Source organism: Narcine bancroftii, chromosome 7 (assembly GCF_036971445.1).
Source record: "Narcine bancroftii isolate sNarBan1 chromosome 7, sNarBan1.hap1, whole genome shotgun sequence".
NCBI classification, from domain to species: Eukaryota; Metazoa; Chordata; class Chondrichthyes; order Torpediniformes; family Narcinidae; genus Narcine; species Narcine bancroftii.
The window spans coordinates 10,596,123-11,061,122 of NC_091475.1; the positions used below are offsets into that span (position 1 = coordinate 10,596,123).

Here is a 465,000-nt window from a genome sequence, read left to right on the forward strand (position 1 = left end):
TCATCTATTTTGCACTGGAAATTGTCATTCACTACAATGTTTATGTGCAGTAAGCAACTGTTTTTCAGGAAAATGTCCATTAATTGAGTTTGGGGAGAAACTGCATGGATCTCAGTTGATGATTTTCCATTCAGGTTCATATGTCTGTGATGTCTGCTGACATGAGAAGGCATCCAGATATCGGAGAGTGATGTGACATACCTCTCTCTTTCACTTAAATATATATTTAATTCACACGTGTGTGGATATCTAATTCAAGTCCATGGACATCTAACATGCTAGGAACTGATATCAAGTAGATCTATCCAAGTTCAAGGGAGGGCAATGTCAATTTCATCCCCATTCGCATGTGTCAATAGTGATCATCTATTATCAACCAGTCCCACAATCGACATTCACTACCTAAATTAACGAAAGGAGAAGGAAATGAAAAGAATTGACTCAGTGGAATTTCTTGTTTATTTTTATTGAATGACAACATTGTTTGACTGGTTTAATGTATCCTAGATTTTGTACTTTAAATGGACGGGGGGGGGGGGAGGTAGGGAGGGTGGGATGGGAGGAGGGGGGGGGGAGAAAATGGCACTGTATATATTTGAAAAGGAAAAAGTATGTATCATGGTTAATGTGGTTTATGGTGTGAAAAAAAAAAATTAAAAAAAAAACAACCAGTCCCACAATCAGAGAATAAAGGTCTCAAACATTTAGGTCAGATACTGACAAATGCCTTCAAGCTCCAACTCAGAAGGCTCTGGAATTGGGTTAATTCAAAACTGAGATTTATGGACAGTAAAAATAATATGGAGATTGGGTAGAAAGTGGACAAATTGCAGCATCACCATATTGAACAGCAAGACTGGTAGAGTTTGACTTTCTCCTCTTCCCATGTTTCTTAGTTATAACTTCCACAGCTCCTAGTCTCTTGGAAGGTTCCTCAAATTGCATAGCTGCAAACTAGTCTCGTTAAAACATGAAATTCAGAGTTTAACCACATTAGCACCTGATGGATTTAACTCCTTAAAAGAACATTTGACAAGAATTAAGAATAGCATTTGCCATAAGATCCTTCAACTCTAATTGTCATCAAAGACCATGACTGATTTTCTACTACAGCATTATTTTCCTGCACCATTCCTGTATCCATTGATACCCTTAATATCTAGACATTTTCTATTTCTGTGTAGAATTAAATTTGTCCTGACTCACTTGGAGAATGACACCTCATACCCCCATACTGCTGTTCATTGACATAATCTTGATGTTTAATACAATCATTCCCCAGGTGCCTGTGGAAAAGCTGTTCTCTTTGGGACTCAACACTCCCCTCTGTAACTGGATTCTGGACTTCCTAAGGACAGACTACACTGAGCACTAGTGCCCCTTAGGGCTGTGTGCTCAGCCTGCTCCTGTTCATGCTACTGACCCATGGCTGCACCATCAGATCCAACTCCAAAAATGCCATCAAGTTTACAGATAACCCAACAGTATTTATCCTCATCAGCAATAATGAGAAGAGGTGGAAAATCGCGTGATCAGGTGTGAAAGTAACAACCTGATTCTCAATGTGGACAAGACAAAGGAGATGATCGTGGACTTCAGGGGGACCAGGAACAACCACCCTCCACTACACATCAATAACTGTAGTAGAGAGTGGAGAGCACCAAGATCCTTGGGGTTCAATTAGTGACCTATTGTGGACGCACAACATCTCACTCGTCAGGGAGATGCAACAGTGACTGCACTTCCTGAGAAGACTGAAACGGGCAAAACTACCAACCTTCTACAGGAGCTCACGGCCGGCTGCATCACAGTGTGGTATGGGTGCTGCACAGAAATGGATTGGAGGTCAATCCACAGGACCATGAGTGTGGCAAAGAGAATCACTGGAGTCTCCCTCCCCCATCGACTGATCTACTGGGATCATTGTCTGAAGAGGGCGTGCAAAATCACTGAGGACCCCTTCCACCCTGAACATAACATCTTTCAGCTACTCCCATCAGGAAAGAGATACTTGTTTTGGAGTATCAGTCGGCAGCATCAGGGTGATAAAAAGCTTCTTCCCAAATGCAGTGAGAATGCTGAACGACTAAAGGAACTGTGTGCAGTAACCATCTGAGACTCTGATATTCACTGAAGAGTCCTGTGGAGAGCATTCTCTCTGGTATGGAGGTGCCAATGCTCAGGACGGGGGGGGGACCCAAACTCCAAACTCCAAACTCCAGAGGGTTGTTAACTCGTCCTGCGGCATCTCGGGGATCAGTCTTCGTGCCATCGAGGACGTCATAAGGCAGCACAATCTTCACTCCGTTGAGGACATCGTAGGGCGGCCCAGTTGGCGTCGCGGTTAGCACAGAGCCAGTGATTGGGTCCGGGCCGGGCTTATAGAGTGCTGCGCCGCCTGTAAGGAGTTTGTACGCCCTCCGCGTGGGTTTCCTCCCAAAAGGACCAGGAGCCAACAGTCGAGCCCTCAGTGGCATCTTCTTCCCCGCCGCCACCTGATTCCTGAATGATCAACGAACCACAGACACTGCCTCACTTTTGACTTGACCTGCACTATTTATTTTTTGGTGAGGTGCTCCATGTCAAGTAGGCCCTGTGAGGCAGGCCAAATTTCGTGTCCCATTCAGGTCCCTGTGACGTCCGCCGCTGCGGGGCGATCGGCTCCCCCTAGTGACGGCGACGGGGACCGACGGGGATGGGACCGACAGTTGCATTGTGGGAAACTTTAGGCCACAGGCTGGACAACTGCCATGGCGACCAACATCGAAGAGATCTTCCGCTCCTTCGTGGTGAAGAAAATCAAGGAGATCGAAGACGAGAAGCACCAGAGGTAACGGCACGACAGGTCGTTAGGACCAAATGAGCCGAAGAACTGAAAGCCAGGGTCTCGGTCCCTGGGCTCCGGGCGGAGGCGTGCGGCCTTCGGCGGTCGCCGCTGCGGAGCCTGCCTGAACCCCGAGCGCGGAGACGACGCCCCGGGGCCCGAGCCCCGGCAGGGGAGTGACTCGCCCCGGAGCCCCCGCCCTGGAGACGGCTCACAACGGGGCCGCTGGATGGCGGCAGAAAGATGGCGAATGTTGTCGATGTTTGGCCCGTTCATCCCGCGAGGGGTCCGGTGATGAGGGGCGAGGACGGGGGGGGGGAGAAGCCTGGAGTTGGAGGGGATGGTGGGGGTGGGGGTGAATGAGCCTTGAGATGGAGGGGATGGTGGGGGGGGGGGTGGATGAGCCTTGAGTTCCTTGAGTTGGAGGGGATGGTGGGGGGGGGGGGGTGGATGAGCCTTGAGTTGGAGGGGATGGTGGCGGGGGGGTGGATGAGCCTTGAGTTGGAGGGGATGGTGGGGGGGGGGTGGATGAGCCTTGAGATGGAGGGGATGGTGTGGGGGGGGGGTGGATGAGCCTTGAGTTCCTTGAGTTGGAGGGGATGGTGGGGGTGGGGGTGAATGAGCCTTGAGATGGAGGGGATGGTGGGGGGGGGTGGATGAGCCTTGAGTTCCTTGAGTTGGAGGGGATGGTGGGGGGGGGGTGGATGAGCCTTGAGTTGGAGGGGATGGTGGCGGGGGGGTGGATGAGCCTTGAGTTGGAGGGGATGGTGGGGGGGGGTGGATGAGCCTTGAGATGGAGGGGATGGTGTGGGGGGGGGGGTGGATGAGCCTTGAGTTCCTTGAGTTGAAGGGGATGGTGGGGGGGGGGTGGATGAGCCTTGAGTTGGAGGGGATGGTGGGGGGGGGGTGGATGAGCCTTGAGATGGAGGGGATGGTGGGGGGGGGTGGATGAGCCTTGAGTTGGAGGGGATGGTGGGGGGGGGTGGATGAGCCTTGAGATGGAGGGGATGGTGGGGGGGTGGATGAGCCTTGAGTTGGAGGGGGGGGTGGATGAGCCTTGAGTTGGAGGGGATGGTAGGGGGGGTTGAGCCCAGAGTTGATGGGGGGGGGTTGATCCTGGAGTTGGAGTGGATTTGGGGGTGGGGGGGTAAGAAGCCCAGTGTTGGGATGGTTGGGGAGGAAGAAGCCTGGCGTTAGGATGGTTGTGGGTGGGGAAGTAGATCGGTGTTGGGATGGGAGGGGTAGAAGCCCAGCTTTGGGGTGGGGATGGTAAGCCCAATGTGGGGATGGTAAGCCCAATGTGGGGATGGTAAGCCCAATGTGGGGATGGTAGTGGGGGTTGAAGCCCGGCATTGGGATGGGGGTGTGGGGGAAGCCCAGTGTTGGGATGGTTTGAGGGGGCGGTGGGATGTTTGTTTGGACTCGGGGGAGAAGAGAAGCTTGGTGTTGGATGTGATAGATGGGAGAAGACAAGTTTAGGAAAAAGGTCAGAATTGGAAGAAGTAATGGGAGGAGAACCCTAGTGTTTGAAGGCGTGGGAAGCCAAGGTAGCTGGTGCTGAAGGTTAGGAGGGGCAGCTCGGGAGCTTTGGGTTGAACTTAGATGGAGGAGGTTGGGTGGTGTAATTTGACGTTTCAGCTCGTGGAGGGAGAAGGTCAGTGTTGGGGGGGGGGGGGCAGCAGTGGCAGGAGGTTGATGGTGACTATCTTCATTAATGCTGTAGGGAGATGGGTGTGATTGGGAAACCATGCCACAAGAATGTAGTGTGGACGCAGCAGGAACAATTTATTGGTGTCTCTAATTTGGCAAAGGTAGCTTTTGCAAACTCAGGTTGATGTAGACCAGAAAATCTAGCTGAGTAGAGCCATCCCAGGCATAAATGGACCAGCTAGATGCTGACCAACAGGACCCAGAGGGTTAATCACCAAACTCATTATGGTCGTCAGCAATAGAATTTAGAAGTGAGGAACTGCAGGCCATAGGGCTGATGCAGAGCCCCTAACCTTGTAAGCCTAGTTGCCCAAGAGGTTGCTATATAAATTTGGAATGCATTCAGATCCTGATAGAAAAGTTGAATCTATTGATCACCATAGTTTTAAAAAAAAATAAACATAAAGCATTTTGACAGGACTTTGCCCATGACCATGTTCCCTCAAAATATACTTATTAGCCTACAATCCCTGTACATTTTTGGAGATGAGAGGAAACCCACACAGATGCAAGGAGAATGTACAAACTCCTCACAGCCTGGGTTGCTGGAGCTGTAATAGTATTGCACGAATCACTATATTAGCTGTGCTGCCCCTCATCTGAAATAAAGCTCCTCCAACATTTCAGTAAGTCTTTAGTTTGATAGTAGTTTAGGCGCTTGGGTAGGATTTGAAACTGGAAGGTTCTAACTCGAAGGAATTGGCTGAGTTGCAGCTGACACAGCATGTTTAATGTTGTCTGACATACACTATTTGAAGTTTCATTCCTCTTAATTTTCTAATTTTTCAATGTCTGACTTTTTGGGTATTGTTTATTGCACTGTTATCTATGTGGTTACCAGAACAGAAGTAGGATTATATTCCCTTGTGTGGAGAGATGTTAAGATTCACTAATGTGACAAAAGCTTTGTTTTTATGAAAAAGATATGGTTTAACTGCAACTGGTGAACATTGGAAAATGTTCTGAGATTCATCTAGCACAATTGGTGCTGAAGCAGTATTTGACTGGGCAATATCTGTAGATATCATCCAATTGATTGTTTTAACTATATCAGCAAAGGAATGCCCTATACAGAATTTCACTTTATATACTTTGGTTGGGTTAAAACTAGAAAAATGTAGTTGCATGTTAATATTTTCCCCCTTGATTTACTTCCCATTTGATTAATCGGCTATGTGCTTGCTGCTTCTGGGCTTCTGCCTCATTTGGAATGGTTAATTGGTAGTGCACAGGACTACTCCACTGATCAATTTTCCTCTATTTTTTTTTCTTCAGCAATATGGCAGAGATTTGGAAGTTGGATTCATTTAACATATTGGGGCACCAGTCAATACATGGCTTCAAGTGTTAGACTTATTAAAGGATGAATGCTACAGTTGCTTGTAAGATATTTGTCTGCTGTTGGTAGAGTTTGTGTTGAAATAACGAGCTTCATTGTATATTGAATATTATAATCTTATCATTTCTATTATATGCAACATAATGATGGATATATAAACTTGTTTTGATTTATTTAAATTTCTGCTGGGTATTGATGGAATATTTTGTCCAGATTTCTTGCTGAGTGATAAAGAAAGTGTTCTCAGCTACCCAGAAACCTTTCACTGACTTTAATGGCAATTTGCAATATTTTCTTTGGAGATCATTTTCATTACAATGTTTTCTGCAGTATGTTTGCAACAAGCATGTGCAGAAAATATGGTGGGACTGGTCTATAAGCCACCCAGTAATAACATTACAGAGGCACAGTCAATAAACCAACTATCAGAAGCTCGTAAGAATGGAACAGCAGTTATTGCAGAGGGCTTTAACATGCACTAGACTGGGTGAATCATGTTGGTCAGCAACCTTGAGGAGGACTTCATAGAATGCATCTGTGATAGCTTGAACAGCATGCTAATGAACCTACAAGGGAACATGCTATCTTGGATCTGTTTCTGTGCAATGAAATGGGTACAATAAGCTATCTTGTAGTCAGGGATCCTCTTGGAAAGAATGATCACAGTTTGATCAAGTTCCACATACAAATTAAGGTTCACTGTTCAGTCTAAAGCAAGTGTATTATGCCTAAACTAAAGAAATTAAAAGAGGATGAAGGAGGAATTGGCTTGTGTAGACTAAGAACACAGTCTATATGGTGGGACGATTGAGGAACAGTGAAAGACTTTTAAAGAGGTTTTTATTTTAAAAATATTTTTATTGAGTTTAATGTATAAATCCTACATACATAGTCAACTAATATAAAGGCATATCATATCAAGTGCATATCACAATTAATATGGATACAGTTCACATAAGAAAAAATCCATAATCGTTAATATGAGTTTCTTAAAAATAATTCTTGATAGAAACCCATTGTATCAAGCCTTGATCAACACACATATATATTATCCAATTAATATCGTAATCTCGGACAAAAATAATAAATCAGAATATATCAATTAATCTAAAAAAAAGTAAAAAAAACTATTTCTAATCTACCCCTTTCCTCTAATCAAGATTACAGAAAAGAATAAAATCTGGATTGAATAGTGACTTTCAGAAATCAGACAGAAGTGTTGGAGCGTCCAAATTGCTTAGATCTGCCAGACATGATAGATAATATTCTATGAATGAGCCCCACATCTTTTCAAATTGAAATTTTATATATAATGTTGTATCTAATTTTCTTCAATCTTAAATATGACATTACATCATGTAAGCACTGTGTATGAGTAGGTGAAGATTCATCTTTCCATTGCATTAAAATTGCTCGTCTGGCTAAAAGCTAAAAATTTCTCTTGAGATACAGACACAAGTATATCTGGTTCACGAGAAACACCAAGCAAAGCAATGAATCTTAAAAATCGTTGACAAAGATTGAAAAACATTTTCCCCAAATCTTTCTAAATTGGGACACTCCCAAAACGTGAAACTTCAAAAATTTTACACTTCTCAGAATGGATTGACATCTGTATAAAAACATGAAAATTTAAGTTTAGGCGTGTATTCTGTGTACCACCTTAAACTGTAATAAACCTTGTCTTGTACAAAATGAAGAATCATTAATCAACTTAATTTCCTTTTTACCATATTCTTTTTCAAATTTGACATATAATCTGATATTGAGAAATAGATTTGGAATATGGGCTCAATTTAAAAACATTTTGGTTATAATTGTTTTTTTTTTTTGCTTGCTAGACCCATTATAATCAATCATATTTTTCAACCTCCTGGAGCTGGCGGAATGCATGGTAATGAAAGAAATGGCAGAAGTTATAGTTGACGCTTTGATGATAATTTATCCAAATTCTCTGGGCTCTCGGCAGTCCTGGCAGAATAGAAGATAGCAAATGTCATGCCACTGTTCAAAAAATGATGGATGAAAAAGGCAGGTAACTATATAGGCCAGTTAGTTTAACATCTGAAGTTGGGAAAATGTTTGAAGCCATCATTAAAGAAATAGGAAAACGTGGAACGAATTGGAATCATCTGGCAAATGCAGCAAGGATTCAAACTTGCTGGAATTCTTTGAGGATATATCAAGCCCAGTAGATAGAGGAGAACAGTGGGCGTAATTGGTTTTCCAGAAGGCGTTTGATAAGGTGCTGCATAAAATGCTCATCCATAAAATAAGGATGCATAGAGTTGGGGGTGATATATTAGCATGGATAGAGCATTGGTTAACCAATAGAAAGCAGAGAATTGGGGTGCAGGGGTGTTTTTCTAGTTGACAGTCAGTCCTGAGCAGCGTGTTATGGGTCAGTACTGGGTCTGCAACTGATCAGAGGGATCTGTGTGTGGTGAAGTTTGCTGATGACGCTAAAATGAGTGGAAAAGCAAATTGTTCACAGGCTACAGAGAGTCTGCAGGGAGATTTAGATAGTTTCAGTGAGTGGGCAAGGGTCTGCCAAATGGAGTTTGGTCAGTGTGAAGCTTTTCACTTTGGAAGGAAAAGTGGAAGATCAAATGGCCAGCAATTGCAGCATGCAGAAGGACTTGGGAGTGCAGATACATGACTTGCAAAAATTTAGTTTGCAGGGTAGCAGCCTATCAGGAAGGCAAATGGAATGTTGGCCTTCATTGCTGGAGGGACTGAGTTCAGCTGTTATGCTGCAACTGTACAAGGCATCGGTGAGGCTACATTTGGAGTACTGTGTGAAGTTCTGGCCTCCTTATTTCAGGAAAGATATGCTGGGCCTTGGAGTGGAGGTTCGCTAGATTGATTTCAGAAATGAGGGGGTTGGCCTATGTGGAGAGATTGGGTCATCTGGGACTGTTCTTACTAAAATTTAGAATGAGAGGGAGTCTTATGGAAACATATTATGAAAGGAATAGATAGAGGTAGGAAAATTGTTTCCATTGGTTGATGAGACTAGAATAAAGGAGCATAGCCTCAAAATTAAGGGTAGTAGATTTAGGATGAAGATGAGAAGGAACTGCTTTTCCCAGAGAGTAGTGAATCTAATGAATTCTCTGTTCATGGAAGTAGTGGACGCTACCTCAGTAAATGTATTTAAGATGAGGTTAGATACATTTTTCATAGTAGGGGGATTATGGGGATATTAGCTAGAGATGAGCCTATCATCAGATTAGCCATGATTTTATTGAATGGCAAAGCAGGTTTGATGGGCTGAAAGGCCTACTCCTGGTCCTATTTTTTTTAATGAAAGACAACAATGTTTCTTCAGTGAGTCAAATTGAAGAATTTTCACTGAGGCAAGCAGAGTCTGAAGTACAAGTTATTATTCAGTATACATTTGTATTGAAGGAATTTTTAGATAAGAAAGGAATAACATGCAAAAGTTTTATCATTTTTTTATTAAATGAAAGACAAAAATCAAAAGTATGAAGAAATTAACCTCTACACCTTTTAAAGTTAATTCTCAGTGCAAGGATTACATGTTACGGAAGACCTGACATGCAAGAATCCAACTTTTCCCATAAGGTTTTGAAGATTTTTTTCAAGATGGTAATAATGCTTCATGGTATTCATTAACCATTGGGTGCAGCATATAATTCATTAGTTTAATTATGGTTAGTGTTGGGGTAAACGATGAAAGAAAATGTATGCAAAGCATTATAATATGGATAGCTATAGAAAATGGATAATTCAGACTTGCAGAAAGTTGGCATACAGACTATTATCAGAACCCTTGTGTAACCCAAGGACTTTCTGTACCATTGAGGGTTTAGCAGTAATTGAGGCTTAGAGTGTTTTATTTGTGTGCTTATCATGTAATGTATGACCAAGTTGGCACCTTTCATTTGTTTTAAAGTTGAATCGAGTAGGAAGTGCTGACAACTCGTTGAATATCAGGTGGTTTTAGACCTGTTGATGCTGGAAATTACTGTTTGATTTAGGGGGGATTAATTTAATTCAAATTGTATTCTCGGTTTGCCTCTGATACAGGTTGAATACCCCTTATCCGAAATCTGAAATTTTTTAGTGGTAATATGATGTCACAAGTGGAAAGAAAATTCATTATCTGACCTCACTTTCCCATGTGGGGCTCTGACTCTCTGTCGGTGCCATTTTGGTAACAACTGAGCTCTGTGGTACAAAGAAATAGTGGAAAATGACGAAAAAGCCTGCAGATACCCCCATGAGTAAGAGTGATAAGGAAAAAGAGGAAGCACAGAAAATCAAGCTGTTGGAGAAACTGGACAGGAGTGTAAGTGTGAAAGATCTTACAGAAGAGTGTGGTGTTGGAACGACCACCATCTGTGACCTGAAGAAACAGAAGGTTAAGCTGTTGAAGTTCTCTCCTAAAAGTGATGATCAGAAGTTGATGAAAAATAGCAAAACACTGCATTAAAACTGAAAGTGAAGATCTCGATCGTGTATTGAAGGAATGGATCCGCTAGTGTCGCAGTGAACACGTGTTTGCTGATCATGAAACAAGCAAGGTTCATTCATGATGAACTCAAAATTGAAGGGTACTGTGAATATACAATAGGCTGATTGAATAAATTTAAGAAAAGACAAGGCATTAAATTTTTAAAGATTTGTGACGATGAAGTATCTGCTGATGAGGAAGCGGCGGAGAAATTCATTGACGAGTTTGTCAAGATTCTTTGCTGATGAAAATCTGAGGCCAGAACGAGCCTAATCATGATGATGAAACATCGCCGATTTGGTCTTATTGCCCCAGAAAGATACTAACTACAGGTGATGGGACATCCCCTGCAAGAATTCAGGATGCCAAGGACAGAATAACTGCTGGGATGTGCTAAGGCAGCAGGCATGCTCAAGTGTCAACTTGCTGGGATAGGCAAAAGCTTATGTCCTTGTTTTAAAGGAGTCCATTTCTTACCAGTCCATTGTTATGCAAAAAGGAAGGCACGGGATACTTTTTCTGATGGGTTTCACAAACATTTCGTATCAGCGGGTCATACTCACTGCAGGGAAGCTCTGGACTGGATGATGACTGCAAGATTTTGTTTCTCCTTTTGTTCTGCTCATCCTCCAGCTGAAACTTTCATCAAAAATAATGTTTATGCCATGTAATTTCCCTCAAATGTGACTTAATTAATTCAGCCATGTGACCAAGGCATCCTTAGATCAATGAACAGTGAATATAAAGAACTGCATGCTGGCAGCAGTGCTTGGGTATGGTGAGTATCCAAAAGGAGTTTAGCAGAAAGGATGCCATATATGCCATTACCAATGCTTGGAACACAATGAATAAAGACACAGTTGTACATACCTGACACAACCTCTGGCCCGCAACGGTGATGATGAACAAGGTGGTGATTTTGAAGGATTCCGTATGTCAAGTGAGAATAAAATGTTGTCTCATCGCCTTACATGTGCAAAAAATATACCTTCAGAGTCCGCCAGTAAGCTGGAAGAAGCGAAGACATTTTTAACATGAGGCTCCTGTGGTTCGTTCATTCGCTAGGAGGGTTGGTGAAATAGCCAAAATTGTTCTGCATCAAGGTGAGCAACGATGAAGATGACTTGGTTAACACTGCAGAAAAATTGTGTGATGGACTTGTTGAAGGACTAGAACAGCGTGCATTCATAACTTAACAAGAAATCATATCAGTTTATAAAATCAAAGAGAGAATTCCAAGTCAAAAACCATTGTGAATGACTCTGGAGGAAATATTTGAAAAAGCCATCCAGCAGAATTTTCTGCATTTATCATCCTTTGTAAGCAGAGGTAAGGTTTTTGGGTAAATACTAAACATTTCATGTGAATTTTCCACTTGTGGCATCATGTTGGCGCTCAAAAAGCCGTCGTTTGTTGTTGCTGTTTAACAGCTGATACAGGTCTTCTGCTGATGCTACTGTGTCGCTTAGTTCCAAAATAAAAAATCCAAAATCCGAAACACTTATGGTCCCAGGCATTTCGGATAAAAGGTAACAAGACTGAGCTATTTGAGATGTATTAATAGTCCCCAGTTGTTTAAACTCTTTTTCTTTTCTGCCAATAAATTGGAAACAACTGCTCAAGGTGTTGTGTATAGTTTTACATTGACGAGAGATTAAAAGTGTAAAATAATTTATGAAAACTGTATAGAGTTGTAAAGTTTCTGTCAGTGTGGGAATTATGTAACTGTGATTGAATTATGCTTTATGCATCACAGCCAAGTGAATTAAAGGGTATATCTTACAGGAATTGGGTGACATCACTGTTATGCAGTGTTGTCACCATTCAATGACAATAAAGGATGTGAAATATTACCCTACCACATTTGTTTCATTGCAATTTCATTAAAATGTAATAAGCACTTGAAATTTACTTGCAATGCACATTTGAATTGTTCATTTAATGAACTGTAATAACCCTACGGCTCCTAGAACGCTTCCACCAGCGTTGTCTCCGCTCCATCCTCAACATTCATTGGAGCGCCTTCATCCCTAACGTCGAAGTACTCGAGATGGCAGAGGCCGACAGCATCGAGTCCACGCTGCTGAAGATCCAGCTGCGCTGGGTGGGTCACGTCTCCAGAATGGAGGACCATCCCCTTCCCAAGATCGTGTTCTATGGCGAGCTCTCCACTGGCCACCGTGACAGAGGTGCACCAAAGAAGAGGTACAAGGACTGTGTAAAGAAATCTCTTGGTGCCTGCCCCATTGACCACTGTCAGTGGGCTGATCTCGCCTCAAACCGTGCATCTTGGCGCCTCACAGTTCGGCGGGCAGCAACCTCCTTTGAAGAAGACCGCAGAGCCCACCTCACTGACAAAACCCAACACCCAACCCACCAATTTTCCCCTGCAACCGTGTCTGCCTGTCCCGCCTCGGACTTGTCAGCCACCAACGAGCCTGCAGCTGACGTGGACATTTTACCCCTTCCATAAATCTTCGTCTGCGAAGCCAAGCCAAAGAAGAAACATCAACGGACTTTTGAATTATCTAATGGGAAATTTAATAAAGCATTCTGTTCTTATGATAGCATGTAATAAAGAATTAGTTTTGGTTCACTGTAAACATTTTTTTAAGCAATGGAATTATCATGTATTTTATCCAGAAAAGCTCTTCTGCCACTTTCCATTGAAGGAAAATACATTTTTACTGTTGCATAATTTAGCAACAATAGCTTCCTAAACTCTTCACTAGAACATAATCAAATATTGGCAGTGGCCGAAGAGAGGAGCTATTAGGATGAATGGTTAAAAGTTTGACCAAAGAGGTAGATAAAGGAGAGTTTTAAAGAAAAGGAGGAATGTTAAAATAACTTTCTCAAATGTAATATAGTTTCAAAATTACATGTTCAGTCTTGCCATCTTTGTGTTGATCCAACTATATAATTATTACAGTTGACGGTTTTAACCTGCTATATTAAATCAAGTCGGGAGGAAAAGGAAAGATTTTTATGGTGTGGTAGGAGGTAGCGGGCTGGGTGGGGAGCATTTTTTGGATACTTCCCAAAATCTGTTACTTCAAGCTGATGTTTGTTTGTAGTCATTGCATAAAATCATTGTAATTTTTTATTGCAGAGGGAAATCATTCATCCTCTTGTCAGTTCTGGTTCATGGAAAGAGCGAGGAGGGTTTAATAATCCAATTCCAAATCTATTCTCATAGAATCTGATTTTTCCAAATCTGAATTCCATGTGCATATTGTGTTCATGAATGTTCATTAATTTACAGAAGGATTAATTTTCGAGCAAAAATAAAAGTAGAAGTTGTACTTCGAAAAGTTTGGACGGATTGTACTGATGTGCACGATTCTTTAGAATGGAAAATAGAATCAGAAATTGTGGAAGTGTGCTCGAAGGAATCGATAGTATTAAACCACAGACTTGTGAATTGATTATCTTTAAGCGAAGGAATGCTTGTCCTTTGTATCTCCACTGAAGTTTGCAATTTCTCCATCACTTTTTGTTTTATTGAGAGTAGCACGGAGATTAAAATGGCACATCCCATGCTTACCGATTTTCAGAAGTTCCTGAATTAGAGAGCAAATATTCATTTGATAACTACAATTTAATCCAAAGTCATTTATTTTTAAAATCATTTTCCAAGGATAACAAATAATTTTGAAAATTTCTTGCATGGCAGTAAGCCAGGCCAATTTGCAATAATTGAAAATTTAAAAAGCCAGATGCTGGAAAAGTGAAAATTTTAAAAAAGTTTTTGTTTTCAATTAACAAATCCATTTCTCTCACTGCATAATCCTGTCAGACCTGAGTATTTCCAGCAATTGGGTTTTTTTAAACTAATTTGCAAGAAACTGTAGCCTGGATACAAGAATTTAGAATTTGGTCAGAGTACATGAGGTCTTTGCTGTCTGTGGCCTTGCATTTCCATTTAATTTGCTAACTGTGCTTTGTACAGTTAGCTATACAACAATCATAACTTGTTGAGCAAAATTTTTGCATCAGTAATCCAGGTTTTTTTATACTTGCTTTATTGCAAGGTTATTTCCTTTTTAGAGTTTTTATTGTATGACACAGTATTCATCCATTACATTTAAATTTCCTATTTCAGGGTAAGAAAATGAATCACAAATAATGTTTAGAGGAGCCTCTTACTGTAACTGTCAGAAAGGATTTGAAACTTCCATAACATTTGAAAGTAACTGCATTATATTTGAGTTTTTCCAAATATTCAGTGGTTCAAAGATTGTTCTTAGTGGAATTGCAGGTACACAATCCTTTATCTGGACATCTAAAATCTGGAAAGCTCCAAAAACCGGCAAGTGGGGAGAGAGATGGCAGCGCGAGGCGGGCGAGAGACCGGCAGCGTGAGACGGGATGGGTGGGGGGGGGGGGGCGGTAGACGGCAGCGCGACTGGAATGGGGAGGGGGTGGATACAGCAGCACAATTCAGGTGGGTTTAAATCTCGCTTTCCGAAATCTGGAAAAATCTGAAATTTGGAACACACTATCCCCCAAGGGTTCCGGATAAAGGATTGTGTACCTGTATTTGAAAATTTGAAATGATGTTGAGTGAAGAACTTTTGCCTGCAGTTGAATATTTGTTAGCAATCATATCCAAGGATTATGCTGAATAAGTGGATTGTAGAGAACCAAGCATTTCACACTTTTATATTAACTATGCATTGTGTTGTATTGTACGGATAAATGGTTATTTTGGTACTAATTGTGATATCCGGTTTCAACCATGAAAACATTTGTACGTTTAAGTTGTTCATAACAAGTTTTCTTTACTTTTTCTAGTGGAAAAGTGATTAATGAAGCAAATGGTGAAATTAAAGTGATGGTGGAACCAAAGGAGTCTGAAGATGTGGCTGGTACCACTGTGAACACGCAGGAGGAACAGATTGTAAGCAATTGTGATCAAGCATTATCTGGTGTGGATGAAAAGCAAAGTGATAATCCTGGTGAGTCTCAGTGCGTTTTCTCTCTTATTCCCAATTCCTAAAAAACAGTATATAAACTTAAAACTAGTGGATGCAGCATGCAGTTTCAGAATTCTGTTTTCATTTTATTAGAAGATCTATTTTTCTTTCTCAAGAAGAGGCAACTGCCATCTGGCTCCTCACTTTTCCTGGATTTACCATCATAATTTTTTGTTTGTCTTCATTGAATTGCTGTTTCAGCACGAAGGAGGCCTTGGAGCCTGACCTATTTGCACGTGAGGGCAATCCAACTAATCATAAAATAAAAAAGCTGTCTACCTGCTTTTTACTCCTACCTTGAAGAAAGGGTCTGGCCCAAAATGTTGGTTGTATATCTTTACCTCCTGTAGACATTCAGCCAGCATTTTTGTGTTTGCACAAACTATTTTTCCACCATCTGTGGACTTAGCCAAATTTTAAAAAATGTTGAAATCAAACCTGTATCTACCACTTCTGCTGGTAGATGTCCACCTCCAGTCTCAGCAAACATAAGAAAAGACATAGGAGCAGGAGTCGGCCATCCATCCCATCAAGCTTACTCCGCCATTCATTCTGGTCATGGCTGATCTGATGATCGGCTCACCTCCACCTACCTGCCTTTTCCCCATATCGCTTAATTCCCTAACTACAGTAGGTAGAAATCTATCCAACCGTCTCTTAAATATATTTACTGAGGTTGCCACCACTGCTTAAAAGGGCAGCAAATTCCACAGATTCACCACCCTCTGAGAAAAGCAGTTTCTCCTCATCTCTGTCCTAAATTTACTACCCTGAATCTTGAGGCTATATCCCCTAGTTCTGGTCTCCCTACTAATCTAAACAACTTGCATTCCACTATGTTATCTATGCCTTACTTGATTTTATCTTTCTATAAGAACCTCTCTCATTTTTAAAATTCCAACGGGTACAGTACCAGACAACTAGATCCCTTCTCATAGTCATCTCTTCATTCCTGGTGAACTCCTCTGCACTGCTTACAAAGCCAGTAAATCCTTCCTCAAGTAAGAAGACCAGAACTGCACACAGAACTCCAGATACAATCTCACCAGTACTTTGTAATGTTTCAGCATAACTTCCCTGCTCTTAAAATTAATCCTCCTAGCAATGAAGACCAACATTCCATTTGCCTTATTTGCACCTGCAAACCAATCTTTTGCGATTCATGCACAAGCACTCCCAAGTCCTTCTGCATGGCAGCATGCTGCACTCACTTTCCATTTAAATAATATTCTAATCTTCCACTTTTCCTTCCAAAGTGTATAACCTTGCATTTGCCAACATTGAACTGCATATGCCAGATCCTTGCCCATCACTTAACCTATCTATATCCTCTGCATCCTCGGTACAATTGTCCTCTCAATTTAGTGTTATCAGTAAACTTGGATACTCTACACTCTGTCCCCTCTTCCAGATTGTTTATGTACACCATGAACATTTGCAGACCCAGCACTGACCCCTACAGCACCCCACTCACCACCGATTGCCAACCAGAAAAACACTCCTGTACCCCAACTCTCTGCTTTCTGTTGGTTATCCAATCCTTAATCCATGTTAATACATCAACCCCCAATTCCATGCATCCTTATCTTTACAAGTTTTTTATGCAGCACATTATCGAATGCCTCTATCTGCCACGCTTGTTATATCCTCAAAGAACTCCAGTAAATTTGTCAAACTGGACCTGCCTTTCCTGAATCCATGCCTGGTAGATCCATTTTGCTCCAAATGCCTCACTATTTCTTCTTTAATGATAGCTTCAAACATTTTCCCAACTAGAAATAAGATATAAACCTAAGCAAAGCTGGGAAAAAGACTTAAACATAAAGATAAAGAACGAAAGATGGGAAGAGCTATGTACAGGAACTATGAAGAACACAATAAATACAAGACTGCGTATGATACAATATAATTGGTTACACAGACTATATATATATATCACCCCTCAGAATTTAAAAGAGTGGGACCCAACAATGTCGGATAGATGCTTTCACTGTAAACAAGAAATTGGAACAATACACAATCTGGGCATGCACAAAAATGAATACTTTCCTGGAAGAACTAAGTCAGATATTAAGTAAAATTACAATATACCAAAAAAAACAAAAAAATGCTGGCTTCGGACCTCCACCTCCTAAAGTGACAAGAAGATAAACATGATTAGATTTACTGTTCAAAAGCAGACGACATGACTTTTTTTTGTGTGAAAATGTTGTTTTCTTGTATTTTATATGTTTAATATTTATTTGTTTTAGAAGCGGGTAGGAAGTGGGGGTGGGAGGGTAGGGGGGAGAAAAGAGGGAAAATGTCACCATATTTAATGAAAAACATTTGTACATATTATTGTTGATATGGTTCATAGTGGGATAAATAAAATGTTACAAAAATTTTTTTTCCAAACTACAGATATTAAACTAACTGGCCTATAGATCCCTGGTTTTTGTCTACATCCATTTTTTTGAACGGTGCGATGACATTCACCATCTTCTGGGACCTACCCAGAGTTCAGAGAATTTTGGTAAATTATCACCAAACCCTCTGCGATTTTTTTTTTTCCCCCCAGTATCCTCAAGTTTTCTGACTATGACCTCTTTAGTGATAGCTATTAAATCCAGGTCCCTCCCATCATATCCATGACATCTGTCTTTGGCATGTTTTTTGCGTCCACCACTGTGAACACCGACACAAAATGCAGGTGCTCCTCTACTTATGATGGCTGGATTTACGATTTTTCAAAGATGTGATCATGGTGTTGGTATGACTTTCATTATTGTTTATTGCACAACAGCTGATGGATGCTTTGGCTGGCGCTATATTTTATGATTAATTTTTTTTCAGTGTGAAATAAAAGGTATTCAACATTTTAATTATAAAATAACTTTGTTTTAGATAAATTTGCCCAGCTGTAGGCTATGGTAAGTGGTCTGAGCACATTTAAGGTAGGCTAGGCTATGATATTTGGTAGGTGCATTATTCGACTTAAACCCAGTGTAAGTGGAAAACTCTTATCAGACCATAACACCAACATTAGTAGAGGAGCACCTGTAGTTATTAAAAGCCTCTGCCATTTCCTCATTATCCAATATCAATTCCCCTTCATTTTAACCACCCTGTTGTGCTTTATATAATTATAAAAAACATTTACTGTCCATTTTTATATTTTGTGCTTATCTTTTCTCATTGTCCATCTTCTTGTTGCTTCATGCTTTTGTTTCTTCTTAAAGGTTTCCCAATCTAGTTCTCCACTGCTCTTGGCGACTTTGAACACACGAGCTTCTAGTTTGATGTTTTCCTTGATCTTCTTAGTTATCCACGTCTGACTGCCTCCACCCTTTTCTGTTCTTGCTTTTAACTGGAATATACTTTAGTGGAGCACTGTCCTTCACTGTTTCTCAATTGTCCCTTCATGTAGCCTGTATACCCAGTCTACTACCCTAGGCAACTTGTCCCTCATCCCCTTGTAGTTTCTCTTGTTTAGGCATAAAACATTTGTTTTAGCAACATCCTTGTAAATATACTCTGTACTCTTAATCTTGTGTAGGTGACCAAAACTGCACACAATACTCCAAATTTGTCCTCAATAATGTCTGATACAACTTCAACGTCACATCTCAATTCTACTCAGTACTTCAATTAATCAAAAGCTCTCTTTACAATTCAATCTTGCTTTGACGCCACTTTCAAGGAATTGTGTATCTATTCCTAGATCCCTCTGTTCAACCACACAGTGCCTGACCATTTACTGTGCTATTCCTACCCTGGTTTATCTTTCCAAAGTGCAGCATTTCACATGTTTGCATTAAATTCCATCTGCCATTTTGCATCCAATTTCCACAGCTGGTCCAGATCCTGCAGCAAGCTTTAAAACCTTCCTCACTGTCCACTGTACTCCTAATCTTAGTGTGTGTGTACGTTTCCTGATCTAATTCACCACATTATTATCCTCATTGTTGATGTAGATGACAAACAATAATGGATCCTTGAGACACACTCCTTAACTCTTTCTAGTAAATCTTCCATATCTTCAGTAAGACCTTTACTGATTTTCTTGGACTGTTGTGCCTGTAATCGTATGTTCGTAATATTCCAAATGCTGCCTGTGGACAAATTGCTTTTCTGTTTAAATAGTGCTTAAACCTCCCTCCTTCTGAATACCATATATTAGATTTACTGCTGAGTATCTCGTGTACAGTCTTAAGTTTTAGACTCTTGCACATGTTGAAATATTTTCTTTCTCTTCGTATAAAACCCTTTTTATCAAACTGAGTTCTTTCATGTTTCACTCTGAACTTAATTGTATCTTACTAGCAGCATTGAATTTCAATTAAAACAGGAACAGAAAAATTCTTGTGTTTTTAATCGCACTAGGTGAAAGCAGTGATCAATAGATTGTGGAGGACAATGGCTAATCACTCCAATTCCCTCTTCCCAAACATGGCAAACCATTGCATCAAATCAATCTGCATCTTTCTGTATTTGGGAAATATGCATGTTGTTATTGCAGTGGGTTTACTGTTGTAACAGACTCTCCATTCTGATCAAAATGACATGCAAATAAAGGAAAAATAATACTTCGTAACTCGATCTGAAGAATTTTGTCAGTCAAGGGACCAATAATGGTCTTAATAATTTAATAATAGTAATTTGAATTATTAATAATTTAAAACTTAATAATTTGCCATCATGCCAGTGGCAAGGTCAGTTCATACGTCCAATGCACTTGGTTTCATTATCTTATTTATGTGGAATTCAATGTTTTAAAATCTGCATAGACATGTTTTTGTTCCAATTTTTAAAAAATGAAGTCTGCATTCTGCTATCCGGAATTCAAGCAACTGGCAAAAAAGTCGAGGAAAATAAACTAAAAAGTTAAAACAAATAAGAATAAAATAATCTATTTAAAAAAAAAAGTACGAGTTTAAAATTGTAAAAGTAAATGCTCTCTGAAGTTACACAAAAACCTTTGGTGAAGATGGGAGGAAATATTCAGCCAGGGGAGTGCACTTTGCTTGTAGCAGCCATTAGAATATTTAAACAGCAATAGTATCACCCCAGATGTCTCCTTATCCCTGTTAGTAAGAATCGCCCCTGTAAGAGATTTTATCTGTAAACTTCAGTGGGAGCAGGGGTGGGGGGGGCTAATTATCTACAGTGTTTTGTTATTGTTCATCTTTCGAGCCAGTCCATGGAGGGGGTGGAACCTGTAGGGGCTGTGACAGTAACAGGTTTGCAAAGAATGTGACTGAAAATAAAGTAAAATGTTTAAAAGTTTATATATTCATACAAGTGAAGTTTGTTCAGTGTAAGTACAGTCTAGTATTTTTATCTTTTAAACTTTATTCTAAATGCAGGTGTATTAGCTGGGCATTGTAAAAATAAGTCTCCAGCATCCAGAAAATACACTAATCTGGCATTTATAGGCGTCGGATACTAGGCGTTTTACTGTATTGATTTGTTATGGCTTCAATCTGTTCCTTGGCAGTTGTCTGTTTTTCTTTTTGTTCAGATAATAAAGAGAATATGATTGTGGACTGCTTAACAACAGAACAAATTAATTGCCAAGCTTTGGATAACAAAGAAGATCATTCAATTCCAACAATAAAAGTTAAAAAACATAAACACAAACATCACCACAAACACAAAAATAAGAAGAAAAAGAAGAAAAAAAAGAGGAAAAAAGACAACAAGAAAAGAGACCACTCTAGGTCTCGGTCAAAATCTCAAACAAGTCTAAAGTCGGAATCTGACTTGAAATTACAATCCCATTCCAAATCCCCTTTAGGTAATGAATGTAGTAGCAGAGAAAACAAAAACTGCATTCTTTTGATGGAATCTGGCAACACTGAGCCAAACAAAAATATATCTGCCGAAACAATTGATGCGAATGTGATTGCTCCAGGAGGAGTTGCCACGGATTGCTCAGTGGCTGAAATGAAGCCATTAGCACAGGATCATTGTCATGTAGATCAAGATGCAAAAGAGAATGATGAAATTCAGGGAATTGAATGTTCTACTTCTGGAAACGTTTCTGAATTAATGACTGCAGAATCGGCTTCTGAGCAGGAGCAAGCATCTAAATTGATTCTTGATAGAGGTTCAGACAAGGTACATTCAAAATCTACTCAGACTATTGAAGAAAAAAATAAAAATGAACTATCTGAGGGAAAGAGAACAAAAAGAAGTCGGTCAAGATCTCATTCAAAGTCAGCAAAACATCATAAGTCTCAGTTGCATTCTGACTCTCAACATTCTCCTGTAAAAAAATCATGTGGCAGTTCAAGTAGTAGAAGACATGCATCACAAAGTTCATGTTCCCGAAGAAGATCATCATCAGCTCGACATAGATCAAAGTCAACATCAAGGGAACGCAGGAAACACACAGAATCATCCCCGAAGTCTAAAAGGAAACTGTCTAGATCTCGTTCTATCACAAAGAAAGAACAAAGGTCAAAATCAAAATCTCGTTCCCCTTTACGGATACACCATAAATCAAGATCAAACTCTGTAGCAAGGTCCAAAGGTCAGTCTAAATCAAAATTACGGCGTGGATCCAGGTCTGGTTCACGTTCAAAACGCAGGAGTAGGACTCGTTCAGGATCACCCCGGCGATCAAAATCCAGAGGAAAACGATCACATTCGCCAAGACCCAGGTCAAGATCCATTGATCGACCATGCCGTCGATCGGCTTCTAGAGGATACCTTAGCAGGCTTGTGAGGACACGGAGGTCACCTGATTGGCGAAGGCGATCCAGATCTCCTTTAAGGAGAAAAAGCACCAGCAGAACGCCTGAGCGACTCACAGATCTGGGTAAGAGGCAGCTTTATTTTTGACATTTAGTAGATTACTCCAATGCAATATTACTTTTTAATTCAATGGACTGAAATGGTTTAAATTTAGTTAGTGTTGCTGCCAGACAGCTCCAGGGACCTGACTGCAATCCTGACCGGAGGTGCTGTACTATCTGTGAAGTTTAGAAGAATGGGAGTACTCCAAGAGCTGGTAGTGAGCTGAATTGCTTTATTATGTTGTGAGAAAATATAGCAAGATGATCAGAATCATGATCCAGATTTGTTCTCGATAGATGTTAGGCAAGTCTACAATCAAAATCAATTGCGATTATTGGGGAACAAAGAGAAAACATGATAGACCTGAAGCTAAGAGAACAAAAGCTGAGAATGGCTTTTAAATGTCAAGGGGAGGAGAACCCAAAGTCAGTAAATTTTTTTATTCCTGGTATTGTCTCTTTGGCTCCTCTGTTCCATACTGCACAGCTGCAGAAGCAAATTCCCCCACCTGAGATGTTTAATTTCTGTTCTTTTCCACATCCTTTGTTTTAGAATGCTTGGTTTGCTTGACTGCAGTTAAAGAAATAGTGATGTTGCTCAGGTTAGCTTTAGAAAAAAGGACACATTCCAACCAATCAAATAACTCCGAAGTAAAGGGACAGTTTGGTTAAGCTGTCGTAACACTAATCTTGAGATAAAATGTGCTAATAAAAGTGATGTCAGTGGTATTGGATTCATTACAGTCCTTGGTATTGTTTCCCTTTTTGTTAAGTACAGCGAGCCAGTTTTAAAACTAATGTAACTACAGCATAAATAATTCTACTTTAGAAGTAACACAAAAGGGCTGAAGGAACTCAGCAGGTCACGTAGTGTCTATAATAGGTAAAGATATATAACCACATTTTGGATCTGAGCCCTTCAAGGTATGAGCAAAAAGCAGGCAGACACCTGAATGAAAGATTTGGAGAGGAGGGAAGAAAGGGCAGGGGGAGTAGCACAAGCCAATAGGCAAAAGGCCAGAATTGGATGTGGACAGGAGAGAAAAGTGAGAATTGATTGGAGAAGGGGGATGGTTCTGAGAGTACAGAGCTGGAGGAAAGGAGACCTGGGGATAGGGAAAGGGCAGAGATGAGAGGTGGGGGAGGGGCTATCAGAAACCAGAAGTTGATATTAATAACATTGATTGGAGGATGCTCAGGTGGAATATAAGGCATTGTTCCTCCAATTTGCAAGTGGTCTCAGTCTGACAGTGCATGAAACTATGGACAAATATGTAGGGATGGGAATAGGGTGAGGAATTGAAATTGGTTGCCACTGGGAGGTCCCCACTATTGCAGCAGACAGAGTGAAAGTATGCAATGAAATGATCTCCCAGTCTGCATCTATCTTCTCCAATGTAGAGAAGGTCACAATGGGAGCACCCTATAGATTCTCAAATGAAATGTTGCTTCACTTGGAAGGACTTCTTTGGGCCTGGAATGGTGGTGAGGGAAGAGGTGTGGGGTGCAAATGGAGCACCTCCTGTGGTCACACGGGTAGCTGCCAAATGGTGATTGGTGGGAAGGGAAGAGTGGGCGAGGGAGTCATGGAGGGAGTGATCCCTGCCGAAGGTGGAGAATGGAAGAGAGGGGAAGATGTATCCATTGGTGGGATCTGTTGGATGCAGAGGTTGGTAGGTAAGGTCAGGGTCAAGTGAGAGGGTCAAGAGCAGGTGAGGGCCAGGTTGATGGTAGTAGAGGGAAAGCCATTTTTTTTCTTTTTTGAGGAGGAGGACATCTCAGATGATCTAGCATGGAAGACCTCATCCTGGGATCATGGGGGAAGAATTGTGAGAATGGAATGATTACAGGGGACAGGTTGTGAAGCGGTGTAGTTGTGGGAGTTTCTAGAAAATGTTTGCCAAGAGTTTGCCTCCTAAGATGGAGACAGGGAGATTGAGAAGTGGGAGAGTGTTGCAAGAGGTTGACTGTGAATTTGAGGTTGGAGTGGAAGTTAGCACCAAAATGAATAAAGAAAAACTCTTCATGAGTGTATGAGGCAGCACCAATATAGCTATCAGTGAAGCAGAGGAAGAGTTGAGGTGCCTTGCTTGTGTAGGCTTGAGGCATGGATTGCTTCACATAGCCATCAAATGGTAGGCATAGCTGGGACCCATATGGGTACCCATGGCTACCCCTTTGTCTTAGGTAAATTAGGATGAGTCAAACAAGGTAATTGAGGGCTAGAGCTAGTTCTTCCAGCCAGAGAAGGGTGTGGTGGAGAGCGACTGGTTGGGTCTGCTGTCAAGGAAGCGACAAAGGGCTTTGTGGCCTTTCATATGGTGGATGGAGGTGTTTAGTGATTTGATGTCAGATTTATTGTCAATACAGATATGACATCACATACAACCCTGAGATTCTTTTTCTTGTGGGCAAGGCAGAATTGCCACTTATTGGTGGTGCAAAAAAACCCAACACAATGTACACATGTAAACAACTGTGCAATACAGAGGGGTGGGGGGAAGAACCAATCAATGAAGTCCAAAAGTAAGAGTCCTTAAATGGGTCCCTGATTGAATTTGTGTTAAGGAGTCTGATGGTGGAGTTCTTGAACCTAGTGGCACCTATACCTCTTTCCTGATGGAAGCAACAAGAAAAGAGTGTGCACTGGGTGGTGTGGATCATTGATGATTGCTGCTGCTCTCCAAGGATAGCATTCCCCGTAGACGTTCTCGATGGTGGGAGGGTTTTGCTTGTGATGTATTGGGCTGCGCCCACTACCTTTTGCAGGGCTTTCTGTTCAGGGGTATTGGTGTCCCCTAACCAGACTGTGATGTGGAGGGTTAGCACACTTTTCTCAATGCATCTGTAGAAATTAGCCAGGGTTTCCAACGTCATACCAAACCTCTGCAAACTCCTGAGAAAGTAGAGGCACTGATGTGCATTCTTCATGATGCCATTAGTGTATTGGGTCCAGGAAAGATCCTCTGAGATAGTGAGTCCCAAGAACTTAAATTTGCTCGCCTTCTCCCTTTGATTTTTCTCCCAATAATCACTAGATCATATGCATCTGATACTGAAGTCAACAATTAGCTCCTTGGTTTTGGTGACATTGACTGCCATGGTGTCCATGGAAAAGATGAGGCAGTTGATGTCAGGGAATTGGAAGTTGTTGATGTGATGAAAGGTGTGAAGTATCGTGGATGTTGGTGGGCAGGGTTTGGACTGGGGAAACAAAATGTAATCAAGGATGCGAGTTTGGTGGGGCAGAAGCATTTGGAAACAATGGGTGTATCTGAACAATTTGGTTTGTGATAATAGGTAGCAAAAATGGAGGAGAATGAAATATTGAAAGCAGAGGCTAGTTTGGTAGGTGTGGAAATGGTGGAGGATGATGCCACCACCACCACACATGTCTTCCCCTCTCTGCCTTCTTCAGGGGCTCATCATCCATTCCTCCCTTCCCACCAATTGCCCCCTTGCTACCTACCTCTATGATCACAAGAAATGATACACATGCCATTATATCCTCCCTCACCACCATTTGGAGACCCAAGCAGCTTCTCCAAGTGAAACAACACTTCACTTGTGAATCTGCAGTGGTCATCTACTGCATCTAGTGCTCCCTTTACGGCCTCCTCCACCTTGGAGAGACTGGATGCAGATTGGGGGATCACTTCATTGAGCACTTTTGCTCTGTCCACTGCAATAACGGAGAGATCTCCGAGTGGACACAGATTTTGATTTCCCCACCCCATTCCCATGCCGACATGTCTGTTCATAGTCTCATGCAGAGAACACTTGGAAATCGGAGTAACACTTTTTGTACTGCCTGGACACCTTTCAACCAGATGGCATTAACATTGACTCTTGTGCCCATCCACTTTCACTTTGCCTCTTCTGTCATCCTATTCATGTCCAATTATAACCTGCCTGTTAACCCATGCTCCTCTCCCTTTTTTCTCTCTACCCCCCCAGCCTTTTTCATTCAGGAGCCTGACTGGGTTTTGCTCATACCTTGATGAAGGGCTCAGGCCTGAATCGTTGGTAATATATCTTTACCTCCAATGGGTGATGCATCACCTGCTGATTTCCTCTAGCAGATTTGTTTCACTCCTACCATAATGGAAGACTTTTTAGAGGGAAGCTGAATAAAAAAAGCATACATGTTCTGTTACTCTAGAATCTATTTAAAAATAATTCACTGAGGATTTGTTTTAATAGATAAAGCACAGTTGCTAGAAATAGCAAAAGCCAACGCTGCAGCCATGTGTGCCAAAGCTGGAATGCCTCTGCCCCCAAACCTGAAACCTGCTGTGCCTCTTGTTAAAAAAGTGATCTCCAAAAAAATGGGTTGTTCATCAATACAAGAACTCACCGAGGTAAATAAAATTTTGTTTTCCTTATAATACCTTGACACCAAATAATGTCTCATTCCTAATTTCTGAAGACCATAAGGAGTTTGTAGCACTAGAAAATACAGGATTTTTGTCCAATTACCTATTTTCAGCTCATTACAAAATGCAAGGCAGTATACCAGGCACCATTCTGAGTCTCATCTTATTTTGCATAACCATTTGAGAGTGGGACCTCTACTCTTATTGCCTAGATTTAAGTGTGGTGATAACCAGGCTACAGGATGGTAGCTTGAGTCTGTTCAGTGCAGTACTTGTGGTGAAACAGTGGAACTGGGAGAGGAGAAGGAATTTTATCAAGTAATTCTATGAGGTAATAGGAAACTCGGTGAGGTGATGTTAACCATAACCATATAACCATTTACGGAGCGGAAACAGGCCATGTTGGCCTTTCGAGTCCGCACCGGTTCACTGATTTTATGCGCCCTCTTCAGGCGTTGGTCCCGGTAGATCTTCATTCAATAACGACGGACGAATTCAATCAGTTTGGTGACAATTTGCCAAAATTCTCTGGACAAGTCCCAGTAGATTGGAAGATCCTATTCAAAAAAGGATGTAGGCAAAAAAGGAACTAAAGAACAGTTAGATTGTTGCATAAGTGGGCAACTTCATATTTTGTACTTCACCTTGGAACCTTGCCCAAATCTGTTTAGCAGATCAATGACTTTTCTTCTTTAGTTCCCACCCCTCATAAGGGAGCAGCAGTCTCCAAATGATGTATGAACAACTAGTTTTATTTTCATATCTGAGCACTTATTTTCTTAACATAGATTGCTTGAGAGTACATTCCTTTGGAGTTAAATTGGAAAACAAGTCAGAATAAATGCTTCCTCTGCAAAGTAATTACACATCTCAGAAAAGTTTCATTAACAATAAATATCTATCAACCAGCATTTGACCAATCTATTATTTAGCAAATATACAATAATGAGAAAATTAAATTCCCAAGTATATCAACAGCCAAACAAACTTGGCATTAATAAATGTAATTTCTGAATGAGAGAATTCTGAAATTCTTAAGTATTCATTGATACTTGGCATAGACAATCTTATAGAACCCACATTCAATTTATGCACTTGTCATTTTTGAGGTCAAATGTGACTTTTTTCCTTCTCTCTGCTCGAAGTAATAGTTAAGATCTTACTTGGTTTTGCTTGCAGTTCCATGGTGAACAGGGAGTATTTGATTGCTAAATGGCAGGAAGTTTGGTGCTCTGTAGGTCTTATTACAAGCGCCAAACTTGCCACAATGTTCTTGGTTCTGAACTTGCAGGAATTCTTGTAGCATTTAATTAGGGAATATGTTCACAAATGAAGCCGCAAGAAATCCATTTTAAAAATGGATTTTATAATTGTGAGGAAAAGAGGTAAGAATAAAGTAAGTCGTGTTTGAATTGTTTTTAATAATGTTCAGAAAAATTATATTGGAAATGCATACATATAAGCAGGCCTATAAACAGCCCACCTTGTCCTTGCAGATCATAATACTTTTCTATGCTTATCAAATTTGCCTGTATTTGGTCTAAATCCCTCAACTCCTTTCCAAACGAATTCCTGTCCAGATGTCTTTTAAAATGTAGTAATATCTGACTCCACCACCTCCTCTAGTTGCTCGCTACTTTTATTTACCACAATCTGTGTGGAAAGTACCCTACCCCCTCGGTCCCCCTTTAAAGTTTTTCCTCCTCACCTTAAAACTGTGTCCTCTAGTTTTAGACTTCTCTACCATACGACATAGGATCAGATTTGGACCATTAGATCTGTCGAGTCTGCTCTACCATTCAATTGTTTTGCCTCTCAACCCCATTTTCTTTCTTCTCCCTGTAACCTTTGACACTTATTTATCAAGAGCATACCAACTTCTGTTGTAAATATATCCAATTACCTGGGCTTCAAAGCCCTTCTAAAGGTGTTTTTATTGCCAGGCCTCCGCCTCATGGCTGGCTCCCATCAGCAGAGAAAAATTTGAACTTACTTTTATATGAAGCATCCCTAAAAGGCTGCTCCTGCACCACTTTTATGAAGAGCGGCGCCTCATGGCATCCTCTGGAGCATATGGAGGTGAGGCGAGTGGTGCTGTAGCTCCACCCATCGCCATGAGGTCTAACAAACACGCCGAGAAATGGCTGTCTTTGTTACCCATAATCCCCCATGCAGCTGGAACTGCTCTGGGATATGCAGAGTGGTTCCAGCTGCGAGGGGGATTATGGGTATCGAAGATGACCATTGATCATTTTTCCAACTCTTCTGGCCAGCGCTGCCCCTCCAGTTCTTTGCTCCCCTCTTACATCCATCGAACTCCCTGGCTCTGTTTCTCCGTCTCCACTCATCAGGATCTATCCTCCTTCCTTTTGTGTCATGGAGCTCAGCACCCGGGTCCCTTCGCCCTCTGGCCCTGGGGGCACTGACTCTCCTTGCCCCTGCTGGGCCTCTTATTTCTTGCTGCCCTCCTGCCCCTCGGTCTCGACAGCCTTGGTGAAGGAACAAGAGGCGGAGGGGGAATGAGAAGAAGACACTTCCAGGCAGCAGGAGGGATCCCTAAGCCAGCAATAATTGTGGGAGCCTTGGTGGTAGTTCCTGGGTCGCGGGCTGATGAAGCCATCAGCCTGCCCCCAAGCCAGCCACTTGCAGTGGCAGTACATATGATGCATGGTGGAATGCTCTGCTCCACTGTTGACACTAGGTTTAAGAGGGATGGGAGTCAGTGCCTTGGAGCTGCTCACAGAGCATATATGATGGTAAATTCTATAATAAAGGTGGAATATCTCTGTCTTTATGGTTGCATTTTTTTCACTCTATAAAAGGGCCTAAGGATAATGAATTCCAGATTCATCACCCTCTGGCTAAAGAATTTCCTCCTCATCTCTATTCTGTGGGATATCTTTTTATTCTGAGGCTGTGCCCTCTGTCCTCAACTCTCCCACTGCCAGAAAGTCTACACTATTCCAGGTCTTTTAATATTTGGTAGGTTTCGTCGAAGTCCCACTTCCTTCTAAACTTCAGTGAGCACAGGCCCAGAGATGTCAAATGCTCCTCGTACATTAACTATCTCATTACAGGGAACATTCTTGTAATCCTCTTCTGGACCCTCTCCAAAGCCAGAACATGATTCCTCAGATATGGGGATGAAAACTACTCACAGTACTACTTAAATATGGTTGACCAATACCTTATAAAGCCTCAGCATGCATCCTTGTTTTTATATTCTAGTCTCTTCAAATGAATGTTAATGTTCCATTTGCCTTCTTCACTGCTGACTTGTCCTGCATGATAACTTCTTGGGAATTCTGTAAGAGGACTCCCAAGTCCCTTTGAACCTCTGACTTATCTCCCCATTTAGAAAATACTTTACTCCTTTATTCCTTTTAAGAAAGTACATGACCATACATTTCCCTGTGTTGTATTGCTGCTTCTTTGCTCATTTTCCCTTGTCCTTGTCACTCTGTAGGCTCCCTGCTTTGCCCAACCCTACCTATCCTTCCACCTCATTTGGCCACAAAGACATCAATTCCAACACCCAGATCGTTAACATATGATGTGAAAAGTAACGATCGCTGTGGAACATCAGCAGTCACTGGCAGCCAACCAGAAAAAGTTGGCTGAGGAAAATCTGCGCTCATAATTGTAAACCTCTGTAATGTCACCCCTTAGCCTTCAATGTTCCAGTGAGAATAAGCTCAGCCTATTCAATCTCTTATAACTACAGACTTGGATTACAGGCAATATCCTGTTGAATATTTTCTGCCCTTTCTCTATTTGCTACTTTAACCTTATAAAGTGACCACAGATTTGTACATAATACTCTTGAGTGCAATCTCAGAAGGCAAGCATACAAAATGTCCTTTTTAGTCCCCTATCCACCAGCATTACCGCTTTCCAGGACCAAGCAACTGTACTCCAAGGTTTTGCTGTTTGTAAATGCTTCCAAGGTCCTTGGCATTTTCTTTGAATTTCCTAACTGAATTTGACTTCCCAAAGTGCATCAGCTCACCTGTGTCTGGATTAAATTCCATCTGCCACTGTTTTGCTCAATTTTTTCACCATCTTTTATGAACAAAGTTCATTATTCTCAGTGACACCAGGTTTCATGTCATCTGTAAACATGTCAAATCATACGCCCTGCATTTTCATCCAAGTCACTTGTATATATTACAAACAACAAAATTCCCAGTGCAGAATCTTGCAAACACTGGTTATAATCAATTTCCAGATAGAATCATCCACCAAGTTTGGATCCAGATCACTAACACCCCTTGGATCCCTAGTTGTTTCTTCCAGACCAGCCTACTACTCAGTTCTTTATCAAAACCCTCCTAAAATCCATATAGGCAACATCTACCATGATGCTTTTGTCAATGTTTTTGGTTACCACCTCAAAAAAAAAATCAAACAGATTTGTGGGACTTAACTTTGTTTCGTTGCAATTTTATTCTTTAAAAATATACTTGTTTAATATCTGGAAGTTTTGAATATCATTGAAATTCAGAAACATTGAAAAATAACAGTTTGATGGTAAACGTGGGAGGGCGACTTTGGTACTGCTATAACGTAGTAGTTTGACGAACAGAACTTGTCCTAATCTGCCACTGTGACACAATTACAATGCTTAGGCTTTGTCAGTTGGATGCAGGAAGCCACATATTCTGTGAATACCTAAAAAGTAAATAAGCTGCACATCAAAATCTGGGATGACGTTTCACTTATTTTTAATCTACACTGAATATGGCTGTGCAAATGCAGTAGATAGTATTTGGAAGGAGCAGAAACTGTTTCTCCCAACCTCATTTCCTTCACCAATCCAGGGATAGAAGTCTTTTATGTCCACTGTGGCTAGCAAGGCTGATGCAATTTTTGTCAGGTTCTCATCAAACAAGAAATATAGCAATTGAAGGATTTGTTTGAAGGTAAATTTTAAATGTCTTCACTTGTGTTGAAGATTAGGGGATTTAATTAGAGCATTTATATTGTGTGTTTGTTCAACATGTAAATTATTTGGGCACTTTCTTCTTAGAAATGCAAGAAAATAGTCGAAAGCAACGATGATAATGAATTGTGTAACAAACCTGTCTCTGAAGAGGATGAACCATTCAGTAATCAACCAATTAAAGTTAATGAACTGAAACCCATTTCTTTCAGCTTGAATGTAAGTAATCTCTACCTTAATGGAACCCAGTCACAGGTGGTTTAATTTGTGTATTCTGCATTATTTATCTACTGGTTGTAATAAATTTAGACAGATGGCCAAAATTAACATCAGTTTAGCACATAGCCATGCACAATTAGATCTTGGGTTCAAATCTCAAGAGGGTGTTCCCAGGGAAAATATAACAGCGATTGGTTTCAAGAGATGAGTCGTACCTAATCAAAAAAAAATTGTCTTGGTTCTAATCATTGTGTTGTGATTTCATTGAAATAAGAGTGAAAAGGCAAGTGCCCTTGGCTAAGGTCTATTGCCATCTCTGGTTAAGTGCCCACTGCTGCCTTAATTGACTTGAATGTAATATTGAGTTTCATTCATGGTATTTTAAGGTTGTCAGTGCCCAGGGAATCATTTTTCTCCAAAATTTGATATCTCCAGAAAGTTTAGAACATTTGAGGTAACTAAAAATATGCATAGATGGCCCAGACACAGTGATGTAATCCAAAGTACCCAGTTTTTGAGATCCTGAGAGGAATTTTTCCTAATTATGTAATTATCCAGAATCTTTGCACATGGTACATAGATATTCCAACTTGAGATTTTATCATGATGGTGACCTGCTATGACATTGGAACCAAGGAGATGTTATTTATCCCCTTTTGTCTGTTTGCTACTCAGCAAGTTTATGGCTGAGCTTGAGACTAAAAATATACCTATTTTTACTCTTGTCCCTTCATTCTTATCAAATATCTCTCAATCTTAAATTTAAGATTAACATTGGACTGAGTATTACTTTGCTTTTGTAAAAGTGTTCCACATTTCTTTGTTGATCTCCATGTGAATGAAAGTTTAACCTCTGAAAGGCCAGGACATGTATGTCAAATATTTCCCAATGACAAGAGTTTTTCTTGACCCATTTCTATCAAATCCCTTCCTGATATCCTAAAAATGTTAATTGAATCATCTTTTAACCATATAAATTTGTTGTTTAATTTTAATTTACAACTTTTGTTTCCTTTTGTAATTTTGATAGTTCTTATTACCTGCTTTGTCAACTTTTGCTGTTCAATGTACATCTCCTAATCTGATGGTTCTGTGCTCGGTTTTGCCTTTTTGTTTTAGTTTTTTCCCTCTTAGTTGTCCATTGCTTCTTCTGGAAGTAGTATACCTCTTGGGTATATATTGGCTGTGTATTATGTTTAATTCTTTCTTGAACACCCTCATTATTGTGGTTTTAACCATGAATAGATTTGTCCAGTTTGCCTTAGATCGCCTTTGTCTTTTCACATGAAAGCCAGCTTCAATGGATTCTAAAATCTTTGTCACTGTGTTTCCATTCAGATCACAGACTTGATTTCTATAAGATTGAAATTGGGTAGATGTTCACAATATATTTTACTGTGAACTAATCTTTGCTCATTACTAAGTATGATAATTTGTCCTATCTCCTTGTTAGTTCTAAGAATAATGGGCTCCATTGCCCAGATGGCTAGTTGAAGGTTCTAGAAGGACGCATCACATAGCTTACTATATGCTGTCAACTAGTTCTGAACTTGCCGCTCTTGTATGCTGTGGCATTTAAATAAGGAATGCTCTGGAAGTCGGATGTGCTAGTGTCTGAACCTGTGCTTTTTCTCTGGACTTTTGGACTCAGTCCAGTGTGGATTTTGATCAGACTGAGCTGAGGGACTGTCACATTTAGTGTCTGGCTCCTAACTTTTGCATAGCTGGCACTAATTGAATAGGAAATGGTTATTGAAACTAAATGGATTGTTTATGTTCCATTATTTTAATATTGTTTTTGGTTTAGTAGGGACTTAGTTTTTTAACGAATAGTATTGTAGCTGTTTTCTAAATGTCCCTGATTATCAGACATATTTAGAGATGGAAAAGACATGACAGCATATCCTGTGAAAGATTATCAGCATGGTCCAGTTCCTGAAACCTTGCTGTTGATTATGGACACACTTTGTTGTGGCAACATTGACTTCAGGGGTTTAGAAGTTACTTGGCCAACAAAAATGTGTAAAGCAGGAGTATGTTTATGGTATGATCTGCTTCAAGTGCACTTTGGGTTATTTCAGTAAATGACCCAGTAAACAATACTGTACTTGAAATGTCCTTTCAGATGTGAGCTAGTGTCCTTATTTAAGTCTTTAGGAAATGTATGCTCTTTTTCCTTCCCTTCACCCCCTTGTTAAAACTACCTTGTCTTTGCTACATGCACAATTTCTGCAGTTATGTATTCTACCATTCCACAGCTGCTGGAGAACCTACATACAACTAAACTGTCAGATATTATTAGGATTGAGGCAGTTAGGAGACGGGTAGGATTCCACACATGAAGTTTATTAAACCATGCAGGAAATTTACAAATATTGATGTTGAACCCAACAAGGAAAACAAATTGATTTAAAATTGCTCATGTAATGACATTAGTGTCTGTACTAATATTTCTTCATACTTCCTATTATTTTTTTTGTCATACTTTTCACTTCTGTTATAAAATCTTGTATATATTAATTGGACCACCTGCTTAAGGTTACCACTTTGTGGGAGTTTTTTTTGGCTACCTTTAGTTGATATGGTACTTCTGAACATTTTAATTGGCCTATTGTAATTAAATGCTGAATTGAAAGCCAAAATGTAATAATACATTTAAAATCTGAAATGCTTTGACATTGAGATTCTTCATTAATGGCCACCTTCTGCTCTATCCCCTCACCTTTCAACTCATTTACTTCAGTGCTTCATTCCAGAAAAGTACAAGATTGGGTTTCATTTTGAGTATACCTTTTTAATTTTGCTCAGCAAATGTTTGTGAGTTGGATATGCTTCAACTCTAGTTTTTGGCAGTTAGTTATCAGTCAACAGTTTTCCAAGTGTAAAATGGGGAGAAACACTAAGAAAGTGATGCTTCCCCATCTGTACTTGGCAAAGCTGGTCAGTCCTGTTGAATAAGCCCCAGTTCTCCTGGATTACTCTATAGATAAATATGAATTGTGTACAGGGTATCATTTCACACAAAAATGTCTATTTCTATTTTCTATTGAACTGGTTTCTAGCAGCTGGTGGGTGGATGGGGGGGGGGGGGAAACAATAAGGTATTATTGATAATTATTTCATGGTTTAAAAGGAGTTATTTGCAGGATCTTTTAATGATCTATGTGGACCAGAAAAATCTTCGCTATTTCCAGCCCCTCAGTAAATTTAGCTGATATTGGTTAGAATGGCAATGGTTTATATATAATGGCACAAATTTCTTGGGATAAAGAAAGAGACCTGTTCGTCACACTTTACTGGCTTGATCACAATCCTGTGACTTCTGGAAAGTGTGAATATTTGTTTAAGTTGGGCTATTGATTAATCTCCTTGTACCTGTGCAGACTGGACATTTGGATGAATATTCTGTGACTGAAGATTATGTTAATTCTGGGAGAATTTTGGTGGGAGGAATAAAACTTGTAATTTTGAATCAAAATTGTTTCTTAATGTGTTTTTCTACCATCCATCCCCCAGACTCCTGTATTTAAACCATTGTCCAGCCACCCACAGTAGAAACCTTTTGCAGGTGCTAATGTCTGCAGCAATGAAGATTGTGATCCAAGCTTGGTTCCAGTGAGCACATTGAAATTCACTTTGATATTGAGTTGTGTAGTTTCAGAGAAGGCCACCTGAAGCACCTGATATTCATATTTACTTTTCTGAAGGTATTCCTTCTATTATAATGGAGCAATGGATCGACTACTTCAGGCATGTTTCCCTCAAGGTTGGAAAAAAAACGTCCAAAACTGAACCTTTCTTCAGATGTTTATTTCATTACCTCCCATTTAGAGTGGAATAAATAGAAGTAGCTTATTCCAAATACAACAGTTTAAGCTGCCCAATGTATCCCAGGAAGGATTGGTGCAGATTCCTCCCTGTTTGTAAGATACTGTAAAGCTCACTAATGTTGATGCTCAAAAACGTGGCATTGCACTTCAGCTAACATCAGAAGAATTAATTTCACGTTCCTGATAAAGACGTACTGTTTCAGCTAGAAACATCACATGATATGATCTATAGTTTCCAGGTGTATTTGTGCTTTATTCCTGCTACTGGAGGAAAAAATAATTTTTGCATATTCTTCAATGTGTAATGCATTTTAGCAATTGTTTGATACTGCTAGATTTTCGTTTTGTGTGTCTTTCATTCCAGAATATCATTTGCTGTCATCTCTGTAATAAAATTGTTACACTAATATCTTGTGAATATAGTTTTAATTTTCTCACTCCTCCTATCCCTTCCCTCAAAAGTATTATTCCAGGTTGGTATATGGTCCACAAGTCAGCAGGCCATGCACACAAGTGTTTGAACAAGAAAGGGCCGTTTTTGTGCATGGCCCAATCCCTAACACAGGAAGTTATTCACCGCTTCTACCTCAGAATGTTCTGAGCGGCGTCTAGAGATGCTGGATCCAAATTTGCTGCACCTGAGATCTTTCCATTTGGCATAGAAGTACATCAAAAGACACATGTGCAGTTTACTTTGAGCATAGAGTACATCAAAAGACGCATGTGTAGTTTACTTTGTTTGTTCGAATGATTACTCACTTTCTTTTACATTTTATGCAGACTAAAACATCAAAGTATATTTTGATGACTTTCTCTTTTTGACCTAGCCACTTTTGCAACTTTCACTATTGATCTCCCTTCATATCACACATTCTCTAAACTATCAGGGATTGAAAGTGTATTAAAACAATATTTTCCTCAGCCTATTACAGATAAATAACCAAGTTTTTTTTGACAGAAATTAATATGATATACTCTTCCTTTTTAAAAATATTGATTTTAAACTGCTATGCTTCAATCATTTGTATTTATTTTAAAGTTTTTGAAAAGTGGCTTTCGTATCATGCATTTATTGTGCACCTCCAAGAAGTAAGATTGAATTCCTTTGAAGGATGTTTGATTTTCATTGTAGAAATCTCTACATAAAGATATTATTCATTCTTTACTATTTTAGTCTTTCTTTAAAATCATAGTTTCTCCCTTAGCCCCATTTTATTTCCTTCACTTGTGGAAAAACCCGACTTGTGTTATGGCAGAGAGATGCATTCTTGAACTAGGCGTGTCCTTTGAAATCTCTTCAGGTCATCACCTCAGCTCCCAAATCCAAAGCTTTACATAAAACATGATTTGGAGCAAGAGAATAGACAGTGATCATTAGTGGACTGCAGTTGTGCTGAGGTAATTACCAATTATTATAAAACTTGTGCTATTCTGGGGGAGGCTAAGGAATTATAAAATCTCAAAATGCTTGTGGGATATCCTGCTACCATGTAATGTTCTGAGCCGCTGAACTACCTGGCTATTTCATCTCACAGACTGAAGATATGGTTACATTTTGTTTTGCACTTTCACATCAGTTAAAAAATAGCAGCTACAGTTTCAAACTGATGAAATTTTATTTCAATATTTTACAGCCAAATGCTAGAAAAATCTCATCTAGACATTTAAGTTGTAATTAAATTATTGAAATCAGAGAATGTATTAGACTCTGTTTTCTGCCCAATTAATTATTTTTCAGGCAATTTCCCACCTCAGAAGTTCTTTACATATTGTGTAGATGACAGTAAATTTTTATGGGGTTACTATTTTAAATGTGTAAATCAGTAAGGATCTTCTAATTTAAAATATACCTGAAATTAATTTGTCATCTTAATACATCAACAGATGTACTAGAAGGCACTTAGAATTCATAGATGGGTATCATTCTATTCAGGATGGAGATAAATGCAACAAAATATTATCAAACTATTAATCCACTGAAGGAATTAAAGATAATATTTGGATTACTATCTATTTTGGCATCTAAATTGACCTTTAGATAAGTAGCGTCCCCATTTTCATGGTTTTATCATATATATCAGGTGTATGAGTTGACCCCACCCCTCCAATTTTCTGCAAGGAATATGCTGGAGACTGGTGTCTGAGCTTCCCACCAACCACCCAAACTTTGTAACAACACCCCAATTGCCAAGTAACAAATCTGTAAATTAAAATAAGGAAGTTTAAAAAAAAAACACCTTTGCTTCTGGCCGGGAAGATGCCAAATGGTGCTGGGTCCCAGTCTTCAGCATCGGCTGCAACTGGAATCGGCGACAGTAACTCCATTCTCAACATCTGGTGTGGTGCCGTCTGCATCGAAGAAGTCACCTCGCTGCCCAAGTGTGCTCTTTGCAGGAACCGAGGCTACCCGTCTGCTCCCAGGCAGGAGTGTGGACCTCGGGCTCTATAATTGTAAAATATTTGGTTGGGTGATGGGAGGTGCTTCCAGGGTCGTCTTGTATGTGGAATCTACGTTGAGGTTTTTTTTTAGTTAAATTTAAGGTCTAATTTTTGTATCTAGCATACAAGTCGACCCCTGATTTTTTTTTTTGAGTGCATTTTGAGGGTTTCAAGACGACTTGTATGCCAAAATATGCGGTAATAATGTTGATAGCCACAGGCGTGAAATTTATAAATTGATACTAAATGTACCAATGCACTTAAAATCAAAAAAAAATTGGGAATTGGATTAAAAACATAACTATGTTAATTAGAGGCAGCACGGTTGGTGTAGCAGTTAGTGCAACGCCTTTACAGAGCCAGGGTTCGGGACCAGGGGGTCAAATCCCAGGCTGCCTGTAAGGAGTTTGTATGTTCTCCCTGTGTCTGCGTGGGTTTTCCCAGGGGGCTCCGGTTTCCTCCCACACTGAACATATCGGGGGTATAGGTTAATTGGTTATAAATTGGGCGCCATGGAGTCTTGGGTTGAAATGGCCTGTGGCTATGCTAAATGTTCAAATTCCATATCGGTGGAGAGCAAAACAAAGTTAACATTTCAGGTGGATGAACTGTCTTTGACCAAATGAAGGAACTGTTTTCCTCTCCACAGATGCTGCCTGATTTGCTGAGTAGTTCCAGCGTGTTTTTTTTTTCTTATTTCACTCAAAACATGTCTGAGACTGGAAGATTTGGCTGAATCTTGTGCCATCTCATGTCTGAATACAGAAAGGGATAGCCCATTTGTCCATGAAAAGCACCCAAGGCAAGTTTGATTCCATCCGCGCCAAGTATGTTGGACTGCCTTTTTCAACAAGTTTTCCTTAATAAAGAGATTAAAAAGTTTAAGGCCTAGCACATCGTCTTTAATTTTCTGTCGATCTTTTGGCATCCATAAGGAGAAAAACAAAGTTCAAGTATCAGGTTGATGAATTTTCATCAAAACTGATGGAATACTGCTAAACATAATTATATTATCTGTAGTGGACAAAATAATTTGTAATTCAGCTTGGGTTGAGGTGGTGTTTTGTTTTTAATTTTTAAGCAATATATCAATTGATTACACTGGACAACAAAGATTTTGCTTCCTGAACACTTCTGGGTGTATTTTATGGATTTTGAGCTGGTGATCTTGAAAATCACATTAAAATTTTCCTATCACATACTTTTTTTTAAGATATAACCTATTTTGGTGATTTCCTGTCATATTTTAAGTTCAATATTGTATTGCTCACAAAGCAAGTTGTTTTAGTTAGTCCAAGCATGTCTGGGCATGCACTCAGTGCAGGTGCTTAGGGTAGTCAAAGATATTGAGAATTTTCTTGGCCACGACAGCACCAAACTACATGACAACAGGCTTCAAGCATATAAAACCATGCAATCCAGCCTGTCGTTGAAAATTAATTTCCTGCGTTCGCACTCGGACGTCTTCCCTGCTGATCTTGGTGCATTCAGTGCCGAACATAGTGAAAGGTTTCACCAGGACATTGTGACCATGGAAAAGTGGCATCAGGGCCATTGGAATCCATCAATGCTGGTTGACTTTGTTGGACACTGACACGAGAGGCATCAGATGCTGAAGACAAATGAAAATCAGTGGAAAAACATTTTTTGGTCAGTTGAACTAACACAATGTGTCAGCGTCATTATGCGATTAAACATGCTAAATTCAATAAAAGTTAATGTTTCTCCAACTTCCTACGTGACATTGCAAATCTGAAATTCTCTTTGTGTTCAGCTTGAAGTTGTCTATCACAATTCCTAATTTTCTTTCAGGAAGCAAATCTTTGGGGGAAAAAATGTAGTTCAGTATAATCAGGAGTAAATTTGCATGTTTTCTGTCTGTTAAAAAGCAGCTAGTGGGAAGGGAAAGATCCTACTTAATTAACTGTCTTGAGAAAATAGCAACCCACATGAAAATTGTAAGGAAGTCAATGAATTGTTAAACAATTAGTAGGCAGGTGAAAATAGTTACTCGGTTTCTTTCTGGTTGGGAGAAAAATTGATGGCATGCTTTAATACTACTACCATTTTTCTAGCTTACATCAATGTATTTGATTCAAAAACAATACATCGCTTTTGCCATGATGGCTATTTGGGAGAGATGGAACAGAAGGAAATAATCCTGGCACTGCAGACTGAGATGAGTAAAAACAAAGGAAAGGCCTGTTGAATTCCATTGTAAATGGGCATTAAAGTTTTTTGTGAATAGTTTTGAGATGAAATTTTTGGAAAGGCTGAGGACTGATGGGAGTGGGGAGAAGCTGAAGATGTGGTAGATTTAACACTTAACATCTTCAACTCTCAATAGCCAGCAATCAATACATTGTTTACTTGCATTGGAACAGCAGTAGAATAAGAAGCTTATGGAGTTGATGTTTAAACTGCAATGAAGTAGTCTGCCACACCTTGATTAGTGTACTAAATTAAAACCAAGCAAAGTGGCTCGAAAATGTGCTCTCAGCCCCTACTGGATGCAAATTAAATTCACTGCTTCATCACCAGGTTATCATCCACAATGTAGCTTTAATTTTAATCCTTGATTCTATGGCTGCACTGATTCCACTATCCTTCACAGAAGGATCCAAGATAAAGAATTGTCTAGCCTTCTACAGTGATGTGAGCCTCAGTTTCACTCTCGGAAAATGTTGGGTTCAAGCCTCGTTCCTGGACGAGTGCATGTAATCAAAGCTGATATTGCAGCACTGATGACTGCTGCGTTTTTGGAGGTGATTCTTTTGAATCGGACGTTAAGGTTTAACATCAATGTGTTCCGATGGTGGAAAATGAAGCCGTGGCACTCTGAGGAAAAGCAGGGAATATTCCCTGACTACTGGTCAAAATTCATCCTTCATCCATTGCAATCAAGGAGACCAACCAGTTCATCTTTAATATGCTGTTTGTTCAATGCTATTAATTAGCTGCTTTTGTTGAAGGTAACAGGTACTGGTAATGCACTTCAAAAGTATGAAGAACATGAGATATAAAATGGTCATTAAAGGTACTGTTTAAATGCAAGTTCTCTCTCTGTTAATTTCAATCCACACCAACTTAAAAGTGCTTACTTGTACGTTAATATCATTTAACTTCATCCCTGGCTCAACTAAGCCATGACATTTAAATCTATTCTCAACCTGTTGGCCTTATTTTCAGATTCCTCTGAATTTGCTCTCCATAATTTTCTCTAGATCTGCAACCTTTCTATTTTAATTCAACCTCTGGCATATAACCCGACAAAATATTTGGTACCTTTGGTTCAGGGTTTTTTTTGGACAAAATGGGATGCTCTTGGCTTTTTATATACAAAAAAAGTATTATTCGTGTGCTTCTGATCTCCCAAATTCAACGAAAAAATCACAATGAAATTCAAAGCTTGTAGATTTTGAAGTTTAGCCATGGTTGCCTGTGTTTTGTTTTTTTTCATGGTTTTAGTTTCCCCAATCCCTGAATTGCTGTTCACATCCATTGATCAGTAAATTCTATCAGATAGCCTTGTGCATAGAATAATAACGTATAATTGTCACATTTTGAACCGTGAACGGGTACTATTTAAAATATATTGCTTGCCCAGTTTTATGGACATAAGTATAAAAACAAATTTCTCCATGTCTTTGGGAATCTGTGACAACTGAAAAAGTAAGACGTAAGCATGGGATTTTTTTCCCCTCTTCTCCCTCACTCTTTCATCCCTCTCTTCCAACACGTTCTTGATATTTTTGTTGCATTTTTGTGGTTTTATTTTGAATGTTATTCCATAACATTCTTATGAACTGTTTTGAGACAGATTGATATATAAATTCAAGTTGACCTTAAGGGGGAGCTGGACAAAAATGAACTTTTCTCTTACATATGCTATCCCTTTTCCTCAAAAGATGCACAGACATCATTTATGTTTATGACGTGTTCAATGAAGCTTGCAGTGGCCTTTACTGTTTAACTGTATTCATAGGATTAGAAAGGTCTTTCACACAAATATGATTAACTACCTTTAAAAATGCCAATGCATATTAAAAGATTACGTACATTGACTAGAGTTTCATAGTAGGGTTATAAAAAACTATGAGAGCGTGGTCTTAATATGAGGTTGTTTTAAAAAAGGTTTTGAGGGAAGTTGTTTTTCTTGTACAGATTTCTTGATATCTGGAACTAGCTGCAGTAGGAGAGGCAGTCAATGTCAGTCATTTAAATCTAAAAGGCAGTTACAAAGGGACTCAAATAGGCAAGGCATTGAATGACACACACCTAATCTAGGCAAATGGGATTAGGTGAGATCAGCTGCAAGGTTGACATGGACAAAGTGGGCCAAAGAGTGTTTCTGTGCTGTACAACTTTGAGTTGATGCGGAATTCCATCAAATACAATTGAACCATATAGGATATACACAAAATAGACATCAGTTTCATCTACAGGTACAAACCCAGTATGATTATCATACATCATTACAATTCCTATGCTTTCTCTAAGTGGTGCTGAAGTTGATAAGCAGAAATTTCCTCCTAAATACTGTGAAGACAAGCCATGTTTTTGGCCCTTGCCACCCATTCTATTCTTAACTCCAGACTCATTCATCTTCGTTAGTAACAGTCCATAACTGAATCCAGATTGTAACTTTCTAGCCTATTTGATGCCTGTTTAGACTTCAGAGCACAAATCAAAACTAAGATTTGTCCCAGCTCGAGATCCAGTGCTTGAGTCAGCTACAGTTGTTGCTCTCCTGTTGAAATACACATTACTGTCGTTACCTCTGGCCTTCTGGATTGTCTTGCTTGTTCTATTCACAATGTATCTTGTCCAAAATTCTTTTGTTCATTTTCCATATCCTGTTGGTACAATCCTGTTGACTCACAGTGGGAACAAGTTGAGCCACATTTTGATTTCAGATGTATTTTTAAAAAATCCTCTTCTAAGCCCTCCCTGTCTCTAATCTTCAGGTCTGCAACTCCCCTGAATCTGTTCTTCCAAACATGATAACTTGGCCATCCCTGAATTTGGTCAACTTTTAGCAGCTACCGTATACTTCTCGCTGGGAAGGTCTTGTGTTCTGGAATTTCCTGTCTAAATCTCAGTCATTCTACTTACTTCCCCCTCAAAACATCTGACTTTGACTAAGCTTTTGGCTCTATAGCTCTTCCAGTAGCTTAATCACATTTTCTTTCATGTAAAATACCTTGTGACATTTTACTGCATTAAATGTGCTAGGTACAGGGAAGCTGCTCTTTTACAAAAGGTTGTGCTATGTGTCAGTACGTGCATTGAGAATAAATATGATTTTCAGTCTGTGGCATTGATCAGATCTATTTGAAAGGAAAGGATAAACCCCATAATTGACCCCTCCTTGGTTTAGAATATTTCACCCCAAACTTTGATTTAACATATTTAAGCGGCATTGAGAGAGAAATGGTTTTTTCCTCCCAGCAACATTCCCCAGTGCCAATGCGAATCTCTTACCAGTATAGCTACAGGACAGGGGTGGGGATGAATGAGAATGGAAATGCACATTATGCCAAAAATGAATCACAGAGGGCCCAGTATAAATTGAATATCTGTAAGTAATGATATTAAAGTAAAAGTCCAGACAGAATTGAATAGTGGTGCAAGCTGGAGAACCTCAGCACTTACCTCCCTTTATTTCTTCTGTGAAAATGTCATCAAAATGGTTTCCAATACGTTCATGCTTCCAGGAATAATTGCAAACATCCATTGCTTCATAGACCTGTCCTTGTCTGTTTGATTTTTGAGCTTACGCACAGCAGCTTGTAGTTGGTGGAAAACGGACATTGTGCAGCTCCCTCTTCAGGTTTGAGACACCAATGGGCAAGAAATTTGATTGTCTGGTTTTGTTTATTTCAATACTATATAGCAAAAATGTGCTTTCCCCAAGAGAAAATTGTAATGAACCATTTCCGGATCCTTTTGCATGCTCCCTTAATTTGACAGTGATTGGTGCCTGCAAACTAGATGCAATTTCAGTATCAGATAGACATTAAATGTAAAATTCCCTATGCATTTCTCCCTTTGGACTATTGTAGGAAACTTTAGTGTCTGTTTTCCCACGAATGACCATCATTGTGCACTTGTAGTTCAAGCTATGTTTTCATTGTGAAGCTCCATTGGTGCTCCATATATCCTTTCTGTCATTGAACCCCTCATCCTTTCCCCATGGTACTAACTCCTTGCATCCACTGGCCGTGGTGGCATTCCCACCATTCGACCCAGGCCTCAATCCCTGATCACTGACCCTACCTAAAACTTTCCACCTTCTCTCTCACTCTGCACCCCATCTCACTCCTCTCGCCCTGAATGCCACCCTCACAAAAATCTAGCCCCGATTCTGAGTTCTGTGCAGGATTAAAATTGCGTTCTTTTACTGGCATACCAACATTTCTAGGCTGAAGAGTGTCCATAACCAAGAAAACTGAAGAATTGTTAAAGAACATCATAGAGCCTGACTGAAGAAGTAGCAAAACAGATGAGTGAATTCAACATAAAAGCATGTGCAAAAGCAAATTAAATTCCGGAAGCAAAGAATTAGATTAAGAGAGAGAAAATAGACAAAGGTCTTTCTATTTATTTATCTATCTATTTATTTATTATAAAAATACTATTATCTTTAAAATCTAAAGGATAGAGAGTCCTTATAATAGTGTTCAGTGCCAGCAAGATTGACAGGGAGTAATTAAAACAACGTGTCATTAAAAAGATTTGAAATAACTTGACAACTTCCTGCAAGTGAGTTCAGCCTACAATTACAATGCAAGGAGGGGAATTTGATACCACCCACTCACTCCATTTGAAAGGAAACTGGTGGCAGTGAAGAGAGATTTCAAAGACTCTCTTTGCCAATGCAAAGTCTCTCGATAATTTGGTTTGGGCTGCGTAGGAAAGGGCTCTTATGCATTTGATGACAAAATAAGTATTTACTTTGAATTTGGTCCTTTATAATTCTTGATCTTTGGTTATTGGAAACTAACTTTTGCAACTAAGTTGTCCACAAAGACATTTATGTGTTCCAGTTCTGTGCATGTTAGACACTAGTTCTGAAGTTATATCAATTCCAAAAAGATGGAGTAAAACCATTATTTTCTGCATTCTCTATCATGGGTTATTTTTGTATTGTTTCCCAATTCGTTAAACAAACTAGAATTTACTTATTGGCATTCCTTATTATGATCAGTTATGAATGGAGAACATAGTTTAGATGGCCATGGTCTTTTTCCTGTGGTTCAGGGTGTCTAAAACAGGAGGGCATAGGTTTAAGGTGAGAGGGAGAAGATTTAAAGGATATCAAAGGGCAAATGTTTCACACAGCTGATATCTGGAAAAGGCTTGCCAGAGGAGGTGGTGGGAGGCAGAAACAGTAACAACATTTAAGAGGCATTTGGATAGGTCTTGAGCAAGGCACCGAGTGATTATGGAATTAATACAGACGATAAATTATCTAGATAAGCATGAGAGTTGGCATAAATGCAGTGGACCAAAGGGCTTATTTCTATTATTGTACAATTCTATGAGTGTCACCAATGTTAATCAATTTTAATCAAAAGATGTCTCATTGTGGTCAAAGTTTGATTTTTTTTTAGACATATGTTTTTTTGGTTAAACTAAAGCAAGAAAATTGAATGAAAGCAAAATTCTGAAGAAAATTGTAATAAAAACATAAAATACTGTTGATAGGTAGAGGGAAACTAGACTAACATTTTCCAGCAACAGTTCTGGTGCAACAAAATATTCTCTCTCCCTCTCTCTCCATTTCCTGTTGATTTTAAATTTTACATTTAAGTAAACATCTTTTAATTCTAACAAATTTTCACATGATCAACAACCCCCTGCAGCGTATGCGATTTGGCCGCACAATTTAATACTCTGATAGATGTCCAGTGAGAGAAGGTTGATCTTGGCTCTTCTACCCGGCTAAGATGGAGTTAACCTCAGGATCCACCTCAAATGACCACCTCTATTTAAAAGAAGACTGCGAGATGTGATGTTTAAATGAGCGCTGACTATTCCTTTATTGCCAGAATGCCACAGTGAAACCAGCAGTGAAAACCCAGGTGGCTTTGACTAAGGAGTTCCCAGTCTCCTCTGGTTCACAGCACAGGAAGAAGGAGGTGCTGAATGTTTATGGACAGTGGGTTCCTGTGGAAAAAAGCAGTAACGAAACTACTGATGATGTCTTTTCCGATGTCTGTTCACAGGTGAGAATTATGCCATTGATTATATACAGTTCTTCAATGAGAGATAAGTTCTTCATTTGCTTTCAATACTTGGGCAGTATGCTAGCGTAACACTGTTAGCATGCCAGCAACTCCAACTGGGGTTCGAATCCGGCGCTGTCTGTAAGGAGTTTGTACGTTCTCCTATGGCTGCGTGGGTTTTCCCCGGGATCTCCGATTTCCTCCCACTGTTCAAAATATACTGGGGTTGTAGGTCATTTGGGTGTAACTGGGCTGCACAGGCTCATGGGCCTGCTGTATGCATATCTAAATTTAAATTTAAAATTTGAAACGATATCCAAGTCTTCCAGATAAATAGGTTGGGATAAAATTGATATATTTCAAAGATGATTGGAAGGGTAAAACTTTGAATTTGTAGAATCAGAATTTATTGTTATGAAATTTGGTGTTTTGCAGAAGCTTCATACTTGTACATTTATAGCATCTTACTACACTGTCAGGAAAAATACAATAATGCAGAAAAGTAAGACAGGGTCTTTGGTTCATAAGATTATTGATTATTCATGAATCTGATGGCAGTGGGGAAGAAGCAGTCCTTGTCCTGTTAAGTGCTCGTCTTTAGGCTCCTGCACCTTTTTCCCGATTGTAGCAAATTGAAGAGGGCATGGTCTGGGTGGTGGGGGTCTTTGAGGAGTGAGGCTGCCTTTTTTTAAGACACTGCCTCATGTAGATGTCCTCATGGAGTGAAGTCTGGTGCCTGTGATGCTGCAGGCCAAGTTAACAACCCACTGCAGTTTATTCTTGTCCTGAGAGTTGGTACCTTTAAACCAGGTTGTGGTACAACCAGTCAGAATACTCTCCACGGTACACATGTAGAAATTTACACGAGTCTCTGGTGACATGCCAAATCTCCTCAGATGCCTAAAAAAGTATAGCCATTGGCGAGCCTTCTTTGGGATTGGATCAACATGGAGGCTCCAGGACAGATCCTCAGAGATGTTGGCACCAAGAAATTTGAAGATCTTAGTCTTCTCAACTACTGAGCCCTCGATGAGGACTGGGTTCTCTTCCCCTGACTTCCTCCTGAAGTCCACAATCATCTCCTTGGTTTTGCTGACGTTGAGTGCAAGGCTGTTGTCATTGTACCATTCAACGAGCTGATCTATCTCCCTCCTGTATGCCTCCTCATTGCCGTCTGTGATTCTGCAGACAACTGTGGTGTCATCAGCAAACTTGTAGAGGGTATTGGAATTGTCCCTGGCCACCCAGTCGTGGGTATATAGCGAGTAGAGCAATGGGCTGAGCACACATCCTTGGGTTGCGCCTGTGTTGATAATCAGTGAGGAGGAGGCGCTATTTCCAATTCGTACTGACTATAAACTATTATGTTCTAATTTTACAATCAGGCGATTAATTCATTGCTGGATTAATGATATTGTTATATTTTTCTTCATCATTACTTTAGGCCTAATGCTACTGGTTAAGGAATGAATAGATGGCTGGAATGATTGCTTCTTGCCTTTATTTGGGAGTTCCAGGCACATTAGTGATAGGGATGAACCCCTACTGGAGTCAGAAGCTGAGGGGTAAGCTGATAGGTTTATAAGATAATGAGAGGCATTGATAGCTAGACAAGTCAGAATATTATGAAAGGACATGCATTTAAGGTGGGGGGGAAGGAGGGTGAAGGAATTTAAGGGGGATGTGTTGGACGCATTTGAGGCGGGTGCCTGGAATGTGATACCAGGAATGGTGAAAACCAATACGATAGTAGCATTTAAGAGGCCTCGAGGTAAACACATTCAGGGTATGGGGAGATACGGGTCAAAGGCAAGCAGCATCTTAACTTGGGTATCATGTTCAGTGTAGACACATGGGCCAAGGGCCTATTCCTGTGCTGCACTGTCTGTGTTGGCACTCCCTTCAAGGCTTCTATGTTATTAGCCACTTGCTTTATTTGTTCATTTTCAGCTTATGGGCATCACCTGCAAAGTCTGCATTTACTGCCCATCCTAATATCCTCTCGGAAAGTTCTGATGAACATAGGAACATAGGAATTAGGAACAGGAGTAGGCCAAAAATGGCCCATCGAGCCTGCTCCGCCATTCAGTACGATCATGGCTGATCTAATTTATGACCTAACTTCACCTACCTGCCTTCTCCTCATATCCCCTAATTCCTCTTTGAACTACTGCAGTCCCTCTGGTGAGGGTAATCCCAGGGTGATGTTACACAGGGCGTTCCATTGTTGGGATGGACCAACAATATATTGATCAGTGTGCAACTTCAAGGAAAACCTGCATGAGGTGATGATTTCAGGCATCTGCTGTCTTTCTCCTTCATGGTGGTAGAGGTTGTGGGTTTGGGATAGTTACTAGGCTCCAGTTTTTAGAGAGTAAGCACAAAGCCACTGTCTACCAGTGTGGAAGGAATGAATGCTACAATCAAGTAGGTTTGGACGATGCCGGCCTTTTGGGAGTTGTTGGCACTACTGTCATGCAATTGGTGACTTTGGTGCTGCCTCATGTACCCATGATGAGCTCGTTGACTTCATTCACTTTGCTCCCAACTTCCACCCCAACCTCAAATTCACTTGGTCCATCTCTAGCAACACTCTCCCTATCCTTGATCTCTCTGTCTCCATCTTGGGAGACAAACTGTCAATAGGCATCTTCTACAAACCCACCAACTCCCACAGCTTCCTTGATCACATCTCTTCCCACCCTGTCGCCTTTGAAGATTCCATTTTGTTCACTCAATTCCTCTATCTTCATCATATCTGCACTCAGGTTGAGGACTTCCATGCCAGATCATCAGAGATGTTCTCCTTCTTCAAACACAGTGGCTCTGCAACCATAAACTCAGGGCTCAACCACCCCCTCCATTACCCACACATCTGCCCTGGCCCCCTACACCCCATGCGCAACAAGGACAGGATTCCTCTTATCCTCACCTACCATCCCACCAGCCTCCACATCCAACACATCTATCTTAGCCATTTCAGCCGCCTACTAAGTAATCCCACCATTAGACACATATTCCCCTCTCTGCCTCCTGCAGGGACTGCTCCCTCCGTGATTCCCTTGTCCACTCCTTCCCCACCAATAGTCCCCTTGGGACCAAACCCTATAACCACAGGAGATGCTCCATTTGTTCCCACAATTCTTCCCTCACCACCATTCAGGGCAACAAACAGACCTTCTAAGTGAGGCAACATTTCACTTGTGAATCTGCAGGGATCATCTCCATTGTGGTCTCCTCTGCACTGGAGAGACTGGATGCAGACTGGGAGATTGCTTTGTCAACCACCTTGGCTCTGACTACTGCAATAGCATGGATCTCCCAGTGGTCACCCATTTTAATTCTCCATTCCATTCACCTGCTGACGTGTCTGACCATGGTCTCATGCACTGCCAGACTGGAACCACCTTATCTTCTGAATTTTCACCCTCCAACCAGATGACATTAATATTGACTTCTCTGATTTTCGTTAAACACTCCCCCCTCCCACTTCTTCCCCCATTGCCTTCCCTATTCTGTCTTTACCTTCAGTCTCCTTTCGCACAAACATGATAAATTTTTACCTAGAGCATTATCATATCCAATTAACACCTTTTGGTGGTCTGGATTCCTCCCTGAGCCAGCATTGTTTGAATTCTGAGATTTCCTACTTCTGGCTTATTCTACTTATTCTTTGAAGAAGGGTTCAGGCCCAAACGTCGACCATATATCTTTGTTTCCTATAGATGCTGAAAAAACCGGCTGAGTTCCTCTAGCATTTCGGTGTGTTTTTACTACAACCACAGCGTCTGCAGACTCTCGTGTTTCACTCAGAACTCCATCACATCCTGATTTGTAGTAAAAAGACAATGCTGGAGAAATTCAGCAGATCAAACGTAGTCTGAAACATTGGTTCTGCATCTTTATCTTTGCTATATAAAGGACACTGTTTGACCTGCTGAGTTTCTCCAGCGTTGTTTTTACTTCAAACAGTGTCTGTAGACTTCTGAGTTTTTTCTCCATCCTGATTTCTGCCTTCCAGGAAAGCCCTGGGGTGACAGGAAGCAAGTTACTTACTGCAGGAAATCAGCCTCTGATAGAGTTCCTTGAGGAGGTGACCAGACATATTGATGAGGGTTGTGCAGTGGATGTGGTTTACATGGATTTTAGTAAGGCATTTGACAAGGTTCCACATGGTAAGTTATTCAGAAAGTCAGAAGGCATAGGATCCAGGGAATCTTGGCCATGTGGATTCAGAATTGGCTTGCCTGAAGAAAGCAAAGAGTTGTGGTGGAGGGAGTACATTTGGATTGGAGGGTTGTGTCTAGTGGAGTCCCTCAAGAATTGGTTCTGGTTTTCGTGATTTTATTGGGTTGGCAAATTTGCAGATGACACAAGGGTTGGTGGTGGTGTGGATAGTTTGGAGGATTGTAGAAGATTGCAGAAGGATATTGATAGGATGCAGAGCTGGGCTAAGAAGTGGCAGATGGAGTTCAATCCAGAGAAGTGTGAGGTGGTCACTTTGGAAGGACAAACTCAAAGGTAGTGTGAAAGAGGGGAGGGATCTAGGGGTCCATGTCCACAGATCCCTGAAATTTGCCTCACAGGTAGTTAAGAAAGCTTATGTTGGCTTACATAAGTCAAGGGACTGAGTTTAAGAGCTGCAAGGTCATAATGCAACTCTACAAAACTCTGGTTAGACCACATTTGGAGTGGTGCTTCCAGTCTGGATGCCTCGTTGTAGGAAAGACGTGGAAGCTTTGGAAGGGTTCTACCTGGTTTAGAGAATATGCATTATGAGTAGAGATTAAGGGAGCTAGGGCTTTACTCTTTGGAGAGAAGGAGGATGAGAGGAGACATGATAGAGACAAAATTTGAGGAATAGATAGAGTGGACAGCCTACAACTCCATCCCAATACAAGAGGGCATGGCTTTAAGGTAATGGGTGGGAAGTTCAAGGGAGATATTAGAGGAAGGTTTTTTTTACCCAGAGAGTGGCTGATGTGTGGAATGCACTACCTGGGTCAGTGGTGGAGGTAGGGACATTGAGGAAATTCAAGAGATGACTAGACAAGCATATGGATGAATTTAAAGCGGAGGGTAATGTGGGAGGCATGGTCTAAATTTCGGTACAACATTGTGGGCTGAAGGGCCTGTACTGTTCTATGTTATATGTATACCCCTCCCATCCATGTACCTTTTCAAATTTTTTAATGTGAAAATTGAGCTCGCATTCACCACTTTAGCTGGCAGCTTGATCCACATTCCCACTACTTCCTGTGTGAAGAAATTCCCCCTCCCCTAAACTTTCCCTCTGGTTTGTATTTCACCTATCTTCAGTTTACTCTATCCAGACCCCCCCTCATAATTTTGTATATCATAATTTTGTATATCTCTCTCAAATCTCCCCTCATTCTTCATAAGTCAAGGGACTTTATCTCAATAAAGTCCTAACCCGTTTAACCTTTCTTTGTAACTCGGTTCATGAAAACATCCTGAAAATTTGCCCTGCACTCTTTCTATCTTACTGTTATCCTTCCTGTCGTTAGGCATCCATAACTGCACACAAGACTCCATATTTGGCCTCACCAATGTCATACAACTTTTACCATCACATCCCAACTCCTAGACTCAATGCTTTGATTTATGAAGTCATTATGCCAAAAACTCTCTTTACAACCCTATTTATGATGCCACTTTCAGGGAATTATGAATCTATATTCCCAGATCCCTCTGTTCTACCATACTTCTAAGTGCCCTACCATTTACCATGTATGTCCTTTCTTGGTTTGTTCTTCCAAAATACAGTACCTCCCATTTCTCTGCATTAAATTCTATACATCATTTTTAGCCAATTTTTCCAGCTGGTCCAAATCCCTCTTCAAGCTTTGAAAGTCTACTTCACTGTCCACAACTCCTCCAATCCTTGTGTCATCTGCAAACTTGCTGATCCATGATTATTCAGCTAGTTATCAATCTCTGCCTTAAATACACCAAACGACTTGGCCTCCACAGCCACCCATGGCAGCAAATTTCAGAGGTTTATCACTCTTACTTAAGAAATTCCTCTGCACCTCTGTTTTAAATAGGTGCCCTTCAATCCTGAAATGTGCCCTCTTGTCCTGGACTCCCCTACCATGGGCAACAACTGTCTTGTCTACTCTATCCAGGCCTTTTGACATTCAAAATGTTTCTATGAGGAACCCCCCCCACCCCCCCATCTCTGAACTCCCAAGAAGTACAATCTAAGAGCTGTCAAATGTTCCTCACATGCTAATCTCTTCATTCCAGAAATCATTCTTGTGAATCTTCTCTGAACCCTCTCCAATGCCAGCACCTCCTTTCTTAAATAAATTGTCCTCCAAGTGAGGCATCACCAGTGCCTTTTAAAGCCTCAACATCCTTTTCTGTATCCTTTTCTCTAGATATAATGCTCACATTGCATTTGCCACCTTCACCACTGACTCAAACTGAAGGTTAACCTTTCGGGTATCCTGCACAAGGACTCGCAAGTCTCTTTGCACATCAGAATTTTGAATTTTATCCCCATTCAAATAATAGTCTGTCCCTTTATTACTTTTATGTAAGTGCAGGAGCATATGCTTTCCAACAATGTGTTTCATTTGCTGCTTCTTTGCCCGTTCTCCAATCTATCTCTGCAGCTTTTCCGTTTCCTCATTACTACCTTCCGCTCCACTTATCTCTGTATCATCTGCAAACTTAATACCAGTGTACCACATCTCTGTCGGATCTGTTCAGCTGATGGGACAGGACAAGCCCAGAGAGTCGGGAATGTTATCTGCAAGGTATGATTATGTGAGTAAAACTTTGTCTGCCTGCTGCTAATTAGACTTTGGGACAGTGTTCCCAATTTGTACCCCAGTGCCCAGGAGATATTTGGAAGGTCAGCTGCATGGTCCAGACAGTTTTATTCCTTCCCTGTTTAAACATGCTAGTGCTGTTACAATGGAGTTGCTTGCAAATCACTTCAGACAGGATTGAAAATTCAACCACACAGGATGCATCTAGATTCACAGAGAGGTCAGATTGGCAAGATTAGTAGATTTCCACTCCTGGAGGAAATTCATAATCAGGTTTTTGGTGGAAATCGATAGTTTCTCATAATAATCACTACTACATTAAAACCTCTGGTATCCAGAATTCAAGCAACCGGAAAATAAATTAAAAAAAAAAGAATAAAATAATAGGTTTAAAGAAAAGGTATGTTTAAAATTGTAAAAGTACATTTTCTCTGAAGTAAACCTTCGGTGAAGTTGGGAGCAAATATTCTGCCAGTGGAATGTATTGGACGCGCTTTGGTCGCGGGAGTTTCAATAAAGTTGTGTGAAACAGCAATGATGAAGAACTGGTCACTCACCGTTGGGGTGACACTCTTAGTGTCTCCTCCTTATCCCTGCTGAGAAAGAGTTCCCCCTCAGTCAGAGGCTTTATCTGTAAACGTTGGGGAGGTTAATTGCTTGTCTTTCAGGTGTTCCGTGGAAGGGGAGGTATCTGTAGGTGCAGTGATGGTTAAATGTTTTCAAAGAATGTGACTGAAAATAAAGTAAAATGCTTTAAGGTTTCCATATTCATGCAAGTAAAGCTTGTTCAGTGTGAATATAGTATTTTTGTCTTGTAAATTGTTTACTCTTAATGCAGGTGTATTAGTTAGGCATTGTGAGAGTAAATCTCAAGTAACCAGAATACACCAATCCCTAAAGGTGCTGGATTACCAGACTGGTAACCTAAACCGCTGTACTCAAATCCGCTCACCTAATGTTGGCTATTAAGCTGTCAACAAAGAGACAGATTTTAGGAAACAAAGACCAAAATTGCTGAAAGCTCTAAAACGTCATCTCTCCATATAGCATTTTGTGTTCCAGGCTGTCGATATCTCTGCCACAATGAGTGAGAGGGCAACAGCGCAGAAACGTCTCGTTAAGAACCTGTATGATGTGGAGGCTATGTCAATAATACTCAGGGCACAGGAAAAGGTATGTGGGAAATGGTAATCTCTTGGGCCTGGGTCAATGGTGTGGAGAGAAAATTGATTCGTGATCGTGGCTTCTTTTTGGTGCAATTTCGGGAGGTTGTGTGTTCACCCCAAATCCAGGCTGATATTCTAGTGCAGGGAATAGATTACGGCGTAAATCACCAGAAATGCTCTCCATGCCAATGTAAGAAGAAGAGCGGGGATTCCTTGCTGACCTAATATTGTTATACCCTAAAACCCAGGAGCCACAGATATTCACCAAGACAAATGGTTACTTAAACAAAAGTTGCTTTTAATTATCTTTAAACAGGATCAAACTTTAACTTATTACTATGAACTTAACTTAACCCCCTTCTAATTCTAAGCACACATATATGTAACGTGTGTGCGTAAATTTAGAAAAGTTCTATAATTCACAGTTAAATCTCACTTCTCATTCCTCCAAGTTCACTGGCTGTAGGCAATTCTTATACTGTGCATAGAATTTAACATTTATGAATTCCACTAGGATGTGGTGCTTGAAAGGTAAATAGTCACCGCTCAGGAAGGTTCTTGTTGGTTTTCAGAGAGAAATTTGTTGTTCACTGGACACAAACTGATTCCTTCCGATCAAACACATCAGTGTCTTGCTAAAGAAACTTGCCCTATCAGGGTTTTCCAGATGATAACCTCTTTCTTTCAGGTCACCACAGAGTTCCTTTTTGCTTTTCTTATTTAAAGTGAAACATTACACAGGCAGTCCTCTCCTCTTGCATGAACCACAAGGGCTTTGATCAGGCTGAACCAAGCACTCACAACCCGTCTTCAAAATGGGGTTTTTCCACAAGCTTGTCAGGTTCCAGTCCCAGTCTCTCTCTCTTTCTCTCTCCCCCTACCCTCCAACCCCAGAGAAAAGCCTGTTTTACTCTCTTTGCTTGCAAAACCACATGGCCCTCTTTGAACAGCAGCCTTCACTCAGACAGACTGCAGCTCCGAACTACTCCTCCGAGTTCTTTCATCTGTTGCTTTTCAAAAAAAATTATTAGTGAAGTCCCTTGGGCACTCCCCAAAGCTTTTGCAAAGGCATTCAGAGCCGGCCTGTCTAGCTTGAACAGGGCTCCAGTATTTTAAATGAGATCTGTTTTGAAGTAGTTGTATGTGAGGTACACTAAGAAAAAACTTGCCACACTTTATCTCCCAAAATCATATCTATATACAATATAAAACACAACATATTCTGTCACAATATCAGTAGATCATTCACCCCATTAAGGACATTGCCACAAGTAAGACGAATCCCAGGTTCCTCCTGTTTGATGGTTGCTGGTGTCTCCATTTGTGTCTTATGAAGTAATTTGAAGAATTTCTGAAAGTATTGTCCAATATAAATGTAAACCTTTTGTTTTCTACCTAGCTTTTGTCCCATCATTCTTTGTTGTTTCAACATTAAAGGACTTCTATCGTCCTTGTGCCCCCTCAATTTTAAATCTATTTTCATTGCTTATCTCTTCATTTTTCCCTTTTCTGATTCCAGCTCCTTCTGGAGTTTTTTATGCTTGCTAGTCATGGCCAAAGAGTAATTTCACCCACTCATTTCTTAACGTGTTGTGAAATAGCTTGACAAATTCACAGAGAAAGATACCTCATTAATGTTCAGAGGAACAAAGCGTCTGAAGTGAGAGTTCTTTTTTCGACAGTCAGTTTTGTTTAATTCCAAACTGTTTAAAGATGCCTAGGTCAGAAAGTGAATTAGATATTGAAAGAATTGACCTTTCTTCATTTAAATGCAAATACAATTTTGTTGATGACTGAACAAATTTCTTTCCAAGATATAATTAGATAATGCAATCCATAAATTTAGAAAATTGCTTTCCTGTTGTTGTTTCACATTATTAAGAATTGTAATGCACAACAATCCTACTTTAAGCTGCTTTGGGACTTAGATGCATAGGGCAGATGTGTAACTACTCGGGGACGGAAGAACTATTTTATTGAATTGGAAGATTCCCTAAGCCAGTGGGGCTCAACCTTTTTCTTTCCACTCACATATCATCTTTAAGTAATCCCTATGCTATTGGTGCTCTGCGATTAGTAAGGGATTATTTAAGGTGGGATGGGAGTGGGAAGGGAAGGTTGAGAATCACTGCTCTAGACCCAATTGTTGCTTGAGAAAAATTGTCATTGGCCCATTTCCTTTGGTGAAAACCAACAAGGTCGGGTCTGATACAGCAATGAACTCTCCGAACCCTTCTCCATTGACAACGGCGTGAAGCAAGGCTGCGTCCTCGCACCAACCCTCTTTAGTATCTTCTTCAGCATGATGCTGAAACAAGCCATGAAAGACCTCAACAATGAAGACGGTGTTTTACATCCGGTACCGCACGGATGGCAGTCTTCGATCTGAGGCGCCTGCAAGCTCACACCAAGACACAAGAGCAACTTGTCCGAGAACTACTCTTTGCAGACGATGCCGCTTTAGTTGCCCATTCAGAGCTAGCTCTCCAGCGCATGACGTCCTGTTTTGCGGAAACTGCCAAAATGTTTGGCCTAGAAGTCAGCCTGAAGAAAACTGAGGTCCTCCATCAGCCAGCTCCCCACCATGACCACCAGCCACCCCACATCTCCATCGGGCACACAGAACTCAAAACGGTCAACCAGTTTACCTACCTCGGCTGCACCATTTCATCGGATGCAAGGATCGACAACGAGATAGACAACAGACTCACCAAGGCAAATAGCACCTTTGGAAAACTACACAAAAGAGTCTGGAAAAACAACCAACTGAAAAACCTCACAAAGATTAGCGTATACAGAGCCATTGTCATACCCACACTCCTGTTCGGCTCCGACTCATGGGTCCTCTACCGGCATCACCTACGGCTCCTAGAACGCTTCCACCAGCGTTGTCTCTGCTCCATCCTCAACATTCATTGGAATGACTTCATCACCAACATCGAAGTACTCGAGCTGGCAGAGTCTGCAAGCATCGAATCCACGCTGCTGAAGACCCAACTGCGTTGGGTGGGTCACGTCTTCAGAATGGAGGACCGTCGCCTTCCCAAGATCGTGTTCTATGGCGAGCTCTCCACTGGCCACCGAGACAGAGGTGCACCAAAGAAATCTCTTGGTGCCTGCCACATTGACCACTGCCAGTGGGCTGATCTCGCCTCCAACTGTGCATCTTGGCGCCTCACAGTTCGGCGGGCTGCAACCTCCTTTGAAGAAGACCGCAGAGCCCACCTCACTGACAAAAGACAAAGGAGGAAAAACCCAACACCCAACCCCAACCAACCAATTTTCCCTTGCAACCGCTGCAACCGTGCCTGCCTGTCCCGCATCGGACTTGTCAGTCACCAACGAGCCTGCAGCAGACGTGGACATATCCCTCCATAAATCTTCATCCGCGAAGCCAAGCCAAAGAATGAAACCGTGCATATAACGAGTCAATTAGATACGATTAAAACAGTGGTTTTCAAACTTTTTCTTTCCATGCATATTCCACCTTAAGCAATCCCTTACTAATCACAGAGCACCGATGGAATAGGGAATACTTTAAGTGATATGTGAGTGGAAAGAAAAAGGTTGAGAATTGCTGCCTGGAATCATTGTGTTGCACATGGCCACTACAAGGTAGCTTTCGTCAATCACTACAGATAAGGTTGCATAACAACTTTGTGTTCTCAACGGAAAACCATAGAAGGCACAAATCAACTGCTAAAAAGGATGAAGATATCACCACTTTGCCAACAACATTTATGGACCCTTTTTATGTGGAAAGGGCATTGTAGATGATTTGATCAGCCTTTCTCAGTAAATATATCGTTAACACAGCAAACTGATTGGACAGCAAATCAACATATTTTGGATATTTATGTCTTCAGGTTGCTCTGATTTGAGCTGCACCCAATATTCAATTACTTGAGTGGTGCAATATGATTTTAATTTTTTTTTTCTTCTTCAGATTGATGTGTGGGCTCAGGCAAACTCTCTGCCTGGTCAGTTCACAGGTAGTACTGGAGCTCAAGTTTTGACCTATGAGGAACTAACACATAGTGGTCCTCAAGCCTGGATCCGGAAGGTAATGTACATACTTGTGGACTGAATTCTGTTACCAACTTTAAAGTAAAATGTTTAAGACACTTTAAAAATGTCTTATAGGTCAGTAAGTATAAGGTCTAGAATAATTTCTTCATCAACAATGTCCATTTCGTTTTTCTCTGCAAAAATAGTATTTATTTCTGACTTGATTGCTCTTTTCCAATCATCTGATAATCTCAATCAAAGCAAGTACTTTGAATATTTTATTTAAAATCAAAGCAAGTACTTGAAAAAGAAGAGATCTTCCTGCTTGTTTTGTATTGATCGACTTTGCATCATTTGGTGTGGTGCATCCGACATAGAATATGACCAACAGGCTGAGCTGGTGATGCTCTCTGTGGACATATTTGTGCTTTTCATTAATTTAATTTGCTCCTTCATAAGATTATTCTGGCAAAAGTGGAAGAGGAAATTGGTGATTTATAATAAGCAATTATGAGCAGAAAGCGACTATTTATTCTCATGATCTGCCTCAATCTGAGATCTTGGACCGGATTGAAGCCATTGCATTTGACTCTTGCATATATTCTAGGATATTGTCTAAGACAAATGCTCTGACTTAAAACAGATGGTGCAGAAATGGGTGAAAAAATGGAAGGCAGCATATGTAATAAATGCATTTAAGTCCGGGATGAAATGTCCCATTCAGTACCCAGAACCTCTAGATTTTGGATAAGAATCCTGAGAAGGGGGATATGAAACTCAGTATATATTGCTTGTGTTTTTGTATCACTGAAATTGATATTAATAAGAACTCTATTGATATTCAGTATTTCTGTGCACAACCTTTCACTGTAAAAACTGTTAAAGGATTTTTAATGTTATCCAAGTCCTTTTCATGAAATTGTGACATTTTAAATCTCTCATGAACTTAACCAAGTTTTTAAACATAAAACATAACAGTAGATACAATTATTTTAAATTGGCAATGCAAGATGCTTTTAGTCTAAACAAGAAAGAAATAGTAAAAGGAACATTGCTAATTTATATTCATGTTATTTCTTTTTACAAAATGTTGGTTGGTGTTTCACTTCTGTCATCAATCCATGGAGGAAAAAAAAGACTAATGTCTGTTTCAGTTTATGTTCAGTGGTGTATCCAGTTCACAAACAAGATATTCAGTTATGCAAAGAGAATTTAACTGGAACCCGAAACCAAATTGGTATGAAAGAGCTGTTTCATATATCCATTTATATATGCCATGAGTGCATAAAAAGTTTTTGTCTTTTCCAAGTTATACAATTTGACATAAATTCTCAATTCATTTGATGTTCATTGCAAATGTCAAGTATTTTATTTCCCTCCTATTTTTGTTTCAGTAAATTCTGCTCTGAATTTCATATCACTCTTGGAAATATGTGACACTTGGTCATTTGTGTCTTTGCTGCTCTACTTCTCTTATACGCATCATTTTATCTCTTCCTTTGAAATCTATATTTTACATTCTTACCTCCCTGGCTTCCACTTACAGTAGTGTTAATTAAGGCTTAGGAAAATGGCAAGTATATTTCGAGCTGATTATAAGGTTAGCAAACATTCAATTTCCTTGAAATGTCAGATTCTTCTTTCAGACCCTTTTCCATCCCAGTAGTCAGACTGGAATACTTCTTGCCCAATCCACCTTGATTAACCGAGATAGCAAATCCGAGTCAATAAGGATATCTCCTCTCCTGTCACATTTATACTTAAATCTTTAAAACTTTATAACACTCGTAGATGAAGAAAAGCTTAAAGCAGAAATATATTAGTAATTTTGCCTTGTTCAAAGAGTGCTTTCTTTTTTAAAAGTTTTATGAAAAAGTACGTTAATTGCCTTTAATATCTGCAAAACTCTCCCCCAATGCAATATGATGAGTCTTATTTCTGAATTTCAGAAATTTGTGAGTTTCTGAATACTGTGTGTCATTTTCAAGGGACATTTTTTGTGTTGCTTTCTCCAAGGCCATTGAATCATTAGTTCTTTCATCTTGCTACAAAAACTCTTGCTTTCAAAGCCCAAGTATGATTGAGAAAGAAGTACGAATAAGATTTGGTGTCATTTAGTAATCAGTAATTAATGCATTTCCTGACCTTTATAGTAGAAAACTATGGAAAGAAAATACTTTGTAATGAATTTAGTTGTGTGCCTCTTTTCTGTGTAAATTGTGTGCAGTTGCTAATATAGTGAAATTGGATTTGTGAACTGAATACAATTTGGATATACTGAAACAGGTGTTGATGATAAAAAATTCTATCATTACAAAGCAGGTACAAAAGCAGGACGGAGCCCTGGGCGACATTGGCTGGGGTTTGTATCATTCTCTGCATGGTTGCCTCTTTCTTTTGTGAGGTTCCTGGAAAAACAGGGCAAGAAGGAAACGGAAGTAAGTAAAAACCATCCAGGTTTTTAGGATGAGTCTCCTGGTATTCCAGATCCTTGGCGAATTAGAAGATCTAGTTTAAGCTGTTTAGACAGTTTTTTGCATGTGGTTTGATGTGCCATGAAAGAAACAATTTAAGTTTCAAAATATGTTTCTAGTTAGTTATAATGCATATTTGTTAAGAAACAGCTAAAGTCACAGCTGTACTCAAATAGTTAAAAGGTTAATTAAATCTTTTAATAAACTAATTCATATATTTTAACTATTTTCTTAAACTCATTTATGAATTTGATTGCTTTATATCTACCATTCCACATGTATTTGGAGCTCTAACAAAAGTTCATTTAAGTTTAAAAACAATGACTCCACTAAAGTAATAATGAAGTAACTTGCATTTGCATAGTTTAACATTTTAATTAGATTTTAGAGTTTTACCATTTCTTGTTGGGCTGAAAATGATGTGAAAGCCTAACTGAAAATGTGCTTACTGTGGTGTAACACATTTCTGTCAGTGGTAAGTCTCAAAACCATGGGGGCTTCTTTATGGCTGAAAAGGGAGTAATTAAAAGTTAAAATAGCTTGTGCTGTTGTCACTTTGGCTGTTGTCATTAATTAATTCTGGGTGGATAACTGGAGATTACCCACATCTTCTTGCCCATTGTGCCTTTTTTATCATTCAGAGTGGCATCTTGATAATCAAGTTGATGAGGTATTTATCATCCCATCTTTTTTTATAAGAACCGTGCAGTCATCAAATTTGTATTGCCTTCAATATTACAAGGTTTGGCTCATTTCCACATTTTAATAACCATTAATAATTGAATAGACTACGAAAATCTTACGACCATTAGCATGTGACTACTGGATTGCATTTCCCCGCAGGCATTGATTGTCACTTCGCTCTGCAGAGATGGAAATTGTGTTGGGTTATGGTATCCAGCAGTGGCTGGTGAAGAGCTGGTAGGGACAGAGATAGGACAAAGAGGGGATGATTCATGTCTGAGCTGTGAACTTCCACTTCTCTGCAGGCAGACATTTTGAAGATTAAATCCTTTTCGCTGCCTTCTTGCCATGGACAATCTCAACAGACGTCAAACAATGAATTTTTTTCCCCTTCAATTACAAATGCCTATCTTTCTTCTGTGTAGGCCAGCCACTATTCCATCAGTTGATCTGTGGTCAGACTCTATACAACAACCCCCCCCCCTCCCATATTTAAAATGAACAGTTGGCTAAACACCAATTGCCATTTGTAGAAGATACTTAAAACTTTTACAGGTAGAAAATATTTCACACATGTTCCATAGGATCAGCCTCCAGATACTTCCTTCTAACCCAGCGGTTCTCAACTTTTTTCTTTCCGCTCACATCCCACTTTAAGTAATCCCTATTGCCATAAGTGCTCTATGATTAGTAAGCGATTGCTTAAGGTGGGATGTGAGTGGGAAGGGAAGGTTGCGAATCACTGCTCTAGACCCAATTGTTACTGAAATATTTTGCTTGAGAAAAATGATCATTGGCCCATTTCCTTTAGAGTTATGAAACCCTGCACATAATGAGTCAATGAGGTACGATTAAAACAGTGGTTTTCAAACTTTTTCTTTCCATCCAAGCAATCCCTTACTAGTCACAGAGCCCCTATGGTATATGGATTACTTAAAGTGGTACGTGAGTGGAAAGAAAATGGTTGAGAACTACTGCTCTAATCCTCCTCGGATGGAATGTCAGAAACTTGCATTTAGAATAAGTCATGGAAATTGGAATCGGATTTCTACTCAGTTGATCCCTCCATGTCCCCCCAATATGCACTCGTCCCACTACTGCAGTCTTCATGGCCTACTTTGAATTTTTTAGACTATTGTTACCGATATATTGATGTACTAGTGAAAATATGGATTACAAAATATGGATTGAGGACCAAAGCACGAGAGAAAATTGAAAATGCGGACTCCCTGAGCTTAGATGAATCATTCCAGCATCACTATGTACAACCTTCTGATGCAATGAATTCACACTCTCACCAACTGTTCAACTTTGTGGCTTTTATAATGCACTCCATTTAAGACCACTCTGACAGAAACTTTTTTATCCACCCAGGTTGCTACTTACATTAATTTGTCCCTTTTCAACCACTGCTGATATTTTGCTTCATCTGATCCTGCCAGACAATTTTGGTTCATTGTTGCAACGCTTGGTCTCTTTTTTTTTCTTTCCTGTTATTCCAAGTTAAGTGTTAACTATTAAGTTGTCATTTTGAGACTCACTCATCCACTACTTCTCATCTTGCATGGCCCCTCTGCTCCATTCCATTTATGACTCCATTATTCGTGGTCTTTTTGAAGTATGTTTCTTAAAAGGTCTTGAAATTTTCTTTAAACAATGCCTGGTAATTTGGACTAAAAATGTGTTGCATAGTAATTCAATCCAGAAATTGCAACTAGTATTTTTCAGTCTAGCTGCAAAAAAACTACTTTGACCTGTTGTAAGATTTGTTTTAATTATACCCGTCTACTTACAAACAGGATCAGTTCCTGAAAGCTGCACCTTTAACTGGAGGAATGGGAGCACAATTGATGCAAAAAATGGGATGGAAAGAAGGAGAAGGACTGGGAAAAAATAAAAATGGAACAGTAGAACCTATAATTGTTGATTTCAAGACTGACCGTAAAGGTGAGGATGTTCTTATGGCTGTAGGGAGTAGAATTTACGTCACTCAATGAAGTGGTCAAGTCTCGAAAATGTTTATGCTAGATTGAAGTCAGAAGGCTGTCAACAATTTATTCTCCATTGTGTGCTGCAGGAACACTGAAAATGTAACTGAATGGGTGCAGTGATTGTGGGTGAGATAGTTGATGGGGAGTGGGGTTAAAAACTGTATATTGGGGGGACTTGGAGGGATCAACTGAGAAAGGGTAGTTTTTGTAAATACCTCCCATTTTTTAACAAGAGGGTTTAACAAAAGAAACACAAAAATGGGAGCAGGAGTTGGCCACCAGGCCCCTCAAACCTTCCCCGCCATTCAACATGATCAAGGATACTCTACTATGCTGGTCACAACTCCTCTCTGTGCCAGTTCCCAGACACACAATCTTTCAAATCTTTATCCATTTGCTCCTTAAATATATCTAATGAGCCATGTTCCAGCCCCTTCCTGGGGCAAAATAACCATCTTAAAACACACAGATGCTGGAGCAACTTCCTCAAGGGCTCAGGGACTTCCTTGAGGAAGGGCTCAGGCCCGAAAGGCTGGTTAAATATCTTTACCTCCTATGGGCGCTGCAATACGGGCTGAGTTCCTCTAACATCTCTTTTCACTACAATCATAGTGTTTGCAGACGATTGTGGTTTACCCCAAAATGTGCATTATAGCACTTGACAGTTTAATCTCCAGACATTCCTGCCTAATGGATTGAATGCCAGCCTGCCACTTGCACTTTATGGACAAAACATGGCCATCACGTGCAAAAGAACCTGGTTGATTAGAGATTTATTCACAATATTAAAAAAAAATATAGGGAATGATTCCTGTCATCATTCATACGTTAATTAATAACATTGTTTTGAATGAGTTAACCTAATGTTATACTTCAAATTTTGTTGATGACAGGTATACCGGGTGAGATTTTAAATGAGGGGAGGATGCAAAAGTAAGTCAGAAAAAGTTTACCATAATGTGGATAAATGTGAAGTTAACCACTTCAGTGGGGAAAAATGTGTATTATTTAAATGATGGTTGATTTAGAGAAAGAGAGAGATTCTTGGTTGTCGTTGAACATCAGTCACTGAAAGTAAATGTACAGGTTTATTAAGCTGTTAAGGAGGAAATAGTATGTGGCTTTCATAGCAAGAGGGTTGGAGTGCAGGGGCAAAAAGCTATCAAAGCTTGGTAAGACCACGCTTGGAAAATTGTGTAGTTTTGATCTTCTTGTATAACAAATGATCTACTTGTAGAGGTTTGCCCACTGATTTCTGGGATGTTGGGCCTGCTCTCTGAGGAGAGGTTAAGTTGCCAAGTTTTGTATCAAAGTCAACATCTTATATTCAGCTGACAATCTGTGGAATTTGAGCACTGTCCACTGATGTAGTTATGGTATTCCCCAACCACTACTTGCTATTCATTCCTCCTCTGGTACTCAGCACACCATCTTCTTAATCGTCTATTGAGATCTCAAGTTCAAACGTTTTGGAATCATGAGAAAAAATCTGCACTTCTCCTCGAAATCTGGTATTTCAGTGCAGATTAACCATTAAAAGATGTTTTGGAATCTGGAAGGAAGACAAGAGCCAGATAACTACTTAAAAGAAAAAAAAAAATTGCTTTTGAATGGGGATGGCTGGTTTGCTCTTGCAGTGTCGGCACCTACTCGATAGGCTTTATCATCTGTCATATGCCAAAACCCTTTTGTAATTCTGATTTAATTTGCTTTTGGGTCCACAAATCATTGTGACAAGCATATTGTTTCATGTATTTTCCATCAGGTTATGAGAACTCAGCCTAATACAGTAAAACTCCTGCTATTCGGAATTCAACGACTCGGCAAAAACAAAAGAGGAAAATAGGTTTAAAAAAAAATACAAGAGCTTAAAATTGGCATTCCTCGCCGTTAGTTTGCCAATCCATGCAACCACACAATCTCAAGCAACCAGAAAATGCATTTATCCAGCATCTCCTAATCTCCATTTTTGTCGGATACCAGGGGCTTTTCGGTACTTCAAATACTTGGCCAAGTTATGAATAAAAATCATGGTATCTTTAGATTTGTATCACAATATATTTATTCCTTGCACAAATTTACAGCCAACATTTGTGCCATTTAGGCCTGGTAGCAGAAGGGGAGAAAACTCAGAAGAAATTTGGAAATTTCCCCACACTGAAGGACCTATCAGGTACAGATATATATTCACAATATAATCCATTAAATCTTTGTTTTGCTGCATAATTTAAGCAGTAACTTCTCAAACAGGGTTACTATAAACCAATACAGAATAAAAGATACAATTTTTGTGATAATCAAATTTACAAAATTATATATTGGAAGGTACTAACATATTCCATTAATTTTTTTCTCAACGACTGGGATGGTTATAAAGGTTTTTTTTTAATTTTAAGAAGTTAATTACATGCTACAGTTCCATTATTTAACATTTGTTTAATCTTTAGGAAAGCACCCAGTTTCTGCTCTGATGGAAATATGTAACAAGAGAAAATGGCCACCACCTGATTTCTTGATGGTTCGTGACAGTGGCCCAGATCATTGCAAACATTTTTTGTTTAAGGTGAGTATATTAGATGCCATAATTAAACTCTTAAGGACATTGTTGGCAATATTTACTGAAGTACGTTTATTTCTTGTTTATACAACCAAACTACTGAGAGATACACTTGAAAGGATGGTTTGAGTCTCTGAATGGTGGTGAGGGAGGTGGTGTGGTCACAAGTGTGACACTTCTTGCAGGTCACAGAGGTAGGTACTAAGGGGATGATTAATGGAAAGAGACGAGTGTCATGGAGAAAGTGGCCCCTGGAGAGGGGAAGATGTGTCTGGTGGTGGGATCACATTGTAAGTGACAGAAATGGTGGGGTGGAAGGTGATGACAGGGGGAATCCTCACCTTGTTATGTCAAGGGGGCCAGGCTAGATGTGCGAGAAATGGAGGAGATAAGGGTGAGGGCTGAGTTGAAGGTGATAAAGGAGAAACCATGTTTTTTGAATGACATCTTGGGAAGTGTGTGTTGGTGAGAACTTTGGATCCAGTGATCATGGGTCCATTAGCTTCAACCTAAATATGGAAAGGGATAGGTCAGGTTCGAGGTTGAAGGTCTTTGAGTGGGGAAAGGCCAGATTTGAAGAATGAGAAGGGATTTGCAGAAAATTATATGGGCTGATCTTTTTTCTGGAAAGGGTGGAGATTTGGAGGGTATTTAAAGAAGAGATATTGAGAGTACAGGATCTTTATATACCAGTCAGATCGAAAGGAAAGGCCAAAAGTTCAAGGGAACCGTGGTTTTCTGGAAAAAATTAGGAAGTTGATTTGAGATAAGAGGGGGGCATATGCTAAATTTAAGAAGCAAAAAATGGATAAGATGTATGATTATTACATAGATTGCAGAAAAAACCTTAAGAAGGAAATTAGAAAGGCAAAAAGAAGGTATGAGGTGTCAATAGCTGATGAAGTAAAAGTGAATCCTCAGGGTTTTTCCAGATATGTGAATAGTAAAAGGGTTAAGGATAGAATAGGACCGCTGGAAAATGGGAGCGGTGAACTGTGCGAGGAACTGTATCAGATGGGAGAGATATTAAATGATTTTTTTCTCATCTGTGTTCACGAAAGAAAAGGACATGTGAGATAAATGAGGCAAATGGCTTAGTTATGGAAAAGATAAGGATTAGTAAAGAGAGGGTTTGGAGCTTCTAGGGTCAGTAAAAGTGGATAAGTCTCCTGGTCCTGATAGGATTTTCCCCAGGGCATTAAAGGTCAGGGAGCAAATAGCGGAGGCACTGTCTGTGATCTTTCAACGATCACTGGAGGAGGGGGTGATGCCGCGGGATTGGAGGGTTGCTAATGTAGTTCCATTGTTTAAAAAAGGCTCGAGGTGTCAGCCAAGTAATTATAGGGCTGTAAGTTTGACTTCTGTGTTGGGGAAAGTTATGGAAGGATTTCTTAGAGATGGTGTGTATAAATATCTGGATAGGCAGGGATTGATCAGGAGCACCCAGCATGGGTTTGTGAAGGGGAAGTCATGTTTGACGAACCTTGTTGAGTTTTTCGAAGAAGTGACAAGAAAGGTGGATGAAGGTAGGGTAGTTGATGTTGTCTATCTGGATTTTAGCAAAGCTTTTGATAAGGTTCCATATGAAAGGTTAGTAAGGAAGGTTCAGTCATTAGGGATTAATAGAAAAATAATAAGATGGGTTCAGAAGTGGCTGGAGGAGAGACAGCAAAAGGTCATGGTGGACAACTGTCAGGATGGAAGCTGTGACGAGCGGCGTGCCTCAAGGATCGGTGCTAGGTCCCGTTGTTCATAATTTATATTAATAATTTGGATGATGGGGTGGTTAACTGAGTAAATAAATATGCAGTTGATACAAAAATAGGGGGAGTGGTGGATAGCAAGGAAGGTTTTCAGGGATTTGGTTTGTCTGGAAAATTGGGCTGAAAGATGCCAGATGGAATTTAATGTAGAGAAGTGTGAGGTGCTTCATTTCGGAAAAAATAATCAAAATAGGACATATGTAGTAAAGGGGAGGACATTGGGGAATGCACAGGAACAAAGAGATCTTGGAGTTATGGTGCAACATTCCTTGAAGGTGGATTCCCATGTTGACAGGGTGGTTAAGAAGGAATTTGGTATGTTAGCCTTCATAAATTGTAGCATAGAGTATAGGAGCTGGGAAGTGATGCTGCGACTGTTTAAAGCGTTGGTAAGGCGAGGTTTGGAGTATTCTGTTCAGTTCTGGTCTCCAAATTATAGGAAGGATATAATAGATAAGGTGGAGAAGGTGCAGAGAAGATTTACAAGGATGTTGTCTGGCTGAAAATACCTAGAGTACAGAGAAAGATTGGTCTTTTATTCATTGGATCGTAGACGGTTGAGAGGGGATTTGATAAAAATTATGAAGGGAATAGATAGACTAGATGCAAGTAGACTATTCCCCCTGAGAGCAGGGGAGGTTGAAACAAGAGGACACAAGTTGAGGGTAAGGGGGCAAAATTGTGGGAGTTGGGCTTGTAGAAAATTTTTGTCTTCCAAGATGGAGACAGATCAAGAAAGGGTACAGTATTGCCAGAGATGGACCAAATGAATTTGAGGTCAGGGTGAAGGTTAGCAACAAAGTGGATAGATGACAAGCTGATCATGTGCGTGAGGCAACACCAATGTAGTCGTCATTGTAGCCGAAGAAGAGTTGAGGAGCCTTGTCTGTGCGGGCTTGAATATGGATAGCTCCACATAGCCACCCATGCCTCCTCTTTGACCTGTGGAAAGTGGAATGAGTTAAGAGAAGTTGTTGAGGGTGTTGTGGAAGGGACTGGTGGGTCTGTTGTTGAGAAAGAAACAAAGGGCTTTGAGACCTTTGGTGTGGGGGATGGAAGTGACTAGAGAGTGGACATCCAAAGTGAAAATGAGGCAGTTGAATTCAGGGAATTGGAGGGGATGTGAGGTATCATGGATGTAGGTGGGGAGGGAAAAGGAGTTGAGGTAAGATGATACCAGTTTGGTGACACAGGAGCATGCAGAAAAATAGGTGTACTGGGACAATTGAGTTTGTGCATTTTGGGTAGGAGGTAGAACTGGGCAAACAAACAATGAGTTTGAGGCGATACATGAGACAGTGGCTTGATTTTCAGTGGAGGGCAGGGAATCACAATGGTAGAATTGGGCACAGACCACAGAAAAAGTTTGGCATTATGGTGTGGGCAAAGGGGGATAAAGGTGAGGCCTCTACTAAGGTCAGAGCATTCAGTCTCTGAGGGAATAGTAAAGACCAAGCATGAGTCAGAGAGGTGCAGGTGAAATAGAGGGAATAGGGAAGGGCAAGGAGTGGTATAGGGGGATGAGGCTGGGATCTAGCAGTGTGGGAATTGGCGAGGGAGTTGATGTGGATGCCAGAACTGGGGTGTTCAGGTCCGGGGCTAAGTACCTGGGTTGGTGATGGGAACTTAAAATATAACTGTTTTAAATGAAGATGTAGCGATATGTACAGAATAACTTTTTTTCCCCAAATAGCTATTGGCTATGAAGCTAGATGATTGACAGGATGAAGCAACATCAAACTAGATAAAGCTTTGCATTCACATTGTTTGTTGAAAAGCAGGAACAGCGAAAATCAGAACTAGGCTTGTGAAAAACATGCTTTAACTCCAACAATTTTATGGACAAGAACTATATATTTTAGAGATGTTCTCCGTGTCTATAAAGAGTGGCTGATCATTTATAGAATGCATTGTGCTTTGTTTCATTTCTCATTTAATTTTTAAATGAGTGTAAACAAATGCATTTAACAATTTACTATAGTCATATTTAATTCATGCTTAAATATGAGACCAACTTTCTCATGCAGATGATGTACATTTCTGTGACAGGTGATGATCAACGGCACCGAATACAAGCCGAGCCTTGCCAGTCCCAACAAGAAACACGCCAAGGCCTCAGCAGCCACTATTGCCCTACGAGCTCTGGGACTTGTTCCAAAGGGTGGTGCTGCTTCAGCTACACATTTTAAGAATTCTTCAGCTGGCACTACATAATTATTTTCAACTACCTTAGCTTGTTTATTGATCCTGTAAATAAAAGATAATAATAGTAAATGCTTGTGGATTATTTTGAAAGTGACCTTTTCCAGAAATAAATGACTTTACGAATGAGACCTAGCTCTTGCTCCCTGCCAAACTGGGTCATTCTGGATGCCGCCCATTTCCCACAATCCTTGACGAACTCCATTTTTTCTTGATGAAGAGTTCTCATGTTGTATTCTGAGGCTTTATCTCCATACTGTCAGCATTTAAAGGCTTAAATATTTAAAAATTCTAGAAAGTAACAGCAAAAGAAAAGTGGGAAAATTGTGACCTGCTGTCCTGTGTTCACATGCTCTCCCTGGCTAGAACCAAAGCACATCACCTCTGTTACTGAATTATCATCAGATAACTAGCAAGTCATTGAGATTTGTTGAGTTGCAATAAGTTCCCTTTGAAACTGCCGGTTATTAAGTATACTCATTCAAATGTTTTAGACTGCGGTACAAGTAAATTCCAAATATTCCTCAGTAACAATTACTGTCAGTGCACATTAATGTTTCATGAAGTGTTCTGCAGCTGATCTCTCATGTCAGTGGAAGTACCACACACAAAAAGAATCGTATTAGTCAACTACAGCTTGCTAGGGCACACTGGTTTTGTTCAGCTCCCATCGAGTGAAGGGTTTTTAAGAATAATTTAAAAGCTAGTCACTGAATTGCTAGAAGAGTTGGTACATTATTTGTGAAATCAGTTATCTGGCACATGGATATGAGTGGCAATGAAAAATTAACAGAACAGTTGCACAAGATCTTGATTTATGAAAATCCCACCATTCAGACACCAAATTATCAGAAACTGTTGGCATTTCACCTTTATCCACAAATGGTAACCAGCTGTTCGTTCAGGATGTGGTTAGAGGTTTGAGTGACTTAAACTTTTACAGACTTACTTCTGCAATCAACTCAGCTGCCCTTGCCTTTTTATTATAGCCACAAACCTCTAAAAAGTCTAACAAATTTAGACCTGAATCTAACAGCCTATATAATGTTCGATATATTAATAAAAGCAAAATTGAAAAATAAAATTCAAAGCATTATTTTAATTAGATTAGAAATAAGTAGCACATGAGAAGTTGACAAACTTGTTTTGGTTATATGAAAGATTGGTTTCTTTAATACTTAATAAGGCTCTTTAAATTCTTGCTGCGATAGCAGAGCATAAGAAAGTGAAATAACATTCTCAATTCTGAACCTTGGACTTATCCTCAAATCTTATCAACTTAGAGCTTCTGAACAAAATCTGTTCAACGTCGATTGCTAAAGTAAAAACTAATATTTTTACAACCTTTTCCTTCTTTAAATGGCTTGATAATTAATTATTAAGCAGTCTGCTACAAACTGAAATATGCCTGCATCATATGCTATAATCAATTAACAGGCCAGGTCTAATTAAACCTCATCACTTAAAAGCCAAAATTAATTTACAGATAAAATACATTGAGCAAAAAAAACCAACATTTTAAGAAGAGTAAATTAAAAGCAGCTTCACAGTTGTTCATATCAGCATTTTCAGCCATTGCTGTGTCAGGGCAAATAAAAAGTAAATTCTGTATCCTGCCGATGTACAAAAATTTAATAAGCATGTAATTGATGAACAGAATTGGAGAGAACTAACATGCCAATAAAATGAGGTTGATGACCTAGTTTTGTATCTCATCAGTTTCATTATTTGATGAGGCAGATGTTTAAACTCAATACTGAGGTAGGAAATATTTTTTAGACTAGCATAAAACAGCCATGTGAAGGGCCCCATGCAAACAAATTACTATGCATTTCAGGCAGTTAAACGTGGGCATAGAACAAAATTATATTCAAGTCGTATCCAAATCAGGTAACTTAAATAATTTGAATATTTAACACCAGAGAAAAAAAAATACCTGCTCGCTGTTTATAATCTACAAAATAAAGTAATTGTGAAAATCTGGACATTTGTTCAATACAGATAATAGTTTTACTTTAAAAAGTCAAATAAAACCCATCAACTTCTACAGATCCAGAATTTTATTTGTTATCCTATATCTTGGCAGCATCTCATTTCCAGAAATCAGGAGTAAATTGACTATAGCATAATCTGACTATGAGGTGGGAAAAAATTCCCTTACATCAAATTATAAAATAGACTTTTCAAATAACCTCAAAAGTCTCAGCTCCACATAAAAAAAAACCCAAATGCATTGATCATATTCATTAAAAATAAATCTGATCCTTATGTACAGTATATTAATAAATAGGTTTGGCAATGTAGTTTATATGTTTTGGTCTCATTCAAAGTCTAAAATCCATTTGTAGCTTCTGCGCACCACTCATCAACTGAAAGGTTGAAAACAAAGTAAATTACAGCTTCTACTGAAATTTGTGTTCACAATTTCCATGTATATTTGTAGTCATTCATTTCTAGATGCTTTATGGAGAATTTTCCAATGGTTGGCTGTTGCATTAGTTGATTCAGAGTTTCTCGGTGTAGACCAAAATTAGATTGCTCACTTGAAGAATGGTCCTATTAAAACGAAAAGGAATTTGAATGGTCAACTCTTGTGCATTAATCAAAAGTAAATTGTCTCCATATTAATCTATGTAAAGGTGATGAGATAATTACACCATACACAACTGAATTTCCCACAAGTCATTCATTTAATTGAACATCTAAAATTTTCACAAACATTCCCAAAGCCAAATATCTTGTTAAACAAATGTCATGTACAATTAGCCCATATATTTGAATTAAAATAGATGAGGTAGATGGCCAAGAATACATTCATCAAAACATTTTTGATGTGTTAATTTTAATTGTTCAAGTGTTTAAACATTCAAAGTCAGTTAAAAATTTAAAACTGGGCTTGGCTTAACCATTGTTAAAAGTATCTGATACAAATAATGAGTAAAGATTAATAAAAGATGTATAACTGGTAACCTTCCACCATCACCCTCTTTCTTTTTTAATCTTTTTATTAATTTTCCACAAAAAAATACAGAAAATGTGAAAAATATCAACAATCAAGTACTTTCAAATTAATTCAACACTTCCATACATTGACAGTTACATTGAGTAATTAAAAAGTTAATGCATAAAACAAAAATCTAACTGATGAAAAAAACAAACAACCCAAAAAATAAAAACTGCTCAATCTCTTCTGATAGCAATTTCACAGTAAGTAGAAGAGATTCTTCCTGAGTAAACACAGCACACTTTTAGAAAAAACAAACTGGAAGTGGTTCAAATTTGTTTATTAGTTTGAGTCAAACAAAAATATTGAATAAATGTCACCAGGTTTTTTCAAAGTTAAGGGTAGTATCAAATGTCTGACTTCTAATTTTTTTCTAAATCTAAGCATGACATAATTGAGGAAAGAGGTCAGACTGCAATTTTCCATTTGAGTAATATAGCTCTTCTTGCCTTCAACGTTGAAAAGGCTTTGGGCTGAAGCAGGTGCAAAGTCTGATCCCAATACAGCTGTGATTAAGTTTGGCTGTAAATCTAGGTCCAACACTTTAGCTAAAGTTTCAAAAACACCTTGCCAAAAATTATTTAACTTTGTACGAGACCAAAACAGGAGTCAAAGTGGTCTCTTCAAATATTATTTTGGGTTACATAGGGGTACGTGTCAAGGTTGCCCCCTTATTATTCAACCTAGCTTTGGAACCCTTAATATCCATGGTATCTAGAGAGGGGAAAGAGTACCAAGTTTCATTATATGCAGATGATTTGTTGGTATACATCTGATTCTTTAAAAAAAATGGATTCCTTCTGTTATCTTTGCTTATTGAAATTAAATAAAAATGTAATTAATTACATTTATATGATCAATTACCATTTTAAAATTGTTAAAAATCAATTTATATAACTCAGTATAAAAATTATAAAAAACTTTAAGGATTTATACAAATATAATTATCTCCCTTTGATTGATTATGCTAAACAAACATTAATGAAATGGTCACCATTGATGTTGTCATTAGTAGGTCGAATGCAATTAAAATTATAATTTTAATGAATTTCTTATATACATTTCAAGCTATCCCAACTTTTGTCCCTAAAGTATTGTTTGACAAATTAGAGTCTAAAATATCTTATATGTGGAATAATAAAAGTTCTAGATTGGCTAAACCATTACTACAGAAAACAAAGATGATGGTTTGGCATTACCAAATTTCAGGTTTTATTACTGGGCAATTAATATATGATATATTACATGTTGGACTTTCTATTCTGGGGTGAATGATTTGCCCTTTGTGGGTGGAATTGGAGAAAAATTTGGTTAGAGGATACTCTAACTCCCCTATTTGGTACTTCTCTCCCCTTTGCATTATCTAAAGTAATATAAACAAGATTTTAATCCAATTCTCAGACATACATTAAGAATTTGGTTTCAATTTTGGAAGTTTTTTTTGTTTTAAATAATTTTGTTCTGTCCATTAAAATTTATACCAATTTTTAAAAAGAAAACATTATCTGACCAAGCTTTTACCCTATGGCAAGATAAAGGAATAATCAATTAAATGAAAAGTTAAATTTGCCTAAGATACATCTTTTAAGATATTTTCACATTAGGAGTTTGCTACACTCTTTCCCACCAAATTTTCCGATTGCCTTTTTAACCAATTTGATTGATGCCCTTCTTCAATTAAATCCTTCCCAAAAAGGACTGATCGCTAACATTTATAACAGGTTACTTAATTTACGTCCTATATCCAATGATAAAATTAATGGTGCTTGAGAACTGGAATTTGAGCAGCGACTTTCCGATTATTTTATGGGAAGGAATTTTTTGACTTGTCAATACTTCTTCAATTTGTACCTTTTACTCAGATTCAGTTCAAGGTCGTGCATAGGACAGATTGGCCTGTACTTTTCCTAATACAAGCCCGATTTATGATGGGTGTAAACCCTCTGCTTTCTTGCGTGAAGTCAATTTTCTACTCATTCTGCTATCTCACCTTTGATACAGCATAGGCTACCATGCAGAATCTTATCAAATGTCTCGCTGAAATCCATTTATACAACATCCACAGCTATATATCCTCATCAACAACCTTCTAGATCACATCTTCAAAAAATTACCAGATGCGAGGCATGACTAACCATTTGCAAATATTGTCTGCAGTAAAGCTTCAAAACCTGCCAGGAAGCTTTACTCAAATTTTGAAAGAATAAGCTTTTTTTTTTATAAAAAAGATAAAATTGTCCTTTACCTTGCCTTCTTGACATTCCAATTTGAGAGCTACATTAAACACCGACGTAGGCTCATGAGAGTGAAAGTTGGCTGTGAAGTTTCCTTTTTGTGCCGACTTCAGCATTAACGAAAGACTGTGTAGGGCATGAGGCATGATGGGACCCGTGATCTCAAGGCTGTGAGATTCCTTCATCCCAGAAGAATGTGGCATCTTAATGTTAGTACTTCTTGCCTAAATAAATGCAAAATTATTACTTTTGCACAAAAGTTATCTACAAAGTAAAGCCAGGCGTCAACTACTAATTTCAATACTAATATTTCCAAAAAAGAGAAAAAATACAATATTTTTAATGAAGAGCAAAAATAATTGATCTACAAAAATTTTGAAGATAATTGAAAAAGAACCCAAAGAGAATTTAAAAAAAACTTGTTTTAGTAGTTGAGACCTAATTGGTTCTAGAGAGGGATGCCATCAAATCCAATAACCATTGTGCATGTGTGGGAGGGACAACATCTTTCCACCGCAGCAAAACGGCCTCTAGCAATCATGAAGATGATTGCAATTAAAAATAGCAATTAAAGGGTTCGAAGAGTGATTTATATCAAGATAGTGTAGTAAATACCCCTTTCCAGTAGTTACAGAGGGAAGGACATAGGCAGAACATATGATTATAAAGTACTTTGTACACCTTTCACATTTAGAGGATACACTGGGGTAAAATCTAGCTAAATGAATGTTGGAATAGTGGGCCCTACAGACTACTTTAAACTGTAATAAGGAAAATCCGGCACAGTAAGTTGATGAATCTACATTTTTCAAAATGGCTCCCATGTATCTTCAGGAAACGGTTATTGAAAGTCATGTTCCCAAACTTTCTTAATGTTAGATCAAGAACTATCACTAAATCTTAAAAGGAGTTCATAAAAGGTTGAAAACAGTCCTTTCTGATTAGGTCTAAAAATATATACTTCCCAGATAAGATTAAAATCTATTTGTTTCAGATTGGCAGCTAAGGCAGGAAGGCAGGTTTAAAAATTACAAAGATCTCACTTTGTTTAATAATTTGGTCCAGGCCGGTTTTGTGAATAAACAATGTTTCTTGGGGAAAACCAGACTACACAAGGGGCCTGAAGTGAGATAAAGGCATGAGTAAAGAGAAAATCTAAAATGATCAAACTAACAGTAAGATTTACCACAATATTCCACTGCAGATGCATTTAATTTAAGAAAAAAAAATTACACATCACCTTTAATGTCTGCATCGTGGCTCCTCTGAAGGCAACAGGTGCCAAAAGTGTAGGTGGGAGTCCTGCCTGGGGTCCAGCACCAGCAACTATGCTCTTATTGTTTATAAGGAAGTTCAGCAAAGTGAATGTATGAGGGCCTTTTACTAATACAGCTGATTCAGGCTTGTGGTCTATTCGCACAAGGTTGTGTTCTTTACGACTGGATTTTAGCATTAAGGATAATCTATTTCAAATAATTTTTAATATCATTAAAGAAAACTCGACAAATACTTACAAAGAAAATTATAAAAACAATTGAGTTATAACACGCTTTCATCTAGGACTTGGACTTTATAATTTTTGACTCTTTGGCTTGGCTTCGCGGACAAAGATTTATGGAGGGGTATGTCCAGGTCTGCTGCAGGCTCGTTGGTGACTGACAAGTCCGATGCGGGACAGGCAGACACGGTTGCAGCGGCTGCAGGGGAAAATTGGTGGGTTGGGTGTTGGGTTTTTCCTCCTTTGCCTTTTGTCAGTGAGGTGGGCTCTGCGGACTTCTTCAAAGGAGGTTGCTGCCCGCCAAACTGGGAGGCGCCAAGATGCACGGTTTGAGGCGTTATCAGCCCACTGGCAGTGGTCAATGTGGCAGGCTCCAAGAGATTTCTTTAAGCAGTCCTTGTACCTCTTCTTTGGTGCACCTCTGTCTCGGTGGCCAGTGGAGAGCTCGCCCTAGAACACGATCTTGGGAAGGCGATGGTCCTCCATTCTGGAGACGTGACCCACCCAGCACAAAAACAAAGGCAAGAAATTTTTGACTAACGATGTGCAAAAAGTAGAATTTGTAGGTTGTGGACAAAACAGATAATGCATTAAAAATTTAACAGAACTAAAACCGAAAAATACAAGACAAGATGGCAAGAACAAAGCAGATCACATTTTTCAAAATATTTTTCTAGAAAAGAATTAGTGTAAAGGATTGAAATGTTATACACCTTTTCAAGTAACTGCTACTGGCAAAGGTTTCAGAGTTGACAATACAAAAATTCCCAGAGTACATTGACATAATTCAAGATGACACAAGGCCTATTTCACTATCTTAATTATTCCTGCATTCTACCCTCTACCCTTTCCTCAGACCTTTGATTGTGGTTCTGGCTCATTTTCTCCCACTTCCATCTAACAGATATATCGGTTTTTAAAATATACAAAAATCAACACAGGAAGTTGGCGAAGTTTGATTGGGGACACTACAACTATAAAAGAGCAGGAAGGAGCTAGGCCTTCAAAACTATCAGCCTGTATAAGAGATTCCTAGACAGGCACATGGATGGAAGAAAAATAGAGGGGTACAGGGAAGGGCTTTTTTTTTAAAAAGGAATATACGAGTTGGCACAACATCGAGGGCCAAAGGGCCTGCATAGTGCTGTAGTGTTCAATATTGATTGCTGGGTTAATGGGTAGCATATTTCACACCCACAAAATTCTCAATATAATTTTGCAATCACAGCATATGTATAAACAGCAGAAAAATTAAATAATTTTGTGGGTTACATTTTGCCTGAAAAATCAGTTAAAGTGTCAATGCAAAGGGTTACATAATCATTACAACATTAAAAAGAATTAGCCAAGTATTTTATAGGAAAGTCAAAGAAGAGATAATTAGGGTATTCTTGTTTTGGTATCGGGCTATGTGGATATACACAGAATACAACAGTGGACGATAACTCACAATAATACTTTGTGTAACTCTTGACAAATCAGTTTTACTTCCTTTCAGTGTTAAGATCCTCTTCTCCTCCATGGTATTAATTGTATTAGACACAGGATTGCCAATTTCCAAATACTTATGCCATTGATGCTCCTCCAAAACATATTGGTAACCAAGTGAACATATCAATGCTGCAACTTAACACATACCAATCCCTTCTTAAAATGGACCAGAAATATTAAATCCCTTGAATACATAACCATAAACTGTAACATTACTGTTTATTGTATTCACTGGGGATTCCCTGTAGTCTGTAGGCCACCAGTAGTAAATAACAATGTTTTAATAAAACATCAAAATGCATTGAACTGCATAAGTTCACTGTGAGTTGGAATTGCAAGCAGTTCAGCTAACAAATGTTAACATTTTATATGCTCCAGAATACATCTCACTTATAAACTCTGAAGGTCACTTCATAAAACTCACTGATGTGAAAGAGGCAATGTAATTAAAGTGGCTTGCAGCATTGCACCAACACACTTTTCCCCTATAAATATCATACATACAGAATTGCTACTTTATAAATCAAAGAGCACAGTGTAGATCAACCATTCTCCAAATTTTTTTTTGTCTTTGGACCCCCCTTAGGACTTTGCTCAAAGTTTACACGCCCTGTGAAGTAATCAAGTTTATTTGGTTTCTTCTGTACTTCTTGCCTACTGACTATCTAAAACACAAAGTATATTTTATGATTTCAGCCAGTGCCCCCCCCCCCCCTGAAATGGACTGTAGCCCCCAGGGGGGACCACCCGCCCCTGGTGAAAATGATGCGATTGCTACAAAGCTGTAGTATTTAGCTAACAATTCAGAACAAACTAAAATAGTAGATATTAAACATTGTGGCATCTTCAAATCAGTCAGGTTGAAATTGTGTCACTTCATTCACCGAGAATACAAGATTAAAAGGATACAATTTAATGGACATAGAATTAAGTTTTTTGATATTGTCCTGTACGCCCATGTCTTTCAGCCAAGAAATTCCACCATCGTTGTCGTCCTCTTCACCACTGCCAACATTAAAAAATGTTTTATGCTCATTAAACATTCATAATGGTAGATTAAAGGAATTATATAGCTTCCATAGAATTAATATCCTTTTTAGTTTTCATTTCAGAATGATCAAAATATACAAATAAATGTGTCAAAAAGCAACTTAAAAATCTGCAGCAAAAAGGCAACCTGCTGAAGGAAACTCAGCAGGTCAAACCGCATCAGTGGGACAAAATGAATGGTCGATTTTTCAGATTGGATTCCTTCACTGTCTTGAACTTCTTCATCAGGCATAAGAATATTTTTGTAGCAGCCTACACGTCTCATAGTTGGGTGATTTGTAAAATTAATGCCATGATAGTCAATAGTTAATAGCATTCCCTGGCTGCCTCTTCAAGTAGCCTTAAAAAAAAATCACATGGCTCTCTTTCAATCAAAGCATTAAGTTTTCTTGTATTACAAAATTCACTTTTCCAAGATATCCACAAGATAGACTTACTTCTGAACATCTAAGATTTCTTCATGCTTTTCAGTGTTTGAACGATGTGCTCCCAAATCTGGAGTTACACTTTTTTTTGTCTTATCATTTCTACCATCCTCCATTAAGGGCAAGGAAAAGGTGATCCCTGTGCAAAGATAAAACACAATTAAAAAAAACCCTTAAAGAGGAATCTAATGAAGGCACCCACTTTCTTTTCAACAGATATATTGCAAAGCATGATACAACTACAGTATCAATAAGATACAAATGGATTTATGATCCAGTTGAATGAAGGTTGATATTCAGAAGCTACAATATGAAGTAATATTAGCACTGTTAAAATTCACCCAAAATATCCAGATGAAGATATTTTTGATTTAAAAAATAGAATCACTAGAATTCAACTGATTAGGAATTGACCTCATTTCTACTCCCACCAACTACAATAATCTAGTTACAGATGATTAAGTTTGAAAACGTAGCGTCTTACCTTCATCTTTCATAGCTTCTCGGAGACCCCTTGTTGTAGGGGAAATAATGGCTGCAAGGACATCACTTCCTGCTATTCCAGCTGCCCGGAACAGCACAGTGAATTGATATGTGCACAAGTAGAAATAAGGGCAAAGTTTGGCTCGCAGTAAATTGTACAACGAACTAAAACTGAGTGACCTGGAAAAGTGAACAAAAAGGAATCATGCGAAGTGAGTTAAAAGTATTGTTTCATTTCTAGATTATCTTTTGTCTTTGGAGATATTAACCTTGAGATCAGATTCTCTAAGAGTTGGATTCATGTGGCATTATTCCAAAAGGCAATCAATCATACACAAGCTTTACAGTGGGATACATTTACAATAATGTTATGGCATTAAATGCAACAGACAATTTGGACAAAACTTTCAAGTGGTAAATAAAACAAAAGATTCAGTTTAAAAACAAAACCTACTTGAGAAACTCAGAGGGTTGAGTAGCATCAATGGGAGAATAAGAGTCGTTTATGCTTCAGGTCTGAACCATTCATCAAGAGCGGTCCTGATAAAGGGTTCTGGCCTGAAATGTCAACAATTCTTTTCTCTCACTGATACTTCTTGACCATCAGAGTTTCTCTATAAGATTGCTCCTTTGATTCAGATTCCAGCATCTGCAGTTTCATCTCCTAAAGATCCATGTAATCTGTTTTCTTGGATGAAAGAATAACACTGACCAGGATAGAATTGAGCCATGGGTCTCCACAAGTAAGCAGTTACATTTAAATCTTATTTTTAAAAAATCACGAAAGCAATTCCTCTTCAGTACTGAAGATAATGCTTATTCAGCACAGAAATTTACAATTTATAAGAGGGTCATTTGATCTACTATGTTTCTAATAATGAAAACTGTTAAGCATTATCATTTCAAATTTAAAGCCGATTCTGCAAGTCTGTTAACGTAATTTGGAAATTCATGGCAAAATAGTTATTGTTGGCATTTTACTCCTTTTGTCAATTTTGTTTTTAACGTGAAAATAAAAAGTAACCAACGTACCATTCACTCATTAGCATTTGTTGGAGTTCTTCATCTTGTGCCCATGGATTATTTTTGCCAGCCATTCTTCGTTCAGCACCTATTCGAGGAAAAAGTGATAGCCATGGCAGAGAGGGGTGGAGCCAATATACAAGATTCTGCTGGAAGGCACACCGCAAGTCTGTGCATGAACTTGGGTCCTACACAAGAGAAAAAGGTTTGCGGTCATTGAGAAATTAGAACTTACATTCTAGATGAACACCCTTCATTTGAATATCTTTGAATTTCTCTTTAAATTAAGCAAATACATGAATATGCTGTTCCTATGGAATTCTAACCCATCCATCTTTTTCTCTTTTCTTTAGCTTGGCTTCGCGGACGAAGATTTATGGAGGGGTAAATGTCCACGTCAGCTGCAGGCTCGTTTGTGGCTGAAAAGTCCGATGCGGGACAGGCAGACACGGTTGCAGCGGTTGCAAGGGAAAATTGGTTGGTTGGGGTTGGGTTTTTCCTCCTTTGGCTTTTGTCAGTGAGGTGGGCTCTGCGGTCTTCTTCAAAGGAGGTTGCTGCCCTCCGAACTGTGAGGCGCCAAGATGCACGGTTTGAGGCGATATCAGCCCATTGGTGGTGGTCAATGTGGCAGGCACCAAGACGCCACTTTAGTTGCCCATTCAGAGCCAGCTCTTCAGCGCTTGGCGTCCTGTTTTGCGGAAACTGCCAAAATGTTTGGCCAGGAAGTCAGCCTGAAGAAAACTGAGGTCCTCCATCAGCCAGCTCCCCACCATGACTACCAGCCCCCCCCACATCTCCATCAGGCACACAAAACTCAAAACGGTCAACCAGTTTACCTATCTCAGCTGCACCATTTCATCGGATGCAAGGATCGACAACAGACTCCCCAAGGCAAATAGCGCATCCATCTTTTAATGTTCTTTTTAAAACACACAATTCAGTTCAGGATCTACACCACTGCATTTTATTTCTGATTAATTGCCTACAAGACAATGTTGCCAAACTACCTCAAGTTTTTATGAAAATGAAAAAGAAAATCAACTAGATTTACACAAAATCTGACCGGGATGGTCTACCCACCTTCTACATCAAAGAAAAATAGACCTGACAAGCTTCAAACTTCAAATGTGTTCAATAATTTCATTGCAGCAAAAATGTACAAGGATGAGATGACAAATAATTCATTTAATACCTCAATATACAAAGGGAAATCAACTCTTGAGGAATGGCAGTGTTGCATTAATCCTTTTGCTTCTTCAGATGCTTTCAGTGGACCTGTCCAAGTAAAAGGATGAGGGGATGTAAAAAGACCTCTCGTTTTAACACTCCAGTCAGCAGGGAAATCTTTGGATAAAGTGCATTCAGGTAGAGCTTGAGAGGACTGTAAATTCTGCAAATCAAAACCACAAGAAAAATTATCGAGACTTGTCAATTACAGCCCACATTAAAAAAAGCAAGATCTGCCCAATACAAGTTTTCACCACTCTCACTTTTTTTTTGAGGAAAAAAAAAATCAGTTCTACGCTACTTGAAAGATGATGCACTAAATGATTTCACTATAAGGAGAACCAATTGGATTTTAAGTCATAGGAATAGAAATAGGCTATTCAGCCCATCAAGTCTGACAATTTTATTCCAAAACTATTGTCTCTTCAATTTTCTTTTCTTCAATGATTATTAGCATCAAATTTCACAGACCTGATAGCATTCAAAATAGTCTTTGTTATACAAATACCATTACAACATCAATATTTTAAAAAAGTTCCTGACATTCAACGTCTTAGCTCATAAAAGGAATATTATCTATGTAACGATTATCCACTAAATGCCAGTATGGATTGAAGGCCAGTTATAATATAATGGAGCTTTAATAAAGTAATGTTGCCTGTGTTATGAGATTCTTCCTTTCATATGTCTGTCAGGTTGGAGGCCGGTGACCAGTGGTGTGCCTCAAGGATCTGTATTGGACCCATTGTTGTTCGTTATATACATTAATGATCTAGATGATGGGGTGGTGAATTGGATTAGTAAATATGCAGACGATACTAAGATAGGTGGAATAGTGGATAATGAAGAAGGTTTTCAAGGATTGCAGAGGGATTTGGGCTGCTTAGAAAAGTGGGCTGAAAAATGGCAGATGGAATTTAATGCTGATAAGTGTGAGGTGCTTCATTTTGGTAAGAAGAATTAGAACAGGACATACGTGGTAAATGGGAGAGCATTGATGAATACAGAAGAGCAGAAAGATTTAGGTGTAACGGTACATCGTTCCCTGAAGGTAGAAACTCACGTGAATAGGGTGGTGAAGAAGGCTTTTAGTATGCTGGCCTTTATCAATCATTGCATGGAATATAGGAGTTTGGAGATGATGTTGAGATTGTATAAGACGTTAGTGTGGCCTAATTTGGAGTTCTGTGTGCAGTTCTGGTCGCCTAATTATAGGAAGGATATAAACAGAGTGGAGAGAGTGCAGAGAAGGTTTACCAGAATGTTACCTGGGTTTAAGCATCTAGAGTATAGGGAGAGATTGGGCAGATTAGGTCTTTATTCTTTGGAGCGTAGAAGGTTGAGAGGGGATTTGATAGAAGTATTTAAGATTATGGAAGGGATAGACAGAGTGGATGTGGATAGACTATTTCCGTTAAGAGGAGGAAAGATTAAAACAAGAGAACATGAGTTAAGAATAAAGGGGCAGAGGTTTAGAGGTAACATGAGGGGGAACTTCTTTACTCAGAGAGTGGTAGACGTGTGGAATGAGCTTCCGGGAGAAATAGTGGCGGCGGAGTCAATTGTATTATTTAAGAAAAGGTTGGACAGGTATATGGATGAGAAGAAGATGGAGGGTTATGGGCACTGTGCAGGGAGGTGGGACTAGAGAGGGGTGTTTGGCTCGGTGCGGACTAGAAGGGCCTAATGGCCTGTTATATAGCTGTTTAATTGCTCACTACCTTCATGACCAGATGAAATAGGACTAGAGAGTTTAAAGCGATCAATGAGTTGACCTTGCTTTATTACATCCTTCTGCTCTTTTTATTGAGCCAGGGTTGATCCCTTAGTGTGACAGTAAGGAAGACCTAGAAATATGCCAGGCCATGAAATTACAGTAATGGAAGATTTAAACCATGTTTTTTACTTCTGCAGCTGCAAGGCTGAGAACCTGTTTGTTTTTTTTAAGAATCAAATCAGACATAATCTAATTTACACCATGAGGCCCAGGATGCATATGAACCAGTAGACATTATGCAACTTCCACCATGAGGCCCAGAAGATGCAGTTTTCTTTTGTAGGTCAGCAGACCTTGAAGATAATTAAATCATTTGTTCAAAGAGATAAGATCTGAAAGTAAACAACTTTTGGGTAATATAAGCCATGGTCCCACTGCTGAAGTTTGAGAGTCTCCAAAAGGTGGCAACATCTCTCAGCAAGAAGCTAACGTCCCAGTCGAGGGAGGTAGAGAAGCTGCTACCAGCGCCCAGACAACCTACTACAAGTGTGCAGTTGTCGCCTCGCTTCGGCAGTTGGGACCAGTCCAGGCATCGATAAGTATAATTGGGAAGGGCTTGCATATTGTAGTGTGAATTCAGCTTTAGATTTAGTAATAAAGCCTTGTATAAACTGAAGTGCTCTCGGTGCGTGTCTATTTTCTTTCGGTCGCTCAAACACTGTGACCCATCTAAAACGAACAAAATGAGAGGTACAAGTTTACCCAGGACAGGCATAAATTCCTGTTGTTGCTGGTAATCCAAAGCTCATCATAGATGTAAAACACAAAAGTCTGCAAGCACGGTGGTTGAAGTTAAAAGCACAATGCGGGAGAAACTCATGGGGTCAAACAGTGTACTTTATAATGGCAAAAAGGCAGTATAGTTGGCATACCGGTTATCACATCTTTACAGCACCAGTGATCAGGACCAGGGTCTGAATCCTGCACTGTCCAGAAGGAGTTTGTATATTCTCCCCGTGTCTACGTGGGTTTTCCCCCTAGGGGCTCCAGTTTCCCCCCACTGTTCAAAACATATTGGGGGTATAAGCAAATTGAGTGTAAATTACTTTTATCTGCTGTAAGGCGGACAGATTCACCATCAGCAGAAATAGCCTGGAGAAAAAGAAGCAAGAGAGTCCCCAAGTGTCTGTCAATTTGCCTCCAGCACTGCTGCAGACCCCAGAGCTGCTCAGGAGTCCAGTCCAGGCTATTGGCAACCCAAGCTCCAGATCAGAACCTCCGACACCATCAGGAAACCCCCAGCACCCTGATTCCAATGGCTGGCACCCCTACAGCCAGTCTCCATCTATCCACTGCCCAGCGTGAATCCCTCAACCACAGTTGCAAGCATCCACGTGGATTCCTTGCCTCAAGTCGCCAACAGCACCCGTCTGTGTGTTCTTCAGCTCCAGAACCCCTCAATGGTTCACTGCCGTGGTCACCAGCATGTCCTCTACTTCTCCCTCTCAAAATGGGAGCGTTCTCCCCACTTTCTGGTGCTCTGCACCAGTCCTCCACTCCTCCAGAGTCTGTGAGCTCTCGTGACCGCTGTTAATCAGCCAGCACCATCTTGGGTACAGATCCTGCTGTCGCAGAATCTTCAAATAAAACCACCGTTGACTCTATTAATAGGCCGTCCAAAGCCTGCGTGGAACTGTCAAGCTGACAAAATCATGAAGTGCAACGTGTCATTGAAAATTCATTCTCTACCTTCGCACTTGGACGTCTTCCCAGCTGATCTCAGTGCGGAGGAGCGATGAACATGGTGAAAGCTTTCACCAGGACATTGCAACCATGGAAAAGTGGTATCAAGACAACTGTTGGCTGACTATTGTTGGGCACTGACGCAAGAAGCATCAGTTGCTGAGTACAAATGAAAATCAGTGGAAAAACATTTTTAGGTCACTTGAACTAACACAATGTGTCAGCAATCATTATGCGATTAAACATGTTAAATTCAATAAAAGTTAATCTTCCAACTTCCTACGTGATACAACAAATCTGAAATTATCTTTTGTGTTCAGCTTGAACCCGTCCATCATGATACCCAATATTTTTTTCAGGAAGCAAACCTTTTGGGGAAAAAAAATTGACCAGTGTTATCAATCTTTATTACTTTTATTGGTTCATCCTCTCTGTGGGTGCTTCAGACTTTTAAATCTTTCCATCTGTTTAATATAGTGGTACTGAAAGATGAAATCATATACATTTGTACTTTGTACTCATACAGGGGTTAAACAGCCTGTTAAAGGAGCTGACGGTGTTACTTTTTAAAAATCCTGCAACAACGGAGCTCTGTGCCCAAGATTGCTGCACCTGTGCTGGGCAGAGTACCATAAGTGGCTGCCTACTTCAGAGGAGGAGCAGATTGGCATACCAGAAACGGGGAGAACATCCCCGCTGCAAAGGAGCAGCTTGAGAGATGACCCTACAGGGAAGGTGATCACGGCAACAAACCAGCGAGGTGCTCAACAGCTGAAGGGCCCACTTAAGCTGCGGGTTGCTGGAGACTGGCTCTGGTGAACCAGATATTGTAACCGGGATTCTATCAGGTGCCAAGGGCAAGAAGGGCTCTTGAAGGGCTTCAAGCCCTGAAAGCTTCCTGATTGTATTGGAGGCTTGGATCTGGAACTCGGGTTGCCAATGGTTTGAACTGGAGTCTATGCGGCTGCAGAGGTTGTGGGAATACTGGAGGCAAATCCAGATACCGTTTCTCTGAAGAGACTCCCTTTTGCTTTACTTTCTCCCATTGTTAGGGGCATTGGACATTGCTCATGGTGACTCTCTTTGCCTTACAGCAGATAAAAGCTGATGTCTATCATGTATATTACATTTTTAAAGCATTATTATGTGACAATAAAAGGAACCTTTGAACTTTTCTAGTTTCACCTAATTAAAAAAAAATATTTTGTTTTTTACAAAACCTTACTTTAATTGGCAGAGGAAATGGTGGCTCTTGGGAAATAAACTTTGCTTCCCACATGGAATCTTCACCTCTGATAGAAGAGACCTATTTAGACCAATATAAAAGCAAACAAGTTTAGATAAATAAAATCTTAAGAAACATTAAAATATGCAATTGGGTGGCAAGAGGCCAGAATACAAATAAATTACCCAAAATTAATTCAGATCATTAATGGTCATTAATGGATTTTCCATGACATGGCTCTTGACTTGTTTTGCTTGTGTGGCTATCGCATTTCAGGTTAAAATTGTGATGTAGGATAGATTCAATTTTTCAGAAAGAGAAAATACTGGATTATCTTCAATAATCATAGCTTTATGTATTTGTTAAGTGACACAAATAGGAATAGCAGTGTTAACTTTCAGCTGAAGCATTATATTTTCTTAAGGTTTTTAAAATTATACTGAAATTGTTTTGTGTGTGCATTGGCAAATCAAGTGCTAAATCCTACGCTCCTGAAGCAAAATGCGACATGCTGACACTCCAACACAGTATTTTAAACCAAACAGCAATCTCACCTTTCAGATGAGATGTTAAACATTCTACATTTACAGGTGGATGCAAAGGATCCCATGACAACTTTTTTTTAACTATAAGGGAAGTGAAACATAATGCCCTGACCAATACGTATAGCCAATTTTAGGCCACCAGCAAATTGGAGAAGCACCATATATTCTACCTCAGCAGTCACCAACTAGACAGTATCAAGATTGACTTCTCCAATTTCTGTCTTGGCAATATTATGGTCATTTTAATTGGTATCGTTGCTGGTGTATGATATGCGTGGCTGCAGGAAGAACTTCAGTGTATTTATAACACTGAATGTCTTTGACAATAAACTCTCTTCAGTGTTGCTAGTTGCACATTTTTCAGGTGCTCTGTTAATCTCCTGCAACAGGGCATTATAAACAATCAGCTAGAATTCAAGCGATCAATTGCAAACTATTTTCAAAATACATGAGGACATTGGTATTGCAGATATGGATGTAGAGACCAAAATCCAGATTGTTCATTTATGATCACAAAGTCTGGAACTCCAGGTTATTTTGCAGTCACAAAATGTATTGGTGGCAAAAGTAAAGCTTGCAACAAATATCTTGTCAGACACATTTCTGGTTTAAAAATTCCATGTGCATATCTGGACTATCATCAAACAGCAGGTATTTGCTGGTGGCTGCAGCAATGTATTTATTGCTAAATTGTTTCCTGATGGAAACCATTGCCAGGTCAGGTAGCAAGAGTGCGAAATACAATCTGCCACGGTCATCCAGATGTTTAATGCAATAAATGACTAAATGAAGATTGAAGAAAAATACAATAAACTCTCATGCTGTACGTCCTGCTTTACATTTAAATCAGAGGGGTGGGTACCTGAGGATGCCTTTTGCTGTGTGGCTTCTCCTCGGCAGGTCGCCCAGCCCCAGGGCTCGGGCTCCCCTCTGGTAACCTGAGGGTGTTGGCGATGTTGGCGAACGGGTTCCTCCTGCACCTCTTGCGCTGCTGGCGGGGGCTGCCGTGGTCGGCCTTCTTGGCCGGGGAAGTGAGCGGCGGCTCCGAGGGAAGGTGACCGGTGAAGGTGCGGGCCCGCTTCCTGGACAGCCGCAGCACCTCCGCGGGCTTCTTGAAGCTGGGCGAGTAGCCGGCGACCTGCTCGGTGGCCATTGCGGCAATGCCGGGCGGACTGCGGGGGATCCCTCCCTCCCTGATACCGGGCGATCCCTCCCTCCCTGATACGGGGGGATCCCTCCCTCCCTGATACCGGGGGATCCCTCTCTCTCCCTCCCTGATACCGGGGGATCCCTCTCTCTCCCTCCCTGATACCGGGGGATCCCTCCCTCCCTGATACCGGGCGATCCCTCCCTGATACCGGGCGATCCCTCCCTCCCTGATACCGGGGGATCCCTCTATCTCCCTCCCTGATACCGGGGGATCCCTCTCTCCCTCCCTCCCTGATACTGGGCGATCCCTCCCTCCCTGATACTGGGCGATCCCTCCCTCCCGGATACTGGGCGATCCCTCCCTCCCGGATACCGGGGACCCCCCTCCCTCCCGGACACCGGGGACCCCCCTCCCTCCCGGACACCGGGGACCCCCCTCCCTCCCGGACACCGGGGACCCCCCTCCCTCCCGGATACCGGGGACCCCCCTCCCTCCCGGATACCGGGGACCCCCCTCCCTCCCGGATACCGGGGACCCCCCTCCCTCCCGGATACCGGGGACCCCCCTCCCTCCCGGATACCGGGGACCCCCCCCGGCCGCCTCCCTGATGCCTTCCTGCGCCTGAGCCGCGAGTTGTTTGATGACGCCCTCCTCCCGCCTGACTCGGGAGAGCTGATTTAAAACGATGGGGTTTTTTACGCTCCCCGCCCGTCTCTTTCTCGTTCACCCTCTCTCCGAGTTGAAAAATTTCGCGCGAGTTCCCCTTGGAACGAATTCCCGCCGAGTCAGTGCGCATGTGCAGCGAGGGGCGGGGGGGCGGATGGGCGGTCTGGAGTGGCTGCGCATGCGCGGTCTGGAGTGCCTGCGCATGCGCCCAGGGCTGAGCCGGCGGACAGCTGAAAGTTGAACAAGTTTGTTAATTAATTTATGAGTTGATGAATCAGCTGTAATAAAGCTGACAACTTTATTAAACCAGGTAACCAAGAAACTGAATGGTCATAATTGTTTGAAATTATAACTTTTCATTGTGTATAGTTTTAAATTTTCATATGCATTAAGTTTTATTATATGGATTTATTTCCTTTTTAAAGAAAATGCATATATTATCATTGAATATAGAACAGGACAGGCCCTTTGGCCCTCAATGTTATGCCAACACATATATTCCTTAAAAAAAATACTCAACCCTCCCTACCCCATAACCCTCTACTTTTCTTCCATCCATGTCCCTGACTAAGAATCTCTTCAATACCCCTAATGTTTCAGCCTCCTCCACCATCCCTGGCAAGGCATTTGAGGCAACTCTCTGCATTAAAAAAAACTTAGGCTGATGTCTCCCCTAAACTTCCCTCCCTTCACTTTGTACATATGCCCTCTGGTGTTTGCTATTCCTGCCCTGGGAAACAGGCGTGGGCTTCCACCCTATCTATGCCTCTCATTGCATTAAAAATATATTGTAACAAGTGGTATAATTCTTGTTGTCTCAAGATCTTGACGTCTGAGAGTGAGTGCCTTCAATAAAGGATGTTCTGCTATTCTATATTGGTTTATTTGATTATGAAAATAGTAATGTTAATTAAACTAACATGGACATGGCCTGTAATGAACAATGACCACATAATCAGCATGCTTCCACAAAATGTGTTCTAGATTCCTGTGGCCTTTTGTTGTATACGACATAATGGGACGTGGCTTCCATCAACGTGAGCAGTAAGGGAACCAGAAGTAAGGGCCTAATCACTGTCCCTCTGTAATGATATGGTTGTCTGTACCGGCTGGCCTGCCCTACTGATGACATCCTTTCATAGACTCCTTCCTGGACTCCTCTCATGTGACCCAGGCCATAAAGGTCGAGTACCCTCTTCCTCTCATCATTTCCCTAGCTTTAACCCGGGCCAGCAATCTCTAGTGTAATAAAGCCTATCGTTCCCCTCAGTCTTTGTCTGTGCATTACTGGGGCCACTGGTGGCACCCAACACCCTTAAAACAACAAATAATCCTTACCACTTTCCTTACACTTAACCCCTGACCACTGCCTTCCATCAGTTCAGATTTATGAGCCTTGTGAGCGGTGTGGCATTCCATAAACTGGCCAGAAAGGTTTTATTTCCACCTGTCTACGAATTGTGTTTTAAAAAAAATTAAAGTAAAATCTGAATCGCTTATTAAATAAAAGATATTAATTACAAAATCCCAATATTATGAAATATAATCTGGCCTTCTATATTGACTTTGAAGAGAAATTATTCTAAGAAACCAGAAGAACTTGTAGATATATATTTTTAAGATGCTAAAGGTTTAAATACCTTTACTAATTAAATGGTTAAAGCTCGTAAATTGTTTTTCATTTTGATAACTTTTGAATAGACACCAAGCAAATGTATGGTCCTATCAACATTGGGCATGGGATTTGAACCCCGGTCCTGATCGCTGGCGCCATAATGACGTTGCACTAACCACTACACCAACTGTGTCACCCAGATTGGTGAGTAAATTCCAATGTTTCCTTGCGCTTCAATAAATGTAGCCCCATAACATTAATTTCATTGCCTAAGAAGATTACCTGAAAGGGGATGAAATGTGAAATACAATTTTAAAAATTAATATTTTTAATGCAATACTTCGGAAAATCTGTCAATTATATCTCCAAGTCATTGATGTATGGGCATTCCAGGTGAATTTATTTTTACATGTAGAAATCATGGTTGTTTTCTTTTTGCATTAGAACTATACATTATATGTTTTCTTATAAATCCAATAAATATTAATATGAGGCTTTGATTTTCACCGAGACCTGCCAGAAATTTAATACATTATTTATTCTTTGCCTGGACAGTTTGAGACTCAGTGCTGATTTCAGAGTTTGATCTAAGAATAAAAATCAAATGCAAAGGGTTTCTTTTTGTCTATAAATGGCTGAGTATGTTTCATTCAAATGGTAATATTTAGTAAAAATAGAATAATACAAACCAGTATGGTGTATCTGAGATTAATGGTTCCCGTTTCATGGGATTTCATAAGGACTGAATGCAGATTATAAAAACAGAGCCAGCCCTGCTGGATTCCATTAACTGAAATATTTCCTACACATATCACATCCATAGACCTGGAAAGTGTCACTGTTTTACTCTGTATGCCTTCTGAGAACAAAATTGATTCTACTGAGAATACCTTCTAGCTACTCAGAATACTGTGTTTATTTTAACAGACCTGGAAGCAAAAGAAAAATATTTGTTTTAATTAATTTTTCAATGAATCATTTAAAGTTACAAGGAAAGGGTTTCATGTCATCCTTTATAAAACAGGAAATTTGGAAGAATGTTTTTTGAAATCTTTCACATATCTTCCTGAAAAGAAATGTTAACTTCTGTAGCGGTAGCTGCGAAGAGGAAACGAGAACCGAGTCTACAGGCTGGAGTCAGTTTAGTTTCCGACTGTTTTATTTCAAAAACCCACGCTGTGCCTTATAAGGCGGCCATCAGGTCTTGTCCCCGTATCAGCTGTGATGCAACGATGCAGCCGAGAGCACTCTGCCCTCAAGGGAGCTGAAACCTGGCAGCGCCATCTTGACCCGGTTGCTCGGTTGCCGTGGCCATGGCAAACACGGAGCCGGTTCGCCTGCAACGCGATGTGTGCTGCCACACCTCAAGCCAATAAAAGAGATAGTAATTAGGTGATCAAAAAGGTTAGTGTCTTTCAGAAGGGGTTTAAAAGAAATGTTGATGAGGTAGATTCAGGATTCCTTTGTTGTCCTCTAATAGAGCAGAATATGTCATTGTGGTGAAACCACTATTGTACATATTTGTTACATGTAAATGACATGACCTTTCCGGTTGGACCCTGCTCTCAATGGCCGGCTCGTGACTCCTCCCCCTTTCACATCACAAGCCTGCCCCTAGTTCGAGACTGGGTCAGTGTGATGCTGTCCATCTCTTGCAAACAAAAGCCTTCAGTTTCGGCAACTTTCAGTTTTTGTGTAATTGACTGTGCTTCAGTAATATTATACAAAACTGCCTTTTGCCTGCCATGAGGCAAAGAGTCACCATTAGTGTCACTCGGCGCCCCATACAGTAAGAGAAAAAGAGGAGCAAAAGAGAGTCCCTTCAGAGTTATTGAGTGTCTGTGGATTCCCCTCCAGTCCTCCCACAGCCTCTGCAGCTGCATAGACTCCTATTTGATGCATCAGCAACCCGAGCTCCAGATCCAAACCTCCGTCATGAACTTGATGCCCAAGGTCCTTTGGGAGCCCTTCTTGCCCTCAGCGCCCTCACGAACCTGGTCCCCATGAGCAGACTCCAGTGGCCGGCAGCCCATGCGGGTCCCCTGACCAGAAGTCGTTGCAGTCTGTGTGGGTTCCTCAGCCGCTGAGGCCCTTGCTGGTCAAAAAAAGACCGCAATTTCATTGTTATTCAATAGGTGGATAAAACAATGCCATTTCATTGTTTCACATTTATTTCTGAAGTAAGGGAGAGAGGTTGCAGAATTATTTCCTTGGTTTTAGACACATAATGTGATTCCAAAGTCTGAATCAATTGACTTCAATGGAAGCAGACCACAGAGCATGTAGATTACTGTGTCGTGTGTAATGCAAATGATCAAAAGTCTACCTCAGGTTATTTTAATATTGTTTACCTATTTGGTATGGTGGACATTTGAATACTTCATTTATATTGCATACATGACCAGAGTAAGTTTTGAGAAGGATAATTCCAAGCTGACAGGCTTTATATCAAGGGACATAAATAAGGTAGATGGTCACAATCTGCGCCATAGACTGAGGTGGGGTCTGAAAATAGAGGACAAAGGCTTATGGTCAGGGGGGATCTGAGGGACACATTTTTCACACAGAGGGTGTGGTGGGTGTGTGGATGAGCAATCAGAGGTGGTGGTAGAGGCCAATACAAATATGATATTTAAAAGACAGTTGTATAAGAAGGAGAAAAGGAGCATTTAGAGGGATGGGGCCAAATGCAAGCAAGATGAGCTGTTTCTGTGCTGTATATCTCACTGTTTTTATGGGGCTGTGCCCAGGAAACGTATGTGTCTTTGAAGATAAAAAAAATAATCCAGAACCAGGACAATTTCAAACTGAATATTTGCCATAACCATTAGTGCTGAAGAAGGATGTCTCTAACATAACTAATCTAACATAGATATTTATACACACTAAAGATGTTATATTTCATTTCTATCCTTAATCATTATGTTAAGGTGCCCTGATGCCCATTGATTGCAGAACCCTTCAAGCATTCCCGTCATCACAACTGTCCTTCATATACTACACTGATTTACAAATTTCTTCCTCTCTTCATTGGTATCAACTGGAAATGTTCAACCCTATTCTCAAATCACATTATTCAATTACAAAGCAAAAGCTTTGCATACTGCTTGGCTGAAGTTGAAAGCACAGATGGTTTTGTACCATAATGAATTTTTGATCAAGGGAAAAATGGCTTCTTTTAAAACTGACTTTGCTCTTAATACTGTTCACATAAGTGTGGTGGAAGATTGTCAGCTGAAATTGATAATCAAATGAGTTTGAGGTGTTGGGGGGATAGTGATACCAGGAAAGCATTGATAATGGATACCCATCAGTTTTTATGCAGGAAATATATATTTCTAGTCATGGATAAACTTTATTTTATTTTATTACTGGCTGTATAAAAATACAAATCAAGAAGGAAACAATAAAGACTCTTTATTTTACTTAGGCCATAGCACTCTTGTGATCTTGTCTAGTGTAGAGTAGCTTAGTGTAGATTTACAGAACAGACTTGATGGGCCTAGTGGTCTGGTTCTGTTCCTTTGTCTTGTGATCTATTCAGGCCCACCATTTAGAAAAAACATATGGAAGTTCTGGAAAGGTTTGGAGAAGGTAAACTAGAATGATTCCAGATTTGAAGTTTTATAGTTACTTGGAAAGTCTGGAAATAAATTGGGGTTAATCTCTTCAAAACAGATTAAGCCTTAAGTGAAAAGTTTAAAAAGTGTAGTGTTTAGTTAAGATGCATACCGATTACAGTGAAACCCTGTTATAATGTGATCATTTGGGTCCGAAAAAAGTGCAGTTCCTTACCTATACTTACATACACTTGTTCAACCTGTCTCATCTCCATTTCGGCCCAATCGCTGTCCTACCTGCACAACCTGGCCACACTCTGGCTGCATTACCTGGGCATCAGCTCCCTGCAGGAGCAGAACCTTCAGCAGCTGTACAAACTGAGGGAGCTGGCCACACTGGAAGAGAGCGCATTGCCGCTGGTGTGCAGCCTAGCTGTGTCGTGCCTGGACAACAATCTGCTGTGCTGTGACTGCTGCCTGCGCTGGCTGCTGTTGACCAGCCCAGCTCTTACCTTTGACCAGCAACTGCCGGTGTGCACGCCTCCGGGTGTCAGGTGTTGGCGGCCGAGGGCCAGGTGGTATAATTCAGGTGCAGGGCAGATGATCTTCAGGTGGGGGGTGGGGGGGGAAGAGCCGTGTAAAATTGGGGTTTAATTGTATTTCCTGTGGCTGAAAGATAAATCAACACAAATCACAAAATTCGTTGTTTTGCCGCAGCGTCATCAGGCAAACATTCATATAAACCACCTTACAAAAATAAATAACAATAGTGGACGAAAAGTCAAGGTAAGGCAACGTCTTTGGTTCATTGATCATTCAGGAATCTAATGGCAGCGGGGAAGAAGCTGTCCTTGTGCCGTTGAGTGCTCGTCTTCAGGCTCCTGTACCTTTTCCCCTGATGGTAGCAGAGTGAAGAAGGCCTGGCCTGGATGGTGGCGTCCTTGAGGATGGAGGCTTCTTGATGGAGTGAAGTCTGGAGCCTGCGATGTCGCAGGCAGAGTTAACAACCCTCTGGAGTTTTTTTTAAACCATGAGACACAGATTTAAGTTAATTGGCAAAAGAACTCAGGGAACATGAGTAAAATTCTTTGTCATATCCTAAGTGCTGAAGATCTTAAACAGATTATCTGATGAAACTAAAAGCGCAAATTGCTAGTCAGACAGCAAGTATGGCGAGAGAAAGACAATATTTCAAGTTGATAACCTGTCATCAGAACTTGATAGTTGATGGTTTGGTAGTCACAGATGTAATTATAGTTTCTGAAGGCAATTGAATAGAGAAGGAAGGTTAAAATAAACTGCAGAGATATTGGAAAAGGACAGGGCATGAGACCAACTAGAAAAGCCAGATGAGATGTAACAGATGGGGTTCACCATCTATGGGTTCACCAACACTTGCACCCACACCTCCTCCCTCACTATGGGCTGGGGCCCCAAACAGGCCTTTTAAGTGAAGCAGCACTTCACTTGTACATCCACAGGACTATTTACTGTACCCAGTGCTCCCTTTGTGGCAATCTCTATATCGAAGAGACCAGTCATAGATTGGGAGATCGCTTCGCTGAGCACCTCTTCTCTGTCCGCAACAACAGCGACCTCCCAGTAGCAAACCATTTCAATACTGAGCCACACTCTCAGACTCACAAGCCATGAGCTTATGTACTATCCCATCATGACCACCTTCAGATTCGGGAACAACACCTTATTCTCCGTCTGGGCACTCTCCAGCCAGATGCCATCAACATCGATTTCTCTGCTTTCTGCTAAACTTGCTCGCCTTTACTTTTCCCTCTCCCTTTCCTGTCTTTTCAGTTCTCCCCTCCCTTACCGACCCAGCCATCTCTCCTCCCCCTCATTGCGGCTGTCCCCTCCCTCCTTTCTCCACCTATCATCTCTTGCCTTTGCCACCCCCTCCCCTCCCCTTTTGTTTGGACACCTGCCGGCATTCTCTCATACCATGACGAAGGGCTCAAGCCCGCAACGGCAGTTATGTATTTTTACCTTTGCTACATAAAAGACACTGTTTGCCCTGCTGAGTTTCTCCAGCATTTTGTGTTTTTACCTCACCATCTATAGTTCCTTGCGAAGGATTTTTCAGATTTGGAGGAAGATATTTCAGTTGCCACCCTATTCCTGACAAAGTTATATTGAACTGAAAAAATCTTGTAGAAAGAACATGTGCAGCAGGAATGGGAACTAACTTATGTACAAAAGAAAGCCTGAATTTTTCTTCTTTTACCACTAGGGGTAGCAAGTGAACTGTGATTCTGACACAGGATTAGAGCCGCAGCTCACCTCAGAGTAATTATCAAGCAGCAGAATCTGAGAAAGTCTTTTACTATGCAATTGAATTGATATCTTAATGAACTGTTTTGATTAAATGCACAAAGTTCTGTTCAACAGTTGGTGTTGCTGCAGGTCGCAGTTTTGACCACATCAATGCTCAAAATTACTGGTAAATCCAATGATCTTATATTTAAGTTAGCAACATGGTTAATTTTGATAAGGAAAAGACATGAATGAACAAAAGCAACAATGAGATGATTTTAGCAGTTTACACCTGATGATTCACCATTTTATTTTTTATAGGTATTCAAACATATTAAAGTAAAATATTTAGTGAAACAAAACTGGTTTTCAAGCATTCTAAAGATATTATAGATGGGCAACCAGAACTGCACAAAATGCTTTAAATGTGGTATCAACAACCATGTGTAGTTGGAACATGATATTGATATCCCAACTTCTGTAAAATACGAAAGTCTGCAGACACTGTGACTGAAGTAAAAAGACAATGCTGGAGAAACTCAGCAGGTCAAATAGTGTACTTTATGTAGCAAAGGTAAAAATATATAACTGACATTTCGGGCTTGAGCCCTTCATCAAGGTATGAGCAAAATGTAGGCCCACTTGTCTTCTTTCCTCCAGCTCTCCACCCCCTTCCCTCTCCATTCACAGAGCCATCCCCCCTCCCCTTGCTTGCTGGTGTTTCCTCCCTCCCTTATTCACCTATTACATCCTGTCTGTGGGATGGTGTTTTCCCCCCCCCCCCCCCCCCAACCTTGCCTCTTTCCATCTTCATTTTGTTTGGGCGCCTGCCTATATTTTGCTTATTCCTTGATAAAGGTCTCAAGCCCAAAACATTGGTTATGCACCTTTAACTTTGCTATACAAAGTGTACTGTTGACCTGCCGAGTTCCCTAGCTTTGTGTTTTTACTTATCCCAACGTCTCTATTCAGTGCTCTGATCAATGAAAGCAAACAAATCAAAATGCCTTCATTACCATCTGGTCTCCCTGTGCCATAAATTTCAGAGAATTTTGTTAAGTATAAGTGTATCATCACAAGATACTTGTCTGATTGCGGAAGCTATGTAGGCTCAGGTCTAGTCAGAACTTGGAGGGGAGACTGCAAAGCTCAAAGGCAAGGCCAACATTTATTGTTAATGTTAAGTTGGTGGAAAGTTGCTTCCCTGAGCCATGGCTATGCGCCTGCTGAAGGGACTTCCATAGTTCTGCTGGCTATCAAGTTCCAAGGTTTAGAGGAGTCACATGAGGGAGTAATGGTTGGTCGAGTGGAACCAGCCCACTCCAGAGAAAATAAAAAAATAGTTTGTAAAAACAGAGATCAATAAACATAAAGTACAGGGAGAGAAAGATAAAGTTACAGAAAAGAGACAGAAGATGGCGCCAAAAAGAGTAAAAGTAAGAATAACAGAGAAAAGGGAAGAAGGAAAATCTCTGGAGAAGAAAGAAGAAGGGCTTACCTGCACGTTGGAGCAGAGAGCCATCGTGGAGAGGAGCGGCTGATCTCCGATGTTGGTGAGTCCCCAGAGGAGTGGTGTCCTCCCGACCAGCGGACTTAAAAAATGGTTCTCAGAGCCAAGAAGAGGTGAGCAACTGTCCATGCATGAAAAGTTGTGCACGCGCAGTGCGCAAGTAAAAGAAAAAGTTAATGCCAGCAGGAGGGGGACTTAGCTGAGGAGCGGCCATCTGAGAGACGCCCAGTATCGGGGCATTCAGCTGGGGGAAGCAAACAAGAAAGAAGAAAGGAAGAGTGGTGAGAAAGAGGATGAGCGGCAACGGGGCGACCAGCAGCGGGGCGGCCTGCAGCCAGGTGCCCGGCAGCAGGAGACACAGCAGCTGGAGGCCCAGTAAGGATACAGAAGCAGCTCACCAGAGAAGGATGAAGATACACAGATACAGAGAAGAGAATAAGATGACACAGACATAGTTACAGGCACAGAAGAAGAGGAGAAAGAAGATCAAGAATTTCAAAGGAAAGGTAAAATAGAAGGACAAAGTTTAGATGAAGCCTATTTCGAAGAAAGAATGAGGTCATTAAAAGAATGGCTATCATTAGAACTTTGTTCAATCAAAAGAAAAATGAAAAGAGCTGAAGACAGAATGCAAAGCTTAGAGTTGGTCATGACTGAATAAGGAAAAGAGTAGAAAATGTGGAGGAACGAGAAGCTGCAGTAGAAATTGAGATAAATGATTTAAGAGGGAAGTTGGAAGAGAGTGTAAAAAAAAAGTTAAAGAGACACAGATTTGTTGTCACAAAAAATTGACGTATTGGAAAACTACAGTAGACGAAACAACATAAAACTAGTGGGCCTGAAAGAAGGCAAAGAAGGGTCACATATGAAGGAATTTATAAAAGGATGGATCCCGAAGGTGTTGGGAATGACAGATTCCCATGAAGAAATAGAAATTAAAAGGGCGCTAGTACCAAAACTGCCACCACATCAAAAACCGAGATCCATATTGGTAAAATTTCTAAGATATATGACAAGAGAGAACATACTGGAGCAGGCAAGAAAGAAGGTTCGAGAAGACAATAAGCTGTTGGAATATAAGGGACAAAAATTATTTTTTTACCCAGGCATAAGCTTCGAACTTTTAAAGAAGAGGAAGGAATTCAACACGGCGAAAACAATCTTATGGAAGAAAGGTTATAACTTTATATTAAGACATCCAGCAGAGTACTCAAAGTATTTATTCGTGGGGAATGGAATAGACGGTTTTCGGACCCAAAGAAAGCCCAAGAATTTTCTGAACGTTTGCAGGAAAGGAGAAGAGGAGAGGAGGAGGAGGAGGAGGAGGAGTGACAAGAAGGAAGACCGGCAAGAAAATATACAAAAATATGTAAAAATATAAAGTAAAGATAATGTATATATAAAGATTTAAAAATGGATAAGAGAAGGGGGAAAAAAGGAGAGAGCTTTGTTATATGTATAAGAAAATAGTGTTCTCTGGGGGGGGGCTGGGGGTGGGAGAATAATGGTCACTGCGAAATTGGTTGACGCTTGCGAGTAAGTTCGCAAACTGAATGGAAAGGGGAGTTGTGGTCGCCGTCAGGGACAAGGGGCAATCCAAGGAGGGGAGGTTCATTTGGGGTTAAAGGGTTATTGCTTGTGGGGATTGTTGGGGTATTTCATGTCTTAAGTGTGTTGTCATATATTGAGATTAAAAAGGAAAACTTAAAAAACAATAATGAAAAAAGGGGATGGAGATGGTGAAGAGGCGGAAAAGAAGTGAAAATAAAGATATAAGATAGTCTCGTTGGACTATATGACTATAAACATTAACGGAATATATAACCAAGTTTAAGTGTATCCCATTGGAAAAAAAAAATCAAATATAATTTAAAAGACAAAGTTACATTGTTTGAAAAAACCTGGGAACCATATATGGAACATAACAGAAAGAGCAGGCCTTGGACCACCACCACCTAAAAAGATAAGAAGATAAACACGATCAGATTTAATGTGAATAAGTAGATGATACATCTTTTTTTTTTGTTTTCCTTTTGTATAAAGATATTGTTTTATTGTATTTTATATGTTCAGTATTTACTGTTTTTGGAGGGGGGTGGGAAGGGGGAAGGGAGGGTTGGGGGGGAAAAAGAGAAAATGTCACTGTGAATATTTAAAGAGATGCATCTGTAAATATATTGGTTGATATGGTTCATAGTGCGATAAATAAAGAATCACAAAAAACGTTCCAAGATTTAGATCCAGTGATGATAAGGGAGCAACCATCATTGTGGATGGTGCGAAGGGGAACTGCAGGGAGATGGTGTTCCCAGGGATTGGCTGATCTTGTCATTCTTGGCAGCAGATATCATGGATTTGGTAGATATCATCAGAAAAATCTAGATGAGTAACTGCAGTACATTTTGTAGATGGTAAACATTGAAGCAATGATTGGCTTGTGGAGGAAACAAACATTTAGGGCAATGTATGAAATGCCAGGTAAGCAGGTTGTGGTTATGAGGAAAATATGGGCAATTCAAAACAAAACAAAAAATTGCCGTGACTATTCAACATGTCAGGCAGTATCTATGTAGAGTGCATAGTTTTCTCTCTGCACTGTGGTTTCCAGACTTCCCCTTAATTTTTTCTCATCTTATTCACCTCAATCAATGGATGTGATTAGAAGATCCACCTCTGAGTAAAGACACTTCAAAATATCTTTCACTTTTCTTTGTTTTATTGCATCTGAATTGTTCTGGAAAAACTTGCTGCTCAGTCACATGATCATGTCCTCTTTAGAAAAGTGGCATTTTTTTTTGATTTGCTTATGAATCAGAATTTATTGCCATGAACAAGTCATGAAATTTTGTGTTTTCCAGCAGCGTCACAGGGCAAACATTTATAACCATCTTACAACATTACTATAATTAAAAAAAAAAGCAGTGCATGAAAAGTAAGGCAGTGTCTTTGGTTCATTGATTATTCAGGAATCTGATGGCAGCGGGGAAGAAGCTGTCCTTGTACCACTGAGTGCTCATCTTTAGGCTCCTGTACCTTTTTCCTGATGGTAGCAGAATGAAGAGGGCATGTCCTGGGTGGTGGGGGTCATTGAGGAAAGAGGCTGATTTTTTTTTTTAAGACACCACCTCACAAAGATGTCAATGGAGTGAAGTCTGGTGCCTGTGATGTCGCAGGCCGAGTTAACAACCTTCTGGAGTTTATTCTTGTCCTGAGAGTTGGCACCTCCTTACCAGACAGGGATGCCACCTGCCAGAATGCTCTTCACAGTACAGCTGTAGAAATTTTTGAGAGTTTTCGGTGACACCTCACAAAGTATAGCTGTTGGCGAGCCTTCTTTGTGATTGCATCAACATGGAGGCTCCAGGACAGATCCTTGGAGATGTTGACACTCAAGAATTTGACCCTCTCCACTACTGAGCTCTTGATGAGGACTGGGTCATGTTCCCCTGACTTCCTTCTGAAGTCCACAATCATTTCCTCGTTTTTCCTAACATTGAGCACAAGGTTGTTGTCATTACCCCATTAAATGAGCTGATCTATCTCCCTCCTGTACACTTCCTCATTGCCGTTTGTGATTCTGCCAACAACTGTGGCATCATCAGCAAACGTAGATAGCATTGAAATTGTGCCTGGCCATACAGTCATGGGTGTAAAATGAGTAGAACAGAGGGCTAAGTACGCATCCTTGGGGAGTGCCTGTATTGATGATCAGTGAGAAGTTATTTCTAATTCATACTGACTGTGGCCATCCGATGAGGAAGACAAGGATCCAGTTGCAAAGGGCAGAGGCCTAGAGTTTGTAGCTTCTTGACAGCTCTGAGAGAATAATGGTAATGAATAATGTAGTCTATGAAGAGCAGCCGTATGTATGAATCATTGTTTGAGATAATCCAGAGTTGAGCGGAGAGCCAGCGATATTGCATCTGCTGTGGAGCGATTGTGACAATAGGCAAATTACAGTGGGTTCAGATCTTTACTTAGGTCCGTGTCAATTCTGGCCAAGACCAGCCTCTCAAACCATTTAATCACAGAAGTTAGTGCTACTGGCCGGTTGTTGCTGAGACAGCTCACACTACTCTTCTTGGGTACCGAGATTATTCCATAAGCAGGTAGAAACCTCTGACTGCAGCCATGAGAGGTTGAAAATGTCCGTGAGCACTGACTAGTTGGTTGGTGCAGAGTTTCAGTACCCTGCCAGTACACCATCAGGACCTGATGCCTTGAGGGTTTACCCTCTTGAATGATGTTCTGACATTGCCCTCAGAGACAGATATCACAGGGTCCTCAGCCTTTTCAGGGATTCTAGTAGGCCTGTTTGGTTCTTCTCAAAGTGGGCATAGAAGGTGTTCATCTCATTGGGTAATGAAGCATCACAGCCATCTATAGTGTTCGTCCTCGCTTTGTAAGCTGTAATAACCTGCACTCCCTGCCATAGCTGGCGTGTATCTGTTTCTGTCTCAAGCTTCCTCCGGAATTTCCACTTTGCTTCAGAGATTACCTTCTGCAGGTTGTACCTGGACTTCATGTAAAGATCTGATCCCTGGCCTTGTTCTCACCCTCAGCAGGTTGCAAATTCTCTGATTAATCCAGGGCTTCTGGTTGGGGAACCCCACATGTGACAACTGTTGCATATTCATTCAAGTCTATGGATGAGTTTGTGAATATGTCCCCATCCACCGATTCAAAGCAGACCTGCAGACAATCCACCACCTCCCTCAACCATACTTCTGCCGTCTTCACCACCGGTGCTGTGGTCCTCAGTCTCTGCTTGTACGCCATGGTAAAAGTACAGGCAGGTGATCAGACTTGTTGAAGTGCGATCATGGTATGGCTTGGTACGTGTTCTTCATGATGGTGTAATAGGGGTCGAATGTGTTGGTTCCCCTGGTCTCGCAAGTGACTTGTTAGTCAGAGTTTATAATAATAGTTTACATACCCCTAAAAATACACAGTATTTTCAATACTCAGTCGTATTTTAATATTTTGTTTTTCTTCTAAAATGTGTCATTGTAGTCATGAGTCTGGTGGGTGGAAGAGTTAATGTAGCAGCATTTTTTGTATTGATTTTCCAATAGATGTATATTTTTTGTCACATAGCTGACCTGGATTTTGTTTAATCTTTTAAACTGTTCTTAAATGACAAAAGCTGTGAAGGTAATTATAAACCATTTATACCATCTGACAATATTTGTACTGGAAATATTTCTCCTATAATTATGGTTTCAAATTATAACAAGTTCCTTGATCGTTGTTGCGAGAAATTCCCTGTGGACTGAAACCTGCAGGAAGAACAGAAGTATTTTCCCTACAATGGGGATTGATGTTTATCCCTGTGTAGGTTATAGTATTTGCTGAAACTAAGGGGAATATGTTGGTGCTAATAGACTATGGTTTTAAATATTTAAGAATGGCAAAAGAGACTTACTGCCAGGATTGCTTTTTATTTATTTGTACTCTGTATCTGGATACCATAGGCAATATAATACCCATCCCTAATTGCTATGATCTGAGTAGGAAGTGAAGAATAAATAATTTCAGTGGATGTGGAATCACATATGGGCAGTTTTCCTTCCCTGAATAATGTCAATTAACGAGATGAGTTTATTTTGCAACCATCCAGTAATTTTGGGGCGACATTTACTTTTGTGAGCAATTTTTAAAACTCCAAATTTGCTTGAATACTTTAAATACTCCAGCTTCTGAACTTCCATTTCTTGGTCAATTTTTGACTAGCCCAGTAATAGGAGCACTTTTCTACCAGGCTATTCTGTTAGGGCTTTCCCAAGGGATGCATTTCAACCTATTATTTTGAATGAGTGAGAAGAAAATGGCAATTCGGCCCATTTTTAAACATGCACATTGGACGTGGACAGCAAAGTGGAGAGAAACTTTAACCATGCTAAAGAAAGCTGCTCGCTGACAGCTGAAGCTGGTGTGACCCAGGGCGTAAAGCAATTGGGATGCTGGCATTTGGCTTTTGCTGCCAGAATTCCCAAACTTTCTCTTAATTTTTTTTTAAAAAACATATGTATATATATATAAAAAAAATCAAACAGTATAAATTTGGTCCCCCCTTCACTGCAATGAAAAAAATCAAAAGCATTATGTAAAAATCCTAACCTATTCTCATAAATATAAAAAAACAGCTGAGCAGCTTATCCTGAGGGTTACATATTTTGTAGTTTTTGGTTCCTACCGTAAATCAAAAAACAAGGTAAGACTATGTGACAAACCACTGAATGTATATATTTATCTGTCTGGGCATGCCCATTGGTTAACTGTACCTGTGGCCCCTCCCACAGGTTCCTTAATAAAAGGTGACTGTCTCTCAGCTCCCTCCTCTATTCGGCACAGTCAACCAGCAGGGATGTGCTTTCATTCTATTGCTAATAAAAGCCTATCAGTTCTGCTCATCTTCAGCCTTTTAAGTCATTGATGGTACATCAATTTTATTAATAATAGTCTTGACAATGGAGAAGGCCCTGAAGTCAGAAATTGGAAATCAACCCTCAGTCGGCAGAGACATCGACCAACTTTGAAGGCTGGCTGCGCTGTTTTGAAGCGTTCCTGTAGGCATCTTCAGCCATTGTTCGGTCAGAATTACAGGTACTGTACCCCCAAGTTGAGGCCCTGCTGTACTCAATGATCAGGAACGCTATGTCATAATCGGAGGCAACGGACACTGAGAAGCCTGCATTAGACTACCTCATCTGGAAGAGTAAATACATCTAATCACATTAGAAACATAATCCCTTCTTGCCAGGTTTAAATGGGAAGCTGCTGAGACCCTCAAGGACAAGGGTAAGAAGTGAAAATTGTGAGGGGTTTTTGCCATGTCCGGTACCAGAATGAATGTTCGTGGGAGGCATTAGTGTGTTTGGGAGGGCATGGTGCAACGCTCAAAACTCACTCAGCGGGGGGAGGGGGATTGCTGTTACCATCTTCTGCCCCTCCAACGTAGGTACCAAGAGTGCTGCTTTTATGGGGTCAAGCATCATTAGCCACCAGTGATGCACGCTACTCGGCCTGGGGCGGGTGGAGAGTCATTAATGTGCATCAAGTTAGACATTAGTGATGCTTGATGCACGATAATGACATTGGAGGTGGTGGATTAGATAGCAAGCGATGGCAGCGACAGTATGGGGGGAGAGCACTTCACTGGGGGGGCCTACCTTGGCACAACCCTGTTTTTTTTTAAATGGATAGTGGGCTGCTACAGTAATGGTTTGACAATAATACTAATTCAGAGTCTGTGATTGGGAACATGACTGAACTGATGAAGATGGGATGGGTGAAAATGTAGTTAGCCTGAGAGGTTTCTACTCCTTTCTTTCTCCAGATTTGACATGCAAAGACTCTACAGTGTAACATTTTTGTTTAATTTTTTTTCCCCATCAATATGTTCTCTAGAACCAGTCACTTAGCACTCTGTACATTTAACCAGAATCTCAGCACCTATGCTCCAAAAGAACAGGATTTTATAAATGAGCTATGAATTGAAGTTTTGTGGCAGTGATTAGATATGGTATGAGATGATCTGAATGAAGATTATTATACAGAAGTGTTTTTTTTAAAAAAAAAAAGGCATAATAAGTAGGTCAGAGTAATGCTGCTTTTACACAAGCAGCCCTTCAGGATCAAGAGGCCATATTTTGACTTGACTATTCTTATGAGGCCATTGTTGGAATTGCATGGATGGGGCAGGTGGTGGCTAATGGAGAAAAAAGTTGAATTATTTAATGTGGTGGCACACTCTTTCCACTGCTTATGTCAGCTCTCTGCACCCAATGTATGCCCTTGAAATTCTCAATCCCGTCACAAATACTCCTCCTCCATTTTAAGTTGTCATGGGCCAGAATTTTCCAAAACTCAGGGGGGGAAAGGTTGCATTTCTTCTTAAAAAGATTCAAGGGTATATTCAAAGCCTTTATCAGTTCACTTGGTAATCATTTCACATAACAGAACTCAGAATCAAGTATGCAATACACAAACGGAGAAGCTCAGCAGGTCACGCAGCACCCACAAGTAGTAAAGGGTAACTGACGTTTTAGGCCTGAGCCCTTTGCCAGGAATATCGATTATACCTGACAAAGGACCCAGGCCTGAAACTTTGATTACACCTTGGGTCTGGATGCTGCATGACCTGCTGAGTTTCTCTAGTGCATTTGTTTATAAGCACATGACTCCAGCATCTGCAAACTTCTTTGTTTAACTCTTCTTAGGGAATCTGGTAATAGGAATATGAGAGTCATGACCAGCCTAATGTAATCAACTAGGGCATCAGGGAAGGCCTACAAGAGGATTCTGTAGCAACAAAAAATTCTGATCATGGTGCCCAAGGTAAGAACACTTGAATGGCTGGAGGAGATGTGCTAAACAGGGAAAAATTTGCAACAAAATCTGTTCCAAGAAGTCTTCTTATTCAGAGGATGTGATTGATGGACTGAGCCACCAATTCCTCCGTGTACAATTTTAAAGGAGTTGTCAGCCATTTTAAAATAAATGGGTTAACAACTGTTAAATAAGCACACAAAGGAATTTAACTCAACCTTGTTAAGCAGCTTAAAATTTAAGCCCTTAAGGAAGAGCAAGATGTACATTCCAAAGCTCTGCTAAAACCCCATTTGTTTAATTGTCTTCCTTCCAGTAAAAACAGTCATTGCCACTGGAGTAAAATAAAACTTCAGGAAAACATTACAACATCAGAAGGTCTAAATATTGTGACAATGCTATGATTTTACTGTGATATTTGCCTGGTTCAGTGGATTCTGCTTTCCACTCACTTCCTCTGAACTACTTGTACTCCCATGTACAAAACATTTTAAGGATTCAGGGTAAAGGTGCTTCTGTACTGGAGAAGGTCAGTAAAACTGCTCAACATCACCAAAAATCAATGGTTTTCAAAGATGTCTGAGCAGTCAATTGAGAATTGCATAACGTGGATTAGGTTTGACTCTATATGTGAAAGATCTATCATTTCTAATGACATCATAAGCAGGAACTCCGTAAAGATTGTCACAATTCCTCACACATCATTCCATCTGTTACAAGAACACCATCGCTCATGACTTAGTTTCTGGGAAATGCAACACCTTCCCATGTGTCCCTGGTGGTACACAAAGCCCTCTAATGCATAATGTTCATGTCTCTCTCACCACTATGGGGCGGGGGGGGCAGGGGAAACTTTTACACAATGCCCTCCTCATTAAAACCTGCTTTTGGATACTGTCCAAGAGCAGCATTACTGAGGAAGCTGAAATGTACAATTCAGCATTGCTGTGGTCTTCAGAAACATTGATGGATGCAAACAAACCAGAAGCAGTTTAAGAGATAGCAATACAGAGCATAGGTTAATTGGCATTCATCAAGTAATGCTTGGTTGTCGATTTCTAGGAAACTGGAATCCGTGCTCTGTGACTGGTTTTCTATTATTTAAGACCTGTCTGTCGATCCAGGAGCAGAATTGTAAATGAGATTAGAGTCCATAGTTCAGCAGCCAGAATTGTAGATTTAGGAGTATTTTTGAGCCCTTTGGAGTCTTCTCTCTGCAATGGGAAGACCAATCTTGGCATGGAGTGACAGAGTCCTTCAGAACCAAGAGAGTGACACAGACCCTCAGGACCATTTGACAGTTGTGTTGAATGGTACCACTTTTGATATTCCAACATGCATTTGAGGAAAGGCACAGTTCACAAAGCCTTCTGGAGCAACCAGCCCATCCAAATGCCTCATTCCTTGGGCTGTGACTGAGAACTAAGATATGTGGTGCTCAATCTGTTGCACATTAGAATGGCACTTTGAAAGTTTCACTGCCTTAATCTGTTCAATTTAAGGAAATATTGAAAGCTGCATCAGTGTTTGCAAAAATGATTTTATAACCTTGGGGATGAGAGGATTAAGGGCAACACGTTTGGTGTAGCAGTTAGCACCACATCTTTAAGGTGCCAGCGATGACAACTAGGGTTCGAATCCCATGCTGTCTGTAAGGAGTTTGTACACTCTCCCCGTGACTGAGTGGATTTTCCCTGGGGGCTCCGGTTTCCTCCCACCATTCAAAAGCACACTGGGATGTAAGCCAATCAGGTGGCACAGGCTTGTGGGCTGAAATGGCCTGTAACCATGCTGTATGTTTAAATTTTTAAAAAAATTAAAAATGAGGAACGTTTGATGGCTCTGGGTGTGTACTTGCTGGAGTTTAGAAGGATGAGGGGGATCTTATTGAAACCTATTGAATATTGAAAAGGCTGGATAGAGTGGATGTGGAAAACAGGTTTCCAATCATGGGAGATCTTAGGATCAGCAGGCAGCCTCAGATTAAAGGACGTCCCTGTAGAACAGAGACGAGAAGAAATTTCTTTAGCCGGGGTGGTGAATCTGTGGAATTCATAGGTCATTGATGGCTGCAGAGGGCAATAGGTACATTTAAAGTGGAAGTTGATAGGTTCTTAATTAGTAAGGATATCAAAGGACACAGGCAAAGGGCAGGAGAATGGATTGAGAATAAAAATGTCAGCCATGGTTCAAATAGCAGATTGGACTTGATGGGCTGAATGGTCTGATTTGGCTCTGATGTCTAATGGTCTTATGGAAAAATCTTACAATCTACCCTATCAATGTAAATGATAGTATCCGAGGTATATTGATGGGAACATGGGGAGAATAAAATGGGTTTAGTACAAATGTGTACATTATGTTAGTGCAGACTCAGTGGCCTGAAGGCCATTTCCATGCCAATGACTTTCTCACTCTATGAACTGGTCCTTACCTACTTTTTCAGTAAGGTCTGCAGTACCTTGACCCAGTGGTCATGCTGTTCATAAGAGCCTTGAACATTGACCAGAGGTTATGCCAAAACAAAACCTAATCCTTCCTTTGTTGGGATATGCAGCTATCATAAGCAAGCTCCATCTTCACCTGAAGAAGTGTACCAGTTCAACAATGTGGCAATTGTTGATGAGCAATAAATGCTGGCATTCCCTACAAGACTCACATTTCACAAATAAATGAAGAAGTGAGGTTTTCTAGTGAAACCCTAGCAGTATGATGTTCCCACTCTTACATTTAGTTTAGTTTAGACAAACAGCATGGTAACAGGCCCTTTCATCCTACAAGTCCATGCTGCCCAATTACACCCAATTGATCAACACCCTGGTACATTTTTTTTGAAAGGTGGGAGTAAACTAGAGCCCCTGGGGAAAACCCACACAGACATTGGGAGAACGTACAAACTCATTATAGACAGAGCTGAATTCCAACCCAGGTCACTGGTGCTGCACCGCACTACGGTGCCATGTACATCAATAGAAGGATATTGAGGTTTACTTTAAAGCAGTTACACTTTCTACATCAAGGCCAGTTGACTTTGCCCATTCTTTCAAATGCAAAAGTAAGAAGTATCATTTAGGTTTAAAAATCTTTACATCCAAACTCAAATTATTTAGATCACACTTAATTATATTTCCATATGGATAGTATCAAGTGAATCCAACGAGCTGTTGCTGCCCTTCACTTCAATCTGAGCTACTGTTAATGTTCCTAGCAGCAGCCAGATCTCTTGTGGTTTGTAAAATGTGCAAAGTCAAGTCATTTGAACTCCTTAAAATATCAGTCTATTTGGATGATGGTCTCTAAATCGTCCAAATATAGGCAACCAAATAAGCACACAAAGAATCTGTTCATTAAAGTCTGTTTATGCTTTCCAATGAGTCATCTTCACCTGACCTATCATTCATCTAATATTTCTGCTTTGTAATCAAAGTAATTGCTGAAGGTAATCGGGTCAGGCTAACACCTGTGGAGAAAGGAGCAGGGTTAACATTTCAGTGTGGTGAATAGTGGATATTGAAGTATTACCACAAACCACAATGAGGTACTTTTGATAGATTTTGTTGATGTCAAAAGCATTAGCATTGCTTTTACATACCTCTGATAATCAATCATTTATAAACAGAATAAACCTCTTCTGCACCCTCTCCAGTGCATTCAAGTCTTTCCTAAATGTGGTGAGCAGAACCCTTGCGCTTATCAGGATCAAGTTCTCCTGCCATATTCTGCTCCATTTACCAAATGATCAATATCTGTAGCCCAAGAATAGCCTTCTCACTTCTAATTTAAAAAAAATGTAATTTGAAAGCTTACTAAACACATCTCCTACATTCATATCCACATCACATCATACACAAATAGGACAAATAAGATCTAATCACTGATCCCGGTGATCGTGGCTGGTTGTAGACTTCTGATAAAAATACAACACTCCACCTTATTCCAAGCCCGTCATGCATACCAAGCGAAACAGCAATAATGCTCATGTTAAAGATACTGCCCGACCTTGTGTGGTAAAGGAAACAAGTTCAGTGGGTTCAAATAGCAACAAGACTGGACAGGATCTTTATTTAAAAGAAACAGGAGAAAATTGCAACAAGGATGACACACACTAGTGCTCTCAATCACACAAGCAGTCACATCGGACTTAACATTACCAATGCTCAATTAAAAAAATCTAATACCTGTACTGTCACAAATCATAAAAAGATGAAAATATGTTATTCTTACTTCATTGGAAACAATGAATTACTGGTGCCATCCTACCAGTCAGTACGAGTTGTAGGATAAACCTAGGAAGTAATGTAAACCAGGAGAGGGTGGAATGGGAAGCAAGGGCAGAGACAATGGAGGGCCTGACTGAGACATTTGCATCCTCATTAGCCACAAATAAGATGGTTCTTGGGGGGGAGGATAGGTAACAAGTAAGTGCAAAGAGGATGGTGCCTTGATTGGATGACTTCAGCCATGGGGAGAGATTGGATAGGCTTTGGTTTACTTGAAGTATTTATGATTGTAAAAGGCAATAGATAGGCTATTGAGATTTTGCAGTCTTTATTTTGGAACCAAACTGTTTTCAAGGTTGGTGTTATGTCCATTTAAAGTTATGCAATTTGGACCAACTCCAACCTTGGAAATGAGAAATAGCAATTTCCAAAGATATAATGTTGTAGGAACAGTTTGTTCTTTTCATAAATTCTTCCCGAGAACTTGCAAAACCTTTGCCATTGAGAATAGTTGTCAACAACTGATGTCAATATTTAAAACAGGAAGCAAGGCAGATTGTTGAAAATAGAACATGTGCTATTCAATGCTTGATATTTGGTATCACTCTACTTCTGAAATTTTTAATATTGGTAATTGTACCTATGGCTGTCTTCCAAATCTCTTGCCATTTAACTGGTGATCCCACTGCAGCAGTGCTCCCCAGAGAGCCTAGTGAACCAAGGTTACCTTCAGGCTCTTGCTATTGGAGATCCAGGCAGTGTTGACGTGCTTGGGTGCACCTCATCTGCTGGATGGTGGGGAGAATATTTTGAGAAGATTCAAATTAATACTGATTGAATTATGTGTATTGTCTTGTTTTACGCGGTGGATTTTCTCGAAACTGAATATTATTTTAGTCTCATCAGCAATCAAGATTTTTTACATTGGATATAAAGTAAAATCCCTGTTATCCAGCACCTATGGGGATTGCTAAATGCCAGATAAGTGAATTTTCTGGTTGCTTGAGATTGTGTTGCGTGATTGGCAAACTAACAATGTGCATTGTCCAATTTTAAAAGTTCGGTATTTAGCAGCGGCTACACTGCTAACTGAAAGGTCGCACAACCAGACGGGTGGCGTTCAGTGAACAAAACTGATTTATTGCAGGCTGCCTGGCTGGTCTTATACTCCCAGCCTGGACCTGGCTGAGAATCGCACTGGGCCCCCCCCCCATGTCACCAGGGCGTCACCCAGTGCGGGCTTCCGAGCCCAATGCAGAGGTCGGGAGGAAGACCACTCCCCCCCCCCCCCGGTGCCATTTTGGCCAGCTGCCCTGCCACGTGCATGACAAGCGGGGCTGGTTCACCTGCCTAATGGCGTACCACCACACAGGACCCCCCCCTCCCCCCTCCCCCCCAAGAACCGGCAATGCAAGTCTCACCTCTTCTCCTGATTGGCTGATTTTGATTCAAATTTTGATGCATTGGGCACATACTCAACTGAATAAATGATAGAGCAAGCAGATCACCAAAAAAAACCACTTACCCATAGTCCATTAGGCTCCATCAGTGGCTCAAACATTGATGCCATCAGTCACCTCAGATCCCACAAAAATCAGAATGCAAGCAAATCATGGTCAATTCTGATAAGATACCCCAAAAGAAGGAGATAGGTTAAGTTGGATAGCTTGCTGGACATCTGAAAATCTACCTTGCCCTTCTGCCGAAACATTCGGGATGCGCATTATCTTAAGATCTTTTCCCACAGTCTTACTTGAGACAGCTAGCTCATGTTAATAACACTGGACAATGAATACTTCGGTTCCTGAAAACATTTGGGTGTATTTTATTGATTTTGGACTGCTGATCACAAAAATAACCTTAATTTTCCTATCACATACTGTTTATTTAGATACAAGCTATTTTTGTGACTTCCTGTCATATTTTAAGTTTACATCAAGCATACGAAACCAAGTGCAACATGGTCAATGAAAATTCATTTTCCTGCATTTGTACTTGGGCTTCTTCCTGCTGATCTTGGTGCAGTAAGTGCCTGAAACCCCAGCAACATTCTCTTAAATCTCCTCTGCACTCTCTCTACATGGTTTATAATCCTTCCTGCAATTCAGCAGGCAAAACTGCACACAATATTCCAAATTTGGCCTCACCAATGCCTTATACAATTTCAACATAACATCCCAACTTCTGGGTCCTATACTCTGATTCATGAAAGCCAACATACTAAATGCCTTCTCCACCACCCTATCCACATGTGATTCAACTTTCAGAGAATTATGTACCATGACTCCCAAATCCCTTTGTTCCACTGCACTCCTCAGTTGTCTACCATTTAATGTGCATGTCCCATTTTGATTAGTCCTACCAAAATGTAGCACCACATTTATCAGTATTAAACTCCATCTGCCATCTTTCAGCCCACTCTTCTAACTGTCCTATATCACCCTGTAAGCTTTGATAATCTTCTTCACTGTCCATAACACTCCAGAGCTTTGTATCATCTACAAAGCTACTAATCCAATTTGCCACCCTAACATCTTGATCATTAATAAGTGAACATGGTGAAGATTTCACCAGGGCATTGTGACCATGGAAAAGTGGTATCAGGGCAACTGGAATCCATCAATGCTGGCCGACTATTGTTGGACACTGACATGAGAGGCATCAGATGCCGAGTACAAACAAAAATCAGCAGCAAAAGATTTTTACGTCAGTTGAACTATCGCAACGTGTCAGCGTCATAAAGCAATTAAAAATACTAAATTCGATAAGTTCATTTAACTTCCTACATGATATAGTAAATCTGAAATTATCTTTTTGTCTATCACAATCCCCAATTTTCTTTTCAGGAAGCAAACCTTTTGGGGGAAAAAATTGTTGTCCAATGTCATCTTCATTTGTTACAATGTTCACCAGATACAATTTTCTAAATCAATAATTGGATCTCAATATCACCTTTCTTCTGGAGAAATAGAAATTAAATGAAACTAATCAAACTCTAGTTAGCACAAAACTGTGGAGGTCTGATCCTCATGTTATGAAACCATATCAGTGAGGGTATGCTTAAGGAAAAGGTTGGCCAGGCTCTCTCTCTTTTTTCATTAGAAAGCCTGGGGGGGGGGGGGGGTGGGGTGGGGGGTGTGTGGTGACAGCAGAGATATTTCAAAATTTGCAATGCTTTTACTGAATAAACAGTCTTGTGGGGAAGATCATCACTGGAGTCAATCAAGATAAGAGTTTCCAAGAATTGAAGGAATTCAGATAAATACTCTAAATATAAATTTAGACATGCAACATGCTAACAGGCCCTTTCAGCCCCTGCTGCCCAATTACACCCAATTGACTTATAACCCCCAGTACATTTCAAATCGTTGGGAGGAAAACAGAGCCCCCAGGGAAACTCATCCAGACAAATTCTTTATAGACAATGCAGGATTTGAACCCCAGTCCTGATCACTAACCTCTACGCTAACCGTTCCACCCACCAATTCATTTAGAGATCAGTGAGAATGTAACCATATAACCATTCACAGCACAGAAACATGCCAGTTTGGCCCTACTCACCTGTGCCGAACATCATCTCCCACCTAGTCCCACTGACCCGTATTTGGCCTGTAACCCTCCATACCTCTCCTGTTCATATAACTGTCCAACCTTTCCTTGAATATTATCAATCTTGCTTCTACCACCACCGCCAGAAGTTCATTCCATACCACCACCACTCTTGTGTGAAGAAATTCCCCTTGTGTTTCCCTTAAACTTTTCCCATTTTGCTCACAATCCATGCCCTCTTGTTTGAATCTCCCCCACTCTGTGGAAAAAGCCTATCCACATTGACTATCTGCCCCCCTTATAATTTTGAATACCTCTATCAAATCATCCCTCAACCTTCCATACTCCAGAGAACAAGTTCCAGCTTCCTCAACCTTTCCCTGTAACTCAAACCCTGAAACCCCAGCAACATTCTCTTAAATCTCCTCTGCACTCTCTCTATACTGTTTATATCCTTCCTGTAATTCAGCAGGCAAAACTGCACACAATATTCCAAATTTGGCCTCACCAATGCCTTATACAATTTCAACATAACATCCCAACTTCTGGGTCCTATACTCTGATTTATGAAAGCCAACATACTAAATGCCTTCTCCACCACCCTATCCACATGTGATTCAACTTTCAGAGAATTATGTACCATGACTCCCAAATCCCTTTGTTCCACTGCACTCCTCAGTTGTCTACCATTTAATGTGCATGTCCCATTTTGATTAGTCCTACCAAAATGTAGCACCACATTTATCAGTATTAAACTCCATCTGCCATCTTTCAGCCCACTCTTCTAACTGTCCTATATCACCCTGTAAGCTTTGATAATCTTCTTCACTGTCCACACACTGCAAAGCTTTGTATCATCTGCAAATCTACTAATCCAATTTGCCACCCTAACATCTTGATCATTAATATACATGATCAACAACAGTTGTCCCATTACCAATCCCTGAGGCACTCCACTTGACACTGGCCTCCAATTCAACAAACAATTTTCTATCACTACTCTCTGGCATCTCCCATCCAACCATTTTTGAACCCATCTCACTACTTCATCATTAATACCCAATTCTGCCACCTTCCTTACTAACCTCTTATGGGGAACTTTATCAAAAGCCTTACTAAAGTCCAAATAGACATCATCCACCACCTTCACCTTATCAACCTTTTTAGTAATCTCCTCAAAAAAACAAAACCATGCTGACTACTCCAAATCAATCCCTTCCTTTCCAAATAGTTGTATATGCCATCTCCAAGAACACTCCATTAACTTACCCACCACTGACATCAGACTTACATTTTATAATTACCAGGTCTACTTTTGGATCCTTTTTTTGAAGAGTGGAACAACACGAGCCATCCTACAGTCCTCCAGCAATTCCCCCATGTCCAGTGACATTTTAAATACTTGTCAACTCACCCACTATTTGTTCATTACCCTCCCTCAAGGTCCTAGGGAATATTTTGTCAGGACCTGGATATTTATCCACCTTGATCTTTTTTCAATATAGCCAACATTACCTCCTCATTAATTCTTATATTATCCATGAGCTCCCTACCATATTTTTCCACTTCATCTGGCTCAATATTATTTTCCTTAGTAAATACTAAAAAAAGTTAAAATTTCACCCATCTCCTCTGGCTTCTCACAGAGCTTACCCCCCTCATCTTCAAGGGGTCCAAATTTATCCCTCACTATTCTTTTACTGTTAATGTACCTATAGAAACCCTTTGGGTTTATTTTTACTTTTCCTGCCAAAGCAGCTTCATATTTCCTTTTAGCCATTCTAATTTCCTCAAGATTAAAAAAAACTCCTTGTATTCCTCAAGCAATTCATCCCTTCCTTGCTGTTTATAATGCTGTACATATCCCTCTTCCTCCAAACCATGTTCCCAATATCTTTTGTAAACCAAGGTTCCCTAGAGTTTCTAACTTTTCCTTTTATCCTCATGGGGACATATCAACTCTGCCCTCTCAGAACTTCTCCTTTGAATATCCTCCATTTATCTGCTACATTCTTCCCTGAAAATAACACATCCCAATTTACACCCTCCAAATCTTTTCTCATCCCCTCAAAATTTGCTTTTTTCCCCCCCAATCAAGAATCTCAACCTTTGGCCCACTTCTATTCTTTTCCATTACTAACCAAAAACTAATAGTATTGTGATCACTAGACCTAAAGTGTTCCCCAACACAAACCTCTGTCACCTGACCTACCTCATTCCCTAATAGGAGATCCCATACTGCCCCTTTACATATTGATTCATAAAACTTTCCTGAACACAAACTACCCCATCCAGTCCTCTTACTGTATGGGTACCCCAGTTAATGTTCGGAAAGTTGAAATCTCCCACAACAACCATCTTATGTTTGTTACACATATATGCAATCTCCTTACAAATTTGCTCCTATAATTCCAGTCCATTTGGTTGTCTATAATACATTCCTTTAATGTATTTATGCCTCTGCCATTCCTCAAATCCACCCAAATAGCCTCACTGGACAATCCCACCAAACCATCCTGCCACAGAACTGCTGTAATGTTCTCTCTAATAAGCATTGCAACTTCTCCACCTTTTAATTCCCCATCCTCCACCTTTTAATTCCCCATTCCCCCCCCCCCCCCCCCATTCTATCATGTCTAAAACAATAGAATCCTAGAATATTTAACTGCCAAACAGGCCCTTCCTGCAACCAAGTTACACTGATGGCTACAATATCATATTTCCATGTGGCCATCCATGCCTTAAGCTCATCTTCCTGATTTACTATGCTCTTTGTATTAAAATATGCACATGAGAGATTGTCCTCCACATACTCCTTTTGTTACCAACTACCTTTACCTTCCTCTCTCCTTCCTTTAGATTTTCATTCTGTACCCTCCAGTCTAGGAGTTCTTCCTCCCCACTCTCATTCTGATTCCTACCCCCTGCCAAATGAGTTTAAACCCTCCCCAACAGCTCTAGCAAACCTGCCCACCAGGATATTGGTCCCCCTCCAATTAAAGTGCAGCCCATCTCTTTTGGACAGGGATGACTTGCCCCAGAAGAGATCCCAATAATCCAGAAATCTAAACCCCTGCACCAGGACCTGAGCCACTCATTCATCCTCCACAACTTCCTATTTCTATCCTCACTAGCACATGGCACAGGCAGAAATCCTGAGAATGTCACCCTTGAGGTCCTGCTTTTCAACTTCTTCCCTAACTATGCCATCCATTTCGGGACCTCATCCCCACTTCTAGGTTATTGGTCCCCATGTGGACCATGATTTCTAGCCCCTCCCCCTCCAGAATGCTGTGGACTTGATCAGAGACATCCTGGACTCTGGCCCCTGGGAGTCAACATACCAACCAGGACCCCCAATTTCATCCAACAAACCTCCTATCTGCTCTCCTAACCAGCAAATCCCCAACTACAATAGCCCTTTTTTTCCCCCCTTCCCTTCTGAGCAAAGGGTCCAGCCCTTATGCTAGAGTCCCAACCTCCATGATTTGTCTCCTGTAGATCATCTTCTTTCCAACAGTATACTTGCTGTTGAGGGGAACAGCCACAGGGGTACTCTGCACTGCCTGTCTCCCTCCCTTTCCTCATAGTCACCCATTTCCCTGACTCTTGACTGTTGGGGGTGACTGCCTCCCCATAACTCCTATTTATCATCATCTATGCCTCCCTTATGATCCACAGTTCACCCAGCTGCAACTCCAGTTCCTTAACCTGGTCTTCCATGAGTTACAACTGGATGCACCTTTTGCAGATGTACTCATCAGGAACATCTGTACTGTCCCTGACCTCCCACATCCTGCAATCAGAGCTCTCAACTGCCCTAACTACTTCTATCACCCACTCTTCAATTTAAATTAGAGTAATTTAGATAAACTTAAAAAGGGACTTACCAATCCTTACCTCAGCTCCTGCTCACTGAAGCCTTTTGAGCCAAAGCTTTGACATTCCTCCCCTTAACTAGGCCACACACTCACTGGCCACTCCTTGAGTGAGCCCTCCTTTTTATTGCTCCCTGCTAATTTAATTAATTACCCAATTAATCCCTCCCACAATAATCACTAGACACCTGGCTGAAGGCTCCTCACCAAGTGAACAGTGATAAGCTGTCCTTTCCTTTTTAAATTCTACTGCCTGACCAGAAATAAAGATAGATGAAGTTTTTTTTCCCCCGTCTGGGAGTGGAGAATGTTTCCTACTTGATCGACCACCGAAGTCTTTCTGCTCTGCTTTTCACAACTCCTACAGGGGCATAGTTGAGGTGAATAGTCACAGTCTTTTTCCCAAGATAAGGGTGTCTGAAACATGAAAGTCTGCAGATGCTGTGATTGGAGTAAGACACACACAGGAAAGATGTATCTTTACCTCCTATGGACGCAGCAAGACCGGCTGAGTTCTTCAGTATTTTTGTGAGCTTTTACTAAAAGTAGTGCATATTGGCTGAAGGTGAAAGGGGAAAGATTTAAACTGGATCAGAGGGACATTTCTTTCATACTTAGGATGGTGGGTATATAGAATAAACTGCAGAAGTGATACAATTACAGTCTTTAAAAGACATTTAGACAGGTACACGGATAGGAAAAGTTTAAAAGTGTATTGGCCAATTTCAAGCAAAAGGCACTAGCTCAGGTAGATTACTTGGTCTATACAGATGAGTTGGATCAAAGGGCCTGTTCAGATGCTGTACAAGACTATGAATCTATGTTTCCTCCTTTTAATTGTCCCCACTCACTCATTGTTTGCATCTTATCCACATAGTTACCACAGTGTTACCCTTTGAGTCCACACTGCTGAAGATCCAGCTGCGCTGGGTGGGTCACGTCTCCAGAATGGAGGACCATCGCCTTCCCAAGATCGTGTTATATGGCGAGCTCTCCACTGGCCACCGTGACAGAGGTGCACCAAAGAAAAGGTACAAGGACTGCCTAAAGAAATCTCTTGGTACCTGCCACATTGACCACCGCCAGTGGGCTGATATCGCCTCAAACCGTGCATCTTGGCGCCTCACAGTTTGGCGGGCAGCAACCTCCTTTGAAGAAGACCGCAGAGCCCACCTCACTGACAAAAGGCAAAGGAGGAAAAACCCAACACCCAACCCCAACCAACCAATTTTCCCCTGCAGCCGCTGCAACCGTGTCTGCCTGTCCCGCATCGGACTTGTCAGCCATAAACGAGCCTGCAGCTGACGTGGACGTACCCCTCCATAAATCTTCGTCCGCGAAGCCAAGCCAAAGACCCTTTCAGAGTAACGAGTTCCTTTTCTCTCCTTCCAGGTCTGACGAAGGTTCTTCAACTTGAAATATTAAACTTCTTTTCCCACTGATGCAGTTTGTCCTGCTGAGTATTTGCAGTATTTATTCTGGAAAGAAGCTAACAGTGGAGCTTAATCATCAGATAGACTTGCTGGACTGAATGTCTTGTTTCTATTCTCTATATACCACTTCATTTCGTGTAAAGCATTGAGAAGGTCCAATCTCACAGTGAACAGAGAGAAGAACATTTGGTTTGATTCTTTTATAATTTGCAGGCTTTTCTGACATTAAGATTCTTTCATTATTCATTCTTGAAATATAGAAATGCAAGAGAAAACTATTAATTCCCATCCACTATCATTGCTCATTGTTGTCAATGCATTTCCAGCTTGGCTGTTTGATCTGTTCGGCAGAATCAGTGGAGATATTAAGCCTACACCTTGGTGTTGTCAGTGTGGAAACAGGAAGACCCAACAGAGGAAGAAGGAATAGTGAAAACACAAGGATAAAGTGAATGCTGTATGTATTCCACCAGACGCTTTATTTATTCAGTTTCACTCTCTTCTCATTTGCAGTCCTGCAGGATACATTAATGAACTGGTTTCCTGGTATCTGTCAAGTTTTATCTTCATTGTTAAAAGGAGTGCGGGAGATCCTTTCCATCTGTAGGTTGCGGAACTTTGTTACGAACGTTCCCTTTGGTTTTTCCCTTATCCCCGTAATGAAATACAGCTCGCGTTTCCCTGCTGTGGGAAAAACAAAAAGGAGAAAGTCATAACAATCCTGAAGCACCATTGTCTTTGACTCCAGCAACTTTGCATTTAACATCTCGTATGCTTTATGTTATTCACACAACCCTGTCATCTCTGCCTGTACAGCAGTTTCCTTTTGACTAAGCACTTTTTCTGTTATCCTCTCTTTACCAAAATCTGCTTTATTTCATTCTGAGTGTCACTCAAAGCCAAATACTATTTTTCATTTGTAACGAGCTAATGCCAAAGGCAGCATTCAAAGCCAACTAAATTGAAAATGAAATCTCTTGACAGTTGCCTGAGCTGCTACACTCTGAAATGGTTATATTTGATTATTTTCTTTCCTTTTTGGCAATAGATAGAACTGATTCTGGTCTAAATATTAATTTTAAGACTACGGGATAAGTTTAAATAACCCACAAGGACCACAACACTTAAACAAAGCAATAGAGTTAAAACATTTTTTAATATGTCTAGGTGAACTGTAATTGCATCTCAAGGAGAAATGGAAACAATATTTAAAGGAAGTTGAATATACTAATTTTGAGAGATTAAGGACTGTGGTTTCCTTCGATATGAGAAATGACAAATGAAAGGTTCAGTTTTCCATGTCTGAATTATAGTTTGGAGTTGTAGACGCACAATTATGTTAGATTTTTAGAGAAAGTGATAAGGCTATAAAGTTATTGTTCTTGCTTTCTAGTTTAGGAAAGCATTTATTGTTATGGGAACACACATGTTCATGTGATGTCAGGTACGCGGAGTATTTTGGGGGGGGTCGCACATGCACGGGTGACGTCAGGTACGCGATGTGCATTGTGAGGAGAGTTGATGTTTGGCGTCAACTTGGAATGAATAAAGACGCTTACAGCTTCTCTCGAGTGATGTTATTTTCAAAGGGAAAATACACGACAGAGGGGCGACAAGGATAAACTCCAGACAACAGGATCTACAGGATTTCGTGGTTAAAAAGATGGCAGAGGTGGAAATTGAGTAAGAAACAAGGAACGACGTCGGGCTACCGTGAGACAGAGGCACATGCTCGGCAGCAGAAAGGAAAGAAAAGGAAAGAAAATCGAGAGGAAGACGACAATAAAGTGAGAATAAATTCTGGATTTATTTTGTTACTGAATAATAAGTAGTTAAAATGACAGAAGGACATTTGGAGAATATAAAGAAACGGAAAACTGGTATGATTATGTGGATAGGTTCAATATGTACTGCATTGCCCGGATGTGAGGGATAGAGAAACCTGCAAGAGAAAACAGGTACTGTTTTTAAGGAATGTGGGGAGCAAAATGTACAGTCTGATCAAGACCCTTTTGGTACAGGGAAAACCAAATACCAAGTATTATGAAGTTATGTGACCTGGTTGGAGAGTGGTGATCGCGGAAAGATACAAATTCTACACACAAAAGAAAAAGACAGGAAAAACGGTGAGCCAATATTTTGCCGAATTGAGTAAGTTGTCAGAGACATGTTGGTAATCGGTTTGGCTGACTGCCATGACCAACAACGATTGTTAATCAGGAAAAGTTTGGACATTAATTCCTGCTATGAGATGGCATTAAGTTTTGAAATGGCCAATCGTAACATTGATATTATACAAGGGGAGCACATGGTGAAGAGCATAGAACAATGAGAATGCTTCTCCTGTGGGAGGAATTACCACAGCCCTGTTAACTGTCAGCGCAAAAGGGACAAGTGTTATTTGTCAAGGAGGGACACATCAAGTCAAAGTGTCCAAGAGAGAAAGAAAAAAAGTGGGTCACAGAGGGAAGAAAAACCAGAAATTTAAGTATAAAAAACAATTTTCCAAAATAAAAAAAAATCAGGGGAAATGACAAAAGTTCCAGCAGTGAGCCAGAATACCAAAGCAACCCAGAGGATGATGGAGCATTGCAGATAGAACTCGACACAGGGGTGGCTGTGTCATTAATGTCAAAAGATCTGAAAGACAAACTTGAAATGAAGCAGTCAGACGTAATGTTGAAGATGGTTACTGGAGAGACTAACTTTGCATATGTTCTGTGATAGTACACCATTCCCTTTACTTTGCACAAGTGTCAGTCCAAAGTCTGTGTTTTCAGAAATAAGGAAATATTTGACAGAGTGAAGAATTCATTGTAAGTTATTTTATGTTAAGTTAAAATAAATTGGCAGATTAAAAAGAGTCTGTTGAAGGTGAAGGACTTGAGTTTCATCAGCGACCATCCCTAAAAGCATATGAAAGACAAGCAGACTGACTGTAATGGAGTGGCCATTTTGAGAATGGCTGCCTGAGATCTGTAGGCAGGATACTACGGAGGCAGGAGGTAGAGCAGTGGTTCTCAACCTTTTTCTTTCCACTCACATACCACCTTAAGTATTCCCTATGCCATAGGTGCTCTGATTAGTAAGGGATTGCTTAAGGCGGTATGTGGGTGGAAAGAAAAAGTTTGAAAACCACTGTTTTAATCGTACCTAATTGACTCGTTATGTGCATGGTTTCATAACTCCAAAGGAAATGAGCCAATGACAATTGTTTACAAGCAAAATATTACAGTAACAATCGGGTCTTGAGCAATGATTCTCAACTTTCCCTTCCTCCTCATAAGCAATCCCTTACTAATCACAGAGCACTTATGGCATAGGGATGACTTAAAGTGGGATGTGAGTGGAAAGAAAAAGGTTGAGAACCACGATAGGAATTTGAGAGAGGTTCAGTCAGGGAGATGGGTCATCTCCAGGAGAGGAACAAAACAACAGTATATATATTTGGATTCTGCAGAGTCGGCGCCAGAAGAGATCTAACCACTGGTGGGGGGGGCATTAGGGTAATTGTGTGTGGTGGGGGGGGGTTGGAAACAAACTGCTGTTCAAGAGCTCACCCAGTGGAGGGTGGCAGGGGGAGCGTCCACCGCACCATCACACTTCACCCTCCCTCTGGTATTTCAGACAAACTCGCGTGCTTATAGCACATCGAGACGAAACCATGTGATTCATTTTGGTGACACCCCCTCTGATGGCATCACCCAGTATGGTTTGCAACCCCCTACTGCTGTGGATGGGTGGGAGGGGGATAATAACTCATTTGGTGGGGGGGCATGGCCCACAATTGCCTCTACCCATCACGCCGACCTATACCGTTGAGGGGGGGGGGGGGGGAATAACCTCTCGGAGGAAAATAGCAGCAGCAACCAGATAATGCAGGGTAGAGCAAAGTCTAGATGGACAATTATGATTAAAGACTCTTTCAGAAGGGGCACAGGTAGGAGTTTCTGTGACAAAGACAGTCAGGCTCCAGGATGGTGTGTTCCCTCCCAGATGCACATGTTGAAGCAGGAACAGGACATTCTGAAAGGTGAGCAACCAGATGTTGTGGTCCACATGGGTACCAGTGACAAAGGCAGAAAGAGAGCTGAGGTTCTGCAAGGAGAATTTGGGAAGTTAGACAGGAAATTAGGGTAGTAATCTCAGGAATACTCCCTGTGCCACAAGCTGGCACAACCCTAACCCTAACCCTAATGTTAGTACAGTTAAATAGTGGTTAGTGCAACTCTGCTAGAGTGCCAGCAACAGGGTTTGAATCCAACTCTGTAAGGAGCTTATGCTCTCCTTGTGGCTGCCTGTGTTTCCTCTGGGTGCTCTGGTTCCTCCCACCCTTCAAAAATGTACCGGAGTTATAGATCAATTGGGTTTAATTGGACAGCATGAGCTCATGGGGCGAAAGGGCATGTTACTGTGCTGCATGTCGAAATGTAACATTTAAATTTAAATGCATGGCTAAAGAGATGGTGCAGAGGGAGGGCTTCAGATTTATGGATTATTGAGCTCTCTTCCAGTGAAAGTGGGACAGGTGAAAGAGGATGTTGCGTTTTTGATTGGGGACAATATAACCGGTACAGAGAGGGAATATTCTTGGGTGGATTGTCCATTGAAGCTATACGGGTGGATCTTAGAAATAAGAAGGAAATGTTCACTTTGATAGAACTGTATTTTTGGGACCCCAATGGTGAAAGGGAATTAGATGGGTAAATATGCAGGGTGATTGCAGATAGGTGTAAAAATAATGGGGTTGTAATAGTAGGAGATTTAAACTTTCTTCCTATTGGTGAGACTGCCGTAATGCAAAGGGTTTGGGTGGGGTAGGAGTTGGGTTGGAGGGATTTGTTAAGTGACCTCAGGGAAATTTTTTCAAAGAACACGTAGAGGGCCCTACTAGAGAGGGGGCAACATTGGACATCCTATCAGAAAATAAGGCACAGGTGGTGCCTTCATTGATCAGGGCAATGAGAACAGGAAATGGGAAATCACATTACCATTCTACAAGACATTGGTGAATGCACCTGGCGGATTGGGCACCTGGCGGATTGGACACCTAGCGGATTGGGCACCTGGCGGATTGGGCACCGGGTGGATTGGGCACCGGGCGGATTGGGCACCTGGGCGGATTGGGCACCTGGGCGGATTGGGCACCTGGGCGGATTGGGCACCTGGGCGGATTGGGCACCTGGGCGGATTGGGCACCTGGGCGGATTGGGCACCTGGGCGGATTGGGCACCTGGGCGGATTGGGCACCTGGGCGGATTGGGCACCTGGGCGGATTGGGCACCTGGGCGGATTGGGCACCTGGGCGGATTGGGCACCTGGGCGGATTGGGCACCTGGGCGGATTGGGCACCTGGCATATTGTGCACAGTTATGGTCAGCCCAGCTACAGCAAATAGGTTATTCAGCTGGAAAAGGTGTAGATAGATTCATGTGAATGTTACCGAGACTGGTTGGCTTGAATTATAAAGAGAGGCTGGAAAAAAGGCTGGGGCTTTTTTCACTGGAGTGTCGGAAGCTGAGGGGGCATTGTCTTTTTCTCAAGATGGGCATGTCTGAAACTAGAGGGCATGCATTTAAAGTAAGAGGGAGAAAATGTAAAAGGAACTTGAGGGGCACCTTTTTCACAGAGGGAGGGGTTATGTGGAATGAGCTACCCAATGAAATGGTAGGGGCAGGTATAATTTTGACTTTAAGAGCGATTTAGACATGGCCAGGGCAGGTTTATTCGCAGATGGGTTAAATATAGGCAAATGGAACTAGCTCAGGTAGATAACTGGGTTGACATGGACATGATGGGCTGAAGAGACTGTTTCTGCGCTATTAAACTTTATGACTCGATGGGGGAGTAGCTTTGACTGTCTAATGGAGTTCATCAACTATGTTTTATAGCATAGCTTATTTTGGTCTTTGAATATTTCACTCCCTGCTGTTCACTGTGCACTTTTTAACAGCTACTGAGCACCTGATCTCAGTAAAAGGATCAAAACCCAATAATAAACAGTCTCTTGATGTCTTCCCATTGATAGAGAGAAGTCAGCTGAAATTTTATCGCACATTTTTCATTCTGTCATCTAAGAATTGTTAAACAGATGCTTGGGAGCAGGCTGTCTGCCTCTCTATTTAACAAGTTTTCATTGCGGGAGTAATATTTTTGAAAGTAGAAAAAATATTTTTCATTAAAAGATTTATGCACTTACTTGGACTTCACAAGCCAAAACAAAATATGAAGCAAATTCTGTGATGTATCACTCAAATTATACATTCTAAACGTAACAGTGCAAGTAACTTGAAGTGAGTTTTTGGCAATAAAATGCTAACACTGAAATTAAATTTAATAGACAACTTAAGAAACTCTTGTTATCAACGAAGTAATTAATTAATTAATTAATTCAAAACTTTGACCATACATGCAGCCAATTACAAAATTAAAAATTCAAGTACAAAAGTAAATCCAGTATTTGCTCCATGATGGTTATACCCCAACTCCCCAATCCCCACCCACCCTAGAAAGACCCTAAAGTAGAGAGAAGATAGATTTTGAAAGAAAGTAAGAAAAAGATAAGGAAAAATGAAAGAAAGAAAAAGAAAAACAAGATGGACTGTTGAAAAGACCTGCACACTCCACGGATCATAAATTAATATTCAATTAATTTTCTTTGGAGAAAATCAATGCAGGTTTCGAGGATTAGGATGAACATAATTAAAGATTTACACCAGAGATTTGTAAATATGAATGCCAAACGTAAAAAAAAAATGTTTTGCTTATTTATTAAGTTGTAGGTAATTTTCTCAAGGGGAATACAACGATGTATTTCTGCATACCTAGATGTGAATCAGACTTCCATGCAACAGTTATACATTTTCTAAATATTGCCAATGCAATTTTAATGAATTCTGTTTAATACTTGGACAGTTTCAATTTAGATCTGATCCCTGTGAAAATAATTCTGGGTTTTGTGGAAATTTGATTTCTGTGATCTGCTCTAGGAAATTTCCTAGATCAACCCAAAAAGGTCTTACTTTAGGACATAACCAAGTTGAATGTAAAAAAAAGCTCCCACCTCCTCACCACATCTAAAACATCAGTCTGCTAGGTCTGAATTTAATTTGTTTAATTTCTGTGGTGTGAGATATAATTGATGCAAAAATTATACTGTACTAATCTATATCTGAACATTTATCGTGTTAGTCACACTCTTCTGACATAGTTCAAATCAGGTTTGCCTGTTGATTCTGACATTTAAGTCTGATTCCCATCTCTGTCTGGACTTATGAAGCCCTTGTTTAGGGATTCCCATTTGAAGTAAAAGAAACATTGCTGAATAAATTTCTTTGAACTTCCCTTTCGAAACAGAGTCTCCACATCATTACAGTTTGGTTAAAAACATTTTTGGTCCCAGTTTATCCCTTAGATACACTTTTATTTGAAAAAAAGCAGAAGATTGTGTTGTTAAGAATTCCGTACTTTTGATTGTTCACGTGACATCAATTGGTCCCTGCTCATATCAATCTTCAACTAGATTTCAAAAATTTGATTACCCATTGTACAAGGGTACTAGGGTACTCATTGTATTATGAGTCGGAGGGGTTTGGGGAGATAAGCCCCCATCCCTTGTTCCAGTATCACTATTTATTTTATACCAGATATTTATTAAGTATTTTAACAAAGGGGTTTCTCTCTCACCAGTTAATAATTTTGCATCCAATTTATATATAAAATCCTCTGCAATTACCTCTTCTATTTTATCCCATTCTATTTTCACCCATGCAGGTTTATGATAACTTTGTTACTGTTACTAAGTTCCTACTACCCTTTTCTTTATATAGCGGGACATCACAATTTTGTAAAATAGATTTTAAATCCCTCCTTGCTTAATTTTTAAAAAAGTTTCAATCACTTCACTGAGATCGGGTACATTGTGGAGCTGTTCAACAGTGGACAATAAATGCTAGGGAGTGCCGCGCGTCAAATTCAATGACAAGAGAAAACAGATCACTGATTAACTTCGCTCTAATGAACAGTCAGTTGCTCCCTCCTGGTAATGTGGCAGAAAAAGTATGGAATATTGATGATTCTTGAATGGTAAACAACCATTTTTCTATAAGTTTTACCGAAGTTGCATTGGAAAATTGCAAAAATCAGAGACCACTGTATCAAGTCTGTTTTCAGAAACCAATACATTGAAAAAGGAATCAACCAAACAAGTTGATCCATAGAAAATGATATTATATTGAATTTGCAAGGGACTTATGATCTTCCATTTTAGTTTGGAGTGCAAAAGTTATCTTAATTAGAGAGTATTAGCTATAAATTAAGACTGGACAAACTTGGATTATTTTCTCAGGAGTTTTGAAGACTGATAAAAGAATATGTCGATGGTGGAAATGTCAAGTACTAGAGGCCATGTATGTGTGGAATAGGGGTATCTGTCACGCACAGTTATAATATTGAGCCTGCGGTAGTCGCCGCAGGGTCTTCACCCACCAGTGTTCTTGGGCACCTTGTGTAATGGCGATGCCCAAGGGGTGTTGGTATGCTGAATGATACCCAATTTCTCCATGGCAGTAAATTCTACCTTGGCCTGCTGTAATTTATTTAAGAATGAGAGGGGTGGGGGGGGGGGGGGGTGGGAATTTAAAAGAGATTTGCAAGACATGTTTTTTTTACACAGTGAATGAGAGTGGCCTGGGATGGATTCCCAGGTGAGGCGTTGAACCAGATGTGATAGCAACATTTAAGAGGACCTTGGACGGGGACCTGAGCAGGCATGGGATAGGTAGATAGATGGAGACCATTTGCAGGTAGATAGATTTAGTTTAAATTGATATCATGGTCAACAAAGAGGTTATGGGCCAAAAGGCCTGTTCCTCATATCTTCTATGAAATGCAGTCTATATAATCATAATTACACACCTTTCACACAAGTGTTCTGTATTTACTGTGGTACTTTGCAAACATTTGGCTCATTATACAAAAGAGAAACTAAAGAAGGCAGAGGTAAGTGGACCTCAATTTTCATGAGATACATTAGGTTATTAGTTCCAAATCACCCATTGATAATCAGCACTAATTAGATTTTATTTTTGACAAATATTCTTGTTCAGGCTTGGTAGTTTATCATTTCATACAAATAAAGTATTCAAAATGAAGACTGAGAGAAATAAAGAGCAGCTCAATAATGCAGACTAAAACAAGGCAAGTTTGACTACTGCAGGAATTGAATGTAGATGCGTTTCCAGCAGACAATTACAACTCCTCTTCCAAGATTAATTGACAAGAGTACTAGTCCTCCTATGGCTTTGATTGATGAAACATGGATATATTAAGCTGTAAAGATCTTCCACTGCTACCTTATTGCTAAAATGACTTTAACTCCAATTCTAATGAATTAGCTGGTGGGTTTGAATGAGGTTTTTTTAAAATTCTAATTAAGTAAATGCCCTCTTTAAAATTAATGAATAGCCAGATTGTAAAGACACGAATTTCAATCAAACTTCTGCAAACTAATGCTCCAATTATACAAGGTCTTGGTGCGATCACACTTGGAGTGTTCTCTGCAGTTTTGTGCATTATTTAAGAAAAGATGTAATTCTGGGCTGAAGGTCCTGATGGAGAGGAAGGAGAGGAAGCGCTACACTGGTTCACTGAAGTGATTCTTGATTTCATAAGATAAAATTGGATTAACAAGGCATGTACTTATTACTGCTCAGGAGAGGGGGATCTCGTGTATATATACAATCTTCTGCGAAGGAAGGTGTTTCCCCTGGTGGGGGTGGGGTTGATAACCAAGGATCATATTTCCAGAATATGGTGTAAAGCATTTAAGTCTAAGATGATGAAAAATTTCTGAGATTTCCGTACATGGCTCAGAAAGTAGTCAAGACCTCTGAATGCTTTTGACAACCTGCAAAGCTCCAAGCAGGTTGGTAGCTCTTAACAGTGTGAGGAATTTGTTAATTTTTAAATGACTCTAACGTTCATCAATGATTCAAGATAAAAAATCTTAGGAATTAATAATCAGTAGAAGTTATCTAAAAGCATCCAAAAGACATTAGGAATGAAAAATATTAAACTTAAACTTGTAGCGACTACTCCAGTAGAGCTACCAAATGAACACACCAGACAGTGATAGTCAGTAAAGACACTTTATTTGAATTTTCTTCCACTTTTTAAACCCCTTCCAGTTTGGACCTGGAAGTAACATCGCCCTGTGCCTGGCACTCATCTGCCAGTGTGTGTCTTTGAATAAAGTCAATGGTAGAACCACACCTTCTTGAAGCTGGGTGCCCCAGTCTCCAGAGTGCCATGACCCAGCCCGCAGCCCCATGCATGCCCCCCCCCCACCCCCCCCCCCCCCCCCGGCCAGGTGAGTGATCAGCAACCAGGCCCGTGGTGCTGCACAGCTGCTCGGCGAGCTGCATGGGCAAAAGTTCAGTCCACAGTGTCACTTGGCCCGCTACACCACCCTCCCCCAGAATCATCGCCTAAAAGAGATGAATTGGCTCCGCGCACCTTAGACAGACACCCTTGTCTCCTGGGCTGGGGGCAGTGAATTGGATTGGTAGTAGGGTCCACGTGCTGGTTTGAGTCTGTCCATATTAAACAGTTGAGCATGTTCCCCAATGTCTAAAGTGTACACAACCTCATCCCTTTTGATCACGCGGAAAGAGTAATCGTACGGCTGTTGCAATGATGTTCCTGGGGCCTGTCTACGCACGAACACAAAGTCAGTGTTGAGGAGGGATGGAGGCACATGCTGTTTGGAGGTTCCATGCCAGTTGGTTGGAATTGGTTTTCTTACTGCGATGTGGAGTCGAAGCTGCTAAAGCTCGTCCAGATCCGAAGGGCAGGAGTCAGACGAGAAGTGAATGCCACCTGGAAGCGAGAGAAACTGAACCATAAACCATTTCTGTGGATAATGCTGGGATGTCTTTCTTCGGGGTGATGCGCATTCCCAGCAGGACCCAAGGCAACTTGTCTACCCAATTAGGCCCAGTGAGTCAGGCTTTGAGCACGGTCTTGAATTGCCGGTAGAAATGTTTCACAAGACCGTGGACTGCAGGTGGTACGATGCAGTTACGTGCCACAAAAATGCATAAGGGCAGTCCATAATGTGGAGGTGAATTTCACTCTGCTGTCTGAGGTGACGTGAGGGAACTCTGAATCTTGAGATCCAGTTGGCAACAAACGCTCTGGCGCATGTCTCAGCATCGCTAGATAGCAATGGGATTGCCTCTGACCATCATGTGAATCGGCCTACGACCGGGAGGATGTATCTCATGTTCTGAGACACTGGCAGTGGTCCGACCAGGTCTATATGCACATGCTCAAAATGCTGGCACACTGTTGGGAAAGACTGGAGAGGTGCTTTGGTGTGCTGCAGAATTTTGGAAGTTTGGCAGTGGTTGTATGTCTGGGCCCATTGCACATAGTCTTTCTTAAGTCCATATTTAGTTGCTCTGATGGAGGGATGGGACAGATTGTGAACTTTGTCAAAAAGGCGCCATCTCCAAGACGTGGGAACTACCAGCTTGGGGTAGCACATAGACATGTTACAAAGCACACTTGGACCACCCAGTTGTGGTTCCACATGTTGTATGTCTAAGTTTGTAATGGCAATTCTGTATGCCCGAACATCTGGGTCCATGACCTGTGCCTTCGCCAAGTCAGAGATATTGACACCATCCTGGATATGAAGTACTGCCAGTCTTGACAGTGCATCAGCGACCAGATTGATTTTTCCTGAAACATGACGCACATCTGTAGTAAATTCAGAAATGTATGACAAATGGCATTGCTGCCTGGCCGACCACGGGTCCGATATCTTGCTAAAGACAAAAGTGAGTGGCTTAAGATTCATGAAAGCAGTGAAATGGCGGCCCTCCAAAACATATCGGAAGTGTCTTGTGGTCAGGTACAATGGCAACAGTTGTACTTCATTTCCAATGGCCATAGGTGGCAGCTAAAGAAAGCCAGGGATTGCCAATGGCTATTGACAGACTGTTTGAGAACCAGGCCCACCACTGCATCAGAAGTGTCTGTGGTGAGTGCCAGGGCAGTGGTGGGATTAGGATACCCGATGCTGCATTGGCCAGAGCATCTTTGGTGGCTATGAACGCAAACTCCACCTCTGCGGTCTAAGTAACTGCTTTGCTCTTTGTGGTGAGGAGTTGAAACAGTAGACAAGAATGTCAGCGGCTGCCAGAATGAAACAGTGATAGAAATTCACCATGCCCAAAGCTTTCTGCACTCCTTTAACCGTGGTAGGTTTTGGGAAAGCACATACGGCGTCCACTTTGTTGGATAAGGGAAACACACCTTCTGCCATGATCTTGTGCCCTAGGAGATCGTTGGTCGTTCTGCCAAACAGGCATTTGTTAAGGTTGATGGTAAGTCCGAATTCATCCAGCTGTTGGAATAGGTGGCGTAAATGCAATTGGTGATTTTGATTGGTGATGAAGATGTCATCTAAGTATATGCATGCAAATTCTAAATCCCTTCCCAAAGCGTCCATAAGCCGCTGGAACGTTTGAGCGGTGTTCTTCAAACCAAATGGCATCCTCAGGAATTCAAAAAGCTCAAAAGGAGTAATAATTGCCATTTTTGGAAAGTCATCCGCCTGGACTGGGATTTGATGATATCCCTTGAAAAGGTCTACCTTGGAAAAGACATGGCAATTGTGCAGGTGGGCAGCGAAATCCTGTATATGCGGAATAGGGGTATCTGTCACGCACAGTTATAATATTGAGCCTGCGGTAGTCGCCACAGGGTCTCCACCCACCAGTGTTCTTGGGCACCATGTGTAATGGCGATGCCCAAGGGGTGTTGGAACGCTGAATGATACCCAATTTCTCCATGGCAGTAAATTCTGCCTTGGCCTGCTGTAGTTTATTTGTTGGGAGATGACAAGTCCTGGCATAAATCGGAGGGCCTGAGGTGTTCGAATCACGTCGAGGTCTCTAATTGTTGCGACTACTCCAATAGAGCTACTAAATGAATACACCAGATGCGGTGCTAGTCAGCAAAGTCATTTTATTTGAATTTTCCTCCACTTTTAAACCCCTCCCAGCTTGGAGCCGGAAGTGACATCACCTTGCCACTCACCTGCCAGGCTAGTGTCTTTGAATAAAGTTGACTGGAGCCCCATGCTTTCTTGAAGATGGGTGCCCCAGATTCCAGTGTGCCGCCATCCAGCCCGCAGCACTGTGTACAGCTCCCCAGCCAGGTGAGTGAGCAGTGACCAGGCCTGCGGAGCTGCGCGGCCGTTCGGCGAGCCGCACGGGTGACAATTCAGCCCACTGCGCCACTTGACCCACTACAAACTAAAGCAAATTAAGTTTATTTCCTTTGTCATCCAATTTGAAACCTTAAAATCCTGGCTGAAATCAGATTTCAGATTTATTGTCAGTGTACAAACATAACATCACATACAACCCTGAGATTCTTTTTTCATGTTGGCCAGGCAGAATTACCACTTATTGATAGTGCAAAAGAAACTGTACTCAATGTAGACTTGTAAACAAATAAAGAAATGTAAACAAACTGTGCAATACAGAGAGCAAAAAAAAAATCAATAAAGTGTAAAATTAAGAGTCCTTAAATAAGCCCCTGATTGAGTTTTTTTTGTTGAGGAATCTGATGGTGGAGGGGTAGCAGCTGTTCCTGAACCTAATGTGCGAGATATGTAGCACCTATACCTCTTTCCTGATGGTAGCAGTGAGAACAAATCGTGTGCTGGGTGATGTGAATCTTTGATGATTGCAGCTGCTCTCCAATGGCAGTGTTCCCTGTGCATATTCTTTTTTTAAATTTTTTTTAATTTTTCACACTATGAACCATATTGACCAAAATACACACAAACATTTCCCTCTTGAATATACACAGTGTCATTTTCTCCCCTTTTCCCCCCTCCCTTCCCCCCCCCCCTCCCCACTACCTTTTATAGATTTTTACGCTCAGGGGTATTGGTGTCCCCATACCAGACTGTGATGCAGCTGTTTCCACTTGTGGGAGACAATATAAGATTGTCAATAAAAATCAGATAAGGAATTCAGAAGAAACTTTTTAATGTATAGAATGTTAAGAACATGGAATTTGCTTTATGAATGCATTTGTAACTTTCCACCACTTATCTGTAGAAATTTGCCTGTGTTTCCGATTTCATACCAAACCTCTTCAAACTCCTGAGGAAGTAGAGACTTTCTTCACGATACAATTGATGCATTGGGTCCAGGAAGTGCCCTGTGATTAGTAAGGGATTGCTTAAAGAGGTGGAAAGAGAAGGTTGACACAATTGTTACTGAAATATTTTGCTTGAGAAAAATTGTCATTGGCCCATTTCCTTTGGAGTCAGGAAACCGTGCACATAACAAGTCAATTAGGTACGATTAAAATAGTGGTTTTCAAATATTTTTCTTTCCACCCACATACCACCTTAAGCAATCCCTTACTAATCTGAGAGCTCTTCTGGCATAGGGATTACTTAAGGTGGATTGCGAGTTTAGTGGGGCAATTTGAAAACCACTGGATTAGAGTAATTTAAAAACATGGCCCCAAACGTATGTTTCCACTTGTGGGAGACAATATAAGATTGTCAATAAAAATCAGATAAGGAATTCAGAAGAAAATTTTTAATGTATAGAATGTTAAGAACATGGAATTTGCTTTATGAATGCATTTATTGGTATATGGAGGACTGACAATTTATTCAATGGGAGGAAGCTCACTTTGAGCATAAATACTGATTTGTGGAAATTGGCACAATTTTGTGTTTTTATCTTCTCAGTGAGTAAAGTGCATTTACTATTGAATAATTTTTTTTGTATGGAATTTGATTTGTAACTTCCATCAACCTCCTCTTGCTGTTAGCTATAGGTTTATTCCTCACTTTGCTGGGAAGATGCATCTCAAAGATTCAAAGATTCATTTTATTTTCACATAATAAATCATTAAAAATGTAATATACATGATATGTTTTAACTTTTATCTATCGTAAGACAAAGAGTTATCATGAGTGTCACCCAACTCACCTAACAGTAGGAGAAAGAGAAGCAAAGAAAGAGTCACTGAGTGTCCGTGGATTCAGCCTCTGTAGTGGCACAGACTCCTGTTCGATCCATTGGTAACTGAGCTCCAGGTCCAAACCACTGAAGCCTTCAGTGTCTGAGGCCCCTTTGGGAACCTTGCTTGCCCTCAGCACCCTCTCGAATCCCAGATCTGATACCTGGTTCTGATGAGAGTTGCCAGCAGCCCACAGCCTGCGTGAGTCCTTCGACCACAAGTCACCAATAACCCGCAGCCTGCGTGTGTCCTAACAGCCTGCAGCCAATCTGGGTCTTTCAGGCACATCTCTGCTGCTTCTCAGACTTCTTAAAAATTCAGGGAGGTCTAACCTTTGGTCATCTGAATTGCATTCTGATCCTCATTTCACTTGAAGGGCCAATAACAAGTGAAATAACGTGCAGAGCCTTGAACTAGGAGACAGGAATAAATGGTCAACAATCTTGCAGTTCCCAGTGGATGCCTAATTGTTGAATATCTTAAAGTGAGAGATTTTTGGACACCATCGAGAAATGGGAAAGTGGAGTTTGGGTACAAGTTCAATCATAATCTATAATTTTAATGGACTGACAGGGTGGGAAAACTTTTTATCTTTTTTTGTTCTTGGTTATGTATCAGCACTCCTCATTGTTACATTGCCATGCATTTCCCATCTTACAAACAGTATTGTTTCATGAATAAAATGCTTTGTATCATATGTATCAGAGCAAATCTTTTGTCTCTTGTTCTGGTTTCCATCAATCAACTGATTCTTGCTTTTGCTTAATTCTAATGGACGTTAATCCATTTATTGATCTATGTAATTAATGAACATTTTTACAACAGTTTTCAGCATGAATGCAGTACATATTAATATCATTTTTTGACAGTTATATGCAACTTAAAACAGGAGGTAATTTTATATTTCAGTACAAATTTTCCTCAATATTAACTCCACGTCACACTTTTTAAAATAAAAAGTATTATGTCAAAATATTCTTAATCACAGGAGAATAATATGAAGCCTATTATGGTCTCCAATCATTTGTACCACTGGTAGGGGAAGCATGACAACTTTATAAGATATTTGTAACATTTAAAATTGTTATCCAACACCCACAGATACTGTTTGAGTGAGATGACTGACTGAGAGTTTCTAGTATATTCTGTTTAATATTCAAGACCATGATGCAATGGCTGTTCCTTTTTCAAATGAACACCCAGATTACTCAGTTGCTCAGTTCCCTTGGAAAAACAGGAGATGAACATTTGTTCTTTTCCCTCCTCTCCTGGGCCCAAACTCTCTTACTAAGTAAAGGGTGTATGACAACGAAAACCTGGCAAATTTCCACAGATGTGTGGTGGAAAGTTTGCTGACTGGCTGCATCACAGTCTGGGATAGGGGCAACTATGCTCCTGAGTGTAAAGCCCTGCGAAAGGTCATGGACACAGCACGTAGTCCATGTAACCCCTCCGTCTGGAAGCTGGTGGAAATGTGGATTGCAGAGGGGCACGTAGCCTTTCCGTATGGAGCCTAGTGGGAATGTGGATTGCGGAGGGGCATGTGACCTCTCCATCTGAAACTTGATCGGAAGTCACCTCACCTGCCAATCAAACTCTAGCCCTGCCAACAAGTCAGCTTACACCTGGTCACTGGCCCCCTTTAATTGGCTCATCGATACCTGGGCGGAACCCTCCAGCTATGACACTGTAAAGCCCACCACATGTGAGGCATCTTCCTCTAAGACAAACCCGAGCTCCATTCTAGGTTGGGGTCACGGGCAATGCTGGAGGATCATTGGTAAGATGTGCGCAGACAAAGGATGACAGGAATATGAAGGGGTGCAGGTATTGGATACGATAACTTGCTTGTAAAGCTTTCTACCTGCAAGTGGATTGTTTAATCTGGCGAGTGTGTGTCTTTTAGCCCTGTTGTGACTCCCCTAAATAAAACACCACTGTTCAATCAGTTGTATTCAAACTCATTACCCTTGGGACCCATCAAACCAATTTCACACACACACAACACAGCCCAGGACATCACAGGCAAAACCCTCTCCACCATCGAGAACATCTACAGGGACTGCTGCCATCAGAAAGCAGCAGGAATCATCAAGGATCCACACTACCCAGCACATGCTCTGTTGTCACTGCTACCATCAAGAAAGAGGTATAGGTGCTTTGAGACTCACACTGCCAGATTCAGGAACAGCCGCTACCCCTCCATTAGCAAGATGAGGTGGCATTTGTTTCACCATCATTTTTGAACTCAGCCTGCAAAATCACGGGCACCAGACTTCACTCCATCGAGGACATCTACATGAGAAAGCAGCCTCTACCCTCAAAGTCCCCACCACCCAGGCATGACCTCTTCACTCTGCTTCCATCGAGAAAAAGGTACAGGAGCCTAAAGACAAGCCCTCAGTGGCACAAGGACAACTTCTACCCTGCTGGCATCAGATTCCTAAATGAACAATGAACCAAAGACACTGCCTTAATTTGATTTTCGTGCACTGTTTTACTTTTATTTTTTTTGTAAGATGGTTTAAATGAATGTTTGTTATGTGATGCTGCCACAAAACAACAAATTCTGAATCTGATTAAACTGCTCAGCGACAAACTTAATCAGAGACTCATTTAAGGACTCTTTTTAAAATCTCTCTCTGTATTGTACAGTCAGTTTGTTTACATTTCTTTATTTGTTTACATGTGTACGTTGAGCCAATATTGGTAATTCTGCCTTGCCTGCAGGAAAAAGAACCTCAGGGTTGTATGTGATGTTATGTGTGTAGTCTGACAAAAAATCTGAAATCTGAAAATTTGAAAGAACAATTTATGGGTTCTTTCCCAGGTTGGAAATCTCAAATATTGGAGGGCATTGTTTCAAGGGGAGTGGGGGTAAGTTTAATTGAGACTTATGAGGCACCTTATTGCCAGCAAGGTGGTGGAAGCAAATATCAGAGCAACGCTTCAGAGACGTTCAGACAGATACCTGAACAGGCAAGGAATTGTGAGATGTAGGCCATGTTCATGTTTAATTTGGCAAGATTGTCAGTACAGACAATGTGGGCTGAAAACTCTGCTTCTGTGCTGTACTCTTCTATGTTCTTTATTCCATGTTCTATGCCGTCCTTCCTTACCTGCAATTTAGTGCGTGGAATTCACTGCTCAGGATATGGTTTCCTCCACACTGGGTAGACAAGGTGTAGAAGGAGTGACTCTTTGCACTCTACAAGGCTCAGTCACTTCCCTCTAATTCTCTATTCCACTCGTATTCTGAACCCTCTCCTACTTTATTGCAAAAAAGCTCCATGTAAGCTTCCTGGGGTGACAAGAGGAAAGACCAGAGTGCATCTGTTTCATGTGAATGGAAGAAAGTTTAAGGGAGACATTGGAGGTAGTTTTTTTTATACACAGAAAGTGGTGAAATGTATTACCGGGAGTGGTGGTGGAGGCTGGTATAATAGAGACCTTCAAAAGACTCGTAGATAGGCAGATGGATGAAAGAAAATAGAGGGTTATGGTGTGACGTAGGGAAGGATTATATAGGTTGGCACAACATTATGAGCTGAAGGGCTTGTATTGTACTGACAATTCTCTGCTATTCTCCTTTACACCTCAAAGCCTGAACTGGAGGGGGAACCAATATCCTTACGGGAAGGTTTATACTGAGAATGAGGTACTGTAGTCATTAAGTTTGCAGGAGAAACCAGAGTAATTGCCCCTCTGACTTGAGACCAATAGTGTGCCTCAGGGATTCGAGCTGGGTCTATTGTAGTTTGCAGATGACACTAAGATTGGGGTGTAGTGGATAATGAGGAAGACTTTTAAAACTTGCAGCAGAATCTGGACCAGTTGGAGAAATGGGCTGCAAAATGGCAGATGGAATTTCATGCAAATGTATAAGGTATTCCACTTGGGGAGGACAAACCAGTGAAAGACTAACATGGTAAATGAACAGGCACCACAGAGTGCATTAGAACAGAGGATCTAGGAATACTGCTACGTAATTCCTTGAAAGTGGTAATACAGGTAGATAGGATAGTAAAAAGAGATTTTTTTCACATTGGCCTTCATAAATCAAAGTATTCAGTACAGGATTCCAATACATGTTGAAGTTGTTACAAACATTGGTGAGGCCAAATTTGGAGTATTGTGTACTGATTTGGTCACTTATCTAGATTTAGTAAGATTGAAAGAGCGCAGAGAAATTTAAAAGGCTGTGGCTGGGGCTTCAGGACCTGCATTTTAGGGAAAGGTTGAATAGGTTAAGGCTTAATTTCCTGGAGCATTGGAGAATGAGGGGAGATTTGACAGAGGTATACATGGTTACGAGGGGCATAGCAAGCAGGCTTTTTGCCCTGAGTTTGGGTAAAGCAAGAACAGAAGGATGTGGGTTAAGGGTGAAAGGTGAAATATTTAAGGGGTACATTTGGGGAAACTTTCACTCAGAAGGTGGTGAGAGTGTGCCAATGAAGTTGGTTGCAGGTTCAATTTCAACATTTTAGAGAAGTTTGGATAGGTACATGAATGGAGAGCTATGGTGGGCTTTGGTTGGGTGCAGGTTGACGGGACAGGGCAAAAGAAATAGTTGGGCACAGACTAGGTGGGTAGGAAGGTCTGTTTCTGTGCTGTGATGTTCTATGGTTATAGACTAAGCTTTATTTTCTTGTTTCTTTATCTGTTGTTTTCCCCTGCACAAACACATCTTTCATAATTTTATCTCTCCTGTCTTTCACTGTCTCTTTCATTTTGATCTCTCCTCCCTTTCATAAGAACATATGAAATAGGACCTGGTCTGTTGAGCCTGCTCTTTCATTCAATAAGATCATGGCTGATCCTTCCGTGGACTCAGCACCACCTATATAGTAATTCCCCTACTATGCAAATATCTAACTCTGTCTTAAAAATAATTAATGAAGCAGAGAATTCACAGATGCTCTACTCTCTGAGAAAAGCAATTCGTTTACCTCCATTTAAAATGTACTCCCATGAATTTTGAGGCTATGTTCTCATCTTGCCTGCCAATGGAAACAACTTTCCTGCCTCTATCTTTCCCTTTCATAATTTTATAAATTTCTAAAAAAACCCCTCTCGTTCTTCTGAATTCCTGCGAGTATAGCCGAAGCAAATCAAGTCCTCCACATAAGCTAACCCCCTCATCTTTGGAATCAACTCTGGAGGAGCTCCTCTAAAGCCAGTATATCTTTTCTCAAGTGAGAAGACTTGAGCTGCAAGCAGACCTCCAGGTGTGGTCACACCCGTAATCCATTCAGTTGCAGCAGAACCTCCCCGATCTTAAATCCAATCCCTCCAGGAAAGAAGGCCAGAATTCAATATGCTAACCTGTTGGACCTGCAAATCAACCTCTTACTATTCATGCATCCTTACTCCCAAGTCCTTCTGAACAACCGCATTTTGCAGTACTTCGCTATTTGATTTCAGATTTTATTGCAGTTTAGAATATCTTATTTTGAATCCTGCATTTCACATGTTGTAGTTACCTTTCTCATTCAGAATTTATGCTGCACAGTCTGTGATAACAGACCCATGATTTTAATTCTTTTAATGGAAAATGAGATATGTTAAGTTCAATTATCAATAGGAATGATAAACAATATTGACTCTCAACTGAAGATTAATGCAGGACAAAAAGAAACTGATACATTTCTCTCAACAACCACTCAGGGGCGCCATTGTCACATATAAAGGCCTCAACAATGCCTACACGGATCAATGAATCGATAGACTCCTGTTATGGTTGTGTTATCTTACTGTTGTGAATCATTATATGCTGGATGAGGCATTGGCATTTTATTGAGGAGTTTCACTGGCGCTATTAGTTTCTGCAACACCCAAGATCAACCTAATCTGAAAATTGAGTGAAAATGCAGAATTCATAGTTTCTGCCCAGGATGTCTTTTAATTTGGGGATACAGCATGATTACAGGCTCTTCTGGCCCAAGAGCTCGCACCACCAAAATACACCCTAATTACTAACCACATATGTCTTTGGAATGTGGGAGGAAACCGCATCACCCGGAGAAAGCTCACCCAGGAATGGGAGATCATATAAACTCCTTATCAAGAGTGCCGAATTCAAACCCTAGTTTCTGTAATGGTGATGTGCTAACCGATGTGTGAACTACGCTACCCCATGTATTTTACAAAACATTATTTTAACCTGTTGGTATTTCATAAATATTTTGGGTAGGTCTCAGTGTACCCAAGTACCTTACAAGATTTTGATGTATGCTGAATACTTGATCTGGCCATGAATTCTTGATGAATCCTAACTCCTGAGGCTGAACTTTGGAAGTGTAATTCAACGTGTATATGTTATTAGTTCACATGTTTATCATATAAATCAGAGGGGAACATTCTATTGCATGTCTTTATCATAGTGAATAGTCGCTTTAATGCAGGAAAATGTTTCACACTGCTATCAAACAAACATTGACATGAAGCCACAAGGTGAGACATTTGGGCAGGTGATTAAAGACATGGTTTTGAACAAATGAGAAAAGAGGGGCAGTGAAGTGGAAAAATTTGGGGAGAGATTTTTATAGAGGGTATTGACACATGAAGGAATGTGCACTCTCTATAATTCCTGCACAAAGCTTCTCTTTCTCTTGTGTTGTCGGACTGATGTGTTATGGAGGTGGGGGGGGAATAAATGAATACAAGGATGAGAATTTTAAAACCAGTACCTAAATGCCGCCATAGTGTTCTCAAATAGTTTTCTTTACACTGACTGAGCAATCATTCTGTAAATACACCCTTAATCCAATGCAAGGACAAAACCTGACACTTAAAACAAAATGGATTCAGCCTCCTGTGCTCAGATTGGTTACGCTGTACATCTGCTGAGATCCAAAGCCCTAGAATACCCTATCTAAGAACCTCAATGCCTCTCTTGTCCTTCCTTTAAAACATTCCCTTAAAACCTACTTTTGAGACCAAGTGGAATTACTAAAGGAGAGTAAACAGTCAGTAGCAGAATGTCAAACACCACGTACTCAGCCCGCTGCTGACCCACTATTGCATTGCCAGATCCAGCTCCAACAGTGTCATCGAGTTTGCAGATGACACAACAGTAGTTGGCCTCATCAGCAACAACGAGTCGCACTACAGAGAAGAGGTAGAAAATCTAGTGATATACGGTGCGAGAGAAACAACCTGAGTCTCAATGTGACGAGATGGAGGAGATGTTCGTGAACTTCAGGAGGACTAGGATCGACCATCCTCCACTACACATCAACAATTCTGTAGTGGAAAGAGTGGAGAGCACCAAGTTCCTTGGAGCTCACTTAACTAGTGACTTAACTTGGACACACAAAACCTCCTTACTTCTCAGGAAGCCACAACGATTGTACATCCTGAGAAGACTGAAGCGGGCAAGGCTACTAGCCACCACTACGTCAACCTTCTACAGAAGCTCTAACAAGAGTGTCCTGGCTGGCTGCATCACAGTGTGGTATGGGTGCTGCAGAAAAATTGATCAGAGGTCAATGCATAGGACCATAAGTCAGCAGAGAGGATCACTGGATCTCCCTTTCTCCCCCCCCCCCCCCCACCCTTCGACGTGATCAACCGGATTTGTTGTCAAAATCATTGAGGACCCCTTACACCATTCAGCTGCTCCTGTCAGGAAAGAGATAGCATCATCAAGATGAGGAACAGCTTTTTTCCACGGGTAGTGAAAATGCTGAACAACCAAAGGAAGTGCTCATGCTAACCATCTGAGACTCATATTTCTGAAACAACAGCTATCTATCTATCTATTTATTTATTTGTCTGGTTGTGTGCTTGCGAGTTTTGCATGAAGGACCGGAGAACGGTTTTCGTCGGCTTGTACTTATGCAATCAGATGATAATAAACTTGCCTTGAAGTTTCTGGCCACCTGTTTTAATATGATTAAGTGTCACTGTTACTCTTTGTTTGATAATACTTCTGTGAGATACTTTGCTATGTATTACAAAGCTGAAATTATAATATGTCCTTGCATAACTTGAGAACCTAAATAGTGCAAGTTAATTATTTCAAAGTGAAGACATGGATTCAATGCAAGTCGTTGTTGCATCATGATCAGAACTCTGTGCCACTGCTAAAGTCAGGAGTGACCAAATATGCAATCAGCCCTGTTCGACCCAAGAAACAGTCTGAGACTTGTTCAGCTCATATAGCGCAATAAAAAGAAGTCATAGCTGAAAGTGTAACTTTATCAAAAAAGTGAATTTTTAAAAAATTTACTTCGGTATTCGTGTTATTTTGGGATTGATACAAATTTCACATCATGGCAGAAATGCAGATTTTAACCTTTCCATCTTTTTTTTATTGACAGTCACTTCATGCCTTTGCTATCATTAACTTTATTTATTTACAAATTTATCTATTTTCTTATCTATTTATCTATTTATTTATTTATTTATGCACCAAAAAAAAAATTATGAACAGGTTTGAATTCTGCTTACAAATCTTGGAGGAGAAGATCCACCAGGAATAAGTTTGGTTAATGCCAACAATACCCTTTTGATATGATCCAAAAGAATATAGAGCAGACCCTTTGACTCCTCTGTCTGCGCATATTTTAAACTGAAATTCATTTTTTTTTGCACATTGCCAGACAACCTTTGACCCCTATCTCTTTTCCTGACTTGAACTTGTCTTGTGCTTTGATTTGTTTTTGTTTGCAGCTCTGAAAATATGTGTGATTATGACAAAGTGACCAGTGGTTCAAAAAGAGTTGCCAATATTTATTGATGGAAAGTCTGTCGTAGTGTGTTGATGGTGTGTGGATTGAAAGGGTGACGTTTATCTATCCTGCTCACCTGTCTGAGGTAGAAAATATTGTCATGTGCATGCAAGGGGATTATCTTTGCCTTATGTTTAAATAAAAATATACAAGTTCTGAATAGTCGGGTTACTCCAAGTAGTCAATATATAGATTGCTTTGAGTGGTGGTGTGATGATGGGTAAATGTTAAGTTCTATTCTCTAATATAATGTGTTGGAGCAATAAGAAGATCATTGCCCACATCAAATCAAACTTTTGGAACAGGAAGATTCAACGGTTTGGCATCAGCAAGAACAACGATCACATTGGCAAAAGGACAAATGCATGGAACAGCAAAAATTGCTTGAACAATCTCCACGGCTTCACCGTGATAAAAGCTCGCTTATAGTACTTTGTGCAATCAATTCCTGCATCTCAGCAATAATGGCAGTGACAACATTCCCCTGAGATCTGGTCCCACATCTGCTTGATAAGCTGCGGAGCTGGGATGAGTGTACTAAACTACTTCTCACTGACCTTCAGAACTACTCTCTTCAACCTGACAAACATAAAATCCGTTATCGGCTGTTTTTCCTTTATGTTTTGGTTTTACTTCTTTTCTTTTCCAGTAATTACTTACCAAGACCAAATGCCTTGTGGATCTGAATTACAGAGGGGTAGTTTTAACCTGGATGAAGACAAGGGTTTCACTGGAGCTGAAGTTGTCAAGATAGCATAGGGTGTAACCTGTTGTTTTCCTTGGGCACGACATGCTGCTTGGGAGAGGGATGTTGTCTATTAACTCATGCTAATCGTTCAATCAGAACAATACTTTGGCAAAATGTATTTTCTGAATCTGACCGAATGAAAACGGAAAATATTGCCTTAACTGATAGGATTGGTTCATATTCATAAAAAATCCTCAAATAAGCACTTATTATTATTGCTCTTTCAATTTTACTTGCTTGCCAGGTGATGCACCATCAATTACTCAAAGATTGAGGTTGAGAAACCAATATACTTTTATTCTCTAAAGAACAGAGGCAACGTCCATACTGCTCGACTGCCCTGCACTGAGGAAGGGGTTGTGGAACAGTCACCTTTATACAGGAGCCTGTGGGAGGGGCCACAGGAACAGCCAGCCAATGGGTGGGCCCAACCAGACAAATACATACAACAGTGGTTTACCACACCAGGATTGTTGCAACAGGTCGCACAGTTATCTGGAGCATTGTTGAAGATCTGTTCTGGGCTGCACCTTGAGGCCAGGCATTGGTCATAGTTGTTTTGTAGGTGACTGATGGATTGCTTGCTAATGCCTAAAGTTCTGGAACTTCATCTGTGAGGAATACTTTTGTGTTTAATTATTGAAATGGAACCAATAATGATGTTAAAGATCTTAGAAAGGTTGCAGGAAAGGATAGGGAGAGTCTTCTGTACGGTGGAGAGACTGGAGAATTCAGTGTGGTTCCACAAAGAATTTGATGGAAATGTTTAATGTCTTAATGGAATAAAGAAGGAGAACTACTTCCCATAATTGAAGGGTCAGTGACTAGAGGAAATGGAGCTGAAGTACTGAAAAGGAACCTTGCCAGACATGAAAAACCATTGTTTGAACAGTGAACTATTGAGAACTGCAATACAGTTCAAAATTAACTTTCAAAAGTAAATTGAATAACTATGCAAAAAACCCAGAACGACACGACAGTGGGAAAGCCTATGAGACTGGAAATGATTGTACGCTACCAAAGAACAAGTGTAATCAGTCAAATGGCCTCCTTCTCTGCTGAATCCATGTGCATTTGAGATTCTTGAGGCGCTGAGGTGTTTTTATTCCACTCCACACAAATCCCCCCGACATCTTTGGACCCGAAGTGTAGCTTCACCAGAAGTTGAGGAAAGTTATCCAGTTTCATGCTCCAACTGTGGCAATGCTCTGTTCTGAGGCATTGAGGACCTTGATCTTTGGTTCTGTCAACAGCCTTGTACGTATGTACATAGTCTGAGGTGGGATGGTAGGAAGCAACAAATGAGAACAAGGGATAGAATCCATTTTTTTTTTTTTTTTTTGAGGGCTGGATATTTGAATGGAGAGGGCTGGATATTTGAATGGGGGGGCTGGATATTTGAATGGGGGGGCTGGATATTTGAATGGGGGGGGGCATGCCTCTGCCAGAATCTGTCGAGGTTTGGGGTTCCCGAGGCGATCCGCTTCCATTCTCAGGCTTTGCCACCGACTCGCTTCCCCGTCCCCTGAATGGGCCCGATAGCTTCAGCCGAGCCGCGGCCCGGGAGAGTGGGGGCAGGGGACGCATTCGGAATGCCACTGCGGGGCGTGACCCAGCGGCGGTGGGGCCCCGGACTCTGAATCAGAATCCATCTTCACATCATTTTTTGACAAATACCTTGCACCAGCCATTTTATCATGATTTGGTAAGGTCAAACTTGAGATATCACTTATTCTTTTTAAGGCCTCAGGCATATCATTTACCAAGATGAAGACGCACTTAATTGCCAAAGGTGATTGGCCACTGATCCATACATGAAGACATGATTATGCAGGCTCCACTGTTCGCTCTGCAGTAGAAAACAAAGTGGAAACCAAGATTTCAGAACCATATTTTCTGTAGCTGTTCATTAATGACCCTATTTTGTTGATAGGGCAAATAAATCACCTATATTCAGTTTATGTATCCAACGGAGCAGAGCTAAAAGGAGCTCTTGCTCATTTTATTGCCAGGTGAAAATCCAGCTCTCGTCTTTGCTGACATGACTGAAGTGTAAGGATTAGAGCAGACCCATTTCACACAATGCTTGCGCATACTTTCCATTGACCAATGAAAGTAATAGCAAGCTGCTAAATTGATTATGCCAGTTTATTATGAGATCAATTAGGAGTTATTGTGGGGTGCAATAGGTTCACATTATTACATAAGTGGAAATGCACCATTTTTGCTGACTGCAGCAGTTTGTTGTGAAACGAATCTGGTCAGTGTTCAGCTTTGGAATAACATTTTCTGGAAGCTGTTTCAACTCAAAGTTGTTGACCAACTAACGTGAATCTCGTTCTGACTGTTCAGTGCACAGTTTTGATAAATAACTTTTGCGGATAAGTAACATCTTAATGTCAGTTGAATTATTTGATTATAAAAAGTTATCAAGGAATGTTCTACAGGGAAAATAAACTAATGTTCTTTCCCCTTCTTGACCTCTTGAAAATTACATTTTATAATCTGTGACTGATTGAAAGAATTCTAAAAATCTCACTAGGGATAAGAAGTTAGTCAAAACAAGGTCTCAAAGTATGATGTTTGGCAATTTTTTGACAGCTTCATCAGTGGTGGGCTTAATCTCTCTTGAGTTGCATACAGTTCCAGCCAGGTGGCCACACTCTGGAAACCTGACCTTACTTCATCTGTTTGACACTGTGTCTGGACTCTGTCTTCCTGAAAGCCTTTCTTACGTTCAGGTAATGTACAATTACAGGAATTACATTGCTCCCTCAATTCTGTTAACATGTTTTTCAGATCCTAATTTTAACTAGGTGTATTTTTTTTCCCCCGTGGCTGTTTTTATCACGAGCAAATGAAAATATGCAGCTTAACTACTGTGGGCCGATGGGTAAATATTGATAAATGATGAGGTAATGATTTATTTGCGGTGAATAATTGCCATTGATAGTTCTTTAAGTTAGAGACACCACACGGTATTAGGGCCCTTCCTTGCCCCATCTAAATACACCAATTAACCTGCAAACCTGTATGTTGTTCACATTGTGCTAACCGCTACGCTAACTGTGCATCTCAATGTGCTCATATTGCACACATCAGCTGACTAACATAGCTTGTTGGGGACTCACTTTATTAAATGCATCTCTGTTGAATGATTGGAAGTACTGTGTCACCGAGCAAAAATTGCAGAATCCAGAGCTGTTGAGAAGTTCAGCAACAGCTTTATATTTAAAAAAAAGGCTTTAAAATAATTAAGATAATTGAGTTTGGATGTTTAATATTCATATTGTCTTTGCTGGAAAAATATAATTTCTACAATATTGGAATAATTACTACAATTTCCTCAATTGTTACATAGTTTGCTCAATTTAGTGTCACGTGCAGTGATAAAGTTTGCCTTGCAAGCAATCTGCTTGATATCTCACAAGTAGTACAGCAAGTAAAACACAGTGAAGGAATGAAGTTACAGGGAGAGATCAGTTAGTACAGAGCAAAGGCAACACAACAGGTGGTTTCTTGCCACCTTGATCACCAAAAGTTAGAAAGTGAACAGTTGCCTCAAATGAAGATTTTGCTTCCTGAACATTTTTGCGTGTATTCTGTGGATTTTTGGCTGCTAATCACGAAAATCTTAAAACTTTTCTATCACATACTGTTTTTTTTAGATATAACCTATATTGTGACTTCCTGTTATATTTTAAGATTACTTCAAGCACACAAAACCATGAAATGTAGCATGTCATTGAACATTCCTTTCCTGCATTCGCACTTGGACGTCTTCCCTGCTGATCTTGGTGCAGTCAGTGACGAACAGGGTGAAAGGTATCTCCAGGACATTACGACTGTGGAAAAGCAATATCAGAGCAACTGGAAACCAGCAATGCTGACCGACTTGTTGGACACGGACATGAGAGGCATCAGATGCTGAGTACAAATGAAAATCAGTGGCAAAACATGTTTAGGTCAGTTGAGCTAACACAGTGTGTCGGCATCATTATGCAATTAAGCATGCTAAATTCAATAAAAGTTAATTTAATGTTTCTCCAACTTCCTACATGATACAATACGTCTGAAATTCTCTTTGTGTTCAGCTTGAGGTTGTCTATCATAATCCCCAAATTCTTTTCAGGAAACAAACATTTTGAAAAAAATTGTTGTCCAGGGAAATTTTAGTCCCACACCTGAATTACCATAGAAGGGTTAGGGTGGTAAGTGTTGATAAATAGAATTAGTATAGATAGGTTCTTGATTGTTGGCTTGAACATGCTGTACATGACTATATAAATTATGTAGACCTTAGACCTTTTGGAAATTACATTGCAGAAATAGACTCAGTCAATCAATGTTTGTGATTTGGTTTCCACATAAACCATTTATCCCATGTTCCATTGACATTGCAGAATTGATATTGCTCTCTACTCAGCTCTGGCTCACCTAGACAACAGCAACTCATACATCCGACTACTCTTTGTCAACTACAGCTCAGGCTTCAACAGCATTATTCCCTCAGTGCTGGTCAACAAGGTCCAAACCCTGGGCCTCTGCATCCTCCTCTGCAACCGGTTCCTTGACTTCCTCATTGGAAGACCACAGTCAGTATGAATTGGAAATAACATCTCCTCCTCACTGATGATCAACACAGGTGCACCTCAAGCATATGTACTTAGCCCTCTGTTCTACTCATCTTACACCCAGGATTGTGTGGCGAGCTACAATTCCAATGCTATCTACAAATTTGCCGATGATACAATGGCAGAATCACAAATGGCAATGAGAAAGCATACGAGGGAGCTAGATCAGCTAGTTGAGTGGTGTCACAACATTAAACTTGCACTCAACATTAGCAAAACTAAGGAGATGATTGCAGACTTCAGAAGGAAGTCAGGAGAACATGAACCAGTCCTTATCGAGAGCTCAGCAGTGGAAAAGGTCAAGAACTTCAAATTCCTGGGTGTCAATATCTCCGAGGATCTGTCCTGGAGCCCCCATGTCGAGGTAATCACAAAGAAGGCTCACCAGCAGCTATATTTTGTGTGGAGTTTGAGGAGATTTGGTATGTCACAGAAGACTCTCAAAAACCTTCTACAGATGTACCGTGGAGAACATTCTGGCTGCTTGTATCACTGTCTGATTATGGAGGTGACAACTCTCAGGACAAAAAAACTCACAGAGGGTTGTTAACCTAGCCTGTGACATCATGGGCATCAGTCTTCATTCCATCGAGGACATCTAAAAGGGATGGTGTCTTAAGAAAATAGCCTCTATCTTTAAGGACCCCCACCACCCAGGCCACCCTTTCTTCACCCTGCTACCATCAGGAAAAAGTTACAGGAGCCTGAAGATGAGCACTCAGCGGCACAAGGACAGCTTCTTCCCCTCAGCGATCAGATTCCTGTATGAACAATAAACCACAGACTGTGCCTCACTTTGAATTCTTCTTGCACTCTATGTTTAAAATTTATTTTGTAAAGTAGCTTACATCAACACTTTCTCTCCTGATGCTGCTGCAAAACAACAAATTTTGTGACCTAATCATGAGAATAAATTCTGATTCTGAATTGACTATTTGCAGATATCAGAAGAGGGAATCAATTGGTCTTTTGTCCTTGCGGGATTACATAATGGTCACCCAGTTTTACATGTCTTCATCTCTATTTTGAGGTTAGTGGGAGGAGAAGTAGGCACAGTACCAGTTCAGCTGTTGTTTTGCCATCACCATTTTTGCGACACTGATGAGGACTAATTTCCGACTAAAATATAACGAAAGTGAATGAGAAGAACCCAATCGCAAGTCAAATATTCCTTGTCAAATGATACCTGTGCTGATATGAGATTATGTATGCAGATGTATATGGTTGATTGGGCTATCAGAGGTGGTGCAGTAGTCTGTTTATTCTTTCTGTGTTTGGAAACCAAACCACCGTTTTTGCTAAGTTTACCCACCTGAGGTCCAACTGTTTAAACGAGATCTTATCATGGCTGACCACAAAAACCTCACCTATTTGTCTAAGATGCAGCAGTAAAGCTATCGTTCTTTTCTTCTCAGGATTAAAGGTGGGTGCACTCATATTTTCCCATGACATTTGTAGAAGTATTTGAGCAAACAATTCAAATATGATTAAATTTGGAATCGGTCATCCCTGTTTAACAGCACAATATTATCAACCAGCCATACATAACCATATATAATAATGGTTGCAGGTGTATGCCAAACTAATAGGGTTCAGTGACTGAGGGCAGGATTGAAAGAAAATGCAACTGTATCTTAGGTTTCTGTTCCGTCACAGTGCATTGCCCACACACATAATTGCACGTGTTTGTAGATTGTCTAAAATTTGTCAAGTCAGTGCACCTTCATACCAGGAGTGTCAAATCTATTCGATGTCAAATACAAAGCCTTTCCTTTTATTCATCACAGCTAAGGGTCCTTGACTTTATGAAGAGAGCAGAGGTGAAAAATGAGCTTCAGAAATGAATTTGTTTGCTGCCTTCACTGAATCAGCAAATATGCATTTATTTGGTGAAATTACGTTGATTTTTAAAAAAAAATGTTTCAATAAATATGAAGCCCAAAAGGGGCAGCCCTTCTCTCTGGTTCCGGGTCACACCTTAAGGATATTGTCTTAATCTGTCATGGATTAAGAGTTAAAAAGAATCTAACATCAAATGAAAACTTTTGTCTGTGTGGACCAAGTGATACAGGAAGTTGACTTATTTTCCTTTTGGTATCTCAGGATGGGTTGGAATGAAATGCTAGCTAATCAGTTGCAAAGAATACTGTCTGATAGCTTGGAGGTCAATAAACATCTAGAGTTTGATAGTCCAGTGGAGCCCAAAGATGCTCATACTACATTGTTAATTCAGTTGACAGCATTAGTTCAAATGATATTCTTCTGATGTAAGAAAATGAAGAAAAAAGATGGGCTGTTGGGGCAGGATAAAAGGAGCTGTATTCAATAAAAAGACTTCAGCTTTGAGTGTTTGTAATTACCTCTGAGATAGTAAACAATGAGGTCACCATTCCTCTAAACTCTTGCTATCCATGTATCTTTCAAAAGGTTTTTTTAAACATTTCAATTTGATCTTTCTCTACTACTATTTCTGGGACCTCATTCCACATTTCAACTACCCTCTGTGAGAAATAGGTGCACCTTAGATCCTATTTAAATCTTCTCCCCTAAATCTATGTCCTCTAATGTTAGATTTCCCTACACTCAGAAAAATATCACCCCCCCCCCCCCACCCCCTTTGCTCCAGGGAGAGAATTTACAGCCTGTCCAGCCTCTCCTATAACTGAAGCCCACCAGTCCCCTTGCAAATCTTTTCTGCACCCTTTTCAGCATTTTTACACTTACTGAGTGTACTGAAATATGCTAGTTCTGTGCATGTGATGCTCAGAACGCTTGGTTGGCCTGCTAAAGCATTTATCTTAATTTCAAAATTAGAGGTGTTGTTCAAGTTCATAATGTGTGACTTGTGAAAAAAAATCCTGGATGTTAAAGCAAAGTGTTTGAATATATTCAGCAGTATCTGAATAACATTGAAAAGAATACTCCCAACGCCCTCTTGGTAAACCCTTTGCAGGTGGTATTGGGTAATATGGGAGCAAATATTCCCACTAGCATTACAAAACTCATTTTTCAAATGACACTTCAACTATATACTGCATGTACAAGATTTTAATAAACAAACATTGTTAAGGCATGGAAACAAATCAAAAGCACACTGTCACTCGTTTAACATATGTGTTTGTGAACTTCTGCAAATTTGTTTTCCATTAGCCACAAATGACATATATCTTATCAGTGGTGGCATTTATCAGTCACTAAATGAAAAATTCATCATTCATGAAAACCCTCAGATCCAGATCATTTAATAATTAATAACATTTTTCTTTGTCTCAATGGTTCTGGTTTAAAGACAATTTTACCACAACAAATATAATCACTGGAGAATGCATTGAGGAGTATAAATGTTTAATAACATTCTAGATTTCCCTCATAAAGACCCTGGGATCCTTATAACCTTCCTCACATAAGCCTAGAAATTGTATGACATCAAATGCATGAAAGTTTAATGACTTTGTATCAAATATCTCTGTCCAGTATTATAACAAAGGCGCCATGCTATTTATTTTAAGTGGTTTATTGCCTTTCCTAAAAGCAGAGGTGAAGGATTTGATACAGATGCAGCAAAAATATCTTTATTATTTTTTTCCCAGTAGTAATACCACCTCCTTAAGGTATTCTCAAGAAATATATAAAGGTACTTTACAAGGAAAATACTTCATATTAATAAATCCATGAAAAATTAATACACTGATACTAGTCACAATTTATTGAATAATTTTAGTTCAAAAAAGGACAATTAGATCCTTTTATCTGAAGACCTATTTTTTTGTGGACTAAAAGTTTATTGACTATATTCTGTTACTGAAGGCATAGGTAGTGGTCAAAGGTTTATATGCTTTAGCAATCAATCTAATAAAATGCAACAGAGAAATGGATAAAGAAATTCGTGGTGAAATGGTCCCTCAGTGTAAAAATATGAAATTAAATAGTAATACTTTAGAGTAAACTACAATTTTGGGGATACTGAGATTCAGTTGCAGAGCAGTTTTTTTCATTGTGAAAATATCATGCAGAATGAAAAAATGCAACTGTGTGACAGAGACTAAATGTGTTTTGTCGCTTTGTTCATTGATGTTCAGGGATTTTAGAATTATTTTAAACTGAAATGGAAATTAACCATAATTTCCATAGCAGCATGCCTTAACCTCGGCACAGTGAAGGAGCTGACAAAAGGGATGGTATCGCTGTCCTGAGAAGTTCTAACCCCTCCATGTACAGCTGGAACATAACTTTATTTTGAGAAGAAATATAAACCACTGAAGAGTAATTGTAGAGCACAGGATAGAAAGAGGACATTTGGCCTTTCTTGACTAGTTGCCAATAAATAAATAAGGATTTTGTGACAATCATAGCAGCAGTTCTTCATAACGTTATTTAAGAGGAAAAATAAGTCCATGTTCATTTTCTTGGCTTCAACGTTATTGCCTTTCACAGGGGAAGCCATGTTACCTCATGACCTGCAAAGGGAAGAATGGCCTTCAGCTATGTCATTGTGCCAGTTGTTTCCTGTGCTGCTATTTGCTTAAACATGTTTTCTACTTACAATAGTGATGCAACTGAGAGCAAGTCTTGGGAACAGCATTTCAATGTCTGGAAAGCCACCAACGGGTGTGTTTCTAATATATTGATTGGTGGAGTTTCCACTGTTATAGCATGAATCATCAGCTGATTTGAACAGTTTCTTGACAAATAATTGTCCCAATGAATGGGCTACAAGTTAATATGTTACCCGGTGCTTTATATTGATCAGGTAATTGAAAAATGACATCTGCTAATCTTCACTAATTTGTTCATTCCAATAGCTATTACCTCTCTTTTGAAGTATCGTGAAGCCAAATTTTTCACTCATATGTCTCACTGTAAAATTTCAAATACGATGTAAAGTAAACTTGTCAGCATTGGAAATGATGCACAGTACAACTCCAATTATCCAAAATGGTTGGACTGGGCCAATCTCGGGTAAACAATATTTTCGGATAACTGTTCATTTGGTTGGACTGGGCCTATTTCGGATAAACAATATATTTCGGATAACTGGTCATTTGGTTGGACTGGGCCAATCTCAGATAAACAATATTTTCGGATAACTGTTCATTTGGTTGGACTGGGCCTATTTCGGATAAACAATATATTTCGGATAACTGGTCATTTGGTTGGACTGGGCCAATCTCGGATAAACAATATTTTCGGATAACTGTTCATTTGGTTGGACTGGGCCTATTTCGGATAAACAATATATTTCGGATAACTGGTCCTTTGGTTGGACTGGGCCTATTTCGGAAAAACAGTATTTTCAGATAACTGGTCATTTGGTTGGACTGGGCCTATTTCGGATAAACAATATATTTTGGATAACTGGTCATTTGGTTGGACTGGGCCTATTTCAGAAAAACAGTATTTTCAGATAACTGGTCATTTGGTTGGACTGGGCCTATTTCGGATAAACAATATATTTCAGATAACTGGTCATTTGGTTGGACTGGGCCTATTTCGGAAAAACAGTATTTTCAGATAACTGGTCATTTGGTTGGAATGGGCCTATTTCGGATAAACAATATATTTCGGATAACTGGTCATTTGGTTGGACTGGGCCTATTTCGGAAAAACAGTATTTTCAGATAACTGGTCATTTGGTTGGACTGGGCCTATTTCGGATAAATAATATATTTCGGATAACTGGTCATTTGGTTGGACTGGGCCTATTTCGGGAAAACAGTATTTTCAGATAACTGGTCATTTGGTTGGACTGGGCCTATTTCGGATGAACAATATATTTCGGATAACTGGTCATTTGGTTGGACTGGGCCTATTTCGGATAAACAATATATTTCGGATAACTGGTCATTTGGTTGGACTGGGCCTATTTCGGAAAAACAGTATTTTCAGATAACTGGTCATTTGGTTGGACTGGGCCTATTTCGGATAAACAATATATTTCGGATAACTGGTCATTTGGTTGGACTGGGCCTATTTCGGATAAATAATATATTTCGGATAACTGGTCATTTGGTTGGACTGGGCCTATTTCGGAAAAACAGTATTTTCAGATAACTGGTCATTTGGTTGGACTGGGCCTATTTCGGATAAACAATATATTTCGGATAACTGGTCATTTGGTTGGACTGGGCCTATTTCGGAAAAACAGTATTTTCAGATAACTGGTCATTTGGTTGGACTGGGCCTATTTCGGAAAAACAGTATTTTCAGATAACTGGTCATTTGGTTGGACTGGGCCTATTTCGGATAAACAATATATTTCGGATAACTGGTCATTTGGTTGGACTGTGCCTATTTCGGATAAACAGTATTTTCAGATAACTGGTCATTTGGTTGGACTGGGCCTATTTCGGATAAACAGTATTTTTGGATAACTGGTCATTTTTAAAAAAAACAGTAAATCACTTGTAACAGTGTTTAAACAACAAGAAACAACCAGGGAAGGGTTTTAAAGCATGAAATAATGCTTAATTCTCACCAAAACCATAAAATAAGATAAATCCACCACCAAAAACTCGAAATTGTATTCAGAAGTTTTTCCAAAATTTTTTTCAACCTGTGAGGTCAGTTTGGCTCTGAAAATAATTTGGATAACTGAGGGTTTCTGATTGTTTCAGATATCAGAAAATTTTCAGAGGCGAAACAATGTTATTTTAGCTTTGAAATTTTTCAGATAAATGAGGATTTCTGATTTTTCTGAAATCCTCAATTATCCGAAAAAATGTTCAGAGCCGAACAGATGTCACTTTCAGGTCCAAAAAAATTTGGATAACAGAAGGTTTTAGATAATCCAGTTTTGGATAATTAGACTTGTATCGTACATTATCAAGGAGATATGGGATGGTGTTATCTTAACCTTTGCAGGAAGATCGGCAGAAATCTTTGAGGAATAGGGTGGGGTGTAGGGGAATTGCTAATTAAAGTCATTCAAAGATGGAGTCCTGTGGTTTTGTTAAAATAGTTAATTTGAATTTCAGGTTCCATTAAAAAAAATAACATGCTTGAATTCGTGGACATAAAATGCAGTGAAATATGTGACCCATATCCAATGAAATACAGCTTGTGCAATATGGCATAATTTAAGCCTTTTGACATATTATAATCAGGATTATAGTTCTTAAGATTAGTAAATAATCTGGACCAGCTATGGATTTATACACTAGATCAAAACTGCTTTTGTAATCCTGTTTGGAATTACAATGCAATGCCTCTTTACTGTCGGTGCTGTCCTTTAGGTGAACTGTAGGACAAGGCTTCCATCAAGGAGATTGAAAGTCTAGTGGCATAAGATAATAAACCCTCTCTCATCTTCAATATGTTGAAAGCGATGACCATAGACTTCAAGAGTGGGGATGGCTAACAGCATACCTGTCCACATCAATGGACATTCCTAGGTCTTGAAAATAAACATTTTCGAATGACCTGATCTGGATCAACCACATTGATGCAACAATCAAGAAACCTCACCAATGCCTCTACTCTCTTAGAAGGTGAAGGAAGTTAGGGATGTCCCTCAACAACTTCTACAAAGCAGACTTACTATTATGGGAAATATGCCAGTATGGAAGCTACTCTGTTTGAGATCAGAAAAAGCTGCAGAAGATGGTGAATATAGCAAACATCTCATGAAAGAACCCTTTTCACTGATTCAGATATAATGTGGTAAATAAATAAAAAAACATCTGAAAACTTGGCATAAAGAATCTGTGGATAAACAATCTCTTGGAACAATCTGAAGAACAGTTAACATTCTTCTCTATAACAATAAAAAAATCATTTACCTTTGTAACGTTGGTTACCCTTTACTTCCTATAGTTGTGTGACCTGCTGAGTTTCTCCAGCACTTTTGTGTATTACATTTACCGCACTGATGCTGGTGGGACACTGTCAGCAGAGTGAAATGATTTAAAACCTACTTGAACTTCAGAAGTTTTCAAGTTCAAGTTTATGGTCATCTGACTACATACAAAATAAGACAAAACAGCGTTTCTCCGGACCACGGTACACATACACACACACAATACACAGCACATAATAATTGCATATATAAATAAAGATATAACATCAAATAAATAAATAGATAAATGATTTCTTGAGACTCTGTCAGTGGATTATAGATACATTTTATTTATGTATTTTTCATCCCAAAACCTTCTTTCCTCTGTAAAATTGAATGAAAGATTTCACAGAGCTAGCTGCCAGTTTTGCTGGAAGATTGGCAGATATTCTGGAGAAACATCATTGACTAGTTTGATTCCTGGGATGAGGGGGTTGTCGAGTGAGAAAAGAAGTTGATCAGGTTGGGCTATATTCGCTGCAGGTGATCTGATTGAAATATTTGGGCGGTATGATTGGCATAGCAGTTAGTGCAATGCCTTTACAGCGCCAGTGATCGGGACCGGACCAGGGATTCGAGTCCCACGCTGCCAGAAAGGAGTTTGTATGTTCTCCCCACGTCTGTGTGGGTTTTCTACGGGGTTCTGATTTCCTTTCACCCTTCAAAACGTACCTGGGGTGTAGGTTAATGGGGCAGTACAGACTCATGGGTTGAAATGGCCCGTTACTGTGCAGTATGTCTAAATTTAAAAAAAAAGATTTTGTGGTTGCAGGTACTCCTTATGATAGATGTCTCTTATACTAATGTCACAATTCCAGATTATGGGTTTGCCCTTTCAAAATAGAGCTAAGATGGTTGTAAATCTTTAGCATTCCTTATTCTTTTCTTATTTGGAGATTGAATTGATTAAAATATTTATGTAGAAGAGTAGTGGGAATGGTAGTGGGATCGTGTTAAGAATTATGGGGAACAGACAGGGGAGTGGAGCTGAAGTCAAGATCAATTCTGCAGGTTATTATTGAGCAATAACCTGTGAAACAAACCAAATGGAATATGACCCATGATGAAGTCTCAAGCCTGAGACATCAGTTATGTATTTTAACTTTTGCTACATAAAGGATACTATTTGACCTGCTGAGATTCTCCAGTATTTTGTGTTTTTACTTCAATATCTGCAGATTTTTGTGATTTACTTCAGAATATGACCCAAAGATGGAACAAAAAGCTGACTACAGAATCACATTGAGTAATCACATACAAATACTTTAAAACAGATCTTATTTAAAATACTGGAGCTCTGCTCATGTGAGACATGTCGACCCCAGAGCCTTTGAAAAAGCTTTGGAGAGTGCCCAAGAGACTTCACTAATGGATTGTTATTTACAAAAAAGCAGACAGATGAAAGAACTTGTGGGAGCTGCAGACTGTCAGGAGTGGAACTTGCTGTTATGGGGGGTGGTGGGGGGGGGAGGGGGAGGGTCATGTGGTTTTGCAAGCAGAGAGAGAGTCAAATAGGTTTTCTCTGTGAGAGAGAGAGAGAGAGTATGTGTGTGTGTGTGTGTGTGTGTGTGTGTGTGTGTGTGTGTGTGTGTGAGTGAGAGAGAGAGAGAGAGACACACACACAGAGATCAGTTCTACAGTGTTACAGTCAGCAGCAGCAACTGGGACTGGAACAGGACAAGCTGGCAAGCTTGTGGAAAACCCCATTTGGAAGATGGGTTGTGAGTGCTTAGTTCAGGCTGGCCAAAGCCATTGTGGTTCATGAAAGAGGAGAGGACTGACTGTCTAATGTTTCACTTGAAATAAGAGAAACAAAAAGCAACTCTGTGGTGACCTGAAAGAAAGAGGTTATCATCTGGAGAACCCTGAGGGGGCAAGTTTCTTTGGCAAGACACTGAAGTGCTGATTAAAAGGAATCAGTTGTGGTAGTCCAGCGAAAAACATCAAGAACCTTCCTGAGCATTAACCATTTACCTTTCAAGGACCAAAGCCAGGTGAACTTTATAAATGTTAAATTCTGTGCACAGTGTAAGAATTGCCTGCATCCAGTGAACTTGGAGGAATGAGAAGTGAGATTGGACTGTGAATCAAAGAACTTTTCTGAACTTGCACACACATTACATACATGTGTGCTTAGAATTAGAAGGGGGTTAAGTTAGGTTAGTTACGGTGATGTTAATGTGGGATTCTGTTTTCATGTTTAAAGATAATTAAAAGCAACTTTTGTTTAAGTAACTATTTGTCTTGGTGAATATCTATTGCTGCTGGGTTTTGGGGTCCTCTGGGCTCGTAACATTTTCTTGCTCAAATTTCCTCTAAACCTTTAACCCTCCTTTACTAGCTTTGGACTCTTTTGTTATGGAGAAACATTTCTTTCGTCTATTCATAATTTTGTCCTTCAAATTCTTCTGCTCCAAGGGAAACAAACCCAGCGCAATGCTTCCTCCTCAGTTGCTGAAAATGTTCTAACCCAGGCAACGTCCTGGTGAGCATACTCTGCACCCTCCCCAATGCAGTGAGCAGCACGGCACACAATATTCCATCTGCTGCCAATTAATGCTTCATATAGTTTGTACCATAATCCCATCTCCCCATCACTGTCGTCTCCTCCCTTCCTGTTCTCTACAATTCAAACCAGGATTCAAACACTTCACCATCGACATTTTGATGCAAACCCTGGAATTCCATTCTTAAACTTCTTGACATTTTTTTAAGGCCTCCATTGGTTTTGGTAGTAAAACTTTACAGTAAAGAATCCTAGAATATTTTACTGCATCAAAGGTGGTTTCAGTAATTTGAATAATATTCATTTGGATGGACTGCATTATATAAAACGGCACAGAAGGGAAAATAACTTTCATAGCTTCAAGGGCCAGTTTTTTTTAATAACAGTATCCTTGAAGTAAGACAAATACACCAAGGTTTGAAGAACAGTTTTTATGTCCATAGTTACAATACAAGAAAACCACCAAAATTATGCTTGTATGTGAAGTACATTGGCAGAATGAGCTGTGGAATGAATTATTACATTGAATCAGTAGATAAACTGTCAGGAATATGTATCAGAGGTTGGGATGCTCTATAGTGTCTCTCTGGTATTAAGTGTTCTGGTGAACAGTATATCATTCAGCAGATAGCTAGTAATAAAGTAGAACTTGCTTGAAACATTCATACAATGCCTAACTAATACACCTGCATTAAGAATAAACTGGTTAAAAGACAAAAAAATTGTACTGTACGTAGACTGAACAAACTTCACTTGAATGAATATATAAACCTCAAAGCATTTTACTTTATTTTCAGTCACATTCTTTGAAATCATTTAACCATTGCTACATCTGCAGGTTCCCCCCAGTCCATGGAGCTGCCCGAAAAGAATAACATTATAGATAATTAACCCCCCTCCCCCAAGTTTGCAGATAAAGCCTCTGACGCGCAACTCTTACTCAGCAGGCGTAAGGAGACACTTTAAGAGTGTCACCCTAATGGCGAGTGGCATCAACCACCTCTTCATCCTGGGCGGCACCATTGCTGTTTTAAACATTATACAAACAACTGCTGCGTGCAAAGCATGACTAAGGCACTCCACTGGCTGAATATTTGCTCCCATCCTCACCAAAGATTTATATGATGCTTCAGAGAACATTTGCTGATACAAATTTAAACTTTTGTATCTTTTATCCATTATTTTATTCTTATTTAATTTTTAAATATTTATTTTCCTGATTTCTTTGCCGGTCACGTGAAGCTGCTGGTTGCTTGAATTCTGGATACTGGGGCTTTACTGTATATATTTTCATTAATGATAAATGACCATGTTAAGGTTTTCTTTCTATTCAATTCAAGTCTGCACCCTCTTGGTTCAGGGCACAGTGCCTGAAGACTTTTAAGTTATATTACTGCTGAACCATGCAGCACAAACTTCTTTACTCAGAGGAGCACGTCTGGGTTATTTGTCCATTGCTGGAAAGTTTGTCTGTGCTAGCATAACCTTACAGTTACCAGGGGACGCTTTTCTGTTGATGTGGGTGTGAATGCTCGGTAAGTTTTTTTTGCCCACATACTGTGTTTACTCAGCTGCGTTCTTCTGTTCAGATAGGCCTTGAATTCACCATTTAAACAATTTACAAGAATCATGCAGTTGAGTACAGTTGAGCGGATATAAATGAAAAGTAAATAATACCACAATCAGTGGGGATTGAAACAATTAACACTGCTTTTGTATGCAGAATACCTCCAAATCAAGGTTCTTCAACCTACCATTTAAATTTAAACTCAATGTTGTTCAAGTTGAGTAATACTAATGTTGATTTTATGAACGATGCAGTAAATGGTTTGTGTGTTATGGAAAAGATAATCTGTGTATGTACTTTATTTGCACACCATCTGGGAAGGGCCACATTACATACATTACTCAAAGCATTTTTTTGATTGCTCATTTTAGGAGGGTTTTTTTAATTTGCTTCTTGAACTTTATACCACTAAAGATCAGAATGATACCAAATGGGGTGAAGAGTGTTTTTGCATCCTATTCCTCTCAGACTCAGCCTGATTGTGTCTAAGTGGAATCATTCCGCTGCCTGCAAATTTTGATTGTTCTTCATTTGGTTGGGAAATATGCTGACGGAAGGTACCCTGTTACTCTTATCTGCATCTGAAATGTTCCACACAAACAACTCAGAGCAATAAATTCTGGGAACACCGGTCTTTATTTCAACTTCTGTAGAGGTATGGCTAGTAGACCTTCTACCTCACATTTTGAATAATTACTAGGGCTTTGTCTGTTCTCTCTGTGACTGCATGAGTTCCCCCCTGGTGTTCTACTGCCTTCTAATATCCAAGGTGGTGTGTGATGGTACGTTAATTGGTCACTGTGCAGTAGGAGGGGAATAGAATCTGAAGGAATTAATGGAAACAGGGGGGAAGAATAGGTTATAAATTAAATTAGTGTGAAAAATGAATGGACTTATGAACAAGCGCAGACTTGATAGGCCAAAATGGTCTCCTTCTATGTTACAAGGATAAATAGGTTCCACGGTCCTGTGAAAGCATTGGGATTTTGATGGGAAAAAAAAACATGACACAAGGTAGTTGCTCACAAATGGAAGATTCACCTCAATGTGGTAGGGATAAAGTATGATGGAAGAAATTCTTGTGGAGCATAAACTGACTCCAAACTACCACCACATTTTAACCTGCTGCACCAGAGGTCCCAGCACACTTGATCGCTGCTACACCAAGATAAGGAAGACCTAACATTCTTTCCCAAGACTGGATTTTGGCTTGTTGGATCACCTAGCTGTGTTCCTTCTGCCTTTATACAGGCAAGCCTAAAAAGAGAGCTTCCGGAGATCAGGACGGCTATAAGGTGGTTGCAAGAGGCTGAAGAATGGTTACAGGACTTCCTCGAGTCAATAGATTGGGTTCAAGGACTCAACTGAAAATTTGAATGATTACACCAGGGCTGTTGCAGATTTTATCCAAACAGTTGTGGATGTGGGTGTCCCCACTGAATTGTTCAGGGTTTTACCCAATCATAAGCCCTGGATGAACAAGGAAATCCAGAACCTGCTGTGAGCCAGATCACAGGCATTAAAATTTGGAGATCCAGATCAATTCAGAAGGAGCAGGTAAGACCTGCGAAAAGTAGAGATTGGGGATGAAAATGGATACGACAAGGGACACCCGACAGCTGTGGCAGGGCCTAAATGCCATAACCTGTTAACCTGTTACAAACCCAAGTCTGATGAAGTAGCAGACAGCAAAACTTTGCTCCCAGAGGAACTCAATGCCTTCTACGCCTGATTTGATGAAAGTAGCAGTGAAGAACTCCCACGACCCCTGATGATCCCATCCTGTCCATATTTAAAGATGACTTTACATGCTATCTTCAATCCAAGGAAAGCATCCGGCCCAGACGGAGTACCTGGCTGAATATTAAAAATCTGTGCTGACCAACTTATCGATGTATTCATGGATATCTTCAATATCTCACTCCAGCAGGTTGTGGTGCCCACCTGTTTTAAACAGGTGTCAATAATTCTGGTTCCAAAGAAGAGTGTGGTAACCTGCCTTAACGACTATTGACCAGTAGCACTTACATCAACAGTGTTGAAGTGTTTTGAAAGGCTGTTGTTGAAGCACATCAGCTCCTGAATGAGTGGTGACATGCATACGTTTCGGTTCGCCTATCGTAGAAACTGGTCTGCAGTGGATACCATCTCAATGGCTCCACTCAAAGCCCTGGAACACCTGGACAGTAAAGATGCATTCACCTGGATACTCTTTATCATCTACAATTCGGCATTTAACACCATCATCCCCTCAAAACTGATCAGCAAACTCCAAGACCTGGGAGTTAACACCCCACTGTGGAATTGAATTTTCTCACCTCCAGACCACAATCAGTGAGGATTAGTAAGAACTCCTCCTCCACAATCTCCATCAATATCAGAGCATAAAACCCTCCAAAAGGTAGTGGACACAGCTCAGGACACAACAGGCAAAACCCTCCCCACTATCAAGAACATCTACAAGGAACACTGCTTTTGGATAGCAGCAGCAATCATCAAGGATCCACACCACCATGCACATGCACTGATTCCATTGCTGCTATCAGGAAAGAGGTCTAGATGCCACAAGACTTGCCCTGCCAGTTTGAGAAACAGCTGTTACCCCTCCACCATCAGACTTTCCAACAACAAACTCAATCAGGGACTCATTTAAGGACTCTTGTGCACTTTATTAACATTTTTATTCTCTCTGTATTGCACAGTCAGTTTGTTTACATTTGTTATTTGTTTACAGTTCTTTCATTTACGTGTATACGTGGAGTGCTTTTTTTTGCAGTACCAATAAATGGTAATTCTGGTTCGCCTGCAGAAAAAAGGAATCTCAGGATTGTACGTGATGCCATGTATGTACTTTGACAATAAATCTGAAATCTAAAGTATAATGGAAGAAATTCTTGTGGAGTGTAAACTGATTCCATGGTGCAAATGGCTTATTGGTGTAGGGCAAGTAATCCCTTACTAACCACTGAACATCTATGGCATAGGATTCCATAGATGCTTTATTACTACTGCAATCCATTTCTCTGTAGCAATCTTACCAGACTGTGATGCAACCGGCCAGAACGCTCTCGATAAAGTTCTTTGGAAGATTGACATGATGGTGGCCAGTAGCCTTGACCGCTTCAGTCTTTGCAGGAAGTGCAGTCACTATTGTACCTTCCTGACAACTGAGGTGATGTTGTGTGTTCATGATAGGTCACTAGTTAAGTGTACTCCAAGGAATTTGGTGCTCTCCATTCTCTACATGAGAGAGTTGTTGATATGTAGTGGAGTATGGTCATTCCTGATCCTGAAGTGCACGACCATCTCTTTTGTCTTGTCCATGTTGTGACACAGATTGTAAAGAAGGAGGAGATGAGGAACTTTATTGAACGGCTGCAATCTGACTATTCTCGCGCTGTGGTTGGGAATGGGGTGGGGAGAAGTCTCAGGAGTTTTTTAAATTAATAACTCTCCCTTCATCATAGCAAGATCTGAAGAAATGTCCTTTCTCTATATGTTCAAATATTCAAATTATTAGAGGCCATTATTAAAAAAATCTCCAGTAAAACAAAACAATCCATAATCTTTCAATAATAGAAAAATGCAGGTTATTCACTTTTAGAAATATAATTATGATAATGCCTTCTTCTCATTTTTCCATTCTAATAAACAGCAGGTATGCAAGCTAATTTCATTGCTTGGCCAAGAGAGGCTGAGATTTTTGTATTAATAATTTTCAAAATAATTTTTCGATATATATACAGTAAAATCCCTGTAATCTGGAATTCAAGCAACCGACAAAATAATGCCGAAAATATATAGGTAAAAAACCCCAAAAGTTTAAAATTGGCTTTCCTAGCAGTTAGTTCGCCAATCATGCCACACATAATCTCAAGCAACCGGCAAATTCACTGATCTGCCATCTACTAAATCCCATAGGTGCCGGATGCTGGGGTTTTACTGTATTAATGATTTCACTGATAATGACGTGGTTAGTAAATTTGCAGATGACACCAAAGTTGGTGGTATACTGGAGAGAGTGAAAGATTTCTGCAGATGTTAGAATCTGAAGCTAAACAGAATGTTCTGGAGGAACCTAGAGGTGAAAAAGAATGGTTCCCATTTCAAATTGAAAACATTAATCAAGGTGGAGATTATTGTAGAATATTGAGAACTAGGGGTACAACCACAGAGTTACACGAAAGAAGTTACACAAAGGGTGAAGAAGGTGTTTGGCATAATTTCATTAATTTGTAATTTTACAAATGGGGACAGTAACAGGCCCATCTGGCCTAGAAGCCCGTGCCACCCAAATACAGATAGGCCCCAATTTACAATGCCCAAACTTATGATATTTCAAACTTACGAAGATCAGAATCTGTTTTGAATAAAGGTAAATTGGGGTTGACCTGTATCAACGTGGTTTCTTTTCCTTCTCTGAAGGAAATGCTTCTGTCCAATCAGTGCATGCATACTGCTTCCCACCGCCACCAACCCCTCCTTAAACATTTCAGTGCTCCTCTTATAGTGATGTCAAGGAAACCTGATGCCGTTTTTAAAATAAAAGGTGATTTGGAACACATGCGCAGATTGCTGTTCTGTATATTACATTATGGGAGGCATAGATAATGTAGATAGCTGGAATTTTTTCCCCCTCCCAGGGTGGAAATGTCAAGTACAAGAAGGTATGGGTGAAAAGTGAGAGGGAAAAAGATTAAAGGAAATATGCGAGGCAAGTTTTTTTAAAGAGAGCAGTAGGTGTCTGGAATGAAAGCAGATATGATAACACTATTTAAGACACATTTAGGCAATGACATGATATAGACCTCAAGCTAGCAAATGAGATCAGTTAGGTGGGCTGAAGAGCCGGTTCCTGTGGTCCACTCTTCTGAGCTCCAAGAATGCTCGATAAAGATTAATTCCTCTCTGGCAATTATAGATGAAAGCAGACTAACTTACTAATGTTATAAGAGTCTATCCATTTGGTTTTTTCACAAGTGAAAACATTTTGAATAGTGAAGGGAGACTGGTTGGATGTTCTATTGAGTGTATGCAGAAACAAAGCCTCTTTTAGCATGAAATTAATAATCAACAATAAAAAATGGTACATTGGTTTTCAAATTAAGTGTAACGTTATATTTGTTATTTTCACACTGATCTGTGCTCCAGGTGATAACCAATATAACAGTGGAGGTTATAAACAGAAATATTTCCAAAATAATTTTTGGCGAGATCATCAGTTTTGCTCCTCAGATGCAAATAAATATAGTTTATTTATCCTGGGCCAGATGCTATAAGCTTCTAACGTGTCTCAGCTTGTACTAAGTCTTGTTCTGTAGCATTGAAAGCATGCATTCAGCTGTGAAACTTGCATTGCCTTATCTTCTTCTTCTTTGGCTTGGCTTCGCGGACGAAGATTTATGGAGGGGTAATGTCCACGTCAGCTGCAGGCTCGTTTGTGGCTGACAAGTCCGATGCGGGACAGGCAGACATGGTTGCAGCGGTTGCAAGGGAAAATTGGTGGGTTGGGGTTGGGTGTTGGGTTTTTCCTCCTTTGTCTTTTGACAGTGAGGTGGGCTCTGCGGTCTTCTTCAAAGGAGGTTGCTGCCCGCTGAATTGTGAGGTGCCAAGATGCACGGTTTGAGGCGATATCAGCCCACTGACGGTGGTCAATGTGGCAGGCACCAAGAGCTTTCTTTAGGCAGTCCTTGTACCTTTTCTTTGGTGCACCTCTGTAACAGTGGCCAATGGAGAGCTCGCCATATAACACGATCTTGGGAAGGCGATGGTCCTCCATTCTGGAGATGTGACCTACCCAGCGCAGTTTGATCTTCAGCAGCGTGGATTCGATGCTGTTGGCCTCTGCCATCTGGAGTACTTCGATGTTGGAGATGAAGTCGCTCCAATGAATGTTGAGGATGGAGCGGAGACAACGCTGGTGGAAGTGTTCTAGGAGCCGTAGGTGATGCCGGTAAAGGACCCATGATTCGGAGCCGAACAGGAGTGTGGATATGACAATGGCTCTGTATACGCTAATCTTTGTGAGGTTTTTCAGTTGGTTGTTTTTCCAGACTCTTTTGTGTAGTCTTCCAAAGACGCTATTTGCCTTGGCGAGTCTGTTGTCTATCTCGTTGTCGATTCTTGCATCCGATGAAATGGTGCAGCCGAGATAGGTAAACTGGTTGACTGTTTTGAGTTTTGTGTGCCCGATGGAGATGTGGGGGGGCTGGTAGTCATGGTGGGGAGCTGGCTGATGGAGGACCTCAGTTTTCTTCAAGCTGACTTCCAGGCCAAACATTTTGGCAGTTTCTGCAAAACAGGACGTCAAACGCTGAAGAGCTGGCTCTGAATGGGCAACTAAATCGGCATCGTCTGCAAAGAGTAGTTCACGGACAAGTTGCTCTTGTGTCTTGGTGTGAGCTTGCAGGCGCCTCAGAGCGGTACCGGATGTAAACAGCGTCTTCATTGTTGAGGTCTTTCATGGCTTGTTTCAGCATCATGCTGAAGAAGATTGAAAAGAGAGTTGGTGCGAGAATGCAGCCTTTCTTCATGCCATTGTTAATGGAGAAGGGTTCAGAGAGCTCATTGCTGTATCTGACCCGACCTTGTTGGTTTTCGTGCAGTTGGATAACCATGTTGAGGAACTTTGGGGGGCATTCGATGCGCTCTAGTATTTGCCGAAGCCCTTTCCTACTCACGATGTCGAAGGCTTTAGTGAGGTCAACAAAGGTGATGTAGAGTCCTTTGTTTTGTTCTCTGCACTTTTCTTGGAGCTCTCTGAGGGCAAAGACCATGTCAGTAGTTCCTCTGTTTGCACGAAAGCCGCATTGTGATTCTGGGAGAACATTTTCAGCGACACTAGGTATTATTCTATTTATGAGAATCCTAGCGAAGATTTTGCTTGCAGTGGAGAGCAGCGTGATTCCCCTGTAGTTTGAGCAGTCTGATTTCTCGCCTTTGTTTTTGTTCAGGGTGATGATGATGGCATCATGAAGGTCCTGAGGCAGCTTTCCTTGGTCCCAGCAGAGCTTGAAAAACTCATGCAGTTTGGCATGCAGAGTTTTGCCACCAGCCTTCCAGACCTCTGGGGGGATTCCATCCATACTTGCTGCTTTGCCACTTTTCAGTTGTTCAATTGCCTTATATGTCTCTTCCCGGGTGAGGACCTCATCCAGCTCTAGCCTTAAGGGCTGTTGAGGGAGCTGGAGCAGGGTGGATTCTTGGACTGAGCGGTTGGCACTGAAAAGAGATTGGAAGTGTTCTGACCATCAGTTGAGGATGGAGATCTCCATTGCCTTATCTACACCTGCTCAATTAACATAGGGCCATCCTTGGGAAGGCCACTAAATTACTTCTAACAATGCTCGTAAAAGAATGAAAAATCTGAAATAACTGAGCAAACTCAATATCATTCTTATTGACTTTACTGGCATCATTTCAATCATTATCCAGGCCCTCATCAAAATAATCTCAATCCTGAACCAAAAAATGCACAGAAAATTCTTCCCTTGTAATAACCTATAATTTTCCTGACTTTCTGCTGCACTAAATTTATATTGCCTGTTTTCTTTAGTACAGAAAAACAAAATTCTTATTATATTGCCAAAATATTTCACAACTTCATTGGAGAGCTCATGCTCTAAATAATATTTCAATAGAACAAGAAGCTGAAATTTTCTTTTTTATGGCACATTCTGAAAGATCCCACTGGGCTTCATAGGAATGTCACCAGACAAAATTTGTTATGAGCCTCTAAAAATATTCCGGGATAGGATCTCAGCAAATATGTCTATTTTCACACATCTTAAAGGGTGAACGAAAAAGAGATTTATGTTATAAATGTCAAGAGCGGAACAGGTGAAGACATGGCTCCCAGTGAGGCATCAGAAAATACCGACGTTACCTGTTTTTCCACCTCTGGCTTGTCCCCGATGCACTTCAATCTGGTTTTTAAAAAATTCTCTCTCTCAATGTATATCTCACCTTTATTTCACTCTATTCCACAGCCATCACTTTGAAGTGGATTTTATGCCAGCTTCTGGTGCCACAAACAGACCATCATCCAGAGAGGATGCCCTCTACCAATTACAGAAGTGGCTACATTTTTAAACAATCAGATTCATGATCTTGTTCCATAGTTGGCATTTTAATATTTTGAGCATATTGCTCTTCAAAAGAAAGAAAGAAAGAAAGAAATAGAATGTGTGCTGAACTCCTGGTTCATTCATGAAATAGCCAGAATAGGCAAGAGGGATCAGATGCGCTGTAAAAATGAACATTTCGTAAACTTGTTTTATAATTTTTCTTAAACTCATGAGAATGACCAGAATTTACAAGAGAATTATCTGACTCACGCGTGTCAACTTTTTCCACTAATATCTACCGGGTCGACCATTGACCGCCTTGAGCGCGCTAACTGCCCACATCGCTCGAGGGGTTGGGGCCTCACGAGGGCGAACAGGTGGGCGGGTGGTTTTCGTTCAGTGCGATGGGGCGGCCAGCTCTCAGGGTGCTCTCAGGAGGCCAAGAGCTCGGGAGAGGCGGGTGGCTGAGGTGAGTGCCTGCAGGGTCGGGAGCTCAGAGGGGAGGGCTCCGTCAACTCCAGTGGGGCCAAAAGAAAAATACAGGGTAGACTAGTAACATTGCGATATACCAGCTATTTTGGGGCCAAAGATGGGAGGGGAGGGTCGACTTTTACATGGTATCGACTATTACCCCTGTGTATGTGGTTACCTCCTCCAGGTTATCCATCTTTTTCCCTGGGTCTTTGCTAGATCAAGGATTGCTAATCTCCTTAACAATTTCCTTTTGTCAGTTCTCCACCGTACTAGCCCATATCTTCATTTGTAAATAACGTGTGCAATCTTCCACTTTGTCGTTTTATCATTTTGGCCCATTCCGTCATTTTCTAAGATCAAGACTGATCTGAATTAAAGTTTCAACTCGACATTCCCATCCACCTGCAGTCACCCTTTGGTTCCCAAGAATAGATCTACTTCTGCCTTGAAGAATATTCAAGGACTTATTTTCTTTGGAACTCTTTCTCAAATGGAGGAATATTCAGAAATTAATGACTTCTGAGAGGCGGGTGGGGGGGGGGGGGGAGAGGGGGAAAGCATTCCCCTTATTTCCTTCTTCATTTTTAAGCACCCTTGCTGAGTTCTAGATTCTCTCACAGGAGAAAACATTATTTTACATGCACCACTCAGGATCATACATTTTCCAAATTATCCAGTCAATACATGACAAGCCAGTTTTTTTTTTCATCCCACAAAACAAATTTATTATCAAATGATCCTGTGTTTGTTTTTAAAAAAAATGAATTTGGGCTCTTATGAATTTACAAAATTTCAGGATCTTTCAACAAAAAAAAACCGAGAGACATTCTCTACTCACTCTGAAGCAGAACAGCAAAGAATGATCAGACAAAATCCTAGACTTCTATTCAGCCTTAAAAACTCGACCTTGTAAATGTGCTAATACTAAAAACAAATCTATTCTAGAATAAGAATCGTGGCGAAATGAAATGCCAAGCCTGTTTAACCATGTAAGTTTTAAATAATAAAATATTAAAATTTAGACATACAGCATGGTAACAGGTCATTTTGGTTCACACAAATCTATTCTAGAATAAGAATCATGGTGAAATGAAATACCAAGCCTGTTTAACCATGTAAGTTTTAAATTTAAAAAAATTAAAATTTAGACATGCACACGGTAACAGGTCATTTTCGTTCACCAGTTTGTGCCGCGCAATTTACACCACATTAACCTCTGTACATTTTGAATGATGGGAGAAAACTGGAGCTCCTGAAGAAAACCCATGCAGACACGGGGAGAACGTACAAACTCCTTACAGACAGTGCAGGATTCAAACCCTGGTCCTGTCAGATTTCAGATTTATTGTCAGAGTACATACATAACATCACATACAACCCACCTTTTTCTTGTGGCAGAATTACCACTAATTGGTAGTGCAAAAAATTAAACTGTACACAGTGTAAACATGTAAACAAATAAAAGAACTGTAAACAGATAATGAATGTAAACAAATTGACTGTGCAATACAGAGAAACCAAAAAAATCAATAAAATGCACAAGTAAGAGTCCTTAAATGAGTGAGTTTGTTGTTGAGGAATCTGATAGTGGAGGGGTAGCAGCTGTTCCTGAATCTGGTAGTGCAAGTCTTGTGGCATCTATTACCTCCTTCCTGATGGCAGCAGTGAGGACAGAGCGTGTGCTGAGTGGTGTGGGACTTTGATGATTGCTGTTTCCAATCGCTGGCACTATAAAGACATTGTTCTAACTGCTACGTCAACCATATCACCCTTTCAAGCATTTGACTTTCTGTGCATTATTTTTATTTATTTTTGTCAGGTGGTTTATACCCCGTGACGCTGCTGCAAAACAATGAATTTCATGATTTGTTCATGACAATATATTCAGATTATGATCCTAAAGTTCCTACGGTCTGCTTTCAATGCATTAACAACTGTCCTAAAATTAGGAGAACATACTGTACATAGTAATTCATATGTGAGTTAATTCATACTTCCCCACCGGAGGAGAGAACACCTTAGATTGAACATGCACCAGTGTCCCTGGTGTGTACAAGCCTTCCCCTTGCTCCCACCTTGATTACTTAACTCACGTATCTATCATGCTAACCCCAGAATACAGACCACCGGCAAAATGAATAAAGCAGGTGCAGGGAGATCAGGACATGGTCGGGGTGAGTGTGGGGCCCAGGTCTGCTTTGGGATTACAGACTGGAGCTGTTTCAGGGAGGCGGCCACCTACAGCAGCCATATAAATATTAAGGGATATGAGCTCAGTGACTGGTTACATTAGCAAATGCATCTTGGATATTACAATAATGCTACACAATAAGAGCTAACCAGAAACCACGTTTGGAAGCAGAGGTCTGTGCACTTCTCGGACCATATGATGCGGCCTTTAGCATAGAAGATATGATGGCACTATATCAATCAGGGCTGAACTCTCCCGTGCAATCTGGAAGGGAAAGCAGTAGCAAGTGATCAAGACCATAACAACTCCTCCCTTCCGGACATACTGATCACCTTCTACGAATGGTTCAATGGGAAGTACAGACTGATGGCAGAAAGCTCCGTCTCCTCCTGATGAATCGGGACCCTGGATAGAAGATGGGCAATTGGGTCAGCATGGACGAGTTTGGGCTAAAAGCCTGTTTCACTCTGAAACTAGCTGGAGTGTTCACAGACTTTTTCAATCTCTCTTTGCTGCAGTTAGAGATTCCCACCCGCTTAAATTCCCACCTGATCCCAGTGCCCAAGAAAAACAAAGTGACTTTAGTAGCACTCACATATACTGTGATGAAATGCTTTGGGAGTTTGGCCATTGTGATGGATTATGTTATATTTTATATTGTATATAGATATGTTTTAAAAGGAGATAAATTGTGGCAGGTTTTTTAGTGTCGGTCACATATAAACACTTCAAAACCGATCTCATTTAAAATGCCAGAGCTCTGCTCAAACCAGACAGTCCAGACTCCAGATGCCTTTGAAAAAACTTTTAAGAATGCCTATAAGGACTTCACAAGTAGGCGTTAATTGTACATACTGTAGAGTAATGGCTCCGAATCATGGGTCCTCTACCGGCACCACCTACGGCTCCTAGAACGCTCCACCAGCGTTGTCTCCGCTCCATCCTCAACATCCATTGGAGCGCTCACACCCCTAACGTCGAGGTACTCGAGATGGCAGAGGTCGACAGCATCGAGTCCACGCTGCTGAAGATCCAGCTGCGCTGGATGGGTCACGTCTCCAGAATGGAGGACCATCGCCTTCCCAAGATCGTATTATATGGCGAGCTCTCCACTGGCCACCGTGACAGAGGTGCACCAAAGAAAAGGTACAAGGACTGCCTAAAGAAATCTCTTGGTGCCTGCCACATTGACCACCGCCAGTGGGCTGATAACGCCTCAAACCGTGCATCTTGGCGCCTCACAGTTTGGCGGGCAGCAACCTCCTTTGAAGAAGACCGCAGAGCCCACCTCACTGACAAAAGGCAAAGGAGGAAAAACCCAACACCCAACCCCAACCAACCAATTTTCCCTTGCAACCGCTGCAATCGTGTCTGCCTGTCCCGCATCGGACTGGTCAGCCACAAACGAGCCTGCAGCTGACGTGGACTTTTTTACCCCCTCCATAAATCTTCGTCCGCGAAGCCAAGCCAAAGAAGAAAAGAAAAAAGAGTAATGGATTACTATTTTGGAAAGCGACAGATGAACAAACTCAGAAGATTGGGTCCGGTGGGTGGGTCGTGTGGTTTTCTCTGAGTGAGAGAGAATTCATTTCTACAGTTCAGCAGCCACAGCTGAGACTGGAACAACAAGCTGGCAAGCTTGTGGAAAAAAACCCATTTTGAAGATGGGTTGTGAGTTATTAGTTCAGCCTGATCAAAGCCCTTGTGGTCCATACAAGAGGAGATGGCTGGCTGTATAATGTTTCACTTGAAATAAGGGAAACAAAAAAAGGAACTCCGTGGTGACCTGAAAGAAAGAGGTAATCAGCTGGAAAACCCTGATGGGGAAAGTTTCTTTGGCAAGACACTGAAGTGGCTGATCAGAAGGAATCAGTTGTGGGTGTCCAATGAGCAACAAATCTTTCTTTGAAAACTAACAAGAACCTTTCTGAGTGGTAACCATTTACCTTTCAATCACCAAAGCCTGGTGAAGATTCATAAATGTTAAATTCTGTGCACAGTAGAAGTATTGCCAGCAACCAACCAGTGAACTTGGAAGAGGGAGAAGTGAGATTGGACTGTGAATCAGAGAGCTTTTATGAACTTACACACTCATTACATACACATGCGCTTACAATTAGAAGAGGGTTAAGTTAATAGTAATAACTTAAAGTGTGATCCTTTTTTCATGTTTAAAGCAACTTTTGTTGAAGTAACAATTTGTCTTGGTGAATATCTATTGCTGCTGGGTTTTGGGGTCCTCTGGGCCCATAACATCATGGACAGAATGTACACATACCTAAGTAAAGTTCTGGACCCACTGCAATTTGCCTATTGTCTAATCACTCCACAGCAGATGCAATATCACTGGGTCTGGATGATCTCGACAACAGCAACATGTGCATCTGGCTACTCTTCATCGATTAAAGCTCAGCCCTCAGTGCTGGTTAACAAGCTCCAGAACTTGGGCTTTTGCACCCCTCTCTGCAACTAGATTCTTGACTTCCTCATCGGAAACCCACACTCAATATGAATTGGAAACAGTGTCTCCTCCTCACTGATGATCAATACAAGGATGTGCACTCAGCCCACTGCTCCACACACTCTACACCCATTGGCTGGTTGTCTGGGCACAATTCAAATCCCATTTACAAATTTGTTGATGACATCATGATGATAGGCAAAATCACAGATGCCAATGAGGTAGATAGATCAGCTAGTTGCATGGTGACACCACAACAATCTTGCACTCAATGTTAGCAAAACCAAGTAGCTGATTGTGGACTAGGAAGAACTTAGGAGAACATGAACCAGTCCTCATTGGGTGGGGGGGGGGGGGGCATCAGTGAGAGGGTCAAGTACTTCAAATTCCTGGGTGTCAGCATCTTTAAGGATCTGTCCTGGAGCCTTATGTTGATGCAATCATGAAGAAGGCTCGTCAGCGGTTATACTTTGTGAGGCGCTTGAGGAGATTTGGTACGTCACCAAAGATTCACAAAGATTTCTGCAGGAGCACTTGTGGAGAACATTCTGACTGGTTGCATCACTATCTGGTATGGAGGTGCTCATGGACAGGACAGGAAAAAATTTCAGAGAGTTATTAATTTGGCCAGTGACATTATGATCATCAGTCTTCACCTCATCAAGTACATATACAAGAGTTGGCATCTTAAGAAAGCAGTCTCTACCCTCAAGGACCCCCAGCACCTGGGTCATGCCCTCTTCACTCTGCTACCAACAGGATGGAGGTGCAAGATCCTGAAGGTGAGCACCCAGTGACACAAGGATGGCTTCTTCCTTTCTGCCATCAAGTTTTTGAATGGACAATGAGACACACACACACTACTTCACTTTCTTCCAGTTTTATACACTCATTTTATTTTGAATGTAATTTATAGCAGTTTTGCACCTGCACTGCCACCACAAAACAACACATTTTGTGGCATGTTCATGACAATAAATTCTGATTCTTATTCTTGACTCTAATTTGAGGCAATTAACATAACTACATTACCTAATCTGTGCATGGGCTACATTTAGTAAAGTTTGAATTTGACACCAGATATTAGAGTGTTCTGAACTGAAGATGATGGAAATGAAATAACATATACATTGTCTGACTAGGCATTGGCTCCTGCATGAGAAACTGCTTTCTTTCTTTATGTCCATGTGCTTGATAAAACAGGAATATCACCTTTTCCTTTTGTTTCTATAATACCACCCGAAAATAGGTCTTACATCTCTCTTAGAAAGGCTTCTTTCTGATGATATTCCCACACTGACAAACTATGAGCTTCATCTGATCCATTGATGTACACTTTTCTGCAGCAGGCCATAGATGTCCTGGTTCTTTGGACATTGGCCGATGCTCAATGACGATAATGTGTGTTGTATAATTTATCATCACCTTATCGATTGTAATTCTCGATCTAGAGACAACCTTCCTTCAGTTCCTTCAACCTTCCTTCAGTTGAGACAACCTTCCTTCAGTATAAGGGAATTAGGAGTTACGGAGAGAAGGCGGGGACGGGGTACTGAACTTTAAGATCAGCCATGATCTCGTTGAATGGCGGAGCAGGCTCGAAGGGTCGAATGACCTACTCCTGCTCCTATCTTCTATGTTTCTATGTTTCTGAGATGTTAACCCAAGACCTCATCTCCATTCTAAGGCAGAAGTAAAAGCTAATAGCATTTGGTCCTAAGTGTCGGCTTGGTATTCAGTCATTTTCTTTTAAGTATGCTACCCTTTCCTGTATGAAGAAATATTCATTTATATTCCTTGTGCATTGCTAATGTTAAGCAATACATAGACTAATAGATACTTCTGCGCTTTCAGTGCAAAAGGGTTGAGCGTCAGTCTCATTGTAGATTTTGATACAATTAAGAAAAACCTAAGAGAAATGACTGCAGATAAAATTAATTATATTCAAGAAGAGCATTTGATTAACTTATTAATGATATCCTTCTTATCTGTTTTGATGTATTGATTTAAATTCAAATTTGCTGTCAGCTTTATTTCCCTTGGTTGAATCGTTAAGAATTGGGAAATGGTTTGAAGCAATTGAAAGAAAGATTGGAAGGACTTGAGAAAACCTTTCTTTAGAGTGGTGAAGATCTGCCCTCGTAGCGTGGTAAGGCCAGAAATTCTCAATACAATTGGCAAGTACCTACATGAGCATTTGCTACTTTTCGAAGGTGTGCACTGTGATTCGGATTTAGGAAAAGTTTAAAAATAAGTGATGCTTTACCAGAATGGATGTGAAGAGCTTATTATCTCATTCTATTCTGCAAATTTCTGTCATTCTATGAAAGGATTCAGACTCCATAATCATAGATGCTATGAATTTTAAGGAGATTGCTTCATTTCAATAGAGATTGCATTGTGCAATCTTCCATTTCTGCTTCCAACATAAAAGAAACTGCTCAATAGGCATCTGGGGATTATCTAATGGATGATGAGCTTCCTCTGCCACTTTTCTTGAAGACGTAGCAGTCATTCTTCTTCTATCTGTTCCTCAGTCCCAGATATCTCCTTGATATGAAACATTTCAAGGCTGCGTCAAGACAGAAAAACTTTCTAGTCAATCTGCAGTCAATTTATGTAGAGCAATATTCTTGCAAATCTATATTGCAAATAATAGCCTCAGAAGGAATCTCCATTGAGTTGGCAATGAATTCAGGGTCATGATATTTTCTGTTGACTGATAAAGTTGGGGGCAATGGCACAGTGTGCAATGTAATTGAGATCAAAATGATCCAATGATCTTACAACTGAAGTTAATTTATATCATCTATCATTTTAGAAAGATCATAGGATCATTGGATTTTACAGAAAAGAAGGGGCTATTGAACTTATATCCATACTGGGCAAAGAACAGTTATTTGATGTTTCTCAGATCATAGCCCACAGTTTTATAGATTACAGTGAAAAGCATTCATCTCTGGGGTTATCTAAATTCACTGTAACTGTGTAATGAACACAAAATATGGGATTGATTTCAAGGTTTTATCCACAAAAGATAATTTGTTTGCCCCTTGAATTCAAACATTGCTTTGAATACATTATTTATTTTACTTAGGGTAAAATGTTAATAAAATGCGTTACATGGATGCAACAGACTGAATACCCTCTTTCTGTTTCACAAATCTTTGTTACTTTACAGCTCTCCAGCACTGTTTTCTGTTAAAGATCAAGTTGGTTTCTGCACTCTCAATTGTAATTCCTGATGTTGTTAGAGTCAAAAGTGATGTTAATGATAACAGCAAAGCAGTACTGGGGCAGTGGAAGACTATCAAAATGGAACAGTTCTCATCCAGTAATAGCATGTCAGATTCTGTACTCAGGCATTTAATGGCCAAAGTACAAATTGAAAATCATGCCCTGCAACTTTATGATATCACATCAGTGCCAAAACATCAATGCTAAACACAGAATTTACTTGATATATAGTTGCATATGTGTTATAAATAACTGAACCTGGCCTTGAGTGTTCCACTAGTTGTAGCATGAGTAGTTTCCATTTCTAAACGAACAGGAATCTTCCGCTCATGTCGTAAGCTTATCCCACAGATGTTATCTATCCAGCAGAAGGCTGCCTAGCCAAAACTAGTATGTCTTCTGGGAATTTATTTTAATAAGTAATAAAGAAAGAAAAATGAAACATTTAAAAGGGCCAAAGAAAAATATGAATTATCCAGGCTTTAACTTAGTACTTACTTGTACAGACTTAGTAAATAGAACTCAACTCAGTAATTTCAACAGCAAAAACTTAACAGCAGCATACAAAAGTATTAAACTGCAAAGGAAAAACTTTTTAAGCATTGAGCAAATACTTTGTTTAAGCCAAAAGTCTATGATAAATGACTTGAATCTTAGTACAGTATACGGCACCTATGGGGATTGGTAGGTACTGAATAAGTGAGATTTCCGGTTGCTTGAGATTGTGTGTGGCGAGATTGGCGAAATAATGGCCAATTTTAAACTTCCGTATTTTTTATATATTTATTCTCTACAATTTTTGCTGATTGCTTGAGGTTGCTGTATCCTTGATTTCCGGATAACAGGGGTTTTACTCTATATTTTAAATTCTCTTCTTGAGGTATTTTATGCTTGACAATTTGCTTTGGAAGTCAGAATAGCATAAATGTTGGTTATTTCTGTTGGATTCAACACTTTAAGGAGTGTTAGGTATTCTTTGAGACCAATCCAAAAATAAAGAGAATGCCATTGGCTTAATCGTTCAAACAATAACAGAGAACATCGGATATCCAGGAAATGCTCAAGAAAATATCTTCTGAACTCTCTCCAATCCTTGGAAAGATGGCACTCAGGACTGGATATAACATTCCACCTGGTATCTAACTTGTGCTTCATATAGGTCAAATGTAATTTACTGGGTTTTGTACTGTAATAATATATATAATTTATGTATATATGTAGTTTAATGATAGTTCTTGGGCAAGTCAGCGAGAGTTGTGTGGTTTGGAGGTTCTTTCATTGTGACTGTTTTGTTGCAGAACACACAAGTGCTGGAGAAACTCAGCAGGTCACACTACATTAATAGGAAGCAAAAGGAAATCAAGATTTCAGGCTTGATGCATTATCAATAATCACAAAAGACTAAAGTTGTGTAACTGATAGGCTTTTATTAACTATAGACTGGAACAGCTGCCAATCTATGACTGATCAAGGCAGAGTGAAATGGGGAGCATGCAAAGGCCTAAGGGTAGGATCAGTCTCAGGAGGCATGTCCAACTGACAGCAGCCAATTATAGCATAACAGTGGTTTACCAAAGGCCTGAGCCCTATGTCAGCAATGTTTTGTTGTTTGGCATTCACTGTGTTGATAGATCACTGTGAGGACTGGGTTATCAGACAAATATACACAGGCAGTTTAAAAAGAATCTCCTAAATTACATAACTCATTTTTCTTCTCACTTGTACATTAAGATGTCACATTTATTATGTTTGAACAAAACTTTACAAACTACATTAATCAGAATCAGAATTTATTATCATGAACATGTGTCATAAATTTGTTGTTTTGGGGCAGCATTACAGGTGCAAAAATTGCTATAAATTACATTTAAAAAATAAATTAGTGTAAAAGAAAAAAAATGTGAGGTAGAGTCTATGGTTCATTGTCCATTCAGGAATCTGATGGCAGAAGGGAAGAAGCTGTTTTTCTACTGTGACAGAGTTTTTGGGAGATAAATTGGGAAAGGTTTGTTAGAGTAGGTTACATACAAACACTTTAAAACAGATCTTATTTAAAATACTGAATCTCTGCCCCATGCTAGACATATCAAGGCCTCACAGCTTTTGCAAGAGCTTTGAAGAGTGCTCAAGAGAGTTCACTAATGGATTGTTGTTTACAAAAGGCAACAGATTAAAGATCTTGTCGGAGCTGTTTTCTGTCTGGAAGAGAGCTTGCTGTTCTAAGAGGGTCATGTGGTTTTGCAAGCAGAGAGAGTCAAACAGGCTTTCTCTCAGAGAAAGAGAGAGAGACAGAGAGAAACACAGAGATCACTTGTACAGTGTTACAGCCAGCAGACAGCAGCTGGGACTGGAACAGGACAAGCTGGCAAGCTTACGGAAAGCCCATTTGTAAGATGGTCTGCTCAAAGCCCTTGTGGTTCATGCAAGAGGAGAAGCCTGGCTTCCTAATGTTTCTCTTAGAGTAAGAGAAACAAGAAGGAACTCTGTGGTGACCTGAAAGAAAGAGGTTATCATCTGGAGAACCCTGACAGGGCAAGTTTCTTTGGCAAGACACTGAAGTGGCAGATGGAAGTAAGAAATCTCTCTCTGAGCAGTAACCATTTACCTTTTAAGCACCAAAGCCTGGTGAACTTTATAAATGTTACATTCTGTGCACAGTATAAGAGTTACCTGGAACCAGTGAACTTGGAGGAATAAAAAGTAAGATTGGACTGTGAACCAAAGAACTTTTCTGAACTTACGTACACATTACATGCACATGCGCTTAGAATTAGAAAGGGGTTAAGTTAGGTTAGTTAAGTCAATAGAGATAAGTTAAAGTGCGATGCTGTTTTCATGGTTAAAGATAATTAAAAGCAACTTTTGTTTAAGTAACCATTTGTCTTGGTGAATATCGATTGCTGCTGGGTTTATGGGTCCTTTGGGCTCGTAACAGTACCATTGGGTGTTCATCTTCAAGCTCCTGTCCCTCCTTGATGGCAGCAGTGAGAAGAGGGCATAGTCTGGGTGGTGTAGGTCCTTGATGGTAGAGGCTTCTTTCTTGACAACTGCCTTTTGTAGATGTCCTTAATGGAGTGAAGGCCCAATGCCTATGATGCCACTGGCCGAGTTCACAGCCCTCTGTAGCCTTTTCCTGTCCTGTGCATTGGCACCTCCATACTAGACAGAGATCTAACCAGTCAGAATGCTCTCCATGGTCCACCTATAGAAATGTTTGAGAGTCTGGTGACATATACAATCTCTTCAAATTCCTCAAAATTATAATTGCTGGTGAGCCTTCTTTATGACATGAAATCCCCAGGATAGATATTCAGAGATGTTGATACCCAGGAATTTAAAGTTCTTAACCCTTTCTCTTTGCTGACCCCTTGATGAGGACTGGTTTGTGTTCTTATTTCCCATCCTGAAGTCCACAATTAGGTCCTAGGTTTACTAATGTTGAGTGCAAGGTTGCTATTGTGACACCACTCAACTAGCTGATCTATCTCACTCTTGTATGGTACGCTTCCTCATTGGTTTCTGTGATTCTGTTGACCACCGTGGTGTGTCATCATCAAAATTGTAGATGGTATTTAAATTGTGTGTAGCCACACAAAGAACATGACCCTTAGTGGCTCTGTACTTCACAATCTTGTCTAGTTATCTTTGGTCTCTGAATTAAGCAGCATTAATTCTTAAAAACCACACTTCACAGCAAGTTGCTTCCAAGGCCACAGCCACTAGTGTAAACGTTGGCAGTTTACCCAAGCCATTCCACACTGAGACTGACGGAGTGTGGTGTTACACAGGGACAACTCTGTCCAGCTAACCTTACAATTAAATTTGTGCTGTCTTTGGGACTTTCAAAAATCGCAACACACAAAACTTTTTTTAAATGTCATTTGCACTTAAACAATTCCCAGGCCCTGATCTCTTATCTGAAAATGAAGAATCTTTGATTCTCGAATTGGGGCTTGATTTGTTAGTTAATTCTATACATTTTCTTGGAAAAGAATGTAAGTGAGTGAATCATATAAATCAATAGAAAGACAAACATCCATATTTTGTAAACTTACGGAGTTCCGAACTTGTGTTTTCAGTTTTTTTGATGATGGATAGTGAAAGAAAATTCGACAATAGCTCTTGGAGAGAAAATGAGATTGGAAGCAGTAAATGTAAAGAGGAAATTTCATTTTGAAGACTCCATCTCCCCTGATAGTGTTAAAATGTTGTGTGGATTGTGAAATAGATTGATTTGCATATATTTAGGTTATAGCAACATTTTCAAAACAAGCCCTGATTATCTTGAGCCAAGATACAACTTTTTCCCCTTCATTAAAATCAGCACAGATTTTACACATTCTGCCAGTATTGTACATCTTTGTCAGTGCAACATGATTTACAGTGTGCCTGGTTAAGCAGAGTTGAAAAATATGTAATCTCAAAAACCTCTCCAACGTGAGTGACGAATTGATTTTTGAACTCTGAGAGGAAGCGCATTTTGGAACTATTGTAACAGTTCCATTCAGCATTACAGACTAAATCTTGATGGACTTGGTCGAGTTCCTTTGGAAAAACTGTCTGAACGAAAGGACATTTTCCTAGAAACTAGATCACTTCAACTCCCTTTTGAATTAGTACATCATGCATAAATGGAACCAGTGCACAGTAAGGTTGTCTAAGTGATCATTTTAGGATAAAATAATGCTTTTTGGGAAATTGAACCAGGCACATTCATATGCATTTCATATAATTGAGTCAGATATTTTTGTGACACCACTCAGTGTCTCTGAAGGGGCTCTCTCGCTACACTTTCTCCCTTACTGTAAAGTGAGCTGGGTGATACTAATGGTGACTCTTTGCCTGCCTTATGGTCGACAGAAGGTAATTTCGTGTAATATTACAGTACGCTTCTGATTAACCGAAACCAATCGACTGAAATTCCGAATATCCACAAGTTTTTTAGGGAGGGACATGGCATCCCAATTAAGAAAAAAAGTTGAAAAACATTTACCCACTGTGCTCAAATAGGGCTACAGGGAATCAGTTTTACAAAGGGGACATTTGTCCACAAGTTACACATTGAAGGAAAGGATAGCACTGATTATTTATTTATAAATTGTAATTTTTTGCCATGAGTTACTGCAGCTTTGTGCTAAATTACATTGTGGCATTCTTGAATACCACGTTGTCTCCCCGCTCGCCTGCCCGAGCCATGCTCTCTCCCTGCTCGCCAACCCGAGCCGCCCTTTCTCCCTGCTCTCGCTCCACTCGCCCGTCCAAGCTGCGCTGCCACTCTCTCCCCACTTGCCAGTCCGGGCCACTCTCTCTCCCCGCTCACCGAGCCGCTCCCTCTGTCAAATACCCTTTTTCAGTGGGGGGGTTGTTGAAATTTTGCTGGAGGACTATACAATCTCCTACCATTTACAGTTGAAGTGAGACCTCAGGCACCTGGGCAGGAGCGGGTACTTCAGGCTCTCGGGGAGGATTGGCAATGGCGATGGGGAGGCGTTGGGGATCGGCGACTGTGTGGGGAAGTGTCGGGGATCGTCGACAGCTGATACAAGTATTCTCCTGATGCTACTGGGTTGTTTTAGAGAAAATTCCTGAATATCAGAAAACCGAGGTAGGTCCAGTTCCAAGTATTTTGGATAATTGGAAATGTATTGTACTTATTGTGACAATAAAGGAATCTTGAATCTTAAATGTCACAGTTCATGTGACACTCTTCCCGCCAGAAAGTGAAACTTTCAGGACTAACCCTCAACTGTTATCAAATAAAGCACAGGTAGGAGCATGTCATGTTAGAGTGTTGCAATTTGCATTATTTTTATAGGGGCACTCTGCCAACATGGAGACTTGACAAGGTAGCTGCATAACTAACCATAAGCAGGCTCAAACAGCCCAAAGTGAATAGAGTGTGCTATAAAGAAATGGGAGTGCATCCTCCTGTATCCACCTTCTGAGGTGCTCATTCAATTGGTGCCTTGAAAGTGATGCCAATAATGTCAATTTATTACTGGAAATAAAAATGAAAATGCTGGAGATGCTCAGCAGTTCAGGGACCATCAGAGTGGCATGTTTGGCATAGCAGTTAGTGCAATGCTGTTACAGCGCCAATGACTTGGATTCGAATCTGGCGCTGTCTATAAGGAGTTTTTATGTTCTCCCCGTGTCTGCATGAGTTTTCTCCGGGCACTCTGGTTCCCTGCCGCCCTTCAAAGGGTACTGGGGGTTGTAGGTTAATTGGGTACAATTGGGTGGCACGCGCTTGTGGGCTAAAAAGGCCTGTTAGCGTGCTGTATGTCTAAATTTAATTCTAAAAAATTCTATGGCGAGAAAGAGTGAATGTTTCATCAACAATTGTAGCTTATGGGAATTGTGGTACAGGAGCAATAGTCTATCAAAACTAGGTCTGGAACTGTGGAAGAGAAGACAGAGAAATGCCCAACTGCTAAGAGCTTACACCTGCATCCAATCTGGATCTCTATAATGACTAATATATGCAAAACTGTTGTCAGTGAGCTAAGTGAAATACCTAGACCTTCCCATAAATAGGGAGGGTTTCCACTCAACACATGCAAATGGTTGTGGATCATCAGGAAAAATTCTCATGGTGATAAAATCATGTATGATCCCTTTGTCCCCCAAGGAGGCCAACCTGTCGGACATTATCACTGGCAGTGCAGCCTGCAGGGATGGATCCTACTTTCCTAATTACCTTTATAGAAGATCTAACAGCAAATAGTGGATTCTCACTTAAGTAAAAGCAGAGTTAACATGGTGTCCAGCTCGATGTCATTTTTAACTCAGTTTCCATAAGGATGTTATCTAAAGAAAGACCTCTCTTCCTACAGGTCAATATTCCAAATAGATCATTTGGAGAATAACTCCCACTTATTATTTGTTATTTATAAAGCTTTGGGATTTCAAATTGAAGTTCTAAACTTCCCAAAAGAGATTGTATGTAATTAAGCCCAAAGGCATGTTTTAATAATGAAGCTGGATGGACTTGATGGGCTAGGCAGCAGGTCATGGAGAGAAATGGCCAGTCACCCTTTCGGGCTGGGACTCCATACTGATAAATCAGCCATGGTCCTATTAAATGGCAAGACAGAGTTGAAGGTACAGTTGGCCAATTCCTGCTCCTATTTTCTCGTGATCTTATTTAATCATCTAAGTCAATGCATTTCCAAATCTCCCTATAGCTCATTTCAGCATGACCATTAAAGTAATACTTAGCTGTTAGTGGGTGGACATTTTCTCATGTTAGAAACAAAACTTAGATATGCCTGATTTTAAATTTAAATTTAGACATACGGCATGATGAGGTCATTTTGGCTCATGAGTCTGTGCTGCCCGATTACAACCAAGTGATCTACAACCCTCAGTATCTTTTGAATGGTGGGAGGGGACTGGAGCCTCCAGAGGAAACTCTTGCAGGCACGGGGAGAACATACAAACTCCTGACAAGCAGGGCAGGATTTGCACCCTGGTTCCGATTGCTGGTGCAGTAACAGCATGGTGCTCACTGCTACGCGAACTGTACCACCAAGTTGATAAGTTGTGAAATTCTGTAGGTACACAAGGTTTGGTTAGCAGAACATTGTTGACTCAGAGCATGGGGGAAATACACTCCAACGACAATCTTTTTTCCTGGACTTGGAGTGCATGTTCCTAATGGTGGGTATAAGGTGTCAAATGGGAAGTGTTCTGTTCCTTACAAATAAATCATGTTGTGCATTGAAATGGCATAGTTTGATGTTGGTGATGGATGCACAAAATTCTCTTGGCTAGTATTTAAATGACATCAGTTGTCTGAACGGACACATCAGCACCTTTGCGAGTAGTAAATTGCACATTACTAAAAGGTAAAGGTTCCATTATTGTCCTGTAATACAACATTTAGAATGTAACATACATGAAATTCTTTAACTTTGTCTACCGTAAGGAGAACACTTTGTCCAGGACCCCTCACAGAAATGAGGCCTCAGTGAGGAATGAACTCACACCACCTGGTTTACAAGACCAGTGCTCTAATCACTGAGCTATGAGACTAATTTGTTATTTGTTATTTTCATTGTCCATCATTGATACATAATTTCTAGTCTTTTGAAATTATTGATGGTGCAAAACTGATAGGCTTTTGGAGTTATTAATGGTGCATCAATCTTATTAGTAATAGAATGGAGTCACGTCCATGCTGGTCGACTGTCCTGAACTGGGAAGGGGGCTGTGGAATAGTCACCTTTATTCAGGAGTCTGTTGGACGAGCCTCAGCTACAGTCAGCCAATGGGAAGTGTCCAGATAGCTAAATATACATACAGTGTACTCCTGATGAGAAGGAAAGGTTGACACACAATAGAAAGAAAACACCATCGTTTTCTATTTTAAGCTGGATCGATTTTGCAAAGATGGCACAATGGTGTCGTGAGAATATTGCATAAAGCCGAATCTTCGTGGTCGTGGCCCCAATATTATGTAAAGATATATATAAAGTCAGTATGCAAACAAGAAACAAAATAATCCCGAGCAACAAAGTACAACATCCACGCTTTTGCTTAGTGTCATAGGCGAGCAGCATTTCTCTCTGCCAGAGACTCATGCCAAGTTTTGGCACTGGGAAAAGTCATGTGCATTTCTATGTAAATGCTGACAGGCATAGAGGCCTGGATCCCTTTAGATGAGTTGCTGATGAATAGAACAATATTGCCAGCATTTAAGCAGATTCCCTTCATACCAGACATCATGGGTGATAAAAATTCCCTATAAAAAGACTTCTAAAAAAGGAATAAATGTTCTAACTAGCAGCAGCTTTATTGCCACATCAATGAATGTACCAATGATTTGCTACTGTTTTGCTTGTGCTGGAGCCAGGCAGTCTGAAGAGTAAATCCTAAATAATGATACTCCTATTTTGCATGCCTTTTTCACATTTACTTTGAATAGCATGGACAAACATTCTCGAGTTTCCTCATGGGACTGGATGGACACAAATACAATGTCACTTGCTGATATTGGCACGGGAAGTAAAAAAAAAACTGGGACACAGTTGCTAATCCAATAAAATGAACGAGCAAACAGAAACCGTTTCCGCTGAGTGCAATCATATGCATCTGTGAATGAACTCCTGCTAGGTTGGAATTTTGTGATGTAATTTAATTAAATTGGAAAATGTCAACAAATGGAGGCTTCAGCTGGAGAGAAGAAGGAAAATGATTACCAGAACATCTACCTTCTCTTTTGCTGTGACACAATTTGATTTTACCTGGAGCAGATAGTCATGGCAATAATTTTAGGGTGAAATATGATTTCTTGTGAAATTCGAATAGGTAACTAAAGTATGCAATGCAGGTGAGTATATCCGCCAATTTCTTTATATCATTCATTGATGTATTGATATTGCTGTTCAAGCAACCCTCAGTTCTGACCTTCCTGCAACTGTCAACTGTCATTGAGCCTACTCAGTAAAACAAGCAGCATTCTATGTGACTGAGTTGTGTGAGAGAGTATATAGATATGTTTTTGGGAGATAAATTGGGAAAGGTTTGTTAGAGTGTGTGACATACAAACACTTTAAAACAGATCTTATTTGAAATACTGGAGCTCTGCTAATGCTAGACGTATTGGCCCCACAGCCTTTGCAAGAACTTTGGAGAGTGCCCAAGAGACTTCACTAATGTATTGTTGTTTACAAAAAGGCAACAGATGAAAGAGCTTGTCGGAGCCGCAGATTATCTGGAGCTATTCTAAGAGGGTCATGTGGTTTGGCAAGCAAAGAGGGTCAAACAGGCTTTCTCTCTCTCTCTCTCTCTCTCTCTCTCTCTCTGTATGTGTGTGTGTGAGAGATAGACACACACACACACACTGATCAGTTCTACAGTGTTACAACCAGCAACAGCAGCTGGGACTGGAACAGGACAAGCTGACAAGCTTGTGGAAAACCCCATTTGGAAGACGGGTTGTAAATGCTTTGTTCAACCTGGTCAAAGCCTTTGTGGTTCATGCAAGAGGAGAGGACTGGCTAATGTTCCACTTGGAATAAGAGAAACAAAAGGGAACTCTGTGGTGACCTGAAAGAAAGAGGTTATCATCTGGAGAACCCTGAGGGGGCAAGTTTCTTCAGCAAGACACTGAAATGGCTGATTAAAAAGGAATCAGTTGTGGGTGTCCAGCGAACAACACATCTCTCTCTGAAAACTGACAAGAACCTTCCTGAGTGGTAACCATTTACTTTTCAAGTACCAAAGCCTGGTGAACTTTTTAAATGTTAAATTCTGTGCACAGTATAAGAATTGCCTGCAACCAGTGAACTTGGAGGAATGAGAAGTGAGATTGGACTGTGAACCAAAGAACTTGTCTGAACTTACACACACATTACATACATGTGCGCTTAGAATTAGAAGGGGGTTAAGTTAGGTGAGTTAAGTCAATAATGATAAGTTAAAGTTTGATTCTGTTTTCATGTTTAAAGATAATTAAAAGCAACTTTTGTTTAAGTAACCATTTGTCTTGGTGAATATCTATTGCTGCGGGGTTTATGGGTCCTCTGGGCTTGTGACAGTTGTTTTTCTTACCATATGAAAAGTCACTCTACTAACATTGGGAGAAATGAATGGAGAGCTTCAAAACATGCAGGGTGATCAAACAACTTCAAAGGCAAAAGATTGTCAAACTCATAGGGAGTGTTTTTATTAATGCCTATCACAAATTTTGCCCAATAGTGCTTCTGAGCATCTCCTGGAACATTTTATTTTGTTTAAAGTACTATATAGATGAAGGGTTTTGTTGATGTACCTAGAACAGCATATGACAAGTTACATTCCTGTAAGGGAGTTTATAGTCTCAGCTTATCACAAAGCTCTTTACAGTCTATGTATTACAAATGTGGTCACTATTGAAGTGAATAAGCTAAAGGTCAGTTTTCACTCAGGTATTTCCCATATCAATAGTGTGAGAATGTCCAGGTAGTCTTATGGTGATATTGGTGTACATTGTATAGAACCCAATCTGTTCATTAATAATAGTCACAGCTGAAGTGGATGTGTTGGTGATCCTCCTGACCACTAGAGGGTGTCAGAGATGGAATGACCCACCTCGGGTTAGATGCACGAAATCGATGTTTCCCACGAGATCGTGAGTTGATAATAAAATATAATGAATACAAAAGAACCCAAGTTTCTTCATCACAACAGAAGAAACATCACATGGTACCAGGAGTCAGTATCAGCAGGAGACATGAAAACTGTGAACCCCCTGACGCTGTGAATTGGACTCGGAATGTTGACCATGAGTGGCAATTGTTCAATCAATGATTCAAGCTGCATTTGCAAACCATTGGAGTCGATAGCAAACTAGATGCATGGAAAACTGTACTGCTACTTGGCGGGACTTCAAGCACTAGAGGCTTCCAACATGTTTGTTTTTGCCGAGGCAGATGACCAGGGCAAGCTCCACAAGGTTACTGAGATGTTTGATGGACACTCCTTACCAAAGAAAAATGAAACATAGGACAGGTACATGTTTTGCTCACACATACAGGTGCAGACAGAAAGCTTTGATTTTTCTTTTCAAATAAAATTGAAAGCAAGAACTTGCAATTTTGGATTCCTGCAAGATTCAATGATCGATGATCAAACTGTGTTTGAAATTATTGACAAGAAAGTGAGAGATAGGTTGCTACAAGAGACGGAGCTTACCTTAGCTGGAGCTGCCAAGATATGCCGTGCCAGTGAATTAGCACTGCAGCATATGAAAAAGTACAGTGAGAGTTCAAGGGCCGGTGAAAACAAAGGCATAGCCATAGCTACAGTCTCTTCATATACAGAAATTGAGACTTAGGAAACAACAAAAGGATGGAGAGACCTTCAATTGTAAATGATATAGCACTCAACATGCTCCAAAACAATCCCAGCCAATGGAAATGTCTGTAACAAGTACAAAGGACAGAATCACTATGCAAAGTAATGTTTTTCCAAATGGAAACAAAACAAAAGTGAAGGTATGCACACTATAGAAGAAACTGCCCTTAGTGTTACATTCTTTGTGGACAGGAAGGTTTCAAACCAACAGATACTGAACAGAGTTGAGTTGGACAAATGGACGGTGTCATTTCATGCAAAAGGAACAGATATTCTTTTCAAGCTGCACACAAGGGCAAAGGCTAATTTGATCGGTGAGTGCAACACAAGGGCAATGAAGATAAAGCTACACATCCTTCCAAATTCTATTCAGCTCAAGACCTACAATGGACAGCACATTGACACGAAAGGCACGTATCGACTCAAGGTGAAAGTTAAAGGTAAAGAGCACCACCTCCTGTTCGCAGTAGTCCCATATGGACTTGACTTACTGCTTGGTGACAAAGCATGTGAAAACATAGACCTAGTTAAGAGAGTGTATACATTAACAGCGTCAATGAATGGAACAATGTTGAGGAAATACTGGGTCAATTTCAAGGGATTTTGTGTTCTACCATTCACCTATAAGATACAGTTAAAGGACACACAGCCAGTAGTGGATGCCCCAGGATGGGTTCCAGCGCTACTAAGAGACAAGCTCAAGCAGGAACTCAATCGAATTATGTCACTAGGGGTCATAAAGAAAATGGAGGAGCCCACACAATGGGTGAATTCAATGGTGTGTGCATGGACCCAAAAGACTTGAATGCCAATATAAAGAGGGAACAATATCAGATTCAAGCCAGGGTTGAAATTACAAGTGAGATGGCCAGTGCAGAGTTTTTTTTTTACAAAATTTAATGCCTCCCAGTGCTTCTGTCAATTAAAACTTCATGAAAATAGCATAAAAATACTGTACATTCATTACACTATTAGGCCGATATCCCTTTTGGGATTTCCTCAGCTTCTGAAGTGTTCCACAGGATAATGGAGCACATAATAGAAGGTATAAATGGGGTACGGGTGTACATGGATGACATGGTCCTATGGGGATACACACAGGAGCAACACAATGAGAGGCTCATCAAAGTACTACAATGTATCCAGAAATATGAATTAAAGCTAAACAGAGCAAAATGTCAGTTTGGTGTGAAGGAAATTACCTTTCTCAGATATAAGCTGTTGAAGATGTCGATCCAGACAAGAGCAAGGTGAAATCAATTCTAGAGATGTCCAGACCCACAGACACAAAGGGTATATTGGATAAATGCAAGAGGAGGTCCAGAACAGTTGTTTATTTGACAGGGATAAATGATGACAATGACAGAATGATCTCAAGTGGTGAGACCCGTTTGAAACATAAAGCCAACCAAAGGAAACAATGACCATAACTGACTTACCAGAGGCATAAAGTTGGGACGGATCTGTTCCACCTGGATGGAAAGAATTACCTACTGGTTAATGACTATCTATCAAACTGTCCTGAGATGGTGCTGCTTCCCAACATGTCTGGTGCCTGCATGATCAGATACATGAAGCCGATCTTTGCATGTTAAGGAATTCTTCAAATTGTTTCAGTTTTGGAGAATTCCAGAAGTTTGCAGAAGAGTATGATTTTTGACATGTAATTTCAAGTCCTCTGCATCACCAGTAAAACAGAACAAGAAGTTCACACAGTTGACCAACTACTCAAGAAAGCACAAGGCAATGGCACAGATCCTTATCTAGCTCTGTTGAGATACCAAGCTTCACCACTTGAACATGGCATATCACCTGCTGAGCTCCTGATGGGTCATAGACTATGCACCACAATTCCCTACTCTGCAGACCCAAACAAGAACAGAGATGCCAAACGAAAACAAAAGTGTTTGCAAAGGAGACCAAAAGCAAACTATGACAAGCCAGCAAGAAGCTTAGGGTCACTGGCCAAACACGACACATAGATTCCAACACCTTGGAAAAGGCCACTGTTCTGGAGGAAGTAAATCCAAGATCCTACACTGTCAGAACAGAGGATGGTCAAATACTGAGGAGGAATGGAAAGAGTCTGCTGAAAACGCAAGTGATGCTCCAAGAACAGACAAATGCAGAAGATCCAGCCTCTACTGCAACAGAGGAAACACCACCAGTGCTAGACAGTAGACAGTGGACAAGCAGAGCCGACACAAGCACCTGTGTTGAAGATCCACACGTGTTATCAAAACACCGGACAGGCTGAATCTCTAAAAGAAAAAGAACTGCACACTTAAAAAGTTTGTGCTGTTGATCTTTCTGTTTATGTTTGTGTTTAACTTTAAATTGAAATGAATACTGTATTACCATGTAATGTTGCTAGATTGAACATCTTAAGGAAATGGGATGTGGTGATTGGGAGTTGGTGATTCTCCTGTGACCACTAGAGGGCATCGGAGATGGACTGTCCCACCTTGGGTTAGATGCACAGAATGGATGTGTCTGAAGAGGTCATGAGTTGATAATAAAAATATAAGTAATACAAGTTTCTTTATCACAATTGTGGAAACATCGCAGATGTGTTGTCATTGTCCCATTTATAAATGAAGCTGACAAATTTACATTCATTTGACATTTAATGGCTTATGGGGTTGTCTAGCTGAAGTAAATCAATGAAGAGGAAGGCAGTAAATGCAGATCTGTACATCTATGCCTGAGAATGCAGTCTATTCTTCACCTATCTACATCTGTTTATTTAAAACTACTCAAGGATGCTTTGAACAGCAGGTTGAGGGAAACACCTCACTCTTTCTCCCATCCTCTTTGTAGGTGTTTGATCATTGCTTTGGCATGTGGGTTCAGCTGAGGATAGAGGATATTCAATGATATCCATTTTGATTGAACACTGACTGATGCTTCACAGCCCTCAGGGGTAGGAAATTACAAAACTTCACCGTCCTCTGAAAGGAGAAATTACTTCTCATCTCAGTCCTAAATGGCCTGCCCCTATTCTGAAATTGTTCTTCCAAGTCTTAGACTCTTTTGTTAAGGGAAGCATTTTTATTTTCCCTGTGTCAGGTCCTTAAAGCCCTTTAAGAATTTTATACATTTTAGGGAGATCCCCTCTTTTGAACTTGAGAGAACACATTCCCAGTCTACTCAATGTCTCCTGGCATGCAAAATTTTCTATCATGGAACCAATCTGATAAACCTTTGCTGCTGTCTTTCTGTGGCAAATAGGCAGACCAAAACTGGTCACTGGGCATACTGCCACAGGTATGACAATTCATAAGTACTTTATGACTTCTTGATTGGGACACAAAGGGTACTATATAAATACTAGTCTTTCCTTTATAGAAAAAAGCTTAAATATCTTAAAGGCCTTGTCCCATTCTCAACTTACTTCTAATCTTCACATCTACGCTTACGAAGAACTACCAAGTCAGAAGTCAGGTATTTCTTTCTTCCTTTTCCCCCTCATCTCCTCTCCTCCAGTGCAGCCCATTATTGTATGCTGCCACTAGAGAAGAATGTCAATAGGGGAGGCACGCAGCGTTAATGGGGGTCACTGGGAGGAAGAGTAGAAGAAAAAAAAGGAGTAAGAGTGGGCCGTCTGGCCCGTCGAGATTGTCTTATCACATTTAAGCAGTTGAACGTCCCTTCGTTAGCCTCTCTCAGGAGCAATTGCTGAATAATCGGCACTTTCTTTTAGAAATCTTGGTGATGATTTGAAAAGGAATAATAGTCTGATAATGATTATTGATGTACAACTTAAGTCCTGTGCCTTTGAGATCTCCAAATCAGCATTCCCATCAGGGGACGCTATTCCAATCATGGAAAAATAATTTGGCAATTCAATAGCATGGGCTAGTTCCTCTCAGCCAGACTGACAACGATCAAATCCTTGTGACAACAATCAACCGTTAAGGTGGACGTGACCAACTTTTAAATCAGTGGTTTTCAAACCACCCCCCCCCCGCCTTAAACTCACATTCCACCTTTAGTAATCCCTATGCCATAAGTGCTCAGTGATTAGTAAGGGATTGCATAAAGTGGGATGTGAGCGAAAAGAAAAAGTCTGAAAACCACTGTTTTAATTGTACCTAATTGACTTGTTATGTGCACGGTTTCATAACTCCAAAGGAAATGAGCTAATGACAATTTTTCTCAAGCAAAATATTTCAGTAGCATTTGGGTCGGGAGCATTGATTCTCAACCTTCCTTCCCACTCACATTCCACTTTAAGCAATCCTTTACCTATGGCATAGGGATTGCTTAAGGTGAATTTAGGGGGGCAGTTTGAAAACCACTGCTTTAGTGAATCCTCGGCTGCTTTCAGTTTTTTGTTAATATTATTTATGATTCATCTAAACATGATAGAATTGTTAAGAATTATTAATTATCCCATCCAATCCCCTTCCCACTCTCTCTCATCCTGTTAATTATTCTCTAGTTTCCTTTTGTATTTGTATACTATTCCTTCAGGCAATAGGATCTAGATTTGGACTAGTCTCCGTGTAAATAATTTGTTCTTTGTATTTCTCTGATATCTTTTGCCCCATATTTTAGATCCATTTTTCTGGTCCTTGAACAACATATTCCTATTTACCCTCTCAAAACCAATCACAATCTTGGCCACTTCCATTGCTTCTCCTTTCACCTTCATGAGAAAAACAATTGCAGCTTCTCCTGCCTGACTTGCAGCTGAAGTCCCTTATCCCTTAAATCATTTCTGAACCCTCTGCAGACCTTTGCCTTTGGAATAGCCTGTGGAGTTTCTTTCTCTGCCTTCAGGACTTGACCAACATCAGGACTGTTCTCAGTGGCTCCCATCTTAATATCACACAAGGAAATTCACCCTAGTATGTTTTCAACCACTCAGATATCTGCAAAGTGTATCAATAGCTTTATTAAAAATGTGATTAATTCACTGAGTTACTTGGGACCTTTACTCAAAACTTTCCTTTCTGAATTGCACCAAGCAATTCTGTTTGTTGTAATTGTTGTAATTTGTTGTAACTGTTGTAATTATGCAAGTTTTGGACAGTGTTAACTGTTACCATTTCAATTAACAGGAGAGTAGCAAGAGAAAATATGTCTGCAGTAAAGAGGTGGATGGAGAACTAATCAGTGCAACCATCACATAAAATAGTTACATGAGGGCTGTGTTTTAAACACTCTCTCTAAAGGGTCTTTGATGTATTCAATGAGTCCTTTGGGGAATTTCATTTCCTTAACACATTTATGCTAAATTCATGTCTCCGCTCTTCTAAAATAAAGATGTTAATGATTGTGTTAAAATAGCGTAGACAGGAAGTTAATGTGAACAGATTATCAGTGTGTTAAAATTAGAACACAGAGGAAATTAAACCCATTGCTTTACAAGCAGTCAGTAGTTGCAAGTCAGAAATTTGGCAAGCAGGAAGGGAAATTTTCCAGTCGTATGTTCGGTCTGTGGGATGGATGAGCTATGCACTTGCGAAATATTAGGAACAGCTGATCTCCCTTGTTCATCCTGGCATCAACTAACACATTCAATGCAAACTCCTGGTTTTTAGGTTGGGCTACTGATGGGCTGAGGGCAGGAAATGCAACACAGCTGTGTGATTCTCAAATTCCTCACCGCACAGAGTTAGAAAGTGAACAATCATTCTCCTGCCCCACTGAGGTTCAGATGTGAAAGGCACCTCCAGGTGCTGGGTGAAAGGAGGTGCCAGGGGAGAGTTCTCTGCACCACAAGGGGAAGAAATGGCACGAGCTTTCAATTAAACTGCGGAACAAGCCTGAGGGGCAGAATGGTCTGCTCCAAAGTTCCTGTGTTCCTGCACTGCAGCAGGCTCCACTTCCTAACCACATTTGGAAACTATTCCTTGTATTGGCGTGTGCAAAGATGAGACCACAAAATCAAACTGCTTGTTGAGTGTTTGTTCCCTAATGCACAGTGTGGTGCAGAGCTGGATGTTGCTGGATATGCTTTTTGAACTTCCAGCACTAATATTCATCTCATAGAAAATAGGCCAAAGAGCCTAGCAATTCTGAAAGGGATGGGAATCACAAATCATTAAGCCATTAGTGCCATTGAAGGGGAAAATCTGAAATTCTGTAAAAGGAATGAAGGTGACAAAGACCACTTTTAAGCCTAGGGTTAGAGCAGTGGTTCTCAACCTTTTTTCCCCACTCAAGTGCCACCTTAAGTAGTCCTTTTCTAACCACAGATCACTTATGGCATCCTATACCATAGGTCAGGGGTTCCCAACTTTTTGTTCCTCTGTACCCCTTGGGCATTTTTATATGTTCCCGTGTACCCCTAAAAATTAAGGATAAAAAAAACCCGACATTGTGAAATCTGACTGCAGATTTCAACACCATGTATTGTACAGTAGTGGTTATTCTCTCAGATCCATTGCACACCCTGAAAAGTGCAATTGTACCACTGGGGGTACATGTACTCCAGGTTGGGAACCCCTGCCATAGGTGGTCTGAGGTTAGTAAGGGATTACTTAAGGAGGTATGTGAGTGGAAAAAAAAATTGAGAACCATTGGGCTAGAGATGTTAATTTCTCTTAGCATTCTTTTTGAGTTCACTCATTCAGTCACCCACTCACTCACTCACTATCGCATTCTTCTGGCCATCCATCCCATAGGAGGATGATGGTTCCTTTCAGTCAGTTTCTGTGTTTTGACATGAGGATACCCCACTCCTCAGAAAGGGACAGCATGTGCGTGAATGGATTTTGGTGAGTAGGGGGTTGCTCAGGTCCAGGTCCACCCTCTCGACATCTCCTCCTGGATCCAGCAGGAAGGTGAGGCCCAAGACGGCTGGGGAAAGTTCTGTTGCTGTGAATGGCCAGACCAAGCATCGATGCAAGGGATCGATGTTTGGTCTGGCCTTTCCGCGCTTCATGGCATGTGTTTGCTAGATGGCCATTGACCCTACAAGAAGGTTCATCTGCCCTTTGACAGGTTTTTTAAAAAAATCCTGCAGGGTGTCTAGCCACCCTTCGCACCAGGCAAGCCTGGTGTGGGAGCCGGTTTAGTCGCTGACCACCTGACCATGCAATAGTCATGGTACCAGTAGCATTCCAATGAGTGACCTGACAGTAGAGTGACTATCTCATTCACTCTTATGCATACTGACCCGCAACCATAGTACGAGTTTGGAGCAGACATTGATAATTTACCTCTTCTATCTGGGGAAGGTTCAAAAGCAATTTACAGATTTGTATGTGCACAAGTAATGTCTGAAAAATGGCAGATGGAATTTAATGCTGATAAGTGCGAGGTGCTTCATTTTGGTAAGAAGAATCAGAATAGGACATACGTGGTAAATGGGAGAGCATTGAGGAATACAGAAGAGCAGAAAGATTTAGGAGTAACGATACATCGTTCCCTGAAGGTAGAAACTCACGTGAATAGGGTGGTGAAGAAGGCTTTTAGTATGCTGGCTTTTATCAATCATTGCATGGAATATAGGAGTTGGGAGGTGATGTTGAGATTGTATAAGATGTTGGTGCGGCCTAATTTGGAGTTCTGTGTGCAGTTCTGGTCGCCTAATTATAGGAAGGATATAAACAGAGTGGAGAGAGTGCAGAGAAGGTTTACCAGAATGTTACCTGGGTTTAAGCATCTAGAGTATAGGGAGGGATTGGACAGATTAGGTCTTTATTCTTTGGAGCGTAGAAAGTTGAGAGGGGATTTGATAGAAGTATTTAAGATTATGAAAGGGATAGACAGAGTGGATGTGGATAGACTATTTCCTTTAAGAGGAGGAAAGATTAAAACAAGAGGACATGAGTTAAGAATTAAGGGGCAGAGGTTTAGAGGTAACATGAGGGGGAACTTCTTTACTCAGAGAGTGGTAGCCGTGTGGAATGATCTTCCGGGAGAAATAGTGGCGGCGGAGTCAATTGTATTATTTAAGAAAAGGTTGGACAGGTCTATGGATGAGAAGAAGATGGAGGGTTATGGGCATTGTGCAGGGAGGTGGGACTAGAAAGGGGTGTTTGGTTTGGTGCGGACTAGAAGAGCCTAATGGCCTGTTTCCGTGCTGTAATTGTTATATATGTTATATATGTTATTATATATGCTGTCACATCACCATTTTGTTCACTGCACGGCACCACAAACATCCATGATAATGTGTTAATGATAAGCTTGTTTTATTGATGGTGGCTGAGAGAAGATCCATTGACCAGATGTTGAGAGATCATCTCTATCCTTTTTTTGACTAGGGACACGCAGTGGACTCAGATGCTATCATCTTGAGCAACAATCAACAGCAGGAACTCAGCAGGCAGAGCAGCACCAGGGGAAGAAACAGAATTGGTGATGGTTTCCTTCCCAAAACATTGGCAATTCTTTTTCCCACTAATGGTGCTTGATCCACCCAGTTCCTCCAGCAGATAGCACTAGGTACAGTCAATTCAACTGATTGAGAATTTTCCATTATTTAGCTGGATTATGGTGGATTTCCAGTTCAGTTGGTCTTTGTTCTATCATCACAAGAATAGAAGAAATAGAAATAGGAGTTGACCCTTCATGGCTTCTCTGCTATTTGTTTACAACAGCATCATTTTCCTGCATGAATTTCCTGCATGCTTTTCACTTAATATCTAAAAAATATATTGATCAATTTCTCTTGATCCTTTACTTGACATACATCTATTATTTCAAATGTTTCAATGGACCAGGAAATATTGATGGGGCAAAGTTTTCCAAACCTCTAATATTTTTAGATATTGTCGTGGTGGAGAAGCTGTGTGATTCTGAGATCCTGGGAGCGATCCCGACTGGAGCTCTGCTCCTGGTGATGAGGTCAAAGGTGAGGCTGCTGACACAGAACAATCCAACCAAGACCTCAACGGTGGAACAGGCAGACAAAGTTACTCAGAACTCAACAGGTGTGAAGGTGGATGAAGGGTGCAACAAGCTTTAGTCATCATGGTTTCCATTCCAGTTGGTTAATTTGTGAAATATCGTGTGCTTCTTGGAGTGGAACATTAAGTACACATTAAACAAATACACACACAGGCATCTTCTCTCAGTGGGCCACCTTCTAAGATTGGACTTATAAGCCACTTGAGAGCTCATAGAAACGAAGACCGTCATCCTCGACCTTGAGGGCTAGTCATGCGTATTTTTAGGGTTAAAGAGCATTTCCTAAATTCATTGCTCAGAATCAGAATTTATGGTCATGAACAAACCAAGAAATCCGTTGTTTTGCGGTAGCATTATAGTTCATATGAACCATTTTACAAAAATAAATAGAGGTAGTGCATGGAAAGTCAAAGTAAGGCAGTGTCTTCATGGATCATTCATGTATCTGATGATAGAGGGAAAGAAGCTATCTTGTGCCATTGAGTGCTCATCTTTAAGCTCTACCTTTTTCCCGATGTTCTGCCTGAAATCCATAATCATCTCCTTGGTTTTGCTAATGTTGAGTACAAGGCTGTTAGTATGACACCACTCAGTGAGCTATCTCCCTTCTGTACACTTCCTCAATGCCATTTACGATTCTGCCAACAACCGTGGTGTTACCTGCAAATTTGTAGATAGCATTAGATCTGTGCCTGGCCACCCTGACATGGGTGTAGTGAGTAGAACAGCGACCTAATAAGCATGCCTCCTTGAGGTGCGACTGTGCTGATAGTGAGGAGGAGACGTCGTACTGACTGTGGTCTTTTGATGAGGAAGTCAAGGATCCAGTTGCAGTGGGGGTTGCAGTGGCCCAGGGTTCGGAGCTTGTTGACCAGCATGCTCTGAAGTGGCTCTGACTTTAAAATAATTCCTGCTTGTTGCAGAATTCACAATCAAATGAAAGAGTTTCTCAGTTTTATACCTTTTTAAGTTTTTGAATCAGAAGTAAATTGCAATGCCAGACAACATCTTTGAATAATAGCAGTCCTTTCATTCAGAAACTCTTTCATCAGATGACTCATGAAAGTCTTGATCCTTAATCAGCATGATTGTCTGGCTTCAAACTGGGGATTGGATGAAAAATATCTTTCCATACGAATCAGAGCTCTTCACTGCTAAAGCCTATTCCTATCCATATCAATGGAATGCCAAAGCAAAGACCGACAATGTCATGGCTGCAATAAGCATGGATTAGACAGCTGTCTCTTAGAAAAGGACAGTTGTGAGAACATATCCACCTCCTTCCATCCACTCACCAATTATTGGCAACAAAATTAGACGACAACATTCAGGATATAGAATTAACTCCCTCCGAAGATATCTGATTGAGCAAGGCAAATTTGACAAAAACGACTTCCTTTCAAGTGAATTTTAATTGTTTTGGTTTCTTAACGGTTAGAATTTTGCGCATTAACCCACTCCAAGAAGTGTGCCACAATTTTGTGGCTTTAATAGTATGAAGAATTCTGAAACAGCGAATTGCTGAATTGAGCAACAACAGTTATTAAATTTTTAAAATTTAGACATACTGCATGATAACAGGCCCTTCAGGCCCACTAACCCATGCTGCCCAATTGCATGCAATTAACCTACAACCTCTGTACGTTTTGAAGAGTGGTGGGGGGGGGGGGGGAAACCAGAGTGCCTGGAGGAAATCCACAAAGACACGGGGAGAATGTACAAGCTCTTTAGTCGCTGGTGCTGTAATAGCATTGTGCTAACTTCTACGCTAATTGTGACGTCTATGTGAAGGTCCAACACCTTCAGTTAGTGCAATATTATTACAGCATTACCAAACAAGGTTCAAATCCACTGATGACTGTGAGGATTTTGTATGTTCTCCCCATAACTGTGGGTTTCCTCTGGGTGCTCTTGTTTCCTCCCATGTTCGAAAGATGTACAAGTTAGTAGGTTAATTGGTCAGATCCTTGTAATTTAATTGTGTGGGCTCGTAAGTGGGAAGGGCCTGTTACTGTACTAGATCACAAAAAAAGGTTTTTCCATCCAATCACTCAGCAGAACTGGCTAGTTGTCTCTTTTTAGGCAGTATCTCTGGAATGAGAATGACTTACTTCCACTCTGCTTTAGCAGGTTCTGAGGTGATTGATGAGGTTCGTGTGGGCACCAAAGCATCTTACACAGATGGGACAAAAAGTACTTTACAAGGTAGTTTGTGGAGTGATGTGCCCCTTCTGCCATTTATGCAGGGTTTCCGTATGTTTCTGATAAATAGACTTAACATTCTTGATGTTGACCCACCTGTTTTAAATTTTTAAAAATTTGATTTAGACATACATCACGGTAATAGGCCATTTCAGCCTACGAGTCCTTACCGTCCAGTTTACATCCTACACCTCTGTACATTTGAATGGTGGGAGGAAACCCACATAGACACGTGGAGAACGTACAAACTCCTTACAGACAGCGTGAGATTCGAACCCTGGTCTGCTCCCAATTGCTGGTGCTATAAAGGCATTGCGCTAACCGCTATGCCAACCGTTTCACCCTTTTAAAAAAAAATACGAATTCTATATTTGTTCCTCTTGGAAAGCCCTCAAAAGAAATTTCCAACTTCATAACAATATTATATCTAATCTTTATTCACATATCAGAAAGAACTTACCCAAAAAAGAAGATCAGAGGCAATTTGGTAAAAGAAACCTGTACTTCAAAAGCAATGATAGATATACAATTCTAGAAAACATCCCACATTCTCCATGAATAGAGGTATACCTGTTTACCTACTAAAGCTAAATTACAAGTGAGAGTTGGCCTAATGTCTGCATTTATTCACATCTGTTATATATTTTCTCAAGGCATGAAGTTTTTCAGGTTGTTTGAATGATTTCTCAGACAAAAACTGTAGATTAGAAACAAGGCTGTACAATATAATCCATTCCATCAATATAGATGAAAATAGTATAGCTTCAATGATCTTTATACATTGCTGCACCTTTCACATCATCAGGTCCCTTTTCACTTTCCAGTGATGATCCAGGGATGAAAGATGATGTTGGGACACTTGAATTTCATAATTGAGATGGATCCTGAGCTATAGGAAGTAGTCTATCTCCCATCCCTTTGGGAATTATTTTTTTTGTCAGAGGAATTAAGGCATTTAACAAGATCCCCTATGAGAGACTCATTCAAATGGTTATGAGAATGGTTATGATAGTCCATGGAATCTTGGCTCTGTGGTTAAAAAAATAGCTTGCACTTAGAAATCAAAGAGTAGTAGTGGAAGGAAAGTATTCTGCCTGGACGTTAGTGGAGTTCCACAAGAAACTGTTCTGGGACCCCTGCTCTTTGCGATTTTTATAAATGATCTAAGGTAGGTCAGTATGTTTGCAGATAATATGGTTTTAAGAGTTGTCGATGGTGCTAAAGGTTGTCGTAGGTTACAACAGGATGTAGACAGGATGCAGAGTTGGGCAGATGGAGTTCAGTCTGGAGAAGTGTGAGGAGATGTTGAGTACACAGTTAATGGCCAGTTACTTAAAAGTATGAATGAACAGAGGGACCTTGGGGTGCAAATCCATACATCCCTCAAGGTTACTGCACAGGTTGATACGATAGTTAAGAGGCCTATGGGATGTTGGCCTTTATTAATACGGTGGATTGAGTTCAAGAATCAGGAGGTCATTTTGCAAATCCACAAATCTCTGGTGAGGCCACATTTAGAGATGACCTCATCATAGGAAGGATGTGGAGAGGGTGCAGAGGAGATTTAACAAGATGTTTCCTAAATTGGAAGATAAGTCTTATGAGGCAAGGTTAGCAGAGCTGGGTTTTTTCTCTTTGGAGCATAGAAGGATGAGAGGAGACTTAATAGAGGTCTGCAAGATTATGGACAACCAGCACCATTTTCCTCCAGGGCAGGAATAGCAAACACCAGAGGACATATCTACAAAGCGAAGGGAGGGAAGTTTAGGGGAGACATCAGGGGTAAGTCTTTAGAGAGTTGTGGGTGCCTAGAATGCATTTCCAGGAATGGTGGTGGAGGCTGGAACATTAGGGGCATTTAAGAGCACATGGATGGAAGAAAAATAGAGGGTTACAAGGTAGGGAGGGTTTAGTACTTTTTTTTAACAAATATATGGGTCAGAACAACATTGAGGGCCAAAGGACATGTACTGTGCTGTAGTGTTCTGTGGTGATAATTTTACAGCCATACACATGTTAAAATGTACATTTGTGCCAAAATGTTTACCTGATGCAGAGAAGTGTAGTTGCACACCAGAGATAGGTTGGTAGAGCACCTTAGTTTTGCATATGTTGAGTGTAATGGCCATCCCCTGTTATTCTTCAGTAAGTGAATCAATTCATTATTGGAGCTCAGTCTTTGAATGTGATGTCTGTATACTGTATCTTGAGTACTGAGATTTGGGTGTCCTTTGTTTTGGGGAGGAAGCAACATAGTCTGAAACATTGGCTGTTTGTCCATTACATTAGTTTCACTCCAGTAGGAATCTTATTGGAGGTGAGGGACAGAATTTGCACGAGGAAGGCTGAGAACTATGTTGGGGGAATGGCACAGATTTGCCTCTTGTTAGTCTGTATTGTGATTGGTTTAGGAAGTGAGTATGTGCATGTGTGGTTAAGATTATGATTCACATGCCAACATAAGCAAGTGAACAGTGGAGATTAACTTTTACAGTTTGCCAGATTTGAGAAAGATGCTTTCCTGATTTACCGAAGTGGAAACTTGGCATGTATCCTGATCGGTGCCATTCCCTGTAATTTTATTGGTGTACTGTGCGGGAGAAGGTCATGTTTGCAATATTTCCGGATGGATGAAATCCATACCATCACTCAGGAAGCACTTCATCAACTGCAGGCAGGTGCTAGTTAAGGAGCACTTGGTGATCATTTGCCTTCTTTCTTGTTGATGGTCCCCATTATGGCTCCTGAAGTCCTGAGAATACCTTCCCCTCTCCAAGATGTGAGAAATGAGGCTGCGCATCAGTAATTGAAGTTCATTACATTTTAGAACTTCAGCAGGGATGGCATAGTGGTCTCCACCACCCCCGCCCCCAAACCACTGGTTAGTGACGGTTCTTCACAACTCCAAGGACTCAGTTCAACCCTGATGTGTGGAGTTTTGAATTCTCCCTGTAAATGTGGTGGATGGGAAGAGCACAGGTAGGATAATGGCCTGCTGATGGTCATGGCCACATGACATCAAGGATACTGAGTGTGGCAGTGGGCTCTCAAAATGCAAATCAGAATCCCATGATTTACATTGAATGCAGTGGAATTTTTGGAATCATTCGCTTAGTTGAACTAGTGACATGTCCAAAAGACTTGGATTTTTCCTCAAGAGACTTGAGTACAGAAGTGCGAGCTAACACCCCAGTTCCGGAGGGAGTTGAGGTGTAGACATTAGAATCCCTAAGTGAATTTAATTCCAACCAAAAGTAGTCTTGACTTCCCTGTAACGCAAGGGTAGCAGGGTGAATACTGCTAGTGCTCTGTCAACAACCAACTTTTCTGATGCTAAAGCCTGCTGCCCTTTTTCAACATTGCACCAAGTTCTGTTGACAACTCTGATCTTTCTTTATCATCATTAATTCTCAGTTTGGATATTCATCAGATTCATTGTTCTGTTTTCAAATCAATCCATGGTTTTGTACCTCCGTGATCACTTTTGCTCCTCTGGTCTTGGGCACTTGTGAATCTCTTAATTCCTTCCTTTTTGTTGCTCAACTCTCAGCAGCTAGGATTCAGTGATCCCTCTCAAAATCATCCCTCCCTTCTTGTCATCTTCTCTAACTTTGCATGAAGTTTAAACCCTATCTTCTTGATCAATCTTTTGATCACTGCTCTAAAAAATCTTTATTTTTCCGATCAGATTTTGCTAGATAATGTTCCAATCAAGTGCCTTAATATTTTAAATGATCAACATAAATATAAGAAGAATCAGAATTCAGAATCAGAACTTATTGTCGTGAACATGCCATGAAATTTGTTGTTTTGCGGCAGCATTTCGGTGCAAATATCGCTATAAAATTAAATTTAAAGAATAATAAATTAATGCAAAAGTAAAAATTGTCCATTCAGAAACCTGATGGCAGAGGGGAAGAAGCTGTCCTTGTGCCAATGGGTGTTCATCTTCAGGCTCCTGTACCTCCTTCCCAATGGTCGTAGTCTGAAGAGGGCGTGGCCTCAGTGGTGATGGTCATTGAGGTTAGAGGCTGCTTTCTTTAGACTCTGCCTCTTGCAGATGCCCTTGATGGAATGAAGACTGATGCCCATTTAGCTCTGGCTGAGTTCTTGTCCTCTAGTTGTTGTTTCCTACTTCTTCATCTTAATCCTTTTCTTCTTCTTTGGCAGTCTCTTGGGATTGAGAATGGCTTGCATCCACTCCAGCTTTGTGGAGTCTGAAGTGATTAATGAAGCATGGTAGGACAAATCTCCAGTCATTAATCAATGTAATTTGGTGCAAATTTTATGTACCATGGCATTGCTTTCCTGGTGATCAACATGTCCAATTAGTGTCAGTGGCTGTGCACAAAATGACAGTGGGAACTATTTTCACCCTATAACATGAGAACAAGTCTGGTCTGCAGCGCATAATGAGAGAGGCTATATTCCAAAAAAAAACGAGAGTGAACTTAGCTCTAGGGGACCAGGTTTGATCCTAGCCTTCAATGTTGTATGTAGTTTGTGTGCTCTCTCTCTCTGACTGCAAGTTTCCTCCAGATGCTGTAGTTTCTTTCCTCAAACCCAAGACATTGCTAGTTGGTAATTAGTTATGGTTAAATTATCTTTTAGTGTAGGTAAATAATAATACAATCAGAGGACATATGGGCGTGTGCGAGAGAATGAGTTGCATGTCTAGAGGAGAGGAGAGAGAGGATGAGACACAAGGAATTGTGTTACTGGGAGCCAGAATGGACCTGAGGAGCAATATGACTTTCTTCTATGTCATAATAAGTAAGTAAATCTCATTGTTCTGAATCTGATCGATGCCATTCATTCACTTTAATTACATTGAAGGTTCAAGATTAGCATCATATCTCGCACAGATCTCTCCTAACCTGAGTGATGCACAACTCTCTCCACTGAAGCATCTTTGAGCATACTGAACCAGTCACCACACTCCCAAGTAATTCCACCAGAAACCCCTTCTAAATTTAACAGCCAGAAATGCCAAAAGAAATCCTATAAAATGTGGAGTGGTTTCGTGGTCATTAGGTCAAAAATAGAATGAGAAAAGAGCAGCTGACAAAAAGAACATTGCTTGGACTATGGCTGTAAAGACCTGAGTGCCCTCTTCAAATAGCTTTTGGGACTTTGGACCACAGCCAAATTCCCCTCCCTGGTGTAAGTGTAAAAGTTACATTTATCCCCACTTTGCCGGGAGGGCTATTTGCTTTCTTTTTAAAAAAAAAATCTTTTAAAGAATTTAACCACACAAAAAAATCCAAAGAAAACAAACAAACAAACAAACAAAAAAAAAATCACCTTTGCCATGTTGCACCGAACAGAAAAATTCAGTGGAGACAGGTTTCAAGGTTCTTGAGGCAAAATTTCTAACAGTGAGAGTTACCCTGAATTTGACTTTAGAGCAGTGCAGGTACTTTGTGATTTGAATAACTTCCTGCTATAAGTGGACAAAGATCATCATTCATTTCCAATGCTCACCTGTAACTGAGCAACTTCTGGTTGAATTGGTCCCTTTCTTTTTAGAGGCTAACTTTCGGATGACAAAACTGTGAGGAAATATGTCTTTAATGTAAGAAGTTTAATACTTAATTCCTGCCATCCCTGAAATGGATGAACTTTCTCTGCTCTGCAGCAACAAAATTCAGATTTTAGTTTTAGGAAGATTGTCGATAACATTTTAAAGCTAGAAAATGGTGTTGATGACCGTTGTCTTTTGGTCAATGAATTGGAGCCAACACTGAGAATGCAGCACCAATTGTGATTTACCTGCTTAAAAATGGATTTTAATTTTGCCATTTTGTATAACATGGAGTATTTATTCTCTGTACAAACTCTGCAGATTTTGGTACAGTATATTCAAATACTTCTTGATGTTCGTGTTCATGAAAATCTTTATCTTGAATTTGTTGAAAGAAAAAATATCTAGTGTGCTGTCAGAGGTTGAAAATTCCACTCCATTCTCAATTTACCCCAGCAAAGGATTAGGCTGGAACTTCTGCTAAAAACAAACCAGCTCTCCACTTCGCAGAAAAGAAATATTAGTGTGTTTTACCCCTCCAGCTCTAATATTCCATGGTTTCTCTGCATTCTCTCCACACCTAATGGTTTATGGCTGTTACAGTTCCCCTCACCTACTTCACTGTCTAGCTCTTTGTTGAATGCAAGGAATTTCATTATTTTATTTTCTGGGATTAATTGTCTAGGCTTCACATAGCTGTTGGTAGGAAGCGTCTAGTCATTTAGGATGTATTGTGACTGCCTATTTCAACTTCAAAACAATATAAATGTGAAAGAGTAGTTCCAGACTAGAGTCTGACCTGAATCAAGAGGGAAGTAGTGTAAGACCCCTGGAGGAAACTGTTTTGCATGGCTTGAGTTTGATATACCATATGGAGTATAACTCTTTACTGTGAAACCTAATTTAGGAAGTCCTCACAGGCTGTTTTTGACCCTTTGGATGCCTCATAGAGCTCGTATTATGTGGATACTTTCTCCTGCTTGTGCTCCTGTGGACTTTACATTTGACAGCTGTGAACAGAGTGTTGAGCCCATGTGTACAGTCAAAACCATTTCCTGGTTTGAGGAGTAAAATTTACAGCTAGACAGCATATACAAGAATCTTGCGGGAAATTGATAACAATCAGCCTGAGGTTAATAACCATGCTGTGATTATAGTTTTTTGAGAGTTTAAAAAAATGCAAATAGGAATGAATTAAAATAAACCCTCACTGGTCAATAGAGCTCTCACCCACATCTCCTCCATTTCCTGCACTTCTGCTCTCAACCTACCTCCCCAGAGCCAGAAGCCTCCACCAAAGTGCAACATTTTGCACTTGTCCGAGTTAAGTTCCATCTAGCATTCCTTGGCCCACTTCCCCAGTTCATCTAAATTTAAATTTAGACATACAGCACGGTAACGGGGCCTTTCGGTCTATGACCCCGTGCTGCCCACTAACACCCAATTGACCTACAGCCCTCAGTACATTTTGAAGGGTGGAAAACCCATGCAGGCATGGGGAGAACATACAAGCTCCTTACAGACTGCACCGGATTCGAATCGTGGTCCTGAACGTTGGTGCTGTAACAGCATTGTACTAACCAATATGCTAAGTGAGCTGCCCCACTAACTGTGCTACCCTAGATCCTGTTGTAATCTTGGATAATATTTTTCACTGTCCACTTTACCAATTTAGGTGTCATTTGTAAACTTACTAACCATATGAATTATGTTATTGTCTGAGTCATTAATATACTGTAGACGACAAATTGCAGTGCACTCAGCATCAATCCCACCAGCATATGACTGGTAAAAAGTCTCCAGTGTGGGTAACAGCCTGCCACTATTTATCTCCTACCATCAAGCCAATTCTGTATCCTTGGATCCCACTGATCTGACCTTCAGGACCAGTCCAGCATGTGGGACATTGTCAATGTCTATATCAATCTTCTTCAAAATCTCAATCAAATTCATAAAACATGATTTTACCACAATCAAAGCCACACTGATCCCTCTTCACAGTCCTGCCTTTCCAAAAGGAGGCAGATCTTGTCTCTCAGAGTTCCGTCCAGTAACTTGCCGACTGACATGAAGCTCACTGGCCTCTAGTTAGCTGGCTTGATCTTACAACATTAGTAAAATAAAGGCACAACATTAGCCATCCTCCAGTGCGTGTGGAAAGCATAACAAAGGTAATGTTTCAGTTAAAAAAAAATGATAGGTTTTCTACCTGAAGCTGATCAAGAGTCTTCATATTAAGAGCTCTATTTCTCTTTCTCTGAGCATTTCCGTCATTTTTGTTGTTTTAATCGCTTTATAATAATTTTGAACTGTGGCCTTGACTATCCAGAAAAATGAGCATTAAAGATTTAGTAGATTTTTTTTGTAGATAAGCAGGTTATACCAGTGAGTGTTCTTCCCTCCATCAATGCCACTAAATGTTGTCTGGGGTTCCCAAGTGGCCAGTGCAATTGACTGTGGAAAAAAATACATTTCGTATGCACTTCACCAGTTGTGAAGAACATGGGTGTGTTCTGATAGCATGAAAAATGCTAGAAGAAGTAGGCCCCTTCTTTAAATCTTCTTCCTTTTTTTTGTGAAAGAAATGTGAGAAAATAACCATTAAATGGATGAAATATCTAATTCCAATTTGACCTGAATTTGCAAACTCAATGCTGAATGAAGCTGCATTGCTTCCAACAGAAAGCAATGGAAATAAGATGCGAGGGTTGTATTTTACCAGTAGATGTCGCCCGTTACCTTTTTATTAAACAGTATCCCAATGACTGGGTGAGAGTTCTAATATCAGTGACAATCTGTGATGTTAATTGATCTGAAATGTTTGAAGAAGTTAACTCCTCCTTTGGTTCAGTTATCTCAGTGGGCAATACAGTTCCGCATCAGCATGAAACATTTTCTCTTGCAGGATAATCTCATCTGATACACAGCAGTTTTTTTTCTCTTTCCTTCAGTTTTTTCCCCGGTGTATGTTTATGTTTCAGTTTGATTTCTCATTGGAGATTCATGCAATGCTTGCATTTTGCTGCTTTCTCCTAGTTTTGCTTGGCACAAAACTGTGTATAAATCTGATTTTTACTGTTCAACGCGGTCATAAGTCTTAAACCCTGTGATGCTAGAGCTTGCAAGTCTTTGGCGCAGACTGTGGCTTTGAGGACTAAGGCCAGCGAATCTCAGGCCCCATTTGGTAAATCCATTGTATCTGCCTTAATATTTTCAGTGAGCTTCAAGCACTGCACAATGCTCTGTTAACCAACTCTGCAATAAACCCATCACCAACCAGTAGGATAATCATGTGTATACTCTGTCTTCAATTGGCTCACCACCACCACCACAAGATATTAGAATATGTGGCTAAAACCTGGACAAATAATATTTTATGTTCAAGTTTATTATCATCATATAATTGTAAAGGACAACTAGATGACATGGTGTTCTTCAGTCCTCGGTGTAAAAACATGCAAGCACATCTTTAGACATGGCACACCTATTTACAGGTGATTTATATGCAATGCACATAAAAAAAATAAATATTGTTAAATAATTGTAGATGCACAAAGGGATTGTATGAGCAGTTCATCAGTTACTCAGCATTCTCACTGTCCATGGAAAAGCTGTTTCTCAACCTGGTGGTTCTGGCTCTGATACTTCTATATGTCTTTCCCGATGGGAATAGCTGCAAGATGCTGGTAGTAGGGGATCCTTAATGATTTTGTGCGCCCTCTTCAGACAACGATCCTGGAAGATGGAATGGAGGGAGATTCCACTAATCCTCTCTGCCGCTCATATGATCCTGTGGATTGACCTCCGATCCATTACTTGACAGTGACCGTACCAAACTGTGATGCGGCCGGCCAGGTTTATATAAAGGCGAATGAGATATGAAGCTGGAGAGCATTTGATAGCTTGAGGCCCTTTTATCTGTCAGTGTAGTATTCAATGGAATGTGAATATCTAGGGCAGAAGTGAAGGAATACAGTGATCTGGGAAGGTCATGCAGGAAAAGCATTGCTTTTAACCAAGTTAAAAAAATTTCCACTAATTATCCTCTCTCCAAAAGTACCAATTGGTTCACTTTATCCTCAACTCCCTGCTTTCATTGAATATAATCATGTCTGAAATTATTTCTCTTAAGATTGAAGAACAGAGAAGTCCTACCGCGGACCTCACCCCCTAAAATGGCAGAAGGAGAAGAAGACGAAATGAACTGGCCCAGTGTGTAAAAGGAGATGACACAATTTTCTTGTTTATTTTCATTATGTGATGACATTGTTTAATGTATCGTATAGGTTGAACGTTGAGTGGGTGGGGAGGGGGGTGGGAAGGAGGGAGGGGAGGGAGGGGGGAAAGGGGAGAAAATGACACTGTATATTCAAGAGGGAAATGTTTATGTGTATTTTGGTCAGTATGGTTCATAGTGTGAAAAATAAAAAGATTGAAGATGAAAAATAAAGTTGAGTTCTTCAGATAGCTTTGGGAGTTCTTCCATTTAGAACCATAGAATTGTAGCACAGAAACTGGCCCTTCAGCCCATCTAGTCCCAATGACTTCCAGGACCATACCTCCCATGTGCCTATCCAAATTTTTTTTCAATGTCAAAATGGAATCTGCATTCACCATTTCAATTGGCAGCTCATTCTACACAGGTGTTTTTGAGATAGACAGCCATGTGATCAACGATAAGTAAGGTAAATTTGGCCATTGTGTTCTCATGGAAGTATGTTCAGCATCACAAATGCATTGATGGCATTCTGGCAAAAGGTTAGTTGATGTTCATTAAAGGAAGCGATCTTGAAGGCCCTGATTCCCTGTGGGGCCTTTCTCAGGGCACGGCAGAATCTCAGACTGATGGGATGCTAATTTTATAATGTTCCCAGATAGTCGAAGTGATTACATTTAATTTTCAATATGGTTCATCCTAAATGGGAGACAATGGTGGTCAACATCAGTTTGTAACTAGTCCTTCAATTCAATAAATAGATGGCCTGGCAGCTCAGGTTTGCTTTGTGTTGAAGTGCACTCCAAGCATACCAAACTGAGTTTTCATATATTTGATAACAAATTATAGTTTTAATAGGAATTCTTGGCAGTTTTGATATGTAGACCTTCTGTGAAGAGCTTCTATTTTTGAGCTTTCTTCAATGTAGATGGATGTATCTCAGTATACCTCCATAGATTTATTTACCTTTAAACCACAATGCACACCATACCTGAATGCAGATCATAGCCAATATAATTTGGATCAGACATCCCATATCATTCTATGATTTTGCATTGACACACGCACTTCAATTATCCAGTGGTTCTGGGTGGAGCCACTTACTCGCCTTCAGCACAACTCCAAGGGAGTTTATTTTCAGAAGCAATATTTTCTACATAACAGCTTTCGTAACTTGGAAAACTTAGAATGAAAGAGAAAATGGATGACGCTGACAATGTCAGGTTAGAGAGAGGATGTTGTATCTGATCTGCTTGAAGGAGGTGTAAATAGAGGGAGGAAAATGAGAGCAGAGTATTTCCTCCAGATACTTTACCTGCAATGAAAAATACACATTAATGTGTCCTAGCAGCACCAACACCACCCATGTCTTTCAGTCTCTCTTGATCGCAAGATTACTTTCTAAAATGTAATGAAACACAAAATTTGTCAACTGTAAAGGCACATAAGGAGGGCCAACCACATAGAGTCATCTCCCAGCCTTCTCCATCATGAGAGGAGTGTCTTCACTAAGGCAACTACACTTTTTTCTTTTGCTCTATTATAACTGGGAATGCTTATGATCTATTTTATAATTTAATTGAATTATATTTTATAATTTAATGTGTACTATTGTAGTTTTTTTATGAATTATCTGTTCGGCTAGAACAACTAAGTTTTTTGATGCTTATATACTGTAAATTGTACAATGTATGTGGCAGTAAACATTATCATTATTAATAATTAGTGCCATCAAGTCAAGTTCTCAGCATCCTCTGAAAGGAAAGCAATGTTACGAGTCAGACATTTAGAACTAACATATTGACTCAAATATCTGTAGATTAATTGTATCCAATATGAAAATGATTTGTGATATATTGTCTTGTAGGCTACCCTGGCATTTGGATTTCAAGGTGTGCTGTCAAATTACAGGTAAGCTTCTTAGAAACAGGTAGGTTTTGTTTCTTTTCCCTTCTCTCACTTGTTCTCTTGTTTTTAAAAGTGCTATCAATGCAACTAAGATTTTTAAAAAATAATTATCGTATGCAGTTGCACTATTTTTTTGTGCTCAGGGTTTACATAAGAAATGTAAAATGCCACATCCCGTGCATGCAGATTTCTGCATAAGTAAAAACTTTAAATGTCATTCTAATTTGCAAATGTTAGCAAAGCTGGATTCGTTTGTACCACTGAGTTAGCTATATCTCAACCAAATGAGTGGAGAATGAATATCATTGGTTTTGAACAATGACTACTGTTAGATGAAGAGTATGAAGACTTGGTATAAGGGATTCATGGTGGATGTTCCCCAAGCCATCACCACTCTCAAGTTCAAACAGTTAATCTCTTTAACATTTAAAATTGACTATTGGGCTAACTGGAGTTAATAAATCTCTCTAACTCACTCACTCTCCCTTCATTGTTTCTTTCTCTCTTTTCTCTTTCTATCATTGTTTCCCTTTTCTTCTCACTTATTCACATTCCCTCACTATCTTTCTCACTTGATTTCTTTGTCTCTGTTATGTTTTCTCTCATTCTCTGTCTCCTCCCATCTCTCTCATACACCTCCTCCTCTCTAATATGTCAACAAGGTTGAGGATGATTTGCAGTTCTGTGGGTTCCAAGGTGGGCTGATGAGGCCAATGTGGGATCTGCAGAATTTGCTATTGGTGGTGCTGGGTAATACTTGGTGGAGCGCATGGGAGGGTAGTATGAGAAGCAATTTAGTCTTTCCACTATCAAGCTTCCTTGTGTTGCTAATAAAGAAAAGGTTGGTTGTGGAACCATACTTGTGTCACTAGTTTCACAAGCGTGTGGGAATATTACAAAGGATATTCAATATTCAATCATGTCACTTAACAAAAGAGCTTTGTCTCCTAATATTCAAGTAAAACAACATATTCAGGCCCTGTTTATTTTAATGATCTCAGAAAATCTGTCATCACAACCAAATGCATGGAGGGAGAAAGTTTACTTTCATTTTTTTGGACTGTGAATTTAGAAGTAAGAAATATAAAGACAGTTTATTACCTAATAATTGAATCATTTTTTGACTTTCTTGAATGAACTCTATGCGCTCATTGAAAAAAATTGCTATTATTTACCAGAATTCTGTATGGCAGTTTCAAATCTCATGCACAGATGAGAAGCATTAATTTTAGTTTGAAAATGTGCTCTTTTTGATCACAAATGTTACTCCCAAATTATTTTAGGTATTAAATGATTTACACTCGAGTTACATTGGCGTGTATGTTTATTGCTAAGAATATCAATAAAAAGCATATTATACTGTGATACATTTTACAAACCATGCAGCTAATCTTTGAGAGTTAGATTTTTTGACATTTTGAAAAATTTCCAAACGCTATCCATCAGGATCCAACAACACATCATCCTGGATTCAAATTTTCATTATTAAGTAAGCTGTTGATTAATAAGTTTGTCATTATATCCATTGGGATTGCATCCAGTACCTTCAGAGATGAAGGGGTTGGCCTCTGAGGAGAGATTGAGTCCTCTGGGACTATATTCGCTGGAATTTAGAAGAATGAGAGGGGATAGAAATGTCGAAAATTATGAAAGGCGTAGATCAGTGTGTCCAGCAACCAGAAACAAAATCTGATGACTGTGGCCAACCTGGGTGTGGTGTTTGGACCAACGCTATTCAGACCGCAGGAGGAGACTGTAGCCGCAATTATGGATATCAAGTTTCAGAATATAGTTGTTGAGATTTTAATAGAAAACTACGAAAAGGTAAGTCTTTGAGGAAACATATTCCACTGATCCTCCCAAAACAGATTGACCCTGTATTGAATGTGCCCAGAAGTATTGAACTGCACGTTTCACAAACATTTCTATGACTGATTCCACCTGCATTGAATTCGCCCATCGTTATTGAATGAAGATCTACCGGGACCAGTGCCTGAAGAGGGCGCACAAAATCAGTGAACCGGTGCGGACTCGAAAGGCCAACATGGCCTGTTTCCGCTCCGTAAATGGTTGGTAAGTTGTTTCCATTGGTGGGGGGGAGACCAGAACAAGGGGGAATAGCCTCAAAATTTAGGGTAGTAGGTTTAGGACGGAGACAAAGAGAAACTGCTTTTCCCAGAGGGTGGCGAATCTGTGGAATTCGCTGCCCATTGAAGCAGTGGAGGCTCCCTCAGTAAATATATTTAAGACGTGGCTGGATAGATTTTTACATAGTAGGGGAATTGAGGGATATGGGGAAAAGGCAGATAGGAGGAGATGAGCCTAACATCAGATAGACCTTGATCTCATTGAATGGTGGAGCAGGCTCGAGGGGCTAGATGGCCCTACTATTGGTCCTATTTCTTATGCTCTTATATTATGTGAGATGCTGTGTCTCTAAATCACTCCTGCACACAGGTTAACGTACAGGCACCAAATGCTTTACAGTGTGGCAAAAATGTAACCATGTTTCTTTGAGGCCACAAAGATCTTAGCATTTTTTGTGGAATTTTGTACCATCAAAAAGTTTTATTAACAGTTTCTTTCTGTCCTCAACTGAAGTGCTCAAGGATGGGATGGATGAGGGGAGTGGTCAAGGGGAAATTGTGGAAAGTTTCAAATGAAACAAAAAGAGGTGACAATCAGTAATTAGTTTGTATAACAGCTATTTTCCGGTCTTGATTGTAAAAGAAAATTAAAGCAATTTCAATGTTTTAGTGGGCTGAATGTGAGAAAACAGTTCTACAGAAAGCAGTCGGCTTTCAACTATTCCTAGGTTAGTTTAAGATATCTTTTTTTGATCAACCAAATGGGGAGGCCCAGAATAACCTGGCAGCACTTTCTGAAATGTCTGCTCCCCTGACATGTTTGAGAGGTGGACCAGATATATTTTGTATCCTGCCCTTCTGCTTTACACCAAGGTCGGCATGTGAACTGTAACCCCATTCATTTTAATGGGCTTACCTACCCTTAATTAAAGATGACTGCTTGATTTATAATAATGAATATGTTTATTGTGCAATGTACATATGAACTGGTACTTATAATGATAAACTATAAAAGAAACTAATCGAATCACATTAAAAGAGACAATAAAGACATAAGAGAATTAATAATCACAGTAAATCCTAGTACAAAAGGTGACTTGCAATAGTGAAGATCATCCATGATTAGTATATCAAGGGATTTCATTTTATTATCTTTAACTATGCCTTTGCATTTTATGCTGCTTTTTAAAAATACTTTATTTTAATTCTGTGGTCAAACAAGTATCAAGAATTAACCATTTCAAATAGATAAATGAAAAAAATCGATGATACAGGCTGTCCGTGTTTCCAAACAGCCCCATCCCTCTTCCCTGCTCCCAAACAAAACCCCAAGATAGAAAACAGAAATTTTAAAGATACTTATTCTGTTCCTGAGTTTTGTGATGCTTTTAAATGATAGAGGGCCGGCTCAAGTCAAATGTAAAAAAATAGCCAAATTAATTCACAAATAAACCCAATTCCTTCTGTGTGTTGAGAAATCTAAATCATAATTGCTCTGATCTTGATTGTGTAAGCTTTTAAAATGGCAATTCCTATTGTGCACTGCTCTTCCATAGTATTCTGTGCAGAGAACATCACAACTGAGTATATGTTGATTCACTCCAGACATTATTTAATGAACTGAGTATTACTCTTTAAGATGTGAGACTGGAAAAATTTTTTATGTGATACTATTATTGCATTCTCCTGCATTCAACAAGCAGAGTTAGTGTTCTTATTGCAGCTTTATTGTAATGGCAAATATTCAGGAGCCATTGAAACAAAATACTTTAATGTCCACCTGATTGAGGTACCACTTGTAATGAATAAAAGCAAACTTTGCAGGAATTAACATAGCTGAGTCTCCGGAAAAGACAGAGTGGATTACTTCCTTTCTGAGGCCAGGCAGTGCTATCCAAAAGTCAGGTGGTATTGATAATGCATGGCTGAAAATTTTCCCATTGTCATAACTCTGGAGAATACAGCCCCTTTATTTCCTGACAGGAAACTGCAATCTAATATCTTTGTATTATTTTCATCTGATTCATGGCATATGAGAGCAAAATTTACTCTCAGCTCTGATCCAACACACTTGTTCATACCAAGTCGATATTTTTATACTTTTAGTAATAAAGACAGGAATCTAGTATGAAGATGTTTGGTGTTAATGTGGGAATAACATTGATCTGTGCTATTTTTTAAACAGTGGCATATTTCTTAGTTTAGGAAACATCCATAAAGAGGTCTTGCAGTTTGCAAAACCCGTATCTTCCTGATATTTTATTCAGAAGTCAGTTCCTATGTTGTTAGTCATTTAACCAGAGTGCACTTTTTGGAACCATTTCCAGAAATACAGTAATAAATTGAGGGGAGAGCATTGTGAAATTCTGGAATTTAAACATGAGGGAAGAAGAGGACCCATGTCAAAAATTGTGTGATAGATACCTTTCTCTCAGAAATTTGTTGACAGGTACATGGACGAGAGGTGTAAGGAGGGATATGGTCTAGGTGCAGAAGAATAGTTTGGCACAGACTAGAAAGGCTGAAGGGCTTGGGTCTGTGCTTTGGTTCAATGATCTTATTGTTTGTCCACTGGATATGTGGACTCGAATCCAGAGTTAGAGGGGTACTCAGTTGATTTATTGGCTGGATATGGATTCACACGTGGAGTGTGTTGATTGATCATTTGCCTGGGCAGCTTTCCTGAATTACTATTACTTTTAGGATGTCAGTTTTCATCGGAAATGGCAGAAAATAGATAATCTGCGTGGATCTATTGGACATTGAAATTCAGTAAATGAACAGCAAGGAGAATGAATAAAGTGTCACAAATGCACTAGAATCAAATGCAACAAATCCTTTTGGACCAGAGCAGCTAACAGGAAGAAAGAGTTGTAGATTTTCTTCACATCCACTGCCCACTCTCGATTCTGCATCAGTTGTTGATTTTAATAATCAAGACAATGGAGGACCAGCCAGTCATATTACATGAAGGGTATATATATATATTTTCATACAGAATTACAAACTGCTTCACAGTACAGTATAGATTAGCATTTCACTTTCTTTGGTGTATAGAGCTAGCACTGACTTCTGTCTCCAAAATAATGTAATTGGTTGCAAACAATTAGTTTCCATTTAAAAAACGTGGTTGTGATCTGTTTGGAACACATCTACATTATTCAGCTTTACACTTTGCTGTATAAAAATCAGAGAATGGGATCTGCCCTTAAAAACCCTCACATGGTAGCCAAAAATGGAGAAAAGAAGGAAAGAACACAATTTCTCTGGGGAAAAAAAAACCACTTGAGGTGCTTGTGGATGAGATGTCTGTCAGAAGAGAAAACAAGAAAAATGAATACAATTGTTGAAACTATGCTGTCACAAATGGATCTATCATGGTAATTTATATAGCAGTCTAATTTTTCTCTCTCCCTCTTCTTTCTCTTTCTCCCCATTCCCTCTTTTACAGTTTACCCATATTATATCATTGATTTTCCTTCATGACTCTTTTGCATATCTAATTTACATGGTAAATTAGTCCCAATCATGCATAGGCTGGAGGAGTTACAGAGAGAATTAGGCGCAGTGACTCATCAGATTAGAAGATAGGATTGTCACTGCAGCAAACAACACTTACAGCACAGAAGCAGGCCTTTCAGCCAAACTATTTGTCTGCCTAGTCCCATCTACCAGCACCCAGACAATAGCCCTCCAATCCTCTAGCATACCCTTCATCCTCTAATGTGTGGAGTAGCTATCATGTGACATCTTCAGTAGTTGGATTAACCAAAAATCATCCTTGTCTAGTTTTAGCACAGACTCATTGCAATCTGCAATGAGTTTTCCATCTGAAGTGCGATCTGTTGTGAGCTGGGAGCCTTTAAATGCTGTTTAAATTAAGACGTTGGCAGCAGCACTTGTTTTTAATGTGACTGCCAAATTGCAATTAAAATACCATTTCAATTCTGCGCCCCACTCCCGCACTGTCTATGGCCTCTTGAGCTGCCAAACCAAGGCCACTATTAAATTGGAGGAGTGCCACCTAATATTCCATCCGGGCACTCTCCTACTGGATGGCATTAACATTGACTTCTCTGGTTTCTGCTAGACTACTCCCCGCTCCCCCTCTCTTCCTTATCTTTCTGTTTCCTTTCCTCCAGCCCTCAACTCCCTTCCCTCTCCATTCACAGAGTCATCTCCCCTCTCTCTGTTTGCTGTTGTGGGCTCCCTCCCTCATCCATCTATCATACCTTGCTTGTGGGCCTGTGCTCCTCCCGCTTCCTCTCCCTCCCACCCACCCCCTCCCTTACCACCATTCTATTTAGGTGCTTCCCTACATTATGCTCATACCTTGATGAAGGCCTCAGGCCTGAAATGCTGGTTATGTATCCTTTGCTATATGAATTATGTTATTTGACCTGCTGAATTTCTCCTGCATTGAGTTTTTGCTTCAATCTTGGTGTCTGCAGACTTTAGTGTTTTATGCCATATTGCAATTGTTTTCTGCACCTGGGAGATTCATTTGGAAGCAGATCTGAAGAGGGCTGTTGTTGGTTATGCATTTGATGCTAGGGAAACATAGGATGCACTCAAACTGATTCCAACTGAACCTGATCATTCCATAGAAATATAGAAAATAGGTGCAGGAGCAGACATTTAACCTTTCAGACCTGCTCCACCAGTTTAACACACATCCTGTTCTCACTTTCTTATGATATCCCTTGATCTCTTTAACCATAGAACCATAGAACACTACAGCATAGAAAACAGGCCCCTCTACTAGTTCCATTGACCTGCTCCCATTCCTAACCCTTTAGATCTCTCCCATCCATGTATCTATTCATCTACAGCATGGCAGATGGCAGCTCATTCCATGCTCCCACCACTCTCTGAATGAATAACTTTCCCCTAATGTTCCCCCTAAACTGTTCCCCTTTCAGCTTAAAATTATGACCTCCCAATCTAAATGGAAAAAGCCTCCTCCAACCACTCTGTCTATACATCTCATAATCTTGTAAACTTTTATCAAATCTCCCCTTATTCTTCTTCGTTTCAAGGAATAAAGTCCTAACCCTGTAACTCAACTTCTGAAGACCTGGCAACATCTTGGCATATCTTCTCTGCACTCTTTCAATCTTATTGATATCCTTCCAGTAGTGAGGTGACCAGAACTGCACACAATATTCCAAATTTGGCCTCACCAGTATCTTAAACAACATCAACATCACTTTCTAACTCCTATACTCAATACTTTGATTTATATAAAGGATAAGGTGCCAAAAGGTTTCTTTACAACCCTGTCCACATGTGACACCACTTTCAAGGAACAATGTATCTGTATTCCCAGATCTCTGCTCCTCCGCACTCCTCAATGGCCTATCATTTACTGTGCGTGCCCTACTTTGGTTTGCTGTTCCAAAATGCATCACCTCATACTTGTCTGCATTAAACTCCATCTGCCTTTTTTTTGGTTCATTCTCCCAGTTGGTCCAGATCCCTCTGAAAGCTTTGAAAAATCTTCCTTGCTGTCCATAACGCCTCCTATCTTTCGTCATCAGCATTCTATCAACCTTAATATCTAGTCCTCCTTGAAAGTATTTGCTGACCTAGTTTATCTTTCATTGTGGTAGAGGATTCTACGGGTTTCAGCCACCCTCTGGGAGAAGACTTTTCTCCAGGTTTCAATTCTAAGTAGCACATTCCATATCCTGAGGCTGTGACCCTTGGTTGTAGAACCTCCAACCATTGGGAACATTGTCAATTTTGCCATTGATGTAATTTCACCTAGAAATGTGTGTATTCTAATATTTGCATAATTTTCTGAGCACTCATTAAATATATTACTTAATAACAATAACTTTCTTGTCTGCAAAATCCTCAGCATTGATTGAGTTGGGAGTTGGGAGTTGAGTTAACATTGGGAAATGGAAAATTGACGGCATGGAGACTGATAGGTCATTTAAGATTCACAGATAACCCAGTCATCCTTTGACTGTAGAATCTAGGCTGCTAACTTGTTTGTTCTTGCCACAGCTTAGGTGTGTTTTCAGCAACTTCTGTTCTGCTTTAGTTGTAGCAGATTTTATTTTAGTCAGACCATTGATGGCATTTTTAATAGTGGCTCCCCTATCTTTCACATAAACTTTGTTGAATCTTTCAATACTGCACATCCATCGGGTTTCTGTGAATCTGCCAATGAAGAAAGTTCCCGGCAAATTCTTCTTAATCTTCACTGACAAAAAAAATTTGTCCATCTTAAAAAAATTTCACCCATGCCTTTCCAGAAGATTTTCCGTAAAAGGACTCAACAGAAGCCTGTTTTTGCAAAATAATAGCCATGTTACACACACAAAAAAAGAATAAATATTTTTATCATAGGTACAGTCTAGGTAGTCCTCAACTTACGATAGGGTTACGTCAAATGTCGAAAAAATCGTAAGTCGTAAAAGGGCATTGGGATCAGTGTCAGGACTAACGTGGGGCTGTGGGGAGGGACTAGGGCAGTGGGATCAGTGTGGGGACCGACACAGGGCTGTGGGGAGAGAGCAGAGCAGTGGGATGACTCACATGGGGCTATGGAGAGAGAGCGGGACAGTGGGATCAGTGTGGGGTTAGGGTTAGTGTGGAGACTGACATGGGACTGTGGGGAGAGAGCGGGACATGGGGCTGTGGGGAGAAAGCAGGTCTGTGGGGATAAAGCGGGGCAGTGGGAAGAAAGCAGGATATTGGGATCAGTGTGGGGACTGATAAAGCACTGTTGGGAGACACTGAAAATTCAAAGTACAGTACAGATTTGAACCATTCGAAAAATCGTGAGTTGGACCATCATAAGTCAGGGACTATCTGTAAACCTTTGATGTGGCACAATTGGCACTCGAGCAGTGCCAGTGGCTGATTTAATGGACTATTGATGCAATTCTCTAGTCTTTCTTTGGCTTGGCTTCGCGGACGAAGATTTATGGAGGGGTAAAGTCCACGTCAGCTGCAGGCTTGACACTGTTAATTCACTTTTTAAAGATGTTACACAGTAGCATAATAAATTGCCCAATGGCACGGTTCGTGTAGCGGTTGCAGAGCTATGACATCACCAGCGACCCAGATTCAAATCTGGCTCTATCTGTAAGGAGTTTGTATGTTTTCCCCGTGTCTGCCTGGGTTTCCTTTGGGTGCTCTCATTTCCCCTCACCCTCCAAAAACATTCCAGGGTTTCTAGGTTAATCAGAATATTTAGTCTGTATGGGCTTGTAGGCCAGAAAGACCTGTTCCTGTGCTAAATGTCTTAAATTTAAATTTAAAAAAAAATGCAAATTTTTAAAGAAACCAATATGTTTAAAGCATAGCAATTGCTGCGTGTAAACAGAATGTGGAAAGAACCAGGAGAGTTTAAAGGTGTTATTGGAGAAGGGTCTTAATATGTTTAAAAGAAGTGTGGAAGAAGAACCCTGGTGAGTTGAAAGGGAATATGGCAAAATAACCGAGCGAGCCAGATACTTCACCACTGTGATTTGTCAATAATTGGAGTGTGGATGATTGGAGTTTTACTGTACTAAACATTTATACTTCCTTGAAACTATTATTTCTTTCTCAGTGCTGGCAATCAGTTCACACCAGCATTTATACTTCCCACATTCTTCTCCTTGTTTTTGCCATCTCAAGTTATCAATATAACCCTTATCCTTTTCTTCATCGTATGTTTGTCCAGATTCCCCTTAAATATATTCACACTAACTGTGAAATATTTTCTGAAAATTATGCAAAATCATAGATTTAGTACCATAACTAATGTCTGAATGTTGCTGAGTTTATGCTGAAGTTATTTCCTTCTCTTTATGATCCACAAATTCAAATTTAAAGCAGATGCTGTTTCTCTAAGATAATTGAGTCAAGTGTGGCTGATGCCAATGTCTTCCAAATCTGCATTCACTAGCTGAAATGGAAGGCCATGGAGGCACCAATCTTGACTCTCACCACAGACAATCCTTACCTGCTGAGTATTTTGAACTCTTTTAGTTTTTGCTTCGGATTTGCAGCATTTGTACTGTTTTGCTCCTGCTAAACTGTCTTAGACAATTCCAGACTCTGTGAACAACGACTGGTTCACAAGGTGAATGTCTCTTCATGAAAGAAGTCATTGAAGTGTAAAGTTGGGGATATTCAAAATTCATGGTCTCTTCATTAGGTTTTAAATAGGAAATCAGGAGATGGCCACTCATTAGTTCAGAGATTGGCCAGTACAATTGATTGATGGCATGGGTACTTTGAAATTTTAATTTGTATAGTTTGATAGATGAAGTTATAATTTCTTTTTGTTGAATATTTTATTTAAATTTTTTTGTCCATACATGGAGTTAGTTATAAAATTGAAAAGATACAAATAGAAAAATTATAAATCCATTATTACACTTTATGATGTTAAATCCCCCACCCCCTCCCACCCTAGAAACCCCAATAAAAGAGGAAAAGAAGAACAGACAAGAACAAAAAGGAGAAAAAGAAAGAAATGCAAGGAAAGCAGAGGGATTGTCTAGAAAGTGCTACTTGCCACACGAATCTCCAATATTTAGTCTATTTAATTCTTTGGCGAAGGTTTACACAAGTCCCTAAGATTTGAAAATCGTCTTCAAATTTATGCCTGAAATTTTAAATATGGGCAAAAGTTATAATTTCTGATCACAATTTGATATGAAGTTCAGTCTCAAGGATTTAATCGAAGGAAACAATATTTTCAAATGATTATAATTTTTTCATCCAAAGTGGAAAGACATAACTTTTAACACTCTAACTGAATTAATTTTATTCCAACAGTAAAACATTGCCTTATAACCCATGGACCTCTTCTCAACACCCTCACCCTGCTCCCATGTCTTGCACTATTGTTTTCAACTTGTTTTTCACTTGGGAAATGCATGCTGGGTGCGCAGTCAAAAGAGAAAGGTTTTGGAAAGCAAGTCCAAAATTAGATGTTGTAAATATCTTTAGGAGAGCTTGGAAAATTTTGGATTGTTTTCCCTGATGCATTTGAGGCTGAGGAGAGACCAATGGAAATATATAAAATTATCTGAAGCTGAGATGGGGTTGAGGGCAGGGTCTATTTTTCCAAAAGACAAAAAATAAGGGTACAGATCTAAGGTGATGTGAGAAAGTTTAAAGGAGATGATGGAGGCAAGTTTTCCACAAAAAGTTGTGGGTGCCTGGGATGCACTGCTGGAGGAGGTGGCAGAAGCGGATATGAGAGCAATAATTAAAAGGTGCATAGGATGGAGAGATATAAAGCATGTATAGAAAGACAGGATTAGTTTAAATTGATATCAAATTAAATTGATAACGCCCTGTTCTATACTCTACTGTTTGATGTTGTATGTTAGTATGCCAATAATATGTAGCTAAAGATCTTGAAAATGAAGGAGCCCCTGCAATAACACACACAACCAGATGGGTTGAGCTCAGTGATCAGACTAATTTATTGCAGGCTGCTGGGCTGTACTTATACTTCCAGCCTGGACCTGGCGGAGAACCGCGCTGGAGGGTGCTGACGTCACCCGGGCTTCTGAGCCCCATGCTGGGAGGAAGGGAATACCCCCGACGGCGCCATTTTGGCCGTCTGCCACACCACGTGCCTTACAAGCAGGGTCAGTTTGCCTGCCTAGTGGTGATCTGCCACTCAGACCCCCCAGAACCGGTGCCAATGTTCTTATTCGCCGGGCGGCCTTGCTTCTTGGGCTGGGCTAAGACCACGGGCTCAGTGGGATCGAGGTGCGCTGGCTTCAGCCTGTCCACGGTAAACAGTTCCCGCCTGCCGCCAATGTCCAGCGTGAACGTGGAGCTGAAATGCTGTACAACCCTGTACGGCACCTCGTATGGTCGCTGCAGAGGTGCCGCGGTCAGGCTCCGCGGAAAGCAGTTCGCTGGGAACGTGAGCCATGCCTGGGTGCCAGTGGGGGTTCGAACGAGTCCAAGCATGCCCTGAGGTGAAGAAGTAGTTCGTATGGTGACCGCTGAGGATTGTGAGGTGCGTTGACAAATTCACCAGGTATGGCCCAGGAACTGATGGACCCTTTCCCGAATTGGCACTTGGCCGGGTTGCTGGTAAGGCCGAAATCGGCCAGCCAGGATGAAAGGGCACGTAGGTGGGCCTTGTGTTGCACCTGGTCCTTGCTGGCGACGAGAATGTCGTCCAAATAAATAAAGATGAAATCCAAGTCCCTTCCCACAGAGTCCATGAGGTGCTTGAGCCTGAACGGCAAGTGCAGGAATTCGAACAAGCCAAAGGGGGTGATGATGGCTGTCTTGGGTATGTCCTCAGGGTGCACCAGGATCTGGTGATATCCGCACACCAGGTCAACCTTGGAGAAAACCCTCGCACCGTACAGGTTGGCCGTAAGTCTTGGATGTGAGGGATGGGGTAACAGACAGGAATTGCTGCCTTGTTGAGTCCTCGATAGTTTCTGCAGGGATGCCAGCCTCTGGAGACTTTCGGGACCAGGTGGAGTGGCAAGGCCCACGGGCTGTTGGACCGCCAAATGATCCCCAGTTCCAACAGGTGCGAAAACTCCTCCTTCGCCACCTGGAGCTTTTCAAGCGAGAGCCAGCGTGCCTTGGCGTGAACCGGTGAGCCCTGGGTGGGGATGTGGTGGAACACCCCATGGCGTGGCAAGGCGGCAGAGAACTGTGGCTTGAGGAGTGTCGGGAACTCATCCAGGATTCGCTGGAACTCTTCTCTGGGCATGCTGATCATGGTCATCTGCGGTTGCTCTGAGCAGGAGGCGTCGAGGTGAATGGCCTGGAAGGTATGGGCGTCCACCAGGCGCCTACCTCGAATGTCCACCAGAAGCCCATGTGCGAAGAGGAAGTCTGCACCCAGGATGGCAGTCGGAAGGGACGAGACGGTGAATCTCCATGCGAAATTTTGTTGGCCGATCTGGAAGTGGACTTTCTTGTCTCCATACATCCAGATTTCTGTTGCGTTGGCTGCACGGAGGGGAGGTCCATGAGATCGGTTCCTGGACTTGATGGCCGAGGCCAGGATGACGCTGATCTGGGGTCCAGTGTCAATGAGGAACTGCCAGCTGCTGACTGAGTCCTGCAGATAGAGGAGGCTGTGTCCTTGGCCAGCTGCCGCAGCCATTAACAACGGCCGGCCTGGTCGTTTCCCTGGAACGACCAGGGCTGATGACACTTCCGAACCTTGGCTCCCCAGCGCTGGTGTTATAAGCGGAGGCCTGGAGCGGATGCTGTGGCCTTGGTTATGCTCATGGGGCCGGATGCTCTACCGCAGCACTAGGGGAGGGATTGGCGTGGTCGTGCCCATGCCTCGTGACCCGCTGGACCGCTGAGCCCTCCAGGAATCGTGTGAGCCATAGCTCTTGGGCCTTCTGGGTGACCTTCCTCGGGTTAGTGAAGCTCTCCTGGACCAACAGTGGCTGGATGTCCCCGGGCATATGATCGAGGAAAATGTGCTCGAAAAGTGGGCAGTCAGTGTGCTCACCCATGAGCGTGAGCATCTCGTCCATCAGTTCCATTGGGGACCTGTCCCCCAGGGCGTCGAGGTGCAGCATCCGAGCGGCACACTGGTGTCTGGATAGTCCGAGGAATCCAGTAAGCACTCGCTTGATGGTCTCGTATTTGTCTTCGGCGGGTGGGTGCTGAACAAGTGCAGCACACGTCTGGCAGTGGCCTTGTCCAGGGCAGTGACCACATGGTAGAATTTGGTAGTGTCGGATGAAATCTGGAGGAGGTGAAACTGAGCCTCCGTGTGGCCGAACCAGGTCTCCAGCTCCTGAACCCAGAATTCAGGCAGTTTCACGCCTATAGCGCTGATCCCAGGCTCGCTCATAATGGGTTCAAAGATGTTTGAACCAGTTGGGGTCACCAATTGTAGCAGCAGCTACCCTGCTCCTGAAAGAACACACACAACCAGACGGGTTGAGCTCAGTGAGCAGACTAGTTCATTGCAGGCTGCTGGGCTGTACTTATACTCCCAGCCCAGACCTGGCTGAGAACTGCGCTGGAGGGCGCTGAAGTCATCCGGGTATCACATGGTCCCCCAGCGTGGGCTTCTGAGCCCCGTGCTGGAAGGAAGGGAACACCCCCGACGGCGCCATTTTGGCCGGCTGCCCCACCGCATGGCTTACAAGCAGGGCCAGTTCGCCTGCCTGGTGGTGAGCCGCCACAGAAGAATACATATACACCCTGACATGCTTCATTTAAACTGGAGCTGGGAAGTTGAAATTAGAGGTTGTGTGAAGTGTTTTAATTTTTAATTCCCACCTATCTTACAAGGAAAATGGGGTAAATTGACTAACTTTATCTCTGAGAAACTCCTTAAGAAGTTGTGTTCTTAGCTAACATGATAATGCAAGGAATATATTTCATCTCGTCTGTCATTGCAAATGAAGCTGGAAGAAGTTAATTACTCCCACCACATGCTCATACTGATCTTATTTTCTACAAGTACGCTGAAGACACCCAATAGACCAAATTTTGCTTCTGAAGATCTTATCTCAGTTTATAATTAGATCGCAGCAATCAAACAGACTTAACGAGAAGAACATAGACATTGATGACAAAGTTGGATCTCTTTTGAAAAGGTTATCTACATGCTATAATTGTTTGATAGGTTGAAATTGTAGCCTCTCTTGGCTGAGTATAAAGACACAGCACGTCTTTGAAACAAAACTCCATTATTTTTACTCTTTGCTGCAGTCACCTGTGCTGGGGATGATGGCAAAACAGATAACTCCCAGAGGCAACAACAAGGTTAGATTTGTAATATGACGAAAACCTAGAAGATATGTATCTAAGATTACGTGCTATATAATAATTTGCATTCATTTGCAAATTCTTTGAAGCAGTTTAGTGCTGACTGAATAACCTTACAATATACAAATCAAGGGTGTCAAGCCATATAAATCTGTCTAGCTGCCTAGTTCTTGGCATGCAGAAGAAGAGCCTGGAGGAGAACCTATGCTATCTATTACAGATGCCTACTGCCAAATTCAGGAATGAATCTTGCCTGTCAACCTTTGAGTACTTCAGATCTTCAAGATCAAAGCAAAATGATCTAAGTTAGCACTAGATGAGAGTGAAATTAAAGTAAATGATGAAAGTTGACATTAGCTTTGAGCATTTCTATTAACTTGAAAACAGGGGAAAATAAGGGTTACATGTGAACGTTGTCTACATAAAATTTGTTGGAGGAGTGGAGGGGTGTGGCCATGAATAGGAGAAAGAATCTGGGACAAGTTGGTGAGTTAGAGATTTCACCTGACTTTTCTCTGGTCATTTGTCTTCTGAGCCATCGAGTTTAATGTTACAAAATAAAAATGGAAGATTTTTTTTCAATGTCCTTTGGGGATGGAAATAATCTATTGATCTTCTCTGTTCTGCACACAATGTTCCTTTTGTCCTTTTCTCATGTGGTGAGTCTTGACCACCTTTTTATGTAACTTAGCCACACTGCTGTATCATCATGTTCTCAAGTAATGTGTGAGCTTGGCTATGAAGCACATAGCCTGAAAAAAATGAATTGAAAACAACTGTTGACCAATAAACCTTAGTGTGGCACATTAGCAATAACTCACCAACTATCCCTATTCAATATAGAAAATATCTTTCTCTCTTCCTCCTGAGCCCACCTGTATTATAATAATTTTATTATTCAACCAATGTTCTTTTGATGAATAAATGAATGGTTTTCATCATTGTTCACAGAAAGGAGGGAGTAGTTGTGGCGGGCTTTGTGGTTGAATTTGTGAAGCATGATGGACTAGTGCAAGTCTCCACAAATAAAGAGGAGGCACTCATTCCCTTAGTAGGCCTAAAGGTGGATAAATCCCAAGGACCAGAACCAGACTGCTGTCAGAAGCAAGGGGAGAAATTGCTGGGGCTCTTACTGAGAATTTTAAATCTCCACTGGGCACATTGAGGTAGGTACCAGATGACTAGAGGGCAGCAATGCAGTCTCTCTTTTCAAGAAAAGGCTATAGGGATAAGTCTTGTAAGTATAGCCCTCTGAGTCTAACGGGAAGATGTTGGAAAACCTATGAGTAAGAGGATTAATGATTATTCTTGTTGTTGTTGTTTGTCCTTCGTAGTCGAAGATGACCACGGCTTCAAAGTCAAATTGGAGATTTTGCGCATTGGGTTTGAAGTCATGACTTGCGCTTGACTTGGATTAAAGTGAGGGAGGGTTGCGCAGGTCGTCAGCCTCATTCTCTTGTCCCGGCCAATCTGGACCCAGTGGCAAGACATAGTCGAGATGGCTGGAGACAGGTCAGAATGCAGAGGATGGCCAGCAGTGTTCTGTGTGTGTCTCACTGTGCCTTCTTAGCACTCCACGACGCATTGCTGAGAATCGCCTTTCTGCCCGTTGAACCAGTGATGGTTTCTTCTGCACAGTCCACCGAATCCGGGCTTCACATGCTAGGTAGACCACCCTGAGTGTTGTGGGTCCACAGCAGTTCTTGCGGCAGGCTCGCAAGCCTCCCTATCCATTATTGGGCATCTTCCTCTGCTTTTGTAGCCATTGGAGATGTCTTCTCTTCCGCCTGCTCTGCTGTTGGGATGATCACCTAGTGGTGTAGTAATGACACCCCCCCCTCAGTTGTTTTCGCCCGCTAGCTGAAGCAGTTTCCAGGTGTGGCATGAGGAGCCAACAAGTGAGAGATTTAGGAGATGAGTGAGGTCCATTAATGCCTACCATCCCCACCTTAGTGAGGTGCAGCTATCAGCACCAAAGGTACTCCCTCTCCTCAGAGTTCCCTTCACCCTACACTTGGGAAGGTAGGGGCTGTCTAACAAATTTGGTTGCATTATTTGAAGAGATAATGAAGTGTGTCAATAAAGGCAAGGTAGTAGATGCAGTTTACATAGACTTTAGTGAGCCCTTTGGCAAGGTTCCACAATGGAAACAGTTTCAAATGGTTAGGGCCCATGGAATTAAGGCAAATTGATAAATTGGATCCAAAATTGGCTTGGTATAGGAATAAGAAGCAAAGGGTTATGGTAGAGGGCTATTTTGTCATTGGATGACTGTAACAATTGAGATCACATTTCTGGGACCCTTGCTGTTTGTAATATACCTTGTATGACTTAGATGTGAATACCAAAAGCATGATCAGTAAGTTCATGGAGGAGATGAAGATTGACTGAGATACTGATTGTGTGGAAGATAGTCTTATGGTGCAAAGAGATAGTAATATGTTGATGAACTGGGCAGAAATTTGACAAATGGAATTTAATCTTGTCAAATATGAGGTGATGCATTTTAGAAGCATTCATGAGGCTGAGACATACACCATGAACGGTAGGAACCTTGGAGAACAAATCTATAGATCTATGAAGGTGGCAACGCAGGATGATAACATGGTTAGGAAGGCATATGGGATACTCACCTTCATAAGATGGTATAATGAATATAGAAGTAGGTTATGCTCCATCTTTATATAATCTTTGTCAGACTTCAGCTGAAGTATTGTGTGCAGACCTAGGTACCATGCTTTAATAAGGATGTGATAGAGCTGGAGAGGACATCGAGAAAATTCACCAGGAAGCTGCCTGAGATCGAGCAGTTCAGTTACAAGGAGAGATAGGAGAAGCTAGATCTATCTTTCCCAGAGCAGAAGAGGTTAAGAAGGAATATGATTAAGGCATAAAAAATTTTGAGGGGTATAGATAGGGTAGGATGCAGGAAGAATTACCCCATATTAAAACTAGAGTACATAGAATAAAGGGGAAGAGATGTAAGGAACATATGAATAGGACCGTCTTCAACCAGAGAATAGTGAGTATCTGGAATACCCTACCTGAGAGGCTGGTTGAAGTTGAGCCACTCACAGTACACAAGATGTATTTAAAAGAGCACTTGAATCTCCTGGGCATAGTAGGCTTAGAACCAAATGCTGGGAGATGGGATTAATACAGAAGGGTGCCACTGGTCAGCATGCAGAGTTGGACTGAATATGATTCTGTGACCCCTTGTGTCTAAATGTTGATTGCTATACAGAAACTACTATTTGAAATAATTATGAACTAATGTACGGGTGTTACACCCCTGTCATGGACTTGATTGAAATGTCGAATACTATTTCCCTGTTTCACCATCCATTAACTGGAAAGAATGTGCGTGTGCTCAAAGAACTTGCATGCCCTCATGCACATGTGCGTGTGCATGTGTGTGGATGTGCGCGTGTGCGATCGTTTTGGGTTGGTTGGTTGGTTGGCGTTTTCAACTCCTTGCATCCTAAATACATAAACCATATGTTGCCCTTTCTTGTCAATCCAGCTATTGGACATTAACTAATTGGTTCTCTGACTTTCCTTTATTGGTAATTTGGAACTGGGTAGTTTCAGGCCAGCAACAAGACTGATTGAGACACGGAGAAGAAATTGATTAGAGTACTGCTTCACAGAAAATTAGAACTAAGATGCTGTTCCATGGCACTTTCTGTTAATGTGACATCAAGACATTAGTTGGAGAAAAAACCTGAACACTTAACCAAATTAAAACCCATAAACAACCACGAAATAGAATGCGTGGCAGAGTTTAAAGTCCACTGACTGTGTTGGCATTAGTGTTTTTGCACCAGTGGCTTGCCACACATACACTGTAATGTGATGTAGCATACCAGTGTTGACCTCAGGGGTCATAATATGATGATAAAGGCTCATCGTGGTTACACTGCACAAAACATGGTGTTAGAAGTAAAAGCTGAGCAAAAGAGAGGATTGTTTTCATGAGTGCTTGAGATAAGGACATGAACAATTGCTCGGTGGAAGGACAGAGTTTTATAAATTTGAAATTGTGTATGTTGATGACAAAAGTGGCCTAGAGAAAGGAGAACCAATTGATAAGCCATGGGATCTGTACATTTTCCACCACCAGCACCAATGGAAATGAAAAGGAACTTGAGAGGGAATTGGACATTTTTCCAGTCCCAGTATGAGAACTGTGACATAGCAACAGAGCTAGAAAAGAAGCCAGATAACATTAGAGTAACTACTTTGTTATCTGTCATGGGGGAAGAGTGGTACAAAGTCTGCAGTACACCAGACATAACAAGGGTAGAACAAAGGAAAAGTCCAGAAATACTCAAAAAAATTAAAGGAACATTTTGAACCTGCTACGAATGTCATGTAGGAGCGGTACGCATTCAACATAAAAATGATAGATCAATATGTGTCAGTGCTGAGGAAACTGGCTGAGTCGTGTGAGTTTGGAACGCTGAAAGAAGATTTAATGAGAGACAGAATTGCGCTAGGCACAAAGGATCCAGCTGTGAGGTCCCGCATGTTGAGGGAGGATAAGGTTCCACTGCAGAAAGCCATCGACGTGTGCCAGAGTGCAGAAGTCACAAAAGAGCAACTGAAGAGCATAAAGGGCTCAGTGAGCAAGACAGAGATAGTTCATGCAGTGAATAATTATGGAAAACAGAAGACCATGAAGTGTAATGGGAGACCGCAGAGCAAAACCAGCTCGTCGCAGAAAAGAGACAAAAAACAGAGGTCAGAATATAAATATTGTGGTGGACTCCATCAGAAAGCGAGAGAAACCTGTTCAGTATGGGGTCAACAGTGTGCAAAGTGTACAAAGAACAATCATTTTGCTAGAAAGTGTCTGTCTAAAAAGTCACAAGCGGTGAAGTTCGTGGTCCCAGAAAAGCAAACTGACAATGACAGTGATGAATCATTATACATCGTGGAGCTTGTGAGTAGTTTAAACACACAAGGCTAGAAGTGGATTGTCCAAGCACATGTGACAGCAGACAAATCTCACTGTTGACCAATAACGTGTCAGATAGACACTGGAGCCACTTGCAGTGTCATGAATTTTGCAGACATGTGTGAGGTGATGCAATATGGAGATCCAGACTTGCAAGTATCCAAAGTCAACCTGAGGCCATTTGGTGGAGACCTAGAGGGCAACAGGATTTGTACGTACATTGCAATGGCATACAGTGCAAGGTGAGATTCCAGGTGGTGGATTCCAGTCACCCTACTTTGCTATATGCACAAACAAGTGAGTATCTTGGACTAGTCACATGCAATGTACCTCAACAGGTCAATGTAATAGAGGTGCAGAAAAGTCCGCTCATTAGAGATGAAATCCTACGAGATTATAATGATGTATTCACCTGACTTGGGTGTCTTCCTAGCAAATACCATTTGGAGGTTGATGAGAATGTCAAGCCTGTTCAGCACCTACCTCGAAGAGTGCCAATAGCTCTAAAGACCTGACTGAAAGAGAAAATCAAAGAGCAAGAGGACAAGGGAGTGATAGAAAAGGTCAATACTCCTACTGAATGGATCAGTAGTATGGTTGCTGGGAGGAAACCTAGAAAACTTAGGGTATGCCTAAACCCTAAAGACCTCAAACACACACTCAGTAGGTCTCACTTCCCAATGCCAACTATAGAAGAAATTCTTCCCCAGCTCACCAAAGTGAAGGTGTTCATGATGCTTGATGTTAAGGACAGATACTGGCAGATCAAGTTGGGCGAGAACAGTAGCTACTTGACTACTTTTTGGACACTATTCTGGTGCTACAGAAAGTTGCACACGCTATTTGGCATCTCCAGTGCTCCTGAGGATTATCAATGGAGACAGCATGAAGTGGTTCAGGAATTGCCAGGTATTGAGGCTATAGTTGATGACCTCGTGGTGTATGGATGTTGAGATACACTGGATGATGCCATTGCCAATAATAACAAGAACCTCATCAGACTGCTAGAAGGAGCAAGTCAGGTGAATCTGAACCTGAATAAGAACAAGATTCAGCTCAGGAAGACTGAAGTGAAGTACCTAGGCCATGTAATTATTGCTGAAGGACTTTGTCCAGATCCTGAAAGGTCCAAGCTGTACTAGAAATGGAACGGCCCTCATATGTCAGGCCATTCAGCGACTTGTAGGCTTTGTGAACTATCTTGCGAAGTTCTTGCCCAACCTGTCATTGAGTGTTAACCACTGTGAAAGGTGCCGAAGAAGGATGTAAAATGGTTTCGGGGCACAAAATAAGAGTCAGCCTATAACCTAATCAACACTGCACCAGTGCTGAAGTACTATGATGTACACGATGAAGTGAGGCTAGTGTAATGCCAGTGAAACAGGACTCAGAGCAACTCTCTCAACCAGTTGCATTTGCTTGAAGGACATTAACAGGCACAGAGAGAAAGTATGCCCGGATAGAAAAGGAACACTTCAACCAGTACTCGTTTGGCAAAGAGAAGATCACTGTGGAAACAGACCATTAACTGCTGCAAACTATCTTCATGAAACCTCTACTGGCAACACCCAAATGCCAACAAAGGATGTTGCTAAAGTTACAGAAGTATAACCTGGATGTGAAGTACAAACAAGGAAAGCTCATGTACATAGCAGTCATGTTATTGAGGTAAGCTCTACCACTGAAGAAAGCAGAAGATGGCACAGGTGATGAGATCTCCACCATGAGTCAGCACAGCAAAACAATGAGAGAAATTGAGGAAATAAACCCAGCTTCGATGCTCAAGCTGACTGACTTCAGAAAATGAAAGAACTGACTGAAAGAGATTAAACACTACAAGTACTTCAAGATGTGGTGATGAGAGGTTGGCCAGATACAGTCAACAACACACCAGTTCCCATACTTGAGTATTGGGCATACAGAGATGAGTTTACAACCTAGAGTGGCATACTCTACAAGGGTATGAGAGTCATAGTCCCTAAGCACCTGAGAAGAGGGATGGTGCAACATGTCCATGCATGCCACCAAGGAACTGAGTCAAGTCTGAGGAAGGCTAGAGATGTCATATCCTAGCCCAATGTGAGTCATGAGATAAAAGATAACATTAGGCGGTGCAGTGCTTGTAACGAGCTTCAAGCCTAGCAAGCAAAGGAACCTTTCCAGACTTATGCAATCCGAGATAGACCAAGGATGGAAGTAGGAACAGACCCATTCACCCTGAATGGAAAAGACCATTTGATTACAATTGATTACTACTCAAATTTCTGGGAAGTAGATGAGATGGAGTCAAGTACAAGTACTGATGTGATTGTGTGTTTCAAATCACATTTCACCCGCTATAGTATCCCGGATGAATTAGCGAGTGATAATGGACCACAATTCACTAGTGATGAGTTTCAGCGCTTCATGGCTGAGTGGTAAATACAACACCCAACATCATCCCCTCATCATCCGCAACCCAACAGCAAGGCAGAGTCAGCTGAGAATATTGCCAAAACAATAATGAAGAAATGCTCTCAGTTAGGAACAGATGTGCACAAGGCAATCCTCGAATGGAGAAATACTCCTAAAGAAGGAATGAGCAGCACTCCACTGCAGAGATTAATGCCATGCCGAACACAGACAATGTTACCAACAGCAAAACAACACCTGAAGCCAAAAGTTGTGAAGGGAGTGCAGAGGAAATAGGGGGTGAAAAATAGAAAGACAAAAATCACAGTACGACAGGTCAACAAAGCAACTACGAGAACTGAAAGTTGGAGAAGGTGTCAGAGTGCAGGACTTCAAAGCTCATGATAAAGGACATCCTACGTGGGAGCTTGAGGTGTGTATGAACAAAGCGTCGCTTCAGTCATATTTGGTGAAAGTCAACAGGAAACTGTATCACCGAAAGCAGATCAGATCGATAGCCCAAAAGGACATCGACAGAGCAGATAGCCACGTTGATGGAGATGTGCATAAACGGGTAACTCCCACCACATCAGGTGCAACTGCAGCAATAGTACCTACTGCTGTCATCACACAGAGTCAATATGCACATTGCTGTCGCAACTCATCATGTGATCAGCAACCACACCACCACCAGCAACATGTTCAGCAACAGGATGCGGCAAGGGACCAGCGAGCACCAACACCACCACGACCAGTTCCAGCACGCACGAGAACCATCAAACCACATGTACGATACAAGGATTTTGTAAAATACTGCGAATTGACATTTTTCAACGGAAATTCACTGAAAGATGCTGAACTCACAAAAGAACAGTAATAACAACTAAACAGTGAAGTTATTCGTTTTTATCGTTTCTAGAGAGTCAAAGATGAAACAAATAATGATCATACATGTTTATGTTCATATCTTTTTTTTTTAATTTTTTATTTTTCACACCATAAATCACATTAGCCATGATACACACTTTTTCCTTTTCACACATATACAGTGACATTTTCTCCCCCCCCCCTCCTCCCAACCCACCCCCCCCACCCCCCACTCCCATCCATTTAAGGTATACAATCTAGGATACATTAAACCAGTCAGACAATGTTGTCACTCAACAAAAATACACCAGAAATTCTACTGAGTCCATTCTTTTCTTTCCTTCTCCTTCCATCAACTTAGGTAATGATTGTCCCCGGTAGGTTTTCGCTATTGTATTTAATGTAAGGCTCCCATATTTGTTCGAATATTTCAATATTATTTCTTAAACTATATATTATTTTTTCTAATGGAATACATTTATTCATTTCTATATACCATTGTTGTATTTTCAAATTATCTTCCAATTTCCAGGTGGACATAATACATTTTTTTGCTACGGCTAGAGCTATCTTAACAAATCTTTTTTGTGCATCCTCCAAATCAATTCCAAATTCTTTGTTTTTTATGTTACTTAGGAGAAAGATCTCTGGATTCTTTGGTATATTGTTTTCTGTTATTTTATTTAATATCTGATTGAGATCTTCCCAAAATTTTTCTACTTTCTCACATGTCCAGATTGCATGAATTGTTGTTCCCATTTCTTTTTTACATCGAAAACATCTATCAGATACTGTTGGGTCCCATTTATTTAACTTTTGAGGTGTAATGTATAGTCTGTGTATCCAGTTATAGATGCAAGGCGTTTAGCAAATCAGTTTTGGTTTTGAAAAAAAAATAAAGGAATGGGATGTTGGGATTAGGATTTTTGCACCAGTGGCTTGCCCTTCACACCCTGTAATGAGATGCAGCATACCAGTGTTGACTTCAGGGGTCCCGATATGATAGTAAAAGCTCTTCATGGTTACACTGCACGAAACCAACTATGTGCTGCTATATAGTTTGTGCTTGCTGACACTACTGAAGTTTGTTGTGGTTCTTATGGGCAAATGGTCATGCCCGATGGTGACTGTAGGTAGCACCTCAAGGTGATTTTATTCAAATTGGCTCTGTGGAGTTGAACCTGACAAGATTTAACAGAGAATTCAGAGGGCATCCTGGTAAGTAAGTGTTATATTCATTAGTAGTACTCACTTTAGAAAGGAAGGGAAGAACTCTACAAGGAATAATTCCTTGGAATTTTTCTGTCCCAATCCTCTTTTTTTTGGTCCTTACAATGACGTCTGTTTAGCATGGCATGGATGCTGAAGCTTAGCTCCCCTTCTCGCAAATTAATCTTCCTGACATTTGACATCACTCTCAACATGAAGAAGAAAATTTAACGTTAAAAGTATTCCAAGGCTCTTTCAGATTCTCCAGGTCTTCTGTAGCTGCGGGAATCTCGCTAAACAATGTCCTTCATGCTGGTTAATATCTCCCCCAACGTGTGAGAAGGTTGTCTGGAGCATGCACATGCTATCTCGGCCTGTCTGCAGCTCAAATACAAATATCTATCAAAGTTCTCACAAAAGTGTTTTTCAAAGAAAGCTAATTTCCTAACTCATGGCCTATCATTTTGATCATAAGATCTTACAAACTATGCTCTAGCATGTTTCCGCACTCTGTAACAAGATATAGTATCAGGAACTCCAGCTGATGGTGATGTAGAAAACACTTTGTTCCTTTTGAACATGTGATTTATTATGGCAAACAATAAGCATAATGAGATAAAAACTGTAGGATTTAACTGGATTTTAAAAAGACAAATCCACGCTGTCAAGTTCAAACATGGTTCTATACATTTTACTCTGTAGGCACTTTGATTGGGATTCCTTTTTATTACAAGGCAAGATCAAAAAGATTTGGGGCACTACCTGAGCATTGGAGCTACATTATCTAGGCAGTAGAGTATTCCACCACATTCCAGCCTTGTGCCCTGAGAAAGGTGTAAAGGGTTTAGGGCAAGGGTGGCCAAACTTTTTTAGTTGTGGGCCACATACAGAAAATTATAAGGGATCATGGGCCAAACAATATTAAGCCATTTCAACTAGTTACACTGCAAGAAAAATTATGTTTTTAGACCAGAAAACCCCCGTTCCATCGAAAATTCATTTTCTATCAAAATAACTATATGACACTACTGAACAGTTTAACTATTGACATTACAGTGGTTTGTTAATGAGCTCACATATTACAGTATGGGATTCCTATATCTGATCTTAAATGCAATTTAAATGAATACAATAAAACTCTTTAAAACTCTAATTGAAAAAGCAGTGCAACTTAAAAAGTTGAGTCCAAAATAAAACAGGAGAAAAGATCAAGAAAGGAACAAAGTAGTCTCCAACATTCCTCCACAATTTTCAGTGAATAGAGCTCATGGCCCAAGTGTCTATCTTAATAATTATGAAGCAATGTGTAAATCTGTAGAGAGGCTACTGAATATAGGTTATTAAAGTTGAGAGATTCCTTGCAAATCAAACAAACACACTTCCCCTTGACTTCTGTGAAGAAGTATTCATTTTCCCACCCTGTCTGAAATTTTTGGTACTCCCTTGCTATTTTCTGTCATTTCTGTTCCACCATGTTTAATCAACCGAGGTAAACGTTTTTCTTTAACTGATGTAATTTTAAAAAAAACTGTGTTAAATATTTTCATCTACGAGTAACATTTCAACGGTTGGTCTCGTAGTTGTTCAAAATGGCAGCGACATCTAGTGTTGAAACTAAGAAGTGCAATATGCATAAAATGCAATTTATTGTTAGAGGCCATGTTCTATTGACAACTTAAAAATGGGCAATGGGCCGCAGTTGGCCCAGGGATGTAGATTTGCCACCCCTGGTTTAGGGTGTCAGATGAGGTCCTCACTGCAGAATATTCAGCCTCTGATTTGCTTTATTTGGTAGCACCTCTAAAACCTGCAATCTTTGCTTTCTGGAAGGGCCTGGGAGTTGGGATGGGACACCACAACGTGCAATTCTTTTCAAGCTACAGAGCATCCTGATATTGACACAGGATCTAAATACTGAAACCCTTGAGTGATCCACTTTCAGTGTTCTTACATCTTGCTGACAGATGGCTTAATGCCACCTGCCCCAAGATGCTTAGGGGTAGTGAATACTGGTCTAGCTAGTAGCACCCAGAACCCATAAACAAATCAAATAAATATATGGCATCATAGTCTTAAAATGTTAATAGTAACTGAATCAGTGACATTAATGTAACTGAACATCGAGGGAAGGTAGACGTACAATATTTCATTATTTGAAGAATTACAAATTGTTCCAAGACTGTTTACCCTAGGGCAAAAGAAGCTGATGAATGATTTTATAGAATCAGAAGAGCCTTGGATTATCAGCAAAGGGAAGTCTAAAACTAAAGGCTATAGGTCTAAGATGAGAGGGGAAAAATTTAAAGGGGACTTTGAGGGGCAAGTTTTTAACACAGAAGGAGGTGGGTGTATGGAGCCGAACGGCTAAAAGAAGTGGCAGAGGTTGGCACCATTACAATGGTTAAAAGATGATTGGTCAGGAACATGGATAGGAAGGGTTTAGAGAGATATGGGCCAAATGGGACTAGCTTAGGAAGACTCTTTGGTTGGCATGGACAGTTGCTGAAGGACCATCTTACACTATGACTCAAAGCATTTTCCACTTGAGCAAACACAGGATAAATAGTCATAGATTTCAGGGAAAACTGGATAATCATAGGACCTTTTGGATTTACTTCACACAGTGGACAAGCTGTTAGTTCAATGACTCATTGGACAAACTGCACCTCGTTCAATCCCTTCCTCAGTAAATATTCTGGAATGTTAGCTTTGATTTAAATACTCACAGCTCCAAAGTGGGATAAAGCCCAAACCCATAATAAATAAAAGTGTTAATAACTCAACCAAAGTTAATGGAGAAGAGAAAATATGGGGAACATTAGGGGGAACTTTTTCACTCAGAGAGTGGTGGGAGTGTGGAACATGTTGCCATCTGATGTGGTAAATGTGGGCTCACGCTTAAGTTTAAAAAAAATAAACTGGATAGAATCATGAATGGGAGAGGTCTAGAGGGTTATGGAATGGGTCAAGCGGAATTATGCTTTTAGCACAGACTAGAAAGGATGAATGGCCCATTTTCTGTGCTGTAGTGTTCCATGGTTCCATTCAAAACTGGCAGGATGAATTGTCTAAGAAAAAAGTGTTTTCGAGCCCCTGACTCTGTCATTGAACTCCACGTTGATGCCTCGTTCTGCCCTGTCAAGAGAAAATGGAATACTTCTGCCTCGAATTGGGTGCATTATCTGAGCCAAAAAAAAACTGTTCTGTGTGCAGTAATGATCATTTTTAGCTGGTATTTCCTGACCTGTTTCCCTGTAGCCTTCTCCATAAATGACCAGTGGCAGTCATGCAGGTATAGACACTGCGGCCATTTCCTCGATTACCGAACAAAGTTAGTGCATTAAGTTACAACCAATTATCTTTATTTATTCAACACAAAAACAAAGCAAACCATGCAGCAGACTGACCCTTTATATCTCTCTCCACTACCTCCCCCATCCTCAATGCTTCCTCCCACTTATCTGCATTAACTATGAAAAGTAATGAGAGAAAAATACATTAAAATGAAAGGGATTTATCCCCAGGGTATAGCATACAAAAACTCTCCAGGCAAATGATTTTAAAACACACTAGTAAGAGAAAATATACTCATTAGCCAAGACAGGTACAGTGAACTAAAGCAATAGGCAATAAAATAGATCAATATTTTGTCAGTTATAAGAGGTTAATGGAGATGGTTATGAATTATACATGAATATAAAAGTACCAAAACATAGGAAGCCAGACAGAGGAGCATTATAGTGGCATGCAATGAAAATATAAACCTAATCAGATTTATAGGTGGGAAAATATTAACGAGTATCAAAAAATCTATTATTTCAGATTACATAGTTGAACATACAGCACTACAGCATAAACAGGCCCTTTGGCCTTCGATGTTGTGCCGAGTTGAGTTGGATGTAAAGTTACAGGTCTGAATCTCTTTGTGAACAAATCCAATGCAACTAGTACTGTGGTAGATAAGATTCCATATGAAGATATCCTCCAAATTCTTCTCAAAATGGCAGATATAATCCTAACACTTTCAATCCAATCATTGCACAATATCTTGCGAGCAGCTATGGTCATGGAAGCCATTAGGATTGTACTATTGGAAGGAAGTGTTGCCCAATTTCAATGTTCTCACTGAAGAATCCGTTTCCATTGAGAGGGTCTGTATCTCATCTGGAAGGCAGCTGGGATGATTAGGCCTGTGATGAAAGCAGCAATCAGCAGTAGTTTGAGCTTGCTTGTCAGTGGCTGTAAGGAGTAGGTGCAGGTTTCACAATGTTTCGGGTGTGTAGGATCCCTACTTCTTTGGTGATGTCCTGGAATATATTCTCATGAGCAACAATTGGACATGGATCTTGCATCCAGTACACTTGCAATATCACAATCCCAATAACTCTTTCAGTGGGAACCGAAGGTGCATCCAGAGGAGTGGTTTTCAAACTGCCCCCTCAACTCACATTCCACCTTAAACAATCCTTATGCCATAATTGGTCTGTGATTAGTAAGGGATTACATCAGGCAGTATGTGAGTGGAAAGAAAAAGTTTGAAAACCACTGTTTTAATTGTATCGAATCGACTCGTTATGTGCACAGTTTCATAACTCCAAAGGAAATGGGTCAATGACAATTGTTCTCAAGCAGTGATTCTCAGCCTTCCCTTCTCATTCACATCCCACCTTAAGTAATCCCTTACTAATCACAGAGCATCGATGGCTTTGGCATTTCTTAAGGTGGAACGTGAGCTTAGGGGGCAGTTTGAAAACCACTGATCTAGGGCTTCAGACAACCATTTCACATGCACGGTATTGTGCCTTGAAGACAGCAAATATGTTAGGATCTGGAGGAAGTTGTCAAGGTTCCATTTGATTACAGAAAGAAAGAAAATATTTTGGTGATAATCCTATGCAAAAAAAAAACCTTCAGGGATGTGATCTCTCTGGATCAGCACCAGACAAAATTTACATTAGATCACAGTTTTTATATTCCACTGAAGTATCTAATCTGAAATTATATTGAGTTTGTTTCTTGCATTTTATTATTTTCCCACCTATAAATCTGATCATCACATAACGACTCTTGGTTATGACTGTCTCTCTATGTCCTGGTACATTTCTATTCATGTATAATTCATAACTCCTTCATTAATCAAAAATGGCTTCATATTACTTTCAAAAGATTGTTCTTACATGATCAAAACTATGGAATCTTGAACCAAATTGCAGCAGCAGAATATTTGGACTCATTATAGCAGTTTTCAAAATTACAGCAAGATCTTAAATTAAAGATGAAACAACACCAAAGTAAAAGGTTTCCAGGTTCAGAATGGAAACTACAGTGAGCAGAGTTTTGTGGGATTACAATTTCAACAAAGGGAATTTATTGAAAGAAAAATACAGTAATTTCATTTTCCTTTTCAGTCCTCATCAGGTGATCATTCAGAGGCAAATCCAATCTTCAGCCTCGAGTATGACGGAGTTGGTGTAGGTGGATAAATGTGTCAAATTACATTCACTGACCGCAGTGTATTCTCCAGGTGTAGTTGATGAACGACTTCGTCAATATCTTAATTCTTATTAAACTTATGGATTCACCATATGTAGACTTTACAAAATATCTATTTCTAATGAAATTCCTTAAGAGTAAATACAGAATTGCAGTTATGTTTGGTATGACATCAGAAGCCCTGGCAAATTTCTACAAATGTGTGACGGAAAGTGTGCGTCATGGTCTGGTATGGGGGCACCAATATCCCTGAACATAAAGCCCTCCAAAAGGTAGTGGACAAAGCACAGGACATCACGGGTAAAACCATCAAGAGCATCTACAGGGAACGCTGCCGTCAGAGAGGAGCAGCAATCATTAAGGATCCACATCACCCAGCACATACTCGGTTCTCACGGCTCCCTTCAGGAAAGAGGTCTAGGTCTCACAAGATGCATCACCAGGTTCAGGAACAGTTACAACCCCTCTACCATTAGACTCCTTTTTTTTCCATTAGACTCCTTAATAACAAATTAAATCAGGGACGCATTTAAGGACTCTTACTTTTGCACTTTATTGATTTTTTTTTCTCTCTTTGTATTGCACATTCAGTCTGTTTACATTTCTTTATGTGTTTATATGTGTACATTGAGACAGTTTTTTTGTTGCATTGCAATGCGTGGTAATTCTGGTTGTATGTGATGTCATGTACAGTATGTGCTCTGACAATAAATCTAAATCTGAAACCTGAAATGATAAAAGAGACTGCAGTGAGATTTGACAGTATAGGATAAATTTTTAAAATGGAATTGAAATATTACTTTTATTATAAGAGAACAAAAACCTTTTTATGATAGTTTGGGACCAGTCAACATTAGCCGTAACTAACCAAATCTGCAACCAAGTACATCACAAGAAAATAAATGTCATCCTCTCCGAGGAAAATATCCAGGATTTCAGAAATGAGGGAATATGAGGCAAATCTGCAATCTTTTATCCATTTGGTGAAGATTTACAAAGTCATAAAATCCTTTTAAGAAGTTATTGTTTCAGACGATCATGCTGTGTAACTTTGTAAAGTTATCTCATTGGAATATGGCTTTCATAAAAGTGCAAACCTGATGTTATTATCTTAATATAATATTGATATAAATCAGATATTCCATGTGACCAAGGGCGGGCTTCTGATTATCTACTCTTTTCCTCTCACACTCTGAAGACAAAACTGGATTATTGCTTACTGCTCTCTTAACTCCTCCAATGAACATCGAAATCCAAAATTTACATGCAGATGTGGTGAGTCTAAACAGGAGACCATTCTGTGCTCATCTTGATTAGATTAAGATCTGTGGACGTTTTCACAAAATGGAAAAAGCTCTTTATAGTTAAGACATGAAAGCTTTGCAAGGATGAACCTCAGAACTGTTTTAGGATTTCTTTGATGAAAGGACTTGGAAGCCAGAAATGATCAAATTGACTAAATAAAAGAACAAGTTCCACTTTGAGGTTTTCCAAAATGACAAAATGATGCTCTCTCCATAATTGACACAATGGGCATTTTTAGAAGCAAAATTATTAAGAATGTTAAATTATGTTGACGGAATGATGGGTCTGTTGACGGGTCAATAATTTTATGACTTAAAATGTATCATTAATTGCAGAGTGGCCATAGTTTGTAAAGCCACCTCATGTGAATATTCAGTAATTATTTTCCTGAATGATGTGACCTGTTTATCTTACGATTTCTGATTTTGTTAGTTTATCGACATGTAGAGTAACTTACAATGTATAGATGATTGGTAATAGATTAAAAGATGATAGATTGATTAGCAAATTACATGGAGGGAAATTTTTTAATGTTATTTGAAAAATTCTTTCTTTAGAATGGCTGAGCTATCCATTATGAAGCATGTCTAGCAATACACATAATAACTATATCCATAAAACATTTATCTTATTTATTTTCTAATGGTATATTAAATATCACAAATGGAATCCAATTTGTGGAAAGGCCATTTTAATGGCTATAAAAAGTAACCTCATTTCATTTTGGTGGTTTTATTGGAAAATAGTATATCTGATGAACAACAAGAAGACTGTGCAAGACCTATTGGTTATCATCTGCAGTTTTCAGTCTTAACACTGGATAAAACATGGAGAGGATGGAAAAGTTTGATCTTCAGTCGTCTGGATTTTGTTGTGTGATGCCCTTGGATCAAAGCCTTATGGGACATAAAGGCATTGTGCGGGTGGACAAAAATAAGCCCCACCCACAAAACTGCAGGGCAGATCTTTGACAGGTGGCAAAACCTCTCTGGAAGCTCTAAAAACTTGTCAATACTTCTGTACCTTCCTGACATTCAAAGAAACGCATAAGCAATTAAAAACATAATTAAATTTTTAAACATTATTACAATCAAATAAAACTCAAAATACGTTTTTAACAATTAAGGTTTACTGAAGGCAGGATTTATTGTAAATTCCACAGCCTGTACCCTGGGGGAATTCCTATATACTCCTGCCTTTCTATTCGATATTTTTTGCTAAACCCACTGGTAAAATGAAACCGAGAAGAATCCCAAACTTTATGAGAGGTCATCTGGACCTGCAGCCAGTCATTTGAAGATGTAAAGAGACCACAGGGTTACATTGTAAGAAGTAGAATAACCAGCAAGAAGGAAGTATTTTGGAAGATGGGGATTAAGGTAATTTCGGAATATGCTACATTCTGCTGAAAAATGTTTAACACTTAAAGAGAGGAAAATTTTGTTCTTCAGGGCTAAAAAAGTTTCATGTTGTTTAATGACTATTGGCCAAAAAAGTATAAGCAGTTTTTTAAATGATGACTTGACTTTTTAGCTCACATTACTTTGATGCAATGTTTCAAATTAAAGAAATGCCACAGAACAGGAGGAGGCCATTTTGGATATTGAAAGCATGTCATCTTTTGGTAAAGAATTCTGACTCATTCTCCTGCTCTTTCTACATAACCCTGCCGATTATACTGGACGGCGAAGATTTTGCTTCCTGAACACTTTTCGGAGTATTTTTTGTGGATTTTGGGCTGCTCATCGTGAAAATCACCTTCTTCCAGTTTTATTTCATCAGCGGATTCTCCTTTTCCTATCATATACCATTTCTTAGATAACTTATTTATGTGAGTTCCTGTCGTATTTTAAGTCGACTAGTTTATTTCCCACAAAGCAAGATGTTTTGGTCAGTCCAAGTGTGCCTGGGGATGCACTGAGCTATGCAAATACTGTCTTAGGCCTCTGGATGCTTGGAAGGCATATAGAGATGTTGTCGAGAATTTTCTTGGCAATTACAGAGCACCAAACTACATCCAGCTGATTGAAACATGCTTCAAGCAAACAAAACCATGAATTGCAATTCATTTTCTGCATTCGCACTTGGATTTCTTCCCTGCTGATCTTGGTGCAGTCAGTGACGAACAGGGTGAAAGGTTCCACCAGGGCATTGCAACCATGATAAAACGATATCATGACACTGGAATCCATCATTGCTGGCCGACTATTGTTGGACACTGACACGAGTGGCATCAGATGTCAAGTACAAACAAAAACATTTTTAGGTCATTTTAACTAACACACTGTGTCATTATGAGATTAAACATGCTAAATTCAATAAAATTTAATTTAATGTTTCTGCAAATTCCTACGTTAGGCAGGAAATCTGAAATGATCTTTGTGTTCAGCTTGAAGGTGTCTATTGTAATCCCCAATTTCTTCTCGAGAGACAAACCTTTGACAAATATTGTTGTCCAGTTATTTTTGATTAGGTCCTTATTTCCATTTGAAAGATGAATTTATCATATATACCATGGTAATCAGCTGATTATAGATGCAAAGTCTGTTTATCCTTCCTGTATCCATATGTCCAAAACAATGAATGTATAAACTCTTGTTCTGTTTGTAAAAAAAAGGTTGAGATTTTTTTTTTCATTTTGCAAGATGTCCATGGATTTAGAAGGGGCAAATAGAGGTAAGATGTTATCCTGTAGCATATATTTCCAGAATTTCCAGATGAGCCTTCTGGCTGAAATCGTATGCCACTGCAACCATTCAGGTCACGCACAATGAACCTGACAAAGTAATTGACCATTCAGTGAACGTCAGGCCTACAAATATTTTGATTGCATATTATTGCAAACTTCTGTTCCTTATGAGCCCTAAAACCTTGCACATAGTAAATAAGCCCCTAACCTTTGACGTGGATTTCAAGGTTTGAGTGACAGGGAAAGGTTGTGCAGACTAGGGCTTTTTTCTCTGGAGCGTAGAAGATTGAGAGGGGACTTGATAGAGGTGTTTAAGATTTTAAAAGGGACAGACAGAGTAAATGTGGATAGGCTTTTTCAATTAAGAGTGGGGGAGATTCAAACTAGAGGGCATGGTTTAAGATTGAAGGGGGAAAATTATAAGGGGAACATGAGGGGAAATTTCTTTACGTAAAGGGTGGTAGGGATGTGGAATGAGCTTCCGACAGATGTGGTCGAGGCGGGATCATTGGTTACATTTAAGGAAAGACTGGATCGTTACATGGATAGGAGAGGACTGGAGGGGTATGGACCGGGTGCTGGTCAGTGGGACTAGGAGGGTGGGGATTGGTTACGGCATGGACTAGTAGGGCCGAACTGGCCTGTTCTGTGCTGTAAGTGGTTATATGTTTATATGGTTATATGCTCAAAGGCCTCACCTTTCCTGTTGGAAGAAGATGTAAATTGTGAGTCTGCATCACTGGACTAGGGAGCACGTGGGAAAGAGAGGCCTCAGTGGGATGGCATTGGAAATGTTTTGGGAGTCTGTTAGTTGGGGGTGGGAGGAAGTGGGTTTTGGGACCTGAGAATTAGTTTGAGACATTGGTACATTGTGATTATCTGCGAATAGTTCGGGCATCAGTAGTTTGGAGCAACAGCCACAGCAAATATCCGCAAACTGCTCTCTGTACCAAACTCCACGGGGAGTTCAGGGAAAAAAAAATCAATTAATTGAGTCATAGAGTATCAAAACAGATAAAAAGTCTCTTTGGCCCATCACATCCATCAATTACCCATCACTGAAGTAGTCTTCACATTCACTGGAAAGGTTTGCTTCTGCATGAATGAACCATTGTCTCCCTGGATCATTCATATGTATTGGAGCCAAAGGAAATCTCATTAATTATAATGTGATCAATTTTCTTATAAAACAATGTAACCAATGAACATAAACAATGAACTTTTAGGGCCATCTATTCTAATGTATTGTTATTTTACTTTCTGCTTCCTTCTTTCTTTCTTTGGCTTAGCTTCGCGGACGAAGACTTATGGAGGGGGTAAATGTCCACGTCAGCTGCAGGCTCGTTTGTGGCTGACAAGTCCGATGTGGGACAGGCAGACACGGTTGCCAATGTTTTACCAATTCTACACCATACCATTGGCCATTCAGAGGAGGAGGAGAATGGTGGTCAGATTTAGTTGCTGAGGTTCCTTTACAAGAACCAAGCTAAATGGAATAGAAAATAGATTTTAAAAAATTGAGCAACTGTAATGGAAGTTCACTGAATGTCATTATTATTGGATCAAGCTGTAAGACAGAGACAAAATGCAACTTCGTTCTTTCAAAGAGATCACTTGCTTGATGAGTGGAACGGCTTTCTTCTCTGGTTCTCTGACATGGAAAATTGTACTTTAAAAATACCGTTCTTTGGATCAGTTTGAGTTTTCAGAAATCTGGAGAACAGGTCTTTCTTGATGATCCAATTATTTCTATTTCTATCTTACTATTTCATGGTGCAATTGTGGTTTCTAGCCACATGAAGGAAAGTGCCAATGAGATTGATGCACCAAAGGAGCTCAATGATAGGGATGACTTTGTAGTCAAGTCTTTAGGTTGTTATAGTACGATTATGGCATGCATTGGAGACCCAAAAATGTAATAAGAAGAAGGCAGGCTAATTTTGAACTTGCATTGAATTCATGTGCCAAGAGATTCAAGAGCCATATGAAAAGTGTTGCTTTCAATGTAACATTCTCAATCTGGTGTTCACACAGTCTAGATAATGCAGCTGAGATGCTGTGAAACATGGATGTTTTCATGGACTTTAACATTTGAACAGTGAATGATACATTAAAGAAAGTTGAGAAATATCTTTCATCAAAAGGTTGTGAATTATCTAACTCAGGGAGTTTTAAACATACATATAGCACTGCAACAGGCCCTTTCAGGGCCGTCCAACTACACCTGTTATATCACAGACCAACAACAATAGAAATTCACCAAGACAATGGTATTTTAAAACAATGTTTTTATTAATAATTACTAATAATATAACATCTTACCTAAATTTAAATGTAACCCCCAACTATGCACAAGTGTGTGTGTGTGTGTGTGTGTGTGTGTGTGTGTGTGTGTGTGTATGTTACCTAAATCTTTACTGCTTAGGCACAATTCTGAAAAGTAAATTCAAAGTTTGCCTTATAAAAGTTGTGTTGACACTCAGAACCTTTATACTTAAGTTCATAAGTAATTATAAAGTAGATGATACACCGAGTCCAAACTTCTCAAAACTCACAAATCCTATTGAGTTGCTTCCAGTGAAATGTCCTTTCATACAAATGATTATCATAACTGCCTTTTTCCTTGTCTATGGGTTACAAAGCCTGTGACTTCTATGATGTTTCCATGAACCCAGATAAGGGTTAAATTAAATGACCATTAAAATGATCACGATCCAAATACAGGAATGGTCATGTTTCCTTTACCCAGACATGGGTAAATCTAAATGACCATTACAATGGTCACAACCGATCTCTGTTTACCCCTACAAGGAGAAAACAACAGCATTGCTCATCTCACACGAATCTACCTAATTTCTGTCTTTTCTGGCTGATTATACTGAATGTTTCTTCAAGTGTCTCACTTGCATGATCAATACTGGTTTCAGTTTCCATTTCCCAAAACATAAGTCATAAACATAGACCTTCTCTCTGAAGAGATATCTTCTCCTAAGGTAAACAAATATTATTATAGTCTTTAGTTGAGAGCATTAACTCTGTTTACAGCTTAGACTGGGGTGCCTCTGTGTCTGTTCAAAATGTTATCATGAAATCTGTGAGTTTTTACACCCTGTTCCAACCCCGCACAGTAACTCACTAAAAAAAGCTTGCAATACACCCAATTGACCTACAACCTCAGTTCATTTTGAGGGGTGGGAGGAAACCAGATCTCCTGGAGGAAACCCGCGCAGAAATGGGGGATTCAAAGTGCTATGCTAATCTGAGTGGTGGAGTCTCAGTTCATGAACATGTTCAATGCTAGTTTGGATATTTTTTGGTAACCATGCGATATTGGGTTTAATTGGAAAAGTAGAATTAAAGTATATCACGTGGAATGGTGTAGCAGGCTCAAAAGATTGTGTGCCCTGAGATTGTCTGTTCTAATTGTCCAGTGCTCTTATTAACAGCTCTATCTCTACTTTGTCTCACCATATCATCTTGCTGCATTCAGTCCTCACTCAAAGCTACTTGAAAATGGAAAGAAATGTAAAACATAAGTATAGAAGGCAGTAATAATTCCTTGATTAGTTTTGTAGAATGTCAATTATGAAATTCCGAATCAGATTCGAAAAACAAATTCATTGTTCTGCAAGCATCACAGAGCAAACATTTATATAAACTACCTTACAAAATAAATTAAAAAAAAACACGAAAAGTCAAGGTAAGGCTTTGTCTTTGGTCTATTGATCATTCAGGAATCTGATAGCAGAGGGGAAGAAGCTGTCCTTGTGCCACTGAGTGCTCAACTTCAGACTCCTATACCTTTTGCCCAATGGTAGCAAAATGAAGAGGGCATGGCCTGGGTGGTAGGGGCCCTTGAGGATAGAGGCTGCTTTCTTGGGACACTGCCTAAGTAGATGTCCTCGATGGAGTGAAGACTGGTGCCCGTGATATTGCAGGCCAAGTTAACAACCCTCTGGAGTTTTTCTCTTGCTCTGAGCATTGACACCTCCACACCAGACAATGATGCAACCAGCCAGAATGTTCTCCATGGAACAACTGTAGAATTTTTTTCCAGAGTCTTTGATGACATACTGAATCTCCTCAAACACCTCACAAAGTATAGCTATTGGTGAACCTTCTTCATGATTGCATTGATATGGAGGCTCCAGGACAGATCCTTGGAGATGTTGACACCCAGGAATTTGAAGATCTTGACCCTCTCCATTACTGAGCTCTCAATGAGGACTATCTCGTGTTCTCCTGACTTCCTCCTGAAGTCTTTAAAGCCTTTTGAAGATTCAGCCTTTAAAGAAAAAAATACATGTACAACACAAATTTACTGGGGTGAATGATGCCTTGTGATGTAGCTCACATTATTCTGTCATGTCATTGATATTTTATTTATCTCACCCTTCCGCATGAAGATAATGGCCAGCATTTTACGAGGAAAGGGATTAGTTTCAGATATTTAGTTTCAAAGTCTAATGCCTTTGCTAAGTATTACTGGAAAAATTAGAAACCATTGTTCATAGGCTGTGCAACTATGTTTCCTGTAAGTGACATAATCAAAACATAAATGCATAAATACCTTAATACCAATAGAATCTTTTTGTCCATCTAACACATACTGTTCTGACCAACTAGTGCAAGATGTCTGGCTTATGTTGTATTTGGTTTCAAAGGCCTAACCATTGTCAAATACTCAATAAGAATAGACTGCAATGGAAGGCTTGTTAGGGGTTCATTCCTTTGCTCATGTTAAATGGAAGCAATATTAGATTTGAAATGTGGGCTCCCTTTATAACCCTATCACATTAGACAAGTCACTGTTATCTGAGCAGCAATAGATTTTTTCCAGGAGATGTCCCAAATAATATTAAGATGCGCTTCTACTCAAATTACACATTTTGGTGTCATTACTCAGGAATCATTCACTTTCGAGTATAGGGGGGGTTTTAGGTTTCATTGAGATGGAACTCATCTTGTGGGGTGGGGGGGGGGAAGCTATTATAAGAATTCACGTTGAGGAAGGTTGTGTGCTTGCCCATTTTACCTTGTTCATGAAAGTGGCGACAGAGAAATTTTAATGGCGCTAAGTTCATTAGTTTTCATGCGACCACAGCATGTATCTGCCACTTTTGGTAGATTTCATGGATTTAAAAACATATCTTAATCAATATTCCTATGTTGTTTTGCCAGTGTAGAGCCATCAGGAAACGATATAGAAACTTGTAATAAAATCCTAAGAACTTTTATATGAAAAAAGGTTCAGGATGAAGTAATTACATTTATTATCACCAAGACAATATACTTGATTAGTTACAGATTGGCTTTTAAAAGAACTACATACCAATGAAAAGTGATATGTTTACTTGTGTCTTTAAAGTATTGGAACCTCTTTTCAATCTAATGAAACTCAGGCAAAAGACAACTGTAAAATGTTGGTGCTTTTGTTTTAAAATGAAAGCCTGGCTTAAATGCTTCATAAAATAATGCTGGCATAAAAAGAAGATACCGTAGATACAAACACAATGGATCTCTTTTAACAATTTCCTGATATTAAGAAGGAGGAATTGGCAAGTGATGCACAGCTTGTTCAGCCGGGAATTCTGCTCAAGTTCACCACTGAGGGCTGACACAACAACAAAAGCAATGTTATTTAATGCATGGAATATCATAAAGACTCTCACAGGAACAGTGCCTTGGATCAAGGGAGGGGGGAAGATGATGATCAAATGAATTGAATGGGCAAGATCAAAAAGCTAGAGTTGTGGAACAGAGGAACAAAACTTCTGAAGACCAATGATCTGCACAAGCTTCCTGGTCTTCTTCAGTCCCCTGAGAAGAGGCTGGTGAAGGTAAAGGTTAAAGGTTCCACTATTGTGTAACATACATGAAATGGTCCACATTCATCTGGAAAGATCCTGCTTAATGTTGGACTTTTCTTTCAACCCCTGAATTCCCTTGATAGCCAGTAAGCCCCTATCCCTGGGATTACTGACCAAAGGGGGCCCTGATATTTGGATCCACAACATATCCACTTTTCAATGATGCTATCATTCTCTGAAATACTGAGGTCTCTTTGTTCTCTATCAATGTCAGCACTTTAAATGCAATTAATTTCAATCCATTATATGCACCTAGAAGGTCAGTCTTATAGATGGTAAGTAGGAGGAAAGTTCTTGGCTTTGTCAGGGCCATCTCCCCCTCTTTAGTATAACAACACCATTGCATATGGATTGGGAACAAAAATAGCCAATTTGGCCATTTTATAAGACCATGCTGATCTGATTGCGACCACAACTCCACATTCTGTCCGCCCTTTTTGCAAAGGAAGTCAAATTCTCACAACCATTTAAGAGAAAAGATCTTGCTTTATTTCTGTCTTAGTTGGGAATTAAAAAAATAATTACCCCTCAATTCTTGCTTGTCTACAATGAAAAACATCTTCTCCTCATCCACCCTATCAAGAATCCTCAGGATTTTGTGTGTTTTAGTTAACTCTCTGCTCATTCTTCTGACTATAATGGATACAAGCCTAGCTAGGCCAGCCATTTCTCACATGAAACAACTTGCTCATTCCAAGCAATACGCTCATCTGCTAATAAAGAATGAAGTTTTAAAATAGAAACAAATCACTGGAAACCCACAATGCCATTTGCTCCTTATGAGGAAGACTGTTAGATTCCAGCAGGAAAGGGGTGGGGTGAAGTGGAAGAATATACATGTTGACCATTCCAGTTATACTAATGTGAACAGTGGTGTTTGCATCACCAGTGATGCGACCATCCAATGATGTAAAGGCCAGAGTTTCAGTGGGGATAGAAAAGATTAGTTCAATTTAAACTATTGCGGTGTCGTCTCTTTTCCAAAACCAAGCATAATCTTGAATATTTTATCTTAATTGAACTATCTGGGATAAATATCTTCTCTTCTCCAAATAAACTATTCTCAGGGTTCCTTTTATTTTGATTTGGCTCTTTCTTTTCTGTTAGATATCCATGCTGTATTACAGTGGACAGTACTTGTGCCTTGTACAAATTCATGGCTCTAGTGGCATGTTGTTGATGCAGAATATGAAACTGGGGGCAGTGAGTTCTGGACCTGATGTCCCACTCACCCAGGAAAAATGCACACGTAATACATTGTCTCTCCTTTCTCGATGTAGTGATCGCTGCATGGTCACTGTCTGGCTTGCCAGGCAGGAGGTCACTGCAAATGATCTCTCCTACCTTACAGCATCACCTTTTTGTCAGTGTCCCCTATTTTCACTGAGTGGACATGACCAAATGTCCACTGGTATAACTGGGCAGGTAGGCTGGGCTTGTTAACCTTGGATGGTAGCCAGTCTAAGAGAAGGAAAGCTCTGGATTTCAAACCTGGGTAGAAGAGGTTTGTTAGCCTTGTTCGGCCATCTATCTAGAGAAGGACACTCCAATGTAACACCTACGACTCAAGGACCTGGCTGTCACCATTCTAGCTTCCTAGCTTGCAGTTAAACCCTGGGTGTAAAGGATGCGGCCACTACTGCGCACACTTAAAATATTGTTTAGTTCTGGTCACTTAATTACAGGAAAAATGTGGAAGCTATGGAGAGGGTATAGAGGAGATTTACCAGGATATTGCCTGGAATGGAAAATATGCCTTATGAGGACAATGTAAGCAGAGCTAGGACTTTTCTGTTTGGAGCGAAGAAGGATGAGAGGTGACTATTAGAGGTGTACAAGATTATGAGAGGCATATATAAGGTAGATAGCCAGCACTATTGTCCTAGCAAACACCAGTGGACATGTATACAAAGCGAATGTAGGAAAGTTTAGGGAAGACATCAGGGGTGTTTTTTTTTACACAGAGTTGTGGCATTGCCGGGATGGAACTTCTAAGAGAATATTAGAGGGCCATGGATAAAAGAAAGATGGAGGGTTTTGAGGAAGGGAGGGTTTAGTTTATTTACGGTCAATATATATTTAGTTTATATATAGATCAGCACAACATCAAGGGCCATGTTATATGTTCCATGTAGGAATCAGCTCTGTTAATGTTGGATTCACATTTGTTCATCTAAATCTAGCAAATCCCAATCTGCCATGATTTTTTTCTTGCTTCCTATCACTGTTAACTGATTTTTAATATACATTTTTAGTTTTTCAAAGCATTCCTTTGAAATCATATAACCAAATTGAAAAAGTTCTTTCCAATAGAAAGGCTGAACAAATTATTTGCATTCCTATTTAATTTGAGGTTTAGGACTCTAATGAGAATATTGGAGTATCTTGTTGCATAAATACTTTTATTTCTAGGTCATTAAAACAAATAATATTTTATTGCATTTTATTATTTTTTACCCTTGGTCGTTACATTTGAGAAGATGATCGATATGTTTGATTTTGTTTCCACTATTTCCTCAAAATTAATTAACTGAGCAGCTGCTTCAGAAGTTTTAAATTGGGCTGTTCCACCCCTTGGCCTTGTCCCAGTGCAAACATGAACCAGCAGCCAATAAGCTGATGTTTGAGAATTTTCCATCAAGCCAATTCACCTGCAAAGACCCTCAGAGGGTGCAAATATTCATGGAGAGTGCATTAAATTGGAGGCTGCAGCTTGAGTGGAGGCTTACAGGCAGAGTACTGATGGGCTTTCACACCAGAACATTATTTATTTGTGGTTTGGCAGATCTGTGAGGAATGGAGTGATTTTGTGCCATGTTCTAAAAATAATGCAAGCTTGAGGTTTCCTTTTCATCAGACAATGCGTTAAGTGGACACATGCCTTGTTTGTTGTGATCTGCACCAAGGTGAAAGTCAAATGGCTAAAAATAATATATGATGGGAAAATACTCATGTGCTTTGAAACCAGATGATTATCAAACAAACTGGGGAGTTTCCCACTGAGGAGATGTGAAGAATTTGGAAATAAATATCAAGCCACGGACCAATTTAATGTTCTAAAAATGGAACTTTAATACCTGTCTCATTTGTTCAGGAACTGCACTAGGTCAAGCCACTTATCATTTAGTTCAATAACTCAGTTTAAGAACTAAATGGGTGAAGGGGAGCAGTGATGCCATATCAAGAATATCATGAAGAGAAATGTTTCATGGAAGCAGTGGAGGGGCTAAGGTACAAAATGCTGGAGGTAAGAGCTGAGATAACAAATTGCATCTGGAATACAACAAATATCCACAGATCTCTGAAGCCTCCGTGGTGATGATTGGAGGATAGGTGTGGTGTGTGTTCAAGGTTAGAGTCAGAGGAATTTAGTGGTCTGCAGAAAATATAGACCAGATGAGCTTACACAGAGAGGAAAGAGAAAGTGAATGCAAGTTAGACCTGGTGGTGGGTGTCTAAATATGGACTCGGGACTAGAGAAAATATCATTTGTTACTGGATTAGACTATTGATCCAGAGATAAGATTTGAAACCCATCTAGCCAACTGTGAAACTTAAATTCAAAGTGCAAAATAAATTTGCACTTTAAAACAAAATGATTTCAGCAAAAATAATTGTGAACCTGCTTCAATATTCATAGTTCATCAGAAAAGAAAATCTGTCCTCTTTACCAATTCTGGGACATGTGATTCCACACTCACCAACATGTTGACACTTGACTGCTTTCTCAATAGAAGATCGATGAGAGATGAACAATAATTGCCAGAAAGAAAAAGTAAAATATAAATAAATATAAAAAACCTATCTGTGATTTTGGTAATTTACTAAAAATATTGAGGCTAAGCAAAGGTTGTTTTTTGTCTTTCACTGGGCTAAAGATAATTTTGATTGTAGGTCTCCTGTAGATAAATTCAAAAGCACCTGAAGCCCTAGGTATTGGGCTTTGATATGTCAGGACTTTCTTGAGGTTAATGTGTACAATATGCTATTCAGCAGGATGTAGGGAATCACAGAGAGAGAAGCCAATGGATGGGCATTTGAGCCTGTAAGTTGGTGGGTGCTGTGTAATAGAGCAGGGTTCAAGTTGGAGGAACAGTATCTGGAGAGGTGTGGCCCTATATTGGAGGAATGAAGCCACTGGCAAAGGGTGACTGAAGACCTGGAGGCGAGTTTGGTTAAATCAGTTTTGTGTTGCATTGGCTGTGAATACCTAATGGTTCTGGGAGTGCCTTATAAGCTTGACTCTGAACCACAAGGATTGTTCTGGGGAACAGTGTCATGGTGAGTAGAGCTGGCACAGAAAATTTGTTCTCTCTGGTTGATTTTTTTAATGCAAAATTAGACCTAAAAATGGTTGTAATTGCTTTCCTCTCAGGAGAAATATAAAGGTTCTTACACATAGTACTGAAATGAATGCCATTACAATAATTGTAGCCCTCTAAGGACATCATTGGTGCAAGAATCAGAAGTAGAGATGTCCCATATGCTGCTCTCAAATATTTGGTAAATACCAAAAAGGGCTGTGATAAAATACTTAGTAGCTTAATAGTTCAATTGGAGATGGGTTTAATAGTTCACTTATTTTTCTTTTGTATCAGTTTTACCTCAACTATGTCTTTTTTTTCAAGTTAATAGAAAAAGAGAAAATGTTGGAAATATTCAGCAGGTCAAACAACATCTCTGAAAACAGAAATAGTCAATGTTTCATGAGGTAAACAAGAAAATCTGCAGATCAGGCAGCCTTCATAAGAAGTAAGAGGAAGTCAATGTTTCAGGCCTAAGCCCTTCGTCAGGAATGCTTCATGCCTGTGACCATTCATTAGAATGGAACGGACTTTTAAATTTAAATTTAGATGTTAACAGGCTCCTTCAGCCTAAGAGGCCATGTCACTCAATAACGCCCAATTGACCTACAACCACAGTATGTTTTAAACCATAGCACCTGGAGGAAACCCACACAGACACAGGGAGAATGTACAAACTCGTTATAGACAACTCCGGATTTGAACCTTGGCTGCTGGTACTATAAAAGGGTTGCACTATCTGCTACACTAACCATACCGCCAATGGTCACACTAATCATCATATAAAGTATTATTTTGATATGTGAAATTTATATTTTTTAAATGTATAGAATAGAAACTGGATTGATTGCAATTAATCTTAATGTATGGAGGTGAGCATAACTGAGGCTGTTGCCCTTGTACAGTGACTGAGTCAAGTTGTTCTCACATTATTTTGCTGTAATAATTCCATTGAATAGGCAGATTTATCCGGAGAAAATTTTGTGATCAACATCTTCAGCTTTCGAAAACTCTTGGGTGCTGGTCATGGGACATTGCTTGCATTGTGCCATTAGAACTCTTTGCATTTGACCCTGAGTTGTTAAAATAACTGGGAGCTGCTGTTGTCCTTGTAGCTGGAACCAATGGCTTGAGGGGTTCCAGCTTCAAGGGAACTTCCCAGGAGAGACTGAGTAAACTTGCATTTAATTTAAAAAAAACTTTAGACATACAGCATGGTAAAAGGTCATTTCAACCCATGAGCCCATGCCACCCAATTTATACCCAATTAGCCTACACTCCCAGTGCATTTCGAATAGTGGAAGGAAACCGGAGTCCCTCCCCGGGGAAAACTCACGCAGACACGGGGAGAACGTACAAACTCTTCACAGACATTTGAAGGAGGAAGTCAAAGGGGAGATCAATAAATTCAGGAATATTGTGGAAAATGACAGGCAAAGTCCACCCATAAATCAGAGGAACACAAAATGTTTGGTGTGGGTACTCTCCAATTGGATGGTATTAGCATCAACTTCTCTGGTTTTTGCTAGCCTACTCTCCATTCTCCCTCCCTTCCCTTTCCCTTCTTTCCTCTGGATCTCCTACCCCTTCCCTCTCCATTTACAGAGCCACCCCCCCTCCCTGCTTGCTGGTGTGTCCTCCTTCCCTTATCCACCTATTACTTCCTGCCTGTGGGATTGTGCTCCTCCCCCCTCATACCTTGATGAAGGGCTCAAGCCCGAAACATTGGTTATATATTCTTATCTTTGCTTGACCTGCTGAGTTTCTCCAGCATTGTGCTTTTATTTTAGGCTAGGAAATTCCAGATCTACCAGGAAAAAAACTTAAGGACGTGGGAGAGCTTAAAGGGGCCTTGAGAAGGCTTTGACAAGCAGGGTTAAGGAAAACCCCAAGGCTTTCTAAAGTATGTGAAGAACAAGAGAATGATCCATGTGAGGATAGGACCCATCAGAGATGACAGTACATGAAGTCAGAGGAAGTACTTTGCTTTAGACATACTTTGCTTCAGTATTCACCAGAGAAAAGGACCTTTGGAATTGTGAGGATGACTTAAAGTGGACTGTAATGCTTGATCATCTTTACTTTAAGAAAGAGGAAGTGTTGGAGCTTTTAAAGAGCATGAAGTTAGATGTTGCCAGGACCAGACAAGATTTACCCAAGGCTACTGTGGGAAATGAGGGAGGAGATTGCTGAGCCATTAGTGATGATCTTCACATCATCACTGGCGACAGAAAATACTAGAGAGGATTTGAGGGTTGTATATGTTGTTCCCCTGTCCAATAAAGGGAGTAGAGATAATCCAGGAAATTATAGACCATTGAATCTTACTTCAGTGGAAGGCAAGCTGTTGGAGAAGATCCTGAGAGATAGGATTTACAAGCATTTAGAGAGACATGATATGATTAGGGACAGTCAGCATAGCTTCATCAAGGGAAAGTTATGTCTCACAAGTCTGATTGAATTCTTTGAGGATTTAACAAAGAACATTGATGAAAGCAAAATGGTGAATGTAGTGTATAATGGATTTCAGTAAGGCATTTGAAAAGGTTTCACATGTGAAGCTCATTCAAAGAGAAAGGAGGAATGGAATCCAAAGAAGCTGTACTTAGTGGTTGCAAAATTGACTTGCCAACAGAAGGCAGAAGGTGGCATAGATGGTTCATATTCTACATGGAGGTCGGTGATCAGTGATGTTCCACAGGGATCTGTTCTGAAACCCCTCTGTGATTTTTATGAATGACCTGAAGAGGAAGTGGAAGGGTAGGTTAGTAAGTTTGTAGATGGTATGAAAGGAGTTGGTGTTGTTGACAGTCTGGACTTTTGCCGAAGGTAACAGAAGGACATTGATAGGATGTGAGATTGGGCTGAGAAGTGGCAGATAGAGTTTAATCTAGAAAAGTGTGAAGTGGTTCATTTCGATAGGTCAAACGTATGGTGTGTTGCCTTCATTAACCATGGGATTGAGTTCAAGAGCCATGAGATAATGATGTAGCTATATAAGACCTTAGTTTGACCCCACTTGGTCACCTCACTTCAGGAAGGATGTGGATACTACAGAGAAGGTGCAAAGCAGATTTACAGGGAGCCTGCCTGGGTTGTGGAGCATGGATTATGAAGATAAATTGAGTGAACAGTATTTTCTTCTTGGAGCGACGGAGGATGAGGATCTCTACACCTGATAGAGATGTACAATATGATGAGAAGCATTGATCATGTGTTTGGATAGATGCATTTACCCATGGCTGAAATGGCTAACACGAGGAGGTGTAGTTTTAAGGTGGTTGGGAGTACAGGGAGGATGTAAGTTTTTCATGAGAGTGGTAGGTGCATGGAATGTGCTGCCGGCAAGGATGGCGGAGGCAGGTACAATAGGATTTGTTATATATATAGGGCTGTGGGTGCTGCTGGGCTGAAGGCAACACTGAAAAATTTGCTCATTTAATTGATTGAATGCAGTTGATAGTTATTTTCTCTCAAGCCAGCAGGTAGTTTATCTTAAGCTGATGCCATTTTGGATGATCTTTGTAAGGGCTGCATTTGCAGACTCAACACAGCCTCAACTTTTTGGTTATACATTAATATGTATATAACAAAGGTGAAGAAAGGAGAGTTGTCAAAAGAGTAGAAGGGAAATATTGAAGATATTTGTTAATACGGGCCACACATGATGTTAACATGCGTGATCCAATCTGATTCAGCAAGGTTTGATTGTGGCTGAGTGAGTCAGTTAAAACTGCAATGAATGACAGGATAGGGAAAAAGTCAGATTGTCTGAGAACCCAACAGCTATATTTGAAAGGAAAACTAAAGCTTTGGTTTTGAATTCCCAGAATGTTTTGTTTTTATTTTAAATAAGAGAGGAACTGCATGCTTAAACAAAGAATTTCTGCTCTGTGTGTGGTAAAAATGATTGACCTATTCAGTCAATTATTCAGATAGCATAATCTTGTCGTATTTTGTTAAATACTGTCTTTTTGGACACATCAACTGATAAACTCAGAAATATGCTTCATTTTAAACTGATGTGGCATGTAAAATAATGTTTCTGGAATATGAATTTTGTATCAAAAGCCCAAATGGGGTACAAAAATTAAGTAAAAAGTTCTGTATGAATGACAGTTCTGTTGTTATGTAGCTTCAACTGGCAGTGTTGTTAGACCCCAGGGAGCTGTGTGAGAACCACAAAGGGTCATGAGAGAGATGGTTGAATGCATGGTTAGGGGGCTTCTGGTCCAACTCCATTTTTTTACCAACTTTAAAACACCCATTGAGGGTACCTTATGTTAATATCCTCCTGTTAGTAAACTTTCCCCGGCAGATGTGGCAAGAGACATAGTTTACACCATAAATAAAAGCTTGTAAATGGTGAAAATCTGTAATATCTTACACGCTCTGCCTTATGTTGCCAGTTCATATTGAAGTAGCAAACACTTAGACTGCTGTAAACAAGGAAGTCACTGAATTGGGAAAAGAAATAATTTTAGATAGGTCAAAAAAAATCGAAGTAGTCTCTCGGCCATCGCAGCTTTCTCTCTCTCCTTGCGTCTTCAAAAAGTTTGATATTTCCAGGATGATGATTCCAAAAATGACACTATTTCTTGCCATTTGTGAATATCATGACTTAGCTGATTGCAAGTAGTTACAGAAGCCTTTACTGACCTATCTTCTGATTGCTTCTCCTGTTTGCAGGGGACAACTAGCCCATTTCCTCCTTATTCATTTGTGCTGAAATTCTGTTGTAGCAATTCTAAGACCCACTCTACAATATTGAAGCAGTCAGTTGGCAGGCACTACTGAAGTTCTTTACCTCTTTTATCACCAAGGAAAAGTATGGTGGTGAAATTTCAGGAAAGGAAGACATAGGCGAGATTCTAAATCCCTGAACATGAAGAGGAGGTACGAGAAAGGCCAACTGCACTCAAAATGAACAAATTACCTGGTTCAGATGGGATGCATTGCAGGATACTTAGGAAACAAAATTGCAAGGCCTAGGCATCCATGGATTCAAGCAGTGGAGCTTGAGGACTGGAAATTGCAATGGTTACCATTTTATTCAAAAATAGACTTAAGAATGTAAGGACAAACCCAATAATCAATAAGCAGTCAGTTTGATGCTGGAATATGGTCAGAATTAACAATGTGTGATTGAAAATGAACGGAGATTTGTTAAAGTCATATCATGGCCATGCAAAAAAGGATCGATGAGGGAGATGTGGTTGATATGGTACGTGTGAACCTGTTTGATAAGTGTCACATGATAGGCTTGTAATTAAACTTGAAGCCAATGGAATAAAATGGGGCATTGGAACAAGGATGGAAAACTGGCGAAGTAACAGCAAACTGTCATCTTGCAGAGAAAGGATTTACGGATTGAGCGTAATGTTCTGAAGCTTCTAAGAAGGCTACTGCTCTTCACAATACATGTTAACATTTTGGAATTTGATGTTCAAGGCAAAATGTCTGAATATGAAGAAACCCCTACACCACTAACTGTGAGGATTTCAAGGAGATATGGACAGGCAGGTCGATTGTATAGATAGGTGGCAGCTGAAAAATAATGCTGGGAACTGTGAAGTACTATGTTTTAGTCAGAAGATTGGGAGGACAAAATTCTAAAAGGCATAAAAGCAAAGTAAGATCTGGAGGTACATATGCATAGTTAATAGAAAACGAGATGGGACATAAATTGAGACATAGAATACAAGTGGACATATGCTATGGCCTGAACACAAATGGGGTATTGCCTTCATTTCAATGTGCCACACTTTATGGAAGATAGAAAGGTTTTAGAGTGGCCAAAGAAGAGATTTTTGGAGATGGCAGATTTCAGCTTTGTGGATAAACTGGAGTAATGCTGCCGCAAAACACTAAATTTTGTGATTTGTTCGTGACAATTCTGATTCTGAAACTGCTACTAATCCCCTTTGATCAGAGAAGATTACAAGGAAATCTCAGTGAAGAATTTAAAATCTTGAAGGGTGTGGTCAAAGTAGTTAGAAAGAACTGTTACCACTGATGGAAGGAATCATGAAACACAAAGTGATTTGCAAGTGACCCAAAAATTTTAGACCATGAGCAGCTAGCATCAGGCATATTTTCAAGGGATAGGGGTGAGGGCATCTTCATTTTCTAAAAAAGGAGATGGGTAAACATCTAAGAAGAAAGAAATTTGCAGGGCCACAGAGAGATCATGGGTGTGTGGGATTGGCTGGATTGCTCTTACATGGAATTAGCATGGACCGAAAGAGGGAAATAATTTCTTCCCATGCTATAACCATGTAGTGATTCAGTAAGACTGTGGTGGAAGCATTGCTGCCTCCTTACCAATGGGGCTTTTCTCCAATTTCTAACATGCCCCAATACACCAGAGTAACCATTTACAAAGTAGCAAAAGGCTATATTTCAGAAAGATTGCACGTAAAAAGTCATAAAAAGTAAAGTGACTCAGAATATATTACAGATAAAATAAAGTTAGCGAGTTTCACTGAAATTTAAATCTCCAGAAATAATAGGGAGTTGAGAAAAATAACTTTCATTGAAGGGAACTGTCAGTCACAGTAAGTCTTAATATTAGGAAAAATAATTTAAAATTCCATTGTCTCAGCAAGTCACCCGAGACAAGCAGTAGGATCTGTTTAATGAGGTAAAGGAAGTGATTGCGCAATAAATAGCTGCTTGCGCAACACTGTGACTAAGAGCCCTAGATTCAGCCACTCCAAGATCAAGGACACATAATGACGTCCACACGATGATGAGTAATGATTTAGTACACCCACTACATTCCCAGAACCTCATTTCTTGGCTTCGGAAATGAACATTGATCAACTTTGTGAAAGGTGTCACATTGTGTAAATAATAGCTTAAATGTCTTCTATCATGCATCATAGAATGTCATCTGATCCACAGATTTAATTGAAATTCTTTGAAGCTAAATACCTAAAGATGTTTGAATTTCTGACAGACATTTTCTCGTCATTGTACCATGAGCTGCATTTTGAAAATCTGTGTGAATCTGGCAACTGAACAACTGTGTACTTAAGGGCACAAAAAGACAACTATTTATAAAGTCATAGAGTTATTGGATATAGGAAAGTCCAGACCATAAAGACTCTTGGGTCTATTCAGTTTGGAACAAAAAAAATGACTAATTTTTTTCAAATATCTGTCCAATTTTCCTTCACTTCCCCATGTCTCCATCTGTTTCTCAAGGTATGAACATATTCATTATTTTTTATCTGCTTTGTCAATTTTGACTTGAAATTTAGCAGTTCAAAATGACATTGTTTCTATTGTTTCATACCATCTTAAGCATATTATTGAAATTCTATTTATCTGTTTCTTTCAGAGGATTGAATACAGATCTGTCTCCAAAGCATTATCTTCAGTGTTGTTCTAAAATCCCAGGATCTTCGACTTCCTAAATGCTTTGGAAGATTTACATTCAGTTTTGATTGCATTTAATATTTCTGATCTGTCTGTGGATGTTTTGTGCTGTCTACTAAGATCATGGCTTTATTTGAATAGCCATACATCATAAGCTCCAATAATGTTTCCCTTCAGCTGTCTTCCATTTCTCTACCCTCCCCCTCCAGATTCCTCCTGAGAATTTCAGCCTGCGACTTGGTTCCATTTGAGCACCTTTGCTCTGTCCACATCAGTGTCGGGGATCTCTCAGTGGCCAACCTTTTCAATTCTATGCCCCACTCCCGCAAAGACATGTCTGTCCATGGCCTCATATACAATCAAACCAAGACCATCTGTAAATCGGAGGAGCAACATCTAAAATTTTCCGTCTGGGCATGCTCCAACCAGATAGCATTAATATTGACTTCTCTGGTTTCTGCTCGCCTACTCCATGTTCTCCCTCTCTTCCCCATCCCTCTGTCTTCTTTCCTTAAGCTCTCCACTCCCTTCCTTCTCCATTCACAGAGCCAGCCCCCCTTGTTTGCTGGTGTGCCCTCCCTCCCTCTCCGCCTATTACCTCCTGCTTGTGAGACTGTGCTCTTCCCCTCCACCTCCCATCATTTTGTTTGGGTGCCTGCCTTATTTTGCTCATACCTTGATGAAGAGTTCAAGCCTGAAACATTGGTTATGTATCGTTATCTTTGCTACATAAAGTGTAATCTGCAGAGTTTCTCCAGTTTCGTGTTTTTACTTGGTTCTATTTGTTCAGGTTCTGCCCTTTTTATTCCTTCTCTTGTCTATTACGTTGTGTTTTTACAAATTGAATGTAAATTCCTCAAATTCTCACTCTAAGTGCAGAGTAAAAGTGACAGGAAGAATAAACTGGAGTTTCAACTTCAAAACCATATTTGTAGCTCTATCTTCCCTGTGATCACAGATTCTTCAGCAGGATTTTGGAATTGCCTGTTCGGTGCACATTGCTGCTCTTCATCTCATCTTCCAACCGCTTTCAATCCCTTCATATTTCTATTTATTTCTGATATTCTCCTCAATTCTGAGCCATTTGTCAGCTCGGAACATTTTGAGTCTGCCTTTGTCCTCATGTTATTTATATGCCATTGATTTCAATCTCTCACTTTAAAAAAAATCTCTGCTTTCTAGCAAAATAGATGTCTTCACATTTTTATATCTGCTGTATCCTTGCTCATTCAGACATTGAAGTAAAAAATTAACCATGAATGGCAGATGAACAAATTTCTTTGAGCTTTACATTTATTATGAACTTGTCGTCGTCCAACCTATCCATGGGGATTTGGGGTTTTCCCCCCCATCAAGATGGTCATAAAATATTATTTAATTTCTCTACCATTTAATTATGTCCCAATATTATTTCTTCTGGCTTGGTTTGTAAAAAAACCCACATTAATCTTTGCTGACCCCTTCCTTTTTATTTATCAATAGAAATTCTTCCAAACTCTTACCTTTCTTAATCATCTATGCGTGCCCTTAGTTTCCCTTTTCAGCATCAATGCTTTTGATATCACAAGCTCTAAGAGCAGAAGTAGGCCAATCGGCATAATTTTCTGAATTCCAAAAACTTCACAGGTTACTAGTGAGGTTATAAGCATTTTCCTTTAATCTAATTACCATCTCTAACTTTTCTTGATACTTTACCTGTTGTTTATTTTCCCCTTAAAGGGATAAGTATTATGTGTGTACTATGTATTAATTCTGGTTTATTGTAATATATTTCCCCCAATTTACCATAGTCGACTCTTTCTTCATGCCTTTGCAGTTTTCTGTTTTCAGATTGACATCCATTGGTTTCAGATGGATCTGAATGCCTTTCAGTCTTCATAAAAAAAAATTATCATTGTGGAACCTGGTCTTCCTTATTCATCCTGTCTGTGCCTCCCCTGCTTTGTGGCACTTCAATTCAATCATCTCTCAGCATCCTCTCTTCTAAAGAAAACCATCCCTACGTAACTCATCACTTTTAATAATTTTTCAGTCTCAGCTGCATCCTATTTAGCGCCAGCACATTCTACCTGTAATGATCACGGCTCTTCTTTGGCTGTGGCTCAATGGTATTTTGTATAGTGCAAACATGACCTATTTTATTCCAGCCTCAACCAATAGGCCGTGTGTATTTTCATTCAGAGCCAGCTCTCCAGCGCATGACGTCCTGTTTTGCGGAAACTGCCAAAATGTTTGGCCTGGAAGTCAGCCTGAAGAAAACTGAGGTCCTCCATCAGCCAGCTCCCCACCATGACCACCAGCCCCCCTCCCCCCCCACATCTCCATCGGGCACACAGAACTCAAAATAGTCAACCAGTTTACCTACCTCGGCTGCACTATTTCATCTAATGCAAGGATCGACAATGAGATAGACAACAGACTCGCCAAGGCAAATAGCGCCTTTGGAAGACTACACAAAAGAGTCTGGAAAAACAACCACTTGAAGAAACACACAAAGATCAGCGTGTACAGAGCCGTTGTCATACCCACGCTCCTGTTCGGCTCTGAATCATGGGTCCTCTACCGGCATCATCTACGGCTCCTAGAACACTTCCATCCGCTCCATCCTCAACATTCATTGGAGTGACTTCATCACCAACATCGAAGTACTCGAGCTGGCAGAGTCGCAAGCATCGAATCTACGCTACTGAAGACCCAACTGCGCTGGGTGGGTGACGTCTCCAGAATGGAGGACCATCGGCTTCCCAAGATCGTGTTCCATGGCGAGCTCTCCACTGGCCACCGAGACAGAGGTGCACCAAAGAAGAGGTACAAGGATTGCTTAAAGAAGTCTCTTGGTGCCTGCCACATTGACCACCGCCAGTGGGCTGATCTCGCCTCCAACCGTGCATCTTGGCGCCTCACAGTTCAGCGGGCTGCAACCTCCTTTGAAGAAGACCGCAGAGCCCACCTCACTGTCAAAAGACAAAGGAGGAAAAACCCAACACCCAACCCCAACCAACCAATTTTCCCTTGCAACTGCTGCAACCGTGCCTGCCTGTCCCGCATCGGACTTGTCAGTCACCAACGAGCCTGCAGCAGACGTGGACATACCCCTCCATAAATCATCATCCGCGAAGCCAAGCCAAAGAAAGAAAATGTATCCTATATGTCATCATAATAATCTTATCTGTTGCCCTGCTACCTTCAGGGATCTGGAGCCTGCTCCAACACTCAATGAGATCATGGCTAATCTGATGATAGGCTCAGTATCTATTCACTTGTGGGTAGCTTATTCATTGTGCATTTATGTCCTTGAGGCATGTCCTTGATCTGTTTTCCTAACTACATTCCATCTTAAATTCCATTGGTCATTTATCCTTACCTGACAAGTCCATTAATATCTCATTGTCTACACTTTCTTTCTCAATATTTAATGCCTGGCCAGCCACAGCTTTACAGACTTCTTCATCATGCTTCCAAGATTTGCCAAGAGCCTTACAGAATAATATTGCAGTGCCTTCTGGTCTCTATAGCTTCCATTAAATAAATACTCAATATCACCAGCCACTAAAGTTTCCTCACCATTTCTCTTGATTGAGTCACCTTAATGAACATTGTATAATTACTATGCTCTATGTGACTTTTACTCATTTGAAACAATGGTGTTTCTTCGAACAGCCTGATTACAGATTGGACGATATTAAGAAGAGTGGAATAGGACCAAGCCATTTGCTACTCTGTGCCTGCTTTGTCACAATTTGCTCAGCATGTCTTGACTCTTTAATTCCTAACTGACAGACCATGTATCCAGTTTCCATTTACCACCTACTCTGTCTGGTAGCTTGTTCCAAATACCCATACCCTCTGTGTGAAAACATGCCTCTCAGATTCCCTTTAAATTTTTCCCCTTTCCCTTTAAACGTAAGCCTTCTAATTTTAGGCTCTCCTATCCTTGGAAAAAGTCTGTGATTATCTATCTGCATCTGTAGTCTCTTGTGCCTCCACTTACTGCCTTCCAGCCACTGTCTTTACCTCTACACTACTCTCTCCCCACCTGAGTCCATCTTGCCCTTTTTTTCTCTCTCCTTATCAGTAACACTCACTGGGTGAAGTCTCCCATCTCCACTCCTTCCCTTTCCCTCCAGTTCTATTTGTTCAACATCCCCTTCCTCAAAATAGTCTTAATACAACCTCCCAGGAGTGCAAGTTCAATCCCAGACAATCAGTTACATCTTCGTTATTGAGCATGAACTTAATCCATGTCCCTGCATCCTCATCTCCAGCTCCCTCGGCTAGGAACTCATGAAGTCTTCATTTCAGAAATCTATTGTACAGATACCTCCTATTTGTTCAGCGTCCTTGTCTCTTTGCTTCAGACTTCAGGTTTCTGCCTATCCCAGTGAACTTTCATTCTCTTTTCTCTCTGGAATCCAACATGATAGTAATCACTGTGAAGAAACATGAGTCCATAATAAGTACAAGTAATGCACAGTCTGACTGATTATATTTCATTTCAACTCTTCTCTTGCATGGTTTCATAATGTTGCTTTGCTGGTAAATGAAACGCATCATCTGCCTCCATCTGCATAAGGTGGATCAAGAAAGAAGTCAAAAAGCTTTACAGGTACTCCCCGGCTTATGACCCATGCGACTTGTGTCCATCCACACATACGACTGAAAATTTGTTTAAAAAATATAAGAACAAAATATAAAATTTACATAGTTTATGTTGTATTTGACAAACTATAACGGGGATATAGAGCATGTCATAGCCAAAATGTGCGTACTTAGCTTGTTAGTCGGTGTACTGGGGTCTGTAATCTGGACATGGCCATCTTGATTTTTGTGTGCATGCACACAGTTAGCACATGTGTGGTTCGTGTACTGGAGTTCAGATGGTGCATGCACAAGAGTTAAGGGCGTGAATTGAATATCGTTAGGGTGCTTAACTCACGTGCAAGCACCAACTGAACTCTGATATGTGAGGCTACCACGTATGCACCAATTGAAGACTCTTCCATTCCAAAATACGACTGATCCTTCAGTTCGAATTACAGCCAAAAGTTAGGGAATACCTGTCGTAATTTTTGCATTGTGCAGAGAGAGACTTTTGAGAAGGATGGGCAGGTTTCAGTCAGAACCAGGATGTGTCTAGATTCATGGAAGATGACATCATTAATGAGAAGGCTAACAAAACCATTAAACATTCTGCAATAATTTGAATTTTGCGGTTGTAGTCTTATATGAAGATTGAACAGTTTAAAAAAAAAAAGAGATTGGGTTGCAGGTTGATGAAATTGTTCTTCAGAAAATCAATCTAAGTGCAGTGGTGCCCCTTATTTTGGAGGCCTACTGATGACAAAACCAAACTGTGAATCTGTCCAAGTAAGACCTCAGCCTGAAAAATACAGCGTAACTTTCCATTGCTTTCCTCAATTTTCCCATAAATGTGTGACATAAATTAACTCCACCTGTTTTATGTGATTAAAAAGCAGATTTGGATGGAGTGGGAATTTGTGGAAGATATTTGACAAAGGATATCAAAAAAAGACAGAATGAGAAATAGGAGCAGGAGTAGGGCATCCGGCCCGTCGAGCCTGCTCCAACACTCAATGAGATCATGGCTAATCTGATGATAGGCTCATCTCCACTGACCTTTTCCCCATATCCCTTAATTTCCCTACATTGTAAAAATCTATCCAGCCTTGTCTTAAATATATTTACTGAGATAGCTTCCATCACTGCAATGGACAGAAAATTACATAGATTCACCACCCTCTGGGAAAACCAGTTCCTCCTCATCTCCGTCCCAAATCTACTACCCTAAATCTTGAGGTTATGTTCCCTAGTTCTAGTCTCTCCCACCAAATGAAACAACTTGTCTACTTCTATCTTATTTATGTCTTTCATAATTAACGCAGAGGAGGATGAATAAAAAGGGCAAAAAGAGGCAGGAGGAGGCTAGGAGAGTTTGACTCTCGAGTGGCAGCTGACACCATGCATATAACTGAACATAGTTGAATGTTTTTGAATAATGCAAAATGAGGCAGAAGATCTGGATGTCAGTGTGCAAAGTTTAATCAATGATATTCATTATTCAGGTATCTTGCCATTCAATGTGGGTGATCATATCTCTCCATCTGTCACAATCTCTGACCCTCTGAATTGTTGCTGTCTCTCCTGTTCTCCTTTGGTGAAGGTTCCATCTTTGAGCTGAGACTGTAGTTGATGTTGGGTTCATGATTATATATGAGAAAAGTACCAAAGTAGTTTCCCATTGCCTTCTTCAGTTGCAGTGTCCATGCTGGATGGGTAAACCCTGGCCATTGGATCAGCAGGTTAATCTGCCCAGTGCTTTTAGTTTTACAACCATAAATTCCAATTTGTAGAATCTGCTTGTAAAAATCATCCAACATCTGCGATCCATGGCTTCACATGACCCTGATTTGGAGATTAAACAGGTACTACACCCTACCCAAGGGTGACCTGCAGGCTATCGGATAGAAGGAGTGCCTTACGTCTCCTTTTGCTGGGAATCAATGATATACAGCTTCCAAAAAGCAGACATAGCCTGAATATATCCCTGTAGGATAAGATATTGCTTCGTTGATAAAAAGGTACATTTACGTTTTATTACATGGTTTTCAGGATATTTTTTGCTTTTACCTTTTGTTAACTGTATGAAATAGTGCAGTACTAACTCTTGGAAATAACACATTGCTTGGCTCTTTGGCCTCTGATGCACAGAGCAATGCAGAGAGGGGTTTGTGTATTTTAGTGCACCACTGTATCCATTGTTAAAGCTTACTTGCTCATGCTGGGTTAAGGACAGTTAGTAGCTGAGAGGTGGCGAGTGGTGTGATGGTTGCACAGTGGGGAGGGGAGAAGGAGTGTTATGGCTAGGGGAATCTCCTTACTTCATGTGATCCAAGCTCTGCATGAAATTCCAACCAGAAATTTAACTGTGTTACCGAAACAGAATTTTGAGTCTTTGCTCTCCAGTTTATTCCCACGAAAATCAGGATATCACGCATCTGCAGCATGTAGCGGAAACTCAGCAGGAGCCAGATGCTTTGGGAACTAGTCATAATATTGGGGCCGGCCTTCCCTTTGGAAAAGGAGGGTGGAATTTTGAACTTGGCAAGGTTTCAGTGCAATGATTTGATTTGTAATGGTCTTGGTGTCAAGTTTGTCATGTTATCAATATTAAAAACATTGCAGCAGAAAACATTTATTTTGTGTGTACATTCCAGTGAATTCTGCACATTGTATCATAAGTGTCTAAATGATTTGGCAATAAATTGAAATCTTTTGGCAGCTGGTGTATTAATTTAATAAATATGGAGTTTTTGTAATGAGAGTCCATAACATTATAAGCTTTTTTTATATAAATTTAGACACACAACACAGTAACAGGCCCTCCTCCCTCATCACCCTTCGGGGCCCTAAATAGTCCTTCCAATTGAAGCAACATTGCATTTGTGAATCTGCAGGGGTCATCAACTGCATCCATTGCTCCCGCAGTGGTCTCCTCTACCTTGGAGAGACTGGGTGCGGACTGGGAGATTGCTTCATTGAGCACTTTGGCTCTGTCCGCTGCAACAGCATGGATCTCCCAGTGGCCAGCCATTTCAATTCCCTGTCCCATTCCCTTGTTGACATGTCTGTCCATGGTCTTATGCACCCTAACCCTAATGAGGCCACTCACAATTTGGAGGAACAACACCTCGTCTTCCGTCTGGGCACCCTCCAACCAGATGGCATGAACATCATCTTCTCCAGTTTCTGTAAAACCATGCTCCCCCAAACCCACATAATTTCATCTCCGTCTCTTTTCCTCCAGGTCTTTCTTTAGGCCCTTTCATGCCAAGCCTCCGCCTCAAAGCCAGCTATAACTGCGGAGGGAAAAATATAAGCACTTTTCATGGAGCAGGCCTAAAAGGCTGCTCTTGAGTTGAATTCATGTTGAGCGGCGCCTCATAGCACCCTCTGGAGCCAAAGGAAGAGGGGCGACTGGTGCCATAGCACCACCCGTCATAAATACATGGCAGAGCAGTGGCTGTCTTCCCTATTTATAATCCCTCATGCAGCTGGAACCGCTCTGTGTTTCCCAAAACAGTTCCAGCTGCATGGGGGATTATGGGTAGGGAAGACGGCCATTGCTCTGCTGTGTTTTGAGCCCATGACGAGCAGCCCAGTGAGGAGCCAGAGCGGCCAATGGGGCTGACACAGCCCTCACAGGCCACCCACTGATGGCCCCACCCTAACGGCTCCATTGACCGTCCCTGGCCTATCAGCCCCTGCTTTGACAGCCTGATGCTCCCATCAGCTACTCCCGACCTGATGGCTCTCTCCAGCCACCCATGCCCTGATGGCCCCTGCCCTGACAGCTCTCGCCGGCCGCCTTTGCCCTGATGACCGCTGACCTGACAGCTCCCAGCAGCTGCCCCTGCCCTGAGGGGGTCATGGATGGAGAGAGGTGAGTGGGTGAGAGAGAGAAGGGAGATGGGTCACTGGGTGATGGCATCATTGTGATGTCATCAGCCCATCCCTAGCCAGCTGTTTGCAGCCGCATTAGATTCATGTGCCTTAGGTCTGGACTCATATCCCTTCCATTCTTTTTTTTTCAAACTTTCACAACAAAATTTTTATATATATGAAAATAAAAGAAAAACAAACACCCCCCCCCCACCCCTTCAGCCAGCTCTCTTAAGGAGAGCCGAATAAATATATATAAAAAAAAACTAAAAAAAGGAATATAATAAATCAAAGTACCTCTAAATGTATATATTCCAAATATAATGACCACTTATTAAGAAAAAAAGAATAATTATCATGCAAAACATAAGTAATTTTATACATAACAATACAAGCTTTCATTTCATTATGCCATCGCATTATACTAATCACTGTCTTATCCTTCCAAGTACTTGCTATACATTTTCGAGCTACGGACAATGCTAAATATACAAATGCGATTTGAAATTTATCCAACCCCAATCCCTTTAAAAGAATCACATAACCTAGTAAAAAAAAACAGATGGATCTAATGGTAACTTAATCTTATGCAGTTTTTCCAAAATTGACCTAATTTCTTCCCAAAATGTTTGTACATGACCAAACAGCATGAAAAAAGTTCCAACACACGTACCATATCTAAAACAAGAATCTGAATTACTAAGGCCATATTTTTTCCAATTTCTCAGGAGTTAAATATAACTAATGCAAAAAATTATAATTAACCATTCCGTATCGTGGATTTGTCAATCTAGTAACACTGTCATGACACGTATCCATCGAGTAATCTTCAGGAAAAACAAAAGTTAAATCATTTTCCCATTTAAACTTGGATTTCTCCAATTCTGACTTATCCATATTATCTTGTAATACTTGATACGTAACAGAAATATAACCCTTTTTAGGCATAGAAGAAATCAAAGACTCAAACTCCGACAATACAGGTAAAACCCTCTCTCTACCGTACATTTTTTAACCAGTGACCAAAGTTGATAATAAACAAATAAAGAAGCTTCCGCAATATCAGAATGCTCTTTCAATTGAATAAAAGAAAGAAATTGACCTTTTACAAAACAATCCTGCAATATTTTTATACCCATAAAATCCCAATTCTTTAAATGACTATTAAACAATGAAAAAGGAATGAGTTGATTATTATATAATGGCGTTAAAATAGATAATTTACCTTTTGATCCTATAGTCTTATTCTTTTTTGTCCATAACATCAATAAATGTTTTAATATCAGCACATAATTCTTTCTTTGGCTTGGCTTCGCGGACGAAGATTTATGGAGGGGTATGTCCACGTCTGCTGTAGGCTCGATGGTGACTGACAAGTCCGATGCGGGACAGGCAGGCATGGTTGCAGCGGTTGCAAGGGAAAATTGGTTGGTTGGGGTTGAGTGTTTGGTTTTTCCTCCTTTGTCTTTTGTCAGTGAGGTGGGCTCTGTGGTCTTATAATAAATCTATATTCCACCGAAATATAAATTGACGTACTGCAGTTTCAGAAATACATGCTCTCTCAACTTTAGCTCAACTTGGAGATTGATCCAAATCCATCAAACCACTAATAAATTTAAGTTGGGCTGCCTCATAATAATTCTGAAAATGAGGTAATTGCAATCCACCTAATGCGTACTTCCAAGTAAGCTTATTTAATGCTACCCATGGTAATTTACCTTTCCATAAAAATTCCCTAGTAGCTTTATTTAAATCCTGAAAAAATTTCCTTCTAAGAAAACACGGTTTTAATTGAGACAAATATTGAATATGTGGAACAATATTCATTTTAATACAATTAACCTGGCCAATTAAAGTTAACGGAAGGTCTTTCCACTTAATTAGTTCTGCTTTTATCTTTTTCAACAATGGAACATAATTTAATTTATATAAAGATTGATACTCAGTGTTCACAATTATTCCTAAATATTTAATTTTATCTGTCCATTTCAAATTAATAACATTTTTATAAACTGAATAATCTCCTTCACCTACCAGTAAAATTTCACTTTTATCCCAATAAACTTTATACCCAGTTAATGATCCATACTGCAATAAACATTCTCGTAAATGCGGCAAAGATTGTTCCGGATTTGTTAAGTATATCAAAACATCATCTGCAAATAAATTAATCTTATACTCTTCATCCAAAACTCTCATCCCTTGTATCTGCTCATTTTGCCGTATTGATTGAGCTAACGGTTCAATGACCAATGCAAATAGGGCTGGTGACAATGGACAACCCTGTCGAGTAGAACGCTTTAATTTAAATAACGACAAAATTTGTCCATTTGTCACCACCCTAGCAGTCGGGTTTCTATATAAAGCTTTTACCCAGTCAATAAAAAAATGGCCAAATTTAAACTTTTCCAAGACCTTAAATAAAAAATTCCATTCGACCCTATCAAAAGCTTTTTCCGCATCAAGTGCAACCACCATTGGATGGTTGGGCTGCCGTCAGTATGCATTGGTCAAACTAATTAGTTGAAGAATATTATCTGAAGCATATCTATTTTTGGTAAAACCTGTTTGATCTACATGTATCTATTTAGCAAGCTGATTTGCTAACAATTTAGCTATTATTTTATAGTCCACATTCAATAAAGAAACGGTCTATACGAAGACACTTTTAATGGATCTCTATCTTTCTTTAGAATTACAGTAATTAAAGAACTTGAACAAGATTCTGGTAACTCGTAATGTTCAGTCACCTCCCCAAACACCAAAGATAAATCTTCATAAAAATCTTTATAAAATTCCAATGAAAACCCATCATCTCCTGGTGACTTACCATTAGGCATTTCCATCATAGCTGTCTTAATTTCTAAATCTGTGAACAGAGCTTCCAAATCTATAATATCCTCTTCATCTAATGCTGGAAACTTTAATGTAGATTGAAAAAAAGAATCAATAGATCCATTATCCTGTTTCCCCTCAGAAGTATATAATTTTTTATAAAATGAATAAAACTGTTCATTGATTTCCTGAGGTTTATAGGTAACTATCGAATCCTTTTTAACAGCATTATTAATCCTTGAGGTTTGCTCCTTCTTACCCACTCACTATATCGTTGTTTGGTTCGATTAAGTAAACATTCAAATTGATAAGTCTGTAACGTATTGTATCGCAATTTCAATCTAGTCAAAGCTATCTTCTTATCTTCTGTTACTCCCTTCTGAAATTCCTTCTCCAATTCTTCAATCTGCTTTTCTAATTTAATACTTTCAGGCATATACCCTTTCTTAACTTTAGTAGTATAACTAATTATTTGTCCTCTTAAATAAGCCTTTAATGCATTCCCATACTACAAATCTACTTTGAACAGAGTTAACATTTTCTGTTAAAAGATCAATCTGTTTCTTAACAAAAGCAAAAAACTCAGGTTTTTTTCAACAACATTGTATTAAACCTCCATCTATAGGATGGACGGAACACCTCTGAACTTTCATAAGAAAAAAAATAATAAAGAATGATCAGATATTACTCTACTTTTATAATCTGCCTGCAATATCTTTCCCTGTAAATGTGCTGACATTAAAAAAAATCTATTCTAGAAAAGAAATCATGCCTAGAAGAATAAAAAGAAAAATCTTTCTCTATAGTATTAATCCTTCTCCAAATATCTACCAAATTTAAGTCTTTATTAAAGCCCCTATTTGTATCGACATTTTTGATTTTCTAATACATTTTGGGGATTTATCCATTAATGGATCCAAAACACAATTAAAATCTCCCCCAACTAGAATATTTTCATTAGCTTGACTTAATAACAAAAAAGCGTCTGAAGTAAAACATACATCATTCATATTAGGTGCATAGATATCAAGTAAGGTCCAAAGTTCATTAAATTTTTACAATCCACTTTTAAAATCCTCCCAGCATTCCCCTCTACAGTCTGTAACTCGAAAGGTAAATTCTTATGAACTAAAATCGCTACACCTTTTGCCTTAGAGTTAAATGAAGAAAAAAACATGACCAACCCAATCTCTTTTCAATTTCAAATGTTCTTTTTCAGTCAAATGTGTTTCTTGTAAAAAAACAATATCAATTTTCATTTTCCTAATATAAGCTAAAACTTGCTTTCGCTTAATTGGATTATTTAATCCTTGAACATTAAAAGTTGCAAATTTCAAACTAGACATTTAATAAACTATTAATATAAACATGTAATATAAAAAAATTTTTTTTTTTCTTCTTTGGCTTGGCTTCGCGGACGAAGATTTATGGAGGGGGTAAAAAGTCCACGTCAGCTGCAGGCTCGTTTGTGGCTGACCAGTCCGATGCGGGACAGGCAGACACGATTGCAGCGGTTGCAAGGGAAAATTGGTTGGTTGGGGTTGGGTGTTGGGTTTTTCCTCCTTTGCCTTTTGTCAGTGAGGTGGGCTCTGCGGTCTTCTTCAAAGGAGGCTGCTGCCCGCCAAACTGTGAGGCGCCAAGATGCACGGTTTGAGGCGTTATCAGCCCATTGGTGGTGGTCAATGTGGCAGGCACCAAGAGATTTCTTTAGGCAGTCCTTGTACCTTTTCTTTGGTGCACCTCTGTCACGGTGGCCAGTGGAGAGCTCGCCATATAATACGATCTTGGGAAGGCGATGGTCCTCCATTCTGGAGACGTGACCCATCCAGCTCAGCTGGATCTTCAGCAGCGTGGACTCGATGCTGTCGACCTCTGCCATCTCGAGTACCTCGACGTTAGGGGTGTGAGCGCTCCAATGGATGTTGAGGATGGAGCGGAGACAACGCTGGTGGAAGCGTTCTAGGAGCCGTAGGTGGTGCCGGTAGAGGACCCATGATTCGGAGCCGAACAGGAGTGTGGGTATGACAACGGCTCTGTATACGCTTATCTTTGTGAGGTTTTTCAGTTGGTTGTTTTTCCAGACTCTTTTGTGTAGTCTTCCAAAGGCGCTATTTGCCTTGGCGAGTCTGTTGTCTATCTCATTGTCGATCCTTGCATCTGATGAAATGGTGCAGCCGAGATAGGTAAACTGGTTGACCGTTTTGAGTTTTGTGTGCCCGATGGAGATGTGGGGGGGCTGGTAGTCATGGTGGGGGCTCTCCTGTTAATAAACAAAATCTACTCTCCCTCCCCTAATGTTATAAAAAAGTTAATATAAAAAGGAATACAATTAATTTCCCCCCCCCCCCCAAAAAAAACACCCAAAGGTAGTAATTCCCTAAACAACTGGGTGTGGCAGATGACTATCAAAGATATCAGTGCCATCCACCTCCCCCCAGCCAGAAATACAATGTATATAATAATGAAATTCAACATCATTAATATATTCAGCCCTCGGACTCCAGTCCCAGAGATTGATTCGAATCTTCAACATCACTAGGACTATGTGTCAAAGCTTACTTCTTCCCATCTTTCCCATCTTTCTCATCTTTCCCATTCTTCCCATTCTGTCCATTTCCATGTCCATTCGCTCTTCTTTTAGGTGACAACGGTGAAATTCTTCCCTGAACACGTAAATCCAGTAACGAATTAGTGAAAACCATTGCATCGTGATCATTCTCAAAAAATTGAGACTGTAGTTGCCATAAAAATCCTTCAACACTGCAGGGTATCGAAAAGCAAACTTGTATCCTTTCCGCCACAGCACATCTTCAGCCGAATTAAACTCACGTCGACGTCTGATAATTTCTTGACTCAAATCAGCATAGAAAAAAAACTATTATTCTGACTTATCATTGGGTTTGACTTTGTCTTCCCTTCTGTATCACCAACCGTAAAATCATTTCTCTATCCTGATAATTCAAGCACCGAATTAACACTGCTCGTGATGGTTCACCCGGTAACGGTTTCCTCCTCAACGTTCTATGTGCCCTTTCTAGTACCAAACCACCCAGAAAGAACTCTTTACCTAACATCTCAGGAATCCAATCCTTAAAAATTTTTTTATCAGATCCGCACCTTCCATATCTTCTGGAAGGCCCACAATTTTTACATTATTTTTCCGGCTTTGATTTTCCAATGAATCAATTTTTAAAAAAATAATTCTCTTTTCTGAATTTCCCAATTCACGAATGAATCTTCCACTGTTTCTATTTTTTCTTTATTACCTTGAACTTGCTCTTTACATTCAGAAAAAGCTGTCTCAAATTTAAAAAAAAATTCCTGTACCACGTCTACTGAATTAAGGCATTTATTAACATCTCTCTTAAGCAAAGATAAATCTTCAGATATTGTGGATTGCATTTGAGTCATTTGATGAGACATAGTATCCATATAAATCCCTTCCAACACAGTAAAAATAGAGTTCAGTCCAGGTTCCAGTGTCACATCTTGAAACCCACCTTCTTCAAGCTCCTCCTCCAGTTGTTCCTGAGAACTAGCTGTATAAGGTAAGTCCTCTTCTTGCTCCCTCATTATCAAGACTTGCCCTGTGTTTGGCTGTGGGATTGGACACCCGGCGACGGCACCCCGACCACATCGGGGCGCCACCGCTCGGGCCCCCCCGCAGCCCACACGCATTCTAACAGATCCCGGACCCTGGAAGCAATGCGCATGCCCGGGTGAGTGAGGGACTGCGCAGGGGCAGTTTCCAGCATCTTCCTGCGTGTCCCCGACTCCCCCGACAGCAGCACAGGCCCAAGGATTCATAAATTTGGTTCATAAATTTCACTGAGGGATCTCATCGGGAGAAATTGAAGAAAGAAGTAGACTAATGAAGAGAAACAAATGCATCTAGAGATGTGTCTACAGATCTGTGATGTTGGAGCCTCCATGTTGATGCAATCACGAAGAAAGCCCCCCAGCAGCTGCACATTGTGAGGTGCTTGAGGAGATGCAGTATGTCATCGAAGAATCTCAAAAACTTCAACAAGAGAACATTCTGGCTGGTTGTATCATTATCTGGTATGGAGTCGCCAAATCTCAGGGCAAGAAAAAGCTCCAGAAGGTTGTTAACTCGGCCTGCGACATTAAAGGCACCAGAATTCGAGGACATCTACATGAGGCGGTGTCTTAAAAAAGCAGCCTCTATCCTCAATGACCTTCATTACCCAGGCCACGTCCTCTTCACTCTGCTATCATATTGGGGAAAAGGTACAGGAACCTAAAGATGAGCACTTCCCCGCTGCCATCAGATTCCTGAAATAATCATTGAACCAAAGACACTGCCTTACTTTTCGTGCAGAATTATTTTTATTTTTTATATTATTGCTTCTGAAATTCAAAAGTCTTCAGATGCTGTGATTTCAGTAGAAACACACAACTACTGAAGGAACTATGGATGCTGCGAGACCTGCTGAGTTCCTCCAGCAGTTCTATATTTCTACAATATGCTGTTCCTGCTTGGCTTTGGCCAGGTATGTCTTAGTTGACTTAATACAAATTATTTGGGCTTCTGCTTGCCACAAAGAGAAAATTTATATGTATTTGGCAATCTCAAGGCAATCTTGACTTTGTAAATTCCTCATCTCTAACAAAGGGGATTGACAGAAATGCCATGGTCCCAACGTGCTTCAAAGCTACCACCATTGTTCCTGTACTGACAATAACCACACCAGCAGTGCGAGTATAAGACAGCTTTAATAAACTAATATGTACACTAAGAGGTCTTGTCTCTGCAAGATGAACCTGGAAGGCTAGACTGTAGCTCTGGACTGCTTTATAGACAAGGTCACCGGGATGACCCTTGGTGACCTAGTGGTGTAATTACATATCACCACAGTCCCCATGCGGAAGAAGTCGTCTGTGACCTGCCTCAGTGACTACCACCCTGTCGCACTCATGTCGATTGTCACGAAGTGCTTCAAGAGATTCATCATGGAGCACATCAAGCTCTTGCTGCCCCTGTCACTGGACCCTCTGCAGTTTGTTTCCAGACCCAACCTATCTATGGACGATGCATCACCACTGCCCTCCATCTAGCTCTCACCCACCTGGAAGACAGGGACTCCCATGTTTGAATGTTGTTTACTGACTTCAGCTCAGCATTCAACACAATTATACCACAGCACCTGATAAGGAAATTGAGTCTGCTGGATCTAAACACCTCCCTCTGTAATTGGATTCTTGGCTTCCTGATGGGGAGACCTCAGGCAGTCCAGATCAGTAACAGCATCTCCAAGACCATCAAACTAAACATGCCACACCCCCCCCACCTCGGGGCTGTGTGCTGAATCCACTACTGTTCACTATGCTGACCCATGACTAAACACAGCTCGAATCACATCATCAAATTCACTGATGACACAACTGTGGTGGGCCTGATCAGTAAGAATGATGAGTCAAGGTACAGAGATTAGGTGCAATCACTAACAGACTGATGCAGAGCCAACAACTTGTATCTGAATATTAAAAAAACAAAAGATATAGTTGTCAACTTCAGAAGGGTCGGGAATTTGGGGTGGGGGGTAACAACGCTCTGCTGACCATTGACAGCTCTACCGCTGAGGTCATCAAGAGTATCAAGTTCCTTGGAGTGCACTTGGTAGAGAATCTCATTTGGTCCCTTAACACAAGCTCCATAGCGAAGAAAGCCCAGCAGCACGTCGACTTCCTGTGAAGGCTGAGTAAAGTTCATCTCCCACTCTCCACCCTCCCTACATTCTATAGAGAATGTACCAAGAGCATCCTGTGCAACTGCATCACTGTCTAGTTTGGAAACTTACCTCCTCGGACCTCAAGACCCTGCAGAGGATAATGAAGTTAGTGGAAAAGATCATTGGGGGCTCTCTTCCTACCATGAAGGATATCTACAACACTCAGTGCAGGCGAAAGTCAATAAACATTGTGAAGAACTATACGTATCCCTCAAGTAAACTGTTCTCCCTTCTTCCATTTGGTAGAAGGTACTGCAGCACTCAAGCCCTTTTATCTAGATTGGCAACAGTTTTTTCCCCCAAGCCATCAGACTCCTGAACTCCCAGAACTTATGCAGTATACAAGGTTACTGTACAAGTTTTAATATGTTTAACTTCTGTTCTAACTTATGTAAGTATGTTCCGTGATCCTGGAGAAACGCTATCTCGTCTTTACTGTGCGAGATGGTATGTACGATAAATAAAAGGAACTTGACACACAAGTTGGTGGAACTGTCACCTTAACTAGTTAAAAGAGAATCCTTTTATCAGCCATTTGCTCATTCTGACAATCTCATCCTAGGTTATATAGCAGGAACTGTAAAATATCAAGATGAGAAACTTAATTTATTTAATACAAGTCAAAAATTAAATGAGCCTCTTTAGGGAAGCACAGAAGGAGATGATTTAATTAAAGATACTAAATGGTGTTCATTAATGCAATGATTATAACTAACCTGGATACTGAGAACTAGAAATGTTGTTTACAAGTTAGAGAAAGATCAAGTGTGGTTGGATGCTTGGAGATTGTGATTTTCCCCAGAGAAGAGTTTGTGGTGCTGTTGAACAGGTGAATGCTGATTCTCTGTTTTCCCTCAAGCAAGATCTAAACTATTTCCAGCATTATTTGTTAATTGTTCAATCGGCGAAGGGTTTATTTTCAAACAAGTCAAGGACCCCTGTAATCTCCCAGTTAAAATAAGATGATGATCACATGATACATTTGCAAATCTCCAACCTCACTACTTTTTAGATCAATACCAAATGCTAAGAGTAGAACCTTCTCTAAAACTTTTAGTTGGAGCTCTGATGGAATGAGCAAAGTCACGCTCAACTGTTGTGGATAGATTTAAAGTGCATATCGTTGAGGAAGCTATTTATCTTTTGGGTGTGGGCAAAGTTGCTAATTGGGCGCCCAATCATTAAATCGTGGTGCTCACTTATCCCTTTACATAATTGCTTGAATAATAATAAAGCAAAGAATGTGAGTTGGTTCTTATTATAAATTAATCAAGGCAATTTGAATCATTACACATGATTTGCTGTGTGTTTTTTCTTATTTTTGTTTGACCACTTTTAGCTACAAAAAAATTCATTTCTGCTTTTATGTATGAGCATTAATTGTAAGGAAGCAGTGTGGCCCTTTGATTTATTTTAGCAACTACAAACTGAAAGCCTTGTTCCTTGCTCTTCTAAAATGCGAGTCCTCACAAACCACAACAAAAGAGAACAGTGAAAAGGTCAGGCCTGGGATGCGCTATTTGTTTTCACTGTAACAATATCCCCCACTTACCACCAGCCCAACTAGCAGGCAGATCAATTACTACTTGTCAGCTTGAAACTTGACCTGGGAAATGAAAGAAGGGCATGACCTCGCGGGACAGACAAAACTCTGAATGAGCTGAAGCTAAGGGTTAATGGTGCAAGTCTTCCTTAACCCGTCTGCCCTCCCTCTCTCTCTCATGCCTCTCCCTTTATGCTATTTTAATGATTAACAACCACTCTACATCATCACTATTCCATTTATCAAGACATGAACTAGTAACTGGTGAGGAAATAGAAGAGACAAATCAGACTGGATTACCCTTTTAATAATTGAAAATGTGATTTGAGGCGTCTTTTATTTCTGAATACCTGGGATGGGATTGCCAGAGTGAGCAAATGGCTGAGAAAAGGGATCATCTTAGTAGAGGCATTTTTAACCTAGTCGAGCTGACAGTTCCACCAACTTGTGTGTCAAGTTGGTTTGAGCTATGAGGCACCACAGAAGTTTCACCTAAACGGCATCCAGCCTGTCAGCGCCTCACACTGATAATCCACCAATGTTCCCAACAGCTTTTCACTAATCAGCCAATGTCAGAATATCTGAGCAGTGTCAAATGACCAATGGTTCAGATTACACAATGAGTGGAGGGGCATTGAACTTCACTGAAATTTAAAAAAAGGATGAGCAAGTTAAAGAGTAACCAAACAGCTGGAACCAAATTAAACGCACAGCTGATTTACAGTTAATGACTCTGTAGTAACAGCCTTCGGTTAAATTGGATAGAGTGAATGACTGGGGCTGATCCAACTAAGTTCCAGGCAGACAAATGACAACAGTTTTTGCAGCTTAGGGTAATTATTAGAATCTCGTGTTTTATCCTGTTTTGCCTGTGACTACAGCAGTCTGTTGATGGATGTCAAGGTGGCTTACAATCAGGGTAAGGTTATGAAGATAGCAGAAGACTAATCCAAAGAAAACAAACATGAGATTTAAAAAAAAAAAGATTCTTTTTGAAGAAAAGGTTTTTCCCACTGATGATAAATAATGAAAGCTCAAAATATAAAGCAGTTATAAACCAGCCTGAGCCCCTGTGTCTCAGTAGGAAATCTCCAATGTTCATCCACATTTCTCATCTTATAATAATGCTCCCATATGAGCTCCCATATTCATGAAAAATGGTAATTATAGCCCCATTGGCCAGTGTTGTCTTTCACGTTTCCTTACAGTTGGATGGAAATTGGAAAAGCCAGTGTGATTTTTCTCAACTGAGTCAAAGGCAAAAATATATAATCAAATGGTTCAAGGTTCCTTTATTGCCTAATTGAACCATATCTCATCAGCTTGAATTGACCTTATTTCCATCCCATGGAAATTAATGGGATAAATACAGAGACATTTCGGCAATGGACATGTCCACACCATTAGGTTCCCACCCAAATGTTGAAGGTTGAGATTTCATAGCCCTTTTCTTTGCAAGTTTACTTGAGATTGCCCATATGGACTGTGAGACTTAGTGCAATACAATGTTATGCATTCAGCCTTACTGCCATTCTGAGAGCGCAAGAATTAATGGTATAGTATTTATTGGCATATGACTGACATAACTGTTAAGATGCATTCTCATACTGACATCCACATTCCAGCAATGCTGTTTCTCTTGTCACTGAGATGTTGCACATACATCTTCGAGATTGTTAGATAATATTGAGCTCCTGACCAAAGAATGCAAACCCATCACAGTCAACTGCAGCCAGGTTCTGGCAGGGAAGGCAGTGAGCGAATAGCTGTGATAGGATCACATCATAATTTGGTCTAACAAAATCAATAGTATTAATAACATGTGAATTGGAAATGCAGTCTATTCATTCAAATTTAGGCATTCCATTATATCCATTGCGTCATAACATTGCAATCTCCAGTGTCTTTTGACCACAAAATTCAATAAGCTCGTATCAGGTTTTGGAGGGGCCATTTTGAATTGAAATCCAAAGTGAACTTGGGTGTGATCTGCTCCCCACAGTCAATTTTATGTATACATGTAACTGCCTTTTTTATTTTGTTTCACAAAATGAACATTTTTATTCTCAATGACTTTCTTATATTTTTTCTCTTTCAGTACCATATAATTGTGCAACATTTCTTTTAATTATAAAACTATCTCTCTTTAAAATGACCACTTACTAAATTTCCTGTGCTTTTCACATTCGCAATGCCATCTAATAAAATGAACGTCAATTAACAAGAAGTGACGGGTGTCCTGAATTAATAATTCTTTATTTAATTGAATAACAGGAAAATATGTTACATTTAAGAAATCCCAAAGGCTAATTTCCCTTATGGGTTTTAGACCACATAGTTATTGATTATATGATAGTTCTGTGACATCCTTAGAGATAAGATGTCTTTTAAACTAGTAAATTCTTGTAGATACAACAATTCCTGTTTGCCTTGAGAAATAAATTCACAATGCCAGCGTTCTAGGAATATGATAATTCTGTAATAGAAAATGATTGTGAAATTGTGTTTGGTCTATTTGTCTTTTAATACTGCATACCTCATGCAGGAAGTGACATCAATTTTGTATGACAAGGAGAAAGGCTTTAATTGCATCTATTATTTAGTACATTATCTTCTCCATCCCTGATGCAAGAGGGATATTTTTCTTTAAGGAAATTGAGAAAGACAGAACAACCGATTGGTTACTATTATCAGACACTAATGGGTGTCACATCGATAAGACAGTAACAGGATATCACATTTTAGTGCTAACTACTGCACTCCCTTTATGTGATCCATCATTATCACACTCAGGCTACATTCTCTCCTGTTTGTAAATTTTTAATCAGACAAAAAAAAGAAAAAAGATTACCTTGGAATGCATCACACTGGGGGCTCTGATTCTGTCCTTGAAAGACAGAAAACATTATTGGAAGGCGTTCAACTAGGGAGAATGAGGTATCTCAAATATTTCATATAATAACCAATTATTGGGGTTTCCTGGGATCTCCTGATATAACCAGTGCAGGGTTAGACAATATTAATTTCTGAAGCATTGCGTATTTTGTTTTGGAATGCCATGACTAGCATAGCGGTTAGTGCGATGCTGTTACAGCACCAGGAATTGGGGCTGGGGTTTAAATCCCATGCTGTCCATTTGTACTTTTTCCCTGTGTCTCCAGGTCCTCCAGTTTCCACCCAGGGCACAGACTTGGGCTAAAAGGGCTTGTTACAATGCTGTATGTTTAAATTTAAATATAAAAAATAAACTTCTGAAGGGTACAACAAAATTCTTAGTCTTTATGGACAAGTTTAATTTTCTAATATCTTCTTCAAACACGAACAGCTAAAGCTAATAAGGAATAACAATTATTTTTGTTTTTCTGTGATAATTTCACTCGATGGGACACTCAAGAACTTGTATTCTTGATGGTATCATCTACATTTAAATTTGTAGAGTAAGATTTGTTTTAATATTTTACCCAAAATTTTCAGGCTGATCTGATATCACTGGACAACAATTTTTCTCAAAAGGTTTGCTTCCTGAAAAAAAAATGTGTATTGTGATAGACAACTTCAAGTTGAACACAAAGATAATTTCAGATTTGCTGTATCCCATAGGAAGTTGGAGAAACACTAAATTAACTTTTATTGAATTTAGCATGTTTAATCGCATAATGACGCTGACACATTTGTCCCGGTGAAAACTTTCACCATGTTCATCACTGACTGCACCAAGATCAGCACAAAGAAATCGAGTGTGAACGCAGAAAATGAATTCTCAATGATGCCTGGTTTTATATGCTTGAAGTAGACATAAAATATGACAGGAAATCACAAGAATAGATTATATCTAAAAAGCGGTAATGATAGGAAAAATTTAAGGTGATTTTCGTGATCAGCAGCCAAAATTCCATAAAATACATCCAAACATGTTCAGGAAGCAAAACCTTCGTTGACTAGTGTAATCACAGATAATCTCAGTCAAATATAATGCATTTCACTGACATAAATAGCACCTAAATTAAAAACTTAAGTCACTGACAGCAATGGACTATTGAGTGTGTTCCTTTCACATATAACACATAGTGATGGTTCTCTATTTAAGAAAATCTTTTACCTGAGGCCATCCATAGGCTTTTAATTAAAATTCTGCATGGCCTACTGTCAGAATACAGCAGTCATTTAGATATCAACATGTTTCATTTCACTCAAGAATATAGTAAATTATGAAATGAAAAAATAAATATCAGTAGTTCATTATAAGTACATCCATATTTTTCACATATGACATTAGGTTATTAACTGAGTTGGAATGAATTTAATTTAGCCAAAGAATCATTGCAGTAGGTTTTTTGGCACACGTTATGAGGAGAATAAAAATAATGAATTCGGTGGTCGCATTCTTTCTTTGACTTGGCTTCGCGGATGAAGATTTATGGAGGGGTATGTCCACGTCTGCTGCAGGCTCGTTGGTGACTGACAAGTCCGATGCGGGACAGGCAGGCACGGTTGCAGCGGTTGCAAGGGAAAATTGGTGGGTTGGGGTTGGGTTTTTCCTCCTTTGTCTTTTGTCAGTGAGGTGGGCTCTGCAGTCTTCTTCAAAGGAGGTTGCTGCCCGCCGAATTGTGAGGCGCCAAGATGCACAGTTGGAGGCGAGATCAGCCCACTGGCGGTGGTCAATGTGGCAGCCACCAAGAGATTTCTTGAAGCAGTCCTTGTACCTCTTCTTTGGTGCACCTCTGTCTCGGTGGCCAGTGGAGAGCTCGCCCTAGAACACGATCTTGGGAAGGCGATGGTCCTCCATTCTGGAGACGTCACCCACCCAGCGCAGTTGGGTCTTCAGCAGCATGGATTCGATGCTTGCGGACTCTGCCATCTTGAGTACTTCGATGTTAGTAATGAAGTCATTCCAATGAATGTTGAGGATGGAGCGGAGACAGCACTGATGGAAGTGTTCTAGGAGCCGTAGGTGATGCCGGTAGAGGACCCATGATTCGGAGCCGAACAGGAGCATGGGTATGACAACGGCTCTGTACACGCTGATCTTTGTGGGTTTCTTCAGGAGGTTGTTTTTCCAGACTCTTTTGTGTAGTCTTCCAAAGGTGCTATTTGCCTTGGCGAGTCTGTTGTCTATCTTGTTGTCGATCCTTGCATCAGATGAAATGGTGCAGCCGAGGTAGGTAAACTGGTTGACCGTTTTGAGATCTGTGTGCCCGATGGAGATGTGGGGGGGCTAGTGGTCATGGTGGGGAGCTGGCTGATGGAGGACCTCAGTTTTCTTCAGGCTGACTTCCAGGCCAAACATTTTGGCAGTTTCCGCAAAATAGGACGTCATGCGCTGGAGAGCTGGCTCTGAATGGGCAACTAAAGCGGCATCGTCTGCAAAGAGTAGTTCACAGACAAGTTGCTCTTGTGTCTTGGTGTGAGCTTGCAGGCGCCTCAGATTGAAGACTGCCATCCGTGTGGTACCGGATGTAAAACACCGTCTTCATTGTTGAGGTCTTTCATGGCTTGGTTCAGCATCATGCTGAAGAAGATAGTAAAGAGGGTTGGTGCGAGGACGCAGCCTTGCTTCATGCCGTTGTCAGTGGAGAAGGGTTTGGAGAGCTCATTGCTGTATCTGACCCGACCTTGTTGGTTGTTTGCATTAATGCTATGTCAATTGTACCAACGTTTCCCCAGAGTTCAGAGTAGGAGCACTTTGACAGAACAATGTATTATACCCTTGAACTGAAGTGAAAGAGTGCAAAAGGCTTTTTAAATTGGGATCAATGTTTTTACACTCTTATGTAAAGTTGATGGAATTTTGTTTCTGTTGGAATAAGAGGTTCCAGTAATAAAATAAAAAATATACTACACTCAACAGGTCAATTGGCATCTGTGAACTGAGAAACAGAATTAGTGTTTCAGGACAGCGACCTTTGTTTTTTTTAAATTATTATCATCATTATAACCATATAACAGTTTATGGCATGGAAACAGGCCATCTCGGCCCTACAAGTCCACGCCAGTTTACTCAAACAACTCCACTAACTCTTCCCCCCCACCCCGCCTATTCTCCACCCATAACCCTCTAACCCCCTCTCATACATGTATATATCCAGCCTCCTCTTAAATGAAAGAATTGACTCTGCCTCAATTATTTCCTCCGGAAGATTATTCCATTCAGCCATTACTGTTTGAGATTACATTGTTGGGGCACAAAATATTTTTCATATGGGGCAGCTGACTTCAGCATTTACATTGTGAAAGAAACGAGGTAGCCAAGCTGAAGGGAGTTACAGGGAAAAAAATATCACAAAGGCATTTTGCAGGAGCTGGAGGATTTAAAGTGAAGATTTTCAATCAATTTAATATTATCAATCAATATTAAATCCAAGAGGAATGAACTCTTGGAACCCAGTGGTGGACTCAATTTTTCAGAGATTTCTTGCATTTCTGCTGGGGGATCAGTTCTGTTTGCCTCAAGGTGAGCCCAGACATCAGATTCACACACATATGACTTCACTGGGAATCATCTGGTACTAAGGGGATGGCAGTTCCTTTTATAAAAAATGTTTTGTTTTAGCTGGCTATTTCTTATTGAAGATTTTGGGTGCTTTTAAATAGTTGTGTTTTTCCATTAAAAAAAATATCATTTCTTTTTTAAATATCAGTGGAATTCAGGAAAAAAAATAAAATTCTCACAATTCTGACAGCCAGGCAAACCTTTTCTCTGCACCACTGGAAGCCTTGTTACTGAGGGCACTCTGTTAAAATTCACGATACTTGCGCCAGTGAGGTAACCCATTACAGAAGTGCATCTCAACCTTTTATTTTCCACTCACATCCTATGCTCTGTAGTTAGTAAGGGATTACTTAAGGTTGGGATGCAGTGCTACCAGAGCTCACCTCAGGGGGCAGCTCTGGTATCTCATGGGGCCACTCCAGGCACCTCATGGGACAGCTTTTGAACTTCCTTGTCGTCATTTTTTGGTGAGCTCCAGTACCTAAAAAATTAATGCTACACCCTTGCTTAAGGTGGTAGGTGAGGGGAAAATAAAGGTTGAAAACCACTGTGCTGCAGCTATATTTCGTAACTATAGGTAAGGGGACTGTTTTATAACTTTAAAATTGGAATCAAATCAATATTTGAAGTAGGGAATAAACAATGAGGTGTCATTGACTAGATAGCTTCTTCAAAGAGCCAAAGCATAGAGTGGGTTACCTGGCCACTTCCTTCAGGAGAATGAATCCGAGGAAAGTATCCTTGATGGAGTACCAGGCTGAGTATTAAAAATCTGTGCTGACCAACTCACTAAGGTATTCATGGATATCTTCAATCTCTCAATCCAGTAGAGCGTAGTACCCACCTGTTTTAAACATGTGTCAATCATACCGGTGCCAAAGAAGAGTGTAGTAACCTGCCTTAATGACTATCAACCAGTAGCACTTGCATCAACAGTGATGGAGTGTTTTGAAAGGCTGGTGATGAAGTATATCAGCTCCTGTCAGAGCAGTGACATGGATCCATTCCAGTTCGCCTATCAGGGAAACAGGTCTACGGCGAATGCCTTCTCACTGACTCTACATAAAGCCCCGGAACACATGGCAGCAAAGATGCATACATCAGGATGCTTTTTATCGACCATAGTTCGGCATTTAACACCATCATCCCCTCAAAACTGATCAGCAAACTCCAAGAACTGGGAGTTAACACCCCACTGTGTGATTGGATCATGAATTTCCTCACCTCCAGACCACAATCAGTGAAGATTGCTAAGAAATTCTCCTTCACAATCTCCTTCAGTACTGGAGCACCAGAGAGCTGTGTTCTTAGACCCCTGCTTTACGCCTATGACTGTATGGCACGGTATGACAATAACACCATCTGCAAATTTGGTGATGATACCACGGTAGTGGGTTGTATAAAGGAAGGTGATGAGTTAGCATACAGGAGGAAGATTGCAAACTTGCAGGAGCTGGTTGAATGGTGCACCTGCAACAACCTTGCACTCAATGTCACCAAAACTAAGGAACTGATTGTTGTCTTCAGGAAAGGAAAGCCAGAGGTTTACAGTCTGATGATTATTGGGGAATCAGAGGTGGAGAGGGTGAGAAAATTTAGGTTCTTGTGAATCATTATCTCAGAGGATCTTTCCTAGACTCAACACACCAATGGCATTATGAAGAAAGCACATCAGCCCCTCTACTTCCTCAGGAGTTTGTGGAGGTTTGATATGACATTAGAAACCCTGGCAAATTTCTTCAGAAATCTAGTGGAATGTGTGCTGACTGGCTGGATCACAGTCTGGTATGGGAACAACAATACTCCCAAGCATCAAGCCCTCCAAAAGGTAGTGGACACAGCTCAGAATATCACAAGTAAAGCCCTCTCCTTTATTGAGTACATCTAAGAGGACGCTGCTGTTTGAGAGCAGCAGCAATCATCAGACCCTCGCCACTCAGCACACGCTCTGTTCTCCCTGCTGCCATCAGGAAAGAGGTCTAGGTGCCACAAGATGCACGCCACCAGTTTCAGGAACAGCTGCTCCCCCTCCACCATCAGACTCCTCAACGACAAACTCATTCAGGGACTCATTTAAGGACTTTTACTTGTGCACTTTTTTGATTTTCCTTTTGTTTTCTCTCTCTTGCACAGTCAGCTTGTTTTTATCTGCTTACAGTTCTTTGTGTACATGTTTAGATTGTGTACAGTCTATTTTTTGCTCGATGAATTGGGTAATACTTCCATGCCCGCAGGAAAAAGGAATCTCAAGGTTGCAGATGATGTCATGTGTTTTCTCTGACAATAAATATAAATCTGAATCTAATTCTATAATGAAAACATATCAAAACCCAACAATTCAGCTGCTACATCTTGCATGTAAAAGTGTGAGCCTGATTTCTTTCTCTGGCAGGTCAGAATGATTATTTATGAGATGTACAATGACCCTTTTTCATATTTGTTTGGTGAGATCCATTTAATCTTGTGGGCACTCTGAGGTTGTTCAGCTTCCAAGTTTCATTCTTCATTGCTGACAATTTTTTAATGTGCCTATGTAGTATCAATCATTTTGGACAGGATAACCAACTTTTTGAAACTGATGAAACTGATTAAAACTGCTTAAGAGTTCCAAGTGATAAAGCCACACAAGTCGAACTGGTGCACATCTACCTTTAGGAGGTGGTATTGTGCTATTTAATTGGTTAGATTCTTGTCAAAATTACTTGTCTGGGATATAATTAATTGCTTTCACTATTGCAGCTACAGAATACAGAGATAACTAAGAAAAAAATAGCATCAGTAACTAAGTTGAATGGCGGACTTACCATTTCATAGGCCGGTAAGGTTAAATCAAGCCATGATGGTCTCATTGACATTTGGTGAAATGAGAGAGACAGAGCTAGTAAACTCAAATCAACCCCTGTTGACACAGTCAAAACTATTCGATACTGCTCTGCACAGTCCTTGTCACAAGCCTTCATAGCAAATTGGAGCTGACAGTCTGAAACTGTTCACATAGATTTCCTGTTTCACATCTCAACTATGGTGTATTAAATCACACCAAAAAGGGCTGACATCTTAAAATCCTTTCTCTGTCAGTAATTTGAAAGCTACCTGCATTGCTGGAGGTCATTTTCAAAAGCAAGGTCACTGTTACCAACAAATTATTCTCCACATTAGTTTTAATGTAAAGTTTTCAATTACAATTTTTTATATTAAAACATAATCTGTTGCTTGAAAACAACTGTCCATTACTACAGGTCAGACATTCTGAATCCCATGGATTTTGAAAGATGCTCCATTTAGAGAACCTAAATGGGTATGGATTTCATACACATCAAATTAGGTTTTCTTCTGCAATGAAACCAAAGTATTATTTCACTTTTAATCTTTAAATAGTGGCGTGGATATCAGTACTTTTTAAAAAAAAATTCAATTAAAAGTCTAACTTTCAGTGGTTTTGGTAATAAATTGCTCAGCTGACAAATTTATTTAAAATCTTTCATAACCAAAATGTCTCATCTACATAGATGGGTTAGTTATGACAGAGGCAGGTTTGAAATCCACTTGGACACACTGCTGTAACAGTGTAAGAACATCCGACACAAATGGAATGTCATTTCGATTTTTGTAATAAGTCTACCTGAATTCTTTTAAAAAACAACTTTATTTTGTTCAATACTGTGCACGGATAGCTAGCACAAGAAAGAGGACAATACTAATTTCAGAAGTATGTGCTTATACTGGTCAAGTGAAATGCAGGGTCAGTGCACAAATTGCATATTAACAGGGAAGGTCATGGTGGGTAATGCACTTCGAACATTGTAATCAACATAAGCAGGAAATCATCTTAATCAATCAAATTATGCGCAATGAGCCATTGTATCCTGACAGCATTCTAAGATAAATCTGACTTTACATTTGAAAATGAAACTTGATTGGATTGTGGGACATTCCTAATGATACGTGAGGGGTGATATTCAATAATAAACCTAAAGGTTAACCCCAGTCATCCTGATCAAGGCATCTTTGGTGCTGAGGATTTTTTTTTTTTAAAAAAGCTTTCCCTTGGAAGTATCCTAAATTATTCCCAAGCAGAGTGAAATTTCAAAATGGTATCATAGTATTATTCACCAGAGACCATTCAACCCACCACACTATGATCAAATTAGTCGTGCTTTTCTGTCCTTTTTTCATTAGCCATCGTTTTTTTTCTTTTCAAGTGCTTTATAGCATAATCCTCTCTTGAGAGCTACAATTTAATCTTTTTGCACCATAATTTCAGCAAAATATTTCAGTTTCCCTGAGGTAATTATGGAAATAAAGTGTCGACCTGCACATTCAAACAATTCTTTTAATGATGTCCCCTTCCCCAATAATCCATTGCCACTTCCATACTTTGGGCGTCTAATTGAATTGTTGTGATTTTATGACCATTAAATGTTATATCACAGTCATCAGGAGGAGAGTTACCCAAATCCTTCATATACATTAATAGTGCATGGTTCTGGAATGGGGGCGATATGAATTTGTAATTGATCCCTATGTTGTCAATCGGCAGAATATACAAATGGCCAGTAAAAAGCAAAATATGGGTCATAAGGTTCTTGAATAGGCTAACTGACCTTTTCTTGATTAGCTCTAATGTTTTGTGCTTCATTGATTTCCTAACTTTATTCCCAATGTGGGAGCAGACGGAAGTGGAGAGATCTCCCAACAGCTGCAAAGGCGGATGAGGATGCCCAACAATGGGTAGGGAGGCTTGCGAGCATGCCGCAAGAACTGCCGTGAACCCACGATACTCAGGGCCTGTCTACCTAGCATGTGAAGCCTGGATTCAGCGGACTGTGCGAAAGAAACCTTCACTGGTTCAACGGGCAGAAAGGCGATTCTCAGCAATGCATTATGGAGCACTAAGAGGGCACAGTGAGGCACATACAGAACATTGCTGGCCATCCACTGCATCCTGACCTGACTCCAGCCGTCTCGACTATGTCTTGCCACTGGGTCCAGATCGGCCGGGGTGAGAGAGTGAGGCTGACGACCTGCGCAACTCTCCCTCACTTTAATCCAAGTCAAACACAAGTCATGACTTCAAATTTGACTTTGAAGCCATGGTCATCTTCGACTATGAAGGGCAAACAATAACAACTTTATTTTCACTTTGATTTATACTGTAAACTCAGATCAAGTGCGCTAATGTGTCACCTGAAATTCCTCACCCTTTTTTTTGGTGTAACTATTTATCCATTTAAAATAAATATTGTATGCCCTAACCAGAGTAGAAGAAAATTAGTTTAGTTGAGAAACTGCAGTGCCCGCCATAATATTTTGGACAAAGACGCTTTTTTCTTTATTTGTCCCTGTGCTCTACAGTTTAAATTTGTAATCAAACAATTCACATACAATTAAAGTGCACATTCTAGATTTTATGTGAAGTTATTTGTATATATTTTAGTTTGACCATGTGAAAATTACACATTTTATCCTCATTTCAGGGCACCATAATGTTTGAAACATTTGGCTTCACAGGTGTTTGTGAGTATTCAGGTATGTTTAATTGCTTCATTGCTGCAGGTATAAGAGAGTGAGGCTTGCTTCTAAGCTTTTGATCACCTTTTGAGTTTGTAGTTGTCAGTTTTCAACACAAGGACCAGAGTTGTGCCACTGAAAATCAAATAAGCCATTATGAGGCTGAAAAACAAGAATAAAACAGTAAGAGATACTGCCCAATCCTTAGGATTACCAAAATCAACAGTTTGGAACATCATTAAGAAGAATGAGTGTACTGGTGAATTCAGTAATCTCAAAGGGACTGGTGGATCAGGAAAGACCTCTACTGTTTGTGGTGGAACGTGGTACTGCAGGCATGACCTTGCTGGACTGGAAAGGCTGGCCCACCTTCTGTACCTGTAGCTCCTCCCTATAAGATCCCTAATAAAGGCTGAGAGCCCAAGTTTCTTCCCTTGTACCTTCTTTGGACGTGAGCCAGCAGAATGCCAAGGTTTTCTGATTAATAAAGCCTTTGACTACTTGCTTCATGTCTGCGGGTGCTCATTGATCGTGCCACACTGCCTATGACAGAAGAATTCTCATAATGAAGAAAAAAATCCCAAAATCAGAAACATTCTTCAGGAGGCAGGTGTGGATGTGTGAATGATTACTGTCCGCAGAAGATATCACAGAAATAGAGAGACTAGATTGCAAGATGCAAACCACTAGTTAGCCACAGAAACAGAATGGTCAAATTACAGTTTGCCAAGAAGTATTTAAAAAAAGTCTGAAGAATTCTGGAAAAAGGTTTTGTGGACAGATGAGACCAAGATTAACCTGTAACTAAGTGATGGCAAGAGCAAAGCGTGGAGGCGTAAAGGAACTGCCTAAGATCCAAAGGATACCACCTCATCTGTGAGACATGTATGGCTGCCACAGGCTTTGGCGCACTTATCTTCTTTGACGATGTAACTGCTGATGGCGGTAGCAAAATGAATTCTAAGGTGTATAGATACATCGTATCTACTCAACTTTGAACAAATGCCTTCAAATTCATTGGACGGTGCTTCTTCCAAACATACTACTAAAGCAACAGAGATTTTTCAAAGCTAAAAACTGGAAACTTCTAGAATGGCCAACCCAGTCACCTGATCTAAATCCAATTGAGCATGCTTTCTATATGCTGAAGAGATACTTCGGGGAGAAGACCTGAAACAAAGAGGAGCTGAAGATGGCTGTAGTAGAGACCTGGCAGAGCATCATCAGAGAAGATGCTCAGCACCTGGTGATGTCTATGAATCACAGACTTCAAGCAGTCATTGCATACAAGGGATATGCAACAAAACACTAAACATGACTCATTTAATTATAGATACCATTGCTATGTCCCAAATATTATGATGCCCTGAAATGAGGGGACTCTGTTTAAAAAGTGCTAAAAATTTCTACACAGTCAATCCAAAATGTACTCAAATACCGTTTAATAAAATCTGGAATGTGCACTTTATTTACATGTGAATTGATTACAAATTTAAAACTGTGGAGCACGGGGAAAATAAAGGGGAGAAAAATCGTGAACCAAATATAATGGAAGGCACTGTACTTTCCCACTGAGCTGCTCTACCCAATTGTAGTTAAATGCCTGTTTTCATGCTGTAAGACTCTATGCTTCTATGTTCTTCCTTAAACCAAAGTATATGCTGATTGGTGGGTTAATTAGCTAATTATACCTAGTTTAGGGAGGTGAGTGATAGAGAATTAGGGTGCAGTTGATGTCACTTGAAAGAGGTTACTGGGAAATCAATGGGGCATTGAGGATTGATGAGAATGTTCAAGGAGCTAGCATAGGCTCAGTGAGCTACATATGAGGAAATATGAGAGAGCAAAGCCTTCTCTCTGCAAACAAACTGGACCCAGTCTCAGTCTGCTGCCAAAATATATCACACTCTGAAATAAAGAGTTTTCACAAGTGCCTTGGCTGAAAATGGCAGAACATACTTTTCCAATGACCTCTAAAAGCTTCATGAACAGTAGTTGAACAGAGTGACTGAGACACATGCAGGGACATAATCTTCTTCAGTATACTACCCAGTAATTTACATCAAGTTAGGTGCCCTGACTGATGAAATGGAAATGAAAGGCACATGCTTTCATTAATTTGTCTGGTAATTGGGAACAGCAATATACTGAGTCGCAGTAAAAAAGATTCGCAGATATTGACTCCTTCAAGAGGCTTCCGAGAACTTTTCTACCCCACTTTACATTTTATGATGGACAAGCTTTGAGTCACCCGTTCTATCATTGGACCCTGTTGCCTCTGTTAGATGGGGTGTGAAATTTGTGGGATTCCAAACTAACTTCAAGTATTCAACATATTAATTGTCGCCCTTCAGCTCTGCACATACAAACTATGCTGGTGTCTTACCCATCTGATTTTGTTTTAAACTCAAGTTCATCCCATCAGTGTGATATATGTTGATAATTAGATTATTTTCATTCTAGTCTGCTCATTTAATGCCCTTACATATTGAAAAATATCTTGGAGGAAATTCAGCAATAAAAAAAAACATTGAATGTTGGACATTATTAGCACTGAGTCGAGAATTATTCCCTTAATTTCAAGGGCATTTCATCTCTTCAACTTTTATTGGCAGCTTTAACCAAATTAAAAGAAATAGTTACAAAAGGACACATGAAAAGCAGACAATTATTTAACCAATTTGTTGAGGTTAAATAGTTGGTAAGGTGGCTTGACCTTATTTGAGAGTTAAATGTAGTGTTGATTTGCATCATGGATCCATCTATCCAGAAAAAGAGTGGACATGATTTTTCTTTATTTTGCATCAACTCCAGGAGGAACACAGAGACTAACACCATCCTTGACCACCCTCATCTTTATTAAATCCTTCCTATCCAACATTTGGATAGGAACTCGCTGGAATTTAGAAGATTGAGAGGGGATCTCATAGAGACCTATAAAATTCTGGCAGGACTGGACAGAATGGATGCAGATGGGATGTTTCCAAGGATGGGAAAATCCAGAACCCGGGGCCATGGTTTGAGGATAATAGGCAAACCATTTAGGACCGAGATGAGGAGGAATTTCTTGACCCAGAGGGTGGTGAATCTGTGGAATTCATTGCCACCGAGGGCAGTAGAGGCAGGTTCATTAAATCTATTTAAGAGGGAATTAGATCTATTTCTTCAGTATAAGGGTATTAAAGGTTACGGAGAGAAGGCGGGGACGGGGTACTGAACTTTAAGATCAGCCATGATCTCGTTGAATGGCGGGAGCAGGCTCGAAGGGTCGAATGACCTACTCCTGCTCCTATCTTCTATGTTTCTATGAGCAAGGACTTTTTTTTCTTTAGAGTGAAGGAGGATGATAGGCAACTTAATAGAGGTCTACAAGATTCTGAGAGGCATAGTTAAGGTAGACAACCAGTGCCTTTTGCCTCAGAGTGGGAATATCAAATACCATTTAACTTTTTTAAATATAAATACCAGAGTTGTGGGTGCCTGGAATGCATTGCCAGGGATGGTGGTGGAAGATGGAACAATAGGGGCATTTATGAGACTTTTAGACAGGCACAAGGATGAAAGAAAAAGTGGGTTACAAGATAGGAGTGTTTAGTGTGATGGATTATATTATATTTTATATTATGTATAGATATGTTTTTGGAAGAGTTAGATTGGAGGTTTTAGTGTCTTCTTCTTTGGCTTGGCTTCGCGGACGAAGATTTATGGAGGGGGTAAATGTCCACGTCAGCTGCAGGCTCGTTTGTGGCTGACAAGACTGATGCGGGACAGGCAGACACAGTTGCAGCGGTTGCAGGGGAAAATTGGTTGGTTGGGGTTGGGTGTTGGGTTTTTCCTCCTTTGCCTTTTGTCAGTGAGGTGGGCTCTGCGGTCTTCTTCAAAGGAGGTTGCTGCCCGCCGAACTGTGAGGCGCCAAGATGCACGGTTGGAGGCGATATCAGCCCGCTGGCAGTGGTCAATGTGGCAGGCACAAAGAGATTTCTTTAGGCAGTCCTTGTACCTTTTCTTTGGTGCACCTCTGTCACGGTGGCCAGTGGAGAGCTCGCCATATAACATGATCTTGGGAAGGCGATGGTCCTCCATTCTGGAGACGTGACCCACCCAGCGCAGCTGGATCTTCAGCAGCGTGGACTCGATGCTGTCGGCCTCTGCCATCTCATGTGAAATGCAAGAACTCTGCTCAAACCAGACACTTCAGACCCAGTGACTTTGTAAAGACAATGGAAACTGCTGAAGGACTTCACAAGTATGTATTAATTGCACATGCTGTGGAGTAATGGATTATTGTTTTGAAAGCAATAGAGCAACAATGCCGCAATCTGTTCACCATTCTAAGAAGGTCATGAGGTTTTGCACACAAAGAGAGAGGTTTCTGCAGTCATGGAAAGCTGGCAGCTTGTTTAAAAACCCCATTTTGAAGATAGGTTGTGAGTTCTGAGTTCAGCCTGTTCAAGACCCCTGTGGTCCATACAAGAGGAAATGGCTGGCTCGAATGTTTCACCTGAAATAAGGGAAACAAAAAAGGAACTCTGGTGACCTGCAGAAGAAGTTATCATTTGGAAAACTCTGATGGGGCAAGATTCTTTGACAAGATACTGAAGTGGCTGATTGGAGGGAATCAGTTTGTATGCATCCAACGAGCAACGAATCCCTCTCTGAAACCAACAAGAACATTCTGACCAGTAACCAATTACTTTTAAGCACCAGAGCTTGGTGAAATTCATAAATGTTAAACTCTGTGCACAGTATAAGAATTGCCTGGTTCTGGTGAACTTGGAGGAGTGAGAAGTGAGATTGGACTGTGAATCAAAAAACTTTTCTGAACTTACATACACATTACATACACGTGTGCTTAGAATTAGAAGGGGGTTAAGTTCAGATAATAGTTATAAGTTAAAGTTTGATTTTTAAAAAAATGTTTAAAGAAAATTAAAAGCAACTTTTGTTTAAGTAACCATTTGTCTTAGTGAATTTCTTTTGCTGCTGGGTTTTGTGGTCCTTTGGGCCCATAACATCAGCATTTCTTTTTTGGTAGCAATATTTTGGTCGGTATTAAGGGTTTAAAGGCCTTTACTATGCTTTATATTCTATGTTCTATGACATTTGGAGCCTAGAGTCCATGCTTCAGGAGCACACTGTGGCTCACCTAAGTGGCAGAAAAAACACCGCTTCACAAACTACCAACCTGTTCATCTGTTCAACCATTTCCTTCTTTATGTGTGGAAGAGACTGTGGTTCCCATCTTGGCCTCTTCAGCCACCTCAGGACCCACAAAATCAGAGTGGAAGAAAATAAAAATGTGGAAGCTGGAAATCTGAAACCAAAAACAAGAAAATTCTGGAAACATTCAACCAGTAAGGCAATGTCAGTGGAAAGATTTATTCTGACAAAGGGTCTCTGACTTGAAATGTTACCTCTGTTTCTCTTTGCACAAATGTTGCCAAATCAGGGTGGAAGTTAGTCATTTGAGATTCCAAGGAACTGACCAAGAAGAAGCACAGCACAACTAAAGAGGGCTGCATTTGTAGTTATTTGTGATCTGATTTGCGGCCATCATGGTGGAAAATTCATGAACTGAAGTACACACTACCCTTTTCGTATCTAACATGAAAATTAGTCACAAGTGGTATAATCAGGCCATGTAAAGCATGCTCTCCATGCATGAGAACTGCCTTGGGAGAACACGCTCCTTGTTATCAGTGTATGTTGTACAGCACATCACACCAGACCCTCTCCGAGTCTATGGGATCAGAGAATCAAATTGTGGGCAGTGCTTTGCTATTGATTTACACCAACTTCAATGTGAGTTCAATCTGCACAGAAACATTACTTGTAGCACCCTTGTATCTGAAGGACATGGAATGTTTCAGTATGTTAATCTGAACTGGGTTTGGATTCTACAGTATAAGAACACAAGAAATAGGAGCAGGAGTTGGCCATCTGGCCCGTTGAGCCTACTTGGTCATTCAATGAGATCATGGCTTATCTAATGATGGCCAACCTGCCATGATGGCTTATCCATCAACCTGCATTTTCCCCATATCCCTTAATCCCTCTACTATGTAAAAATCTATCCAATCTTGTCTTAAATATATTTACTGAAGTTGCCTCCACTGCTTCAATAGGCAGCGATTTCCATAGATTCAGCACCATCTGGGATAAGCAGTTCTTCCTCATCTCCGTCCTTAATCTATGACATTAATGAAAACATTTAAGTCGGCAAAGTTTCCTGGTCTTTCCTTCTCTTTAAATGATAGGTATCTAAAGTTAAGTTTGAAGTTTAAATGTCCTTTCTCCCATTTTTAGAAAATCAGAAATGACTTGCTTCATAATGGAACTTCTTGTGGCCTGACTTGCTTGAAATAGCAAGTTCTTCTTTTGTGCAATTTGGGTTGTGAGATTTTGTTGGATCCAACCAAATTTTAACCTTAAATAAATTTAAAACAGCTCTTGAATTGCTCAAATTACCTTGTTGATCATTTGTCCCTGTGTAATGATGTGGAGGTTCCAGTTCTTTTTATTCGCATAGAATGTAAATGCACACTGATCTAAAGTATCCAAATTGATTAACAGACCACAAGATAGTTTTGCCATAGCAAGCAAAAGACTATGAACCACTTTTGGCCATTAAATTTTCCCACATGGTAAATATTATGGCATGATCTTCTTCCTTCATAACTCCTTGAGCATGTCCTTATTAATACTCACACCATTTTTCTACCTTTGCACATATTCTGTCTTGAAGTTGTTGTCCCATGCATTTAGTCCCCCCCCCCCCACACACATTCAGAACATCAGATATGCTTTGCAGTAAACAGAATACCATTGGATATCTTTGCAATCAGAGGAAGGCAAAACAAATTGCTTTGCTGTGTGACAATTCTATGGGTCTCTGCATTCATGTGACGAGGTTGATTATCTTTTAAAGTTTATATTTATTGTCAGAGCACATAAATCACATCTCATACAACCCCAAGATTCTTTTTCCTGGAAGCCAGGCAGAATTTCAAATTACCTGGAACCTGGGGTGCAGTGCTGCCCGAGCTCACCGGAGCACTGCTCTGGCACCTCATGGGGCTGCTCCGGCACCTCATGGCATCCCCTTCCCCCCCACTCTACTGAGTACTATTCTGGATATACAAGGAACCTGTTTCTTCCACATTTCACAGCATTTTATGCCCTGAAATACTTGAGGAACAGGGCTTATAATGAAGGGAAGTATGGGAGATAAAATACATAATGAAATAAAAATGGAAAATGTCAGAAAAACTCAGCAGCTCTGGCAGTAGCTGTGGAAAGAGCAACATGGTTAACAGTTAAAGATCCGAATTAGCTCAGCGCTTCCTATAACTCCCCATTTTGCAATAGGTTTCTTTTTGTATATTTCCTCTTCTTTTCTTTCTTTCTTTGGCTTGGCTTCGCGGACGAAGATTAATGGAGGGGTAATGTCCACGTCAGCTGCAGGCTCGTTTGTGGTTGACAAGTCCGATGCAGGACAGGCAGACACGGTTGCAGCGGTTGCAAGGGAAAATTGGTTGGTTGAGGTTGGGTGTTGGGTTTTTCCTCCTTCGTCTTTTGTCAGTGAGGTGGGCTCTGCGGTCTTCTTCAAAGGAGGTTGCTGCCCACCGAACTGTGAGGCGCCAAGATGCACGGTTTGAGGCGATATCAGCCCACTGGCGGTTTTTCAAACAACCCAAATAGAATTATCACCAGCTTTTCATCATGGAAGCCTGGCTTCATTGTATCAGGGTTTTTGTCTTTCTTTCCCCCCTCCCCCCATCATTTCAATGATAATTAACTTGTTTTCTCTCTTTCCCAGTTCCAACATCATTATTGGAAATAATGCAACATTTACACAGGCAACATTTGTCAAGAAAACAGAATGACCATTTCAGGTTGATAACCTTAATGTAATAACTGATAAACAGTTAGAAATCTAACATAGTTGCAGAGAAGGGAGAATAAATAAGTTGGAGACAAGAGAATAGCCCTTTTTCCACTGGCATCCCAGTTAATTGGTCATGCAGTGTCCCAGAATAGGCCACCTTTAACTGGGACACAGACTCCTTTTCCATTGAACACACTCATCCCCAGGGATCTGAATGAAATAGATGGATGTTGTCCTTTTTCCACTGGTTTAATCGGCACGCCGGTGATATGAGTCGGGGTAGAGGCCATCATTCCTGAGTGTGATTTGAAGCCAGCGTGCTGATTGTTTTTCTTTTCCACTGGACCTTTAACTGGTTAATTCCTGGGGCAAGGTGCCAGTAGAACAGGGGCTAATAACACAGATGATGGTGCTGGCTGAGAGAGGGATATGATAAAGCTGTTAATTACAATTGGTCTGTTTGAAGTTCAAGGGGCAGAAGAAAAATAAAAGAACCCCATTGCTGTGAGATACAGAAATAGCTGGAAATCCTAAATAAAAAAAATGCTGGCAAACAAAATGATTAATCTCAATGTTGGACATTTTCAATTTATTTCCTGCTTTTCACACCACCACTAGGTAGATCATCTTCAACTGCCACTTTCTCAGTCAACACCAATACTATTTATATCAGTCTCATTTGGCTTCACCCTCAGACATTCCCTTGATTTTCTCTTGTTCTTCTAATCATTAGGACAAACTATACAACCAGTCATAACCTGCAACAACATTGGTAAAACAATGCTTTTCAACAAATTCTTTTGTAACAATACACTGATTTATCAGCCTGATAGAGCGTCATCACTTGTCCTCAATGAAAATGATAGTTTATTCACTGGATTACCTCCAAACTTCACACATGGATTTCCAGTTATAAACAAACATGAATGCTCCTGGACACAGATAGAGAATTTCCATAATGCTACAAATAGATATGAAGTAACTTTAGCTGATGCAAGTTTTGCGGTTTAGTAAGGTGAGCCAAAGCAGAACTTTTCCAGGATCAGTCCTGACCTTTGCCCTATTTTATGTGCAAATTATCACCGTCCCGATGGTATTTGCAACTGACCCCAGTCCAGGTTCTGTGGTTTATACTTAGCTGCCTATTCTCAGTTAGGAGACATCAGTTAGAGGTATTCCCCAACATACATCTAGGTTCCATTCTGGATGACTGGTCTTTTCTCGGAATGGACACATGTTGGAATTGCGTACTTACCTTATAGTTGGTGTCCCAGGGTCCACAGGCTGGGTGTGGCATCTTGGTTCCTGTGCACATGCATGTCTTCGGTAGGCGCATGCGCAGTGAGTTTGCGCCTATGAGAATCAAGTGCCCTAATGATATTGAATTTGTACCCTTGACCCTCGCGCATGTGCCAACCGAATTACAATGCGTGAACCCACTGCGCATGTGCCAAGCAAAGACTTACACATGCACACAGGAATTAAGATGGCTGTGCCCAGGCTGCAAACCCTTGGATGGCAACTAACAAGTTAAATATGCACATTTTGGCTCTTTTGTGCCCTGCATCCCTGTTATAATTTGTTAAATACAACAAAGCGTAAATTTTATATTTTTTCTTATATAAAAAAATTGGTCGTATGTGTAGATGGACGCAAGTCACATAGGTTGCAAGTTGGGGAGTATCTGTACTTATTGGCCAACCACTTCAATCCGCACACCATTCCTATGCTCACATGTCTGTCCATAGCCTAATGCTCAATCCCATCAAGACCACTCATAAATTGGAGGAAGAACACTTGATTTTCTGTCTGGGCACTCTCCAACCAGATGATATTAACATCAACTTCTCTGGTTTCTGCTAGCCTCCTCTGTTCTCCCTCCCTTCCCTCTCCATTCACAGTCATCACCCCTCCCCCAGTTTGCTGGTGCGACCTCCCTCCCTTATCCACCTTTTACCTCCTGCCTGTGGGACCATGCCCCTCCCCCCTACCATTTTGTCCACATCTTGAAGGCCTCAGGCCCTAAACCTTGGTTATGAATTTTTATATTTGACCTGCTGAGTTTCTCCAGCATTATTTTTTCTTCAGAAATGGTGTCTGCAGACTTTCCTGTTTTACTTCAGTAACTTACTATAGACATTCTCCGCAGGATTGGTTGGAATGATTTGTAGGTTGTTCATTATAAATATCTATTTGCTGGACAGGTAATTGCATCTATGACAGGATTTTGGCAACTTGTGGTCTGAGTTCAAAGGGAATATGCAACTGACTTTACTGTGATGTTAATGCAACTGCCTGTGAGAAGGGCTGGATATTTCTCCAAGTTATCATATTTAGCCCATTAGGAAAAGTGTCAGAATCTCTTCCATTTACTGGAGATTGTAATTTCAATCCAAAAGTCTAATTATAGTTATTTTAAAATGCAGACAGACAAAATTCGTAACTTCCTTTCTTAAAACTCAACTTTTCATTTCTGTTCAACTTTCAAATGTTACCATTGGGGAAGTAAATCTGCCCTCCTTTCCAGCATGGATTCAGAACAACTGATGTTGACTGGGTAGCAGTGATGGATAGTTTTACCATGGACATCCCATCAATTAATTAATAAAAGAAAGGTAGGGGGTTCTGAGGTTATATGGTGGGTTTACCCATACTGTTTCTGACCAAACACAGGAGAGTGTGCTGACTGACTGCATCACAGTCAGGTATGGGGACACCAATGCCCCTGAGCTCAAAGCCCTGCAAAAGGTGGTGGACACAGCCCAGGACATTACAGGCGGAAACAGTCCCCACCTGTGATAGTACAGATCTATCACCAATGTACATAGTGTATATAGTTACTGCATCTAGACTGTGCTTACAGCGATTGGCTGAGAGCTAAGCCACACCTATTGTCTGGGCCTTAAAGGGTTGTGTCCCTAGCCAGGTCGGATCATTCCGGACTGGTTGGCCACCTGTGAAGAGCTCCGGTCTTTTGCCAATAAAAGCCTTGGTTTGGATCAACAAGTCTTTGGTTCTTTCGACGAGCTCTACACCACCATAGAGAACATCTACAGGGAACACTGCCGTTGAATCCACACCTCCCAGCACATGCTCTGTACTCACTGCTACCATCAAGAAATTATAGGTGCCACGTTCATAAACAAAACTTTGAATTTTTTGCCTCCAATAATAATCAATAGATTTATCCAAATTTCTCAAAATTAAGCTGTGCTTAGATCTGAAATTCTACGATCCTCCTAAGATAGCTGCAGTTAAATTGGGCAGGGCAATTAATGATTCATTTGTTGCCCAAGATGTTTTCTAAATTGAGCTGAGTGGCTAAACCTTGTGGTTCAGGGAGGCACTAATTATGAAAGAGAAAAGTTTGACAAATAGTGTGTTCATGATGATTACAAGAATGAGGCAAGGTGGGTGAGAAAAGCAGCGGTATAAACACGAATGAGACAAACAGCTCAAAATATGGCAGGATATTTATAAGGCTCTATAATAACTATATTATTTTGGGTTGACCATGAGACTAAGATATAGGAACAGAACTAGGCAATTCAACCCTTAGAATCTGCCCCACTATTTAATCATGAGCTGATCCATTTTCCCACTCAGCCCCACTGCCTGGACTTCTCCCCATAACCTTTCATGCATTGGCTAATCAGGAATGTATCAATCTCTGCCTTAAATAAACCCAGTGGCCTGGCCTCCTCAACCAGCTGTGGCACAAATTCACCACCTTCTGGCTAAAGAAATTTCTCCACATCTCTGTTCTAAGTGAACATGCTTCTCAATCCTATTGTGCCCTCTTGTCCTAGACTCTCCCATCATGGTAAAACAACCTTTCTACATCTACTCTGTCCATGCCTTTCAACATTCAAAAAGTTTCAATGAGATTCTCCTAAATTCCAACTTCTACAGACCAATAGACGCTCCTGATATGATAACCCTTTCATTCCCAGATTTATCCTTGACAAGCAGAAATAGACAATGAACCAGAAAGTGTTTAATTTTAAAACACTAATTTCTAACATTTAAACTATAGTCTTAATTTTTAAACTATCCTTAACACTAAATCTATCCCCAACTATGTGTACATTATACCCAAACCATTTCAGTCCAGGCCAAAATCTAGAAATTCACTTCAATATTTAGTCTTTCAAATTCAGTGTTGAAGCGAAGGCCTTTGAAATTTGATGCCCAGAATTCATGAAGAACCGATGAGAAGACTGGAGTTGTGCCTGCTATAGACTCACGAATTCTTCTTGCGTTGCCTTTGAAGAAATGTCCATCCACACAAACTGTGGTCATAACACTCTTGGTCCTTTTGTAACTGGGCAGCCTCCAAGACCCTGGCAACAGGTGACCTTCACTGTTAGTCACAATCAAAATAAAGCAATTTGCTTCCCAAAAGGCTCCCCCCTCACCGGCACAGGTCAATCCATTGAAAAGGCCCAGTCATTCCCAGAACATGCTTTGCTCTGAATTCCGCAAAAAAAAAAATGGCTGGTCCCAAGAGCTGCTTCAAAAAGCTGTTTCTCTCCAGCCGTCAGAACAGTTCTCCCCTGCAAAATCACCATGTCTTTGCAAATGTATTGAATCTGGAACAGACTGTGACAAACCTTTCCTCAGTTCTTCCATTGTATCGAATTGTTGCTGGGCTGTGACTTGTGCTGTAACGGTGCTTGTGTGAAATGTTAAATGTTAACTGTGACCATTCAGTTCCTCTTGTCTATACTATCCCTTAGAGTGATAATCCCATTTTACTAAAATAGTACCAAACACCTAGAATGATTGATATTGTTAAGAAATATTCATAGCTTTTAAAAAATTTCTAATTTTCACTAAACATTTTAAAATAAATTAGAAAAGTATAAACAAAAAAATTGTTCAGTTTGGGATGCCAGTGCTAAAACAAATGCAAGTTTTGGGTGCTGCACCTTGAGGGGTGCTGGACAAATGGTGAGGGGTGCTGGACAAAGTGGCGACTGTTTGCCTTACAGTAGACAAAAGTTAAAAAAGAATTTCATGTAACATCCTAAATGTAGTACGAAGTGACAATAATAGAACCTTTACCTTTCCACACATGATTCTTCGATGACATTGAAATTTCTTACCCTAAACTTTAATATTGATTTGCGAGACTTCTAGATCATTGAATCTCTTTGATCCAACATTCTTTTCTTTTGTTACTGTAATCTGTTATCCATACCAAATTATCTTTAAGGTGAAAGGTCAGTGGACAGTGTCTGGTCAATGATGGTCAGATGGAAATTTATAACTACTTTCAGTATGTCTGCTGTCTTTCCAGATCAATTATGTTGCTCTAATCACATCCAATACTTTCATCTGTGATTAAACAACATCTCTATCTTATAATAACTCGAGACTCTTTGGAAACCTCTCTATTGATCTTTTAAAATAGAAGGAAGGAAAAAATAAAATTATTGCGGTTGCCTGTGGCAAAACCATGACAAATGAGTATCTAGAGTGTTGTGGAAGGTCTGTTGGAGAGTTGTCCATTCTCTGTCAGAGTGCGTACAAAATACTTGTGTTTCATAATGAATCAGTCTTCTTCATTGCTGGTACACAAGTGAAAATGTTTTATGCTTTCTCCTTTCTCAGTAGACAAGTCCTTCCAATCCACAGTTAGTGTACATAGCGATTCAGGCCAAACTCTCTACAAACAAACTTTTTTCTTATAGAATTATGTAGGTTTAAACAAGATATAAATCTCAAAAGCAAGCCAGTTAGCTTACCAGTTTAAACCCACCAACTCCCACAGCTACATTGACTACACCTCTTCCCACTCTGTCCCCTATAAGGATTCCATTCCATTCTCTCAATTCCTCCTTCTCAGTCGCATCTGAACTCAGGATGAGGGCTTCCATGCAAGGTTCAAACAACTTTGCTTTCCCTTTACCACTCACCCACATATCCTTCATTAACCACACATCTGCCCTGGCCCCTTCCGCTCCCACACGCAACAAGGACAGGATTCCCTTGTCCTTTTCTACTACCTCACCAACCTCTGCATCCAACATATCCTCCTCTGCCATTTCCACCACCTATTACATGATTCCCACCACTAGACTATATTCCCCTCTCCTCCCCTCAGCCTTCTGCAGGGACCACTTCCTCTGTGACTCTCTTGTCCACTCCTTCCTCCCCACCAATTATCCACTTGGGACCGAACCCTGTGACCACAGTAGATGCTCCACACCTCCTCCCTCAGCACCATTCAAGGCCACAAACCATTCTTCCAAGTGAAGCAACATTTCACTTGTGAATCTGCAGGGGTCATCTACAGCATCTGGAGCTCCTGCTGTGGTCTCCTCTACATCAGAGAGGCTGACCACAGACTGGGAGATCACTTTGTTGAGAACTTCAGCCCTGGCGTGGATCTCCCTGTGGCTACCCATTGCAATTCTCCATCCCATTCCCTTGCCGACATGCCTGTCCATGGTCTCATGCACTTCCAGATGGAGATCACCCGTAAAAAGGAGGAACACCCCATTGGCTATCCTATCCCTGTCTCTTTTCACACAGACATGATAAATTCTCATCTATTTCCTGATCATATCCAATTTAAACCTTTTTTTAGTCTGGATTCCACCCCCATGGTTTGAATTCTGAGACTTTCTGATATAAACTGCTTTTGTCTTTTCTGATTTTTCCTTGAAGAGGGGCTCAGGCCTGAAACATCGGCCATATATTGCTCCTTCCTGACAAATAGATGTTGTGTGTCCATGATAGCTCACTAGTTAGGTGAAAGCCAAGGAACTTGGTGCTCTCCACTACAATGTTTTTGATGTGTAATGGAGGGAGGTTGTTCCTGGTCCTCCTGAAGACCACAATCATCATCGTCTTGTCCATATTGAGACTCAGGTTGTAAATCTTGCACCATAACCATGAGATTTTCTACCTCTTCTCTGTCGTGTGATTCATTGTTATTGCTGATAAGGGTTGTTCCCTCAAAATAAATGATCTTTAAAAGGTCAGTCATGTTCTTCTTGTAGGTAGATGGCCTCACAAATTTCAGCCAAATCTAGTAGACTGAACCAGACTACTCAGTCTCACTAATCCATGGAGGTTTCAGCAAGATCACCTTAAAATTAAGTGACCAGAAATGCAGGGGAAATGCTGCAACAAGGGAAGTGATCTCATTCTTTGTCAGATCAGAAATGAGTTGATAAAAGAAAGATAGACAATAAGAGAATGTATTATAATTTGATACAGACTTGTAGAACAGAAAAGTTAATTCAGAGAATGAGACAAATATGAATTGGGGGAAGAGGGCTCATAAGGTGTTGGCTTGTCAATTAAAGCCAGAACAGGCTTATAGAACTATTAATGCTATTAAAAGAAATTTAAAAATTACCGATAAACCTCAAGATATAAATGATTCTTTGAGATGTACATAAATTAGCATAAAAATCTCAATCTAATAATGATGAAATAAAGATTAATAATTACTTATCTGATGTTCATCTTCCTTCTATAAATTGGTAAGATGAAGATTTGGATTCCCCATTTACAGTTAAAGTTATTCATGCATTCAACTCTATGCAAAATGGCAAGTCTCCAGGTGAAGATAGTTTTCTCTCTGAATTTTTATAAGAAATTTAGATTTAATTGAGGTATTGAAACAGGCAATGGAAGTCCACTCTTTACCAGAATCTTTTTCTAATGCAAATATAACTAATAATCAAGAAAGATAGATATTTGTTAAAGACTGAATCTTATAGACCAATTTCATTATAAAATTGATTATAAAATTGTAGTTAAAGTTTTAGCAAATAGATTGGCTATTTACCAAATTTAATTAATTTAGATTAATCTGGATTTGTTAAAAATGGTAATTTGTAGATAATATTGTTAATTAGCTTAATTCATGCTTATCAGAAGAAATCTGCCTTAGCAATGGTTTATCATTAGACACTGAAAAGGCATTTTATAGATTAGAGTCAATTTTTTTATTTAAGGTGTGCTGAAGTGGTGACAAATATCTTCTGCTTTTTTGTATTAATGAGATCAACTAGACAAGGATGTCCTTTGTCCCCAGCTTTATTTGTTTTAGCTATTGAACCTTTTGCACAATTAATAAGACAAGATATTAATATTAAAGGAATTAAAGTTAATTCTGATAAATTTAAGATTAATTTATTTGCTGACGTTTTGATTTATATAACAGATCCTGAAAATTCTTGGCTTTCATTTTATACAAGATTAAAGGAATATAGTGAAATATCATGTTATAAAATTAATTGTGATAAAAGTTAAATTATGCCTTTGGTTGAGGGAGATTATACTCAATGTAAAAAAAAATGTTCAATTTAAATGGTCAGACAATGGAATTAAATATTTTGGTATTAAAATTGATAAAAATTTGGATAATTTATAAAAGTTGAATTATTTACCATATTTAATAAAATTAAAAAGGATTTGAATAGATGTAATTATTTACCTATAACTTTAATAGGCAGAGTGAATTGTATAAAGATAATATTTTCCCAAGGATTCAATACCTTTTTCAATCCATTCCTTGTAATATACCTCAAAATTTATTTTAAGGATCTAAATTTAATAATTCGAAAATTTTCGTGGACATGTAAGAGTACCTTTAGAGAAATTAACTTGGAAATTTGAATTAAGAAGTTTACAGTTTTCACATTTTCAAACATATTATAAAGTTGCTCAGTTGAAATTTATTAATGGAACGTTTGATTTAGATAAATCTGTAATGTAATAAATCTGTAAAGAGGCTAATATAGAATTAACTGAAATAGATGAAAAATTGATATTAGAATTTATTTATAAATGGAATATCAAATTATTAATTGGCAGTAAAAATCCACCTGTACTGACACATTTAATTGAATTATGGGATAAAATAGATTATGATAGGTGGGAAGATTTCATGTAAAACACCTTTATATCAAAATAAACTTTTGTTTAAAAAATTTAAAGATATGGAATCAAATGGGGATTAAAACAATAGAAGATTGTTTTGAAGCTGGTTATTTAATTTCTTTTCAATGAATTAAATAAAAATATAATGTTCCAAATAACACATTTTTGTTATTATCAAGTTAAAGCTTTTTTTAAGTCACAAATTAGGTCAAAGGTTAAGGTTACCTAGACAATCTGAGTTAGAAATTTTTCTTACTAAAGGAGGTATTAATAAATTTATTTCAGAAATATATAAAATACTTCAAAGGAAAATGCCTAAATCAGATATTCATAAATTGAGATTAAAGTGGGAAAATGATTCAGGTAGAACAATAGATCAAGATGATTGGAGAATGATATGTGAAGATAACATGACTAAAACTAATAATGCAAGATATAGATTAATACATAATATTTTTACATCAATTATATTTAACACCTCAAAAATTAAAAAGATTTACTTTATTCAGAATTATGTTTTAGATGTCATAAAGAGACAGGTTCTCCCTCATCTCTCCCCCTTCCCTGCCCCCCTACGACTTGGCAGTGTATTAAGGTTAAGTCATTCTGGATACAAATTAAAGCATTTTAAGAGAAAGTATTAAAGGTTAATCTTCCATTATATTCAATGTTATTTTTATTAGGAAATATTAAAATATTTCATTTAAAATTAAAGTTAACCATGTATCAAATTGAAATTTTACCACTGGAAATGTGTAGCTATTACTTGGAAGCTTGATATGAATTTGGGAATGCAGAGATGGCATATTGAAATGAGATCTCGTATTCCTTTTGAAAAAAAATAACATAATATACATTATAAACATAATTTCTTTTTGAAAATATGGAGCCCATATTTACAACAAGTTGGTTTGAAAATTTAAGCTCTCAATGGCTCACCCTGATGTGGTTCTCGGATTCATGGCAGTTGATTTGAATTTGTATATCCATTGATAGTTTCCTTTCTTTCTTAGGGGTATTTAGGAGTGAGAGTGAACATAATTGCAATATAAATGATCCTCATTGGTATTGACAAGTTGGATATGGAGAGGATGTGTATATATATATATATATATATATATATATATAAAATTCACTATTAATTGAATGTACTGTAGTTTTAAAATTTTAAATGAAATATTCAAATAAAAAGAAATGAGTAAACCACTGGACAAAGGGAACTGGCATTTATAGCAGGGTTGCTGGGCAGTATCTGAAATATTTGAGAGCCTATTAGGAATGCAGTATTCTTAATAAACTCCATGATATTAAATATTTTTAAATTGCCAATAAGCAATAAGTTTAATAAATAGTGAAGCACATGAGGGGGGGGGGGTCAAATGGCCTCATCCTGGTTTTCCTTTGTGATGTCATATTACAACACATTTTATTACTGAAGAAAGACATTACAAGTCATCTGTGATTATTCACTGCAAGGCAACATTTTAAAGTATTTCAGATACTAATGAAAGTAGAGCAAACTTGGAATATCATGTTAAGTCAATTGTCATCTGATTGCACAAGTACAACCTAATGAAACAGTTCTCCAGTCTTCAGTGCAAAGCATGCAGACATACATTTTAAAATGTAGACATACAGCATGTTAACAGGCCCTCTTGACCCATGAGCCCATGCTCCCCAATTGGCCTTCAAGCCCCAAAACTTTTTTGAAGGATGGGACCCTGGAAGAAACCCATGCAGACACAGGAAGAACGCATAAACTCCTTACAGTCAGCATGGGATTCAAAACCATCCTGATTGCTAGCACTGTATCAGCATTGCACTGACGGCTAACTGTGCTTTCTCCAAGCCAGACAACATGGATCCAGACAAACATATGCAGGACAAGTCCTCTTATATACAAACAAATAAATAGTTCCATAAATACAGTACAAAGATGATAAGCAGTTCCTTTGGTCCTTCAGTATCCTCACTGGAAGAGTGGGCCTAGCAGTTTAAGGGTAAAGCCAATGTATTTGAAAGTATTGAGGAACAAGGTGTCAGTGAGAATGAGGCTACTTGGTCCTTGAAGTCTAAGATTTAGTAAGATTGTCACTGACCTGATTAATCTCAACCCTGACTTCCCACATACTATGCTCAAGATATTCGCATCCCTCTGCATAACAGAGTTCAATGTCTTGTCATTCAGATCATTTGTTGCTAAACTGGACAATATTCATGGAACACACATAATTTGCCAGATCTCTGACTACTCAATACCTTTATATCCTTGTATACATTTTCTTCACAACTTACTTTGCCACCTACCATGGTATCATTTAGCAAATTCAGTAATTAAAGTGGCCGCTCAGATGGACAGGGTGATGAAAAAGGCATTTCACATACGGGGCTACATTGTATACAAAAGTTGGGATATCTTGAGACAGCTGTACAAGTCATTGCAATAGGGCGGGTATCGTTAAGTTGGAAAAGATGCAGAAGAGATTTATCAGCGTGTTACCGGGGCTTGAGGGCTTAAGTTACAGGGAGAGGTTGGATAGGAGGAGTCTTTATTTCCTCAAGTGTAGGAGGCTGAGAGAGGTATGAAAAAGGGCATAAATAAAGTGAATGCTCACAGTCCTTTTTCCCCAGGGTAATAGATTCTAGAACTAGACAGCATAGGTTTAGGGTGAAAATGGCAAGATTATAAAGACCTGATTGGCAATTCTTTAACTCAGAGGGTAAACTGTATCTGGAATGAGCGGACATAGGAATCTCTAGAAACAGGTACAATGAAGGTGTTCAGAATATATTTGGACTGTTGAATGGGATAAGAAGAGTTTTGAAGGATATGGACCAAATGTACTCAAGACCAGACCAGAATGGTAACCAGGTCTACATGGACAAATTGTGCCAAAGTGCCTGCTCCATGCTGTATGGCTTAATAACTATGACCCTTGAATGATTGCTCTGTTTTCAGTTAGCCAGCCATCTTCCAGCATCATGAGGTTTTAGTTTTTGCAATAACCTTTGATGTAGCATCTTATCAAATGCCTTCCAGAAATCTTAGTTTAGTACATCCATCAGTTCCCCTTTATCCACAGCTCACATTACCTCTTCAAAGAACTCCAATAAATTGATCAAACATGATTTTCCTGTCACAAAACCATGTAAACTTTGTCTGATTGCCACAAACTTTTCTGAATACCCTGCTGTAATGTCTTTAATAATAGCTATTATTCTTCCTATCTCTTCCATTTTATTACTTGAATTAGATCACTTGGGGGTTGTCAGAAAGCCCTTCTTCTTCCCACATGAGGTTTTAAAACCTAAAACCTGAAACTGGTGATGTCAGATCAATTGAATGCTTCAGAGCTGAGATGAAGAGATTCTTAGAAAGGAGGGTATTAAGGGTGACTGAGTTTGGATGCAGATTTGGCCTGAAAGGTGTGGAATGTCTTAAGGACTAAATATTCTGCTCCCTGGTCATATGTTCCTACCTCACATTGATATTTCTGAGTTGATAGGAAAGGTTTAGTGGGGTGCGCATCTAGTTCAGGTAAGCAACTGACCAGCATCGATGAGTTAGGCTGAAGGGTCTATTTCACTGGTGTATAATTCAATGGCTCTGAATCTATGACCTAGGATTCAATATTAATTGTTTTAAAGTAAAGTTTGAAAGTAAGTACAAAAAGAAGTATTGTGAAAAAAAGTAATGGCATAAAATCGAGGCACATTCACAGCTATAATTAAATGATTATAACTACCATAAAACGAGTTTTACATTTGCTTGAGACTCACTCTGACAATGCCTAGCTAATACACCTGCATTAAAAATAAACAATTTAAAAGACAAAACTACTATACTGTACTAAAACTGAACGGATTCAGATTTCAGATTTATTGTCAGTACATCCATGACATCACATACAATCCTGAGGTTCTTTTTCTTGTGGGCAAGGTAGAATTATTGGTAGTGTGAGAAAAACTACACAACGTACACATGTAAACAAATAGTGAAATGTAAACAAACTGACTGCAATACAGAGAGAAAAAAAACCCTTCAAAAGTAACCGTCCTTAAATGAGTCCCTGAGTTTATCATTGAGGAGTCTGATGGTGGAGAGGTTCCTGAACTTGGTGGTATGAGTCTTGTGACACCTATACATCTTTTTCTTTGATGGCAGCAGCGAGAACAGCATATGGTGGGTGGTGTCGATACTTGATGATTTCTGCTCCTCTCCGACAGCAGTGATCCCTGTATATGTTCTCAATGGTGGGGAAGGTTTTACCTGTGATGTCCTGGGCTGTGTCCACTACATTTTGCAGTGCTTTTCTCATGGGGGCATTGGTGTCCCCATACTAGACTGTGATTACTATACTATCTACCACATATTTGAGAAATTTGCCAGGGATTCTGATGTCATACCAACCTCTGGAAACTCCTGAGTAGGTAGAGGTACTGACGTGCTTTCTTCACAGAGCCATTAATGTGTTGGGTTCAGGAAAGATCCAAGATAGTGACTCCCAATAACTTAAATTTGCTCACCCTTGCCACCTCTGATCCCATAATGATCACTGGTCAGTGCACCTCTGATTTTCCCTTCCTAAAGTTAACAATCAGCTCCTTGGTTTTGGTGACATTGAGTGAGAGGTTGTTGTTGGTGCACCATTCAGCCAAGTTTTCAATCTCCCTCCTTAGGCTGACTCATCGCTTCACTTGCATGAATATATAAACCTTAAAGAATTTTACTTTATTTTCAGATGCATTCTTTGAAAACATTTAACTGTCGCTGCATCTGCAGGTTCCTCCCCCTCCAAAGAGCCGCCCCAAAAGACGAACAATAATCATGATAGACAATAACGACCCCCCACCCCCGCACTTCCACCACATTTACAGATAAAGCCTTACACATATAAGGAAATTAATTATTTACTAAAGGTAAAGACTCTTTCTTAGCCGGGATAAGGAGACACTTTAAGAGAGTCACCTCAATGGTGAACAGCATCAACCAGCTCCTCATCCTAAGTGACACCATTTTAGTGAAACACAACTTTATTCAAACAGCTGCTACGAACAAAGCATGAGCAAGGCCCTCCACTGGCTGAATATTTGCTCCCATCTTCACCAAAGATTTGTGTGCTGCTTCAGAGAACATTTACAATTTTAAACTTTTATTTAAATTTTCATTTATTTTATATATTTTTAAAATTTTCTTTGATTCTTTTTTTGCCTGTCGCTTGAGGTTGCAGGTTTCTTTAATTCCTGATAACAGGGGTTTTACTGTATTAATAACTGGTAAATGCAGGAACGTAAACAGCTTTTTACTCTTGGATAAGTCTATCATACGGTTCTTTCGGTAAAGTGCTGAGGTACATCCTCTGTACAGTTCAAGAGACATACAAAAGTTGGGTTACACTGCTGAGCATACAAGAACCACAGCGGTGGTCTGACAGGTCTCAGCTGACCACAAAGCCACACTCAGATGGAAGTGGAACCGCTCAACATCATTATAATTAAGCTTAGTGGTTTATCAGGCACAAAGAATCACAGCAAACAGTTGAGGGAAAGGGCACGGCATACCTGAACTAGTGTTAGGAATTTTTATTCAGTGCTAGGATGTAAATAAAAATGCCCCAACAAGAATATCGATATTGCAGCATCTTTATTGATAGGCAGCCAACTGTGGGATAATAACTATATGGTGTCTTTAAGCCTGAAAACCTTTTACCATCACAATTGAGCAAGGGCGCTTTGCATTTTCCTGTTTCACATTGATTAATCCTCAAAGCTTTCAGGGGGAAGTTGTTTTAACAATCCATTACTGGCCTCAGTTGCTTCTATGGGATGTACAATGGTGGTTAAAACAATTAAACCAAGTTTCATTACTTGTCGTGGGAGGTGATGTTACTATAGTATGGCAGCTGTGAAAATAAATCCGTATCAGGAACAGTAACAAAACAGAGTACAAGACACCCTTTTGATTACTTGAGGTTGTCCCATCGTTCTAAAGTTTTAAACATGCAAGTTCTACTGAAAGCACAGAAATGCTGAAGGAACTCAGCCGGTCTCACAGTGTCCATAGGAGGTAAAAATATATAACTAACATTTTGGGCCTGAGTCCTTTGTCAAGATATCAGCAAAAAGCAGACAGGCAACTGAATAAAATAGCTACAGGAGGAGGAGCACAAGCCATCAGGTAAAATATGATTATTGGAGACATCGTGTTAGGGAAAGAGAAGGGGTTCTCCTTTCCTCCAGCTTGGCATTCAAAGAGCTACCCCACTCCTCTGATCAGTTCTCACTTTTCCTCTTGTCCTCCGATCCATGTCCAATTATGGCCTGTTCTCCTCCTCCCTTAGCTTTTTCATCCAGGTGCCTTCCTGCTTTCTGCTCATACCTTGACTAAGGGTTCAGGCTCGAAACGTGGATTATATTTCTTTACCTCCATTGAGTTCCTCCAGCATTTTTGAAGTAAATCACAAAATTCTGCAGACCTGCTGAACACTTTTTAAAATTTTTACTACAATCACATCATCTGACATAATCTGCAGACTTTCATGTTTCACATATAAGATCTAGCATTCAGATTTAGGTTGACAGGTTTAAAGATATATTCATCCATTCATGAGTTAGACAGAAGTTGAACTATCTTTTCCTGACAGTGTAAATCATATTTTTGGTATTGATGAATTGCCCATTACCAACCTCTAATCTGATCTTTTTCCAACATGACCATAGCTCCTCAGCTCCCAATCAGCTCTGAATCAAATATATCTGTTTTTCATTGTGCACCTCACAGTGAGCTTTGGTTAAGAAAGGCATGTATTGTTGTGCACGATATCATGGGTAACTGATTTGTTCAGTATTTTGGACAAAATGTCCCTTAGCCTACCATGTATCCATCATAAAAGGGGCCATTAGCATTATCAAGTGCAATGAACTGAAAGTTTTCTCGATGTGGATCCAATATCGCACTCAAAGTATCAATTCACATGGATTTCCGAGGGAAGTTGTAACAGAAATTGCAAAGGTTCTAGTCACAATTTTCGAATCTACCTCAGATATAGAAATAGACAACATTGTAAATATGAAGAAGAGCGGACATGGGCCCATTGATTGAATGTCTGTGGAAGGGAACTTACAAGAGCTGGGAATCCAGGACAAAATGAATTGGCACTTGGTAAAACATGGCTCACAAATTAGACAACACAGAATTGAGAAAGGCTAATATTTTTTATTCTAATTTTCTTTTTCAATATTTTTATTGGATTTTGCAGTAATAGTATATAAGAGCCATAATTAAAGGTTATATATAGAAAGGAATATTCAGAATAAAGCAGTTATACAAGAAAAATAAAACGATTATATATAAATTGAATATAATAACAGTCAGACTGAAAAAAAGTAGCAAATACTTAAACATTTGCAATATATGGGCTAATTGAAAAAGATAAAAAAAGTAACTATTAAACTACAAGTTCTACCCCCTTCCCTTCTGACGTTAACAGGTAAGTACATATAATTTCACGACCATTAAAAGAAACCACAAACTCACAAAGCAAGATCCAAGTGATCTTATAAATTATGAAAATAATTGATAAAAGCACCCCATAAACTTAGAAAATTTAAATCTGTCATCATATCAGATAGCCATTGAGGGACAGCATCTAATTTAATTGAGATCTTTGATGAAATGGCGGGGAGACATATTAAAGCTGTTATGGTTGGTATTTGTATGTTCAAAGGTGTTTGATAAAGTATTGTGTAATAAATTTGCGAGCAAAGTTGGACTCCAAAGGCATTGACAGTACTGATGCAAAATTACGGAAGGGACTGAAAGAAGAGAGTAGTGGTGAATGATTATTTTTTTCAAACTGGATGGAAGTGTGCAGTAATGCTCCCTTGGGGTCAGTATTAAAACCAATACATTTTTTCAGTATGGTTTAATGAATTAGATGGGTGCACATGTCATCATTTCAAAATCTGCAGCTGACATAAGATTCAGAGATGCAACAAACAAAAGGAGGATCGTAACAGATTTCAGTAGGATGTAGCAAGAACAGTGAAATGGGCAGATCAAATTTACTGTAGAAGCGACACGTTTCTGTGCAAAGAGGGTGCAGGTGCAGAGGGACCTGGGAAGTATAAATAGTCAGCTATTGATATAGCAGAACTAGTTTAACAGGTCGTGTTAAATAAAACAGAAAGTTGCCACTGAGCTGGACAACAGATGAATAACAGATAAAGAAAAATGACATCTAGGATCCTTTCAAAAACTGCAGACAAGTCATGGGATAGACAATGTCTTGTGGCCAATTAGAGGAGATGCCACTTGTTGGGCCATTTCAGTCTTGTGACAAAAATCAAAATCAAACTGGAACATTGATATACCCATAACTTGCTTTTATTCAATTATTTAAGTAGAGTTGAACTCTAATTCTTTTGTAACCTCATGTTATATAAAAAAAATAATTTTCTTGTTTGGAACATCTATAATAGCTTAAAGTCATAACCTTGAATGAGTTACTCTTCAGCACTGGAATGTAGATCATGATGACATCAGCAGTAGAACCAAAGGAAAGAAGATATCCTCTAAATACTTGTTGAATGCCTCTATCTTTTTCAATGAATTCATTAACCTTGTTGAAATTATTTTAATGTTATATAATTTGAATTGAATAATCCCAGGAAGTTCCATTAGAGGGAATTAAATTTTGGTGTCGTATTTTAATTATTTTTCTCCTGAACTTGAACCTTTTTTTCTTTGTGTAGAAATATAAATTGATACCTCTCAATATCCTCTCTAATATAAAGCTTTGGATCTGTGCTTCATATTCTGATTCCTCAAATGGAATAGTTTAAGCTGCATTTATTAAGTTGGTCCAATGTAAGTCATTGTGAGCTGCACACAAAATGCTGAAGAAATTCGGCAGATCAGGCAACATCCATGGAAGGCAATAGAGAGTCAACATTTCAGGTCAAAACCCATGGATGCTGCCTGATCTGTTGAGTTCCTCGACCATTTTGTGCATTTCTCCCGCTTTTCCAGTACCAGCAGTATCCCTCATTGTGAATCATTCATTCTTTTCCTATTTTCTATTTTATTACCAGATCGCAATTCCAGCACAGAAACAGGCCAGTTTGGTCCTTCTTGTCCATGCTGAGGACATTCTCCCACCTAGTCCCAATGACCCACCCCATAACCTTTCATACCTCTCTTTCCTTAAATATTAAAATCTACCACTTTGGCTGGAAGCTCATTTCACACTCTCACCACCCTCTGAGTGAAGAAATTCCCCCTCATATTTCCCCTGTACTTTTCCTCAATCCAAGTCCTCTTGTTTGAATCTCCTCCACTTTCAATGCCACATTTACTCTATCTGTCCCTTTCCTTCTTGTTCAAACCCTGAAATCCATACAACATTCTTGTAAATCATCAAATAATTGAGGGATGTGAGTATCGAGGGCATGACTGGGATTTAGTATCCTTCCATAATTATCTTGGAGAAAGTGGCAGTGACCCACCTTCTTGAATTGTTGCAATGCATTTGGAAAAGGTATTCCCTCAATGATGTTGGGTAGAGAACTTCAGAACTTAGAGCCATTGCCAATGAAGGACAGCAATATAATTCTGAGTCCAATAATGTGTGACGTGAAGTGAAATGTATAGATCCAGGGGTTCCCATATGTTTCAAAGTGGGAGGAATTGCATGCTTGGGAGGTGTTGCTGAAGAAGCCTTGGCAAAATGCTTCATTACATGTAATACCTGATATCTATTTCAGATGCAGATCCACTGGTGATGGCAGGAATAATCATTTAGAATAGAAGGCAAAGACCCAATAGATTGCTCTGCTCTATCCTTGGTGATTTTGAGCTTCTTAAATGTTGATGGAGTTCAGGCAATTGAAGACTAAGTTTTCATATTTCTGGTCTGTACCTTGTAGGTGGTCCACTGAAATTTCTGGTCTATGGTAATCCCTGAGAATGTTTTTGTGATGAGGATCCTAGCAATTATTTTATGCTGAATATCAAGAGAAGGTTATTTCACTCTTTATTTTGAGGGATAATGATTGTCCAGGTCTTTCTTTGGCATGAATGTTACTTGCCTAAGCTTAAATATTGTGAAGATCTTACTGGCTAATGGGAATGTACTCTGATTGTTTTCCTGCTGCTTCTCTGATTAGCCATAATAACAGTTGTCATTAATGTACTATTCATTCTCAGGCAACTTTAAATGGTAAAACACTAGCTATTGTAAACACGTGTGGATACTTCAATCACAAGCTCCTTTAACACTGCCAACCCTTCTAGGAAGTGGTGGGAAAACTTACTGGGCATGCTGCACTTGGGATCCTTTCCCACTGCACCACGATTTACTTGGTTAATCGGCAACACTGTATTTTAGAGGTGACAATGCGAGAGTGTGATATCACCAATGTGTATATGTACAGATTGTAGTGTAGGATGACTGTAATTGGCTGAGAGTGTAGCCACACCTACTGGCAGGTCTTAAAGGATTGCTCTGAGCCAGAAGAGGTCATTCTGGACTGGTCGACCTACATGCGATATGCTCCAGTCTTTTAGTTAATAAAAGCCTTGGTTTGGAAATACAAGTCTTTGGTTCTTTCGACATGCTCTACAGAGAGCACGTTGTGCTTTCACACCGCGAGAAGGCAATTACTAAGTTAACTCGGCCGGGCACTGACACTTGCCCCTACCAAGTATCAGAGCCTGGTTGAATTTAACTCACATTGCCAGGTTGGGATGTTGCACACTGTGTAATTACTGGGTATGGACCTGATAAATTACCTGATTCAACCCACATGTAATCAACAGTGTGAAAGGGGGTAAAAGTGATCAACTCTTGTTTCAGAGCTGTAAACATTGACTTCCTCCATTCACTGTGATAGAGTGTGCTGCCTACAAGTAATGTTCCCTTTACATTTTAGTAGACAGTGTGTGCAAAAATCTTAAGTTGTGCCAATTTTTTCCTGTAACCAAAGTGTGTGTGCACTGAATGCTTGTGCAAATGTAAACTTGAAATTGTTTCAAGAAAATTTTAACATATTTTAACCATGATTAACTATTTGTTTAACTAAGTAGTTAACAGAAACAGTTTACTAAGAGATTATTTTCAATAAGTATAATTATTAAATACTACATTATTTTAGGTAACTAACTTTTGTGCACACATTTATCTCCTTTGTGTGCTGGTTGCAAAACGTGTGTGCATGTGCACACATGCACAGCTCAGAGGGAACAGTGCCTACCAGGTACATTGAATATCTTTTGCCCTGGCAGGACCTTGCAAACCTATGTGCATAAACCATTATTAGCAGAAGGGAGGGGATTGGATGGGGCCATTATCTGTGTTTATTCCTAAGTTACACAGCATCCTGCCACTGAATATACCACCATCCCTTTGATGGCTCAAAACTAACATTACTGTGGGAGCATCTTCACCAGATGGATTGTAAGAAATCAAGTTAAAAGGTTCATCAGCATCTCTCCTCGAGCAATTCAGGACAGGACATAACCAAAGCTTGAGAATAAATAAAGTATTTCAAGGATTCTATTGAACCATGGCACAATAGGTAAAATTATGTTCACTGAATTATAAATGACTTTGATTAACTTAAATTTCACACAACTAAAGGAGAGAACTCTGCCTTTTTCAAAAATGAAGTGTACTTGTCTGTGAGGTGGGCTGTGAGTTTGCCTTACTTGAACAGAACCATTTAGACTCCATCTCTAGTGTAATTCTGTAGGAATGGGGCACTTTAGAAGCACTGACTTTGACAGGTGACTAGTTTAGTGGCAGGGCGTCACTGACCATCAAAGCTATTGTGGGTACACATGGAAAAGTGATTTGCTGTTATATACTGGGTATGAACCAGGGGTTGCGTTTGTTCCTCGCTGGTGCCTCATTTCTGTGAGAGGCTCTGGACAATATGGCAACACTCTAACTTCCTTGCGGTAGACAAAATTAAAGAATTTCATGTATGTTACATTCTAAATATAGTATTAAGTGACAATTATGGAACCTTTACCTTTACCTTTGATAGTCAGCTGGGAGCTAGTATCAATCAAACCACTGAAGCTGGAGCAAGGTAGGACATGCTGCATGGGTGGTTCACCATCAATCGATGATTTTCCATTGTTAAAATTCTGTTTTTCACTCCGCAGATGCTGAGTGGCCTGTTGAAAATTTCCACCATATTCTGTTTTTATTTCCAATTTTGGCCATGGTATCACATTACATGTAGAATTTATTGAATAAATTTAGAATAAAATAATGAAAATGTCTATTTTGATATCATGAGGATAAATCAATCAAGATACGAGATGCAAACATTCAAAAAAGTTAACCTGAGTGTATCACATGCTCCAATCCAGATCTATCCTCAAAGAAAGGTTAAAAAAAAAACACTAGATATGTTTGCCTCCCTTCTCTGAGTGCTTTCAAATATATGCCACTAATATACACTAAGTATTAGATTAGATGAAGCAGGATCACCAATAACTTTTCAATATGGCTGATCTTTTAATGCCTTTCGATGTTATTTACTGTTTTCTTCAAGCAAGTTTCTAAATATTCATGTATCAAATTATGTACGACTTTCACACACTAAAAAAAATAGAGAATTGCATTTCTAAAAAAAACAACTGCTTCAGACCCTCAGTTTTGTGACACAACGGTTTAAGGGGTGTCACTTATGACAGATGTCAGTGTACTGGTAACTAAATTGCTGTCACATAATTATTCATCAGGAAAAGCAAAAGGCTTATTAGATGAGCTCAAAAACATTATTCTTCATTGATGTTTATTTTAGATCAGTGCTTAAGTGGCGTGACTGGCATACAAAGATATTATTTAGTGTTACATACATTTGATATTCAGCTGTCGTTGTTTGTGATGCTTTGTTGCCTCAGGTAATTATGTCTGACGTCTGCTGTCTAGAGTTCTTGATAAGTGTGTGCATGCATAAATTCTGACAGGATATCATGGGTCTGGTTAGCTAATTAAGTCATGCTTCTTTATCGTTTTGTATAATGGATGAACCCACACTCATCTGTCAAAGGATGAAAAAGTTATCACTATTTTAATTCATGGATGCCGACCGGTGCAAATACATTTCTTCACTCTGAGTGAATACAGCTGCAAAGTACCTCAGGCTGCTAAATAACTAGGTATGAGGATAATGTTAAGGCATGTTTATTTTGATTTAGAATTATCAGAACCTCCTGCTGCCGGAAATATATTCAATATGCTGTGCTGAATTTAAAATACAGGAAGAATTCCACTTGGGCAGAGTTTTAATGAGAAGTTAAAAGTATTGAACTGCAACAATTGAGGAGTGGTCAGCTAACAAAAAGGCTTCAAGAAGAAGTGACCCCATCATAGGTTTTAACATACAGTGTGAGACGAAAGAAAAGCCAAAAAAGAGCCAAGGGCTTTCATGGAAATGAGGTCCTGGGAAAGGGAGAGATGATGCCATGAGTCATGGCTTCAGCTCCGCAAAGTTGCAGGAAACAGGAAGAGAGTGTTGCTCTGGAGAAGCAGTCAACCCTTTCCATCTGTATTCACGAATGGAAACAAAGGAATTCACAGATCTTCATAAAATTGTTGTTGGTCCAATGAAAATCGAGTGGGCAGCAATGCAGTTGGAAACTCAATAAAATAACTTTTGGAAACGGAAATGGTGGGGGTTGTGGCCATGTTGTTTGTTTTTACATTAGCCAGAACTGGTGATGAAACAGACCTAGGAACTGGCACAACCAGTTGATTTGAATTTGGTTAATATTTTCCCTGTATGTTTGCCAATGTGTTGAGATGTTTTCTTTTCTGACCAAATTAACTCCTTTATTACCTCAGCTGCATTTTGTACAAATAACTAAAATTAATATTTGTTTCAAAATATATCAATTGAATGAAACTTTATTTCAAATAAAACAAAACATGAAATAGACCCAGGTCCTACAATAACGGTTTCATTTCATTTACAGTGATTTACAAGAGGCTGTAGATGCTGGAACTGCGAGCAAAAGGCAATCTGCTGAAGGAACTCCATGGATTGAGCAGCACCGGCAGGGCAAAAAGAATGGTCAACGTTTTGGGTCTGTACTCTTCTTTAACACATCAGATAAAGGTATTACTAACACAGCTCAACAATTTTTTTTCCAAAAATTTGCTTCCTGAAAATAAAATTGTGGATTATGTTAGACAAGTCCAGCTGAACACAAAGATGATTTGCAGTATCAAGTAGGAAGTTGGAGAAACTTGAACTTTTACTGAATTTTGCATGTTTAATCATAAAATAATGCTGACACATTGCATTAGTTCGTCTGACTTAAAAATGTTTTGATGCTGATTTTCATTTGTATGTAGTATCTGATGCCTCTTATGTCAGAGTCCAACAATAGTCGGATTCCAGTTGCGCTGATACCGTTTTCCCATTTTTCCATGATCGCAGAGGTTATAAACAGAATAGAGAAGGTGCAGAGGAGATTTACAAGAATGTTGCCTGGGTTTCAGGGTTTGAATTACAGGGAAAGCTTGAGCAGGCGGGGACTTTATTCTCTGGAGCGTAGAAGATTGAGGAGTGATTTGATTAGAGGCATTTAAAATTATGAGGGGGACAGATAGAGTCAATGAGGACAGGCTTTTCCCATTGAGAGTGGGGTAAATTCAAACAAGAGGACATGGATTGAAATTGAAGCGGGAAAAGTTTAGGGGAAATATGATGGGAATTTCAGAGGGTGGTGGAAGTATGGAATGAGCTTCTGGCCGAAGTGGTAGTTATGGGTTTGATTTTAATATTTTAGGAAAAATTGAATAGGTATATGGATCAGAGAAGAGTGGAGTGCTATGGGCTGGGTACGGGTCAATGAGACTAGGTGAGAGAATGTGTTTGGCATGGACTAGAAGGGCCAAACTGGCCTGTTTCTATGCTGTAATTGTTAAGTGGTTATATATAATAGAGTGCTTGTGATCATTCTGACCACTAGAGGGAGTCAGAGATGGGTTGTTGCAGCTAGGAGTAGATTCAAAATGGATGCCTCCACGAGGTTGTGAGTGCTTTAGCTAATAAAGTATAGTTGTTATAAAAGAACCCAAGTTTTTTTAAAAATTATAATAATATAAGAAACATCACTGAAGTGTCCTGGTGAAATCTTTCACCATATTTGTCACTGACTGCACCAAGATCAGCAGGGAAGAAGTCCAAGCGTGAATGCAGACAATGAATTTTCAATGATATTTTGCACTTCCTGGTTTTTTATGCTTGAAGTAGACTTAAAATATGATACAAAATTATAAAAATAGATTATATCTAAAATAAGGTATGTGATAGGAAAATTTAAAGTGATTTTTGTGATCAGCAGCCAAAATCCATAAAATACACCCAAAAGTGTTCAGGATGCAAAATTTTCATTGTGTAATCTGCGAGTATCAGAGAATAAACCTTGGTCTTCTGAATGTTGAAATCATTCCTTTGTCAGAACCAGAGGATGTATGAGTGGGGAGGGGCTTACAACAGCTTTATACCGGAGAACCCCTGCACCACTGGACTCTCCTGCTGTACTCCAAGTCGAGTTCAGAGATACAATGGAGTGACAGATGTGCTCAGCATATCCCTGACACGATGACTCTCATTAGTAAACTGCTGGAAGGCAAGGGTCTGACCAGTTAAGGTAGGCTGCAGAAGATTTGTAGCCACATTGACATCAAAGCTACTCCCAGAGTTGGGAGTGCGAGAAAAGATATACCGACAAGCAGTCAAAGATCTCTCCAGAGCTGCTAAAAAGGGAAGTCAGTGGCTCTGGATGAGGAGAAAGGATTCCATCTTGTCCTCCAAGTGAGTGAAGAGCATCTAGCGGGTGAGCCTGGGAATGCTGGAATTCACAGCAGAACCCACCAGAGGTGTCATGAATCTACCGGCGAAAAATTGAGGAAGGAGGGCTCCTACTTGATAACCCAGAAGATGCCATCACTCACTTGGCTACCCCGCAGAGTCTAGGCAGCAAGTTTCAGGCGTGCAATAAGGGATATTAAGATCTAGACATACAAAACATACCTGGGATTTACTTATTTGGGAGTAGCTGAATGCCAGCAGTTCTTGTTGAAACAATATAATTTAGTCAGTGCTTCAAAAAGTTAAGTTTTCATCAGAACTGATAACAGATTCGCTTCCTCGACACTTTTGGGTGTATGTTTAGGATTTTGGGCTGCTGATCGCAAAAGCCATCTTAAAAATTTCCTATCACGTACTGTTTTTTAGATATAACCTATTTTGTGATTTCCTGTCATATTTTAAGTCTGCAGGTATATTGCCCACAAAGCAAGCTGCTTTGGTCAGTCTTATTCCTTGAAGAAAGGCTTAATGTCAGCAATATACTTTTGATTTTTTGGACTCGCTGAGATCCTCCAGCATTTCTGTGTTTTTACTATGTCAGTCCAAGCATGCCTGGGCATCCACAGTGCAGGCGCTATGCAAATGTTGTCTTAGGCCTGGGCATGCTTAATCAGGATAAATGCAGACAAGCTATAAAAGCAGCTCACATATACAGACACTGTGCATTAGATTGATATAGAATGAATGCACATTGATGCATAAGTTCTTCAGGCAATAACACAGTGAGTGTACTTAACAATAGCATTTATTATCTTCAGGAAGATTCAATACAGTAGAAAGGTCTCATCAATGTTGCAACAGCTGTGATTCATTCTGTAACATTGGTGGCAAGTATACGCTTAATGGTAAATTCAATAAGATAATTTAATGTTTCTCCAACTTCCTATGTGAAATCTGAAATTATATTTGTGTTCAGCTTGACGTTATCTATCATAATCCCCAATTTTTTTAAATCAGGAAGCAAATGTTCAAAAAATTGTTATTTAGTGTAATCAACCTGAAATATTAACTCAATTCTTCTCTCTGTTGGTCCTATGAACTTTGAGCACTTTCTACCTGATTCCTCCCCCTATTGTGTTCTGTTTTTGTGGTCGAGGAATGAGAGTTTCCAGAAAAAAACCAAAACATTCAATGAAGACAAGGGCTCCTTGTTTCCAACCAACCCTATACTATTAAAATAGTATTCAATAACTCCGTATTGGATTGCTCAAAATATCAATCTTATGTCACTTCTTCTTTTGCATTTTAAAGAAATTATTTGGAGCATGCAAAGCACATTGAAGGCACATGAAATCAAACTGCTGCATGGGCCAATAATACTGACTAATGAGCAATGGGAATACTGAGCAGTGCATCATGGGAATCAGGCAGACTGATCAATAGAGAGAGAAATTAGAAATGAAATTAAATGTGCAAAAGGATAATGTCAGAGTAAAGGCAGAAGAGAAGAAAATGTTCAATACAAAGGCAGAAAAGTGGAGTCATAGAGTTACAGACCACAGAAGCAGACCCATAGGTCTACCTTATCCATGCTGTCCATCAAGTACCCATCTATATTACTCCCTCTATTTGTAGTTTTAGTGGAAATGCTATTAAACACTGACGCTCATGGAGAAGATGTAGATCTTACCCATCCATGTAATAATACTACTTTTGGCAGTGGTGCATTTGTATTAGAGGAGTTCAGTTGTGATCCTCTGATGGAGACAGGTTCAAGAACATTTGAGATGAAGAAAACACTGTGGACACAATTCTTGAAATTAGAGGGCTAATAAAGCAATGAGAGTTCCGTGACTCTTGACATTCTGACCAAGAGAGGGATAAAGGTTGTTTTAAGATATTCACAATAAGCCATGTAGTTCTAAGAGAGTTCTTAGACACAGGATAATGTTGGGCAGCACGGATAGTATTGCGGTTAGTGCACCACTGACACAGTTCCAGTGGCTGGGACCAGGATTCGATTCTTGCGCTGGGTGTAAGGAGTTTATTCGTTCTGTGTGAGTTTTCTCTGGGGTCTCCAGTGTCCTCCCACCATCAAAATATGCCAGAGGTATAGGTTAATTGGGTGTAAATGGGCAGCATGGGCACATGGGCTGAAAAGGCCTGTTACTGTGCTGTATGGCTAAAATTTATTAAAAAGGTAAATTTAAATAGAAAGATAGTCCAAGTGCAATACACAAAATTTCTGAAGAAACTCAACAGGTCATGTAGCATCAAGAGGAAGTAAAAGGCAATTAACGTTTTGGGCCTTGGGTTGTGTATTGCACAACAATCCCAACATCTGCATTTTCTAACTAGAAAGTATAAGTGACATTTTAACAAGGGAATAACATAATTGTCGAGCTGGGCTTATCATTTGGGATAATGATCAGAAAGCTGTAACAATTTTTAGAAAGAAATGGATTGAATTTTGGTTGTTTGAATCAGTAAGCAAAATAAACCAATAGCCACGTGCCTGTGTTATTTTGACCAACGCTATTTTCATGAAGGAATTACATAGCCTCAGCAGAAACATTTCTTTGTACTATTGACGTTGCAATGTTTTTCCATGTTATGGTATTTTTAAACTAGCTCAGTACTAGGTCATGCTCCACAATCAGAAAACAAGCCAGTGGGGATAACAGTAGTCTGTGATCTGGAGGCAGACAGACTAATAAGGTGTCGAAATCGTTGGAAAGGAAAACTGAACAATGTGTATAACCAGCAGCTAATCCACAATTGGCAGATTAACACCCCACAACCGCCACCTACTGTGCAGTGAACTAGGATTCACTGGTAGTGTGTTGTGCAGATGGCTAGCTCTGCCTCACAGCTCCGTCCCCATCTGCTCACATATAACCCCGGTTTCCCGCCTAAACCCAGAACCCTTCTGAAGACTACTGTGAGGCCCTACCCTCAGTTATAAGCTAATAAAAGCGTTTGTTCTTCCTCCAGTCATGAGAGCTTTTATTTGTACTACACACCGCAAAGCTGAGTTTAATGTCCCTTGATCTAGTCAGCATTTTATCATCGAATAGTAGTGTTTTTCCAAATATTTTTTGACAAAGTTGCCACCATTCACATTTATCAAATTAACATTTTGGAGTAAGTACTTAAATTAATTATTTTCTGTTGTGAATATTTCCTTCTGGAAATTAACTGCTGTTTTGAAGAGCATTTGATAACAGGATTGCAATTCACTGAAGGTGAAATGCTTTGGGATGTCCCATGAATTTAATAAGGAGCCATCAATAATTATTGATAATCAAGACGGCAGCGCTGTTGCAGTCTTTATAACGGCAGTGTTGCCATTGGTGCGGACCTGCGAGGAGAGAGGAGCAGAGACATGTCTTTTGGCATTGCTGTGCAGGGCTCTGCTCAGCAACCTTTATCAGGTTTAAACTGCCCGTAGATTGGTGCTAGTAACATTCTTTGTTACATCAAAGCCCCATGGAGGTCTGCGTACAAGTTAGTGGCTCCCATGCCCATCATCCCAGTTGTTGAGGGTAGTGGACTCCAAAGGCGTGTGGACCAGCACAGAATTCCAGATTAGAAGAACACACCCCTTCACCATCCACCCACACAACCCCCCATTCCCCACCGCACACCGACAAGGGGAAACATGGAAGAGGATCCTGCAGGCAAGGAAACAACAGCAGTGGACCAGCGAGGAGCTTGATTGTCCATAGATTTCACACCATTCTGTAGGTTGAAGGCAATCAGCTAATGGGATCCAAGCATCGGGACCATGATTCATGAGGGTGCAGGGCTCTTGATGGGGCTGGGACACTAGAGCTCGTTAATTGCATCAAGGGTTCAGAACCAGGGACCAAGGAAGGTGACTTGGATGTTTTGAGCTTGGTTCACTCCTGAAATGAACAGGAAATCATGCAAAAGTTACGGGATTGGAGGAGGAGGCGGGATCCATAGCCACTCACTGCTTTTGAGGGCACTCTCTTTTGCTTCTCTTTCTAGTCTTAGATTTCAGAATTCAGATTTATTGTCATTCATGACATCAAATACAACCCTGAGACTCTTTTTCTTATGGGCGAGTCAGTATTACCACCTATTGGCAATGCAAAAAAAAACTGTATTCAAACAAATAAAGAAATGTAAACAAACTGTGCAAGACAGAGAGAATAAAAATTAATAAAGTGCAAAAGTAAGAGTCCTTAAATGAGCCCTTGATTGAATTTGTCGTTGAGGTATCAGATGGTGGAGGAGTAGCAGCTGTTCCTGATCCTGGTGGTATGAGTCTTGTGGTGTCTTTCCTCACGAGAACAGAGCGTGTGCAGGGTGATGCGAATCCTTGATGATTACCGCTGCTCTCCAATGGCAGCGTTGCCTATACATGTTCTTGATGGTGGGGAGGGTTTTGACTGTGATGGCCTGGGCTGTGACAATGACTTTTTGCAAGGCTTTACGTTCAAGGTATTGGTGTCCCCATTACACACTGTGATTGAGCTGATCTGATATTGGACATTGGAGTAGCGGTGCCTCTTTGGAGAATTTCTAAGGCAATGAAAGGAAAACAAATTTTGTGTATCTTGTGTATTTGGCAGTAAAGGAATCTTGAATCTTAAAGATGTGAAATTGAAGTGTTTTCACAACATATTTAATTTCTGAATTAATCTGGGAAGATCCATATGTAGTTCATAAAAAGAACTAACAGAAGTAACACTCTCCCACTCTCAGCTAAAGCAGTTTTAACTACATTTTCCCAGTAGTAAATTTTCCTTAAATTGTGTCAGATAAGGGATCTTCAGTCAACATATAGATCACACTTTTGCTTTAAAATGTGGGGAACAAGTTCAAAGGATTGAAAGAGTGATAGCCCTGGACACGAACTTTATTTAGAACGGGAACAAATACATAACAGGAGACATGCACATTTGCACGCAAACTAATTTTGCTAGATAAAAAAAAAATAATTACAAATAGCAACAACTCCAGAGGGTTAAAACAAACAATACCTGCCACCTTTTCCCTGGCAAGCAGGGGCAGCACTCAACTTAAAGAAGCTAGGTAAATATTAGATTAGACGACCCACGATGGTTTCCTTTGAGGTGCATACGAGAGAGAGCTCCTACCCATCTACACAACACAGAATGAGTTTGTTCTCTATCCCTGCTTACAATCCTCAGCCTGGAACAGCTTGGGTAGTTACATCAGCAAGAGGAGAAAGTACAAAGAGAGTAGCTAGACAATAGGGCCATGTTTTATACCCAGCAGCTGGGGGCTGCCCCAGTTACTGGTTCATGCAACTCCAGGTTACTAATTGTAAAGTGAGTTTAGGTGATCATCGTAAGGTGGTATCGGCTGTGGTCAGGTCAGACATTTAATGACATGGGGTGGGGGAGGAGTGACCTTTGACCTCTTTTCCAAACCAACCAGTAAGATGACCCTCCAGGTAACAATATATTTCAGCAGAATTTAATAACTCATGAAAGTACCTTCATCTTTACTTCATGAGCAATTTTCCAATAGTAAGATGTTCCTCTAGAGACAAATACTTAACTTATTACAAGGGTTAAAAATGTTTATGACATCAGTTTCAGTGATTTAAAAAAAGTTGTTTACTGAACTATTGTTTACTCCCATTCTGTAAAAGGGCTGGACGGCTTGGAGTTTGTCCATTGTGTTCAATGAAGTTCTCTAAATCAATATATAAAAGTACCAACTAGAGAGAATGCAATACTGGATCTCCTATTAGAGAATTAGACAGGACAGGTGACTGAAGTATGTGTAGGGGAACATTTTGGGTCAAGTGATCATAATGCCATTAGTTTCAAGTTAATTATGGAGAAGGATAGGTCTGGGCCTCAGGTTGAAATTCTAAATTGGAGAAAGGCCAATTTTGTAGAAATGTGAAAGGATCTGAAATGCGTGGATTGGGATAAGTTGTTTGCAGGCAAGGATGTGCAAGGTAAGTGGAAGACCTTAAAAGGTGAACTTTGGAAAGTACAGAGTTTGTATGTTTCTGTCAGGATTAAAGGGAAAGATGGCAGGCATAAGAACCTTGGTTTTCAAGTGATATTGGGGATCTGGTTCGGAAGAAGAGAGAGGTGTTGAGCAGGTATAAGCAACATGGAATAAATGAGGTACTTCAGGAGCATAGAAACGTCAAGAAAAACCTCAAGAAAGAAATCAGGAACGCTAAAAGGAGACATGAGGTTGCTTTGGCAGATAATGTGAAGGAAAATCCTCAGGGCTTCTACAGGTATATTAAGAGCAAGAGAGTAAGGTTCAACATTGGTCCCTTCAAAGATCAGAGTAGTTGGCTATGTATGGAGCCAAAAGAGATGGGGAAGTTGTTAAATGGACTTTTTTCATCAGTATTCACTTGGGAGACAGGCACAGAGTCATGGCAAGTAAGGAAAACAACCAGCGAGATTATAAAACATTTTGAGATTAAAGAGGAGGAAATGCTTACTGTCTTAATGCAAATAAGTTTGGATAAATCTCTAGGGCTTGTCAAGGTATTTCCTCAAACCTTGAGGGAGGCTAGTGCAGAAATTGCAGGGGCTTTGGCAGAAATATTTAAATTGTCCTTAGCTATGGGTGTGGGCTTGGAATATTGGAGGGTAGCTCACTGTGGTAAACCACTGTTGCACCTGATTGGCTGCTGTCAACTGGACATGCCTCCCAAGACCGATCCTACCCATAGCCCCTTTCAGGCTTCCCCTTTCCTTTTGCTCTGATCAGTCAAGGATGTGGATGGTTGTTTGATAATGTTTCGGTCCTTAGCTATTAAAAGCCTGATTGTTTCACGACTCATCCTTTTGTGTATTATTGATGGTACATCACTCACATTGTTCTGTTGTTTAAAAAAGGCTCCAAAAATAACACTGTAAATTATAAGCCAGCGAGCCTGATGTCAATAATAGGTAAATTATTGGATAAGTGATAAATAAGAGATCGGTTATACAATTATTTGGATAGACAGGGACTGATTAGGGACAGTCAACATTGCTTTGTGCATGGTAAGTCATGTTTAACCAATCTTGCAGAGTTTTTCAGGAGGTTACCAGGAAAGTTGACAAAGAAAAGGCTGTGGATGTCATTGATATGGACTTTAGTGAGGCCTTTGTCAAGATCTACATGGGAGTTTAGTCAGGAAGGTTTAGACACTCAGTATTCATGGTGAAGTAGTAAACTGTATTCAACAATGGATGGTCAGGAGAAGTCAGAGAATGGTGGTGGATGATTGCTTCTCAGATTGGAAGCCTGTGACTGTGGTGTGCCTCAGGGATTGGTGCTAGGACCATTATAGCTTATCAACTATATCAATAATCTGAATGATAATGTAGTAAATTAGATCAGCAAATTAGCAGATGACACGAAGATTGGAGACATTGTGGACAGTGAAGAAGGTTTTCAAAGTTTGCAGAGGGATCTGGACCAGATGGAAAAATGGGCTAAAAAATGGCAGATGGAATTTATTGCAGACATGTCTGAGGTGTTGCATTTTGAAAGGGCAACAAACCAAGGTAGGACATACATGGTAAATGGTAGGGCACTGAGGAGTGCGGTAGAACCGAGGATCTGGGAATACAGATACATAATTCCCTGAAAGTGGCATCAAAGGAGGATAGAGTTGAAAAGAGAGCTTTTGGCATTGTGGCCTTCATAAATTAAAGTAGTTTAGGAGTTGGGATGTTATGGTAAAGTTGCATAAGTAATTGGTAGGGCCAAATTTGGAGCATTGTGTGCAGTTTTTGGTCACCTAACTACAGGAAAGATATCAATAAGATAGAAAGAGTGCAGAGAAAATGTACTGTTGCTGGGACTTCAGGAACTGAGTTACAGGGAAAGGTTAAACAGGTTAGGATTTTATTCCTGGAATGTAGAAGAATGAGGGGAGATTTGATAGAGGTATTTAAAATTATGAGGGGGATAGACAAATTAAATGTAGGCAGGCTTTTTTTCCACTGAGGTTAGATGAGATACAAACCAAGGGACAAAAGGAGAAAAGTTTAGGGGGGACATGAGGGACAACTACTTCACCCAGAGAGTGGTGGGGATGTAGAATGAGTTGCCAGCTGAAATGGCGAATGCAGGTTCATTTTTAACATTTATGAAGAATTTGGATAGATACATAGTTGGGAGAGGTATGGAGTGCTATGGACTGGGTGCAGGTCAGTGGGAATGGGCATAAAACTGGTTCGGCACAAACTAGAAGAGCTGAAGGGGCTATTACTGTGCTGTAATGTTCTCTGGTTCTATTGCTTCTTTGTTATTTAAATTTGTATTTTTATATTATTTGTCTCTATCAGTGATTTGTACTGTAGAAATTCAGAGTTAGCCTGGTTAAAATAAAGCATTACAGTGGGGAGCAAGTATATTTGAATACATTGAAAAATTCATTATATAGATTTTTAAAAATTGTACATAAATGATTTGGATAATGGAATAGCTTCATGGCTAAATTTGTGAATGGTACTAAAATAGGTGGTAGAGATGGTGGTGTTGAGGACACCGAACGGCTTCAGAGAGACTTGAATAGATGAGGAGAATGTGCAAAGAAATGGCAGATGAAATATAGTTTTGGGAAGTGCAAAGTCATACACTTTGGTATAAGAAATAGATGGGCACATTATTATGTAGATGGGGAGAAAATTCAGAGGTTCAAAGGGACTTAGGAATCCTCATGCAGGATACCCATAGGATAACCTCCAGGTTGAGGCTGCAGGGAAGAAAGCAAATGCAATATTGGCATTCATTTCTAGAGGAATAGCATACAAGAGCAGGGATATAATGATGCGCTGGTGAGACCTCAGTTGGAGTACTGTGTATTGTATTCGGCACCTTATTTGAGAAAGGATGTGCTGACATTAAAGAGAAAATTTACTAGAATGATACTAGGAATGAAAGGGTTAGCGTATGAGGAACGTTTGTCAATTCTTGGACTGTACTCTTCGGAGTACAGAAGGATGAAGGGGACCTCATAGAGACATTTCAAATGCTGAAAGGCCTGGAGAGAGTGACAAAGTGGTTTCTCATGGTAGGGGAGTCTAGGACAAGAGGCCACAATTTCAGGATAAAAGGGGGTTGATTTAAAACAGAAATGCAGAGAAAATTCTTTAGCCAGAGGGTCGTTAGTCTATGCAACTTGTTGCCACAGGCAGCAGTGGAAATGATCATTGGGTGTATTTAAGACATTGATTATGAGCGGAAAGAAAGGAAGGCGAGAAGTATCCAATCCAGTAATCATTGGGAGATCAGAGATGGAGAGGGTGAGCAAATTTAGGTGTTGGGAGTCTATCTCCGAGGGTCTTTCCTGGACTCAACACACCAATGGCATCATGAAGAAAGCATGTCAGCGCCTCTCCTTCCTCAGGAGTTTGCAGAGGTTTAGTGTAATGTCAGAAACCCTGGCAAATTCCTAGAGAAGTGTGGTTGAAAGTATGCTGATTGGCTGCATCACCGTCTGGTATGGGAACAGCAATACCCTTAAAAACAATGCCCTCCAAAAGGTAGTGGACATAGCCCAAGGCATTACAGGCAAAATCCTCCCCACTATTGAGAATATCTCCAGGGAATGCTGCTGTCGGAGGGCAGGAACAATCATTAAAGACCCACACCAACCAGGACACACTCAGTTCTCACTGTTGCCATCAGGAAAGAGGTCTAGATGCCACAAGACTCGCACCACCAGGTTCAGGAACAGCTGCTACCCCTCCACCATCAGACTCCTCAACGACAAACTCAATCAGAGACCCATTTAAGGACTCTTACTTGGCATTTTATTGATTTTCTTTTCGTTCTCTCTGTATTGCACATTCAGTTTGTTTACATTAGTTATCTGTTTACGGTTCTTTGTTTACATGTTTACGCTGTGTACGGTTATTTTTTGCACAACCAATTAGTGGAATTCTGCAGGAAAAAGGAATCTCAGCGTTGTATGTGATGTCATGTATGTACACTGATAATAAATCTGAAATCTGTGTGTGTGTGTGTGTGTGTGTGTGTGTGTGTGTGTGTGTGTGTGTCTGTGTGTCTGTGTGCTGTGTGTCTGTGTGTCTGTGTGTCTGTGTGTGTGTGTGTGCATTTTTGAGCACCAGAGAGAAGCGAGGCACAGACACGAGATGACAAGATAGAGCAAATAAATATATAAAACAAACGCAGCAGAAAGAAGTAGATTCAGATTTCAGACAGAGTAAGAAATGAGGCAATCATAAGACAGAGACACCACAAAATAAAGATAGAAACACTAAAGAAGATGGATGCACACATACGATAGAGGAAAACAGGGAGAAGAAACAGACACTGAGATAAATGAATGAGAAGAGCCAGCAATTAAAAGGAAACACAAGAATGGAACAGATTAAAAAAAACAGTGAACCTGGAGGAGTGCACAATATATCAAATGTATAATGGATTAAAGGCAAATATTCAATTCCATAATCATTCACTTTAGGAATATCTTTAAAAAGAATATGATATACAATCAGAAAGGGGGAATTCATGGGCTTATCAAAAGTGTGTTCCTAAGCCACTGACACAGATGGAGACATGTGCGTTAAGTTTAGCAGCACCTTCTGCTTCTCCTCCATGTTTATCACATTTCTAGACTTTCCATGCAGTTACAGATAATTTTAAAAAAGTTGAATTTGCTGAGTTTGATGATAGAGGTCCAGTCTTTTCTGAATCTTTAGCACTTCTCCCCTACCTCTTACCCTCACAATTATTTCATCTTAAAGGGCAAATTGCCAATAATGGGGGAATGAAACATTTGCAAATGCTCAGATCTGGACAAACTTGATGGAAGAAAAAAAATTGAAATGGAAGAGCTTTCAATAAAAATTTGAATAGGTTTTTTTGTTTTAATTTTTTTTTCCCTGTGCATTTCAGTAATTATCCTTGCAACATTCCTATTGGTACCCTCCCATCTGTGAGGGATATGGTGGGCATGGTAAAGACACACGATGCTGAAGAGACTCAGCAGATCAAACAGTTTCCTTTATGTAGCAAAGGCAGAGATACATAACTGACGTTACGGGGTTGAGCCCTTCATCAAATTATGACTACATGTCGGCGAGTGTCTGAATAAAAGAGTGGGAGAGGGAAGGGGTGTGGCAGAGCAGGAGATGATAGGTGGGGAAGGGAGGGAAGGGACAGCAGCACTGAGGGGGAGGGGGTAGAAAGGCAGGGCTGTGAAGGTGAAAGAACTGGAAAGGCAGGAAATGGGGCAGAGGGAAGAAAAGGCAAGTAGGATTAATGGAAAGCAGAGAAGTCGATGTTCATGCCATCTGGCTGGAGAGTGCCCAGAAAGAAAATAAGGATATGGTGGGCAGTCATCACCTCCTTGCTTCTCAGTCATTCTGATTTCCAGCTGTAGTTAGAATCATAGGACATGGTTTTACGGTTCTAGCTGAGGGCAGAAAGATATGAATGTTACTTGAATGCAAAAATCTAATAAAACATGATAGCAAAAAATGTGACTAGAAAAGTATGTCAGTGGTAATGTGTCAGATAAGCATGAGTGAAAGTTAGTATCACAGATCACTATCCTGGTAAATGATTTTACAGGTTTACTTTCTTCTTTGGTCACCTCTACGTTAGAGAGACTGGGTTCAGACTGGGAGATGGCTTTGTTGAGTACCTCGGCTCTGTCCGCTGCAATAGTGTGTATCTCCCAGTGGCATCCCATTTCAGTTTCCCATCCTGTTCCTTTGCTCACATGTCTGCCCGTGGTCCCATGCACTGCATTAACTTCCAGACTGAGGTCACCACCAATATGGAGGAACAACTCATCATCTTCCAATTGGGTACCCTCCAACTGCATGGCATGCTCCAGTTTCCATTAAAATATCCCCTTTCTTCTTTCCCCTGTCAGCTTCCCCCCCCCTCCGCCCCCTGCCAGTTTGCTCTCTCTCTCTTCACTTTTCATTGTCTTCTGTCAATGAGCTAAAATCAATTCTCACCTTTTCTCTTAACATATCCTAATTATTAATCTTCCCCGCCCATTTTTTAGTCTTTATTTAGATGCCTTCCTGTTTCTAGTTTACATCTTGAAGAAGCGCTCAGGCCTGAAATGCCTGTAATATACTTTTTTATCTCCTGTGGATATTGCAAGACAGGCCGATTTCCTCCAACATTTCTGTGTGTTTTTATTTCTTTCTTCTGAGACATCTTTTATCTGCGTATGATGTTTAGTGCAAGAAAGCCAGCCTTTGAAGCTTTTTTCTGCTTTTCTTTCACCTTGGCAGTCCCAAGATGGTGTCCATTTTACAACGGATTCGTTCCACGTCCCATGTACATGAAGGTAAGAAATAACTTGCTGCTCGATTTCAAGTTTTCTGAATATTGAGTCAAGGAGAAAAAGTGGGAAAGAAAAGAACAAAACAGAGACCTTTCTGATATGTTGAAATGTAGAAACGATTAAGGATATGACAGTCCAAGGAAGAATGAATGATAATAAGAAAACTAAAGGATTACCTCTCATTTTCTTGTCCTCCTCCCAATGGTGAGGCCTTTAATTATTCTGGATTTTTTAAGATTCTCACTATTCGCACTATTCCCGCTGTAACAACATCCAGCTTTTGTGGACCCATTTCTACCTTCCACATTTGTATTCTATCCATGGTAATTGTTTCTCTCTTTGCAAGTGCTTCCTCTCTAATTTCTTCTCTGTTCTTTCTTGATTTTTTTTTGTTTTTCTCTCCTTGGTGGTCAAAGGTGAAATTCTGTACACATACATGGCAACACCTAGTGTAAAGCAGCTAGTTTCTTCTGAAATGTGAATTAGTTTTGAAAAAAATTATTCTGCTTAGAACCATAAAGAAATGCACAGAAACTGAATCAACTCCATAAGGGGAGTTTTTTGAGAGAAGGAGTGGTACCCATTGAAATGATAAGCTATTAACTGGTGTACTCTGTACTCAACGACAACTGAAGGATGGGACCTTAATGTGTGCTGTCTTGTTGATTTATAACCTATTGACTCATAATTAATCAAAACTAAATGTTATTGTATTGCATACAATTTTAATTGTGCTTGTGAATGGTGCTTTGAAGGATTCCAGGGTTTATTCTATGTTTGAGATGAAAGATCTTTTGCTGGCCTACTCAGTATTTCTCCTTCTTTGCTAAGTAATCATTTTAGAATCCACTAAACAATTTAAATTAAACGTCTGCTTCAGCAAAGCACATCACATCCTCTCATGTGAATGACATGTTTGTCCTATTGCATTTAATCATTAGGCTTCCTTGGCTCTGTGACATTTACTGAGCAATAACCCCTTCATTCTTATATGAACATTTTAAACTGGTTGCTCACCTATGTTAAAATTAGTCCTGCTCAAATTGACCTCAAAGTTTGGGAAGAGCATTTCTCCAAAATAATAATGAAATCTGAACTTAAATTAGAAAATGCTGAAAACACACGTAACATGTCAGGCAGTATCAGTGGAACGAGAAGCAAGTTAAATTTTAGTCCAAAGATCCTTCATCAGAAACTCTCCTGCTCACTGTCCTTAACAACACAATGACTTAACTGTTGGTTGAGACCAATTCCAGGTTTAACTGAGGTGCAGTTTACAGTTTAATGAGACAAAGTGAAAGCAAATATTGAGAAAAAAATAAAGCAATTTGCAAGGTGCTAAGAACGTGAGGAGGTGAAGGCAAGTGGAAATGAAATCAGAAATGGCGGAATCAGGAGGCGAAACAACACTTGCCTTTTGGGATCGTCAGGGGGCATATTCTTTCCAATAAAGGCCAAGGAGTGGGAAAGCCAAGTTCCAGTGGGAAGGGGGAAATTCGGAAGAATTATTAGTGTAATGGAAACTGATCTACATATAAAGCTTCTCGCCTCTGATTTAAATGACCTGCAGTGTCAAGGAAATAGTGAAACATGAAAGAATCAGAATTTATTGTTGTGAACAAGTCACAAAATTTATTGTTTTGTGACAGCGTCACAGTGCAAACGTTCGTATAAACTACCTTGCAACAGTAAATAAAAATAGTGCTTGAAAAGTCTTTGGTTCATTGATTATCCTGATGGCAGCGGGGAAGAAGCTGTCCTTGTGCCGCTGAGTGCTCATCTTTAGGCTCCTGTACTACTTCCTGATGGAGGCAGAGGGAAGAGGGCATGGCCTGGGTGGTAGGTGGCATTCTTAAGGCACCGCCTCTAGTAGATGTCCTCGACAGAGTGAAGTCTGGTGCCTGTGATGTCACAGGCCGAGTTAAAACCCTCTGGAGGTTTTTCACGTCCTGAGTGTTGGCACCTCCATACTTGGGAGTGATGCAACCAACCAGATGCTCTCTACAACTCACCTCTCATTCATCAATTCTCACCTTTCCTCTTATCATATCCAATTAACACCCTTTGTCTGTTTGTCTGTACTCTTCCCCCTTTCATTCCCCAGCCTTTAATTCAGAGTCTGTTTTTTTTTTCCACTCATACCATGAGGAAGGGCTCAGGCCTGAAACATTGTTGATCTTTCTTTACCTCCTATGGATGCTGAAAGACCTGCTTAGTTCCTCCAGCATTTCTGTGTTTTGGTCTCAAGAAAATACATTCTGCACCATATTTGACATTATATATCACTTTCACATTAACCTTTCTTCAGGCTACCAAATTGGCATAGGAGACAGAAAGGAGTTTCTCCCTATTGGTTTGAACTGAATTTTAACTTTAGGTTTACTGGCCATTTCTCCTTGAATCTTTGCTGTAAAGCCCCTTTTTTTTGGAGATGTTTACTTGAAGTCATATGGAGTTGGAAGCTCATTTTCAGCTTAGGCTGTGTACAGATATTTTCATTACCAGATTCAAAACCTAACCTGAAGCTGGGTTCTTACTGATCAGGCCCACCATGACTGAGTCAGCTTACAGAGATGTGGTGCAGTCGTTGACGGACTGGTGCAGTGCCAACAACCTGTACCTGAATGTTTAAAAAAAAAGATTGTTGTAGACTTCAGGAGGGCCCGGGGGGAAAAACGCTCCACTGACCATTGATGGCTCCACCGTTGAGGTTGTCAAGAGTATCAAGTTCCTTAGAGTACATTTAGTGGAGAATCTCACCTGGTCCCTTAACACCACTTCCATAGCCAAGAAAGCATCTCTACTTCCTGCAAAGGTTAAGGAAATTTCTTCTCCTACCCTCCACCCTCACTACACTCTACAGAGGATGTATTGAGAGCATCCTGTGCAACTGCATCACCACCTGGCTTGGAAGCTGTACCTCCTTAGACCGCAAGACCCACAGAGGGTAGTGAAGTCAGTGGAAAAGATCAATGGGGGCTCTCTTCCTACCATGAAGGACATCTAGAACACTCGATGCAGGCGAAAGTCAATAAACATTGTGAAGGACTCCACACACCCCTCATGTAAACTGTTCTCCCTTCTGCCATCTGGTAGGAAGCACCATGGCACTCGGGTTGTTACATCCAGATTGGGCAGCAGCTTTCCCCCCCACAAAGCCATCATGTTCCTAAATTCCTAGAACACTTGTGAATAGGATACCGTGGACTGTTACTGTATATGTCTAAATATTTTAAATTGTTTAACTTCTAACTTATATTTATGCAAATATGCTCCGTGTTCCTGGAGAAACGCTATCGTCTTTACCGTGCGAGCATGGTATGAATGATAAATAAAGGCGACTTGACTCAACTTGACCATTCCTCCTCATAATTATTTGCATCATTATCGGTCATTAATGGTTTGGACTATAAACCGACATTCAACTGGATGACTGAGATGAATCAATTTCTGTGTGTTGAATACTTTATTGGCTTGTGGGTTGATACATCAATTTTTTCGTGCAGTTGGATAATCATGTTGAGGAACTTTGGGGGACATCCGATGCGCTCTAGTATTTGCCAAAGCCCTTTCCTGCTCACGGTGTCGAAGGCTTTGGTGAGGTCAACAAAGGTGATGTAGAGTCCTTTGTTTTGTTCTCTGCATTTTTCTTGGAGCTGTCTGAGGGCAAAGACCATGTCAGTAGTTCCTCTGTTTGCGCGAAAGCCGCACTGTGATTCTGGGAGAATATTCTCGGCGACACTAGGTATTATTCTATTTAGTAGAATCCTAGCGAAGATTTTGCCTGCAATGGAGAGCAACGTGATTCCCCTGTAGTTTGAGCAGTCTGATTTCTCGCCTTTGTTTTTGTACAGGGTGATGATGGTGGCATCACGAAGATCCTGAGGCAGTTTACCTTGGTCCCAACAAAGCTTGAAAAACTCATGCAGTTTGGCATGCAAAAATTGATACATCAATAATATACATATATAAGTTTTGAATCTATATATTTTGCAAGCGACATTTATTTATTTACTCAACTGATGTTCCTTCTCACCTTTGAGAGAGTTCATAGAAGTAGGATTTTGTATACTTTTATCTCTAATTGCAAACAATTTATTAATTAATAGCCAATAGTTTGTACAATTTCAGTCTACAAGATAATTAAATATAATTTGCTGGTAAAACAACAATTCATTGCGGCTATAGCAATAGGAATTTGCATGGTTATTGTCGAATATTGTGAAGATCTTGATTATTTTGGAACCCTTTACAGTGTGGCGGCCCGCGATTGCAGAGACCGGGCCGGCACATCGTGCATTAGCAGACGCAGGCAGAGAATGCTAAAGCAACGAACTGGCGGGGGTAGAAGCTGGGGCAGCGTCAGACCAACAACCGGAAAGTGGCATTGGTCAAGCTGCCCAGCTAACTCAGCAGAGACAGGCTGGGGAAGAAGGGCACTCATATGCATGGACGTTCCCACCCACTATTGTAATTCGTATGGATGACTCAGTCAATCAGCAAAAACAGCGGGAACTTGAACAGTATAAAATCGCCTTTCCAGCCCTAATAAAGGAGTGAGCTTAACCTGTGAGTGTGTGTGTGTGTGTGTGTGTGTGTGTGTGTGTGTGTGTGTGTGTGTGTGTGTGTGTGTGTGTGTGTGTGTGTGTGTGTTTCTTTGTAGCGGTCGGCTACACACAGAATCAAAATCAGAGTGAGAATTTATTGTCATGAGCAAGTCATGAAATTTGGAGTTTTGAAGCAGCGTCACAGGGCAAACATTTATATTATAACCTTCTTACAATATTACTATAAAAAATAAAATAATAATGCATGTAAAGTAAGGCAGTATCTTTGGTTCATTGATGATTCAGGAATCTGATGGTAGTGGGGAAGAAGCTGTCCTTGTGCCGTTGAGTGCTCCTGTTCCTTTTTCCCGATGGTAGCAGAGTGAAGAGGGCATGGCCTGGTGATGGGGGCCTTTGAGGAGAGAGGCTGCTTTTTTAAGATAGCACCTCATGTAGATGTTGCTGATGGAGTGAAGTCTGGTGTCTGATGTCGCAGGCCAAGTTAACAACCCTCTGGAGTTTATTCTTGTCCTGAGAGTTGGCACCTCCTTACCAGGCAGCGATTCAACCAGCCAGAATGCTGGTTTTATAGCCTAGAAATTTGTCTAAATGTGGTTTTGCACAGATGAATTTTACATTGACAAATTATGCACATATTTCAAAAGGCGTTAAGACCCATTATTCTCCTATAAAGAAACCCCAAACTGGGCGTGAGGTGAAACCTCTGATTTGGATATATGACTTTACTATTCAGCCCTGGATTGGGCATTTGTCTGCACTTTTGCTGACACATTCCTAGCAAGTTCCTGCTATTAGCATAATAAAGCTTTCTTTTGGGTGCAGATCTTCAAAATCCCATGTAAATGAGGTGGGGTGGGATGGGGTCCACTCTGAGGGAATGACCCCTCTCCATTGTTGGAGCCTGCAGCATTCTGTGGGAGGAACAGTATTGCTTGTTGGACTGAGCACCCCACTGACTGCAAAATTCCATCTGATAATGGCCATAGTTCTTGAAACCCTTTCAATCACAGCTGTTTCTCAAGGGCGTTAAAGAATTTTGCAATTCTTCTGAAGATTTTCAAATCAGGATCAACACTGTTTAGAACTGGAAAATCAAATCTCTGCTTTGATATTTTGATCTCTGCCACAGCTTTGAAATGCAATAATCAAATACTGAAGACATGAAGCCTGATAACAGAAGACGTTGGAAATACTTAGCCGTGTTGGCAGCATCTATGGTAAAAGAACCACAGGCCATTGATGTGAAATGTTAACACCACACATGTTCTCTGACTTCCCAACATCTGTTGTTTCCTTTCTTCCTGGAAATCCATTGACTGGTTTGACATGTTGAAGAAAATATGAAGGTATAAAACAACTTGCCACTGAAGATTAAATAATATATTTAGCTCCAGGAACCTTTTTAATGATGTGATGTGTCAATTGACATCAGTTTAAAAAAAAAAGTTTATTTGTCACATTATACCTAGTACAGTGAGAAAGGGTCTTCCGCGATCAGTCTGACAAATTAACTCTTGCATTCACAAACTATATTAGTAGAAAAGCATAATTTACAGAGTACATAGTTACAATGAAATAAAAGATCAATTAGTACCAAATAAACCCAGCATGTTGTGGGGTTCATTCAGGACCTGATGGCTGTGGGAAGAAATGCCTTTCAGCCTTTTGGTGCATGGTTTCACGCTGTTGAGCCTTCTCCCTAATGGGCAAAGGGAGAAGTGATTACGATGGATCTTTCAGCAGGTTGGCTGCCTTTCCAAGCTATGGGATTTGTAAATGGAACACATGAAGGGGAGGGAAGATAACCCGATGATAATGATCACAAGGATGGAAATGTAAACTTTACATTTTAATTGTTGTTTGGAGATTTAAGGAATTTAAAAATCATCATCTCATTGACATTTTTGTTCTTTTTTCTTGTCCTTTTTCTTTTTGGGCTTGTTCCCTCACTTCCTGTACCTGTTTATCTTCTAGATCATATGCACTGACTCCCTGTAACTCCCTGTATTCATGTCAGAATTAATCACTTGGAAAAATATGTGTTGTGTTACAAGCTTCACTGACAAGACCAGCATTTAGAAAAGTAAAATCAAGTTTATTGTCTTCTGATTAAAACCCGATGAAATAGTGTTCTCTGGTTCTTGGTGCAAAACATGCAGACATAATGCACGGATGGACAGAAAATACATGCGCAGGACAAGTAGAGAGAGAGAGGTAGTTATACATAAAATGAAATAAACATATTTTCATAAACATGAGTTTTGGAAGGTTAATATGAGCAACTCCTTTTGCTCATTCAGCATTTTCACTGCCCATCCGAAGAAGCTGATCCTCAGACTGATGGCACTGGCTCTGATACTCCTGTATTTATTTTTCCTGATGGGAACAGCTGAAAAATGGCGTGTGTCGGATGCAAAGGGTCTTCAATGACTTTGCTCACCCTATTCTCTCTTATGGTCCTGTGGATTGACCTCTGATCCATTTCTCTGCAGCAACCAGACCACACTATGATGTAGCCGGTCAGGACGATCTCGATAGGACTCCTGTAGAAGGTGATATGATGGTGGCTAGTAGCTGATAGCCTAGGTCGCATCATTATTGCTCATCCTTCATTATCACGTCCCAATGTTAATGAAGGAGTAACAATAGTTTTGCAAGTCAGGGTGGTACTGGAATTGGATGGGATCCGAAAAGTGCTGGTGTCCCAAAGCATCTGCTACCCCTGCTTTTCTTGTGGATTGGGAATGCAGTAGGAGTAGGCCTGTTGAGTAATTAGGATACAATTTACAGATGTTATATATTGCAGACTGAATAGAGGAAATGAATGTGTAGGAAATTGGATTGGAAGCCAGTCATAATTTCTACTCTGTTGCATTCTCTGAGCAAACATGGAACTAGATTCATCCAGACAAATACGGACATTTTCCACCACAGTCCTGATTATGCCTTGTAGATGGTGCAAAGTTTGTCAGGTGCTTGCAGTGATGTAATTAGTCTAATTGGTGTTAGTGTACTTCTCCATGTAACTTAATTCTTTGAATACTGGTATCATTTTGTAACATTGATTCTCTGTTCCTTCTAAGACCAATATATCCACCCGAATGTAGTACCACAACTGCAGCTCTCATGCAACCAGGGCTTTTTAAGGTAGTAGGATAAATTCTTCTCCCTTGTCACCCTCATGTCTGAACATTATTGTCAACATTTCATTTGCCTGTTTGATTATTCTCTGTTCTTGTCTATTACCACTTTAATAAGATACTGGTAAACTCTGCTTTATGAATAGTTGAATTACCAAAAGAACCCCGTGTTCTCTTGTATGAAGTTATTATAATGGGTTTATAATAGGTTTTCGGTTTTACAAAAACTGCCTCCAATGTAGTCAATGGGCCTTTGCTTTACAAATTTCTCAGGAACGCTCTACCTTTGTAAAGCAGGGTATACTTATATGTGCATCTTTCACTCACTTTTCAGGATTGAGAAAGTACTCTATCTATCCACTTCAATTCCAAAGAGTTCACATTTGATTCTTTTTTCTTCTTTGGCTTGGCTTCGCGGACGAAGATTTATGGAGGGGTACGTCCACGTCTGCTGCAGGCTTGCTGGTGACTGACAAGTCCGATGCGGGACAGGCAGGCACGGTTGCAAGGGAAAATTGGTGGGTTGGGGTTGGGTGTTGGGTTTTTCCTCCTTTGTCTTTTGTCAGTGAGGTGGGCTCTGCGGTCTTCTTCCAAGGAGGTTGGTGCCCGCCGAACTGTGAGGTGCCAAGATGCACGGTTGGAGGCGAGATCAGCCCACTGGCGGGGGTCGATGGGGCAGGCACCAAGAGATTTCTTGAAGCAGTCCTTGTCCCTCTTCTTTGGTGCACCTCTGTCTCGGTGGCCAGTGGAAAGCTCGCCCTAGAGCACGATCTTGGGAAGGCGATGGTCCTCCATTCTGGAGACGTGACCCACCCAGCGCAGTTGGGTCTTCAGGAGCGTGGATTCAATGCTTGGGACTCTGCCAGCTCGAGTACTTCGATGTTGGTGAGCATAATTACCCATAGTTTGTCCAAAGTATGAATAATACTTTCATCTATTCTGCACATAATACTGACTTTTTTTTGTCATTGACAAACTGAAAAATGACTTCTTAATCCCCTACCTAAGTCATGATGAATAGTGATGGCCCCAACACAGATCCTTCTGGGATCCCAGTGGTAAGTACCTGCCCATTCTCCCTACTTTTGGCCTTCTCTCACTCAGCCTATTCCCTAGCCAGGTCAATAAGTGGTTTAAATTCCAAGAACGTATATTGTTGGATGCCTGCCACTGCAAATTATGGGGTGATATCCGTGATAAATATCGTTTTAGTGGAATACTCATCAAATCCATATCAGGAGATGGTGAGGAGCTTTAGTTAGATGGGAGTGCATAATCCAGAGTTAAAGAAATTGAAAATGGTCCAGTACTTAACATGTCAACTTCTTTTGCAGACAGATTGGAACTTAAATGAGTTAATGACTGCTCAATCAGCTAAAAGTGCCGCACCAGCTGGTTTATGACACAGTGATTGATTTTATTTTAGTTGCTTAAGGAATATTTTTCATTTTTTGTCTACTTCCTGTTGCGTTTCCTGTATAAACACTGCCTCTGTCAGAGGGAAAAGAACAGCTTCCAGGCTCAGAGACTGGACAAGCTAAAGTGATGAAGTTTTTTTTGACCAACAGGTAATAACATCAACTTGAAAGGTTGGGGAGGAATTGTTTCCTGAGCCTGCCATCCTATCTCACGTCTACTCAATGCAAAGTTATTCCCAGCATTGAGCTGTTTAAAAATGTGTTTTTGACATCAATAATGGAAGCTTGGCCTTAACTTATTTCTGGATCAAAATAGTATCAAGACCTAATAACAAAGCTCCTTGATGGTACTGGTAGGAAACTTGAGACCTTAATGTATTTTGTACAAAATTGTTTTCACAGATGTTAGAACCTGTCACTTACATATGGATAGATTTTAGAACTGATTTGAGGTCATTAGTTATTCTAAGAATATAATCAGATCAGTTGTACAATTCAACATGATGAAGGGTAAAATCCCGAGGTGTTGTGATATTATAATTTTAGTGTGAATTTCAGGTCTTCAGTAATTCAGATTAATGCGAGCTCTAAATTTTCATTTATCGATGAAGACTTGTCTGATGGTTGTAATTCTAATAGTAAACGCTGCCTGAAAGGGCATGGCAGCTATTTTCTTCTCTCTTTAGGTTATTTTGCAATAAATTGTTGAATTCATTGCAATATTGTCAGCACATGTCAGCATATCATCCCAGTAGGGCTTAAAAATATATAAATCTTGTTGTAAATATCTATTTATTGGCATTGGAAGCCTTGTAGATTCTTGATCTTCCAAGGTTGTAACATTAAGTTGAATGTGCGTATTAATAAATGAGCAAAAGTACACACTGAAATTTTTTTTACAAAAGAGCAAATGTTGGAAACCTGGAATAAAAATAGAAAAAGTATAAAGTTTCAGCATGTCATGAAAAACCTTTGGAAGGAGAAACCGAATGAACATTTCAAGATGACGATCTTTCACTAGAACTGAGGAAAAAAAACAAATTAGTTTTCAAAAGCAGTGGAATTGGGAAAGGAATGGGAAGAACAAAGGGAGTATCTCTGCTACAGGGAGATCAAAATGTGTTGCTGATATCAAGGCTGTGGAACATTCACAACATGCTTCACCATACCAATGCAAAGATGTGCACTGACTAGCCAGCAAGTAATTTAATTTTTCTTTTATCCTTTTAAAACCCTCTCCCAGGACTTGCACCCCAACTATTAGGCTTTACAGCAAAGATTTAAGGAGAAATGATCAGTAAACCTTAAGTTAAAATTCAGTTCAAACCAATAGGGAGAAACTCCTTTCTGTCTCCTAGTGGAAATGGCCTACTTGACTAAAAATGCTACAAATCATTATAATTATCCTATTGAGAATGTGTACAGTAAGTAACTGAGGTAAAGTACAAAAGACTGCAGATACTGGAGATGAAGTAAAAACTCAGTGCTAGAGAAGCTCAGCTGGTCAGTGTAGTTTATGTAGCAAAGATAAATATACAGAACCAACATTTCGGGCTTGAGCCTTTCGTCGAGGAATGGACAAAATGTGGGCAGGTGTCAGAACAAAATGGTAGGGGGGAGGGGTGGGGGATAGCATGGACCCACAGGCAGGACGTAATAGGTGGAGGAGGGCACAGCAGCAAGCAGGGGGAGGAGGGATGATTAGGAGAATAGAGAGGGAAGGGGGTGGAGAGCTGAGGGAAAGAAGACAAGGGGAAGGGAAGAGAAAGAGAATTCCATGTAATGCCATCTGGCTAGAGAGTGCCCAGATGGAAAATTAGGTGCTGTTCCTCCAATTTACGAGTGGTCTTGGTGGAATGGTACATGAGGCCATGGACAGACATGTGAGTATGGGAATGGGATGCTGAACTGAAATGGTTGGCCACTGGGAGGTCCTTGTCACTGATATTGACAGAGCGAAGGTGCTCAGTGAAGCAATCTCCCAGTCTCCACCCAGTCTCTCCGATGTAGAGAAGGCCACAAGGGAGCACTGGATACAGTAAATCAGTCCTGCGATTCACAAGTTAAGTGTTGCTTCACTTGAAAGGCCAGTTTGGGGCCCCGGGTGGTGAGAGAGGAGGTGTGGGTGCAAATGTGGCACCACCTGCAGCCACAAGGGAAGGTGCTGGGGCTTGTATGATTGGTGGGGAAGGTTGAGCGCATGATGAAGCCATGGAGGGAGTGATCCCTATGGAAGGCTCAGAGGGGTGGAGAGAGGAAGACGTGTCTGGTAGTGGGATCCTGTGGAAAGTACCGGATAATGTGTTAGATGTAGAGGATGGTGAGGTTGTAGGTAAGGACAAGGAGAATCCTGTGTTTGTCGGATCTGGAGGAGATGCTAACTACACTTTCTGCTGTCTCACTGCCAACATATCAACACATGTTTAATCCCTCTTCTCCCCTTTGGCAGAAGATACTGTATATGAGTTTGAAAATGTGCACCACCAGATTCAAGGACATTTTCTTCTCCATTATTGGTCATTAAGAAATTAATCGAAGGAATCACGTGATGGAGTAGTGGCCGGTCGGAGAATACCAGCCCTCTCCAGAAAAGAAGGAAAAAAGTGAAGAAAAAGCAAAGCCCCAGACACACAAATCACAACAAATAAAAAATAAAGGTGTGGAGAAAATGGCACCTAAGAAAGAAAAACCAAAAAGAACGGGAAGAAAATAAGAAAGAAAGATGCTGGAAGAGAAAGGTGAAGGCCTTACCTGCACGAAAAAGCAGGGACCCGCCGTGGAAAGAGGAGCCCGCTCCCCGAGGTTAGTGGAGACCCCGCAGGGTCGCGACCCACTGACCGTGGGACTGCAAAAATGGCTCACGGAGCCAAACAGGGGTGCGCAACTGCGCACGACAAGGAGAACACTGACGGGAGGGGGGACCAGCTGTGGAGTGAAACTCCACAGCACGAATAGCTGAGAGAGGCCCGACGGCAGGGCCCCCAGCTGGAAGATAAAGAAAGCAACAGGAACGGAAAGGGTGAGAAAGAAAAAAGGAAGCAAGAGACACAACAGATAACCAGCCCAGAAGAAGAGGACCAACATCAAGAAACCATGGAAGAAACAAGGAAGAGAAATAGAAGACACAAACCCTAGAGCAGACACAGAAGAAGAAGTAGAACACCAAGCTCTGCACAGAGCAATAGGAGGTAAAATGAATGGACAGTACATAGATTAAAAAAAAATTCAAGAACAAATGAAACCATTAAAAGAATGGCTGACACTAGAATTTAGTGAAATGAAAAGAAAAATGAAAAGTACAGAAGAAAAACTGAGTAGAATAGAGCTGGTCATAACAGATGTAGGGAAAGGATTAGAAAATGTGGAAGAACGTGTAATGGTGGAAGAAATGGAAGTGAACGACTTAAAACGAAAATTGGAAGAAAGTGACAAAAAAGTTAAAGAAACACAGGAATTGTTAACTCAGAAGATGGATATAATGGAAAACTATAGTAGGCAAAACAATATAAAGATAGTGGGCCTTAAGGAAGATGAAGAAGGCAAAGATATGAAAGAATTTATAAAAGAATGGATCCCAAAAGACCTTGGAATGGCAGAAATGCAGGAAGGAATGTAAATAGAAAGGGGACACAGAACACTAGCCCCGAAACCACAGTCACAACAAAAACCAAGATCCATTTTAGTAAAATTTCTGAGATACACGACAAGGGAAAATATATTGGAGAAGGCAATGAATAAAATGAGAGAAGACAAAAAACCACTGGAATACAAAAGTCAAATTTTTTTTTCTACCCAGACATAAGTTCTGAGCTCCTAAAGAAGAGGAAGGAGTTTAACGCAGCAAAATCGATTCTATGGAAGAAAGGCTATAAATGTATGTTAAGATATCCAGCGGAGCTTAACTTAGTTATCCTGAGGTAGCAAAACACAGATCCGGAGAAAGCACGAGAAGCAGAATGCCTGCAAGACAGAAAGAGAGATGTAGAGATGTAACAAGTACAAAGAACGACGACCAACTACATATAAAGAAGTAAAAATAATGTATATGTAAGAACTAAAGGAAGGAAGAAAAGGGAAGTAAGGGAGAAGGGGGAAAAAAGAGGAGGGGGGGGGGTCAAAAAATTAATTAAAAAAAGAAAAAGAGAAGAAAAGAGGGGGAGCTTTGTTGTAATGTGAAGATAAAAGTCTTTTCTGGAGGGAGTTGGGTGGGAGAGAATAACAGTCACTGCAAAATCAGTTGACACTTGCAAATGGGTTCGCAGTCCGAATGGAGAGGGGAGTTGTGGTTGCCGGCAAGGGACAAGGGGCGACTCAGAGAGGTGGGGGGAACACTTGGGGTTAAGGAAATTTTAGATGTGGGAATGGTTGAAATATTTTATGTTTTAGAAGTGTCATACAATGCGTTCAAAAAAAGAAAACTGAGAATGGAAGTGTGAATCTGTGGAATGCTCTGCCACAGAGGGTGGTAGAGGCGGATTCGCTGACTATGTTCAAAAGAGAGTTAGATAAGACTCTTGTGGGTAACGGAGTTAAGGGTTATGGGGATAAGGCTGGAAAGGGGTGCTGATGGTAATGATCAGCCAAGATCTAAAATGGCGGTGCTGGCCCGACGGGCCAAATGGCCTACTCCAGCTCCTATTGTCTATTGTCTATAAGGGTATTAAAGATTACAGAGAGAAGGCGGGGATGGGGTACTGAACTTTAAGATCAGCCATGATCTCGTTGAATGGCGGAGCAGGCTCAAAGGGTCAAATGGCCTACTCCTGCTCCTATCTTCTATGTTTCTATGTTTCTATGAAGGTGAGGAAGCGGAAATGAGATCTAAACAAAGTATAAAATGGCCATGTTGAACTATATGACTTTAAATATTAATGGAATACATAACCAAATCAAAAGGAAGAGGCTATTAAATTTACTGAAAAAAGAAAAACTGGATATAGCATTCGTGCAGGAAACGTATCTAACTGAAGTGGAACATAATAAATTAAGGAGAGACTGGGTAGGGCATGTAACGGCAGTGTCATATAATTCAAAAGCCAGAGGTGTAGCTATATTAATCAATAAAAATGTACCAATCAAAATAGAGGAGGAAATAATAGATCCAGCAAGGAGATACGTAATGTTAAAATGTCAGATATATTTAGAACTCTGAAATTTGGTTAATATATATGCACCTATTGAAAAGGATCAAAAGTTTATGCAAGATATTTTTTTGAAGATTGTAGATACACAGCGGTATATATTGATAGGAGGGGATTTTAACGTTAATTTGGACTCAAAGATGAATAAAACTGGACAAAAGACTATCAGAAAGAACAAAGTAGCCAGATTTATGGTTAAATCAATGCAGGAAATCCAACTTTGGAGGAGACAACACCCAAAGGAGAAGGAATACTCATATTATTTGAGTAGACATAAAACATACTCAGGAATTGACCTGTTCCTGTTGTCAGCCCATATCCAAGGGAGAGTTAGGAAAACGGAATATAAAGCGAGATTGTTATCAAATCACTCGCCACCTGAAGAAACACACAAAGATCAGCGTGTACAGAGCCGTTGTCATACCCACGCTCCTGTTCAGCTCCGAATCATGGGTCCTCTACCGCCATCACCTACGGCTCCTAGAGCGCTTCCATCAGCGCTGTCTCCGCTCCATCCTCAACATTCATTGGAATGACTTCATCACCAACATCGAAGTACTCGAGCTGACAGAGTCCACAAGCATCGAATCCATGCTGCTGAAGACCCAACTGCGCTGGGTGGGTCACGTCTCCAGAATGGAGGACCATCGCCTTCCCAAGATCGTGTTCTATGATGAGCTCTCCACTGGCCACCGAGACAGAGGTGCACCAAAGAAGAGGTACAAGGACAGCTTAAAGAAATCTCTTGGTGCCTGCCACATTGACCGCTGCCAGTGGGCTGATCTCGCCTCCAACCGTGCATCTTGGCTCCTCACAGTTTGGCGGGCAGCAACCTCCTTTGAAGAAGACCGCGGAGCCCACCTCACTGACAAAAGACAAAGGAGGAAAAACCCAACACCCAACCCCAACCAACCAATTTTCCCTTGCAACCGCTGCAACCGTGCCTGCCTGTCCCGCATCGGAGTTGTCAGTCACCAACGAGCCTGCAGCAGACGTGGACATAATTCTTCGTCCGCGAAGCCAAGCCAAAGAGAGAAGAGGAGGACATCCCTCCCAGAACATATAGATGGAGATTAAACTCCATGCTACTTAAAAGACAGGATTTTAGAGAATATATTGAGCGCCAAATTAAATTGTACTTTGAAATAAATACGGAATCAGTGAAAGACAAATTTATATTATGGGATGCAATGAAAGCTTTCATCAGAGGGCAGATAATAAGTTATGTAACTAAGATGAAAAAGGTCTACAATCGGGAAATAGAACAGCTGGAAAGGGAAATAGTAAGTACAGAAAAAGAACTAGCAACAAGGGAAGATACAACAAAAAGAAGAGAATTAGCGGACAAAAAAATAAAATACGAAACATTACAAACGTATAAGGTGGAGAAGAACATAATGAAAATAAAGCAGAAGTATTACGAGCTAGGAGAAAAAATGCACAAAATACTGGCTTTGCAGCTTAAAACAGAACAAGCTAAAAGAACGGTCTTGGCTTGAAGGAAAAAGAACAAACAAATTACATTTAACCCAACAGAGATCAATGAAAACTTTAAGGAATTCTAAGAGCAATTATACCGAACTGAGAATGAAGGGACAGAAGACAAAATAGATGAGTTTCTATCTAAAATTGAACTACCAAAATTGCAAGAAGAGGAGCAAAACAAATTGATAAAACTATTGGAAATAGAGGAAATACAAGATATATTATAAAAGCTAACGAACAATAAAATGCCTGGGGAGGACGGACTCCCAATAGAATTCTACAAAACATTTAAAGAGTTACTAATTCCTCCTCTCCTGGAAGTAATGAACCAGATTGAAGAAACACAAAACAGGCCAGATTCATGTAAAACAGCAATAATTACAGTAATATCAAAGATGGGGAAAGATCCACCAACACCAGCATCGTATAGATCAATATCTCTACTTAACTCAGATTATAAGATAATAGCAAAACTATTAGCAAACAGATTGGCTGACTATGTACCAAAAATAGTAAAACTAGATCAAACTGGATTTATTAAGAAAAGATGAACAACGGACAATGTTTGTAAGTTCATTAACTTAATACATGCAGTACAAGGAAATAAGACGCTAACAGTGGCTGTTGCTTTAGACGCAGAGAAAGCCTTTGACAGGGTAGAATGGAATTATTTATTCAAAATATTACAGAGGTTCAACCTACCAGAGAAATATATTAATTGGATGAATGCATTATATAAGGGTCCAATGGCGAAGGTGACAGTAAATGGATATATATTGAACCAATTTAAATTAAGCAGGTCAACTAGGCAGGGATGTCCACTATCTCCCTCACTGTTCGCTTTAGCAATAGAACCACTGGCAGAACTGGTAAGAACAGAAAATAAAATAAAAGGGATAAAAATATGTGAAGGAATATAAAATCTGTCTATTTGCAGATGACATCATAGTATACTTAACAGAACCAGAATTATCAATAAAAGAATTACATAAGAAATTGAAGGAATATGGAGAAATATCGGGGTACAAGATCAAAGCAAATAAAAGTGAAGCTCAAGGAAACCGAGGATAGCGCTAGATAAATTAATAGAATGGTAGAAACAAGGGGGTTTGCAGCTACCAAACTTTAAGAATTATTATAGAGCAGCACAATTAAGATATCTATCAGATATTTATCAAACAAGGGAAAAACCAGAGTGGACCAAGATAGAGCTAGATAAAATAGGGGAGAAGGTACCAGAACATATACTTTACAAGTGGGATGAAAAACTGGTGCACTATGGAAGTTTACCAGTACTGCACCATCTGCTCAACATTTGGAAGATGATTCACAAAATCAACTAATCCCTTTCACAATAGAGAATGGGAGAGAAAAGGGATTAAAAGAATAGAAAATTGTTTTTTGGGAAATAATTTATTATCATTTGAACAAATGAAGTACAAATGTGGAATAACTCACGGTACAATGTTTGCATACCACCAACTGAAAACCTACTTAAAGGACAAACTGGGAAGCAGGCTGAGGTTACCAGAAGGAAGCAGCTTTGAATATGTGATTACAGACACAATGATAATTAAAAGATTTATAACAAACATGTACATCAAGCTGCAAGAGAAAGAAAATGATGAAATAAGCTATAAACCTAAACAAAAGATCTAAACATAAAAAAGGTAAAAAAAATGAAAAATGTGAAAAGCTATGCTCCGGAACTATGAGAAATACAATAAACACAAGGTTACACATAATACAGTATAATTGGTTACACAGGTTATATATCACGCCCCAAAAGTTAAATAAATGTGATCCAACAGTATCAGATAGATGTTTTCGCTGTAAGAAGGAAACGGGAACAACAGTACATGCAATTTGGGCATGTGAAAAAGTGAAAAAGTTTTGGGAAGATCTAAATCAGGTATTAAATAAAATCACAAAAAACAACATACCAAAAAGTCCAGAGATCTTTCTTCTAAGTAATATAAGAAGTAAAGAATTAGGCCTCAAATTGGATGAAGTGCAAAAAAGATTTATTATGATAGCCTTAGCTGTAGCAAAATAATGTATAATGTCAACTTGGAAATCAGAAGAGAGCCTGAGAGTACAGCAATGGAACATGGAAATGAATAAATGTATTCCATTGGAAAAAATAACATATAATTTAAAAATAAAGTCACATTATTTGAAGAAATTTGGGAATCGTACATGGAACACAACAGAAAGGGCCTACCACAGACCTCCACCCCTTAAAATGATAGAATGAGAAGACGAAATGAACTGACCCAGAGTGTAACAGTAGATGACACAATTTTCTTGTTTATTTTCATTGTGTGATGACATTGTTTAATGGGTTTATTGTATTGTATATGTTGAATGTTTAATGGGTTTGGATGGGGGTGGGTTGAGGGAGGGAAGGGAGGATAAAGGGGAGAAAATGACACTGTGTATATTCAAGAGGGAAATGTTTGTGTGTATTTTGGTCAATATGGTTCATAGTGTGAAAAAATAAAAAAAAAATTAAAAAAAAGAAATTAATCAAGTTCAAGTTTACTTATCATCTGATCTTATTACCTGATGAAACAGCGTTCTTTGGTTCACAGCGCAAAACAGTGCATACCGGCATAACGCACAAACTGACAAAAGATTCATATACTGTACACAAAACCTACATACATGCATTATTAAATAATAGTAGAGTGACAGGGAGTTGTTTTAGCAGCTCGACAGTCATTCAGCAGTCTCTCTACCCAAGGGACGAAGCTATTCCTCAACCTGGTAGTTCTGGATCTAATGCTTTTGTTTCCCTTGTAGCTGGAAGATGGTGTGAGGGGTTCTCACATATTTTACGAGCCCTCTTTAAACAATGATCCAGGTAAGTCACATCAATGTAGGGAGTGGGGGGTGGGAGGAGGGGGACCCCAGTGATCCTTTGTGCTGCTTTTGCGGTCTTGTGTAGTGACCTCCAATCCAATGCTCTAAAGCACCTGTACCAAGCTATGATGCAGCCAGCCAGGATGCTCTTGATGGAGCTCCTGTTTAAAGTTGACAGAAATGTGGCCAGTAACATTGCACTGTTTTAACAGAACCTCCTCCCTGAAACATTATACTCTTCACTCTTGTTTGATTTTAAACTACCTGGTCTATTCAAGGAGAGGTTGGCTTGCCTTGATAGCACACAAAACAAAGTTTCTCACTGTATCTTGGCATATATGGCAATAAACTATTCAATCCAATAAATTGCATAAAATGTGCCTTCTACATATGTTGGGCACAAGGAAAGTATGTTTCAAAAACTGAAAATTGTTCTCCATGTCACTCATCTTGTGGAATCTTGGACACAACAGTCATCGACTAGCATTTGGAATCCAATGCTCAAAGGCTAATGGAGAATGTGTAATTGGTCATATTCAGTTCATGGACTTCTCAATTATTTTCATGGGAAATTTGTGCATGCGTCCCAAAGAATATCCCAAAATACTTTGAAAACCATTTAAAAAGCTTCAGGCAGTTTGGAGGCAGCCTCCTTTCCTCTCACTGCCACAATTAGCTTTATAGCCTGGAGTTATGTGACAGGCCTTCATGATGAAATGGAATCCTCTGTCTCAAATAGCAAAACATTTAAAGTTTTAAACATGTCAGCAAAAATATGAGTCAGGTCCCAGATAACACTGGACAATGCCGATTTTGCTTCCTGAATACTGTTGGGTGTATTTTATAGATTTTAGGTTGCTGATCACGAAAACCACCTTAAAACTTTCGTACCATGTAACTTTTTTTTAGATATAATCTATTGTTGTGATTTTCTGTTATATTTTAAGTCTACTTCAAGCATACAAAACCATAAGGTGCCACATGTCATTGAAAATTCATTTTCTGCATTTACCCTTGGACGTCTTCCTTGCTGATCTTGGTGCAGTCAGTGTCGAACATGATGAAAGGTTTCACCAGGACATTGCGTCCATGGAAAAGTGATAGGAGGACAACTGGAATCCATCACTGCTAGCCGACTATTGTTGGACACTGACACGAAAGGCATTAGATGCTGGCTACAAATGAAAATCAGCGGTAAAACATTTTTAGATCAGTTGAACAAAAGCAATGTCTCAGAATCATTATGTGATTAAACATGGTAAATTCATTAAAAGTTGATTTAGTGTTTTTCCTACTTCCTACGTGATACAGCAAATCTGAAATAATCTTTGGTGTTCAGCTTGAAGTTGTCTATAATATTCCCCAATATTTTTTTTTTCAGGAAGCAACCCTTTTGGAAAAGTTTGTTGTCCAGTGTAATTTGAATGCAAATCTCCCTCTCCCAAATATCTTGAAAGATTGGCAGTCCTGTATAACTACAGAATTTTGGATGCAGAATAACTAGAGATCCATGGAGGAAAACTTAGCTCAGGTAATAGGCATCAGATTCTATAGATCATCGAAGTATCTAAAGGGACTGTTAATGGTGGATGGTAGACAACACAATTCTGTTAAACAGTGGCATGAAAAGAAAGAACAGAATCAATGTGTGCAAATATTATGGCAAACAGAATGAAGGCCAACCTTGTGTCACAATGCAAAAAGTAGAATCACTTTCCAAACCAGGGCAGAGGTAGGAAGAGTCATGAACATGAGACCAGAGGACAAAGCCAGTTAACAATGTTGCACAAGCTGACCACAATTCCTGTGAGAATTTTGAGGAAGGATAAGAGATGAGTTCTTGACTGAATCGACACAGAGAGAACTGCATCCTCAGTACAGAGGGAAAAGCCCAGCACCCAACCCCAACCAACCAATTTTCCCCTGCAACCGCTGCAACCGTGTCTGCCTGTCCCGCATTGGACTTGTCAGCCACCAACGAGCCTGCAGCTGACGTGGACATTTACCCCCTCCATAAATCTTCGTCCGCGAAGCCAAGCCAAAAGACAGAGGGAAGCAGTCGAATGGTAAAGAGATTAGTGAAGGGGCAAGATCGGTTCACAATGTTGTACAAGCTGACTGAACTTTTTGTTAAAAGTCTGAAGAATATGAGATTTTTAAAAAATGCATACAAGGGACGTGGGCTGAGCCAGCATGTGAGTGACTGGACCTGATTTCCCTCGAGCAGGTGGTTGTGAGCTGCCATTTTGAATCCTGTCAGTCTCAAGGTGTATGTCGGGGAGGGGACTTCCAGGGTTATGACCCATGAGCTGTGAAGGAATGGTGATATATATTTCCAAGTCAGCGCAACAAGTCACTTAAAGGGCAACTTCCAAGAGGTGATAGTCCCATGCTTTTGCCTAGTTAGGAAAGATTGTACCTCCTCACTTATCAGGAAGGTGAAACAGTGACTGCACTTCCTGAGGAGACTGAAACAGGCAAGGCTACCGGTCACCATCCTGTCAACTTTCTACAGAGCTCTATTGAGAGTGTCCTGCCTAGCTACACCACAGTGTGGCACGGTTGCTGTAGTGTATTGGATCGGAGGTCAATCCACATGACCATAAGAGCGGCAGTGAGGATCATTGGGGTCTCCTTCACCCGCCTCCCTCACCATCGATGTAGTTTACTGGGATTGTTGTCTGAAGAGGACTTGCAAAATTGTTAAGGACACTTACCCCCTTGTAAATATCTTCCAGCTGCTCCCGACGGGAAAGAGATACAGGAGTGTCAGAGCCAGAACCACCAGGCTGAGAAACAGCTTCTTCTCATGGGCAGTGAGACTGCTGAATGGCTGATGAACTGGTCATACAATCCCTCCAAGAACTACTATTTATTTAACAATATTTATTTATTTTTATATATGTACTGCATATAAATCACTTGTAAATATATATGCTATGTCTATATTTGTGTTTGCATGTTTTTACACTGAGGACTGAAGAACACAATTTCATCCAGTTGTACTTTCCACTTGTATGATAATAATAAACAAGAACTTGTAGGTCTGGAAGGTGCGATCTAACGAGTTGCTGCAGTGCATCCCTGCTAATAGTGGAACTGTTGCGGCTGTGTGTCTATGGTGGGGTGAGAGAATGGTTACGAATGGCGTGTCTATTAAGCAGGCTGTTATATCCTATAAGGGAGTGGTTCTCAACCTTTTTCTTACCTCTCACACACCACTTTAAGTGTTCCCTATGCCATAGGTGTTCTGTGATTAGTCAGGGATTGCTTAAGGTGCTGTGTGGGTGGAAAGAAAAAGTTTGAAAAACCACTGTTTTAATCGACCCTAATTGTTATGTGGATGGTTTCATAACTCCAAAAGAAATGGGCCAATGACAATTTTTCTCAAGCAAAATATTTCAGTAACAATTGGGTCTCGAGCAATGATTCTCAACCTCTCCTTCTACTCACATCCCACCTTAAGCAATCCCTTACTAATCACAGAGCATCAATGACATAGGGATTACTTAAAGTGGGATGTGAGTGGAAAGAAAAAGGTTGAGAACCCCTGCTATAAGGCTTTGAGGTTCTTGATTGTTGTTGAAGCTGTACTCATCCAGGCAAGTGGAGAATATTCCTGACTCAAATCCTATAGATTGGTGGATAGGTTTTGGGGAGTTAGAAAGTGATTTACTCACTTCAGGATTTCTAGCTTCTGATCTGCTCTTGAAGCCACCAGTTCACTTTCTAGTCAGTGGGAACCAAGCCCTTGATAAAGATAGTAGAGGATTCCAATATGATAATATCATTGGATATTGGTGAAATTTTTCTTATTGAATTTAATCAATACCTGACACTTATGTAGTGCAAATGTTACTAGCTATGAATGATGACATTGAGACAAAGGAAACATTGAAGTATAAATCTGAGGAAGATTTAATTAATCTTAGTGCACTGGTGAGATCACACCAGGGGAACTGAATACACTTCTGATCTCCTTATTTAAGTATAGCTATACCTGGATTGGATGCAAAGCGGAGGTTAGCAAATTGTTTTCTTGAATGAAGAGGTTCAAGTGTGAAGAAAGATTGAACAAGATGGGCCTGTCCTCAGTGGAGTTTAAAATGATGACAGCTGAATTTATTTAAATATTCATGATTCTACACATGAATTTTAATGGGATGTTTCCTCTCAAGAGGGGCTCCATAACTAGTAGACATGGAGTAAGAAGGAGGAATCACCCATTTCAGTTGGGGATGATGAGGAATCTTTTTTTCCCAGAGGATCATAAAACATTGGAATTTTCTATCTCAGAAAGCTGTTGAGGAGGGTCATTGAATACATTGAAGATAAAAAAAGGAGATATTTATGAACTAGAAGGGAACTGAAGGATATGGAATGAGAGCAGGAAAGGGGCATTGAGCCATTATTTATTGAGCAAGATCACAGGACTGATTAATCTGTGATCCTGTACCTTATTTTCTTATATTCAACACACAGAAACTAAAATTCCAAATGTAGGTGATTTTGTTCATCGGTCAATGAGGTCACTTCAAAGAAGACAGCACAGTTAGTGTAGCAGTTAGCACAACGTTTTTATAGCACCAGCGATCCATGTTTGAATCCAATGGTGTCTGTAAGAAGTTTGCCTGTTCTTCCCCTGTCTGCAAGGGTTTCCTCCAGGTACTCCGGTTTCCTCCCACCTTTCAAAACATACGAGGGTTGTCAGCCAATTGGGTGTAATTGGGTGACATGGGCTCATGGGTCGGAAGAACCGGTTACTGTGCTGTATGCCAAAGGAAATAAAGCTCAAGCAAGGTCTAATAAAGGAGAAGCCAGTAATGGAAGTGCCAAGCCTATGAGATGTGACTGGGATCCAAAATTTCCCAGGATTTACTTAAGCAATTTGCTGTCCTATCTGAGCCCAATGTTGTGAACCTTTAAGACAACAGACAAGTAAGAATATTGAGTACAATTAAATCCCAGCACCATCCATGAATAAATCCAATACATCAAGGAGCTTATGACAAGGAAAATGCCACACTACTTTGATGACAGCAAAGAGCTGACATTCTAAGCAGGCATCTTAGAAGGGGATTTTGGAGCAATTACCAGGTGAGACGGCCAAGAAATAGGAGTTCATTCAGAACTTGAATAGTTGGTGAGACATCAACATTCAACTTGAAAAGGAACTATTGGTTGCGACACTTAACTGGAGAGATTCCACTAGTACGACCAAAGGATATGCTCATACTAACCATTCGAGACTCTCATGTTCACAAAGCAATATTTATTTATTTATTTGTATATCTTAATATTTGTCCAGCATGTGTATTGTTTGTCTGTTTGTGTGTGATGTCTGGTTGTGTGTCTGCGTGTTTAGCACCGAGGACCAGAGAATGCTGTTTTGTCAGGTTGTATTTGTCCAATCAGATGACAATAAACTTGACTTGATTTGCTGTGCGTGTGATTCAACGATGAAGGATCGCCGGTGAGCCCCACAAAGACTATAATAACATATTCTGCTTGTGGTCACATATTATACAGACGGCCATCATGCAAGCAGTTGAACGTGCATAGTAGACACAATGAATCATATGGATCTTCATGTCAGAAAGATAGACTGCATATTTGGAGCAAGTGAATATACTGGAGGATCTGTCTAGAGAATAAATATTGAAGAAGCTTAAGCAAGGCCCATCACTTGATACAGCATTGCTAGGGTTGTCTAATATTACTTTGAAAGCCTGGCACATGAAAGAGAAGTAGCTGGAGTTCCCATACAGCCTTGTCCTGAACTTCCACATTCAAAGTGAGCTCAGTACATCTGACAGATTGCTTCTCAGAGGTGAAAAAATGATGACATGAAAATCAATGAAGGATTTATTTGTTTGAAGACATACACTCCTCGCAACTGGGAGAAATAGTTGCTCACAAAGAGGTTGCCAATTGTTCTGGTGGACAGAGAAGTGAAGGGCTTCACATGAAAATGTGACATGGAGAAAAGGCAATGGAAGGAGAGTGACCTTGCTCATTAGGTGCAGATAGACTTTGACAGTGTATCTCTTCGTTGCTAACACCAAAATCTAACTGGCAACACTGAATTATCCAACTTGCTGGAGAAATTCTCACCCACACCTTCAGCTGTCAGTAAGCCAGCAGATCAGTGCAAAACGCAATCACTTCTATCATGTGCAGGTCGCACAGTTTACGACGTTTATTTTTGGTTCCCCATTTATTGCTGAAACCACTGATGGAACTGGTGCAGAATTAAATTTTACATCTGAGGTTCACAAACTGATGAAGCACTTCAAAAAAAAAAAGTTGAAGCCCTTCTTCTGTCCCAGTTAAAAAGGGCCATCTTTATCTGGTTCATGCTGGGGAGGAATAAGGCTTATCGTCTTCTGTCAGGTAGTCACTGCTTCATTTATTTTACTTTAAAATCACTTCTAACCTGTCCTCCACAGCAGCAGAGCACCAAATATTTTTTAAACCCTCTAAGAAGATAGAGTATTATGGGCCAAATAGGTCATTTAAATTGGATAGAAATATTTTGCAGAATCAGGAGATGTCAAATATGACAAATTAATTCTTCGCATCATTTCTCATGGCTGAAGTTTGCAGACTTCCCTGATACAACCATTTTGGCTTAGGACATGAACATTAATAGAACTAAGGAGATGAATCATTAAGAAATTAGCCCTCACAATCATTCAAATGAGATCTGGGCAACTTAATTTTTGAAGGATTAGTCTACACATTGCAACATGAAAATCTTATTGCTACAATTATATATCAATAACAGATTTAGATATTCTTGCAATATAAACCCATTGCATCTAAAATAAAATTGTATTTTAGGTACGTATCATGTATTTTCTCTCTGCATCTCTGATTTAATTTATAACCTAGCATGACCTTCAGTGTCCAATATTTTTGATTTAACATGATCTTTTGTTAAAATGTGAAGAGTTTGTTCTTTCTCTTTCCTTCTTGTTTGTGGGATTTAAAATGGAAAACCCAAGTGTGAAGACATTGCTTCTTGATGGATCAAATGCTTTGCATCAGGATGCATTGCTAATTAAAAACATTTACTGAGTGAGTGACCTCATCTTAGTTGACATGGACTGGGATGAAGGGCCTGCTACTACACTATTGTGTTCTATAGTTCTACCCATAAGGCAAGCATCTCAAGCATCCAAAAATCCTGTAGCCCACTCTGATGTGCTCGAACAATGGTCACTAACCCAATTCCTCTCGAGCACCTATGATCAGGAATAAGAACAGAACATTTTGAACATGCTCAGCAGGTCAGGCAACATCTGTGGAAAGAGAAGCAGAATCCATAATTTAAGTCACGGACCCTTTGAAGGATACGCCCTGTTCCCAGCATTTTTCATTTTACTTTAGATTTAAAGACTGCAGCAAAAACAATAGACAGCTTCAAGCAGCATCTATGGCTGGGGGCGGTGGGGGAATAGATGATCCATGTTTTGGGTCAAGACCCTTCATCTTGCTTCATATTCCACTACCTGCAGTCTCCTGCATCTCTGTTTTAAGCTTCTGAAATATTAAAAAATTTAATTATCAATAGTTGGATTTTAATTAAAAAAAATTAATTGAATAAAAAAATGATATCTACAGCGTGATAACAGCCTACGAGCCAGTGCGGCCCAATTTTACCCAATTGCCCTTCAGCCCCGGTATGTTTATGAAGGTTGAGAGGAATTGGAGGATCCAGAGGAAAACCATGCAGATAGGTTGGGTGGGGGGAGTGGGGAGTGGGGACAATGCAACTAGCAATGCCTTAAGGATTATAGCTCCTGTTTGATTATACTTGGCTGCCAGCAGGGGCTGACACAGAGCAGGAGACACAGTACACAAGATCTGTAATTGAGGCTTGCAGCCTCATGGTGCTGTTAACAACAACTTTAAAGTAAAGAACCTTCTCCTTCATCCATGTGTTGTCTAAGAACTCACACATACAAATACAAGATGAAACATGGTGTCAGAAGTGGGATGAAGGAAATTCGAAGGACATACATCAAAAGGAAAATCTAAACTCAGCAACTGATCAATGAAGAGAAGCTAACAAAGTGAAAAATGGAAGATTACATTCACCATTGAAACTTCAGTTGACAGGTAAAATGGCTGAAAATTGGAACAGATTTAAACAGCATTTTGGATTGTATTTAGTGGCAGTTGGAGCTGACGAGAAAAGTGATAAGTGAAAGTGTCAGCTTTCTTACATGTCATGGGTGATGAAGCCCTGGAGGTGTGAAGGAGACAAAAAGAAAATTGGAAAAAATAATGGAACAGTTTGAGGCACACTGCCTACCTAAACATAACTTTATGTTTGAGAGGCACAGATTTTCCACATGAGATGCAGAGAGAAAATACATGATACGTACCTAAAATACAATTTTATTTTAGATGCAATGGAAGAAAGTATTGATCAGTATATGACTGAATTGAGAAACAGAAGCAAGACGTGTGAATTTGGTGGACTGACCAACTCGCTGATAAAAGACAGACTTGTGTGTGGTATTCCAGATAATAATCAAAGGGAAAGATTGTTAAGAAAACAAAACCTAGACTTGGAAAAAAAACCATAGCCCTCTGTAGAGCTACAGAAACTATAAAAACATAGGCAAAAGAGCTGTTCAGTGAAACTAGCTGCAATGTGGATGCAGTGAGCAAAAATAGACATCAACCGTTTACCAAAAACCTTGCCAAAGTGGAAAGAGAGGTAGGACCAGAGAACAAAAATGAAAGGGACAGTTGTCGATACGGTACACCACATCTATCAAAAAAGTGTCCAGCATATGGTAAAACATGCAGTATGTGCAACAAAAGTATCCATTATGTCTGTTGCTGTAGGAAGCAAGTGTAACAAAGCAAGGTTCATGTAGTAGATGAAGAGAGATAGAGGAATTCTGTGTAGACGCTATTACTAAACACAAGAAAGAAAACAGAGACGATGTTGAGATTAAAAGTGAATGGCATATACATTTCGGTTAAATGGGATACTGGAGCACAAATTAATGTAATATCAGAGATTGATTTTAAGAAGATTAGATCGTGACCAAAGTTGTATGGAACAAAAGTGAAGGTGACAGGATATTTAGGTACCAATATACCAGTGCAAGGAGAATGCAGGTCAAAGTAAAACACAAGGAAAAAGAACACATGCTAGCATTTATTGTGGTACCAAAGGATGTACAGGACATACTAGGTTTAACAGCCTGTGAGAAACTGAACCTGGTAAAAAGAGTCATGTTATGGAAAGCGAAGGAGAGACAGTCTATGATGAACTCATGAAAGAGTACAATGACCTATTTCAGGGTCTAGGCTGCCTTCCAGGAGAGCACATGATCAGAATGGATAAACATGTGCCACTAATAATACATCCATGCAGAAAAGTTCCATTTGTACTTCAAAAAGTAACTAACGGCAGAGTTGGACAGGATGGAAATCCTGAATGTGATTCAGAAGATAGCTGAGCCAATGGAGTGGGTGATTTCTCTTGTCATTGCGGACAAAAAGAATTGAAAGCTTAGAATTTGCTTGGATCCCACAGATCTAGACAGAACAATAAAGAGGGACATTTTAGGCTTCCGATGCGTGAAGAAATCATGTCATCATTTTCAAATGCAAAGTTTTTCAGCAAGATAGATGCATCATCAGGATTTTGGCAGTTAAAATTGGATGAAGCAAGTTCAAGACTGTGCATGTTCAATAATCCATTTGGCAGATACAGATTCCTAAGATTACAATTCAGAATTACCTCAGCTCCTGAAGTGTATCACAAAACTATCCATATGGTCTATGAGCACCTGGATAGAGTTGATACCACAATGGATGACATCATAGTATGGGGAACCTCAAGAATGGAGCATGATGTGAGACTAAGGGAAGTGCTGGAAGCACAAAGAAAGCAAACCTGAAGCTGCATTGAGAGAAATGCCAGCTTGGGAGTGACAGAACTAACATTTGTAGGAGATATTATTGGCAGTGAGGGGATCAGACCAGATCCCAGAAAGGTGTCTGCCATTGAGAACATGCCAAGGCCACAATGCAAAAAGGACATACAGAGGTTTAATGCAATGGTCATCAATATGAGTAAATTCATATCCAACCTCTCAGAAAAGATGGCTCAATTGAGAAGACTAACAGAAAAGAACATTGAATGAGAATGGAACCATGAACATGAAAAGTCATGGAGCGAACTAAAGAAACTGCTCACAGAGGAACTAGTTCTGAGGTTTTACGACCCAGCGAGACCTATCAAAGATGCATCACATAGTGGGCTCAGTGCAGTTGTTCTGCAAAAATATGATGACTGCATATCCATCACGCTCAGTGACAGATGCGGAGACACAATATGCTCAAATTGAAAAGGAGGTGCTCAGCATCACATACACCTGTGAAAGATTTCACCAGTTTGTGTCAGGACAAGCAATCAGTGTAGAGAATGACCATAAGCCCTTGATTGCATTGTTCCAAAAGTCATTAAATGAATGTCCACTGAGAATACAAAGAATGATGATTAGGCTGCACTGAATGTAGCGTATAGTCCGGTTAAATGAGTGTACACAGCAGACATGTTGTCTAGAGCTATTGACATGAGAGAGGTGCACTGCCCATATCAGATGCAAAAATGGAGCTCATAAAGTCGAAGACTGTGATAGTACAGATTCTATCACCAATGTGTATATGTACAGATGGTAGTGTAGGATGACTGTGATTGGTTGAGAGTGTAGTCACACCTACTGGCAGGTCTTAAAGGATTGCTCCTAGTCAGACTGCTCAACCTACTTGTGATATGCTCCAGTTTTTTAGTTAATAAAAGCCTAGGTTTGGATCAACAAGTCTTTGGTTCTTTCGACACGCTCTACAAAGACAAACAAAGATGAAAGACTGAGACAACTGAGAGAAAACATCTTGAATGAATGGCCCAACATGAAGCAGGACTCTGATGTTTCAGAGTACTGGAACTGCAGGGCAGAACTATCAATGATTGAAGAGATCATCTACAAAGGAAGCAAAATCCTTATTTCAAAGTGTCTGAGAAAAGAGATGCTAAAAAGGATCCATGGAGGACATCTTGGAATCGAAAAGTGTAAGAAAAGTGCACGAGAGCCAAGAATCAACAATGATATAACAAATGAAGTGTCAAACTGTATAATATCCAGGAAATATCAAGCAAGCAATCTTGCAGAACCACTAAAGCCACACCCAGCACCACACAGACCTTACCAGAAGGTAGACGCTGATGTATTCGAATGTCAAAGGATAGACTATCTTGTAGTCACAGACTATTACTCCCTGTATTCAGAGGTGTATAAACTGAACACAACCACTGCAGATGCTGTAATAACAGGTATGAAAGCCATATTCTCCAGACATGGCGTTGCAAGCGAAGTCTCCCCAGTTTTGCAATTTAAAGTTCTGATAGTTTGCCTAAGAGTGGGACTTTGTACACACGTCAAGTCCTCATTTTCTGCAGTCCAATGGTCTAGTGGAAATATCAGTACAGACAGTGAAAAGACTGATGAACAAAGCAAAAGACGGTGGAATATACTTCTACCAGAACATGCTAGTATACTGCACAACATCGCTCACCAGCACAACTCCTTATAGGACGTAGGCTAAGATCAAACCTACCCATTCAGGAGAATTCAAAGAACAACAGAAAGAAAAGCCGAAAAGCATAAGTTTTACTTTGATAGAGGAACAAAGAACCTACCGGAACTCTACACTGGTGACCAAGTAAGGCTAAAAGACAAAACAAACTTATGGACTCAGAAGTGAAGTGTCCTTAGTGAAGTCCAACCAAGATTATACTCCATTCAGACAGATAAAGTTGCTGTTCTGTGAAGAAATTGTCAAGATCTTCAAATGGGACCAGCCACAGTAGATGGAAAGATGATACTGTTGAACAACCTGAATGCACATCTGAGAAGACATCGTCTGAGGCAACAACTCATGATTCAAGGACAATCAATCAGGAGATCGTCAAGATACGGGAATCCTAAGAGACTCATTGAGCAAATTTAAAGGCTCCTGTTCTAGAATGAAGTAGTGCTATCTTATTCGCTTTTCAAGTTTTAGTATATGTAAATGTGAATACACAAAACAAGTTTTAAAAATGTTGATAATTGTGAAAATGTAAATTCCTGGTGTTAAAGTTAAAATTGCAGAGTTATACGAAGAAAACATGTTAGTCAAAAGTAAGCTACTTTTGTTTTAAGAAAGGGAGATGTAATGATAACGATTATGGTTGCAATGCAACTAGCAATGCCTTAAGGATTATAGCTCCTGTTTGATTATACTTGGCTGCCAGCAGGGGCTGACACAAAGCAGGAGACACAATTCACAAGATCTGTAATGGAGGCTTGCAGCCTCATGGTGCTGTTTACAACAACTTTAAAGTAAAGAACCTTCTCCCTCATCCATGTGTTGTCTTAGAATTCACACATACAAATACAAGACGAAACAGGGAGAATGTACAAACTCCTTACAGACAGCGCCGGATTCAAAACACAGTTGCTGGTGCTGTAAGAGTGTTGCACTAACCACTTCGCTAATCGTACTGCCTACAGTTGAAATTGCTGTCAGGTATTCATCCCAACAAGCAAGCCGATGCCATACGGGCAGGAGGCTAGAGCTGGAGCACGAGATGGTCATTTGTGTCCAAAGAAATCAGCCTGGTTTAATAAAAAACAGCATGAACGTTGGTTATTAGCTATTCTTTTTGCTTTTGCCAAAGATCAGTTTCTTTCTGATCAATGTGCTTATGTTTTGGGCAGCTTGCTTTTTAAAGGGATTTTGAAGGCAGCACAGAGAAAATGAATATTGGCTGATAGCAGCAATTAAGCAGGTGAAAACAAATGGAGAGAAATTGACTTGTTTTGTTGGAGATAGGGCTGAAAATGAATATTATGCATGTCTGTAAGACATGTTAATAATGAGTGGCTTGGATAATGTCTATACATATTTTTTTAAAACTTGTCAGTGATAACATGGGTACAATTTTTTTTTCCCAATAAAATAGTACGTATGTACACTAAGCTCCAAATAGAAGTAATTGGTGTGAGTTCTTTTCATTCAGAAGAATTTAATTAGGTATGAATCAAATAAACACATTGTTCGTGGTATGTTGGAACCACATGTCAGTTACTTGTGGGATATAATCTATAAGAGTCAAAATAAAAAGATGTAATTACCAAACTGGGGTTTTGCTTTTTCATTCTCAGAGATGTGGCATCATTCAGATATCCTTCTTTACCTAGATGCTTGGAACACAGAGTGGGTGGGGCGGGGGGGGGGGGGGGTGTGCAAGTCCAAAGATCTCTGAAGGTGGCAGCAGGGGCAGATTATGTGGTCATGAAGACATTTAGTACCCTGGCCTTCATTAGTTGCGACATTACGGGAACAGGCTGCTTAATCTCCAACTTTATAAAACATCAGAAAACTGCACAAAATTCTGGTCGGCAAACTATTGGAAGAGGTGATCGAGCTGGAGAGGGTCCAGAAGAGATTCTGTGATATGTTGCCTGTGATGAGGAGAAGCTGGGGTGGAAGATAAAAGGAGACATGATTGCGCATATAAAATTATGAAGAGTGTAGATAAGGTAGACTGCAGAAAATATTTCCCCATATCAGAGGTAGATAAAAATAGAAGACGTAGGTTTTAACTTAAGGAGGAAGAGATTCAGAGAGGATCTGATGGGGACAGAATGGTGAGTTCCTGGATTCCACTGTCTGAGCTAGTGGTAGAAGCAGAGTCGCTGATAGCATTGAATAAGTGCTATGAATACTTGAATCGTCTTGGTGTAGAAGGATATGGACCGAGCACTGGAAGATGGGAATAATACAGATAGATAGTAATTTGCTGGCATAGATTTGGTGGTTCGAATATTTTCATCCTGTGTGACTCCAAGGAGATGCTCTCAAATCAGATTTGATTGAACCAGTCATAGTTTAAATCTGCCAGCTGTCGTTGAACTGAGTTTTATTAGGTGCACAGTTATATTCCCCAGCTCAGTCAGGAGGAGGAAGAAAAAGGAGGTGTCACTCCTTTATATTTGTATGTGGAAGAATCAGGCAGGAAATATGCTGATTAAAACAATCTTGGCTTGTTGATGCTACTGCAAAGAAAGGCCACGACTTCAGCAAATTTCAGACAAGAGAAAAATACTTTTTAAAATATCAGTTATTGATTTTCACCACTTGTAAAGAAACTTGCAGTCAGTCAGTGATGAAAAGAGTTAAATCAAACACAAACAAAAACTCTTTTCTTTTGTGCCAACACATCACTTGGATACTTCTGCTTGCTTGTGGAAGTTTATCTGCTGTGTAATAAGCCCAGTATAACTTGTTTTCATTTCTTTCTTTGGCTTGGCTTCGCGGACGAAGATTTATGGAGGGGGTAAAAAGTCCACGTCAGCTGCAGGCTCGTTTGTGGCTGACAAGTCCGATGCGGGACAGGCAGACACGGTTGCAGCGGTTGCAGGGGAAAATTGGTGGGTTGGGGTTGGGTGTTGGGTTTTTCCTCCTTTGCCTTTTGTCAGTGAGGTGGGCTCTGTGGTCTTCTTCAAAGGAGGTTGCTGCCCGCCAAACTGTGAGGCGCCAAGATGCACGGTTTGATGCGATATCAGCCCACTGGCGGTGGTCAATGTGGCAGGCACCAAGAGATTTCTTTAGGCAGTCCTTGTACCTTTTCTTTGGTGCACCTCTGTCACGGTGACCAGTGGAGAGCTCGCCATATAACACGATCTTGGGAAGGCGATGGTCCTCCATTCTGGAGACGTGACCCATCCAGCGCAGCTGGATCTTCAGCAGCGTGGACTCGATGCTGTCGACCTCTGCCATTTACTCCCCAAAATAATGCAGAAGTGTGATGCAGTAGTTACAGTGTAGGAAACAGAGTTGGGAAATGATGTAGTGTTGCTCACAAGTGTTCTTTGGCTCCAGGCTCACCGTTATATTGGAGGGCTGAGAGCTGGCCTCAATATTAGATTGTGCCACACTCTGTATACACAGCTGTGGAAGGAATGAGTGAACGCCTTCAGCAGACAGGAAACATCCAAGCTCCCACTCAGCCCAGAATAACTAGGCTGTATCAAATCCAACTGCAGACACTCGGGCCAAGCAAATGTACTTTATTTTCTGAATGGTAGGTTTATTCCAGCCTGTTTAAAGGTTAAGTTTGTAATTGGAAAAATATATGATGTATATTCACAGTAATATGTGACAATATACAACTGAACACAAAGGTTGCATCAAAGAGAGCTTAGTAATGGCATCAAATACATTTGGATTATTGACAGGGATATCTTGAAGACAAAAGTAAGCCATTCTAAGTACAGTATATCTGAATTGACAGGTATTATGGATATCTGTTAATGCAGATTTTCTCCAATTTTTGTTAGGTACTGGTATAAAGCTCAACAGATGCAGATCAGTACCAAATTGAATGAGTGGACGTAACCAATAGTAAGCTATTTAGCCCATTGCATTTGAGCCACCATTCCAAAAAATCATGACTCATCTTTGACTTGAGTCCCACTAACCTATTCACTGAATCTCCAAAAGGGTATAAGTCTCTTTCTTGAATATGTTCAATGACGGAGGTTTCACAGCCCTGTGGAGCAGAGCATTCCAAAGACTCACCAGGCCCTGAGTGTAGAAATTTCTTGTCAACTCAGTGCTAAATGGCTGACATCTTATTTTATGTCTCTGATTCCTGGTCTTAGATATGCCATCTCTGCATATATTCTGCCAAACTCCGTAAGAATTTTGTATATTTCGATACGATCTTCTACATTTAAGAGAGCACAGGCAAACCTCCTTAAGGTGTTATCATAGAATGATCTCCCTATTACTGGAATCAATTAAGTGAACACGCTCCCTGCATTCCAAGTAATATTCCTACTTCAGTAGAGTCTAATAGCGTCAATATTTCAATTCTGGTTTGACCAGTATGCAATATTAATGCAATGATGGCTTTACTTTTATACTCAAATAGGCAGAAGTACCATTTAATTTTTGAATTGCTTGGATCACCTAAATATGCAAATAGTCATTGATTTACATTCAAGGATCTCCACATTTCTCTGAACACCAATGCCTTTCAAACAATACTTGTGTAAAAGTCGATCTCATGAAAAAGTCAATATTTTTAGCCAAAAAATCTGAAATTTTCCATATATCTAACCTAAAGGTTGACCCTAGTCTCTCACCTCAGCCCCGGCCGTTGGCAGGCCGGAGATCCCAGTGCCTTAATCACGGACTCTTGCCTTGGTCCTGGCCGCCCAGCCATTGGAGCTTCAGATGCCTTGAACGTGAACTCACAACTTAGCCCCGACTGTCTGCCGATTGGAACTCCTGTCACCTCTGACAACGCAGATACTTACCATGGTCCCAACCTCCCTTGTGGTAGGATGTGTATTTTGATGTGCCAACTCGGTATTTTTACATTAATTCATTGTGTCTTTGTTCTTTATTAATTTAGAGATCATTTGGACTTCTGCTACTGATATGGCATTTTGGATTCTAGTGTGAATTTCATCCCTCAAAAGTAATTTCCATGTAATAGTCGACTCCGTAAATTTAACATTAAAAAATGGTCTACAAATTTTGACATTTACATGAGTATATACGGTGTTACACTTTTTCAAATTGTTGAAATAGATTGAAGAAATGGAGCTCCAGCAATGATCCTTGCAACATTTTATCCTGATTATGATCAGTCCTCAAGGGTCAAGTTTGATGGGCCTAAGTCTGTTTCTGCTTTCATAATGTACCCACCTGTTAATGTTGGACAGGCTTTGGTACTTTCCCACTCAGGAATTAAAGTCAGGCCCCATTATTTTTATTTTGGATGTGCCAATTTGTGGTTATGGTCTGTTTTCTCAGCAGAGATCCACCATTGCATTGCATTGAAGGGGTCATCATTTGCTCCTCCATTGAAGTCTTAAAACAAAACCAAATAATTTCTGGCAAAGTTAACTGTAGCTCTTTCAGTAGATGCTGCCTGACTTTGTGAATGTTTCCAGCATTTATATTTTTAATTTTGGGTTTCCAGTGTCTGCAGATGCTTTGATTTTCATTTATTGCATCTCCAATGGTAACTTTACTTCACTGCTGCTACCTGACAGCTTCCAGCTGTGGAAAAAAAAATACAAAATCTGTTGTCTTCTCATGTAAACCAAGACTACTAGGAGCATTGCTTGTAGATGTGTTTCTGTAAAATGTATTAACTTTGATAATAACCATATAACCACTTACAGCACGGAATAGGCCAGTTCGGCCCTACTAGTCCATGCCGTAGCAAATCCCCACCTTCCTAGTCCCATTGACCAGCACCCGGTCCATACCCCTCCAGTCCCCTCCTATCCATGTAACGATCCAGTCTTTCCTTAAATGTAACCAATGATCCCGCCTTGACCACGTCTGCCAGAAGCTCATTCCACATCCCCACCACCCTCTGCGTCAAGAAATTTCCCCTCATGTTCCCCTTATAATTTTCCCCCTACAATCTTAAACCATGCCCTCTAGTTTGAATCTCCCCACTCTTAATTGAAAAAGCCTATCCACATTTACTCTGTCTGTCCATTTTAAAATCTTAAACACCTTTATCAAGTCCCCCCCTCAATCTTCTACGCTCCAGAGAAAAAAGCCCTAGTCTGCACAACCTTTCCCTGTAACTCAAACTTTGAAATCCTGTCAACGTTCTCGTGAACCTTCTCTGCACTCTCTCTATTTTGTTTATATCTTTCCTATAATTTGGTGACCAAAACTGTACACAGTACTCCAAATTTGGCCGCACCAATGCCTTGTACAATTTCATCATAATCTCCCGACTCTTGAATTCAATACTCCGATTTATGAAGGCCAACGTTCCAAATGCCTTCCTCACCACACCATCTACCTGAGTATCAGCCTTGAGGGTACTATTTACCACAACTCCTAAATCCCTTTGTTGCTCTGCACATCTCAATAGCCTACCATTTAATGCATATGACCTATTTAAATCCTCCTCTGCCCATTTCATTTCAGAATATATTAGGTCGGTGTTTGCTCCAAAGTAATTACATTTCTCTTTCCCAACATTGGTTTCTGTGAAGCACTGGTTCAGAAACATCCTAGATGTTAGCATTGATTATATTATCTAGCTGACTGTGCAGCCAATCACATTGAGTAATTCCCATGGACAGCAAACCAGGAAGCCTAAATCCAATCTTCATCTGAAATTTTAACCATTTTAAAGAATGTGGAATTAAGATTGGACCAGACCGATAAACAAAATAAATGTTAAAATAACTTAAATAAATAGTTAAAAAAGTATAATTATCTTTTAAAAACTTAAGTTTTCTAACTTTGATCTGTTCTTGACAATCCACATCTATAAATTTAGGATTTTAAAGCCAGGGTGGATTCTAAGCAATTTTTGTTCAGTGAACAAATTAAAAGTTTACTTATGTCCCTTGCAGAAAAGCACAACATTTTCAGTGAGAACGCTTTTAATAAATCCTAAGCTTTCATCCATTAACTGATTTAGGCAGATTATGTTGGTGATGTCTGCAGAACAGTGAACTCTGTGCAAGAAGTCATTGACGGCCTGCTCTGGATTCTGCTCTTAACTGCACATTTGGGCACTCCAGAAGTTGCTGTCAATTTCATAATGAAATACTGATATTTACTGACAGTTTTACTATCATTATGTCAGCAAAATCAGGGCCAGTAATGGCTTATTTATAGAAGCAAGTTACACATAACACATATTTTATTTTTAATAGACGTATCCTTGGGAACTGACAAGGCTGGCATTTGTTCCACATTTTTAACTGCCAGACACCAGTTGTTAACTGATGCTCTTTCAGAGGGTGGTCAAAAGACAACCAAGGTGGTCAAGGAGTTGGAGATGACCCTACTTCCCCAAAGATTAACAGGTCAGATTCAGAATCAGAATTTATTGTCATGAACAAGTCACGTAATTTGGTGTTTTGCGGCAGTAGCAAAATGCAAATGTTCATATTATGAACCATCTTACAATAATAGTATAAAAAATAAAAAGAATAGTGTCTTTGGTTCATTGATTATTCAGGAATCTGATGGCAGCGGGGAGGAAGCTGTCCTTGTGCCACTGAGTGCTCACCTTTAGGCTCCTGTGCCTTTTTCCCGATGGTAGCAGTGAAGAGGGCATGGCCTGGGCGGTGGGGGTCTTTGAGGATAGAGGCTGCTTTTTTAAGGCACAGCCTCATGTAGATGCCCTCGACATAAATAAAAATGTTGGAACTGCTCAGCAGGTCAAATAATTAAAAACATTAACTTAAAATAAAATAACTCAACCTCCGTTCAAGAAATTAGTTTGCTATTTATATGCCATCCCTCCCAGGTGTAATGATGTGGGATTGGATATGAAGGGCATCTTGGCTCTGTCCTCAGTGGGTCCTTGTTCCTCTCGTCAGTGGGTCCTCGTTCCTCTCAGTGGGTCTTCGTACCTCTCCTCAGTGGGTCCTTGTTCCTCTTCTCAATAGGTCGTAGCTCCTCTCATGGGCTTTTGTTGAGTGCACCAATGGAGTGGATGGGCAGGGGCATCAAGATCTAGACTTCTACTCATCTCACCTTTCTACATTTTGGTGATCATGAAACACATTGGTCATTCAATTCAGCAGGTAACCTTATGACCCTGAGTCAAGCAATGTAATTCCAAATTGGCCTCCGAGTCAAGCATAGCAGCTCAGACACATGTTTCTATTCAGTTTCAGAGCTGTTCTCTGAGTTTGGACTTCTCAATTCACTGATCATGAAGTCTTTTAATGCTTCACTGAAGATGTTTAAAAGTTGTTCACATCACATTACTGCATTACACATGTGTGTCTATAATTGTTAACAACTGCAATATTTAATTTGTTGATGCTTTGTCACAGGTTGAAAGAACCTTTAACAGTTAGCACCAAAGCAGGCAAGTGCAGGTAGTGGGCCAGGTTTTACACAGTCTATTCATCCTCGGTCATAGATACAGGCCAAGACACAATTGTACACACACACACACACACACACACACACACACACACACACACACACACACACACACACACACACACACACACACACACACACACACACACACACACACACACACACACAGTGATGTAGTACTAATTCATAATTAATTTTTACCAAAGGATCCTATTTACTTAATTACTAATAATAATTAATAGCTTTCCAATTAGCTTGGTCCAACTCAAGAAACAAATGAATCCATACCTGAATGAGTATTGATAAATAACTTCTTCACCACAGGTCAAATATTCTTTTTGGTTGAATGGCGTAGGTTAATTTTTAATTTTAAAAAAAGTTTAGACATACAGCACTGTAACGGGCCAATTCAGCCCTATGAGTTCGTGCCGCCCAATTTACACCCCATTAACCTATACCCCGGTGTGTTACTAAAGATGGGAGAAAACTGGATCCCCAGGAGAAAACCCACACAGACATGGGGAGAATGTACAAACTCCTTACAGACAGCGTGCAATTTGAACCCAGGTCTGGTCCCCATCACTGGTACTGAAAAGACGCTGTGCTAACCGCTATAACTAATTTATTGTCATTGTGGGGGAGTGAGCAGCGGAAGAAACACAGCCACCACGTTGAGGATCATTAAAGTTTTTATTCAAATTCAGCGCGCCCCTATAAGGGGAGCAGGAGCTCAGTCACTAGGTGCATTGTGACATCATAATCGTTGCCCAAAGTGGGCGCTGGAAGGGATGCTGGAGTTGGAGAGAAACCTCTGACGACGCCATTTCCCGATGCCTGCCCCGCCACGTGGCGATACAAGCGAGACCGATTCGCCATGAGGATGTGCGCTGCCACATCATATAATTGTACAATGTATTGAAATTCTAACTTTCTGTAGTCTAGCAGGTACTTTGTGAAACAAAAACACAAACGCCATGCAGGAGACTAAGCCCTCAGCCTTTGAGTGCCAATATTGATGGCCTGCAAGGAGGAGGTGATGTTGCCGATATGCACTGATTGAGGTCTGCCAATGAGGAAGTCGAGGGATGAAAATTGTCCCAGATCCTTTAGCTTGGTAGGTTTTGCTGGTATGATGGTTTGATCATTGAGCAGTAATCAATGAAGTAGGTGTTCTTGTGGTCCAGGTGATTTAATACAGAGTGGAGGGCCAGCAAGATGGCATCTGCATTGACCTGTTGTGATAATAGACAAATTGAAGGTTCCTCCTGAATTACAATTCCAGATCCTTCCTGAGATAATAATGAACTAGCACAAAGCAAGAAGGCAAATTTAACATCAGAGTTTAATGAACTACTGTTCTTAGATAATTCACTCTCCAGAATAATTAATTTTACTGTCCCATTTCATAAAGTAAAAGGTATGTGTTTAGTAGTTTTGTGAGGAAAGGCTATTAAAGATCTAAATTAAGTGCAGGATCTATATTCTACAAAATTGTAAAATAATTACCTGACACTTTATAATTTTTACAAAGGAAACATATGTCAATGTGACTCCTAAGGGGAAAAAGAAATATCATTTGTGATCAACCTCCCTTGAGTATAGAATAGTTTCTAATGCACACACATTTAACATCTGCAGAACTAATCTCCCATCATTATTTTTGAATGTTGACATCATAAAATACATCTGAAGAATGGATAGAAAACAATCGCATTGAACATTGTTGATTGGATTCAGGGACATCTTGTCCCATTTGGGCAGTACTTCCACTTTTGAAGCAGAAAGTTGTGAGCTTGAATTTTGTTCCAGAATTTGAGTTGATATCTGATCAAGCCTGATGCCCATTGTGCAAGAACGAAGAATTGCTGCATTGTCAAATTGACATTCCGACAGGAGTCATGAAACTCTCTGGGAAACAAATTCATTATTGGAGTCCATGGAACTGAAAGTGCAGAAGGGGGAGCAAATAGTGATTGATAGTCTCATACCATTTAGTAAACTTGCATGCTACAAATGGGCATTTGAGATGGCATCATTTACCTAAATATGCACAAAGCTTAATGAGACGAACACTGAGGGACTGACTCTCAGTCATCAACTCTGCTACATTAGATAATTGGATACTAAGTAAGCCCTGAATCCCTGAAGAATATTTATTGAGTAATAGCACTGCATCAGAAAAAACAGAAGCAGGGCATTCAGCCCCTCTGTCCATGCTAACCATTGTCCTATTTATTATTACTCTTGTTTATCAGCACTTGGTCCGTAGCCTACTGTGCCTTGTTGATTCAAATTTTGTGGAGCTATTTCAACCATCTCCTGAGGCAGTATCTTCCAAATTTTAAGGATCTCGGGGTGATTTTTTTTTTCCTTCAATTTCTTCTAATCCTCTTACACCTGCCCTATGCATAAATTTTGCCCAAAGGCAAAGTGTTGCAGTATCAACTCCATCTCTAGTTTTGTGTACCTCCATCAAGTCCATCCTGCATCATTTTCCCATATACACTTATCAACAGTCACTAGACTTCAGAGCAGCTCATTTTCTCTGAACTATAAACCGAAACTACTGGAAAAACTAATCTGTGTAGAGAAGAAGGCAGTGTAAAAGCATTAAAATATCGTTTATCGGTACCACAGAATGTTGTGAGATGTTTCTGAGTCACTTGATAAACTGGTATAAATCCACAAAGGAATATGCTGCAATACTGTGAGAAAAAAACAGATTAACAGTTTGAAATAGTGACTTTAATTTAGTCTGAAATTATTTAGTTCATCGATTGGATTTTAAATAGTATATTTTTCTTGTGCTTCCTCCTTCAAGGAATTATATGTAGAATAAGGTACATAAATCATTGTTAAAACACACCTGACATATCGAACTCTACTACGTTTTCCCAAAGAAATGCAAGTACTTCAAGAATAATGAACAGCTACTTTATTTTGATCTTGTAGTTTCCTCACTGGCATTTACTGTTTCCGTCAACCCTCCAAAAACACTTAACCTGCCACAAACATATTAGTTTGGCTAACTGACTGAGTCTTATTTTTCCTTTCAATTTCTCTTGAGGTTGCAAAATAAGTACTTTCATGTGCACCCAGCTTCCTTCTGAAGCAACTTCATCATTAATCACTGCTTCTTGACATCAATATGATGGCTTTGGATGGAACTACTGGCTTAATCATCTTCTTCCCTGAGGAAACTGATTAAAAAAAAATAGGCTCTTTTAGGAATGATTCACAACAGACAACACTTATTTCCTTCCTATTGCAAGGACAGTTTTAAACGTTCTCCATGCAGTTAGCTATACAGGAAACAATAATGGCTTAATCACAACAAAAATTTCCTTCCTGCACTACAGTACTTTTCAGGTATTCAAAGGCAGCCAAAGAAATTTTTGGCTTCTTGAGCCAAGAACAAAGCATCATGGCCAATTAGCCTCAGCCTTCTGTGCTAGAGTTAAAACTAAAGGCAGGAGCATACCTCGCTCTTTCATGTCAATATGCTCTTTTGTGTATTTAATCTCAAACTAATTCCAACTACTGCCACATCTACTATGGCTTGGTGTTTGTAATGCAATGATGCTGTATGGTACCTGGATGGTTTAAAAGTTCCTAATATGAAGCCTTAATTCCTGAATGTTATTTCACTTTTCTCCATCTTGTTTTCAGATCACTTTTTTTTCTTTGGCTTGGCTTCGCGGATGAAGATTTATGGAGGGGTAATGTCCACGTCAGCTGCAGGCTCGTTTGTGGCTGACAAGTCCGAGGCGGGACAGGCAGACATGGTTGCAGCGGTTGCAAGGGAAAATTGGTTGGTTGGGGTTGGGTGCTGGGTTTTTCCTCGTTTGTCTTTCCTCACTGAGATAGGCTCTGCGGTCTTCTTCCAAGGAGGTTGCTGCCCGCCGAACTGTGAGGCGCCAAGATGCACAGTTTGAGGTTATATCAGCCCACTGGCGGTGGTCAGTGTGGCAGGCACCAAGAGCTTTCTTTAGGCAGTCCTTGTACCTCTTCTTTGGTGCACCTCTGTCTCGGTGGCCAGTGGAGAGCTCGCCATATAACACGATCTTGGGAAGGCGATGATCCTCCATTCTGGAGACATGACCTACCCAGCGCAGTTTGATCTTCAGCAGCATGGATTCGATGCTGTTGGCCTCTGCCATCTCGAGTACTTCGATGTTGGAGATGAAGTTGCTCCAATGAATGTTGAGGATGGAGCGGAGACAATGCTGGTGGAAGCGTTCTAGGAGCCATAGGTGATGCCGGTAAAGCACCCATGATTCGGAGCCGAACAGGAGTGTGGGTATGACAACGGCTCTGTAGAGGCTAATCTTTGTGAGGTTTTTCAGTTGGTTGTTTTTCCAGACTCTTTTGTGTAGTCTTCCAAAGGCACTATTTGCCTTGGTGAGTCTGTTGTCTATCTCGTTGTCGATCCTTGCATCCGATGAAATGGTGCAGCCGAGATAGGTAAACTTGTTGACCGTTTTGAGTTTTGTGTGCCCGATGGAGATGTGGGGGGAGGGGGCTGGTAGTCATGGTGGGGGGAGCTGGCTGATGGAGGACCTCAGTTTTCTTCAGGCTGACTTCCAGGCCAAACATTTTGGCAGTTTCCGCAAAACAGGACGTCAAGCGCTGAAGAGCTGGCTCTGAATGGGCAACTAAAGCGGCATCGTCTGCAAAGAGTAGTTCACGGACAAGTTGCTCTTGTGTCTTGGTGTGAGCTTGTAGGCGCCTCAGATTGAAGAGACTGCCATCCGTGCGGTACCGGATGTAAACAGCGTCTTCATTGTTGAGGTCTTTCATGGCTTGGTTCAGCATCATGCTGAAGAAGATTGAAAAGAGGGTTGGTGCGAGAACGCAGCCTTGCTTCACGCCATTGTTAATGGAGAAGGGTTCAGAGAGCTCATTGCTGTATCTGACCCGACCTTGTTTGTTTTCGTGCAGTTGGATAACCATGTTGAGGAACTTTGGGGGGCATCCGATGCGCTCTAGTATTTGCCAAAGCCTTTTCCTACTCATGGTGTCGAGGTCAACAAAGGTGATGTAGAGTCCTTTGTTTTGTTCTCTGCACTTTTCTTGGAGCTGTCTGAGGGCAAAGACCATGTCAGTAGTTCCTCTGTTTGCGCGAAAGCCGCACTGTGATTCTGGGAGAATATTCTCGGCGACACTAGGTATTATTCTATTTAGTAGAATCCTAGCGAAGATTTTGCCTGCAATGGAGAGCAGCGTGATTCCCCTGTAGTTTGAGCAGTCTGATTTCTCGCCTTTGTTTTTGTACAGGGTGATGATGATGGCATCACGAAGGTCTTGAGGCAGCTTTCCTTGGTCCCAGCAGAGCTTGAAAAACTCATGCAGTTTGGCATGCAGAGTTTTGCCGCCAGCCTTCCAGACCTCTGGGGGGATTCCATCCATACCTGGTGCTTTGCCACTTTTCAGTTGTTCAATTGCCTTATATGTCTCTTTCCGGGTGAGGACCTCATCCAGCTCTAGCCATAAGGGCTGTTGAGGGAGCTGGAGCAGGGCGGATTTTTGGACTGAGTGGTTGGAACTGAAAAGAGATTGGAAGTGTTCTGACCATCGGTTGAGGATGGAGATCTTGACGCTGAGGAGGACTTTGCCGTCTGATCACTACCATTACTGTATATATCCGTGTAATCATCGACACTGTGTAATACTCGACCCTTCCCTTTTTTGGCTCTGACCCCTGCCTATCTGAGCTCCTGAACCCTTGTCCATGAACCCTCACCTTGGCCACCCATCCTTCCAAGGGCCTGACACCTCAATCTCTGACGTCCTGACAGCGAATTCTCACCCTGGTTGCCCGCCCACCTGAACTTCCGACGACCCATTTGCCGATCCTTGCCTCGGTCACTCACCCGTCTGAACTTCTGACACCCCGACCATGGATCCTCGCCTCAGAAACCCACCCATCCAAGCTCCTGACACCCTGACTGTGGATCCCGCCTTGGCTACCTGGCTATCTGATGAGGATCCCGATGCCCCGACCTCCTAAATTTGACTTTAAAAATTGGCCTAAAAATTTTATAAGTATATTTGGTATCTCTTTTTTTTATTATGGCTGGAGTTTTTCATTAAGATTATGATGGCTGGAAATATAATGAGATGCAAGCTGATCGTAGCAATGGGATTGGCTGTTCTCAGTGAGATACTGGGAATTGGCAGCCTGTTTTATTCAGGAGTATAAAATGGGATGTCAATTTTAAATTGCCTGGTTTGCATTAAAGATGTCACTTTGTAAGTTGGTAGCATTGGTGGCGATTTTCCCCCCACACATATTCTGGATAATAGGATCCCAGAAATTATAGTGCAGTATTATAGGCACATTTCTGTTTTTTGTACAGCATGTGAATAGATACTTTTACCGTGAACTTATATCTCAAAACTTCAGAAGCACTTGAGGTCACTAAAGCAATGTTGCACCACTTCCTTTATGTGTTGCAGAGGACCTTGCATGACCAAGGTTGGTCGCGAAAATCAGGAGACGCTGGTGACTGAGGCCCTATCAAATCATATTGAGGAGGGAAAGATACTGATGATTAGGGGATAGATGGAGTGGTATCAATGATATGGGATGTGGCCTGAAGAAGGGTGGGGGGCAGGGGTGGTTTTGGTGATCATAAATAGGTAGCAGAGGGGGGACCAGCGATTAGCTCTTTTGGTTTAAGATGTCACCTGAACTCTTTAGTGGACTTACTTCTTCATAATTACTCATTACCTAATATAAAACCAAAAGGAAAATAGTTTTGAATACTTCCCTTTCTTTAATAGCCTTTCCACACAAACCTATTAAACACATACCTTTTACTTTATGAAATGGGACAGTAAAATTAATTATTCTGGAGAGTGAATTATCTTAGAACAGTAGTTCATTAAACTCTGATGTTAAATTTGCCTTCTTGCTTTGTGCTAGTTCATTATTATCTCAGGAAGGATCTGGAATCGTAATTCAGGAGGAACCTTCAATTTGTCTATTGTCACAACAGGTCAGTAGTTGGAACTATCAGAAGCCTCATATGGCTGGGAATATGGCAACAGTCTGAATATTTTATGGTCAGAGTATTGGAAAATCAAGATATTGGGGGTGGGTGTTAGTCCCATGGTATCAGAAGAGGGTTGGTGAAGAATAGTGTGGTATTTTTTCTTAATTGGGCCCCTGTCAGATACTTCACTATGAAGATGTGATTGTCCCAGAATTAACCATGGATGGTTCTCCCATGATGATGTGGGCTGATTTGCACACATCTTTATTAGTTACATTTTTACACCCCTGATGCTCCATCACTATTAATGATAACTGCAGAGTTTACAGTAGTTTCATCATCTTCAATAAATTTTTAAAATAACATTTTAACAGGCTCTTCCGGCTCACAAATCTGTGCTGCCCAATTACACCCAAATGACCGACAACCCCCATATGTTTTGATGGGTGGGAGGAAACTGGAGCACCCGGAGGAAACCCACGCTGACACGGGAAGAGCATACATGCTCCTTACAGACGGTGCCAGATTAAAACCTGGGTTGCTGGTACTGTAATAGCATTGTGCCAACCCATGCCACCCTAAGCCGTTTATTAAGCTAGTCGTCTTCTCCATAAATGAATTCACAAAAAGCCCATTTCTGTCCAATGACTTTCCCCAACTAGGGTCAATGAAACAATCTGGAAGCCTATCTCAGAATTTTGGAAAGATTATGCTATTCCATACACTGACCCTAAGGGAAGTATTCAAACCTATTTTCCTTTTGGTTTTATATTAGGTAATGAGTAATTATGAAAAAGTAAGTCCACTAAAGAGTTCAGGTGACATCTTAAACCAAAAGAGCTTGATTGAGATGGCACATAACTACCATTATAAAGGATTTAAATTACTGACAATATAACTTGCTAAGTTATCGACAACAATATCATTTAATTCTATTTATTTGGTTAATGGGACTCTCTTCTTAAAGAGATGCAATTGTTTCAATTATGTGAAGTAGCAATTGGAAAATAATGGCTGGGTGAGAAAAACATGTTATTTTTATTTTTGCTGAATCCAAGTTAACTCATACCCAATCCTTATATTCACACCAAGCTGGTGGTTTACCATTTCTTGAATCAAATGGTATGAGACGTATGGACATGCAATTTCTTCTTTTGTACTGGGATGTCCCAGACACAACAAACTGCAAATCACTCATTTTACAGCTGTGTCAAAGACTGAGCATATTTAGAACTGGAGCTCTCGTCTGTCTACACCAGTGACAGTGACCTCCCAGTAGGCAACCGTTTCAGTTCTATGCCACATTCCCGCACTCACATGTCTGTCCATGGCCTTATGTACTATCCCACCAAGACCACCTACAAATTGGAGGAACAACACCTGATTTTCCGCGTGGGCACTCTCCAGCCAGATGGCATTAACATCAACCTTTTCGGTTTCTGCTAACCTCCTCTCCTCCCCCGTTCCCCTTCCCCTCCCCCTTCCCTTCCCTCTTTATTCACCCAGCCATCCCTCCTACCCTTGATTGCTGCTGTCCCCTCCCTCCCTTCTCCCCTTATTACCTCCCGCCTTTGTGACCACGCTTCCCCCCACTCTTGTTCAGATACCTGCCGACACTTTTCCATACCTTGATGAAGGGCTCAAGTCCAAAACGTTGGTTATGTATTTTTACCTTTGCTATATAAAGGACATTGTTTGAACTGCTGAGTTTCTCCAGCCTTGTGGTTTTACTCTCATTTATAAGTCTGTCTATTGGTTCATTTGGTAAAACCTGTAGATCACAGTGAGCTACAGAATTTGGTCTTGGGTTTGCTTCTGTGTTAGCTCACCAGAGTTACTACACTTGGTGAAGGGAAATATAAGCCATTCTCTCAGTCCTAAACACTTTGGAATGATTGCTTGAGGCAAAGTATCTATTCATACACTCTGAGCAAATGCAGGGTCCGCCAGTTGTGCTCAATCTTCTCATCAATCTTGCCAAATAGCCCACCAAGATTCAGCCAAAGCTAAAATGTGAAAACTGCCCCCTTGAGCAAAGCATCAAATTGTTTCTGCAGAAAAGAACTCGTCAAGAAGATATCACTTTCAAGGAAGGATAAAATCCGATATGGGAGAGGAATCCAAACCATAACTACCATATATTTTGGTGTATGTCGAGTCGTGAAACCCAAAAAAACCTCTTACTTGATATACTTTTAAGACCTTAAATTCAGCTCAAAATCCAATCTGGCGTATAAATTGACCATTGAAAAATTGTTTTGGCATATAAGTCAACCCAAAAAAAAACCCCAACTGCAATAGGTTTTCAATGAGATTTTTATTGAAAACAACACAATTAGGACCCTTCAAAATCACTCTTGCTATCGTTGTCTGAAGCAAATATGGCAGCAAACACATTACTCTCACTGTTTAAACAGTCATAATATGGGTCCAAGTTTTTATCTGATGAGGTAGTTTCAACTTCGTTGTTAGTGTCCCACAATAAATCATCTTCCATGCCATCAATTGCACAAGAGATACCGTACTTTTTAAACAATTCTATCCCACTCTACTTGAACTTTCTCCCATGCCTTGAGCGCAGTTACACGGCACATCAAGTGGTGCACCATGCCTTTTGTAAACAACCTTTCTGCCCTCGACATCCATGCATTCCATTCCTTGTGCACATGGTCTTTGAATGGCTTGTTCAATTGAGAGGATGCAATATCGACGTCAAACCACCCAGAATAAATGCCACGTAAGTATTATGTAGTGCTAATCTACTTTTAGTGTTCTCAATTGAGTGGCTACAAAACGTATCTCAGACCAGCAAACTCCATTATTTGTGTAAACCGCCTGGCCGCCTGTTTCACACATTGTCTATCCATAGTTTTACACCATCCATCCCTTTTAATGAAAATGTTCAAAAATACCTGCATGGAATTTAATTTTCGGTTTCATTTTGTGTTTGAAGATTACCATGTTCTGTTGGCATGCATGACAACATCATGTTAAACCTGGTCTTTTTGTGGCCTGTAATTCTGGTTTGTACAGTTTTATTAACATCTTTCATGTCAAAATTAATGTGGGGGTTGCATCCATGTTTCCAATATTTGCCATTGCAAATATTTCTGTGGATTTTTGCTTTTTGTCATAACACCAGATTTTTCCTGTTCATGAAATGATTGCATCAGCCGACTGTAGCCTCAAAATCATCACAGAGGTCTGGGTGCACCTTTGCCCACTGCAGTGCAAATGTTCTTATTTTATTTCGGGTGAGCAATCTTGCCTCTGTTCACGTACACATTCTGCAACATGTTTTTCCAACTCTGGCCAACAAGTAATTCCTCTTCTCATTGAACATTGCCTTTTTTGCTACTTTTCTTAGTCTCGTCTTTCTTCCTCCAATCTCTTACCAATTTCTCATACATATATCAAATTTTCTTGCATCAGCACAGTTTTTGGTTTTCTTTACCATTTCTATCACTTTAACTTTAAAACTCGCTTTATATTTTCGTCATTTTGATGGAGCCTTCATGATAACAATCACTCCAGCCAACGCCCAGCAGATCAATCATTGCGATTTTTTTGGGGTCGACTTTTAGGCATTACAAATTTTTGGGGGAGACTTATATGCCCGATATATGATTAAAAACCCTTTGATGTGAGAATGAAAAACTTAGTGGCTCCTTTTCAACCTTTACTCAACTTAATTGGATAGTTAAAGCTACAGTTTTAAAAATGGCAGCAATTAGAATTTGAAAGAAAGGTGGGAGGCAGCGGCTAAAAGCTGATTGGAGCAAGAGAAGTCAGGGTGAGAGGCAGCCAGGATCAACTAAATATGAAATGCAAGCTCATTAAAAATTAAGAATAACTTTGTAATATTACACCCTTAAAATGAGGCTGAGAAAGGGGGCCGGCTTATCTGCTGGTCGACTTATACCCCGAAATGTACAGTAATGCTCAGCATCTAATTCACATTGATGGAAAACCCATGTCATCAGGCTAAACACTGCAAGCAAACATCATTATGGTGGTTTTCAACTGCCAGTTCTACACTCACCTGGTGTCTTCTGCCCTCCCATTCATGTCCACCTCTTGCCTGTGATCTTCCCACTTCCGCCTCTTCCCTCCTCCCCCCACCTTTTATTCAAGTGCCTTTCTGCTTTCTGCTCATATTTCGATGAAAGGCTGAGGCCTGAAATGCTGGTTATATACTTTTGCATCCCAAGGACACTGCGCGACTTGCACTTTTGTGTATTACACAACAATCACAGTGTCTCCAGACTCTCTTGTTTAAAATCTTCTCGGTGGTAACCTTCTGTCCCCCCTCAGCTGATGAATCAGTTGTAAACATAGGCCTGGGCTCCATTTAATTACCTGGAATCCTGATGTGCAGGTGCTAAAAATATAAACACAGACTCTTTAGATCAGTGGAACATGAACAATGAACTCCTCTCTGCTAAAACCAGAAGTGTCCAAATTGGAAGTTGGGTCTCCTGATTTGTATTTTTATTTTTACATCCCCATCTTTCACTTGCCCAGTATAGCTTGGGTGCTGAAATTATTATCAAAGTTTATCACATTCTGAAAATCTCACCAAGCGCTACAACACGAAAGGAGATTACTTGACCTGAACAGTTAGGCTGGTTCTTTGAACGACCTATCTAATTAGAGCCACTAATTAGTTCCACAGTTGTTCCATTCTCCTGGCCTACTCTGTTGAGAAGATAAAAAAGCTGCCCTTCAGATTAAATTTTACATTACTTTCGACTGAATATTTTATTGAATCTCAGCAATGTGACCTTGTTAAGACTTGACAGTAGTGTAGAGCTCTAATGAACTTAAATTTACTGAAGAATTAAAATGAGATGAAATTGTCCAGTCATAGAGTGGACATTCTGCAAAGGCTTGTCTCATTTTCTTGTGGTGCACTAATTACTGTCAAGCCAGAATAAATTTGCATTAGATCCATTAGTAAATAAATGGATGAATTAAAATTTAATTTGTTAAAGAAATTTATACTTAGAGTAACTTAATTTTTTTATTGATTTACAACACATTTAAAATGTCCTATCCTGCAACCTTAATTGTGACAGAATGCTTTCAAAAGAATTTGAAACATTAGATGATTCTGTACAATTAAGATTATACTTTGGGGACATATAAACTAAATACAAATGATTGCATTTTCAACTGTAGAAAACAAACAGGAAGAAATGTTTATAAGAAGAATATATGATGTAGTGGAATGAGACTAACAATGACAGGTAGCATTATTTTAGATTAATTACAGTAATTAGCTAACAAAAAATGGGAAGAACTGATTGTTAGTATTAAATTGTTGATTTTAGAAAGATCCACGTCTCTCTATGTATTTGCTAACCTGAGAAAAAATTCTTCTTTTGCTATTATCCTTTTAATTCTTGGTTTCTTTAACTTTGGAATTGTCATTATGGGATTAGATGATGGTTTCCCAAAATCCATTTCTACTTGATCCATGGTAGTCTCCATAATCAAAAGGATGGACACTATTTCAGATACAAGCTATAATAAAGAGGGGCAGGGGGAGGAACGCAGTCCCAAAAGCAAGAGATAATAAGTGGATAAGGGAGGGAGGGCACACTAGGAAGCAGGGGGGTGGCTCTGTGAAGGGAGAGGGCAGGGGATAGTGAGCTGAAGGAAAGAAGACAAAGGGAATGAGAGGGGAGGGAGAAGAGAGAAGAAGCTAGCAGAAAACAATGTTAATGTCATCTGGTTGGAAGAGTGCCCAGACTTTCTCTTAAGGGTTGCTCCTCCAATTATTTTCCATCTGGGCTCTCTCGAAAGAACTTGGGGTAAATGGAATTGCGAAGGAAATTACAGCAGGAACCAAGATCTTTTCAGCCACTCAATGATGGAGCAGGGTTGAAGAGCCAGTTGGTCTACTCTTGCTCTTGCTCTTCTCATGCGTTAACAGTGACTAAAGCATTGTGTGTCTGTTTTTTACTCAGTTGATTAGTAGCGATTGAGAGATACTGATTTTACTAATCAAGTCAATAATGACATTGCTACACATTAATGAAATTGACTTTGGCTCTTTTCTGAAGGCAGTACTGATGTATTTTCTTTAAGTGAGAGAAGTCTAAATAATAATACAACATTTTCCTAACTGCCAGTGAGGAGGCAATTGCTGAAGGACTTTTATGGCCGTATTTTTTTGATTTGTGGTGAGACCTAAATGGATGTAAAAACTCTCCAATACTACATCTATTTAAAATATTCTAAATTTCATGTACATAATGCATCAAATGTGCAGAAGGACTCTCGTCATTAATATGCAAATTTTAGTCCATTCACTTTTTCACCAGGCTCAACACACATCCTTACTGTCCCCATCTCAGATCTCTTAAAAGTGCCAAATATTTCCTGAAGAACTAATGTAGCCAGCAGTGCAAAGAGATTTCATTCTGTCAGCCATTTCCCACTAAATTCGTCCTTCGGCACATTTGGTGCATTCTTCTTCTTTCTTTGGCTTGGCTTTGCGGACGAAGATTTATGAAGGGGGTAAAAAGTCCACGTCAGCTGCAGGCTCGTTTGTGGCTGACAAGTCCGATGCAGGACAGGCAGACACGGTTGCAGCGGCTGCAGGGGAAAATTGGTTGGTTGGGGTTGGGTGTTGGGTTTGGATTTATATAATTAGAGGATTTGTCTCCAGAAGTAAAATGGATGGAACTGAGGAAGGAGAAAGGGATGACCACACTTTAATGGGATCATATTACAGGCCACTCAATTGTCAGCGGAAATTGGAGGAGCACATTTTTAGAGAGATAGCACACAGTTGCAGGAAACATAAGTCAGGTAAGATGATTTTAACTTTCCACTTCTTGACTGACACTCCCATACTGTAAAAGAGCTGGATGGGTTAGAAGTTTGCCAAATGCATTCAGGAAGGTTTCTGTAATTAATATGTAGAGATTCCAACTAGAGAGAGTGAAATATTGGATCTCCTATTGGAGAACAAAACAGGGTAAGCGGTGAAAGTGAACAGTTTAGATTTAATCATCATTAATGCCATTTGGTTCAACATAATTGTGGAAAAGGACCGATCTAGTTCTTGAGTTGAAATTGTAAATTGGAGAAAAGTCGAAGTTGATGATATCAGAAAGGATCTAGAGACACCAACAGGTAAGGTATCAATAGGATTGAAAGAGTACAGAGTAAATTTACGAGGATGTTGCCTGCACTTGAGGAGCTGAATTATGGAGAAAGATTGAAAAGGTAAAGACTTTATTCCCTGGAACATTGGAGAATGAGGGGAGATTTGATAGAGGAATATGAGGGGTATCGATATGATAAATGCAAGAAAGCTTTTCTCATTGACATTCAGTGAAATCAAAACTAAAGGACAAGAGATAAGGGTATTTTATTAGGAACATTCGGGGGAACTTAACAGGGTGATGAGAGTGTGGACCATGCTGCCAGCGGATGCGGCAGATGTGGATTCAATTTCAACGTTTAAGAAATACTTGGATAGGTACATGGATGTGAGTGGTGTGAAAAACTATGGTCAGGGTATAGGCTGATGGGGTGAGGCATGGAAAAGATGGGCTGAATGGTCTGTTTCTTTGCTGTAGTGCTCTTTGCTTCTTGTATTCAGAAATATTTTAAGGAAACGCTTTCCACCCAGTTTCAGTGCAGTAAATCAGTATTTGTAAAGGATGAAAAATGAGACCTTAATTACAAAAGTCACTGAATGGAAATGGAAGGTCTGAACAGAAGAATGGAATAATAATAACTTCAATAATTACTTTAATTTTTGAAGCTAAAATAAACAGACTGAATAATTGCGCTTCTAATGATTGGTTACAGATTGCCAAAGAACTTAAGGTTGAATTAATCCAACAATTTTTTGAGAATATTGTCTAATCTCATTTGCTCTTCCAAACTCTGAAGAATCAAATGTGGTTGATATTTGGATGGAAGATTGCCTTGGAATGCAATTGGCTTTATTTCAACCTGTGTATATAGATGATTTAGTGTGATTTAATGCCGACATTTTATCATGTTCCTATAAGGTACATAGTTACTGCTGGAGATCATGGTCAAAAGTCCTGGGCGTAAAAGCAAAGGGCCATTAGAATTAGTATTTAACTTTGTTTAAGATTTGCCATTTGTTGTTATTTTTAATATTGAATGCAAGCAAAAACTCAGCATGCATCTTCAGCAACCAGATGTCTACTGAAACTATTTAAAGGTCATTATGCATCTGCCAATCATTTTTTTTAAAACAAATTTCCTATATTGTACATCCTATGAAGCAAAAGGCAGATTTTGTCAACTGTACCTATCAGATATCCAGCTCCTGGTTTAATTGCCATATTCCAGCCCCTGAAGTTCTTATCAAGTACTTTCGATCATCTCCAATTATAATTCCACCACCACTGATTCCTTACCTTCAGCTGCCTTGGCTCAAGCTTTGGAATTTCCTCTCTAAACCCTTATGATCTAGTGTTGCCCTCATGGGTCCTCGTGCATCTTGCATCAGGTCTTGACATCTTCATGTGAAGCAGCTTGAGAAGTTTTACCACATTAGAGGCAACATGTAAATGGTTTTCTTGAGGGCAATCTGTTGGAACTGTACCCTCTTTTATACTGATGTCAGTTTGAAGTAGGAACGTAGATACACTCTAAACTATGTCTACTCTTTGGCTCCAATACTTTGGAATTATTAAACTTCCAACTGTACAATGCAACTTTTCAGTCTGTAATGTTGGCAGCAACCACAAAAACCACTGCAAAGGCTAACTGAGCAGATCAGCGACATAAAGGTGACTTGTAGGGATGAGTATATGTATAAACATTAAATTAAACATTGAACACTCACGAGAAAATGGCTATTAATCTCTAGTTCTTCAGTTTGAGCTAATCATTATTAATGATCCTGCTTATTGATATCTTTATTGCCTGTCATTATTTAACAGAAATCTCAATCGGAGGGAAGCCAGTTGTTTAGATGCTTAATGAGAAAATATTCAGCAGAATTAAACCTTTAGGGGATAGATTTCTGACATCTGGGCATTAAAGTATGCAGGCCCTCTGCAGGAGTAACTCATTTTTGTGGAATACTGCAGGTTTTGAAAATGGAGGTGAATTTACTTTTGGTATGTCCCTTCAGAAATCACAGAATCAGAATATTATGGCTCAGAAATAGAGCATGCAGCCCATAAAATACATATTAAAATGTTTGGATGTGAGCCATCCAAGCAATTCTTATGCAGACTTCTAACTTTTAAAATTCTTCTCCATTTTAATCATTGTCTCAATATAAAAGAATCTGTGCTGCATCATTCAAGAATAATTTATGATTAAAAAAATCACAGAATTGTCTCTAACTTTTGTTTTAACTCTTGAATTGTGTCCTTAAATTTAAATTTATTTACAATATGGTAGGAGTTGATGTTGGCCATTGAAGCCCGTGCAGCCTAATTAAGCTACCAAGTACATGTTTTTGGAGAGTGGGAGGAAAGCGGGTTTCCCTGGGAAAACCCACCTCAGTCTCGGGGAGATCATGCAAATTCCTTTCAGACAGCAACAGATTTTAACTAAGGATGTAGTGCTGTAACAGCATTGCGACAACCGCTCTGATAACTGCCGTCCTCCCTAACCAGCAAAGTTAAAAGTGAGCCATTCAAATCCTGCTATCAGATATTGTTAACATTGTTGAAATCCTTTTTGTTTTGACTCTTATCTGCAACAGTTCATCTCTTCATTCCATCAAGATTTGTGAAAAAAAAGTTAATGGTTTTGATCTCTCTAAAAATATAATCTTATTTTGTAGCTAAAGTCCTTGTAGTTCTACCACTGCAGCTCATCCATTTTTGTTCTCTCAATAATGAAGAGCCCAAAATTATATGCAAAGCTCAAACTGTTGCCAAATTAAAATCTTCTCAAGTTTAAAATCACCTTTTCCTAATTTAAAACAGTATGTCTCGAGGAAACAGTCAATTATTCTATTTGTTTTTTTAAAAATTGCCTTTCCTTATTCTGCAAACTTTAATGACTTGTAAATGTGTGCACCTACGTCCCACTGCTCCATTTAAAGTCTGATGATTTAAAATGCATTTCCATTTCTCATTCTTCCTTCCAAAACTTAGTGCTGAACATTCTTTTAGATTTTTCTGCATTTCCTATCTCTTGTCCATACTGTCAGCTTATCCCTGGTGTTCCCTTTCAGAGCCAGAGCCTTTATTTGTCAGTCCCCCAAACTAATGGTACAGTATGATAGGGGAGTAATGGGCACCATATTTGTTGCTGTTCCTCTATCCCCACACCATTTTAAAACTTGGATACTCTACAACAGCCATTCTCAACCTTTATTTGGCTATGGCATCCTTAGGAATCTACTCATAGTTTATAGGACCTCTTCCCTGAGAAGCAGCCATGTTTAATTAATTTCTTCCATTCTTCTTTCCTACTGACAATGCAAAAATATTTTATGATTTCTGGCCATGCACCCCACCCCCAACAAATGTTCTATGACCCTCAGGGAGGTGGAAGGGACCCCGCTGAGATTGCCTGCTCTACAAGGATTTTACAATCTCTATAACAGTACCAGGAAAGGTAAAGCTCTTCGACCATTCCTAATTAAAAAAAAACTTTGCCCAACAAGCAAGAAATATAGAAAAATTAAATCATGTTTAAAAACAAACAAAAATAAGGTTTGAAAAATGCAAATGAGCAAGAACAAGAGTAAATAATGAATTATATTCTGAAACTGTGTGCCTCCACTATATATATTATTTTTTTCCCCCAGGTACAAAGAATTTGTTCAGTAGTAATAAACATTAATCTGACCACTAACATTTATTTCCAATTGAATGCACTTGCCCTAATTATTACAGTTCACACATCTGGTGTATAAACACCCCACTTTACAGCTCTGCTGAGTCTACTGTGAGGAGAGCAGCAGGACATGTGTCAAATGAGCAGGTATCTCTGACAAAACAAACATCTGGAAATCCAAGTTTAACTGTACATGTATGGAAGCCAGAACTTACTGTTCTCTTTAACTGGCAATAAAGGCAAGTGTTAAAAGTTACTAGTTCAGGAAAATCCAGGTCAATAAGCCAAGGCTCTGACAGGTGGCTCAATAACTCTGTATAATCGCTGGAAAACTGTTTTTTCAATCAACTAAATTACAGACAAGTTAACATTTAGAAAAGTTTATATTTGAGGAAGTCTTCCATTATATTCCAGCAAACCATGTCATGAAATTCATACAGATTTTTTGATTGAATAAAATCTGAAGCAGAATATCATGGCATATCATCATTTAGTACCAAAACTAGCAATAGTTTGGTGTCACATCTATATAAAAAAGAAAGCCAGGTATTTTTTCCAATATTACTGGACACAAATATTTTCACAACATTTGCTTCCTGAAAAGAAATTGGGGATTATGATAGGCAGCTTCAAGCTAAACACAAAGATAATTTCAGATTTGCAGTATCAAGTAGGCAGTTGTAGAAACGTTAAATTAACTTTCTTGAAATTTATTTCCGAGTACCTCTGAGCCAAGCTATCGAGTTGACTGCACATGTTTCCCAACAAATGTGAGGAATTCAGGATTTGTCTTGATCACCAATTTTACCACCGAAGTAGAGCTCATAAGTTTTCTTACTAAGTGCAGTCATGCTGCGTCTTTGAGCCTTAAGCGTATACTCGCCACAAATGTAACAGGATATATCACAACCGTTGTGAGATTGATGAGACATTTCTGCTGCATTAAATCTTCCTGAAGACAATCAGTGTTATTGTAAGTGCACTCACTATGCTGTTGACTGAAGTACATGTACAACATTTACATGTGTTCAATCTATGTAATGGACAGCATCTGCATATGTGAGCTGCTTTTATAGACTATGTGCATCTATCCTGATGAAGCATGCCCAGGCCTAAGTCAACATTTGCATAGCACCTGCACTGAATGCATGCCCGGGCAGGCTTGGACTGACCAAAACAGCTTGCTTTGTGGGCAATGTACTAGTAGACAAAATATGACGTGAAATCACAAAAATAGATTATATCTAAAAAACGGTACGTGATATGAAAATATTAAGGGGATTTTCTTGATAAGCAGCCCAAAATCCATAAAATACACCCTAAAGTGTTCTGGGAGCAAAATCTTCGTGGCCCAGTGTAATTAGTTATATTGACTTGTTTTCCTCTTCATAAGAAATACTATCACTTAATAAATTTATTTAGGTTAAATAAAATCCATCAACTTTAGTGGTGTCTACATGGCTAAAAGTTGGCAACAATATGAAAATAGAATTGAAACTTAATAATACATAACATTGTTGAATTAATGAATTATTTTATACAAATCAGGGATTTGTAATGCAGTAGCAAGACAAATTGTTTTTTTTTATAGTTTCTTGGAATGCATAAGAAAATTTTCTACAATGTAAACTTTTAATAGTGTTAATCTATCTGTGGTTTGGGAAGACTATGAAACTGGTAGAGGTCGCTTCCATTCTGTAAGTGCTGACCTGCTGCAGTTCTTCTGTAGTAGCAGCCTCGGCGAATGGTCACTGTATGCGAGTGCCTGTGATCTGTATATGTCATCGGTGTTTTAATATATTGTTTATCTCCCCCTATTGAAAAGCTGTCATTGACGTCATCTCTGGAATTCTCTTCCTATCTCTAATCACCTCTCCATTTTGTCCCCTCCTGTTAGAAACAATGTAAAGATCTTTCTCTGACACAAACAGCACAGCCCAATATCATCTGCTTCAATGTGGTACAAAATTTATGTCTGATTTTATTCCTGTGAAGTGCCTTGGTTTGTTTTGCCTTGTTAAAGTTGCCATTTTAATGTAACGATGGCTGGTGGGAAGATTTATTTTGTCAAGCACATGCAATGTTTATAGCACATTTGGCAGTGATTACCCAAAGTATAGAAACAAATGCCTGTAGGAAAGACTAAATGCAATATATATTGGTGACTGGATGTTGAAGCATTCCTAGTAAATTTGAGTCTTTGCCGCTTTCAGGTGCTCGGACGCAGATAATGCACCGGCAGACATGGCTGGGGGAGTGCAGCTGGGACGTTTAGGCGGCCGCGGAGAAGACCTGAACGTACCAGCTGAAGGAGAGCCTCATCCAAGCGAATGCCGGCTCCCGTGGACTGTGGCCGTAGTCCCACTGCTGAATTCCAAGGAATTCTTGGAGCCGGAGATTATACCTACAGGAGGAGGGTTAGGTAAGTGTTCCTCCTAGCCGGGTTCTCCACTTTCAGGTGGCCACCCGACAGCCGCATTGGAGTACAATAGGACGGCTTTACAGTCGGGGTAGTTTGGCCACCTGAAAGTGCCTTTTCTTTCTGATGGCTTTCTCTGCAATTATGGTACTTGTCTGTGTTGCAGTTTTCACCTTTCAGGAGCCTTAGTACTTTATTGAATTCTAATCCATCATCAAGGGGGTCTATTCAGCACAAGTGAGGTACTGTTTAGCTGTAGGTGAACAGTGTCAATAGAGTTTAAACTCTTAATTTATTGCTTGTTAAACATGTCAGTTGATCTGTCAGGAATAGTATTGCTGATATGGAACCAATTGACCAGCATCAGTGGAGGGACAAGACAGGGAGCCGATGGTGAGATAGATTTTCTCAGTGACCCTTTGAATGCTGAAGCAGAGTAATGTCTTTTAAAAAAAACAGCAAGAACTAAAACACTCACAATCTTTCAAATTCATGTTCCAAGCAACACGAAGAGCAATTCAGAATTGATTTGTTGGGAAGTAAAAGACACTTTGCCATTTTATCACTGAATGTGGCGGTGCCTTTTGGTTTTGCAATCAGTTTTACCACATGCTCTTTGATCTAAGGGAGGAGAAGACACCAAGAGCTATATCCTAACATTGAGAGGGCTGCTTGAAGAAGATTCTCTATTTATTCCTGTGAGTTCTCAATTGGAGATTTGAAGTATGGAACAATCACAATAAAGCAAAAAATTGCTGGAGGAACTCAACAGGACAGACAGTACGCATGGATAGAAATGTTCAGTCAACATGTCAAGTTGAAACCCTTTATCAAGACGAAGATGAAAAGGTAAAATTAAATCTACAAAGGGTGAAAGAAACTGGGAAAGGAGAGATGGCCGCAGTGGAATCAGATTGTGAGGTTGGGGCTGGGTGGGTAGGGTGGGGTGTGAAAGGATGGTTTACATAAAATTAGAAAACTCCATATTCACGTCATTAGGTTTAACGCTGACCAAGAGGAGTATGATGTGTTGTTCATGTTCATTTTCAACTTCACCCTGGCAATGGATGAAGCCAAGGACAGACATGACATTGGAGGGTTAGTTGAGAGTGTTAAAATGGTTGGTTACAGGAAGCTCAAGTTTGGACCCACAGACAGAGCACAGGTATTTGGTGAAGCAGTCACCCAAACACAAACTGGCTAGGATTCTACTAGGCCTGCTGATTTATTCAGCCTCTCAGCTACGAAGCGCACTTTGAATTGTCCTCTGAGGAAAATATGATTCAAAATGTTGCCAGCTCACAAGATTGCTTTGTATCTGTGAATAGAATGATTTGTAACTTGGGTGAATAGAATCAATGAGATGTACCTTAAGCCCCTTTCACACTTGCATCCCACTAAATTGGCCTTTCACTGTCCCGGGAGAGGAATGGGGGGGTTGGCTTTTCACACTTGACCATTCCTAACTGGGACACTGAATACTTTCACACTTGCAAGGAGCCATTCCCTGAGTTAGGACTGTTCTACCTTCTACCAGTGATGTCATGACGTATCAAGTGATGGCGGACCTGCCCTAAATCCTGATCAATGTATTATGATCTTATATTTGAACAAAATTAATCATGCCTAATTATAACATAACTAAGTTTTATGCACAGCACAGTATGAGCCCTTCAGCCCATGTTGTTGTTGTGCCGACCTGTATAAACCTTTATAAGGGACCATGGGAAAGTGTTAGCAATAAATAGCAATAGCGGACAATTTTTAAACAGTGTGGGAAAGTTGGTAGTGCTATCTTATAAAATGTGGTGGCGCACATTCTCATAGCGAACCGGCCCCATGTGTAATGCCATGTGGCGAGGCAGCCATGGGAAGGTGGCATCATCAGGGGATCTCCCTGACTCCAGCCTCCCTTCCAGCGTGCGCCCTGGACAGCGATTACGACATCACCACACACGTGGTGGCTGAGCCCGCACTGCCCTTAAAGGCGCGCATGCTGAATTTGCATAAACAATCGTTAACGACCTTTGATGTGGTGACTGTGCTTTCTCCAGCTGTGCAGAGCACCACAGTGGTGACCCCGACGGGCCCAGATGGCTTTCTGGACCCAACTAATGATGAACACAGCTGAGGTAAATGCTGTAGCCCTCAAGCTTCCCCCTTTCTGGTCCCATTGCCCATGAACATGGTTTGGACAGGCAGAGACACAATTCCACCTGCGCAACATCTCAGCCGACGCCACGAAGTTCTACCATGTTGTGGGCGCACTGGATCAGGAGACAGCGGCGAGGGTGGATGACCTCATACATCGACCAACAGCAGAGGGCAAATGTACCACCCTCAAAAACCTGCTCCTGGGGAAGTTTGGCCTTACCACCCAGCAACGTGCTTTCAGCCTCTTACACCTGGACGGATTAGGTGACCGCAGCCCTTCAGCCCTGATGGACGAGATGCTGGTTCTGGTGGAGGATCACGAGCCGTGTTTCCTCTTCCGCCAGATTTTCCTGGAACAAATGCCAGACAATATCCAGCTACATATGTCTGAAGAGGACTTCACTGATCCCTGTAAGGCCACAGCCCGGGTAAATGCCCTTTGGCGCACAAAGTGGGAAAACGAGGCAGCCCTCAGCCAGGTTTCCAAGCTGGGACCCTGTCAACCACAGGCTGCCCCCAAGCATAAGCCAGAGGAAATCCAGTCAACATGGTGCTTTTACCACCAGCACTGGGGAGCGCAAGCCCATAAGTGCCGCCAACCCTACAATTTCCAATGAAATGACCAGGCCAGCTGCTGTTGAAGGCTGCGACAGTTGGCCACGTGAACAACCTCCTTCATGTCACAGACAGATCCACTGGCCGACGGTTCCTGGTGGACACAGGGGCCAAGCTGAGTGCCCTGCCCTCTACAGCGCTGGAGACTCATACCTGATCTCCCAGTCCAACCTTGCGGGCAACCAACGGCTCCGCAATCAAGACCTATGGCACCCGTAGAGTGCAGATACAGATTGGGGAAGAAAAATTCACCTGGAGGTTCGTGCTGGCCTTGGTGGGCACCGCGTTGTTGGGGGCCGACTTCCTGAGGGCTCACAGCCTGATGGTGGATATGAGGGGCAGGAGGCTGCTCAATGTCCGCACTTTTCACTCAGTGTGACTGGGCATGGCAGACGACAACAGGCCCAGAATTTTAGCAGTAGCTGCCGCCAGGGATGAGTATGCTGAGATTCTCAGCAAATTTCCCACCATCCTGGAGCCACGCTTTGACATCGCTTTCTCCCAACATTAAGTGTTCCACCACATCGCCACACAAGGCATACCAGAGCGAGATGGCTGTCACCAGAAAAATTGAATCAGGCGAAGGAGGAATTCTCCAGGCTCCAGGAGTTGGGCATCGTCCGGCGGTCGGACAGTGCCTGGGCGGCGCCTCTACACATGGTCCCGAAATCATCTGGTGGATAGAGGCCCTGCGGAGACTACAGACGGTTAAATGATGCCACGACTCCAGACAGGTACCCGGTCCCCCATATCCAGGACTTCACAGCCAACCTCCACAGCGCGCAGTTCTTTTCTCAGGTTGTCTTCGTGTGGGGATACCACCAGATCCCAGTTCACCCCGACGACGTTGGAAAGACTGCTATTATCACCCCTTTCAGCCTTCCACCCACAGCCTAATGGGTTGGTGGAGAGGTTCCAAGACCTCTGATGGCAAGACTTTCTGGCCCGGACTGGGCAGACGAGTTACCTTGGGTCCTCCTCGGGATCAGAACGGCGCCCAAGGAAGACCTGCAAAGCTCGTCGGCGGAGATGGTATACGGCGTGCCACTCTCCCTACCAGGTGAATTTTTCAGCCCGGAGGCCGATGTGACTCCAAAAGAAGGTGAGCTGCTAGCGAACCTCCGCAAAAGATTGGCCAACCTAACCCCACCACCCCCATCACACCACGCCAGCTGACCATCCCATAGACCCAAGGAACTGGATGCGGCACAGTTTATATTTGTCCGGAGAGGACCACAGAGGGTCCCGTGGCAGTGCCCATACGAAGGGCCATATAAGGTTCTCTGGCGGTCGGGTGGGAGTTTCACCCTGGACGTGGAGGGAAGGAGGAACTTTTTACTGTGGACCGCTTAAAAGCCGCTCATTTGGACTTATCCCAGCCAGTGCAGACGGCCGTGCCCAAGCGCCGGGGCCGGCTGCCAAAGCGACGGGATGCGTAGCCGTTTCTGGGGGGGGGGGGGTTGTGTGCAGCGCACATTCTCATGGCGAACCGGCCCCATGTGTATCGCCATTTGGCGGGGCAGCCATGGGAAGATGGTGTCATCAGGGGTTCTCCCTGACTCCAGCCTCCCTTCCAGTGTGCGCCCTGGGCAGCGATTATGATGTCACTATGCACGTGGTGGCTGAGCCCGTGCTGCTCTTAAAGGGGCGCATGCTGAATTCGAATAAACAGTCGTTAACGATCCTTGGTGTGGTGACTGTACTTTCTCCAGCTGCGCAGAGCGCCACAACAATTTATTAATACCATGGGAAAAAGTGATGGCAAATCTTCCCTCTTGGAATTTCATGTGGCAGGGAAAGGGCTGTATGCCCAGCTGCATATAGAGCATTCACAGAGGAGTTTCTCTGCTGCATGGCATTCTGGGAAGTCAGATCCACCATTGCTTTATTTATTTTTCCCCACGGTCTTTATAAATTGTGCTCTATAGTACTATCAATTTTTCCACACTTTTAAAAAATTGTCTGGTATTGTTATTTATTGCAGTTTATTGTTATTTACTCTCTCTCTCTCTCTCTCTCTCTCTCTCTCTCTCTCTCTCTCTCTCACTCACTCTCTCTCCCTCCTGTCATCCCCCACTGCGATTTTCTGAAAGCAAAGTTTACACCTTAATTTTAATCTTTTCTTCCTGCATTCATACAAAAAAGTTGGGTCATTTTAATCCCAGAATGCAATTACCCATTTCACACTTGCCTGATGCAATGGCAGCATCTGCAGATGCCAGGGATTGTATTAGGGGTCGAGGCAGTCAATCCCCAGTGTGAAATGATGTCATTTGATTGCCAGCGTTGAGTTGATTTTGCTTTCACACTTGATTGGCATTTAATTCCTGGGATCACTTGCAAGTATGAAAGGGGTTTTATATACAGCATCATGTTAATATTTTTATGTGAGAAAACTCACTTAAGATTTATTGTCAGAGAACATACATGACATCACATATAACCCTGAGATTCTTTTTCCTGTGGGTGAGGCAGAATTACCACTTATTGGTAGTGCAAAAAAAACCTGACTTAATCTACACACTTAAACAAACAGACTGTGCAATGCAGAGAGAAAGAAAAAAATTGAATAAAATGCACAAGTAAGAGATCTTAGATGAGTCCCTGATTGAGTTTGTCATTGAGGAGTCTGATGGTAGAGGGGGAGAGTTGTTCCTGAACCTGGTGATGCGAGTCTTGTGGCACCAGGACATTGACCGTGATCAACCCAAATGCTAATTACCAAGTCCAAAAAGTTTAATGGAATTAAGTATACAATTGTCTCATTCTTATTGAATTAATTTGTTTTAATTGTATTTTCATATTTCTTTTATTTGAGAAACATAAGACACAATTTTCTTCAGTTGCTATGGTAGCTTGTATCAATACTAGAAATTTGACTGCATTTAGCATTAATCTGATATATATGTGATGAGATACTGTATACAATATTACCAATTGTTCATGTTTCAAAATGGTATTTTAAAAATATCGAGTCGAAAGTACTTTTCTGAGAGTTTGGTGGTTTTTAAACAAATGTTCTAGAAACAATCAGAATTTCTATTGTTTCCTAATTATTTTTAAATGAAGGACAGAAGACAGCCATTTTTTGTGAATAATTGGCAGGAATGAGTCAATAGTCCAGCTGTAATTGGACTAATTGGACCATTCAGCAAAGCAGGTAAAATATTAAACACTCTGAGATATCGTTAATTCCACACTGGGACCAATATCCAGCTCATTAACTTGAAAGCAAGAAAAGTGTACACAGTTTCTACAAAACGATTTAAATTTAAAAAAGCATCCCTTGTAACTGGCATAAAAGACTTAACAATTCCTTGGGAAGAAACCGTGTGCTACTTAATGATGAAGTAGGCAAGAGCGTAAACACAAATCGATTAAGACATCCTAAAATTTTTATATCACTTTTAAAACCTTTTTTCAGGGAAAATGATGTTGTTTTGTGTACAAAATGTCATCCACCTTAACGCATTTATTAGAAATGTTGTTATACTGTGACAATTTTCTTCCAAAATATTCCAGTGTCATTTTCCCTATGTATGGCTAATGTGGTAGGAGATTTATAGTCTAAATATCTCTGGTCTGTAAACATTCAAAACCTGAATTTTTTGAAGCAACTCCCTCTTTAGGAAATTTTAAGTTAGCAATAATAAATCGAATAAAGTAAAACTGACATACATTGGTTTTGTCAATGTGGTAAACCAGTTATGCCATGATTGACAGCTGCCAGCTGGACAAACCGCCTGAGACTGATCCTACCCATAGTCCCTTGCATGCTCCCCCTTTCTCTTTGCTTCGATCAGTCAATAAGGTTGATGGCTGTTCCAGTCTTTAATTAATTAAAGTTTGATAGTTTCACAACTTCAGCCTTATGTGATTATTGATGGTACATCAGTCATTTAATGTATTTATAAAGCACATTACAAAATTAACAACAGCTTTGAAAATTATGGTTTTCCATGAAAACATGAGAGATCTATAATCTAAATTTATCTGTAACTGAACTCTGCTTGACTCTAAGGACATTATCTGTGATATGTGAATATATCACATAGTGGCACTGAGGAAGGAGTAGATAAGAAGAGCCAGAAGACATTTGAGAAGCAGAAAGCAGTCTCTGTGGGGTAAAGGCCCATTTTGGGTTCAGGCCCTGCATCAAGGTTGTGAGAGGAGGGAAAATAAATGGAATAAAGTGGTGGGGGATGGGGTAAGGGTGAGGTGAGACAGGGACTGGTAGGGTCCCTCAGCTGACTTTATCTGCTTTTTCCTTGTCTGCTTTCACCAATCACCCACCTGCCTCTGTCTCCCAACTCCACCCCACCCCTTCCCCCATCTGGCTGCTGCTCACCTTCATTCACTCTCTCCTCAGTCCACCCATTACCTACCGGATGCAAGATCTCAAGTCAAAATGTGGATATTTTCTCCCACCACAGATGCTACTCGATCTGCTGAGTTCCTCCTCCAATTTTTTTGCTCTATTTTGTAGTTTATCTTCAACCATGATGCAACTCAAAATGAAGATTATTTTATACAAGATACTGCTATCCTGCAATATAACCCTACCAAGCTGAAGATTTAGAGTAGTTTTCAGTCACCTAAACTGGAATTTTAAAAACCAGAAAAATTGCAGGAGGTTTAATTTATTTTTATATCTCTAGATTTGGGAGGTTGTTAAGATGTAAAAGGTTGCACTACTCTATGAAAGGACCTGGAGAGAGCAGGATGTCATAATGTGCATCCCTTTGCCCTCTGACATCTTTCCATGTTCATGTGGAAATGTCTTTCTAGAGATCAGAAATTGCAGCTTGTAGAAGAAATATGAATCTATGCCACTGTATTAAAAGGGAGGAAGAATTCTTCAGGAATGATTCTTCCATTTATTGTTGTCAATTAGATAAATTTACTGTTCATTTGGTTGGTTCAGTGGTGCAGTTGTCAAACTGCCACCTCACAGTTTGAGTTATGTAAAATACTGGTCTGGCTTGTTTGGATTTTGATCCAGAGGACCCAGAGAACCTCCACATCCCAAAGATGTGTAAGTTGATGGTTTTATTGGCCACTGTAACTTGCCTCTCATGTTCAGTTGATTGGTAAAATCTGCAGAGATGATGGGAATTTGGAAATGGTATAGGGTTGGGTTCAGACAATGTGGGCTGAAGGGCCTTTTCTTTGCTGTGTGGCTTTATGGCTCTGTACGATGATTTTCTAAGAAGAAACAACAGGAAATATTGTAACATGCAGACCAAAGAAACACACATCTTGAGTGAACAATGTGAAGCTGGATGGATTCAATAGGTCAACATCAATGGAGAGAAATGGTCAGCCGAAGTTTCAGGTCAGGACCCTTTGTCAAGGTTGAATATGGAAAGGAAAGTAGCAAGCACAAAAAGGGCAGGGGACCAAAAGATGATAGGATACTGGACAGATAAAGGGAGGATGAGGAGAAACAAAACAGAGTCACTAGGAGGAGGGAGGGGACTGGAGGGAAGTGCAACAGGTAAAAGAGAGATGTAAACAGTGGAGCCAGATTGGGGTGGGGCTTACCTAAATTTGGCAAACCTAACGTTCATGCCATTGGGTTCCAGGCTGCCCACAAAGAATATATTGTCCTGATTTATGTTTGATCTCATCTTGGCAATGGATGAGGCCAATGCTAGGCATGTTTGAGTGGGAATGGTGAAGGGAATTAAAGTGATAGGCAAATGGGAATTCCAGCTTGTGCCCAAGTACAGAAAGCCAGTACTCGGTGAAGTGGTGGCCATTCTGCATTTGGTCTCACTGATATAGAGGCTTTTTCTACCCATGGCTGAGCCACCAGATTTTCTTTGTTTACTCAATTGACAGATTGCTCCAACTGCTTGCAAATGGTTGAATAAGCAAAATTAAATTTTAAAAACTGGAGTTTGCTCTTTATTTCTTATATCTAATCTCAGCTGTTAATTTATGCTTTCAAAGGCAAAACTCATAATCCGAGAGCTAGTCCTCATATTTGCATTTGTCATTTAGCACAGCCCCATCTATTAGACTCCATATTACAAGTATATGCTTTCAAAGCCTCAGTGTCAGTTTGATTGTGTTAAACTTCTCCACTGGCAATGCTTGCATTCAGTTAGACCTCAAGTCAGCTATTAACCCCATTGATGGAGTTAAATTTCACATCCTCGCAGCCAGAGCCACACACACTGGCTGTGGCAGCCCTCTCACATCCAGCATTAAACACCACATTCCCTTGAATCCCAGTGTTAGACCCTCAACTGGTAGTGTCGGCCCTCAGAGTTGGATCTCCTACACCCAATGCCCCCTTCACAAACCCAGTAATAACCCCCATACTGCCACTATTGCAAGATCAATGTTAATCACACTGACGGCATCGTGAAGAAAGCACGTCAGCAACTCTACTAGCTCAGGAGTTTGCAAAAGTTTGGTATGACATTGGAAACCCTGGGAAAGTTCTACAGCTGAATGGTGGAAACTTAAGTGCGCTGACCGGCTGCATCATGGTCTGTATGGGGGCAGCAAAACCTCTGAGTGGAAAGCCCTGCAAAAGATAGTGGACCAACCCAGAACATCACAGGGAAAACCCACCACCGTCGAAAACTTCTACAGGGAAAACTGTCATCAGAGAGCAGCAGCAGTCATCAAGGATCCACATCAACCAGCACATGCTCTGTTCTCACTGCTACCATCAGGAAAGAGGTATAGGTTCACAAGACTTGCACCACCAGATTCAGGAACAGCTGATACCCCTCCACCATCAGATTCTTCAACAAGAAATTCAATCAGGGACTCATTCTCTTAGTTTTTCACTTTATAGATTAAAAAAAAATTCTGTATTGCACAGTCATGATTCTATATTTCTTTATTTGTTTACAAGTATACATATCTTCTTGACTACAGTTTTTTGCACTAGGCAGTAAATGGTAATTCTCCTGCCCCTGCAGGAAAAAGAAGCTCAGGGTTGTATGTTTTTTGACAATAAATCCGAACGATTACTTTAATCCACACACAGCCAGTATTGGACCTTGCAATGGTCGTGTCAGGCCTTGTAGATGCCATATCTGATCCAACACTGACATTGGCAGTCCTTTACAGCTCCTGAACTGAACTCCACAATCCCAATGTCAGCCGTCATGGCTCCAGTTGGACTACGTGCTGCAGATATTAGCTGACACAGGACTGATGTCAGATCAAGTCGCTATAACGTTTTACAGTGTTCAAGCAGATTGACATGGATACATTTATGAAAGTACCTTGTATTAGTAAAAAAGCTAGGCCCCCCTATTATAAATAAAATTGACAGCTGAAAACTCAATCATTCTTAAATGAAGCCGATGGTCATAAATGGGGCTAAGTTAATTTCAAAAATAGATGAATGATGGGACCTATCAATTACTCTCACACACGAGGAATTAAGTTACAGCTGAGTTCTGGTGCTTTTTTTTTGCTGCAGCGTGATGTAATGCTGAAGTTAGAAGGTTGTTTATCGTTGGCTCTGGCTGTATTCCAGCGGCCCAACATGTGTGATGTAGGCTTTCAACCTGGCCTTGGGATGGGCAATTAGTGAATGCAGCACAGTTTGACATGTTTAAAACTCTTGCTCTCTGCTTTGCAAGGTGAAATACTATTCTAAACCTGGGGTGGGGGGAGAAGCAGCAGCATCTTTCACTTCTCCGGCCGTGAACAGGCAAATCTGGGCTTCTCCTTGTCAGAATGATGGAACGATTTGCAGTTGAAATTGCAGGCTCACTGCCAATACAGTCTGCACAGCTCACTGGAGTGCAGGTAACCAGGAGTGCGGGCGGTCTGACAGCATGGAGAAGGCTGCCGGTCTCTTGCACTCTTTTACAAAGGGAAAGGTTAATCCTGACGTACAGCCTGGACTCCATTTCAATCCAGACCGCGGAGAGTCCACGTCGTTCATTATAACCCACTCGAGGGACTGGAACTTTAATTCTGGCAGCTATCTGCTCACTTTCAGAGATGCGCATCTGTTAAAACAATCACTCCAGCTCTTCAGGGGCTGCACAAAATCCTTAAAGGACCAATGCTGTGGCATTTCTTAAATCCCTACCATGGCAGAGTGATCACGGCAACAGTCAAATGACAGTTTTTCCTGTAGAAGTTTTCGATGGTGGGGAGGTTTTCCCTGTGATGTTCTGGGTTGTGTCCACTATCTTTTGCAGGGCTTTCCACTCAGAGGTTTTGCTGCCCCCATACAGACCATGATGCAGCCGGTCAGCGCACTTAAGTTTCCACCATTCACGCAATTGCATTTATTTTAAAGCCATCTAAGGAAGCATTTGTTATTTTTTAAATTAAAGCTTGCCATAACTATATGGAAAATTGGCTTTCCATTCCTGCATTGCAGTAAAGTCGCTTATTTTCCACTGTACATTATTCTGATGAAAAGTAATTGACCTGAAATTTCAACGGATTCTCTTTCCTGCGGTTTGACTTTATTTCAGATTTCCAGTATCTGCAGTAAATTAATTTTGACTAGCACGGACTTCTGTATGGAGCATTGGTGGTGGACTTTGGAGAAGGATGGGGTGAAAGGGGCAGATGATTTTCTGCCAATGCAGTGAGATCATAAGAAAGCAAGCCCAAGTAAAAACATAATCCATAGCAGCACCAGGCATTTCATTATATTTAAGGTAGCTGCAACACTGGTTTACTATAGATCAGTGGTTCTCAACCCTTTTCTTTCCATTTACCTACCACCTTAAATGCAGGTGCTCCTCAACTTATGATGTGGTTGTTTTCCTGAAAACCCATCATTAGTCAAAGAAGAATACTGCACCTGCAATTTTTTATAATTAAATTTTGAATACCTTTATTCCACACCATTAATGTACACAGCTGAAAGCACAGTGGGCATGAAGAATTGAGAGAGTATGGTGTATGATACTCTCGCGCAATGCTACCATTGCGCAGCATCGGGAGAGAGAAGTGTACCGCATATCACAGCACGAGGATAGATCAGAATTTGAAATGGAAGTAACTTCAAAAAACCGTAAATCGGACCATTGTAAGTAGGGGAGCACCTGTAATCCTTTCCTAACTACAGAGCATCTATGACATCCTATGCCGTAGGTGCTCTGTGGTTAGTAAGAGATTGCTTAAGGTGGTATTTGATTGGAAAAAAAAAGGTTGGGAACCACTGCTGTAGATTGAAGCATGGGATTACCAATTAGCAGTGTTTAAAGGTTAAATTAAGGGACAGTGTGGTGGTACACCACTGGCCTCCTGCAGGGGGCAACCTCTGTACCTGCAGAAGAGCATGGGGACAAGACAACACCTGGCCGGCTGTCAATCAGCTGACCTGAATGGACCAAGCCCCACCTGGTAGGGTGTCAATCACTCCCCGGGATATAAGCTTGAGCCGGCCCTTCGAAGTCACTCTCAGAGCTCACAGCAGAACATTCTCACAGCTGGCTCTGTGGAGTTTTACGTCGAATAAAGCCTGTTGTACCAACAAATCTTTTGGTTTTGTGTGTTTGCTTCTGACCGATAGCGCACCACAGAAAGGGAGACAAAAGCTCTTAGAGGATGGAAACAAGTGGCTGATCAAGACTGCAGCAACTAATATGTTCCATTTTATTTCCATTTACTCTCCCTACCCACTCATCAGTCTTTGAGATGTAAGAGGAAAGCAGAGCATAGCAGGGAACCCATACAGTCACTTCGAGAATGTGCAAACTCCACACAGGCAGCATCAGAGGTTAGGATCAAACCTGGGCTGGTGGAACTGGGAGGAAGCAGGTCTACTGGCTGCATCACAATGTGGCCTTATTTTAAATGGTTATGATGTGACTACCATACAAAGTGAAAACTGGAGGATATTTCCCATGCATTTAAAGAAATACAATTTGTGCAAATTTAATCCCTTGAGACCACATCTTCAAAAATAAGTATGGTATAAGCATCAATATCAGGCCAGAAGCACTTGCCATTACCTTAATTTTTTAGACACAACATGGTACAGGCCCTTCTGGCCCATGAATCCAAAATATACCAAGGAACCTATAATCCCCATATGATTTTGAAGGGTGGGAGGAAACTGAAACTCCCAGAGGAAACTCACACAGACATAGGGAGAACGTAGAAACTCTTTGTTCACAGCGCCAGATTCGAACCTGGGTCGCCAGCTCTGAAATATCATTACGTTAACTGTGGCACCCTAAAGTAGGAAAGCAGAGCAAGTTGTCTGTATGTGTCATTGTCTGGCAGTGTATTGACAGCCCCAGTTAACAGGTGGTGTTTGGCACACTGATGAGCATTTGGTTACTGATTTTTCCAGTAGATTTGTCAACCAGACAAGACTGGCGATCTGTTACTGTCAGTCATTAATTGACATGTTGTTTACAATAGAAGTAAAAAAATCCAGATGCCAGAAATCCAGACCACCCGTTTATGTGGACTTTTTGAAAACTCTCAAACTTGTAAAATTTCCTGGGCTTTTGTGTATGTGTGTGCACTGCAGATGCACAGTGGCAACTGGCGACCATGCTTGTTGACTTTATTTTTCTTTTAAACTGCTCATTTTTACAAATGAAGCATGCTAAGAAATTAACTCTAAAAATTTACCTCTTCATCTCTTCTTTATTCCTCCTTAAATTAGAATTTTAAAAGTACTGCCCAAGAATCCGGAAAATCCAAAAATCCAGACTGAACCAATCCCCGAGCAGTCTGGATTTTTGGACTTCTACTGTATTAGTTTAGTTTTTATTTAAAAAATTCTACCCTCCCACAGTTTTTAAGATCTGGAAAAAAAAATCATCGCTTGATATTTTTCAGCATGTATGCGATGCTCTGTCAGTCTGTTGTTCACAGCAAAAGCCATTTCCAAGTAATTTTCAAATGATAACTGAATGTATTGCACAACACCATAGGTTCACTGACTAGTCAGAATCAGAATTTATTGTCATGAACAAGTCACGAAATTCGATGTATTGCAGCAGCGTCACAGGGCAAGCATTCATAGTATAACCATCTTATAACATTACTATAAAGAAAGTAAAAAATAATAATGCAGGAAAAGTAAGGCAGTGTCTATGAGTGGATTGATCATTCAGGAATCTGATGGCAGTGGGGAAGAAGCTGTCCCTGTGCCGTTGAGTGCTCATCTTTAGGTTCCTGTACTTTTTTCCCAATGGTAGCAGAGTGGAGAGGGCCTGGCCTGGGTGGTGGGGTCTTTGAGGATAGAGGCTGCTTTCTTAAGACACCGCCTCATGTAGACGTCCTCAATGAAGTCTGGTTGAACTAGTTGACGAAAAGAATGAAGAACTTAGTGAATGGTCTCAACTCACTAACGTTTTTGAGCTTGAAAAGAGAAAACAGGTCATCAGCAGGTCACAGTCCATCCCTGCTTAAAGTTATCATGATCTGATAACTATGTTCACGGCTTAGGCTTGCAGGTTAACAATGACGACAGTCAATGTCCTGAGAGAATGATGCTTTTCGCATGATCATGGGTTAATGCTTTCAGGACAGATTGAAGAGGAATGAAAGACCGAACATGGCGGATGAATACATTGTTGACATAGTGTGAGGTAAAAATGCCTTTCTACTACTTCCTCTTTATCTGAATGTCTGCACTTGATAAGCAGAAAACTACAAATAAACTGAAATAAGGACCGTTAGCCCTTGCAAACAGTTATTTACCCACACGAAGTGAGCTATAATAAAAGAACACGATGGCATTCACTACAAGTGGGAGAGAACAAGCAGGCACAGGCAATCAAGTCTGCTGATTGAAATGACCTGAAAGTGAACAAATTAGAGATGAATTTGTTTATTTGTATAGATAACTTCACGACATTTTGTGCTACAGATGTTGAATAAAGGCTGAGAGAAGAAGTATTTCTGCAAAACATGACATCGTACTAATGCAGATGTTGTTCTGTGTGATGAAAATGGTCCATAGTAAAAGCAATTTTGCATTTTTTCAGACAAGTGAATCTTAAATATGGGCATACAAAGATGACCGTCAAGACCTGCAACAGGTGCTGTGTGAGTAAGGATTGAAAGGTTCCTTGATAATGATGACGATTATGTACTATTTTCATTTTGCTCTATTACATCTTCCATTTATACTCCACCTTTAACATAGAAATCCACCCCAAAGCCTTCACATGAGCATAGTCAAACTGATATAGCTAAGGCTGCCACTGTCTCCTACCTATAGGCATGTGAGCTCAATCCTGATCTCAGGTGTTGTAAATATGGAGTTTGCACATTCTCCGAGTGACCGTATTGGATTCCTGCAACATCACCAAAAATTGTTGGTTGGTACTTTAATTGGCCATTTTGAGTTCCCCTGAGTGTAGGTGAGTGGTAGCTTCGTGACAAAGGATCGCAATGTCCATTTCTCTCCATGGATGCTGCCCCCACCCCCTACAGTTTCTCTTTGTTCACTTAAACCAGCTATGCTTGAGGCTACAAATGGGATTAAGATGATTTATTTTAAACAGACAGTACTATCATTTCATCTACTAATCAGCCCAAAATAAATCATGCATTTGATTGTAAACACCCTAGCAATAAAATCGCAAGAACGTAAATGCTTTGAAATGCAACATCCTGCTGTTGAGGGATAGAGCGAAGCTTCTGATCCTTTTTAGAGGAGGTCAAGATAGATGAACTAAATGCTGACGAGGAATTTATACTTATGTAGAATCCCACATTTTATAAAGTAAAAATTGATCAGGAAAAAAGTTTAATTTCAAGATATGGCAGATGAATGGACTTGAAGGTACTTTGCCATATGAAAATATCCCCACTGAACAAAATGTATGGAATCGAGAAACAATTTCCAGTTGGGTGAGTTTTTACCGGTCTGGATGTCTGCCTAAAAAGGCTGCTTTCCCTGCCATTTCCTTAAGGGGTAATGGCATTAATTTCCTCCAGACTTAATTCATCTGATCTATTCATTAAACAGCTTGGAAGTCCCTCATTAGAAATGAATAGAGGCAGATGTAATTTTCATCGTTACTGAGAACTGCACTTCTTAGTGTTTCTCAATGATTAACCAATGAATATCCTGTAATTAAATTAAATAAACTATTTGGACTGGGAAATTGAGTAATATTGCCGCAGTGTCTATCACTGGTTGCCCATTCACTTGTCCATTCTCTCATTGCCCTGACTTGATGAAATCTTTCTAATGATAATATGCCACAATAGTGTTGAAAGTTGATTTGCTGCATTTTGGCCGTGAAGAGAAACATGCAATATAGATGGATATCAGGAGGATGTGTAAATTGGAAGAGAACCTGAAGCATATTTGATAAGGCAGTCCTAATAACCATTCAACTTTGTGGACACCCGACAGCCGTCCCCTGTTACAAACACAAATCCGGTAAAGTAGCTGATGGCAAAACTTCTCTCCCAGAGGAACTCAATTCCTTCTACGCCCAATTTGACGACAGTTACAGCAAAGAACCACCTCTCCATACCCCCACATCCTACCCTATCCGTTTCTGAGGATGACGTGCGTGCTGCCTTCAGGAGAGAGTGAATCCGAGGAAAGCATCCAGCCCGGATGGAGTTCCTGGCTGAGTATTAAAGATTTGTGCAGATCAATCTACAAAGGTATTCACAGATATCTTCAATATCTCACTCCAGCTTGGAGCGGTACCCACCTGTTTCAAACAGGCATCAATCATCCCGGTGCCCAAGAAGAGTGAAGTAACCTGCCTTAATGACTATCGACTAGTAGCATTTATATCAACAGCGATGAAATGTTTTGAAAGGCTGGTGATGAAGTGTATCAGCTCCTGTCTGAGCAGTGCATGGATACATTTCAGTTTGCCTATCAGGGAAACAGGTCTACAGCGGATGCCATCTTTGCAAGAAGTCCAGGTGTGACTTGCAGAAGGCCTTCTCCAAAGCAAAGTGGCAATTCCAGAGGAAACTGGAGACAGAGACAGATACACACCAGCTATGGCTGGGAGTGCAGGCTTTTACAGCCTACAAGGTGAAGGAGATCAGATTCCTGGATAATCAATGAACTAAAGACCCTGCCTTACATTTTGTGCCTTATTATTGTTGTTCCATTTTTTTATAATAATGTTGTAAGATGGTCATGTTAAGTGCACTAGATGCTGCCACAAAACACCAAATTTCATGGCTTGTTCAAGACAATGAATCCTGATTTTGATTCTAATTCTGGTCCCACTGGTTCTACACAAAGCCCTGGAACATATGGGCCGCAAAGATGCATACCTTAGGATGCTCTTTATTGACTACAGTTCGGCATTAAACATCATTATCCCATCAAAACTGATCAGCAAACTCCAGGACTTGGGAGTTAACACCCCACTGTGGAATTGGATCATGGATTTCCTCACCTCCAGATCACAATCAGTGAAGGTTGGTAAGAACTCCTCCACAATCTCCATCAGTACCAGAGCACCACAGGGCTGTGTTCTTAGCCCCTACGTCACACCTTCGACTGTGTAGCTTGGTATGACAATAACACCATCTACAAATTTTCTGAGGATACCATGGTAGTAGGTTGTATAAAAGATGGTGATGAGTCAAGATACAGGATAGAGATTGAAAATTTAGCTGAGGGGTGCTCCAACAACAACCTTGCCCTCAATGTTACCAAAACTAAGGAGTTGATTGTTGACTTCAGGAAAGGAAAGCCAGAGCTATACAACCCAGTGATCATTGGGGGATCAGAAATAGAGAGAGTGAACAAATTTAAGTTCTTGGAAGTCAATATCTCAGAGGATCTTTCCTGGACCCAACACACCAATGGCATCGTGAAGAAAGCACGTCAGCACCTCTACTTCATCAGGAGTTTGCGGAGGTTTGGTATGACATCAGAAACCCTGGGAAATTTTCACAGATGTGTGGTGGAAAGTGTGCTGACTGGCTGCATTATTGTCTGGGGGTATGGGAACACCAATACCCCTGAATGTAAATCCCTCCAAAAGGTAGTGGTCACAGCCCTGGACAAAACCCTCCCCATTATTGAATACATCTACAGGGAACACCGCTGTCAGAGAGCAGCAGCAATCATCAAAGACCCACACCATCCAGCACACGCTCTGTTCTCGCTGCTGTCATCAGGAAAGAGGTGTGGGTGCTACAAGACTCGCTCCAGCAGGTTCGGGAACAGCTGCTACCCCTCTGTCATCAGCCTCCTCAACAACAAACTCAATCAGGGACTCATTTAAGAACTCTTAATTGTGCACTTTATTTATTTTCTTTTTGTTCTCTCTGTGTTGCACAGTCAGTTTGTTTACATGTTTATGCTGTGCATTGTTTATTTTTTGCACTACTAATAAGTGGTAATTCTGCCACGCCCGCAGGAAAAAGGAATCTCAGGGTTGTATGTGATGTCATGTCTGTACTCTGACAATAAATCTGAAATCTGCTTTCTTAATTTTCCATAATCTAGTTAATTATGTTAAAACTTAGAGTGGAGGTCTGACAAAGTTTGACATGAAGCAAGATTTAAAGGGATATGGGCCAAACACAAGAAATGGGACTATCTTAGGAACAAATTGGTTGGCATGGACAAGTTGGACCATGATTCTGTGTTGTAAAACTCCATGAATCAATGTATTACTGGCTAGGTAAGATGCAAATTAATAATTCTCCAACATATTTTTGAACAAAACATAATTATGTCTGTATTCAGCCCTGACGGTGCCATGATTGTTGCAGTAATTTCAATCACGCCAACCTGAAAATGGTCTTGCCACGGTTTCAACAGTATGTGAACTTCACCACCAGAGATTGGATGTACACCAGTATCCCTGGTGTGTACAAGCCTGCGCCTTGTCCCCACCTTTCTTACTCGGATCACAAATATGTCCTGCTATCTCTGGTGTACAGACCGCTGGCAAAGTAAACGAGGTCAGTTAGTAAGGGGATCAGGTCTTGGTTTGGGGGGAAGGGTGGTTGGGAGAGGTGGTCGGAGTGGGGGGGGGGGTGGGGGGAGATGTTGAACAGCAGCGATGTAAGACTGCTTTGAGACCATGGACTGGAGCTGTTTCAGGGAGGCGGCCACCAACAACAGTCAATTAAGCATAGAGGAGTACACAAGGTCCATCAGCAAGTGGATTGAGGATGACACTGAGATCAAATGCTTCACTACCAGGACTAGCCAAAAACCATGGTTGGATGCAGGGGTCGAGGCCCTTTACAGAGCTTGAGATGCTGCCTTTAGGACTAAAATCAGCCAGGGCTAAACTCTTTCATGCAATCCAGAAGGCAAAGCTTGAGTATGCACAGAATATCTGCCAACAGCTGTGCAACACCGGTGACATGAAGCACATGTGGCAAGGGATCAAGACTATAAGTGATTACAAGTCACCCTTGCGAGTTAAAGACAATGAGACCTCTCTTCTGGTTAGACTGAACATCTTATATGCACAGAAGAACAAGATGACATCAAAGAAAGCTCCATGTTCCCCCGATGAACAGGCCATCTGCATAGCCGTGGCTGAGGTGAGGAGAACTCTATCCAAGGTGAACCCTCACAAGGTGACAAGTCCAGACAACATACCTGGTTGGGTACTGAAGGACTAGGCAGACCAAATGATGGAGGTCTTCACAGACATATTCAATACTTCACAGGGGCTCTCTCTTCTTTATGAGGTGCATTCCATTTTGTGTGAAAGATGTGGAGTGCATTTTTTTGTGTGGGTGTGATTTTGTGGGCAGGTAGGTGGTAGGCCTCAGTGCTCTCAGTACAAGGAGATTCTATAAGGGATAGAGGGAGATTGTCTGAGGCTGGTGATAGTTATCTTTATTATAGTAAATCAAGCTTCGTGATTCAAATTCTTTTCTTAATCTTTGAAGTAAAAGTTAAATTTAGAAGGCTTTCTGTGTTGCAGTCACCCAGCACACACGCCCTAGTCCAGGACATTATGCCTGCTGACAATCTGATGCTGGCTAAGTGTTCCAATAGATCTGACAAGATTTGTTCATGGAGTTGGGAGGAGCCAGTGCTCCAACTCAACCTAAAACCATTCCACTCCTGCAGAGTGCTCTAATCACACCATGACTAACTGCAATGTTATCCCAGCCAGAGACAGAGCTCCAGGTTGAAGCTACAAGGTGTGAAACTCAAAAACCTGCAGACACTGTGTTTGTAGTCAAAACACAGAAATGCTGGAGGGACTCAACATCTCCATTGGAAGTAAAGATATATTACCGACATTTTGGGCCTGAGCCCTTCCTCAAGGTACGAGTGAAAACAGAAACAAGTGCCTGAATTAAAGGCTGGGGAAAGAAAGGGGAAAAATGGGAGGGGAAGGGGGTGGAGGAATACAGACCAAGAGTTCATCATTCGTGCAAAGTTCAAGACAGACACCATCATCACCCAAGAGGGTGACAGTAACAAGTTTCAATAACTACTGCCCTGTTGCACTGACCTCCGTTATTATGAAATGCTTCGAGCTTCTGGTGATGGATCATCAAAGCACACCTCCCAGAGATTATGGACCCATTTAAATTCACCTATTGAAGAAGTCGTTCCACAGATGATGCTTTAGCCTTGTCACTTCACTCCGTCCTGATCTATGCCTCATACACCAGGCTGCTGTTCATTGACCAGCTCGGCATTTAACACGATCACTCGCCAGAGAATGGTGGAGAAGCTGTCCTCGCTGGGACTCACACCCCTTTCTGTAACTGGATCATGAACTTCCGAATGGAAAGAACACAGTCTGTCCATGTCGGGAGCAGAATGTCGAGCACCATCACACTGAACACTGGCTCTCCTCAGGGCTGTGAGCTCAGCCCACTCCTGTTCACATTACTGACCCAGGAATGTATTGCCAGACACAGCTTCAACAGCATCATCAGGTTTTCAGATGACACAACAGTAGTCGGCCTCATCGGCAACAACGATGAGTTGTATTTCAGAGAAGAGGTGAAAAATCTTGTGAAATGTTGCAAGAGTAACAACCTGAGTCTCATTGTGGACAAGACGAAGGAGATGATCGTGGACTTCAAGAGGACCAGGAATGACAACCTTCCACTACACATCAATAAATCTGCAGTAGAGAGAGTGGAAGCACCAAATTCCTGGGAGTTCACTTAACTAGTGACCTATTGTGTACACACATCTCCTCACTTTGTCAGGAAGGCACCACAGCGACTGTACTTCCTGAGAAAACTTCTATAGGAGCTCTATCGAGAGTATCCTCATTAGTTACATTACAGTGTGGAACGGTTGCTGCAGAGAAATGGATCAGAGATCAATTCACAGGACCATAAGAGTGGAAGAGAGGATCACTGGAGTCTCCTTCCTGCCCCCACCCCCCACATCGACATGATCTACCGGGATCATTGCCTGTAGCGGGTGCACAAAATCATTGAGGACCCCTTCCCCAGGCACAATGCATCTTTCAGCTGTTCCCGTTGGGAAAGAGATGCAGGAGGATCAGAGCCAGTACTACTAGGCTGAGGAACAGTTTCTTCCCATGGGCAGTGAGAATGCTGAACGACCAAAGGAACTGATCACACTAACCATCCTAGAATCTCATTCGTGAAACAATAATTACTTATTTGTATAGATTAAATACTTGTCCTGCATACGTATTGTTTGTCTGTATGTGTGTTGTCTGGTTGTATATCTGCGTGTTTTGCACCGAGGACCGGAGAACACTGTTTCATCGGGTTGTACTTGTACAATCAGATGACCATAAACTTGACTATTCTGGGGAATGTCAGGCAAAGCCATAGTTTCTGGTCAATTATCCATTATTTTTTAATGGGATCTTGCTTTGTGTGGGTCTTTGACTTCTTCCAGTGAGTTGCAAAGTTTTTATATGACTTATCTCCAGAAGAAGTCAATTTAGTTCTTCCATGGTATAGCTTATGCAGAACAAATCTGTAAACTTGCACTAAATGAATTTCAATCTGAGACATCCCAATGATACACTGTGTCCAACATTGACCATTGTTTCAGTATTGATTAAGTCAAGGTAAATAAGTAAACCAAACACTAATAATTTTAGAATCCTGTGGCTCCTGACCCAGAGGTCTAATATTGCTGGAGCTACTTTCTAGCATTAAAAAAAACAATGGTGTGGTGCGCAATCAAACAGAAGCAAACACACTAAACATAAAGTCTGTTCAACAGGCTTTATTCGACATAAACTTTCACAGAGCTAGCTGTGAGGAGTGCTGTTGCAAGCTCTGAGACTGTCTTCGAAGGGCCGGCTCTGGCTTATATCCCGGAGGGTGATTGACAGCCAACCAGGTGGGGCTTGATCCATTCAGGTCGGCTGATTGACAGTAGGCCAGGTGTTGTCTTGTTTCCGTGCTCTTCTGCAGGTACAGAGGTCGCCTCCTGCAGTAGGCCAGTGGTGGACCACCACAAAGTATTTTCCGATATTGTGTGCAGCTGTGCCCTATGATAACAAAAATAATTGAGTGGAGCTTTCAGATTGGTTGCATTGATGCAGAAAGTGTGTGGAACTGGTGTCCGTATTATTTGACACCACTACTGAAAGCCTTTCTTTCTTTGGCTTGGCTTCGCGGACGAAGATTTATGGAGGGGGTAAAAAGTCCACGTCAGCTGCAGGCTCGTTTGTGGCTGACAAGTCCGATGCGGGACATTTAAAGCCTTTAAATGTTCGTTAAATGTCCATCATTTTTGCTTTTTAATGCTGAGGTGCAAAGATCTCCTTTAAGAAATAATGATCAGGGATGAGCAGTGTAAAGCACATAGGTTCAAATAGAAGCAAAGTGTTATATATTTTCCACTCCCTTAATGAACCTGGCTTGGAACAATATTTCTCCAGCCATATTATGTTGAGGACCACATGCAATGTAGCTATTTGGGGCCTTAATGTAGGAAACCACAAGATTTCAAATGCTTCTTCTTCCCTGGACAATTGAAATTTGTTTCTACAACAATTGGATTAGATTATAAAAATAAAAAAATCTGTCCCATTCCAACTTGACCACCTTCAGACTCTGCATAAACACACAAGGATAATGTAACTGATCCAATTCTGATTTGCTTATTTATCCATTATAATGTGCTGTCATTCCAATAACAAATCTACCTTTGAACATAGATGTGAGGATTTCACATGAGCTAATGATCTTTACAGCTATAGTTATAGTCCAGGAGGAGCCTGAGTGCTGCTTCTGACACGTCACACAAGCTTCCCAGAAAGCACTATCCACGACATGTCTGCAATCTCCACTCCACTAATTACCATCTGGTTCATTCCAACAACAGTAGGGATGTCTTGGTCATAGCCCAAACCACTCCCATCTTCCCATGAACAGCACTTCTCTCTGAATTTTTGTTTCTGAACTGGAGCTCACATACATCATTGATTTTGGAGCTTCCTGCATTAACTGACGTATTCTTCTGTGAACCAGAGCATCCCCTCCAAGCAACTTCTTTAAGTCAACCTAACTGCCCCCACAGACTTTGGACCTCTCATCTGAGCTTCCTGTACAAAAGTGTTCCTCTTTGCTTCCCAATCGCACATCAGCCCAATTAATTTGGCCATATACCCAACACCCATCAATCCAACACAAAGGTTATCTCATTATCTCAACCCAGGCTGAAATGTTGTTGTGAGAATTTAGAATAACTGGATAGCTTATTGAAACTTGTCAGATTCTAAGGGAGTTTGAGAGGATGTTCCTGCTGAGTGGATTGCAGAACTAGAGAAAATATAAATAAATAGATTTTAAATAAATGTAGACATACATCATGGTAGCAAGCCCTTTTGACTAATGAGTCAAATAATAAACCCAATTGAACTACGAACTTGGATACGTTTGAATGGTGGGAGGAAATTGGAGCACCCAGTGGAAACCCAGGCAGTCATGGGAAGAACATTCAAACTTCTTATGAATTCTGTTTCTGGTTGTTGGTGTTGTAATTATGTTGTGTTAACCGCTAAGCTAACCATGCTGCCCTAAAGAGGTCACCGTTTAGGAGGGAGTTTTGTTTGTGAGTAGGTTGTGAATCTTTAGATTTCTCGACCATCAGAGAACTGTGGAAGCAGAGTCATTGAACGCATTAAAGGCTGAGGCAGACTCGATGTCAGAATATGGTGAGGGGGGGGGGGGTCAAAGTCATGGGAATAAGGAACTGAGGCTCAGATCAGATTAGCCACAGTCTCACTGAATGATGGAGTATGATCAAGGACACATATGGTTTACTCTTGACTCTGTTCAGTTCACTCCGTCCCTCTGCAAATGTTAATTATCTTCACAAGAAGATAAAAGTATCTTGAATTTTTTTCCAGAGAAGCAAATATCTGCACCGATATCATGCACATTTCCTCTAAGTGTCAGGTGCACTTCCCACAATGTCATTTTTCGATCATTTTTTTTAATGGCTCCGATTATAAACCAATGTATCTCTCAGCTTATTGGGCAATGCCTTGGTACATCTGTGAATGATAAATGAAAAACAAAGTTCCTCAATGTGACATTTCAGTTCCTCTAACTTTCCCATTTCACATTTTTAATGATGGTAGTGTACTATGATGCAGCATTTTCATCTACTCACAGTGAGCAATGCCGCAACACATCTGCTAGCACTTTTCCAATATGTGGCTACATTAAGTTATGTGGAGACAAGAATTGGATGTGAAAACTACTCTACCGGAACTATTGCAATATAACTGATGATTTCAGGATCTGTCAGCTGAGGTATTAAGTTGCTAACTCATCTAACAAGCTCTCCACTTCAATGCAAGAGTCCCAAGGTTTAATTCAGACCAGGGAATGGAGATCGGGAACTCAGTGATGAATGCCAAGCTGTGGAAGTTACAGAAATATCTTTCCCAAAGGAGCTGTGTTGTAATTACAAATTCAACATTATTCAACTGTTGAAATTCTGGCAATAAAGCATTAAGTGAGTAAGAGAAGCATACAAAGGATCCAATGATGGGAATTATTCTGGCTTTTGTGTTGTGCAAGTGTCTGGTATTGTTGGAAATTGCAGTGGAGATGTTGACTTTTCCAGCATTCACACTTCATGATCAAAGAACAGTTTTGAAATGAAACTAGATTGGCAAATATGCAATAGTTGTCGGAGGATCATATGATCCTTCTGAAGGAATAGGTTATCCTGGATATAAATACTTAATAAATAATTACTAAATAAATGATCCTGATATCTGAAGTACTGTACATGGAATGATGTTTTATTTTGTGAATTTTTATTGAATGCACTGACATTTCCTGCATCAGACAAGACCAATATAAAGTTGTCACAAATAAAAACTAAGCAGTCGGGTTTATAGCAGATCTCTCAATGTTTTATTTCCCAACTTTCTGCTGGGAAGTTCAGTGGCTCACAAGGTCAAAGCACTGTGGAATTACTGAAAAAGTCTTGCACATGCAAGAACTTTCTTGCCTAGAGTTGGGATTGGGTGTGCAGAGAGGTCGAGGAGTGGGGCTTGGGATGGAGAGTAGAAAGAGGAATTGAGGTCATGTCAAGTCGTCAAGTTTATTGTCATCTAACAACCTGACGAAACGGCGTTCTCTGGTCTTTGCTGCAAAACATGCAAAAACACAACCAGACTAAACTCACATACAGACAAGCAGTAGGCAGGAAAAGTATTCATATAGGCAAATAAATAAAGAATGTTTCATAGAGACAGATACATAATGTTTCATGAATATGAGCGCCTCGAATGGTTAATGTGAACAGTTCCTTTGGTCGTTGAACATTCTCGCTGCCTGTGGCAAGAAGCTGTTCATCAGCCTGGTGGTGCTGGCTTTGATAATCCTGCATCTCTTCCTCGATGGGAACAGCTGAAAGATGCTGTGTGCAGGGTGGAAAGGGTCTTCAGTGATTTTGCGTGCTCTCTTCAGACGAAAATCCTGGTAGATCAGGTCGATGGGTGGTGGGGGGTTGAGGGAGATTCCAGTGATCCTCTCTGCTGCTATTTTGGTACTCTACAGGAACACTGTGATGTAGCCAGCTCCTGTAGAAAATTGACATAATGTTAGTTGGTGGCCTTGCCCGCTTCAGTCTTCTCAGGAAGTGCAGTCACTGATAAGTAAGGTGATGTTGTATGTTCATGATAGGTCACCAGTTAAGTGAACTCAAAAGAACTTCATGCTTGCAACTCGCTTCACTACCGAGTTGTTGATGGTCATTCCTGGTCCTCCTGAAGTCCAAAATGTTCTTCATCTTGACCACGTTGAGACTCAGATTGTTATTCTCACACCATGTCATGAGATTTTCCATCTTTTCTCCATAGTGCGACTCGTTGCTGATGAAGGTACTGAACAATTAATGATCCTGTTGGAGCAAGATGTGGTGTTGCATTCATGTGTTAGTAGCGTGAACAGGAGCGGGCTGAGCACACAGCCCTTAGGTACACAAGTGCTCAATATGAAGATGCTCAACATTCTGCTACTGACCCAGTGAGACTGTGGTCTTTCCGTTAGGAAATCCAGAATCCAGTTGTGGAGAAGATGTTATGTGTCCCAGCAATGACAGCTTTTCTACCAGCCTTTGGGGAACGATCGTATTTAAAGCTGAGCTGAAGTCAATGAACAGCAGCCTGGCAGATGAGATGTCGTTCTCCAGATGGGTCATGACAAAGTGAAGGGACAAGGCTACATCATTATCTGCAGAATAGTTTCTTCTCCAGGTGAATTGAAATGGATCCAGTATCTCTGGGAGGTGTGCTTTGATGTGTTCCATCACCAGATGCTTGAAACAAAAAGGTGATAGTCATTGAGGCCCTCTTGGATAATGGTGGCTGTCTTGAATCCCACAAAAATGATGGACTGCTGTAGTGAGGTGTTGAAGATGTCTGTAAAGACCTCCATTAATTAGTCTGCGCAGTCCTTCAGTACCCAACCAGATATGTGGTTTGATTCCACTGCCTTGTGTGGTTCACCTTGAATACGGCCTCATCTCGGCCATGGCTACGCTGGGGGCCTGTTCATCAGGGGAATACGGAGCGTTAATGAATAGGTAGATTCAACATGACAATGGTTGGTTTCTTGAGCTTGAGAGTGGTGTTTTGGGCTAGTAGTTGAGGGCAGTCTGTTATATAAATGAAGTGATTTGAATTATAGCCATGTGTCCCAAAAACAATTTTCACTGGCATGGTGTTAAGATCTCTCACTGTCAGTAAGATGAAAGTGTTTTGATTATTTACATCAGGAGAGGGGGCATGTTGCAGAGAAAAGTTCAGCTAAAACAGTGCAAGGATTGTGGAAAAGTCAGTTTGTGAGATCAAGAGATCATATTTTACAAATGTTAAAGGGTATGAATTGTCAATGCAGGCAAAATTCGATGATTGATAGATAGGATTGGTTCTAAAGGGGATTGGATGACTAGTGAGAACCAGGATTGGTCGTGCCAACAGAATTGTTGATTGGGGGGGTATTCCAATTTTAATTCACTGCTTATTGAATAAAATAACGTCCGACTTTGAAATTCATTGTTTTCAATGTGTGTGGAGATTACTGTTTGGACTTAAACAGTTAGAAGGTCGTCTTGATTAAGCACATAAAATACAAATAATTTGAAGGATATTATCAGTCACTGGAGGAAATAACTTGTTATAGATTGCAGTGTTCTTTCTCCCATCTAAAAATATAAGGATGACACAACCTCAATTATTTTGCAATTGGAAGATTTGACAAATGGATCTGCATGTCTCAGAAATATGCACATCATCCAACTTCCAATTGATCCTCAATTTCAAAATCAATAGGGCTTAATATTTCAGCTGCAATCATGTGTTTGAAAATCAATTGTGCAAGTGGAGGTGAAGTTCTCCTGCAAGCAGTGCATGAAGGAAGGGTCCTCTAATGAGACTTTCCGAGACTTGCAATACACCCACTGGGGGAGATGCAGGCAGACACTGTGTCCTGGGGTTCCCTTTAAACAAGACCCATTTCTTTATCAAAGATAGAAATAAATATTAGATATACGCCACTTGAAGGTCATTTTATTCACCTGCATCCCAGGTTATGGAATGCACATTTTGCAATTTTTATTCATCATTCTGATTTAGAGGTTTAATTCCACATCACAATAAAGAAATGCCAGAGTTGCCAATATTCTCAGGGAGAAAGTATACTCATAAATATTATGGTTACATAAAACATGCAAACTTTTAAAATCTACTTTGATTTTGGGTTCTGAATCAGGATGTGATTTATATATCACAGATGCATAGTGTAAAGTGTACAATGTTATGTCTAAGAGGGGTCTTCCAAACTAAATTCACGATGGCAAAATCTTTTCTTTATAAACTCACAAAATTTCTCCTTTTTAATATTAGATTTACCAAGAAAAATTCCATAGGTATATCAGAAACAACAGAAGAGTAGGAACCCTCAAGGATTTATAGAAGCAGGCAATTTGGGAAAGGTCCTAAATGAATATTTCTCATCTGTATTTCCCAAGAAAAAGGACATGGAAGTTAGTGACTTCAGTGAAAGGTACATGGATAATCTGGAGCAGATCACTATGAAGAAAGAGAAGGTGTTAGATGTCATGTGAAGCATAAGCCTTTAATAATAGACAGAGCTGGATAAGATGTATCCCAGGTTGCTATGTGAAGCAAGGAAAGAAGTAGCTGGGGCCTTGATGAAGAATTTGCACCTTTGATAGCAGCACATGAGGTACTAGAAGGCTGAAGTATAACTAATGACTATTAGACCTCAAGATGTCAGGACAGAATTAGGCCATTCAGCCAATAAAGTCTGTTCTGACATTTGAATCATGGCTGATGTATTTTCCTCCTCTGTAGTGCGACTCATCATTGAAGCTGATGAGTGTCATGCCATCTGCAAACTTGATGACACTCTTGGAGCTGGATCGGGTGTTGCAGTTGTAGGTCAATAGTGTGACCAAGAGTTGGATGAGCACACAGGTCTGAGGTGTGCCTTTGCTGAGTGTGATGGTGCTCGATATTCGGCTGTCAACCCGGATAGACTGTGGACTTTCCATTAGGAAGTCCAGGATCCAATTACAGAGAGGAATGTTGAGTCCCAACAAGATAATTTCTCATGAGCCTCTGGGGTATGATTATAATAAATGTCAAGCTGAAATCAATGAACAGCAGCCTGGTGTATGAGGCATCATTCTCCAGGTAGGACAGGATGGAGCGAAGCAAGAAGGCTATAGCATCGTCTGTGGAACATTTTCTTCTATAGGCAAATTGAAATGGGTACAGTGTCCTTGGGAAGTGTGATTTGATTCATTCATTAGCAGAATTTTGAAGAATTTCATAATGGTAGAGGTCATTACCACTAAGTGATAGTCATTGTGGCCTGTTACTGCCATCCTCTTTGGGTACCAGGATAATGGTGGCTGTCTTGAAACTTGCAGGAAAAATGGACTGCTGCAGTGACTTGTTGAAGATGTCTGTAAGGACATCTGTCATTTGGTCCGCACAGTCCCTCAGTACATGACCAGGTATGTTGTCTGGTCTTGCTGGTTTGTATGGGTTCACCTTGGATAGGGTTCTCACCTTGGCCCCGGGTATGCAAGGGGCCTGTTCATCATTGCTCAGTGCTCAATGCTTTCATTACCATCAGTCTGATCTTCTCATCAAACCGTGCATAGAATGTGTTCAATCTGTCCGGAAGGCAGGTGTTGTTGTCTCTAACTTGCAAAATTGTCTTGTGGTCTTTTATGGTCTTGATTTCACCCTCCACAACCAAAATATCATCTTCTGCCACTTCCGCTACCTACTACATGATCCAAACACCAGACACATCTTCCCCTCTCCGCCTTTGGTAGGGACCGCTCCCTCCGTGGCTCCCTTGTCTACCCCTCCCTACCCACCAATTGTTCCTTGGCACTTACCCCTGTGACTGTAGGGGTACTGTATTTGCAGCTATACCTCTTCCCTCACCACCATTCATGGCCCCAAATAGACCTTCCAAATGAAGCATCAGTTCACTTGTGAATCTGCATGGGCCATCTACTGCATCCAGTTCTCCAGTTTTTGTATTTTGTACCACAGGAATGGCTGAATGCAGATTGGGAGATCGCTATTTGAGCACCTTGGCTCTGTTCGCCCAATAGCAGGGATCTCCCAGTGCTCACCCATTTCAATTCCCCTCCCCATTCCTTTGCCAACATGTCTGCCCATAGTCTCATACACTGCCGGACTGGGACCACCCACACCTTGGAGAAAGTGGCCTCATATTCCATCTGGGCATCCTCCAACTGGATGGCATTAACATCAACTTTAGCACTTTCCACCTCCCCTCCCCATCTATTCCTATGTCTACTTTCATCTAACTCTGTTTTTCTCTTCCCTTTTCCCCAGCTCTGGATTCACAGAGCTAGCCCCACCTCCTCCATCACATTTCCTCTCTTCTGCCACCCTATCCAAATCCAATTAATATCTTTTGGCTGTTGGTCTGTACTCCTCCCCCTGCCCTTTCTTTCCTTCTCCCCAGCCTTTTAATTCAGGTGCCTGCCTTTTTTACTCATCCCTTGAAGAAGGGCTCAAAGTACAAAGATCAAAGTTCAGATTTATTGTCAAAGTACATACATGACATCACACACAACTATGAGATTCTTTTTTTCTGCGGGCGAGGCAGAAATGTTCTGTGATTAGTAAAGGATTGCTTAAGGTGTATGTGAGTGGAAAGAACCACTGTTTTAATCGGACCTCATTGACTTGTTATGTGCAGGGTTTCATAACTCCAAAGGAAATGGGCCAATGACAATTTTTCTCAAGAAAAATATTTCAGTAACAGTTGGGTCTAGAGCAGTGATTCTCAACCTTCCCTTCCAGAGCACCAATGACATGTGGAATACTTAAGGTGGAATGTGAGTTTAAAAAAAAGGTTGCCCACCCCCGTAGGGTGTCATATAGAGATGTTTTTACTTGAAGGAGAAAGAAAAACTAAATGTTGTCAATATGGTCACAAATAAATCCAAGTAGTAACAGAAGAAGAAGCTGCCTTTGTCGGATATACATGCTAGTTCAGGTCCTTCCCAATATGAGAGGAAAATGGATATATACAGGACAAAGAAAGCAATGGAGGATCATGCTAAATGAGTGAGTGGAGGTTCCTGAAGACCAGAAACGTTAGCCTAGACTATTAAGGCCAAATATCCATTTCTGTGCAGTAAATTCTACACAGTTATTTCCTATATGTAGCATTCCATTTTCAGACCCACTGTGAAACATCCAAGTGAGACAGTGATTGAAGGTCAGAGAGTTGCACCTCTCATGGAAGGGAAATAGTAATCATTTGGTCACCTTGAGGAATAGGAGAAAATCATACAGCAATGTCTGTGCATTGGACAGAACAAATGAAAGGTTCAGCAGGTGTGATAAAGCTCATGATAAACATCAACAAATTATCACACAGTCAGTGTGTATCTAACACTGTGACTGTCAAAGACTGTTATGGGTTCCAATGCTCAGCTTAGCTAGTTATCACATTATGATCTGCTTCTTTCAGACCACCTCAACTCAAGACTGAAAATATATTTCTTCAACTGTCCTTAATTTTCTGATACTAAGTGATCTCATATTGAAAGAAAAGTTTTTTTTTAAGCGGCCAGTGAAAGATTTTGAAATGCAGCATCTATGGCCATAATCAGATGAATTTGTTTTTAGCGATGTTGGCTGAGGAATAAATATTGTTCAGGAAACAAGGGACTACTTCCTAAAATGGTATGGGAGGATTGTAGCACCCAAATGGGAGAGAAGAGAATGCCGTGGTTTAATGCTTCATCTGAAAGACAGCTCCTCGGGACGTGATTTTGTCTAACCATTCTCAGAAACAGTTTTATCAGCTTGGACAAAACCTATCAGGTCTCTGGCATGCTTTATAGGGAGTCTTCAAATAAATCTAAATTACAGAACATTTGTTGGCTCACAGCAATGCATGCAGGAATTTAAATATGATTGTTGTTGGAGGGGTAGCTTAAATTCAAATATATTATTTTAAAATATACGGATATAAGTTTTGAGGCATTCTACCATACAGGCAGTGCTGAAGATTATGATCAGTGAAGTCACTGTCCTTACATTCTAATGCACATAAATTCCATCAATTGCCACACGATGCAAATCAGGAAAGGAATGCCTCTTTAATTTCTGTTTTTTAGATAGACTTTGCTTGATTTTGGCAGTGTGAAGAATGTCCGACATCTCAGCATTGATCGCTCACACACGAACGACCAAAACTCTAAATCTCCGTTTCTTTACCCGAGTTGAGACAGCAAACTGGAAGTGGGGTAAGTAAAGAGGTGGGACTTGCAGCGCCACTGTGGCGATGTCCTCTTCATTAGCCCGTTGTTCACAGAATGCCTGCTGGCATTCCAGGAAAGAGACAAGGGGTCTAAGAGGTAAAATGTCAGAACTTATTCCCGTTCCGAGCTTTTTACACTGCATGCGTTTCGGGAAAATGGGAATGTTTTTCTGGCTGTGTACAAAACACAAGGCTGTCTGATTGAAGTGAATCCATCATTACCACAGCTGGAAAGAGATAATTTCATTCAGGCCAGAGGTTGAACCTCGGACCTCGTAATCTTTATTACTCACTATCAGTTACTGACTGAACCATCAAGGGACCCCATAGAGCATTCATTTAGTAGTAGCAAGAATGTGAAGAGTTCTCATTAATTCTTCCTTCATTGCTAGAACACCACATTTACAGACATGTACAAGTTTTTGAAGAAACAGCCAAGCTTTCAACTGGAAATTATTTTACATATTCAGGATGGCAATTGTGCTCCCACAGTCATGCAGTAATAGTTACTTCATTGAGACCATTGCAGAAGTAAGGCACCTAAGGTTTTGCAACCTGCTTTACATCATAGTTTATTTTGGGCAGAATAATGGGGTAGAGCCAATGCCCTCTTAAATAATATATAATATTAAACAGTATAAATTTGAAAGTTCATTTAACCTGTGAACTTTGAACCGTGATATCATTCATCTTCAAGTCCACCATTCATCCAGACATTAGCAGATCTTAAGAGTGGGGGGTTTGGGGGAAGGGTGGAATACCTTGAACTAATGACTAAATCTTGTCAATTTTTTTTTAGTCAGTTATCTGCCCCATGGATGGCAGTTCACTGAAAGAATTTGGGAGCATCGCACATGAAGAAATGGCAAAATAATGAAGTAATTAATATTTCTTATCTTGTTCATCTACTGTAGATGTCACAAGACTTAAACCACCTGTCCTTACACTCACCCAACAAGAACAAGATACTGTGCAGATTCAAAGAGAAAATTGCTGCAGATCCTGACATTTTCAAAGGAAGTTTTGGAAATGCAAAGGAAATTAGTTGGAGACAAAGTAATAGCGTGGGCAGAACCTTTCATTGGATGTACATTCTCTTTCCTCTTGCAGTTGCAGAGTCGCTAACAATCTTATAAAAGAAAGTGAAGAAGCATAATCCAGTTTGTTCAGTGAGCATAGACTTGGTGAGAATTAGTGTTTTGCTGAAGTCTAATTTCAGCATTGAACCTCTGTAGAATATAATACTGGACTTTAAGGTGGTTTCAGAAATTCCATCTATTTGTATTCATATACAAATACGGGTTAAAAAAATGAATACAACAAAATTTAAAGGAATGTTATACTTGTACAATTACATATTTCGTGTGAATAAACCTAATGAGCAATTTTTCAAACAAGAGAAGCTGGAAATTCACAGTTTTCAGTTTCTGTGCAGGTGTAAATTCCTGAAATTGGGTAGATGGGGGTTGTAATTCTTATAGAATGCTAAGGATATGATGTGGTTTCTTCATGTGGTCAAAGCTTCTCTTATACACATAGACGGTCAGCAAACAAGGAATCTGCAAATGCTGGAAATGAGAGCAAACTACAACCTCCTTTCCCACCCCGCCCACCACCCCCCCCCCCCCCTCCACCCCATACTCCACCTTCTTATTCAAGCATTTGCTCGATCTTGGCCTTACTGAAGAAGTGCTCAGGCCCAAAGTGTCGACTGCTTGTTGCTTTCCATGGATGCTGTGTGACCTGCCGGGTTGCTCCAGCACATATATGTATATTGCAGCATTATTACATTGTTTATATTTCTCTATTATAAATAGACACAAGCACAAGTTTCTTGCGAGTTAATGTTTATTCCTCTTGTCACCATACACACACAAATCTCATGAGATGTGATGCACAGAACTCACCATCACAAATGTACCATGAGACTGGGTGGTTAGTCAACTCTCACTCCTGCCTCAGTTTAGACATTCAAAATTGGATAAGTATCGAAACATTATTCCCCACCCTTTCTCTCCTCAATCTTCCAACTTGACAGGTAGCAATCAATTATCCTTGGCAATTAAAATGACATTTAATCTTGCCATCCTGCATGGCGATTGCGAGCTGCATTTTTGAATGGTGTTAAAAACAGATCACTTTCTAGCAGCATTGAGCACAGTCAATCTCATAATGACTCTCTCCTTTATCAGAAAGACTGAATCATGAGTTTATTCCATCAATCAACATCCATCTCCTGCTAATGTAATGACCTTTCACATCCAGGACTTAGAGTACAACTCAACATTGTGGAGGATGAAGATCTTCATTATATGATATTTATGTTATGTAATTTAGGGTAGCTTCAGGTAGCTGTCATGTAGTTTCAGTGCAAAGTTGAACTAAAAATGTTCGTTACACATTTTAGATCATTGGTAAAGAGTGTAAAGAAACTAAGGAAGACACAAGTGAAATCATAATTGCTGCACATATTGGTAGAAAAAAAGATTTTGCACTTTGCAAATCTTAATGGATTATTTATACCACATATTTTAGTTTGTTACTTTCGCGAATCAATCCAGACCAGCTCAGCTTGTGTCAATTCTGCCAGAAAGCCAATTAAGAACTTTACATTTCTCTCATTTTGCCTGCAGCATTTATGCATTCTACTTTCGAAATCTGAAACTTGTTTTTCCATGTGAACTAAACATTCCAGTACTTTGCACATGAGGCGTAACTGTCCCTTTTCCTAATTTTGCTGCATAGAAAAGTGAATGAAATAGAGGCTGTGACAATTTATACCATTAGTTCGAGTCTTGGGAGCAATAAAACAATGGAAGATTGCCTCCCTATTTCTAAACGTTCATTCTGTGTAGTTATTGTTCCTGATCTGTGATTCCTTTTAACTTCTGACACACAATTGAACATATATTCACTCTTTTGATCGTTATTTCATCCATTGGGTTCATTGTCTCAAATCAGGGCAACAAACTTACAATAAATCGATCAAAATTACTAAGCACTGCTGCCAGTAATATCCCAGAATTATTGTAGGGTACTAACCTATGCATCATGCATGAGTTAAAAATCCCTGTTGTCATAATGACTGGAGAACAGCATAGAACCATGGAACCATAGAACACTACAGCACAGAAACAGGCCCCTTCATCCTTTCTAGTTTGTGCCATTTTTTTGGCCTCGTCCTTCTGACCTGCACCTAGTCCATAACCCTCCATACCTCATATGTAGAAAGCCATGTTGACTATCCCGAATCAATTACTGGCTAACCAAATAATTGTACATCTCATCTCTTAGAAAACCTTCCAATAATTTACTACTATTGATGTCAGGCTCACCGACCATCCTATGCTTTACTTTTGAAGCCTTTTTTTAAACAATGTGAGCTATCCTCCGGCACACCCATAGCTAAGGACATTATTTTTACCAGAACCCCTGCAATTTCTTCACTAGCCTCCCTCAAGGTCTGAGGGAATATCTTATCAGGCCCTGGGGATTTATCCAACCTTATTTTCTTTAAGACAGCAAGCACTTCCTCCTCTTTCCATGACATCGATGCTTGTTTTCCTTACTTAGAGTCGTGGGAAGTGCTTGTTTCCTAGTGAATACTGATTTCTAAAAAATGTAAGATCTTCCCCTATCTCTTTTGGCTCCATACAAAGCCCACCACTCTGATCTGCAAGGGGCCAATTTTGTCCCTTACCAGCCTTTTGCTCTTAATATACTTGTAGAAACCCTTAGGATTTTCCTTCACATGTCTGCCAAAGCAACCTCATGTCAAGCTTTCTTGATTTCTTTCTGGAGGTTTCTCTTGCATTTTTTATATTTCTGAAGTTCCTCATTTGCTCCATGTTGACTATAACTGCTATACACCTCTCTTCTTCTGAACTAGATCTCTAATATCCCTCAAAAACCAAGGTTTCCTATGCCTTCAAACCTTGCCTCTAAACCTGAAAACAACCTGCAAACTCTGTTCTCTCAAAATTTCATCTTTAAAGGTCCTCCACTTACCTCACACATTCTTGCCCAGAAACAACATCCCAATCTAGAACCTTTTGTCGGGGTCGTGTACTTACCTTCATTGGGAGGAAGGTAGTGAGTGTCAAGATCACCCGTGTGGCAGTGAGCCAATCAGAAGGTCAGAGGGGTTTAGCTGGGTGGTGTTTGGGAAGTTGAAGAATGCAATGTTGTGTCTAGTGAATAATAAAAAGAAAGTCGACTTCATGGTGGGCTGGAAAAAGCAGTGGTAAATCAGTGCCATTTCACTTTCTCATTTCCTCAAAATTAGTCTTTCTCCAATTTAGACTCTTAACCCAAGGCCCAGTCTTTATCCTTTTCCATAATTAACGAACCTAATAGCATTATGATCACTGGATCCAAAATGTTCCCCTACACATACCTCTGTCAGCTGTCCTGTTCCTTAAAAGGAGGTCCAGTATTGCATTCGCAATAGTTGTAACCTCAATATATTAATTTAGAAAACTTTCCTGAACACATTTGACAATCTCTAAGCCATCTATGCCTTTAACTCTATGGGAGCCTTGTAGGATATCTCCTTTTATCTCAACCTTATGTTTCCTGCAGCTGTCTGCTATATCTACAGATTGATTCCTCCAATTCTCATTGACTAGTAGGTGGTGTATAATACAGCCCCATGAGTGTGGTCATACCTTTTTCTGTTCCTCAGCTCCATCCTACAGACTCAGTAGATGAGCCCTCTGGTCTGTCCTGCCTGAGCACAGCTGTGGTATTTTCCCTAACGAGCAATGCCACTCCTCCCACTTTCATCTCCTGAGATTAAGAGTTAACGGATGATATGATATTAATAATTCTGTCAAAGTAATTAAACAATCTATATCAGTATGATAACACCTTGCATCTGGTATGTACAAATATGTGTTGCTTGAAGGTAATATTAATTGTGGGCCATCCAAATAATTGAGGAGCAAATGTTGGTCTCCATGTCATTTTTGTTCCACCACTCTCAAGCAGTAGCTTCTGAAAATTCAGATGGGCATGGCTAGAAAGAAAAGGGAAGGGAGCACATAATGATTAGAACACAAGTTCAGCCAGATTGTAGCTTGGAAGTCCTTGAGTGGCTGCTGGCCTATGTTCCTGACGCCGGACCCAAGGAGTAATCCACTACCGTCAGGCTGGAAGACGGCAGTATGGATCTCAGTGAAGCAAACATTGCAGAAGATTGATGGCATTAGGTGTATGAAATGTCATATCGCATAGTCCAGGAAGGACCACATGCCAGTGATAAAGTGAGATTGGTTAGTTCTGTCAAAAATACATCATAGCCTTATTATTGACCACACTAGACGGTATTGATTGAACTGCCAGGCTTATCGTATTACACAATTATGATATTAGATTTGCATTTTTAATTCCTTTAGAAGAAATTGGCCACAGGCAATTACAGGTAAAATATTAAGATAGATCCTGCTTCTCCAAAGGAAACTAGGGCTTTTAGTAATATGTTGTCAATGTCAAAGCTTATGAAAAAGGGACAAGGAAACAATAGAATTCAAAAAGCAATAAGCACTAAAGGCTTTGATCTGAGCATCATTCTCTTGGGGAGAATAAGGCTATGCAGGCTGACCCTTGACCTTGGCTAGTGATGGGAAAACAGATTATGTCTGGATTTTTTTTCGAAGGAGTAAGCAAGCAGAGAGATATGTGATCTGAAAACCAACTGCAGGAGTCTTGAGTAAGGATAAGAAACATAATGTACCTTCTTTTATCCATGTAAACAATATAAGGAGTCTGGGAAAGAACAGGGAAAAATCAAAAGCTCCTCTTCGATTGCATTTTTTTATTGGCTGGTGTTTTAATAATTCCCCTCTATTCTTAATGACCCAAAGTCTTAAGTGGATTATAATGTTCTAAAGAAAACTGAGAAATAAACTTGTTTTTAAGCAATTTATTAAAGTGTCTTTTGTACAACGTACAAAAGAAGTGAAGTAAACATCTTGTATGAATAAATCAATGAAACTTTGTATGAGAGAAATATAGATAAACATGCTACTTTATCAATGGTGACTGGCTATCCTTGTCCAGAAATGACAAATATATCTGATACAAGAAAAGGTTATGAGTACATTTCCTTTTTATATTTTGCTATTTTTTGCTATGCTGGATATAGGGGTAGGTGCTCCAAAAGGTAATTACTATTCAAATTTGAGAAGGTTTACATGTGGCTTATGAGTAACATTTTGTGCACATATCACATTCTTGCCAGATTCCAGATGTTGAATGGAAGGATTAAAAGTTGTAGGAAAGGGGCAATAGCATCTGTTCACCTCTAGTTCTATTTCCCCTGACCTTGGTAACCTGGTTTCCATCCAGCGTTAAAGCCAATGAGATAGAAATAGCTCCAGGGTATAAACAGTTCATCTGATTTTACATGAAGTTACCAAGCAGCAGTTTTACATAGCATATTGTCATTGTTCTTCTTAGGATCAAGGCTAACCTGCTTTTACTCCAATTCTGTGGGCTATGAGGCAGTGATTTCCAAAGATCACTGTAGGGGCTGTACACTTCCAAGGAATTTGTGAAAACATCCTTGAATTTTTTTTTCCTCATCTGTCTAGCTGGCAATCTATGTACCTTGAACTGTTATGGGCATCTGATCTTGAACATCTGATGTTACATGTGTGTTGTCTTAATTGGGGCAATATAGTCTAACGTGACACTGGCCTACATTCAGATGAGCTTTTTTTGTGAATGGTGCGTATGTTATTGATAGCCTGACTGTTATGTTCAATGCATAAGAGCTTTCCATTCTTTAGTGGGATAAAATAAACACAATGGGTGTAAATCTAAAATTGTCTATTTGTAATGGCATTTCTCAAAAATGGGTTATGTTTTAATTGCCAGATTTTCAAAGCAGCAACTTTAATTAAAAATTAAGTACTTTTCTTTCCGTGTCACAGGAATGTAAGAACAGGGCCTCGAGTTATCATGAGTTACAATTAGGGTTAGATATAATTTTGCTGTACACTTCATGAAAATTGTTCCGAAACACAAGTGAGTCAGGAGAATTTGAGATAAGCAAATGAATATCATCCGGATTTTATCAAAGTTAGGGAAGCCAAAGCCTGGAGTAACACAAGCTAAAAATAATTGCGTTTTTATTCTCAAAGGCAGTAATTTGGGTTTGTAGCAACCCCACACAATAAAGTTGGTCCAATAATTAGACTTTATTACTAACATCCAATAAAGAATGTTGTGATACACCAGAGAAATATTTGGTACTGGAGCTGAATAAGATTGGGGTCAATTTGAGGTGTCACATCATATACGAAGCAACAAGTTATTTTCTACACATTGACATAGAGGATTAATGGACCATTGCCTTTCTTCTTCAGGGAGATCATACAAGTTAAAACTTGCTCTGCAGTCCAAATGAAAAGCATTTAACCCAGTGCAACATTTGCTTCATAGAATAATGTATAATAGGACAAACTTAGCAATGTTAATAAAATGTCATGTAGTTAACCTCTGAAGAACATGATGTCTGGGCAATTGTATGAGCTGTGGAAGGTTAACAATGGTTTGCATCTCCCCTGAGAACATGAGGGTCTCCTTATTTGATTAAAAGGTGCCTTAACATGAGCCCATGGGGCCTTGGGGCCACCAATTAAACAAATAATCTTATTTTCAATATGCTGAGATGTTTTCTGGTGAGGAGGAGTAGTTCAGAGGTCACTTTGATTTTTTATTTGTCTTGTAATCAACTTACTGACTGCTGGTCAAAATACAACAGACCTTTCCATATTTAAGCAATCAGCTTCACATCTGTCCTGGAGATAAAACTGTGAAAAATTAATTGTATACTTAGTAAATGAGTTGGTTCAACTTTGTGTGATAAAAATGCATCCACATATCACCTTGTTTGTCTGAATGCTTATGGAAACGTACGATCGCATGGCCAGCAGTTATTCTCTGTCATAGTTCGAAAATCAACAAATTTACATAACTGAATTGCAATTCATGCAAACCAGTATGGGAGTCCTTTAAAATTGCTGCATCAGGTACAGCTCATCTTGGAAAGGTGGTTGTTTCACTGCTACTCCTTTTAGCAAATGAAGAGTTAATTTCCAGTTGAAATAGATAGTGTGGACTATGTCTATCATGCAGTAATATGAACCACATCAAAGTGAATGATTGCATTACATGTGGTTTCTGTGTGAACAGAAGTATTACAGTATTAGACATTCTTGAACAATTAGATAAAAGACAAAGTGATTTTGTGAAATATATTTTTGTAGAATTAAAAGTTAATTTCATGAAAGTTAATATCGTGAGCTTGGAAAATTTGTCAGTTTTTGTCTTCCTTATGGGATAAATGATATTGTCTCCAGCTAGATCTGCTTCTGTTGTCTTATTGTCTCACCAATTACATATTGCGAAGCTTTGTTTCCTGAAATTATAGTAAATTATAGTAAAGATTCCACCCAATAACATTTCCATGAGAATAATGTCCGAACACCCACAACTGGCCTCCCACTTCACTTATAATAATCACAAAGAATTTGCGTGAAATTTTACTTGCAAAAGAGTGACAGAACCCGAAAACTGATCAATCCAAACAGTCATTTTTACTCTGATTCCCTAGAGGTTCCATTTATGTTACAAACAAAAGGAGAGTCCTGTGGAAATTCAAGGTCAAGATTTATAACATAATAAATACAAATTGGGACATATAGAAAATAATCAAAAATGTTATCATTCCAATTTATGATCTGTCCTTCAATATAATTCGTTCAACCAAATACATTTCATCGGGCCTCAGCTGCCTCTCTCTCCTTGCTTACTTCCTTGGCAGTGCTTCATAGGGATACCATGATCTACCCTAATGAGCTCTGATTTAAGAATCAAATGCAAAAGTTAACACCAACTGTGAACTATCTGTGAATTTCTGTAACTCTGGTTTCTTATTAGTTAGATTGCTAGATACTGTGTGAATGAATTTATTATCATTTATGGTTTTTAGACTGCAGGCATGTAATGGCACAATCAATGAATTTTGCCACTACCTGGGCAGTCTAAAAAGAAATGCGCAGGAATTTTGAGTCAATTCCTGCACCACTATTTATCCTACAGGACTCCTACTTTTCGGGGGAAGCCTGTAGTCTAAATCACACCCCAAAACTCACTTCATGAATTTGACGTCCAGCTGATGACGTGCTATGATGCGCTCAAAGTGCAACAACCAGCGCGGGTGTTTTAAATATTCTGAATGCCAGTACCAGCAGTCAATCAACCATAATGTCTGAAACAAAGCACTGGAGTGCAGCAGAGATCAATGACCTCCTTAGCATCCGTGCTGAGGATGAAATTAATTGTTACCTGCATGGCAGATCTAAGGATGTGCCCGCATTGGACATCATGTGTCAGATGTTAGTTTCAGACTCGGGCCACATTCCTCCACTTACAAGCACCAGGACTAATGCGCACTGGAACTTGCAGTCTGAAAAGATGTGGTGTAAACGACCACAAGATGAGTAATTATGTTAATTTTTTCCCGTGATTTTTCCGTCACTGCAGTGTAAAAACTGTAACAGGCCGTGATACAACTGATTCAGTAGAAAAGTTGCTCAAGTAGACTATGAGTCTCTAGAAATGAGAATAAAAAACTCAGAACTGAGCTAAGGATTTACACACACACACACACACACACACACACACACACACACAAATTTTTTTTGATGTAATTTTGTATTATGGTATATTATATGTATTTAATAGCTTGGTGAGTTATCTGATTTGCCATTATGCATTCCATAAATGCTTTGTATATGCCTGCTTATTTGTGAAAATCAATAAAAATACTTAAAAAGAAAAAAAATAAGGTCTTAAACTTCTTGATTTCCCAGAGTGTGGAGAGTGAACAAGACAGAGATATTGGTCTGCCAGCCTACATATATGAGAACCTCTATTAACTTCTGCAATGATGACGAGAAAGTAATCACCGAGTTAGTGGCCAAGTACCTCGGGGTGACTCAAGTCTCAATCATCTGGAACTAATTATGTCCTTCTTATTTATATGAACAAGGTAGGTGTGTAATAGATTTATTAGTGATACAAAGAATCATTAGTTCAGTCACATTTGAATTAATTTTATATATATTCACAGGTAGGATTGTAAAGAGAGCTTTGGCACATTGGCATAAATCAAAGTACTGAGTATAGGACTTGGGATGTTATGGCAAAGTTGTATAAGACAATGGTGAGACCACATTTGGAGTATTGTTACGGTTTTGGCCACCTAACTACAGGAATTAAATCAATAAAATTGACAGTGCAGAGAAGATTTACTAGTATATTGCCAGGACTTCAGGAACTGAGTTACAGGGAAAGGTTAAACAGGTTAAGACTTCATTCCTGGAGTGGAGAAGAATGAGGGGAGATTTGATAGATTTAAAATTATGAGGGGATAGACAGAGTAAATAGAGATAGGCTTTCTCCACTGAGGGTAGGTGAGATACAAACTAAAGGACATTGGCTAAGTATAAAAGGTGAAAAGGTTAGAGGGGCACCTTCTCCACCTAGAAAGTGGTGGGGGTGTGGAGCAAGCTGCCAACTGATTTGATTAATGCAGACTCAATTTTAACATTTAAGAAGAATATGGACAGGAAGGGAGGGGTATGGAGGGTTATGGACTGGGTGCAGGTCAGTGGGACTAGACAGAAAAATGTTTCAGCACAGACTCGAAGGTGTGAAAGGGGTCTATTTCTGTGCTGATGGTTCAATGGTTCTATAAACCATTCTAATGCCTCCGTAGCACAGGAGGTTTTATCTGACTCAGTCATAGATTGGTTTTTCGACAATTTTGATGGTGCCATATGTTTCTATTGATTTGGTAATTGGCTGTATACTAAGACTGAAGAAAGAGAAAACTGACAGTTTGTGTGGGATAACTGATTTAGACAGAGAGTGGTAGGTGTCTGGAACAGGATGCCAAGACCAGTGGAGGAAGCAGATACAGCGGGAGCATTTAGAGTCTTCTAGATAGATGCATGAATATGTTGGGAATGGAAGGGATGTATGCAAGCAGCAGAATTTTAGTTTAATTTGATATCATGTTCAGCACAGACACATGGGGTAAAGGGCCAATTCCTTTGTTGTACTCTTCTATGTTATATGTGTCAATCTTTTTGAAGTAACTAAGAGAGGAAGATCTTCATAATGACAAGATGGAGTCCTTATTGACTGTCATTTCATTTGACACAATCTACGGTGCCATTGCATCTGTCAGTAACTTAAGGGATCGAGATTTTAGATTCAACTCAATGTATGTTGCAATGACTTGGATGAGCTGTACAAAACATTTACAGGCACTGTATAAAAGATATGAAACACAGAAAATTGGGGTAGATGGGTTTCCAAAAATAAATAGGGTAAACATGGAAAGAAATTATCGCTTTCAATGTGAGGAAACATGAAACTATTGATTTTGGATCTAAGTAAGGAAACATAAAGATCAGTAGAATATCTGCAGGGCTCATAGGGTTAAATTATTAGGAAATCAATCTTTTGGAATTTAGTCAATGGACCAGTGATGTAATCGAGGTACTTTAACCAATCGTACAGTTTAATATTTCCGTTAGCAAAACAAATATAATAATAATAATTTTTAGATTTAAGCAATATTATTTAGGAGTGAAATGAGGAAACACTTTTGCAGTGTATCAGGTCTTCCCATGGCACTGAACCATCACAATGTACACTCGAAGACTGTTAACCCACTTAAGAGTTTAAAGCTTTGTTACATGTCCATTTAATGTGATGGATTTATGTATACACCAACACAACATTCATTTAAACATAATTCACTTAATATTTTTTGAACATATTTATAATGTCAAATGTGACATGAGGTCCCAAGTGTGACCACCACAAAAAGACAGAGTACCTTTTAGTAATCCATGAACAGACATAGTGGCATCTATCCAGACACATGCTGTTATCTACAGTATCATTAAGCAATCATACAAATGAGTGAACATAGAAATAAACATTAATCTGGCTCGTCCAGACGCAGGTTGGACTACCAGGCTTTGCAAGCATCATTTCAGCAGGGATTTCTTGTGGTTTGCTACCCGATTAGAGGTCAGAGTTGTCAGCATAGCATTAGTAGACCTTGTCACAGGTGGACCTTTGCAAGCCAAGCCAACGTGGACCATTGCTCTTCTGGGAAAATCAAAGCATTTCAATACAAATTCGTGATGACATCCATTTCCGCTGAAACTTGTCGCTTAGAGATTAAAGGGACCACCCAGCCTCCGAGTGATAACCATTCCCAGATTCACCGATTAATGTGGGGGGGAAAAAAAGTCTAAATGTTGTTTATTGATTTCTCCTTTATTATTGCCACACAGTTTGCTCAATTTACACTGATGCAATAGGGCTTCATGCTCTCAGATTCAAACCAAGAGAGTGTAATGTAAGAGCAGAATTTGAGAAGAGCACCCCTCATGGGACTGAGACTACTTAGTGGTCATACTGTCCTTTACCATTATCAGCATTTCTATGGGCAATGAACATTAAGGGGAAGCTCCATTGAAAGGTAAAGTAAAATAGAATGATAGAGCAAGTCAAGCAACAGCTGAAATAAAAAATTGTATTTTTGATGGAATCCTTCATTAGGACTAGAGGAAAGGTATAAAGCTATAATCAACATATAATTCTCTCTTTGATACTGCAGTTCATTTACAAGTGTTCCTGCCTTTATTCCTTATTTTTATTGTATTTCTAACATAAAAAAAGTATCTGGCTTTTAGAAGGGATCTTTTACAGGGCCTTATTCCCCCTGTGTTCCTAAGTATTTATATCTTCAGGTATAGCTGTAGACTTTTAAAGATTGACCTGTAGTGATTGACGATGCCCTATTTTTTAAAGTTAATGAATATAGAGATTTGAAATAAGAATGTAATTTCACACATTTTATGCTTTGATAATTTATATCTTTGATGAGGATAATGATTAAAGGAAATAATAACAAAGAGTATTCTCTTCATCCCTATACGATCCTTGTAAACCTATTAGTTTTCTCTCTACTTTTCTCTGCAGTTTCATCATTAATTTAAAAATTTTCTAATATTTATCCAGTTCGTTTATTTAATAATTCTGTAGTTCAGAGATAATCACAGAACTCCATTGCACATGCACGTGGATGTGCAGATGTAGTTACTTTGCTTGCTGAAAACAAGTTGCAACTGAACTTCCGTGGCAATGAAAACCACTCTCCCTTGATGAAGTTAAGGAATCTTCATTTGGAACACATCAATCAAATCTCAAATCTCATTTCAACCTTCATGCACCAAGGTGAACAATCCCATTTTCTCCAATCTAATTTTATAGTTATATACCTCACCTATGGAACGTTGGATCTTTTTTTTGAACCTTTCCTATATAACCATATAACAATTTAGAGTACGGAAACGGGCCGTATCGGTCTTTCTAGTCTGCACCAATTTACATGAAACTCCACTAGTTCCACCTACCAACTCCCTTGCCCATAACCCTCCAACCCCCTCACATCCATGTACTCATCTAACCTCCTCCTAAATGACAGAAATTACCCTGATGCAGTTACCTCTTCCGGAAGATCATTCCACTCAGCCACCACTCTCTGAGTGAAGAAGCATCCTCTCATATTACTCCTAAAGTTTTGCCCCCTAACCCTTAACTTATTCCAATCTCCTTGTTCCAATCTCCCCTACCTTCAGGGGAAAGAGCCTATTCACATCTACTATTCCCTTCATAATTTTAAATACCTCTATCAAATCCCCTCTCAATCTTCTACGCTCCAATGAATAAAGTCCCAGTCTACTCAATCTTTCTCCGCATTCAAGATACTGCAATCCAGGCAACATTTTTGTAAACCTTTTTTGCACCCTCTCTAACTTATTTATATTTTTCCTATAATTTGGAGGTCAGAACTGCACACAATACTCCAATACTCCTTCCTGAAGTGTGTGACTTGAAGCCAATCAGTTTAACCAATGTACAAAAGTTCAATATTCTGCCTGTTTTTAAACTCTGCATCTCTATTTTGAAACATAGGGTATTATTGTTAATGCAACGACATGTCCTGCTCCTTTGAAAAAAATAACAAATGAACCGTCTGTTTTATGTCAACAAATCCTTTAGGTGCATTTTGGTCTACATTGTCTTTTCTTCTTTACACTTCACTGTACAAGATTTCATTCACTTTTTCTTTGCCAATCTACCTTTTTTCTATTCTTGCTCCTCTATCATTAATATCTTGTTCCATGGCCCTGCACCATCACCATTTCTAGTGGTCTTTTCTACCTTTATTATGTAGTGACAGATGCCTACCTAGTTGCCCTGCACCCTTGTGTTATAGAGTGATAGATTTGTGGCTGGTTCCTTAGGATGCCTGGTTTTGTATAGTGTTCATCTAGTCTTTCTTTGGCTTGGCTTCGCGGACGAAGATTTATGGAGGGGGTAAAAAAGTCCACGTCAGCTGCAGGCTCGTTTGTGGCTGACCAGTCCGATGCGGGACAGGCAGACACGATTGCAGCGGTTGCAAGGGAAAATTGGTTGGTTGGGGTTGGGTGTTGGGTTTTTCCTCCTTTGCCTTTTGTCAGTGAGGTGGGCTCTGCGGTCTTCTTCAAAGGAGGCTGCTGCCCGCCAAACTGTGAGGCGCCAAGATGCACGGTTTGAGGCGTTATCAGCCCACTGGCGGTGGTCAATGTGGCAGGCACCAAGAGATTTCTTTAGGCAGTCCTTGTACCTTTTCTTTGGTGCACCTCTGTCACGGTGGCCAGTGGAGAGCTCGCCATATAATACGATCTTGGGAAGGCGATGGTCCTCCATTCTGGAGACGTGACCCATCCAGCGCAGCTGGATCTTCAGCAGCGTGGACTCGATGCTGTCGACCTCTGCCATCTCGAGTACCTCGACGTTAGGGGTGTGAGCGCTCCAATGGATGTTGAGGATGGAGCGGAGACAACGCTGGTGGAAGCATTCTAGGAGCCGTAGGTGGTGCCGGTAGAGGACCCATGATTCGGAGCCGAACAGGAGTGTGGGTATGACAACGGCTCTGTATACGCTTATCTTTGTGAGGTTTTTCAGTTGGTTGTTTTTCCAGACTCTTTTGTGTAGTCTTCCAAAGGCGCTATTTGCCTTGGCGAGTCTGTTGTCTATCTCATTGTCGATCCTTGCATCTGATGAAATGGTGCAGCCGAGATAGGTAAACTGGTTGACCGTTTTGAGTTTTGTGTGCCCGATGGAGATGTGGGGGGGCTGGTAGTCATGGTGGGGAGCTGGCTGATGGAGGACCTCAGTTTTCTTCAGGCTGACTTCCAGGCCAAACATTTTGGCAGTTTCCGCAAAGCAGGACGTCAAGCGCTGAAGAGCTGGCTCTGAATGGGCAACTAAAGCGGCATCATCTGCAAAGAGTAGTTCACGGACAAGTTTCTCTTGTGTCTTGGTGTGAGCTTGCAGGCGCCTCAGATTGAAGAGACTGCCATCCGTGCGGTACCGGATGTAAACAGCGTCTTCATTGTTGGGGTCTTTCATGGCTTGGTTCAGCATCATGCTGAAGAAGATTGAAAAGAGGGTTGGTGCGAGAACACAGCCTTGCTTCACGCCATTGTTAATGGAGAAGGGTTCAGAGAGCTCATTGCTGTATCTGACCCGACCTTGTCTAGTACTGCAACCAAGTATAATATAGTGGCAGATGTCTGCCCACCATTAAACTTCCAATGGTCCTGAAGCCGGAACTATACCATGGGGCAGAAGATCAGAATGGGATCTTGTGTGATTTCTGGGTCAAAGGTGACAGGAAGACTATCTTGTGTCTTTAACCAGAGGCTCCATGGTGGAGCTTCTGCTCATGGCAAATGTCCCCAATAGCTTCAAGAGCCAATCTTTTAAAAAAAATATTGCTCTCTTGGAGCCTGATAGTAGCCTAATAGCAGGGGCAATCGCTGAGATGAGTAGTCAGGTAGGATAGAAGGGGGACTGTAAACACTCATCCTCTGGGTCTCATATAACTGGACACGATGTTTTGGGCAACGAAAGTTGCAGATGCTGGAATCTTGAGCAGGCAAAGAATTGCTGGAGGAACTCAAAGAAACACAATAGGCTGCAGATGTTGCAATTATAGTTGAAACACCAAAATGCTGGAGGAACTCAGCTGGTCTTTTCAACATCTATAGGAGACAAAGATATATTGCTGACATTTCGGGCCTTAACCCCTCTTCAAGGAAAAATCAGAAAACGCAGAAGCAGGATATATCAGAAAGTCTCAGAATTCAAACAATGGGGGAGGAATCCAGACCAATAAAAGGTGTTAATTGGATGTGATGAGGAACTAGGTAGAATTCATCATGTCCGTCAAAAGGAGACAGGGAATGGAGAGATGGCGGGGGAAGCAAGGGGGTAGGCTTTAACGAAAGCCAGAGAGTTGAGATTAATGCCATCCATTTGGTGGAACTCAGCAGGTCAGACAGGACCCATGGGTAGAAAAAGACAGTCAATCTTTCAGGCCCAAATTCTTTATCCAGACGAAGAAAGAATTGGTGAAATTACCTATAAAAAGAGTGAAAGAAGCTGGAGATGCAGTTTCGGACAGAAGATGCGAAAGGTGGTACAGTTGATGTAGTGGTTAGAACAAAGCCTTTACCGTGTCAGCGATCAGGACAGGCTTCAAGTCCCGTGCTATCTGTAAGAAGTTTCTACGTTCTCCCCATGCCTATGTAGGTTTTCCCCAGGGCCTCCAGTTTCCTCCCACTGTTAAAAATGTACTGGGGTTGTGGGTCAATTGGGTATTATTGGGTGCTACGGGCTCATGGGCTGAGAGGGCCTGTTACCATGCTGTATGTCTAAAAATATAATTGCATTGTTTGAAGAAGAAAGAAAATTCAGAGATAAATTAAGTGAAATATGTAACACACAATATACATGATGATCCTTAAATTCCCATGAGGGCCATCTTGACATTTCTGCTGGCAGTGAATCAACTGGTCTCATCCAACCTGAGAATTTCTGTCAGTTTAGGCAGTCAATGAAAAGACAGCTCCTAAGCAGACAGCCTCCTAACATTTTTATGCCCAAAAAACTGAGACATTCCCAAGCACTGTTGTGAATTCTTTTTTGTCCTGGGTCAATCTTGCCAGCAGTCTAGTCTCAGAGCAAGACACCTTATGGGGAATACATTTTAATTCATGCCTTTGTTAGTATTCCAAGTTGGAATGAATACTATTCTTGGTGTATACTTCTGCCTATTTCTAAAGGTAGTATTAAATACTAATGACATATAAATCCAGATCCAAGATCCTGAAGTTTTCCTTTATGAAATTCGTACTCTTTGCCTGGCTCAGAACTATTGTTTGCTTTGCAAAAGATAAATGGAACATTCACCACTTACCAACCACATAGAAACCCAACAGAAACAAATGGGATTCCAACATAATCGTAAGGTTCCCATCCTTCATTGGCTCAGCCAGTCAACAATAAAATTGGACAACAATTATTTTCAAAAGATTAATTCCTGAAAAAAAAATTGGGTATGATAATAGACAACTTCAAGCTGAACTCAAGGATAATTTCAGATTTTCTGTATCATGTAGGAAGTTGGAGAAACATTAAATTAACTTTTATTGAATTTAGCGTGTTGACACATTGCGTTAGTTCAACTGACCTAAATTTTCATTTGTATTCAGCATCTCATGCTTCTTTTGACAGTTTCCAACAATAGTCAGCCAGAATTGATGGATTCTAGTTGCCCTAATACCCCTTTTCCATGGTCACAGTGTCCTGTTGAAAACTTTCACTATGTTCGTCACTGACTGAGCCAAGATCAACAGAGAAGTCCAAGTGAGAATGCAGAAAATGATTTTTCAATGGCATGTTGCACTTCCTGCTTGAAATATGACAGGAAAATAGGTTAAATCTAAAAAAATGGTATATGATAATGTGACAGAGTAAATAGATATGTTTTGGGGAGATAAATTGGGATTAGTTTGTTAGAGTAGGTCACATACAAACACTTTAAAACAGATCTTATTTGAAATATTGGAGCTCTGCCCCATGCTAGACATAGCAGGGCCTCAGAGCTTTTGCAAGCGCTTTGAAGAGTGCTCAAGAGACTTCACTAATGGATTGTTGTTTACAAAAGGCAAAAGGTGAAAGATCTTGCTGGAGCTGCAGATTGTCTGGAAGAAAACTTGTTGTTCTAGGAGGGTCATGTGGTTTTGCAAGCAGAAAGAGTCAAACAGGCTTTTCTGTGTGTGTGTGTGAGAGAGAGAAAGAGGGAGAGTGAGAGAGAGAGAGAGAGAGAGAGAGAGAGAGACTTGTACAGTGTTACAGCCAGCAGAAGTAGCTGGGACTGGAATGGGACAAGCTGGAAAGCTTATGGAAAGCCCATTTGAAAGATGGCCTGGTCAAAGCCCTTATGGTTCATGCAAGAGGAGAGGACTGGCTGTCTAATGTTTCACTTGGAATAAGTGAAACAAAAAGGAACTCTGAGATATCCTGAAAGGAAGAGGGTATCATCTGGAGAACCCTGAAGGGGCAGGTTTTGTCAGCAAGACACTGGAGTGGCTTATTAAAAGGTAACAGTTGCGGATGTCAACGTACAACAAATCTCTCTCTGAAAACTGACAAGAACGTTCCTGAGCAGTCACCATTTACCTTTCTAGCACCAAAGCCTGGTGAACTTTATTAATACTAACTTCTGTGCATAGTACAAGAATTGCCTTCAACCAGTGAGATTGGACTGTGAACCAAAGAACTTTTCTGAGCTTACACAGACATTCCATACACGTGCGCTTAGAATTAGAAGGGGGTTAAGTTAGGTTAATATGTATTTTGTTAATTTTTCTCATCAATTAACATAGCACAGCAGTTAGTGCAGTGCTGTTACGGTGCCAGCGACTGGCATTCAAATCTTCTGCTGTCTGTAAGGAGTTTGCACATTCTACCTGTGTCTGCGTGGGTTTCCATCGGGTGCTCCCATTTCCTTCCACCCTTTAAAACATACTGTGGGTGTTATGTCAATTGGGTGGCATAGGGCTTGTGTGCTGAAAGGACCTGTTAATGTTCTGTACATCTAAATTAATTTTTTTTAAATGCTGTTTTGTGTTTATAACAAATATGGTAAGAAATGGTATACATTTTTGCAAGTAAATTATTCTTCTAGCAATAAGGACTGGTTGACGTATTACAACAGGAAGTCTGACTCTGATAAGTGATTCACTGTGGGCTCCTTTTTGCCTCAGTTGCCAATACCTGAAGTTTGGAAATAAAAGAAACCCCAGAAAATATTGGAAACACTCAGCTGATCAGACAGCATCATTGGGAAGAGAGAGAGAATTGATGTTAAAATTTCAGTAGCAGTTCTAGGAGGACAGATGTACAAAGGGCAAGACCAAATAGATTAATGTGACATTATTATTCTATGTGTTAGGTATTGCTCATAGCAGAGCTGTCAGATATGTACAGCAGGTCAGACTATACTGATAGGGAGAATCATAGATACAAACAGCACAGAACAGGCCCTTTGGCCCCAACTTGCCCATGGCAACCATGTTGACATTCTGGGGCAGTCCCATTTACCTGCATTTGGTCCATATCCTCTCTCCCCCTTGGTATAGCATTTCTCTTTGTCTAAGATTATAATCTTGTACCAAAACATCTCATCATTTGCTTTACATTAATTTTTATTACCAATACTTTTTGAAGTATTTCAAAAAAATCCTCTATAAATAGTGCTCCTGTTGTTGCTAAGATGCTTCTTAGAATCACTAAACAGTTTGTAGATCTCCTTACCATGGAATTTAGTATGCAGCTTACCGAAGATGAGACCACAAGAGAATGGGAGCATAAGTATCTCTTGAATTCTGTATAAATACAATTTCAAACTCCATGGGGGCTAATAAATTCAGAAATAACATTATGACTCCTATCTATCATGAGCTCTCAAAGACGGTTGTTATCCATCATGGCAGCCTTTGAGTCATGTGCTCATACATTTCTGTGAAAGAGACTAGGAAAATGAGATAAACATCATACAATCAGAAGAGTATATAATAAATTGCATTTGGAATATAACAAAATAGCAAAGATATTGATCTTTAAAAGCAAGAAAATGCAATCCTAATCTCAGTTAAATCCAGGAAACAGATTAATGCAGTTTACATTTGATAATATTGATTGGGGGGAAACTTAATATCTTTCTTCCCTTATTACAACGTAGGCTGTTACAAAAAAAAATCACTATCTATGAGAGTGGAAAATCAATACAAAGTTTACCAGACACCATAAATAGTTTCCAGAATTTAAACACCACGTGGAACCCACAGCTAAGAAAGAAACTTATGGGGAAGCCTCCCAAAGATGTGTAATTTTTATTATTTTTTGAAATGCCCCAGAATTAGAATTATGAATGATAAATAATTGAGAAGAGATTCAGCAATTCCATAGAGCTGATGGTAACATCTTCCAAAATCTATAATCTTTTCTGGGATTGTCAGAAGCAAACTCATATGGTATCTGATGTGGAATGTGGCATTGATGCAGACACTGGGAATTGCCTCGTTTTGATGTGCAGAGCTCCATTTCATCTTTTAATGGGAGCTGCAAAGTAATGGGAGAGAACCCAAACAGAAATGTTGTAGCCCAAAGATTTCAAATTGGCAATAGTGTCTGAGAGTGTTTGATTTTACCTTATATTTTCTTTAATGCACCATGTACTTGACTTACTGTTTAGTGCGGGTCGTCAGGTGATTGTTACTGTTACGAGCCCAGAGGACCCCAAAACCCAGCAACAATAGATATTCACCAAGACAAATGGTTACTTAAACAGAAGTAGCTTTTAATTATCTTTAAACATAAAAACAGGATCAAACTTTAACTTATCACTATTGACTTAACTAACCTAACTTAACCCCCCTTCTAATTCTAAGCTCATGTGTATGTGATATGTGTGTAAGTTCAGAAAAGTTCCTTGATTCACAGTACAATCTCACTTTTCACTCCTCCAAGTTCAATGGTTGCAGGCAATTCTTATATTGTGCACAGAATTTAACATTTATAAAGTAGGGGAAACAGATGGGGACAGGGAAAACATGCAAACTTCACACAGGCACCACTGAAGATTCAGGATTAAAGTCGAGCCATTGGGGCAGCTTGGACAACTAATTTCCTCACGGAGAGTTTGTCCAAGTTTTATTCAGACATCGTGGTGTAATGAGTCCTTTTTGACTATGCACGGACCCAAGTACAAGGTACTCATGCACCATGGTGCTCAGAATGCCAGTTGGAAACAAAGCAGCATGAGTAGGTTGTAGAATACCCCAGTCGGCTTGCATGGAAGTTGAATATAAAGCAGCAAGTTCTGTGGGATATTGAAGTGGTGACTGAGCAGAGATCAAACAGAGGTACTTTGTCCTCAAAACTGTGTCCAAGATGTCCAGCAGTGGCCACAAGGGGGTTACAGACTCTGGGGAACAGCAGACTGGCACAGGCAGGAGCAGGAAAAGGGAAAATACCCTCCATTAAGGAGGAGAAGCAGAGGAGATGACTGTACAGGGAATGTGACCATGGAAGCAAACCAGCAAGAGGCTCAGTGGCTGAAGGACCCAACAGGGAAGGTGACCTCGCAGACAGCGAGGTGCTCAGCGGCTGAGAGACCCGCACCGGGTGGAGGCAACTTAGGGTAACGCATGGGCTGTGGCCTGCTGGAGACTGGCTCAGAGTAAACCGGGTATCATTCCAGGGATTCAAGAGGGTGCTGAGGGCAAGAAGGGCTTCCAAAGGAGCTTAGGTGTTGAAGGTTTCCTGATTATGTTGGAAGTTTGGATCTGGAGCTCAGGTTGCCTATGGATCGAACAGGAGTCTGTGAGGCTGCATAGGCTGTGGGAACGCTGAAAACGAACCCATGGAGACTCAATGACTCTGAAGGTATTCTCTTTCTCCCATTGTTAGGGGTGCCAGATAATACTCATGGCAACTTGTTGCTTGCCTTACGGCAGACAAAAGTTGAATTATGTCATGTATGTTACATTTTATATGACAATAAAAGGAACCTTGAAGTCCAACAGTAACTGGAGACAAAACCCGAGTTTGTTGCTCATCTTTAATTATTTATTTTAATTCTGTCAAATTCCTGTCATTTCTCTAGGGCTTGGTAATGCTACAGTTAGTAAGGAGGGACTGGAGGGAATACTGGTAGTTTTTTTTCAGCTGATCACCGCAACAACTCATGGTGACATAAATCAGTGTGTTGGAAGGTGCTATCCAAGAAGCTTCCATGAATTGTTGCAGTTAAACAAGAAATTGTGCAGCTACTGGGGTCGAGTGCAATGCACAGATGTGCTGGAGAAACTCAGTAGGTCACACAGCATCCACAGGGAGTGAAGGGTAACAAGCTTCGGTTACCTTATTTTCCTAAGGATGCTGTGTGACCTGCTGAATTTCTCCAGCACATTAATGGATCGTTGCAGTGTATCTTAGACATGTTGATAACTCCAGTCATATTGTGCAGGTGGTGGAAGGAATAAGTGGGGTGCTGATCAAGTGGCTCTTCATCCCTAATGGTTTTGAACTCCGTGAGAATATTTCAAGCACATTGTCAAATTTAAATCAGTAAGCATAGTCATTTTCACGTCAATATGAGGAAAAATGTCAGTGTGTTTTAAATGGTTCAAGATACCACTTCTATCCTCTTATGAACTTTGAACTGCTTGATTAATGAATTGTTTCTAACTCAACAGAGAATTAAAATTGAGAGAATATTAAATGCCTGGCTTTTGCGCTGTGTTACATTATCATGGATGCCTCAATAGGTTAGCCTTTGGCGACTTCAGTACAAGTGATAAATAGACTGTGAGAAAAAGCTCAGTTTGTCAGGCAGCATCTATGGAAAAGTAAGCAATTATTTCAGGTGCGGGGCATTTCATCGGATACTAGCAATTTCTTTCCAGTAGACTTTTTACAAAAATTTCTAATAATAAATCTGACTTTGATCTTTGATTAGAGAAACACAAAAGTCTGCAGATACTGTGAATGTAGTAAAAATACACTCTCCAAATGGATGGCATTAACATTAACTTCTCTGGTTTCCATTGAACACCACCCCTCACCCCCCATCTTTTTTCCCCCTGTTTCCTTTCCTCTAGTTCTCTCTCCCTCTCTCTCTCTCTCTCTCTTTCTCTCTCTCTCTCTCTCACTCGCTCTCTCTCTCTCTCTCACACACACACACACACACACACACACACACCTCCCCTTTTCTCTCTATCTCCTTTCACAGAGCCAAAGTCAATTCTCACCTTTCCACATCATATTCAATTAACCCCTGTTGTCTGTTGTTCTGGACTTCTCCCCTTCCCATTCTTCTCCCCCTTTCTCTCCCCATTTTTTATTCAGACAAGTGCCTGCTTTTTGCTTTTACGTTGAAGAGGGGCTCAGTTCCAAAATATCGGTAATAGATCATTACGTCCAATGGATCCTGCCAGACTGGCTGAGTTCCTCCAGCATTTCTGTATGTTTTACTTTGATTCCAACTTTTAGAAAGAAGAGAAAACAGTTTATTTGCTGCACATTGTCTCAGGTTTGATTGACAATGTCTTATCTTTTATGACATTATCTTTTGACAATGGCCCACTCCACATCAGTCTTACAACCTATGGTTTGCATGTAGTTTTTGTAACCTGCCATATTTGATGACATCTTGTGAATGTTGAAATCCTCTGTGGATTTGGACTCTGACGTTTCTCAGAACTGTCTGGGTGGAGAGCATCAGACACTTGACACCAATCAATACTGATTGGATCCCATCGATGCTGGTGTTTTTTCTGCCATCAATCACAGCTTTTCTGGTGGCAGTCAGCTTTCTGCCAGTCTGCTCATTCTCCAGTCTCTTCCCCTCCAGCTCCTCCCACTCCCGCCCACTCCCACCAGCCCCTCTAACCCACCAGCACCATCACTGAGACTTGTAATGTGATGTCTGGTCGATCAATAGGAGTGGTCAGTGAGCAAAGCCAGACAATTTACACAGCCACTGACCACAAACAAACAAGTTGCACAGTCAAAGTGAAACTAAATCCTTGACCGCATTGGGCAGATTAACTGATTTTGTCCACTTCTGGCTTTGGGTCTGCAAGTGTTATCTTTTGAAAACTTGTTCTCTACATAAAATATAATTCCTTTTTTTAATAAATGAGCAAATGAGTTATAGGATTATGCAGATAATTTATTCTGACTTGTCCAATATTCCTGTAAAAATTAATTAAATCACATCACTGCAGTGACAGAAATTGATGGCTTTTTAATCATGTTGCGATGACTGAATATGCAAGCATTTACTCGGCAACTAAAAACTGAGAATTGATTTTTGCATTTATTGCTTTGCATACATTTCCAATCTTTGCTGCTTTTTTGGGTCCTGGCAATCAAACATTAACAGGCTGAATTGCATACTTGTTTACAACTATATTAAGTTGGAGCTATAAGGTAAAATAAAACACTTTGGTGTAATTGCCCAAGAAATAGACCTTAAAATGGAAGTGCAGATATGGAAGTCTGATCAAACAGGAGGGTTTTAATCAAAGTATAAACACAATGCTGGAGAAACTCAGCAGACCAGACAGTATATTTTATATAGCAAAGGTAAAGATACGTAACCAGTGATTCAGGCTTGAGCCCTTCATCAAGGTATGAGCAAATTGTAGACAGGCACCTGAATAAAATGGTGGAGGAGGGAGGGGCAAGTGGAGGAGCACAGGCCCATAGGTAGATGATAGAGGAAAGGCACTACAGCAAATTGGGGGAGAGGGATGGCTCTGTGAATGGTGAGGGAAGGTGGTGGAGAGCTGGAGGAAAGGAGACAGAGATGGGGAAAGAGAGGGTGAACAGGTATAGTCTAGCAGAAACTGGAGAAGTTGATAATGCCATTCTGTTGGAAGGTGCCCAGATGGAATATTAGGAATTGGTCCTCTGATTTATGGGTGGTTTGGTAGTGCATGAAGCCATGGACAGACATGGCGGCACTGGAGTAGGGCGCAGAATTGAAATGGTTAGCCACAAGGAGGTCCCTGTCATTGATGTGGACTGAGTGACGGTGTTCAGCAAAGCGGTCTCTCCGATGTACAGTAGCCTATTGATCAAGTCTGTTAGCTTGATATGAGAGGGAGCAGGTTTCAAGGGAAGATTATGAAATTAAAGCAATAATGGGAGGTGAAATGCAAACAATATTTAATTCACAAAGATGAATGGTCTGGAGAGAGGGACGTAGAATTGGAGAAGGTTAGAGAGAAAGAGAAGGTTGAGACCACAAGAATGGGAATTGTAAATCTGAGACATCGCTTACCTTGGTTAGGAGCATGAAATTACATGGAGAATGTGAAAGAGGATGGGGATGTAGTTTAGAATGATTTGAAGCTGACAAGAATGGGAATGTACAGGGAATACAGGGGTGTGTGAGCAGTAAAGGTTTAGTTTAATTTGGCATCATGTTCGGTGCAGACACCACGGGCTGAAGGGCCTGTTCCTGTGATGTCTTATTCTTTTCTATGACCAAAGGGGCATTGAGGTAATTGATCGCAAACTCATAGGTAAAACTTGCAGGAGATATTGATGTGGTAAGGTTTAATCAGTAATTCTCGTGCCCTGATTGTTTAAATAGAACACATGGCAAATTTTTCTTCACTGATGTTGGGTGGAGGAATCAAGAACCAGGGGACATTACATGAAGTAAAAACACAATGCTGGAGAAACTCAGCTGATCAACAATGTACTTCAGATGACAAAGATAAAGATATGTAACCCACATTTCGGGCTTATCTGTATCTGTATCTTTGGTATCCAAAGTACACTGCCTGACCTGTTGAGTTTCTACAGCATTACGTTTTTAGTTCAAACATGGTGTATGCAGACTTTCGTGTTTTACACTGGATATTACCTGAAGGTGATTGACAAAGAATCAAAAGTGATAACAGATAAATACTTTTTACTGATCAGGTGGTTTCAGCCTGGAATTCCGAGGAAAAAGTGGAAACTCATTTAATAGTAATGTCAATAGTGTTTGAAGCTAGACAGTACCTGAAAGAAAGGAATCTGCAAGATTATGGGGATTGGAAGGGTGAGTAGAACTAGCTGGATATCTCTGATGTAGAACCAGTAAGCATTCAATAGGCTGAATGGCCTCCTTCTGAGATTCAATATCATTACAATGTTTGATCCCTTAGCATTAACGTTAAGGGTCACCGCTGACCAGAAACTCAACTGTACTAGCAATGTACGCACTGTATTGGTAAGAACAAGTCAGAGGCTGATTATCCTGTGCATCCACACCACTAAACATTTATTTACTCCACTGCTGGGGCACCATGGCATAGGCATATTATCGACCCTCAGCACATCCCAAACCTTGTATTCTCCCAGCATGAAAGACAAGGGCGTCAACACCTGCAGGTTCCTGTCCAAGTCACTCAAGTCAAGTTTATTGTCATCTGATTGTTCGAGCACAATCTGATGAAAGAGCATTCTCTGGTCCTCGGTGTAAATAAAAACAGACATACAACTAGATATAACTCACATACGAACAAACAATACATAAGCGGGGCAAGTATTTCATGTGTACAAATAAATATTGTTTCATGAATATGAGATTCTCAGATGCTATGTGCAGGGTGGAAAGGGTCCTCAATGATTTTTAATGCCTTCTTCAGAATTCCAAGGCCCTGGTGCTCTCCACTCTCTCTACTACAGAGTTGTTGATGTGCAGTGGAAGTTGTTCATTCCTGGTCCACCTGAACTCCATGATCATCTCCTTTGTCTTGTCCATAATGAGACTCAGGTTGTTACTCTTGCACCATTTCATGAGATATTCCACCTCTTCTCCACAGTGCGACTCATCATTGTTGCTGATGAGGCCAACGACTGTTGTATTACCTACAAACTTGATGACACTCTCAAAACTGGATCTGGTGAAGCAGTTGTGGGTCAGTTTTGTGAATGGGAGCGACTGAGCCCACAACCCTGAGGTGTTCCAGTGCTCAGCTATTGACCCAGACAGACTGTGGTCTTTCCATTAGGAAGTCCAGGATCCAGTTACAGAGAGGGGTGTTGAGGCCTAGTGAGAATAGCTTCTCCACCAGCCTCTGGAGAATGATAGTATTAAACTGAGCTGAAGTTAATGCATAACAGCCTTATAGAAATATATTGCTGTTCCTTCAGCATCACATGTTCTAAATATTAAATTTATTTTAAAAAAATTTGGATATACTGCGGTAACATGCCTGTGCCGCGCAATCATAATCTCCAGTACATTTTGAAGGGTGGGTGGAACTAGAGCACCCAGAAGAAACCCACACAGCCATGGGGAGAACGTACAAACTCCTTACAGGCAGTGTGGGATTCAAGCCAATGCCCCAATCACTGGCACTGTAACAGCAATGCACTAACAGCGACGCTAACCTTGCCGCCCTGGAACTCTCTCACCAGTGGCATAGTGGGAGCACATTTATCAGAAAGAATGCCAAGTTTCAAGTAGGTGGCTCAATACTAATTTTTAAAGGACAAGACAAGTGAGGTTTTATTTGTAGAGCCCAGCCACATTTTTGAATAAAAATGACTAGAAATGTTGGCAGGTGCAAATGGATAAAGTTTTTTGTTATTTACAGGCAGATATTTTGAAATTAGCATTTTTGAATGGCGCAACTTGCTAATGCATATTCTCAATGTATTTCCCACATTCCTGAATGCCATTGTGCTTCTACTGTAGTACAGAGGCAAAAAGGAAATGTTGTGAAATTATTGTTATAAATATTTAGATAGAAATTTGGCACCAGAAGATGCAGGAATGTACTCTTAGATGGACTGTGCCTCAAAAATTCCTAAACTGATTAAAGTAAGGTTCATTACAACCTATGAGTTACTTTTGAAATGTAGACACAATTGTGATACAGTTAATTACCTTTCTGGGTGAACGAATTGAAACATCCCATCTGTAATTATCCATTTTGTGAAAAACTGCATTCTCAGATCACAAAATTTATATTTTGGTTGTGAGAGCTGTTCCTTCATAGAGGACAGCACCAAGGTTGCAAAGAGCAGGAGAGAAAATGAGAAAAATCAAATTGTGGTTAGTTGATGTCAAGCTTGGGTTTTCATAGGCTATAGATTGTAGGATTATGTCAAGCACCACTACTTTTATTAACACAGCTTGGAGATTAAAAGGACAGGACATCGTCAAAAGAATTTTTTTTCTCTAAAATCAAAAAATGTTAATCTCCATAGACTTCTGAATGGTTGTCAGTGAAGAACAAGACAGTAATCAAATCTCAAGGATCACCTTACATATATAAACAAGGGTTATGTTCTGGTGGTTTCCCCAGTTGCTCGAGCACCGCCTCCTCCACTCCTGCCTCATTGGATTACTGCCGTGTGGAGCACTGACAGTCATCAACTAGCCTCCATCCAGCAGCTCTCCAAACATGTCATGGAGAAATCAGGCAGTTGATAGGGGAAACGTTTACTGACGAGTCAACAGCTTTGCTCTGATCTTTTACTAATTTACTGAGTTCCCTATAGAAAATAGATGATGAGTACCAGTTGGACATGCACATGGACATGGTTGCAGTGGCGTGATGTTTGACAGATTTGTCATAGCAATTAAAGGGAAATATTTCTAGTGTGACAACTACCATTACAATCTTTCCAATGAATCATGTACTGCCCCCTATCAGTCACTCTATTAATTACAACTTTGGTGGCAGTTTTTAACCCAAAAGATAAAAGTAACTATGCTTCCCTATGAATCTCAGTCAGACTGAAATTGTTTCCCATTTGAGCCACAGATGTGCTTCTGTTATTGCAATTGGTACTATTAATCAACAGCCACAACAGTGAAAATTTGAGGAGATTAATTTTGGTATGTCACCAAAGACTCCCGAAAACTTCTACAGGGGTACTGTGTTGAGCATTCTATCTGGTTGCATCATTGTCTGTTATGGATGTGCCAATGCTCAGGACAATGCTCACACTATATGTGGAAAATACCAGATTTTGAGGTGAAAAATATGGGATCGACGTTTATATAGAATCAACTATTAAACAAGTATATACATATATAAATATTTTTGATGATTTACTTGGTTACAGGATATGGGTCCTCAAATCTCACAGAAATTATTTCCCAGCCTTCTTGATAGTAGTAGGTCAAAGATGCTATGTAAAAACACAGAAATCATGGAGGAACTCAGCTGATCTCACATTTCAGGCTCAGGCCTGAAATATACCTTTACCTCCTATGGACACTGTGAGGCCGGCTGAGTTCCTCCAGCATTTATTTCTGTGCTTTTAATACAATCTCTTCAAAGATGCTATGTGCTGGATGGAAAGGGCCTTCTACTTTGAGTACTATTTAAGCAACACTCACGATGAATGTGAGAAATAGAGGAAAGGGAGATCCCTGTGATCTTCTCGGCCATTTTGATGATCTCCTGTATTGACTTCCGGTCTGATGCTTTGCAGCTACCATACCACACTTTGATGCAGCCAGATAGGTCACTCTCAATTGTGCTTTAACATTTACAACAAACATGAGCGGGCTGGAACTCTGAGTTCTCCGTGAAGGGGGAATTGTGATCATTGTGCAAAATACATATGAACTTTCCAGAATTTAGATTGGAGAATCTGCCCGCTGCAACTGTGCTAAATTAAACACGATCCAGGAACAGTGTCTCTTTTCATCTGAATAGACAGGAACAGCTGCAAGGTAGAACAGTACAAATAAATTAAACTACATTTGTATTGATTAAATATTTGTTTTAATGCTTTTAATTATTTAAAAATGCTTTTAATGTATCAATGATTTTTGAATTTTCTTAGTTATTCAATTGATTCTTAGTAGTTTATGAATGCTTCTGAATGCCAAGGACAAACATTTGCTGTGATCAAGGCTAAAAGCACGGATTTGTCAGCTGCTAAAACGGTTTCTCGACTGCTTGGTATTATGGTTTGTTTTGTCCCATTTACATGTAGGTATGTATGAGCACAAGGTCCTGCTGGGACCATGTGGTGGTATGTATGAAGAAAAGGTATTGCTGGGACCACGTGTAGGTATGTACAAACACAAGATCCTGATGGGACCACGTGTAGGTATGTACAAATACAAGGTCCTGCTGGGACCACGTGTAGGTATGTGCAAACACAAGGTTGTAATGGGACTACGTGTAGGTTTGAACACAAAGTCATAGTGGGACCATGTGTAGGTATATATGAACACAAGATCCTGGTGTGACTACGTGCAGGTATGTACAAACAAGGTCCTGGTGGGACCATGTGTTCTTCTTTGGCTTGGCTTCGCGGACGAAGATTTATGGAGGGGGTAAAAAGTCCACGTCAGCTGCAGGCTCGTTTGTGGCTGACAAGTCCGATGCGGGACAGGCAGACACGATTGCAGCGGTTGCAAGGGAAAATTGGTTGGTTGGGGTTGGGTGTTGGGTTTTTCCTCCTTTGCCTTTTGTCAGTGAGGTGGGCTCTGCGGTCTTCTTCAAAGGAGGTTGCTGCCCGCCAAACTGTGAGGCGCCAAGATGCACGGTTTGAGGCGTTATCAGCCCACTGGCGGTGGTCAATGTGGCAGGCACCAAGAGATTTCTTTAGGAAGTCCTTGTACCTTTTCTTTGGTGCACCTCTGTCACGGTGGCCAGTGGAGAGCTCGCCATATAACACGATCTTGGGAAGGCGATGGTCCTCCATTCTGGAGACGTGACCCATCCAGCGCAGCTGGATCTTCAGCAGCGTGGACTCGATGCTGTCGACCTCTGCCATCTCGAGTACTTCGATGTTAGGGGTGTAAGCGCTCCAATGGATGTTGAGGATGGAGCGGAGACAACGCTGGTGGAAGCGTTCTAGGAGCCGTAGGTGGAGCCGGTAGAGGACCCATGATTCGGAGCCGAACAGGAGTGTGGGTATGACAACGGCTCTGTATACGCTTATCTTTGTGAGGTTTTTCGGTTGGTTGTTTTTCCAGACTCTTTTGTGTAGTCTTCCAAAGGCGCTATTTGCCTTGGTGAGTCTGTTGTCTATCTCATTGTCGATCCTTGCATCTGATGAAATGGTGCAGCCGAGATAGGTAAACTGGTTGACCGTTTTGAGTTTTGTGTGCCCGATGGAGATGTGGGGGGGCTGGTAGTCCTGGTGGGGAGCTGGCTGATGGAGGACCTCAGTTTTCTTCAGGCTGACTTCCAGGCCAAACATTTTGGCAGTTTCCGCAAAGCTGGACGTCAAGCGCTGAAGAGCTGGCTCTGAACGGGCAACTAAAGCGGCATCATCTGCAAAGAGTAGTTCACGGACAAGTTTCTCTTGTGTCTTGGTGTGAGCTTGCAGGCGCCTCAGATTGAAGAGACTGCCATCCGTGCGGTACCGGATGTAAACAGCGTCTTCATTGTTGGGGTCTTTCATGGCTTGGTTCAGCATCATGCTGAAGAAGATTGAAAAGAGGGTTGGTGCGAGAACACAGCCTTGCTTCACGCCATTGTTAATGGAGAAGGGTTCAGAGAGCTCATTGCTGTATCTGACCCGACCTTGTTGGTTTTCGTGCAGTTGGATAATCATGTCAACCTCACCCCAAGTCCAAAGCCAGCTGCGCAGCTCAGACGGCAAAGTCCTCCTCAGCGACAAGATCTCCATCCTCAACCGATGGTCAGAACACTTCCAATCTCTTTTCAGTGCCAACCGCTCAGTCCAAGATTCCGCCCTGCTCCAGCTCCCTCAACAGCCCCTAAGGCTAGAGCTGGATGAGGTTCCCACCCTGGATGAGACATATAAGGCAATCGAACAACTGAAAAGTGGCAAAGCAGCAGGTATGGATGGAATCCCCCCAGAAGTCTGGAAGGCTGGCGGCAAAACTCTGCATGCCAAACTGCATGAGTTTTTCAAGCTTTGTTGGGACCAAGGTAAACTGCCTCAGGATCTTCGTGATGCCACCATCATCACCCTGTACAAAAACAAAGGCGAGAAATCAGACTGCTCAAACTACAGGGGAATCACGTTGCTCTCCATTGCAGGCAAAATCTTCGCTAGGATTCTACTAAATAGAATAATACCTAGTGTCGCCGAGAATATTCTCCCAGAATCACAGTGCGGCTTTCGCGCAAACAGAGGAACCACTGACATGGTCTTTGCCCTCAGACAGCTCCAAGAAAAGTGCAGAGAACAAAACAAAGGACTCTACATCACCTTTGTTGACCTCACCAAAGCCTTCGACACCGTGAGCAGGAAAGGGCTTTGGCAAATACTAGAGCGCATCGGATGTCCCCCAAAATTCCTCAACATGATTATCCAACTGCACGAAAACCAACAAGGGACCATGTGTAGGTATACATGAACACAAGGTCCTGGTGTGACTACGTGCAGGTATGTACAAACAAGGTCCTGGTGGGACCATGTGTAGGTATGTATGAACACAAGGTCCTGGTGGGACACATGTAGGTATGTACAAACACAAAGTCATGCTGGGACCACGCGTAGGTATGTACAAACACAAGGTCCTGGTGTGACCCTCACTCACCCTTTTCACCAAGTTCAGCTTCTGGTTTCAAACTAAGTAAATGTGCAACGGATAAAGCATCTCCACAATGGATACAGCCGAAGAGTTGTACTCAGCAGGTTTCAGGTATGGTCTTCTGGCAATTTAATTATGTCTTATCAATTTTTAGATGACTTTTTAATAAAAATGTCAGCTACACTTGATGGTCAAAATGCAGGATAATATTGCTAATAATGGAATAAGCATGATGTGGTAGCATTGTAATTACATTGCCAAAAATCCTAAAAAACTGCAGATGCTGGAAATCTGAACTAAAAGCAGAAAATCCAAGGAAAACTTAAATTCTGTGGACAGAAAAGCAATTAAGATTTCAGTAGAGTTTCAACATCAAATATTATCCCTGCTTCTCTATCCTCTTATGCAAGCAAAGTGTTAGAACATACAACATAGAACATCGAACATTACAGCACAGCACAGGCCCTTTGGCCCATGATATGGTGCTGATCTGTATATACCTAAAAGAAAGCTAAACCCTCCCTACATCATAGCCCTCTATTTTTATTTCATGCACATGCTTGTCTAAGACCTCCTATTGTTCCAGCCTCCACCACCACTCTAGCAATACATTCCAGGCACCCACAATTCTCTATTTAAAAAACTTATCCCTGAGGCCTCCCCTAAACTTTACCCCCTTCAGATGTCTTCTGGTGTTTGCTACTCTGGCCCTGGAAAAAAAGTGCTGGCTGTCTCCCTTACCTATGCCTCTCTTAATCTTGTACACCTTTATTAAATCTTTCATCCTTCTTCACTCTGAAGGGAAAAGCCCCGGTTCTGCTAACCTAACCTTACAGGGCATAGCTTCCAATCCAGGCAACATCCAGGTAAACATCCTGATGTTGCCAGCATTTTACGATTTTATTTATGATTGTTATTTAATTAATGTCGAGAACTGTGGTGTAGGGTTGGATTAAACACATTTGGAAAGAGAAATGTAACTCATGAAATACCATCTTGTATCTTTACCCCATATGCAACTCTGGACCCACAATGTGGTTAACTCTTAACTACCCTCCAAAATAGTTTGCATGGATTCATGGAGTCATTTAGCAATGGGCAATAAACGAGGGGCTTGCTGTTGTCTTCTACAAGCAGTAACTAAACAAATAAAAAGCATTGCCCAACAGTATGAAGAGATATACTCCACCCCTTTGAAGTACTCCACCCCTTTGAAGATGTCACACAGCCAACATTTCCAGAATTTTAAGAGTGTGGTGTGGAAGACAAGTACTATCAAAATGCTCTACAATTATGGGCATGTGCTGGAATAGCAGGGAGATAGTTTCCAGATATTGTGACACTTTGTCAAGGTCATATCCCAACTGAAGAAATAAAAGGCTTTAGGAGCACATGGTATCCTGTTGAAGTTCTAAAACTCAGTAGAGTGAACTTCTGTCATCATTCCACAATGTTATTGTCCACGTCAACAGAAGAGGATGTTCCATTGGACCTTTGAGATGCTTTGATTATGGCCATCTTCAAAAATGGACTCATGTCCAACTATAGCAACAAGGAGTGGGTCTTTCTGCTGACATTCTACAGGGAATGTCATTGTCATGGTTCTCCTCACTCTGGTGGCTGAAGAACCATCGATAAAAGCTCCATGGCAATATGAGGATTCATCAATCTAGAGGCTCAGAAGCCTATCATCTGCTAAGCTTCTGATACCTGGACTAAGGCCAATTCCTCAAGGCAGTGGAAAGATACCATCCACGCTGTCTCTCCAAAAATCCACCAATGTCTCTGAAAGGCTTCCAGTTAGACAAATACAACCTCTGCCTGTTATCACCAAGCCAATGCTGGATCCATTTTGCCACATGCTATGTGCAGTAACCTGAAACTCTTCACTTTTCAGGATTTTGTCAAAAATCTTGTAAATCGTGTCTACCATCCTGTTTTCTTCCGCATTCAGATTTACTTTCTCAAGAAGCTCAATCAGATACCAGAAACACGATTCCTCCCACACAAAACCATGTTGACTCCTCCCAATCACTCCCTGACTTTCCAAGTGAACATAAATGTGTAGAAAGCACAGAGACACACCGCTTCACAACCTGCACCACTGGGCTCCTCCTGCCCCATCTCTGGATAGTTGGTACATTCCACAACATCTCATCCATCATCTCAGAACCCACAAAATTAGAGTGAAAATAAGTCATTGAACTTCATAATGAGGAGAAGGAGATAGAACACAGATCTGTATTCAGCTAGCCTGAAGCTTTTCTCAAATTCCCCTTTGGTTTATGCTCTGCAATTGTTCAACTAATAAATAAGCAATTCTTACAATATTTTCTGCTTCGAATTGATATTCATTAAATGTATGTCACATTGAGAGGATGTTTCAAACAGATTTTTCATCTCTTCCCTAATCAATAGAATGCAGGAACGATGCCTCATAATTTAAATTTATGAATATATCAAACAGTGATTTCTGTGAGTTGACACCTAGACACCTAATGTTCCAGGTGGAATTAACTGTAGGGGCAGTAGAAGAATGACGACCTGGTCGCGCTTGCCGGACACGGCGACCCTGCTAGGAAATGACAGCCTCCCGTTGAGAGGGCTCCCAAGTTGTCAGTCGCAGAATTCTATTTGTTCTGTTTTCCATAGAGCTTTAAGCACTGAAAGCAATAAAACCACCTTAACGCATTCCATTTCTGCTGCCTCAGATCCATCCTAGGCTACTCATGGCGCGACAGAGTCACAAATGTCCAAGTCTCGGAGAAGACTAGAAGTACGGACCTCTACTCAATCATCCGCACTTGCCACCTGCGGCGGGCTGGCCACATTGTCCGTATGGAGGACAGCCAATTGCCCAAAGATGTCCTCTACGGTGGGCTACCAGATGCTCCCCATCCTGATGGCTGCCCACGTCTTCACTACAAAGATATAATCAAGCGCGATCTCCAGTCATTCCATGCCAACCATACTGACTGGGAGGACCTCGCAAAAACTCGCACTGCGTGGCGTTCCGTGATTCGCAGTGGCACATCACAATGTGCCAACAACTACAAAAAGTTCTGTGAGGGCAGAAGAGCTACAAGGCACCGAGATCATCTTCGCTCACGAAGGGATGGGC

At 40.4% G+C, this 465,000-nt stretch overlaps 2 protein-coding genes and 3 long non-coding RNA genes across 8 annotated transcripts; 3 read left to right on the forward strand and 2 right to left on the reverse strand.

Moving 5' to 3' along the window:
- The first annotated feature begins 2,686 nt into the window (after nt 1–2,686).
- On the forward strand, nt 2,687–69,868 carry LOC138738503 (protein SON-like). Of its 4 annotated transcripts, XM_069888812.1 has the most exons (14): nt 2,740–2,830; nt 5,810–5,916; nt 15,151–15,314; nt 20,836–22,137; nt 26,318–26,475; nt 31,520–31,651; nt 45,975–46,151; nt 52,793–52,936; nt 54,014–54,124; nt 58,064–58,180; nt 63,083–63,230; nt 65,379–65,447; nt 65,722–65,837; nt 69,644–69,868. In XM_069888812.1, the coding sequence occupies exons 3-14, from the start codon at nt 15,191–15,193 to the stop codon at nt 69,806–69,808; spliced, it is 2,763 nt and encodes a 920-aa protein (XP_069744913.1). In that variant the 5' UTR covers nt 2,740–2,830; nt 5,810–5,916; nt 15,151–15,190; the 3' UTR covers nt 69,809–69,868. The 4 variants fall into 4 exon arrangements, with proteins under 4 accessions (XP_069744912.1, XP_069744914.1, XP_069744915.1 ...); XM_069888811.1 differs by lacking the exon at nt 5,810–5,916 and having other exon boundaries at nt 2,687–2,830; XM_069888813.1 differs by lacking the exons at nt 5,810–5,916; nt 52,793–52,936 and having other exon boundaries at nt 2,688–2,830; nt 53,999–54,124.
- Nucleotides 69,869–70,875: 1,007 nt separating this feature from the next.
- Nucleotides 70,876–88,771, reverse strand: LOC138738504 (protein downstream neighbor of son homolog). The gene is made up of 10 exons (XM_069888816.1): nt 88,324–88,771; nt 86,917–86,997; nt 82,197–82,394; nt 81,014–81,192; nt 79,983–80,161; nt 79,511–79,637; nt 78,933–79,028; nt 76,275–76,473; nt 75,046–75,258; nt 70,876–72,352 (listed from the first exon to the last, which is right to left on the reverse strand). The coding sequence occupies exons 1-10, from the start codon at nt 88,612–88,614 to the stop codon at nt 72,215–72,217; spliced, it is 1,701 nt and encodes a 566-aa protein (XP_069744917.1). The 5' UTR covers nt 88,615–88,771; the 3' UTR covers nt 70,876–72,214.
- A 455-nt stretch (nt 88,772–89,226) lies between these two features.
- LOC138739771 (uncharacterized) lies at nt 89,227–209,803 on the forward strand. Its single transcript, XR_011342406.1, has 3 exons — nt 89,227–89,587; nt 90,979–91,096; nt 209,725–209,803. It is a non-coding gene; the product is annotated as an uncharacterized lncRNA (long non-coding RNA).
- A 1,879-nt stretch (nt 209,804–211,682) lies between these two features.
- Nucleotides 211,683–338,549, forward strand: LOC138739772 (uncharacterized). The gene is made up of 3 exons (XR_011342407.1): nt 211,683–211,719; nt 324,390–324,500; nt 338,488–338,549. It is a non-coding gene; the product is annotated as an uncharacterized lncRNA (long non-coding RNA).
- On the reverse strand, nt 299,713–311,646 carry LOC138739770 (uncharacterized). The gene is made up of 3 exons (XR_011342405.1): nt 311,339–311,646; nt 308,963–309,092; nt 299,713–299,797 (listed from the first exon to the last, which is right to left on the reverse strand). It is a non-coding gene; the product is annotated as an uncharacterized lncRNA (long non-coding RNA).
- Nucleotides 338,550–465,000: the final 126,451 nt, after the last annotated feature.

Coding starts and splice junctions, on each gene's coding strand:
- LOC138738503 (XM_069888811.1), top strand. CDS start 2,751: ATGGCGACCAACATCGAAGAGATCTTCCGCTCCTTCGTGGTGAAGAAA. Junction 63,231..65,378: donor TTTCAAGACTGACCGTAAAG/GTGAGGATGTTC, acceptor TGTGCCATTTAG/GCCTGGTAGCAGAAGGGGAG. Junction 65,838..69,643: donor GCAAACATTTTTTGTTTAAG/GTGAGTATATTA, acceptor TTTCTGTGACAG/GTGATGATCAACGGCACCGA.
- LOC138738504 (XM_069888816.1), bottom strand. CDS start 88,614: ATGGCCACCGAGCAGGTCGCCGGCTACTCGCCCAGCTTCAAGAAGCCC. Junction 86,998..88,323: donor ACAGCAAAAGGCATCCTCAG/GTACCCACCCCT, acceptor TGGTCTAAATAG/GTCTCTTCTATCAGAGGTGA. Junction 82,395..86,916: donor CATTTCCTCTGCCAATTAAA/GTAAGGTTTTGT, acceptor TTTGATTTGCAG/AATTTACAGTCCTCTCAAGC.